The sequence below is a fragment of the Pleurodeles waltl genome, chromosome 10, assembly GCF_031143425.1.
Source record: "Pleurodeles waltl isolate 20211129_DDA chromosome 10, aPleWal1.hap1.20221129, whole genome shotgun sequence".
Taxonomy (NCBI): Eukaryota; Metazoa; Chordata; class Amphibia; order Caudata; family Salamandridae; genus Pleurodeles; species Pleurodeles waltl.
This window is the reverse complement of record NC_090449.1, coordinates 1,083,770,809-1,084,258,395: the sequence shown is the minus strand read 5'-3', so window position 1 is coordinate 1,084,258,395 and position 487,587 is coordinate 1,083,770,809. Positions and strand designations below refer to the sequence as shown.

At 48.7% G+C, this 487,587-nt stretch overlaps 1 protein-coding gene across 1 annotated transcript; it reads left to right on the top strand.

Moving 5' to 3' along the window:
• Nucleotides 1-362: 362 nt before the first annotated feature.
• Nucleotides 363-303,422, top strand: LOC138262283 (cocaine esterase-like). Its single transcript, XM_069212178.1, has 13 exons — nucleotides 363-471; nucleotides 28,147-28,351; nucleotides 82,699-82,837; nucleotides 131,905-132,038; nucleotides 134,415-134,568; nucleotides 165,154-165,267; nucleotides 211,752-211,856; nucleotides 226,583-226,723; nucleotides 227,596-227,676; nucleotides 281,062-281,209; nucleotides 292,588-292,737; nucleotides 303,014-303,086; nucleotides 303,197-303,422. Exons 1-13 carry the CDS (start codon nucleotides 396-398, stop codon nucleotides 303,372-303,374), a joined length of 1,698 nt encoding a protein of 565 aa, XP_069068279.1. The 5' UTR covers nucleotides 363-395; the 3' UTR covers nucleotides 303,375-303,422.
• The last annotated feature ends 184,165 nt before the right edge of the window (nucleotides 303,423-487,587 follow it).

The window sequence follows — 487,587 nt, the reverse complement described above, 5'->3', positions numbered from 1 at the left end:
AAGCCAGGTCACTCCCCCCCCACATACAGTGCAGTCATCACCAGAGTGGGCTGTGCAGGGGGTGTCCTTACCCTGGCAGGGAGGTGAAGCCGGGTCACTCTCTACCTCCCCCCCCCCCACTCACACCCATTGCATCATCACCACAGGGAGCTGTGAGGGGGTGTCCTTACACTAGCAGGAGGGTGAAGCCGGGTCACCCTCCAGCGTGCATTCCCCTTTGCTACTGATTAATGGAGCAGCGATCTGTGCCAATGGTGCCAGCCAGTGCTTGAGCCCGCGTCTGACTGGATCTGTGCCCCATGGTGCCCAGAGCAGCCCAACCCCCTGCTGAAGTTTAAATAATTCTGGTGCCGGCCCTCAGCACTTCATCTCGTCACTGCACAGAGAGGAGAGACATGGCTTCCTGCAAGGAGACCCTCCTGCTTCTCACCCTCCTGGGGACCCTTTGTCTGGTGACCTCTGACCCCCAAGGTGAGACCCTGCCAGACCCTATGTGACAGCAGGTGAGTGGAGACGTGCCGCAGAGGCAGGACGGTATTCTGTTCCTAGAAGAGAATACAGGCTCCAGGGCCATAAAGGGGCATTACTACAGCTCACAGCTGCCCCAGGGCCGGCCTCGTAGCGCTACAGACGAATAATGGCTTAATTGGAGGTACCTCTTTTGAACAGCGTATGATGATCGGCTGAGCACCTCACACACTCGCAGCTGGATGTGCATAAGAGATGCCAGCAGCCAGGGCTTGGCCCGATGAGCTATCCCTCCCATAGGCAGGATGCTCTCTCTGTGTGTCCCTCTAGCCCCACAGCCGGAGCCTGAACCCGACAGACTACCGCTCGGCTCTCCTGGCACCGGCGGGGAGACAGCTGCTGTGCCCCCCCCACGCTCTTCTGCACCCCCAGCCTCGGGGTTCCTGTAAGAATAAATATACAGTATCAGAATCCGAATAATAAAACATGGCAGGGATCACTCACATCACGGTTAGAACTGACTTCCACCTGAGTTTACAAATAATCAGAGGCACTGGATTTATGCGGCATGCGAGCACCAAAGTATGTGGTTAAAAGGCTGATTATGTGGCATGAACGCAGCGCCTTGTTTGATGGCGTTACTTCATTATTTGTAATGTGTACACATAGCAATACTGTCTGGGCAGAGATGACGTCTCATTAGTAGCAGTTTAACAACCACGTACAAGAATAACCAACTGGAAGACGAGTGAACCCTGGTGAAGGGTCGTCCCTGTGCGTGAACAGATGTTGCTGCGTTTTTAGTAGCTTTTGATCGGTTTAAGATAGAAACCTGTTTTTTGTTACAATCTGCAGATTATGCAAGAGATAATGGATTATGTGGCAAATGCGGCAAACCCTTAAAAAGGCAAAAAGGTTGCAGCTGCAGAATCATCTGATTCCATGGGCCCTGCAAGTAATAAACCGAGCGCCGCCGAGCCACAGAGCACCGGGGCCGCCGCGGATACTCACCATGCTCAGAAACTTAACTTCAGCAGCTCAAGGTGGCTGAGCCCTTCAGACAAAATGCAACTCCGAGTTAAACAGTCCTCGTTGCCAGAAAGCGCATTTTGTCATGTATGGCAATACAGAGGCTCAAACTGTCAGTAAACCATTCTTGCTTCTAGGAGCTGTGTGGTTGGGAAAAATGTTGCAACCTGTCCCGACCCGGCCAAAGGGACAGACCAGCCTTGAAGCAGCCTGACAGTGCCTGGAGGGCTGGACTGACAGATCCCTCTATGGGCTCTTTTTTGGCTGCTTTGGGGCCAGTTGGATGGTCTCCTGCGCCAGCTTTTACTGTTGGTTTCTCTGATATTGCCACAAGCATCCTGCAGGACACAGAACTTGTAAAACCCCTGCACAGCTGCCTTTGCAAGTTTGAAACTGCCCTGATTTGCAAATGTGGCCACTTTGGTCGCTTATCTGATTCGCTGATGAGGAGCACATTTAATATGGTGACCATTTGGCATGAAGGCAAATCTGGACAGGACTGTATACAATTCAGGCCGAAGGGCCAAAATTCAGGACAAACATTCAAGAACAAACGTCAGTTTTACAGACACATCCAAGAGAGGCCGTACTCACTAGCTATCAGGGCATTTGTTTACTATTTTCTTCATAGCGCTATTTATTCACCGTGGTCTTTTTTGATTGCCTCCAGGTCTGCTACATTCAGGAGTCACATTACCTCCTTGTTCAGTAGTAAATTAATGCCCTTCAGCACCGTGTCAATGCCATCACCCTTACCCAAGCCTACCCAATCCCTCTGAGAGAAACCAACCGCAACATACTGATTATGTTTCTGAACATTTTAAAACCCCTGCCAAACAGTTTGGGAAACATTGAGTAATTAACCATATGCTCGTTTAAACAAATTGAAGAAAAACATTTGGCTCACCCCAACCGTCCATGGATTTTCAACCTAAACAAAATGTAATGAGGCAGGGCAGATAGTGTGGGCAACAGTCTCACACCTAATGTCAGGATGTGAGGTACCCACAACTTGTCTGTAGCTTCACGGCACTAGAGTGTGCGTCCAGGACAATACATTTATCTCAGAACTGGGAGCCCGATCGAGATCAGATGGGAGGTCCACGGCAACCGAGTCAAAGACTTGTTACTAAGAACTGGATCAATAAGGAGAGAAGAACATGGCGGACAATTCTTAAAATCAGAGAAGACGGGTCCACCAAGACTATCGGAAGGTATTGGGTACCTGGGGAGTTGTCTCTGCAGACAGGAGCGAAACAGAAGAGGCACTGTCAAGTGGTTGAACAAGCAGCACCCAGCTGCCTTGGCAAACTCTTCTGGTGCAATGGTCCGCTGTCAGTGCCTGTGAAGGTTGAGCAAGAGCCGGACCCCGTGCAAGGTTGTGCAAGGCCATTGTCCGCTTTGTCCAGGTCTTAAAATGGTTCTGCAGTCAAGCTAAGGTTGAACCACTGATCTAGTTTGTCCCTAAGTGTCACAGTACATGTAGAATCTTCAAAATATTTGGGATGTATATTGCACAAACATAATGTAAGAACATGAGAAACATTTAAAAATGTAATTAATTTTTCCTTAACATATGCCACTGTTTTCACCTTTATATACAATCGGACCTCAGATTGAAACGGGAATCAGTTACCTTTTGCTACCTAGTGATTTATATTTACCATTACCACACTGATCTGCACAATGGAAATCCAGACAGAGTGACACGGTCCCTCCGAGCCCAGTTTGCTTTTTGGTCTTCTCTTCTACTTTCTGTAGTGGGCTACGTGGCACTAGTGAAGATGGTGGGCTACCCTAATAACTGCATCATTTTGCAAATCTTCCCCTGCTCAGCCCTATAGGAAAGTATCATCTTTTTGCTACAGTTACCCCCATTTTCTGCCTGATGTCAGTATGCTTGACTGTATTCACTGGGATCCTGCTAACCAGGACCCAGTGATTATACTCTCTCTCCGCTAAAGTTTGTTGTTGCATACTGGTAACCCAGTGTTTCACCCACAATTGGCATACTGGTGCCCCTTTATAGGTCCCTAGTATATGGTACTGAGGTACCCAGGGCATTGGGGTTCCAGGGGATCCCTATGGGTTGCAGCATTATTTTTGCCACCCATAGGGAGCCCATGCTAATTTTTCTACATGCCTGCCACCGCAGCAAGTGTGAAAGGTTCATGCACCGTTTCACAGCCATTTACACTGCACCAGGTCACTCTTATGTCACCCATATATCAGGCCTTCCAACCCTGAATGCTGGGTGCAGAGTACCTGTGTGTGAGGGCACTGCTGCACTAGCAGAGGTGCCCCCATGACCTCCAGGACCATTTTCCCAGACTTCGTGTGTGCAGGGATGCCATTTTACGTGTGTGCCGGACATAGGTCACTACCTATGGCCAGCTACATAATGGTAAGTCGGAACATAGGTATGTTTGGTATCAAACATGTAGGAATCATACCGCCATGCTTTTGCAAGCATTGGTTGTATGATTCCATGCACTCTGGGGGTTCTTTAGAGGAGCCCCTGAACTGCCATTACAGCCTTTTGAGGTTTTCCAGGCAGCCTCAGCTGCTGTCACCTCACAGACAGGTTTCTGCCCTCCTGTTGCTTGAGCAGCTCGAGCACAAGAAGGCAGAAAAAAGGATTTAGTTTGGGAGAGGGTTGTTACACCCTCTCCCTTTGGAAATAGGTGTTACAGGCTTGGGGGGGGGGTAGCCTCCACAAGCCACTGGAATTGCTTTGAAGGGCACAGACGGTGCCTATTAGACTTTTCATCCTTGGCGTTGTCTCCCTTAACCTTTTGCCTCTGTTTCCCAGGTTGTTGATGTGTGCTGGACTCTGATTTTGCTGTTTTTGTTACTCTGGGCACTTTACCACTGCGGACCAGTGCTAAAGTGCAAGTGCTCCTTTACAAAATGTGTATGTAATTGGCTTATCCATGATTGGCACATTTGATTTACTAGTACGTCCCTAGTAAAGTGCACTAGAGGTGCCAGGGCCTATAAATCAAATGCTACTAGTGGGCCTGCAGCACTGGCTGTGCCACCCACATAAGTAGCTCTGTAATCATGCCTCAGACCTGCCACTGCAGTGTCTGTGTGTGCAGATTTAACTGTAATTCGACTTGGCAAGTGTACCCACTTGCCAGGCCCAACCTTCCCTTTTCTTACATGTCTGACACCCCTATGGTAGACCCTATGTAGCCCCAAGGGCAGGGGGCAGTGTATAGTTAAGGTAGGACATATAGGCCCTCATTCCAACCCTGGCGGTCGGTGTTAAAGCAGCGGTAATACCGCCAACAGGCCGGCGCCAAAAAAATGGAATCACGACCATGGCAGAAACCGCCAACATAGACAGCCACTTTAACACTCCGACCGCCACGATAGTAGAAACAAACACCGCGGCGGTAACCGCCAACAGACAGGCGGAACACAATGTTCCACCCACTGTATTACAACACGCCTATCCGCCACCTTTTCCGGGGCGGTACCAACCCTATTAAAAGCACGGCGGAAAAAGGACTTGGAACAGAAACCACTCAACTCTCGACACCCAACGAGGAACCAGGATGCCATGGAGCTCGAACTACAGGTCCTGCCGATGCTGGTCTTCCCCCTCTTGGATCAGGAGCAGGAAAGACGCCAGCAACGACCACGGTGAGTACTGCACCTACAACACAGGGGAGGGAAAAGAGAGTAATACACACATGCAACACCCCTACCCCCACCCTCATCCACAACACCATACACACAAATACATGCAGCAACATTACATATACATCCCTTCACCCCCTGGAAGAACGCAAGGACAAAAGGAAATGATTGTAACAAGTGTAATCAATAAAAATCAGATAGGGCAAATTCAAAAATTAGTATATACAAATGTGTACACCGACTGCAAAAATCTGGATGTAAATTAAATCATTGTCCATGGATCAGTGTCCCAAAATGCATGGGCACAGCCCACATAAGATACCTGACTCAAAATGGAGAGAACACTGCAGGGGCATCAGATGGAAAATAAACAGGCACCTCAGGGGGAGATTGGGGATCACCTCAGCCGGATGAATGGACGACGCCACTGCTCCATGAGGGGGCTCCATGCCCACTGCTGTATCCTGGGGAGTGCAAAGCCACAGTCTCTCAAATCTTTCCAGTGGGTGGTTTGCACACTGCTGTATCCTGGGGAGTGCAAAGCCACAATCTCTGAAGTGGATAACAGTGTCCACTGGTTGTGGAGGGGGCTTTGTGCCCAAAGTGCTCCATCCTGCCAAGGACTGAGGTAGTGGATGTGATTCTCCACTGGTCTAGAGAGGGCTTGGTGCCCAGAGTGCTTCAGATGCAGTGTGGCAGTTCCCATTCCCTCACCTGGGTGTGTGCCACGAGAACAGGTAGCATGAAACGCCATGGAGGCAGAGACACACTCCACCCTGCTGCGACTTCGCCTGCCACCTGCAGGTACAAACAGTGCTGGGAGTCATGCCTCATGTACGCTGGGCAGGGTCCAGGACGTCTCCTGCAGCCTCGGACGGCTGCCCACTGGGGATGATTGCCATGTCAGCTGTGGTGGTAGTGTCTGAGCACATCAAGGGGCTGGTGGCAGTGGTTGCGGCGGAGTCTGTGGCGGAGGTGCTGGCGGTGGTGTAAGTGTCTGCACCTGTTGAGGGACACAGAAGGACGTCTCCTGCAGCCTCGGATGGCTGCCCACTGGGGATGATGCTGGGGAATGTTGCTGAGGTAGCAGAAGTGCAGGTGGCGGTGCTGGTGACGGTGCAGGTTGCGGTGCAGGTAGCGGTGTCCACCGCCGTACAGGTTGATGTTGTGGTTGACAGAAGGGGTGACTCTGGTCCCTCATCCAGAGCCACTGTGCCCTGTCCTGACCTGCTCTTCGGCTTGTGTCCCTTCCCCACCTTTGATGTTGCTGCTGGTGCCTTGCCACTGTCCCTTTTGGCTTGGAGGAGCCCTTGCTTGCTGGTAGGTGTGGCTTCTCCCTCCGGCATGTGGGCACCTTCTTCACCTTGGCAGGTGGCGGAATGGCCTGCTCCTTGGCCTCGTTAGGTGGCACACTGGCAGCCCTGATGGGTGGTGCCCGCGATGAGACACAGGTTGCTGGTACCACTGTGCTTGAGGATTTGGTGGCTGAGGTGCTGGGCTGGGACCTGGACAGCCTGGTGGGAGGTGTAGAGAAGAGGTCAAAGTTTGGGAGGAAGAGTTTCTTAGACACACTGGGATGGGAAGATGGAGGGGGTTTGGCAGTGGAAGAAGAGGTAGTGGTTGCAGGAGGTGTACATTTGCTGGATTTGAGTGAAGAAGCATGGGCCGGAGGCTGTTGTGGGGTGGACACCGTGGACGACCTTGCTGCTCAAAATCCAGTAGTCTCATTAGAATAATGAGAGCCTACGCGACAATACCTAAGTATTGTATGACCCTCTGCTCACTGTTCTCCTCCATAGGGCACGTCCGCTGGGGCAGGTGATCAGATGGCGGCATCCTCCTGTGTACAGACTCCTGGTGGACCTGTTGACCATGGAAGAGAGACACATCATGGTCACATACAGACTTGATCATGCAATATTCTAGGAACTGTGTGCCCAGTTAGAGCCTGACCTGATGTAAGCTATCCACCATCCCACAGGAATACCCCCTCTAGTGCAGGTCCTGTCTGTACTCCATTTCCTAACAAGTGGGTCATTTCAAACAACAGTAGCCATGGCATCAGGGATGTCCCAGCCAATTATCTCTAACGTGTTGTCCAGAGTGTTGTCTGCTCTGCTGAAACACATGCGCAGCTACATCGTTTTCCCTCAGGTGGAGGATTTGCCTACAGTGAAGGGAGACTTCTATGCCTTGGGACATATCCCCATCATCATTGGTGCCATTGATGGTACACATGTGGCCTTGGTCCCCCCGCAGGAATGAACAGGTGTACAGAAACCGGAAGAGCTACCATTCTATGAATTTGCAGATGGTGTGTTTGGAAGACCAGTACATCTCCCACGTGAATGCCAAGTATCCATGCTCTGTGCATGACGCTTACATTTTGAAGAATAGCAGCATCCCTTATGTGATGGGGAAACTCTTGAGGCACCGTGTGTGGCTAATAGGTGAGCCTAAAGTCCCCACACAGTTTCATTTGCTGTCTGGGTATGGGAGATTCCCTAATGTTTGGAGTATGTCTAACAGTTGTCCCTCGATATTTGCAGGTGACTCTGGTTACCCCAACCTGTCATGGCTACTGACCCCACTGAGGAATCTCAGGACAAGGGCAGAGGAATGCTACAATGAGGCACATGGGCGAACTAAGAGGGTGATCGAACACACCTTTGGCCTCATGATGCAATACTTCCAGTGAGGCAGAGGTAAGAAGATGGAACTTCTTCCCACATCCCATACTATTGTTGGACCTAGCATAAGTCTGCCTTTTTACCTCTGTGTATGGACCCTGACTTGCCACTTTGGCTTTCCATTTCACAGATCTGGGTCCCAATTTGTGCCCTCTGCTATGTTTACTCCTGGCCTACAGCTGTGTAACATTGATATGTGAACAAGTACATTGGCATTGCTATACTCCAAAGATTTAGCAATTACACATTTGTGAAAGCACAGACTGACTCCAGATTTTTTGGTTATTCAAGGGTGTTTATTTCTGTGCAGATAAGTGGAGGGATGTGTGAAATGGGCTGGGGTGATGGTGGAGGAATGTCCATGGCAGAGTCCAGTCTCTTGGTCTCACAGGTGCATTGTCCAATGGGGCATAGGAAGTGGAGCTATGGCAGCTTAAGGTGGACAGGGTGACAAAGTGGGACCGAATGGTAACGTTCAGGAGGGTCTTATTTCCTGGCGGGGGTCTTGGCAATGTTCTCTGTCTTGTTCCTGGATCTCAGGGACCGTTTGCGGGGTGGTTCTCCTTCTGCAGGGAGTGGGGTGCTGGTGGTTGTTGGTCCTGTCCACTAGGGCCGGCGGAGGCGGAGGGCTGTTCATCATCCAGGCTAGTGTCAGGGGCCCGTTGGTGTGCCACTGTGTCCCTCGTGGTGTTGACAAGGTCTGCCAGAACCCCTGCAATGGTGACCAGGGTGGTGTTAATGGACTTCAAGTCCTCCCTGATCCCCAGGTAGTGTTCCTCCTGCAGCCGCTGGGTCTCCTGAACTTGGCCAGTACCATGCCCATGGTCTCCTGGGAATGGTGGTTAGCTCCCATGATGGAGAGTGCCTCGTGGAGTGTCGGTTCCCTGGGCCTGTCCTCCCCCTGTCTCACAGCAGTCCTCCCAGCTCCCCTGTTATCCTGTGCCTCTGTCCCCTGAACCGTGTGCCCACTGCCACTGACCCCAGGTCCCTGATTTTCTTGGGTTTGTGGGTTTGGCTAGGTTCCCTATAGTGGTGGACACACTGCTGATTGACGTGTCCTGGGGACAGAGAGATGGGCCCGCTGGGTGGGTGCTGTGGCTGTGTTTCCTGAGGGGGGAGGTTCAGTGGTGGTTTGGGACTGTGTCAGGGGAACCGACTGTCCCGAGGTCCCTGATGGGCCGGGCTAGTCACCACTGTGGGCCTCTTCTGAGGGGGTACTGGATATGTCTGGCACCTCCTGTTCGGTGACGTTGGGTATGGGTCCTGTTGGGATGTAAATGCATAGTTTTAGTATCTGTGTGTGCCATCTTGTGCATTGGGTGAGGTACCCTCTATTCCTGTGCTTGCATCATTGTGTTTGCCCTTTTCTGATAGTTGGTTTGGGGTCTGTGTGGGTATCTGTACTGGACATGCTTTGGTGACGGTGGTCCATGCATAGGTGTTGCATGCAGGACCTTGGTATTGAGATGTGTGGGTTGTGATAGTGGGACATATGTGAGATGATGGGAGTGATGGGAGTGAGGGTAAGGGTGGGGGTATGTGATGGCATGCAGGTGGGGTGGGGATATGGTGATAAAGATATGACTTACCAGAGTCCAGTCCTGCTGCTCCTGCGAGGCCCTCAGGATGCAGTATTGCCAAGACTTGCTCCTCCCATGTTGTTAGTCGTGGGGGAGGACGTGGGGGTCCACCGCCAGTCCTCTGTACAGCAATCTGGTGTCTTAAAACCACGGAACGCACCTTCCCCCGTATTTCGTTCCACCTCTTCCTGATGCCATCCTATGTTCTTGGGTGCTGTCCCACTGTGTTGACCCTGTCCACTATTCTTCGCCATAGCTCCATCTTCCTAGCTATGGTAGTGTGCTGCACCTGTGATCCGAATAGCTGTGGCTCTACCTGAACGATTTCCTCCACCATGACCCTGAGCTCCTCCTCTGAAAACCTGGGGTGTCTTTGAGGTGCCATGATGTGGTGTGGGTGATGTGTGAGGTGCTGTCTGTTGTGATGTGTGGGCGATGTTTGAGCACAGCGGTGTGTACCGCCAATGGATTACCGCAGTTGAAAGACTGCTGCGTTGATTCGTGGGTTGTGACAGTGTGGGCGTATTCTTGTTGGCGTGACGGTGTAGGTTTTGGTATCCCCAATTTATCACTGACCTTTGGTGTGGCGGACTTGTGTGGGTGTCTGTATTGTGGCGGATTCCGAGATGTGGGTCGTAATACCTGTAGCGGAATTCCGTCGCCCAACAGTATGTTGGCTGTCTTCAGCACGGTGGAAAGCGGGATTTACCGCCAAGGTTGTAATGAGGGCCATAGTAATCTGTTTTATATGTCCTGACAGTGAAATATTGCTAAATTAGTTTTTGACTGTTGCAAGGCCTGTCCCTCTCATAGGTTAACATGGGGGCTACCTTTAAATCTGATTAAAGTGTAGATTCCCTTTGGGAGCGGATGGACATGTGGAGTTTGGGGTCTCTGAGCTCACAATTTAGAAATACATCTTTTAGTAAAGTTGATTTTAAGATTGTGTGTTTGAAAATGCCACTTTTAGAAAGTGCCCATTTTCTTGCTTATACCATTTCTGTGACTCTGCCTGTTTTTGGATTCCCTGTCTGGGTCAGTTTGACAGGTGGGCTGGTTGCATCTCACACTAGGCAGTAACACAAAAGGAGCTGGGGGTAGCCTGCATATCCTGATGAGCCATCTGTGCGAGGAGGGAGGGGAGGAGTGGTCACTAACACCTGAAAGGTCTGTGCCTGCCCTCACACAATGCAGTCTTCAACCCCGTGATGAGTGTCTGGGGCCTGGCCTGGGCAAGGCAGGATTTCACATTCAAAAGAGACTTTACTTTGAAGTAGGCCTTCTTCAAAGGAGAAATTGGGTATAAGAAGGGCACCCCAAACCACAGACTTTGGAACACTTCTGGAAACCAAGAGGAACCTCTGCCTGGAGAAGAGCTGAAGAGCTGAAGAGCTGAGCAAGAAAAGCTGCCCTGCCTGTTACTGTGCTTTGTGGAGCTATCCTGCAGTTGCTGCTTCTGCCAGAGTAAGAGGGCAAAGACTGGACTGTGTGTGCCTTCAATCTAGTGAAGATCTCCAAGGGTTTGATTTAGAGCTTGCCTCCTGTTGTTTGAAGTCTCAGGGACAGCAAAGACTTCTCTCTGCCAGCACCTGGAGTCTCTGGAGAGACTCCTACCCTGCCCTGAGGTGCCCATCCAGTTCTTGGGGCCCTGAAAGGAGAAGCTGGCAGCCTAAGAGGAGGAAATCCACGCACAGAGCGCCGTGTGGGGAAAAGATCGACGCGACTCCGATCTGCGGCTGAAGAAACGACGCGCTGCCGGCTCCGCGGCTGAAAATCGACACTCACCAGAAACGCGACTGAAGAATCGACACACAGAGCTGGAGAAACGATGCGCAGCATCGCTGATGGAGGCTGGGAGATCGCAACCCGCCCTGGGTGGTTTTCGGATCATCGTGCGGCTGGATTTCCCACGCAAGTACCGCTGGGCGTGTAAAAACAACGCAAGGCCTGCCCAGACCCGAGAGTGCTGACCGGATCGGTGCATCGCTCTCGCAGGGAGAGAAGGAACGACGCGCCCCGCCCTGACGAAAAGAGGAATGACGCAAGGTCCCGCTCGTGAGTGGAATCAATGCATCACAAGCTCTTTTTGACACCCGTACGGGGTTATTTTTGATGCACCCAAGGTACATTTTCACGCTAACAGTGTTGGTGTGCGTTTAAAACTACTTAAAGACTATTTTTGATTTTTAATTGATGATTTGTGTATTGTGGATTTTTGTTGTTTTGGTCTTGTTTTGTTTAGATAAATATTTCCTATTTTTCTAAACCTGTGTTGTGTCATTTTGCAGTGTTTTCATTAAGGCACTGTGTGTGTTGGTACCAATACTTTACACATAGCACTCTGAAGTTAAGCCTACTGTTCTGCCAAGCTGCCAAGGGGGTAAGCAGGGGTTAGCTGAGGGTGATTCTCTTTTACCCTGACTAGATTGAGGGTCCTTGTTTGAACAGGGGGTAACCTGACTGTCAACCAAAGACCCCCATTTCTAACAGTGCACTCCTTGCATAAACCAGTCTACACCGGTTCAGGGACCCGCAGTCCCTGCTCTGGTACAAAACTGGACAAAGGAAAGTGGAGTGATCACTCCCCTGTCCGTCACCACCCGAGGGGTGGGTCTCAGAGCTCCTTCAGAGGGTCCCTGGGTTTTGCCTTCTTGGATTTAAGGTTGGCATGGAACTCTGGGAGCATCTGCGTGGCCAGTGCCAGCAGGTGACATCAGAGCCCTCCCCTGATAGGTGCTTACCTGGTTAGTTGAACCATCCCCCTTTCAGGGCTATTTAGGGTCTCTCCTTTGGGTGGTTCTTCATATTCGGATTGAAAGACTCCTGCAGGAATCCTCTGCATTCTCCACTTCAACTTCTCACCGAATAAACTGCATCTGAACCTGCCAGGAACTCTACAAACTGCAACAAAGAAGCAAGACGCCTTCTGCAACATTGTATCTTCAGCTCCTGCCAGCAACTGCAACTGTTTCTTGGCCGAGCATCCTCAGAGGACAGCCTGTCTTCAGCCTGCACCAGAAGAGTTAAGGAACCTCCCTTGGGGTTAAGGAGTCACTCACCTGCTTCTGCAGGCACCTACTGCAACAATGATAGGCTACATGGATCAACTCTCCTGCTGAGCTGCGTGGATCTTGCATCACCGGTGGTGGACTGAAATGGTCCCAATGAGACTGATGTCCTACTGTCAACTTTGGTGGAGGTAAGAGCTTGCCTTCTCATGCAAGACAGTACCCCCATGCATTGCATGTTTTGCAGTTGCCAAGGCTTGTTGGCATCCTTCCACGAAGTTCTTTGTGCACTGTGCAGCTCTGGCCCCCAGCACTTCTTCCTGTGATGCACATCTTCCTGAGTGGTTCTTCGGCAGCATGGGAGCCTTTGTCGTAGTTGTGCATGGGCCGCCTTTTGCACCTCTTTGACCCAATGCTCTAGGACTGCTGTGTGCGCTGTCTGGTCTTCTGTGGGCTCTCTGAGTTGTTGAGAACCCCCTCTGAGTCCTTTTCTTTTTTGTTTCTGTGTGTGTTCTTGGAAAGTTACTGTGTATTCCTCCTGTTTTCCTGGGCTCTGGGGTGGGTTCGAGTACTTACCTTTGGGGTTTTCTAGTACTCCCAGAGCCCCTCTACACACTACACTTGCCTAGGTGGGAAACCAACATTCTCATTCCACTTTCTTAGTGTATGGTTTGTGTTCCCCCAGACCCATTTCTAACTATTGTGATTTTCACTAATTGCACTGTTTTCTAACTGTTTTTACACCTGTTTTTGCATACTAGTGTACATAATTTGTGTAGTACTTACCTTATAAAGGAGTATAGTTTCTGTGGTATTTTTGGCATTTGTGTCACCAAAATAAAGTCCCTTTATTTTTGTAACACTGAGGCCCTCATTACAACCCTGGCGGTCAGTGGACAAATGGCGGTAACACCACCAACAGGCTGGCAGAAAAAAAAATGGCATTACAAGCATGGCAGTGACCGCCATGCTAAACCACCACTTCTCCACTCTGACCGCCAGGGTGGTAACGACCGCTGGGCTGGAGACTTCGGTTTCCAGACCAGCGCCTGTCACTACACCACCGGCGGTATCACGACCACGCATACCGCCACGGATTTCGTGGGGTTCTGTACCGCCACAAAATCAATGGCGGTAGGCACTATCAGTGCCAGAGAATTCCTTCCCTGGCACTGAGAGGCTCTCCCCCACCCCCGAGTCCTCTCCCCACACCCCGACCCACCTGCCACGCCCCAAAGGTGGCAGGACCCCCCTCCCCACCCCCACAACATCGACACACCCCCCCCTACATGCATACATACACTACAACTACACAGACCCGCACACATACAAACAGACATTCCAACAGACACACACACAGACATACACACACACATACTCACAGACATACACGCACACATACTCGCAGACATACATGCACACATACTCACAGACATACAGACAGACACACACATTTACAAAACATACAACACACCCCCGCATGCATACACGCACTCACACACCCCCTCTACACAGTCACACGCACACACCCCATGCACGCACACCCCTAACGGACGATCACCTTACCTGGTCCGGTGATCCTCCGGGAGGGAACGGGATCCATGGGGGCTGCTCCGCCGCCAGCTCCCCATTGGAGGACGTGATTCGGTGGGCGGTGTTCTGATGACATGGCGGTGGAGGTGGAGTAGCCTCTACTTCCCCGCATACCATCAGTATGGCTGCTGGCGGCTCTCCGTCCGAAAAGGGATGGAGGGCTGCCAGCAGTCATAATACGCTGTGCGGAAAACCTTCTGCACTGGCGGTCTTCAGCATGGCGGTACCTCGGCGGTCTTGCAAAAAGACCGCTGAGGTTAAAATGAGGGCCTGAGTGTTTTTTTTCATGTGTGTGAGTACTGTGTGACTACCTTGGTATTGCATGAGCTTTGCATATCTCCTAGATGAGCCTTGGCTGTTCATCCACAGCTACCTCTAGAGAGCCTGGCTTCTAGACACTGCCTACACTACACTAATAAGGAATATCTGGACCTAGTATAAGATGTAAGTACCATAGATACCCACTAGAAGCCAGGCTAGCCACCTACAATCCCTCGTTCCTTCTTCGGACACGTCCCACATCTGTGTTGGAAAATGGGGCACCGTCGATCAGCTCTTTCCACTCTAAAGCTACCAGTGACTGCAGGTGGATTGCATGAGAAGGCAAGCTATTATCTAGCTGCACAGCTCCAAAGGGCGGCTTGCTAGCTGTCGAGCCACCTCCTGCATGAGATGCAGTTTATTCGTAAAGACTTTAAGGAGGGCTTACTGCACTGCTCATTGTTTCCTACTGACCATCCTATGGATCACCATCCGGGGTATCCTGCACAGATTTCTCTTGCCATGCTGGAACCTGTAAGCTCACCAACAAGAAGAAACCCTACTTTCCTGCACTACCTTTGCTAGGCCTTCCCACTCACACAGGACAGCTGTATGCTGCAGGGGTCTTACAAATGTGGGATTTGTTTGTGAATGGCGAGCTACTGAATTTCCAACCCCCTGTGGTAGACTAAAACGTTCCCCTCGGTCATCTCCTTCCTTACAAACATCTTAAACAACCACTAAATGCCCTATTTCATATCCGCCACCTACCACAAACCCCACCTGAGGTGTCCCAGAATCTCTACACTATGAGGCAGGGGTCTTCAAACTTGGGATGGGGGTCCTCCGGGGGCCTCAAGTGATCCCGGGGGGGGGGGCACCAAGCTCTGGTCAAAACAGTCATTACAAAGATAACAGTGTTTTGTTTTAAGCAAAAACATGTTATTGCATTTTTAAAAAGGTAACAGTACTTAACTGTGATGTTTAAATACATCTAGACATATTTAAACATTGCCATCTTTATAAAATAATTGTGAAAAAAATCTGAAGGGGGGCCCAATGATTTTTATTTTTCAACTGGAGGGGCGCAGCATTAAAAAGTTTGGAGACCACTGGTATAAGGGCTGGTAGCAAACTGATAATATGGGTGTACTGACCTTTCCTGCAACATGGAAACCACTCTAGGGCTCCTCTCTGTACTACTTGGGAGACTGACATGGCCAAACCTCTGCAAGAAACGGACAGGGCTACAGCACTGGACTATCCCCACAAAGTACCCCTCAGCTGCTACTTTAAATACATTCATGGGGCTTCCTGGGATTGCACTCCGCCCATTGCTTACCATTGGCTTTGTGGCTCGTGAGTCACATTTCCTTGTTTTAGATTTGCTAGATTTATTTGTTTCATGCTGTCCACCAGCACTTCGTCTCTACCCTTGGCAAGACCTTATTTACAGTACGCTTCTGAGTGCTCCCTTTCTGTAAATAGGCCTGCAAATATTGTTCTTATCTCGTCACATTTGCTGTGCATTCAAAGTACAAGGTCAGACATCAGGCTCTGTCTTCGGTGGGAGCTTGGTGTTTACTTTTTTTTCTTTTACTTCAAAGTGAGAGGATTTATGTGAAAATATTTCTGGATAGTGGGGGTAGGAAAGAGATTTTTTTCTATCACATGACAACATTTAAATGAATGTGCAAGTATTTCGGAACATATCAGAATTAAGAACAAAAATGAAGCACATTTTTGTTAATTCAGAACTCTGTTGGAAACACACACTAGGTGATGCAATTTCCACACATCATCGTCTCTGCACTGCATAGTTTTATTAGTAAAACTGTATGTCTGTGCAAAAAATGGACATTTCAATCAATAATGTGTCATCTGTAATGGCAGTGTGCTACCACAGCATGCATACTCCATTCTACACCATTCCACTCTACTCTCCACCTTACCCCTCCACAGCACTGCACTCTATTCTGCACCACTCCACTTTACACCACTCCATGCCACTGCACTCTTTGCCACTGCACTCCACTCGACTCTGAACGACTCCACTCTACGCCACTGCACTCTGTGCCACTGCACTCCAATCCACTCTGAATGATTCCACTCTACACCACTGCACTCTATGCCAGTACTCTCTATAGCAATGTACTTTACTCTGTAACACTCAACTATGCCCCTGCACTGTATGCTAATCCACTGTACATCACTGTAATCTGCTCTGTACCACTGCACTCTATTCCACTGCACTCTACACCACTTTACTCTATTCCATTACACTGAATGTCACTCTACGCAACTGCACTCTACCCTGCACCACTCTACTCAACGCCACTTCACTCTACTCTGAAACAATCTACTCTACATCAGCTCACTCTATGCCACTGCACTCTATGCCAATCTACTCCACCCTGCCTCAACCAACTCTGTGCCCTTGCACTCTAAACCACTGCACTCTATGCCAATGCACTCTACACAACAGCACTGTATGCCAGAGCACTCTTCTCTGCACCACTGCATTCTGTGCCACTGTTCTCTATGCCGCTGTACTACACTCTGCACCACTGCACTCCATGAAACTCTACTCTAGTCTACTCTACTCTACTCTGCAACACTGCACTTCCTGCCACTGAATTGTACACTATTCTACCCTGTAGTGCTGCATTCTACGCCACTGCACTCTATACCACTTTACTCTGCATCTGTCCACTGTATGCCACTGCACTCTACAGCACTCTACTCTACTCTGCACAGCACCACTCTATGCTGTTCTACTCTGCACCACTCTACACCACTGCACTCTATACCACTCGACTCTACTCTGCACTCGACACCACTGCACTCTTCACCATTCTACTCTCCACCACGGCACCCTATGCCACTCTACTCTGCACCATTCAACTCTGCACCACAGCACTATACTATGCACCACTCTAATCTATGCCTCTGCATTCTACAACACTGCATTGTACGCAGCTGAATTCTATGCCGCAGCACTCAATGTAACTGCACTCTACACCACTATATTCTGCAACACTCTATGCCAATGCACTGTACAGCAGTCAACTCAACTCTATGCCACTCCAGTGCGTGCCACTCTACACAACTCCACACTATGCCAGTCCTAAACACAACACTCTCTGTCACTCCACAAAACTCTACTTCACTCTTTGCCATTCCATTCGTACCAGTCTCTTCGCCATTCCATTTGTACCAGTCTCCTCTATGCCACTAACTTTTAGCCATGCTGAACAGCAGCCACGCTTGTGCACAACATGGCTAAAACACATTGGCAAAGCCAAGAGCTCTTGCATAGATAAGACAAATTGACTTTGCCAATATTTGTTGTGGAGATGTTGGATGCAGGCGAGTTCCAGTGCTGGATTCGTCCTGCTAACCAGGATCCCAATGCTCATAGTTTGTGGCCTAATGTGTGTGGTGTCAGTAGTGCTTAACTGTGTCACTGAGGCTCTGCTAACCAGAACCTCAGGGCTTATGCTCTGTCTGCTTTTAAATTTGTCACTAAAGGTTAGTGACTTAATTTACCAATTTCAATTGGCACACTGGACCCCCCTTATAAGTCCCTAGTATATGGTACCTAGGTACCCAGGGCATTGGGGTTCCAGCAGATCCTTATGGGCAGCAGCATTTCTATTGCCACCCATAAGGAGCTCAGACAAACCTTTTTCAGGACTGCCACTGCAGCCTGAGTGAAATAGTGCACACACTATTTCACAGCCATTTTCACTGCACTTAAGTAACTTATAAGTCACGTATAAGTCTAACCTTGATTTACTGAAGGCTGGGTGCAAAGTTACTAAGTGTGAGGACACCCTTGCACTAGCAAAGGTGCCCCCAAGCTGTCCAGTGCCAAATCCCAGGACTTTGTGAGTGGCGAGATACCATTACACGCATGCACTACATATAGGTCAATACCTATATGTAGCTTCACAATGCTCCTCCGAATGTGGCCATGTGAGGTGTCTAAGATCATGGAATTGTCCCCCCCTTTTAAATTTGGTATTGGTGGACCAGTCCCATGCATCCTTGGGGCTCCACCATGGACCTCCAGTACTACCAAACCAGCTCTCTGAGGCTTGCACTGCAGCTACAGCGGCAGCCACCTCACAGACAGGGTTCTGCCCTCCTGGTGTCTGAGCAGCTCAGTCCCAAAAAGGCAGAGCAATGCATTTCCTTTGGGAGGAGGGTGTTACACTCTCTCCCTTTGGAAATAGGTGTTACAGGCTCTGGAAATGCTTTGAAGGGCACAGATGGTGCCCTCCTTGCATAAACCAGTCTACACCGGTTCAGGGACCCCAGTCCCTGCTCTGGCACAAAACTGGACAAAGGAGAGAGGAGTGACCACTCCCCTGTCCATCACCACCCCTGGGGTGGTGCCCAGAGCTCCTCAAGTGTGTCCCGAACTTCAGCCATCTTGTTTTCCAAGGTGTGGGGACACTCTGGAGCCCTCTGAGTGGCCAGTGCCAGCAGGTGACATCAGAGACCCCTCCTGATAGGTGCATACCTGGGTAGTTAGCCGATCCCCTTCTCAGGGCTATTTAGGGTCTCTCCCATAGGTTCCTTTGCAGATTCAGCTTGCAAGACTCCTCCAGGAATCCTCTGCATCCTTTGCTTCAGCTTCTGACCATCGAATCAACCGCAGACTGCTCCAGGAACCGCTGTAACTGCAATAAAGTATCCAGGACGACTCATGTTACCTGCCACTTCAGCTCCAGCCAGCATTTGCAACAGTTTCCACAGTGTGCATGCTCTGAGGACTCCCTGTCTTCACCCTGCACCAGAAGAACCAAAGGAATCTCCAATGGAGTGACGGAGTCACTTCCCTGCTCCAGCAGGCACCTTCCAAGACGATGACCGGGTCTCTGGGACTCCTCTCTTGATGGTGAGCGTGATCCCTGGAACACAGGTGGTGGATTAGCATGACCCAAACTGTCCTAAGATCCAGCTGTCCAAGTTTGGTGGAAGTAAGAGCTTGCCTTCCCGGTTTGCGACAGTACACCTGTGCACCGCATCATCTCCAGCTCCTTGGGCTTCTGTGCACTTCTTCCAAGAATCCTTTGTACACAGTGTAGCCCAGGTCAACAGCACTCCATCTTGCGACGCACAACTCATGGAGTTGTTCTCCGGCAGTGTGGGACCTTCATTTGTTGTGCTGCACCAACCACAATTTGCACTTTCTTTGTCCCCGTGTCCTGGGACTCCCGTGGGAGTTGCCTGCTCATACTTTCTCCACTGTTGGGAGCCCCCTCTGCCTCCTCAGTCCGAGTTGAGGCCCCAGGTCCCTCCTGGTCCAGGCAGAGTCATTTTGAAGCAAACTGCCACTTTGCTTGAACCAAGGCTTGTTGGATGAATCCAGTGATGCAAACAGCCTGCATCCAACATCTCGACGTGGGACACCTCCTGCACCATGCAGGAACCCACAGCCGTCTTCTTTAGTGCTCTTCTGCAGACTTCTTCTAACAAGAATCCTCTTTTGCACTATCTTCTAGGTTGGCAGGGGCTCCTATCCTTCCTGGAATCTTCTGCGACTTTTGGACTTGATCACCTCTCTTCAAAGGTCTTCAGGTCCAGGAATCCACGATTTGTTGCTTGCAGTCTTGCTTGGTTCCTGCAATAACTCTTATCATGACTTATAGTGTGTCCTGAGGAATCTTGCAGTACTTTACTCCTACTTTCCTGGGCTCTGGGGTGGGTTATTTTACTTACTTTTGGTGTTCTCCTACACTCCCAGCACCCCTCTACACACTACACTTGCCTACGGGGGAATTCATGATTCACATTCCACTTAGTACATGGCTTGTGTTGCCCCTAGGCCTATTGCATTCTATTGTATTTTCTACTGTTTGCACTATTCTATGAATATTTACTTACCTGATTGTGGTCTCTAGTGTATATATTGTGTATAGTACTTACCTCCAGAAGGAGTATTGCCTCTAAGATATTTTTGGCCTTATGTCACTAAAATAAAGCACCTTTGTTTTTGGTAACACTGAGTATTGTCTTTTATTGTGTATAAGTACTGTATTACTATAGTGGTATTTCAGGAGCTGTGCATGTCTCCTCATTCAACCTAAGCTGCTCTGCTACAGCTACCTCTGGACAGCCTAAGCTGCTAGAGCACTGCCTACATTTCACTAATACGGGATAGCTGGACCTGGTAAAAGGTGTAAGTACCTTTGGTACCCGCTACAAGCCAGGCCAGCCTCCTACACAAGTCAGACACACAGTTATTCAAAATGAGATTGTATAAGCCCTCATAATCAGACACTTTGCTGCCATGTAACCAACCTTCTAAAGCCTTAACAGAACAGTCCACAAAGTAAACCCAATCCTGTGAGGACTCTTTTCTGGTTTCTCTGAACTTAATCCTGTATTCTTCAGAGGTTAATCCATATACATCCAAGAGTGCAGTTTTACGAATACTATAGTTGTCGGAGTCTTCTTCTCTGACATTGATAAGTCTATCCTGCCCCTTGTCAGAAAAGGACAACCACATAATAGACGCCCATTGCCTTTGAGGGTCCCTCTGAACTTTGCAGGCCCTCTCAAGTGCAGCAAACCCCTTGTAGATGTCACCCCCCATCTTGCATTGGGGAACAATGTTATGCAGGTTTCTAGAATCTATATTATCCTCCCATACCCCATAACCCCTGAAACTGCTGCTGCTGTCCCCCACGAGGTACTAACCCCAACCCCTGCCTTTCCCTTTCCACAACCAAGGCCTCTCTATCTAGGGCTAGCTGTTGCTGCTGCAGCCTCAGCTGGGTCTCCTCCAGTCCTAGTTTCCTGGGCTCCCTCTCTATGGAGTCACCTGGAGTTGAACCATGGGATCCCTCAGACACTGAGGTGATATGGGAATAGGCAAAGGTAGACCTTTGTCTAACTTTTGTGACCCTAGTGGCTTGACCTATGGGTGTGAAGGAAGCCCTACCTGAGTGACTACCGCTCCCACTGCCAGCTACACTACTGGGTCTGCTAGGTCTAAGGTCTTTGGAAGAGCCTTCCCCTGAACCTGCACGGTATTTTTCTGACTCTAAGGGGTCAGAATCTCCCTCTAAACCCTCCTGGCAGTAGGCAGCTGGCCTGGCTTATAGTGGGTACCTTGTGGTACTTACACCTTGTACCAGGTCCAGTTATCCCTTAATAGTAGATTAGTAGTGTTCTAGCAGCTTAGGCTGATAGAGGTAGGTATAGCAGAGCAGTTTAGGCTGAATTAGGAGACATGCAAAGCTCATACTATACCACTTATATCATATAGCACTATATCATAAGAAACGCAATACTCAGAGTTACTAAAAATAAAGGTACTTTATTTTAGTGACAACATGCCAAAAGTATCTAAGCGGATATACTCCCTTAGGAGGTAAGTAACATACACAAAATATACACACAAACCAAAATCAGGTAAGTAAACAGTTAGAAAAGTAGTGCAAACACTGTAGGACAAAATAGAATGCAATAGGAGACAATAGGCCTAGGGGCAACACAAACCATATACTCCAAAAGTGGAATGCAAACCACAAATGGACCCCAGGCCTAGTGTAATGTGTAGAGAGTCTCTGGGAGTGTAAGGAAACACTAAGGGTGTCCAAGATACCCCACCCCAAGACCCTGAAAAGTAGGAGTGAAGTTCTCCACTCAGTGGCCCAGGCCCTCGTCAGCAGCAGACTTGACTACGGCAACGCACTCTACACAGGCATCCCAACCAAAGACATCAAACGACTCCAACGTATCCAAAATGCCTCCGCCCGACTGATCCTCAACATACCCCGCCGAAGTCACATCTCCCCTCACCTAAAGGAACTCCACTGGCTCCCGGTAGACAAGAGGATCACCTTTAAACTCCTGACCCACGCTCACAAGGCACTTCACAACACCGGACCCTCCTACCTCAACACCAGACTTCTACACTCCAACACGTCAACTCCGATCCGCCAACCTCGCCCTCGCGATCGTACCCCGAATCCAGCGCAAGACATCCGGCGGCAGATCCTTCTCCTTCCTCGCCGCCAAGACCTGGAACTCTCTCCCCACATCTCTTCGCCAGACCCAGGACCTCCTCGCATTCAGAAGGCTTCTCAAGACCTGGCTCTTCGACCACTAAATCAGCAGCGCTCACCCCCCCCCCCCCCCCTCAGCGCCTCGAAACCCTGACGGGTACATAGCGCGCTTTATAAATACTATGATTGATTGATTGATTGACCCTACTACCCCAGAAAGACAGTAAATTTGAATTAGGGGATTCTGCAAAGGCAACAACTGACTGCAAAGCACTGAAGACGGATTCCTGGACCTGAGGACCTGTAAGGGAAGGGGACCAAGTCCAAGAGTCACGCAAGTGTTCAGGGGGGCAGGAGCCCACTAAACCCTGGATGAAGGTGCAAAATGGCTGCCTCCGGGTGGAAGAGGCTGAAGATTTTGCAACAACAGAAGGTGCCAGGAACTTCTCCTTTGGTCAGAAGATGTCCCACAGCGTGCTGGAGGATGCAGAGCTGTTTCCACACAGAAAGACTGCAAACCAGCCTTGCTAGCTGCAAGAGTCACAGTTGAAGATAATGGGTGCTGCCAGGGCCCAGGAAGGACCAGGAGGTCGACCATTGAAGGAGGAGACAGGGGGCACTCAGCAACAGAGAGAGCCCACGCAGAAGCAGGCAGCAACCGCAGAAGTACTTGAACAGGCATTCAAGAAATCTGAGCACGGCGGTCATCTCAACACAACAAAAGAGGGTCCCACGAAGTCGGTGGTCAACTCAGTGAGTTAAGCAATGCAGGACGGAGTGCTGGGGACCTGGGCTGTGCTGTGCATGAAAGAATCCTTGCAAAAGTGCACAGAAGCCCTAGCAGCTGCAGATCATGCAGTACACAGGATTACTGTCTGGCGTGGGAAGGCAAGGACTTACCTCCATCAAATGTGGACAGAAGGACCACTGGATTGTTGGGGTCACTTGGATCGAGCTCCTGTGTTCCAGGGACTACGGCCGTCAAGATTAGAGGGGACCCAGAGGACCAGTGATGCAGAAGTTTGGTGCCTGAGGCAGCAGGGGGAAGATTCCGTAGACCCACTGGAGATTTCTTCTTGGCTTCCAGTACAGGGTGAAGGCACCTCAGAGCATGCACCACCAGGAAATAGTTGAGAAAGCCGGCAGGATTAGGCGCTACAATGTTGCTGGTAGTCTTCTTGCTACTTTGTTGCGGTTTTGCAGGCGTCCTGGAGCAGTCAGCGGTCGATCCTTGGCAGATGTCGAAGAGAGAAATGCAGCAGAACTCTGGTGAGATCTTGCATTCGTTATCTGAAGAGGAACCCCCAGGAGAGACCCTAAATAGCCCTCAGAGGAGGATTGGTTACCTAACCAGGTAAGAGCCTATCAGGAGGGGTCTCTGACGTCACCTGCTGGCACTGCCACTCAGAGGTCTCCATTGTACCCTCACACATCTGCATTCAAGGTGGCAGAGGTCTGGGACACACTGGAGGAGCTCTGGGCACCACCCCTGGGGTGGTGATGGACAGGGGAGTGGTCACTCCCTTTTCCTTTGTCCAGTTTCGTGCCAGAGCAGGGGCTGGGGGATCCCTGAACCGGTGTAGACTGTCTCATGCAAGGAGTGCACCATCTGTGCCCTTCAAAGCATTTCCAGAGGCTGGGGGAGGCTATTCCTCCCCAGCCCTTAACACCTATTTCCAAAGGGAGAGGGTGTAACACCCTCTCTCAGAGGAAATCCTTCCCAGACCCCAGGAGGGCAGAAACCTGTCTGAGGGTTGGCAGCAGCGGTAGCTGCCGAGAAACCCCCAGAGAGCTAATTTGGCCGTACCTGGGGTCCATGCTGGAGCCCCGGGGATGCATGGGATTGGCACCCCAATACCATATTTGGCTTTGGGGGGTCAATTCCACGATCTTAGACATGTTACCTGGCCATGTTGGGAGTTACCATTGTGAAGCTACTTATAGGTATTGACCTATATGTAGTTCACACGTGTAATGGTGTCCCAGCACTCACAAAGTCTGGGGAAATTGCCCTGAACAATGTGGGGGCACCTTGGCTAGTGCCAGGGTGCCCTCATACTTAGTAACTTTGCACCTATCCTTCACTAAGTGAGGGTTAGACATATAGGTGACTTATAAGTTACTTAAGTTTAGTGTAAAATGGCTGTGAAATAACGTGGACGTTATTTCACGCAGGCTGCAGTGGCAGTCCTGTGTAAGGATTGTCTGAGCTCCCTATGGGTGGCAAAAGAAATGCTGCAGCCCATAGGGATCTCCTGGAACCCCAATACCCTGGGTACCTAGGTATCATATACTCGGGAAAAATACTTTGTAGGTTATACTCCCTTAGGAGGTAAGTAAATAACACAATATACACACTAGTAACCAGAAACAGGTAAGTTCACAGTAGGAAAACAGTGCAAATAGTGCGAAACACAATAGGTTGCTATATTCTAAAATAGTGGAATGCGAAAGTCGGTTTCCCACCTAGGCAAGTGTAGTGTATAGAGGGGCAGTTGGAGTGTAAGAAAACATTAAAGGTAAGTAATGTACCCCACCCCAGAGCCCAGGAAAGCAGGAGTAAAACACAGCAAGTTTTCTAAAGCACACTAGAAGCCTTGATAGAAGATAATGCAAGAACCAGAAGAGACTGCAAGACACCAACAATGGATTCCTGGACCTGAAGACCTGTGGAAGAAGGGGACGAAGTCCAAAAAGCGCTGAAGAGTCCAGGGAGAACAGGAGCCCCTACTAACCCGGATGAAGGTGCAAAACTGAAACCACTGATGAGAAGACAAAGTCAGTATTGCACCCAAGAAGATATATGCAGGTTCCTGGTTGGTGCAGAAGATGTCCCATGCTGGATGGATGAATGCAGTCTGGTTTGCGTCCCTGGATTCCGCCAAAAAACGCCTTGGCACTCGCAAAGCTCGCGGATAGCGGAAAATGGCGCTTCCCGGGACCAGGAGGGACCTGGTGGCCTCTACCCAGGAAGAAGAGACAGAGGGGGCTTCCAGCAACTCAGAGAGCCCTCAGAAGATGAGGCAGTGAGCACAGGAGTCCCACAGCATGCGGACAAAGGAGGTGCAAAAGGAGGTCCATGCAGCACAACACAAAGGATTCCCAAGCCGCCGGAGAACAACTCAGGAAGCTGTGTATCGCAGGATGGAGTTCTGGGGGCCTAAGCTGTGCTGTGCACAAAGAACTTTTGGGAAGTCACACACAAGCCTTGGCAACTGCTAGTCATGCACTGCACAGGGGTACTGTCTTGCGTGGGGAGGCAAGCCCTCACCTCCACCAAAGTTGGACAGCCGGACGTTGGGACTGCCGTAGTCACTTTAGTCTGCCACCCATGTCCTGGATCCACACCTGTCATCTGAAGCGGGGGTCAAAGCCACTGGTCGTCGCTGCGGAGAGGTGACTCCTTTGGTTCTTCTGGTACAGGCTGAAGACAGGCAGTCCTCCAGGGATGCACAATGGGAAACTGTTGTAGTTGCTGGCAGGATCTGAAGATACAATGTTGGAGAAGTCGTCTTTGCTTCTTTTTTCTGGTTATGTCGTGTTCTTGGAGGAGTCAGTGGTTGATCTATCGGTAGAAGATGAAGTGGACGATGCAGAGGATTCCTGACTGAGTCTTCCAATCCGAATCTGACAATGGGGAGGCAAGCTCTTACCTCCACCAAAGTTGGACAGTAGGACGTCATGACCATCAGGACCACTTCAGTCCACCACTTAGAATGCTGGATCCACGCAACTCATCAGGAGAGGGGACCCACGCAGCAGGTCGTCGATGCAGAGAGGTGCCTGCTAAAGCAGGGGAGTGACTCCTTCACTCCAAGGGAGATTCCTTCGCTCTTCTGGTGCAGGCTGAAGACAGGCTGTCATCTGAGGATGCACGACTGGGAAACAGCTGCAGTTGCTGGCAAGAGTTTAAGATACAATGTTGCAGAAGTCATCTTTGCTTCTTTGTTACAGTTTTTAGAGTTCCTGGAGGGTCCAGATGAAGTTTCATTGATGAGAAGGTGAAGTAAAGGATGCAAAGGATTCCTTCTGGAGTCTTGCAATCCGAATCTGAAGAACCACCCAAGAGAGAGACCCTAAATAGTCCTGAGAGGGGGATTGGTCACCTATCCAGGTAAACACATATCAGGAGGGGTCTCTGACATCACCTGCTGGCACTGGCCACTCAAATGATCCCAGAATGCCCTGCCAACTTGGAATCCAAGTTGGCAAAACCCAGGGACACTCTGGAGGAGTTCTGGGCACCACCCCTCGGTGGTGATGGACATGGGAGTGGTCACTCCCCTTACCTTTGTCCAGTTCCATGCTAGAGTAAGGACTGGGGGTCTCTAAACCAGTGTAGACTGGATTATGCAAGGAGGGCACCATCTGTGCCCTTCAAAGCACTTCCAGAGGCTCTGGGAGGCTATCCATCCCATGCCTGTACACCAATTTCCAAAGGGAGAGGGTGTTGCAAGCCTCTCCTACAGTAAATGCATTGTTCTGCCTTCCTGGGATTGAGCTGCTCAAGCCCTAGGAGGCAAGAAGCCTGTCTGTGAAGTGGCAGCAGCTGAGGCTGCAGTGGAAACCTCAGATAGCCGGTTTGTCAATACCGGGGGTCCATGGTGGAGCCTCCAGGGTACATGGAATTGGCCCCCCAATACTAGAATCAGTATGGGGGTACAATTTCCAGTTTCTAGACACCTCACATGGCTATATTCGGGGTTACTATTGTGAAGTTACATATATGTATTGACCTAAAGGTAGCGCACACTTATAATGGCATCCCCGCACTCACGAAGTCTGGGAAAATGGGCCTGGACAACGTGGGGGCACCTCTGCTAGTGCAGGGATACCCTCATACATAGGTACTATGCACCTATCCTTCAGGGTCTGAAGGTTAGATATATAGGTGACTTATAAGTGGCCTGGTGCAGAGAAAATGGCTGTGAAATAGTGCTTACACTATTTCACGCAGGCTGCAATGGCAGTCCGGAAGAAGTGTTTGTATGAGCTCCTTATGGGTGGCAAAAGATAATGCTTCAGCCCATAAGGATCTCCTGGAACCCAAAGGCCCTGGGTACCTAGGTACCATATACTAGGGACTTATAAGGGGGGGGTCCAGTGTGCCAATTTGGAGTGGAATACTGGGTTACCAGTATGTAAGTTCAAATTTGGAATCAGAGAGAGCATAAGCACTGGAGCTCTGGTTAGCAGGACTCCAGTGACACTGTCAAGCATGCTGACAAAACAGTAAAACATACTGACGTGTAGGCCACAAACTATGAGCACTGGGGTCCTGACTAGCAGGATCCCAGTGACATACTAAAAACACACTGACAAACAGGCCATAAATGGGGGTAACCATGCTAGAAAGAGGCTACTTTCTCACAAACAGGTAAACAGGTGTACCTAAACATAAGTCTTAAATAGGTCTGAGGTACTATGACTGATGGCCTAGTGTCCACCAGGCCAGCAGTCTAAAGTTTCTGCTGTCGAAAAACATGGTGCTTCCAATGACTCTAAGTACAGCGACCGGACTGCAAGGTTAGAGGATAGGTGATACAGGGCATTTTTGAAGGGGTACCCTGTCTGCTAAACTCTAAATATGCCCTAAGCAGCTGTAGAGAAGGCAATCAGGGCAAGACCGGCCTCCCATTGAATAAAATCCATATTTCACGGAGAGTATGATACACCTTTGAATTAGAGCTCATTATTCATAGCTATGACTTCATCCCTGTGAATTTTGGGTTTAAAACAACTACTTTTGCCACATTAAAAGTTGCCAAATATATAATACATGTAACTTTTTTCACAAAGAGCAGGCACTGACTGGACCTGTTTCTTGGTGTCCACCCTCCCATAGGAAGCCCTACTACCAATCCAAGGGTGCAAAGTAAGCATGGCTGGCTGGAAGGGCTGCAGTTGAACGTGAAGGGAACAGACAGAACCGTCAACGCTTTTCTGGGAGTTCCATTCGCAAAACCGCCTGTGGGATCGAGACGCTTTGCTCGACCGGAAGCGCCTGAGCCATGGAACGATGTAAGGAATGCGACATCCAACCCAAAAATGTAAGAGCTCTCTGTTTTCCAGGGTCTGCACCTCAAACACAAGCAGTGACATCCAACCTAACAATGTAAGGGTTCTCTCTTCTCTGGGGTCTGCCCTTCAAACACTATCTGTGACATCCAACCCACCACTGTAAGAGCTCTCTCTTCTCTGTGGTCTGCACCTCAAACACAATCAGTGACATCCAAGCCGCCAATGTAAGGGCCCCCTCGTCTCTGGGGTCTGCACCTCAAACACAATCAGTGACATTCAACCCACCAATGTAAGGGTTCTCTCTTCTCTGGGGTCTGCACCTCAAGCACAATCAGTTACATTCAACCCACTAATGTAAGGGTTCTCTCTTCTGTGGGGTCTGCATCTCAAACACAAACAGTGACACCCAAGCCACCAATGTAAGGGCGTTCTCTTCTCTGGGGTCTGCACCTCAAAAACAAACAGTAACAGCCAAGCCCCCAATATAAGAGGTCTCTCCTCTCTGGGGTTTGCACCTCAAACAGAAACAATCAGTAACATCCAAGCCACCAATGTAAGAGCTCTCCCTTCTCTGGGGTCTGCTCCTCAAACACTATCTGTGACATACAAGCCGCCAATGTAAGGGCTCTTTCTTCTCTGAGGTCTGCTCCTCAAACAAAAACAGTAACATCCAAGCCCCCAATGTATGAACATTCTCTTCTCTGTGATCTGCACCTCAAACACTGTCGTTGACATTCAAGCCCCCAATGTAAGAGCCCTCTATTCTCTGGGGTTTACACCTCAAACACAAACAAGCAGTGAAATCCAACCCACCACTGTAAAAGCTCCCTCTTCTCTGGGATTTGCTCTTCAAACACAAACAGTGCCATTCACGTCACCAATGTAAGGGTTCTCTCTTATCTGGGGTCTGCAGCTCAAACACAAACAGTGATTTCCAAGCCACCAGTATAAGAGCTCTCTCTTCTCTGGGGCCTGCTCCTCAAACATAAGCAGGGACATCCAACCCACCAATGTCAGAGCTCTCTCTTCTCTGGGGTCTTCACCTTAAACACAATCAGTGACATCCAAGCCCCCAATTTAAGAGTTCACTCTTCTCTAGGGCCTGCATCTGAACCTCAAACAATCAGTGACATGGCACCAGCACAGCACGTTGTTACATATGAGTCTTCATAACACATGTTGTAATCTTCTGCGTAAATGTACATGTTTACTTTACCTTTGATGTAAGTTGCAGTGGGAGTCCTTTCTGCAGCTGGGTTGTACGACTCTTGACTGTTAGGCCTCTTGCCTTGCCCTGCAGGACACAGAGCTTGTGAGGGATACTCACTGAGTTCGAGACCGGGTTCTGCCCCTTGCCCTGCAGCCATCTTCAAAGCTGCCCTCCTTGTTGTGGGGTGAGGACTGGGGAACCAACTGACTCTATCGGTGGTGTTTTCAGGCTTCTTAGAAAGCTATATTCAGATGAGCTCTTGACCCAGTGTTAATTCTCCTTCCCATCCTGGAAAATAATTTAATTCAGCTTCTTATAGCAACAAGTCTACAACCATTTCTAGAGTGGTGCACAAAATGATGGGTGTATGTTCTAAGAAGTGATATGGCAAACCAGGACTTGCTCCTCCAACCATCACCTTTTGTAGAAGAGTTTCTCCTGGCCTGCATAGTTATGAGCTGGCATACAGTTACTCTTGCTAGGGGTCAATTGGTGGATTTGTAGCTGGTGTAAATGCAGCCATGTTAGGGCCTGATTACAGATAGTGGTGAAGGGGATTACTCTGTCACAAACGGATATCCCGTCTGCCATATTACGATTCCATTATACCCCATGGGGATTGTAATACAGTAGACTGGATCGGTGTCACGTTTGTGATGGAGGATTCCATCCTCCAAGATGGTAATCAGGCCCTCAGACTTTTGTGGATACCGATGAGTGTAAATCAGGGGTCTCCCACTCTTTCTATAATAAGAGCTGCTTAATTTCAGTTAAAATGTTCCTGAGCTACTAATACTACTAATATTAATTAATATTATAATAGTGCCCCAAGTAGGCAAGATTGCATTAGTGGCCACCCTTTGCAAGATTACCAGCAATGAGCACCTTGCTGCATCTGGCAGGGTTACCTGCAGTAATGCAAAAAAGATTGTATCAACATGGTATACATCTACAGGGTTAATTTACAGCTGCAATTCTCCTGGCACCAAGGTAATAACATTAGTAATGAGTTTCCCCAACCCTGCATGATTTAGCACCCAAATATCAGCTTTTAATATATTTTGGAAATTGAGCCATTTTTTTCAAACTTCAGCTTGTGAGTTTTAAAAATATTGACATTTTTGCCTTGAATACACATTTTGTAGTTTTTGTATACATATATTAATTCAGCCAGGCAGAAAGTTGGGCTGCACACAGGAGATCTACACACAGGTAGCTCGAGAGATACCAGTAGTTCATGAGATACTCGTTGGAGAAGCGTGGTGTAGAAAAAGATGACTGGCCATATGACTGCACATTGGTGCTGGCTTTTCCCAATGCTGAAACGTTCTCTCTGTGAAATGATGTGATGCTTAGATCTGAAGATATCAGGTGATATTCCAAGAGTAGCCAACTGGTGCATCTTTCCTGATGTATCCTCAGCGTTGGACTAGGTTCTTCTCCCTTGCTTCCAATGACGTCTTCTACGCCCTCCAAGCTGTAAGGCGATGCCGCTGCTCTTGAAGCTGCAACAGGGGCTGTCAGTCCTGAGATCTCCTCAAGTCCTAGTTGAATCATGGAGGTGGTGATCCATGATTGCTTGCAAGAAGAAGGGAAGCTTGCTTAGACAGGATGCACTGACTTCCCTAGATTGCACCATTCTGTTCCACATCCCAAAGACCTGCTGGTGCTCTAGGTGACTAGGGATGGGTGGCTGAGGTTTACTGAGCTGAGTATCTCTCGCTAGGGAAAAAGAAAGTGGGCTGCGTTTTTGTGGTTGGACACAATGTCTGAGGTCCATGTCAAAGAAAACAATTACTATTATGCTACCTTTTGTAGAGAAACTGGTGTTTCAAGATTTCAGGAGTGAGAACACAGCAACCATCAATGGCATGGGATGTGGATCCAGTGGGTGCTTTATGGGCTACAAAGTTGAGCTGAAGTTAAATTATAGTGTTGGCTGAGAAGGGTTCATCTCAGCCGAGATACTTGAAACAAAAACAAATGCACACACACATTCACAGACAAAACACACATATAAAAATACAATAGAGAGAAACATGTGCACTCGCACATATACACACCCACACACACCATACAAGCACACACACACACACAGACCAAACACACACACATACAATAGAGAGAAATGCATGCACTCAGACACTCACACATACACAGACCAAACACACACACACACACACATAAATACAATAGAGAGAAATGCATGCATTTGCACACACCCACAGACACACCATAAAAACACACACATGTACACACACATACACAGACCAAACACACACACACAATAGCGAAATGCATGCACTCAGCCACACACACACACACAATAGAGAGAAACACGTGCACTCGCACATATACACACCAACACACAGCATAAAAGCACACAGACCAAACACACACACATACATTAGAGAGAAATGCATGCACTCAGACACACACAAATACACAGACCAAACACACTTAAATACAATAGAGAGAAATGCATGCATTCGCACACACCCACAGACACACCATACAAACACACACACGCACATACACATACACAGACCAAACACACACACACAATAGCGAAATGCATACACTCAGCCACACACACACACAATAGAGAGAAACACATGCACTCGCACATATACACACCCACACACAGCATACAAGCACACACACACACACAGACCAAACACACACATACATTAGAGAGAAATGCATGCACTCAGACACGCACCCACATATACACAGACCAAACACACACACACATATAAATACAATAGAGAGAAATGCATGCACTCACACACAACCATAGACACACCATACAAACACACACTCGCACACACACACACACATACACACAATAGAGAGAAATGCATGCACTCAGCCACACACACATACACAGACCAAACACACACACACACATAAATACAATAGAGAGAAATGCATGCATTCGCACACACCCAGAGACACACCATACAAACACACACACGCACATACACAGACCAAACAACACACACAATAGCGAAATGCATGCACTCAGTCACACACACACACAATAAACATGTGCACTCACACATATACACACACACCATACAAGCACATACACAAACACACAAACACACACACAGACCAAACACACACACATACAATAGAGAGAAATGCATGCACTCACACACAATAGAGAGACACACGTGCACTCACACATATACACACCCACACACACAGCATACAGGCACACACACACATACACAGGCACAGACCAAACAGACACACACACACACATAAATACAATAGAGAGAAGCGCATTCACTCAGACACACATATTGCCTAGGGCAGTGAGGTTGTAACTATCAGTGTTTGGGCAGTAGATGAGATTGTTAGAGAGTTCTCTGCATAAAGCGAGCCCATGAATGACATTCACTGAGGGATGAGCAGCCTGTGGAGTGATTGTAATGCTGTGAAGATGTGGCCGCACAATTGAAAATTCAGGTCATCCTGAGTTGTTTTCTGAACCCGGTGGGGTTGTATGAGAAAGACTGATATCCTCAGGTAGGGCCAGGAGTCATTGTGGGGGAGAGTACAATGGCTTTCGCTGGTTCCAGACAGTGTGAGAAAAATTAACTTTAGGAATCTGAATGTCTCCTATTTATATTTCATAAAAAGTTCATTACAAAACAAAACTTCAGTTCACCAAAGATCTCATTTTAAAAACATTTTTTCATGCTAGTAGTTAGAATAGCTTTTCACAATATTCTAAACTATGCTTACATTGTAATCCATCTGCTTGTAGATGTGTTCAAATAAATGTGCCAATCAGGTGTAGGCCAGTTTCCCATATTTTAAGGAGAGAACACAAGCACTTTGGTACTTTAGGACTGGTCAGAAGTGGTAAAGTGCCCAGAGTCCCAAAGCAACAAAATCAAGTTCAGCAAACCAGGGAAATGAAGACATAGAGCCTGAGGGAGACCCACCAGGAATGTCAGGCCTAACACTACATGTGGCTCTGATGGAGCGATCAAGTTGCAAGACATTGGTTGGCTGATGATGAAATAAAAGCGTTTGGATTGAACTTTGGATACTGGGTCCTTGGATTATTGTTTGGAAGGTGATGGTGACATTATCCACACCTTGGCAAACTGGTATTACCTTGGGGCAGGAAGGTGAGAGCCCAACAGAGAGGTCCTTGTGAGGTTAGCACACAGGGGGTGTTCAGATGTCTTATCTCTTGGTTGTCCTGGCTCTCTGCTGCATGTGAGGAGGATGTCAGAGCTGCCAGCACTGGTGAGGTGACTGCCACAGCTCCAGGCTGCTAGAGGGTAGAGGGGGAAGGACATCAGTGATGACTGGAAACCAGAGTCCACTGCTGAACATAGGTGAGCAGGAGTACAGAGCACTTGTGACTCACTCCAGAATGGATGAGTCGGTCCAGTTAAAGGCAGTTTGTGTACATTCATGAGAGAGCTGCAGAAGGGCTACGATTATGTAGTGTGTGACGGCTCCAGGAAGATAATGGTGTCTTGTCCCTTTTTATCTGCTTGACCTTTGAGGTCACCACAGGAGAGACAACAATCCAGGTCATGCCATCAGATTCACTGAAGCATCCCCATGATATTGATGCCGAATCCTGGTTTCCCTTGATCTAAGACACTTTGAGATCCTTGGTAAACATTTGAAGCAGATGGGGCATTGAGGAACGCTCCGTCCAGCAGATGGTGCATTGAGGAACGCTCCGTCCAGCACCACGGCAGTTCTTCTGCACTGCATTTCCTGAAGCAGATGATGCATTGAGGAACGCTCCGTCCAGCAGATGGTGCATTGAGGAACCCTCCGTCCAGTGCCACAGCAGTTCTTCTGCACTGCATTTCCTGAAGCAGATGGTGCATTGAGGAACCCTCCATCCAGCGCCACAGCAGTTCTTCTGCACTGCATTTCCTGAAGCAGATGGTGCATTGAGGAACGCTCCGTCCAGCGCCACGGCAGTTCTTCTGCACTGCATTTCCTGAAGCAGATGGTGCATTGAGAAACCCTCCGTCCAGCGCCACAGCAGTTCTTCTGCACTGCATTTCTTGAAGCAGATGGTGCATTGAGGAACCCTCCGTCCAGCGCCACGGCGGTTCTTCTGCACTGCATTTCCTGAAGCAGATGCTGCATTGAGGAACCCTCCGTCCAGCGCCACGACAGTTCTTCTGCACTGCATTTCCTGAAGCAGATGGTGCATTGAGGAACGCTCCGTCCAGCGCCACGGCAGTTCTTCTGCACTGCATTTCCTGAAGCAGATGGTGCATTGAGAAACCCTCCGTCCAGCGCCACAGCAGTTATTCTGCACTGCATTTCTTGAAGCAGATGGTGCATTGAGGAGCCCTCCGTCCAGCGCCACGGCGGTTCTTCTGCACTGCATTTCCTGAAGCAGATGGTGCATTGAGGAACCCTCCGTCCAGCGCCACGGCAGTTCTTCTGCACTGCATTTCCTGAAGCAGATGGTGCATTGAGGAACGCTCCGTCCAGCGCCACAGCAGTTCTTCTGCACTGCATTTCCTGAAGCAGATGGTGCATTGAGGAACCCTCCGTCCAGCGCCACAGCAGTTCTTCTGCACTTCATTTCCTGAAGCAGATGGTGCATTGAGGAACGCTCCGTCCAGCGCCACAGCAGTTCTTCCGCACTGCATTTCCTGAAGCAGATGGTGCATTGAGGAACGCTCCGTCCAGCGCCACAGCAGTTCTTCCGCACTGCATTTCCTGAAGCAGATGGTGCATTGAGAAACCCTCCGTCCAGCGCCACGGCAGTTCTTCTGCACTGCATTTCCTGAAGCAGATGGTGCATTGAGGAACGCTCCGTCCAGCGCCGCGGCAGTTCCTCTGCACTGCATTTCCTGAAGCAGATGGTGCAGAAGCTTTGTACTCTCACAAAAGAGTGCTTGCTTTCCACACTGCTCAGGTCATTTTGTTTGTTTATCCAGCTACCTGAGCTTGTACATTCAGGGGCACACACGTGACATTGTAATGCTATTAAAGAGTCTTAGATAATTTATGTTATTCCGGTAGCACACAGATGGGAGGAGAGCAGTCATTAACCTACCTGGACGTTTAGGTCTGGCTTCAAAGTGCAACTCTCACCAGACCTTTTAACCTACACCAGTGATTTTCTGCAGTTACTTGCTTCCACAGAAATACCTGTCTATGTCAATGCAATATACATGTAATGGTTCACATTATAATACCACATCCCTTTAACACAAGCACATTTGGCATTGTCAATGCTTGTTGTAACAGAGGTAGAGGATAAGATACTATCATTTTATCTTGAACTAATTCGCCAAGAAGGCACAGGGCTGATGAGAGAGCATCTTTTAATCAATCTGGCTGATGTGTCTCAGAAGTCTGAAATGAGCCTTTAAAAAGTGTCTGTTTCTGTAGTGTTGCCAGGCAGGGTCAAGGTGGCATTGGTAGTGTTCTCTGCTAATGGAGTCTGCTCTGTTTGGTAATTTGGCTGCCAGATCTTTATTTGTCTGAGGAGTATTGAATGTATTGAAGGCTTTAGAGAGCCATTGGTCCAGACGCCCACCAGCTTTTCTAGTTCTGACTACCAGGCTGGAGGGTCCCAGTCACAGAAGGATTAGATCTCTGAAAGACATGAAATTCCTTGTGTGGCTGGGAAAGGTGTGTGACCTGGCCTCAGTCAACTACTTCTAGCGGGCCTCTCGTTCCACCAGTAGCCACAAACCCTCAGAGTACAAAGGGACACAAACTCCACAGCAGAAGCAGTTTTTTAGCAAAACAAAGTCAATCAATAAAGGGAGCTATTTAGTCTCTACCTGGACAATGGGATTCTCCTGCAGTGAACAGTCAGCATTAACAAATGAAACAGGCAAAAATCCCATAAGTGCGAGTAGTTGGTGGGGACAAGCTGAGTTACTGTAGGAAAGTACCATCTTGCCTGGCATGTTACCCCCATATTTCACTGTATATATGTTGTTTTAGTCTATGTGTCACTGGGACCCTGCTAGCCAGGGCCCCAGTGCTCATAAGTATGTGCCCTGTATGTGTTCCCTGTGTGATGCCTAACTGTCTCACTGAGGCTCTGCTAACCAGAACCTCAGTGGTTATGCTCTCTCTGCTTTTCAAATTTGTCACTAACATGCTAATGAGTACATTTACCAATTCACATTGGCATACTGGTACACCCATAAAATTCCCTAGTATATTGTACTTAGGTACCCAGGGTATTGGGGTTCCAGGAGATCCCTATGGGCTGCAGCATTTCTTTTGCCACCCATAGGGAGCTCTGACAATTCTTACACAGGCCTGCCACTGCAGCCTGAGTGAAATAACGTCCACGTTATTTCACAGACATTTACCACTGCACTTAAGTAACGTATAAGTCACCTATCTGTCTAACCTTCACCGGTGAAGGTTGGGTGCAAAGTTACTTAGTGTGTGGGCACCCTGGCACTAGCCAAGGTGCCCCCATATCGTTCAGGGCAAATTCCCCAGACTTTGTGAGTGCAGGGACACCATTACACATGTGTACTGTACATAGGTCACTACCTATGTACAGTGTCACAAAGGTAACTCCGAACATGGCCATGTAACATGTCTAAGATCATGGAATTGTCACCCCAATGCCCCATTGGGGGGACAATTCCATGATCCCCCCAGTCTCTAGCATAGTACCCGGGTACTGCCATTCCGGGGTCTCCACTGCAGCTGCTGCTGCTGCCAACCCCTCAGACAGGTTTCTGCCCTCCTGGGGTCCAGGCAGCCCTGGCCCAGGAAGGCAGAACAGAGGTCTTCCTCTGAGAGAGGGTGTAACACCCTCACCCTTTGGAAATAGGTGTGAGGGCTGGAGAGGAGTAGCCTCCCCCAGCCTCTGGAAATGCTTTGATGGGCACAGATGGTGCCCATCTCTGCATAAGCCAGTCTACACCTGGTCAGGGATCCCCCAGCCCTGCTCTGGCGTGAAACTGGACAAAAGAAAGGGGAGTGACCACTCCCCTGACCTGCACCTCCCAGGGGAGATGCCCAGAGCTCCTCCAGTGTGTCCCAGACCTCTGCCATCTTGAAAACAGAGGTGTTTGTGGCACACTGGACTGCTCTGAGTGGCCAGTGCCAGCAGGTGACATCAGAGGCTCCTTCTGATAGGCTCTTACCTCTCTTGGTAGACAATCCTCCTTCCTTGGTAGCCAAACCTCCTTTTCTGGCTATTTAGGGTCTCTGCTTTGGGGAATTCTTCAGATAACGAATGCAAGAGCTCATCAGAGTTCCTCTGCATCTCTCTCTTCACCTTCTACAAAAGGATCGTCCGCTGACAGCTCAGGACGCCTGCAAAACCGCAACAAAGTAGCAAGACGACTATTTGCAACCTTGTATCACCTCATCCTGCTGGCTTTCTCGACTGTTTCCAGGTGGTGCATGCTCTGGGGGTAGCCTGCCTTCACCCTGCACCAGAAGCCCTGAAGAAATCTCCAGTGGGTCAACGGAATCTTCCCCCTACTAACGCAGGCACCAAAAGACTGCATCACTGGTCCTCTGGGTCCCCTCTCATCCTGACGAGCGTGGTCCCTGGAACTCAGCAACTCTGTCCAAGTGACTCCCACAGTCCAGTGACTCTTCAGTCCAAGTTTGGTGGAGGTAAGTCCTTGCCTTCCCACGCTAGACTGCATTGCTAGGTACTGCGTGATTTGCACTCTTCCAGGATTTCCTTCATGCACAGCCAAGCCTGTGTCCCCGACACTCCTTCCTGCAGTGCACAACCTTCTGAGTTGTCCTTCAGCGTTGTGGGACTCCCTTTTGTGACTTTGCATGGACTCCAGTTCACTCTTCTTCCAAGTGCCTGTTCAGGTACTTCTGCGGGTGCTGCCTGCTTCTGGGAGGGCTCCCTGAGTTGCTGGGCGCCCCCTCTGTCTCCTCCTACAAGTGGCTCCATCCTGGTCCCTCCCGGCCCACAGCAGCACCCAAAAACCTCTACCATGACCCTTGCAGCTAGCACGGCTTGTTTGTGGTCTTTCGGCGTGGGAACACCTCTGCAAGCTTTATCGCAATGTGGACATCTATCTTCCAAAGGAGAAGTCCCTAGCTCTCTTCTTTCTTGCAGAACTCCAAGCTTCTTCCACCTAGTGGCAGCTTCCGTGCACCCTCAGCTGGCATTTCCTGGGCTCCTGCCCACTCTCAACACTGTCGAGACTATTGGACTTGGTCCCCTTGTCTTACAGGTACTCAGGTCCGGAAATCCACTGTTGTTGCATTGCTGGTGATGGTTCGTCCTGCAGAATCCCCCTTTCACGACTTCTGTGCTCTCTGGGGGAAGTAGGTGCACTTTACACCTACTTTTCAGGGTCTTGGGATGGGCTATTTTTCTAACCCTCACTGTTTTCTTACAGTCCCAGCGACCCTCTACAAGCTCACATAGGTTTGGGGTCCATTCGTGGTTCGCATTTCACTTTTGGAGTATATGGTTTGTGTTGCCCCTATACCTATTTGCTCCTATTGCAATCTACTGTAATTCTACACTGTTTGCATTACTTTTCTTGCTATTACTTACCTAATTTTGGTTTGTATACATATATCTTGTGTATATAACTTATCCTCATACTGAGGGTACTCACTGAGATACTTTTGGCATATTGTCATAAAAATAAAGTACCTTTATTTTTAGTACTTCTGTGTATTGTGTTTCCTTATGATATTGTGCATATGACACCAGTGGTATAGTAGGAGCTTTACATGTCTCCTAGTTCAGCCTAAGCTGCTTTGCCATAGCTACCTCCTATCAGCCTAAGCTGCTAGAAACACCTCTTCTACACTAATAAGAGATAACTGGACCTGGCACAAGGTGTAAGTACCTCTGGTACCCACTACAAGCCAGGTCAGCCTCCTACAGTTACCAACCGCTGGTTGCCTAAGAGCTGACTATGGTTCTTCAGTAAAGCAAGCGCTATCATCCCCAGTCATAGCGCAAGAGACCAACTATTGTTAGAGTGATGGGGCCACTTCATGCTAGGACAGGCTTGCACCTGAGCGCTGATCACCCAGACCATCCTTGCTAGCTCTGGTGCATCTGGTCTCTGTTTCCCTGCACGACCGATGAATAAGGGGCCTGAATCTCTGGGGTCATGGATCGGAAGGGCCTGGCATTCATCTACAGGGTCCAGTGCCTGAGGAGAGAAGCTGCGGAAGGGGTTTGAGGCAGCAGAAGCTTGCGAGTACTTTGGGGATCTCAATAGTGGCCCAGAAGGGCTGTATACTTGCAGGTGGATCCCACATGTGGTCACTTCTTGCCCAATTACAACCTGCCTTCTTCTACTGTTTAGCCCGTTGTTTTGCCAGACTTTGTACCAACTCAAGTGGTAATCTTATATTGTTCAGAATTACCGCCAGCATGGACGAGGATAAACAAAAGAGCAGGAATCTAACATTTGAGAACAGGAAGAGCTCAGCGACTCGTGAAGACATAGCATCAATAAATGATGAGGGGCAACACTCAATATATTGTCTGTACAGAGACGATGGAGGTGATGATGTAAAAATAATCCAGATAGAAACAAAAAACAATTTCGTGGCCACAGACAGAAAGACTAAAACCCTCAGGCTTCTACTTGGCCAAAAAAGGCAGACTGTAACAAAATTCTTGCATAGATTTGCCAGTGTCAGCTGACAGTGGATCTAAGGAGAGGCCTCTTCTTGGCATGGTTAGCCCCCACTTTTGCCTGATGTTGGATGTAGCCTAAAATTTTTTGCGCCCAGCACCCCTGCTAACCACGTTCCCTGAGCCAGAGCTCATTCCTTAAAACTGTTAGGATGCCTTGGCACAATTGGATACACCTTTAGTGACCACTATTAGTCCCAAGTAAATGGTACATAGGTACCCAGGACATGGGGTAGGCTCCTGAGCACAACAGCACTGACTGTGTGACCCTCTAGGGCCCTGCACCCAGCACTGGCATTGCAGGCTGAGTGCCCTGATGCAAACCTAAAAAGTAAACTCTCCCTACACTGCATGCACTATAGGTGAGTCACACATCTGGCAGGCCTTTCAGCCCTAAGGCAGGGTGCACTATATTGTATGTGAGGGCACAGCTGCATGAGCAATATGCCCCCACTGTGTCCTTGGCAAACCTGGGACATACTAAGTGAACAGAGCAGCCATTTTAAAATGCATGTGCTGCACACTGGTCAGTACGGGTTTTGCAGCAACATGATGGCCACGCTGAACCCTGGATTGTTCGGTATCGAATAACTCAGAATAATAAATCCCCACTGGTGCAAATGGTGGATTTATTATAAAAGGTACCCAGGGGTCATCTTAGAGGAGCCCACTGCAAAAGCTAACTACCCTGGTTGCTGATTGGCTCTATCCAGCCTTCCACCACCAGACAACCAATCTACAACCTTGGGGGAGAGATCTGTGTATCTGGATTATACAGCAATGCCCTTCCTGGATTGTAGAACACCCCTCCCCCTTTAAGAATGTGCACTGCCCTGGCGTTGAGCTTCAAAGGGCTGACCACCTTTGAAACTCAACCCCAGGCTGCTAGCAGCACATGGTCGCCCCCATTGTAAACCACCACCTTTGGCAGGAGCAACGGCGGGAATCTACACAAAGGATAGGGGGAGTGGTCCACACTTGGCATGCACCACCCCTAAGGTGTTGCCTGAGAGGTGGACACTCCATTTCACTTTCGTCCATCTTGAATGGGGGAATAGTAGCCAACTAGGTATAGGGAAGAGACCCCTCCCCACAGTAAGTGGTCACTTAGTGGGTGGAACCACCCTACTGTAGATGGCCCATTGGTCACTGCCAGGTTCTGCCTAAAACACCCACTAAATACAGTATTTAGTGATCATCCCTAGACCAAGGAATCAGATTTGACAGAGAAAAGAAGACCAACACAAAGAAGATCCGAAGCCTGAGAACTGTGGACCTGCTGCACCAAAGAAAAGGCCCCAAACCCTGCCTACTGCACCCAGGACCCGACAATCACCACTGAGGAGCTGCTGGACAACTGAACAACTCTACAAAAACCCCAGATGGCCTCCAGTCTTTGCAAATCACCAGAGAACTCCCTCCAGAGTGGAAGTACCACTCTACAAACACAAGAAACCAGCAAGACAGTAAGGGTCACTTAACTGACCAGTCCCTAACTCCTGAACCAGACACCACAACTGGACTAAACTGCAACCCGACAACTGCAAGGACAGACCCTGCCAGTGTACCAGGTTTGGTGACAGTGCAACCCCCAGCGGCCAAACCATGCTAATATCAATGGTATTGATCAGCCCATGTCGGACATCAAGAAAAACAGGCCTCCTGAGGCTGAAAAAGGACCAGGCGGAAGCCCAAGTCGAGGGACTCCAGAAGCAACCTGCACCTCCTGCCAGAGAGCCCCCGTTGTCCTGTGAATGACCCTGGAACCAACTTGCCTCTAGCTCCTGAGGGTATCCTTGCCTTCACTCACAAGTACTTTGCACCCAGCCTTCAGGGCTGGAAAGCCTGTCATATAGGTGGCTTATAAGTGACATGGTGCAGTGAAAATGGCTGTGAAAGGGTGAATGCACTGTAGGAAAGTAGCCTCTTTTTAGCATGGTTACCCTCAATTTTGGCCTGTTTGTGAGTGTGTGTCAGTGTGTTTTGTCTGTCTCACTGGGATCCTGCTAGCCAGGACCCCAGTGCTCATAGTTTGGGGCCTAATGTGTATGCCTGTGTAGTGCCTAACTGTGTCACTGAGGCTCTGCTAATCAGAACCTCAGTGTGTATGCTCTCTCTGCTTTTAAATTTGTCACTTTCGGCCAGTGACTACAATTACCAATTTCAATTGGCACACTGGACCCCCCCTTATAAGTCCCTAGTATATGGTACCTAGGTACCGAGGGCATTGGGGTTCCAGGAGATCCATATGGGCTGCAGCATTTCTATTGCCACCCATAGGGAGCTCAGACAAACCCTTATACAGAACTGCCATTACAGCCTGCGTGAAATAGTGCACACACTATTTCACAGCCATTTTCACTGCACTTAAGTAACTTATAAGTCACCTATATGTCTAACCTTCACTTGCTGAAGGTTAGGTGCAAAGTTACTAAGTGTGAGGGCACCCTGGCACTAGCCAAGGTGCCCCCACATAGTTCAGTGCCATTTCCCCGGACTTTGTGAGTGCGGGGACACCTTTACACGTGTGCACTACATGTAGGTCAAGACCTATATGTAGCTTCACAATGGTAACTCCGAATATGGCCATGTAACATGTCTAAGATCATGGAATTGTTCCTCCATTCCAAATTTGGTATAGGGAGACAATTCCATGCATCCTGGAGGCTCCACTATGGACCCCCTGTACTGCCAAACCAGCTCTCTGAGGCTTGCACTGCAGCTACAGCCGCAGCCACCTCACAGACAGGTTTCTGCCCTCCTGGGGTCTGAGCAGCCCAGTCCCAGGAAGGCAGAACAAAGCATTTTCTCTGAGAGAGGGTGTTACACCCTCTCCCTTTGGAAATAGGTGTTACAGGCTGGGGAGCGGTAGCCTCCCTCAGCCTCTGGAAATGCTTTGAAGGGCACAGATGGTGGCCTCCTTGCATAAACCAGTCTACACTGGTTCAGGGACCCCTTCTCCCCTGCTCTGGTGGGAAACTGGACAACGGAAAGGGGAATGACCACTCCCCTGTCCATCCCAAACGCCAAAGGTGGTGCCCAGAGCTCCTCCAGTGTGTCCCAAACTTCAGCCATCTTGCTTTGCAAGGTGTGGGGCCACTCTGGAGGGCCATGAGTAGCCAGTGCCAGCAGGTGATGTCAGAGACCCCTCCTGATAGGTCCATACCAGATAAGGTAGCCTATCCCCTTCTCAGGGCTATTTATGGTCTCTCCTTTGGGTTTTCTTCAGATTCTGCTTGCAAGTTTCCTTCAGGAATCCTCTGCACCAACTTTAGCATCCGCTAACCTCGGATCAACCGCAGTCTTCTCCAAGAAATGCTGTAACTACAACAAAGTGTCTACAAGAGACACTTTTCTTCAGCAACCTCAGCTCCAAGTCAGCAACTGCAACAGTTTCCATGATGTGCATGCCCTGGGGACTCCCTGTCTTCATCCTGCACCAGAAGGACTGAAGGAATCTCCTGTGGAGTGACTGCTCCAAGCAGGCACCTTCCAAGACGACGACCAGTACCCTGGGACTCCTCTCACCATAGCAAGCATGCTCCGAAGGACACAGAGGGTGGACATCATCGACAAAGACTGCCCTGAGGTCCTGCTGATGCAATTTGGAGAACGTAAGACCTTGCCTTCTCTGAGAACGACGATACCCCTGTTTACTGTGTCTTCTTCACCTCCTGAGGCCTCCTTGCACTCTTTGAAAAATTCCTTTGTGCTCAGCCTGGCGCAGGTCCCCAGCACTCCACCCTGCGATGCTCAACTCGCTGAGTTGTTCTCCAGCGGCGTGGGTCCTTCTTTTGTTGTGCTGCATCAACTGCATTTTGCACTTCCTTTGAACCAAGATCTTGTGGCTTCTGCAGTGCTGGCTGACATCCTGAGGGCTCTCTAAAGTTCTGAGACCCCCCTCGTCCTCCTCACACAGAGTTGAGTCCCCCAGGCCCCTCTTGGGTCCATCCAGCGTCATTTTGACAAAAAATGCACATTTGTTGTAGCCAAGGCTTGTTGGTGCCTTCCAACACGAAATCTCAACTGCAACGATCTTCACGACGTGGGACATCTTTTGCATCATGCAGGAACCTGCTAGCATCTTCCCAGGGTGCATTTCTGCATTCTTTGACTAACCAGGAACTCTTCTTTTGCACCCTCTTCTGGGTTGGCAGGGGCTCCTGTCCTTCCTGGAACTTCTTTCGACTTCTGGACTTGGTCCTCTTTCTTTGCAGGTCTTCAGGTCCAATAATCCAGCAGTTGTTCTTTGCAGACTTGGTTGGCTGCTGCAAAATCCTCAAAACGAGGTATAGTGTGTCCTAAGGAAACTTGCAGTAGTTTACTCCTGCTTTTCTGGGCTCTGGGGTGGGGTAATTTACTTACCTTTACTGTATTCTTACTCTCCCAGCGATTCTGCACACACTACACTTGTCTAGGGGGGAATTCGTGATTCACATTCCACTTTTTTAGTATATGATTTTTGTTGCCCCTAGACCAATTTTCACCCTTTGCTTTCTATAGGATTTACTACTGTTTGCATTGTTCTATGACTATTTACTTGTCTAATGTTGGTGTCTAGTGTATATATTGTGTATAATACTTACCTTCAGAAGGAGTATTGTCTTTAAGATATTTTTGGCACTGTGTCACCCAAATAAATACCTTTATTTTTGGTAACAGTGAGTATTATCTTTACTTGTGTATAAGTACTGTGTAGCTATAGGTGGTATTGCATGAGCTTTGCATGTCTCCTAGTTCAGCCTAAGCTGCTCTGCTATAGCTACCTCTATCAGCCTAAGCTGCTAGAACACTACTGCATTTCACTAATAAGGGATAGCTGGACCTGGTATAAGGTGTGAGTACCCAAGGTACCCACTACAAACCAGGCCAGCCTCCTACATTGGTGGAGCAGCGGTGGGATAAGTACTTGCAATTGCTTTACCACTTTGTTACCTGTGCTTTTCACAAGAAAAGCTTGCTCCAATACTTGGAACATATATCATATATACTTAGAAACAATTTCCTAACTTTCTTAAAAGTTCTTTAAACTTTGCAAAACTTTTTACAAAGTTCTGAAAAGTTTTCTTCTTTTCTCTAAAAAGTTAGCTATGTTATTCTACTCACTTTTTACTCACTTTCCTAAACTTTTTTCTTTCAATATGTCTTCTGTAGAAGCCACCCATAGTGCTGTCAAGGCTACCTATTACAATTTAAACTATAAAAGCTTGAAGGGGCTCCGCATTGAAAGAAATGTAGGGATTGGGAAGAACCCCAATAAGGAGTACCTCTTAAATCTCCTCCCCCAGGACGACCAGGGACTCAGCACTGAGGAAGAGGTAGAGGATAACTCCAACCAGGAAAGTTCAGAGGAACAAGATGACAATCCTGGGGAGGGTCCTTCCACAGACCTATCTGTCAACAAGCCCCCTAGTATAACTGGTAGTGGGAAGGGTTCATACACAAGTAGGGCTCCCTTCACCCCTAAAGGCCGCCCGGTCACTAGAGTGGCCCCTGTTGGAGATACGTCTGCCTCTGCACACTCTCATCTTACCTCTGTTTCAGAGGCTTCACATAATTCTAACACTGAGGACCAGTCCCTAGATAGGGAACTCAGAAGGCTGAGGTTAGAGGAGGCCAGACTGAAGCTAATGCAGCAGCAGTTGGCCTTAGACAGGGAATCCCTGGCTGTGGAGAAAGAGAGGCAGGGCTTGGGGTTAGTTCCCCATGGTGGCAGCAGCAGTTTTAGCAATACAAATTTTAGGGAACCTTTATTTGATTCTAGAAATCTGCACAAAGTTGTCCCTCCTTACAAGGATGGTAATGACATCAACAAGTGGTTTGCTGCACTTGAGAGGGCCTGTAAAGTTCAGAGGGTCCCTTATGTACAGTGGGCTGCTATCCTTTAGTTATCCTTCTCTGGCAAGGGGAGAGACAGACTTCTTATTCTCAGAGAGGATGATGCAGATAATTACTGTGAGAAAGTAGCCTCTTTCTAGCCTTGTTACCCTCACTTTTGGCCTGTTTGTGAGTGTATGTCAGAGTGTTTTCACTGTCTCACTGGGATCCTGCTAGCCAGGGCCCAGTGCTCATAGTGAAAACCCTATGTTGTCAGTATGTTTGTTATGTGTCACTGGGACCCTGCTAGTCAGGGCCCCAGTGCTCATAAGTTTGGGGCCTATATGTATGTGTTCCCTGTGTGGTGCCTAACTGTCTCACTGAGGCTCTGCTAACCAGAACCTCAGTGGTTATGCTCTCTCTTTACTTCCAAATTTGTCACTAACAGGCTAGTGACTAAATGTACCAATTCACATTGGCATACTGGTACACCCTTATAATTCCCTAGTATATGGTACTGAGGTACCCAGGGTATTGGGGTTCCAGGAGATCCCTATTGGCTGCAGCATTTCTTTTGCCACCCATAGGGAGCTCTGACAATTCTTACACAGGCCTGCCACTTCAGACTGCGTGAAATAACATCAACATTATTTCACAGCCATTTTTCACTGCACATAAATAACTTATAAGTCACCTATATGTCTAACCTTCACTTAGTGAAGGTTGGGTGCCAAGTTACTTAGTGTGTGGGCACCCTGGCACTAGCCAAGGTGCCCCCACATTGTTCAGGGCAAATTCCCCGGACTTTGTGAGTGCGAGGACACCATTACACGCGTGCACTATACATAGGTCACTACCTATGTATAGCTTCACAATGGTAACTCGGAACATGGCCATGTAACATGTCTAATATCATGGAATTGTCACCCCAATACCATTCTGGTATTGGGGGGAAATTCCATGATCCCCCAGGGCTCCAGCACAGAATCTGGGTACTACCAAATTGCCTTTTCAGGGCCTGCATTGCAGCTGCTGCTGCTGCCAACCCCTCAGACAGGTTTCTGCCCCCCTAGGGTCCAGGCAGCCCTGGCCCAGGAAGGCAGAACAAAGGATTTCCTCTGAGAGAGGGTGTTACACCCTCTCCCTTTGGAAATAGGCGTGATGGGCTGGGGAGGAGTAGCCTCCCCCAGCCTCTGGAAATGCTTTGATGGGAACTGATGCTGCCCATCTCTGCAGAAGCCAGTCTACACCAGTTCAGGGATCCCCCAGCCCTTCTCTTCGCGGTTCGGCCGCGGTCAGAAGCGGAAAACCGTCGGTCTCCCACCGGTTTTCCGCTGCCCCATTGAATCCGCCATGGTGGCGCAGCTCGCTGCGCCGCCATGGGGATTCTAACACCCCATACCGCCATCCTGTTCCTGGCGGGTCTCCCGCCAGGAACAGGATGGCGGTATGGGGTGTCTTGGGGCCCCTGGGGGCCCCTGCAGTGCCCATGCCAATGGCATGGGCACTGCAGGGGCCCCTGTAAGAGGGCCCCAAAAAGAATTTCAGTGTCTGCATTGCAGACACTGAAATTCGCGACGGGTGCAACTGCACCCGTCGCACCATCCCACTCCGCCGGCTCAATTCTGAGCCAGCCTCCTCGTGGGAAGGCTGTTTTACACTGGGCTGGCGGGCGGCCTTTTGGCGGTCGCCCGCCAGCCCAGTGTAAAACCCAGAATAACCGCAGCGGTCTTCCGACCGCGGTGCGGTATTCCGACCGCGGTGCGGTATTCTGGAGGGGGGAAGTCTGGCGGGCGGCCTCCGCCGCCCGCCAGACTTAGAATCACCCCCTAAGTAACTTAGCACCCAACCTTCACCAGGTGAAGGCTAGACATATAGGTGACTTATAAGTTACTTAAGTGCAGTGGTAAATGGCTGTGAAATAACGTCGCACCTTCCCACTCCGCCGGCTCAATTCTGAGCCAGCCTCCTCGTGGGAAGGCTGTTTTACACTGGGCTGGCGGGCGGCCTTTTGGCGGTCGCCCGCCAGCCCAGTGTAAAACCCAGAATAACCGCAGCGGTCTTCCGACCGCGGTGCGGTATTCCGACCGCGGTGCGGTATTCTGGAGGGGGGAAGTCTGGCGGGCGGCCTCCGCCGCCCGCCAGACTTAGAATCACCCCCTAAGTAACTTAGCACCCAACCTTCACCAGGTGAAGGCTAGACATATAGGTGACTTATAAGTTACTTAAGTGCAGTGGTAAATGGCTGTGAAATAACGTGGACGTTATTTCACTCAGGCTGCAGTGGCAGGCCTGTGTAAGAATTGTCAGAGCTCCCTATGGGTGGCAAAAAAAATGCTGCAGCCCATGGGGATCTCCTGGAACCCCAATACCCTGGGTACCTTAGTACCATATACTAGGGAATTATAAGGGTGTTCCAGTATACCAATGTGAATTGGTGAAATTGGTCACTAGCCTGTTAGTGACAATTTAAAAGCAGAGAGAGCATAACCACTGAGGTTCTGGTTAGCAGAGCCTCAGTGAGACAGTTAGTCATCACACAGGGAACACATACAGGGCACACTTATGAGCACTGAGGCCCTGGCTGGCAGGGTCCCAGTGACACATACACTAAAACAAATATACAGTAAAATATGGGGGTAACATGCCAGGCAAGATGGTACTTTCCTACAATATGGCTGTAAGAGAGAACAGGGATGCTGTTTCTCTTGAGTTGGATCAGGGCAGGGATGCTGTCCTATGAGCTCCACACTAGGGCAGGGATGCTGTCCTAAGTGTTGTGAGGCAGTGCAGGGTTTCTGCACTAAATGTTCTCTGGGAGGGTTGGAGGGATGCTCCATGTTAACTAAAATGGTGCTCTTTTTCTCACCAAAAGTAGTTATCCCACAGAGAGGTACTTCTACCTCAGGGAGTACAGGTGTGTTAGCTGTTGATTCCCTTGGCACAGGTGCCACCCCAGGAGAGGTTTCTCCTACCACAGAAATGGTATCCTGAATGGCAGGGTGGTTAGGGGATACTGTGATACCCTTTTTACCTGTTGTAAGAGAGGGATCCTGAGATTTCAGGCCTTTTTCTCTCCTTTGCTTTTTCATTTCAGCTGAAATGAGAGGAAGCAATTCCTCAGGGATACCCAGCATGGCTGCATAGGTATTAAACTCTACCTCAGCCCAACCTGAGGCCTTTAGCTCATTACCTAAGAAACAGTCTACAGGTAAGCTAGGTGATACTACCACCTGCTGAGGGCCAGTAACTCCACCCCAACTAAGCTGAACTATAGCTAAGGGAAGAAACTTAATGGAGTTATGGACATCAATAATCTTATACTGTTGTCCAATGATGTGTTGTTCAGGATGCACTAGGTTTTCAGTCACCAAAGGGATACTGGCACCTGTGTCCCTGTAGGCCTGGGCCTCAACACCATTTATTGAAACTGTCTGCCTGTACTTATCCATTGTAAGGGGACAAGCAGCCAGTGTGGCAAGGCCAATGCCACTAGGTGTGACAGAAACTGTCTTGGGACTGACTATCCCAGTTTCTATGATGGACCCATAAGTGAACCCAACTACACCTTTAACTTGACTGTTGCCAGCAGTCCCACCACTAGTACCACTACTGCTAGGGGCACTAGAGCTTGATGTATTAGTGGTGGTAGGCTCAGGGGGTTTACCTGGACAGGACTTATCCCCTGGCCTATGGCCTTTAATTTTTCACACAAAGCACCAAGGCTTTTTAATGTGTGTGGGTTGTGAAGAAGAGGAAGAATTTGATTTATCCCCACCCCCTGAAGAGTGTTTAGGATTTGAAGAAGGATCTTTGGTTTTACCCTTATCCCCATGCTTATCCTGAGATTGCTCACCATCTTTCTTCTTGCCATCCTTGTCACCCCCTGTATGAACTTTTCTGTTCACTCTTGTTCTGACCCATTTGTCTGTCTTCTTTCCCAATTCTTGGGGAGAGGTCAGATCTGAGTCTACCAAGTACTGGTGCAACAAGTCAGACACACAGTTATTCATAATATGCTCTCTCAGAATAAGATTATACAGGCTTTCATAGTCAGATACCTTACTGCCATATAACCACCCTTCCAAGGCCTTCACTGAACAGTCTACAAAGTCTGTCCAGTCTTGTGAGGACTCTTTTCTGGTGTCTCTGAACTTAATCCTGTATTGTTCAGTGGTTAAGACAAATCCATCCAAGAGTGCATCCTTCAATACTGTGTAAATGTTAGCTTCACTTTCTCTAACAGCAAGGATCATATCCCTACCCTTTCCATTGAAAGATAGCCACAAAATAGCAGCCCACTGCCTTTGAGGGACCCCCTGTACCATACAGGCCCTCTCAAGTGCAGCAAACCACTTGTTGATGTCATCCCTCTCCTTTTAAGGGGGGGCTATCTTGTGCAGATTCCTGGAATCATGCTCTCTAACAGGATTACTATCAGGAATACTGCTGCTGCCACCATGGGGTCCTAACCCCAACCTCTGTATTTCCTTCTCAATGTCTAGGGATTCCCTATCTAAGGCCAGCTGTTGCTGTTTAATCTTCAGTCTGGTCTCTTCAACCCTCAACCTTTTGAGTTCCCTTTCTAACAAGTTATACTCAGGGTGGGTGGGTTGGGAATACTTTGACACAGAAGACAAATTGGAAACAACAGAGGGGGATCTGTCCCTAACTTACTGGACCCTAGCACCTTGGCCTCTAGGAATAAAGACTTCCCTACTGTGATGGGAACCTCCATTACTACCAACATTACTGGGTGTCCTGCTAGGGGGCAGATCCTGTTCAGAACCCTCCCCACCTCCCTCAAGGAGATCCCCTGAGTCAGAATGGGAGCCTTCTGTTAACCTCTCATTTGATGCGCCTGCTTGGGACTCATCATTTACAATAAGCATGTTAAACAGAAACTCTTTTGTAGGGTTCTTTCCTATCACTAAACCTCTATCTAAGCAGAGACTCCTTAGGCTCTTGTAATTCAAATTGTCATAAGTAGCATTGACAGTTTTAAAAGTACAGTCAACCACAGACATGATAGCAAAAGGTTTAGAAATGCTGAGAAGGAAGAAAAAGTTTTCAGAACTTTTTAAAGAACAGAGAAAAAACCTTTTTCTAACTTTTAGAAAACTTTTAGAAGTTTTAGGAAACTTTTGAGAACTTTGTAAAAAGTTTTAGAGGAGAAAAGCAAAACTTTTTGGTTAAGTGTACATACACTGAACTGTTTTGTATATTATTCTCTTATGAAAAGTACACAATGACAAAGTGTTAAGTAGCTACAAATACTTATCCCACCGCTGCACAACCAGTGTAGAAGGCTGGCCTGGCTTGTAGTGGGTACCAAGGGGTACTTACACTCTGTAACAGGTCCAGTTATCCCTTATTAGTGTACAAGAGGTGTTTCTAGCAGCTTAGGCTGATAGAAGGTAGCTATAGCAGAGCAGCTTAGGCTGAACTAGGAGACATGCAAAGCTCCTCCTATACCACTGGTGTCATACGCACAATATCATAAGAAAACACAATACACAGATAAACTAAAATAAAGGTACTTTATTTTTATGACAATATGCCAAAAGTATCTCAGTGAGTACCCTCAGTATGAGGATAAGATATATACACAAGATATATGTACACAAAACAAAAAATTAGGTAAGTAATAGCAAGAAAAGTAATGCAAACAGAGTAGAATTCCAATAGGTTGCAATAGGAGCACATAGGTATAGGGGCAACACAAACCATATACTCCAAAAGTGGAATGCGAACCACGAATGGACCCCAAACCTATGTGAGCTTGTAGAGGGTCGCTGGGACTGTAAGAAAACAGTGAGGGTTAGAAAAATAGCCCACCCCAAGACCCTGAAAAGTAGGAGTAAAGTACACCTACTACCCCCAGAGAGCACAGAAGTCGTGATAGGGGGATTCTGCAGGAAGAACAAACACCAGCAATGCAACAACAGTGGATTTCCGGACCTGAGTACCTGTAAGACAAGGGGACCAAGTCCAATAGTTGCGACAGTGTAGCGAGTAGGCAGGAGCCCAGGAGATGCCAGCTCAGGGTGCAAGGAAGCTGCCACCGGTTGGAAGAAGCTTGGAGTTCTGCAAGAAAGAAGAGGACTAGGAACTTCCCCTTTGGCGGATGGATGTACCACGTCGCGATGAAGCTTGCAGATGTGTTCCTACGCAGAAAGACCGCAAACAAGCCTTGCTAGCTGCAAGGGTCGCGGTAGAGGTTTTTGGGTGCTGCTGTGGGCCAGGAGGGACCAGGATGTCGCCACTTGGAGGAGGAGACAGAGGGGGTGCCCAGCAACTCAGGGAGCCCTCACAGAAGCAGGCAGCACCCACAAAAGTACCTGAACAGGCACTTGGAAGAAGAGTGAACTGGAGTCCACGCGAAGTTACAAAAGGGAGTCCCATGACGCCGGAGGACAACTCAGAAGGTTGTGCAATGCAGGAGGGAGTCCCGGGGACCCAGGCTTGGCTGTGCACGAAGGAAATATACTAAAATAGTGGAATGAGAATTTCGGTTTAGCACCTAGGCAAGTGTAGTGTATAGAGGAGTGCTGGGAGTGTAAGAAAACACCAAATGTAAGTAAACTACCCCTTCTTGGAGCCCTGGAAAGCAGGAGTAAATTACAGCAAGTTTCCACAGAACGCACTACAACTTGTGATAAAGGATTATGCAAAAATCAAGCAAGACTGCAAAAAAACAGCTATGGATTCCTGGACCTGAAGACCTGTGGATAGAGGAGACAAGTCCAGAAGTCGATGAAGATTCCAGGAAGAACAGGAGCCCCTGCCAACATGGATGAAGGTGCAAAAGTGGATTCTCCGGTTGGAAGAAAAAGTCAGAGATGCTCCAAAGAAGACAGCTGCTGGTTCCTGCTTGGTGCAAGAGATGTCCTATGTCGAGTAGAAGAATGCAGGCTGGTTTTTGTCATTAGATTCCACCAACAAGCATTGGCTCACTGAAAAGATACATTTAGCAGGAAGAGGTGCTATCTCAGCACTTTAGAGAGCCCTCAGAAGACCAGGCAGCCCCCACAGGAGTCCCAGAATCTGTGGATAAAGGAGTTGCAAATGGCCGTCGTTGCAGCACTACACAAAGGAGTCCCATGCCGCCAGAGATTGACTCAGGGAGCTGAGCGTCACAGGACCTGGGCTACGCTATGCACAAAAGATTCTTGGAAGAAATGCACAGAAGCCCAAGGAGCTGCAGAAGGCAAGGTGCACAGGGGTACTGTCTGGCAAGGGGAGGCAAGCTCTTACCTCCACCGAATTTGGACAGCTTGACCTTTGGACAGTCTGGATCACTTCTATCCACCACCCGTGTCCCAGGGAAGGGAAGTGACTCCGTCACTCCACAGGAGATTTCTTTGATTCTTCTGGTGCAGGATGAAGTCAGGGAACATTCTGAAGCTGCACAACCTGGAAACTGTTGCAATTGCTGGCGGGAGATGAAGTTACAGTGTCACAGTAGCCTCCTGGGATACTTTGTTGCAGTTACAGCGGTCCTGGAGCAGTCTGCGGCCGATACGTTGGTCAGAAGCTGAAGCAGAGGATGCAGAGGAGTCCTTGTGGAGTCTTGCAAACCAAATCTGTGGAAACACCCACAAGAGAGACCCTAAATAGCCCTCAGAGGGGGATTGGTCACTGTAGGAGGCTGGACTGACTTGTAGTGAGTACCAAGGGGTACTTGCACCTTGCACCAGGCCCAGTTATCCCTTATTAGTGTATAGGGTGTCTAGCAGCTTAGGCTGATAGATAATGGTAGCTTAGCAGAGCAGCTTAGGCTGAACTAGGAGACGTGTGAAGCTACTACAGTACCACTTAGTGTCATATGCCCAATATCATAAGAAAACACAATACACAGTTATACTAAAAATAAAGGTACTTTATTTTTATGACAATATGCCAAAGTATCTTAGAGTGTACCCTCAGTGAGAGGATAGGAAATATACACAAGATATATATACACAATAGCAAAAATATGCAGTATAGTCTTAGAAAACAGTGCAAACAATGTATAGTTACAATAGGATGCAATGGGGAAACATAGGGATAGGGGCAACACAAACCATATACTCCAAAAGTGGAATGTGAACCACGAATGGACCCCAAACCTATGTGACCTTGTAGAGGGTCGCTGGGACTATCAGAAAATAGTGAGAGTTAGAAAAATAACCCTCCCCAAGACCCTGAAAAGTGAGTGCAAAGTGCACCAAAGTTCCCCTAAGGACAAAATAGTCGTGTTAGAGGGAGAATGCAAGGAAAACACAAATCAGCAATGCAACAACGATGGATTCCTGTCTGAAGGTACCTGTGGAACAAGGGGACCAAGTCCAAAAGTCACAAGCAGCTCGGAGATGGGCAGATGCCCAAGAAATGCCAGCGGTTGGTGCAAAGAAGCTCTTACTAGGCTGAAGAACTGTGAATACTGCAGGAACGACAAGGGCTAGAGACTTCCCCTTTGGAGGATGGATCCCCCACGCCTTGGAGAGTCGTGCAGAAGTGTTTTCCCGCCGGATGGACGCCAACAAGCCTTGCTACACGCAAATCGTGCGTTTGGCGTTTTTGGACGCTGCTGGGGCCCAGGAGGGACCAGGAGGTCGCAAATTGGACCTGCAGAGAGAGGGGACGTCGAGCAAGACAAAGAGCCCTCACTGAAGCAGGTAGCACCCGGAGAAGTGCCAGAAACAGGCACTACGAGGATGCGTGAAACGGTGCTCGCCGAAGTTGCACAAAGGAGTCCCACGTCGCCGGAGACCAACTTAGAAAGTCGTGCAATGCAGGTTAGAGTGCCGTGGACCCAGGCTTGGCTGTGCACACAGGATTTCCGCCGGAAGTGCACAGGGGCCGGAGAAGCTTGCAAAGTCGCAGTTCCCAGCAATGCAGCCCAGCGAGGTGAGGCAAGGACTTACCTCCACCAAACTTGGGCTGAAGAGTCACTGGACTGTGGGGGTCACTTGGACGGTGTCGCTGGATTCGAGGGACCTTGCTCGTCGTGCTGAGAGGAGACCCAAGGGACCGGAGATGCAGCTTTTTGGTGCCTGCGGTTGCAGGGGGAAGATTCCGTCGACCCACGGGAGATTTCTTCGGAGCTTCTGGTGCAGAGAGGAGGCAGACTACCCCCACAGCATGCACAAGCAGGAAAACAGTCGAGAAGGCGGCAGGATCAGCGTTACAGAGTTGCAGTAGTCGTCTTTGCTACTATGTTGCAGGTTTGCAGGCTTCCAGCGCGGTCAGCGGTCGATTCCTTATCAGAAGGTGAAGAGGGAGATGCAGAGGAACTCGGCTGAGCTCATGCATTCGTTATCTAAAGTTTCCCCAGAGACAGAGACCCTAAATAGCCAGAAAAGAGGGTTTGGCTACCTAGGAGAGAGGAAAGGCTACTAACACCTGAAGGAGCCTATCACAAGGAGTCTCTGACGTCACCTGGTGGCACTGGCCACTCAGAGCAGTCCAGTGTGCCAGCAGCACCTCTGTTTCCAAGATGGCAGAGGTCTGGAGCACACTGGAGGAGCTCTGGACACCTCCCAGGGGAGGTGCAGGTCAGGGGAGTGGTCACTCCCCTTTCCTTTGTCCAGTTTCGCGCCAGAGCAGGGGCTAAGGGGTCCCTGAACCGGTGTAGACTGGCTTATGCAGAATTGGGCACATCTGTGCCCAACAAAGCATTTCCAGAGGCTGGGGGAGGCTACTCCTCCCCTGCCTTCACACCATTTTCCAAAGGGAGAGGGTGTCACACCCTCTCTCAGAGGAAGTTCTTTGTTCTGCCATCCTGGGCCAGGCCTGGCTGGACCCCAGGAGGGCAGCTGCCTGTCTGAGGGGTTGGCAGCAGCAGCAGCTGCAGAGAAACCCCAGGAAGGGCAGTCTGGCAGTACCAGGGTCTGTGCTACAGACCACTGGGATCATGGAATTGTACCAACAATGCCAGGATGGCATAGAGGGGGCAATTCCATGATCATAGACATGTTACATGGCCATATTCGGAGTTACCATGGTGAAGCTACATATAGGTAGTGACCTATATGTAGTGCACGCGTGTAATGGTGTCCCCGCACTCACAAAGTTCAGTGAATTGGCTCTGAACAATGTGGGGGCACCTTGGCTAGTGCCAGGGTGCCCTCACACTAAGTAACTTTGCACCTAACCTTTACCAGGTAAAGGTTAGACATATAGGTGACTTATAAGTTACTTAAGTGCAGTGTAAAATGGCTGGGAAATAACGTGGACGTTATTTCACTCAGGCTGCAGTGGCAGGCCTGTGTAAGAATTGTCAGAGCTCCCTATGGGTGGCAAAAGAAATGCTGCAGCCCATAGGGATCTCCTGGAACCCCAATACCCTGGGTACCTCAGTACCATATACTAGGGGATTATAAGGGTGTTCCAGTAAGCCAATGTAAATTGGTAAAAATGGTCACTAGCCTGTTAGTGACAATTTGGAAAGAAATGAGAGAGCATAACCACTGAGGTTCTGATTAGCAGAGCCTCAGTGAGACAGTTAGTCACTACACAGGTAACACATACAGGCACACTTATGAGCACTGGGGCCCTGGGTTACCAGGGTCCCAGTGACACATACAACTAAAACAACATATATACAGTGAAAAATGGGGGTAACATGCCAGGCAAGATGGTACTTTCCTTCACAACCCCCCCCCAAACGAAGGACAATAAGACTAGCCATTACCTGATGAGTCTTCATTGTCTAAGTGGAAATATCTGGAGAGTCCATCTGCATTGGAGTGGCTACTCCCAGGTCTATGTTCCACTGTATAGTCCATTCCCTGTAGGGATATGGACCACCTCAACAATTTAGGATTTTCACCTTTCATTTGTTTTAGCCAAAGTAGAGGTTTGTGGTCTGTCTGAACAATGAAGTGAGTGCCAAACAGGTATGGCCTCAACTTCTTCAGAGCCCAGACCACAGCAAAGGCCTCCCTCTCAATGGCAGACCAACGCTTTTCTCTAGGGGTCAACCTTCTACTAATAAAAGCAACAGGTTGATCCTGGCCCTCAGAATTAAGTTGTGATAGGACTGCCCCTACTCCTAATTCAGATGCATCAGTCTGGACATAGAATTTTTTAGAGTAACAAGGGCTTTTCAGGACAGGTGCAGAGCACATGGCCTGCTTCAGCTCCTCAAAAGCTTTCTGACAGTTTGCTGTCCATAATACCTTTTTAGGCATTTTCTTGGATGTGAGGTCATTAAGAGGGGCTGCAATGGAGCCATAGTTCTTAATGAACCTCCTGTAATACCCAGTGAGGCCTAGGAAGGCTCTCACCTGAGTCTGAGTGGTAGGGGGAATCCAATCAATAATAGTTTGGATTTTCCCCTGAAGTGGTGCAATCTGTTCCCCACCAACAAGGTGTCCCAGATAAACCACCTTACCCTGCCCTATCTGGCACTTTGAAGCCTTGATAGTGAGGCCTGCCTTTTGCAGGGCCTCCAAAACTTTCCAAAGGTGGACCAGGTGATCATCCCAGCTGGAGCTAAAGACAGCTATATCATCCAAATATGCTGCACTGAAAGCTTCCAGCCCTTGCAGGACTGTGTTCACCAACCTCTGAAAAGTGGCAGGTGCATTTTTCAAACCAAAAGGCATTACAGTAAACTGGTAATGTCCTCCAATGGTAGAAAATGCAGTCTTAGGTTTAGCATCTTCTGACATTTTGATCTGCCAATACCCTGCAGTCAAATCAAAAGTGCTTAGATACTTGGCAGATGCCAGTGTATCTATTAGCTCATCTGCCCTGGGTATAGGGTGAGCATCTGTTTTGGTTACCAAGTTGAGACCTCTATAGTCTACACAAAACCTCATTTCCTTCTTTCCATCTTTAGAATTGGGTTTTGGTACCAGTACCACAGGAGAAGCCCATGGACTGTCAGAGTGCTCAACCACTCCTAGTTCCAACATCTTCTGAACTTCTTGCTTTATGCAGTCCCTGACATGGTCAGGCTGCCTATAGATCTTACTTTTGACAGGTAAACTGTCTCCAGTATCTATAGTGTGCTCACACCAAGAAGTGGTGCCTGGCACAATGGAGAATAGTTCTGAAAATTGTCCTAGGAGATTTATGCAATTATCTTTCTGCTCAGCAGTAAGACAATCAGCCAAAACTACCCCTTCCACAAGAGCATCTTGTTCTGTGGAAGAGAAGAGATCAGGTAGAGGATCACTGTCTTCTTCCTGTCCCTCATCTGTTGCCATGAGCAGGGTGAGATCAGCCCTGTCATAGTAGGGTTTCAGGCGGTTGACATGGAGCACCCTAAGGGGACTCCTGGCAGTGCCTAAGTCAACCAAGTAGGTGACTTCACCCTTCTTTTCAACAATTGTGTGTGGACCACTCCATTTATCTTGGAGTGCTCTTGGGGCCACAGGCTCCAAGACCCACACTTTCTGCCCTGGTTGGTACTGAACCAAAACAGCCTTCTGATCATGCCATTGCTTCTGGAGCTCTTGGCTGGCCTGAAGGTTTTTACTGGCCTTTTTCATGTACTCAGCCATCCTTGATCTGAGGCCAAGTACATAATCCACAATATCCTGCTTAGGAGCTTTTAAAGGTTGTTCCCAACCCTCCTTTACAAGTGTGAGTGGACCCCTAACAGGGTGTCCAAAAAGAAGTTCAAAGGGGCTGAAGCCCACTCCTTTCTGGGGTACCTCCCTGTAGGCAAAAAGGAGGCATGGTAGAAGGATATCCCATCTCCTGCGGAGTTTTTCAGGGAGTCCCATAATCATGCCTTTGAGAGTTTTATTAAATCTCTCCACCAGTCCATTTGTTTGTGGATGATAGGGTGTTGTGAACTTGTAAGTTACACCACACTCCTTCCACATGGCCTTTAAGTATGCAGACATGAAATTGCTTCCTCTGTCTGATACTACTTCCTTTGGGAAGCCCACCCTGGAAAATATTCCCAGGAGGGCCTTTGCCACTGCAGGAGCTGTAGTGGTCCTTAAAGGAATAGCTTCAGGATATCTTGTGGCATGGTCCACTACCACCAAGATAAACCTATTGCCTGAAGCAGTAGGAGGGTCAAGGGGGCCAACTATGTCAACCCCTACCCTTTCAAAGGGAACCCCAACCACAGGCAGTGGGATAAGGGGTGCCTTTGGAGTGCCACCTGTCTTGCCACTGGCTTGACAGGTTTCACAGGACTTACAAAATTCTTTTGTGTCCTCAGACATCCTAGGCCAATGAAACAGTGGTACCAATCTGTCCCAAGTTTTCATTTGACCCAGGTGCCCAGCTAAGGGAATGTCATGTGCCAGTGTTAGGAGGAACTTTCTGTACTCCTGAGGAATCACTAATCTCCTGGCAGCTCCAGGTTTAGGATCCCTTTGCTCAGTGTACAAGAGGTTGTCCTCCCAGTAAACTCTGTGTGAGTCACTGACATCCCCATTAGCCTGTTTGACAGCTTGCTGTCTGAGACCCTCTAATGTGGGACAGGTTTGCTGTGCCACACTCAGCTCCTCTCTGGCAGGCCCCCCTTCACCCAAAAGCTCAGCAGTGTCTGCTTCCAGCTCCTCTGGTGTAGGTTCTGCACAGGGAGGGAATTCTTCTTCCTCAGAAGTAGAATCCACTGTAGAGGGAGGGATAGTAGGAAGTGGTTTGCTTCTACTAGCCCTAGCTTTAGGGAGCACTTGGTCCATTGTTCCAGGATCCAAGCTTCCCTGTCCTTTTTGCTTTTTGGCCTGAGCCCTTGTCAAAGCAAAAATATGCCCTGGGATGCCCAGCATTGCTGCATGGGCCTCCAACTCCACATCTGACCAAGCTGATGTCTCCAAATCGTTCCCTAATAGACAGTCTACAGGTAAATCTGAAGCTACCACAACTTTCTTTGGACCAGATACCCCCCCCCCAGTTGAGATTTACAACAGCCATGGGGTGGCTTTGTGTTATGTTGTGAGCATCGGTTACTTGGTACTGGTGTCCAAGTATGTGTTGTTCAGGGTGCACCAGTTTCTCAATCACCATTGTGACACTGGCACCTGTGTCCCTGTAGGCCTGGACCTCAACACCATTTATTAGGGTTAGTTGCTTGTACTTCTCCAAGTTATGGGGGCAAGCAGCCAAAGTGGCTAAGTCAATAGCCCCTTCAGAGACTAACGTAGCCTCTGTGGTCTCCCTAATTAGACCAACCCCAACTAAATTACCAAAAGTGAGCCCAGCTACTCCCTTGGATTGGCTATTAGTAGGTTTGCTCCCACCACCACTGCTATTAGTAGGGACACTAGGTGTAGCAGTAGGGGTTGTAGTGGTAGGAGCTGTGGTGCCTTTCTTTGGACAACTGGGATCTGTTGTCCAATGGCCTTTTATCTTACATAAATAGCACCATGGTTTCTTTTCCTTGTTCTGATTAAAGGAGGATTTGGGCCCACCACCCCCACCAGAGTGTTTTTGTGGGCCTGATGAAGACTCATTTTTAGATTTGTCCCCACCCTTGTCAGAAGACTTACCATCCTTCTTTTTGTTGCCATCTTTGTCACCCCCTGTATGAACTTTTCTGTTCACTCTTGTTCTGACCCATTTGTCTGCCTTCTTTCCCAATTCTTGGGGAGAGGTCAGATCAGAGTCCACCAAGTACTGGTGCAACAAATCAGACACACAATTATTAAGAATATGCTCTCTCAGGATTAAGTTATACAGGCTGTCATAATCAGTAACTTTACTGCCGTGTAACCACCCCTCCAAGGCCTTCACTGCCTGGTCAATGAAATCAACCCAGTCTTGTGAAGACTCCTTTTTGGTATCTCTGAACTTGATCCTATACTGTTCAGTGGTTAAGCCATAACCATCCAGGAGTGCATTCTTAAGAACTTGGAAATTGTTAGCATCATTTTCTTTTACAGTAAGGAGCCTATCCCTACCTTTTCCAGTAAATGATAGCCATAGGATAGCAGCCCACTGCTTTTGAGGGACATCCTGTACAGCACAGGCCCTCTCAAGTGCAGCAAACCACTTGTTAATGTCATCCCCCTCCTTGTAAGGGGGAACTATCTTATGCAGATTCCTGGAATCATGCTCTTTTGCAGGATGACTATGGGGAATACTGCTGCTGCCACCATGGGTATCTAAACCCATTTTCTGTCTTTCCCTCTCTATTTCTAAAGACTGTCTATCCAAATCCAGCTGTTGCTTCTTGAGCTTCAGTCTGGTTTGCTCCACTCTCAATCTATTGAGCTCCCTTTCCAACAATCTGTCATCAGGGTGGGTGGGAGGGACATTTCTAGATACAGAGGTATGATGGGAATGAACAGAAGGAGACCTGTCCCTTACAGAGGGCACCCTAACAGCTTGGCTACCAGTATAATGTGAGAGCACATCATCAGTATGATGTGATTCAACCTCTGTACCAACTATGCTAGACTGTCTAGTAATGGGCAGGCTGAGAAGTTTCTTTCCTGAACCTTTTCCTGGGGGAGTCCCTGGATCAGATTGAGAACCATTAGCTACTTTTTCTACAGATTGGGCACTTATGGCCTTATCCTGTACTCTAAGCATATTAATTAACAGTTCTAAGGAAGGATTCTTCCCTACACTCAAACCTCTCTCTATGCAGAGACTCCTTGCTCCTTTCCAGCTAAGGTGATCATATGCAAGTTTGGACAGTTCAACTTTTTGGCCTGTGCCAGACATTTTTAGAGAGAGTTAAAGTGATAGACAAAGAGAAAAAAAGTTTTCAGAACTTTTTGGAAAGACAGAAAAAAAACTTTTTAAACTTTTAAGAACTTTTTGAAAGTTTAGAAGTACTTTTCAGCACTTAGAAAAGAGTGAAAAGAGGAAATGCAAAACTTTTTGGCTATGTGTATATACACTGACCTTGTTTTGTATATTTTTCTCTTATGAAAAGTACAATGACAAGAGTGGTAAGTAGTCTCAAGCACTTATCCCACCACTGCACAACCAATGTAGGAGGCTGGACTGGCTTGTAGTGAGTACCAAGGGGTACTTGCACCTTGCACCAGGCCCAGTTATCCCTTATTAGTGTATAGGGTGTCTAGCAGCTTAGGCTGATAGATAATGGTAGCTTAGCAGAGCAGCTTAGGCTGAACTAGGAGACGTGTGAAGCTACTACAGTACCACTTAGTGTCATATGCCCAATATCATAAGAAAACACAATACACAGTTATACTAAAAATAAAGGTACTTTATTTTTATGACAATATGCCAAAGTATCTTAGAGTGTACCCTCAGTGAGAGGATAGGAAATATACACAAGATATATATACACAATAGCAAAAATATGCAGTATAGTCTTAGAAAACAGTGCAAACAATGTATAGTTACAATAGGATGCAATGGGGAAACATAGGGATAGGGGCAACACAAACCATATACTCCAAAAGTGGAATGTGAACCACGAATGGACCCCAAACCTATGTGACCTTGTAGAGGGTCGCTGGGACTATCAGAAAATAGTGAGAGTTAGAAAAATAACCCTCCCCAAGACCCTGAAAAGTGAGTGCAAAGTGCACCAAAGTTCCCCTAAGGACAAAATAGTCGTGTTAGAGGGAGAATGCAAGGAAAACACAAATCAGCAATGCAACAACGATGGATTCCTGTCTGAAGGTACCTGTGGAACAAGGGGACCAAGTCCAAAAGTCACAAGCAGCTCGGAGATGGGCAGATGCCCAAGAAATGCCAGCGGTTGGTGCAAAGATGCTCTTACTAGGCTGAAGAACTGTGAATACTGCAGGAACGACAAGGGCTAGAGACTTCCCCTTTGGAGGATGGATCCCCCACGCCTTGGAGAGTCGTGCAGAAGTGTTTTCCCGCCGGATGGACGCCAACAAGCCTTGCTACACGCAAATCGTGCGTTTGGCGTTTTTGGACGCTGCTGGGGCCCAGGAGGGACCAGGAGGTCGCAAATTGGACCTGCAGAGAGAGGAGACGTCGAGCAAGACAAAGAGCCCTCACTGAAGCAGGTAGCACCCAGAGAAGTGCCAGAAACAGGCACTACGAGGATGCGTGAAACGGTGCTCGCCGAAGTTGCACAAAGGAGTCCCACGTCGCCGGAGACCAACTTAGAAAGTCGTGCAATGCAGGTTAGAGTGCCGTGGACCCAGGCTTGGCTGTGCACACAGGATTTCCGCCGGAAGTGCACAGGGGCCGGAGAAGCTTGCAAAGTCGCGGTTCCCAGCAATGCAGCCCAGCGAGGTGAGGCAAGGACTTACCTCCACCAAACTTGGGCTGAAGAGTCACTGGACTGTGGGGGTCACTTGGACGGTGTCGCTGGATTCGAGGGACCTCGCTCGTCGTGCTGAGAGGAGACCCAAGGGACCGGAGATGCAGCTTTTTGGTGCCTGCGGTTGCAGGGGGAAGATTCCGTCGACCCACGGGAGATTTCTTCGGAGCTTCTGGTGCAGAGAGGAGGCAGACTACCCCCACAGCATGCACAAGCAGGAAAACAGTCGAGAAGGCGGCAGGATCAGCGTTACAGAGTTGCAGTAGTCGTCTTTGCTACTATGTTGCAGGTTTGCAGGCTTCCAGCGCGGTCAGCGGTCGATTCCTTATCAGAAGGTGAAGAGGGAGATGCAGAGGAACTCGGCTGAGCTCATGCATTCGTTATCTAAAGTTTCCCCAGAGACAGAGACCCTAAATAGCCAGAAAAGAGGGTTTGGCTACCTAGGAGAGAGGAAAGGCTACTAACACCTGAAGGAGCCTATCACAAGGAGTCTCTGACGTCACCTGGTGGCACTGGCCACTCAGAGGAGTCCAGTGTGCCAGCAGCACCTCTGTTTCCAAGATGGCAGAGGTCTGGAGCACACTGGAGGTGCTCTGGACACCTCCCAGGGGAGGTGCAGGTCAGGGGAGTGGTCACTCCCCTTTCCTTTGTCCAGTTTCGCGCCAGAGCAGGGGCTAAGGGGTCCCTGAACCGGTGTAGACTGGCTTATGCAGAATTGGGCACATCTGTGCCCAACAAAGCATTTCCAGAGGCTGGGGGAGGCTACTCCTCCCCTGCCTTCACACCATTTTCCAAAGGGAGAGGGTGTCACACCCTCTCTCAGAGGAAGTTCTTTGTTCTGCCATCCTGGGCCAGGCCTGGCTGGACCCCAGGAGGGCAGCTGCCTGTCTGAGGGGTTGGCAGCAGCAGCAGCTGCAGAGAAACCCCAGGAAGGGCAGTCTGGCAGTACCAGGGTCTGTGCTACAGACCACTGGGATCATGGAATTGTACCAACAATGCCAGGATGGCATAGAGGGGGCAATTCCATGATCATAGACATGTTACATGGCCATATTCGGAGTTACCATGGTGAAGCTACATATAGGTAGTGACCTATATGTAGTGCACGCGTGTAATGGTGTCCCCGCACTCACAAAGTTCAGTGAATTGGCTCTGAACAATGTGGGGGCACCTTGGCTAGTGCCAGGGTGCCCTCACACTAAGTAACTTTGCACCTAACCTTTACCAGGTAAAGGTTAGACATATAGGTGACTTATAAGTTACTTAAGTGCAGTGTAAAATGGCTGTGAAATAACGTGGACGTTATTTCACTCAGGCTGCAGTGGCAGGCCTGTGTAAGAATTGTCAGAGCTCCCTATGGGTGGCAAAAGAAATGCTGCAGCCCATAGGGATCTCCTGGAACCCCAATACCCTGGGTACCTCAGTACCATATACTAGGGGATTATAAGGGTGTTCCAGTAAGCCAATGTAAATTGGTAAAAATGGTCACTAGCTTGTTAGTGACAATTTGGAAAGAAATGAGAGAGCATAACCACTGAGGTTCTGATTAGCAGAGCCTCAGTGAGACAGTTAGTCACTACACAGGTAACACATACAGGCACACTTATGAGCACTGGGGCCCTGGGTTACCAGGGTCCCAGTGACACATACAACTAAAACAACATATATACAGTGAAAAATGGGGGTAACATGCCAGGCAAGAATGTACTTTCCTACAGTCACCTAACCAGGTATGGATCTATGAGGGGAGGGGTCTGACGTCTTCTGCTGGCACTGGCCACTCAGATGCTCCCAGAGTGCCCCACCACCTTGGAATCCAAGATGGCAAAACCCAGTGACACTTTGGAGGTGCTCTGGGCACAACCCCTGGGGTGGTGATGGACAGGGGAGTAGTCACTCCCCTGTCCTTTGTCCAGTGTTGCGCCAGAGAAGGGGCTGGGGGTCCCTGAACCTGTGTAGACTGGATTATGCAAGGAGGGCACTATTTGTGCCCTTCAAAGCAATTCCAGAGGCTCTGGGAGGAAACCCCTCCCATGCCTGTAACACCTATTTCCAAAGGGAGAGGGTGTAACACCCCTGTTCCAAAGTAAATGCATTGTTCTGCCTTCCTGGTCTCGACCTGCTTGTGCAACAGGAGGGCAGAAACCTGTCTGTGAGGTGGCAGCCGCTGGGCCTGCCTGGAAAACCTCAGAAGGGAGTTATGGCAGTACTTGTGGTCCTCTGTGGAACCCCCCAGAGTGCATGGAATTCTAAAACCAATACTAGACTCAGTATTGGGGTACAATTCCCAGGTGTTAGACACCTTACATGGCCATATTCGGAGTTACCATTGTGAAGCTGGACATAGGTATTGACCTATGTCCAGGGAATACGTAAAATGGCGTCCTGCACTCACAATGTCAGGGAAAATGGTCCTGGACGATGTGAGGACAGAAGGAAGTGGTCACTTAGTGGGTGTAGTCACCTTATGGTAGATGACCCATTAGTCACTACTAGGTACCCCTAAAACTCCCACTAAAACCAATATTTAGTGAGCATCCCCAGACCAAGAAATCTGATTATAAAGACAAAAGAAGACCAGCAACAAAGAAGACCCAAGGCTAGAGAACTGAAGTCCTGCTGCACCAAGAAAAGGTGCAAAACCCTGCCTACTGCACCCAGGACTCAACAATCGCTGCTGATAGGTTCCATGGACATGGACAGACTCTACAAACGCCCAGAGGACCTCGACTCTTTACAAATCGCTGACGATCTCTCCAGAGTGAATGCATTCCTCCACACCATCAATGAACCAAAGACTTCACTGACCGGCTGCTGACCAAGGAACCGGACACTGCAGCCAGACCACTCATTGCCGGTTGGACCATGAGGATAAACCTTGCCAGTGTGCCAAATTTGCCGGCACTGCATTCTCCAGTGGCCAGACCATGCAACAGTCCTAGGTACTGGAACCTAAGATCACAGAAGGACAGCCTATTCCGAACTGAAAAAGGACCAGGAGGAATCACCAGTCAAGGGACTTCAGGAACCACCTGGACCTCCAACCAGAGTCTCCTTGCTGACCTGCAAGCGAACCTCCAAGGTACCTACCTCCTGCTTCCAAGGTTACCTTTGCACACAGCTCCTGGCTCACTGATTCACTCTGCACCTGGCTGCCCTGTGCCCTACACTGAACATCCAGCTGTGCCCTAATGGTCCCCCACCCCTGGCAACCTCGACACCCCAAAGGGACCCACACTGCTTACCTTTAGGTCTGCCTGTGCATGCTTTTCCAAGTGGTTTCCCGCCGTAGCCTGGCATCAGCTCCATCAACTTTCTGTAGCTGCTCCTGTCTGAATTGGGAGTCATCCAAACTTCTCCAGCTGGTCCAGGGTACCCATCAACAACCTCTACATACCTGCAACAGGAGACATTGGTAAACGCATTGCCTGATTTACTGTGAATTTTCAAAGTATTTCTCCATTGATTTCTGTGGTACATAATTACGCACAAAAAGACTGACTTTATAAAAACCTCAAAAATTCATAACTTGAAAAGTACTTACCTGATTTGGGTGATCTTGGTCTTAAAATGTATATACAAATTTGAAGTATTTTTGTAAATTGGTATTGAGTTATTCCTTTGAGTGTGTGTCTTGATTTATTGACACTGTGTGTACAACAAATGCTTTGCACTTCTCCAAGATTAGCCAAACTGCTCAACCAAGCTACCATAAAAAATTAGAGCATTAGGTGGTCTAGCTTGTACCTCTGTAAACCAACGTGTGGTTGCCCAGACCCCCTGCACAGTGTGCCTAGTTTTGCGTACTACATAGAGGGTCAGCCCACTACAGTTTCCTCCTGTGCCTTCTCCAAAAGCTGCTGTGCCATCTATTTGACTCGTTTTTCTTTGTGCTCTTGTGTGTGTCTCCTTACCTTGTGCTCTATTGCTTCTTGTCCAGCTCTGCAACACCTCTTTTCCCTCTGTTACATTTTGTTACATTCTTGTGCCATCTCTTTGTGCCTTTTGACTTGTCTTATTACTGTTGTCCTGGTTCCTTTTTGCCATCTTTGTCCAGGTTTTGTGCCATCTCCTTGTGACTTCTTTCTTCTTTGTGCTCTTCCCACACTCCAGGTAAGCCGTGCCTACCATTCCGTTCTACTCCCCTTCCCTGAACCTGATTAATAGCAGCCTCAGAGTGGACATGCACGGTGGGTGTCGCTGACAGCATGCCAAAAGCAAGCTCATCTGTGCCTGGCTACACCCAACGCCGCAAACACTGGCAAACTGCACCCAACAGTATTTAGTAGCATTCTTCCGGTCTCTCAACCCTAAAAGCCAATCTCCATGCTGCTTCCATGCCACACTACCTAGAAGGAGAATTCTCTTGTAGTCAGTGCTGCTTCGCGTGCAGTAGCTCACCCACCACACTAGCGCCGCCGAACTGCTTTCAGCTTTCAACCAGCACATCGCACTCCTGCAAGCAAACATGCACCCCAAGACACAGTATCTTGCATGGTCCTCAACACCTGCTTGCTCAGGAAGCACACCATGGAAATCTGGGATCTACTCCACAATGACACCCTGGACAGCCCCTCTCTCACAGAAATGTGCCAGACATCCATGTCAAGACCTGGCATCACCATGTCCATACCAATAGGTTACAACATTGCAGACCAAGACCATCAACAAAACCCCAGAGGAGGAATCACAATTATTTTCAAGAAGACCATCAACCGGCACCACAGCTACAGAGAACCTTGCTCCATTCATGGGGTACCAGTATCTTAAAATCCAAATCTCGGCTAACTTCATTCTCAATTGAACCCTGACCTACTGACCATCGGACAATGAGCAAATTTCACCAGCAGCAATACAGATTTGATGGCCTCTTACCACTGACTCACAGGCCTACTCACTCCTAGAGTTTCCACCTTGATGGTCAAGCCAAGGCCAACTCAGCCTGCTTCTTGAAAGCCCAGTAAACCTCAGACTAGTACAATACGTTGCACAACCCACACACTCCACTAGGCACAGTCTCAACCCTGTCTTTGCCTTTTTTAATGGCATAAAGGTTAACACAGCTCCGCCTCTTACCTGGACTAACCATGCCATCATCAATTTCCAGATCAACATCCCTGCCACAAAAAATACAACTGCAACAAATCTGGCCAGTTACAGTTGCAGCTGGAACAGCATCACAGAAGATGACTGGTCCCATATCCTAGAACTGGCCCAACTCCACCAGCAACCTAACCAATGACATCATCCATTTGACAAATGAATCACAGACTTCCTGGCCCCCCGCAAACAAAACCACCAGAAGAAAATCTAGAAGCAGGCCAACTGATTTACTGACGAACTCTGATCACCAAGAGATTCTGCAAACTACCCAAACAGAAATGGAGAACCAGTCAGAAAGAAACTGACAAGGCTGCCTTCCAAACAGCCCAAAGATGTTATCACCAACAAATTAGAGAAACCAAGAACAAGGCCCTAGCGGAGCTCAACGAACGTAGCTTCAACAGCAGCAAACGATCTTGGCTATCATCAAGGACTTCACAGTAGTAACATCCACCACCAACAGCATCACATCCTCCTAAGGTCTAAGTGACAACTTATCAAAGTACTTCAGTAACAAAATCAAAACTATCGACAACAATTTTGACCCTCAGCTGAACCTCAGCAACCTCATCTCCAGCCTATCCACAGAAGCTCCAGAAATGTCTACCTGGAAACAACAACCACAAAGAAAAAGCCAACATCATGAGAACCACCCACCACAGGACCCAATGGACCCTTGCCCATATCAAATCTAGAAATTGGACGCTGCCCCGATCAGCCAAGCACTCACCTACATCCTGAACACCTCCATCACCACGGCTATTTTCCTGAAAGTTTGGAAACAAGCAGTGGTCAACTCACAACTAACAAAATGCTTGGCAGACTCTACTCAGCTAGGAAACTACTGCTCAGTCTCCCTGCTACTGTATCCAGACAAGGTCTTGGAAAAAGCATTCATCAAGCGACTGAACAATCGACTTGATGCAACTTGGTAGATATTTCTGAGGGTTAAAGCAGGTGATGTGCCTTGGTAGATGTTTCTGAGGGTTCAGGTGGGTGATGCACCGTGGTAGATATTTCTGAGGGTTCAGACAGGTGAGAAGCCTTGGTGGATATCTCTGAGGGTTCTGGCAGGTGTTAGACCTGGATCCTTAGGATGGTCTTCCCCCAAACATTTTACTTTCACCTCCTCTTTTTGCTGTATTTCTTTGTTGGCCTTAGGACTTCAACTTGCCATTTAAAACCATTTGCCAAGCCTCAAACTCCCCTTTCCTACATATAAGTCACCCAAAGGTGTGCCCTAGGTAGTCCATAGGGCAGGGTGCTGTGTGAGTAATAGATAGGACATGTACTTTTAAGTTTTGAATGTCCTGGCAGTGAAAAACATGTAAATTCATTTTTCTCTACTGTGAGGCCTACTCCTCTCATATTTTGATTCTGGGAGTTCCTTCAATAAAAGTTTAAGCTGCAATTCCTGATTAGAAAGGACGAGCTGTGTGTCACGTTTTATATCTTTGGAATCGTAATGATAAATCCTCCATACTGGTGAAGTTGGATTTAGTATTACTATTTTAGAAACTACACTTTTAGAAAGGTGGACCTATCTCTAATCTTTCAAGTACTTGTGTGCCTGCAGCCTATCTCCAGTACACGTTTGGGTTGGGTGACAGCTATACTTTGTGCATTCACTCTAGACAGTAACAAACTCAGGATACACAGCTGCATCTGCGTTTATCTGCATATTGATGGGTCTTCCTGGGCAGAAGGGAAGGTAGGCGCTGACACCTACACTTCAATAGGTAGTGTCCTGTCCTCACACAACCACTGATATACCCCCCACAGAAAGGCTGGCAGAGAGGTCTGGGCTGAAAGGGGACCTGTGCACTTCAAAGACTTTGATTTGAAATCACCCCCAATTCAATGGCACATTCGTGTATTAGTTCTGGGTCTCTGACCCCATCAAATCAGATACTTTTTGGACCTAGAACCAGACACTCCTGCAACTACAACTGCATTTTGTCAGACGGACTGCTGTGTTGCTTAAAGGACTCATCTTTTACTGCTGCCCAGGAAGGCCTGCTTTTCACTTTGATTGCCCTGCTGACTGCTGCTCTCTGAGTTTGCTGAAGGAGAGCTGAAGGAGTGCTGGACTCAGGGATATGAAAGCTTCTACCCTTGCTCCTGTGCTTGGGTCATGGGAAGTGGTCCAGATACTTGCAACATGGATTTCAATGCATCTCCTGTCTACGTGTAGCAGAGCCGGCGGATCGATGCTGATGCGGGAGTAGAATCGGCACATTGCATCATCACCAGTGCTTTGCCTTCCAAGATCAACATATAGTACAGAGTATTGCCACTGCTGCCGCTTGGTGAGATCGGTGCATCCCCTCAACTATGTAAAGAAACCCAGTGTATTGCTTGACAGCTCTCAATTCTGGCACCTGTCTACACAACCGGCACATCACTATCACAGTGTGTGGCCATCATTCTGTGTCGTTCTGCGTGGGCTCTGTGATTGGTGCAGAGCGTGTGGCCATCATCCTGTGTCGTTCTGTGTGGGCTCTGTGATTGGTGCAGAGCGTGTGGCCATCATCCTGTGTCGTTCTGCGTGGGCTCTGTGATTGGTGCAGAGCGTGTGGCCATCATCCTCTGTCGTTCTGCGTGAGCTCTGTGATTGGTGCAGAGCGTGTGGCCATCATCCTGTGTTGATCTGTGTGGGCTCTGTGATTGGATGCAGAGCGTGTGGCCATCATCCTGTGTCGTTCTGCGTGGGCTCTGTGATTGGTGCAGAGCGTGTGGCCATCATCCTGTGACGTTCTGTGTGGGCTCTGTGATTGGTGCAGAGCGTGTGGCCATCATCCTATGTCGTTCTGTGTGGGCTCTGTGATTGGTGCAGAGCGTGTGGCCATCATCCTGTGTTGATCTGCGTGGGCTCTGTGATTGGATGCAGAGCGTGTGGCCATCATCCTGTGTCGTTCTGCGTGGGCTCTGTGATTGGATGCAGAGCGTGTGGCCATCATCCTGTGTCGTTCTGCGTGGGCTCTGTGATTGGTGCAGAGCGTGTGGCCATCATCCTGTGTCGATCTGCGTGGGCTCTGTGATTGGATGCAGAGCGTGTGGCCATCATCCTGTGTCGTTCTGCGTGGGCTCTGTGATTGGTGCAGAGCGTGTGGCCATCATCCTGTGTCGTTCTGCGTGGGCTCTGTGATTGGTGCAGAGCGTGTGGCCATCATCCTGTGTCGTTCTGCGTGGGCTCTGTGATTGGTGCAGAGCGTGTGGCCATCATCCTGTGTTGATCTGTGTGGGCTCTGTGATTGGATGCAGAGCGTGTGGCCATCATCCCGTGTCGTTCTGCGTGGGCTCTGTGATTGGTGCAGAGCGTGTGGCCATCATTCTGTGTCGTTCTGCGTGGGCTCTGTGATTGGTGCAGAGCGTGTGGCCATCATCCTGTGTCGTTCTGCGTGGGCTCTGTGATTGGTGCAGAGCGTGTGGCCATCATCCTGTGTTGATCTGTGAGGACTCTGTGATTGGATGCGGAGCGTGTGGCCATCATCCTGTGTCGTTCTGTGTGGGCTCTGTGATTGGTGCAGAGCGTGTGGCCATCATCCTGTGTTGATCTGTGAGGACTCTGTGATTGGTGCAGAGCGTGTGGCCATCATCCTGTGTCGTTCTGTGTGGGCTCTGTGATTGGTGCAGAGCGTGTGGCCATCATCCTGTGTTGATCTGTGAGGACTCTGTGATTGGATGCGGAGCGTGTGGCCATCATCCTGTGTCGTTCTGCGTGGGCTCTGTGCTGCATTACTCTGCATGCCCTCCATGCCTCCAGGCTGGCTTTTGGGCTTGCTGCAAAGAAGGTGTACTATGCAAATCACAATACTGGATTTGACATGGATAGCTCAGTGGGTTACTGCTTTTGTCACAGACATCCTGTCGCTGCTGGCAGTTCATTAGTTACAATCCTAATATAACACAGTGAGCTACGAACTGTCATTAAAGAGTTGCATGTAAACTGCAAGCTATAGGTTAGAATATTTTGGGCCAGATGTATAATAGGAATTGTGATTTCCAAATTGCAATTTTTACCGAACCAGAAGTAATACATTGCAATTCCTTATGACTAAAAACTTATTTTTAACAAAGAGATTTATAGTAGGGTCGCAAATCGACCTACCTCATGAATATTAATGAGGTAGGTTGCAATTTGTGAGCTGTTACGCATCACAGCAATCACTGTGACGGTGATCTACTTAGGTCAGCAGAATACCATGCCTGTGATTGCTTTTTAATACAGCAACAATTAAAGAAAAACTGGATAGGCCCGGTTCACGAAGGTAACATTAGACCAAACGTGCAAACTTACACCAAAAGTCTAACTTTACTATGATTAAAGTTAGACTTTTGGTGTAAATTTAGACTTTTGCTGTAAATTTGGACTAAAAGTCTAAACTTAGACCAAAAGTCTAACTTTACCATGAGTAAAGTTAGACTTTAGGTCTATGTTTAGACTTCTGGTCCAAACTTACAGCAAAAGTCTAAATTTACACCAAAAGTCTAACTTTTGGTAAATCAGGTGCGATGTGTTTAAAGAAACAAAAAAGTAAACTTTTAAGCTTCATTTTTTAAGAGTAGGCTAATTTTTTTAAAATATTCTCAAAGGGTCATGGATCCCTTGGGAACCCTTTCCCTTTTGCGAAATGGTTGCCACCTCCTTCGAGGTGTTGATAAAATATTAATGTTCATCGCAAAATATTAACACGTACCACAGTGAATCAGCATCTGGGGTCTGTTTCACAAAAGGTACACTTAGACCAAAAGTCAAAGTTTAGGCAGGGTGATACTCCTCGCAGCAGGGGAGTCTGCAGCCTGGAGCGCCCACAACTGGGCACAAAGAGGTGCGACCTTTCCACACCTTGATATCCACAGTCACACAGACAGGGACCAGGAAAATAAAGGACTGGTCTCCCTAAAAGGACTCTTCTTCCTGTGAATGATAGAGGATGGACTCCCACCCTTCATCCCAACTGGGTTGCAGCTAGACTTGTCAACAGCACCTCCCAGTGAAAGACCTATTTTAATGTGTAAATGAGCTGTGTCTCCTCTGTCCCCACTTCAGGGTCTGATTCACTCCCCTCCTGCCTCAGGCTTTCAGCGATACACGCCCACTGCCTGGGAGAACCACCTCACCCCTACCTTGTGCACGTGGACAGGCCGGGCGCCTAAAACAGAGCCCACAGGCTTCCATAACTCCTCCTAGTTTATGTATATACAATGTATGTATGATACTGGCCAGACACAAACATGCACAACATACACTTGAGATGTTAGCCCGAGGTCCCTCTCGTATCTCTGGATGCTTTGCCTTGCTGTGCAATGAACTAGAAATGGGATTAGGTAACAAAGCAAGGCATACATCTGATTGCACTGGTGAGATGCTCCCAGCCGCCAGCGCCACACAACCGTGCTGAGGGAGCACTATGTATGATGTTTGTTTCTACAGCTTACTTCCCCGGATTGCTTGGAACCTCAGAAAACCTTCTCTCTCTGTACTCCTAAAACCCTGCATGAAGGATTACTTCCGAAAAAATGATCTCCTCTTTCATTGCTTTGACCCTCTCCTTTCAACGTCCACATGCCTTTTATTTCTGAGTAAGAGAACCTGTAGCGAGCTTGAGGAGGTGCTCGTGCTCGCTATTCATATCATGTTGCATTTAGCTCTATTTCATGGTGCACAAATATCCTCTCGCCTTCAAAATGGACTTGAGGGGGCATTTGTGTGCTAAGAATTAACACTAGAATTACACTTCTTGCATAATTCTGTGTGTTAGAAATGGAGTCTTTGGTTGGCAGTCAGTCTGCACTCTGTCCCAGCAGGGACCCTCACTCTAGTCAGGGCAAGATAGATACTCACTTAAGATAACCCCTGCTCACCCCCTTGGAAGCAGCCAGGCTTATCTCAAACGCAATGTATAAAGTATTTCTACCAACAGACGCAGTCATACAGTGAAAACACTACAAAATGGACACCACACCAGTTTAGAAAAATAGCCAATACTTATCTAAATCAAACAAGACCACAACGACAAAAACCCAGCATACACAAGTAACGCTATGAATTTTAAAGATAATAGAATCTTACTCCATAGAAAACAATGGAAACGTTGTTGTTACACAAAGCATCTGGTTTGTGCCAAAAATAAAGCCGCACAGGCCAGCGCCCGTCAAAAAAGTCAGCGATGCATCAATTCCTTACTCGCTGTGGGGGGCTGGCCTGGTGTGTAGTATGGTATTTACACCTTGTACCAGGTCCAATCATCCCTTACTAGTGTAATGTGGGAAGTGTCTAGAAGGAAGGCTCCCTAGAGGTAGCTGTGGATAAGCAGCCAAGGTGTATCTAGGAGACATGCAAAGCTCATGCAGTACCACTGTAGTCGCACAGTACTCACACACATGAAAGACAATTCTCAGTGTTACAAAAATAAAGGTACTTTATTTTGGTGATGCAATTACCATAAATACCTTAAAGACCCTACTCCTACAGGAGTTAAGTAATACACAAATTATATGCACTAGTATGCAGGAATAGGTATAAAAGCAGTTAGAAAACAGTGCAATTAGTGAAAATCACAATAGTTACAAATGGGCCTGGGGAACACAAACCATATACTAAGAAAGTGGAATGGGAAAGTCGGTCTCCCACCTAGGCAAGTGTAGTGAGTAGGGGGGAGCTGGGAGTACTAGAAAAGCCCAAAGGTAAGTACCACAACCCACCACAGCGACCAGGAAAACAGGAGTAAATCAAAGTAAGTTTCCCAGATCACACACAGAAACAAGAAGAAGAAATATGCAAAACCCAGAAGAGACTACAAGACACTAACAGTGCATTCCTGAGCAAGAGGACCTGTGGAAGAAGGGGACCAAGTCCAAGAACCACAGGAGCCCCTGCTAACCCAGATGAAGGTGCAAAAGGAGAACACCCGGTGGAGAAGAAAAGTCAGTATTGCACCCAAGAAGACGAAGTTGGGTTCCTGGAGGGTGCAAGTGATGTCCTGGGCAGTATGGAGGATTGCAGTCAGATTTTCATCGTCGGAGTTTGCCAACAAGCATTGGCACATGCAAAGCTCACAGTTAACAGAAAATGCCGCTGCCGGGGACCAGGAAGGACCAGGTGGACGCTACCCATGAGGGTGAGTCAGAGTGGGCCCTCAGTGACACAGAGAGCCCACAGAACACCAGGCAGCGCACACAGGAGTCCCACCTGACAGGGACAAGAAAGATGCAGAAGAGGGCCATGCAGCACTATGACAAAGGCTCCCACGCCACTGGACAACCACTCAGGAAGCTGTGCATCATAGGATAGAGTGCTGGGGGCTGGAGCTTCAAGACGCATGAAGATCTTGGAAGAAGGATGCCAACAAGCCTTGGCAGCTACAAAAGACACAGTGCATGGGGGTATTGTCCTGCATGGGGAGGCAAGGTCTTACCTCCACTAATGTTGCACAGTTGGAAGAGAGGACTGTCAGGACCACTTCAGTCCACCACCTGTGATGCAGATCCTCGCAGCTCAGGAGGAGAGGGGAGCCACGCAGCCGGTCATCATTGCAGTTGGTGCCTGCAGAAGCAGGGGCATGACTCTTTCACCCCAAGGGAGATTCCTTCTTCTTTCTGATGCAGGGTGAAGACGGGCTTTCTTCAGAAGATGCAGGACCGGGGAAATGTTGCAGTTGCTGGAAGGAGTCAGAGGTACAATGTTGCAGGAGGCATCTTGCTTCTTTGTTTCAGCTTGTAGGTTCCTGAAGAGTTCAGATACAGTTTCTTCGGTCAGAAGTCGAGGTGGAGGATGCAGAGGATTCCTGCTGGAGTCTTGCAATACAAATCTGAGGAACCACCCAAAGGAAAGACCTTAAATAGCCCTGAAAGGGAGATTGGTCACCTAACCGGGTAAGCACCCATCAGGGAAGGGCTCTGACATCACCTGCTGGCACTGGCCACGCAGATGCTCCCAAAGTTCCCTGCCAACTTTGAATCCAAGATGGCAACACCAAGGGAACCTCTGGAGGAGCTCTGAGCACCACCCCTGGGGTGGTGATGGACAGGGGAGTGGTCACTCCCCTTTCCTTTGTCCAGTTTTGCACCAGAGGAGGGACTGGGGGTCCCTGAACTGATGTAGAGTGGTTAATGCAAGGAGGACACCCTTCAAAGCATTTCCAGTGGCTTGAGGAGGCTACCCCTCCCAAGCCTGTAACACCTATTTCCAAAGAGAGTGAGTGTAACACCCCTCTCCCAAACTAAATCCTTTGTTCTGCCTTCCTGGGCTTGAACATTTCAAGCAAAGGGAGGGCAGAAACCCATCTGGGAGGTGGCCGCAGCTGGGGATGCCTGGAAACCTTCAGAGGGCTGAAATGGCAATACTTGGGGTCCTTTAAGGAGCCCCCAGAGTGCATGGAATCATACAACCAATGCTTGCAAAAGCCTTGGGGTATGATTCCAACATGTTTGATACCAAACATGCCTATTTTCAGAGTTACCATTATGTAGCTGGACATAGGTAGTGACCTATGTCCAGTACATACGTAAAATGGCATCCCCGCACTCACGAAGTCTGGTAAAATGGGCCTGGAGTTTGTGGGGGCACCTCTGCTAGTGCAGGGGTGTCCTCACACACAGGTACTTTCACCCTTCCCTCTGGGCTGGAAGGCCTGCCATAGAGGTGACTTATAAGTGACCTGGTGCAGTGAAAATGGCAGTGAAAAGGTGTTGGCACCTTTTCACGCCGGCTGCAATGGCAGTCTTGCGAAGCCTTTGCATTGGCTCCCTATGGGTGGCAAAATATACGCTGCAGCCCATAGGGATCCCCTGGAACCCCAATGCCCTGGGTACCTAGGTATCATATTCTAGGAACTTATAAGGGAGCACCAGTATGCCAATTGTGGGTGAAATACAGACTTTTGGGAAAGAGAGAGAGCATAATCACTGGGGTCCTGGTTAGCAGGATCCCAGTGAACACAGTCAAACACAATGACATCAGGCAGAAAATGGGGGTAACCATGCCAAGAAAGAGGGTACTTTCCTACACTCGCAGGAAAGGTAAGCGATGTGCTGTTTTTCTCTCCCGCAAGACAGCGATATGTCAATTTCTGGACGGGCACCTCTGGTCCGGGCAGGTTCATGTTGATTTTGGCACCCAGTGATGTTGCGTGTGAAATCCGGCCGCACGAGAACAAGAATCCGTGCTGCATGGGGTTTACGTCAATTTAAGCAGCCGCATTCAGGTGTTGCGTCATTTATCCAGCCACGATACAGGCAATGCATCGATTTGCCAGGCGCGAAGCAGGTGCTGCATCGATTTTAGACGCAATACAGGTTGCGCGTCTTTTTTACAGTCACGTTGCAGGTGGTGCGTCAAAATTTGCCCTCACAGCTCCTGTGTGTGGATTTCTGTCTTGATTCCACCAGCTTCACCTTTCAGGGGCCCAGGGACTGTATAACGCACCAGGTGGCAGGGTAGGAATCTCAGTAGAGAGTCCAGGTGCCAGCAGAGGAAGTCTTTGATGGCCCTGAGACTTCAAAATAGGAGGCAAACTCAGTTCAAGTCCTTGGAGACACTTCACAAGCAGAAATATACCACAAAGTCCAGTCTTTGTCCTCTTTCAGGCAGAAGCAGCAACTGCAGGCCAACCCAGCAAAGCACACGGGGCACTTCTCCTCCAGCTCTTCAGCTCTTCTCCTTGACAGAGGTTCCTCTTGGTTCCAGACGTAATCTAAAAATATGGGGTTTTTGGTCCACTACTTATACCCCTTGCTGCTTTTGAAGTAGGCAAACTTCAAAGAAAAGTCTGTGTTGTTCACAAGATCCTGCCTTGCACCTGCCTGGCCCCAGACATCCACCACGGGGTCAGAGACTGCATTGTGTGAGTGCAGACCAAACCCTTTCAGGTGTAAGTAACCACTCCTCCCTCTACTCTAGCCCAGATGACCCTGCAGGATATGAAGACCACACCCCAGCTCCCTTTGTGTCTCTGTGTAGTGGACATTCAAACACAGCTCAACACTCAGTCTGACCCAGACAGGGAACACACAAGCAGGCAGAATCACAGAATGGTTTGAGCAAGAAAATGCCCATTTTCTTAAAGCAGTATTTTCAAATTGGCAATGTAAAAAATAACTTTACCAAAAGTTGTATGTTTAATTTGTGAGTTCAAAGACACCAAACTCTAAATTTCCATCTGCTCCCAAAGGGAAACTGCACTTAAAAGTTACTTAAAGGCAGCCCCATGTTAACCTATGAGAGAGACAGGCCTTGCAACAGTGAAAACCGAATTTAGCAGTATTTCACTGTTAGGACATGCAAAACACATCAGTACATTACCCATCCTTAACATACACTGCACCCTGCCCATAGGGCTACCTAGGGCCTACCTTAGGGGTGCCTTATATGTATAAAAAGGGAAGGTTTGGGCCTAGCAAGTGAGTACTCTTGCCTGGTCGAGGTGGCAGTTTACAACTGCAGACACTGCTGTGGCAGGTCTGAGGCACGTTTACATTGCTGCTCAAGTGGGTGGCACAATCAGTGCTGCAGGCCCACTAGCACCATTTGATTTACAGGCCCTGACACCTCTAGTGCACTTTACTAGGGACGTACTAGTGAATGAAATATGCCAATCATGGATAAACCAATCACCAGTACAATTTAGACAGAGAGCATATGCACTTTAGCAGTGGTTAGCAGTGGTAAAGTGCCCAGAGTCCCAAAGCCAACAAAAACTGGCCAGAAAGAAATAGGAGGAAGGAGGCTATATGTTTGGGGATGACCCTGCAAAAAGGTCCAGGTCAAACACTGTGTAACCTTCCTAAATTCTTAGATCATTCTGTGTGATTATGCTACATGGAACTACACGAGTTACACCCACCCCTGTTTTATGCCTGTCTGCCCCAGTCTCTTATTGTAATTCTGGAAATGTTTGACACCTCATTCCATAGATCACAACTTCTCCTTTTTTAAAACCTATCCCTGCAAATTACATCTACCTACTTATCTCAACAACCATTTGCCTGAAACCACGTAGGTCCCAATAATGGTCAAACTCAACTGATACTAACTTCAATCTACCACAGAGAAGCTCTAGGAAATGCATGCATGTTGCGTTCTATGAGGACACCTGACTTCTTCCAATAACAATCAATACCACTGGATTAACAAATTAACCTTGGGTTTCCGAGTAACGTGCTACTCACCATAAAGCACTTCAATGCCTCGTCAGGGTAGTGAGCGCTATAGAAATACAATTACAAGTGTACAAATGGTCCACTGTGTTGATGGGCTTGGCAGAGGTGAGCAGAGAGGCCAGGCGTAGCATGCTTCCCTCTCCTGCACTTGTAGCCCCTCGTTGCCCGGCAGGGGAGGCGGGTGCTGTGGATGTGTTGAGAGGCAGGAACACAGCCGAACAGCGCCACCTAGCTAAGGAGGGCATATTTCTGAGGCTCCATCTTTCTTCACCATTGGAGATGGTTATCCATTTCAGGATGAGACCAGCAGTGTGGAATACAGATCCTCCCTTCTCTGCTGAGCACTGGAGTTCTCGCTGCTGGTACATTTACTTCTTGAGTAGAGTGTACTGCTCACTACCGCGGTGAGTTAGCATCTGGTGGATTTAATCCTAGAAGCAGATTTTATGCATTTTTTGTGGAAGTGCCCAGGAGTCTCAGACTGTTGGGTGATGATATAAAATTCTATCTACATCCAGCGTTACAAAGGGAACTCTTGCTCGTTCTCGATCCCTTCAGTGCTGGGTCATGTCGGGGATCTCACAACAGCCAGGCTTCTCTTGGAAGCTCGCAGTGATCTTGTGTTAAAGGGACCCAGCCCACAGGATTGGCTGAGTGTGATTCTACGTGGTGAACTCTTTGTGTGCAGTCCATCCTTGCTTGGTGGATCCAGTGGTCGCTGACCTGGATCTCTGTGTGTGATCCCATTGAGTGAACTCTTTGTGTGCAGTCCATCCTTGCTTGGTGGATCCAGTGGTCGCTGTCCTGGATCTCTGTGTGTGATCCCATTGAGTGAACTCTTTGTGTGCAGTCCATCCTTGATTGGTGGATCCAGTGGTCGCTGTCCTGGATCTCTGTGTATGATCCCAATGAGTGAACTCTTTGTGTGCAGTCCATCCTTGCTTGGGGGATCCAGTGGTCGCTGTCCTGGATCTCCGTGTGTGATTCCATTGAGTGAACTCTTTGCACTCAGTCCATCCTTGTTTGAGGATTCAGTGGTCGCAGTGCTGGATCCTAGGGTGTGATCCCGTTCTTGCTTGGGGATCCCATGGTTGCTGTCTTGGATCCCTGGGTGTGACCCCATTTTTACTTAGGGATCCATTGGTCGCTGTCCTGGATCCCTGGGTGTGAGTCCATCTGGTGAAATCTTTGCGTGCAGTCCATCCTTGCTTGGGGGAACCCAGTGGTCACTGTCCTGGGTCCCGGGGTGTGATCCCATTCTTACTTGGAGATACAGTGGTAGCTTTCTTGGATCCCTGGGTGTGATCTCATTCTTACTTGGGGGATCCAGTGGTTGCTGTCCTGGATCCCTGGGTGTGATCCCATCGAGTGAATACTTTGGGTACAGTCCATCATTTCTTGGGGATCCAGTGGTCACTTCCTGGATCCCTGGGTGTGATCCCATTCAAATCAAATCAAATCATAAACATTTATAAAGCGCGCTACTCACCCGTGCTGGTCTCAAGGCACTAGGGGGAAGGGGTTACTGCTGCTCGAAAAGCCAGGTCTTGAGTAGTCTTCGGAATGCGGAGTGGTCCTGGGTGGTCCTGAGGATGGTGGGGAGGGAGTTCCAAGTCTTGGCCACCAGGTAGGAGAAGGACCTCCCACCTGCTGTGGAGCGGTGGATGCGAGGGACGGTGGCGAGAGCGAGGCTGGTGGAGCAAAGAAGATGGGTGGGAGTGTAGAAGCTGAGGCGGTGGTTGAGGTATTCGGGTCCCTTGTTGTGGAGGGCTTTGTGTGCGTGGGTGAGGAGTAGGAAGGTGATCCTTTTGCTGACGGGAAGCCAGTGCAGGTGTCTCAAGTGGGCGGAGATGTGGCTGTTGCGGGGTATGTTGAGGATGAGGCGGGCGGAGGCGTTTTGAATTCGTTGCAGACGCTTCTGGAGTTTAGCTGTGGTTCCGGCGTATAGGGTGTTGCCGTAGTCCAGGCGGCTCGTGACGAGGGCGTGGGTCACGGTCTTTCTGGTGTCGGCGGGGATCCAACGGAAGATCTTTCGGAGCATGCAGAGGGTGAGGAAGCAGGAGGATGATACAGCGTTGACTTGTTTGGTCATGGTGAGAAGTGGGTCCAGGATGAAACCGAGGTTGCGTGCGTGGTCTGAGGGGGTCGGTGCGGTGCCAAGGGCCGTGGGCCACCAGGAGTCGTCCCAGGAGGTCGGGGTGTTTCCGAGGATGAGGACTTCTGTTTTGTCTGAGTTCAGTTTCAGACGGCTGAGTTTCATCCAGTGTGCGACGTCTTTCATTCCATCTTGCAGGTTGGTCTTGGCGCTGGTGGGGTCCTTGGTGAGGGAAAGTATCAGCTGAGTGTCGTCGGCGTAGGAGGAGATGATGATGCTGTGTTTGCGTACGATGTCGGCGAAGGGGCTCATGTAGACATTGAAGAGAGTCGGGCTGAGCGAGGAGCCTTGTGGGATGCCGCAGATGATTTCAGTGGGGTCTGAGCGGAAAGGTGGGAGGTAGACTCTTTGGGAGCGGTTGGAGAGGAAGGAGGTGATCCAGTCTAGGGCCTGTCCTTGGATCCCGGTGGAGCGGATGCAGGTTATTAGGGTGCGGTGACAGACGGTGTCGAAGGCAGCTGAGAGGTCAAGGAGGATGAGGGCGACTGTTTCTCCGTTGTCCATCAGGGTTCTGATGTCGTCTGTGACTGAGATGAGGGCGGTTTCTGTGCTGTGGTTAGCTCGGAATCCGGACTGAGAGGGGTCGAGAAGGTTGTTGTCTTCAAGGAAGTTGGTAAGCTGCTTGTTGACGGTCTTCTCTATGACTTTGGCAGGGAAGGGGAGGAGCGAGATGGGGCGGAAGTTCTTCAGGTCTTTTGGGTCCGCCGTACTAAGGGATCCAGTGGTTGCTTCCTGGATCCCTGGGTGGGATCCCATCGAGTGAACACTTTCTCTACAGTCCATCATTTCGTGGGGATCCAGTGGTCGCTTCCTGGATCCCTGAATGTAATGTTTTCAGGATTACCTCCAGTACGCAATCCACCGCCGAGCCTAGGTGTGGGCCTCGGTGTCTGGAGAGGTTTGTAATAGGACTTTTCTACATACAATGCGCCACAATGCCCTGAGATGTTCCTATATAGACCGAACCTGTGTTTACACGGAAAAAATACTTTTAAATGACAAAAAGTGCACATAATTCATACAGTTTCCCGTACAGAGAGAACCCACCTATCACAGTGCAGGGCTGCAGTTCAAAGGTCGCCCTCCTGCCTGGATGACGCGTGCCCCTCTGTCTTTCCCTAGGTGCCTACAAACCATGGATGCCTTTAAGATCTTAGAAACAATCTTTGAAGTCGAGATTCCAACTATGCCTGCTTCTGAAGACTGCCTGTACCTCAATGTCTACTCTCCCTCTGAGGCCACCAGGGACTCCAAGCTGCCGGTAAGGATCCAGCGCCTAGATACCTCCATGAGTGATGGGAAGCGCTCTACTAACATACTGCTTGATTGAATGTAAGTGAGCCTGGAGTAAACGTCCTCAGCCTTACCACTGCCCACTGGGTGGAGCCTGCTGGTGAGTGAGGGGTGGAGTAAAATCCCCTGGGTGGAGGCTGCTGGTAAATGAGTGCTGGAGTAAATCCCCTGGGTGGAGGCTGCTGGTAAGTGAGTGCTGGAGTAAAGCGCCTGGGTGGAGGCTGCTGGTAAGTGAGTGCTGGAGTAAATCCCCTGGGTGGAGGCTGCTGGTAAGTGAGTGCTGGAGTAAAGCGCCTGGGTGGAGGCTGCTGGTAAGTGAGCCTGACGTAAAACCTTTACCACTGCCCCTGGGTGGAGGCTGCTGATAAGTGAGTGCTGGAGTAAAGCCCCTAGGTGGAGACTGCTGGTAAGTAAGTGCTGGAGTAAATCCCCTGGGTGGAGGCTGCTGGTAAGTGAGTGCTGGAGTAAAGCGCCTGGGTGAGCCTGCTGGTAAGTGAGCCTGACGTAAAGCCTTTACCACTGCCCCTGGGTGGAGGCTGCTGGTAAGTGAGTGCTGGAGTAAATCCCCTGGGTGGAGGCTGCCGGTAAGTAAGTGTTGGAGTAAAGCCCCCTGGTTGGAGGGTGCAGTGAGTGCTGGAGTAAATCCCCTGGGTGGAGGCTGCTGGTAAGTGAGCCTGACGTAAAGCCTTTACCACTGCCCCTGGGGGGAGGCTGCTGGTAAGTGAGTGTTGGAGTAAAGCACCTGGGTGGAGACTGCTGTTAAGTGAATGCTGGAGTAAATCCCCTGGGTGGAGGCTGCTGGTAAGTGAGTGCTGGAGTAAAGCGCCTGGGTGGAGCCTGCTGGTAAGTGAGCCTGACGTAAAGCCTTTACCACTGCCCCTGGGTGGAGGCTGCAGGTAAGTGAGAGTTGGAGTAAAGCCCCTGGGTGGAGGCTGCCGGTAAGTGTTGGAGTGAAGTCCCCTGGGTGGAGGGTGCCAGGGGCTCCAGGGGGTGGACCCTCAGAGGCTTGTCTCATTCATGGCGAGTTACTGCTCACAGTGTGCAGTGAAATGGGCAGGGACCCCCAAGACTTCCTAGGACCCCCATTCAGACCAAGACCAATGAATACCTGTGAGATATGGGAGACTCAGGGGCCCTCCTCACATTCTACCGGGGCTTCATTTTGTGTTACTCTCCTGGGTTACACCCTCCTGTGGTAGGGAGTGTCCTCTCTCACATGACATTTCATCATGGCCTGCCCTCCCTGGTGCACTGACCCTGGCGGACACACCCTGTGTTTGTACAGCGAGGACTTTGAGGCTCATGTCCTGTGATAGGCACGTGGCCCGCTTAAACCCAGCAGTGCTTAGTTTGTGAACAAATAAGGGTCTCTTTTCTGATGTCCTAGTGGCACACTGAACCACTGGAGGGTCATTGTTTCACGCTCCGGTGGCGCTGTGTGCCGGCCCATAGTTACGAGGCCACGCAAACCCACCTTGCGTGGTTTTTTGTGGTCTTGTAAATATGGACCCCTTTCGCGCACAACACGGCGTAAAAGGGGCGCTCCATGGGTGTTTTTTGGGGTGTTCCCATGCATCACCTGTTGAAACTGGAAGAATCTGAGGCTGAGAATGCGTCAGATTCATACGCTACCTCAGGGGTGGTGCAACGGGTAGAAATAACCTTTTTACTCAAGTTTTTCCTGTTTCTACGTGTGCTTCATTCCGCAGCAACTATAGAAAGATGAAAACGCCTCTCATTATTGTCTTTGTGCAGGAAGGTGTCCCTTCCTGCACATAAACAATCATTCCTACACTGGTGGCACCCTTGCACCATGGCGCAAGCGTGCCTGCGTTGGCGCTAGACAGCAGTTTGTGCGCCGGAGCTGAGGAGAGTACAGGGATGTGTAGTATTTCTGTAAATACAACGCATTTCTGCACTTTCAAAATGACGCAGCGTGGAGCAGCAAGCTGGTTCACAGAGCCCTGCTGTGTCATTTCCTCCACCGCACTCTCACAAGTGTGACAACTATTCCAGGCCTCTAAAGGAGCAAGAATGGCTTGGGTGGCGGGCATTAGAAATTGTTAATACATATTGAATTAATAAACAACTGTTGTGCTCATCTCTAAATACGACCAACAGCGCCACTATGTGGAAGACTGTCATAAACGCCGTCCCGCACCCGAAACCACCAGCCATAACTCTGATTTGTAAAGAGAAACTTGATTTGACAAGGTGGGCTGGTCTGATAAACCCATGTCTCCCAGAAAGTGGGTATTAAAGAACTGAAGTGACTGGGCACCAGTACTACAATAGGTCTCACCTATGCAAGAAATATTGACTCTGTTGTTGTTTTAAATTTTGTGGTATAGTGTGGTAAGGGTTGTCATTATATGGGCTGGCATGGTGTGGTATAGAACGCTCTGGCATTGCATAGCATGCTATGGTAAGTGCTGTCATTGTATGCTATGGTATGGTTTGTGCTGTCATGTAGTAAACTATGGGTTGTCATATGGAATGGTATGTCTGGTCCGGTGTGGTATGATATGGTCTGTTACGGTGTGGTATGGTATGGTGTGGCCTGTTGTGAGGTATGGTATGATCTGTTATTAGACAGTAGGGTATCCTATGATCGATCATTGTATGGTATGGGCTGTTATTGTATGGTATGGTATGGTGTGGTCTGCTGTGTTGTATGATATGGTATGGCCTGCTGTGTGGTATGGTCTGTTATTCTAAAGCATGGTAATCTATGATCTATCATTGTATGGTATGGGCTGTTATTGTATGGTATGGTATGGTGTGGCCTGTTGTGTGGTATGGTATGGTATGGTCTGCTGTGTGGTATGGTATGGTCTGTTACTGTACTGTATGGTATCATATGATCTACCATTGTAAGGTATGGGCTGTTATTCTATGGTATGGTATGGTGTGGCCTGTTGTGTTGTGTGGTATGGTATGGTAATGTATGGCCTGCTGTGTGGTATGGTATGGTCTGTTATTGTACAGTATGGTATCCTATAGTCTATCACAGTATGGTATGGGCTGTTATTGTATGTTATGGTATGGTGTGGTGTGTCATGGTATGGTCTGTTATTGTATGATATTATATGGTATGGTATGGTCTGTTATTGTGTGATATTATATGGTATGGTCTGTTGTATAGTATGGTATGGTATGGTCTGCTATTGTATGGTATGTTATTGTACAGTATGGTATGGCCTGTTACTGTATTGTATGTATAGTATAGTAAAGTATGGTATGGGATGGTATGGTATGATATGGTATGTTATTGTATGGAATGCCATTGTATGGTCTGTTATTGTATGTTATGGAATGGTATAGTATGGTATGTTATTGCTCAGTATGGTATGGTCTGTTACTGTATGGTACGGATAGTATAGTAAAGTATGGTATGGGATGGTATGGTATGATATGGTCTGTTATTGTACAGTATGGTGTGGTCTGTTATTGTATGGTATGGCATTGTATGGTCTGTTATTGTATGTATAGTATTCTATGGTATGATATGGTATGGTATGGCATTGCATGTCATTGTATATTATCTCATGGTATGGTATGGCATGGTATGGTATGGTATGTCATTATATATTATGGTATGTTATGGTATGGCCTGTTGTATGGTATGGTATGTTCTGTTGTTGTACAGTATGGTATGGTATGGCATTGTATGGTCTATTGTAGGAGGCTGGCCTGGTTTGTAGTGAGTACCAAGGGGTACTTACACTCTGCACCAGGTCCAGGTATCCCTTATTAGTGTAGAAGAGGTGTTCTAGCAGCTTGGGCTGATAGAAAAGGGTAGCTTAGCAGAGCAGCTTAGGCTGAACTAGGAGACATGCAAAGCTCCTACTATACCACTGGTGTCATATGCACAATATCATAAGAAAACACAATACACAGCTATACTAAAAACAAAGGTACTTTATTTTTATGACAATATGCCAAAAGTATCTCAGTGAGTACCCTCAGTATGAGGATAGCAAATATACACAAGATATATGTACACAATCCCAAAAATATGCAGTAATAGCAATAGAAAGCAATGCAAGCAATGTACAGTCACAATAGATTGCAATGAGAGCACATAGGTATAGGGGCAACACAAACCATATACTCCAAAAGTGGAATGCGAACCACGAATGGACCCCAAACCTATGTGAGCTTGTACAGGGTCGCTTGGACTGTAAGAAAACTGTGAGGGTTAGAAAAATAGCCCACCCCAAGACCCTGAAAAGTAGGTGTAAAGTGCACCTAAGTTCCCCAGAGAGCACAGAAGTCGTGATGGGGGAATTCTGCAAGGAAGACCAACACCAGCAATGCAACAACGATGGATTTCCAGACGAGAGTACCTGTGGAACAAGGGGACTAAGTCCAAGAGTCGCGACAAAGTCGAGATTGGGCAGATGCCCAGGAAATGCCAGCTGAGGGTGCAAAGAAGCTGCCACCAGATGGTAGAAGCTGTGGATTCTGCAAGAACGAAGAGGACTAGGAACTTCCCCTTTGGAGGATGGATGTCCCACGCCGTGAAGAAGCTTGCAGAGGTGTTCCCACGCAGAAAGACCGCAAACAAGCCTTGCTAGCTGCAAGGGTTTTTGGATGCTGCTGTGGCCCAGGAGGGACCAGGATGTCATCAATTGCGTGAGGAGACAGAGGGGGCACCCAGCAAGACAAGGAGCCCTCACAGAAGCAGGCAGCATCTGCAGAAGTGCCGGAACAGGCACTACGAAGAGGAGTGAACCAGCACTCACCCGAAGTCACAAAAGAAGATCCCACGACGCCGAAGGACAACTCAGGAGGTTGTGCACTGCAGGTTAGAGTGTCGGGACCCAGGCTTGGCTGTGCACAAAGGAAATCCTGGAAGAGTGCACAGGAGCCAGAGCAGCTGCAAATCACGTGGTACCTGTCTAGCGTGGTGAGGCAAGGACTTACCTCCACCAAACTTGGACTGAAGAGTCACTGGACTGTGGGAGTCACTTGGACAGAGTTGCTGAGTTCCAGGGACCAAGCTCGTTGTGCTGAGAGGGGACACAGAGGACCGGTGATGCAGTCTTTTGTTGCCTATGGTTGCAGGGGGTAGATTCCGTCGACCCACGGGAGATTTCTTTGGAGCTTCTAGTGCAGAGAGGAGGCAGACTACCCCCACAGCATGGACCACCAGGAAAACAGTCGAGAAGGCGGCCGGATCAGCGATACAAGGTTGCAGTGGTCGTCTTTGCTACTTTGCTGCAGTTTTGCAGGTAGTCCAGAGCAGTCAGCGTTCGATTCCTTGGCAGAAGGTGAAGAGAGAGATGCAGAAGAACTCTGATGAGCTCTTGCATTCGTTATCTAAAGAATTCCCCAAAGCAGAGATCCTAAATAGCCAGAAAAGGAGGTTTGACTACTTAGGAAGGAGGATAGGCTAGCAACACAGATAAGAGCCTATCAGAAGGGGTCTCTGACGTCACCTGCTGGCACTTGCCACTCAGAGCAGTCCAGTGTGCCAGCAGCACCTCTGTTTCCAAGATGGCAGAGGTCTGGAGCACACTGGAGGAGCTCTGGGCACCTCCCCTGGGAGGTGCAGGTCAGGGGAGTGGTCACTCCCCTTTCCTTTGTCCAGTTTCGCGCCAGAGCAGGGCTGGGGGATCCCTGAACCGGTGTAAACTGGCTTATGCAGAGATGGGCACCATCTGTGCCCATCAAAGCATTTCCAGAGGCTGGGGGAGGCTACTCCTCCCCAACCCTGACACCTTTTTTCAAAGGGAGAGGGTGTAACACCCTCTCTCTGAGGAAGTCTTTTGTTCTGCCCTCCTGGGACAAGCCTGGCTGGACCCCAGGAGGGCAGAAACCTGTCTGAGGGGTTGGCAGCAGCCGCAGCTGCAGTGAAACCCCGGGAAAGGTAGTTTGGCAGTACCCGGGTCTGGGCTAGAGACTCGGGGGATCATGGAATTATCTCCCAAATGCCAGAATGGCATTGGGGTGACAATTCCATGATCTTAGACATGTTACATGGCCATGTTCGGAGTTACCATTGTGACGCTATACATAGGTAGTGACCTATGTATAGTGCACACGTGAAATGGTGTCCCGCACGCACAAAGTCCGGGGAATTTGCCCTGAACTATGTGGGGGCACCTTGGCTAGTGCCAGGGTGCCCACACACTAAGTAACTTAGCACCCAACCTTTACCAGGTAAAGGTTAGACATATAGGTGACTTATAAGTTACTTAAGTGCAGTGGTAAATGGCTGTGAAATAATGTGGACATTATTTCACTCAGGCTGCAATGGCAGGCCTGTGTAAGAATTGTCAGAGCTCCCTATGGGTGGCAAAAGAAATGCTGCAGCCCATAGGGATCTCCTGGAACCCCAATACTCTGGGTACCTTAGTACCATATACTAGGGAATTATAAGGGTGTTCCAGTATGCCAATATGAATTGGTGAAATTGGTCACTAGCCTGTTAGTTACAATTTGTACAGAGAGAGCATAACCACTGAGGTTCTGGTTAGCAGAGCCTCAGTGAGACAGTTAGGCATCACACAGGGAACACATACATATAGGCCACAAACTTATGAGCACTGGGGCCCTGGCTAGCAGGGTCCCAGTGACACGTAACAAACATACTGAAAGCATAGGGTTTTCACTATGAGCACTGGGTCCTGGCTAGCAGGATCCCAGTGAAACAGTGAAAACACCCTGACATACACTCACAAACAGGCCAAAATGGGGGTTACAAGGCTAGAAAGAGGCTACTTTCTCACACAACCCCCCCCCCCAACGAAGGACAATAAGGCTAACCTTGGCCAGTTGAGACTTTATTGTCTAAGTGGTGATAAGTAGAGAGTAGCTCTGCAATAGACTGGTTACTCCCTTTATCATTCACTATATGGTTACCTCCCTGTGGGGATGTAAACCACCCTGTTTGAAGTTTTTTAGCTAAGCAACAATGTGAAGGTATATTTTCAGAGTTTCTATCAGTAAGTTTTAGTTTAGAGCAGTGGGAATTGTCCACTGAGCCTATTTGTAGTGATGAGAATGCCAGACAGGTATGCTGTCTCAGTAAAGCCATAGCTGGGCAAACACTTTGTCCATATGGCTGGAAGAGAGAACAGGGATGCTGTTTCTCTTGAGTTGGAGCAGGGCAGGGATGTTGTCCTATGAGCTCCACACTAGGGCAGGGATGCTGTCCTAAGTGTTGTGAGGCATTGCAGGGTTTCTGCACTAAAGTTTCTCTGGGAGGGTTGGAGGGATTCTCCATGTTAACTAAAATGGTGCTCTTTTTCTCACCAATATGAGTTATCCCACAGAGAGGTACTTCCACCTCAGGGAGTACAGCTATGCCAGCTGATGATTCCCTTGGAACAGGTGCCACCCCAGGAGAGGTTTCTCCCACCACAGGAATGGTATCCTGAATGGCAGGGTGGTTAGGGGATACTGTGATACCCTTTTTACCTGTTGTTGGAGAGGGATCCTGAGTTTTCAGGCCTTCTCTCCTTTGCTTTTTCATTTCAGTAGAAATGAGAGGGAACAAATCCTCTGGGATGCCCAGCATGGATGCATGGGTATAAACCTCTACATCAGCCCAACCTGAGGCCTCTAGGTCATTACCTAAGAGACAGTCTACAGTTAAGCTAGGTGACACTACCACCTGCTTAGGGCCAGTAACTCCACCCCAACTAAGCTGAACTATAGCTAAGGGAAGAAACTTAGTGGAGTTATGGACATCAATAATCTTATACTGTTGTCCAATGATGTGTTGTTCAGGAGCCACCAGGTTTTCAGTCACCAAAGTGATACTGGCACCTGTGTCCCTGTAGGCCTGGGCCTCATCACCATTTATTGAAACTGTCTGCCTGTACTTATCCATTGTAAGGGGACAAGCAGCCAGTGTGGCAAGGCCAATGCCACTAGGTGTGACAGAAACTGTCTTGGGACTGTCTACCCCAGTTTCTATGATGGACCCATAAGTGAACCCAACTACACCTTTAACTTGACTGTTGCCAGCAGTCCCACCACTAGTACCACTACTGCTAGGGGCACTAGAGCTTGATGTATTAGTGGTGGTAGGCTCAGGGGGTTTACCTGGACAGGACTTATCCCCTGGCCTATGGCCTCTGTTTTTACACACAAAGCACCAAGGCTTTTTAATGTGTGTAGGTTGTGAAGAAGAAGATGAAGAATTTGTTTTATCCCCACCATCTGATGAGTGTTTAGGATTTGAAGAAGGATCTTTGGTTTTACCCTTATCCCCATGCTTATCCTGAGATTTCTCCTCGTTCTTTCTTCTTGCCATCCTTGTCACCACCTGTATGAACATTTCTGCTCACTCTTGTTCTGACCCATTTGTCTGCCTTCTTTCCCAATTCTTGGGGAGAGGTCAGATCTGAGTCCACTAGATATTGATGTAACAAGTCAGACACACAGTTATTCAGAATATGCTCTCTCAGTATCAGATTATACAGGCTTTCATAGTCAGAAACTTTACTGCCATGTAACCACCCCTCCAAGGCCTTCACTGAATGGTCAACAAAGTCTACCCAGTCTTGTGAAGACTCTTTTTTGGTTTCTCTGAACTTAATCCTGTATTGTTCAGTGGTTAAGCCAAATCCATCCAAGAGTGCATTCTTTAAAACTGTAAAATTATTGGCATTACTTTCCTTCACAGTAAGGAGCCTATCCCTACCCTTTCCACTGAAAGATAGCCATAGGATAGCAGCCCACTGCCTTTGAGGGACCCCCTGTACAACACAGGCCCTCTCAAGTGCAGCAAACCACTTGTTAATGTCATCCCCCTCCTTATAAGGGGGAACTATCTTATGCAGATTCCTAGAATCATGCTCTTTCACAGGATTACTATCTGTAATACTGCTGCTGCCACCATGGGGTCCAAACCCCAACCTCTGCCTTTCTTTTCTAAGTCTAAAGTTTCCCTGGCTAGAGCCAGCTGTTGCTGTTTAAGCTTCAGCCTGGTCTCTTCCACTCTCAATCTATTGAGCTCCCTTTCTAACATTCAATCACCAGGGTGGGTGGGTTGGGCATGCTTAGACACAGAAGAATGGTGTGAATGGACAGAAGGAGAAATGTCCCTAACAGTTGGCACTCTAACAACTTGACCTGCAGGAAGGACATTCCTACTGTGATGAGAACTCACATTAGTACCAGTTATGCTAGGTGGTCTGCTAAGGGGCAAGTTGGCAAGAATACCATCTAACACTCTTGGTGGGGCTACCCCAGAATCAGAGTGTGAACCATCTGCTAACTTCTCAACTGATGTGCCAGCTAAGGCCTTATCATTTTCAATGAGCATGTTAATCAACAATTCTCTAGAGGGATTCTTCCCTACCCCTAAACCTCTATCAATGCAGAGACCCCTTACACCTTTCCAGCTAAGGTGGTCATAAGCAGAGCTGACCAGATCAAGAGTAGGACCTGTGCCAGACATGATAGAAAAAGGTTTAAGGGACAGAAAAAGAAAGAAAAAGTTTCAGAACTTTTTAAGGAAACAGAAAAAAAACTTTTTCAACTTTTAAGAAACTTTTTGAAAGTTTAGAGGTACTTTTCAGCACTTAGCAATTGAGTAAGAGAAGAAAAGCTAAACTTTTTGGTTAGGTGTACATACACTGAACTTGTTTTGTATATTTTTCTCTTATGAAAAGTACAAAATGACAAAGTGGTAAGTAGTTGCAAGTACTTATCCCACCGCTGCATAACCAATGTAGGAGGCTGGACTGGTTTGTAGTGAGTACCAAGGGGTACTTATACTCTGCACCAGGTCCAGGTATCCCTTATTAGTGTAGAAGAGGTGTTCTAGCAGCTTAGGCTGATAGAAAAGGGTAGCTTAGCAGAGCAGCTTAGGCTGAACTAGGAGACATGCAAAGCTCCGACTATACCACTGGTGTCATATGCACAATATCATAAGAAAACAAAATGCACAGATATACTAAAAATAAAGGTACTTTATGTTTATGACAATATGCCAAAAGTATCTCAGTGAGTACCCTCAGTATGAGGATAGCAAATATACACAAGATATATGTACACAATCCCAAAAATATGCAGTAATAGCAATAGAAAGCAATGCAAGCAATGTACAGTCACAATAGATTGCAATGAGAGCACATAGGTATAGGGGCAACACAAACCATATACTCCAAAAGTGGAATGCGAACCACGAATGGACCCCAAACCTATGTGAGCTTGTAGAGGGTCGCTTGGACTGTAAGAAAACAGTGAGGGTTAGAAAAATAGCCCACCCCAAGACCCTGTAAGGTAGGTGTAAATTGCACCTACAACCCCCAGAGAGCACAGAAGTTGTGATAGGGGGATTCTGCAAGGAAGACCAACACCAGCAATGCAACAACAGTGGATTTTCAGACCTGAGTACCTGTAAGATAAGGGGACCAAGTCCAAGAGTCGCGACAGTGTCGAGAGTGGGCAGATGCCCAGGAAATGCCAGCTGAGGGTGCAAGGAAGCTGCCACCTGTTGGAAGAAGCTTGCTGTTCTGCAAGAACGAAGAGGACTAGGAACTTCCCCTTTGGAGGATGGATGTCCCACGTCGTGAAGAAGCTTGCAGAGGTGTTCCCACGCAGAAAGACCGCAAACAAGCCTTGCTAGCTGCAAGGGTCGCAGTTAGGGTTTTTGGATGCTGCTGTGGCCCAGGAGGGACCAGGATGTCGCCAATTGCGTGAGGAGACAGAGGAGGCGCCCAGCAAGACAAGGAGCCCTCACAGAAGCAGGCAGCACCCGCAGAAGTGCCAGAACAGGCACTACAAAGAGGAGTGAACCGGAGCTCACCTGAAGTCACAAAAGAAGATCCCACGACGCCGGAGGACAACTCAGGAGGTTGTGCCCCCAGGTTAGAGTGTCGGGGACCCAGGCTTGGCTGTGCACAAAGGAAATCCTGGAAGAGTGCACAGGAGCCGGAGCAGCTGCAAATCACGTGGTACCCAGCAATGCAGTCTAGCGTGATGAGGCAAGGACTTACCTCCACCAAACTTGGACTGAAGAGTCACTGGACTGTGGGAGTCACTTGGACAGAGTTGCTGAGTTCCAGGGACCATGCTCGTTGTGCTGAGAGGGGACCCAGAGGACCGGTGATGCAGTCTTTTGTTGCCTGCGTGTGCAGGGGGAAGATTGCGTCGACCCACTGGAGATTTCTTCGGAGCTTCTAGTGCAGAGAGGAGGCAGACTACCCCCACAGCATGCACTACCAGGAAAGCAGTCGAGAAGGCGGCCGGATCAGCAATACAAGGTTGCAGTAGTCGTCTTTGCTACTTTGTTGCGGTTTTGCAGGCGTCCAGAGCAGTCAACGGTCGATTCCTTGGCAGAAGGTGAAGAGGGAGATGCAGAGGAACTCTGATGAGCTCTTGCATTCGTTATCTAAAGAATTCCCCAAAGCAGAGACCCTAAAAAGCCAGAAAAGGAGGTTTGGCTACTTAGGAAGGAGGATAGGTTAGCAACACAGGTAAGAGCCTATCAGAAGGGGTCTCTGACATCACCTGCTGGCACTGGCCACTCAGAGCAGTCCAGTGTGCCAGCAGCACCTCTGTTTCCAAGATGGCAGAGGTCTGGAGCACACTGGAGGAGCTCTGGGCACCTCCCACCGCGCCAGAGCAGGGCTGGGGGATCCCTGAACTGGTGTAGACTGGCTTATGCAGAGATGGGCACCATCTGTGCCCATCAAAGCATTTCCAGAGGCTGGGGGAGGCTACTCCTCCCCAGCCCTGACACCTTTTTTCAAAGGGAGAGGGTGTAACACCCTCTCTCTGAGGAAGTCCTTTGTTCTGCCCTCCTGGGCCAAGCCTGGCTGGACCCCAGGAGGGCAGAAACCTGTCTGAGGGGTTGGCAGCAGCCGCAACTGCAGTGAAACCCCGGGAAAGGTATTTTGGCAGTACCCGGGTCTGGGCTAGATACTCGGGGGATCGTGGAATTGTCACCCCAATGCCAGAATGGCATTGGGGTGACAATTCCATGATCTTAGACATGTTACATGGCCATGTTCGGAGTTACCATTGTGACGCTATACATAGGTAGTGACCTATATGTAGTGCACGCGTGTAATGGTGTCCCCGCACTCACAAAGTCCGGGGAATTTGCCCTGAACGATGTGGGGGCACCTTGGCTAGTGCCAGGGTGCCCACACACTAAGTAACGTAGCACCCAACCTTTACCAGGTAAAGGTTAGACATATAGGTGACTTATAAATTACTTAAGTGCAGTGGGAAATGGCTGTGAAATAACGTGGACGTTATTTCACTCAGGCTGCAGTGGCAGGCCTGTGTAAGAATTGTCAGAGCTCCCTATGGGTGGCAAAAGAAATGCTGCAGCCCATAGAGATCTCCTGGAACCCCAATACCCTGGGTACCTCAGTACCATATACTAGGGAATTATAAGGGTGTTCCAGTATGCCAATATGAATTGGTGAAATTGGTCACTAGCCTGTTAGTGACAATTTGTACAGAGAGAGCATAACCACTGAGGTTCTGGTTAGCAGAGCCTCAGTGAGACAGTTAGGCATCACACAGGGAACACATATAGGCCACAAACATATGAGAACTGGGGTCCTGGCTAGCAGGGTCCCAGTGACACATAACAAACATACTGAAACCATAGTGTTTTCACTATGAGCACTGGGCCCTGGCTAGCAGGATCCCAGTGAGACAGTGAAAACACCCTGACATACACTCACAAACAGACCAAAAGTGGGGGTAACAAGGCTAGAAAGAGGCTACTTTCTCACATCTATTATTATATGGTATGGTCTGTCATTGTATGGTATGTTATGGTAAGGTCTGTTATTATACAGCATGGTTTGGCACAGTCTGTTACTGTATGGTATGGTATGGTATGATATGGTAAGGCATGGTATGGCATGGTATGATATGTTCTGTTATGATATGGTATGGTAAGGTCTGTTATTGTACAGTATGGTTGAGTATGGTCTGTTACTGTATGGTATGTTATGGTATGGTGTGGTGTGGTATTTTATGGTGTGGTATGGTAAGGTCTGTCATTGTATGGTATGGTATGGTAAGGTCTGTCATTGCATAGTATGGTATGGTATGGTATTTTATGGTATGGTATGGTATGGTATGGTGTTTATGGTATGGTATGGAATGGCATGGTATGGTGATGTCTGTCATTGTATGGTATGGTATGGTATTTTATGGTATGGTATGGTATGGTATGGTATGGCACGGTATGGTCTGTGATGGTATGGTACGGTAAGGTCTGTTATTGTACAGTATGGTCTGTTACTGTATGGTATGGTATGGTATGGTATAGTATGGTATGGTATTTTATGGTATGGTCTGTTATGGTATGGTATGGTCTGTAATTGTAAGGTATGTTATGGTATGGTCTGTCATTGTATGGTATAGTAAGATGTGTTATTGTACAGTATGGTATGGTATGGCCTGTCATTGTATAGTATGGCATGGTAAGGTATGGTATGGTCTGTCATTGTATGGTATGATATGGTATGGTATTGGCTGTCATTGTATGGTATGGTATGGTCTGTCATTTTATAGTATGGTATGATATGATATGGTATGGCCTGTCAATGTATGGTATGGTATGGCCTTTCATTGTATGGTATGGTATGATATGGTATAGTATGGCTTGTCATTGTATGGTATGGTATGGTATGGCCTTTCATTGTATGGTATGGTATGATATGGTATAGTATGGCTTGTCATTGTATGGTATGGTATGGTATGGCCTGCCATTGTATGGTACGGTATGATATGGTATGGTATGGCCTGTCATTGTATGGTATGGTATGGTATGGTATGGTCTGTCATTGTATGATATGATATGGAATGGTATGGCCTGTCATTCTATGGCATGGTATGGTATGATGTGGTATGGTATAGTATAGTACGGGCAGTAACTTTATAGTATTTTATGGTATCGTATAGTATAGCATGGTATGGTATGGCTTGTTATTGTATGGTATGGTATGGTATGGTATGGTATGGTATGATATGGTATGGTATGGCCTTTCATTGTATGGTATGATATGGTATGACCTGTCATTGTATGGTATGGTATGATATGGTATGGTATGGATTGTTATTGTATGGTATGGTATGGTATGGTATGGTATGATATGTTATGGTATGGCCTGTCATTGTATGGTACGTATGGCCTGTCATAGTATGGTATGGTATGGTACGGTATGGTATGGTATGGCCTGTCATTGTATGGTACGGTATGGTGCGGGATGGTACGGTATGGCCTGTAATTGTATGGTACGGTATGGTATGATATGGTATGGTATCGTATAGTATGGGCAGTCATTTTATAGTATATCATGATACGGCATAGCATGGCATGGCATGGGCTGTCATTGTATGGTATGGTATGACATGGTATGGTATGGCTTGTTATTGTATTGTATGGTATGGTATGGTATGGTATGGTATGGTATGATATGTTATGGTATGGTCTGTGATTGTATGGTATGGTATGGTATGGTACGGTATGGCCTGTAATTGTATGGTACGGTTTGGTATGATATGGTATGGTATGGCCTGTCATTGTATGGTACGGTATGATGCGGTATGTTACGGTATGGCCTGTAATTGTATGGTACGGTATGGCCTGTAATTGTATGGTATGATATGGTCTGTCATTGTATGGTATGGTATGATATGATATGGCATGGCCTGTCATTGTATGGTATGGTATGGCCTTTCATTGTATGGTATGGTATGATATGGTAAAGTATGACTTGTGTTTGTATGGTATGGTATGGTATGGTATGGCCTGTCATTGTATGGTATGGTATGGCCTGCCATTGTATGGTATGGTATGGTATGGTATGATATGGTATGGTATGGCCTGTCATTGTATGGTATGGTATGGTATGGTCTGTCATTGTATGGTATGATATGGAATGGTATGGCCTGTCATTCTATGGCATGGTATGGTATGATATGGTATGGTATAGTATAGTACGGGCAGTAACTTTATAGTATTTTATGGTATCGTATAGTATAGCATGGCATGGTATGGGTTGTCATTGTATGGTATGGCATGGCCTTTCATTGTATGGTATGGTTTGATATGGTATGGTATGGCCTATTATTGTATGGTATGATATGGTATGACTTGTCATTGTATGGTATGGTATGATATGGTATGGTATGGCTTGTTATTGTATGGTATGGTACGGTATGGTATGGTATAGCCTGTCATTGTATGGTACGATATGGTGCAGTATGGTACGGTATGGCCTGTAATTGTATGGTACGGTATGGTATGATATGGTATGGTATCGTATAGTATGGGCAGTCATTTTATAGTATATCATAATACGGCAAAGCATGGTATGGTATGGTATGGGCTTTCATTGTGTGGTATGGTATGGTACGGTATGGCTTGTTATTGTATTGTATGGTATGGTATGGTATGGTATGGTATGGTATGATATGTTATGGTATGGTCTGTGATTGTATGGTATGGTATGGTATGGTACGGTATGGCCTGTAATTGTATGGTACGGTTTGGTATGATATGGTATGGTATGGCCTGTCATTGTATGGTACGTTATGGTGCGGTATGTTACGGTATGGCCTGTAATTGTATGGTACGGTATGGCCTGTAATTGCATGGTATGGTATGATATGGTCTGTCATTGTATGGTATGGTATGATATGATATGGCATGGCCTGTCATTGTATGGTATGGTATGGCCTTTCATTGTATGGTATGGTATGATATGGTAAAGTATGGCTTGTGTTTGTATGGTATGGTATGGTATGGTATGGCCTGTCATTGTATGGTATGGTATGGCCTGCCATTGTATGGTATGGTATGATATGGTATGGTATGGCCTGTCATTGTATGGTATGGTATGGTATGGTCTGTCATTGTATGGTATGATATGGAATGGTATGGCCTGTCATTCTATGGCATGGTATGGTATGATATGGTATGGTATAGTATAGTACAGGCAGTAACTTTATAGTATTTTATGGTATCGTATAGTATAGCATGGCATGGTATGGGTTGTCATTGTATGGTATGGCATGGCCTTTCATTGTATGGTATGGTTTGATATGGTATGGTATGGCTTGTTATTGTATGGTATGGTATGGTATGGCCTATCATTGTAAGGTATGATATGGTATGACTTGTCATTGTATGGTATGGTATGATATGGTATGGTATGGCTTGTTATTGTATGGTATGGTACGGTATGGTATGGTATAGCCTGTCATTGTATGGTACGATCTGGTGTGGTATGGTACGGTATGGCCTGTCATTGTATGGTACGGTATGGTACGGTATGGCCTGTCATTGTATGGTACGGTATGGTATGATATGGTATGGTATCGTATAGTATGGGCAGTCATTTTATAGTATATCATGATACGGCATAGCATGGCATGGTATGGTATGGGCTGTCATTGTATGGTGTTTTATTGCATGGCCGGTCATTGTATGGTACGGTATGGTATGATATGGCATGGTATCGTATAGTATGGGCAGTCATTTTATAGTATATCATGATACGGCATAGCATGGTATGGGCTGTCATTGTATAGTATTTTATTGCATGGCCGGTCATTGTACAGTATGGTCAGTGTATGGTATGGTGTGGCACACACAGCTTTCTGTGGCTACGGTGTTAGTGCGTAGGCGAGCCAAGGCAGAGAAAAACATGGAGTTGCGCAACCTGCTTTATTTAAAAGGTCCATTTTAGATTGAAATGAATACGACTGATTTCAAGAATCGGCTACGTCCGGGGCTACAATGTACCCTGGATAAAATAAATACAACACTGTAGTAAAGATTGTATTTGGAAAACAAGCACAGGTTAATTCAACATTAAATAATCCATCACTGCAGGGTCACCCTAGAGCTTTCAAACATTAAGGGGCAGATTTAAGAGCCCCTGGCACCTCCTTGCGCCACACTAGCGTAATTTTTTACGCTAATGTGGCCCAACGAGACCAAAATCCCCACGCCAAATTTACAAAGTGGCGCAATGCATGCATTGCGCCACTTTGTAACCCTGTGTGCGACATTATGCCTGTGCCAGGTGTGATGTATGCAAAGGGGGCGTTCCCCTTTTAGGAGGGCCAAAAATATGATGCAAAGAGACTTCTTTGCATCATTTGTTTGGGCACTTTTAACGCCTGCACAGAGCAGGCATTAAAAAGAGACACACCATTGTTTACAATGGGCCTCAATGCGTCTTGCAGGATTAGCAACAACATTTTTTACACTAATCCTGCAAAGTTCGGAACTAGCATCAAAAATGTTGACGCTAGCGCATAAATGCCCCTAAATAAGTCCACAGCATAAACTGCTTGAATAAAAAGGTAAAATTGTACATTTAAAAGAAAGAAGATTCTCTAAACATTAAATAAGTCAGTGACCACCCTGTCGGCCTGGATATAGAAGCACCTCTGTAGTAACGATTGCATTTGGAAAAGTACAAAGTGCTTTTAACCATGAAATAAGTCTGTCGCTGCAGCATCGCCCTGGAGCTTTTAAACACTACGGGGCATATTTATAAGAAAGGCCTGCATCAGTCCCAATGCGCCACTTCTGTTGCGTCGTCCCTGCCCCGCCTAACGACACCATGGGTGCGCCGTATTCACAATACCGCGCACCATGGCACTCGTTACCACAAAGCATCAGAATTGCTTACTCTGTGGTTCTTTGCTCATTAGCTTCAACAATGTTGACGCTAGTCAGCAAAGCACAGGGAGGCCATTGATTTTAATGGGAGCGTCATTTTAATGTCGGAAAAAATGGCGCAGTGAAATCTAGTAAACATATGAGAACCTCCTGTGGATCACTCGAAAACATTTAAGTGTTAAATATTTCAATATAATGGACTCATATACAGTTCTTAATTAATTTAAACCAACATAAAATTGAAAAGAATATGTTCAATGAGTTAAATGTGGCAAAGACATGTATCAAGTGTTTAATCATAAGTGAATATATAAATCATTCAAAGGAAAAAAGACAACAAAACAAAGAAAACCAATTGTTCAAAAATGTAGACTGATACAATATACATTTAAACACCTTGCTTAACACATATAGTGGGTCATTACAACCCTGGCGGACGGTGTTAAAGGTGCGGTAATACCGCAAACAGGCCGGCGGACAAAAAAAGGGAATTATGACCGTGGTGGAAACCGCCAACAAACACAGCCACTTTGACACTCCGACCGCCACGGCGGTACAAACAAACAGCGCGGCGGTCACCGCCAACAGACAGGCGGAAGACAATGTACCGCCCACAGTATCACAACCTGCCAATCTGCCACCTTTTCCGGGGCGGATTCACCGTGGATAAAAACACGGCGGAAACAGCTTGTGCAATGGGAAAACGCTCACCTCTACACATCCCACGAGGAAGGAGGACACCATGGAGCCGGAAGTACAGATCCTCCCTGCCCTTGTCTTCCTACTCATCTACGAACACCAGCACCGACGGCGGCGAAGACAACGGTGAGTACTGCACCTACGACATAGGGGAGGGGGGAGGGAAAAGTCAGGGACACACACGCAACACCCCCACCCCCACCCTTGCACATTACAACACACACACCAATGCATTTCCAAACATCATAGTAACAACCCACAACCCCCCCGGAAGAATGCAAAGACAAAAGGAAATCAGTTCAAACATTGTAATGTATCAAAATACATGTACCAAATATATACATATATATATATATATACACATTAAAAAGTATATACATTACGAGAAGTAGTGCAGATATGCACATATCAATGTCCGTGAACCCCAGGGCCAAAAATGCATGGGCGAGGCCCACACAAGATACCTGTCCACAAACAGAGAGAACACTGCAGGGGCATCAGATAGAAATACAACAGGCACCTCAGGAGGAAGGGAAGGGGGGGCACCTCAGCCGGATTACGGCACCACGCCACATCCACGACGGGGCTCCATGCCCATTGATGTATCATGGGGAGTGCAAAGCCACAGTCTCTCAAGTCTCACAAGTGGTTGGTTTGTCCACTGCATTATCCTGGGGAGTGCAAAGCCACAGTCTTTCATGTCTCTACAGTGGGTGGTTTGCCCACTGTTCAATCCTGGGGAGTGCAAAGCCACAGTCTCTCAAGTGGATAACAGTCTCCACTGGTTCTGGAGGGGGACTGGTGCCCAGAGTGCTTCATCCTGTTAAGGACAGACAGAGTGGATGTTGTTCTCCACTGGTTCTGGAGGGGGAATGGTGCCTAGACTGGATTAGGCTCCCCGTGACAGTTCCTGTCCCGTCACTGTCCCAGCTGTACATGGGATAACGATGCTTGATGTGGCAGCGTTTTCCTTCTGCAGCGGTGCTCTGCCCTGTTCAGCAGTGCTTTGCCATGGCGGTATCTGGCCTGTTCAGCGGTGCTTTGCCATGGCGGTATCTGCCCTGTTCAGCGGTGCTTGCCCTGTTCAGCGGTGCTTTGTCATGGTGGTGATTTCCTTGTTCAGCGGTGCTTTGCCATGGCGGTCTCTGGCCTGTTCAGCGGTGCTTGCCCTGTTCAGCGGTCTTCACCATGGCGCTGATTTCCTTGTTCAGCGGTGCTTTGCCATGGCGGTCTCTGGCCTGTTCAGCGGTGCTTGCCCTGTTCAGCGGTCTTCACCATGGCGCTGATTTCCTTGTTCAGCAGTGCTTTGCCATGGCGGTCTCTGACCTGTGCATTGGTGTGTGGCATGAAGGTCCCTCATTGCCCAGCGTGGCTGTGGCTGCTGGGGCCCACCTGGCCACTGACTCCGGCAGTGGTCCCCTGACCAGTGACGATACTCCTGCCCTCCTGGGCACTGACTCTGGCGGTGGTCTCCTGACCAGTGATGATACTCCTGCCCTCCTGGGCACTGACTCCGGCGGTGGTCTCCTGACCAGTGACGATACTGCTGCCCTCCTGGGCACTGACTCCGGCGGTGGTCTCCTGACCAGTGACGACGGTGCTGGCGGTGGCGTCCCGGCCGTCGGGGAGGATGCCGCCCTTCTCCGCTGTGCTGCTCTTACCAGGCTGTGCAGACTTCTTCTGGCACTTCACCACCTTTGGAGGAGTCACAGCTGACTCTGCAATCCCCCTGGGAGCCTTGTGAGTAGTTTTGCCTCCAGGAGTCTTCACCCTCTCCCGTCGGCCACTTTCGAACTTGAGATGCTTTACAGGGGGTGGACTGGCAGTGCCTTGGCTCCGTGTCACACTGCCTGCCCTGGTGGCTGGTGCACTCCACACATCTGTAACACGCACCACTGGTACTGGAGTCTTTTTGGCTGAGGCGCTACTAGGGGACTGATGAATTGGAGGGGTGGGGGTGGGGGCAAAGAGTTCCACATTGCAGAGGGACAGTTTCTATGGGTAGCTGGAGGGAGTCTGGGAGTGGAGGGAGAGGATGTGGTTGTAGGAGGTGTCACTTTAGGTGTTTTGGGTGCAGGTACTGGAGGCTGTTGTGAGGTGGATGGATGTTGGGTGTGTGGGTGCCCGTGTTTGTGTACTTTGGGAGGGGGCGTCACAGACACACTGGGAGAGGACACAGGGGACGTGTAAATGGGAGTGGGGGTGGTGAGTGCAGGTGAGCGGGGTGTGGTGCTGGGTGTTCTGGTGCGAGTCCTAGTGGCTGTAGATGTAGTGTATGCAGGTGAGAGTGTAGACGATACTGGGAGGGAGGAGGGAGACGACGAGGAGGGGGCACTGTGGAGGCAGTGGATGTTGCTGTGTCTGCATGTGTGTGATGCTTCTGTGAGTGCCTGTGGGTTGTGTGGTGCCTATGTTTGCCTGAGCTACTTTTGTGTGTTGAGGTGTATGCATGCATGTCTGATGGTGTGCTTGGGACAGGCTGGGGTACAGGGGATTGGGTCTGGGTGGAGGAAGTTGGAAGGGGGAGGCTAGAGACAGGGACAATGGCTGCCATCAGTGCTGAGGCCAGAGATTGCAGGGTTCGATGATGGGCAGCCTGACCAGAATAACTGCCCTCCAGAAATGCATTAGTGTGTTGCAACTCCCTTTCTACACCCCGGATGGCATTCACAATGGTAGACTGCCCAACAGTAAGTGACCTGAGGAGGTCAATGGCCTCCTCACTGAGGGCAGCAGGGGTGACTGGGGCAGGGGCTGAGGTGCCTGGGGCGAAGGTGATGCGCACCCTCCTGGGTGAGCGGGCACGGGGCGAACGCTGAGGGGCTGCTGGGAGGGCGGTGCTGGTAGGGGAGGTGGCGGCTGTACCTGTAGAAGTGGGGGGCACAGATGGTGCCGCCACCACAAGGGAGCTCCCATCGGCGGACGAGTCCGTGTCGCTGTTTGGTGATCCGGTGACCGACGTGTAGCTCCCCTCGCCCTCCGTCCCGCTGGTGCATTCTGAGTCCGTGGTGTGGCCCTCCATGGCCATGTGGGATGCAGCTCCCTCGTGCTCCGGTGCCACTGTAACTCCGCCTGATGATGCTGATGCACAAAAGAACAGAGAGAGCACAAAAAGGGGGAGGGGACGACAGAAGAAAGACAGGTTGAGTGCATGGCTTACAGCTACCGTTGGCGGACAATACAGACACAGCAGCCCCCTGCACTACGCCGTGCTCTTGGCCTCTACAGATGGAATTCCTGGGATATGGCCTACATAGCTATGGTGGACATCTGCACACATGGATGCCACAGGGGCATCTATACCTGTACTTGGCCCAATACTGAGGTGGGGTGGAGTGCCACATGCCCTGCATTACGGAGGGGCCTAGCCTACGAAAATCTGCCTGGCCTAGCGACTCCCACAGCCCTCCTCCCACACCCAGACCCCTCAACTGCGCGCCAAGTCCCCGGAATGAGAGTGCACTCACCCCCTTGTGTCTGCTGTGATGCCCTCAAGCGCCCATCCAACTCTGGGTAGGCCACCGCCAGGATCCGGAACATCAGGGGGGTCATGGTGCGACGGGCACCCCTCCCACGTTGGGAGGCCATCCCCAGCTGAGCCTCCCCCGTCTTCTTGCTCCAGCGGCGAATGTCCTCCCATCTTTTCCGGCAGTGGGTGCCCCGTCTCTGGTGGACCCCCAGGGTCCGGACTTCCTTGGCGATGGCACGCCAAATGTCCTTCTTCTGGTGGGCGCTGACCTACATGACATGCACAGGGGAAGAAGAGAAGTCATTACCAACTGCACCGTCGATGTGAGTGGCCCCCATCCCTACCCTTGCCATGTGGCACATGCATTCACAGTCCTTCATGTTCCTTGCACTCTGCCCCCTTCCCTCTTACAACCAGCCCTCTCCACCCAGGCATAGCCCACACAACGTGCTCCCTGTGTACTTACCTGTTGGTCTGGAGGACCGTAGAGTAGCGTGTACTGGGGGAGGACCCCGTCTACTAGCTTCTCCAACTCCTGAGCAGTGAAGGCAGGGTCCCTTTCCCCAGACACAGCAGCCATTGTCTCTTCCAGACTGAGGTCACAGCAGCATTTGCAGTGTAGGTCCTCTCCTGTCGAAGATCAGGTATCGAGTGATTGAACAGATAGAAAATGGCAGTCACGTCCGCGGTGGTGACGTCCGCGGCGGTGCGTATCATCACCGCCGGCGCACTTCGTCATTGGCTCCTGGGACCCATAGGGTCCAATGTTAACCAATGCAGCATTGCGCCGCGGTGTACGACCGCGTACCACGACGGTGTATAACGCCAGCGCAGATACCTCACATTCCCATTGTCCCAGTTTAGAGGTCAGGCAGCCGCCATTTCAGGGGCCCACATGGCTTCATTTACTACTGCGTCACACATAGCTAGGCCTACACTCAACACACATACAGGGACAGTTTTGTGTTTGGTGTTGTGTTCTGTGTATCTGTGGGTACATACCTGGGAATTTGTTGACTCTGTGGTCGCTGTTGTCCTTCCTAGGCACCGTGAGCTGGGACAATTGAGAAGATGGTGGAACCCTCCGGTGTACCGACCGCTGGTGGACCTGTTGACAATGGAGGAGCGACATTTAATCGTCACCTACAGGTTTGATCATGCCACTATCCAGTAACTATGTACCCAGTTGGAGCAAGACCTGATGTCACCAATCCACCATCCCACTGGAGTCCCACCTGACGTGCAGGTGCTGTCAGTGCTCCATTTCCTTGCTAGTGGGTCTTTTCAGACAACAGTGGCCATGGCATCAGGGATGTCCCAGCCTATGTTTTCCAACGTGTTGTCCAGAGTGTTGGCTGCCCTGCTGAAACACTTAAGGAGATACATCGTTTTCCCTGAGGTGGAGGATTTGCCCACAGTGAAAGGTGACTTCTATGCCCTTGGACATATCCCCAACATCATAGGTGCTATTGATGGGACCCATGTAGCTCTGGTCCCCCCCCCCACAGGAGTGAACAGGTGTACAGGAACCGGAAGAGTTATCATTCGATGAATGTACAGATGGTATGTTTGGCAGACCAGTACATCTCCCAGGTAAATGCTATGTTCCCTGGCTCAGTGCATGACGCCTACATCCTGCGGAATAGCAGCATCCCTTATATGATGGGTCAACTCCAGAGGCACCGTGTGTGGCTATTAGGGGACTCTGGTAACCCAACCTTTCCTGGCTATTGACCCCAGTGAGGAATCCCAGGACCAGGGCAGAAGAACTCTATAATGAGGCCCATGGGCGGACTAGGAGGGTGATCGAACGCACCTTCGGGCTCCTGAAGGCCAGGTTCAGGTGCCTCCATATGACAGGTGGTTCCCTATTCTACTCACCGAAGAAGGTGTGCCACATCATCATCGCCTGCTCGATGCTTCACAATCTTGCTTTGCAACGCCAGGTGCCTTTTCTGCAGGAGGATGGTCCAGATTACGGTGTTGTGGCAGCTGTGGAGCCTGTGGACAGTGATGAGGAGGAAGCTGAGGAAGAAGACATCGACAACAGGGAGTCAGTCATGCAGCAATATTTCCAGTGACACACAGGTGAGAACATTTTCTTTTTTCACATTACATTAACTTTAACACGTCTACCTCTATCCTGTCTGTCATTTCATACCAATATTTGGTCACTGAGTTGTACCTTTCCATTATGGTTTCACAGGTGTGGTTACCAACGTGTGTCATCTGCTTGCATCCTTCAAGGACTTGTGATGTGTGACATAGGTATGTTGGCTTTACAATTGGAAACGCATTATGACACTGTCATTGATAATACTTATTTACAAAATCACAGACTGACTCCAGATTGTTTTGTGGTTCAAGGGTGTTTATTGAAGTGCTAAAAAATGAAGTGGGGTTGTAAAATGGTGATGGGGGACGGTGGAGGAATGTCCATGGCAGAGTCCAGTCCATTGGTCACACAGGAGCACTGCCCATATGGGCATAGGAAGTGGAGCTGGGGCAGTTTAAGTATGGACAGGGTAACAAAGTGGGAAAGTGGGAGGACAATCAGGGTGGTCTCATTTCCTGGCGGGGTCTTGCCATCTTGCTCTGTCCTGTTCCTGGATCTCAGGGACCGCTTGAGTGGTGGTTGTCCGTCTGCAGGGGATGGGGTGCTGGTGTGGTGGTCCTGTGGCGGGGCGTTCTGTCCACTAGCGCCGGCGGAGGTGGTGGGCAGTTCATCGTCCAGGCTAGTGTCAGGGGCACCTTGGAGTGCCAACGGTGACCCTCATGGTCTGCTGTATGTCCTTCAGCACCCCTACGATGGTGCCCAGGGCGGAGCTGATGGTCCTGAGCTCCTCCCTGAACCCCAAATACTGCTCCTCCTGCAGGCGCTGGGTCTCCTGAAACTTGTCCAGGACCGTCGAGATCGTCTCCTGAGAGTGGTGGTAGGCTCCCATGATGGAGGAGAGGGCCTCGTGGAGAGTGGGTTCCCTTAGCCTGTCCGCCCCCTGTCGCACAGCAGCCCTCCCAGTTCCCCTGTGTTCCTGGGCCTCCGTCCCCTGGACCGTGTGCCCACTACCACTGCCCCCAGGTCCCTGATTTTCTTGGGGTGGTGGGTTATCCTGGGGTCCCTGTAGTGGTGGACACACCGCTGATTGACGTGTCCTGGGTACGGAGGTATGGGCCCGCTGGGTGGGTGCTGTGCTGGTGTTACCAGAGGGCGGAAGGTCGGTGTTGGGCTGTGCCTGTGCAAGGGGAACCGACTGTCCCAAGGCCCACGATGGTCCGGGCTGGTCACCAGGATACAGTAGGGCAGAGCTGCTATCGTCACTGTGGGCCTCTTCTGTGGGTGGAGTGGAGTTGTCTGGACCCTCCGGTGTGGTGACGTTCCTTCGTGGTCCTGCAGGGACATAAGAGCATGATTATTGCATCTGTGCGTGTAATGGTGTGCAATTGGTGGGTGTGCGTGTACCCCAGTGCAAGCATTCCTGTGTGTGGGTTGGATGGTTGATGGTGGTTAGGGGGGTGTTCTGGGTATGTGCAGTGAGCATGCTTTGGTGAGGGGTGACCATGCTTAGTTGTGTCATGCAGGGCTTGGTGTTGGGATGTGTGGTTTGTGTTATTAGTACATATGTGAGGAGTTTGAGTGATACGGGAGGGGGTGAGGGTGGGGGTGTGTGATAGCATGCAGGTAGGGTGGGGGATATGATAGTTAAGATTTGACTTACCAGTGTCCATTCCTCCACCAACTCCTCTGAGGCCCTCAGGATGCATGATGGTCAAGACTTGCTCCTCCCATGTTGTTAGTTGTGGGGGAGGAGGTGGGGGTCTGCCGCCAGTCCGCTGAACCGCAATGTTGTGCCTGGAGACCACTGAACGCACCTTCCCCCGTAGGTCATTCCACCTCTTTCTGATGTCCTCCCGATTTCTTGGATGCTGTCCCACTGCGTTGACCCTGTCCACTATTCTGCGCCATAGCTCCATCTTCCTGGCTATGGATGTGTGCTGCACCTGTGAGCCAAATAGCTGTGGCTCTACCCGTACGATTTCCTCCACCATGACCATGAGCTCTTCCTCCGAAAATCTGGGGTGTCTTTGGCATGCCATGGGGTGGTGTAGGTGATGTGTGGGGTGGTGTATGTGGTGATGAGTGTGGTGATGTGTAGTGGTGTGGGGTGTTTTGTGCGTGGATGTTGTGTGGGTGATGGTGTTGTGTGCCTCTGTGTGGTGGGGTTGTCTATTGCTGTGCTCTCTCTCTGTCGCCTTCGTCTCTAATTTTTGATCATAGGGGTTTGTGGGTGATGTGGGTGTGTGTTTTATATTGAATTGGGTGTGTGGGAGTGGTGTTTGTATGTGTATCAGGTGTGTGTATTTCGAATTGTCCAATGTGGAGGTGTTTTGGGGATGTGTGTGTATTTTGAACGTGGCGGTGTGTACCGCCAATGGAAAACCGCGGTTGAAAGACCGCCGCGTGGATTCGTGTGTCGTGATAGCATGGGCGTGTTTCTGTTAGCGTGACGGTGGAGGATTTGTTTTCGCCAGTTTTACACTGACCTTTGGTGTGGCGGACTTGTTTGGGTGTCTGAGTTTCGGTGGATTCTGAGATGTGTGTCATAATAGCTGTGGCGGAATTCCGCTGCCGCGGCGGTGTGTTGGCGGTCTTCTGCACGGCGGTAAGCGGCTTTTGCCGCCAATGTTGTAATGACCCCCACAGTGTGAAATTCACCATACATTTATATGACCCCTGAAGTGTAAAACTGCAAGTCCAAACAAAAAGTTAACAAAAAACAGGATCAGTCCATCCAATGCGTGTCACATTCCTGCTTGTAGATCAGAAATTCCATCTCCTAATATAGTCCATTCAGAGAAGATGCTGTTTGCCATCATAAGAATCAACCTAGTTGAAATCTCCAGACAAGCCGACACGCGTTTCGTCCAAATGCGGACTTTATCAAGGCTTTTATATATAGGCTCTATCCCAATATGCTCCTGATACTGCCCTGTATATACAAATCAATAACAATGAAAATTTGTCTCGATAAGGATATTGGTACACAAAGACCATGCACAGAGCCCGTCATCTCCAAGGGATTCTCATGGGCCCCATGTCAATTCATTCATGAAATGTCCGTTATTGTATCAGTCTACATTTTTTAACAATTGGTTTTCTTTGTTTTGTTGTCATTTTTCCTTTGAATGATTTATATATTCACTTATGATTAAACACTTGATACATGTCTTTGCCACATTTATTTAACTCATTGAATATATTCTTTTCAACTTTATGATGGTTTAAATTAAAAGGCGTCAAAGGGACGTAATAACTCTATATGAATCCAGTATATCGAATTATTTAACACTTACATTTTTTCGAGTGATCCACAGGAGGTCTCCATATGTGTACATTTACTGATGTAAGTTGATTCTTATTTCAGTATACACATTAGGCAACAAATGTTTTCCTGTGTATGAGCACCATCTAATATAATTTGTATTTACAGGGGAGTGTGCAGCCCTAGTTAGGTTTTGTGTTGCCATATATATAGTGTATAAATCTAGTAAATTTCACGGCACCATTTTTTGTGCCTCCCTGCGTGGGAATGCCCCCTTAGATACATTATGTCTGGCGCAGGCACAATGTGGTGCAAGGGCTTGCAAAGTTGTGCAATGCACGCTGGCAACAGTTTGTAAATATGGCGCGGGGAATGGCCACCTTAACCCTGTCTTACTGTCAGAAAAATGGCAATAAGGCAGCATTAGGGCAGCGCAAGGGGCTTGTGAACATCCCCTCAGTACACCCTGCAGTGACAGCGATGATGTACTCAGTACTGTGCCATACGCTCGCCTCGGAACGGTTTCCTGGGACATGTCTTCAGGTTCAGATGCTCCCAGTGCCTGTTGTACGTGTTCCACTGATTTCCCGTCTCCGACAGCCCTGCTGAAGGTGTGGGAGGATCGCTGCCTCCACTCTCCCCGACTGAGCGCCAAGGGCCAGTTCTGTCATTCTGCGGGCAGGATGGTCACCTCCACCTCTCCAGTCCTCAAGCACTGCAGCTGCATGCGTGGAGATTGGGTGGGACCAGCTACAGTCCTTCTGCCTCCCTGACGAAGCTGCCATCCTGGCCAACAGGAAACCCATCATGAAGTTCATGTCCTCAGGTCGTTGTAACGAATGTGTGATGGTGCGGGTGAGAAGACTTGGATTCTGTGACATGATGCCTCGCTGATGTTCTGCATCTTGCACCGTCTCCTGCTCGGCAGAGGCTGGCAGGCATTACATTCAAGCAGCACTTCCATGTCCTTTTGGCTTTGGTGAGTCTCCTGATCACTTTGTCCACTTTCACACCTTTTTACCTGTGTACCTGCCCAGCCTTCTTGCCCAAGATGGTTTTGGCCTTTTATAAGCCCAGCCTGCACTTTTCTACCTTCTGTTTCCAAGCTGGTTCAGCCACTGAGGAGGGAGACTGCCTCAGGGGTGACCGTACTCCACAGGCCCAGTGGATGACCAGCTCTTCCTGTGCTCTGCTGGAGTCGGGAAAGGTAAGGCAGTGACCAAACACATCATTTGGGAGCACTGGGTCATGTGTTGAAACCTACTATGCCCTGGCCAAGAGAGACCCTACTGTAGGCATTTGTGCCCACTCTACTAGGGAAGGTCACGCCGCATCTCTTACCAGTAGACATGCCAGTAGTTGATATCGTATGGGCAGCCACATGGCCATCCTTGCATACATTCGCTATACATTACTGCTTCACCGCCTACGTATGCGGTGACTGTTACTTTGCCAGGTCTGCCTTGCATGATTCCCTGGGGGTATTGTAAAATAGGAATTGGTGGTCGCATGGAAACACCCTTCCACAACCCATGGGGTGCACAGTAGCACATAGCAGCATAGAGGTCATCCTGCGGCTTTGTGGTACTTTTAGACCACATTCCGGCGCAAACCAGCTTTGCTTTGGAAAGTGAATCCCAAATAAACACTTTCTGCCAGATGTATGATTTCTGGTAACTTTGCAAGATAAATCTGGCCTATACTTTCTGATGCAAAGACCCGTATATGAACATTTGTAGACAGAGGGCTTTGTGTCAATAAAATATGTCTCTTTGTGGGAAATGCAAAGTAGGAGAAAAGTTGTATTTTCATTGCATGCTTTTCAATTTGCAGGTGTACTGCACTATGCAACACACATACAAAGTGGGAAAAGTTTTAAAAGTTAGCCGAAGCATAGTATTTAGTAATATAAGGTTATTCTTTCAGTGCAAAACCTGTGCTTGACATCACGCACACACCTTTGGGAAGAGAGCAACAGCTCCATGTCTCAGAAGCTATCTGCTGTGTGCCCTTTCCCTTTCATCCAATGCAGCTCAGAAACTTTGGTTAAGGCACTGCGTTGCATGGAATATTAGTAACATGCTCCATAGAATTCCCGTCTGCATAGATCTAACACTGGTTACACTCCCCTCTGTCATGTACCTGAGAGGACGCCTCCCGTGGAAGACACTTGTAAGATCTAATTCTATTCTACAGGGGAAAAGTAAACCTTATTTTTTTACGTGGCTTTCACCCACACTAATGTGTAACTTCCTTCATCATTGAGTCCTCACCGGGTACATCTAACATTACCTGTAGGAAGCTGGCCTGGTGTGTGACGGGTACCTAAGGTACTTACACCTTATACAGTTACAGGTATTCCCTCTTAGTTAAGTGTAGTCAGTGTCTAGAAGCCAGGCTCTCTAGAGGTAGCTGTGGATGAGCGGCCAAGGTGTATCTAGGAGACATGCAAAGCTCTTGCAATACCACTGTAGTCACACAATACTTACACACATGAAAGAAAACACTCAGTTGTACAAAAATAAAGGTACTTTATTTTTGGAACAAATCACCACAAAATACTAGAAAAGGTGACTTACCCTTAGAATGTTAGTAATACACTAAATATGTACACTAGCAATCAGAAATAGGCATAGGAAAGGTGAGAAGACAGCACAAATAGCAATAACCAACAGTGACCCTAGGGGGAGCACAAATCATATACTACAAAAATTAAATGCGAACACAGGACCCCCACCTAGGTAGGTGGAATGTGTAGAGGGGAGCTGTGAGTACTAGAAAACCCACAGAAGTAAGTAACACAGTACCCCTCCCCCCCAGGAATGCAGGAGTAAAACACTGGATTTTCCCCAAACCATCCAAAAGGAGGAAAGGAAGAAAAAGACACGCAGAGAAGACTGCAAAAAAACCAGCGGTGGATTCCTGAAGAAAGAAGTCCTGTGGAGAGAGGAGACAAGTCCAAGAGTCTCAGTGGAGTCCAGGAGGAGTAGAAACTACTACCCACCCAGCTGTGGATGCAGGAGTTGGTCGCAGTGATGAAGAGCAGGTCAGTACTGCAGCCCTGAAACCGGAGAAGAGTTCCTGACAGATGCAGATGATGTCCCACACTGGAGTGAATATTGCAGACAGGTGTCAGTGCAGGAATTCCACCAACAAGCCTTGGCAAAGGCAAACTTGCGGTTACTGGAAAAGCGGTGCTGCCGGGGACCAGCAAGGCCCAGGAGGACTCAGCCCAAGAGGAGGAGTCACAGGGGACCGTTAGCATTGCAGGGAGTCCACAGGAGAAGAGGCAGCACCTGCAGGAGTCCCACAGGAGGGGGACACAGGAGTCGCAGAAGAGGCCCACGCAGCACTACAAAAGAGGATCCCACGCCGCAGGAGAACCACACAGGAGGCTGGGATTTGCAGGAAGGAGGGCTGGAGCTGCATGTCGTCTGAAGATCCCTTGGAAGAGATGCAAGAAACCCCTTGGCAGCTGCAAGAGACGCAGTGCACAGGGGTACTGACCTGCGTGGGAAGGCAATGGCTTACCTCCACCAAAGTTGGACAGCTGGCAGAGAGGGCCAAGAGCACTACTCCGGACCCCCACCCGTGATGAAGGATCCACGCAGTTCAAGATGAGAGGAGATCCACGCAGCTGGTCGTCGCTTACTGTAGGTGACTGCGGTTCCAGGGGAGTGACTCCTTCACTCCAAGGGAGATTCCTTCTTCTCCTTGTGCAGGTTCAAGAGTTGCTGTCTTCTGAGGATGCATGGCCGGGGAAATGTTGCAAAGCTGGCAGGAGCCATGGAAACAAAGTTGCAGAGGAGTCTTCTTTGTTGTTTGCAGCATTGTCTGTTCTTGGCGGTCCAGTCACAGTTCCAGTGGCTAGAAGTCGAAGTGGAGGTTACATAGGAATCCTGCTGGAGTCTTGCAAGCCGAATCTGAGGACCCACCAAGAGAGAGACCCTGAATAGCCCTGAATGGGGGATTGGCCATCTAGCCAGGTAAGCACCTATCAGGGGAGGGCTCTGACGTCACCTGCCTGGCCTGGCCACTGAGATGCTCCCAGAGTTCCCTGCCAACCTTGGAAACAAGATGGTAGAACCCAGGGACCCTCTGGAGGAGCTCTGGGCACCACCCCTAGGGTGGTGATGGGCAGGGGAGTGTCACTCCCCTTTCCATTGTCCAGTTTCGCACCAGAGCAGGGACTGGGGGTCCCTGAACTGGTGTGTACTGGATTATGCAAGGAGGGTACCACATGTGCCCTTCAGAGCAAACCAGTGGCTTGGGGAGGCTACACCTCCCAAGCCAGTCACACGTATGTCCAAAGAGAGCGGGTGTTACCTCCCTCTCCCAAAGGAAATCCTTTGTTCGGCCTTCCCGGGCTTCATCAAATCAAGGAGCAGGAGGGCAGAAACCTGTCTGAGGGGTGGCACAGCTAGGCTGCCCAGAAAATCCTGTAAGACTGGTGGTAGAAATGCTGGGGGTCCTCTAAGGAGCCCCCAGAGTGCATGGAATCATACTTCCAATGCTTGCAAGGGTATTGTTGGATGATTCTGACATGTTTGATACCAAACCAGTCCAGGAAAAAGGATCTGGAGTTTGTGGGGGCACCTATGCTAGTGCAGGGTTACCCTCACACACAGGTACTTGAACCCTGCCCTCTGGGCTAGGAGGGCCTGCCATGGGGTGGCTTACAGTGACCTGGTGCAGTGACCTGATAGTGAAAGGGTGTATGCACCTTTTCATGCAGGTTGCATTGGCAGGCCTGCAGAACACTTTGCATGGGCTCCCTATGGGTGACATGGGTGGCATAACACATGCTGCAGCCCATAGGGATCCCCTGCTATCCCAATACCCTAGATACCTATGAACCATATACTAGGGACTTACAAGGGGGTACTTGTATACCAAATTTGAAGTGAAAAAGGTACAAGCAACCAAGTTTAAAAGAGACAGCATACTCACTGGGGTCCTGGTTAGCAGGATCCCAGTGGACACAGTCAAACACACTGATAAACAGGCAAAAAGTGGGGGTTACCACACTAGAAAGAGACTACTTTCCTACTTTACCGGGTGGGCTTAACCTCACTTTTAGAGGGAGCTCTTTGGTGTGGATGCTATGGGTTCTTGTGGGATCCGGAAAGAGTTTAAAATTACCTTCAAGTTTATCCCCCATGAACTTTACCTTTGGATACCTTTGTCGATTTAAAACAGAGCGGGATGCAGGTGGAGTAATTATCACCTCCCACATCCAGTAGTCAGCCTGTTTCAGCTTGTTAAACTCAGCCCTTCTGGTCATCCAGCGTTCATCAGGATGATACCAAACCCTGGGGTGCTGATATTATGAATCTTATCTTACTGGAATGTGAATTTCGTGCTGATCATTTGTGATAATTGTGCACACACTTTATGCAACTAATCACACTACATCCCCAGTAGGTTCCGGTGTGTCGTGTAACAGGAACCCTGCGTGCTTCCAAGTGTCAGATTCTTTGGAAATATGTCCATAATTCGTTTACATTCTTCATAAAGAACATAATTTTTCTTTGTTGGTATTGCTTGTATATGCACGTGAGACACTGCATACTCTATAGATTCAGTGCAACTCTGAGGGTCATATTTACTTAAATGGTGGTGCAGGGCAAGCGACCTTGCTGTGCTGCCCTTGTTTTGTGACCGCATTCCCAGTCGTAAAACAATCATGCAGTGCCTTGCGAGTCGCTATTAAGAAAGGACGCCCTTGGCACGCCCCTTCGTAATAGCGAGTCACAGTCCCTATACTGTGAGTCGGTAACAGGTTACCGACTCGCAGTACAGGGATGGTACATGGCCAGAAGCCTTTTACTGGTGGCAAACAACCAAATGAGCCATTTGTGGCTGGTAAAGCAGCTTCATACATCTGGCCCTTAGTGCACAGCAGCACAGTGACTTGCTGGGCTGCACCACGTGACTGATAAATAGGCCCCTTAGTCTGCACTTTCTCCAGGCATCTCTGGATCCAAGGGGTATAATGGGTCCTGTGGTACGCGTAAATACTCTTAGGGCCATATTTATGACCCAGGTTGTATCAACACAAACCTTAAGTCAGATTTTTGAAGCCAATCAAAGCCACTTTGCGTGGCTGAGAGACTATAAAAATCTGTAGTAATGCAACACAAATCACTGTGTTATGTTACTCTGCCCTGTGAAGGCATTCCATGGGGGTTGGGTTCCCACACAACTCCTATGGTTTTTGATGCACTCTCAGATTTACTGGAAGTGTTCAACCTGGAAATAAGCCAAAATGTTACTCCTTTCCAGCAGTGGTGTAACAAAGGCCCCACAGCCCCTGCGGTGCTAGGGGGGGGCGCTGAGTGCCAAGAGGGCCTTTCAGCACAGTACACTGGCCTGAGCCCTCCTGAGTGAGCCCAGAGAGAGGACCGCTCCATGTACTCTGGAGGGGGCCCTCTCAATTTTTGTTAAGCCGCTGCTTCCCAGGGAAGGTGTCTCTATTTCTCCTTCTTGTTCCTTGTGTGGTACAGAATGGACCGCACAAAGAAAGAGGAAAATGCCTCAAGGGATTGTTTTTGTGCAGGAAGGTGTCCCTTAGGATGGAAAGGTGCCTGTGTTGGTGCTAGGCAGACAAAAGGGTGGCAGCCTGTGGCGGCTCCTCCGGTTTGGCAGAGGAGTGTCACCCTCCGCCCCCTGGCAAGAGGCAGCTGCAAAACCTTTAAAAGAAAACGATAATAAACTATGTCTATTATTGTTTTCTTTAAAAGGGGCGGGCTACGGGTGACGTGCACTGAGGGGGAGTGCTCAGCACATGTATGTCTGGCCGGCCGTCTCGGGCCGACCAAGCACACATTCGCTATAGGCTCTCTCCAGCCCGGCAACTGTGTTGCGAGAGCGCCCGCACAGGCTCCCAGTCTGCCTGGGAGCGCCCCGGCTGTGCGCTCCCAGCCAATCCTGACGCTGCTCTGAGCAGGCTGGGAGCCTGTGCCTGCAGAGGAGCACCAACGGACAGAGGAGCGGTAGAGGAGGTGAGTGTTTAATGTTTATTCCCCCCGCACCTCCCCACCCCGCCCCTTCCGCGGCCCTCGAGCCGCTACTGGCGGCAGCGCAGGATATAAAACAGCAATGGAACATCCTGCCTTAAAGACAGAACATTCCTGCCCTTTCCGTGCCACGCAGGCGCCGCAGCGAGGTGCCTGCTGGGCTGCACTGCGGGACTTCCTCAAAGATCGGCCCCGTAGTCTGCACTTCCTCCAGGAGTGTCTGGAGACCGGCAGTGAGGTGGGTTCTGGCGCACCTGTACATACAGTTGGGGACATCTTTATGGGGATTGTCATGCAGTGCAGCGACACAAGCCTCTGCGCTGCACTGCACTGTGTGACAGGGAAAGCACAGCAATGCGCCATATTAAAGATACAGGGCCTTATCACGACACTGACGGAGGGGTTTCCTCCATCACAAATGTGACGGATATCCCTTCGCCCTATTAGATATCCGTTGAATATAATGGGATCATAATAGGGCGGACGGGATACCCGCCACATTTGTGATGGAGGAAACCGTGATAAGGCCGCAGTGTGCTCCTACGCCCTGCGCTGGTGCCCTTGTACCACGCTGCAAGGCTGCCTCTCCTGCTTGCAGGATTATTTCTATGCAGGAAGGAGCATTTTCGTGTACAAAAACAAAAACAATCCCCTGAGGCTTTTTCAGGCCCCTGCAGCACATAGAGGAAAAAACAAGGAGATAAAAACATGTTTCTCCTCATTACGCCTCTCCTGGCGACATGTATCTTTTTGGCACATTCCCAGGTTTACTATTTATGGTAAATCTAGGAAGGCATCAAAAATCATGGGAGTTTTGTGGGAACACTCACACAGTGCCCACGGAATCCTCCCTAGCGCAGAAAAGGCAATGTAGTGATTTGCGCTGTGTTACCTTACTCCAGATTTATGGAGCCACTCAGGGCCACAGAAAGTGGCCTTGTGTGGGTTCATAAATCTCACATAAGGTTTGCACTGTGTATGTACTATGTTGTGTGGTGCAAATGTGGCACAAACCGAGCCATAAATACTATCCTCAGTCTCTACTTTTGTCCTGGTCTGTGGAGGCAAGGGCTGAAGTGGGTCCTGGCGTGCCTGTAAATACTCTCAGTCTGTGCTCCAGGTGTGTCTCAGCTAGGGGCGACGTGGGTTCTGGTGCACCTGTAATAACTCTTATGGGAATATTTACAAGCCCAGTGGTGCAGGGCAGTGCAGCAAATCACCGTGCCTGGCTGACCTGTGCCACAGGGAAAGGGCAGAAATGTACCGTGTTTACAAGATAGGGTGCATTTCTTCCTTTGCCCCTGCGCTGGTGCACAAATTGCTGCCTAGCGTCAATGCAGGCATCCTCACACCATGGTCCAAGGGTGTCTGCATCACAAGCAGGATTGTTTCTGTGCAGGAAGGGACACCTTCCTGCACAAAAACAACTCATGGAGGCTTTTTCCTCTTTCTGTGTATGCTGCAGAATGCAGCACACCTATAAGAGGAAACATCGAGGAGAAATAAAGATATTTCTCCTCTCGCCTGGACAGCTGTAAATACTCTCTCTGTACCTTCTCACCATGTCTCTAGATCCAAGGGGTGATGTGGGTCGTGGAACCCCTGTAAATACTCTACGTCTGTACTTTCCCCACGTGTGTTTGGATCCACCAGGGGATTGGGCTCCCGGGCACCTGTAAATACTTTAAGTCTGTACTTTCTCTACGTGTGTTTGGAGCCACGGGGTGATGTGGGTCCCGGACACCTGTAAATACTTTCAGTCTGTACTTTCTCCAGGTGTGTTTGGAGCCATGGGGTGATGTGGGTCCCTGGCACCTGTAAATACTTCAAGTCTGTACTTTCTCCAGGTGTGTTTGGAGCCACTGGGTGATGTGGGTCCCTGGCACTTGTAAATACTATAAGTCTGTACTTTCTCAAGGTGTGTTTGGAGCCACGGGTGATGTGGGACTTGGGCACCTGTAAATACTTTAAGTCTGCACTTTTTCCAGGTGTGTTTGGAGCCACAGGGTGATGTGGGTCCCGGGCACCTGTAAATGCTTTCAGTCTGTACTTTCTCCAGGTTTGTTTGGAGCCACAGGGTGATGTGGGTCTTGGACACCTGTAAATACTTTAAGTCTGTACTTTGTCCAGGTGTGTTTGGAGCCACGGATGATGTGGGTCCCGGGCACCTGTAAATACTTTAAGTTTGTACTTTCTCTAAGTATGTTTGGAGCCATGGGGTGATGTGGGTCCCGGGCACCGGTATATATTCTCAGTCTGTACTCCAGGTGTGTCTGGAGCCAGGGGGTAAAGTGGGTCCTGGGCACTTGCAAATACTCTCAGTCTGTACTCTAGGTGTGCCTGGAGCCAGGGGCGGTAATGTGGGTTCCGGGCACATATAAATACTGTCAGTCTGTACTCCAGGTGTGTATGGAGCCGGGGGGGGTGATGTGAGTTCCGGGCACCTGTAAATACTCAGTCTGTACTTCAGATGTGTCTAGAGCCAAGGTGGGTGATCTGGGTTCGGGACTTCTGTAAATACTCTCAGTCTGTACTCCAGGTGTGTCTGGAGCCAGGGGTGATGTGGGTTCCGGGCAAGTGTAAATACTCTCGGTCTGTACTCCAGGTGTGTCTGGAGCCAGGGGGGATGATGTGGTTTCCGGGCACCTGTAAATACTCTCAGTCTGTACTCCAGGTGTGTGTGGAGCCGGTGGGGGTGATGTGGGTTCCGGGCACCTGGAAATGCTCTCAGTCTGTACTTCAGGTGTGTCTGGAGCCAGGGGGGGGTGATGTGGGTTCTGGGCACCTGTCAATACTCTTGGTCTGTACTCGAGGTGTGTCTGGAGCCCGGGGGGGGTGATGTGGGTTCTGGACACCTGTAAATACTCTCAGTCTGTACTCCATGTGTATATGGAGCCGGGATTGATGGGGGCCCTGGACACCTGTAAATACTCTCAGTCTGTACTCCAGGTGTGTCTGGAGCCAGGGGGGTGATGTGGGTTCTGGGCACCTGTAAATACTCTCAGTCTGTACTTCAGGTGTGGCTGAAGTCAAGGTGGGTGATGTGGGTTCAGGACACCTGTACATACTCTTGGTCTGTACTCCAGGTGTGTCTGGAGCCGCTGGGGGGGGTGAAGTGGGTCCTGGACACCTGTAAATGCTCTCGGTCTGTACTTTAGGTGTGTCTGGAGCCGGGGCAGGGGGGGGCGGGATGAAGTGGGTCATGGACACCTGTAAATACTCTCAGTCTGTACTCCAGGTGTGTCTGGAGCCAGGGGAGGTGATGTGAGTACCTGACACCTGTAAATACTCTCGGTCTGTACTCCATGTGTATATGGAGCCACGGTTGATGTGGGTCCTGGACACCTGTAAATACTCTCAGTCTGTACTCAGGTGTGTCTGGAGCCAGAGGGGAAGTGGGTCCCAGACACCGGTAAATACTCTCGGTCTGTACTCCAGGTGTGTCTGGATCCAGGGGTGATGTGGGTCCCGGACACCTGTAAATACTCTCAGTCGGTACTCCAGGTGTGTCTGGAGCCGGGGGAGTGATGTGGTTTCCGGGCACCTGTAAATACTCTCAATCTGTACTTCAGGTGTGTCTGGACCCAAGGTGGGTGATGTGGGTCCAGGACACCTGTAAATACTCTCAGTCTGTACTCCATGTGTATATGGAGCCAGGGTTGAGGTGGGCCCTGGACACCTGTAAATACTCTCAGTCTGTACTCCAGGTGTGTCTGGAGCCAGAGGGGGTGATGTGGTTTTTGGGCTCCTGTAAATACTCTCAGTCTGTACTTCAGGTGTGTCTGGAGTCAAGGTGGGTGATGTGGGTCCGGGACACCTGTAAATACTCTCAGTCTGTACTCCAGGTGTGTCTGGAGCCAGGGTTGATGTGGGTCTAGGACACCTGTAAATACTCTTGGTCTGTACTCCAGGTGTGTCTGGAGCCAGAGGGGGTGATGTGGGTCCCGGACACCTGTAAATACTCTCAGTCTGTACTCCAGGTGTGTCTGGAGCCAGGGGAGGTGATGTGAGTACCTGACACCTGTAAATACTCTCGGTCTGTACTCCATGTGTATATGGAGCCAGGTTTGAAGTGGGACCTGGACACCTGTAAATACTCTCAGTCTGTACTCAGGTGTGTCTGGATCCAGGGGTGATATGGGTCCCGGACACCGGTAAATACTCTCGGTCTGCACTCCAGGTGTGTCTGGAGCTAGTGGGGGTGAAGTGGGTCCTGGACACCTGTAAATACTCTCAGTCTGTACTTCAGGTGTTTCTTGAGCCAGGGTGGGTAATGTGGGTCCCGGACACCTGTAAATACTCTCAGTCTGTACTCCAGGTGTGTCTGGAGCTAGGGGGTGAAGTGGGTCCTGGACACATGTAAATACTCTCAGTCTGTACTCCAGGTGTGTCTGGAGCCGGGGAGTATTGTGGGTTCCAGGCACATGTAAACACTCTCAGTCTGTACTCCAGGTGTATCTGGAGCCAGGGGGGGTGATGTGGGTTCGGGGCACCTGTAAATACTCTCAGTCTGTACTTCAGGTGTGTCTGGAGCCAAGGTGGGTGATGTGGGTCCGGGACACCTGTAAATACTCTCAGTCTGTACTCCAGGTGTGTCTGGAGCCAGGGTTGATGTGGGTCTAGGACACCTGTAAATACTCTTGGTCTGTACTCCAGGTGTGTCTGAAGCCAGAGGGGGTGATGTGGGTAACGGACACCTGTAAATACTCTCAGTCTGTACTCCAGGTGTGTCTGGAGCCAGGGGAGGTGATGTGAGTACCTGACACCTGTAAATACTCTCGGTCTGTACTCCATGTGTATATGGAGCCAGGTTTGAAGTGGGCCCTGGACACCTGTAAATATTCTCAGTCTGTACTCAGGTGTGTCTGGAGCCAGGGGTGAAGTGGGTCCCAGATACCTGTAAATACTCTCTGTCTGTACTCCAGGTGTGTCTGGATCCAGGGGTGATGTGGGTCCCGGACACCGGTAAATACTCTCGGTCTGCACTCCAGGTGTGTCTGGAGCTAGTGGGGGTGAAGTGGGTCCTGGACACCTGTAAATACTCTCAGTCTGTACTTCAGGTGTGTCTTGAGCCAGGGTGGGTGATGTGGGTCCCGGACACCTGTAAATACTCTCAGTCTGTACTCCAGGTGTGTCTGGAGCTAGGGGGGTGAAGTGGGTCCTGGACACCTGTAAATACTCACAGTCTGTACTCCAGGTGTGTCTGGAGCCGGGGAGTATTGTGGGTTCCAGGCACATGTAAACACTCTCAGTCTGTACTCCAGGTGTATCTGGAGCCAGGGGGGGTGATGTGGGTTCCGGGCACCTGTAAATACTCTCAGTCTGTACTTCAGGTGTGTCTGGAGCCAAGGTGGGTGATGTGGGTCCGGGACACCTGTAAATACTCTCAGTCTGTACTCCAGGTGTGTCTGGAGTCAGGGAGGGTGATGTGGGTCCCCAACACCTGTAAATACTCTCGGTCTGTACTCCAGGTGTGTCTGGAGCCGGGCGGGTGATGTGTGCTCCAGGCACCTGTAAATACTCTCAGTCTGTACTCCAGGTGTGTTGTTGGAGCCAGGGGGGTGATGTGGGTTCCGTGCACCTGTGAATACTCTCAGTCTGTACTCTACGTGTGTATGGAGCCAGGTGGGTGATGTGGGTTCGGGGCTCCTGTAAATACTCTCGGTCTGTACTCAAGGTGTGTCTGGAGCCAGAGGGGGTGATGTGGGTTCCGGGCACCTGTAAATATTCTCGGTCTGTACTCCAGGTGTGTCTGGAGCCAGTGGGGATGATGTGGGTTCCGGGTACCTGTAAATACTTTCGGTCTGTACTCCAGGTGTGTATGGAGCAGGGGGGGGGGGAAGTGGGTCCTGGATACCTTTAAATACTCTAAGTCTGTGCTTCAGGTGTGCCTGGAGCCAGGGGTGATGTAGGTCACAAACACCTTTAAATTCTCTCCATCTGTATTCCACGTGTGTATGGAGCTAGGGGGGGATGTGGGTTCCAGGTTCCTGTAAATACTCTCAGTCTGTACTCAGGTGTGTCTGGAGCCAGGGGTGAAGTGGGTCCCAGACGCCTGTAAATACTCTCTGTCTGTACTCCAGGTGTGTCTGGATCCAGGGGTGATGTGGGTCCCGGACACCGGTAAATACTCTCGGTCTGCACTCCAGGTGTGTCTGGAGCTAGTGGGGGTGAAGTGGGTCCTGGACACCTGTAAATACTCTCAGTCTGTACTTCAGGTGTGTCTTGAGCCAGGGTGGGTGATGTGGGTCCCGGACACCTGTAAATACTCTCAGTCTGTACTCCAGGTGTGTCTGGAGCTAGGGGGGTGAAGTGGGTCCTGGACACCTGTAAATACTCTCAGTCTGTACTCCAGGTGTTTCTGGAGCCGGGGAGTATTGTGGGTTCCAGGCACATGTAAACACTCTCAGTCTGTACTCCAGGTATATCTGGAGCCAGGGGGGGTGATGTGGGTTCCGGGCACCTGTAAATACTCTCAGTCTGTACTTCAGGTGTCTCTGGAGCCAAGGTGGGTGATGTGGGTCCGGGACACCTGTAAATACTCTCAGTCTGTACTCCAGGTGTGTCTGGAGCCAGGGTTGATGTGGGTCTAGGACACCTGTAAATACTCTCAGTCTGTACTCCAGGTGTGTCTGGAGCCAGGGGAGGTGATGTGAGTACCTGACACCTGTAAATACTCTCGGTCTGTACTCCATGTGTATATGGAGCCAGGTTTGAAGTGGGCCCTGGACACCTGTAAATATTCTCAGTGTGTACTCAGGTGTGTCTGGAGCCAGGGGTGAAGTGGGTCCCAGATACCTGTAAATACTCTCTGTCTGTACTCCAGGTGTGTCTGGATCCAGGGGTGATGTGGGTCCCGGACACCGGTAAATACTCTCGGTCTGCACTCCAGGTGTGTCTGGAGCTAGTGGGGGTGAAGTGGGTCCTGGACACCTGTAAATACTCTCAGTCTGTACTTCAGGTGTGTCTTGAGCCAGGGTGGGTGATGTGGGTCCCGGACACTTGTAAATACTCTCAGTCTGTACTGAGGTGTGTCTGGAGCTAGGGGGGTGAAGTGGGCCCTGGACACCTGTAAATACTCTCAGTCTGTACTCCAGGTGTGTCTGGAGCCGGGGAGTATTGTGGGTTCCAGGCACATGTAAACACTCTCAGTCTGTACTCCAGGTGTATCTGGAGCCAGGGGGGGTGATGTGGGTTCCGGGCACCTGTAAATACTCTCAGTCTGTACATCAGGTGTGTCTGGAGCCAAGGTGGGTGATGTGGGTCCGGGACACCTGTAAATACTCTCAGTCTGTACTCCAGGTGTGTCTGGAGTCAGGGGGGGTGATGTGGGTCCCCAACACCTGTAAATACTCTCGGTCTGTACTCCAGGTGTGTCTGGAGCCGGGCGGGTGATGTGTGCTCCAGGCACCTGTAAATACTCTCGGTCTGTACTCCAGGTGTGTATGGAGCCGGGGGGTGGGTGAAGTGGGTCCTGGACACCTGTAAATACTCTCAGTCTGTACTCCATGTGTGTCTGGAGCCAGGGGTGATGTGGGTTCAGGGCACCTGTAAATACTCTCAGTCTGTACTCTACGTGTGTATGGAGCCAGGTGGGTGATGTGGGTTCGGGGCTCCTGTAAATACTCTCCGTCTGTACTCAAGGTGTGTCTGGAGCCAGAGGGGGTGATGTGGGTTCCGGGCACCTGTAAATATTCTCTGTCTGTACTCCAGGTGTGTCTGGAGCCAGTGGGGATGATGTGGGTTCCGGATACCTGTAAATACTTTTGGTCTGTACTCCAGGTGTGTATGGAGCGGGGGGGGGGGGAGTGGGTCCTGGATACCTTTAAACACTCTCAGTCTGTACTCCAGGTGTGTCTGGAGTCAGGGGGGGTGATGTGGGTCCCCAACACCTGTAAATACTCTCGGTCTGTACTCCAGGTGTGTCTGGAGCCGGGCGGGTGATGTGTGCTCCAGTCACCTGTAAATACTCTCAGTCTGTACTCCAGGTGTGTATGGAGCCGGGGGGTGGGTGAAGTGGGTCCTGGACACCTTTAAATACTCTCAGTCTGTACTCCATGTGTGTCTGGAGCCAGGGGTGATGTGGGTTCAGGGCACCAGTAAATACTCTCTGTCTGTACTCCAGGTGTGTCTGGAGCCAGGGGAGTGATGTGGGTTCCGGGCACCTGTAAATACTCTCAGTCTGTACTCCACGTGTGTATGGAGCCAGGGGGATGATGTGGGTTCCGGGCACCTGTAAATACTCTCGGTCTGTTCTCCAGGTTTGTCTGGAGCCAGGGGAGTGATGTGGGTTCCGGGCACCTGTAAATACTCTCAGTCTGTACTCCAGGTGTTTATGGAGCTGGGGGGGGGGGAGGTTAAGTGGGTCCTGGAAACCTGTAAATACTCTCAGTCTGAACTCCAGGTGTGTCTGGAGCCAGGGGTGATGTAGGTCCCGGACACCTTTAAATACTCTCCGTCTGTATTCCACGTGTGTATGGAACCAGGGGGTTGATGTGGGTTCCGGACACCTGCGAATACTCTCAGTCTGTACTCCAGGTGTGTCTGGAGTCAGGGGGGTGATGTGGGTCCCCAACACCTGTAAATACTCTCGGTCTGTACTCCAGGTGTGTCTGTAGCCGGGCAGGTGATGTGCGCTCCAGGCATCTGTAAATACTCTTGTTCTGTACTCCAGGTGTGTATGGAGCCAGGGGGTGGGTGAAGTGGGTCCTGGACACCTGTAAATACTCTCAGTCTGTACTTCACGTGTGTCTTGAGCCAGGGGTGATGTGGGTTCCGGGCACCTGTAAATACTCTCAGTCTGTACTCCAGGTGTGTCTGGAGCCAGGGGGGTGATGTGGGTTCCGGGCACCTGTAAATACTCTCAGTCTGTACTCCACGTGGGTATGGAGCCAGGGGGGTAATGTGGGTTCCGGGCACCTGTAAATACTCTCGGTCTTTACTCCAGGTTTGTCTGGAGCCAGGAGGAGTGATGTGGGTTCCGGGCACCTGTAAATACTCTCAGTCTGTACTCCAGGTGTGTCTGCAGTCGGGGGTGAAGTGGGTCCTGGACACCTGTAAATACTCTCAGACTGTACTCCATGTGTGTCTGGAGCCAGGGGTGATGTGGGTTCAGGGCACCTGTAAATACTCTCAGTCTGTACTCCAGGTGTGTCTGGAGCCAGGGGGGTGATGTGGGTTCCGGGAACCTGTGAATACTCTCAGTCTGTACTCTACGTGTGTATGGAGCCATGGGGGTGGTGTGGGTTCGGGGCACCTGTAAATACTCTCGGTCTGTACTTAAGGTGTGTCTGGAGCCAGGGAGGGTGATGTGGGTTCCGGGAACCTGTAAATATTCTCTGTCTGTACTCCAGGTGTGTCTGGAGCCAGTGGGGATGATGTGGGTTCCAGGCACCTGTAAATACTTTCGGTCTGTACTCCAGGTGTGTATGGAGCTGGGATGGGGGGGTGAAGTGGGTCCTGGATACCTTTAAATACTCTCAGTCTGTACTTCAGGTGTGTCTTGAGCCAGGGTGGGTGATGTGGGTCCCGGACACTTGTAAATACTCTCAGTCTGTACTGAGGTGTGTCTGGAGCTAGGGGGGTGAAGTGGGCCCTGGACACCTGTAAATACTCTCAGTCTGTACTCCAGGTGTGTCTGGAGCCGGGGAGTATTGTGGGTTCCAGGCACATGTAAACACTCTCAGTCTGTACTCCAGGTGTATCTGGAGCCAGGGGGGGTGATGTGGGTTCCGGGCACCTGTAAATACTCTCAGTCTGTACTTCAGGTGTGTCTGGAGCCAAGGTGGGTGATGTGGGTCCGGGACACCTGTAAATACTCTCAGTCTGTACTCCAGGTGTGTCTGGAGTCAGGGGGGGTGATGTGGGTCCCCAACACCTGTAAATACTCTCGGTCTGTACTCCAGGTGTGTCTGGAGCCGGGCGGGTGATGTGTGCTCCAGGCACCTGTAAATACTCTCGGTCTGTACTCCAGGTGTGTATGGAGCCGGGGGGTGGGTGAAGTGGGTCCTGGACACCTGTAAATACTCTCAGTCTGTACTCCATGTGTGTCTGGAGCCAGGGGTGATGTGGGTTCAGGGCACCTGTAAATACTCTCAGTCTGTACTCTACGTGTGTATGGAGCCAGGTGGGTGATGTGGGTTCGGGGCTCCTGTAAATACTCTCCGTCTGTACTCAAGGTGTGTCTGGAGCCAGAGGGGGTGATGTGGGTTCCGGGCACCTGTAAATATTCTCTGTCTGTACTCCAGGTGTGTCTGGAGCCAGTGGGGATGATGTGGGTTCCGGATACCTGTAAATACTTTTGGTCTGTACTCCAGGTGTGTATGGAGCGGGGGGGGGGGAGTGGGTCCTGGATACCTTTAAACACTCTCAGTCTGTACTCCAGGTGTGTCTGGAGTCAGGGGGGGTGATGTGGGTCCCCAACACCTGTAAATACTCTCGGTCTGTACTCCAGGTGTGTCTGGAGCCGGGCGGGTGATGTGTGCTCCAGTCACCTGTAAATACTCTCAGTCTGTACTCCAGGTGTGTATGGAGCCGGGGGGTGGGTGAAGTGGGTCCTGGACACCTTTAAATACTCTCAGTCTGTACTCCATGTGTGTCTGGAGCCAGGGGTGATGTGGGTTCAGGGCACCAGTAAATACTCTCTGTCTGTACTCCAGGTGTGTCTGGAGCCAGGGGAGTGATGTGGGTTCCGGGCACCTGTAAATACTCTCAGTCTGTACTCCACGTGTGTATGGAGCCAGGGGGATGATGTGGGTTCCGGGCACCTGTAAATACTCTCGGTCTGTTCTCCAGGTTTGTCTGGAGCCAGGGGGAGTGATGTGGGTTCCAGGCACCTGTAAATACTCTCAGTCTGTACTCCAGGTGTTTATGGAGCTGGGGGGGGGGGAGGTTAAGTGGGTCCTGGAAACCTGTAAATACTCTCAGTCTGAACTCCAGGTGTGTCTGGAGCCAGGGGTGATGTAGGTCCCGGACACCTTTAAATACTCTCCGTCTGTATTCCACGTGTGTATGGAACCAGGGGGTTGATGTGGGTTCCGGACACCTGCGAATACTCTCAGTCTGTACTCCAGGTGTGTCTGGAGTCAGGGGGGGTGATGTGGGTCCCCAACACCTGTAAATACTCTCGGTCTGTACTCCAGGTGTGTCTGTAGCCGGGCAGGTGATGTGCGCTCCAGGCATCTGTAAATACTCTCGTTCTGTACTCCAGGTGTGTATGGAGCCAGGGGGTGGGTGAAGTGGGTCCTGGACACCTGTAAATACTCTCAGTCTGTACTTCACGTGTGTCTTGAGCCAGGGGTGATGTGGGTTCCGGGCACCTGTAAATACTCTCAGTCTGTACTCCAAGTGTGTCTGGAGCCAGGGGGGTGATGTGGGTTCCGGGCACCTGTAAATACTCTCAGTCTGTACTCCACGTGGGTATGGAGCCAGGGGGGTAATGTGGGTTCCAGCACCTGTAAATACTCTCAGTCTTTACTCCAGGTTTGTCTGGAGCCAGGAGGAGTGATGTGGGTTCCGGGCACCTGTAAATACTCTCAGTCTGTACTCCAGGTGTGTCTGCAGTCGGGGGTGAAGTGGGTCCTGGACACCTGTAAATACTCTCAGACTGAACTCCATGTGTGTCTGGAGCCAGGGGTGATGTGGGTTCAGGGCACCTGTAAATACTCTCAGTCTGTACTCCAGGTGTGTCTGGAGCCAGGGGGGTGATGTGGGTTCCGGGAACCTGTGAATACTCTCAGTCTGTACTCTACGTGTGTATGGAGCCATGGGGGTGGTGTGGGTTCGGGGCACCTGTAAATACTCTCGGTCTGTACTTAAGGTGTGTCTGGAGCCAGGGAGGGTGATGTGGGTTCCGGGAACCTGTAAATATTCTCTGTCTGTACTCCAGGTGTGTCTGGAGCCAGTGGGGATGATGTGGGTTCCAGGCACCTGTAAATACTTTCGGTCTGTACTCCAGGTGTGTATGGAGCTGGGATGGGGGGGTGAAGTGGGTCCTGGATACCTTTAAATACTCTCAGTCTGTGCTTCAGGTGTGCCTGGAGCCAGGGGTGATGTAGGTCACAAACACCTTTAAATTCTCTCCGTCTGTATTCCACGTCCCATGTGGGTTCCGGGCTCCTGTAAATACTCTCGGTCTGTACTCCAGGTGTATCTAGAGCCAGGGGGGATGATGTGGGTTTGGGGCACCTGTAAATACTCTTGGTCTGAACTCCAGGTGTGTCTGGAGCCGGGGGGAGGTTGATTTGGGTTCCGGGCACCTGTAAGTATTCTCAGTCTGTACTCCAGGTGTGTCTGGAGCCAGGGGGGTGATGTGGGTTCCGGGCACCTGTAAATACTCTTAGTCTGTACTCCACGTGTGTATGGAGTCAGGGGGGTCATGTGGGTTCCGGGCACCTGTAAATACTCTTGGTCTGTTCTCCAGGTTTGTCTGGAGCCAGGGGGAGTGATGTGGGTTCCGGGCACCTGTAAATACTCTCAGTCTGTACTCCAGGTGTTTATGGAGCCGGCGGGCGTGGGTTAAGAGGGTCCTGGACACCTGTAAATACTCAGTCTGAACTCCAGGTGTGTCTGGAGCCAGGGGTGATGTAGGTCACGGACACCTTTAAATACTCTCCGTCTGTATTCCACATGTGTATGGAGCCAGGGGGGTGATGTGGGTAAGTACTCTCAGTCTGTACTCCAGGTGTGTCAGGGGGGGTGATGTGGGTCCCCAACACCTGTAAATACTCTCGGTCTGTACTCCAGGTGTGTCTGGAGCCGGGCGGGTGATGTGCGCTCCAGGCATCTGTAAATACTCTCGGTCTGTACTCCAGGTGTGTATGGAGCCGAGGGGGGGGTGGTTGAAGTGGGTCCTGGACACCTGTAAATACTCTCAGTCTGTACTTCATGTATGTCTGGAGCCAGAGGTGATGTGGGTTCCGGGCACCTGTAAATACTCTCAGTCTGTACTCCAGGTGTGTATGGAGCCAGGGGGGTGATGTGGGTTCCGGGCACCTGTAAATACTCTCAGTCTGTACTCCACATCTATATGGAGCCAGGGGGTGATGTGGGTTCCGGGCACCTGTAAATACTCTCGGTCTGTACTCCAGGTTTGTCTGGAGCCAGGGGGAGTGATGTGGGTTCCGGGCACCTGTAAATACTCTCAGTCTGTACTCTAGGTGTGTATGGAGCCAGCGGGGGGTTAAGTGGGTCCTGGACACCTGTAAATACTCTCAGTCTGTACTGCAGGTGTGTCTGGAGCCAGGGGTGATGTAGGTCACAGACACCTTTAAATACTCTCCATCTGTATTCCACGTGTGTATGGAGCCAGGGGGGTGATGTGGGTTCTGGGCACCTGTAAATACTCTCAGTCTGCACTCCAGGTGTATCTGGAGCCAGGGGGGATGATGTGGGTTCTGGGCACCTGTAAATACTCTCGGTCTGTGCTCCAGGTGTGTATGGAGCCGGGGGGGGGGGGTGAAGTGGGTCCTGGACACCTGTAAATACTTTCAGTCTGTACTCCAGGTGTGTCTGGAGCTAGGGGGTGATGTAGGTCACGAAAACCTTTAAATACTCTCCGTCTGTACTCCACGTGAGTATGGAGCCAGGGGGGTGATGCGGGTTCCGGGCACTGTAAATACTCTCGGTCTGTACTCCAGGTGTGTATGGAGCTGGGGGGGGGGGGGGTGAACTGGGTCCTGGATACCTGTAAATACTCTCAGTCTGTACTCCAGGTGTGTTTGGAGCCAGGGGTGATTTAGGTCACGGACACCTTTAAATACTCTCCGTCTGTATTCCACATGTGTATGGAGCCAGGGGGGTGATGTGGGTTCCGGGCACCTGTAAATACTCTCAGTCTGTACTCCAGGTGTATCTGGAGCCAGGGGGGATGATGTGGGTTCCGGGCACCTGTAAATACTCTCGGTCTGTACTCCAGGTGTGTATGGAGCTGGGTGGGGGGGGTGAAGTGGGTCCTGGCCACCTGTAAATACTTTCATTCTGTAATCCAGGTGTGTGTGGAGCCAGGGGGGTGATGTAGGTCACGGACACCTTTAAATACTCTCTGTCTGTACTCCACGTGTGTATGGAGCCAGGGGGGTGATGTGGGTTCCGGGCACCTGTAAATACTCTCGGTCTGTACTCCAGGTGTATCTGGAGCTGGGCGGGTGATGTGGGTTCCAGGAACCTGTAAATACTCTCGGTCTGTACTCTAGGTGTGCATGGAGCCAGGGGGGTGATGTGGGTTTTGAGCACCTGTAAATACTCTCGTTCTGTACTTCAGGTGTGTCTAGAGCCAGGGGGGTGATGTGGGTTCTGGGCACCTGTAAATACTCTCAGTCTGTACTCCAGGTGTATCTGGAGCCAGGGGGGATGATGTGGGTTCCGGGCACCTGTAAATACTCTCGGTCTGTACTCCAGGTGTGTATGGTGCCGGGTGGGGGGGGGTGAAGTGGGTCTTGATCACTTGTAAATACTTTCATTCTGTACTCCAGGTGTGTGTGGAGCCAGGGGGGTGATGTAGGTCACGGACACCTTTAAATACTCTCCGTCTGTACTCCACATGTGTATGGAGCCAGGGGGGTGATGTGGGTTCCGGGCACCTGTAAATACTCTCGGTCTGTACTCCAGGTGTACCTGGAGCTGGGCGGGTGAGGTGGGTTGCGGGAACCTGTAAATACTCTCGGTCTGTACTCCAGGTGTGCATGGAGCCAGGGGGGTGATCTGGGTTTTGAGCACCTGTAAATACTCTTGTTCTGTACTTCAGGTGTGTCTAGAGCCGGGGGGGGGGGGGGTGATGTGGGTTCCGGGCACCTGTAAATACTCTGTCTGTACTCCAGGTGTGTCTGGAGCCAGGGGTGATGTGGGTCGAGCAGCATTTGTAAATCTCTCTTCTTCCTTCCTCCGTCTTCCATGCAGGTGATGGTCTGGATACATGGCGGAGGCTTTACAATGGGATCAGCGTCTATGCTTGATGGGTCACCATTAGCAGCCCTTGAGGATGTGGTTGTGGTTAGCATCCAGTACCGGCTGGGAGTGCTGGGCTTCTTGAGGTGAGCTGCCATTTCTCTGTTTCCAGAAGATATTAAGAAAGGTAACTTCTTCAGAAGTGAGTCTATTCAGCATTGTATCGAGCTGTGTGCTGTATGTTCATACTCTAATAGTAAATACCTCAGCATTGAATGCGCTGAGGGTAGACACCATGGGCCAGATGTATCACACATTTTTGCAATCTAAAAAATTTATTTTGGTACGTAACAAGCCCAATTTGCGACTGGTAACCTGTTACCGAATCGCAAATTGGATTTGCGACTACATACCGATTCGGTATTAGGAAGGGGCGTGTCAAGGGCGTCCCTTCCTAATACCGAGCTGCAGAGGTATGTATGATTGTTTTGTGACAGTGAATGCGGTCGCAAAACAACCGCAGTTACCACCAATTTCAAATTGGTGCTAAGCCATACGCAAAGAGGATTGTGAATGCATGTGAAAAAGTTTGTTAAGAGCAGGCAGTGGTCGCACGAACCTCTGCCTGCTCTTAAAAAATGAAAAGAAAACTTTTCATTATTATTTGTAAACACATCCCATTTTCCTTTAAGATAAATGGGCTGCATTAAAAAAAAATTGCTTTATTGAAAAGCAGTCACAGACACGGTGGTCTACTGAGCCCAGCAGGCCATTATCCCTGTGATTGTAGCCATTCGCAATGGCTCGCAAATTGTGATCTCCCTCATGAATATTAATGAGGTATTTCCAGTAGCGAGACCCTGCAAATCGCAGTATGAAACTCCTGGAGTTTCATACATACCAATAGCAATTACTTAATTGCGATTCGCAAAAAATCGCAATTAGGTAATCGCTCTTGAATATAATGATACATCTGGCCCCTAATATTCCTACACTCTCAATGTTGATGAAATGATCCAAATGTACGAGCTGTCGGAAGAAAAGTGAAGCTGCTTCTGGTAGAGTGTAATGAATCTTGAGTAGGCCTGGGCAGAATTTCAATTACGCCAGAGAGATTTTGATAATTCTGCGTTACTCTGAGATGTTAAATCACTGATAATTATGCAGTTGTATTTCTTGAGGGAAACTTCTACAGGGAGAGCACATTTAGCGATCGCGAGCAGACGCTCACTACTCGTGCTCTGCTGCATCTACACTATTTCTTGGCTTAAAAATGCATCCTTTCATCCATCGTGGGCGCAATGGTGCACAGTGCGCTATGAAACTAGCACTGTGGGCCCGATGTACGATGCCATTTTGTGACCAGATAATGGCCTTTTCTAATCGAGTATCCCGTTTTTCTGAGGCGGCATGCAAATTCCGACTCGCAAAATAGGAATTGTGACTCTCAGTTAGGAAGGGGCGCTCCAAGGGTGTCCCCTCCTAATAGCGAGCTGCAGGGCCGTGTAAGATTGTTTTGCAACCATGAATGTTGTCACAAAATAATCGCAGTTACCAGCAACTTCAAGTGGGTGGTAACCCATTCGCAAACGGGAAAGGCTTCCCATGGGACCCCCTCCCCTTTGTGAATGCAAGCAAAACTATGTTTTTTAGAGCAGGAATTGGTCTCATGGACCACTGCCTGCTCCAAAAAAAATAAAAAGTCGCAATTGGAGACTCGCAAAATGAAACGCTCCTACATCTGGCCCAAAGAGCGTTATACCTGAACAGACCTTTATTCATAGAGAGGAGGCGAAACCACCAGGAAACAAAACCCAGATCTGAAAGCAAGAAGTGAACACAGAGAAAGGAGGGTTAAAGCCAGAGGAAGCAGAAAGATTGCCTCAGTTCTTGCCCCAGTGATAGGGTGTGCATGGATGGCCTGTTGCTGCCCGCACGGGAGCTCTGGGACATGCAGTTTGCCTAATGGTGTTTTGTTGTCGAGTTTGATGGGCTTTTGAGCCAATAAATGAGGGCGCTGCATGCGTCTTTCTCCCAAGACCGCAGAGCAGTATTCACGGAATCTCAGTCATTAGTCACTGGAAAGCGCACAGTATGTGGGAGGGTTTCCCAAACACCCGCAGACAAGGAGGTGCCCGCCAGGACGGACGGAAGGCGGGTGCTCGCCCCACAGCTGTGTATTGTAGGTCATGGGAGAGAACATCAGAGAGGGCTTGATGTTCGAGCTCCACCAGCCAGCGCCGAGATACTCCTTAGGAGTGAGCTAAGCGCTATACCAGCAGACTCGAATACATACATACATAATACTTACATGCATACACACAAATATACACACATAGATACATACATACATACATACATACACACAAACATACATACACACACACATACATACACACAAACATACATACATAGATACACACATACATACACACATACATACATACTTACATACATATTTGCATAAACAATGTCATTTCCTCTCAACATTGCTGAGCGCTCACTCTCTCTCCCACCTCTAGCTCTGCGGACGAGCATGCGCCTGGAAACTGGGGCTTCTTGGATCAAGTCAGAGCCCTGGAGTGGGTGAAGGAGAGCATCCAGGACTTTGGGGGAGACCCCAACTCTGTCACCATCTTTGGAGAATCAGCTGGGGGAGTGAGCACCTCCGCACACGTGAGTACATGTCAAGGGAGGGGTGGGGGGAGAGAGTGCTGCTTACCAAAGGCACCTGCAGGTGTAGGTTGGGCTGGGGTGGCAGAGCTCGCGAGCATTCAAGTATCATTCAGCACATGTGATGCCATCGCATGAAGTGACCTCACTCAGCCTGAGATCAGGGACGGCATGGGAACTCACATTGAGGTAACCTCAGAATGAATGAAATATAAAAAATAGGACCTTCTCATGAAAATTGCACTGAATGTTTATCATGGCCAGATGGATAAACAGACTAGCCCAAATCTGTCCAGAGCAGCTCATCTCATTAACTGAATGGCCCCGATACTGACTGCCTACTGATTTCTGCAACTGCGCTTAGAGTCAGGTTCTAACCCTTCTTACGAATGAGGTATCCAGCTGCTGGGAGTGAGAGCCCAATTCAGCATCTAAATTTGTGTAGCTCACTCCTAATGAGTGCCACTTCAGTCCTCGGCTGTAGGCAGGGGTGCACGAGACCGCTGATGGCTGTATCCTCGCCAGGACATATTGTCAGTCCCCTCTATCACACCTCTTTGCTTCTGATATCCACATTTAAGCAAAGTGTAACCCATCTCAGTGTGGCTTTAAGTTTCATACTATTTGGTATTTTATGGCTACTGAACAATGGATGTGTACTGCTGAAGCAGAGTTTAGCTACTGAACAATGGATATGTACTGCTGAGGTGAGGTATACCTACTGAACAATGGATGTGCACTGCTGAGGTGGGGTGTACCTACTGAACAATGGATGTGTACTGCTGAGGTGGGGTATACCTACTGAACAATGGATGTGTACTGCTGAGGTGGGGTATACCTACTGAACAGTGGATGTGTACAGCTGAGGTGGGGTACAGCTACTGAACAATGGATGTGCACTGCTGAGGTGGGGTATACCTACTGAACAATGGATGCATACTGCTGAGGTGGGGTATCCCTACTGAACAATGGATGTGCACTGCTGAGGTGGGGTGTACCTACTGAACAATGGATGTGTACTGCTGAGGTGGGGTGTACCTACTGAACAATGGATGTGCACTGCTGAGGTGGGGTATACCTACTGAACAGTGGATGTGTACTGCTGAGGTGGGGTATACCTACTGAACAATCGATGTGTACTGCTGAGATGGGGTATACCTATGGAACAATGGATGTGTACTGCTGAGGTGGGGTACAGCTACTGAACAATGGATGTGTACTGCTGAGATGGGATATACCTATGGAACAATGGATGTGCACTGCTGAGGTGGGGTATACCTACTGAACAATGGATGTGCACTGCTGAGGTGGGGTATACCTACTGAACAATGGATGTATATTGCTGAGGTGGGGTGTACCTACTGAGCAATGGATGTGTACTGCTGAGGTGGGGTACAGCTACTGAACAATGGATGTATATTGCTGAAGTGGGGTGTACCTACTGAACAATGGATGTGCACTGCTGAGGTGGGGTATACCTACTGAACAATGGATGTGCACTGCTGAGGTGGGGTGTACCTAATGAACAATGGATGTGCACTGCTGAGGTGGGGTGTACCTACTGAACAATGGATGTGTACTGCTGAGGTGGGGTATACCTACTGAACAATGGATGTGCACTGCTGAGGTGGGGTGTACCTACTGAACAATGGATGTGCACTGCTGAGGTGGGGTACAGCTACTGAGCAATGGGTGTGCACTGCTGAGGTGGGGTACAGCTACTGAGCAATGGATGTGCACTGCTGAGGTGGGGTGTACCTACTGAACAATGGATGTGCACTGCTGAGGTGGGGTGTACCTACTGAACAATGGATGTGCACTGCTGAGGTGGGGTGTACCTAATAAACAATGGATGTGCACTGCTGAGGTGGGGTACAGCTACTGAGCAATGGATGTGCACTGCTGAGGTGGAGTATCCCTACTGAGCAATGGATGTGCACTGCTGAGGTGGGGTATACCTACTGAACAATGGATGTGTACTGCTGAGGTGGGGTATACTTACTGAACAATGGATGTGCACTGCTGAGGTGGGGTATACCTACAGAACAATGGATGTGTACTGCTGAGGTGGGGTATACCTACTGAACAATGGATGTGTACTGCTGAGGTGGGGTACAGCTACTGAACAATGGATGTGCACTGCTGAGGTGGGGTGTACCTACTGAACAATGGATGTGCACTGCTGAGGTGGGGTACAGCTACTGAGCAATGGATGTGCACAGCTGAGGTGGGGTACAGCTACTGAGCAATGGATGTGTACTGCTGAGGTGGGGTATACTTACTGAACAATGGATGTGCACTGCTGAGGTGGGGTATACCTACTGAACAATGGATGTGTACTGCTGAGGTGGGGTATACCTACTGAACAATGGATGTGTACTGCTGAGGTGGGGTATACCTACTGAACAATGGATGTGCACTGCTGAGGTGGGGTACAGCTACTGAACAATGGATGTGCACTGCTGAGGTGGGGTGTACCTACTGAACAATGGATGTGCACTGCTGAGGTGGGGTACAGCTACTGAGCAATGGATGTGCACAGCTGAGGTGGGGTACAGCTACTGAGCAATGGATGTGCACTGCTGAGGTGGGGTGTACCTACTGAACAATGGATGTGCACTGCTGAGGTGGGGTATACCTACGGAACAATGGATGTGCACTGCTGAGGTGGGGTATACCTACGGAACAATGGATGTGCACTGCTGAGGTGGGGTGTACCTACTGAACAATGGATGTGTACCGTTGAAGCAGGGTATAGCTTCTCAACAATAGAGGTGTGCTGCTTAGGTGACGTATCGCTAATGAATAATTAATGTGTACTGCTGAGGCGCGGTATAGACACTGAGCAGTGCAGGTGTACCGTTCAAGCAGGGTATAGCTAATCAGCAATGCATGTGTACCACTGAAGTAGGGTATAGCTACTGAAAAATTGATGTTTACTGCTGAGGCGTAGTATAGCTACTGAACAATTGATGTGTACTACTTAGGCGTAGTATAGCTACTGAGCAATGGATGCGTACCTCTGAGGTGAGGTATCGCTATTGAACAACAAATGTGCACTGCTGAGGCAGGGTATAGCTAATGAACAATGCATGTGTATCGTTGAGGCGGGGTATAGCTACTGTACAATGGATGCATACTGCTGGGGCGTGGTGTAGCTACTGAGTAATGCATGTGTACCGCTGAAGAGGGGTATATATACTGAACAATAGATTTGTATTGCTCAGGTGCGTAAAGCTACTGAACAATGCATGTGCACCATTGAGGTGGGGTATAGCTACTGAGCAATGGATGTGTACTGCTGAGGTGACCGCTCTATTGAACAACAAATGTGCACTGCTGAGGCATGGTATAGCTAATGAAGAATACATGTGTATCGTTGAGGCGGGGTATAGCTAATGAACAATGCATGTGTATCGTTGAGGCGGGATATCGCTAATGAACAATGCATGTGTATCGTTGATGCGGGGTATAGCTACTGTACAATGAATGCATACTGCTGAGGCGTGGTGTAGCTACTGAGTAATGCATGTGTACCTCTGAGGTGACCGCTCTATTGAACAACAAATGTGCACTGCTGAGGCGTGGTATGGCTAATGAACAATGAATGTGTGTTTCTGAGCTGACACATCGCTACTGAACAATAGATGTGTACCGCTTAGGCGTAGTATAGCTACTGAGCAATGGATGTGTACCTCTGAGGTGAAACCTCTCTATTGAAAAACAAATGTTTACTGCTGAGTGTAGGAGGCTGGCCTGGCTTGTAGTGGGTACCAGAGGTACTTACCCCTGTGCCAGGTCCAGTTATCCCTTATCAGTGTAGAAGGGGTGTTTCTAGCAGCTTAGGCTGATAGAAGGTAGCTACAGCAGAGCAGCTTAGGCTGAACTAGGAGACGTGTAAAGCTCCTATAATACCACTGGTGTCATCTGCACAATATAATAAGAAAACACAATACACAAAATTACTAAAAATAAAGGTTCTTTATTTTTATGACAATATGCCAAAAGTATCTCAGTGAGTACCCTCAGTATGAGGATAGCAAATATACACAAGATATATGTACACAAACCAAAATTAGGTAAGTAATAGCAAGAAAAGTAATGCAAGCAGTGTAGAGTTACAATAGATTGCAATAGGAGTACATAGGTATAGGGGCAACACAAACCATATTCTCCAAAAGTGGAATGCGAACCACGAATGGACCACAAACCTATGTGAGCTTGTAGAGGGCCGCTGGGACTGTAAGAAAACAGTGAGGGTTAGAAATATAGCCCACCCCAAGACCCTGAAAGGTAGGTGTAAAGTGCACCTACTACCCCCAGAGAGCACAGAAGTTGTGATAGGGGTATTCTGCAGGAAGAACAAACACCAGCAATGCAACAACAGTGGATTTCCGGACCTGAGTACCTGTAAGACAAGGGGACCAAGTCCAAGAGTCGCGACAGTGTCGAGAGTGGGCAGATGCCCAGGAAATGCCAGCTGAGGGTGCAAGGAAGCTGCCACTGGATGGAAGAAGCTTGGAGTTCTGCAAGAAAGAAGAGAGCTAGGGACTTCTCCTTTGAAAGACGGATGTCCCACGTCGCAATGAAGCTTGCAGAGGTGTTCCCACGCAGAAAGACTGCAAACAAGCCTTGCTAGCTGCAAAGGTTGCGGTAGAGGATTTTGGGTGCTGATGTGGCCCAGGAGGGACCAGGATATTGCACTTGGAGGAGGAGACAGAGGGGTTGCCCAGCAACTCAGCGAGCCCTCACAGAAGCAGGCAGCACATGCAAAAGTACCTGAACAGGCACTTGGAAAGAAAGTGAACCGGAGTCCATGCAAAGTCACAAAAGGGAGTCCCACGACGCCGGAGGACAACTCAGAAGGTTGTGCACTGCAAGAAGGAGTGTCAGGACCCAGGCTTGGCTGTGCACAAAGGAAATCCTGGAAGAGTGCACAGGAGACGGAGCAGCTGCAAATCACGATGTACCCAGCAATGCAGTCTAGCGTGGGGAGGCAAGGACTTACCTCCACCAAACTTGGACTGAAGAGTCACTGGACTGTGGGAGCCACTTGGACAGTGTTGCTGAGTTCCAGGGACCACTCTCGTCAGGATGAGAGGGGACCCAGAGGACCAGTGTTGCAGTCTATTGGTGCCTGCGTTAGCAGGGGGAAGATTCCGTCGACCCACAGGAGATTTCTTCAGAGCTCCTGGTGCAGGGTGAAGACAGGCTACCCCCAGAGCATGCACCACCTGGAAGCAGTCGAGAAATCCGGCAGGATGAGGCACTACAATGTTGCTGGTAGTCGTGTGGCTACTTTGCTGCGGTTTTGCAGGCATCCTGAGCAGTCAGCAGTCGATCCTTTGGCAGAAGGTGAAGAGGGAGATGCAGGGGAACTCTGGTGAGCTCTTGCATTCGTTATCTAAAGAATTCCCCAAAGCAGAGACCCTAAATAGCCAGAAAAGGAAGTTTGGCTACCAAGGAAGGAGGATTGGCTACCAAGAGAGGTAAGAGCCTATCAGAAGGAGCCTCTGAGGTCACCTGCTGGCACTGGCCACTCAGAGCAGTCCAGTGTGCCCCCAACACCTCTGTTTCCAAGATGGCAGAGGTCTGGGACACACTGGGGGAGCTCTGGACACCTCCCTTGGGAGGTGCAGGTCAGGGGAGTGGTCACTCTCCTTTCCTTTGTCCAGTTTCACACCAGAGCAGGGCTGGGGGATCCCTGAACCAGTGTAGACTGGCTTATGCAGAGAGGGGCACCATCTGTGTCCATCAAAGCATTTCCAGATGCTGGGGGAGGCTACTCCTCCCCAACCTTCACACCTATTTCCAAAGGGAGAGGGTGTAACACTCTCTCTCAGAGGATGTCCTTTGTTCTGCCTTCCTGGGCCAGGGCAGCCTGGACCCCAGGAGGGCAGAAACCTGTCTGAGGGGTTGGCAGCAGCAGCAGCTGCAGTGGAGACCCCGGAAAGGTAGTTTGGCAGTACCCAGGTACTGTGCTAGAGACCCGGGGGATCATGGAATTGATCTTATACATGTTACATGTCCACGTTCGGAGTTACCATTGTGACGCTATACATAGGTAGTGACCTATGTATAATGCACACATGTAATGGTGTCCCCGCACTCACAAAGGCAGGGGAATTTGCCCTGAACGATGTGGGGGCACCTTGGCTAGTGCCAGGGTGCCCACACACTAAGTAACTTTGCACCCAACCTTCACAAGGTGAAGGTTTGACCTATAGGTGACTTATAAGTTACTTAAGTGCAGTGGTAAATGGCTGTGAAATAACGTGGACGTTATTTCACTCAGGCTGCAGTGGCAGGCCTGTGTAAGAATTGTCAGAGCTCCCTATGGGAGGCAAAAGTAATGCTGCAGCCCATAGGGATCTCCTGGAACCCCAATACCCTGGGTACCTCAGTACCGTATACTAGGGAATTATATGGGTGTACCAGTATGCCAATGTGAATTGGTAAATTTAGTCACTAGCTTGTTAGTGACAAATTTGGAAAGCAGAGAGAGCATAACCACTGAGGTTCTGGTTAGCAGAGCCTCAGTGAGACAGTTAGGCCTCACATAGGGGACACATACAGGGCACATACTTATGAGCACTGGGGTCCTGCCTGGCAGGGTCCCAGTGACACATAGACTAGAACAACATATATACAGTGAAATATGGGGGTAACATGCCAGGCAAGATGGTGCTTTCCTACACTAAGGTGTGATATAGCTACTGAGCAATGGATGTGTCCCTTGAGGTTAGGTATCACTATTGAACAACAAATGTGTACCCTTGAGGTGGGGTATAGCTACTGAGCAATGCATGTGTACCATTGAGGCAGGGGATAGCTTCTGAAAAATGGATGCGAACAGCTGAGGCGCAGTATAGCCACTGAGCAATGGATGTGTACCTCTGAGGTGAGAACTCTCTATTAAACAGCAAATGTGTACTCCTGATGCGTGGTATACCTTCTGAACAATGAATGTGTGCTGCTGAGGTGATGTATTGCTAATGAACAATGGATGTTTACTGCTGAGGGGGGTATAGCTACTGAAAAATAGATTTGTACTGCTGAGGCGGGCTATAGCTACTAAGTAATGCATGTGCACCATTGAGGCGAGGTATAGCTACTGACCAATGGATGTGTACCGTTGAGGCAGGGTACAGCTACTGAAAAATGGATGTGTACTGCTGAGGTACCTCCGAGGTGAGGTATAGCTATTGAACAACAAATATGCACTGCTGAGGCTTGGTATAGCTAATGAGCAATGCCTGTTACTGCTGAAGCAGGGTATAGTTACTGAACAATGGATGCTTATTGCTGAGGTGTGGTATAGCTACTGAAAAATGGATGTGTACCTCTGAGGTGAGGTATCACTATTAAACAACAAATGTGTGCTGCTGAGGTGTGGTACAGCTAATGAGCAATGCATGTGTACTGCTGAAGCAGGGTATAGCTACTGAACAATGGATGTGTACTGCTGAGGCATGGTATAGCTACTGAGCACTGGATGTGTACTGCTGAGGTGGGGTATAGCTACTGAACAATGGATGTGTACCTCTGAGGTGAGGTATCACTATTGAACAACAAATGTGTACTGCTGAGGTGTGGTATAGCTAATGAGCAATGCATGTGTACTGCTGAAGCAGGGTATAGCTACTGAACAATGGATTTGTACTGCTGAGGCATGGTATAGCTACTGGGCATTGAATGTGTACCTCTGAGGGGAGGTATCACTATTGAACAACAAATGTGTACTGCTGAGGCATGGTATAGCTAATGAGCAATGCATGTGTACTGCTGAAGTGAGGTATAGCTACTAAACAATAGATGTGCACTGCTGAGGCGTGGTATAGCTACTGAGCAATTGATGTGTACCGTTGAGGCAGGGTATAGCTACTGAATAATGCACGTGCACCATTGAGGTGGGGTATAGCTACTGAACAATGGGTGTGTACTGCTGAGGCGTGATACAGCTACTGAGCAACGGATGTGTACCTCTGAGGGGAGTTAACACTATTGAACAAGTGTGTACTGCTGAGCCGTGATATAGGTAATGAGCAATGCATGTGTACCACTGAAGTGGGGTATAGCTACTGAACAATGGATGTGTGCTGCTGAGGTGAGGTATCACTATTGAACAATGGATTCGTACTGCTGAGTCGGGGTTTAGCTACTGAGCAATGCATGTGCACCATTGAGGCGTGGTATAGCTACTCAACAATGGATGTGCACTGCTGAGACGTAGTATAGCTACTGAGCTTTGGATGTGTACCTCTGAGGTGAGGTATCGTTATTAAACAACAAATGTGTAATGCTGAGATGTGGTGTAGCTACTGAGCAATGCATGTGTATCACTGAAGTGGGGTATAGCTACTGAACAATGGATGTGTACTGCTGAGGCGTAGTATAGCTACTGAGCAATAGATGTGCATCCCTGAGGTGAGGTATCACTAGTGAACAACAAATGTGCACTGCTGAGGCGTGGTATAGCTACTGAGCAATTGATGTGTACCGTTGAGGCAGGGTATAGCTACTGAATAATGCACGTGCACCATTGAGGTGGGGTATAGCTACTGAACAATGGATGTGTACTGCTGAGGCGTGATACAGCTACTGAGCAACGGATGTGTACCTCTGAGGTGAGGTAACACTATTGAACAAGTGTGTACTGCTGAGCCGTGATATAGGTAATGAGCAATGCATGTGTACCACTGAAGTGGGGTATAGCTACTGAACAATGGATGTGTGCTGCTGAGGTGAGGTATCACTATTGAACAATGGATTCGTACTGCTGAGTCGGGGTGTAGCTACTGAGCAATGCATGTGCACCATTGAGGCGTGGTATAGCTACTCAACAATGGATGTGCACTGCTGAGACGTAGTATAGCTACTGAGCTTTGGATGTGTACCTCTGAGGTGAGGTATCGTTATTAAACAACAAATGTGTAATGCTGAGATGTGGTGTAGCTACTGAGCAATGCATGTGTATCACTGAAGTGGGGTATAGCTACTGAACAATGGATGTGTACTGCTGAGGCGTAGTATAGCTACTGAGCAATAGATGTGCATCCCTGAGGTGAGGTATCACTAGTGAACAACAAATGTGTCCTGCTGAGGCGTGGTATAGTTAATGAGCAATGCATGTGTACTGGTGAAGCCGGGTATAGCTACTGAAGAATGGATGAGTACTGCTGAGGTGTGGTATTGCTACTGAGCAATGCATGTGTACCACTGAAGTGGGGTATAACTACTGAACAATGGATGCATACTGCTGAGGCGTGGTGTAGCTACTGGGCAATGCACGTGTACCTCTGACGTAGGGCATAGCTACTGTACAATGGATTTGTATTGCTGAGGCGGGGTGTAGCTACAAAGCAATGCATTTGCACCATTGAGGTGGTATATAGCTACTGAACAATGGATGTGTACTGATGAGGCGTGGTGTAGCTACTGAGCAATGGATGTGTACTGCTTAGGTGTAGTATAGCTACAGAGAAATAGATGTGTACCTCTGAGGTGAGGTATCGCTTTTAAACAACAAATGCGCTCTGCAGAGGCTTGCTATAGCTACTGAACAATGGATGTGTACTGCTGAGGTGTAGTATAGCTACTGAGCAATGCACGTGTGTACTGCTGAAGCATAGTATAGCTGCTGAGCAATGCATGTGTACTGCTGAGGTGGGGTATAGCTACCTAGCAATCGATCTGTACTGCTGAGGTGAGGTATCACTATCAACCAACAAATGTGTACTGCCAAGGATTGGTATAGCTACTGAGCAATGCATCTGCACCACTGAGGCGGGGTATAGCTACTCAACAATGGATGTGCACTGCTGAGGCGTAGTATAGCTATTAAGCTTTGGATGTGTACCTCTGAGGTGAGGTATCGCTATTGAACAACAAATGTGCACTGCTGAGGTGTGGTATAGCTACTGAGCAATGGATACGTACTGCTGAGGCGTGGTGTAGCTACTGGGCAATGCATGTGTACAGCTGAAGTAGGGTGTAGCTACTGAACAATGGATGCGTACTGCTGAGGCGAGGTGTAGCTACTGGGCAATGCATGTGTACAGCTGAAGTAGGGTGTAGCTCCTGAACAATGGATTCGTACGGCTTAGGCGGGGTATAGTTATTGAGCAATGGATGTGTAATGTGAGGTGTAGTATAGCTACTGAGCAATGCATGTGTACTGCTGAAGCGGGGCATAGCTACTGAACAATGGATGTGTACTGCTGAGGCATAGTATGGCTGCTGAGCAATCGATGTGTACTGCTGAGGTGGGGTATAGCTACTGAGCAATAGATCTGTACTGGTGAGGTATCACTATCAAACAACAAATGTGTACTGCTAAGGATTGGTATAGCTACTGAGCAATGCATGTGTACTGCTGAAGCAGTGTATTTGCTACTGAACAATGGATGTGTACTGCTGAGGCATGGTATAGCTACTGAGCATTGGATGTGTACCTCTGAGGGGAGGTATCACTATTGAACAACAAATGTGCACTGCTGAGGCAGGGTATAGCTAATGAACAATGCATGTGTACTGCTGAAGTGGGGTATTGCTACTAAACAATGGATGCATACTGCTGAGGCGTGGTATAGCTACTGAGCAATAGATGTGTATCCCTGAGGTGAGGTATCACTATTGAACAACAAATGTGTACTGCTGAGGCGTGGTATAGTTAATGAGCAATGCATGTGTGCTGGTGAAGCCGGGTATAGCTACTGAAGAATGGATGCGTACTCCTGAGGCGTGGTATAGCTACTGAGCAATGCATGTGTTCCACTGAAGTGGGGTATAGCTTCTGAACAATGGATGCATACTGCTGAGGCGTGCTGTAGCAACTGTGCAATGCATGTGTACCATTGACGTAGGGTATAGCTACTGAACAATGGATTCTTACTGCTGAGCTACAGCTGAGCTTGTGTAGCTACAGAGCAATGCATGTGCACCTTTGAGGTGGGGAATAGGTACTGAACAAAGGGGGTGTACTGCTTAGGTGTAGTATAGCTACTGAGAAATTGATGTGTACCTCTGAGGTGAAGTATCGCTATTGAATAACAAATGTGCACTGCTGAGGCTTGCTATAGCTACTGAACAATGGATGTGTACTGCTGAGGTGTAGCATAGCTACTGAGCAATGCATGTGTACTGCTGAAGCGGGGTGTAGCTACTGAACAATGGATGTTTACTGCTAAAGCATAGCATAGCTGCTGAGCAATGGATGTGTACTGCTAAGGTGGGGTATAGCTACTGAGCAATGGATCTGTACTGCTGAGGTGAGGTATCACCATCGAACAGCAAATGTGTACTGCTAAGGATTGGTATAGCTACTGACCTATGGATGTGTGCTGCTGATGTGTGATATGGCTTTTGAACAATGGATGCATACTGCTGAGACAGGGCAGCTACTGAACATTGGATGCGTACTGCTGAGGCGGGGTATAGCGACTGAGCCATGCATGTGCACCGTTGAGGTGGGGTATAGCTACTTAAAAATTGATGTGTGCTGCTCGGGTGTAGCATAGCCACTGAGCAATAGATGTGTATCTCTGAACTGAGGCATAGTTATTGAACAACAAATGTGTACTGCTGAGGCTACGTAAAGCTACTGAACAATAGATTCGTACTGCTGAGGCAGGATATAGCTACTGAGCAATGCATGTGCACCACTGAGGCGGGGTATAGCTACTCAACAATGGATGTGCACTGCTGAGGCCTAGTATAGCTACTGAGCTTTGGATGTGTACCTCTGAGGTGAGGTATCGCTATTGAACAACAAATGTGTACTGCTAAGATGTGGTATAGCTACTGAGCAATGCATGTGTACAACTGAAGTGGGGTATAGCTACTGAACAATGGAGGCGTACTGCTGAGGCGTGGTGTAGCTACTGGACAATGCATGTGTACCGCTGAAATAGGGTATAGCTACTGAACAATGGATTTGTACGGCTTAGGCGGGGTATAGCTATTGAGCAATGCATGCGCACCGTTGAGGTGGGGTATAGCTAATGATCAATGGATGTGTACTGCTGAGATGTAGTATAGCTACTGAGAAATGCATGTGTACTGCTGAAGCGGGGCATAGCTTCTGAACAATGGATGTGGACTGCTGAGGCGTGGTATAGCTGCTGAGCAATGGATGTGTACTGCTGAGGTGGGGATATAGCTACTGAGCAATGGATATGTACTGCTGAGGTGAGGTATCACTATCAAACAACAAATGTGTACTGCTAAGGATTGGTATAGCTACTGACCAATGGATGTGTGCTGCTGATGCGTGATATGGCTATTGAACAATGGATGCGTACTGCTGAGACATGGCAGAGCTACTGAACAGTGGATGCGTACTGCTGAGGTGTAGTATAGCTACTGAGCAATGCATGTGTACTGCTGAAGCAGGGTATAGCTACTGAACAATGGATGTGTATTGTCGAGGCATAGTATAGCTGCTGAACAATAGATGTTTACTGCTGAGGTGGGGTATCACTATCGAACAACAAATGTGTACTGCTAAGGATTGGTATAGCTACTAACTAATGGATGCGTGCTGCTGATCCGTGATATGGCTATTGAACAATGGATGCATACTGCTGAGACAGGGCAGAGCTATTCAACATTGAATGAATACTGCTGAGGCGGGGTATAGCTGCTGAGCAATACATGTGCACCGTTGAGGTGTGTGAGAAAGTAGCCTCTTTCTAGCCTTGTTACCCCCACTTTTGGTCTGTTTGTGAGTGTATGTCAGGGTGTTTTCACTGTCTCACTGGGATCCTGCTAGCCAGGGCCCAGTGCTCATAGTGAAAACCCTATGTTTTCAGTATGTTTGTTATGTGTCACTGGGGCCCTGCTAGTCAGGACCCCAGTGCTCATAGGTTTGTGGCCTATATGTATGTGTTCCCTGTGTGGTGCCTAACTGTCTCACTGAGGCTCTGCTAACCAGAACCTCAGTGGTTATGCTCTCTCTGTACAAATTGTCACTAACAGGCTAGTGACCAATTTTACCAATTTACATTGGCTTACTGGAACACCCTTATAATTCCTTAGTATATGGTACTGAGGTACCCAGGGTATTGGGGTTCCAGGAGATCCCTATGGGCTGCAGCATTTCTTTTGCCACCCATAGGGAGCTCTGACAATTCTTACACAGGCCTGCCACTGCAGACTGAGTGAAATAACGTCCACGTTATTTCACAGCCATTTTACACTGCACTTAAGTAACTTATAAGTCACCTATATGTCTAACCATTACCTGGGAAAGGTTAGGTGCAAAGTTACTTAGTGTGAGAGCACCCTGGCACTAGCTAAGGTGCCCCCACATTGTTCAGGGCCAATTCCCTGAACTTTGTGAGTGCGGGGACACCATTACACGCGTGCACTACATATTGGTCACTACCTATATGTAGCTTCACAATGGTAACTCCGAATATGGCCATGTAACATGTCTAAGATCATGGAATTGCCCCCTCTATGCCATCCTGGCATTATTGGGACAATTCCATGATCCCAGTGGTCTGTAGCACAGACCCTGGTACTGCCAAACTGCCTTTTATGGGGTTTCACTGCAGCTGCTGCTGCTGCCAACCCCTCAGACAGGTTTCTGCCCCCCTGAGGTCAAGCCAGGCTTGTCCCAGGATGGCAGAACAAAGGACTTCCTCTGAGAGAGGGTGTTACACCCTCTCCCTTTGGAAAATGGTGTGAAGGCAGGGGAGGAGTAGCCTCCCCCAGCCTCTGGAAATGCTTTCTTGGGCACAGATGTGCCCAATTCTGCATAAGCCAGTCTACACCGGTTCAGGGACCCCTTAGCCCCTGCTCTGGCGTGAAACTGGACAAAGGAAAGGGGAGTGACCACTCCCCTGACCTGCACCTCCCCTGGGAGGTGTCCAGAGCTCCTCCAGTGTGCTCCAGACCTCTGCCATCTTGGAAACAGAGGTGCTGCTGGCACACTGGACTGCTCTGAGTGGCCAGTGCCACCAGGTGACGTCAGAGACTTCTTCTGATAGGCTCCTTCAGGTGTTAGTAGCCTATCCTCTCTCCTAGGTAGCCAAACCCTCTTTTCTGGCTATTTAGGGTCTCTGTCTCTGGGGAAACTTTAGATAACGAATGCAAGAGCTCATCAGAGTTCCTCTGCATCTCTCTCTTCACCTTCTGCCAAGGAATCGACTGCTGACCGCGCTGGAAGCCTGCAAAACTGCAACATAGTAGCAAAGACGACTACTGCAACTCTGTAACGCTGATCCTGCCGCCTTCTCGACTGTTTTCCTGGTGGTGCATGCTGTGGGGGTAGTCTGCCTCCTCTCTGCACTAGAAGCTGCGAAGAAATCTCCCGTGGGTCGACGGAATCTTCCCCCTGCAGCCGCAGGCACCAAAAAGCTGCATTACCGGTCCCTTGGGTCTCCTCTCAGCACAACTAGCGAGGTCCCTTGAATCCAGCAACTCTGTCCAAGTGACTCCCACAGTCCAGTGACTCTTCAGTCCAAGTTTGGTGGAGGTAAGTCCTTGCCTCCCCACGCCAGACTGCATTGTTGGTAACCGTGACTTTTGCAACTTCTCCGGCCCCTGTGCACTTCCGGCGGAAATCCTTTGTGCACAGCCAAGCCTGGGTCCACGGCACTCTAACCTGCATTGCACGACTTTCTAAGTTGGTCTCTGGCGACGTGGGACTCCTTTGTGTAACTTTGGGTGAGCACCATTTCACGCATCCTCGTAGTGCCTGTTTCTGGCACTTCTCTGGGTGCTACCTGCTGCTGAGAGGGCTCCTTGTCTTGCTCGACGTCCCCTCTTCCTCCTGGTCCAATTTGCGACCTCCTGGTCCCTACTGGGCCGCAGCAGCGTCCAAAAATGCTAACCGCACGATTTGCAGCTAGCAAGGCTTGTTGGCGTTCTTTCGGTGGGAAAACACTTCTGCACGACTGTCCACGGCGAGAAGGATCCGTCCACTGAAGGGGAAGTCTCTAGCCCTTTTCGTTCCTGCAGAAACCTCTGCTTCTTCTGTCCAGTAGAAGCTTCTTTGCACCCACAGCTGGCATTTCCTGGGCATTTGCCCATCTCCGACTTGCTTGTGACTTTTGGACTTGGTCCCCTTGTTCCACAGGTACCCTAGATTGGAAATCCATCATTGTTGCATTGTTGGTTTGTGTCTTTCCTGCATTATTCCTCTATCACGACTTCTTTGTCTTCTGGGGAACTTTAGTGCACTTTGCACTCACTTTTCAGGGTCTTGGTGAGGGCTAATTTTCTAACTCTCACTATTTTCTAATAGTCCCAGCGACCCTCTACAAGGTCACATAGGTTTGGGGTCCATTCGTGGTTCGCATTCCACTTTTGGAGTATATGGTTTGTGTTGCCCCTATCCCTATGTGTCCCCATTGCATCCTATTGTAACTATACATTGTTTGCACTGTTTTCTAAGACTATACTGCATATTTTTAGTACTGTGTACATATAACTTGTGTATATTTGCTATCCTCACTCTGAGGGTACACTCTGAGATACTTTGGCATATTGTCATAAAAATAAAGTACCTTTATTTTTAGTATAACTGTGTATTGTGTTTTCTTATGATATTGTGCAAGTGACACTTGTGGTACTGTAGTAGCTTCACACGTCTCCTAGTTCAGCCTAAGCTGCTCTGCTAAGCTACCATTATCTATCAGCCTAAGCTGCTAGACACCCTATACACTAATAGGGGATACCTGGGCCTGGTGCAAGGTGTAAGTACCCCTTGGTACTCACTACAAGCCAGTCCAGCCTCCTACAAGGTGGGTTCTAGCTACTGAACAATGGATTCGTACTTCTGAGGTGGGTATTGCTACTGAGCAATGCATGTGCACAATTGAGGTGAGGTATAGCTACTGAGCAATGGATGTGTACCTCTGAGGTATCGATATTGAACAACAAATGTGCACTGCTGAGGCATGGTATAGCTATTGAGCAATGCATGTGCACCGTTGAGGTGGGGTATAGCTAATGATCAATGGATGTGTACTGCTGAGGTGTAGTATAGCTACTGAGCAATGCATGTGTACTGCTGAAGCGGGGCATAGCTGCTGAACAATGGATGTGTACTGCTGAGGTGGGGTATCACTATCGAACAACAATTGTGTACTGCCAAGGATTGGTATAGCTACTAACTAACGGATGCGTGCTGCTGATGCGTGATATGGCTATTGAACAATGGATGCATACTGCTGAGACAGGGCAGAGCTATTGAACATTGGATGAATACTGCTGAGGCGGGGTATAGCTACTGAGCAATGCATGTGCACCGTTGAGGTGGGGTATAGCTACTGAACAATGGATTCGTACTTCTGAGAGGGGTATTGCTACTGAGCAATACATGTGCACCATTGAGGTGAGGTATCGCTATTGAACAACAAATGTGCACTGCTGAGGCATGGAACAGCTAGTGAGCAATGCATGTGTACTGCTGAAGTGGGGTATAGCTACTGAACAATGGATGCGTACTGCCTAGGCGTAGTACAGCTACTGAGCAATGGATGTAAAGCATTAAGGCAGGGTATAGCTACTGAAAAATGGATACGTACTGCTGAGGCGGGTTATAGCCACTGAGCAATGCATGTGTACCGTTCAGGCAGTGTATATCTAATGAGCAATGCATGTGTACCACTGAAGTGGAGTATAGCTACAGAACAATGGATGTGAATTGCTGAGGTGTGGTATAGCTACTGAACAATGGATGTGTACCGGTGAGGCAGGGTATAGCTACTGAAAAATGGATGCGTACTGCTGAGGCGTAGTATAGCTACTGAGCAATGGATGTGTACCTCTGAGGTGAGGTATCGCTATTGAACAACAAATGTGCACTGCTGAGGCTTGGTATAGCTAGTGAGCAATGCATGTGTATTGTTGAAGCAGGGTATTGCTACGTAACAATGGATGTGTACTGCTAAGGTGAGGTATCACTATTGAGCAATGGATTCGTACTGCTGAGGCGGGGTGTGGCTACTGAGCAATGCATGTGCACCATTGATGCAGGGTATAGTTACTGAACAATGGGTGTGTACTGCTGATGCGTAGTATAGCTACTGAGCTTTGGATGTGTACCTCTCAGGTGAGGTATTGCTACTGAACAACAATTGTGTACTGCTAAGATGTGGTATAGCTACTGAGCAATGAATGTGTACAACCGAAGTGGGATATAGCTACTGAACAGTGATGCGTACTACTGAGGCGTGGTGTAGCTACTGAGCAATGCATGTGTACCGCTGAAGTAAGGTATAGCTGAACAATGGATTCGTACTGTTGAGGCAGGGTACAGCTACTGAGCAATGCATGTGTACCACGAAAGTGGGGTGTAGATACTGAGCAATGGATGTGTACCTCTGAGGTGCGGTATCAGAATTGAACAATAAATGTGTACTGCTGAGGCGTGATACAGCTAATGAGCAATGCATGTGTACCACTGAAGCATGGTATAGCTACTGAACAATGGATGCGTACCTCTGAGGTGAGGTATCACTATTGAACAACAAATGTGTACTGTTGAGGTGTGGTATAGCTAATGAGCAATGCATGTGAACTGCTGAAGCAGGGTATAGCTACTGAACAATGGATGTGTGCTGCTGAGGTGAGGTATCTCTATTGAACAATGGATTCATACTGCTGAGATGCGGTACAGCTACTGAGCACTGCATGTACACCATTGAAGTGGGGAATAGTAACTGAACAATGGATGTGTACTGCTGAGGAGTAGCAAAGCTACTGAGCTTTGGATGTGTACCTCTGAGGTGAGGTATCGCTATTGAACAACAAATGTGTACTGCTGAGGCGTAGTATAGCTACTGAGCAATGCATGTGTACCACTGAAGTGGGGTGTAGCTATTGAACAATGGATGTGTACTGATGAGGCATAGTATAGCTAATGAACAATGGATGTGTACCTCTGAGGTGAGACCTCTCTATTGAACAACAAATGTTTACTGCTGAGGCGTGGTATAGCTAATGAACAATGCATGTGTACTGCTGAAGTGGGGTATTGCTATTGAACAATGGATGCATACTGCTAAGGCGTGGTATAGCTACTGAGTAATAGATGTGTATCCCTGAGGTGAGGTGTACAACACTAAAATGTGTACTGCTGAGGCGTGGCATAGCTAATGAGCAATGCATGTGTACTGCTGAAGCTGGGTACAGCTACTGAATAATGGTTGTGTACTACTGAGGCATAGTATAGCTGCTGAGCAATGGATGTGTACTGCTGAGGCATAGCATAGCTTCTGAACAATGGATGTGTACTGCTGAGGTGTGGTATAGCTACTGAAGAATGAATGTGTACTGCTGAGGCGTGATACAGCTACTGAGCAATGGATGTGTACTGCTGAGGCATAGTATAGCTGCTGAGCAATGGATGTGTACTGCTAAGGCGTAGTATAGCTACTGAGCAATAGATGTGTATCCCTAAGGTGAGGTATCACTAGTGAACAAGAAATGTGTACTGCTGAGGTGTGGTATAGCTAATGAGCAATGCATGTATACTGCTGAAGCCGGGTATAGCTACTTAGGAATGGATATGTACTGCTGAGTCTTGGTAGAGCTACTGAGCAATGCATGTGTACCACTTAAGTGGGGTATAGCTTCTGAACAATGGATGTGTACTGCTGAGGCATGGTGTAGCTACTGGGCAATGCATGTGTACTGTTGAAGTAGGGTATAGCAACTGAACAATGGATTTGTACTGCTGAGGCGGGGTATAGCTACTGAGCAATGCATGTGTACCACTGAAGTAGGGTGTAGCTACTGAATAATAGACGTGTATTGTTGTGGCGTAGTATAGCTACTGAGCAATGGATGTGTACCTCTGAGGTGAGACCTCTATATTCAAAAACAAATCTTTACTGCTGAGACGTGGGATAGCTACTGAGCAATGGATGCATACTGCTGAGGCGTGGTACAGCTACTGAGCAATGGATGTGTCCCTTGAGGTTGAACTATTGAACAACAAATGTGTACCATTGAGGCAGGGTATAGCTACTGAAAAATGGACGCCTTGTATAGCTACTGAGCAATGGATGTGTACCTCTGAGGTGAGACCTCTTTATTGACCAACAATTGTGTACTGCTGAGGCGTGGTATACCTACTGAACAATGGATGTGTACTGCTGAGGCGGGGTATAGCTAATGAGCACTGCATGTGTACCGCTGAAATGGGGTAAAGCTACTGAACAGTAGATTTGTACCGCTGAGGCAGGGTATAGTGTAGGAGGCTGGCCTGGCTTGTAGTGGGTACCAAGGGGTATTTACACCCTGTACCAGGTCCAGTTATCCCTTATTAGTGTAGAAGAGGCGTTTCTAGCAGCTTAGGCTAATAGAAAAGGGTAGCTTAGCAGAGCAGCTTAGGCTGAACTAGGAGACATGCAAAGCTCCTACTATACCACTGGTGTCATATGCACAATATCATAAGAAAAAACAATACAGAGATATACTAAAAATAAAGATACTTTATTTTTATGACATTATTCCAAAAGTATCTCAGTGAGTACCCTCAGTATGAGGATGCCAAATATACACAAGATATATGTACACAATACCAAAAATATGCAGTAATAGCAAAAGGAAGTAATGCAAGCAATGTAAAGTTACAGTAGATTGCAATAGGAGCACATAGGTATAGGGGCAACACAAACCATATACTCCAAAAGTGGAATGCGAACCACGAATGGACCCCAAACCTATGTGAGCTTGTAGAGGGTCGCTGGGGCTGTAAGAAAACAGTGAGGGTTAGAAAAATAGCCCACCCCAAGACCCTGAAAAGTAGGTGTAAAGTGCACCTGTAACCCCCAGAGAGCACAGAAGTCGTGATAGGGGGTTTCTGCAAGGAAGACCAACACCAGCAAAGCAACAACCGTGGATTTCCGGACCTGAGTACCTGTGAAACAAGGGGACCAAGTCCAAGAGTCGCGACACTGTCGAGAGTGGGCAGATGCACAGGAAATGCCAGCTGAGGGTGCAAAGAAGCTGCCACCGGATGGAAGAAGCTTTGGTTTCTGCAAGAACGAAGAGGACTAGGAACTTCCCCTTTGGAGGATGGATGTCCCATGTCGTGAAGAAGCTTGCAGAGGTGTTCCCACGCAGAAAGACCGCTAACAAGCCTTGCTAGCTGCAAGGATCACGGTTACGGTTTTTGGATGCTGCTGTGGCCCAGGAGGGACCAGGATGTTGCCACTTGGATGAGGAGACAGAGGGGGTGCCCAGCAAGTCAGGGAGCCTTCACAGAAGCAGGCAGCACCCGCAGAAGTACCGGAACAGGCACTTGGAAGATGAGTGAACCGGAGACCACCCGAAGACACAAAAGGGAATCCCACGACGTCGGAGGACAACTCAGAAGGTTGTGCACTGCAGGTTAGAGTGTCTGGACCCAGGCTTGGCTGTGCACAAAGGAAATCCTGGAAGAGTGCACAGGAGTTGGAGCAGCTGCAAATCACGCGGTACCCAGCAATGCAGTAAGGTACCACTATTGAACAACAAATGTGTACTCTTGAGGTGTGGTATAGCTAATAAGCAATGCATGTGAACTGCTAAAGCAGGTTATAGCTACTGAACAATGGATGTGTGCTGCTGAGCTGAGGTATCACTATTGAACAATGGATTCGTACTGCTGAGGTGGGGTACAGCTACTGAGCAAGGAAGTGCACCATTGAAGCGGGGTATAGCGACTGAACAATGGATGTGTACTGCTGAGGCGTAGTTTGGCTACTGAGCTTTAGATGTGTACCTCTGAGGTGAGGTATCGCTATTGAACAACAAATGTGAACTGCTGAGATGTTCTATAGCTACTGGGCAAAGCATGTGTACCTCTGAAGTACGGCATAGCTACTGAACAATGGATTTGTACTGTTGAGGCGGGCTGTAGCTACTGAGTAATGCATGTGTACCACGGAAGTGGGGTGTAGTTACTGAACAAAAGATCCCTACTGCTGAGGCGGGATAGAGCTACTGAGCAATGCATGTGCACCGTTGAGGTGGGGTATAGCTACTGTACAATGGATGTGTACTGATGAGGTGTAGTGCAGCTACTGAGCAATGCATGTGTTCCACTGAAGTGGGGAGAAGCTACTGAACAATGGATGTGTACTGCTGAGGCATACGATAGCTACTGAGCAATGGATGTGTACCTCTGAGGTGAGACCTCTCTATTGAACAACAAATGTTTACTGCTGAGGTGTGGTATAGCTAATGAACAATGCATGTGTACTACTGAAGCGGGGTATTGCTACTGAACAATGGATGTGCATCCCTTAGGTGAGGTATCACTAGTGAACAACAAACGTGTACTGCTGAGTGTAGGAGGCTGGACTGGCTTGTAGTGAGTACCAAGGGGTACTTACACCTTGCACCAGGCCCAGGTATCCCTTATTAGTGTATAGGGTGTCTAGCAGCTTAGGCTGATAGATAATGGTAGCTTAGCAGAGCAGCTTAGGCTCAACTAGGAGACGTGTGAAGCTACTACAGTACCACAAATGTCACTTGCACAATATCATAAGAAAACACAATACACAGTTATACTAAAAATAAAGGTACTTTATTTTTATGACAATATGCCAAAGTATCTCAGAGTGTACCCTCAGAGTGAGGATAGCAAATATACACAAGTTATATGTACACAGTACTAAAAATATGCAGTATAGTCTTAGAAAACAGTGCAAACAATGTATAGTTACAATAGGATGCAATGGAGACACATAGGGATAGGGGCAACACAAACCATATACTCCAAAAGTGGAATGCGAACCACGAATGGACCCCAAACCTATGTGACCTTGTAGAGGGTCGCTGGGACTATTAGAAAATAGTGAGAGTTAGAAAATTAGCCCTCCCCAAGACCCTGAAAAGTGAGTGCAAAGTGCACTAAAGTTCCCCAGAAGACAAAGAAGTCGTGATAGAGGAATAATGCAGGAAAGACACAAACCAACAATGCAACAACGATGGATTTCCAATCTAGGGTACATGTGGAACAAGGGGACCAAGTCCAAAAGTCACAAGCAAGTCGGAGATGGGCAAATGCCCAGGAAATGCCAGCTGTGGGTGCAAAGTAGCTTCTACTGGACAGAAGAAGCAGAGGTTTCTGCAGGAACGAAAAGGGCTAGAGACTTCCCCTTTGGTGGACGAATTCCACTTGCCGTGGAGAGTCGTGCAGAAGTGTTTTCCCTCCGAAAGAACGCCAACAAGACTTGCTAGCTGCAAATTGTGCGGTTAGCGTTTTTGGATGCTGCTGTAGCCCAGGAGGGACCAGGAGGTCGCAAATTATACCAGGAGGTAGAGGGGACATCGAGCAAGACAAGAAGCCCTCTCAGCAGCAGGTAGCACCCAGAGAAGTGCCAGAAACAGGCACTACAAGGATGCATGAAATGGTGCTCACCCGAAGTTACACAAAGGAGTCCCACGTCGCCGGAGACCAACTTAGAAAGTCGTGCAATGCAGATTAGAGTGCCGTGGACTCAGGCTTGGCTGTGCACAAAGGAATTCCACCGGAAGTGCACAGGGGCCGGAGAAGTTGCAAAAGTCGCGGTTACCAACAATGCAGTCTGGCGTGGGGAGGCAAGGACTTACCTCCACCAAACTTGGACTGAAGAGTCACTGCACTGTGGGAGTCACTTGGACAGAGTTGCTGGATTCAAGGGACCTCGCTCGTCTTGCTGAGAGGAGACCCAAGGGACAGGTAATGCAGCTTTTTGGTGCCTGCGGTTGCAGGGGGAAGATTCCGTCGACCCACGGGAGATTTCTTCGCAGCTTCTAGTGCAGAGAGGAGGCAGACTACCCCCACAGCATGCACCACCAGGAAAACAGTCGAGAAGGCGGCAGGATCAGCGTTACAGAGTTGCAGTAGTCGTCTTTGCTACTATATTGCAGTTTTGCAGGCTTCCAGCGCGGTCAGCAGTCGATTCCTTGGCAGAAGGTGAAGAGAGAGATGCAGAGGAACTCTGATGAGCTCTTGCATTCGTTATCTAAAGTTTCCCCAGAGACAAAGACCCTAAATAGCCAGAAAAGAGGGTTTGGCTACCTAGGAGAGAGGATAGGCTACTAACACCTGAAGGAGCCTATCAGAAGGAGTCTCTGACGTCACCTGGTGGCACTGGCCACTCAGAGCAGTCCAGTGTGCCAGCAGCACCTCTGTTTCCAAGATGGAAGAGGTGTGGAGCACACTGGAGGAGCTCTGGACACCTCCCAGGGGAGGTGCAGGTCAGGGGAGTGGTCACTCCCCTTTCCTTTGTCCAGTTTCGCGCCAGAGCAGGGGCTAAGGGGTCCCTGAACCGGTGTAGACTGGCTTATGCAGAATTGGGCACATCTGTGCCCAAGAAAGCATTTCCAGAGGCTGGGGGAGGCTACTCCTCCCCTGCCTTCACACCATTTTCCAAAGGGAGAGGGTGTAACACCCTCTCTCAGAGGAAGTCCTTTGTTCTGCCATCCTGGGACAAGCCTGGCTTGACCCCAGGGGGGCAGAAACCTGTCTGAGGGGTTGGCAGCAGCAGCAGCTGCAGTGAAACCCTAGAAAAGGCAGTTTGGCAGTACCAGGGTCTGCGCTACAGACCACTGGGATCATGGAATTGTCCCAATAATGCCAGGATGGCATAGAAGGGGCAATTCCATGATCTTAGACATGTTACATGGCCATATTCGGAGTTACCATTGTGAAGCTACATATAGGTAGTGACCTATATGTAGTGCACGCGTGTAATGGTGTCCCCGCACTCACAAAGTTCAGGGAATTGGCCCTCAACAATGTGGGGGCACCTTGGCTAGTGCCAGGGTGCCCTTACACTAAGTAACTTTGCACTTAACCTTTACCAGGTAAAGGTTAGACATATAGGTGACTTATAAGTTACTTAAGTGCAGTGTAAAATGGCTGTGAAATAACGTGGACGTTATTTCACTCAGGCTGCAGTGGCAGGCCTGTGTAAGAATTGTCAGAGCTCCCTATGGGTGGCAAAAGAAATGCTGCAGCCCCTAGGGATCTCCTGGAACCCCAGTACCCTGGGTACCTCAGTACCATATACTAGGGAATTATAAGGGGGTTCCAGTAGCCAATGTAAATTGGTCAAATTGGTCACTAGCCTGTCAGTGACAATTTGAAAGAAATGAGAGAGCATAACCACTGAGGTTCTGATTAGCAGAGCCTCAGTGAGACAGTTAGTCACTACACAGGTAACACATTCAGGCACACTTATGAGCACTGGGGCCCTGGAGAACAGGGTCCCAGTGACACATACAACTAAAACAACATATATACAGTGAAAAATGGGGGTAACATGCCAGGCAAGATGGTACTTTCCTACACTGAGGCGTCGTGTAGCTAATGAGCAATGCATGTGTACTGCTGAAGCCGGGTATTGCTACTGAAGAATGGATGCGTGCTGCTGAGGCGTGGTATAGCTACTGAGCAATGGATGTGTACTGCTGAGGCGTAGTATAGCTACTGAGCAGTAGATGTGTATCCCTGAGATGAGGTATCACTAGTGAACAACAAATGTGTTCTGCTGAGGCGTGGTATAGCTAATGAGCAATGCATGTGTACTGCTGAAGTGGGGTATTGCTACTGAACAATGGATGCATACTGCTGAGGCGTGGTATAGCTACTGAGCAATAGATGTGTATCCCTGAGGTGAGGTATCACTAGTGAACAACAAATGTGTACTGCTGAGGCGTGGTATAGCTAATGAGCAATGCATGTGTACTGCTGAAGTGGGGTATTGCTACTAAACAATGGATGCATACTGCTGAGGCGTGGTATAGCTACTGAGCAATAGATGTGTATCCCTGAGGTGAGGTATCACTAGTGAACAACAAATGTGTACTGCTGAGGCGTGGTATAGCTAATGAGCAATGCATGTGTACTGCAGAAGCTGGGTATAGCTACTGACGAATGGATGTATGCTGCCGAGGCGTGGTATAGCTACTGAGCAATGCATGTGTACCTCTGAAGTGGGGTGTAGCTTCTGAACAATGGATGTGTACTGCTGAGGCATGGTGTGGCTACTGGGCAAAGCATGTGTACCGCTGAAGTAGGGTATAGCTACTGAATAATGGATTTGTACTGTTGAGGCGGGGTATAGCTACTGAGCAATGCATGTGTACCACTGAAGTGGGGTTTAGCTACTGAAAAATAGATGCGTATTGCTTAGGCGTTGTATAGCTACTGAGCAATGGATGTGTACCTCTGAGGTGAGACCTCTCTATTGAAAAACAAATGTTTACTGCTGAGGTGTGGTATAGCTACTGAGCAATGGATGCGTACTGCTGAGGCGTGGTATAGCTACTGAGAAATGGATGTGTCCCTTGAGGTTAGGTATCACTATTGAACAACAACTGTGTACCGTTGAGGTGGGGTATAGCTACTGAGCAATGCATGTGTACCATTGAGGCAGGGTATAGCTACTGAAAAATGGATGCATCCAGCTGAGGCGTAGTATAGCTACTGAGCAATGGATGTGTACCTCTGAGGTGAGACCTCTCTATTAAACAACAAATGTGTACTGCTGAGGCGTGGTATACCTACTGAACAATGAATGTGCGCTGCTGAGGTGACACATCGCTAATGAACAATGGATGTGTACTGCTGAGGTGGGGTATAGCTAATTAGCAATGCATGTGTACCGCTAAAATGGGGTATAGCTACTGAACAATAGATTTGTACTGCTGAGGTGGGGTATAGCTACTGAGCAATGTTTGTGGACTATTGAGGCGAGGTATAGCTACTGAGCAATAGATGTGTACCTCTGAGATGAGGTATCGCTATTGAACAACAAATGTGCACTGCTGAGGCGTGGTATAGCTAATGAGCAATGAATGTGAACCCCTGAAGTGGGGTATAGCTACTGAACAATGGATGTGTAGTGCTGAGCCTGGAATAGCTACCGGCAATGGATGTGTACCATTGAGGCAGGGTATAGCTACTGAAAAATGGATGCGCACTGCTGAGGTGTAGAATAGCTACTGAGCAATGGATATATACTCTGAGGTGAGGTATCGCTATTGAAAAACAAATGTGAACTACTGAGGCTTTGTATAGCTAATGAGCAATGCATGTGTACTGCTGAAGCAGGGTATAGCTACTGAACAATGGATGCATACTGCTGAGGCGTGGTATAGCTACTGAGCAATGGATGTGTACCTCTGATGTGAGGTACCACTATTGAACAACAAATGTGTACTGCTGAGGTGTGGTATAGCTAATCAGCAATGCATGTATACTGCTGAAGCAGGGTATAGCTACTGAACAATGGATGTGTGCTGCTGAGGTGAGGTATCACTATTGAACAATGGATTTGTACTGCTGAGGCGGGGTACAGATACTGAGCAATGCATGTGCACTATTGAAGAGGGTTATAGCTACTGAACAATTGATGTGTACTGCTCAGGCGTAGTATAGCTACTGAGCTTTGGATGTGTACCTCTGAGGTGAGGTATCACTATTAAACAACAAATGTGTACTGCTGAGATGTGGTATAGCTACTGAGCAATGCATGTGTACCACTGAAGTGGGGTATAGCTACTGAACAATGGATGCATACTGCTGAGGCGTTGTGTAGCAACTGGGCAATGCATGTGTACAGCTGAAGTAGGGTGTAGCTACTGAACAATGGATGCATACTGCTGAGGCGTTGTGTAGCAACTGGGCAATGCATGTGTACAGCTGAAGTAGGGTGTAGCTACTGAACAATGGATTCGTACTGCTGAGGCAGGGTATAGCTACTGAGTAATGCATGTGTACCGCTGAAGTGGGGTATAGCTACTGAATAATAGATTTTTACTGCTGAGGCGGGGTATAGGTACTGAGCAATGCATGTGCACCTTTGAGGTGGGGTATAGCTATTGAACAATGGATGTGTACTGCTGAGGTGTAGTATAGCTACTGAGCTTTGGATGTGTACCTCTGAGGTGAGGTATCGCTATTGAACAACAAATGTGTACTTCTGAGATGTTGTATAGCTACTGAGCAATACATGTGTACCACTGAAGTGGGGTATAGCTACTGAACAATGAATGCGTACTGCTGAGGTGTGGTGTAGCTACTGGGCAATGCATGTGTACCACTGAAGTAGGGTATAGCTACTGAACAATGGATTTGTACTGCTGAGGCAGGGTATAGCTACTGGGCAATGCATGTGTACCACTGAAGTAGGGTATAGCTACTGAACAATGGATTTGTACTGCTGAGGCAGGGTATAGCTACTGAGCAATGCATGTGTAACACTAAAGTGGGGTCTAACTACTGAACAATAGATTTGTACTGCTGAGGCGGGGTATAGCTACTGAACAATGCATGTGCACCATTGAGGCGAGGTATAGCTACTGAGCAATGGATGTGTACCTCTGAGGTGAGGTATCACTATTGAACAACAAATGTGCACTGCTGAGGCTTGGTATAGCTAATGAGCAATGCATGTGTACTGCTGAGTCATAGTATAGCTACTGAGCAATGGATGTGTGCCTCTGAGGCGTGGTGTAGCTACTGGGCAATGTATGTGTACCGCTGAAGTAGGGTATTGCTACTGAACAATGGATTCATACTGCTGAGGCAAGGTATAGCTACTGAGAAATGCATGTGTATCACTGAAGTGGAATATAGCTACTGAACAATAGATTTGTACTGCTGAGGCGGGTTATAGCTACTAAGCAATGCATGTGCACCATTGAGGTGGGGTATAGCTACTGAACAATGGATGTGTACTGCTGAGGTGTAGTGTGGCTACTGAGCAATGGATGTGTACCTCTGAGGTGAGGTATCATTATTGAACAACAAATGTGTACTGCTGAGGCGTGGTATAGCTACTGAGCAATGCATGTGTTCCACTGAAGTGGGGTGTAGCTACTGAACAATGGATGTGTACTGCTGAGGCATAGTATAGCTGCTGAGCAATGGATGTGTACCTCTGCAGTGAGATCTCTCTATTGAACAACAAATGTTTACTGCTGAGGCGTGGTATAGCTAATGAACAATGCATGTGTAGTGCTGAAGTGGGGTATTGCTACTGAACAATGGATGCATACTGCTGAGGCATGGTATAGCTACTGAGCTACAGATGTGTACCCCTGAGGTGAGGTATCACTAGTGATCAACAAATGTGTACTGCTGAGGCGTGGTATAGCTAATGAGCAATGCCTGTGTACTTCTGAAGCAGGGGATAGCTACTGAAGAATGGATGTGTTCTGCTGAGGCGTGGTGTAGCTACTGGGCAATGCATGTGTACTGCTGAGATGGGCTATAGCTACAGAGCAATGGATCTGTACTGCTGAGGTGAGGTATCACTATCGAACAACAAATGTGTACTGCTAGGGATTGGTACAGCTACTGTCCAATGGATGTGTGCTGCTGATGCGTAATATAGCTATTGAACAATGGATGCATACTGCTGAAACAGGGCAGAGCTACTGAACATCGGATGGGTACTGCTGAGGTGGGGTATAGCTACTGAACAATGGATGTATACTGCTGAGGCTCAGTATAGCTACTGAGCAATGGATGCGTACTGCTGAGACGGGGTATAACTACTGAGAATAAGAATAATACTACTGCCACTACAGCTTGTACTGCTACTACTACTAATAGTAATATCTAGAATCACAATATTACTACTGCCATTACAGCTTGTATTGCTATTGCTACTACTGCTACTAATAGTAATACCAAGACTAACAATAATACTACTCTTCCTACAGCTTGTACGCTACAACTACTAGTAATAACAATAATACCACTGCCACTACGACTTGTACAGTTACTGCTACCACTACTACTACTAATAGTAATATCAAGAATAACAATAATACTACTACCACTACGGCTTGTACTGCTACTGCTACTACCTCTACTAACAGTAAGATCAAGAATAACAAAAACACTACTGCCACTACAACTTGTACTGCTGCTCCTACTACAAATAGTAATATCAAGAATAACAATAATACTACTACTGCTTCAGCTTGTACTGCATCTGCTATTGAATAGTAATATCAAGAATAACAATAATATTATCGCCACTACAGATTGTACTGCTATTGCTACTACTAATAATAATAGCAATACCAAGACTAACAATACTATTGCCTTTACAACTTGTTCTGCTACTGATACAAATAATAGTAATATAGAGAATATCAATAATACTACTGCCACTACAACTTGAACTGCTACTATAGTCTACTAATAGTATAATCAAGAAAAACAATAATACTACTTCAACTACAACTTGTACTCCTACTACTATTACTAGTAATATCAAGAATAACAATATTACTGCCACTACAACTTGCATTGCTACTACTACAACTGTTATTAATATTAAAAATATTAATAATACTACTGCCACTACAACTTGTACTGTTACTACTACAACTGTTAGTCATATCAAGAATAACAATAATACTATTGCAACCACAACTTGTACTGCTGCTGCTACTAATACTACAACTAATAGTAATATCAAGAATAACAATAATTATACTGCCACTACAGCTTATATGGCTACTACTACTAGTAGTAATATAAAGAATAACAAGAATACTCCTGCCACTACAACTTGTACTGTTACTACTACAACTGTTAGTAATATCAAGAATAACAATAATACTATTGCAACTACAACTTGTACTGCCGCTGCTACTAATACTACAACTAATAGTAATATCAAGAATAACAATAATTCTACTGCCACTACAGCTTATATGGCTGCTACTACTAGTAGTAATATAAAGAATAACAAGAATACTCCTGCCACTACAACTTGTACTGCTACTACTACAACTGTTAGTAATGTCAAGAATAACAATAATACTACTGCCACTAGAACTTGTAGTGCTACTACTACTACTACTGCTAGTAGTAATATCGAGAATAATAATAATACTACTGCCACTGCAACTTGTACTACTACTAATCCTACAACTAATAGTAATATCAAGAATAACAATGCTTCTGCCGCTACAACGTGAACTGCTACTGCTACTACTACTGCTAATAGTAATATCAAGAATAACAATAATACTACTGCCACTACAACTTGTGCAGCTGCTACTACTACAACTCTTAGTAATATTACAAATAAACAATAATACTACTGCCACATACTACTGCCACTACAATTGGTACTGCTACTGCTACTACTAATACAACTAATAGTAATACCAAGAATAACAATAATACTAATGCTGCTACAAGTTGTACTGCTACTTCAACTACTACTGCTAATAGTAATATCAAGAATAACAATAATACTACTGTGACTACAACTTGTACTGCTATTACTAGTACAACTGATAGTAATATCAAGAATAACAATAATACTATTGACACTACGACTTGTACTGCTACTGCTACTACTACTACTAATAGTAAGAGCAAGAATAACAATAATACTACTGCTGCTACAACGTGTACCGTTACTGCTATTGCTACTACTACTAATAATGTAATATCAAGAATAATACTACTGTCACTAGAACTTGTACTGTTATTAATAGTAATATCAAGAATAACAATAATAATACTGCCACATCTACTACAACTACTACTACTGCTGCTACTGCTATTAGTAGTAATAATAATACTATTAGTATTAAAGGTTTCATGTTGTTCTTCAGCTCCTGTCTCCGCTGTCCAAGGGCTTGTTCCACAAGGCCATCTCCGAGAGTGGCGTCCTGGTGTACCCGGGTATGGTTACTGACAACATGAACATTATTCGTAACATCGCCCATGTAAGTACTTCCTGTTCAGACGTAGGGGAACAGAAAGGGAGAGCTGGTATAGAGATAACGGAAAGTGCAGGAAAAGTGGGACGGGGAATGTGTGGGATCAGAGCCGGGTGTGGAAGGATAGGAAACAGTTACCACTGATATCTCATGTGGGTGAGGGTGTTCCTGGTGCTTGGGGTTGTCACCTGTGGGCCTATTCCATGGTGTTTAGCCATGGAAATGGGCCCACAGGTACCTTAACTCCTAGTCAGACCCAGGCGGTAAATAATGATTTTACGCAAGCTTAGCGTCATTATTTGGGTCTGCCTCCACCTGTTCATCATTTTTGCATGGGGGATAAATACAACACTAATGGCTTAGCATCTCGTTGATGCAAGGTGGGTTCACGCATCCAAAAAATTACGATAACTCCAATATTTTGATGTTAGACAGGTCTAGCGTCAAATTATGAAAATGGAGTTAAGTTTGCAATGTTTTAGCGTAAAAAAATATGACACTAAAACGGCGCAAACAAAGTATAAATATGCCCCATAGTAACTTAAATTGTACTCTGCAACCTGCAAGTAGCCAATGAAGGGTTTTCAGTGCTGCCTGGGCTGATTTCATTCTAGGAATATCTAATAGCTCCACGAGAGCCATTTCAGCGTTTTTCTTAGGACTCTTGAGAGGCCAAAGCAACTTCCGACTGCCATTTTGGGTCAAGCGCAAGTGCTGTTGTAAAGTATTGTGGACTTTTAACCACGCCCACTGCTTGCCCATCAGTTTCACTCGTTCATGGGCTTGCCTTTCAAAAATCTTTTGTTATCATTGGTAAATGCTTTATGTTTGTCCCTCCTTGGGACGGTTTTGTTACCACCTTGGACACCAACCCTGTTACATGGATAATTGCAAGTTTTCCGATACGTTTGACTACGAGCGAACTTCTTTTTCCTTTTGTGTCTCTCCTTCACACTCATGCTTATGGTGGCCATGGCACTTTGAATCGGCTTGCTTATGTCAACTAATGTTTTACTTTTCATTTTCAATTTATATGGAATAAAACGTCCAGTTAGGAATTTACAACGCCAATAGCTTTAACTCGAGCAAACGTGAGACCCACTGAATTGCAAATGCTTGTTTAATTAGAAGCCATGGAGAGATCATTATCAAGATGTTCTCTAGGCTCTTGACCTGCAGCTTGGAAATTGGGCTAGAGGGATGGGTTATTACCTCAAACCATAAACTCTGTTTTCACCCTATTTAATTTTAGACACCTGACTGCCATCCATTTAGACACCTTCTCTAAGCAACTATTGAGAATCGTGGAGGTGGTGCCAATATCGGGAGACAATTAACTGTATATTATCGCCGTACAACACCAATGTGAAGCCAAAAGATATCAGATAGCAGACGTACAGATATATTGAAAAATGTGGGGCTCAACGGTGAGCCCAGTGGGACCCCACATTTCAACTGATGACTAGTTGTATAAAATGGTCCCTCCCTAACTATAAGGCCCCATTTCAAGGCATTCTCTGTAATGGCTGCTTCTTCCAGTCGATGCAATAGGATGGAGTAGGAGACCATATCAAAAGCAGCATCTAGGTTGAGTAGAATCATTACCACTGAACTGCCCTGGTCAAGGACCATCTTAAAATCTTCTGTGGCCCTTAGAAGTGCTGTTTCATAATTATCTGCTCCCTGCTGGTTCCTCCTCTTGTCTCTCTCCAGACCCTCAGCAGCCTTCTATGTGGTGGTCATGGGATGGAGGAAGGACAATGGGTGGGAACATTTTCTTCCCTTTGGATGTCGCAAGGAAGTTGCACAGCCATTTCAGTGAGAAAGAAGTCTTGCTATGATGGCATCCTGTTCCCTGGACCACTAATGCCTTACCATACCTGTTAGACCTGACAGCCTTAGGGTGGTCACTGTAGGAAAGTACCATCTTGCCTGGCATGTTACCCCCATTTTTACATGCATGTCAGTTTGTTTCCACCTGTCTCACTGGGACCCAGCTAGTCAGGACCCTAGTGCTCATAGTTTGTGGCCTGAATGTGTATACCTGTGTAGTGACTAACTGTGTCACTGAGGCTCTGCTAATCAGAATCTCAGTGCTCATGCTCTCTCTGCCTTTAAATTTGTCACTATAGGCCAGTGACCATTTTTACCAATTCTAATTGGCATACTGGAACACCCTTATAATTCCTTAGTATATGGTACCTATGTACCCAGGGTATTGGGGTTCCAGTAGATCCCTATGGGCTGCAGCATTTCTTTTGCCACCCACAGGGAGCTCAGATAAACCTTTACACAGGACTGCCATTGCAGCCTGAGTGAAATAAAGCACGTTATTTCACATCCATTTTCACTGCACTTAAGTAACTTATAAGTCACCTATATGTCTAACCTTCACTTGCTGAAGGTTAGGTGCGAAGTTACTAAGTGTGAGGGCACCCTTGCACTAGCAAAGCTGCCCCCACATAGTTCAGGGCAATTTCCCCGGAATTTGTGAGTGCGGGGACACCATTACACGCGTGCACTACATTTGGGTCAATACCTATATGTAGCTCCACAATGGTAACTCCAAACATGGCCATGTAACATGTCTAAGATCATGGAATTGTCCCCCCATGCCAAATCTGGTATTGGGGAGCCAATTCCATGCATCCCCAGGGCTCCACTATGGACCCCGGGTACTGCCAAATCAGCTCTCTGGGTATTTCTCTGCAGCTACCGCTGCTGCCACCCCACATACAAGGTTCTGCACTCCTGGGGTCTGGGCAGCCCAGTCCCAGGAAGGCAGAACAAAGGACTTCCTCTGAGAGAGGGTGTTACACCCTCTCCCTTTGGAAATAGGTGTTAAAGGCTGGGGAAGGGTAGCCTCTCCCAGCCTCTGGAAATGCTTTGAAGGGCACAGATGGTGCCCTCCTTGCATAAGCCAGTCTACACCGGTTTAGAGAAACCCCAGTCCCTGCTCTGGCGTGAATCTGGACACTCCCCTGTCCATCACCACCCCAGGGGTGGTGCCCAGAGCTCCTCCAGTGTGTCCCAGACCTCTGCCATCTTGGATACAGAGGTATGAGGGCACAATGGACAGCTCTGAGTGGCCAGTGCCAGCAGGGGACGTCAGAGACCCCTCCTGATAGGTGCTTACCTGACTGGGTGGCCAATCCTCCTCTGAGGGCTATTTAGGATCTCTCCAGTGGGCATTTCCTCAGAAAACGACTTGCAAGAATTCACCAGAGTTCCTCTGCACCTCTCTCTTCGACTTCTGCCAAGGATCAACCGCTGACTGCTTCAGGACGCCTACAAAACTGCAACAAAGTAGCAAGAAGACTACCAGCGACATTATAGCGCCTAATCGTGCCAGCTTTCTCGACTGTTTCCTGGTGGTGCATGCATTGGGTGCTGCCTGCCTTCACCCTGCACTGGAAGCCACGAAGAAATCTCCAGTGGGTCGACGGAATCTTCCTCCTGCTTCAGCAGGCACCAAACTTCAGCTTCACCGGTACTCTGGGTCCCCTCTCATCCTGACTAGTGTGGCCCCTGGAACACAGGTGGTGGACAAGTGACACAGGCTGCCCAGTGGTCCAACTGTCCAAATTTGGAGGAGGTAAGTCCTTGCCTCCCCTCCTCAGACAGTAATCCTGTGCACCACGTGTTCTGCAACTACAAGGGCTTCTGTGCACATTTCCAAGAAATTGTGCATCCACAGCAGAGCCTAGGTCCCCAGCACTCTGTCCTGCGATCCTCAGCTCCCTGAGTTGATCTCCGGTGTCGTGGGACCTCCTTTTGCAGTGTTGAGATGACCGCCGTGTTCAGACTTCTTGAACCCGGGTTCAAGGACTTCTGCGGGTGCTTCCTGCTTATGTGTGGGCTCTCTACGTTGCTGAGGGCCCCCTCTGTCTCCTCTTCCAAGTGGCGACATCCTGCTCCTCCTTGGGCCCAGGCAGCACCCTTTTTCTCCAACTGTGACCCTTGCAGCTAGCAAGGATTGTTTGCGGTATTTTGCCAAGGAAACAGCTCTGCAACCTCCAGCACTCTGTGAGACATCTTCTGCACAAAGGAGAAGTCCCTACCAATCTTCAGCTTCTTCCATCCAAAGGCAGTCATTTTGGACCTTCATCAGGGATTTAGTGGGCTCCTGCCCCCCCTGGACACTTTAGAGACTCTTGGACTTGGTCTCCTTCCTTTTCAAGTCTTCAGGTCCAGGAATCGGTCTTCAGTGCTTTGCAGTCTGTTGTGGTCCTTGCAAAATCCTTTATCACGACTTTAGTGTGTTTCTGGGGAAATAGTAGTACTTTACTCCTACTTTCCAGGGTCCTGGGGTGGAGTATCTTTTACACACTTTATGTTTTCTTACACTCCCAGCGACCCTCTACACACTACACTAGCCTAAGGGTCCATTTGTGGTTCGTATTCCACTTTCTTAGTATATTGTTTATGTAGCCCCTAGGCCTATTGCATCCTATTGTATTCTACAGTGTTTGCACTAATTTCTGACTGTTTTACTTATCTGATTTGGTTTGTGTGTATATTTTGTGTATTGTACTTGCCTCCTAAGGGAGTATATCCTCTGAGATATTTTTGGCACATTGTCACTAAAATAAAGTACCTTTATTTTTTAGTAACTATGAGTATTGTCTTTCTTATTATATAGTACCTATATGTTATAAGTGGTATTTCATGAGCTTTGCATGTCTCCTAGTTCAGCCTAAGCTGCTCTGCTATAGCTACCTCTATCAGCCTAAGCTGCTAGAACACTACTAATCTACTAATAAGGGATAACTGAACCTGGCACAAGGTGTAAGCACCCTTGGTACCCACTATAAGACAGGCCAGCCTCCTACAGTCACCCCTAACTTTTTGCCTGCCTCCCTCCACTTTTTGGACACTGTTTTTGCTAGTTTTTAGAATCTGCACACTTTACCACTGCTAACCAGTGCTAAAGTGCATATGCTCTCTCCCTTTAAACATGGTAACATTGGTTCATACCCAACTGGACTATTTAATTTACTTATAAGTCCCTAGTAGTGTGCACTATATGTTCCCAGAGCCTGTAGATTAAATGCTACTAGTGCAGCACTGTTGTGCCACCCACTTAAGTAGCCACTTAACCTTGTCTCAGGCTTGCCATTGCAAGGCCTGTGTGTGTAGTTTCACTGCCAAATCGACTTGGCATTTAAAAGTACTCGCCAAGCCTAAAACTCTGCTTTTTCTACATAAAAGACACCCCTGAAGGATGCCTTAGGTGACCCACAAGGGCAGGGTGTTGTGTAGGCAAAAGGCAGGACATGTACCTATGTAGTTTACATGTCCTGGTAGTGTAAAACTCCCAAATTAGTTTTTACACTGCTGTGAGGCCTGCTCCCTTCATAGGCTAACATTGGGGCTGCCCTTATACATTGCTTGAGTGGTAGCTGCTGATCTGAAAGAAGTAGGAAGGTCATATTTAGTATGGCCAGAATGATGATATAAAATCCTGCTGACTGGTGAAGTTGGATTTAATATTACAATTTTAGAAATGACACTTTTAGAAAGTGAGCATTTCTCTGCACTTAAATCTTTCTGTGCCTTCCAATCCACGTCTTGCTGGCTTTAGTTGACAGCTTCTTGTGCATGCACTCAGACACACCCCAAACACAGGATATTCAGCCTCACCTGCATACATCTGCATTTTGAATGGGTCTTCCTGGGCTGGGATGGTGGAGGGCGTGCTCTCACACAAAGGACTGCCACACCCCCTACTGGGACCCTGGCAGACAGTATTGAACTGAAAGGAGACCTGGTGCACTTCTTTGAAGTCTCCCCCACTTCAAAGGAACATTTGGATATATAAACAGGGCCTCTGCCCCTTCCAACTCAGACACTTCCTGGAGAAGAAACTTGTAACCAGAACCTGCATTCTGCCAAGAAGAACTGCCTGGCGCCCAAAGGACTCACCTAACTGCTTTCTGTGAAGGACTGCTACCTTGCTGTTGCCCTGCTGCCTTGCTGCTCTCTGGCTGTGGTGAAGAAGTGCTCTCCAAGGGCTTGGCTAGAGCTTGCCTCCTGTTCCCTGAAGTCTCAGGACCAAAAAGACTTCTCTCTTGCAACTGGACTCCTTGTGCGGTGAAAAGTCGATGCACAGCCTGCCCCATGGTGAGAAATTCACTGCACGCCAAACCAGAACGACGCAACGAAACTTCACAAGGAGGAGGTCGACGCGGCGCCTACGTTGCGACCGGAACTTCAACACACGGCCCACCGGACTGACGCACAGCCGACCTGGGACGACGCAGCCCGACTTCCAGAGGGGAAATCAATGCAGCACCTGCCATGCGGAAGAAACTTCTACGCAACGCCCACCGGAACGAGCCGCGCTTGTGACTTCGCTCCACAAGCCCAGGATTTCACGCACAGACCCCGGAGCATCTGAAAACCCCGCAACCCGAAGAGGATCCACAACCAAGCGTCAAAAATCGACAGACACAGCCGTCCCTGCGAGGAAACTAAATGACGCATCGCCGTGTGCGGCCCGAGAAATCGCCGCACACCCCTTTGTTTCCACGCCTCTCCTCCTCTGCGGCTCTTTGAGGAGATTTTTCACGCAAACCTAGTACTTTGTGCTTGAAAGAGACTTTGTTTGCTTTAAAAAGACTTAAAATACTTTATATCACTTGTCAGTGATATCTCTACATTTACTTATTGCATCTTTGAGCGTTTTTGACCTGCAAATATCCATATAAATATTATATATTTTTTCTAAACACTGTGTGGTTTGTTTTTGTGATGCTATATGGTGTTATTGTATGATTTATTGCACGAGTACTTTACATATTGCCTTCTAAGTTAAGCCTGACTGCTCAGTGCCAAGCTACCAGAGGGTGGGCACAGGATAATTTGGATTGGGTGTGACTTACCTTGACTAGAGTGGAGGCCCTTGCTTGGATAGGGGGTAACCTGACTGTCAACCAAAGACCCCATTTCTAGCATTGGTGATCAGCGGTGAGGATAGGACTTGTATTTGTGCAGTGACATACAGTAGCTAAGTATTTCACTACCTACCCACAGTTGGAGGTCAACTTGATTTTTATCTCTTTTCTGCAATTTCGTTTTTCCTGTCAATTTTTGACTAAAATCCTCAAATCAACATGTCTCTATCTGGGTCTCAAGCAGGAGATGAAGATTGTTATATGGCTACGCTGGAGACTTACACTGTTAAACAGCTGAAGGCATTTTGCAGGGATATGGGTGTACCTACGCAGAGATCCTCCAGGAAGGAGGAATTCCAAATGGTGCTGAGGGCCTGGGCAGAAGCCCCTGCTGAGGAGGATGTTGTGGAGGAGGGTCCGGAAGATGGCCCCTCAGAGGATTTTTTGCCCTCAGATGAGATTAGTGCTGCAGTTGTTCCCCCTACAAAACCAGGGAGCAGTGTCTCTGATCAAGGCCAGACCTCAGAGGAAAGGAGAGAGGAGAGAGAGTTTCAGTTGCAGATGGCAAAGTTAAAAATTGAGGCTCAACAGGAGGAAAGGAGAGCAGAGAGAGAAGGCAAGCAAGCTGAGGCTGAAAGAGCAGCCAAACAGGTTGAAGCTGAGAGAGCCTTTGCTGAGAAGAAACTTTTGTTGGATCATGAACTGAGTCTCAAGGAGCATGAGATCAAGGCGAGACAGTCTGAGTCCAGCAGTGATGGTGCCAACATACATGCAGGACGGGTTGGGGACAAACAGATTCGCATACCCAAGAATGTGACGCCAAGTTTTGTGGTGGGGATAACATTGATAAGTGGCTGGCTGCCTATGAAGTTGCACTAAGGGCCCATGGGACACCTGAGGAGCACTGGGGGCGGCCATGTGGTTTTATGTACCATCCTTAGGGAGGCACACATTTCTCACACTTGCTCCACAGAATAGAAATGACTACTCACACATGAAAGCCACTTTACTGACCAAGTTTGGGCTGACCCCTGAGAGATACCGTCAGAGGTTCAGGGACAGCACCAAACTTTCAACACAAACTTGGGTGTATTGTTATGATTTCTCCAACAGGCACTAGATGGATGGGTGCGGGGCAGCAAAGTAGATGATTATAAAGGGTTGTATGACTTGATTCTGAGAGAGCATATGCTCAATATTTCTTTTACAGAGTTGCGCCAGCACTTGGTAGATAGTAAGCTGACTGACCCCAGGAAGCTTGCTGAGGAGGCGGACCTCTGGGTTAGCACCTGAGTGTCCAAGAAGGCATCTGAGGGGGACTCCCACAAAGGTGGTCAGGGTTCCCAACAGAAGAAAGAGGGGGGAGAAAAACTTAAAGATAAGGAGTTCTCAAAAGGCCCCCAAAAGAATTCCCAAAGGGGGGTGGATATCATTTCTCTTCTAGATTTGGGAAGAAGCCAGGGTAGTTTGATAAAACATTAAGGAAATTCATCGCTGTAGGAGGCTGGACTGGCTTGTAGTGAGTACCAAGGGGTACTTGCATCTTGCACCAGGCCCAGTTATCCCTTATTAGTGTATAGGGTGTCTAGCAGCATAGGCTGATAGATAATGGTAGCTTAGCAGAGCAGCTTAAGCTGAACTAGGAGACGAGTGAAGCTCCTACAGTACCACAAGTGTCACTTGCACAATATCATAAGAAAACACAATACACAGTTATACTAAAAATAAAGGTACTTTATTTTTATGACAATATGCCAAAGTATCTCAGAGTGTACCCTCAGAGTGAGGATAGCAAATATACACAAGTTATATGTACACAGTACCAAAAATATGCAGTATAGTCTTAGAAAACAGTGCAAACAATGTATAGTTACAATAGGATGCAATGGGAACACATAGGGATAGGGGCAACACAAACCATATACTCCAAAAGTGGAATGCGAACCACGAATGGACCCCAAACCTATGTGACCTTGTAGAGGGTTGCTGGGACTATTAGAAAATAGTGAGGGTTAGAAAAATAGCCCACCCCAAGACCCTGAAAAGTGAGTGCAAAGTGCACTAAAGTTCCCCAAAGGACAAAGAAGTCGTGATAGGGGAATAATGCAGGAAAGACACAAATCAGCAATGCAACAACGATGGATTTCCAGTCGAGGGTACCTGTGGAACAAGTGGACCAAGTCCAAAAGTCACAAGCAAGTCGGAGTTGGGCAAATGCCCAGGAAATGCCAGCTGTGGGTGCAAAGAAGCTTCTACTGGACAGAAGAAGCTTAGGTTTCTGCAAGAACGACAAGGGCTAGAGACTTCTTCTTTGGAGGAAGGATTCCACATGCCGTGGAGAGTCATGCAGAAGTGTTTTCCCGCCGAAAGAATGCCAACAAGCCTTGCTAGCTGCAAATCGTGCGGTTAGAGTTTTTGGATGCTGCTGTGGCCCAGGAGGGACCAGGATGTCGCAAATTGCGCCAGGAGACAGAAGGGATGTCAAGCAAGACAAAGAGCCCTCTCAGCAGCAGGTAGCACCCGGAGAAGTGCCATAAACAGGCACTACAAGGATGCGTGAAAAGGTGCTCACCCGAAGTTACACAAAGGAGTCCCACGTCGCCGGAGACCAACTTAGAAAGTCGTGCAATGCAGGTTAGAGTGCCGTGGACCCAGGCTTGGCTGTGCACAAAGGATTTCTGCCGGAAGTGCACAGGGGCCGGAGTAGCTGCAAAAGTCGCGGTTACCAGAAATGCAGTCTGGCGTGGGGAGGCAAGGACTTACCTCCACCAAACTTGGACTGAAGAGTCACTGGACTGTGGGAGTCACTTGGACAGAGTTGCTGGATTCAAGGGACCTCGCTCGTCATGCTGAGAGGAGACCAAAGGGACCGGTAATGCAGTTCTTTGGTGCCTGCGGTTGCAGGGGGAAGATTCCGACGACCCACGGGAGATTTCTTCGGAGCTTCTAGTGCAGAGAGGAGGCAGACTACCCCCACAGCATGCACCACCAGGAAAACAGTCGAGAAGGCGGCAGGATCAGCGTTACAGAGTTGCAGTAGTCGGCTTTGCTACTATGTTGCAGTTTTGCAGGCTTCCAGCGCGGTCAGCAGTCGATTCCTTGGCAGAAGGTGAAGAGAGAGATGCAGAGGAACTCTGATGAGCTCTTGCATTCGTTATCTAAAGTTTCCCCAGAGACAGAGACCCTAAATAGCCAGAAAAGAGGGTTTGGCTACCTAGGAGAGAGGATAGGCTAGCAACACCTGAAGGAGCCTATCAGAAGGAGTCTCTGACGTAACCTGGTGGCATTGGCCCCTCAGAGCAGTCCAGTGTGCCAGCAGCACCTCTGTTTCCAAGATGGCAGAGGTCTGGAGCACACTGGAGGAGCTCTGGACACCTCCCAGGGGAGGTGCAGGTCAGGGGAGTGGTCACTCCCCTTTCCTTTGTCCAGTTTCGCGCCAGAGCAGGGCTAAGGGGTCCCTGAACCGGTGTAGACTGGCTTATGCAGAAATGGGCACCAAATGTGCCCATGAAAGCATTTCCAGAGGCTGGGGGAGGCTACTCCTCCCCTGCCTTCACACCATTTTCCAAAGAGAGAAGGTGTAACACCCTCTCTCAGAGGAAGTCCTTTGTTCTGCCATCCTGGGACAAGCCTGGCTTGACCCCAGGAGGGCAGAAACCTGTCTGAGGGGTTGGCAGCAGCAGCAGCAGCAGCTGCAGTGAAACCCCAGGAAAGGCAGTTTGGCAGTACCAGGGTCTGTGCTACAGACCACTGGGATCATGGGATTGTGCCAACTATGCCAGGATGGCATAGAGGGGGCAATTCCATGATCATAGACATGTTACATGGCCATATTCGGAGTTACCATTGTGAAGCTACATATAGGTAGTGACCTATATGTAGTGCACGCGTGTAATGGTGTCCCCGCCCTCACAAAGTCCCGGGAATTGGCCCTGAACAATGTGGGGGCACCTTGGCTAGTGCCAGGGTGCCCTCACACTAAGTAACTTTGCACCTAACCTTTACCAGGTAAAGGTTAGACATATAGGTGACTTATAAGTTACTTAAGTGCAGTGTAAAATGGCTGTGAAATAACGTGGACGTTATTTCACTCAGGCTGCAGTGGCAGGCCTGTGTAAGAATTGTCAGAGCTCCCTATGGGTGGCAAAAGAAATGCTGCAGCCCATAGGGATCTCCTGGAACCCCAATACCCTGGGTACCTCAGTACCATATACTAGGGAATTATAAGGGTGTTTCAGTAAGCCAATGTAAATTGGTAAAATTGGTCACTAGCCTGTTAGTGACAATTTGAAAGAAATGAGAGAGCATAACCACTGAGGTTCTGATTAGCAGAGCCTCAGTGAGACAGTTAGTCACTACACAGGTAACACATTCAGGCATACTTATGAGCACTGGGGCCCTGGATACCAGGGTCCCAGTGACACATACAACTAAAACAACATATATACAGTGAAAAATGGGGGTAACATGCCAGGCAAGATGGTACTTTCCTACACAACCCCCCCCCCCTAACGAAGGACAATAAGACTAGCCATGACCTGATGAGTCTTCATTGTCTAAGTGGAAATATCTGGAGAGTCCATCTTTATTGGAGTGGCTACTCCCAGGTCTATGTTCCACTGTATAGTCCATTCCCTGTAGGGATATGGACCACCTCAACAATTTAGGATTTTCACCTTTCATTTGTTTTAGCCAAAGTAGAGGTTTGTGGTCTGTCTGAACAATGAAGTGAGTGCCAAACAGGTATGGCCTCAACTTCTTCAGTGCCCAGACCACAGCAAAGGCCTCCCTCTCTATGGCAAACCAACGCTTTTCTCTAGGGGTCAACCTCCTACTAATAAAAGCAACAGGTTGATCCTGGCCCTCAGAATTAAGTTGTGATAGGACTACCCCTACTCCTAATTCAGATGCATCAGTTTGGACATAGAATTTTTTAGAGTAACAAGGGCTTTTCAGGACAGGTGCAGAGCACATGGCCTGCTTCAGCTCCTCAAAAGCTTTCTGACAGTTTGCTGTCCATAATACCTTTTTAGGCATTTTCTTTGAAGTGAGGTCATTAAGAGGGGCTGCAATGGAGCCATAGTTCTTAATGAACCTCCTGTAATACCCAGTGAGGCCTAGGAAGGCTCTCACCTGAGTCTGAGTAGTAGGGGGAACCCAATCAACAATTGTTTGGATTTTCCCCTGTAGTGGTGCAATCTGTTCCCCACCAACAAGGTGTCTCAGATAAACCACCTTACCCTGCCCTATCTGGCACTTTGAAGCCTTGATAGTGAGGTCTGCCTTTTGCAGGGCCTCCAAAACGTTCCATAGGTGGACCAGGTGATCATCCCAGCTGGAGCTAAAGACAGCTATATCGTCCAAATATGCTGCACTGAAAGCTTCCAGCCCTTGCAGGACTGTGTTCACCAACCTCTGAAAAGTGGCAGGTGCATTTTTCAATCCAAAAGGCATTACTGTGAACTGGTAATGGCCTCCAATGGTTGAAAATGCTGTTTTAGGTTTAGCATCTTCTGATAATTTGATCTGCCAATACCCTGCAGTCAAATCAAAAGTGCTTAGATACTTGGCAGATGCCAGTGTATCTATGAGCTCATCTGCCCTGGGTATAGGGTGAGCATCAGTTTTGGTTACCTGGTTGAGACCTCTGTAGTCTACACAAAACCGCATTTCCTTCTTTCCATCTTTGGAATGGGGTTTTGGTACAAGTACCACAGGAGAAGCCCATGGACTTTCAGAGTGCTCAACCACTCCCAGTTCTAACATTTTCTGCACCTCTTGCTTTATGTAGTCTCTGACATGGTCAGGCTGCCTATAGATCTTACTTTTGACAGGCAAGCTGTCTCCAGTATCTATAGTGTGCTCACACCAAGAAGTGGTACCTGGCACAGTAGAGAAGAGTTCAGAAAACTGACCCAGGAGATTTATGCAATGGTCTTTCTGCTCAGCAGTAAGACAATCAGCCAAAACTACACCTTCCACTAGAGCATGTTGTTCTGTGGAAGAGAAGAGATCAGGTAGAGGATCACTGTCTTCTTCCTGTCCCTCATCAGTTGCCATGAGTAGGGTGAGATCAGCCCTGTCATAGTAGGGTTTCAGGCGATTGACATGGACCACCCTAAGGGGACTCCTGGCAGTGCCTATGTCAACTAAATAAGTGACTTCACCCTTTTTCTCAACAATTGTGTGGGGTCCACTCCATTTATCTTGGAGTGCTCTTGGGGCCACAGGCTCCAAGACCCACACTTTCTGCCCTGGTTGGTACTGAACCAAAACAGCCTTCTGATCATGCCATTGCTTCTGGAGCTCTTGGCTGGCCTGAAGGTTCTTACTGGCCTTTTTCATATACTCAGCCATCCTTGATCTGAGGCCAAGTACATAATCCACAATATCTTGCTTAGGAGCTTTTAAAGGTTGTTCCCAACCCTCCTTTACAAGTGTTAGTGGACCCCTAACAGGGTGTCCAAAAAGAAGTTCAAAGGGGCTAAAGCCCACTCCTTTCTGGGGTACCTCCCTGTAGGCAAAAAGGAGGCATGGTAACAGGATATCCCATCTCCTGCGGAGTTTTTTAGGGAGACCCATAATCATGCCTTTGATAGTTTTATTAAATCTCTCCACCAGTCCATTTGTTTGTGGATGATAGGGTGTGGTGAACTTGTAAGTCACTCCACACTCCTTCCACATGGCCTTTAAGTATACAGACATGAAATTGCTTCCTCTGTCTGATACTACTTCCTTTGGGAAGCCCACCCTGGAAAATATTCCCAGGAGGGCCTTTGTCACTGCAGGAGCTGTAGTGGTCCTTAAAGGAATTGCCTCAGGGTATCTTGTGGCATGGTCCACTACCACCAAGATAAACCTATTGCCTGAAGCACTAGGAGGGTCAAGGGGGCCAACTATATCAACCCCTACCCTTTCAAAGGGAACCCCAACCACAGGCAGTGGAATAAGGGGTGCCTTTGGTGTGCCACCTGTCTTGCCACTGGCTTGACAGGTTTCACAGGACTTACAAAACTCTTTTGTGTCCTCAGACATCCTAGGCCAATGAAACAAGGGAACAAGCCTGTCCCAAGTTTTCATTTGTCCCAGATGTCCTGCTAGGGGAATGTCGTGAGCAAGAGTTAGGAGGAACTTTCTGTACTCCTGAGGGATCACTAATCTCCTGGCAGCTCCAGGTTTAGGATCCCTTGCCTCAGTATACAAGAGATTGTCCTCCCAGTAAACTCTGTGAGAGTCACTGACATCCCCATTAGCCTGTTTGACAGCTTGCTGTCTCAGACCCTCTAATGTGGGACAGGTTTGCTGTGCCACACTCATCTCCTCCCTGGCAGGCCCCCCTTCACCCAAAAGCTCAGCAGTGTCTGCTTCAAGCTCCTCTGGTGTAGGTTCTGCACAGGGAGGGAATTCTTCTTCCTCAGAAGTAGAATCCACTGTAGAGGGAGGGATAGTAGGAAGTGGTTTACTTCTACTAGCCCTAGTTTTAGGGAGCACTTGGTCCATTGTTCCAGGATCCAAGTTTCCCTGTCCTTTTTGCTTTTTGGCCTGAGCCCTGGTTAAAGCAAAAATATGCCCTGGGATGCCCAGCATTGCTGCATGGGCCTCCAACTCCACATCTGACCAAGCTGATGTCTCCAAATCATTTCCTAGTAGACAGTCTACAGGTAAATCTGTGGCTACCACAACTTTCTTTGGACCAGTAACCCCCCCCCCCCAGTTGAGATTTACAACAGCCATGGGGTGGCTAAGTGTGTTGTTGTGAGCATCGGTTACTTGGTACTGGTGACCAAGTAGGTGTAGTTCAGGGTGGACCAGTTTCTCTATGACCATAGTCACACTGGCACCAGTGTCCCTGTAGGCCTGAACCTCAACACCATTTATTAGGGGTAGCTGCTTGTACTTATCTATATTAAGGGGACAAGCAACTAAGGTGGCTAAATCAATAGCCCCCTCAGAGACTAACACAGCCTCTGTGGTCTCCCTAACAAGACCAACCCCAACTAAGTTACCAATAGTGAGCCCAGCTACTCCCTTGGATTGGCTATTAGTAGGTTTGCTCCCACCACCACTGCTATTACTAGGGGCACTAGGTGTAGCAGCAGGGGTTGTAGTGGTAGGAGGCTTGGTGCTTTTCTTTGGACAACTGGGATCTGTTGTCCAATGGCCTTTTACTTTACATAAATAGCACCATGGTTTCTTTTCTTTGTTTTGATTAAAAGAGGATTTGGGCCCACCACCCCCACCAGAGTGTTTTTGTGGGCCTGATGAAGACTCATTTTTAGATTTGTCCCCACCCTTGTCAGAAGACTTACCATCCTTCTTTTTGTTGCCATCTTTGTCACCCCCTGTATGAACTTTTCTGTTCACCCTTGTTCTGACCCATTTGCCTGCCTTCTTTCCCAATTCTTGGGGAGAGGTCAGATCAGAGTCCACCAAGTACTGGTGCAACAAATCAGACACACAATTATTAAGAATATGCTCTCTCAAGATCAAGTTATACAGGCTTTCAAAATCAGTAACTTTACTGCCTTGTAACCACCCCTCCAAGGCCTTCACTGAATGGTCAATGAAATCAACCCAGTCTTGTGAAGACTCCTTTTTGGTCTCTCTGAACTTTATCCTGTATTGTTCAGTGGTTAAGCCATAACCATCCAGGAGTGCATTCTTAAGAACTGTAAAATTATTGGCGTCACTTTCTTTCACAGTAAGGAGCCTATCCCTACCTTTTCCACTAAATGATAGCCATAGGATAGCAGCCCACTGCCTTTGAGGGACATCCTGTACAACACAGGCCCTCTCAAGTGCAGCAAACCACTTGTTAATGTCATCCCCCTCCTTATAAGGGGGAACTATCTTATGCAGATTCCTGGAATCATGCTCTTTTACAGGATGACTATGGGGAATACTGCTGCTGCCACCATGGGTATCTAAACCCAACTTCTGTCTTTCCTTCTCTAGTTCAAAAGACTGTCTATCCAAATCCAGCTGTTGCTTTTTAAGCTTCAGTCTGGTTTGTTCCACCCTCAACTTATTGAGTTCCCTTTCTAACATTCTGTCATCAGGGTTGGTGGGAGGGACATTCCTAGATACAGAGGTATGATGGGAAAGAACAGAAGGAGACCTGTCCCTTACAGAAGCCACCCTAACAGCTTGGCTAACAGAAACATCACTTCCACTGTGGTGAGAATGAATGCTCTTGCTATGATGTGAGACAACACTATTTGTATGGTGTGGCTCTTCATCATTACCAACTATGCTAGACTGTCTAGTAATGGGCAGGCTAGGAATTTTCTTTCCTGAATCTTTTCCTGGGGGAGTCCCTGGATCAGATTGGGAACCATTTGCTACTTTTTCAACAGATGTGGCCCCTTTGGCCTTATCTTGTTCTCTAAGCATATTAAGCAATAATTCCAAGAAAGGATTCTTCCCTACACTCAAACCTCTCTCTATGCAGACTCCTTGCTCCTTTCCAGCTAAGGTGATCATATGCAATTGTGGACAGATCAACATTTTGGCCTGTGCCAGACATTTTTAGAGAGAGTTAAAGTGATAGAAAAAGAGAAAAAAGTTTTCAGAACTTTTTAGAAAGACAGAAAAAAAAACTTTTTAAACTTTTAAGAACTTTTTGAAAGTTTAGAAGTACTTTTCAGCACTTTAGAAAACAGTGAAAAGAGGAAATGCAAAACTTTTTAGCTATGTGTACACACACTGAACTTGTTTTGTATATTTTTCTCTTATGAAAAGTACAATGACAAGAGTGGTAAGTAGTCTCAAATCACTTATCCCACCGCTGCACAACCAATGTAGGAGGCTGGACTGGCTTGTAGTGAGTACCAAGGGGTACTTACACCTTGCACCAGGCCCAGGTAACCCTTATTAGTGTATAGGGTGTCTAGCAGCTTAGGCTGATAGATAATGGTAGCTTAGCAGAGCAGCTTAGGCTGAACTAGGAGACGTGTGAAGCTACTACAGTACCACAAGTGTCACTTGCACAATATCATAAGAAAACACAATACACAGTTATACTAAAAATAAAGGTACTTTATTTTTATGACAATATGCCAAAGTATCTCAGAGTGCACCCTCAGAGAGAGGATAGCAAATATACACAAGTTATATGTACACAGTACTAAAAATATGCAGTATAGTCTTAGAAAACAGTGCAAACAATGTATAGTTACAATAGGATGCAATGGAGACACATAGGGATAGGGGCAACACAAACCATATACTCCAAAAGTGGAATGCGAACCACGAATGGACCCCAAACCTATGTGACCTTGTAGAGGGTCGCTGGGACTATTAGAAAATAGTGAGGGTTAGAAAAATAGCCCACCCCAAGACCCTGAAAAGTGAGTGCAAAGTGCACTAAAGTTCCCCCAAGGACAAAGAAGTCGTGATAGAGGAATAATGCAGGAAAGACACAAACCAACAATGCAATAATAATGGATTTCCAGTCGAGGGTACCTGTGAAACAAGGGGACCAAGTTCAAAAGTCACAGGCAAGTCGGAGATGGGCAGATGCCCAGGAAATGCCAGCTGTGGGTGCAAAGAAGCTTCTACTGGACAGAAGAAGCTGAGGATTCTGCAAGAACCAAAAGGGCTAGAGACTTCCCCTTTGGTGGACGGATTCCACTCGCCGTGTAGAGTTGTGCAAAACTGTTTTCCCGCCGAAAGAACGCCAACAAGCCTTGCTAGCTGCAAATCGTGCGGTTAGCGTTTGTGGATGCTGCTGTGGCCCAGGAGGGACCAGGAGGTCGCAAATTGGACCAGGAGGTAGAGGGGACGTCGAGCAAGAGAAGGAGCCCTCTTAGCAGCAGGTAGCACCCGGAGAAGTGCCAGAAACAGGCCCTAAAAGGATGCATGAAACGGTGCTCACCCGAAGTTACACAAAGGGGTCCCACGTCGCCGGAGACCAACTTAGAAAGTCGTGCAATGCAGGTTAGAGTGCCGTGGACCCAGGCTTGGCTGTGCACAAAGGATTTCCACCGGAAGTGCACAGGGGCCCGGAGTAGTTGCAAAAGTCGCGGTTACCAACAATGCAGTCTGGCGTGGGGAGGCAAGGACTTACCTCCACCAAACTTGGACTGAAGAGTCACTGGACTTTGGGAGTCACTTGGACAGAGTTGCTGGAAAACAGTCGAGAAGATTGCAGGATCAGCGTTACAGAGTTGCAGTAGTCGTCTTTGCTACTATGTTGCAGTTTTGCAGGCTTCCAGCGCGGTCAACAGTCGATTCCTTGGCAGAAGGTGAAGAGAGAGATGCAGAGGAACTCTGATGAGCTCTTGCATTCGTTATCTAAAGTTTCCCCAGAGACAGAGACCCTAAATAGACAGAAAAGAGGGTTTGGCTACCTAGGAGAGAGGATAGGCTAGCAACACCTGAAGGAGCCTATCAGAAGGAGTCTCTGACGTCACCTGGTGGCACTGGCCACTCAGAGCAGTCCAGTGTGCCAGCAGCACCTCTGTTTCCAAGATGGAGCACACTGGAGGAGCTCTGGACACCTCCCAGGGGAGGTGCAGGTCAGGGGAGTGGTCACTCCCCTTTCCTTTGTCCAGTTTCGCGCCAGAGCAGGGCTAAGGGGTCCCTGAACCGGTGTAGACTGGCTTATGCAGAATTGGGCACATCTGTGCCCAAGAAAGCTTTTCCAGAGGCTGGGGGAGGCTACTCCTCCAAGTGTGCCCTGTATGTCTTACCTGTGTTATGACTAACTGTCTCACTGAGGCTCTGCTATCCAGAACCTCAGTGGTTATGCTCTCTCATTTCTTTCCAAATTGTCACTATCAGGCTAGTGACCAATTTCACCAATTTACATTGGCACACTGGAACACCCTAATAATTCCCTAGCATATGGTACTGAGGTACCCAGGGTATTGGGGTTCCAGGAGATCCCTATGGGCTGCAGCATTTCTTATGCCACCCATAGGGAGCTCTGACAATTCTTACACAGGCCTGCCACTGCAGCCTGAGTGAAATAATGCACACATTATTTCACAGCCATTTTTCAGTGCACTTAAGTAACTTATAAGTCACCTACATGTCTAACCTTTACATAGTAAAGGTTGGGTGCTAAGTTACTTAGTGTGTGGGCACCCTGGCACTAGCCAAGGTGCTCCCACATTGTTCAGGGCAAATTCCCCGGACTTTGTGAGTGCAGGGACACCATTACACGCGTGCACTATACAGAGGTCACTACCTATGTATACCTTCACAATGGTAACTCCGAATATGGCCATGTAACATGTCTAAAATCATGGAATTGCCCCCTCTATGCCATCCTGGCATTGTTGGCACAATCCAATGATCCCACGGGTCTCTAGCACAGACCCGGGTACTGCCAAACTGCCTTTTCAGGGGTTTCACTGCAGCTGCTGCTGCTGCCAACCCCTCAAACAGGTTTCTGCCCTCCTGGGGTCCAGCCAGGCTTGGCCCAGGAAGGCAGAACAAAGGACTTCCTCAGAGAGAGGGTGTTACGGTGTTAAGGCAGAGGAGGAGTAGCCTCCCTCAGCCTCTGGAAATGCTTTCATGGGCACAGATGGTGCCCATTTCTGCATAAGCCAGTCTACACCGGTTCAGGGACCCCTCAGCCCTGCTCTGGCGCGAAACTGGACAAAGGAAAGGGGAGTGTGCTCCAGACCTCTGCCATCTTGGAAACAGAGGTGCTGCTGGCACACTGGACTGCTCTGAGTGGCCAGGGCCAGCAGGTGACGTCAGAGACTCCTTCTGATAGGCTCCTTCAGGTGTTGCTAGCCTATCCTCTCTCCTAGGTAGCCAAACCCTCTTTTCTGGCTATTTAGGGTCTCTGCTTTGGGGAATTCCTTAGATAACGAATGCAAGAGCTCATCAGAGTTCCTCTGCATCTCTCTCTTCACCTTCTGCCAAGGAATCGACTGCTGACCGCGCTGGAAGCCTGCAAAACTGCAACAAAGTAGCAAAGATGACTACTGCGACCTTGTAACGCTGATCCTGCTGCCTTCTCGACTGTTGTCCTGGTGGTGCATGCTGTGGGGGTAGTCTGCCTCCTCTCTGCACTAGAAGCTCCGAAGAAATCTCCCGTGGGTCGACGGAATCGTCCCCCTGCAACCGCAGGCACCAAAGAACTGCATCACCGGTCCTCTGGGTCTCCTCTCAGCACGACGAGCGAGGTCCCTTGAACTCAGCAACTGTGTCCAAGTGACTCCCACAGTCCAGTGACTCTTCAGTCCAAGTTTGGTGGAGGTAAGTCCTTGCCTCCCCACGCCAGACTGCATTGCTGGGAACCGCGTGTTTTGCAGCTACTCCGGCTCCTGTGCACTTTTCAAGGATTTCCTTTGTGCACAGCCAAGCCTGGGTCCACGGCACTCAAACCTGCATTGCACGACCTCCTGAGTTGTCCTCCGGCGGCGTGGGACTCTCTTGTGCAACTTCCGGTAAGCACCGTTTCACTCCACTTCGTAGTTCCTGTTCCAGCACTTCTCCGGGTGCTGCTTGCTTCTGAGAGGGCTCCTTGTCTTGCTGGATGCCCCCTCTGTCGCCTCACGCAATTGGTGACATCCTGGTCCCTCCTGGGCCACAGCAGCATCCAAAAACCCTAACAGCAAGCTTTGCAGCTAGCAAGGCTTGTTTGTGGTCTTTCTTCAGGAAAACACTTCTGCACGACTCTTCACGACGTGTGACATCCATCCTCCAAAGGGGAAGTTTCTAGCCCCTGTCGTTCTTGCAGAATCCTCAGCTTCTACTGTCCAGTAGCAGCTTCTTTGCACCCACAGCTGGCATTTCCTGGGCATCTGCCCACTCTCGACTTGATCGTGACTTTTGGACTTGGTCCCCTTGTTCCACAGGCACTCTCATCTGGAAATCCATCGTTGTTGCATTGCTGGTGTTGGTCTTTCCTGCAGAATTCCTCTATCACGACTTCTGTGCTCTTTGGGGAACTTTAGTGCACTTTGCACTCACTTTTCAGGGGCTTGGGGTGGGCTATTTTTCTAACCCTCACTGTTTTCTTACAGTCCCAGCGACCCTCTACAAGGTCACATAGGTTTGGGGTCCATTCGTGGTTCGCATTCCACTTTTGGAGTATATGGTTTGTGTTGCCCCTATCCCTATGTGCCCCCATTGCATCCTATTGTAACTATACATTGTTTGCACTGTTTTCTATTGCTATACTGCATATTTTTGGTATTGTGTACATATATCTTGTGTATATTTGCTATCCTCATACTGAGGGTACTCACTGAGATACTTTGGCATATTGTCATAAAAATAAAGTACCTTTATTTTTAGTATATCTGTGTATTGTGTTTTCTTATGATATTGTGCAAGTGACACTAGTGGTACTGTAGGAGCTTCACTTGTCTCCTAGTTCAGCCTAAGCTGCTCTGCTAAGCTACCTTTTCTATCAGCCTAAGCTGCTAGACACCCCCCTACACTAATAAGGGATACTTGGGCCTGGTGCAAGGTGTAAGTACCCCTTGGTACTCACTACAAGCCAGTCCAGCCTCCTACATTGGTTATGCAGCGGTGGGATAAGTACTTTGCAACTACTTACCACTTTTATCATTGTACTTTTCATAAGAGAAAAATATACAAAGAAAGTTCAGTGTATGTACACCTAACCAAAAAGTTTTGCTTTTCTTATCTCACTTCTTTGCTAAGTGCTGAAAAGTACCTCTAAACTTTCTAAGAAGTTCTTAAAAAGTTTTAAAAGTTTTTTTCTGTCTTTTAAAAAGTTCTGAAATTTTTTTCTCACTTTATCTATCCCTTAAACACTTTCTAAAAATGTCTGGTACAGGCCAAACTGTTGATCTGTCCAAACTTGCTTATGATCACCTTAGCTGGAAAGGAGCAAGGAGTCTCTGCATTGAAAGAGGTTTAGGGGTAGGGAAGAATCCCTCTAGAGAACTGTTGGTTAATATGCTCATTGAACAAGATAAGACCAGAGTTGGCACTTCTGTTGAGAAATTAGCTGATGGTTCCCAATCTGACCCTGGGGCACCCGTAGCAAAGGATTTAGAAGGGAAACTTCCCAGCCTGCCCATTAGCAGACCACCTAGCATAGCTGGTACTGATGTAGAGTCACATCATAGTAATAGTTTTGCCTCACTTCACAGTAAGAGTATTCCTTCTCATCATAGTAGAAGTGCTATTTCTGTTAGCCAGGTTGTTAGAGTGCCATCTGTTAGGGCCAGGTCTCCTTTTGTTCATTCTCACCATACTTCTGTTTCAAGGCATGTCCCACCCACCCACCCTGATGACAGAGTGTTAGAAAGGGAGCTCAATAGATTGAGAGTGAAAGAATCCAGGCTGAAGCTCAAGAAGCAACAGCTGGATTTAGATAGGCAGTCCTTAGAGATAGAAAGAGAAAGACAGAAAATTGGGTTAGAAACCCATGGTGGCAGCAGCAGTATTCCCCATAGTCATCCTGCAAAAGAGCATGATTCCAGGAATCTGCATAAGATAGTTCCCCCTTACAAGGAGGGGGATGAGATTAACAAGTGGTTTGCTGCACTTGAGAGGGCCTGTGTTGTACAGGATTTCCCTCAAAGGCAGTGGGCTGCTATCCTATGGCTATCATTTAGCGGAAAGGGTAGGGATAGGCTCCTTACTGTAAAAGAAAGTGATGCCAATAATTTTGCAGTTCTTAAGAATGCACTCCTGGATGGTTATGGCTTAACCACTGAACAGTACAGGATGAAGTTCAGAGAAACCAAAAAGGAGTCTTCACAAGACTGGGTAGACTTTGTTGACCATTCAGTAAAGGCCTTGGAGGGGTGGATATAGGCAGTAAAGTTACTGATTATGAAAGCCTGTATAACTTAATCCTGAGAGAGCATATTCTTAATCATTGTGTGTCTGATTTGTTGCACCAGTACCTGGTGGACTCTGATCTGACCTCTCCCCAAGAATTGGGAAAGAAGGCAGACAAATGGGTCAGAACAAGGGTGAACAGAAAAGTTCATACAGGGGGTGAAAAAGATGGCAAGAAAAAGGATGGTAAGTCTTCTGACAAGGGTGGGGACAAATCTAAAAATGAGTCTTCATCAGGCCCACAAAAACACTCTGGTGGGGGTGGTGGGCCCAAATCCTCTTCAAATCAAAACAAAGAAAATAAACCATGGTGCTATTTATGTAAAATAAAAGGCCATTGGACAACAGATCCCAGTTGTCCAAAGAAAAGCACCAAGCCTCCTACCACTACAACCCCTGCTGCTACACCTAGTGCCCCTAGTAATAGCAGTGGTTGTGGGACCAAACCTACTAATAGCCAATCCAAGGGAGTAGCTGGGCTCACTTTTGGTAATTTAGTTGGGGTCGATCTTGTTAGGGAGACCACAGAGGCTGTGTTAGTCTCTGAGGGGGCTATTGACTTAGCCACCTTGGTTGCTTGTCCCCTTAACATGGATAAGTACAAGCAACTACCCCTAATAAATGGTGTTGAGGTTCAGGCCTACAGGGACACAGGTGCCAGTGTTACAATGGTAATAGAGAAGCTGGTCCACCCTGAACAACACCCACTTGGTCACCAGTACCAAGTAACCGATGCCCATAACAACACCCTTAGCCACCCCATGGTTGTTGTGAATCTCAACTGGGGGAGGGGTTACTGGCCCAAAGAAAGTTGTGGTTGCCTCAGATTTACCTGTAGACTGTCTATTGGGGAATGATTTAGAGACATCAGCTTGGGCAGAAGTGGAGTTGGAGGCTCATGCAGTAATGCTGGGCATTCCAGGGCATATTTCTGCTTTGACCAGGGCTCAGGCCAAAAAGCAAAAAGGACAGGGTGACTTGGATCCTGGAAGAATGGACCAAGTGCTCCCTAAAGCTAGGGTTAGTAAAGGTAAATCACTACCTACTATCCCTCCCTCTACAGTGGATTCTAATTCTGAGGAAGAAGAATTTCCACCCTGTGCAGAACCTACACCAGAGGAGCTGGAAGCAGACACTGCTGAGCATTTGGGTGAAGGGGGGCCTGCCAGGGAGGAGCTGAGTGTGGCACAGCAGACCTGTCCCACACTAGAGGGTCTAAGGCAGCAAGCTGTCAAACAAGCAAATGGGGATGTCAGTGACTCTCACAGAGTTTACTGGGAGGACAACCTCTTGTACACTGAAGCAAGGGATCCAAAACCTGGAGCTGCCAGGAGATTGGTGATTCCTCAGGAGTACAGAAAGTTCCTCCTAACTCTAGCCCACGACAGTCCCTTAGCTGGACATTTGGGGCAAATGAAAACTTGGGACAGGCTTGTTCCCTTGTTTCATTGGCCTAGAATGTCAGAGGACACAAAGGAATTTTGTAAGTCCTGTGAAACCTGTCAAGCCAGTGGCAAGACAGGTGGCACCCCAAAGGCACCCCTTATTCCACTGCCTGTGGTTGGGGTTCCTTTTGAAAGGGTAGGGGTTGACATAGTTGGCCCCCTTGACCCTCCTACTGCTTCAGGCAATAGGTTTATCTTGGTGGTAGTGGACCATGCCACCAGATATCCTGAAGCAATTCCTCTAAGGACCACTACAGCTCCTGCAGTGGCAAAGGCCCTCCTGGGAATCTTTTCCAGGGTGGGCTTCCCAAAAGAGGTGGTATCAGACAGGGGAAGCAATTTCATGTCTGCTTACTTAAAGGCCATGTGGAAGGAGTGTGGTGTGACATACAAGTTCACTACACCCTATCATCCACAAACAAATGGACTGGTGGAGAGATTTAACAAAACTCTCAAAGGAATGATTATGGGACTCCCTGAAAAACTCAGCAGGAGATGGGATATCCTATTACCTTGCCTCCTTTTTGCTTACAGGGAGGTACCCCAAAAAGGAGTGGGCTTCAGCCCCTTTGAACTCCTATTTGGGCACCCTGTGAGAGGTCCTCTAACACTTGTTAAGGAGGGTTGGGAACAACCTTTAAAAGCTCCAAAGCAAGACATAGTGGACTATGTACTTGGCCTCAGATCTAGGATGGCTGAGTACATGAAAAAGGCCAGTAAAAACCTTCAGGCCAGCCAAGAGCTACAAAAGCAATGGTATGACCAGAAGGCTGTTTTGGTTCAGTACCAACCAGGGCAGAAAGTGTGGGTCTTGGAGCCTGTGGCCCCAAGAGCACTCCAAGACAAATGGAGTGGACCCTACACAATTGTTGAAAAGAAGGGTGAAGTCACCTACTTAGTTGACTTAGGCACTGCCAGGAGTCCCCTTAGGGTGCTCCATGTCAATCGCCTGAAACCCTACTATGACAGGGCTGATCTCACCCTGCTCATGGCAACTGATGAGGGACAGGAAGAAGAGAGTGACCCTCTCCCTGATCTCTTCTCTTCCACAGAACAAGATGCTCTAGTGGAAGGTGTAGTACTAACAGATTGTCTTACTGCTGAGCAGAAGACCACTGCATAAATCTCCTGGGACAGTTTTCTGAACTCTTCTCTACTGTGCCAGGCACCACTTCTTGGTGTGAGCACACTATAGATACTGGAGACAGCTTGCCTGTCAAAAGTAAGATCTATAGGCAGCCTGACCATGTCAGAGACTGCATAAAGCAAGAGGTACAGAAAATGCTTGAACTGGGAGTGGTTGAGCACTCTGAAAGTCCATGGGCCTCTCCTGTGGTACTTGTACCAAAACCTCATTCCAAGGATGGAAAGAAGGAAATGCGGTTTTGTGTTGACTACAGAGGTCTCAACCAGGTAACCAAAACTGATGCTCACCCTATACCCAGGGCAGATGAGCTAATAGATACACTGGCATCTGCCAAGTATCTAAGCACTTTTGACTTGACTGCAGGGTATTGCCAGATCAAATTATCAGAAGATGCAAAAGCAAAAACTGCATTTTCAACCATTGGAGGCCATTACCAATTCACAGTAATGCCTTTTGGATTGAAAAATGCAACTGCCAATTTTCAAAGGTTGGTGAATACAGTCCTGCAAGGGCTGGAAGCTTTTAGTGCAGCATATCTAGATGATATAGCTGTCTTTAGCTCCAGCTGGGATGATCACCTGGTCCACCTATGGAAAGTTTTGGAGGGCCTGCAAAAGGCAGGCCTCACTATCAAGGCTTCAAAATGCCAGATAGGGCAGGGGAAGGTGGTTTATCTGGGACACCTGGTAGGTGGAGAACATATTGCACCACTTCAGGGGAAAATCCAAACTATTATAGATTGGGTTCCCCCTACAACGCAGACTCAGGTGAGAGCCTTTTTAGGCCTCACTGGGTGCTATAGGAGGTTCATAAAGAACTATGGCTCCATTGCAGCCCCTCTTAATGACCTCACATCTAAGAAAATGCCTAAGAAGGTATTATGGACAGCAAACTGTCAGAAAGCTTTTGAGGAGCTGAAGCAGGCCATGTGCTCTGCACCTGTCCTGAAAAGCCCCTGTTACTCCAAAAAATTCATTGTCCAAACTGATGCATCTGAATTAGGGGTAGGGGCAGTCTTATCACAACTTAATTCTGAGGGCCAGAATCAACCTGTTGCTTTTATTAGCAGGAGGTTGACCCCTAGAGAAAAGCGTTGGTCTGCCATAGAGAGGGAGGCCTTTGCTGTGGTCTGGGCACTGAAGAAGTTGAGGCCATACCTGTTTGGCACTCACTTCATTGTTCAGACAGACCAAAAACCTCTACTTTGGCTAAAACAAATGAAAGGTGAAAATCCTAAATTGTTGAGGTGGTCCATATCCCTACAGGGGATGGACTATACAGTGGAACATAGACCTGGGAGTACCCACTCCAATGCAGATGGACTCTCCAGATATTTCCACTTAGACAATGAAGACTCATCAGGTCATGGCTAGTCTTATTGTCCTTCGTTTGGGGAGTAGGGGGGTGTGTAGGAAAGTACCATCTTGCCTGGCATGTTACCCCCATTTTTCACTGTATATATGTTGTTTTAGTTGTATGTGTCACTGGGACCCTGTCAGCAAGGGCCCCAGTGCTCATAAGTGTGCCCTGTATGTGTTACCTGTGTTATGACTAACTGTCTCACTGAGGCTCTGCTATCCAGAACCTCAGTGGTTATGCTCTCTCATTTCTTTCCAAATTGTCACTATCAGGCTAGTGACCAATTTCACCAATTTACATTGGCACACTGGAACACCCTTATAATTCCCTAGTATATGGTACTGAGGTACCCAGGGTATTGGGGTTCCAGGAGATCCCTATGGGCTGCAGCATTTCTTATGCCACCCATAGGGAGCTCTGACAATTCTTACACAGGCCTGCCACTGCAGCCTGAGTGAAATAATGCACACATTATTTCACAGCCATTTTTCACTGCACTTAAGTAACTTATAAGTCACCTATATGTCTAACCTTTACCTAGTAAAGGTTGGGTGCTAAGTTACTTAGTGTGTGGGCACCCTGGCACTAGCCAAGGTGCTCCCACATTGTTCAGGGCAAATTCCCCGGACTTTGTGAGTGCGGGGACACCATTACACGCATGCACTATACATAGGTCACTACCTATGTATAGCTTCACAATGGTAACTCTGAATATGGCCAAGTAATATGTCTAAGATCATGGAATTGCCCCCTCTATGCCATCCTGGCATTGTTGGCACAATCCCATGATCCCACAGGTCTCTAGCACAGACCCGGGTACTGCCAAACTGCCTTTTCAGGGGTTTCACTGCAGCTGCTGCTTCTGCCAACCCCTTAGACAGGTTTCTGCCCTCCTGGGGTCCAGCCAGGTTTGGCTCAGGAAGGCAGAACAAAGGACTTCCTCAGAGAGAGGGTGTTACACCCTCTCCCTTTGGAAAAAGGTGTTAAGGCAGGGGAGGAGTAGCCTCCCCCAGCCTCTGGAAATGCTTTCATGGGCACAGATGGTGCCCATTTCTGCATAAGCCAGTCTACACCGGTTCAGGGACCCCTCAGCCCTGCTCTGGCGCGAAACTGGACAAAGGAAAGGGGAGTGACCACTCACCTGACCTGCACCTCCCCTGGGAGGTGCCCAGAGCTCCTCCAGTGTGCTACAGACCTCTGCCATCTTGAAAACAGAGGTGCTGCTGGCACACTGGACTGCTCTGAGTGGCCAGGGCCAGCAGGTGACGTCAGAGACTCCTTCTGATAGGCTCATTCAGGTGTTGCTAGCCTATCCTCTCTCCTAGGTAGCCAAACCCTCTTTTCTGGCTATTTAGGGTCTCTGCTTTGGGGAATTCCTTAGATAACAAATGCAAGAGCTCATCAGAGTTCCTCTGCATCTCTCTCTTCACCTTCTGCCAAGGAATTGACTGCTGACCGCGCTGGAAGCCTGCAAAACTGCAACAAAGTAGCAAAGACGACTACTGCGACACTGTAACGCTGATCCTGCCGCCTTCTCGACTGTTTTCCTGGTGGTGCATGCTGTGGGGGTAGTCTGCCTCCTCTCTGGACTAGAAGCTCCGAAGAAATCTCCCATGGGTCGACGGAATCGTCCCCCTGCAACCGCAGGCACCAAAGAACTGCATCACCGGTCCTCTGGGTCTCCTCTCAGCACAACGAGCAAGGTCCCTTGAACTCAGCAACTCTGTCCAAGTGACTCCCGCAGTCCAGTGACTCTTCAGTCCAAGTTTGGTGGAGATAAGTCCTTGCCTCCCCACGCCAGACTGCATTGTTGGGAACCGCGTGTTTTGCAGCTACTCCGGCTCCTGTGCACTTTTCCAGGATTTCCTTTGTGCACTGCCAAGCCTGGGTCCACGGCACTCTAACCTGCATTGCACGACCTCCTGAGTTGTCCACCGGCGGCGTGGGACTCTCTTGTGCAACTTCGGGTGAGCACTATTTCACTCCACTTTGTAGTGCCTGTTCCGGCACTTCTCCGGGTGCTGCTTGCTTCTGAGAGGGCTCCTTGTCTTGCTGGATGCCCCCTCTGTCCCCTCACACAATTGGTGACATCCTGGTCCCTCCTGGGCCACAGCAGCATCCAAAAACCTTAACCGCAAGCTTTGCAGCTAGCAAGGCTTGTTTGTGGTATTTCTTCAGGAAAATACTTCTGCACGACTCTTCGTGATGTGGGACATCCATCTTCCAAAGGGGAGATTTCTACCCCTTGTCGTTCTTGCAGAATCCTCAGCTTCTACTGTCCAGTAGCAGCTTCTTTGCACCCACAGCTGGCATTTCCTGGGCATCTGCCCACTCTCGACTTGATTGTGACTTTTGGACTTGGTCCCCTTGTTCCACAGGTACTCTTGTCTGGAAATCCATTGTTATTGCATTGCTGGTGTTGGTCTTTCTTGCAGAATTCCCCTATCATGACTTCTGTGCTCTTTGGGGAACTTTAGTGCACTTTGCACTCACTTTTCAGGGTCTTGGGGTGGGCTATTTTTCTAACCCTCACTGTTTTCTTACAGTCCCAGCGACCCTCTACAAGGACACATAGGTTTGGGGTCCATTCGTGGTTCGCATTCCACTTTTGGAGTATATGGTTTGTGTTGCCCCTATCCCTATGTGCCCCCATTGCATCCTATTGTAACTATACATTGTTTGCACTGTTTTCTATTGCTATACTGCATATTTTTGGTATTGTGTACATATATCTTGTGTATATTTGCTACCCTCATACTGAGGGTACTCACTGAGATACTTTGGCATATTGTCATAAAAATAAAGTACCTTTATTTTTAGTATATCTGTGTATTGTGTTTTCTTATGATATTGTGCAAGTGACACTAGTAGTACTGTAGGAGCTTCACTCGTCTCCTAGTTCAGCCTAAGCTGCTCTGCTAAGCTACCTTTTCTATCAGCCTAAGCTGCTAGACACCCCTCTACACTAATAAGGGATACCTGGGCCTGGTGCAAGGTGTAAGTACCCCTTGCTACTCACTACAAGCCAGTCCAGCCTCCTACAACTTCCAGAATGGAAATCGACGCAGCGCCTGCCGCGCGAAAGAAACTTCCACACAATGCCCACCGGAATGATGCAGCGCTTGTGACTTCGCTCTGCAAGCCCAGGATTCCACGCACATACCCCGGGGTTTTCAGACTGAAAACCCTGCAACCCGAAGAGGATCCACGACCGAGCGCTGGAAATCGACGCACTGCCATCTCTGTGAGGAAACTAAATGACACATTACTGTGTGCGGCCCGAGAAACCAACGCACACCCCTTTGTTTCCATACCACTCCTCCTCTGTTACTCTTTGCGGAGTTTTTCACGCAAACCAGGTACTTTATGCTTGAAAGAGACTTTGTTTGCTTTGAAAAGACTTAAGACACTTTGGCCCTCATTATGAACACGGCGGTTGAAACCGCTGTGTTCATGCTGGCGGTCAAACTACTGACCGCCAGCATCCCCGGATTCCCGCCGGCTTTATAAAGAACATTCCTGTGGGCCGGCGGGCGGAAACATTATTTCTGCCTGCCGGCCCACAGGAATGCCTGGCCGGGACATTGATGGCGGCTCCACATGGAGCAGCCGCCAATGTCTCTGTGCCGCTGGTGCAGCTGCAACCGTCATGCAGATCACTACTTGAAAATCGGGCAGTGACCTGCGCGATGGGGCACTGCACAGTGGCCCCTGCACTGCCCATGCTAAGTGCATGGGCAGTGCAGGGGCCCCCAAGGGTGCCCTGGTGCACCCCTTACATCAGCCATTTCCGGAAGGCTGGAGGTTTAGGGATCATTATACGAGGGGCAGCACCGCTGGCCGATCGGATAATGATTCCGACCGCTGCCAGGCTGCCTGACGGAGGGAGCCTGGCGGTGAGTGAGGGCCGCTTATGGCAGCCCTCATGATGTTCATTATGTGGCGGTGTGGCCCGCCATGCCGGCTGGCGGGTTTTCCCACCACCGCCGGCATGGCGGGCCACACCGCCATGATCATAATGACCACCTTTATATCACTTTTCAGTGATACCTCTACATTTACTTATTGCATCTTTGATCATTTTTGACCTGCAAATATCCAGATAAATATTATATATTTTTCTAAACACTGTGTGGTGTATTTTTGTGGTGCTATATGGTGTTATTGTATGATTTATTGCACAAATACTTTGCACATTGCCTTCTACGTTAAACCTGACTGCTCAGTGCCAAGCTACCAGAGGGTGGGCACAGGATAATTTGGATTGTGTGTGACTTACCCTGACTAGAGTGAGGGTCCTTGCTTGGACAGGGGGTAACCTGACTGCCAACCAAAGACCCCATTTCTAACAATCCCTCTGTCCATGACTTGGAAGGTGCATCTGAGAAGTGTTATACGATGGCATTCTCTGACCTGGAACAGTGAGCCTTACCCTCAAGTCATCAGAGGTGGCACCAGAGAAGTCTTGTTATGATGGTATCCTCTGCCTGTGACACTCATGCCTCACCCTCCCACTGTCCACTCCCTGGAGGCGGTGCCAGAGATCCTCACCCTCCCACTGTCCACCCTGAGGAGGTGGCCCTAGAGAGCCTCACCCTTCCACTGTCCACTCCTTGGAGGCAGCACCAGAAAGCCTCAGACTCCCACTGTCCACTCCCTAGAGGTGGCACAAGAGAGCCTCAGCCTCTCACTGTCCCTTCCCTGGAGGCAGCACCATGGACCTTCAGCCTCTATAGTGGCGGCTGCTCGATCACTGGAGGAAGGAAAGGTGGGGCAGCACCCTGGGGGGAGCTAGCAGACCTTGCCTGGTTACTTGAGAATGTAGTTAGGCATCATGGTTTGTACCTGGGCACTTGCTAAGCCAGAGCATGTGACTAGACCTTGGTTTAGAATGGCAGCACATTGAGTTTAGCATTTCTGCATTCTGGCCATGAAACCACTCTAGTTAATATTTGAATGGGAACTTAAACACATTGAACTGTTTTAGAATATGTTTCTTATTTGATGGATTCATTTTCAGTTTTTTTCAGTTAAGGTTTGTTATTTCCTATCACATCAGCCTTCAGGGCCTATGTTCATGTGACAATAATTACTGTGAGTAATTGGGGTGAAAGGACATGTGATTTCCCTTGCTGTGATGTCCACTGCTAGTGATGTCTCTTCTTTACTCCCAGCATTTTAGTGAATGGAGGTTATTGCACGTCACGTCTGTATCTTGGTGCGGCTCCTGGTCCTCGGTATGTGGCGGGTGTCACTCCTCCTGTGCCAGGGAAGAAATAATACCTGGGAACAATCTTTTGTCACAGTCACCTAGACCAGTGGTTCCCAACCTGTGGTCCGGGGACCCCTGGGGGTCCACGAAGCCTTCTCAGGGGGTCCGCGAGAGCCTAGAATATTAAAAAATATTAACAAATATTGACAAATTAGGTCCCCAGCTTCCAGTAATGAATCAGGCACTGGTCCCCAAATTCCCATGATGATTCAGTGGGGGTCCCTGGGTTCCATTAATGTTAAAGTGGGGGTCCACAGAAATCAAAAGGTTGGGAACCACTGATCTAGACCATGCTCACCACATGAAGAAAGGGGGTTCTTTGAGAATCATGTGGCTGCCTTACAACCAGTGAATCCTGAGCTTAGAGAAGAGTCTCCTTATGCCTTGCGATCCCCCCGTGGAGAGACTACATCTGCCAGGTGACCATGGATCAGAACCGCCTGGAAAGCACATGAGGAGGCAATCTCTGAAGGAACTTGTGTATTAAATTTTGTCTCAGGGGTGTGCCCCCCACAAACTCGGATCACTGGCTCATTTGGTTCTTTTCCAAGGAGGAACTTATACACCTCCACTTTGGAGGGGCACAAGCTACTTTGGATTCAGAAAGGTATAAATGTCAGCATCTAACCACACAAACAACCCAGAGAAATGAATGAAACTGAACATGTGGACTATAAATGCAGGAGCATTGGTGGGACATTAACCGTCTTGGCCACTTTACTGTGAATTATGCAATGGTTAACTCAAGTTCAGAAGAATTCCCAGGCCACAGATCTCTGCAATCAGTTATAATTCAAGATGATCTGCTAGGGGTTTCCATCTTTGGAGCTCTCTCCTCCCCTCCACAGAGCCCCCCATGGACTGCAAACTGGAAACAAGGACCTTCAATCCCAGGGCCACTTCTATTGAGATGCTGAACGCACCCAGTCTTGGAATGATGGTTGACCCATGAAAGGCAGGCATTACTTGCGATGAGGAGAAACACATCCTGACTTCCTAAGATGTTGAAATCTTGGAATTTCAACCCTTCATTAGCGCATTTCTTATTGGGTAATTCATTGGGGGTCACCACAGAATTGTGACTAACAGCTACTTGAGTTCACAAAAGCTAACTAAACTAAATACACTTAAATGTAAAAACAAATGCTAAGCAGTAACACAAATCCAGAGTTTTTATTATCTTCCTAAGAGATACCTGTGAGCACATCTTAGAAATGATGCACTGAAGCATAAGCATAATTCAATTCAAATCATATCAAACAAACAACAAGTCCTCACACCTCAGGGTACTTTGCAGCTCCCATCAGGACAGTTCAGTAACTATCATTCACCTGGAGGCCCAACAATGTCCACATTAATCCTCCATAGATAATCACCCTCTCATTTTCCATTAGGTGAAGGAAAGGCATCTGTGGCACTTCCGATGGGTATAATACTGGCGGACCTCACATCACCCATTCAACAGGCAACCCAAGTCCACCTGTCACAACCTCCAAACCCAATCTTGAGTTAAAAGCATCACATCTGTCCTGTCGCTCCAGTACCGAAGAGGCAAAGAAAGACATAAAGAAGAAATATGGTGAAAGTGATCCTGTATTGTAACCACCACCACAAACACGAAGAAAAAAATGGCTTTCAGCTTCCCGTTCAGCACTCGTAAACCCACACTCTGCTGATACGGGGCTACTTTTGCAAAGAAATTCCTCAAATCCAAATGTCACCACATAAGCATCAAGGAACAAGCCCCTCTTCATCCCTCACCAGGCTTACCAATGTTTCCAGCCACGCTTCAACCCATGACAACGTGGAGCCACTTAAAGCTCACTACCCACAAAAAAACCCAAAACTATCTCTGGCAACCTCTGACAGAGTTCTGCTTACCCAGCATGCACCAGGCTGTCATTACAAGCAGCCTCCATAACCAGAAACACTCTTAAGAACAGCAGCACTGGGCAGCACAGGCTCCCTAGTATCCTGTCCATAGCTCTGTAACCAATTGCCCTGACAAACCACCACCCACCGGTATCCATCACTATGGCAGAAGAGACCTGCAGAATTTTCCATTATAACGCACATCGCTTCTCATACATTGCCTCCTTGTCATCTTTACAACCAATGAATATAATACATAGCATACAAAGGGCCACATTTAGAGCTCACTGGAGCAGATGCCCCATCCATGTCCTGGCCACGTCATTTAGAGATGGCTGAAGCACCACGGTTTCTGTGGCAGAAATTCAGCTGGCTCTACCATTGGAAATCCTTGAATGGTGATGCAGCCCCCTCAGAGCCAGGAGTCAACGTACATGGGAAGGCCTGTCCTGTTCATGAATTTGTTCCAATGCACATGCTTTTGTGTTCAGGGCAGCCAAGAAAAGGCTGGTAGTCCCAAACAAGAAATAATGCATATGACCCCTGTAGGAGAGTGCCCCTTTTGGCATGGTTACCCCCCCTCCACTTTTTGCCTGATATTGGTGCTGGGATCCTGCTAACCAGGCCCCAGCATCAGTGTCCTTTCCCAAAATTTACCATTGTTTCCACAATTGCCACACCCCTGGCACACAACTAAGGCGGTCATTACAACCCTGGCGGTCGGTGTTAAAGTGGCGCAAAAACCGCCAACAGGCCGGCGGTAAAAAAAATTGAATTACGACTGTGGCGGAAACCGCCAACATAGACAGCCACTTTAACACTCCGACCGCCAGGGCGGAACAAACAAACACTGCGGCGGTAACCGCCCACAGACAGGCAGAGGACAATGTACCGCCCACACTATTACAACCCACCAATCCGCCACCTTTTTTGGGGCGGATTCACCGCGACCAAAAACACGGCGGAAACAGGAATTTTTCAAGGGAATACGCTCACCTCTACACAACTCATGAGGAATCAGGACACCATGGAACCCGAGCTCCAGATTCTGACAGCCATTATCTTCCTGCTCCTCTACCAGGAGCACGAACACCTGCGGCGAAGACAACTGTGAGTACTGCACCTACGACACAGGGGAGGGGTGAGAGAAAAGAGAGTGACACACACACGCAACACCCCTACCCCCACCCCACCCACTACAACACACACGCTAATACACATTGATACATAACAGTTACACCCTCCAACCCCCCTGGAAGAATGCAAGGACAAAAGGAAATGAGTCGAATAATTGTGATATATTCAATTACATACATCAAAAATATTTACAAATACATACAATTATACTATATACAATTATATACACCAAGAACACAAGTCCAAGGGATCCCACCATAATAGTATGTGGGTCACTGGGCCCAAAAGGCATGGGCGAGGCCCACACTCAATACCCGATCAAAACGAAGAGAACACTGCAGTGGCATCAGATAGAAATAAAACAGGCACCTCAGGGGGAAGGAAAGGGGGGGCACCTCAGCCGGTTGAGTGCACAACGCCAGATCCGCAAGGGGGCTCCATGCCCACTGGTCAATCCTGGGGAGTGCAAAGCCACAGTCTCTCAAGTGGATAACAGTCACCACTGGTTTCTGGAGGGGGGCTTGCGCCCAGAGTGCTTCATCCTGCCAAGGCCTGGGGTAGTGGATGCCTTTCTCCACTGGTTCTGGAGGGGACCTTGTGCCCAGAGTGCTTCATCCTGCCAAAGACAGAGGTAGTGGATGTATCTCTCCACTGGTTCTGGAGGAGGGCCTTGTGCCCAGAGTGCTTCATCCTGCCCGTGGCGGACTCAGTAGCGTCGGAATCATTTGCGCTGACTGGCCTGCGGGGCTGCTGGCGGCGGTGTCCTGGGCAGCGGTTCAGCTGGTGGCGCTCTTGTCCTGGCCTGCGGGGCTGCTGGCGGCAGTGTCCTGGGCAGCGGTTCAGCTGCTGCCGGTCTTGTCCTGGCCTGCGGGGCTGCTGGCGGCGGTGTCCTGGGCAGCGGTTCAGCTGCTGGCAGTCCTGTCCGTGGCAGCGGGGCTGCTGGCGGTCGCTTCCTGGGCAGCGGGTCTGCTGCTGGTGGTCCTGTCTGTGGCAGCGGGGCTGCTGGCGGTCGCTTCCTGGGCAGTGTGGCTGCTGGCGGTCGCTTCCTGGGCAGTGTGGCTGCTGGCGGTCGCCTCCTGTGCAGTGTGGCGGTCTTGTCCACCGTGCTGATCTTCCCAGACTTGCTGGTTTTACTGTGCCCCTTTCCCACCTTGAATGGTGTCACAGCTGTCTCCACACTCCCAACTGTACCCCTGGGAGCGGCTTTGGTGGCTGGTTTCTTTCCGCTCTCCCGCCGGGCACTGGCCAACTTTTTATGCTTGACAAGTGGGGGACTGTCTGTACTGTGGCTCCTTGCCACACTGCCTGCCCTGCTGCCTAGTGCACTCCATAATCCGGTAACTACTGGCACCACTGGTCCCGCCAATGTTGTGGCTGAGGTGCTAGGTTGGGACCTGGAGAGTCGGGCCCTAGGAGACTGACGGGGTGGGGGAGGCTGTCGTGAGGTGGATGGCTGTTGGGTGGGTGTGTGGCTGCGTTTGTGTACCTTGGGAGGTGGCCTCACAGACACACTGGGAGAGGACACAGGAGATGTGTGAATGGTAGTGGGGGTGGTGACTGCACGTGAGCGGGGTGTGGTGGTGGGTGTGCTGGTGATGGACGTAGTGGCTGAGGATGTAGTGCATGCAGGTGTGAGTGGAGACGAGACAGGGAGGGAGGAGGGAGACGAGGGGGAGGGGGACACAGTGGAGGCAGTGGATGTTGGTGTGTCTGCATGTGTGTGATGCTTGCGTGAGTGCCTGTGGGATGTGTGGTGCTTATGTTTGCCAGAGCTTCCCTTGTGTGTTGAGGTGTATGCATGCTGGTCTGATGGTGTGCTTGGGATAGGCTGAGGTACAGGTGTGTGGGTCTGGGTGGAGGAAGTTGGAGGGGGGAGGCTAGAGACAGGGACAATGGCTGCCATCAGTGCTGAGGCCAGAGTCTGAAAAGCTCGCTGAAGGGCTGCCTGACCAAAGTGAATGCCCTCCAGGAATGCATTGGTTTGTTCCAACTGCCTCTCTACACCCTGGATGGCATTCAAAATGGTAGACTGCCCAACAGTGAGGGGCCTGAGGAGGTCAATGGCCTCCTCACTGAGGGCAGCAGGGGTGACAGGGGCAAGGGCTGAGGTGCCTGGGGCAAAGGTAATGCCCACCCTCCTGGGTGAGCGGGTACGGGGCAAAGGCTGAGGGGCTGCTGGGAGGGCGGTGCTTGTAGGGGGGGTGGTGGCTGTACCTGTAGATGCGGGGGGCACAGATGGGGCCACCACCACAAGGGAGCTCCCATCAGAGGAGGAGTCCATCTCGCTGGTGTCAGCTCCTGTCCCCGCCTTGGAGCTCCCCTCGCCCTCCGTCCCACTGGTGAATTCGGAGTCCGTAGTTTCGCCCTCCAGGGCCATGTAGGATGCAGCTCCCTCCTGCTCCGGTGCCACTGATCCTCCGCGTGATGATGCTAATGCACACAAGAAAGACATGTTCACTGCATGCAATACCGCTACCGTTGGCGGACATGACAGACACAGAAGCCCCCTGCACTACGCCACGCACTTGGGGTCCACTATTCAATCCCTGGGACATGGCTTACAAGGCTATGGCCGATGTCTGCACACATGGAAGTCACAGGAGCCTGATTAGGTGTAGTTGGCACTGTACACAGGTGGGGTGGGGTGCCACAGGGCCTGCCTGAAGAAGGGAACTTAACTAGCAAACTCGCCCTGGCCTAGGGGAACCCACAGCCCACCTCCCCCACCCAGACACCTAAAATGTGCGCTGAATCAGCAGAATGAGAGTGTACTCACCCCCTTGTGGCTGCTGTGATGCCCTCAAGCGCCCATCCAAGTCCGGATACGCCACCGCCAGAATCCTGAACATCATGGGGGTCATGGTGCGACGGGCACCCCTCCCACGTTGGGAGGCCATCCCCAGCTTGGCCTCCGCCGTCTTCTTGCTCCAGCGGTGAAAGTCCTCCCATCTTTTCCAGCAGTGGGTGCTCCATCTAAGGTAGACACCCAGGGTCCGGACTTCCTTGGCGATGGCACGCCAGATGTCCTTCTTCTGGTGGGCGTAGACTTACAGGAATTGTACAGGGGAAAAGAGAAGTAATTACCAACTGCACCTTCACAGTCATTGGCCTGCATCCCTACCCTTGCCATGACGCACATGCACTCACCATCGTTTCATGCACGCCTCATTCTCACCCCCCCATCTTTCATCCACCCCACTCCACACAGGCATTGCCCATACAGCATGCTCACAGTGTACTTACCTGTTTGTCTGGAGGACCGTAGAGTAGTGTGTACTGGGGAAGGACCCCATCCATGAGTTTCTCCAACTCCTCCAGTTTCTCCAACTCCTCCGTGCCGAAGGCAGGGGCCCTTTCCCCAGACACACGAGCCATTGTCTCTTCCAGACTGAGGTCACAGCAGCACTTGCAGTGTACGTCCTCTCCTGTCGAAGATCAGGTATCGAGTGATTGAACAGATAGAAAATGACGGTCACGTCCGCGGCGGTGCATACCGTCACCACCGGTGTACATCGTCATTGGCTGCTGGGACCCATAGGGTCCAATGTTAACCAATGCAGAATCGCGCCGCGGTCTTCGACCGCCTACCGCGACGGTGTACAACACCAGCGCAGTTACCTCATATCCCCTTGTCCCACAATACAGGTTAGGCAGCCGCCATTTCAGGGGCCCACATGGCTTTATTTTTGACTGCGTCACACATACCTAGGCCTTGCCTAACCACTCATACAGGCAAATTTCGATTTATGAATATTTTCAGAGTAAGCTGTGTTTATGTACCTCAGAGTTGGTTGACTCTGTGCTCGCTGTTCTCCTCCATAGACACCGTCCGCTGGGGCATGTGAGGAGATGGCGGCACCCTCCGGTGTACAGACCGCTGGTGGACCTATCGACAATGGAGGAAAGACATGTGATCATCACCTGCAGGTTTGATCGTGCCACAATCCATGAACTGTGTGCCCAGTTGGAGCCAGACCTGATGTCAGCTATCCGCCATCCCACAGGAATCCCCCCTCAAGTGCAGGTGCTGTCAGAACTCCATTTCCTAACAAGTGGGTCATTTCAAACAACAGTGGCAATAGCATCAGGGATGTCCAAGCCTGTGTTTTTCAACGTGTTGTCCAGAGTGTTTTCTGCCCTGCTGAAACACATGCAGAGCTACATCGTTTTCTCTCAGGTGAAGGATTTGCCTACAGTGAAAGGTGACTTCTATGCCCTGGGACATATCCCCAACATCATAGGTGCCATTGATGGGACACATGTGGCCTTGGTCCCCCCACTCAGGAGTGAACAGGTGTACAGAAACCGGAAGAGTTACCATTCGATGAATGTGCAGATGGTGTGTTTGGCAGACCAGTACATCTCCCATGTTAATGCAAAATTCCCTGGCGCAGTGCATGACGCTTACATCCTGCGGAATAGCAGCATCCCTTATGTGATGGGGCAACTCCAGAGGCACCGGGTGTGGCTATTAGGTGAGCACCTTGACCCAAATCAGTGGGAATAGTTGTCTGGGTCTGTGGATGTCCCTATGAGTCAGTGTGTGTCTAACAGTTGTCCCTCACCATTTGCAGATGACTCTGGTTACCCCAACCTGTCATGGCTACTGACCCCAGTGAGGAATCCCAGGACAAGGGCAGAGGAACGCTACAATGAGGCCCATGGGCGAACTAGGAGGATTATAGAGTGGACCTTCGGCCTCCTGAAGGCCAGGTTCTGGTGCCTCCATATGACAGGTGGTTCCCTATTCTACTCACCAAAGAAGGTGTGCCAGATCAACGTGGCCTGCTGTATGCTTCACAACTTGGCTTTGCGACAACAGGTGCCTTTTCTGCAGGAGGATGGTCCAGATGGAGGTGTTGTGACAGCTGTGGAGCCTGTGGACAGTGAAGATGAGGAAACAGGAGAAGAGGACATCGCAGCAGGAACACGGTTATCCTGCAATACTTCCAGTGAGACACAGGTAAGAAGACAACACTGCCTGCTACATCTGATTTTAATCTACAACCTCTCTACTGTCTGTCATTTTCACCCAGTGTATGGTCACTGAGTTGTCACTTTCCCTTACGATTTCACAGATGTGGGTCCAACTGCGTGACATCTGCTTTGTTTCCTCATGGACTAGAGCTGTGTGACATAGGTATGTTGACATTACTTTTGAAAGAGCATTGTAATTGCTAATACACTATTTCGAAATCACAGACAGACTCCTGATTGTTTTGTGCTTTAAGGGTGTTTATTTAAGTGCTCAATATTGGAGGGGGTTGTAAAATGGTGAGGGGTGATGGTGGAGGAATGTCCATGGCAGAGTCCAGTCTATTAGTCTCACAGGTGCATTGTCCAAAGGGGCATAGGAAGTGGAGCTGAGGTAGTTTAAGGATGGACAGGGTGACAAGGTGGGACAAAAGGATGACAATCAGGTTGGTCTCATTTCTTGGCGGGGGTCTTGGCATAGTTCTCCTGGATCTCAGGGACCGTTTGCGTGGTGGTTCTCCCTCTGCAGGGGGTGGGGTGCTGGTGTGGTGGTCCTGTGGCGGGGCCTCCTGTCCACTAGCGCCGGCGGAGGTGGTGGTCAGTTCATTGTCCAGGCTAGTGTTAGGGGCCCCTTGTTGTGCCACAGTGTCCCTCCTGGTGTTGACGAGTTCCTTCAGCACCCCTGCAATGGTGCCCAGGGTGGAATTGATGGATTTGAGTTCCTCCCTGAAGCCCAGATGCTGTTCCTCCTGCAGCCGCTGGGTCTCCTGAAACTTGGCCAGTACAGTTGCCATCGTCTCCTGGGAATGGTGGTAGGCTCCCATGATGTTGGAGAGGGCCTCGTGGAGAGTGGGTTCCCTGGGCCTGTCCTCCTCCTGTCGCACAGCAGCCCATGATGGATTCACTGAAGGCTGGAAAGTGTGGTATCAAACTCAGCAGCAAAATAAACCCATAAACTGATGCCAGTGTTGGATTTATTGTACAATGCACCCAGAGGGCATCTTAGAGATGCCCCCTGTATTTTAAACAACCCTTTAGTGTAAGGCTGACCAGTCTGCGCATACCTGCCACTAAAAGACAGGTTTCTGGCCTCATGTGGTGAGAGCCTTTGTGCTCTCTGAGGTCAGAAACAAAGCCTTCTCTGAATGGAGGTCCCCCCTGCAGGAACTGTAACACTTGGTGGTAAGCCTCAAAGGCTCAGGCCTCCAGTTTCAGTATCCCAGGGCACTCCAGGTATTGGAGATGTATGCCTCCCGGACAAAGCCCCACTTTTGGCAGCAAGTCCGGTGGGAAAATTAGGTAAGACAGGGAGGGATAACCACTCCAGCTAGGACCACATCTAAGGTGTCCAGAGCTGAAGTGACCCCCACCCTGCAGAATCCTCCATCTTGGTTTGTGTAGGAGGCTGGCCCTCTATGTAGTGTGCACAGCTAGGCACACTGTGCAGGGTGTCCAGGCATCCACACGTTGGTTTACAGGGATAAAACTAGATCATCTAATTCTCTAATTTTTGGAGGTAGCTTGATCAGGCAGTTAGGCCAATCTTGGAGAAGTGCAATGCCTTTGTTGTACTCACAGTATCAATCTTGCAACTCACACACCAATTTATAAAAGCACTTCAGATTTGTATATACATTTTAAGACCAAGATCATTAGAATTGGTTAAGTACTTTTTGAGATATGACTTTTTGAAATTTAATAAAAATTGTCTTTCATGTGTAATTACGCACCATAGGAGTCAATGGAGGGTCCTCTTTAAAAATATATCTAAAATCATACAGTTGGTTTACCAAGTTCTTCTTTTGCACATTGGTCGAGGTCATCGGTGGGCACACTGTGCCAGCTGGGTTTCGGGCAGCTCTCTATTTTGGCGTGAGCAGCGGGAGAAGATCTCTGGAGCTGGGGCCACTGCGAGGGACCACTTGGAAAAGCACTGCACAGGTAAGTTTAAAGTTGAATCTCTGGGGTCCTCTTGGAGTGTTGCAGTCGCAAGGGGTGGGGACCCTTAGGGCACAGCAGGTTCTTTGGTGGAGGGCACAGAGTGGCCGGGTGCAGAGTGAATCGGTGAGCCAGCAGCTGTTTCCAAAGATGCCCCTGGAAGCTAGAGGTAGGTCAGTTCAAGGGTCACTTACAGGACAATGGGGGAACCCTTGCTCGAGGTCCAGGTTGTTTCTGAAGTCCCCTGACTGGGGCTTCCACCTGATCCTTTAGCAGCCCCGGGCGGACTGTTTTTCTTGGTGTCAGACGTTAGCTGACCAATACACAGGGTATTGGCACGGTTTGACTACTGGAGGGTGCAGTACCATCACTGCTAGCACACTGGTGGGGTTTGTCCTCGTGGTTGTCAGGATGAAGTTTGGTCCAGCCACAGCATCTGGTTCAGGAGTTGGCAGCTGGTCAGTGAAGTGACCCTCACTGGTTTGCTGGTTCTTTTTTGGTTCTGGAGTGGTAACTGCACTCTGGAGGTTGTTCTCTGGTGATTGGCAAAGCCTGGAGGTCCTCTGGGGTTTTTGTAGAGTTGTCTGGTCGTCCAGCTGCTCCTCAGTGCAATTGTCGGGCCCTGGGTGCAGCAGGCAGGGTTTGGTGCCATTTCTTTGATGCAGCAGGTCCACAGTTCTCATATGTCGGTTCTGGAAAACCACAGGCTGGGCAAGGAGGAGGGCCTCCCAGCGCCCCTGTGCCACTGAGAGTGTGTGTTTGGTGCTGAACTGTGCCCCCCCGGTGCTCACCTAAACCCCCCAGGTCTGCCCTCTGAAGTCACGGGTATTTACCTGCTGACAGATCTATTTCCAAGTGGCCCCAGTCGCCATAGGATCCCATTCTAAATCCGACACAAAATTTCACCTCTGAACCTGGCCAGCCCTGTGTTGCTGGTCATGTATGTTTGGGGTCAACTTGAACCTTGACCCATGGACATCCTAAACCCTGTAAGTTGAGTACTTGCCGCAAAACTGCACTAACACTTTTCTCCCCCAGGACTGTATTGAAAATTGCAGTGTCAACTTTTTAAAGTGAAAAGTGTTACTTGCCTGTAAACCATTTCCTTTGCCAAATGTAAACAAGGTGTCTTCGATACATACACTTGATACTTACTTGCAACTGTACTTACCTGCAATAAGATGCTTTTGGTTCTGGAAATAAAGTAACAAAATATATTTTTGAGATATAAAAATATTGGTCTGGAGTTAGTCATTGAGTTAGTCATTGAGTGTGTGCCTCATTTATTGTCTGTGTGTGTTTACAACAAATGCTTTGCACTACCCTCTGATAAGCCTAAATACTCAACCACACTACCACAGAAGAGAGCATTAGTATTATCTATTATTGCCTCTGTCAGGCCTCTGGAGAACCCCTGGACTCTGTGCACACTATACCTCACTTTGATATAGTATATGCAGAGCCAGCTTCTCACTACCCTCATGTCCTGAGAGAACCCTCTAGGGCATAGGGATCATTAATTTTTTTTGTATTCCAGAAATAATTATCATGGCAGTAGTTTGGCTAAAATCCCATGGCACCAGTTTGACTAACGTTGCTGCTTTCAGAGCAACCACCACACTGGTGTGGATCTCACAATATGGGGGTAGTTCTCCCTCAAAGAATGACTTCCACAATCCTCACAATTACTGTGCCTCAATAAAAGATATTTTTCTGCTGCCCACCTTAAGCCAAGATGAGCTTTCAAATCTGCCACCAACATACATGATTTAATCACACCGCCTAGCTCGTACTGAGACTTGGGTCGCCAAAATCATACTGGAAGTCATACATCATGAGGCAAGTAGCTATCAGTGACCTTTGCCATCCCACATAACTCTTGTCTCCATATACCTTTGGCGTTTGCTAACAGCCCTCACCATGCACTTGGCAGCATTAGAGTAACGGTGACTGCTGACTTCAAGGGGGTGGATTGTGGGCAAGCTAGTTTTGTTCTGAGTCTGTGGTGGACAAAGACTACTGGTTTGTACATTGTGCCCTCTCTCCAGGGTACAACATTGATCCCAGGCCCTCAAACCTGGAATCTAATTGTGGTTAGTAGGGGTGACAAAGGTCAGCAAAGGCCGGTTCAGGTTGGCACTGCCAAAGCTTATTCATTGTCATTAATCCACCTGGGTCTCAATGGTTCGCAAACCTTTTGCCAGGTATTTTTTAGGTCTGTTTTAGTGCTTTTTCTTGGTTAAGCCCTGCTCAATTGTTAGTAAGATCATGGCTTAGTAAAAGCCGGTTAAGAAGTGAAGGTAACGGTTGGTGGACCACAGTAAGCCTTGTTGCTGGTTTGTGTTGCATCAACACTGGACTCAAGAATCTGCATTCCCTGGTTCTATTTCTCTCAGTCACCCCCAGACAGTGTGACCAGCTCGCTGGACATCAGCAGGGCAGAACTCACATCTGTCAAGGGCACCATGAAGACCCGGCTCTCAGATCTGTTGCTAGTCTTCCTCCAGTGTCTTTCTGAAGTATACAATAATCTCACTGAGGGGAACTAAGACTTCATGTAGGTGCATGTCTGGTACTGATTTCTCCAGGAGCCTCTGATGTGTTGCATGCCTGCGGGACCACCAGGGTCCTTGGGACCTTAAAGTAGCCCTGTTGCCTTCTTAATGCTGTATTATCTTGGCCTTCTTTCCTTCATGTGAATCTGATCATTTTCACACTTCTTGATCCATGACTGAAAAGTAGCTGCTTCCAGGCCTGCTTGTTTTAATTTCCAACTTCCGTGTGATCAGTCGCTCTCTAAGAATGAGAGGGTGGTACGTTCCCCTGGCCCCCTATCTTTGAATGAGGGGGACTTTATGTTCACCCTGGACCAGCATTGAGTGCCCACGCTCTTTGAATGAGAGGGCGCGGCTTGTGTTGACATCGGAGCTGCACATGAGTGTTTGCTCTTTCACAAAAAGATGAGGATTGTGTCCATCTTGGACCGGGTTTCAGAGCCCGCTCTTTTAGAATGAGATGAAGCCTATGTTCACCTCTTACTAATTGCCACTGCCTGCTTTCTTAGAAGAAGAGCATAGGGTATGTTCACCTTGACCCTGCATGCATGGGTCTGCTCTAGAGTGGATTTGGGGCATGTTCACCTCACATCTTAATGTGGCCACTTTGGGCCTCATTTACAAGCCCCTTGCACCGCTGATGGTAATTTTTTGGTTGACGCAGCGGCAGTGCTAACAGCGCAGTACACCGCTCCACATCTATAAACGGACACATCTGGCCCATTGCATCCGTTTGTAACGCGCTCATTCACATTATACCTGCGCCAAGTATAATGTATGCAGGACAGGTGTTCCCACAGAAAAAGCTGCTCAGAAGTGATGCAGTGAAATGTACAAGTTTTCACTACATCACTCTACAACTTCACTGCGTCAAAAGCTGCTCAGACCAGGCATAAAAATGACGCAGGGCTTTTTCCAGTGGTACTCACCTGGCATTGCTGGAGTTGCATTAGTTTAATGACGCAACTCCAGCAATGTGTCACTTTAGCTCCAACAGATGCTTCGGAATTTCTGTGAAAACATGCGCCATGGAGATCTGTAGTGTAAATACAGCGCATCCATGGCGTTGTTAGAGGATGTGCGTAGGCGCAAGAAATCTGATGATTGATGACGATATGTCAGTTTCTTGTAAATGAGGCCCTTTGAGTTTTAGACTGAGAGCACGATGTCCTCTTCTCGGACCTGTGAATGTGCACCTTGTGCCTGTGTTAGTTCTCTTAGCTTAAGAGGTGGGCTTCTTTGCTTGTCGGACCAGCATGAGCGTATCTTGTGCCTATGCCAGTTCTTCGAGTGTGAGGTGTTGTGTTATGTTATGCACATTTGTAGAACGCACTATCACCAGGGGCAGTATCCAAGTGCTGAGCAGGTGTGAGTCTAGCCAAACCTACAGCCCAGTAGGGTTACTCAATAGCCAGGTATTCAGCTTCTTGCAGAGTTCAGGATGAGAGGAGAAGGCTCTTATGTTAAGTGGCAGGTTGTTCAACTCTTTAGGAGCAATGTAGAAGGCTTGACCGCTCAACCAGACCTGCCTATGCGCACCTAGTGCGCGGGTCAGCTCCCTTGGAATGAGAGGTGGGCTTCTTCTCTTGCCAGACCAGCGTGTGCCTATGTCAGCTCTTCCAGTGAGAGTAGGGCTTGCTCTCTTGTTTCAGGACCTACAAGTGAGCGGCTGCTCCACCAAGCTGAGCAAGTCTTGGGCATGCATGAACATTCTTGAGTTCTCAGTATTTGGGGAAAGCCAAGGCTGCTTGGGGAGAGTGGATTTCACGAGTGGCAGTAACCACAACTCTGGGGCAAGAATGGTTGGTAAGAATGGGATATAGGCCTAGGGCTGCATCAGAGTATGCTGTTTTTGGGAATAGTCTAGGGGTCCTGGACAGCACAGTGTGGAAGGACAAGGTTGCCTTGCAAGGATGTGAGTTAGCCATACAGTGAGGGGCTGGCTGTGCATTTGTGAGTAGGGCAGATGCTCTACAACGTCACATGCAGCCCTAGAAAGTGGTGTTAATGTAAATTGTGAACATAGTCAACCGTCTGTCAAGGGTAGGTGTTTAGGTAGGCAAAACATCCTCAGAATTTACATTTGTTCTTATTTTCTTCACATGTCAACAGAATATTGCAAATAAATCGGGCTGTGAGAGCACGGACTCGGCCTCCATTGTGGCGTGTCTCAGGAAGAAACCTGAGGAACATTTTCTGGACCTTCAGACAAGAGAGGTATGTGTTGTGTTGTTTTTGCTGGATGAGAGATCCTGATGCACAACAGCTGTGAGCGATGGCTCAGCTTGGGCAAGCATTTGAAGAGCTGGTTAGCAGTATTCACAAACCTCTGAGGAAGATTTGGGGTGATTTGCTTTGCAGTGGGAACCTTTGTTGCTGCTTGACTCTGTCAGAACCTCTTCCCAAATTTCAAATTTCAGTGGAGGGTTCAGAAACCTACTGAAGCCCTGGGAGTTGTGGATGTGTGCCTAAGACAGAACCCTACTCAGGTTAATGCCCCACAGAGAGGGATGCTGCAGAAAGGTGTGAGAAGTATCGGTGGAAAAGGAGTCTGGGATAGGTCTGTTTCCTAAGCATATGTTGGTTGTGTGACATATTGAATATGTCTCCTTTAACATGTTTTGTTGATGACTAAAGGCAGCTAGTTGGAGATTGTTGCTTGGCACAGTATTACCTATGTCCTCCTCAGGTCTAAAGGTCACTCCTGTGAGTGTTACTATGCATGTGATTTAATGACAGGTCCACACTGTAGGTCTGTGCCCACATGATAACATGCCAGGCACATATGAGGCAATGATTCACCCTTATTACCTTTAGTAAAGTGAGCACCACTGAGGTGAGCCACATTACACCGCAGACGGGTATGAGCACCAGGCCTGTCCCTTTGAAGGGCATCAGTGGCAGGTCCAGCTAGTTTGTCTTCATCAGCTAAGAGAACTATTTATGCCAGGACTGATATCCCGTACTTCAGTTGGTGAAGTCAAAGCTTCTAGATCCCTGGAACAAAGAGCTACTGGTTAAGACATCAGGTGGCACTTGGCTACTTGGCAGCTCTGAAAAGGCCAGTGAGCACAGATCCCTGCAGTGAGGGCTTGAAGGGTATATCTATTCGCTAAAACTGAAAACAAATGGCCTATTTTGCTTCCTTGAAAGACAAACTGAAGCTACTGCTGGAAGCGAGTGGCAGCAGGAAGAGGAGTAACCATGCACCACAGTTCTCAGACACTTTCACCAACCTTCAAGACCTCTACACCTGGGGCCCAGAAGGTTCCGTAAACTCATACACTATCGGGTGCTTTGGATTTGCACTGATTCCGTTTGCGGAGTGTCCCAGTGGCAGCCGTTGTGAGGCGGAAGCCTTGTATCCTACAACCTAAGGTTATAACAACGAAACATGTGCAACCAATGGCTGAGGTCCTAACAGTGAATGTGTAACCAATGGCTGAGGTCCTAACAGTGAATGTGTAACCAATGGCTGAGGTCCTAACAGTGAATGTGTAACCAATGGCTGAGGTCTTAACAGTGAATGTGTAACCAATGGCTGAGGTCCTAACAGTGAATGTGTAACCAATGGCTGAGGTCCTAACAGTGAATGTGTAACCAATGGATGAGATCCTAACAGTGAATATGTGTAGGAAAGTACCATCTTGCCTGGCATGTTACCCCCATTTTTCACTGTATATATGTTGTTTTAGTTGATTGTGTCACTGGGACCCTGGTAACCCAGGGCCCCAGTGCTCATAAGTGTGCCTGAATGTGTTACCTGTGTAGTGACTAACTGTCTCACTGAGGCTCTGCTAATCAGAACCTCAGTGGTTATGCTCTCTCATTTCTTTCTAAATTGTCACTAACAGGCTAGTGACCAATTTTACCAATTTACATTGGCTTACTGGAACACCCTTATAATTCCCTAGTATATGGTACTAAGGTACCCAGGGTATTGGGGTTCCAGGAGATCCCTATGGGCTGCAGCATTTCTTTTGCCACCCATAGGGAGCTCTGACAATTCTTACACAGGCCTGCCACTGCAGCCTGAGTGAAATAACGTCCACGTTATTTCACAGCCATTTTTCACTGCACTTAAGTAACTTATAAGTCACCTATATGTCTAACCTTTACCTGGTAAAGGTTAGGTGCAAAGTTACTTAGTGTGAGGGCACCCTGGCACTAGCCAAGGTGCCCCCACATTGTTCAGAGCCAATTCACTGAACTTTGTGAGTGCGGGGACACCATTACACGCGTGCACTACATATAGGTCACTACCTATATGTAGCTTCACCATGTTAACTCCGAATATGGCCATGTAACATGTCTATGATCATGGAATTGCCCCCTCTATGCCATCCTGGCATTGTTGGTACAATTCCATGATCCCAGTGGTCTGTAGCACAGACCCTGGTACTGCCAGACTGCCCTTCCTGGGGTTTCACTGCAGCTGCTGCTGCTGCCAACCCCTCAGACAGGCAGCTGCCCTCCTGGGGTCCAGCCAGGCCTGGCCCAGGATGGCAGAACAAAGAACTTCCTCTGAGAGAGGGTGTGACACCCTCTCCCTTTGGAAAATGGTGTGAAGGCAGGGGAGGAGTAGCCTCCCCCAGCCTCTGGAAATGCTTTGTTGGGCACAGATGTGCCCAATTCTGCATAAGCCAGTCTACACCGGTTCAGGGACCCCTTAGCCCCTGCTCTGGCGCGAAACTGGACAAAGGAAAGGGGAGTGACCACTCCCCTGACCTGCACCTCCCCTGGGAGGTGTCCAGAGCTCCTCCAGTGTGCTCCAGACCTCTGCCATCTTGGAAACAGAGGTGCTGCTGGCACACTGGACTGCTCTGAGTGGCCAGTGCCACCAGGTGACGTCAGAGACTCCTTCTGATAGGCTCCTTCAGGTGTTAGTAGCCTTTCCTCTCTCCTAGGTAGCCAAACCCTCTTTTCTGGCTATTTAGGGTCTCTGTCTCTGGGGAAACTTTAGATAACGAATGCATGAGCTCAGCCGAGTTCCTCTGCATCTCCCTCTTCACCTTCTGATAAGGAATCGACCGCTGACCGCGCTGGAAGCCTGCAAACCTGCAACATAGTAGCAAAGACGACTACTGCAACTCTGTAACGCTGATCCTGCTGCCTTCTCGACTGTTTTCCTGCTTGTGCATGCTGTGGGGGTAGTCTGCCTCCTCTCTGCACCAGAAGCTCCGAAGAAATCTCCCGTGGGTCGACGGAATCTTCCCCCTGCAACCGCAGGCACCAAAAAGCTGCATTACCGGTCCCTTGGGTCTCCTCTCAGCACGACGAGCGAGGTCCCTCGAATCCAGCAACACCGTCCAAGTGACCCCCACAGTCCAGTGACTCTTCAGCCCAAGTTTGGTGGAGGTAAGTCCTTGCCTCACCTCGCTGGGCTGCATTGCTGGGAACCGCGACTTTGCAAGCTACTCCGGCCCCTGTGCACTTCCGGCGGAAATCCTTCGTGCACAGCCAAGCCTGGGTCCACGGCACTCTAACCTGCATTGCACGACTTTCTAAGTTGGTCTCCGGCGACGTGGGACTCCTTTGTGCAACTTCGGCGAGCACCGTTTCACGCATCCTCGTAGTGCCTGTTTCTGGCACTTCTCTGGGAGCTACCTGCTTCAGTGAGGGCTCTTTGTCTTGCTCGACGTCCCCTCTCTCTGCAGGTCCAATTTGCGACCTCCTGGTCCCTCCTGGGCCCCAGCAGCGTCCAAAAACGCCAAACGCACGATTTGCGTGTAGCAAGGCTTGTTGGCGTCCATCCGGCGGGAAAACCCTTCTGCACGACTCTCCAAGGCGTGGGGGATCCATCCTCCAAAGGGGAAGTCTCTAGCCCTTGTCGTTCCTGCAGTATTCACAGTTCTTCAGCCTAGTAAGAGCTTCTTTGCACCAACCGCTGGCATTTCTTGGGCATCTGCCCATCTCCGAGCTGCTTGTGACTTTTGGACTTGGTCCCCTTGTTCCACAGGTACCCTCAGTCAGGAATCCATCGTTGTTGCATTGCTGATTTGTGTTTTCCTTGCATTTTCCCTCTAACACGACTATTTTGTCCTTAGGGGAACTTTAGTGCACTTTGCACTCACTTTTCAGGGTCTTGGGGAGGGTTATTTTTCTAACTCTCACTATTTTCTAATAGTCCCAGCGACCCTCTACAAGGTCACATAGGTTTGGGGTCCATTCGTGGTTCGCATTCCACTTTTGGAGTATATGGTTTGTGTTGCCCCTATCCCTATGTTTCCCCATTGCATCCTATTGTAACTATACATTGTTTGCACTGTTTTCTAAGACTATACTGCATATTTTTGCTATTGTGTATATATATCTTGTGTATATTTCCTATCCTCTCACTGAGGGTACACTCTAAGATACTTTGGCATATTGTCATAAAAATAAAGTACCTTTATTTTTAGTATAACTGTGTATTGTGTTTTCTTATGATATTGTGCATATGACACTAAGTGGTACTGTAGTAGCTTCACACGTCTCCTAGTTCAGCCTAAGCTGCTCTGCTAAGCTACCATTATCTATCAGCCTAAGCTGCTAGACACCCTATACACTAATAAGGGATAACTGGGCCTGGTGCAAGGTGCAAGTACCCCTTGGTACTCACTACAAGCCAGTCCAGCCTCCTACATTGGTTGTGCAGTGGTGGGATAAGTGCTTTGAGACTACTTACCACTCTTGTCATTGTACTTTTCATAAGAGAAAAATATACAAAACAAGGTCAGTGTATATACACATAGCCAAAAAGTTTTGCATTTCCTCTTTTCACTCTTTTCTAGGTGCTGAAAAGTACTTCTAAACTTTCAAAAAGTTCTTAAAAGTTTAAAAAGTTTTTTTCTGTCTTTCCAAAAAGTTCTGAAAACTTTTTTCTCTTTTGCTATCACTTTAACTCTCTCTAAAAAATGTCTGGCACAGGAAAAAAAGTTGAACTGTCCAAACTTGCATATGATCACCTTAGCTGGAAAGGAGCAAGGAGTCTCTGCATAGAGAGAGGTTTGAGTGTAGGGAAGAATCCTTCCTTAGAACTGTTAATTAATATGCTTAGAGTACAGGATAAGGCCATAAGTGCCCAATCTGTAGAAAAAGTAGCTAATGGTTCTCAATCTGATCCAGGGACTCCCCCAGGAAAAGGTTCAGGAAAGAAACTTCTCAGCCTGCCCATTACTAGACAGTCTAGCATAGTTGGTACAGAGGTTGAATCACATCATACTGATGATGTGCTCTCACATTATGCTGGTAGCCAAGCTGTTAGGGTGCCCTTTGTAAGGGACAGGTCTCCTTCTGTTCATTCCCATCATACCTCTGTATCTAGAAATGTCCCTCCCACCCACCCTGATGACAGATTGTTAGAAAGGGAGCTCAATAGATTGAGAGTGGAGCAAACCAGACTGAAGCTCAAGAAGCAACAGCTGGATTTGGATAGACAGTCTTTAGAAATAGAGAGGGAAAGACAGAAGATGGGTTTAGATACCCATGGTGGCAGCAGCAGTATTCCCCATAGTCATCCTGCAAAAGAGCATGATTCCAGGAATCTGCACAAGATAGTTCCCCCTTATAAGGAGGGGGATGACATTAACAAGTGGTTTGCTGCACTTGAGAGGGCCTGTGCTGTACAGGATGTCCCTCAAAAGCAGTGGGCTGCAATCCTATGGCTATCATTTACTGGAAAAGGTAGGGATAGGCTCCTTACTGTAAAAGAAAATGATGCTAACAATTTCCAAGTTCTTAAGAATGCACTCCTGGATGGTTATGGCTTAACCACTGAACAGTAGAGGATAAAGTTCAGAGATACCAAAAAGGAGTCTTCACAAGACTGGGTTGATTTCATTGACCAGGCAGTGAAGGCCTTGGAGGGGTGGTTACATGGCAGTAAAGTTACTGATTATGACAGCCTGTATAACTTGATCCTGAGAGAGCATATTCTTAATAATTGTGTGTCTGATTTGTTGCACCAGTACTTGGTGGACTCTGATCTGACCTCTCCCCAAGAATTGGGAAAGAAGGCAGACAAATGGGTCAGAACAAGAGTGAACAGAAAAGTTCATACAGGGGGTGACAAAGATGGCAACAAAAAGAAGGATGGTAAGTCTTCTGACAAGGGTGGGGACAAATCTAAAAATGAGTCTTCATCAGGCCCACAAAAACACTCTGGTGAGGGTGGTGGGTCCAAATCCTCCTTTAATCAGAACAAGGAAAAGAAACCATGGTGCTATTTATGTAAAATAAAAGGCCATTGGACAACAGATCCCAGTTGTCCAAAGAAAGGCACCACAGCTCCTACCACTACAACCCCTACTGCTACACCTAGTGTCCCTACTAATAGCAGTAGTGGTGGGAGCAAACCTACTAATAGCCAATCCAAGGGAGTAGCTGGGCTCACTTTTGGTAATTTAGTTGGGGTTGGTCTGATTAGGGAGACCACAGAGGCTACTTTAGTCTCTGAAGGGGCTATTGATTTAGCCACTTTGGTTGCTTGCCCCCATAACTTGGAGAAGTACAAGCAACTAACCCTAATAAATGGTGTTGAGGTCCAGGCCTACAGGGACACAGGTGCCAGTGTCACAATGGTGATTGAGAAACTGGTGCACCCTGAACAAAACATACTTGGACACCAGTACCAAGTAACCGATGCTCACAACATAACACAAAGCCACCCCATGGCTGTTGTAAATCTCAACTGGGGGGGGGTATCTGGTCCAAAGAAAGTTGTGGTAGCTTCATATTTACCTGTAGACTGTCTATTAGGGAATGATTTGGAGACATCAGCTTGGTCAGATGTGGAGTTGGAAGCCCATGCAGCAATGCTGGGCATCCCAGGGCATATTTTTGCTTTGACAAGGGCTCAGGCCAAAAAGCAAAAAGGACAGGGAAGCTTGGATCCTGGAACAATGGACCAAGTGCTCCCTAAAGCTAGGGCTAGTAGAAGCAAACCACTTCCTACTATCCCTCCCTCTACAGTGGATTCTACTTCTGAGGAAGAAGAATTCCCTCCCTGTGCAGAACCTACACCAGAGGAGCTGGAAGCAGACACTGCTGAGCTTTTGGGTGAAGGGGGCCTGCCAGAGAGGAGCTGAGTGTGGCACAGCAAACCTGTCCCACATTAGAGGGTCTCAGACAGCAAGCTGTCAAACAGGCTAATGGGGATGTCAGTGACTCTCACAGAGTTTACTGGGAGGACAACCTCTTGTACACTGAGCATAGGGATCCTAAACCTGGAGCTGCCAGGAGATTAGTGATTCCTCAGGAGTACAGAAAGTTCCTCCTAACACTGGCACATGACATTCCCTTAGCTGGGCACCTGGGTCAAATGAAAACTTGGGACAGATTGGTACCATTGTTTCATTGGCCTAGGATGTCTGAGGACACAAAAGAATTTTGCAAGTCCTGTGAAACCTTGCAAGCCAGTGGCAAGACAGGTGGCACCCCAAAGGCACCCCTTATCCCACTGCCTGTGGTTGGGGTTCCCTTTGAAAGGGTAGGGGTTGACATAGTTGGCCCCCTTGACCCTCCTACTGCTTCAGGCAATAGGTTTATCTTGGTGGTAGTGGACCATGCCACAAGATATCCTGAAGCAATTCCTTTAAGGACCACTACAGCTCCTGCAGTGGCAAAGGCCCTCCTGGGAATATTTTCCAGGGTGGGCTTCCCAAAGGAAGTAGTATCAGACAGAGGAAGCAATTTCATGTCTGCATACTTAAAGGCCATGTGGAAGGAGTGTGGTGTAACTTACAAGTTCACAACACCCTATCATCCACAAACAAATGGACTGGTGGAGAGATTTAATAAAACTCTCAAAGGCATGATTATGGGACTCCCTGAAAAACTCCGCAGGAGATGGGATATCCTTCTACCATGCCTCCTTTTTGCCTACAGGGAGGTACCCCAGAAAGGAGTGGGCTTCAGCCCCTTTGAACTTCTTTTTGGACACCCTGTTAGGGGTCCACTCACACTTGTAAAGGAGGGTTGGGAACAACCTTTAAAAGCTCCTAAGCAGGATATTGTGGATTATGTACTTGGCCTCAGATCAAGGATGGCTGAGTACATGAAAAAGGCCAGTAAAAACCTTCAGGCCAGCCAAGAGCTCCAGAAGCAATGGCATGATAAGAAGGCTGTTTTGGTTCAGTACCAACCAGGGCAGAAAGTGTGGGTCTTGGAGCCTGTGGCCCCAAGAGCACTCCAAGATAAATGGAGTGGACCACACACAATTGTTGAAAAGAAGGGTGAAGTCACCTACTTGGTTGACTTAGGCACTGCCAGGAGTCCCCTTAGGGTGCTCCATGTCAACCGCCTGAAACCCTACTATGACAGGGCTGATCTCACCCTGCTCATGGCAACAGATGAGGGACAGGAAGAAGACAGTGATCCTCTACCTGATCTCTTCTCTTCCACAGAACAAGATGCTCTTGTGGAAGGTGTAGTTTTGGCTGATTGTCTTACTGCTGAGCAGAAAGATAATTGCATAAATCTCCTAGGACAATTTTCAGAACTCTTCTCCATTGTGCCAGGCACCACTTCTTGGTGTGAGCACACTATAGATACTGGAGACAGTTTACCTGTCAAAAGTAAGATCTATAGGCAGCCTGACCATGTCAGGGACTGCATAAAGCAAGAAGTTCAGAAAATGTTGGAACTAGGAGTGGTTGAACACTCTGACAGTCCATGGGCTTCTCCTGTGGTACTGGTACCAAAACCCAATTCTAAAGATGGAAAGAAAGAAATGCGGTTTTGTGTAGACTATAGAGGTCTCAACTTGGTAACCAAAACTGATGCTCACCCTATACCCAGGGCAGATGAGCTCATAGATACACTGGCATCTGCCAAGTATCTAAGCACTTTTGATTTGACTGCAGGGTATTGGCAGATCAAATTGTCAGAAGAGGCTAAACCTAAGACTGCATTTTCTACCATTGGAGGACATTACCAGTTTACTGTAATGCCTTTTGGTTTGAAAAATGCACCTGCCACTTTTCAGAGGTTGGTGAACACAGTCCTGCAAGGGCTGGAAGCTTTCAGTACAGCATATTTGGACGATATAGCTGTCTTTAGCTCCAGCTGGGATGATCACCTGGTCCACCTATGGAAAGTTTTGGAGGCCCTGCAAAAGGCAGGCCTCACTATCAAGGATTCAAAGTGCCAGATAGGGCAGGGTAAGGTGGTTTATCTGGGACACCTTGTTGGTGGGGAACAGATTGCACCACTTCAGGGGAAAATCCAAACTATTATTGATTGGGTTCCCCCTACCACACAGACTCAGGTGAGAGCCTTCCTAGGCCTCACTGGGTATTACAGGAGGTTCATTAAGAACTATGGCTCCATTGCAGCCCCTCTTAATGACCTCACTTCCAAGAAAATGCCTAAAAAGGTATTGTGGACAGCAAGCTGTCAGAAAGCTTTTGAGGAGCTGAAGCAGGCCATGTGCTCTGCACCTGTCCTGAAAAGCCCTTGTTACTCTAAAAAATTCTATGTCCAAACTGATGCATCTGAATTAGGAGTAGGGGCAGTCCTATCACAACTTAATTCTGAGGGCCAGGATCAACCTGTTGCTTTTATTAGTAGGAGGTTGACCCCTAGAGAAAAGCGTTGGTCTGCCATTGAGAGGGAGGCCTTTGCTGTGGTCTGGGCTCTGAAGAAGTTGAGGCCATACCTGTTTGGCACTCACTTCATTGTTCAGACAGACCACAAACCTCTACTTTGGCTAAAACAAATGAAAGGTGAAAATCCTAAATTGTTGAGGTGGTCCATATCCCTACAGGGAATGGACTATACAGTGGAACATAGACCTGGGAGTAGCCACTCCAATGCAGATGGACTCTCCAGATATTTCCACTTAGACAATGAAGACTCATCAGGTAATGGCTAGTCTTATTGTCCTTCGTTTGGGGGGGGGTTGTGTAGGAAAGTACCATCTTGCCTGGCATGTTACCCCCATTTTTCACTGTATATATGTTGTTTTAGTTGTATGTGTCACTGGGACCCTGGTAACCCAGGGCCCCAGTGCTCATAAGTGTGCCTGAATGTGTTACCTGTGTAGTGACTAACTGTCTCACTGAGGCTCTGCTAATCAGAACCTCAGTGGTTATGCTCTCTCATTTCTTTCTAAATTGTCACTAACAGGCTAGTGACCAATTTTACCAATTTACATTGGCTTACTGGAACACCCTTATAATTCCCTAGTATATGGTACTAAGGTACCCAGGGTATTGGGGTTCCAGGAGATCCCTATGGGCTGCAGCATTTCTTTTGCCACCCATAGGGAGCTCTGACAATTCTTACACAGGCCTGCCACTGCAGCCTGAGTGAAATAACGTCCACGTTATTTCACAGCCATTTTTCACTGCACTTAAGTAACTTATAAGTCACCTATATGTCTAACCTTTACCTGGTAAAGGTTAGGTGCAAAGTTACTTAGTGTGAGGGCACCCTGGCACTAGCCAAGGTGCCCCCACATTGTTCAGAGCCAATTCACTGAACTTTGTGAGTGCGGGGACACCATTACACGCGTGCACTACATATAGGTCACTACCTATATGTAGCTTCACCATGGTAACTCCGAATATGGCCATGTAACATGTCTATGATCATGGAATTGCCCCCTCTATGCCATCCTGGCATTGTTGGTACAATTCCATGATCCCAGTGGTCTGTAGCACAGACCCTGGTACTGCCAGACTGCCCTTCCTGGGGTTTCACTGCAGCTGCTGCTGCTGCCAACCCCTCAGACAGGCAGCTGCCCTCCTGGGGTCCAGCCAGGCCTGGCCCAGGATGGCAGAACAAAGAACTTCCTCTGAGAGAGGGTGTGACACCCTCTCCCTTTGGAAAATGGTGTGAAGGCAGGGGAGGAGTAGCCTCCCCCAGCCTCTGGAAATGCTTTGTTGGGCACAGATGTGCCCAATTCTGCATAAGCCAGTCTTCACCGGTTCAGGGACCCCTTAGCCCCTGCTCTGGCGCGAAACTGGACAAAGGAAAGGGGAGTGACCACTCCACTGACCTGCACCTCCCCTGGGAGGTGTCCAGAGCTCCTCCAGTGTGCTCCAGACCTCTGCCATCTTGGAAACAGAGGTGCTGCTGGCACACTGGACTGCTCTGAGTGGCCAGTGCCACCAGGTGACGTCAGAGACTCCTTGTGATAGGCTCCTTCAGGTGTTAGTAGCCTTTCCTCTCTCCTAGGTAGCCAAACCCTCTTTTCTGGCTATTTAGGGTCTCTGTCTCTGGGGAAACTTTAGATAACGAATGCATGAGCTCAGCCGAGTTCCTCTGCATCTCCCTCTTCACCTTCTGATAAGGAATCGACCGCTGACCGCGCTGGAAGCCTGCAAACCTGCAACATAGTAGCAAAGACGACTACTGCAACTCTGTAACGCTGATCCTGCCGCCTTCTCGACTGTTTTCCTGCTTGTGCATGCTGTGGGGGTAGTCTGCCTCCTCTCTGCACCAGAAGCTCCGAAGAAATCTCCCGTGGGTCGACGGAATCTTCCCCCTGCAACCGCAGGCACCAAAAAGCTGCATTACCGGTCCCTTGGGTCTCCTCTCAGCACGACGAGCGAGGTCCCTCGAATCCAGCAACACCGTCCAAGTGACCCCCACAGTCCAGTGACTCTTCAGCCCAAGTTTGGTGGAGGTAAGTCCTTGCCTCACCTCGCTGGGCTGCATTGCTGGGAACCGTGACTTTGCAAGCTACTCCGGCCCCTGTGCACTTCCGGCGGAAATCCTTCGTGCACAGCCAAGCCTGGGTCCACGGCACTCTAACCTGCATTGCACGACTTTCTAAGTTGGTCTCCGGCGACGTGGGACTCCTTTGTGCAACTTCAGCGAGCACCGTTTCACGCATCCTCGTAGTGCCTGTTTCTGGCACTTCTCCGGGTGCTATCTGCTTCAGTGAGGGCTCTTTGTCTTGCTCGACGTCCCCTCTCTCTGCAGGTCCAATTTGCGACCTCCTGGTCCCTCCTGGGCCCCAGCAGCGTCCAAAAACGCCAAACGCACGATTTGCGTGTAGCAAGGCTTGTTGGCGTCCATCCGGCGGGAAAACACTTCTGCACGACTCTGCAAGGCGTGGGGGATCCATCCTCCAAAGGGGAAGTCTCTAGCCCTTGTCGTTCCTGCAGTATTCACAGTTCTTCAGCCTAGTAAGAGCTTCTTTGCACCAACCGCTGGCATTTCTTGGGCATCTGCCCATCTCCGAGCTGCTTGTGACTTTTGGACTTGGTCCCCTTGTTCCACAGGTACCCTCAGTCAGGAATCCATCGTTGTTGCATTGCTGATTTGTGTTTTCCTTGCATTTTCCCTCTAACACAACTATTTTGTCCTTAGGGGAACTTTAGTGCACTTTGCACTCACTTTTCAGGGTCTTGGGGAGGGTTATTTTTCTAACTCTCACTATTTTCTAATAGTCCCAGCGACCCTCTACAAGGTCACATAGGTTTGGGGTCCATTCGTGGTTCGCATTCCACTTTTGGAGTATATGGTTTGTGTTGCCCCTATCCCTATGTTTCCCCATTGCATCCTATTGTAACTATACATTGTTTGCACTGTTTTCTAAGACTATACTGCATATTTTTGCTATTGTGTATATATATCTTGTGTATATTTCCTATCCTCTCACTGAGGGTACACTCTAAGATACTTTGGCATATTGTCATAAAAATAAAGTACCTTTATTTTTAGTATAACTGTGTATTGTGTTTTCTTATGATATTGTGCATATGACACTAAGTGGTACTGTAGTAGCTTCACACGTCTCCTAGTTCAGCCTAAGCTGCTCTGCTAAGCTACCATTATCTATCAGCCTAAGCTGCTAGACACCCTATACACTAATAAGGGATAACTGGGCCTGGTGCAAGGTGCAAGTACCCCTTGGTACTCACTACAAGCCAGTCCAGCCTCCTACAATATGTAACCAATGTACTGGGTCTTAACAATGAAACCAGTGTAACCAATGGCTGAGATCCTAACAGTGAATATGTAACCAATGTTCTGGGTCTTAACAACGAAAAATGTGTAACCAATGGCTGAGATCCTAACAGTGAATATGTAACCAATGTACTGGGTCTTAACAATAAAACCAGTGTAACCAAAGGCAGAGGGTCTGACAGTGAAAACAATATAAATACAGATGAACATTCTGATAGTGAACTGTGTAGCCAATGGCTGAGGCCACTTGAGGCCCTGACAATGGAACATTTTCTCCAATGACTGATAAACATGTAATCATTGATTGAGGTCTTGACACTGAGATATATAACCAGTGACTACAACCCTGATGATGTATCTATGGAACCAGTTACGGAGGATCTGAATCAGCAGTCGAACTGCATTAAAAAAAGTATAAGAACTGTCCTGCTGCTTGCAGAGGGGGCGGGGGGTCAGTGAATGTGGAGGTGAGGTCAAAGGTGTGGGTAAAAAACCTTATATTCTGTAAGTTTGTTTGGTCCTTCACCTTCAGGTACCAACATTTCAAATAACTTACAGCATAAATGAAAAATAAATTTAAAAAAGTTGAGTAAATCGGTGGTGAGTGTACTATTGTGTATTCTGAAACGTCTATTAGTTAATGCACTGCAGAGGTCTGTGTGTAACCAGAAAGCCACAGAATAAAGTATTGGTTGGTGTGCTGGACAATAGTGGCTTGTGTATTGTTAGTGGTACGAGGGCCCAGCCTGACACAGGAAGCACTGACGACATCGATGTCATTCTGTTAAACTTCTATTACACACAGTATCAGATAGACTGCTACCAAACGTGGAATAAGGTTTTAGATAAAATGGTGCCTCCAAATGTAGATTTCAGTAATACCCAGACTGGATGTAATGATTTATTGTTTATATAACTGCCCTGAAAAGCACACCTTTCATAGCTCAGCTGGTAACTCCCTTGCACTACCACTGGAAAAGAATAAATGTTTGTCATCACAAAGCTTCTTGTGATTTCATCAATTAAACCACCACCGGCCCCCAAGCCCCTTTGCATTTGCAGATTAACCAGGTGTGTGCATTTGAATTTCTTTCAGGCAAGTAGGCACCCTGCCAAGAAGGCCTGTTTATTGTAAAGCTGCCTGCCCCTCCCTCGGTTTCACAGCACACAAGAGCCCCTGAATTAAACTTCAAGTGAAGCATTTGCACTATTGAAATGTACCATTCCAGGAAGGTTATCTTTGAACAAAAAGTAGGGAAACTGTTTTCATGAATTAAAAAGTAGGCCACGTAATACCCCTCCGATCCCCCCTCTTTGACCACTGGTCTGAAGATGAAACAGTTGTGACCCGTTACAGGTGTATTTCAAGTGAACCATCTATATCCAATGGAAGAGGTCCTAACAAGACAACATTATAGCAAACACTGCTAAGATACTGTGCAGAATAATTTATACACTTTTGAATTAAAGCCTTGATAGATCATTGTGACCTTTAATTATCTCTCAACTTGCTTTGCAATAAATATTTTTAAACCCTTGGGTCATCGTTTGTCTCAACCGCTGGATGTTTCCCCTCACCTGTATCCCCTCTACCCACCAGGTCACTGCTGTTCAAGCTCTCAAAGCTCTTCTTGCCACTCAGTGGATTTCTGATCCTAGGGTCTTCCCCCTCCAGCCCACAGTGCTGATCCCCTCTCCACAGAGCACTCTAGGAGTCTTGGGTTGGTGAACAGCTTTCGCGTGCCAATGCACAGATGCGTGACTTGCTTAGTGTGTTCCACGTGACTGCATCCCAACACCTGCAGCAACTTCATGTCCTCAGGTCATGGCCTCAGTCCCAGACTGTAACTACATTAGAGCAGTCAGTGACCAGGGACTTACCATGTGCCTGCCTTTGACTGTGACTTGGCCTCAGACCCAGAACTGACCCTGAGCTCCCTCATAAGAAACACCTTGTTTGGTTCTTCGATGACTCAAGGAGATAATGAGTAGTGTTGGGTAAAATGTTCAGAATAATGACACCTGATCATCTCTCCCCACAGAGAACAATGTTTCTTCCTGGATTTGTAGATGGCTACTTCTTCTTAAATAGTCCTGAAAAGCTCCTGAAAGCGAAACAGATTAATCAGCTCCCACATCTTCTGGGATGTAACGACGATGAGTTTGGGTGGATTCTGCCAAATGTAAGACCTGGTGCCTTCTCTGCAATAAGTGATAGAATCTCTGATTATACTGTCCTAGCTCTGCTTAATTCTCCAGGGGCTGCTGCATAACTTTCTTTCCTTCTCCACATAGTATACATTGCATGTTACATTTCCTGACCTCCAATCCTGCACCCGGTATGCATTCCATGCTTCATCTCATGAGATCCAACCCTCCACATGGTATGCATTGCATGCTTCATCTCATGAGATCCAACCCTCCACATGGTATGCATTGCATGTTTCTGTTCATGAGATCCAACCCTCCACACGGTGTGCATTGCATGCTTCAACTCATGAGATCCAACCCTCACATGGTATGCATTGCATGTTTCTGTTCATGAGATCCAACCCTCCACATGGTATGCATTGCATGTTTCTGTTCATGAGATCCAACCCTCCACACGGTATGCATTGCATGCTTCATCTCATGAGATCCAACTCTCCACCTGGTATGCATTGCATGTTTCTGTTCATGAGATCCAACCGTCCACACGGTATGCATTGAATGCTTCATCTCATGAGATCCAACCCTCCGCATGGCATGAATTGCATGCTTCATCTCATGAGATCCACCCCTCCACATGGTATGCATTGCATGTTTCTGTTCATGAGATCCAACCCTCCACAAAGTATGCATTACACGTTTCATCTCATGACATGCAAGCCTCTACAATGTAAGCATTGCATGTTTCATCTCATGAGATCAATCCGCCACACGGTGTACATTGCACGTTTCATCTCATGAGATCCAATAAATTAACCAAACAGAAGTTTCATAAACAAGGAAAGCTGAGCTCACTTTGCTCTGTACCAAGACTAGATCTCATTGTGTGCACCTTGTTACCTTGCAGTTAATGAATCTGACAGATCTACGGAACGGGTTGGATAAGGAAAATGTAGACACCGCAATGGGGGCAGTCCGTGGATTGCTGGTAAGTGCTCCCATCCTTTGGAAATCAATCTCCCTGCAATGATCTATGGATTTTATGTTCTCAAAGTTTGTGTACCTAATTAGTTTTATAAACCAGTTACTCTATTAAGACATTGCGCAGACGTTTCTTAGTGAGTTGATTTGCTGTTTTTGTAAAGTAATAGGTGTACACCAAGGGTCGTAGCGGTCTCTTGAAGAAACATCAACCCTGCCTCCCAGCCCAACTTCATCAGGGAAATGAAGAGATGCCTTTTAACAAGAGAAAAATAAATAAAATAATCAATGTCCAGTTCGTAGCTTGGGGTCTAGCAATTCATTAAACCAAGTGCAGGTCAGCCAGTGTTTCCAGCAGGAAGCCTGTAGGTCTCTTTCCCACCACCACACGTTTCAGGAGACTTCTAGTTCAATGTAGCTGCAGGGCCTACAGTTGTGTCAAATAGGCCTGAGGGAGTCCCCTTCCAGGAGATGGATCCTCAAGGTTCCTAGAGAGCTGTGAAGCCTCTGGTGGTTTTTCCATCACCAGGATCTGCCGTAGGCGGGAATGCCATTTAAAATCTGGGGCGTCTGTCTTCTTCAAGGATGCTTGCTGTAGCAGTTTACGCAGCTCCCGAGCAGCTACTGAGCAGCTCCTGGCTATTAATTTGTCAGCCCTTGATTGATAGTCAAATTAGCATTGGTAGGAGTCCTCAAATAATATACATTGGGGTGAGTCTCCCCCTCTTGGGCTTATATATCGTGGCCCATGCTACTGGTCCTATCGATATGGACCCCGGCTGCCTCTGACTCCGGTGTACTCCAGTCTGCTAGGATGCGGAGCTATGAACCCGCACAGTAGGTGTAGATGTCTGGTCCTCCCTTCTCTCTAGGATTGCATAGGACTCTGTAGGCCACTCCTGGCTTTCTCCAGATGTATTTCAACACCTTTCAGGTGGCCAAATAGGAATGTTGGTGCATTAACGGGCAGGGCCTGGAACATCTACAGAAGTTGTGGTAAAATATTAATTTGCAGCTCACTGATCCTCCCTATCCAGGATACCAGTAGGTTACCCCACTTTTGTAGGTCTCACTTAACACCTGCTAAAAAGGGATAGGACATTAAGGGGCATATTTATCAAAAGTGGCACTGCACCTAGTGCATCACCACTTTTCTTGCGCCCCTTAGCGCCCCCCTGAAGCCACCATGGTAGCTCAGTATTTATAATACGGCGCGCTATGGTGGTAGTTAGGGTGACTAGCGTCATAATTTGTAACGCTAGACTGGCGCTTTGCAGGATTAGCGTTACAAATTATGATGCTAATCCTGCAAAGCACCCAGAGGCCCATTGAAATCAATTGGAGCCTCTTTTTAACGCCAGCCCTTAGCAGGTGTTTGGATTCTGTGCAATTTTGAGCGAGCAAGGGGCCCACATCTGGTCGTACCCTTAGCCACTGAGAGGACCTTACCTCAGTCACACACAAGGTGATGGGAGGGTTGCTTGCAGAGAGTCTACAACACTGGCAGTCACTCTTGGAAGGGTTCCAGTCCACTGTTTTCCACCCACTAATTCCTCTCTTTTTGTGTGAAACACACTGCCCCTTCCTTCCTTGAAGGGAAATGTACTGAAAAGGTTTGTGGTTAATAACCATCCTATTGAATGTATGATGGAACAACGAATGCTGGAACCGCACATGCCTGAATAACGCGGTCAGAACAACAACCGTGTTGTTATCACGCATGCCTTTACCACGCATGCCTTTACAACAGTTTTATGTTGTAAAAGCATGCCTAGTAAAGTCATGTGTGGGAACGGTATGCTTGTTTCTAGCATGCGACCCCCACCTGTCCTAAGGCCCAGAAGTACCCCACCCCTAATACTAAAACTACCCCGGATACCTCCCACCCACCCTGAGCCCTAAACCCTTCCCTGATCTCACCCGCCCGCCCTAAAAACTACCAACCCCTCACCCTGTCCCCGCCACCCCACCCCCAAAAACCAAACTACTCCGATCCCCCACCCCCAAAAACACTAACAACCCCGATTCCCCCACCGCCAAAAACACTAACTACCCTGTGTAGGAGGCTGGCCTGGCTCATAGTGGGTACCTGACGGTACTTACACTTTGAGCCAGGTTCAGTTATCCCTTATTAGTAGATTAGTAGTGTTCTAGCAGTTTAGGCTGATAGAGGTAGCTATAGCAGAGCAGTTTAGGCTGAACTAGGAGACATGCAAAGCTCCTACTATACCACTTATATCATATAGCACTATATCATATGAAACACAATGCTCAGAGTTACTAAAAATAAAGGTACTTTATTTTAGTGACAATATGCCCAAAATATCTCAGAGGATATACTGCCTTAAATACAAAAAATATGCACAAACACCAAAATCAGGTAAGTAAACAGTTAGAAAACTAGTGCAAACACTGTAGAATACAATAGGATGCAATAGGCCTAGGGGCAACACAAACCATATATTGCAAAAGTGGAATGCGAACAACGAATGGACCCCAGGCCTAGTGTAGTTTGTAGAGGGTTGCTGGGAGTGTAATAAAAGACTAAGGGTGTCCAAGATGCCCCACCCCAAGACCCTGAAAAGTACGAATAAAGTTACCCTACTACCCCAGAAACACAGTAAAGTCGTGATAGGGGATTCTGCAAGGACAACAACTGACTGCAAAGCACTGAAGAGGGATTCCTGGACCTGAGGACCTGCAAAGAGTCACGCAAGTGTCCGGGGGGGGGCAGGAGCCCACTAAAGCCCGGATGGAGGTGCAAAAGGGCTGCCTCCGGGTGAAAGAAGCTGAAGATTCTGCAACAATGGAAGATGCCAGGAACGTCTCCTTTGCACAGAAGATTTCCCACGGCGTGCTGGAGGATACAGAGTTGTTTCCATGCAGAAAGGCCGCAAACAAGCCTTGCTAGCTGCAAGATTCGCGGTTGAGGAAAATGGGTGCTGGCCAGGCCAAGGAAGGACCAGGAGGTTGCCCCTTGGAGGATGAGATAGAGGGGGCGCTCAACAGCACAGTGAGCCCACGCAGAAGCAGGCAGCACCCACAGAAGCACTTGAGCAGACGTTCAAGAAATCTGAGCACGGTGGTTGTCTCAACACTACAAAAGAGGGTCCCACAAAGCCAGTGGTCAACTCAGCGAGTTGAGCAATGCAGGACGGAGTGCTGGGGACCTGGGCTATGCTGGGCAAGAAGGATTTCATGCACAAGTGCACAGAAGCCCAAGCAGCTGCAGTTCACATAATACACAGGAATACTGTCTGGTGTGGGGAGGCAAGGACTTACCTCCACCAAATTTCGACAGAAGGACCTCTGGACTGTCGGGGTCACTTAGATCCAGCTCCTGTGTTCCAGGGACCACACTCGTCAAGATGAGAGGGGACCCAGAGGACCGGTGATTGTAGGAGGGTGGCCTGGCTTGTAGTGGGTACCAGAGGTACTTACACCTTGTGCCAGGTCCAGTTATCCCTTATTAGTGTAGAAGAGGTGTTTCTAGCAGCTTAGGCTGATAGAAGGTAGCTATGGCAAAGTAGCTTAGGCTGAACTAGGAGACATGCAAAGCTCCTACTATACCACTTATATCATATGCACAATATCATAAGAAAACACAATACACAGAGTTACTAAAAATAAGGTTACTTTATTTTAATGACAATATGCCACAAGTATCTCAGTGAGTATCCTCAGTAAGAAAATAAGTAATATACACAAGTTATATGTACACAAACCCAAAATAGGTAAGTAAGAGCAAGAAAAGTAATGCAAACAGTGTAGAATTACAATAGGTTGCAATAGGAGCACATAGGTATAGGGGCAACACAAACCATATACTCCAAAAGTGGAATGCGAACCACAAATGGACCCCAAACCTATGTGAGCTTGTAGAGGGTCACTGGGACTGTAAGAAAACAGTGAGCGTTAGAAAAATAGCCCACCCCAAGACCCTGAAAAGTAGGTGTAAAGTGCACCTACAACCCCCAGAGAGCACGGAAGTGGTGATAGGGGGATTCTGCAGGAAGAACAAACACCGGCAATGCAACAACAGTGGATTTCTGGACCTGAGTACCTGTAAGACAAGGGGACCAAGTCCAAGAGTCGCAACAGTGTCGAGAGTGGGCAGGAGCTCAGGAAATGCCAGCTGAGGGTGCGAGGAAGCTGCCAATGGATGGAAGAAGCTTGGTGTTTTGCAAGAACGAAGAGGACTAGGAACTTCCCCTTTGGTGGATGGATGTCGCACGTCGCGAAGAAGCTTGCAGAGGTGTTCCCACGCAGAAAGACTGCAAACAAGCCTTGCTAGCTGCATGGGTCGCGGTTAGGGTTTTTGGATGCTGCTGTGGCCCAGGAGGGACCAGGATGTCACCACTTGGATGAGGAGACAGAGGGGTCACCCAGCACAAAAGGGAGTCCCATGACACCGGAGGACAACTCAGAAGGTTGTGCACTGCAGGTTAGAGTGTCGGGGACCCAGGCTTGGCTGTGCATGAAGGAAATCCTGGAAGAGTGCACAGGATCCGGAGCAGCTGCAAATCACGCAGTACCCAGCAATGTAGTCTAGCGTGGGGAGGCAAGGACTTACCTTCACCAAACTTGGACTGAAGAGTCACTGGACTGTGGGAGTCACTTGGACAGAGTTGCTGAGTTCAAGGGACCAAGCTCGTCGTGCTGAGAGGGGACCCAGAGGACCGGTGATGCAGTCTTTTGTTGCCTGCGGTTGCAGGGGCAAGATTCAGTTGACCCACAGGAGATTTCTTCAGAGCTCCTGGTGCAGAAAGGAGGCAGGCTACCCCCAGAGCATGCACCACCTGGAAACAGTCGAGAAAGCCGGCAGGATGAAGCGATACAAGGTTGCTAGTACTCATCTGGATCCTTTGTTGTGGTTTTGCAGGTGTCCTGAGCAGTCAGTGGTTGATCCTTTGGCAGAAGGTGAAGAGGGAGATGCAGAGGAACTCTGGTGAGCTCTTGCATTCGTTATCTGAAGAATTCCCCAAAGCAGAGACCCTAAATAGACAGAAAAAGAAGGTTTGGCTACCTAGGAAGGAGGATTGGCTACTAAGAGAGGTAACAGCCTATCAGAAGGAGTCTCTGACGTCACCTGCTGGCACTGGCCACTCAGAGCAGTCCAGTGTGCAAGCTACACCTCTGAATCCAAGATGGCAGAGGTCTGGGGCACACTGGAGGAGCTCTGGGCACCTCCCCTGGGAGGTGCAGGTCAGGGGAGTGGTCACTCCCCTTTCCTGTGTCCTGTTTTGCGCCAGAGCAGGGCTGGGGGATCCCTGGACCAGTGTAGACTGGCTTATGCAGAGATGGGCAGCATCTGTGCCCATCAAAGCATTTCCAGAGGCTGGGGGAGGCTACTCCTCCCAGCCATTACACCTATTTCCAAAGGGAGAGGGTGTTACACCCTCTCTCAGAAGAAATCCTTTGTTCTGCCTTCTTGGGCCAGGGCTCCCTGGACCCCAGGAGGGCAGAAACCTGTCTGAGGGGTTGGCAGCAGCAGCAGCTGCAGTGGAGACCCCGGAAAGGCAGTTTGGCAGGACCCGGGTTCTGTGCTAGAGACCCGGGGGATCATGGAATTGTCTCCCCAATGCCAGAATGGCATTGGGGTGACAATTCCATGATCTTAGACATGTTACATGGCCATGTTCGGAGTTACCATTGTGACGCTATACATAGGTAGTGACCTATGTATAGTGCACGCGTGTAATGGTGTCCCCGCACTCACAAAGTCCGGGGAATTTGCCATGAACAATGTGGGGGCACCTTGGCTAGTGCCAGGGTGCCCACACACTAAGTAACTTTGCACCCAACCTTCACCAGGTGAAGGTTAGACATATAGGTGACTTATAAGTTACTTAAGTGCAGTGGTAAATGGCTGTGAAATAACGTGGATGTTATTTCACTCAGGCTGCACTGGCAGGCCTGTGTAAGAATTGTCAGATCTCCCTATGGGTGGCAAAAGAAATGCTGCAGCCCATAGGGATCTCCTGGAACCCCAATACCCAGGGTACTTCAGTACCATATACTAGGGAATTATATGGGTGTACCAGTATGCCAATGTGAATTGGTGAAATTGGTCACTAGCCTGTTAGTGACAATTTGGAAAGCAGAGAGAGCATAACCATTGAGATTCTGGTTAGCAGAGCCTCAGTGAGACAGTAGGGCATCACACAGGGAACACATACATATAGGCCACAAACTTATGAGCACTGGGGTCCTGGCTTGCAGGGTCCCAGTGACACATAACAAACATACTGACAACATAGGGTTTTCACTATGAGCACTGGGTCCTGGCTAGCAGGATCCCAGTGAGACAGTGCAAACACCCTGACATATACTGACAAACAGGCCAAAAGTGGGGGTAACAAGGCTAGAAAGAGGCTACTTTCTCCCAGTGATGCAGAGATTTGGAGCCTGCGTTAGCAGGGGGAAGATTCCGGCGACCCACAGGAGATTTCTTCTTGGCTTCCAGTGCAGGGTGAAGGCAGACAGCCCTCAGAGCATGCACCACCAGGAAACAGTCAAGAAAACCGGCAGGATGAGGCGCTACAATGTTGCCAGTAGTCGTCTTGCTAGTTTGTTGCGGTTTTGCAGGTGTCCTGGAGCAGTCAGCGGTCCATCCTTGGCAGAAGTTGAAGAGAGAGATGCAGAGGAACTCTGGTGAGCTCTTCCATTCGTTATCTGAAGAGAAACCCACAGGAGAGACCCTAAACAGCCCTCAGAGGAGGATTGGCCACCTAACCAGGTAAGCACCTATCAGGAGGGGTCTCTGACATCACCTGCTGGCACTGGCCACTCAGAGGCCTCCATTGTGCCCTCACACCTCTGCATTCAAATGGCAGGGGTCTGGGACACACTGGAGGAGCTCTGGGCACCACCCCTGGGGTTGTGATGGACAGGGGAGTGGTCACTCCCCTTTCCTTTGTCCAGTTTCGCGCCAGAGCAGGGGCTAGGGGATCCCTGAACCGGTGTATACTGGTTTATATAAGAAGGGCACCATCTGTGCCCTTCAAAGCATTTCCAGAGGCTGGGGGAGGCTACTCCTCTCAGGCCCTTAACACCTATTTCCAAAGGGAGAGGGTGTAACACCCTCTCTCAGAGGAAATCCTTTGTTCTGCCTTCCTGGGACTGGGCTGACCAGACCCCAGGAGGGCAGACGCCTGTCTGAGGGTTGGCAGCAGCGGTAGCTGCAGTGAAAACCCTAGAGAGCTAGTTTGGCAGTACCCGGGGTCCATGCTGGAGCCCCAGGGATGCATGGATTTGGCACCGCAGTACCACATTTGTCATGGGGGGCAATTCCATGATCTTAGACATGTTACATGGCCATGTTCAGAGTTACCATTGTGAAGCTACATGTAGGTATTGACCTATATGTAGTGCACACGTGTAATGGTGTCCCCGCACTCACAAAGTCCGGGGAAATTGCCCTGAACAATGTGAGGGTACCTTGGCTAGTGCCAGGGTGCCCTCACACTTAGTAACTTTGCACCCAACCTTCACTCAGTGAGGATTAGACATATAGGTGACTTATACGTTACTTAAGTGCAGTGTAAAATGGCTTTGAAATAATGTGGATGTTATTTCACTCAGGCTGCATTGGCACTCCTGTGTAAAAATTGTTTGAGCTCCCTATGGGTGGCAAAAGAAATGCTGCAGCCCATGAGGATCTCCTGGAACACCAATACCCTGGGTACCTGGGTACCATATACTAGGGAATTATAAGGGTGTTGTGCTATGCATGGACATATATGTATTTACTTATGAAGTGAGGTACAAGATCCAGGATGTTGAGGGTGGAGTCGTGGAGGGGGGTCCGAGGGATGTCCGCATAGTTGTCCTTGACAGTTTGGAGCTCATGGGGACGGGTCTGATAATTCTGCACTGGTCTGACTAATGTAACTTAGATAGAGAGAGGAGGGTTGGAGGGGAGAGGGGGAGGGCATTGCAACCTAGGGGAGGGAGATGGGAAAAACGGGGTTGTTGATTACAATTTTAAACATTATGGGGTTGAGGGGTTCCGTCCGGGGTGGGTGATCCAGGGATCGGGGAGGGAAGAAAAAGGGGTTGACATGAGGAGTAGAAATAGAAATGGGGATACGTAAAGGCGAGGTATACGATATAAGATATCAGAAGAAGGGGGAGGAGGAAGAAAGGAGGAGAAGGGGGAAAAACCTAGTCAGCATCTGTCGACTGTCCACCAGCTGATATGAGGCGGGGGTGGTGTGAGTGAGAAAGGTGCTGAGTGTAGGGGGGAGGGTCTTGTCAATTATGGTCCTGTCAGGAAGGGACTCCAGACTTCTGTAAACAGGGCCGCCAGATCTTGTAGGTTGTAAATTACCTGTTCATAAGTGGCGGTTTGTATCATGGCAGTCATCCATTCTGTCGGTGTAGGGGCGGCGCTGGATCTCCAGTGCCGGAGTATGCAGATTTTGGGTGTGGCAATTGCTGTGTGCAGTAATCTCTGCTGTGATTGTGGCAAGGGGGGGCACGGCCGCATATCATGGAGAAGGATAAGTGACAGCAGTATTGGGTGTGGTATCTGAAGGGAGTCCGCCAGGGTGTGGCACACAGCGTCCCATAAGGGTTTTATCGATGGGCAGCGGCACAGGATGTGTAGTAGGTCACAGTGAGGGTCTGCGCATCGCCAGCAATTTGCATGTGGTATCAGACCTGCTCTGAAGAGCCTCATGGGGGCCCAGAACCAGTCCTCGAGGACTTTGAATAGACAAAACTTCAGTCGGGCCTCGCAGGTGCCTCTATCGAGTGCTTCCAGGATGTCCGACCAGTCCTCCTCGGTATATGTAGTCCCAAGCCGGTCTTGCCACTTGAGGCGTAAACTTTCAAGGAGGGGTTGTGAGTAAAGGTGATTGACTAGCACTCCGTATAAGTCTGCCATCACAACTTTGTGGCGACCCCATGTCTGTAGATAGGCGATAATTGGTGAGGCCTTGACCTCCCACGAAAGGGTTCCCAGTACTTTATGTAGACAATGTTGGAGCTGTAGGTATCTCCATTCTTGACTGTTATGTATATTGAACTCTTCCCTTAAGTTGGCGAAGGGCCGGAGCCGATAGCCATCTATGATTTGGGCTATGCAGCTGATGCTGGCATTACTCCATTTGGGCCATTTTAGGGTACTTCCCCCTATTTTAATGCTTTTGTTTCCCTCTACAGGAGCTTAGGTGTATAAAAAGGGGTGTACTCCTAGGAGACGATGAGCCCTAGGCCACGCCGCATTTGTTGCCGTAAGGGCAGGATTAGGCAGTTGGGGGCGGTCTGTGTACATCCCTCCTAGTCCTTCGCGCTGGTCCCGTAGGAATTTCTCTGTGGCTACCCACTGTGGGGGATCCGGAGTTCCGGGAAGTAAATATGCCAGTTGCGATAGCTGTATGGCTAGTGAGTATTGTTCCACTGAGGGGAGACCTAGACCTCCACAGGATCGCCGTGCCAGTATCTTTGCTGGTGTCAGCCTTGGGCGTGTAGAGCCCCAAACAAAAGCTCTTATTAAGGCATCAATCCTCCGGAGCAAGGTAAGGGGTACATGCAGAGGAAGCATGCACAGTATGTACGTGAAGTCCGGGAGGGTGACCATCCTGACTGTCTGCGTCCTGCCCAACATAGAAAGTCCCAATAACGACCATTTAGCAAAGTCCCGTGCCATCCGGGATACAAGAGGGTCTAGGTTATCCCTAACCATGTGCTCCAGGCCCCGGTTGACAAGTGTTCCCAGATATTTGAGGCGTGTCGGAGTCCATTTGAATGGGAGACCGTGGATTGCGGCTCTCCTCGTTATTCGTGAGAGGGGTAATGATTCACTCTTGTCCCAGTTTACCCGGTATCCAGATAGGGACGCAAATTCCTCTATGATTGAGAGCAACAATGGCAGGGACCTTTCTAGATCAGACAGGGTGAGCAAGATATCATCAGCGTAGGGATAGATTTTGGAGGTGCCGTCTAGTAGAAGGATACCTCGTATCTGCTGGGAGTTTCGTATGGTGGCTGCTAGGGGGTTCCATTGCTAGCAGGAACAGGAGCGGTGATAAGGGGCAACCCTGTCTCGTGCCTCTTCCAATGGGGAATGTATCCAATAGGAAACCCCCACAGTTAACTTGCGCCGTAGGGTGGTCATACAGTAAGCGAACTTTGGAGATAAATTGTTCTCCGAGACCGAAGTGTTTCTTAGTAGCGAACAGGTAGGGCCATTCGATGCAGTCGAACGCCTTCTCCGCATCGAGGGACAGAGCCAAGGCTTCCTCCAACATGTTTAGTGATTCATATAGGGTGTGACAGAGAGTGCGCATATGGTTTCTGGATGTGCGGCCGGGTACGAACAGCACCTGGATGTTATGGATCAGGGAAGGTATCACTTTGCGCAAGCGAGCCGCCAAGACACTGGCCAAAAGTTTGACGTCTCCGTTCAGGAGGGAGATGGGGCGATAGCAGCTGCAGAGTAGGGGGTCTCTACTCGGTTTGGGTAGGACAACAATTGTGGCTTTATTGGACAGTGCACCTAAGGAGCCCTCTTGACATGCCTCTACGAGTGCCTCATGTACAGCAGTGACTGCCTCTTCCCCTGCCAATCTGTGGAATTCAGTAGGGAAGCCATCCTCACCCGGAGATTTGTGGTAGGGGAAATTTTCAATAGCTTGCGCTATTTCTTCCCTACTTATGTCGCCCTCTAGGAGAGCCTGGCCCGCCTCTGAGAGGCGGGATAGTTTAGCCGTGGTGAGAAAGGTCTCAGTTTGCGCATTGTTGGTCGTTCTTTCAGGGCTGTAGAGATGGTGGTAAAAGGCTGCAAATTCATTTTCGTTGTGTGCCATTCTCGTCATAATGCGTAGGACGGCTGGGCGGTGTATTGCCTGGTGAGACTCTGGATGTCGTCTTCTAGGGTTAGTTGGCGTGTTATCCTTTCCTTATTAGCCAGTGCTGCGTTGCGCATCATATTACCTCTCAGAGTTGCCTTCGCCGCCACCCAGAGAACTCTCTTGGAGGCCACAGTGCCAGCGTTGTCGGCCATGTATGTGAATACATGGGTCTTCAGTTGTTCTTTCCCTTGGGAGGAACGGTATCAATGCACCGCGAAGCGCCATGGTTTGCGACCAGGGGAGGCAAGGCCCGTTTAGGGGAGTGGTCTGAAAGTCCGCTTTCAAGTATACCAGTATCTTGGAGTTGGGGAACTACGGTGTGCAACACTAAGAAATAGTCCAGGCGAGATTGGGTGCCGTGGACAGGCGACAAGAATGTATATTCCTTGTCCTTTGGGTGTATCAGTCTACAGTAGTCAACCAAGCCTGCATCAGTAGTTAAGTCCGTCAGCAGTGCCCTGCCGTGGTTGTTGCCCCTATCGATAGGGCCCGTCTTGTCTAATATGGCATCCCGGGCGAGGTTCCAGTCTCCCCCTATGATGTAGCGGGTGGTCCCTATTTCAGTCAGGAGGCGGTTTAATTGTAGGAAGAAAGATTGCTTAGTGCCGGTCGGTGCATAGACTGAGCCCACACATAGAAAGGTGTCTCCTATTTTCAGTTTTGCAAATACGTATCTCCCCTCCGGGTCGTTCCATGTTTTGATGATTATAACCGGGAGGGATTTACGTAGCAGTATCGCTACCCTGCATTTGCGGGGGGTACCTCCTCCGGGCCTCTGGGTTACAAGGCAGCAACTAAACGAAACCCTTCCTACCCAGTCTTGACGGAGCTTGCTAGTCTCCGCACTGTCCAGGTGGGTCTCCTGAATCAGAGCTATATCCGCTCTTTTAGATTGGAGATAGGAGAGCACCTTTTTTAGTTTGATGAAATTCTTCAAGCCATGCACATTCCAGGAGATGATTCGTAGTGGGTGTGTCGCGCAAAGGACCGCTCTCGGCATGCTGAAAATCAGGGTAGGGTCTCAGCAATTCGGAGGATAGTGTAGAGGGCTACCTCCATCGTTGGGGCAGGGGTTGTGTCTTTGGTAGCGGAGCGGTTGGGGGGGGGTAGCTGGTGGACGTCAAATAGTCCTTCAGGAGGGAGGGAAAAAGAGGATAGATAAAATTGAGAGAGGAAGGGGGAATCGGAGAGAAGGTGAGGAAAGGAAGGAGGAGGTGATTTGCAAAGAGATGTGTAGAGTAGAAGGCAAGGGGGCATATGCAGTCAGAAAAAGAGAGGGAGAAGGGGGAGGAAGGAAGGAGGGGCGGAGAAGGGTAACGATAGAGGAGCTATGCTGGGAAAGCTCGGTGAACAATATCCCCTGGGGGGTAGATCTGTAGACTGTGGGTCCTTTTCCTATAGGAGCTCTCAGCACCGTCGATCAGGTCCCGGTCGTGGGGGTGGGGAGGAGAAAGGAACGGCCACCGTCGCCATTCGTTAAGGGTCTTTCTGTCTCCAGAGGGAGGAGGAGTGTCATAGGTATGTCGTGTAGGGGCTTAAGGGGAAGTGGCATTGGAGAGGTAATTATCCTCTATGGGGGGAAAAGGGGGTCAGATATAAGTATGGATATAAGTATGAAGGGGAGGCCATTCTGTTAACAAATGAAAACTGATATTGTTTGTATAGTTTGTATACCCCTAGCAATGGGGTAGAGAACCGCTGTGTCTGGTTATTACTGCCATGTAGGATCCTATATTATAGGAACGGTTGGAAGGGAGGGGGTAGGGGTGGAAGGGGAGGGGAGGGGGGAGCGGAGCGAGGAGAGTAGATCAGCAGTAGTAGGCTGGGGAAAGGCTTTAAAATATACAGACACGTATGTGCAAACATCTTACCCTCCATAGATAGCATCTCTGTGACTTAGTATCGTAATATTGCATGCAGGACAATGAATTATAGGGCATATCCGTGGCCTATGTGTAAACAGTGGGGGTAAACAAATTCCTAACCTAAATATAGGCAATATAAACTTGACAATGGGTTAGAGATAACTTCTATTGCAATATTGCGTCTTACTACTTTGTATTAAAGGGGTAGGAACACATTAACTACACGTTTGCAACATCAGCATGGGGCATAAACCTACCCTATGAGTAAACAATGGGTATCAACAAAGGTCTGACCTATATGCAGGTGATGTGTGCACGGGATTGATCTAGAGAAAACCTGCATTGCATCATTACATTGTGTGATCTTGCATTGTGGGGATTGAAACATGTTAACTATTTAGTGGTGACATTATCAGCAACAGTAAAGAAAATAGAAATGCAAAGTCCGGGCAAATACTCATCCGTCCGTCGGGTTAACGACAATCGTGCTCCGAGGCTCTCGCCGTTGTTTCATATAGTCCCATATAGTCCCTGTGTTAGATCATTATCTCAGGGGGGTATAGAAGCCGGTTTTAGGGGTGAGCGGGATTTGTCTCTTTCCGAGAGCTGAGTGTGGAGTGCCACGGCGTGTAGGACCGGGCCCCTGTCGTCATGTGCCCTGGTTAGTCTCTCCAGATCCCTGCCTCTGGGCAGTTGTCAGGGTCTTGCCGTTCTGTGCCTCCCCTTTCTGGTCCTAAGGGTGGAATGTAGCTGCCGTCTCCTGCAGTGTCTTGTGGCCGGGTCGGAGTGGTGGAGTCCATGGGTTGATGCTGGAAGGAGTCCAAAAAGAGTCTCAGGTCCTCGGGATTGTAGAAGTCTTTAGATACCCCATTTTTGGTGACCCACATTCTCGCTGGGTCGAAGAGTCTATATTTCATCTCCAGCTGACGGAGTTGGGGTCTTAGAGCCAAAAAGGCTTTTCTGTGTTAGTTGGTGTCTTTGGAATAGTCGGCTGTTATGCTGATTTCATATTTGTCTATCCGGAAGGGTCAGTGGTTTCGTGCTACTTGGAGGAGTTGGTGGGTCTGGGTATGGCGTAGCAGGCATGCAATGATTGGACGAGGTCTTGAGGCCCCATCAGGACGTTTCGGGCCCACTCTGTGTGCTCACTGGAATTCCAGTGGCGGGTCAAAGGTCAGCGAGGTCAGCTTGGGGAGAACAGAGCTAAGGAAGGCCTATACATCTGGTCCCCCTTCATTTTCCGGGATTCCGAAAAGGCGAATATTATCTCTTCGGCTTCTATCTTCCAGGTCCATTATTATGCTCCGGAGATAGAGAAGATCCTGATCTCTGTCCTGGATTGTGGTTACATGGGTTTCTAGGTTCCCCATGCGATGTTCCAATCCTGTCACCCGGGATTGAAAGCTTGCAATGTCTGATCGCATAGATTTAGTCTCCAGAGTCAGAGAGGATATAGAAGCCTCCATCCCCTCTATCCAGCGGCTGACGGCGGTGATCACCTGTAGTATCCGTTCCATGGTTGTAGGTTGTTCCTTGTCAGCCATCGTGGAAGACTGGGTTGGGGTTAAGGCTCTGTGATGTATCACTATTGGGGAAATAGGACACTTATGTTGGAGCGCCTCTAAAAATAGCAGTTGGTGTGCCGTTTTGCCTGTGGATTTATGTCCTGATTTGCCTCCGGGCATCTCAGTGCTAGACTGTGGGAGAGGCCCTATTGGGTCCGAAGCCCTCTTAACCTCCCTTCTTCCTTTTTTTTGGGGGACTGGTGAGGGTGGTAATGCGCAGGTCACTCAGTACTTGGCCCCCTAGAGAAGGCGACACGAGCGTAGATCCGGCAGGGTTATGTGGGCCGGGTAATGAGGTACTATTATTATTGCCGGGCAATTATGATGTTCCTTTGCAGACCATGAGGTGATATTGAAGTGGGGCCCGCTCGTTAGTGTTGAGTGACTCTGGTGGGGAAGCCCAGGGGTGGATATCTTGAAAAATTAAAAGGTGGGAAATCAGCGGTCTCTTCTTACTTGTATCGTTGAACTGGGCTCATCGCCGTGGAGCTGCTCGCCTTCTGGGGCATAAGAGGTTGTTAGGAAGAGGACGGGAGATCGCGTCCCAGTGTTGCCCTCCTCTGTGTTACAACTGGGGTCGCTGGGTCCAGAGGTATGTTTTCCTGGGGGTCCCCTTCCTGTATCTGATCGGAGGGGCTGCTTAAGATCTGTCCTGATAGTGCTAGCGTTCGACTGCAGGTTTTTTTTTCCAGAAAGGACAGTGTGCCTGACCAACAGAGTATTTTTCCTATCCAACGGATTGGGGTAGGATCATTACCTCCTGTTTCAGAGTGCCTTGTCTTTGCTGAACCGTGGCTGCAGTACTGCCTCTGATCGGTCCTACAGAGCTGCAAGCAGAGAAGGTTGAGGGCTGGTCGATGTTCTACCATTCCCAGTGCTGCAGGGGGCCGACCTACAGGCGCTTCACCCTGATCACAGGGAGCTGCGAAGAAGACGACTTGTCCACTTTGTGGCGGCAATGGGCCCTACCGGTGTAAGGGCCCTTGCGGTTGCTCTGAGGCGTAAGTAACCGGGAGGGGTAGGCGATGCTGGCCTATGCCAGTGCCTCGTTGTCCCGTTTTCCCCTGGGAGGTCGGACACCTTCCCCTCTCCGAACGCCGGTGTCTATTCCCTGGAGATGGGGAGGGGGTTAAGAGGGAGGGTACGCCATCCTAATGAGTAGCTCAGCGCTACTAGCCAAAGGCGATGGGGGGCGCAAGTCGTTGTCTCTGTTCCTGACAGGCTTTACCTGCCGAGGTATGTGGCAGTCTGCACAGCTCTTTTCTCTCCATCAGGGCTCCATATGTTTGTAGAGCCTCCGGAGGTGTTGTGATCCCGTTCGCGGCTGCTGCGGGGCCCCCGTTGTCCCCCGAATTCCGTGCCGGTTTCTGTTCTTTGGGGATGGGGGGGTCAAGAGGGTGGGCAAGACGTCCTGGGGAGTAGCGCAGCGTTACTATCCAGAGGCAAGCAGTGGTACGCGCAAATTGTTGTCTTCGTCCCTGATGGACCGATCCGCTTCGGCCTCAAGAGACACAACGCCACACCCGGATGAGGCCTTTTCAGTCGCGGTGCGCGGTGGTCTTCCCTGCTGTTTTTTCTGGGTCTCCTCCACAGGGATCAGGACTCCATATGTTTAGAAAGCCTCCGGAGGTGTTTTGATCCTGTTTACGGCGGCCGCAGGGCCCCCGACGCGGCACAGAGCTCTCAGGTTAGGTGGCCATCTTCCTTCGTGGCTCGACCACGCCCCCAGAACCATAATTCTTAATCAACCTCCTATAGTACCATTTGAGGCCTAAAAAGACTCTCACCTGGGTTTGAGTTGTACGGCGAGCAAATTCCATAATAGTCTTGATCTTCCCCTGCAGTGGTGCAATCTGTTCCCCACCTACCAGGTGGCCCAGATATACCACTTTCCCCTGCCCTATCTGGCACTTTGAGGCCTTGATAGTGAGGCCTGCCTTTTGCAGGGCCTCCAAAACTTTCCAAAGGAGGTCCAGGTGCTCATCCCAGGTGGTGCTAAAGACAACTATATCATCTAGATATGCTGCACTAAAAGCTTCCAACCCTTTCAGGACTGTATTCTCCAGCCTTTGAAAAGTGGCAGGTGCATTCTTTCGACCAAAGGGTATCACAGTGAACTGATAGTGCCCTCCAATGGTTGAGAATGCAGTTTTAGGTTTTGCATCTTCTGATAATTTAATCTGCCAATACACTTGTAGGAAAGTACCATCTTGCCTGGCATGTTACCCCCATATTTCACTGTATGTATGTTGTTTTAGTCCTTGTGTCACTGGGACCCTGCCAGGCAGGGCCCTAGTGCTCATAGTAGGTGCCCTGTATGTGTTCCCTGTGTGGTGCCTAACTGTCTCACTGAGGCTCTGATAACCAGAACCTCAGTGGTTATGCTCTCTCTGCTTTCCAAATTTCTCACTAAAAGGCTAGTGACTAAATTTACCAATTCACATTGGCACACTGGTACACCCATATAATTCCCTTGTATATGGTACTTAGGTACCCAGGGTATTGGGGTTCCAGGAGATACCTATGGGCTGCAGCATTTCTTTTGCCACCCATAGGGAGCTCTGACAATTCTTACACAGGCCTGACACTGCAGCCTGAGTGAAATAACGTCCACGTTGTTTCACAGCCATTTCCACTGCACATAAGTAACTTATAAGTCACCTATATGTCTAACCCTCACTTGGTGAAGGTTGGGTGCCTAGTTACTTAGTGTCTGGGCACCCTGGCACTAGCCAAGGTGCCCCCACATCGTTCAGGGCAAATTCCCCGGACTTTGTGAGTGCGGGGACACCATTACACGCGTGCACTATACATAGGTCACTACCTATGTATAGCGTCACAATGGTAACTCCGAACATGGGCATGTAACATGTCTAAGATCATGGAATTGTCACCCCAAAACCATTCTGGCATTGGGGGGACAATTCCATGATCCCCCGGGGTTTCACTGCAGCTGCTGCTGCTGCCAACCACTCAGACAGGTTTCTGTCCTCCTGGGGTCCAGCCAGGCTTGGCCCAGGAAGACAGAACAAAGGATTTCCTCTGAGAGAGGGTGTTAAACCCTCTCCCTTTGGAAATAGGTGTGAAGAGCTGGGGAGGAGTAGCCTCCCCCAGCCTCTGGAAATGCTTTGATGGGCACAGATGGTGCCCATTTCTGCATAAGTCAGTCTACACCGGTTCAGGGATTCCCCCAGCCCTGCTCTGGCACGAAACTGGACAAAGGAAAGGGGAGTGACCACTCCCCTGACCTGCACCTCCCCTGGGAGGTGCCCAGAGCTCCTCCAGTGTGCTCCAGACCTCTGCCATCTTGGAAACAGAGGTGCTGCTGGCACACTGGACTGCTCTGAGTGGCCAGGGCCAGCAGGTGACGTCAGAGACTCCTTCTGATAGACTCTTCCAGGTGTTGCTAGCCTAGCCTCTCTCCTAGGTAGCCAAACCTCCTTTTCTGGCTATTTAGGGTCTCTGCTTTGGGGAATTCTTTAGATAACGAATGCAAGAGCTCATCAGAGTTCCTCTGCATCTCTCTCTTCACCTTCTGCCAAGGAATCGACTGCTGACCGCGCTGGAAGCCTGCAAAACTGCAATAAAGTAGCAAAGACGACTACTGCGACATTGTAACGCTGATCCTGCCGCCTTCTCGACTGTTTTCCTGGTGGTGCATGCTGTGGGGGTAGTCTGCCTCCTCGCTGCACTAGAAGCGCCGAAGAAATCTCCCGTGGGTCGACAGAATCTTCCCCCTGCAACCGCAGACACCAAAGAACTGCATCACCGGTCCTCTGGGTCTCCTCTCAGCATGACGAGCGAGGTCCCTTGAACTCAGCAACTCTGTCCAAGTGACTCCCACAGTCCAGTGACTCTTCAGTCCAAGTTTGGTGGAGGTAAGTCCTTGCCTCCCCACGCTAGACTGCATTGCTGGGAACCGCATGTTTTGCAGCTACTCCGGCTCCTGTACACTCTTCGAGGATTTCCTTTGTGCAGAGCCAAGCCTGGGCCCCCGGCACTCTAACCTGCATTGCACAACCTCCTGAGTTGTCCTCCGGCGTCGTGGGACTCTCTTGTGCAACTTCGGGTGAGCACCAACTCACTCCACTTCGTAGTGCCTGTTCCGGCACTTCTGCAGGTGCTGCTTGCTTCTGAGTGGGCTCTTTGTCTTGCTGGACGCCCCCTCTGTCTCTTCACACAATTGGCGACATCCTGGTCCTTCCTGGGCCGCAGCAGCATCCAAAAACCCTAACCGCGAGCTTTGCAGCTAGCAAGGCTTGTTTGCGGTCTTTCTGCGGGAAAACACTTCTGCACGACTCTTCACGACGTGGGACATCCATCCTCCAAAAGGGAAGTTTCTAGCCCTTGTCGTTCTTGCAGAATCCATAGCTTCTACCATCTGGTGGCAGCTTCTTTGCACCCACAGATGGCATTTCCTGGGCATCTGCCCACTCCCGACTTGATCGTGACTTTTGGACTTGGTCCCCTTGTTCCACAGGTACTCTCGTCTGGAAATCCATCGTTGTTGCATTGCTGGTGTTGGTCTTTCCTGCAGAATTCCCCTATCACAACTTTCATGTACTCGACCATTCTGGATTTTAGGCCAAGCATATAGTCCACTATATCCTGTTTGGGAGCTTTTAAAGGTTGTTCCCAACCCTACTTCACAAGTGTTAGTGGACCTCTTACTGGGTGCCCAAATAGGAGTTCAAGAAGCCCACTCCTTTCTGGGGTAGCTCCCTGTAAGCAAAAAGGAGGCAAGGTAACAGGACATCCCATCTCCTCCTGAGTTTTTCAGGGAGTCCCATTATCATTCCTTTGAGAGTTGTATTAAACCTCTCTACCAGTCCATTAGTCCGTAGATGATAAGGTGTGGTGAATTTGTATGTTACACCACATTCCTTCCACATCGTCTTCAAGTATGCAGACATAAAGTTGCTCCCCCTGTCTGATACAACCTCTTTTGGAAAACCCACCCTGGAAAAGATTCCCAGGAGGGCTTTTGCCACTGCAGGTGCTGTAGTGGTCCTTAGAGGAATTGCTTCAGGATATCTTGTGACATGGTCCACTACCACCAAGATAAACCTATTGCCTGAAGCACTAGGATGGGTCAAGGGGGCCAACTATGTCAACCCCTGCCCTTTCAAAGGGGACCCCAACCACAGGTAGTGGAATAAGGGGAGCCTTTGGTGTGCCACCAGTCTTGCCACTGGCTTCGCAGGTCACGCAAGACATACAAAAATCTTTTGTGTCCTCTGACATCCTAGGCCAGTGAAACAGGGGGACAAGCCTTTCCCATGTTTTAATCTGGCCCAAATGCCCAGCCAAAGGAATGTCATGTGCCAGAGTTAGGAGGAACTCTCTGTACTGCAGGGGAATGACCAATCTCCTGGCTGCTCCAGGTTTTGGGTCCCTTGCCTCTGTGTACAAGAGGTTGTCCACCCAGTAAACTCTATGTGAGTAACTGACATCCCCATTTTGCTGCTTGACAGCTTGCTGTCTGAGACCCTCTAATGTGGGACAGGTTTGCTGTGCCACACTCAGCTCTTCCCTGGCAGGCCCCCCTCCACCCAAAAGCTCAGCAGTGTCTGCTGCCAGCTCATCTGGTGAAGGTTCTGCACAGGGAGGAAATTCTTCTTCCTCAGAAGGAGAATCATCTGTAGAGGGAGGGATACTGGGTAGGGATTTACCCTTGCTACACCTAGCTTTAGGGAGCACTTGGTCCATTGTTACAGGATCCAAGTCACCCTGTCCTTTTTGCTTTTTGGCCTGAGCCCTTGTCAAACCAAAAATTTGCCCAGGAATGCCCAGCTTTGCTGCATGAGCCTCGAACTCCACTTCTGCCCAGCTGATATCTCTAAATAATTTCCTAGTAGACAGTCTACAGGTAAATCTGAAGCAACCACAACTTTCTTTGGACCAGTAACCCCCCCCCAGTTGAGATTCACAACAGCCATGGGGTGGCTAAGAGTGTTGTTATGAGCGTCTGTCACTTGGTACTGGTGACCAAGTAGGTGTCGTTCAGAGTGTACCAGTTTCTCGATCTCCATGGTAACACTGGCACCTGTGTCTCTGTAGGCCTGAACCTCAACACCATTGATTAGGGGAAGTTGCTTGTACTTATCCATATTAAGGGGACAAGCAACCAAGGTGGCCAAATCAATGGCACCTTCAGAGACTAACACAGCCTCGGTGGCCTCCCTAACAAGACCAACCCCAACTAAATTACCAAAAGTGAGCCCAGCTACTCCCTTGGATTGGCTATTAGTAGGTTTGCTCCCACCACCACTGCTGTTACTAGGGGCACTAGAGTTTGCAGCAGGGGTTGTGGTAGTTGGAGGTTTGGTGTTTTTCTTTGGACAACTGGCATCAGTTGTCCAATGGCCTTTTACTTTACATAAATAACACCAAGGCTTTTTTTACTTGATTTGAAGAAGATTTGGACCCACCACCCCCACCAGAGGATTTTTGTGGGCCTGATGAAGACTCATTTTTAGATTTGTCCCCACCCTTGTCAGAAGAATTACCATCCTTCTTCTTGCCATACTTGTCACCCCCGTATGAACTTTTCTGTTCACTCTTGTTCTGACCCATATGTCTTCCTTCTTTCCCAATTCTTGGGGTGAGGTCAGATCTGAGTCCACTAGATATTGGTGTAACAAATCAGACACACAGTTATTCAGAATATGCCCTCTCAGAATAAGATTATACAGGCTTTCATAGTCAGAAACTGTACTGCCATGTAACCACCCCTCCAAGGCCTTCACTGAACAGTCAACAAAGTCTATCCAGTCTTGTGAGGACTCTTTTCTGGTGTCTCTGAACTTAATCCTGTATTGTTCAGTGGTTAAGCCAAATCCATCCAAGAGTGCATCCTTCAAAACTGCAAAATTGTTAGCATCACTTTCTCTAACAGTAAGGAGCCTATCCCTACCCTTTCCATTGAAAGATAGCCACAATCTAGCAGCCCACTGCCTTTGAGGGACCCTCTGTACCATACAGGCCCTCTCAAGTGCAGCAAACCACTTGTTAATGTCATCCCCCTCCTTGTAAGGGGGAACTATCTTATGCAGATTCCTGGAATCATGCTCTCCCACAGGATTACTATCAGGAATACTGCTGCTGCCACCATGGGGTCCAAACCCCAATCTCTGTCTCTCCTTCTCCAGGTCTAGGGATTCCCTGTCTGGAGCCAGCTGTTGTTGTTTAAGCTTCAGCCTGGTCTCTTCCACTCTCACTGTTTTGAGTTCCCTTTCTAACATGATGTCTTCAGGGTGGGTGGGTTGGGAATGCTTGGACACTGAGGATAAATTGGAACCAACAGAGGGAGATCTGTCCCTAACAGCTTGGACTCTAACAACCTGGCTTCCAGGAATAAAAACATCCCTACTATGATGGGAGCTCTTATTACAACCAGCATTGCTCTGAGGTCTGCCGAGAGGCAGATTTGGAATAGAACCCTCCACACCTCCCTCAAGGGGTTCCCCGGAGTCAGAATGTGAGCTATCTACTAACTTCTCAGTTGAAAAGCCTGTTAGAAACTTATCATTCTCAATGAGCATGTTAAATAGAAATTCTCTTGAAGGGTTCTTTCCTATCACTAAACCTCTATCAATGCAGAGACTCCTTAGGCTCTTGAAGTTTAAATTGTCATAAGTTGTATTGACCATTTTAAGAGCAGTTCCTACATCAGACATGGTAGAAGAAGGGTTAGAGACAGTGAGAAGAGAGACAAAGTTTCAGGACTTTTTAAAGAGCAGAAAAAAAACTTTTTCAAACTTTTTGGAAACTTTTAGAAGTTTATGAGTACTTTTCAGCACTTAGCAGAAAGTGTGAGAGAAGAAAAGCAAAACTTTTTGGTTAGGTGTACATACACTGAACTTGTTTTGTATATTATTCTCTTATGAAAAGTACAAAATGACAAAGTGGTATGTAGTTACAAGTACTTATCCCACCGCTGCACAACCAATGTAAGAGGCTGGCCTGGCTTGTAGTGGGTACCAGAGGTACGTACACCTTGTGCCAGGTCCAGTTATCCCTTATTAGTGTAGAAGAGGTGTTTCTAGCAGCTAAGGCTGACAGAAGGTAGCTATGGCAAAGCAGCTTAGGCTGAACTAGGAGACATGTAAAGCTCCTACTATACCACTGGTGTCATATGCACAATATCATAATGTTAGACTTTTCATCCTTGGCATGGTCTCCCTTAACTTTTTGCCTCTGTTCCCCAGGTTGTTGATGGGTGCTGGACTCTGATTTTATTGTTTTTGTTACTCTGGGCACTTTACTACTGCTAACCAGTGCTAAAGTGCAAGTGCTCCTGTTTAAAATGTGTACGTAATTGATTCTCCATGATTGGCATATTTGTTTTACTGTTAAGTCCCTAGTAAAGTGCACTAGAGGTGCCCAGGGCCTGTAAATCAAATGTTACTAGTGGGACTGCAGCACTGGTTGTGCCACCCACACAAGTAACCCTGTAATCATGTCTCACACCTGCCACTGCAGTGTCTGTGTGTGTATTTGTACTCTGTAAATTCGACTTGGCAAGTGTACCCACTTGCCAGGCCTAAACCTTCCCTTTTCTTACATGTAAGGCACACCTAAGGTAGGCCCTAGGTAGCCCCAAGGGCAGGGTGCAGTGTATGGATAAGGTAGGACATATAGTAATGTGGTTTATATGTCCTGACAGTGAAATACTGTCAACTTCGTTTTTCACTGTTGCAAGGCCTGTCTCTCTCATAGGATAACATGGGGGCTACCTTTAAATTTGATTAAAGTGTAGATTCCCCTAGAGAGTAGATGGACATGTGGAGTTTTGGGTCCCTGAACTCACAATTTAAAAATACATCTTTTTGTAAAGTTGATTTTAAGATTGTGCGTTTGAAAATGCCACTTTTAGAAAGTGAGCATTTTCTTGCTTAAACCATTCTGTGACTCTGCTGTGTTTGTGGATTCCATGTCTGGGTCAGTTTGACAGTTGGGTTGTTTTTCACCTCACACCAGACAGTGACACAAAGGGGGCTGGGGTGTAACCTGCATTTCCTGATTAGCCATCTCTGCTAGGAGGGAGGGGTGGAGTGGTCACTCTCATCTGAAAGGACTGTGCCTGCCTCTGACAATGCCGGCTCCAACCCCCTGCTGTGTGTCTGATGACTTGCCTGGGCAAGGCAGGATTTCACAAGTAGGTGTGAGTCCCCTTTGAAGAAAGGTGCCTTCAAAGACTAAAATGGGTATAAGAAGGGCGCCCAAATCTACAGACTTGAGAAACACTTCTGGAACCAAGAGGAACCTCTGCCTGGAGAAGAGCTGATAGCTGAGGAAGAAGTGCTGCCCTGCCTGTGACTGTGCTTTGTGGAGCTTTCCTGCAGTGCTGCTTCTGCCAGAGTAAGAGGGCAAAGACTGGACTTTGTGTGCCTTCCATCTTGTGAAGAAATATCCAAGGGCTTGAGTTAGAGCTTGCCTCCTGTTGTTTGAAGTCTCAGGGAAAGCAAAGACTTCTCTCTGCCAGCACCTGGAGTCTCTGGAGAGACTCCTGCTCTGACAAGTGGTGCCCTATCCAGTCCCTGGGCCCTTGAAAGGAAAGCTGGTGGAAATCCAAGGAAATCGACTTCGGACGACTTCGGACCGACGCCGCTGCTGAATCCGGTAATGCCGCCTGCACCTGACGCCGTGACCTTCGCTGGAAAGCGACACTCTTCGCAGGCCCGTCGCTGCAGCAGCCCCGCTGAAGTCCGCGACTCCATGGAAGTCGCCGCACCACGTCGTGACTGATGCCGCTTGAAGTGCACGGATTCCACGTTTTGCACAGACGCCGCGATTCCTGACTTCGCGCCTCGGCTTGTTTTCACTCTTCACCAAAGGTACTGTACTTGGGGATCTACACGACTCCGTGTCCGGCGCCGCTGGTGTCGGCTTGTTGGGAACGACTCCGTCACGACGCCGTGTTAACATCTCATTGAAGCATTTTTGTTTCTAAGCGCTATTTTTGAGTTTAATCTTTAAAAATTCATAACTTGACTTGTGTATGTCGGATTTTTGTAGTTTTGGTCTTGTTTTGTTTAGATAAATATTTCCTATTTTTCTAAACCGGTGTTGTGTCATTTTGTAGTGTTTTCATTAAGTTACTGTGTGTGTTGGTACAAATACTTTACACCTAGCACTCTGAAGTTAAGCCTACTGCTCTGCCAAGCTACCAAGGGGGTAAGCAGGGGTTAGCTGAGGGTGATGCTCTTTTACCCTGACTAGAGTGAGGGTCCTTGCTTGAACAGGGGGTAACCTGACTGTCAACCAAAGACCCCATTTCTAACCTTGGTGATCAGCGGTTGGGATTTGGACTTGTATTTGTGCTTGACATACAGTAATTAAGTGTACACTACTGTTTGAGTTCAGACCACTACGTGACCACATACTACTAGTCTTGTGATTTTTGTTTTTTTCTATTTGGACTGTTTTTGCTCTGCATTCAGTTTCTTTTTTCGCTGATCCGGTGATTGACTTTTCTGGAACTTCATTTGAGAACTTGCTTTTCTGCATTTGGAACTTTGCACTCTTTTAACCTTTTATCATGTCTCTATTGGAGATGCATCAGTTGAAGCTGTTTTTGACCTGAAGCAATTGGATAGTTATAACAAGGCTCAGCTAAAGCAGTTTTGTAAACATTTTGGTTGTCCCATTAAGAGCTCTTCCAAGAAGGATGAGCTGAAAAAGGCGCTGAGGGCCTGGGTGACAACCAGAAGCACTGGAGGGCACACTGAGGATGAGGAGGAGGATGAGGATGAGGAGGGAGAGCAATCAGTACATAATGGTATAGTGGGGGGACCTGTTATTCCCAGGGAAATAGTCTCTAGGGCAAGTAGCAGTGTATCCGCCAAGGGTCTGACACCTGGAGAGTTACAGGACAGACAGGCAGAGAGGGAGTACCAATTGGAGCTGAAAAAGCTCAGTCTAGAGATGGAACAGAGAAGGCTGGCCATTGAGGAAAGGAAGTTAGCAATGTCTCATGAGCTCAGTTTAAAAGAGATAGATCAGAGGAGTCAGCCCAGTAGGGATGGTGGCAGCAATCCTACAGTGCAGCCTGAGAGAAGGGTACACATCCCAAAAGACCTTGTGAGGGATTATAAGAGGGAGGATGATATCTACTTGTGGTTCAAGGGTTATGAGTCAGCTCTCCACATGAACCTGGTCCCTGAAGCTCATTGGGGGGCAGCCCTGTGGAAGCATTTTGAGGCAGAGGGGAGGGACACACTGACAGCCTTAGGGGATGCTCAGGATCTCACCTACCCTGTCATGAAGGAGGCCTTACTCACCAGGTATGGTCTCACCCCTGAGCAGTACAAGGAGAAGTTTAGATCCTACAAGAGAAAGGAATCCCAAACATGGTTGGAATGTGTTGATTCTTTTTGCAGGTCACTGGATGGTTGGGTGAAGGACAGTAAGGTAAACACGTATGAGGGGCTTTACAATTTAATTGCTTGGGAGCACTTGTACAGTTTATGTTTTCCAGAGCTGCGCCAGCACCTCATTGACAGCAAGCTGACTGACCCCAGGAAGCTTGCACAGGAAGCGGACCGCTGGGAGAGCACCAGGGTCCAAAAGAGGTATGGGGGAGACCACGCCAAGGGTGGGCAGGGTCCCTCTCAGAAGAAAGGGGGGGGTAAGGGCAAACAGGGGGAGTTCTCTAAAGGGCCCCAAACTGATTCCCAGGGTAAGGATTCCCAACCCCCCAGTGAAAAGAAGCCATGGTTGTCCAAAGGGAAGCCAGTGGCAGGTGGTACCCCACGTAAGTGCTATGCATGTGACCAGGTGGGTCATGTGAGGGGGGACCCCAAATGCCCCAAAAGTACACCGGCACCCACTGGTGCACCGTCCCAGGGTTTGGCCAGTGTAGCGCTTGGGGAGGAGTTGGTTTCAGGTGGGTGGGAACCAGCAGAAATGACCCTTGTCTCACTAGGGGACAGTGAGATGGTCCAGAGAAACCTAGTGCCTGATAACACTAAGAAGTACAGGCAATGGGTGACCATCAATGGACAGAGGTTGGAGGCTCTGAGAGACACAGGAGCCAGTGTGACTACAGTGAGGAGTCACCTGGTGTCTGAAGAGCAGATTGATCCCCGGGTACTTCACCAAGTAGTTGCGGTAGACAACTCTGAGCGCCTCTGCAGAGTGGCGCAGGTTCCCTTTGAATGGGGGGGGGGGGTCTCAGGTTCCTGGAAAGTAGCTGTGAGTCCAACCATGCCTGTTGATTGTTTGCTAGGTAACGACCTGGAGGATTCTCCTTGGAAGGAGGTGGAACACAGGTCTCACTTGGAGATGTTGGGTCTGCCTGGGTGGGTATGCGTATCCACCCGGTCTACGGCAGCCAATCAGGGTAGTCAAGAGCCCCTGAAGCCTGAAACAGTGGCCCAGGGGACCGCCAAGAAGAGGAAGGGCAGGGGGCACGGGAAACCAGCCCCAGAAGTTCCCACGGTCCGGGAGGAGGCAGAGCCTGAGGGTGATGCCCCAGAGCCTACAGCGGAACAGGTGGCTGAACTGGGGGAGATCCCTGAGCTGTCGCAGTGGCAGCAGGAAGGGGGACCCACCAGGGAAGCATTCTGCACAGCGCAGAAGAAGTGTCCTACTCTTGAGGGGCTGCGGCAGCAGGCTGCAGCCCAGGCGGCTGGCGAGGCGCCAGGTACTCACCTGATTTATTGTGAGGATGGCCTCCTGTACAGTGAGCCTAAGGTTCCTGAGCCTGGGTCAGCTCGTATGCTGGTGGTACCCCAGTGCTTCAGGGCCTTCCTACTGGGTTTGGCTCATGATGTGCCTTTGGCAGGACATCTAGGGCAGGACAAGACCTATAAGAGGCTTGTCTCCCACTTTTACTGGCCCTTGATGCACAAGCAGTCAGCTGCTTATTGTAGGTCTTCTCAGACTTGTCAGGCAAGTGGCAAGAGTGGGGGGAAATGCAAAGCTCCCCTCCAACCTTTACCTGTAGTCAGCACTCCCTTTGAAAGGGTAGGAATTGACATTGTGGGGCCTCTGGATCCCAAGACAGCCATGGGCAACAGGTTCATCCTGGTCTTGGTGGACCATGCCACACGGTACCCAGAAGCCATTCCTCTAAGGATGGTCACTGCCCCCGTGGTGGGACGTGCCTTGATGGGGGTTTTTACCCGCATGGGGTTCCCCAAGGAGGTGGTATCTGATAGAGGTACAAACTTCATATCCACTTATATGAAGTCTCTGTGGAAGGTGTGTGGGTTAACCTACAAGTTCACCACCCCTTACCACCCCCAAAGTAATGGTCTGGTTGAGAGATTCAACCGCACCTTGAAAGGCATGATTCAGGGCCTGTCAGAGCCCTTGAGGCGTAAGTGGGACGTTCTCTTGCCATGCCTTCTGTTCGCTTACAGGGAGGTGCCTCAAAAGGGACTTGGCTTTAGCCCCTTTGAGCTCATCTATGGCCACCCTGTGAGGGGACCGCTCAGTCTGGTGAAGGAGGCTTTGGAGAAAGCTCCTAGTAAACCACCCCAGGATGTATTTAGCTACATGCTGGCACTAAGAAACCAGACTGCCCGCTTCAGGAGTCTCGCTCAGGAGAACCTGGAAGCAAGCCAGGAGGATATGAAACGGTGGTACGACCAGAATGCCACTCTGGTTGAGTTTCAGCCTGGACAAAAAGTGTGGGTCATGGCACCAGTGGAGCCTAGGGCTCTCCAAGATAAGTGGACTGGGCCTTTTGAGGTGGTGGAAAGAAAGAGCGAGTTCACCTATCTGGTAGACTTGCAATCCCCCAGAAACCCTTTAAGGGTCCTACATGTCAACCGCCTCAAACCACACTTTGAGCGAACTGAGCTATCCATGCTCCTAGCAACAGATGACGGGGTGGAGGAAGAGAGTGAGCCTCTTCCTGACCTCCTGTCTGCAGGAGAGAAAGATGGGTCTGTGGAGGGAGTGATCCCCTCCCCCTCCCTGACTGAGGAACAGCAGAGGGACTGTCGCCACATGCTGGGACAGTTCGCCTCGCTGTTTTCCCTGATCCCAGGAGTCACACACCTGTGCACACATGATGTGGACACTGGGGACAGTACACCTGTTAAACATAAGGTTTACAGGGTGACTGACAGGGTCAGGGCTTGCATTAAGGAGGAAGTCTCCAAAATGTTAACCCTAGGGGTTATTGAGCACTCCAGCAGTCCTTGGGCCAGCCCAGTGGTCTTGGTCCCAAAGGCTGCTGCTCCGGGTGCCACTCCAGAACTTAGGTTTTGTGTGGACTACCGGGCTCTCAATGCGGTCAGCAAGACTGACGCACACCCCATCCCCCGAGCTGATGAGCTCATTGATCGGTTAGGAGCTGCCAAGTACCTCAGTACGTTTGATTTAACATCTGGTTACTGGCAGATTGCCTTAACTGAGGGGGCAAAGGAGAGGTCAGCATTCTCTACCCCAGATGGGCACTTCCACTTCAATGTGATGCCCTTTGGGATGAAGAATGCCCCTGCCACCTTTCAGAGGTTGGTCAACCAGGTGTTGGCAGGACTGGATGAGTTCAGTGCCGCCTACCTGGATGACATTGCTGTGTTTAGTTCCACATGGGAGGAACACCTGCAACACCTCTGGAGAGTGTTAGAGGCCCTGCAGAAGGCAGGCCTCACTATTAAGGCGAGCAAGTGCCAAATAGGGCAGGGTTCTGTGGTGTACTTAGGACACCAGGTGGGGAGTGGCCAGGTGGCACCCCTACAGCCTAAGATTGACACGATTCTGGCTTGGGAGCCTCCCAAGACCCAGACTGAAGTGAGAGCCTTTTTAGGTCTCACAGGATATTACAGGAGGTTTGTTAAGGGATATGGTACCATTGTTACCCCCTTAACGGAGTTGACTTCTAAGAAGCAACCCAAGAAAGTGATCTGGACAGAGGCTTGCCAGAACGCTTTTGATGCCCTGAAGGCTGCCATGTGCACAGCACCTGTGCTGCAGGCACCTGACTACTCTAAGGAGTTTGTTGTGCAAACAGACGCCTCAGAGCATGGTATTGGAGCAGTACTCTCACAGCTTAATGAAGAGGGCCTAGATCAACCCGTAGCCTTCATTAGCAGGAGGTTACTACCCAGGGAACGTAGGTGCAGTGCCATAGAACGCGAAGCGTTTGCTGTGGTCTGGGCACTGAAGAAGCTAAGACCCTACTTGTTTGGGGCTCACTTCCGAGTTCAGACCGACCACAGGCCCCTCAGATGGTTAATGCAGATGAGGGGTGAGAATCCAAAACTGTTTAGGTGGTCCATTTCCCTACAGGGGATGGACTTTACGGTGGAACATCGTCCTGGTACAGAGCATGCCAATGCTGATGGTCTGTCCAGGTTCTTCCGCCTTAGTGATGAGAACTCCCATGAGGTTGGGTAGTTGCTCCCCACTTTTAGCTGGGGGGGACACGTGTTAGACTTTTCATCCTTGGCGTGGTCTCCCTTAACTTTTTGCCTCTGTTCCCCAGGTTGTTGATGGGTGCTGGACTCTACTGCTAACCAGTGCTAAAGTGCAAGTGCTCCTGTTTAAAATGTGTACGTAATTGATTCTCCATGATTGGCATATTTGTTTTACTGTTAAGTCCCTAGTAAAGTGCACTAGAGGTGCCCAGGGCCTGTAAATCAAATGTTACTAGTGGTCCTGCAGCACTGGTTGTGCCACCCACACAAGTAACCCTGTAATCATGTCTCACACCTGCCACTGCAGTGTCTGTGTGTGTATTTTTACTCTGTAAATTCGACTTGGCAAGTGTACCCACTTGCCAGGCCTAAACCTTCCCTTTTCTTACATGTAAGGCACCCCTAAGGTAGGCCCTAGGTAGCCCCAAGGGCAGAGTGCAGTGTATGGATAAGGTAGGACATATAGGCCCTCATTCTGACCTTGGCGGGCGGCGGAGGCCGCCCGCCAAAGTCCCGCCGTCAGGTTACCGTTCCGCGGTCGAAAGACCGCGGCGGTAATTCTGACTTTCCCGCTGGGCTGGCGGGCGGTCTCGTTCAGACCGCCAGCCAGCCCAGCGGGAAAGAGGCTTCCACGATGAAGCCGGCTCGGAATCGAGCCGGCGGAGTGGAAGCTGTGCGACGGGTGCAGTTGCACCCGTCGCGTATTTCACTGTCTGCGCAGCAGACAGTGAAATACATGTAGGGGCCCTCTTACGGGGGCCCCTGCAATGCCCATGCCAGTGGCATGGGCACTGCAGGGGCCCCCAGGGGCCCCGCGACCCCCCCTACCGCCATCCGGATCTCGGCGGTCCGACCGCCGGGATCTGGATGGCGGTAGGGGGGGTCAGAATCCCCGCGGCGGTGCAGCAAGCTGCGCCGCCGCGGAGGATTCAATGGGGCCGCGGTACACTGGCGGGACCCCGCCAGTGGTGCCGGTCCGACCGCGGCTTTACCGCCGCGGTCGGAATCCCCATTGAAGCACCGCCGGCTTGTCGGCGGTGCTCCCGCGGTCCTCCGCCCTGGCGGTCAAAGACCGCCAGGGTCAGAATGAGGGCCATAGTAATGTGGTTTATATGTCCTGACAGTGAAATACTGCTAACTTCGTTTTTCACTGTTGCAAGGCCTGTCTCTCTCATAGGATAACATGGGGGCTACCTTTAAATATGATTAAAGTGTAGATTCCCCTAGAGAGTAGATGGACATGTGGAGTTTGGGGTCCCTGAACTCACAATTTAAAAATACATCTTTTAGTAAAGTTGATTTTAAGATTGTGCGTTTGAAAATGCCACTTTTAGAAAGTGAGCATTTTCTTGATTAAACCATTCTGTGACTCTGCCGTGTTTGTGGATTCCGTGTCTGGGTCAGTTTGACAGTTGGGTTGTTTTTCACCTCACACCAGACAGTGACACAAAGGGGGCTGGGGTGTAACCTGCATTTCCTGATTAGCGATCTCTGCTAGGAGGGAGGGGTGGAGTGGTCACTCTCATCTGAAAGGACTGTGCCTGCCTCTGACAATGCCGGCTCCAACCCCCTGCTGTGTGTCTGATGACTTGCCTGGGCAAGGCAGGATTTCACAAGTAGGTGTGAGTCCCCTTTGAAGAAAGGTGCCTTCAAAGACTAAAATGGGTATAAGAAGGGCACCCAAATCTACAGACTTGAGAAACACTTCTGGAACCAAGAGGAACCTCTTCCTGGAGAAGAGCTGATAGCTGAGGAAGAAGTGATGCCCTGCCTGTGACTGTGCTTTGTGGAGCTTTCCTGCAGTGCTGCTCCTGCCAGAGTAAGAGGGCAAAGACTGGACTTTGTGTGCCTTCCATCTTGTGAAGAAATCTCCAAGGGCTTGAGTTAGAGCTTGCCTCCTGTTGTTTGAAGTCTCAGGGACAGCAAAGACTTCTCTCTGCCAGCACCTGGAGTCTCTGGAGAGACTCCTGCTCTGACAAGTGGTGCCCTATCCAGTCCCTGGGCCCTTGAATGGAAAGCTGGTGGAAATCCAAGGAAATCGACTTCGGACGACTTCGGACCGACGCCGCTGCTGAATCCGGTAACGCCGCCTGCACCTGACGCCGTGACCTTCGCTGGAAAGCGACACTCTTCGCAGGCCCGTCACAGCAGCAGCCCGCTGAAGTCCGCGACTCCGTGGAAGTCGCCGCACCACGTCGTGACTGACGCCGCTTGAAGTGCACGGATTCAACGTTTTGCACAGACGCCGCGATTCCTGACTTCGCGCCTCGGCTTGTTTTCACTCTTCACCAAAGGTACTGTACTTGGGGGTCTACACGACTCCGTGTCCGGCGCCGCTGGTGTCGGCTTGTTGGGAACGACTCCGTCACGACGCCGTGTTAACATCTCATTGAAGCATTTTCGTTTCTAAGCGCTATTTTTGAGTTTAATCTTTAAAAATTCATAACTTGACTTGTGTATGTCGGATTTTTGTAGTTTTGGTCTTGTTTTGTTTAGATAAATATTTCCTATTTTTCTAAACCGGTGTTGTGTCATTTTGTAGTGTTTTCATTAAGTTACTGTGTGTGTTGGTACAAATACTTTACACCTAGCGCTCTGAAGTTAAGCCTACTGTTCTGCCAAGCTACCAAGGGGGTAAGCAGGGGTTAGCTGAGGGTGATTCTCTTTTACCCTGACTAGAGTGAGGGTCCTTGCTTGAACAGGGGGTAACCTGACTGTCAACCAAAGACCCCATTTCTAACACATAAGAAAACACAACACACAGATATAAATAAAAAAAGGTACTTTATTTTTATGACAATATGCCAAACGTATCTCAGTGAGTACCCTCAGTATGAGGATGAGAAATATACACAAGTTATATGTACACAAACCAAAATTATGCAAGTAATAGCAAAAGGAAGTAATGCAAGCAATGTAAAGTTACAGTAGATTGCAATAGGAGCACATAGGTATAGGGACAACACAAACTATATACTCCAAAAGTGGAATGCGAACCACAAATGGACCCCAAACCTATGTGAGCTTGTAGAGGGTCGCTGGAACTGTAAGAAAATAGTGAGGGTTAGAAAAATAGCCCACCCCCAGACCCTGTAAGGTAGGTGTAAAGTGCACCTACAACCCCCAGAGAGCACAGAAGTCGTGATAGGGGGATTCTGCAAGGAAAACCAAGACCAGCAATGCAACAACAGTGGATTTCCAGACCTGAGTACCTGTAAGACAAGGGGACCAAGTCCAAGAGTCGCAACAGTGTCAAGAGTGAGCAGGAGCCCAGGAATTGCCAGCTGAGGGTGCAAGGAAGCTGCCACCAGATGGAAGAAGCTTGTTTTTTTGCAGAAACGAAGAGGACTAGGAACTTCCCCTTTGGAGGATGGATGTCCCACTTCGTGAAGAAGCTTGCAGAGGTGTTCCCACGCAGAAAGACTGCAAACAAGCCTTGCTAGCTGCAAGGGTTGCAGTTAGGGTTTTTGGATGCTGCTGTGGCCCAGGAGGAACCAGGATGTCGCCACTTGGATGAGGAGACAGAGGGGGCACCCAGCAAGTCACGGAGCCCTCACAGAAGCAGGCAGCACCCACAGAAGTACCTGAACAGGCACTTGGAAGATGAGTGAACCAGAGTCCACGCAAAGTCACAAAAGGGAGTCCCACGACGCCGGAGGACAACTCAGAAGGTTGTGCACTGCAGGTTAGAGTGTCAGGGACCAAGGCTTGGCTGTGCATGAAGGAAATCCTGGAAGAGTGCACAAGAGCCGGAGCAGCTGCAAATCACTCGGTACCCAGCAATGCAGTCTAGCGTGGGGAGGCAATGACTTACCTCCACCAAACTTAGACTGAAGAGTCACTGGACTGTGGGAGTCACTTGTACAGAGTTGCTGAGTTCCAGGGACCATGCTCGTCGTGCTGAGAGGGGACCCAGAGGACCGGTGATGCAGTATTTTGTTGCCTGCGGTTGCAGGGGGAAGATTCCGTCGACCCACGCGAGATTTCTTCAGAGCTCCTGGTGCAAGAAGGAGGCAGGCTACCCCCAGAGCATGCACCACCTGGAAACAGTCGAGAAAGCCGGCAGGATGAAGCGATACAAGGTTGCTAGTAGTCGTCTGGCTACTTTGTTGCGGTTTTGCAGGCGTCCTGAGCAGTCAGCGGTTGATCCTTTGGCAGAAGGTGAAGAGGGAGATGCAGAGGAACTCTGGTGAGCTCTTGCATTCGGTATCTGAAGAATTCCCCAAAGCAGAGACCGTAAATAGCAAGAAAAGGAGGTTTGGCTATCTAGGAAGGAGGATTGGCTACTAAGAGAGGTAAGAGCCTATCAGAAGGAGTCTCTGATGTCACCTGCGGGCACTGGCCACTCAGAGCAGTCCAGTGTGCCAGCAACACTTCTGTTTCCAAGATGGCAGAGGTCTGAGGCACACTGCAGGAGCTCTGGGCACCTCCCCTGGGAGGTGCAGGTTAGGGTAGTGGTCACTCCCCTTTCCTTTGTCCAGTTTCACGCCAGAGCAGGGCTGGGGGATCCCTGAACCGGTGTAGACTGGCTTGTGCAGAGATGGGCAGCATCTGTGCCCATCAAATCATTTCCAGAGGCTGGGGGAGGCTACTCCTTCCCAGCCATCACTCCTATTTCCAAAGGGAGAGGGTGTTACACCGTCTCTCAGAGGAAATCCTTTGTTCTGCCTTCCTGGGCCAGGGTTGCCTGGACCCCAGGAGGGCAGAAACCTGTCTGAGGGGTTGGCAGCAGCTGCAGTGGAGACCCCGGAAAGGCAGTTTGGCAGTACCCGGGTTCTGTGCTAGAGACCCGGGGGATCATGGAATTGTCTCCCGAATGCCAGAATGGCGTGTAATGGTGTCCCCGCACTCACAAAGTCCGGGGAATTTGCCCTGAACGATGTGGGGGCACCTTGGCTAGTGCCAGGGTGCCCACACACTAAGTAACTTTGCACCCAAACTTCACCAGGTGAAGGTTAGACATATAGGTGACTTATAAGTTACTTAAGTGCAGTGGTAAATGGCTGTGAAATAACGTGGACGTTATTTCACTCAGGCTGCAGTGGAAGGCCTGTGGAAGAATAGTCAGATCTTCCTATGGGTGGCAAAAGAAATGCTGCAGCCCATAGGGAACTCCTGGAACCCCAATACCCTGGGTACCTCAGTACCATATACTAGGGAATTGTATGGGTGTTCCAGTATGCCAATGTGAATTGGTGAAATTGGTCACTAGCCTGTTAGTGACAATTTGGAAAGCAGAGAGAGCATAACCACTGAGGTTCCGGTTAGCAGAGCCTCAGTGAGACAGTTAGTCATCACAGAGGGAACACATACAGGGCACATACTTATGAGCACTGGGGCCCTGCCTGGCAGGGTCCCAGTGACACATAGACTAAAACAACATATATACAGTGAAATATGGGGGTAGCATGCCAGATGGTACTTTCCTACAGGGGGTGACAAGGATGGCAAGAAGAAGGATGGTAACTCTTCTGACAAAGGTGGGGACAAAGATAAAAAAACATTCTGAGTCTTCATCAGGCCCACAAAAATCCTCTGGGGGTGGTGGGTCCAAATCCTCTAACAATCAGAAAAAAGCCTTGGTGTTATTTATGTAAATAAAAAGGCCATTGGGCAAGTGAGAAAAACACCAAACCTCCCACCACCACAACCCCAACTGAAACCTCTAGTGCCCCTAGTAATAGGAGTTGTGGTGGGAAGTCTTCTACAAATAGCCAATCCAAGGGTGTAGCTGGGCTCACTATTGGCAGTTTAGTTGGGGTTGGTCTTGTTAGGGAGACCACAGAGGCTGTTTTAGTCTCTGATGGTGGCATTGACTCTTCCACCGTGGTTGCCTGTCCCCTTAATATGGGTAAGTACAAGCAACTACCCCTAATCAACGGTGTTGAGGTTGAGGCCTACAGGGACACAGGAGCCAGTGTAACTATGGTGAGAGAGAAACTGGTTCACCCTGATCAACACATACTTGGTCAGCAGTACCAAGTGACTAATGCTCATAACAACACTCTTAGCTACCCCATGGCTGTTGTGAATCTCAACTCGGGGGGTTACTGGTCGAAAGAAAATTGTGGTAGCCTCTGAATTACCTGTAGATTGCTTACGAGGCATAGATTTTGAAACATCAGCTTGGGCAGAAGTGGAGTTGGAGGCTCATGCAGCAATGCTGGGCATTCCTGGGCATATTTTCGCTTTGAAAAGGGCTCAGGCCAAAAAGCACAAAGGACAGGGAAACTTGGACCCTGGAACAATGGACCAAGTGCTCCCAAAAGCTAGGGGTAGAAAGGGTAAATCCTTGCCCACTATCCCTCCCTCTCCAGAAGATTCCTCTTTTGAGGAAGAGGAGTCCTCTCCCTGTGCAGAACCTACACCAGAGGAGCAAGCAGCAGACACTGCTGGGCTTTTGGGTGCAGGGGGGCCTGCTAGGGAAGAGCTGAGTGTGGCACAGCAGACCTGTCCCACACTAGAGAGTTTAAGACAGCAAGCTGTCAAGCAGCAGAATGGGGATGTCAGTGATAGCCATAAGGTGTATTGGGAAGACAACCTCTTGTACACTGAGTCAAGGGACCCTAAACCTGGAGCTGCCAGGAGATTGGTTATTCCCTTGCAGTACAGAGAGTTTCTTCTTACCTTGGCACTTGACATTCCTTTAGCTGGGCATTTGGGCCAGGCTAAAACTTGAGAGAGACTTGTCCCCCTGTTTCACTGGCCTCATATGCCAGAGGACACTGAAGAGTTTTGGCGCTCTTGTGTGACCTGCCAAGCCAGTGGCAAGACTGGTGGCACTCCAAAGCCCCCCTTAATTCCACTTCCAGTGGTTGGGGTGCCCTTTGAAAGGGTAGGGGTTGACATAGTTGGCCCCCTTGACCCTCCAACAGCTTCAGGCAATAGATTCATCCATGTGGTAGTGGACCATGCCACTAGGTACCCTGAAGCCATCCCCTTAAGGACCACTACAGCTTTTGCAGTGGCAAAGGCCCTCCTGGGAATCTTTTCCAGAGTTGGTTTCCCTAAGGAAGTGGTGTCAGACAGAGGTAGTAACTTCATGTCTGCATACCTTAAAGCAATGCGGAAGGAGTGTGGTGTAACTTATCATCCACAAACAAATGTTCTGCTTGAGAGGTTTAATAAAACTCTCAAAGGTATGATAATGGGACTCCCTGAAAAACTCAGAAGGAGATGGGATGTCCTGTTACCTTGCCTCCTTTTTGCTTACAGGGAGGTACCCCAAAAAGGAGTGGGCTTCAGCCCCTTTGAACTCCTCTTTGGGCACCCTGTAAGAGGTCCCCTTGCTCTTGTAAAGGGGGTTTGGGAACAACCTTTAAAAGCTCCTAAACAGGACATAGTGGACTATGTACTTGGCCTAAGATCCAGAATGGCTGAGTATATGAAAAAGGCCAGTAAAAACCTTCAGGCCAGCCAGGAGCTGCAAAAGCAATGGCATGACCAGAAGGCTGTCCTGACTCAGTACCACCCAGGACAAATGGAGTGGACCCCATCTAATTGTTGAAAAGATGGGTGAGGTTACCTATTTGGTAGACCTGGGCACTGCCAGGAGTCCCCTTAGTGTGATCCATGTCAACCGCCTGAAACCCTACTATGACAGGACTGATCTCACCCTGCTCATGGCAATTGATGAGGGACAGGAAGAAGAGAGTGACCCTCTCCCTGATCTCTTCTCCACCACTGAAGCTGATGGCTTAGTGGAGGGAGTGGTCTTAGCAGATTGTCTTACTGCTGAACAGAAAGACAACTGTGTTAATCTCTTAAGTCAGTTTTCTGAACACTTTTCACTGATACCAGGTACTACTACTTGGTGTGAACACACTATCAATACTGACAGTTTACCTTTCAAAAGTAAGGTATATAGGCAGCCTGACCATGTCAGGGACTGCATTAAACAAGAGGTGCAGAAAATGTTAGACTTAGGGGTGATTGAATCTTCTGAAAGCCCCTGGGCTAGCCCAGTTGTGCTTGTCCCAAAACCTCACACTAAAGATGGAAAAAGAGAGATGAGGTTTTGTGTTGATTATAGGGGGCTCAACCAAGTAACCAAGACAGATGCTCACCCTATACCCATGGCAGATGAGCTCAAAGATACACTGGATTCTGCCAAGTATCGAAGCACTTTTGATCTAATTGCAGGTTATTGGCAGGTTAGGTTATCAGGAGATGCTAAACCCAAACCATTGGAGGGCACTATCAATTCACAGTAATGCCCTTTGGTCTGAAAAATGTTCCTGCCACTTTTCAAAGGTTGGTGAACACAGTCCTGCAAGGGTTGGAAGCTTTTAGTGCAGCATATCTAGATGATATAGCTGTCTTTAGCTCAACCTGGGATGATCACCTGGTCCACCTATGGAAAGTTTTGGAGGCCCTGCCAAAGGCAGGCCTCACTATCAAGGCCTCAAAGTGCCAGATAGGGCAGGAGAAAGTGGTTTATCTGGGCCACCTGGTAGGTGGGGAACAGATTGCACCACTGGAGGGGAAGATCCAGACCATTATGGAATGGACTCCCCCTACAACTCAAACCCAGGTGAGAGCCTTTTTTAGGCATCACAGGGTACTATAGGAGAATTGATAAAGAATTATGGCTCCATAGCAGCCCCTCTTAATTATCTCACTAGCAAGAAAATGCCTAAGAAGGTATTATGGACAGCCAGCTGTCAGAAAGCTTTTGAGGAGCTCAAACAGGCCATGTGCTCTGCACCTGTCCTAAAAATCCCTTTTTACTCCAAGAAATTCATTGTTCAAACTGATACATCTGAATTAGGGGTAGGGGCTGTGCTATCACAACTGAATTCTGAGGGCCAGGATCAACCTGTTGCTTTTATCAGCAGAAGGTTGACCCCTAGAGAAAAGTGTTGGTCTGCCATAGAGAGGGAGGCCTTTGCTGTGGTCTGGGCACTCAAAAAGTTGAGACCATACCTGTTTGGTTCTCTTTTATTGTTCAGACAGACCACAAACCTCTCCTTTGGCTAAAACAAATGAAAGGTGAAAACCCTAAATTGTTGAGGTGGTCCATATCCCTACGGGGAATGGACTGTACAGTGGAACATAGGCCTGTGAGTACCCACTCCAATGCAGATGGACTCTCCAGATATTTCCATTTAGACAATGAAGATTCATCTGGGCAAGGTTAGCCTTGTTGTCCCTCGTTTGGTGGGGGCGTTGTGTAGGAAAATACCATCTTGCCTGGCATGTTACCCCCATTTTTACTGTATGTATGTTTGTTTTTGCCTATGTGTCACTAGGATCCTGCTAGTCAGGACCCCAGTGCTCATAATGTATGCCCTGCATGTGTTCCCTGTGTAGTGCCTAACTGTATCACCGAGGCTCTGCTAACCAGAACCTCAGTGGTTATGCTTTCTCTGCTTTTAAAATTGCCACTGCAGTCTAGTGACTAATTTTACCAATTCTCATTGGTACACTGGAACACCCTTACAATTCCCTTGTATATGGTACATAGGTACCCAGGGTATTGGGGTTCCAGGGGATCCCTATGGGTTGCAGCATTTCTTTTGCCACCCAGAGGGAGCTCAGACAATTCTTACACAGGACTGCCACTGCAGCCTGAGTGAAATAACGTCCACGTTAATTCATAGCCATTTTTCACTGCACATAAGTAACTTATAAGTCACCTATATGTCTAACCCTCATTTGTTGAAGGTTAGGTGCCATGTTACTTAGTGTGTGGGCACCCTGGCACTAGCCAAGGTGCCCCCACATTGTTCAGGGCAAATTCCCCAGACTTTGTGAGTGCGGGGACACCATTACATGCATGCACTACATATAGGTCAATACCTATATGTGGCGTCACCATGGTAACTCCGAACATGGCCATGTAACATGTCTAGGTCATGGAATTGTCACCCCAATACCATTGGTATTGGGGGACAAGTCCATGCATCCCCAGGTCTCTACTACAGAACTATGGTACTGCCAGACTTGCGTTCCGGGGTCTCCACTGAAGCTACTGCTGCTGCCAACCCCTCAGACCGGTTTCTGCCCCCCTGGGGCCTGGGCAGCCCGGTCCCAAGAAGACAGAACAAAGAATTTCCTGTTACACCCTCTCCCTTTGGAAATAGGTATGAAAGGCTGGGGGGGAGTAGCCTCCCCCAGCCTCTGGAAATGCTTTGATGGGCACAGATGGTGCCCTCTCTGCAAAAGCCAGTCTACACCGCTTCAGGGATCCCCCAGCCCAGCTCTGGCACGAAACTGGACAAAGGAAACAGGAGTGACCACTCCCCTCCCTGACCAGCACCTCCCACGGGAGGTACCCAGGCCTCCTCCAGTGTGTCCCAGACCTCTGCCATCTTGGATGCAGAGGTGTGAGAGCACAATGGACAGCTCTGAGTGGCCAGTGCCAGCAGGTGATGTTAGAGGCCCTCCTGATAGGTGCTTACCTTTCACTGTAGCCAATCCTCCTCTGTGGGCTATTTAGGGTCTCTCCTGTGGGTATCTCACCAGATAACAAATGCAAGAGCTCACCAGAGTTCCTCTGCACTTCCCTCTTAGACTTCTGCCAAGGATCGAACACTGACTGCTCCAGGACACCTGCAAAACCACAACAAAGTAGCAAGAAAACTACCAGCAACATTGTAGCGCCTCATCCTGCCGGCTTTCTCGACTGTTTCCTGGTGGTGTATGCTCTGAGGGCTGTCTGCCTTCACCCTGCACTGGAAGCCAAGAAGAAATCTCCCGTGGGTCAACGGAATCTTCCTCCTGCTAACGCAGGCACCAAACTTCTGCATCACCGGTCCTCTGGGTCCCCTCTCATGCTGACGAGCGTGGTCCCTAGAACACCGGAGCTGGGTCCAAGTGTCTCCCACAGTCCAGTGGCCCTTTTGTCCAAATTTGGTGGAGGTAAGTCCTTGCCTCCCCACGCCAGACAGTAATCCTGTGTACTGCGTGATCTTTTGTGCACAGCCCAGCCCAGGTCCCCAGTACTCCGTCCTGCATTGCCCAACTCGCTGAGTTAGACTCTTACATCGTGGGACCCTCCTTCGTGACTCTGAGTCGACCGCTGTCCTCAGATCTTCTAAGTGCTTGTTCCGGTACTTCTGCAGGTGCTGCCTGCTTCAGTGGGGGCTCTCTGAGTTGCTGAGTGCCCCCTCTGTCTCCTCCTCCAAAGGGCGACATCCTGGTCCTTCCTGGACCCCAGCAGCACCCAAAATCCTCAACTGCGACTCTTGCAGCTAGCAAGGCTTGTTTTCTGCCTTTCTGCGTGGAAACAACTCTGCACCCTCCAGCACGCCGTGCGACATCTTCTGACCAAAGGAGAGGTTCCTGGCACCTTCTGTTGTTGCAGAGTCTTCGGCTTCTTCCACCCGGAGGCAGCCCTTTTGCACCTTCATCCGGGGTTTAGTGGGCTCCTGCCCCCCGGACACTTGGGTGACTCTTGGACTTGGTCCCCTTCCTTTACAGGTCCTCAGGTCTAGGAATCCGTCTTCAGTGCTTTGCAGTCAGTTGTTGTCTTTGCAGAATCCCCTATCTCGACTTTACTGTCTTTCTGGGGTAGTATGGTAACTTTGCTCCTACTTTTCAGGGTCTTGAGGTGGGGTATCTTGGACACACTTAGTGTTTTCTGACACTCCCAGCGACCCTCTGTAGTACTAGAGATTTTCATTCTCAGGGTAATATAACAAAGAACTTGGCCAAAAAGCTTTATATGAAAAGACATCTTTATTAAACTCAAATGAGTGAGACTACGTCTCCCAGAAGCTGACCTATAGCAACTGAAAGAGGCAGTCTCCAGAAATGGTCTTAGCTCAGACCTTTTATATCATTTATTATGCCCTAGGCATGCAAGGGGGCTGTACCAGTCACATTCCTAAACAAATGAGAAAAGCTAGAGAGGCAACATGTGAGTAGCCTTTGGGGTTTTAACAGGATTACAGTTGACCATTTACATATTTCACTACAAACAAATAGCAGGTTTATGATGACAAGCCCATATTTCAGTTTGTCCAGCCCTCAATCAATTACCCGGCAAGGCTTAGTACTTTCATCAGATATCGACGGACCCCCAATATAAACGGGCACCTCCTCCTTGTAAAGCAAGTCATAAAGAAAGAAACAGGGACAGGTGTGTGTAAGATTAGGCATGGTTTGTGTGTGATGAAAGGTTTATGATGTGTTGTGCCTTGATACTAATCTCATTCGGCCACTGGGAAAGAAACTGGCCGAACAGGTTTGGCTTCAGGCAGTGGAGTCAGCTTGCCCAGGTCACGAAGAAGTCATAAGAAACTGTACGTGTCCTAAAGCATGAGCATGGCCTTAGTGCAGCCTATGTGGGGGCAACCACATAAATGGCTATCGTTCTAAAATGGGATCAATATGCAGTATCATATACAAGGTCATTCCATTGATGAAACGCGATAAAAACACTCGTACATATCGTATTTGCCATTTGCGGCTCTCTGATACTAAAATCGGCATGATAGGGCCATGCCTCCAGTGTGGTTCCGAAATTTAAAGTACCACAGACCATCCTTTTGCCCTTACATAGGCAACAACTATACTCATACTAATCTGAGTCCGGGTCTATATTCATAAGGCCATGGAGATGTTGCTGGAGCAAAATTCTAGTACTTGGTAACTCTCTCTGGACAGGTCTCCTTGAAAATGAAGTAGCACAAAAGGCCACATATGGCAGGACAAAATAAGGAATACCTCTATCTGCAGTAGGTGGCATAAGATCACACACCCAACAATTAGTGATGTTCACTACTAACTAGTGTTGATGCAGAAGCTGTACAAAAGAATTGCTTACGAATTCTGATCTTCTAACCTGCTCATGTTCAGGAAAAGGGTGAAAAGAGTGCAAAGAAACAATAGTAGGAAAAGACATAGGGCCTGATTCTAACTTTGGAGGACGGTGTTAAACCGTCCCAAAAGTGGCGGATATACCACCTACCGTATTACGAGTCCATTATATCCTATGGAACTCGTAATACGGTAGGTGGTATATCTGCCACTTTTGGGACGGTTTAACACCGTCCTCCAAAGTTAGAATCAGGCCCATAGGTTGGGAAGTGGGTGCAGAAGTCAATTGAGTAGAGAAAAACAATCCCACCCATAAATGACAACGTCATGTTTAAAAGACACTAGAAAACACGTTATTAAGAACATATAGACAACGGGAGAAAGTAGTGACCACTATTACAAATGAAATAATAATTTTTCACAACCCTAACCAAAAAGCAAATCCTAAAATTATCTAGCAACATTTTTAGGGCTCCTCTGCATTTCAGTAATTTTTGTATGTTCAGGTGGAACAGTGGTGACTCTCATCAATGCTCTAAGGTGAAAAGGGGGTACTCTTTCCACAGAAAATGGACTTTATTCTGCTTTTACTAAACAGAATAGTACTTTAAAACAATGCCAGCAAAACAATCAGTCTCCTAACACCTAGTCTATACAATCACACGGAAACCTCTTGTGAAACCAACTATGCCCAGAGTCCGTTCAAAAAGCCTCTCTGGCAGGCTTCTATTGTCCATCAAATTTTCTTTTGTTGTTTTCTTTCGCATGGGCCTCTCAATTCAGGCCTCTTCGTGAGAAAAGTACTGCTTATTTGGAGTGCCCTCCTGGCAAACACCCACAGTTCACTCGAAAGTCTCAATGTCTTAAAGCAATGCACCAGTGTCTCTCCTCTGTGGCAGACACTACAAACAATGTGCTCTTCATTGATCAAGGGCACAAATCATCTCGTGCAGACCCAAGCACCATTAATTGGGAAATAGCTCAAGCTCAGCAGCACTTTCAGACTCCAACACTCATTATTTAGTGTCAGAGGACGCTCAAGCTGCTCTTTCATGGGCACCACAATATAGTGCCTTTTTCCAAACTTGAAATCTCCGGTGCACTGCCCTTCTTCCGTTGGAGCAAAGAAAAGGGGTGTGTGGCCAAAACTCAGGCCAAGGGGCTCAAGGGATTGCACACTGTCAAAGGTTACCAGCACATGACAGGTAGAGAAATGAAACCTCAAAACAGCTCTGCCATCAACGACAGGAATGATTCTCTTTAGCTCTTTTACACTGAAACTTTGGTTTTGTGATGTCCAACGCCGTCTGATGGAGCAAGTACGATACCATGCGCTGGCGATCGCTGTCCAGCTTTGCTACTTTCTGGGTGCTGAGACTGTAGGGCCAAGACGTCCGTCTTTCATCTGTAGCTGTCACTGATGGGAATTAGGCTTAAATCAATGTCCTGCAGGTTATTATGACTTGATACCCGCAGAATCTAGTGACGTAGGAAATGTGCCACAGTTGTTAGTTTCCTTCAATTTAGTACAAAAACAGTTCATGGTTTTTAACAAGGGGACTGCAAGCAGGTGGTCTGCAATCTTCAAAGGAGTAGCCATACACCATGGGCATAAAATACAAAGACAAAGGCAGAAGGGCAAAACAGGGTCTCTAGCATCTTTAATTGGGTTCTCTCCATTATTCTCTGCCATCTATAGCTACATGAGAATTCTATCTGAATGGATTTCCTCACACAGTGGCATTGTCTAATGGGGTAAACACATATTTTCCTCAATGATTAAGTCTAGGTGTTCCTCCTTATCTTAGAACATCTCAATAGAGAAATCACATGATACCGATTATCAGGGACATGTAGAAACCTTCCTTTAAAAACTGTGCATTAGGTGCACTATGCAATACACAGGCTAACAGTCAAATGTGCAAACAAAAAGACAAGAACTAGAGGGTCCTGATATTTGCATGGTTAGGACACATCTGATCCCACCAAAAATTAAAGTAGCAGGAAAAGAAGGGAACCGAAAACCAAATTAAAATAGACATTGAAAATTCGTCATGTTCAAAAAGGTAAACATAAGATATCTCCTATTGAGATGAAAAACTTGTCTTACTATAATATTGAGTCAGTTAACCAGTCTATCGCTACCCTGACAGTCAGGCTGGAAAACATTGAAGCAGGCCTAAGGCAAATTCTTGAAAACCAGTCTGGTCATACCAAAGGGAATTATACATAACATGGGGGTCCCTGGTACATCACTGCAGTCTGGAAATGTGAACCTGAACAATACATCAATAATAATAAAAGGGCTGACTGGTGAAAGGAATTCGAAAAAAGAGAAATGGGACTAGGACATAGCTAAAATCTCAATAACTAAGCATGATGCGACATTGGTCAGGGGAAGTAACAAAAGAAAAAATCTATAGGAAGAACAAAAAAAAAAATGTGGGTGATAGTCAGGCATGTGACACAACACCGAGAGTACGGGTGATACACAAAGGCCAAAGTTCCACAAATTTTAACTCTACCGTTGGCGACTACACCATATACGGTACTCCTAGCTAATGTTTCAGTTCCTTCTTCAGGAAAAAATGAAAACCTGGTTTTCTTTTAAGGAACAAAAGCCATATGCTACTTAGGAAACAGAACATCATTAACTAATGTAATATAGAAATTAGGCCACCTTGAGTCACAGATCTATAATTTCATCCTTAGGTCCAATCAAGGCTACATAAATGTAGGGCTGCCTGTTCCTTTAAGGGAAGGGGCAGTAACCTGACTAACTGCAGGTGACACACTTTGATCCTGTATATCTCTTTTTATTTTCCTTCAATGCCATTATAGCCAAATAGACATGCACTGGTGAAGTGTTGTCTCTTATGTTCACAGCATGAAATATCATTATCTGTGGAATTTAGTAACCAGAACAAGTTCAACCAACTGTTGCGTAGCGATGGGCATCGTCATGACCATCCCCTCACAACACAGGGGAGCTTGTAATAGTATCAAAAGCAGCAACAAACATGCAAAAAAAAACAAATAAAAAATAATAAAAACGCACAAAACGTCAAGCCATCAGATATACTTGCTGTGTATCAAGCACAAAAAGCATAGACAAAACAATAGCATGTGTGAATAAGCGGTGACACACAACACCATGTCATGTACTTTATGCACTGTAAACCTGCAGCTCAAAACCCAATATTTGGGCCTGTTTAATTTGTCAGGTTTAAAATCCTTACCCTCCTTTTGACAGTAGATCACCAGGCAATGGAAATCTGCTGTCAAATATAACTTTACTGTTTCTCTTCTAACATACAGGACCAGCAAGAACAATTCATGATAGGACCAAATACACGAAAATAAATTTCCATTACTTAACTGTTACCCTCTTGTCAGTTACTTCACAACATCAAGCCACCTTAGTTTTACCTTTCTAAAAGTAAAAATTGTTACACTGACACTCCATATTAATTTGGCACCTACAATTTCCTCTGTGAAAAATAAGTCTTAATTGGCAAATCGTTCTCATTAAGGCATGTAGCCTTCAAAATTTTAGAAAAGGGCTGCCTTTTTTTTTTTCTGTCTAAGACTTAATGCAACACCTCGTTTTCTGTCAAATAAAAGCAGCTAGCAGGCATCATTTTATTTTTTTTAGAGCGGAGACACAAATGTATCAGTTCTGCAGAGCATTTAACATGATGTTGGGACTTTCGAAGAAACCCCTTTTTTTTATATTTTCCCTTTGTAATTAAGTTCTTTAATTTTATTGATGTTCTTCTGGAGAAACCAGAAATCCCACTTTTAGAGGCCCATAGGGTCATTCTGCATTTCACAGAGACAAGGCCCTAATTTAAAAGGTCACAAGTGTCAACATGACAGCTTCCTCCATTGTTTATGGGAAAACTAAAGATAGCATCTCAGCAGCGTGACTTGAGCCAACCTCTGTAGCTCTCCTAGCTTCTGCCACTCTGAATCTGTCAAAGACAGTAGGCCTTCCTATTTTCCTTCTAACCTGCAATAATTCACTCTATTTTTAAAAACAATTTTTCCTTTTTAGGCGCTAAAAAAATTATTTCTATTTCCAGATTATTAAACTACATTTACTGTGAATAATTCACAAACCTTAATAACACACATACCAGTTGTTAGAATAAATGCTTGTTGCAATCCCATGCAATGGTACATATTCCATCAACCTCGAATGAATGAACGTCTCAGTAGGCCCAGCTGAAGTTAGAACCTTCAACCTTGATATTAAAACAAGCCTTTGTACTGGCACATTGACTCATTGAATCATAAGAAGGCACAACCTGTAAATATATATCAAACCTAAATGTATGCATTTACTGAAGCCTGAGACACTTTAAAAAGTACTCTGAATGGAAGAAAATGCAGTTTAAACAGTGCTTTTGCCCAAAATCGACTTTGATATTTTAGGCATTAAAAAATCAATATCCTACAATTTTCTTGCATAATATGCATTACCAGAATGTCTATTACACAATCCATGAGTCAGCCATTAAAAATATTAACTTATACTTTATAGAAATGAGCTTGTTTGCTCCTGCGCCAAGGGAAAATTGCACACACAAATTTTTAGCGGTGCAACATAACTTAAATTAAATTGTAATGCTAGGAGGTCATAGTATAGGTATTAAGCTTTATAAATATTAAAAAACGATTTTGAAAGGCACTTATTTTTTAAATTTTTTTTTTCCATAATTAATCATTTTCTTTTAAAAAAAAACCATTATTCTTTTTTTTGTGATAATTCCACATATAAAAGCAAGCTGCATCCCTTGCCTATTATTTGGGATACATTAACTCACAAGCCTAAGCGCATAAGCCTAACTTGAAATGCGTCACATTTTTGCGCCACTTTCATTTAAAAGGAAGGTTATGCAACATTCCACCCGTGTTTAACTGGGAAAGTGCTGGCTGAATTGAACATTCCTATCGAATATACTGCAGCTGAAAAGTTTGCCTGTGAACATCTACTACAATGCATCTAAGAAAAATGCTGTAAATTTATTTAATTTTTTTACAAAAATAGATAATTTCGTTTTTTTTGGGGGGCCCTATTTATATCTATTGAATGTGTTTTCTAATTTATTAAGCATTTAACGGCAGTTTTGTATATGTGCACAATTGCTCATTCTATAAATTAAAGAGCAACATATAGCTATGTTAGCACATCACATGGTTCATTTCTGGATTTTTTCTAAGTTTCTACTTAATATTAATTAACCAACATTTTACTTAACAAACTGAAAACATCAAGAAGACCCACAAACACACATTGAGCTCATTTCAGATATAAACAGAAAACACTCAGGACACACAATACAGCGCGCTTTAGCCATTTTTCATAAATAGCGCCGTCGCAATTTACTTACAGAACCGTTTGCAGATCCTAGTTGTAAGTCATATTTACAAGAGAAAAGAAAACTTTTCTCAATAGTGTTCCAAAAAAAAACTGCAAAAACAGCCTCACAGACATTTATTTCTAAGAATAGCGGACCCATACTTTATTAAACGTGATGGGGCCCACGCCGTGTTTAAAATAGAACTCATAAGTTGGAGTTCCAATCGGAGGTATCAGACATGAATCCTCCAATCGGGAATCCCTGTTGCCACCAAAAACCAAACCAAGTACCAAATTTGCTACGATTAGGCATCTTCGCTCACTAACCGAGCTTCAAACTTCAAGGGGCTATCTCTATCGATACACTCGCAAATGTGCGAGACCCTCGGTTTTTGAAAATTGCAATCTTCAAATAAAACTAAGGACCAATACTAAGAACCAAGAACCAAAAACTAAGAACAAAAGGACCAAAGAACTAAGGACTGGGAGCGACCCACTTATACTTCAACTAAAGCAGATGGAAAAAAAAAAAGTCTCTTCATTACCTGCCTACACAAATTGCAATTCGCGTATACAAACCTATACAAACCTATCAAAGCTATACCAAACAAATAGTTGTCCAAATTCTAATTGCCAAGTTCTAAATGACCTAACAGTCTTTTTTTTTTCTTTTTTTTTTTACTTACACCAAAAAGATTCTCAGTCAGGGGTGACATCATGTGGAGGATCAAAATAAGGAAGATCAGAAATATACTGGGCTGCATAATCAAAGAATCTCCACAATCCCTGCGCACAGAGTACCTTCTTGGTAGAATCCTGTTCTGTCCTCCTCAGTAGATTTCAGTCTCCTGACAAGATCACTCCCACAGAAAGTCACTTCTCTGATGAGCCCCACGTTGGGCGCCATTTGTAGTACTAGAGATTTTCATTCTCAGGGTAATATAACAAAGAACTTGGCAAAGAAGCTGAAATATGAAAAGACATCTTTATTAAACTCAAATGAGTGAGACTACGTCTCCCAGAAGCTGACCTATAGCAACTGAAAGAGGCAGTCTCTCGAAATGGTCTTAGCTCAGACCTTTTATATCATTTATTATGCCCTAGGCATGCAAGGGGGCTGTACCAGTCACATTCCTAAACAAATGAGAAAAGCTAGAGAGGAAACATGTGAGTAGCCTTTGGGGTTTTAACAGGATTACAGTTGACCATTCACATATTTCACTACAAACAAATAGCAGGTTTATGATGACAAGCCCATATTTCAGTTTGTCCAGCCCTCAATCAATTACCCGGCAAGGCTTATTACTTTCATCAGATATCGACGGACCTCCAATATAAACGGGCACCTCCTCCTTGTAAAGCAAGTCATAAAGAAAGAAACAGGGACAGGTGTGTGTAAGATTAGGCATGGTTTGTGTGTGATGAAAGGTTTATGATGTGTTGTGCCTTGATACTAATCTCATTCGGCCACTGGGAAAGAAACTGGCCGAACAGGTTTGGCTTCAGGCAGTGGAGTCAGCTTGCCCAGGTCACGAAGAAGTCATAAGAAACTGTACGTGTCCTAAAGCATGAGCATGGCCTTAGTGCAGCCTATGTGAGGGCAACCACATAAATGGCTATCGTTCTAAAATGGGATCAATATGCAGTATCATATACAAGGTCATTCCATTGATGAAACGCAATAAAAACACTCGTACATATCGTATTTGCCATTTGCGGCTCTCTGATACTAAAATCGGCATGATAGGGCCATGCCTCACGTGGTTCCGAAATTTAAAGTACCACACCTCTACAACCTACACTAGGCCTGAAGTCCATTCGTGGTTCGCATTCCACTTTTGGAGTATATGGTTTGTGTTTCCCCTAGGCCTATTTCTACCTATTGCATCCTATTGTGATTCTACATTGTTTGCACTACTTTTCTAACTGCTACTTACCTGTTTTTGGTTTGTGTACATATAATTTGTGTATACTACTTACCTCCTAAGGGAGGGTATCCTCTGAGATACTTTTGGCATATTGTCACTAAAATAAAGTACCTTTATTTTTAATAACACTGAGTATCGTGTTTTCTTATGATATTGTGCTATATGATATAAGTGGTATAGTAGGAGCTTTGCATGTCTCCTAGTTCAGCCTAAGCTGCTCTGCTATAGCTACCTCTAACAGCCTAAGCTGCTAGAACACCTCTATTCTACTAATAAGGGATAACTGGACCTGGCACAAGGTGTAAGTACCACAAGGTACCCACTATAAGCCAGTCCAGCCTCCTACAATCACCTTTTACCTTTCCATGAAGAAACTAGTGAAAAAAGAGCACTTTTTAAAAAAGTTTCATGAAGATTAGTCAGACCAAAGTATGTTTAGCTTCACAATCCATAACTCACACATCAGGCACTGGGCTAATCCTGCAACACAGTCTTTTTTATTATCATTTTCATTTATTTCATTATTTGGGGTTCGGGGGTTGCAAGCCCTCAGGGAACCACAAAAAGTCTCCAAAAGCCCTTGTCACCTGGTGTGCGGCAGGGGTTCTGGCAACCTCATAACCTATCCGGGCGGCCACCACTCCTGAGTGCCAGCATCACCTGTAGTGGTCTCTTTGGGCACCGCGCCCACGCTAGGGAGTTATGGAATGGTTCCTCCTCTCCCTCAAGGGTCCTTTGTCCTGGACATGGTTACTAAGTTCTGCATCCCCCAAAAACATTCTCAGTTTTGGCAGTTAATCAGATGCTTAAGGTCTGAAATCCTGGCTTTGGGTTTGTGAACCAGAAGGCCAACTGTAAAAATCAGCTTTCATCTTATTTATTTTCTTAATTTGGATCCACAGCACAGCTGTGGACTATTGTCCAGATATCTACAGTTTACACCAAAGCAAGCAAAGGCACGTCCTGTGGTGAAGTTCTCCTTTTTGCCATGTTTGGTGTAATTCTGTGTAGCTGTCTTTCCTAAGATGAGAGGAAAGAAACCTATGGCAGTTAAAATGAGAAAGTCACTTTTTGGATCCTGGCCTTTCAGCTCTCTTGATGGACCTGTGTGAAACATGCATGCCAAACCCAAATCATGTGACTTTTTGTTTTAAAAAGTTGTGGGCAGATTTGTCGCCGGTGCTAGTCTTATTAAGGAAACAAAAACATATGTGTGTATAGCTATGTATATGTAAAAATTAAATGAAAAAAACAAAGGTTAAAGAGATGCTATCGTTAGGTGAAAATTACAAATTCAAAATGAACAATTAATATTGGGACCAGTGGCTAGGGGTATGCCTAGACTGCCCCTTATATTCTTTTTCAAAAAACATTTTCTTGTCAGGGGACCCAGTCTCCAAGTCCTGTACTGCACTGCGACATTTATTTTCCTGTTGGAGCCAGACAATCAGAGAGCTTACTCTGAAAAAGCCCTCTCAACCCCAATGGCCCAGATATCTATACATTTTTAACCTTCCTTAATTTCTCAAAATCTACTGAAGGGATTTACACCAAATTTTAAAAAACACTCTTTCTGTGAAGGTCTAGCTTTTTCTCAGATTTGGTCTGTTTCCTGTCAGCTATTTTGACTGTAGTGCTGTTCAAGTCCTTTTGGAAACTGCATGGGGAAACTGTGTTTCAGGCCACCCCTCCTTTACCTCGGCCCCCACTTGATGGACCACCCGAAACTTTCCAGAAAGGAGTCGAGGATGATGAACTTTTGTATGGAATATTTCATAAAGATGTGTCAAACATCACCAAAGGTATTACCAAAAAAGAAAAGAATTTCGAATGGTAACTAGATCCTCCTAACTATACCGTGGTGACCGCCACTGGATAGTATCTGCCCGCCACAAGGATACGCATAGCAGTGTTAAATGGCAAGAGAGGACATACAGACTGTCAGCTCAAGCTACATCATTTCCATACAACTCAAAGCTCGGAAGGTTGGCCACTGAATAACACTAGATGGATTACCTCGGCCTCATGCTGTAATCTGTCGTTTACTCTTCACCTATGATAGACCATGGATCACTGCGGTTTAGCCTCTAATATCAGATCAGGTTTAGCTGTCACACAGGCAGGAAGCAGGCCGGGCCTCTGACCTCAGGATAGGCCAATGCTGCAAGACATACTATGAAAACAGGGGCTTGAACAGGGGATGTAAAACTACCAGGAGCTACACAGGCAAGCCGAAGACCCAGCCTCAGGTCACCAGACACACAAAGACCTGAAGACTCACTGAGAAAACTGCTGGAGTGGTTCTAGTGTCCGTGCCCACATAATGTCAGCCGAATGGACCTCACCCTTACCCAAAACAAAGCTGGAAGCAAGCACTGGCATCGGGCAGTGCCACAAGCTTTTTTGCGGCACTGCCCTATACCAATTTGAAAGGGCAGGAATGCACCATGTTTACAAGATACAGTGCACTCCTGTCCTTTTAGCCAGCACCGGCCACAATGTGCAGCCTAGAACCAACGCAGGCGACCTTGCAGCATGGCACAAGGGTGCCTGCATTGTTGGCAGGATTGTGTTTGTCCAGGAAGGGACCTTCCTGCACAAAAACAACCAAGGGATGTTTTGTTTCTCTTTGTATGTGTACTGCTGGATGCAGTGCTCATAGAAAGAGGAAAAAAACTAGGAGAAATAAAGATATGTCTCCTTGTTACGCCCCCCTGGGAAGGCGCACAGTTTGATGCATTCCTATGTTTACAGATCCTTGTAAGTCTGGGAATGCGTGGAAACCCATGGGCGTTACATGGGAAAACCCACTGCAGCGCCCATAGAACGCCCCCTGATGCAGTGTAAGGCAACGCAGTGACTTGTGCTGTGTTTATATGTGTTACACCATATCTTCACGAAAAGTCGCGCACAGTGGCTTTGCTTGGCCATGTAGATATGAGTCTGCAGTCTGTGCCACTGAAGCATCATAAACAATGTACACCAGAGGCGCAAGGGGCTTGGTACGTGAGCCCCTTAGAGTCAAGTACTTCACTGTAAGAAAATGGGACAGCCTCTTGTGACGCTTCTTGTCATGGGTCTTTCCTTCTTGCCACCCATGGTTTCATCTGCTTCTTCCTGAGGGTGTCTTCTCCTGTTCCTTCCACATGTCTGAGAAGAGGGACTCATGATTATTTCCATACAAATTGGAGGTAATCCACGCTGGGTCACTAAGCGCAAGATCTGGGCTCTTACTGTATCTCCCACACCTGGGATCTGGGACTGAGCTGTGAGTCAGCAACTGAGAGTGATTCTGATCCCTGAGCTCCCCCACTCAAGCCCACCTGGGGTCAGCAGGGCTGCCGAATCCTGCAGGCGGTGGTGCAGTAAGTGTGCCAAGGACCAGACAGGTGACACACATGTAACATGGCAGTGAATGTGTGGGTTGCTAATATGGCGTTGAGTCTGTTCTCATTTGAACTTCTGTTATCCTTCGCTCCCAATGGCATCAATGAGCTCCTCTGACAACAGGGGGTACCAATCCTATCTGGAAAGTATGAGTGAGTTTTCCTGCAGGCCAGGGGATCCAGGATCCAGAGGTGGTGCCAAGAAGGAGGCCACCTGTCATAAAATTAGTGCAGTCTAATGTGGCTGAAGTTCCTTGATACACCCTTTGCTTCTTTCATCAGGGAACTGAACCCGAAGCATTTCACCTGCTCAAGAAAGAGTATCTGGATGATGCAAAGAACTCTTCCGAGCGTAGAGACAACTTCCTGCAGATGGTTGGGGATATCATGTTTGTGGTTCCTACTGTTGTAAGAGCAAGATACCACCGAGGTGAGTCTTGAGTGTTCTGAGTACCAGCAATGGTAGAACTGCCCTTCAAAATGTTCCATGAGCCACCACAAAGAACAAAGATGAGCTCTAAACTGTTGTGTGCACCAGGAGCTGAAAAGATGAGCTTTAAAGAGGTGTAAGCACCAGAGGCTGAAAAAGTGAGATACAAAGTACTGTATCCTCCGGGGACTGAAGAGGTGAGCTTAAATGTGTTTTGTACATGAGGGGCTGAAGAGGTGAACTTAATAGTATTGTATGCATGAGTGGCTGACCAAATGAGCTTCAAAGTGTTGTATGCTCCGGAGGCTGAAGACGTGCGCTTAAAAGTATTATATGCATAAGGAATTGAAGTGGTGTGCTTCAAGTGTTGTATGATCCAGGGGCTGAAGAGGTGCGCTTCAAGTGTTGTATGCTCCTGGGGCTGAAGCTGTGCGCTTCAAGTGTTTTATGCTCCAGGGGCTGAAGAGGTGCACTTCAGTTTGTTGTACACTCCCGTGGCTGAAGAGGTGCGCTTCAAGTGTTGAATGCTCCCGGGGTTGAAGAGGTGCGCTTCAAGTGTAGTATGCTCCCAGGGCTGAAGAGGTGCACTTCAAGTGTGGTGTGCTCCCACTGCTGAAGTGGTGCGCTTCAAATGTTGTATGCTCCTGGGGCTGAAGAGGTGCGCTTCAAATGTTCTATGCTCCCGGGGCTGAAGAGGTGCGCTTCAAGTGTTGTATGCTAACGGGGCTGAAGAGGTGCGCTTCAAATGTTCTATGCTCCCGGGGCTGAAGAGGTGCGCTTCAAATGTTCTATGCTCCCGGGGCTGAAGAGGTGCGCTTCAAGTGTTTTATGCTCCAGGGGCTGAAGAGGTGCACTTCAGTTTGTTGTACACTCCCGTGGCTGAAGAGGTGCGCTTCAAGTGTTGAATGCTCCCGGGGTTGAAGAGGTGCGCTTCAAGTGTTGAATGCTCCCGGGGTTGAAGAGGTGCGCTTCAAGTGTAGTATGCTCCCAGGGCTGAAGAGGTGCACTTCAAGTGTGGTATGCTCCCACTGCTGAAGAGGTGCGCTTCAAGTGTGGTATCCTCCCACTGCTGAAGAGGTGCACTTCAGTTTGTTGTACACTCCCGTGGCTGAAGAGGTGCGCTTCAAGTGTTGAATGCTCCCGGGGTTGAAGAGGTGCGCTTCAAGTGTAGTATGCTCCCAGGGCTGAAGAGGTGCACTTCAAGTGTGGTATGCTCCCACTGCTGAAGAGGTACGCTTCAAGTGTGGTATCCTCCCACTGCTGAAGAGGTGCACTTCAGTGTGTTGTACGCTCCCGGGGCTGAAGAGGTGCACTTCAAGTGTTGTATGCTGCCAGGGCTGAAGAGGTGCGCTTCAAGTGTTGTATGCTTGCGGGGCTGAAGAGGTGCGCTTCAAGTGTTGTATGCTTGCGGGGCTGAAGAGGTGCGCTTTGAGTGTTGTATGCTCCCAGGACTGAAGAGGTGCACTTCAGTGTGTTGTACGCTCCCGGGGCTGAAGAGGTGCGCTTCAAGTGTAGTATGCTGCTAGGGCTGAAGAGGTGTGCTGCAAGTGTTTTATGCTCCTGGGGCTGAAGTGGTGCGCTTCAAGTGTTGTATGAACCAGGGGCTGAAGAGGTGCACTTCAATGTGTTGTATGCTCCTGGGGCTGTAGAGGTGCGCTTTAAGTGTTATGTGAACCAGGGTCTGAAGAGGTACGCTTCAAGTGTTGAATGCTCCCGTGGCTGAAGATGTGCGCTTCAAGTGCTGTGTGCTCACGGGGCTGAAGAGGTGTGCTTCAAGCGTTGTATGCTCCTGGGGCTGTAGAGGTGCGTTTCAAGTGTTGTATGCTCCCAGGGCTGAAGAGGTGTGCTTCAAGTGATGTATGCTCCCAGGGCTGAAGAGGTGCAGTTCAGTGTGTTGTATGCTCCTGGGGCTCCAGAGGTGCGCTTTAAGTGTTGTATGAACCAGGGGCTGAAGAGGTGCACTTCAGTGTGTTGTACACTTTCGGGGCTGAAGAGGTGCGCTTCAAGTGTTGTATGCTTGCGGGACTGAAGAGGTGTGCTTCAAGTGTAATATGCTCCCAGGGCTGAAGAGGTGCAGTTCAGTGTGTTGTACGCTCCATGGGGCTGAAGAGGAGCGCTTCACGTGGTGTGTGCTACCAGGGCTGAAGTGGTGCGCTTCAAATGTTGTATGCTCCTGGGGCTGAAGAGGTGCGCTTCAAATGTTCTATGCTCCCGGGGCTGAAGAGGTGTGCTTCAAGTGTTGTATGCTAACGGGGCTGAAGAGGTGCGCTTCAAATGTTCTATGCTCCCGGGGCTGAAGAGGTGCGCTTCAAATGTTCTATGCTCCCGGGGCTGAAGAGGTGCGCTTCAAGTGTTTTATGCTCCAGGGGCTGAAGAGGTGCACTTCAGTTTGTTGTACACTCCCGTGGCTGAAGAGGTGCGCTTCAAGTGTTGAATGCTCCCGGGGTTGAAGAGGTGCGCTTCAAGTGTAGTATGCTCCCAGGGCTGAAGAGGTGCACTTCAAGTGTGGTATGCTCCCACTGCTGAAGAGGTGCGCTTCAAGTGTGGTATCCTCCCACTGCTGAAGAGGTGCACTTCAGTGTGTTGTACGCTCCCGGGGCTGAAGAGGTGCACTTCAAGTGTTGTATGCTGCCAGGGCTGAAGAGGTGCGCTTCAAGTGTTGTATGCTTGCGGGGCTGAAGAGGTGCGCTTCAAGTGTTGTATGCTCGCGGGGCTGAAGAGGTGCGCTTTGAGTGTTGTATGCTCCCAGGACTGAAGAGGTGCACTTCAGTGTGTTGTACGCTCCCGGGGCTGAAGAGGTGCGCTTCAAGTGTAGTATGCTGCTAGGGCTGAAGAGGTGTGCTGCAAGTGTTTTATGCTCCTGGGGCTGAAGTGGTGCGCTTCAAGTGTTGTATGAACCAGGGGCTGAAGAGGTGCACTTCAATGTGTTGTATGCTCCTGGGGCTGTAGAGGTGCGCTTTAAGTGTTATGTGAACCAGGGTCTGAAGAGGTACGCTTCAAGTGTTGAATGCTCCCGTGGCTGAAGATGTGCGCTTCAAGTGCTGTGTGCTCACAGGGCTGAAGAGGTGTGCTTCAAGCGTTGTATGCTCCTGGGGCTGTAGAGGTGCGTTTCAAGTGTTGTATGCTCCCAGGGCTGAAGAGGTGTGCTTCAAGTGATGTATGCTCCCAGGGCTGAAGAGGTGCAGTTCAGTGTGTTGTATGCTCCTGGGGCTCCAGAGGTGCGCTTTAAGTGTTGTATGAACCAGGGGCTGAAGAGGTGCACTTCAGTGTGTTGTACACTTTCGGGGCTGAAGAGGTGCGCTTCAAGTGTTGTATGCTTGCGGGACTGAAGAGGTGTGCTTCAAGTGTAATATGCTCCCAGGGCTGAAGAGGTGCAGTTCAGTGTGTTGTACGCTCCATGGGGCTGAAGAGGTGCGCTTCACGTGTTGTGTGCTACCAGGGCTGAAGTGGTGCGCTTCAAATGTTGTATGCTCCTGGGGCTGAAGAGGTGCGCTTCAAATGTTCTATGCTCCCGGGGCTGAAGAGGTGCGCTTCAAGTGTTGTATGCTAACGGGGCTGAAGAGGTGCGCTTCAAATGTTCTATGCTCCCGGGGCTGAAGAGGTGCGCTTCAAATGTTCTATGCTCCCGGGGCTGAAGAGGTGTGCTTCAAGTGTTGTGTGCTACCGGGGCTGAAGAGGTGCACTTCAAATGTTCTATGCTCCCGGGGCTGAAGAGGTGCGCTTCAAATGTTCTATGCTCCCGGGGCTGAAAAGGTGTGCTTCAAGTGTTGTGTGCTACCGGGGCTGAAGAGGTGCGATTCAAGTGTTGTATGCTCCTGGGGCTAAAGAGGTGCGCTTCAAGTGTTGTATGCTCACGGGGCTGAAGAGGTGCGATTCAAGTGTTGTGTGCTACCAGGGCCGAAGAGGTATGCTTCAAATGTTGTATGCTCCCGGGGCTGAAGAGGTGCGCTTCAAGTGCTGTATGCCCCTGAGGCTGAAGAGATGCACTTCAAGTGTTGTATGCTCCTGAGGCTGAAGCTGTGCGCTTCAAGTGTTGTATGCTAACGGGGCTGAAGAGGGGTGCTTCAAGAGTTGTATGCTCCCAGGGCTGAAGAGCTGAGATTCATTGTGTTCTTTGCACCAGAGCTGAAGAGATGAGCTTCAATGTGTTGTTTGCACCAGTGGCTGAAGAAGTGAGCTTCAAGGTGTTGTTTGCACCAGGGGCTGAAGAGGTGGCTCTTTAAGTGTTACAGGCTCCCGGAGCTGAAGAGGTGCACTTCAAGTGTTGTATGCTTGCGGGGCTGAAGAGGTGCGCTTTAAGTGTTATATGCTCCCAGGGCTGAAGAGGTGCACTTCAGTGTGTTCTACGCTCGCAGGGCTGAAGAGGTGCGCTTCAAGTGTTGTATGCTCCTGGGGCTGTAGAGGTGCGCTTCAAGTGTTGTATGCTCCTGGGGCTGTAGAGGTGCGCTTCAAGTGTTGTATGCTCCAGGGGCTGAAGAGGTGCGCTTCAAGTGATGAATGCTCCTGGGGCTGAAGAGGTGCGCTTCAAGTGATGTATGCTCCTGGGGCTGAAGAGGTGCAGTTCAGTGTGTTGTGTGCATGTATAAGCAACAACTGGGGCAACCCAGTGTTCCTAGAAACCTGGGTGTGTGTATACTAACATAAATAATGGTTCCTCAGTGTCAGCTAATAGCCTTTGCCCCTTAGGCAACTATTATGATGTGGTCTAGAGCGAAATCAGAGTTTATAAAGGGCCAGCTGTTTAATAGCTACCCATATCTTTAATGGGTATATACATTACTTGTACACAATGGTAGTATCTTACAAACAAGGGGCCTCATTTACAATGTTTTGGCGCAGGGCAGTTGCAGGAAAGTACCATCTTTCTTGGCATGTTACCCCCATTTTTACCTGTATGTCAGTATTTTTTTGCCCGTCTCACTGGGATCCTGCTGGTCCGGACCCCAGTGCTCACACTTTGTGGCCTACTGTGTGTGTTGACACTAGTGCTTAACTGTGTCACTGAGGCTCTGCTAACCAGTGTAGGAGGCTGGCCTGGCTTATAGTGGGTACCTTATGGTACTTACACCTTGTGCCAGGTCCAGTTATCCCTTATTAGTAGATTAGGAGTGTTCTAGCAGCTTAGGCTGATAGAGGTAGCTATAGCAGAGCAGCCTAGGCTGAACTAGGAGACATGCAAAGCTCTTAGTATACCACTTATATCACTTAGCACTACATCATAAGAAAACAATACTCAGAGTAACTAAACATAAAGGTTTTTTAGTGACAATATGCCAAAAGTATCTCAGAGGATATACTCCCTTAGGAGGTAAGTAATATACACAGAATATAGACACACAAACCAAATCAGGTAAGTAAACAGTTAGAAAATTAGCTCAAACACTGTAGAACACAATAGAATGCAATAGGGAGAAATAGGCCTAGGGTCAACACAAACCATATACTCCAAAAGTGTAATGCGAACCACGAATGGACCCCAGGCCTAGTGTAGTGTGTAGAGGGTTGCTGGGAGTGTAAGAAAACACTAAGGGTGTCCAAGATACCCCACCCCAAGACCCTGAAAAGTAGGAGTAAAGTTACCCTACTACACCAGATAGACAGTAAAGTCGAGATAGGGGATTATGCAAGGACAACAACTGACTGCAAAGCACTGAAGACGGATTCCTGGACCTGAGGACCTGAAAAAGAAGGAGACCAAGTCCTGGAGTCACGCAAGTGTCTAGTGGGGCACGAGCCCACTAAACCCCGGTTGAAGGTGCAAAAGGGCTGCCTCCGGGTGGAAGAAGCCAAAGATTCAGCAACAACGGAAGGTGCCAGGAACCTCTCCTTTGGTCAGAAGATGTTTCACAGCGTGCTGGAGGATGCAGAGTTGTTTCTATGCAGAAAGACCGTAAACAAGCCTTGATAGCTGCAAGAGTCGCAGTTGAGGGTTTTGGGTGCTGCCAGAACCCAGGAAGTACTAGGAGGTAACCCCTTGGAAGAGAAGACAGAGGGGGCGCTCAGCAACACGGAGAGCCCACGCAGAAGCAGGCAGCACCCGCAGAAGCACCTGAACAGGCACTCAGAAGATCTGAAGATGGCGGTCGACTCAGCACAACAAAAGAGAGTCCCACGAAGTCGAAGTCCAACTTAGCAAGTTGGGCAGTGCAGGACGGAGTGCTGGGGACCTGGGCTAAGCTGTGCACGAAGGAAGTCTTGAAAGAGTGCACAGAAGCCCTAGCAGCTGCACTTCATGCAGAACACAGGATTACTATCTGGCGTGGGTAGGAAAGGACTTATCTCCACCAAATTTGGACAGAAGGGCCACTGGACTGTCGAAGACACTTGGAACCAGCTTCTGTGTTCCAGGAACCACGCTCGTCAGGATGAGAGGGGACCCAGAGGACCGGTGATGCAGAAATTTGGTGCCTGCGTTGGCAGGGGAAGATTCCTTCGACCCACTGGAGATTTCTTCTTGGCTTACAGTGCAGGGTGAAGGCAGACAGCCCTCAGAGCATGCACCACCAGGAAACAGTTGAGAAAGCCGGCAGGATGAGGCGCTACAATGTTGCTGGTAGTCTTCTTGCTACTTTGTTGCAGTTTTGCAGGCGTCCTGGAGCAGTCAGCGGTCGATCCCTGGCAGGAGTCGAAGAGGGAAGTGCAGAGGAACTCTGGTGAGCTCTTGCATTCGTTATCTGGTGTGATACCCACAGGAGAGACCCTAACTAGCCCTCAGAGGAGGATTGGCTACAGAGAAAGGTAAGCACCTATCAGGGGGGTCTCTGACGTCACCTGCTGGTACAGGCCACTCAGAGCTCTCCATTGTGCCTTCACACCTCTGCATCCAAAATGGCAGAGGTCTGGGTCAGACTGGAGGAGCTCTGGGCACCTCCCCTGGGAGGTGCTGGTCAGGGGAGTAATCACCCCCCTTTCCTTTGTCCAGTTTCACGCCAGAGCAGGGCTGGGGGAATCCCTGAACCGGTGTAGACTGGCTTATTCAAGGAGGGCAGCATCTGTGCCCTTCAAAGCATTTTCAGAGGCCAGGAGAGGCTACTCCTCCCAGGCCCTTCACACCTATTTCCAAAGGGAAAGGGTGTAACACCCTCTCTCAGAGGAAATCCTTTGTTCTGCCTTCCTGGGGCTGGGCTGCCCAGGCCCTCCGGGGGGCAGAAACCTGTCTGAGGGTTGGCAGCAGCGGTAGCTGCAGAGAAAACCCCGGGAATGTTAGTTTTGGCAGTACCCGGGCTCTGTGCTGGAGCCCCGGGGATGCATGGAATCGTCCCCCAATATGGTATTGGGGTGACAATTCCATGATCCTAGACATGTTACATGGCCATTGTAGGAAAGTACCATTTTGCCTGGCATGTTACCCCCATATTTCACTGTATATATGTTGTTTTAGTCTATGTGTCACTGGGACCCTGCCAGGCAGGGCCCCAGTGCTCATAAGTATGTGCCCTGTATGTGTTCCCTGTGTGATGCCTAACTGTCTCACTGAGGCTCTGCTAACCAGAACCTCAGTGGTTATGCTCTCTCTGCTTTCCAAATTTGTCACTAACAGGCTAGTGACCAAAATTTACCAATTCACATTGGCATACTGGTACACCCATATAATTCCCTAGTATGTGGCACTGGGGTACCCAGGATATTGGGGTTCCAGGAGAGCCCTATGGGCTGAGGAATTTCTTTTGCCACCCATAGGGAGCTCTGACAATTCTTACACAGGCCTGCCATTGCAGCCTGCGTGAAATAACGTCCACGTTACTTCACAGCCATTTACCAGTGCACTTAAGTAACTTATAAGTCACCTACATGTATAACCTTCACCTGGAGATGGTTGGGTGCAAAGTTACTTAGGGCCGTATTTATACTCTGATTGCGCCGAATTTGCGTCGTTTTTTTCGACGCAAATTCGACGCTAAACTAACGCCAACTAACGCCATATTTATACTATGGCGTTAGACGCTTCGGGCGCCAAAGTGCCCGGAGTGGGCGTCATTTTTTAGCCTGAACCCCTTCCTTGCGTTAATGATATGCAAGGGAGGCGTTCCCGTCTTAAAAAATGACTCCCAGGCCTTTACGTGGTATTTATACTCCCGGGCAAAAATGACGCCCGGGAGTGGGCGTGGCCAAAAACGGCGCTTTTGCGCCGCTTTTTAACGCCTGGGTCAGGCATGGCGTTAAGGGACAAGTGGGCTCAAAATGAGCCCAGAGTGCCCTCCCCTGCCCCCAGGGACCCCCCCTGCCACCCTTGCCCACCCCAGGAGGACACCCAAGGACGGAGGGACCCATCCCATGAACATTAAGATAAGTCCAGGTAAGTTTTTTTTTTTTTTTTTTTTTTGTGGCATAGGGGGGCCTGATTTGTGCCCCCCTACATGCCACTATGCCCAATGACCATGCCCAGGGGACAGAAGTCCCCTGGGCATGGCCATTGGGCAAGGGGGCATGACTCCTATCTTTACAATGATAGGAGTCATGTTGATGGGGGATGGGCGTCGAAAAAAAATGGCGCAAGTCGGGTTACGACGATTTTTTCGACGTAACCTGACTTGCCCCATTTTAAGACGCCCATACGCCATTTTCCCCCTACGCCGGCGCTGTCTGGTGTACGTGTTTTTTTTCCACGCACATCAGGCAGCGCCGGTCTGATTGCGCCGTCTAACGCCATTCCATAAATACGGCGCCCGCATGGCGCTTCAGAATGGCGTTAGACGGCGCAAAATTTTTTGACGCTAAACTGCGTTAGCGCAGTTTAGCGTCAAAAAGTATAAATATGGGCCTTAGTGTGTGGGCACCCTGGCACTAGCCAAGGTGCCCCCACATCGTTCAGGGCAAATTCCCAGGACTTTGTGAGTGCGGGGACACCATTACAAGCGTGCACTGTACATAGGTCACTGTAGGAATGTACCATCTTGCCTGGCATGTTACCCCCATATTTCACTGTATATATGTTGTTTTAGTCTATGTGTCACTGGGACCCTGACAGGCAGGGCCCCAGAGCTCATAAGTATGTGCCCTGTATGTGTTCCCTCTGTGATGCCTAACTGTCTCACTGAGGCTCTGCTAACCAGAACCTCAGTGGTTATGCTCTCTCTGCTTCCAAAATTTGTCACTAACAGGCTAGTGACTAAATTTACCAATTCACATTGGCATACTGGTACACCCATATAATTCCCTAGTATATGGTACTAAGGTACCCAGGGTATTGGGGTTCCAGGAGATCCCTATGGGCTGCAGCATTTATTTTGCCACCCATAGGGACCTCACACAAACCTTTACACAGGACTTCCATTGCAGCCTGAGTGAAATAAGGCACACGCCATTTCACAGTCATTTTCACTGCACTTAAGTAACTTATAAGACACCTATATGTCTAACCTTCACTTGCTGAAGGTTAGGTGCAAAGTTACTAAGTGTATGGGCACCCTTGCACCAGCAAAGGTGCCCCCACATAGTTCAGGGCCTTTTCCCCGGACTTTGTGAATGTGGAGACACCATTACACGCGTGCCCTACATATAGGTCAATACTTATATGTAGCTTCACAATGGTAACTCCAAACATGGCCATGTAACATGTCCAAGATCATGGAATTGTCCCCCCAATTCAAATCTGGTACTGGGGAGCCAATTCTATGCATCGTGGGGGCTCCACTATGGACCCCCAGTACTTCCAAACCAACTCTCTGGGGTTTTCTCTGCAGCTACAGCTGCTGCCACCCCCGAGACAGGGTTCTGCCCTCCTGGCGTCTGGGGAGCCCAGTCCCAGGAAGGCAAAAAAAAGGATTTCCCCTGAGAGAGGGTGTTACACCCTCTCCCTTTGGAAATAGGTGTTAAAGGCTGGGGAGGGGTAGCCTCTCTTAGCCTCTGGAAATGCTTTAAAGGGCACAGATGGTGCCCTCCTTGCGTAAACCCATCTACACCGGTTCAGGGACCCTTTCTCCCCTGCTCTGGGGGGAAACTGGACAAAGGATAGGGTAGTGACCACTCCCCTGTCCATCACCACTCCAGGGGTGGTGCCCAGAGCCCCTCCATTGTGTCTCAGACCTCTGCCATCTTGTTTCCAGAGGTGTGGGGGCACTCTGGAGGCCTCTGAGTGGCCAGTGCCAGCAGGTGACGTCAGAGGCCCCTCCTGATAGGTGCATACCTGACTAGGTGGCCAATCCTCCTCTGTGGGCTATTTAGGGTCTTTCTTCTGGGCTATTCCTCAGATACCGAATGCAAGAGCTCACCAGAGTTCCTCTGCACTTCCCTCTTCGACTTCTGCCAAGGACGACCGCTGACTGCTCCAGGACACCTGCAAAACCGCAACAAAGTAGCCAGAAGCCTAAGGTGCTCTGCTAGAGCTACCTCTATCAGCCTAAGCTGCTAGAACACTACTACATTTCACTAAGGGATAACTGGAGCTGGTACAAGGTGTAAGTACCTAGGGTACTCACTACAAACCAGGCCAGCTTCTCACAGTGAGGAAACGCAAACTTGTGCTGCATTGCCTCAGTCCATATATACAAGGCCATGAAAAGCCACACAGGGTGGTTTTATGTGGCCCTGTAAATATGGACCTGCATGAGCAGATGTGTAACGGAGAGCTGTGGTTCCAACAGATTTACTTACCTGACACAATTACACACTGCACTGTAACATGATTCATCAGAGCACGGCGTGAGTCAACAGATTTACTTACCTGACACAATTACACGATGCACTGTCAGACGATACATCAGAGCACAGCGTGAGTCAACAGATTTACTGTCACAGCACAGCCTGAGACATCACACCATAACATAAGCACAGCATGACACAACATACCATAAACCATACAGTATTACGGCTTAACACAGTATGACACAACATAACGCCCTCGCTTGACACAGCATAGCATGCTCACACCATTACACACCATAAAATGACGCAGCATAGCACACCATATGGGTACAGTAGTATGTATACTATACAGGCATCTCTGCCCTCACTGAGGAGTCTCCTTATCATAAACTATTGGGAAAATGTAAGAAGCTTAACTAATATGTTTCTGTGTTAATGTAAGTTAATTTTATATTTTTATTTTAATTGTAGAACAAAAGAAAAAATGTAAACATACTATTAACTTAATTTTGAATTAAATCTTCAATTGTTTTAGGTTTAGTAAATTAAAATTGTTTCTCTGAATCTTGAATGAAAAAATACATTCCCCCTAACGTAACCTGTGTATTCTGCATTTACAATTGTTAGAAGTAATGTACAGAATTAATGAAATGTCATTTAATTATATTTAATAAAATAATGGTACATTAATATTTTTTAATTTAAAAAGTCATTGAAGTATTTCACAATTGAATACCAATAGTGTGTTGTTTGTTGAAAGAGGTGTTTGTTGTTGACTGACCTCCTCCCCACAGATGCGGGTCTCCCCACCTACCTGTACGAGTTCCGGCACGCACCCAGTATTTTCCGGCGCCTCAGGCCGTCCTACGTGACCGCTGATCACGCGGATGAAGTTTACTTTCTCGCCGGCTCTGCCTTCCTGGACGGTCCTCCTGCCACACAGAGTAAGGATGCTAAGTGCCCATCACAGAGTGTCTGACCCGAGGGCTTGTTAATCTTTCATGTGGGCTACTGAGGTCCTGGGTAATTTCACCGACATCTTGGGTGTAGGAGAACTGGCACTGCATTCTCTTTGTAGACATAATAACTTTACAGGACTGGCAACACAATCGACCTTAATAACTCACAGATTCTTGGGCTCACTGAGAAGAAAGTCCCAGGACAGACAGAAATGGGGCCGGTTTATCTGGAAGCAAGTGCTGCAAAATTCACCATTTGGCTAATTTTTTTCCACACTTCATCTCCCCACAGAAGGACCTCTGCTTGCTCGCATGTTGAGCAAGCTTTGGCAAAGCCAAGAGATCTCAGCTGTAACCTGTTGAGCTACTAGCTTTGCCTATGCTTGTTTGCAAGTAATGCCAAAATATCCGCCACTGCGCCTCAATGTCCCTGCATGTATCATGGTGCGTGTGCACAAATGCAGGGCCATGGGTGGCCATCTTGTAATGAGATTTCTCTTGAAGTTTTCTTTTAAAGATGGCTGCAGGTACATGTGCGTGCGTCGTGACACATTAGTGAACATGTGTTGTGATTCGTGCACATGTATGAAGCTAGTCTAAGATAACTGCCAGCATGTACCAATGTGTGCTCATGGACAAAAAAAAATTTGAGCTATTGCGTCAAGAATTTTCAGTTCTATTAAGGACACGTAGGCGAGGATTATGCTTTCTCTTTCTTTACTAAGAAAATACAGCAGCCAATCAACACAAGTAACACAAAAAACGACATATCCCAGCAACCCTGGTAGTCCACGTTATCCAATCCCTGACCTGTACACCATATAAATGTCTCTGGTCCAATAGTCCTTCCTTTTTCTTTGCAAATAAACAAAACAAAACAACCTGATCTCCAAGTGGATTCTCCAAAGTTCCAACAACAAGAACAGATGAAGAATGAGTCCAACTGGCGCGAGCCTCCAGTCCCCTAGGAAAGCTCTAAAGTCAAATGCCTTAATCTCTGATCCTTCTGGTTACGAAAACATCAGATCCTTATGATCCATGTTATCAGCTCATTATAGAGAGAAAAAACATGTTGGTAATATCCCATAGAACATGTTGAAAAAAGGGGGGGAATTTAGATTGAATGCCAAAATTTAAATATGCATCATCAGTATTAATACCTTCAACATTAAACAATATCAGAACCTTTTGTAACTACAAACAGAACCAGGGTGGGATAATCCTCGTCTCCGTGTCCTTAATAGAATTGAAAATTCTTGATGCGATAGCTAGAATTTTTTTAATTCTTTTCAGGACCGGAGGCTTCGGATTATGCTAGTTCAAAGCCGATCTACCAGCACTGAAGCTACAGCTACAATAGGCTTATGATAAAACACCTTAAATGTATTATCAGAAGCCCAATCTGCAGCATTCAGAATGTCCTCTAAACGAGATCCAGCTCTAAAATATTTAGAAGCCATAGCCCCTCTCAAAGAATGCGCTCCAAATGAGGAGACATCAATACCTGCTTCCGCCATCAACCATTTAACCCATCTAGCCAACGGGGCTGAAGAGACATGAGAAAAAGGTTTCTGTAATGGAATGGGTAATTGTCCTCTGATATCTTTACAAAATTCACGAGTACAATCTTCATATGCTTTTATGCATTTAACCACACACAGTTTAGGATGATGCGGAAAAGCTGGATGAGATACACATCTAGAAACAGTCTTAGTACGTCTTGAAATGAAAAAGGAAGAGGGAGTAAATAATCTACCTGCAACATCCAGGGCTCTCACATCTGAAACCATTCTGCATGAAATGAGACATAATAAAACCGTGAGTTTGGCTGACAACTGTTTGCGTGATAAATCCTCAGTACATGGCCAATTTTGTAGAAAACGAAGCACAATATCAACATCCCATGAAACTGTATATTTAGGCAGAGGGGGTTTTACCATCCTGATGCCCCTTAAAAGCTTACAAACCAAAAGGTGTTCCCCCACCGGTTTACTTCAATATGAGGATGTCCAGCCGACAAAGCCGACCTAAAATTGTTGCTAGTCCTATAAGCCAACCCTTGGGTTGCCAATTCCGATATGAAATTAATGAGCATGCTAATGTGGGCCACCAAGGCTTCCAGGAAGCCTCATATCTTTTGTGGGTGGAAGGCGCCCAGGACTGGGATAAAACAAAGATAGCTTCTCTCGAAACATTTGGCATTTGCCAGCGTCCCCTGAAATTCTCCACGCCATGATGGACAATAAGCCCTGCATTATCAAAGGATGAGGGAGGAGACCCGGATCAAGGAGTAAGGGGAATGATGGCAGAAGAATTGGAAGGGCACAGGATAGTGCCATCGCCACTGGGAACCACACCTGAGCTTTCCACAGAGGAGTTATTAAAATGATCTCCGCCCCTGTCTCCGTACCTGAGAGAGTACTCTCTGAATCATGGAAAATCGGGGAAAGGCGTATGACAGAGATGTCGTCCAGACCTGAAGAAAAGCATCCGTCACTAGGGCCGACAGGTCCGGTCTCCAACTGTAGAAGAGAGGGAGTTGAGAATTGAGGCGAGACGCGAAGAGGTCTATTGCACACTTGCCCCAATGTCTCATAAGAGTCAAGAATACAGACCGGTGAAGCTTCCAGTAGCTGCCATCCCTCAAATATCAAGAGTTCCAATCCGCTAACACACTGGAACACCCCGGAATGCATTCTGCCATCACGAAATCTGATGTTGAAGGCAAAACTGCCAGAACTCCTTGTCAATCTCTGCCAGAACTCGCGACCTGGTTCTGCCCAATCGATTGATATACCGCACTTCCAAGATGTTGTCCATCTGTAACAGTATGCAACAACTGGCTTTGTGGGAAGAAAGAGAGCGATTCGCGAAAGCTCCCGCTATTAGCATTAAGCAATTGATGTGAAGGGAGAGTTCCTCTGGGGACCACCTGACCCCCGTCCCTACCGTCCCGCATAATGCTCCCCACGCCCACTGACTGGCATCCGATTCTATGACTATTTCCGGAACAGAGGCAAAAATGGCTTTGCCATTCCATGCATCCATGTGTTCCAACCACCAGAATGTTTCTGCCCGGGCTTCGTCTGTCAGAGAAATCTGCTCCACATGGGTCAGACCCCTGCAAAGATGCAATATCTTTAGGCGTTGAAGGGCCCTGTAGTGCAAGGGACCAGGAAATATTGCTTGGATAGATGAGGCTAGAAGCCCTACTAATCTTGCTAAAGTCCTCAATTAAATACTCGGATAGGCAATGGCTCTCCGTAACTCTTTCTTGATCATAGATCGTTTCATGAGAGGAAGTTTTAACTGTGCTTTGACCGAATCAACTTGAAAGCCTAAGAATTCTATGTCCTGAGACGGGACAGTGATAGATTTGTCCGAACTTATCAGAAATCCCACATTCTACAAAATTTGAATGGTCCAATCTAGATGAACGAGAACTAATTCTTGGGATTGATCCATAATGAGAATGTGGTCTAGATAAATAATTAGACGAATGCCTCTTTCTCAAAGAAATTGCACGACAGGCCGCAGCAATTTGGTGAAACACCAAGGAGCCGAGGACAGACCAAAGCGGAGAACCGTGAACTCGAACCACTTGTTTTGCCAACAAAACTGCAGGAATCTGCGATGTGAAGCGAAAACCGGTACAGTCAAATAAGCATCCATGAGGTCTAGCAGTACGAGCCAATCCCTTTCTTGCAAAAGATCTCTTAGAAGGTGAATACCTTCCATCTTGAAATGCCGATAGATTATTAAAGAGTTGAACTCTCTGAGATTGAGAACCAATCGATAACCTCCTCCTTTCTTTTGCACAAGAAAAATTGTACTCACAAATCCTGCTGGGTGCAAATCTGTAGGAACTATTGCTTGCTTCTGAAGCAACGAAGCAATCTCGACATCTATGAAATTGTTCTCTGCTTCAGAAAAAGGAAGAGGAGAAGGAATGAATGTCCGCCTGGGAGGAGATAAAACTCCAGCTGGTAACCCTGAACAGTCTGAAGAACCCAGGGATCCTGAGATATTTGGCTCCAGGCCTGAAGATGTTCTTTTAATCTGCCCCCCAAAATCACTTTGGAAAAAGGAATGATTCTGACCTGTTGTTGCCAAGTTGGCGTTGTTGAAATTGCCCCTATTTTTGCCTCAATAGGAACGACCTCTGCCTCGCCTGAGGGAGGGGTAGAATCCAGGAGAGGATTGATAAGAGCCACGACCTCTTTGTAAGTATTTGTAGAAAGCCTGTTTGCATCCACAGCCAGGTGCTCGGCCTCTATAGTGTCCGGCTCTGAGACAAAGGTCGCTATTAAACATCTTTTTCATGGAGAGCCGAGCTTTCGCAAGGACGGAGAATGTGGAGAAATATTTACTCGGATCCTTCATGAATTTCTCACCAAAAAAAAGGCCATTGTCCATCGTACAAGGCGCAGAAGAGACCAAGTCAACTAACTTAGAGACAATTCTCATCAAAAACGACTTACGCCGCTCCGTAGACATGGCGCAGTTGCAATTTCCATGGAGGTAAATGGCTCTTTCCGCCCATTCCAAAACTGCCTCCAGGTACAAGGGAGAATTACCTTCCTTGGCCTGCACCGCAAACTCAAGGATTTTTGTAATTGGACCGGAAATATCCAAAAGTTTATCCTGGAAGTCTCTCCAGGCTCAGTCCAGTCCTTTTTTAGGGTCCTTTGAGAATTTTTTTAGAAAAGTGGCCATACTAGGATCTAACTCCAGGGTATCTGTCACCTTGCCAATTAGGGAAGGACGAGGGCACTCTGACAGCAAAGTGTTGCGCACGTCTTTATCAAAGCTCTTGGGCAACCAGTCCTGAACATAGTGCGCAACCTCAACTGAGGGGACCCATTTGGTGGATCTCGGGTGGACAATACTCTCTGGATCAAAGAGAAGGTTTCTCTGAACCACTGAGTCTTCTGTCGAATGATGGGCTTTGCGTTTCCGTTTACCCGAACATTTGGGTTCATCACGCGTTTTCACTGAGTCAGAAGACTGAGAAGCGGAAGATTGAGAATCCTCTGGCCGCAATAGTCCCTGTGAAGACAACCCTTTAGAGGTTTCAGTGATACCTTTCTCATATTTGCGGTCTCTAAGGACCGATGAGGCCATCTGGGACAAAATTTCCGTAGTGGATCTTGCTCTTCTAGGAAACCTTTGGGTTCCATCCACAATAGGATTGTCAGTTATCCTATTATCATATGTTCCACCCATCAGTTCCCTTTGTCCAAAGCGCATTAAGGGCTGAGTAAAGGGTTTTAAAGCCTTTATAAGTGCCTGATTCACACTATCTTGCACATGATGATCTAGAGCCAACACCACTCTTTCCTCCATCTGATTCTCATAGGGCTCCTTGGCCTCATCTTGATAATATTCATCCTCTTCTGCGTAGTAAGCCATCTCAGTAGAGATGAAGAGGTAAGAAGGAGTTCAATGGTGGGGAATCACCCCTGCAGGTATCAAAAAGGAGAAACTCTAATTGAATGAGAGAGCAAAACCCTCAAAAAACGGGCCCAAATAGATGTGGAGGAAGCACCTGCCAAATTCCCTTGGGCAAAGCCCTAAATCCGTTTTCATCGCGTTGTCAGGCGTTCTCAGGGGAAAACTGTCATATAATCTCACACGAGTATGCCGGCGAGATCGGAAATCAGAAATCCCGGATCTAAGCGCGTGCATGCGCGTAGTGAGGAAATCGAGAGAGGACTAACCTCTCTATTCCAGCGCTCATACGGCTTTAATAAGCCGTAAATCGCCCACCCGAACAACAGAGAAGTCCCTCAGGATGTCCCCAATGCTCGAAGGAGCATTCAGCACCTCCGCGCTCGCAGCCCGGACCCGTTACCAAGTGAACCAACCAAGCGGCGAGTGAGCACGGAGCACCGTATTTCAAAGTCTGGGAAGCACCAGTCACGAGCGTCGTTCAGCCCCTGCCATAAACAGTTACATAAACTATAACAATATAATTAATATCACACAAATGTTACAGGTACTTAGCTCATGGCTGCAAGCAGCAAAGAAATTGGAAGAACTATTGGACCAGAGACATTTCTATGATGTACAGGTCTGGCATTGGATAATGTGGACTACCAGGGTTGCTGGGATATGTCGTTTTTTGTGTCACTTGTGTTGATTGGCTGCTGTATTTTCTCAGTAAAGAAAGAGAAAGCATAATCCAAAGCCTCCGGTCCTGACATAGAATTATGGCGCACAAGTCACTGTTTTGGTTTTTTTAATTTATCATTCCAGCATAGCCGACAGCCAATTTGGCGCCATAAATTAAAAGAAAGTGCACAGCACTGCAGAAAAAAGGAAGTGAGTGTCCAAGTAGTATTTTGCAGTTACCTGCCCCTGGAAAACACAGAAAACATTAATAATTGAAAACGGGGGAGCAAAAAACTAAAAATCAATAAAAATTGAAAACAGGGATCAGGACGGAGAACAACAGATGAGGATAGTAACGAGAGAGTGCGTTCGACGGCAGAGGCACAGGTAGATGTTCTGAAAGTAAAAGAGTCCTGAAAACAGCAGCGGAAGGATACAGTTCAGCCAATCACTACACTGTGAGACCCAAATGCTCCTGGGTGACACAAAGAAAAGGACGTCGGACGTCAAAGAAAGTCTTTTTATCAAGATCAATCTGAGCAGAGTCCTGAAACCTTGACCCAGACCCCAATCTATGTAGATTGTACTTACTTGGAACAATTGCAGCTAAATCTGACTGCAGCCAAGACCTAGACATGGGGCTGGTGTTAGGCTTAGCTTCTCACATCTGCCTCAGAGTTCACAACTGATGGGAACCTTATAAGGGGCCGTTGGCTGCCCAAGGGCCCTGTCCCATCGATGACCAGTTAGTGATTGGGGTGTCTCGGCCACTCGGCGGAGGCACAACAGAAGATTTACTGTAAGTGTGAAGTTTTATCTTCCAAACTCCCATATTTTTCCGAGTTGCTCCCAATGCAAGAACCTGTAGACTGCAGCTTCCGTTTATGGACTGCTTATGCGTGTCTCCTGAGTGTTGGACTGTGCTAAACGCTCACTGTCACTGAACGAGGGTACGGAGTCCCTTCCTCCCCTGCCCACCTAGACAGCAGGTGGATCCCTGGATCCCTGATCTGAATCCAGTCTGAGCTTCTGTGAGTCATCAGGATCTCCACCTCAGCGCTGGTGACTGACACTTTAACCCCACCTTCCACCACCTTCCACCACATTACTCAGAGATCACTGCCTGAGTACTTGTGGGATCTGAGGTGGCCATGGTTATTTAATCCCCCATCCTCCAGATGTAAACTAAAATGATGATCACCCTCACAACAACCTTAAGCCTCTAATGGCTAAAAACATCACTTCCCTTCAACTCCTTTAAGGCAAAAGCTACCACCTTTTCCTGCCCCCTCTCTTCCCATGAGGCCTGGGATCGGTGACCGCACTGTGTGGGTTGTTGATTTCAAGTTCCTTCAGTGTTGCTGCACTTACAATAATCGCTTTGACTTGTTGGATTCCTTGGGCACAGTTATTCTCACCCAAACACATTTTTCACTTTTTCTCTTCATTAATCGTAAGAGATGTATCTACTCTGCGCTCCCATAGGTGCACTTGAGGCAAAAAGCTCTGCCATGCGTGGTGCTGGGCTCTCATTCTAGGTAGACATCTGGAAGTGTACCATGGCTCAGGGTGCGAAACATGCAGTAGGGGTGAAGGTACTGCCTGGCCTGCTCCTCCCTCGCTGAACCACATCAACAAGCAAGGGAAGGAGGTGAAATGGTGAGCTCCACACAACGAGACAAGTCCTGGTGTGCTTACACTCATGGTTGAATCAGTGAACTCTCCACTCATAACCACAGCAGGAATGCCAGTGGTTCCCAGAGTGGCTGCTGCCAGTGCTGAGACACCTGAAGAGGATGGAGGTTCTACCAATGCCAGCAGCCAGCCCCTCATTTATGCACACTCCTCACTGGCCCCATCTAAGGAATACGCAGGTGATCCCGTAATGTTTTCAACTACGCTTTCTATCACATCCCTCACAGTTTATGAAAGATGCCACTAAGATGGCCTTCGGCTTGTTCACTGAGCCATGGTCATTGTGGGTGTAGAAGCTGCATCTTTAGAGCGATAATCACTATGGATATCGAGACTCCATATTCAGAGCCATGGTACTGTGGGTGAGAAGGCTGCATCTTTAGAGCCATGACTACTGTGGGTTTGGAGGTTGCATATTCAGAGCTATGATCACCGTGAGTATGGAGGCTGCACCTTAAGAACCACAGTCACTGTGGGTGTGGAGGCTCCATCTTCAGAGCCACGATCACTGTGGATGTTGAGGTTACATCTTCAGACCCATGCTCACCATGGGTACTGAGCCTGCATCTTTAGAGCCATGACTACCGTGGGTATGGAGTTTGCATATTCAGAGCTATGATCACCGTGAGTATGGAGGCAGCACCTTGAGAACCACAGTCACTGTGGGTGTGGAGGCTGCATCTTCAAAGCCACAGTCACTGTGGATGCTGCATCCGCAGAGGCATGGTCACTGTGGATGTTGAGGCTGCATCTTCAGAGCCACGGTCACTGTGGATGTGGAGGCTGCATCTTCAGAACCATGGTCACTGCAGATGTAGAGGCTGCATCTTCAAAGCCATGGTCACCATGGGTAGAGAGGCTGTATCTTCAGAGCCACGGTCACTGTGGAGGCTGCATCTTCAGAGCCATGGTCACCCTGGGTACGGAGGCTGCATCTTTAGAGCCATGACTAACGTGGGTATGGAAGTTGCATATTCGGAGCTATGATCACCGTGAGTATGGAGGCTGCACCTTGAGAACCTAAGTCACTGTGGGTATGGAAGCTGCATCTTCAGAGCCATGGTCACTGTGGATGTGGAGGCTGCATCTTCAGAGCCATGGTCACTGTGGATGTAGAGGCTACATCTTCAGAACCATGGTCACCATGGGTACGGAGGCAGCATCTTCAGAGGTATAGTTACTGTGGTTACAGAATCTGCATCGTTAGAGGCATGGTCACCGAGGGTGTGAGGGCTGCATCCCTGCATGGGGGCCTAATGGGGTGCACCGGACATGAAGGGTCAGTCTCCCCATTGTGTTTTTGAGCCGTGAATTTTCGATACTGACAGTGTAGCCCACACTTGGGAGTACACTTCCAGTCTATACAATAGATGGTAACAACTTGGTAGCAACTCTACCATTTGCTGTGGACATCATGGGCCTACCTCATGGCTTTTTCCACTGAGGAGACTTCTCAAATAGCAGAAAGTAAAGTACCACAGAGACTGCAGATTTCTTTTTAACAAAAGATGGTGCATCTGCCACACTGGCATAAATGATGTCCACAGGTGGTCAAATTCATGACTGTGCTGTTAATTTTACTGTGTGCTACATACCACAGAGGTGCACTCCACCTAGGTGGATTGGACTGTAGATGCTAGGAGGTAAAGATATCGCAGTTTATTATGGATGAACAATTGTATCTGAGGCAGCTTTCTTACAAACGTGGTGCATACCCGAGTGATCCCATGTGTCCTCTGAGCATCTGACTGTCCTCTGGGTTTCTGGCATCAGCCAAAGAATGCATGAAGCACACAGCATACAGCAGCTGCACCTTGTACTCTCAGGTCTCCGATTCAATGGGAGGAGATCAAAGTATGCAGAGAATTGAGTAAGGTGGGCTTCCTGGTGTGCTTCAAAATCAGAGTGCACCCCAGACTCTGGGATAAAGTGATGAGACTCAGGAGGTGAGAGGGGAAATGAATTGGCATAAACCTAGGTTTCTCTTGATGTGCTGAGTTTCAATCAGAGCTCATATAATTCCGTCCTAGGGTGCCCTATAACTCACTCCCCTGGACTAGACGGCTCTGCTTGGATTCCTTAAGTGATGTATTGTCCCACCTCTTATTCTTATGCTATTTCCATGCATGTCTGTTGTGTTTAGCGTTGGTGTTACAATGTTAATGGGTCCTAATGGGACGAGGAGACATCTTTGGACTGAAGAGACCCTGATCATGAGGCAGATGTTATCATCCAAGCATGACCTCTCCTTCCTGCTCTGACTCAGATACACTCAGGGGAACTGAGGGCAGGTCTGAGTCCTTTGAAAACAGGGGTCCACTCATGTTGTCCTCCTCCCCATCTCTGCCATAAAACTAGGAATTGACAGAAAGTTTGATAGTCGTTCTAATAAAAAGAAAAATACACCTGAAATGTGTGACAATTACATTTTCATTATTGTGTTTTCTCTTAGTTAGTTTGACAGAAGTGGAGAAAGCTCTTAGCAAGACCATGATGAAGCAGTGGGCAAACTTCGCCCGCAGCGGGTAAGGTTTAAACACAACACACTGAGGACCAGCATCGAATCAATTGTATCTATGGTCACTTTGAGTATCATTGCACCTCAGTGACTCCAGGTACCTCTGCTTCCTTCCAGGAACCCCAATGGTGCTGGTCTGCCTGTGTGGCCGCTCTATGATGCTGATGAGAAATACCTGGTGATAGACCTGGAACCCAAGGTGGAGCAGAAGCTGAAGGACAGCAGGGTGACCTTCTGGACCCAGACCCTGCCTCAAAAGTTACAAGAAGCTCAGAAACAGCGCAAAGTCGTTTAATGCTAAGATGTGAGAAAATGATGTCTGAATCTAAAATTAAAATGAAATTAAGCATATTTTCTGAGTTGTTATTGAGTTTCTATAATTGCAAGATGCACTTGCTCAATGTGGGACAACCTCATGACAGCACAATTGAGACTAAAAGATCACGTAGATTACATGAGAACAATACACAAAAGCCCAGAAATCCGCAATCATGAAATATTTTGTTTAATTCACAAACAAATATATTAAAAAATCTAAATGTTTAAGTTATTAGAAAGATTGGTGCACTTGCCCTGCTCCCACCAATCTTAGGATACTAACTTAGAGACATATTTATGGGAGGCTTGTGCCACTGCTGTGTGACTTCTAGTGGCATAACAGCAGCGCAAACCTTTCAACCATATCCACATTGTGTGGCTCTGAATGGCCTCATAGAGAAGGAGTAAGGCAAGGCAGCTCAAACCGCTGCATTGCATTATTCTGTGTTAGGGGGTGTTCCATGGGCGATGCGTGTTCCCAGGCACCACCCTTGGATTTTGATGCATCCCCAGAGTTCCAAGGCCACGTAGACCTGTGGATGCGTCATAGCCTTCTGGGAGGCGCAACAAGGAGAAATATCTTTATTTCTCTTTTTGTTTCCTCTTTCTATGTCTGCTTCCTTCTGCAGCAGACATAGAAAGAAGAAAATGCCTCCATGGATTGTTTTTGTACAGGAAGGTGTCCTCTCCTGCACAAAAACAATCCTACATGCAACACAGGCACGCCTGCACCATGGTGCAAGGGTGCCTATGATGGCGCTAGGCAGCTAAAAAGGCACCAGTGCAGGGAGAAAGAGCAGGAATGCACCGTATTGCATAAATACAGTGCATTGCTGCTCTTTCCCTTTGATGCAGGGCAGCTCAGCAAGGTGATCAAACCAAGAAATCCATCAATATATGGACGGCCCTGAGCTCTGAAACTGATCAGAGTGTGAATAACTAGGGACGTGGCTTTGGGCGGCTGTTTGGGGTGTTCAACCCCCTAATAAATATATTATTTAGTAATTAGTTGAGTTCAGGAGCTTTCCGCCGGTATGGTTATCCACCTGGGATTCCTCAAATACTCACTCATACAAACACACACACACACTTTCTCTCGTCTCTGTTTTGAAGGGCTCAAAACATGTTTTTTGTACAAAATATTGCGCCATATTTACAAGAAAGTGGTGCATCAGCTCTGAAATGCCACTTTTCTTGTGTCGTCCTGCACATCTTGTAAATTTACTGTGCCATTTTTTGTGGCCCTCCCTGCGTGGGAATGTCCCCCTTGCATACCTTGTATCTCGTGCAGGTATGATGTGGTGCAAGAGGTTACAAACCTATGCAATGCATGCATTGCGCCACTTTGTAAATATGGCATGCGGTGGGGGCCTGGCAGACGCCTCCTTAGCATTTAAAAAAATGACGCTAGGGCGGTGCGAGGAGGTTCAAAGGGCCTGTAAATGTATACATCTTTGTAATTCCAGTACCCTCCCAATTCACACTCCTTTCTCTTTCTACTGGCCCTTAAGACCACCTCATGCACTGTTTCTCGCATGATGGGGCCAGCTTTAGGGCTGGCGAGTGGTGCCGCAGCCCCAGGCGTTGACTTCGGGTGGGGGCGCGTGTGTACAAGTGTATTATGGTTTTACAAGCACCTGCTGCTGCTGTTCCTTGCTTCTAGTAACTTTCAAGCAACAAATAAATGTCAAGATAACTCTGCTGATTAATGTCCTTCCTGGAGAGAGATGGAGTTTTGTCTAGTTGAAGTCTTGACTCATCGTAAGGTAGCGCAGAGGGTTAATATGCCTGCAGCAAAGAACACAAAGTGCATACAATGTAAATAGGTCAGTGTAGGAGGCTGGCCTGGCTTATAGTGGGTACCTTGTGGTACTTCCACCCTGTGCCAGGTCCAGTTATCCCTTATTAGTAGAATAGAGGTGTTTCTAGCAGCTTAGGCTGATAGAAGGGAGCTATGGCAAAGCAACTTAGGCAGAACTAGGAGACATGCAAAGCTCCTACTATACCACTTATATCATATAGCACAATATCATAAGAAAACAATACACAGAGTTACTAAAAATAAAGATACTTTATTTTAGTGACAATATGCCAAAAGTACCTCAGAGGATACCCTCACTTAGGACGTAAGTAATATACACAAATTATATCTACACAAACTCAAAACAGGTAAGTAACAGTAAGAAAAGTAGTGCAAACAATGTAGAATCACAATAGGATGCAATAGGTAGACATAGGTCTAGGGGCAACACAAACCATATACTCCAAAAGTGGAATGCGAATCACGAATGGACCCCGACCTATGGGAGATTGTAGAGGGTCGCTGGGACTGTAAGAAAACAGTAAGGGTGTCCAAAATACCCCACCCCAAGACCCTGAAAAGTAGGAGTAAAGTTACCCTACCACCCCAGAGAGACACAATAGTCGAGATAGGGGATTCTGCAGCAACCACAAGCACCAGCAAAACACTGAAGACGGATTCCTGGTCCTGAGGACCTGTAAAGGAAGGGGACCAAGTCCAAGAGTCCCGAAAGTGTCCAGGGGGGGCAGGAGCCCAGAAACCCCCGGATGAAGGTGCAAGAGGGCTGCCTCAGGATGGAAGAAGCCATTGATTCTGCAACAACAAAAAGGGCTAGGAACTTCTCCTTTGGACGGAAGATGTCCCACAGCGTGCAGGGGGTTGCAGAAGTGTTTCCAGGCAGAAATACCACAAACAAGCCTTGCTAGCTGCAAGAGCCACGGTTGATGTTTTTGGGTGCTGCTGGGGCCAAGGAAGGACCAGGATGTCGCCCCTTGGAGGAGGAGACAGAGGGTGCGCTCAGCAACTCAGAGAGCCCCCGCCAAAGCAGGCAACACCCTCAGAAGTACCAGAGCAGGCACTTGGAAGATCTGAGGACAACGGTTGACTCAGAGTCACAAAGGAGTTTCCCACGACGTCGGAGTCCAACTCAGTGAGTTGGGCACTGCAGGACGGAGTGCTGGGGACCCAGGCTAGGCTGCGCACAAAGGAATCCTTGGAAAAGTGCACAGAAGCCAGAGCAGCTGCAAAACACGCAGCACATAGGTTTGCTGTCTGGCGTGGGGAGGCAAGGACTTACCTCCACCAACTTTGGACAGATGGGCCACTGGACAGTGGGAGACACTTGGACCCAGCTCCTGTGTTCCAGGGACCACGCTCGTCAGGATGAGAGGGGACCCAGAGAACCGGTGATGCAGACGTTTGGTGCCTGCATTGGCAGGGGGAAGATTCTGCCGACCCACAGGAGATTTCTTCTTGGCTTCCAGTGCACGGTGAAGGCAGAAAGCCCTCAGAGCATGCACCACCAGGAAGCAGTTGAGAAAGCTGGCAGGATTAGGCACTTCAATGTTGCTGGTAGTCGTCTTGCTACTTTGTTGCGGTTTTGCAGGCGTCCTGGAACAGTCAGCGGTCGATCCTTGGCAGAAGTCAAAGAGGAAAGTGCAGAGGAACTCTGCTGAGCTCTTGCATTCGTTATCTGAGGAATAGCCCAGAGGAGAGACCCTAAATAGCTAGAAAAGGAGGTTTGGCTACTAAGAAAGGAGGATTGGCTACTGAAAAAGGTAAGCACCTATCAGGAGGGGTCTCTGACGTCACCTGCTGGTACTGGCTACTCAGAGCAGTCTATTGTGCCCCCAACACCTATGAATCCAAGATGGCAGATGTCTGGGACACACTGGAGGAGCTCTGGGCACCTCCCCTGGGAGGTACTGGTCAGGGGAGTGGTCACTCCCCTTTCCTTTGTCCAGTTTTGCGCCAGAGCAGGGCTGGGGGATCCCTGAACCGGTGTAGACTGGCTTATGCAGAGATGGGTACCGTCTGTGCCCATTAAAGCATTTCCAGAGGCTGGGGGAGGCTACTCCTCCCCAGCCTTTCACACCTATTTCCAAATTGAGAGGGTGTAACACCCTCTCTCAGAGGAGATCCTTTGTTCTGCCTTCCTGGGCCTGGGCTGCCCAGACCCCAGGGGGGGAGAAACCTGTCTGAGGGGTTGGCAGCAGCAGCAGCTGCAGTGGAAACCCCAGAAAGGCAGTTTGGCAGTACCCGGGTTCTGTGCTAGAGACCCAGGGGATCATGGAATTGTCCCTCCAATACCAGAATGGTATTGGGGTGACAATTCCATGATCTTAGACATGTTACACGGCCATGTTCGGAGTTACCATTGTGATGCTACACATAGGTAGTGACCTATATGTATTGCACGCGTGTAAAGGTGTTCCCGCACTCACAAAGTTCGGGGAATTTGCCCTGAACAATGTGGGGGTACCTTGGCTAGTGCCAGGGTGCCCTCACACTAAGTAACTTGGCACCTAACCTTCACCAAGTGAGGGCTAGACATATAGGTGACTTATAAGTTACTTATGTGCAGTGAAAAATGGCTGTGAAATAACGTGGACGTTATTTCACTCAGGCTGCAGTGAGCTCCCTATGGGTGGCAAAAGAAATGCTGCAGCCCATAGGGAATCTCCTGGAACTCCAATACCCTGCGTGCCTAGGTACCATATACAAGGGAATTATAAGGGTGTTCCAGTGTGCCAATAAGAATTGGTAAAATTAGTCACTAGCCTGCAGTGACAATTTTAAAGCAAAGAGAGAGACTAAACACTGAGGTTCTGGGTAGCAGAGCCTCAGTGATACAGTTAGGCACCACACCGGGAACACATATAGGCCACAAACTTATGAGTACTGGGGTCCTGGCTAGCCAGGTCCCAGTGACACATATCAAACACACTGACAACATAGGATTTTCACTATGAGCACTGGACCTGGCTAGCAGGATCCCAGTGAGACAGTAAAAACACCCTGAAATATACTCACAAACAGGCCAAAAGTGGGGGTAGCAAGGCTAGAAAGAGGCTACCTTCCTACATCACCTGCACAACAGCTCCTTGGACAGAAGTACCAAGTTACTGATGTCAATAACTCCACTCAGCCTCTCCCCTTAGCTGTAGTTCAACACAGTTGGGGTGGAGTTACTGGCCCTAAGCAGGTGGTAGTATCTCCTAGCTTACCTGTAGATTGTCTCTTGGGGAATGACCTAGAAGGTCATTGACTGAAAGCTGAGGTAGAGTTTAGGACCCACGCATCCATGCTGGCTATCCCTGAGGAATAGTGAAAAAGCAAAGGAGAGAAAAGGCAGGAAATCTCAGGATCCCTCTCCACCAACAGGTAAAAAGTGTATCATAGTATCCCTTCCCCACCCTCCCACTAAGGATACCATTCCTGTGGTGGGAGAAACCTCTCCTGGGGTGCAACCTGTACCAGAGGAGCCATCACCTACCACAGCTGGACTCCCAGAGGTAAAAGTACCTCTCTCTGGAATTACTAATCCAGATGTGCAAAATTGCACCATTTTAGTAAATTTGGAGCATCCCTCCTGCCCTCCCAGAGAAACTTTAGTGCAGCAACCCTGCACTGCCTCTATACACTTAGGACAGCAGCCCTGTTCTTGTGTGGAGCTTATAGGACAGCATCCCTGCCCTGTCCAACTCAAGAGAAACAGCAACCCTGTTCTCTCTTACAGCCATATGGACAACGTTTTTGCCCAGCTATGGCTTTATTGAGACAGCATCCCTGTCTAGCATTTCCTGCATTTGACATAGGCCCAGTGGACCACTGCCCAACTTTAAAACATACTCGTAGGAACTCTGAGAATTTACACTCACACTGTTGATTAGTTAAAAGTCTCCAAACAGGGTGGTTTACATCTCCACAGGGAAGTAACCATATCGTGGATGACAAAGGGAGTAACCACTCTATTGCAGATCTACTCTCCACTTATCACCACTTAGACAATAAAGTCTCAACTGGCCAAGATTAGCCTTACTGTCCTTCGTTTGCGGGGAGTTGTGTAGGAAAGTAGCCTCTTTCTAGCATGGTCACCCCCACTTTTGGCCTGTTTGTGACTGTGTCAGTGTGTTTTTACTGTGTCACTGGGATCCTGCTAGCCAGGATCCCAGTGCTCATAGATAAAAACCTATATGTCAGTGTGTTTTGCCTGTCTCACAGGATCCTAATAGCCAGGACCACAGTGCTCATAGTTTGTGGCCTAATATGTATGCCTGTGTAGTGCGTAACTGTGTCACGGAGGCTCTGCTAATCTGAACCTCAGTGCTTATGCTCTCTGTACTTTTAAGTTTGTCACTGTAGGCCAGTGACTTCATTTACCAATTTCAATTGGCACACTGGACCCCCTTATAAGTCCCTAGTATATGGTACCTAGGTACCCAGGGCATTGGGGTTCCAGGAGATCCATATGGGCTGAAGCATTTCTTTTTCCACCCATAGGGAGCTAGGATGAACCCTTACACAGGACTGCCACTGCAGCCTGCGTGAAATAGTGCACACACTATTTCACAGCCATTTTCACTGCACTCAAGGAACTTATAAGTCACCTATATGTCTAACCTTCACTTGCTGAAGGTTAGGTGCAAAGTTACTAAATGTGAGGGCACCCTTGCACTAGCAAAGGAGTCCCCACATAGTTCAGGGCCATTTCCCCAGAATTTGTGAGTGCGGGACGCCATTACACATGTGCACTACATATAGGTCAATACCTATATGTAGCTTCACAATGGTAACTCCGAATATGGCCATGTAACATGTCTAAGATCATGGAATTGTTCCCCTATTCCACATCTGGTGTTAGGGAGCCAATTCCATGCATCCTGAGGGCTCCACCATGGACCCCCGGTGCTGCCAAACCAGCTCTCTGAGGCTTGCACTGCAGCTACAGCTGCTGCCACCTCACAGAGAGGGTTCTACCCTCCTTGGGTCTGGGCAGCCCAGTCCCAGGAAGGCAGAACAAAGCATTTCCTCTGAGAGCAGAGTGTTACAACCTCTCCCTTTGAAAATAGGTGTTACAGGCTGGGGGGTAGCCTCCCCAAGCCTCTGGAAATGCTTTAAAGGGCACAGATGGTGCCCTCCTTGCATAGACCTGTCTACACCGGTTCAGGGACACTTTCTCCCCTGCTCTGGGGGGAAACTGGACAAATGATAGGGGAGTGACCACTCCCCTGTCCATCACCACCCTAGGGGTGGTGCCCAGAGCTCCTCCAGTGTGTCCCAGACTTCAGCCATCTTGCTTTGCAAGGTGTGGGGGCACTCTGGTGACGTCAGAGACCCCTTCTGATAGGTCCTTACCTGGTAAGGTAGCCAATCCCCCTCTCAGGGCTATTTAGGGTCTCTCCTGTGGGTTCTCTTCAGATTCTGCTTGCAAGTTTCCTTCACAAATCCTCTGCAACAACTTCAGCATCCTCTGACCTTGGATCAACCGCAGCCTGCTCCAAGAAACGCTGTAACTGCAACAAAGTGTCTACAAGAGACACTTTTCTTCAGAAATCTCAGCTCCAAGTTAGCAACTGCAACAGTTTCCATGGTGTGCACGCTCTGGGGACTCCCTGTCTTCACCCTGCACCAGAAGGAATGAAGAAATCTCCCGTGGAGTGACGGAATCACTCCCCTGCTTCAAGCAGGCACCTTCCAAGGTGACGACCAGTACCCTGGGACTCCTCTCACAGCAACGAGTGTGCTCCTAAGGACACAGAGGGTGGACATCATCAACGTAGATTCTATGTCAGGACCGGAGGCTCCGATTATGCTTTCTCTTTCTTTTTACTGTTCCAACAGCAGGCAATAAAATAACAGTAAACAAAAAGCTTCAATACCCATGAAGTATAGTAACAGTATACAAGTAGTAAGCAGAGCAGAAAAGAAAGAGGAAGCGACTGTCGAAGTCATGCCTTTTATGGGGATAGGTCCTGTGATATGATTGGACCATGTGACTGTTACTATACTTCATGGGTATTGAAGTTTTTTGTTTACTGTTATTTTATTGGCTGCTGTTGGAACAGTAAAAAGAAAGAGAAAGCATAATCCTCGCCTCTGTGTCCTTAATAGAATTGGAAATTCTTGACGTGTAAGGTAGAAGATTTTTTACTGTCCTGAGGTCCTGTTGACACAATCTGGAGGAGGTAAGACCTTGCCTTCCAAGAGAATGACAATACCCCTGTGTTTTGTGTCTTCATCGCCTCCTGAGGCCTCTGTGCACTCCTTGCAAAATTCCTTTGTGCACATCCTGGACCAGGTCCCCAGCACTCCACCCTGCGATGCTCAACTCACTGAGTTGTTCTCCGGCGGCGTGGGACCTTCTTTTGTTGTGCTGCATCAACTGCATTTTGCACCTCCTGTGAACCTGGAGTTGAGGCCCCCAGGTTCCTCCTGGGTCCATCCAGCGCCATTTTGATGAAAAATTCACTTTTGCCGTAGCCAAGGCTTGTTGGCGCCTTTCAACACAAAATTTCATCTGCAACGATCTTCACGCCGTCAGACATCTTTTGCATTATGCAGGAACCCGCTGGCATCTTCCTAGGGTGCATTTCTGCAGTCTTCATTTAACCATGGACTCTTCTTTTGCACCCTCTTCTGGGTTTGCAGGGGCTCCTGTCCTTCCTGGAACTTCTTTTGACTTCTGAACTTGGTCCCTTTCCTTTGCAGATCTTCAGGTCCCATAATCCAGCAGTTGTTCTTTGCAGGCTTGGTTGGCTGCTGCAAAATCCCCAAAACGAGGTGTAGTGTGTCCTAAGGAAACTTGAAGTAATTTACTCCTGCTTTTCAAGGCTCTGGGGTGGGGTAATTTATTTACCTTTACTGTATTCTTACTCTGCCACCTATTCTGCACACACTACACTTGTCTAGGGGGGAATTTGTGATTCACATTCCACTTTTTTAGTATATGGTTTGTGTTGCCCCTAGACCTATTTTCTCCCATTGCATTCTATAGGATTTCCTACTGTTTGCATTTTTCTATGACTATTTACTTGTCTAATTTTGGTGTCTATTGTATATATTGTGTATAATACTTACCTCCAGAAGGACTATTGTCTCTAAGATATTTCTGGTACTGTGCCACCCAAATAAATACTTTTATTTTTGGTAACACTGAGTATTGTCTTTACTTGTGTATAAGTATTGTGTAACTGTAGGAAAGTACCATCTTGCCTGGCATGTTACCCCCATTTTTCACTGTATATATGTTGTTTTAGTTATATGTGTCACTGGGACCCAGCCAACCAGGGCCCCAGTGCTCATAAGTGTGCCTGAAAGTGTTACCTGTGTTATGACTAACTGTCTCACTGAGGCTCTGCTATCCAGAACCTCAGTGGTTATCCTCTCTCATTTCTTTCCAATTTGTCACTAACAGGCTAGTGACCAATTTCACCAATTCACATTGGCATACTGGAACACCCTTATAATTCCCTAGTATATGGTACTGAGGTACCCAGGGTATTGGGGTTCCAGGAGATCCCTATGGGCTGCAGCATTTCTTTTGCCACCCATAGGGAGCTCTGACAATTCTTACACAGGCCTGCCACTGCAGCCTGAGTGAAATAACGTCCACGTTATTTCACAGCCATTTACCACTGCACTTAAGTAACTTATAAGTCACCCATATGTCTAACCTTTACCTGGTAAAGGTTAGGTGCAAAGTTACTTAGTGTGAGGGCACCCTGGCACTAGCCAAGGTGCCCCCACATTGTTCAGGGCAAATTCCCCGGACTTTGTGAGTGCGGGGACACCATTACACGCGTGCACTACACATAGGTCACTACCTATGTGTAGCTTCACAATGGTAACTCCGAATATGGCCATGTAACATGTCTATGATCATGGAATTGCCCCCTCTATCCCATCCTGGCATAGTTGGCACAATCCCATGATCCCACGGGTCTGTAGCACAGACCCTGGTACTGCCAAACTGCCTTTTCAGTGGTTTCACTGCAGCTGCTGCTGCTGCTGCTGCCAACCCCTCAGACAGGTTTCTGCCCTCCTGGGGTCCAGCCAGGCCTGGCCCAGGATGGCAGAACAAAGGACTTCCTCAGAGAGAGGGTGTTACACCCTCTCCCTTTGGAAAAAGGTGTTAAGGCAGGGGAGGAGTAGCCTCCCCCAGCCTCTGGAAATGCTTTCATGGGCACAGATGGTGCCCATTTCTGCATAACCCAGTCTACACCGGTTCAGGGACCCCTCAGCCCTGCTCTGGCGCGAAACTGGACAAAGGAAAGGGGAGTGACCACTCCCCTGACCTGCACCTCCCCTGGGAGGTGCCCAGAGCTCCTCCAGTGTGCTCCAGACCTCTGCCATCTTGGAAACAGAGGTGCTGCTGGCACACTGGACTGCTCTGAGTGGCCAGGGCCAGCAGGTGACGTCAGAGACTCCTTCTGATAGGCTCCTTCAGGTGTTGCTAGCCTATCCTCTCTCCTAAGTAGCCAAACCCTCTTTTCTGGCTATTTAGGGTCTCTACTTTGGGGAATTCCTTAGATAACGAATGCAAGAGCTCATCAGAGTTCCTCTGCATCTCTCTCTTCACCTTCTGCCAAGGAATCGACTGCTGACCGCGCTGCAAGCCTGCAAAACTGCAACAAAGTAGCGAAGACGACTACTGCAACTCTGTAATGCTGATCCTGCTGCCTTCTCGACTGTTTTCCTGGTGGTGCATGCTGTGGGGGTAGTCTGCCTCCTCTCTGCACTAGAAGCTCTGAAGAAATCTCCTGTGGGCCGACAGAATCGTCCCCCTGCAACCGCAGGCACCAAAGAACTGCATTACCGGTACCCTGGGTCTCCTCTCAGCACGACGAGCAAGGTCCCTTGAATCCAGCAACTCTGTCCAAGTGACTTCCACAGTCCAGTGACTCTTCAGTCCAAGTTTGGTGGAGGTAAGTCCTTGCCTCTCCACGCCAGACTGCATTGCTGGGAACCGCGACTTTTGCAGCTACTCCGGCCTCTGTGCACTTCCGGCGGAAATCCTTTCTTCACAGCCAAGCCTGGGTCCACGGCACTCTAACCTGCATTGCACGACTTTCTAAGTTGTCCTCCGGCGACGTGGGACTCCTTTGTGCAACTTCGGGTGAGCACCGTTTCACTCTTCTTTGTAGTGCCTTTTCTGGCACTTCTGCGGGTGCTGCCTGCTTCTGAGAGGGCTCCTTGTCTTGCACAATGCCCCCTCTGTCCCCAGACGCAATTTGCGACATCCTGGTCCCTCCTGGGCCACAGCAGCACCCAAAAACCCTAACCGCACGATTTGCAGCTAGCAAGGCTTGTTGGTGGTCTTTTGGCGGGAAAACACTTCTGCACAACTCTCTACGGCGTGTGGGATCCATCCTCCAAAGGGAAAGTCTCTAGCCCTTGTCGTTCTTGCAGAATCCTCAGCTTCTACTGTCCAGTAGCAGCTTCTTTGCACCCACATCTGGCATTTCCTGGGCATCTGCCCATCTCCGACTTGCTTGTCACTTTTGGACTTGGTCCCCTTGTTCCACAGGTACCGTTGACTGGAAATCCATCGTTGTTGCATTGCTGGTTTGTGTCTTTCCTGCAGAATTCCCATATCACGACTTCTTTGTCCTTTGGGGAACTTTAGTGCACTTTGCACTCACTTTTCTGGGTCTTGGGGTGGGCTATTTTTCTAACCCTTACTATTTTCTAATAGTCCCAGCGACCCTCTACAAGGTCACATAGGTTTGGGGTCCATTCGTGGTTCTCATTCCACTTTTAGAGTATATGGTTTGTGTTGCCCCTACCCCTATGTGTCCCCATTGCATCCTATTGTAACTATACATTGTTTGCACTGTTTTCTAAGACTATACTGCATATTTTTGGTATTGTGTACATATATCTTGTGTATATTTACTATCCTCATACTGAGGGTACACTCTGAGATACTTTGGCATATTGTCATAAAAATAAAGTACCTTTATTTTTAGTATATCTGTGTATTGTGTTTTCTTATGATATTGTGCAAGTGATACTAGTGGTACTGTAGGAGCTTCACTCGTCTCCTAGTTCAGCCTAAGCTGCTCTGCTAAGCTACCATTATCTATCAGCCTAAGCTGCTAGACACCCTATACACTAATAAGGGATACCTGGGCCTGGTGCAAGGTGTAAGTACCCCTTGGTACTCACTACAAGCCAGTCCAGCCTCCTACAGTAACTATAAGTGATATTGCATGAGCTTTGCAAATCTTCTAGTTCAGCCTAAGCTCCTCTGCTATAGCTACCTCTATCAGCCTAAGCTGCCAGTACACTACTACATTCACTAACAAGGGATAACTGGACCTGGTGTAAGGTGTAACTACCCAAGGTAACCACTACAAACCAGTCCAGCCTCCTACACACCGGTACTCTGGGTCCCCTCTCATCTTGACGAGCGTGGCCCCTGCAACACAGGTGGTGGACTCAAGTGACCCAGACTGTCCAGTGGTTCAACTGTCCGAATTTGGAGGAGGTAAGTCCTTGCCTCCCCTCCCCAGACAGTAATCCTGTGCACAGTGTGTTCTGCAGCTACAAGGGCTTCTGTGCACATTTCCAAGAAATTCTGCATGCACTGCCGAACCTAGGTCCCCAGCACTCCGTCCTGTGATGCTCAGCTCCCTGAGATGATCTCCGGTGTCGTGGGACCTCCTTTTGCAGTGTTGAGACGACTGCCATGTTCAGTCTTCTTGAACCCGTGTTAGAGGACTTCTGCGAGCGCTTCATGTCTGTGTGTGTGCTCTCTCTGTTGCTGCCCCCCCCCTCTGTCTCCTCTCCCAAGTGCGACATCCTGGTCCTTCCGGGGCCCGGACAGCACCCTTTTTCTCCAACTGTGACTGTTGCAGCTAGCAAGGCTTGTTTACGGTATTTTGACAAGGAAACAACTCTGCATCCTCCAGCACGCAGTGGGACATCTTCTGCACAAAGAAGAACTTCCTACCTCCTTTTGTTGTTGCAGAATCTTCAGGTTCTTCCAACCGGAGGCAGCCATTCTGCACCTTTATCTGGGGTTTAGTGGGCTCCTGCCACCCTGGACACTTTAGAGACTCTTGGACTTGGTCCCCTTCTTCCGCAGGTCTTCAGGTCCAGGAATCCATTGTTGGTGTCTTGCAGTCTCTTCTGGTTTTTGCAAAATCTTCCATCACTGGTTCTTGTGTGTTCTAGGAAAGTTACTGTGATTTACTCCTGCTTTCCTGGGCTCTGGGGTCGGTTCTATTACTTACCTTTGGTGTTTTCCAACATTCACAGCAATCCTCTACACACTACACTTGCCCAGGTGGGAAACCAACTTTCACATTCCAATATTTTAGTACATGGTTTGTATTCCTCCTGGGCCCATTTCTAACTATTGTGATTTTCACTATTTGCACTGTTTTCTAACTGATTTTACAGCTAATTCTGCATTCTAGTGTATATACTGTGTATATTACTTACCTCATGAGGGAGTAAAGTCTCTAAGGTATTTTTGGCATTTGTGTCACCAAAATAAAGTGCCTTTATTTTTTGAACACTGAGAATTTTCTTTCATGTGTGTGAGTGCTGTGTGACTACAGTGGTATTGCCTGAGCTTTGCACGTCTTCTAGTTGGCTGCTCATCCACACTACCCCTAGTGAGCCTGGCTTCTAGACACTATCTACATTTCACTAATAGGCGATAACTAGACCTGGTATAAGGTGTAAGTACCTTAGGTACCCACTACAAAACTGGCCAGCCTCCTACATTGGAGGTGCAGCGGTGGGATAAGTATTGCAATTGCCTTATCACCCTGTCAACGGTGCTTTCCACAGGAAAGAGTACTCTGTACCTAGAGCTATACATAAATATACCTAGTTACAGGATCTAGTCTCTTACCTTCCTTTCTAAGAGACTAGGAGTTACGTAGAGTAGGTTTTCTTTCACATACACTACACTAACACTCACTACATCAAGTCTATTGTTGTACCTAGCTCTGAGGTCATGGGTACTCGCAATGAAGGCATGACCTTCAAAGAACATAATTGGCTTTGCTCAGAAAAGAGCCTTGATATAGGGAAGAACCCCAATAAAAATGTTCTGTTAAGTCTTGTCCAGGATGATCAGGAGTAAGCTGATAACCAGGAGGGGGGAGGGGGGGTTTGACCCCCCTACAGTCACAGAATCATCCTGAAGATTCAGGGGAGGGCTGTTCCAAAGATCTTTCCCCTAGCAAACCATCTAGTGTAGCTGGCAGTGGGAGGGGCAGTCACTCTGGGAGGGCTCCCTTCACACCTAGTGGTCAGGTTACCAGGGTTAGTGAAGTTAGGGAAAGATCTGCCTCTGCCCATTCTCATATCACCTCACTTTCTGAGAGATCCCATCAATCCCATCAACTCCAGATGATTGTAGGAGGCTGGCCTGGCTTATAGTGGGTACCTGATGGTACTTACACTCTGTACCAGGTCCAGTTATCCCTTATTAGTGTAGAAGAGGGGTGTCTAGCAGCTTAGGCTGATAGAGGTAGCTATAGCAGAGCAGCTTAGGCTGAACTAGGAGACATGTAAAGCTCCTCCTATACCTATTATATCATATAGTTACTATATGACAAGAAAACAATACTCAGAGTTACTAAAAATAAAGATACTGGATTTTAGTGACAATGTGGCAAAAATCTCTCAGAGGATATACTCCCTTAGGAGGTAAGTAAAATACACAAAATATACACACAAACCAAAATCAGGTAAGTAAACAGTTAGAAAAGTAGTGCAAACTGTAGAATACATGAGGATGCAATAGGCCTAGGGGCAACACAAACCATATACTAAGAAAGTGGAACGCGAACCACTTAGGGGCCCCAGGCCTAGTGTAGTGTGTAGAGGGTCGCTGGGAGTGTAGGAAAACACTAAGGATGTCCAAGATACCCCACCCCAAGACTCTGGAAACTAGGAGTTAAATTACCCTACTACCCCAGAAACACACTAAAGTTGTGAAAGGAGATTCTGCAAGGACAACAACTGACTGCAAAGCACTGAAGACGGATTCCTGGACCAAGGAAGGGGACCAAGTCCAAAAGTCAAGAAAGTTTCCAGGGCAAGCAGGAGCCCACTAAACCCCAGATGAAGGTGCAGAATGGCTGCCTCCGGGTGGAAGAAGCTGAAGATTCTGCAACAACGGAAGATGCCAGGAACTTCTCCTTTGCACAGAAGATGTCCCACAGTGTGCTGGAGGATGCAGATTTGTTTCCACACAGAAAGACCACAAACAAGCCTTGCTAGCAAAGGTTGTGTTTGAAGAAAATGGGTGCTGCCCAGGCCCAGGGAGGACCAGGAGGTCGCCCTTTGGAGGAGGAGACAGAGGGGGCGCTCAGCAGCAAACGCAGAAGCAGGCAGCACCTGAAGAAGCTCTTGAACAAGGGTTCAAGAGAACTGAGCACGGCGGTCAGCTCAACATTACAAAGGAGGGTCCCACAAAGCCGGTGGTCAACTCAGCGAGTTGGGCAATGCAGGACGGAGTGCTGGGGACCTGGGCTGTGCTGTGCATGAAGGATTCCTTGCAAAAGTGCACAGAAGCCGTAGCAGCTGCAGATCACGCAGTACACAGGATTACTGTATGGCGTGGGGAGGCAAGGACTTACCTCCACCAGATTTTGACAGATGGGCCACTGGACTGTCGGGGTCACTTGGATCCAGCTACTGTGTTCCAGGGACCACGCTCGTCAACATGAGAGGGGAACCAGAGGACCAGTGAAGCAGATGTTTGGTGCCTGCGGTAGCAGGGAGAAGATTTCATCGACCCACAGGAGATTTCTTCTTGGCTTCCAGTGCAGGGTGAGGGCAGACAGCCCTCAGAGCATGCACCACCAGGAAACAGTCGAGAAAGTCGGGAGGATTAGGCGCTACAATGTTGCTGGTAGTCTTCTTGCTACTTTGTTGCGGTTTTGCATGCGTTCTGGAGCAGTCAGCGGTCGATCCTTGGCAGAAGTCGAAGAGGGAGATGCAGAGGAACTCTGGTGAGCTCTTGCATTCATTATCTGAAGAGAAGCCCAAAGGAGAGACCCTCAATAGCCCTCAGAGGAGGATTGCCCACCTAGTCAGGTAATCACCTATCAGGAGGGTCTCTGACGTCACCTGCTGGCATTGGTCACTCAGAGGCCTCCATTGTGCCCTACCACCTCTGCATGGCAGAGGTCTGGGATACACTGGAGAAGCTCTGGGCACCACCCCGGGGGTGGTGATGGCCCAGGAGTGGTCACTCCCCTTTTCCTTTGTCCAGTTTCACACCAGAACAGGGAATGGGGGATCCCTGAACTGATGTAGACTGGCTTATGCAAGGAGGGCACTGTGAGAAGGTAGCCTCTTTCTAGCCTTGTTACCCCCACTTTTGGCCTGTTTGTGAGTGTATGTCAGGGTGTTTGTCACTGTTTTCACTGTCTCACTGGGATCCTGATAGCCAGGCCTCAGTGCTCATAGTGAAAACACTATGTTTTCAGTATGGTTGTTATGTGTCACTGGGATCCTGCTGGTCAGGACCCCAGTGCTCATAGGTTTGTGGCCTATATGTATGTGTCACTGGGACCCTGTCACACAGGGCCCCAGTGCTCATAGGTGTGCATATATATGTTCCCTGTGTGGTGCCTAACTGTCTCACTGAGGCTCTGCTAACCAGAACCTCAGTGGTTATGCTCTCTCATTACTTTCAAATTGTCACTGACAGGCTAGTGACCATTTTTACCAATTTACATTGGCTTACTGGAACACCCTTATAATTCCCTAGTATATGGTACTGAGGTACCCAGGGTATTGGGGTTCCAGGAGATCCCTATGTGCTGCAGCATTTCTTTTGCCACCCATAGGGAGCTCTGACAATTCTTACACAGGCCTGCCACTGCAGCCTGAGTGAAATAACGTCCACGTTATTTCACAGCCATTTTACACTGCACTTAAGTAACTTATAAGTCACCTATATGTCTAACCTTTACCTGGTAAAGGTTAGGTGCAAAGTTACTTAGTGTGAGGGCACCCTGGCACTAGCCAAGGTGCCCCCACATTGTTCAGAGCCAATTCACTGAACTTTGTGAGTGCGGGGACACCATTACACGCGTGCACTACATATAGGTCACTACCTATATGTAGCTTCACCATGGTAACTCCGAATATGGCCATGTAACATGTCTATGATCATGGAATTGCCCCCTCTATGCCATCCTGGCATTGTTGGTACAATTCCATGATCCCAGTGGTCTGTAGCACAGACCCTGGTACTGCCAGACTGCCCTTCCTGGGGTTTCACTGCAGCTGCTGCTGCTGCCAACCCCTCAGACAGGCAGCTGCCCTCCTGGGGTCCAGCCAGGCCTGGCCCAGGATGGCAGAACAAAGAACTTCCTCTGAGAGAGGGTGTGACACCCTCTCCCTTTGGAAAATGGTGTGAAGGCAGGGGAGGAGTAGCCTCCCCCAGCCTCTGGAAATGCTTTGTTGGGCACAGATGTGCCCAATTCTGCATAAGCCAGTCTACACCGGTTCAGGGACCCCTTAGCCCCTGCTCTGGCGCGAAACTGGACAAAGGAAAGGGGAGTGACCACTCCCCTGACCTGCACCTCCCCTGGGAGGTGTCCAGAGCTCCTCCAGTGTGCTCCAGACCTCTGCCATCTTGGAAACAGAGGTGCTGCTGGCACACTGGACTGCTCTGAGTGGCCAGTGCCACCAGGTGACGTCAGAGACTCCTGCTGATAGGCTCCTTCAGGTGTTAGTAGCCTATCCTCTCTCCTAGGTAGCCAAACCCTCTTTTCTGGCTATTTAGGGTCTCTGTCTCTGGGGAAACTTTAGATAACGAATGCAAGAGCTCATCCGAGTTCCTCTGCATCTCTCTCTTCACCTTCTGATAAGGAAACGACCGCTGACCGCGCTGGAAGCCTGCAAACCTGCAACATAGTAGCAAAGACGACTACTGCAACTCTGTAACGCTGATCCTGCCGCCTTCTCGACTGTTTTCCTGCTTGTGCATGCTGTGGGGGTAGCCTGCCTCCTCTCTGCACCAGAAGCTCCGAAGAAATCTCCCGTGGGTCGACGGAATCTTCCCCCTGCAACTGCAGGCACCAAAAAGCTGCATTACTGGTCCCTTGGGTCTCCTCTCAGCACGACGAGCGAGGTCCCTCGAATCCAGCGACGCTGTCCAAGTGACCCCCACAGTCCAGTGACTCTTCAGCCCAAGTTTGGTGGAGGTAAGTCCTTGCCTCACCTCGCTGGGCTGCATTGCTGGGAACCGCGACTTTGCAGCTACTCCGGCCCCTGTGCACTTCCGGCGGAAATCCTTCGTGCACAGCCAAGCCTGGGTCCACGGCACTCTAACCTGCATTGCACGACTTTCTAAGTTGGTCTCCGGCGACGTGGGACTCCTTTGTGCAACTTCGGCGAGCACCGTTTCACGCATCCTTGTAGTGCCTGTTTCTGGCCCTTCTCCGGGTGCTACCTGCTTCAATGAGAGCTCTTTGTCTTGCTCGACGTCCCCTCTCTCTGCAGGTCCAATTTGCGACCTCCTGGTCCCTCCTGGGCCCCAGCAGCGTCCAAAAACGCCAAACGCACGATTTGCGTGTAGCAAGGCTTGTTGGCGTCCTTCCAGCGGGAAACACTTCTGCACGACTCTCCAGGGCAAGAGGGATCCGTCCACCAAAGGGGAAGTCTCTAGCCCTTTTCGTTCCTGCAGAAACCTCAGCTTCTTCTGTCCAGTCGAAGCTTCTTTGCACCCGCAGCTGGCATTTCCTGGGCATCTGCCCATCTCCGACTTGCTTGTGACTTTTGGACTTGGTCCCCTTATCCACAGGTACCCTAGATTGGAAATCCACAGTTGTTGCATTGCTGGTTTGTGTCTTTCCTGCATTATTCCTCTAACACAACTCTTTTGTCCTTAGGGGAACTTTAGTGCACTTTGCACTCACTTTTCAGGGTCTTGGGGAGGGTTATTTTTCTAACTCTCACTATTTTCTAATAGTCCCAGCGACCCTCTACAAGGTCACATAGGTTTGGGGTCCATTCGTGGTTCGCATTCCACTTTTGGAGTATATGGTTTGTGTTGCCCCTATCCCTATGTTTCCCCATTGCATCCTATTGTAACTATACATTGTTTGCACTGTTTTCTAAGACTATACTGCATATATTTGCTATTGTGTATATATATCTTGTGTATATTTCCTATCCTCTCACTGAGGGTACACTCTAAGATACTTTGGCATATTGTCATAAAAATAAAGTACCTTTATTTTTAGTATAACTGTGTATTGTGTTTTCTTATGATATTGTGCATATGACACTAAGTGGTACTGTAATAGCTTCACACGTCTCCTAGTTCAGCCTAAGCTGCTCTGCTAAGCTACCATTATCTATCAGCCTAAGCTGCTAGACACCCTATACACTAATAAGGGATAACTGGGCCTGGTGCAAGGTGCAAGTACCCCTTGGTACTCACTACAAGCCAGTCCAGCCTCCTACATTGGTTGTGCAGTGGTGGGATAAGTGCTTGAGACTACTTACCACTCTTGTCATTGTACTTTTCATAAGAGAAAAATATACAAAACAAGGTCAGTGTATATACACATAGCCAAAAAGTTTTGCATTTCCTCTTTTCACTCTTTTCTAAGTGCTGAAAAGTACTTCTAAACTTTCAAAAAGTTCTTAAAAGTTTAAAAAGTTTTTTCTGTCTTTCCAAAAAGTTCTGAAAACTTTTGTCTCTTTTTCTATCACTTTAACTCTCTCTAAAAAATGTCTGGCACAGGCAAAAATGTTGAACTGTCCAAACTTGCATATGATCACCTTAGCTGGAAAGGAGCAAGGAGTCTCTGCATAGAGAGAGGTTTGAGTGTAGGGAAGAATCCTTCCTTAGAACTGTTAATTAATATGCTTAGAGTACAGGATAAGGCCATAAGTGCCCAATCTGTAGAAAAAGTAGCTAATGGTTCTCAATCTGATCCAGGGACTCCCCCAGGAAAAGGTTCAGGAAAGAAACTTCTCAGCCTGCCCATTACTAGACAGTCTAGCATAGTTGGTACAGAGGTTGAATCACACCATACTGATGGTGTGCTCTCACATTATGCTGGTAGCCAAGCTGTTAGGGTGCCCTCTGTAAGGGACAGGTCTCCTTCTGTTCATTCCCATCATACCTCTGTATCTAGAAATGTCCCTCCCACCCACCCTGATGACAGATTGTTAGAAAGGGAGCTCAATAGATTGAGACTGGAACAAACCAGACTGAAGCTCAAGAAGCAACAGCTGGATTTGGATAGACAGTCTTTAGAATTAGAGAAGGAAAGACAGAAGTTGGGTTTAGATACCCATGGTGGCAGCAGCAGTATTCCCCATAGTCATCCTGCAAAAGAGCATGATTCCAGGAATCTGCACAAGATAGTTCCCCCTTATAAGGAGGGGGATGACATTAACAAGTGGTTTGCTGCACTTGAGAGGGCCTGTGCTGTACAGGATGTCCCTCAAAGGCAGTGGGCTGCTATCCTATGGCTATCATTTAGTGGAAAGGGTAGGGATAGACTCCTTACTGTGAAAGAAAGTGATGCCAATAATTTTACAGTTCTTAAGAATGCACTCCTGGATGGTTATGGCTTAACCACTGAACAGTACAGGATAAAGTTCAGAGAGACCAAAAAGGAGTCTTCACAAGACTGGGTTGATTTCATTGACCATTCAGTGAAGGCCTTGGAGGGGTGGTTACATGGCAGTAAAGTTACTGATTATGAAAGCCTGTATAACACAATCCTGAGAGAGCATATACTTAATAATTGTGTGTCTGATTTGTTGCACCAGTACCTGGTAGACTCTGATCTGACCTCTCCCCAAGAATTGGGAAAGAAGGCAGACAAATGGGTCAGAACAAGGGTGAACAGAAAAGTTCATACAGGGGGTGACAAAGATGGCAATAAGAAGAAAGATGGTGAAAAATCTCAAGATAAGCATGGGGATAAGGGTAAAACCAAAGATCCCACTTCAAATCTTAAACACTCTTCAGAGGGTGGGGATAAAACAAATTCTTCCTCTTCTTCCCAACCTGCACACATTAAAAAGCCTTGGTGCTTTGTGTGTAAAAATAGAGGCCATAGGCCAGGGGATAAGTCCTGTCCAGGTAAACCCCCTGAGCCTACCACCACTAATACATCAAGCTCTAGTGCCCCTAGCAGTAGTGGTACTAGTGGTGGGACTGCTGGCAACAGTCAAGCAAAGGGTGTAGTTGGGTTCACTTATGGGTCCATAGTGGAAACTGATGTAATCAGTCCCAAGACAGTTTCTGTCACACCTAGTAGCACTGGCCTTGCCACACTGGCTGCTTGTCCCCTTACAATGGATAAGTACAGGCAGACAGTTTCAATAAATGGTGTTGAGGCCTTGGCCTACAGGGACACAGGGGCCAGTTTCACTTTGGTGACTGAAAACCTAGTGCCTCCTGAACAACACATCATTGGACAACAGTATAAGATTATTGATGTCCATAACTCCACTAAGTTTCTTCCCTTAGCTATAATTCAGTTTAGTTGGGGTGGAGTTACTGGCCCTAAGCAGGTGGTGGTATCACCTAGCTTACCTGTAGACTGTCTCTTAGGTAATGACCTAGAGGCCTCAGGTTGGGCTGATGTAGAGTTTTATGCCCATGCAGCCATGCTGGGCATCCCTGAGGAATTGTTCCCTCTCATTTCAAGTGAAATGAAAAAGCAAAGGAGAGAAGGCCTGAAAACTCAGGATCCCTCTCCATCAACAGGTAAAAAGGGTATCACAGTATCCCCTAACCACCCTACCATTCAGGATACTATTCCTGTGGTGGGAGAAACCTCTCCTGGGGTGGCACCTGTTCCAAGGGAATCATCAGCTGGAAAAGCTGGACTCCCTGAGGTGGAAGTACCTCTCTGTGGGATAACTAACATTGGTGAGAAAAACAGCACCATTTTAGTTAACATGGAGCATCCCTCCAACCCTCCCAGAGAAACTTTAGTGCAGAAACCCTGCACTACCTCACAACACTTAGGACAGCATCCCTGCCCTAGTGTGGAGCTCATAGGACAGCATCCCTGCCCTGCTCCAACTCAAGAGAAACAGCATCCCTGTTCTCTCTTCCAGCCAGATGGACAAAGTTTTTGCCCAGCTATGGCTTTTCTGAGACAGCATCCCTGTCTGGCATTTCCATCACTACAAATAGGTTCAGTGGACAATTCCCACTGCTCTAAACTAAAACTTACTGATAGAAACTCTGAAAATACATCTTCACATTGTTGCTTAGCTAAAAAACTTCAAACAGGGTGGTTTACCTCCCCACAGGGAAGTAACCATATAGTGGATGATAAAGGGAGTAACCAGTCTATTGCAGAGCTACTCTCTACTTATCACCACTTAGACAATAAAGTCTCAACTGGCCAAGGTTAGCCTTATTGTCCTTCGTTTGGGGGGGGGTTGTGTGAGAAGGTAGCCTCTTTCTAGCCTTGTTACCCCCACTTTTGGCCTGTTTGTGAGTGTATGTCAGGGTGTTTGTCACTGTTTTCACTGTCTCACTGGGATCCTGATAGCCAGGCCTCAGTGCTCATAGTGAAAACACTATGTTTTCAGTATGGTTGTTATGTGTCACTGGGATCCTGCTGGTCAGGACCCCAGTGCTCATAGGTTTGTGGCCTATATGTATGTGTCACTGGGACCCTGTCACACAGGGCCCCAGTGCTCATAGGTGTGCATGTATATGTTCCCTGTGTGGTGCCTATCTGTCTCACTGAGGCTCTGCTAACCAGAACCTCAGTGGTTATGCTCTCTCATTACTTTCAAATTGTCACTGACAGGCTAGTGACCATTTTTACCAATTTACATTGGCTTACTGGAACACCCTTATAATTCCCTAGTATATGGTACTGAGGTACCCAGGGTATTGGGGTTCCAGGAGATCCCTATGGGCTGCAGCATTTCTTTTGCCACCCATAGGGAGCTCTGACAATTCTTACACAGGCCTGCCACTGCAGCCTGAGTGAAATAACGTCCACGTTATTTCACAGCCATTTTACACTGCACTTAAGTAACTTATAAGTCACCTATATGTCTAACCTTTACCTGGTAAAGGTTAGGTGCAAAGTTACTTAGTGTGAGGGCACCCTGGCACTAGCCAAGGTGCCCCCACATTGTTCAGAGCCAATTCACTGAACTTTGTGAGTGCGGGGACACCATTACACGCGTGCACTACATATAGGTCACTACCTATATGTAGCTTCACCATGGTAACTCCGAATATGGCCATGTAACATGTCTATGATCATGGAATTGCCCCCTCTATGCCATCCTGGCATTGTTGGTACAATTCCATGATCCCAGTGGTCTGTAGCACAGACCCTGGTACTGCCAGACTGCCCTTCCTGGGGTTTCACTGCAGCTGCTGCTGCTGCCAACCCCTCAGACAGGCAGCTGCCCTCCTGGGGTCCAGCCAGGCCTGGCCCAGGATGGCAGAACAAAGAACTTCCTCTGAGAGAGGGTGTGACACCCTCTCCCTTTGGAAAATGGTGTGAAGGCAGGGGAGGAGTAGCCTCCCCCAGCCTCTGGAAATGCTTTGTTGGGCACAGATGTGCCCAATTCTGCATAAGCCAGTCTACACCGGTTCAGGGACCCCTTAGCCCCTGCTCTGGCGCGAAACTGGACAAAGGAAAGGGGAGTGACCACTCCCCTGACCTGCACCTCCCCTGGGAGGTGTCCAGAGCTCCTCCAGTGTGCTCCAGACCTCTGCCATCTTGGAAACAGAGGTGCTGCTGGCACACTGGACTGCTCTGAGTGGCCAGTGCCACCAGGTGACGTCAGAGACTCCTGCTGATAGGCTCCTTCAGGTGTTAGTAGCCTATCCTCTCTCCTAGGTAGCCAAACCCTCTTTTCTGGCTATTTAGGGTCTCTGTCTCTGGGGAAACTTTAGATAACGAATGCAAGAGCTCATCCGAGTTCCTCTGCATCTCTCTCTTCACCTTCTGATAAGGAAACGACCGCTGACCGCGCTGGAAGCCTGCAAACCTGCAACATAGTAGCAAAGACGACTACTGCAACTCTGTAACGCTGATCCTGCCGCCTTCTCGACTGTTTTCCTGCTTGTGCATGCTGTGGGGGTAGCCTGCCTCCTCTCTGCACCAGAAGCTCCAAAGAAATCTCCCGTGGGTCGACGGAATCTTCCCCCTGCAACCGCAGGCACCAAAAAGCTGCATTACCGGTCCCTTGGGTCTCCTCTCAGCACGACGAGCGAGGTCCCTCGAATCCAGCGACGCTGTCCAAGTGACCCCCACAGTCCAGTGACTCTTCAGCCCAAGTTTGGTGGAGGTAAGTCCTTGCCTCACCTCGCTGGGCTGCATTGCTGGGAACCGCGACTTTGCAGCTACTCCGGTCCCTGTGCACTTCCGGCGGAAATCCTTCGTGCACAGCCAAGCCTGGGTCCACGGCACTCTAACCTGCATTGCACGACTTTCTAAGTTGGTCTCCGGCGACGTGGGACTCCTTTGTGCAACTTCGGCGAGCACTGTTTCACGCATCCTCGTAGTGCCTGTTTCTGGCACTTCTCCGGGTGCTACCTGCTTTAGTGAGGGCTCTTTGTCTTGCTCGACGTCCCCTCTCTCTGCAGGTCCAATTTGCGACCTCCTGGTCCCTCCTGGGCCCCAGCAGCGTCCAAAAACGCCAAACACACGATTTGCGTGTAGCAAGGCTTGTTGGCGTCCTTCCGGCGGGAAAACACTTCTGCACAACTCTCCAGGGCGAGAGGGATCTGTCCACCAAAGGGGAAGTCTCTAGTCCTTTTCGTTCCTGCAGAAACCTCAGCTTCTTCTGTCCAGTCGAAGCTTCTTTGCACCCGCAGCTGGCATTTCCTGGGCATCTGCCCATCTCCGACTTGCTTGTGACTTTTGGACTTGGTCCCCTTATCCACAGGTACCTTAGATTGGAAATCCACAGTTGTTGCATTGCTGGTTTGTGTCTTTCCTGCATTATTCCTCTAACACAACTCTTTTGTCCTTAGGGGAACTTTAGTGCACTTTGCACTCACTTTTCAGGGTCTTGGGGAGGGTTATTTTTCTAACTCTCACTATTTTCTAATAGTCCCAGCGACCCTCTACAAGGTCACATAGGTTTGGGGTCCATTCGTGGTTCGCATTCCACTTTTGGAGTATATGGTTTGGGTTGCCCCTATCCCTATGTTTCCCCATTGCATCCTATTGTAACTATACATTGTTTGCACTGTTTTCTAAGACTATACTGCATATTTTTGCTATTGTGTATATATATCTTGTGTATATTTCCTATCCTCTCACTGAGGGTACACTCTAAGATACTTTGGCATATTGTCATAAAAATAAAGTACCTTTATTTTTAGTATAACTGTGTATTGTGTTTTCTTATGATATTGTGCATATGACACTAAGTGGTACTGTAGTAGCTTCACACGTCTCCTAGTTCAGCCTAAGCTGCTCTGCTAAGCTACCATTATCTATCAGCCTAAGCTGCTAGACACCCTATACACTAATAAGGGATAACTGGGCCTGGTGCAAGGTGCAAGTACCCCTTGGTACTCACTACAAGCCAGTCCAGCCTCCTACAGGCACCATCTGTGCCCTACAAAGCATTTCCAGAGGCTAGGGGAGGCTACTCCTCCCCAGCCCTTAACACCTCTTTCCAAAGTGAGAGGGTGTAACACCCTCTCTCAGAGGAAATCCTTTGTTCTGCCTTCCTGGGACTGGGCTGCCCAGACCCCAGGGGAGCAGAAGCCTGTCTGTGGGTTGGCAGCAGCGGTAGCTGCAGTGAAAACCCCAGAGAGCTAGTTTGGCAGTACCCGGGGTCCATGCTGGAGCCCCGGGGATGCATGGGATTGGCACCCCAATACCAGATTTGGCATGGGGGGACAATTCCATGATCTTAGACATGTTACATCTCCATGTTAGGAGTTACCATTGTGAAGCTACATATAGGTATTGACCTATATATATATATATATATATATATATATATATATATATATATATGTATAGTGCACACATTTAATGGTGTCCCCGCACTCACAAAGTCCGGGAAAATTGCCCTGAACTATGTGGGGGCACCTTGGCTGGTGCCAGGGTGCCCACACACTAAGTAATTTAGCACCTAACCTGCACCAAGTGAGGGTTAGACTTATAGGTGACTTATAAGTTACTTAAGTGCAGTGTAAAATGGCTGTGAAATAACATGGATGTTATTTCACTCAGGCTGTGTAAGAATGTTCTGAGCTCCCTATGGGTGGCAAAAGAAATGCTGCAGCCCATAGGGATCTCTTGGAACCCCAATGCCCTGGGTACTTAGGTACCATATACTAGGGAATTATAAGGGTGTTCCAGTGTGCCAATGAGAATTGGTAAATTTAGTCACTAGCCTGCAGTGACAAATTTAGAAAGCAGATAGAGCATAAACCCTGAGGTTCTGGTTAGCAGAGCCTCAGTGATACAGTTAGCCACACAGGGAACACATGTAGGCCACAAACTTATGAGCACTGGGGTCCTGGCTAGCAGGATCCCAGTGACACATATCAAACACACTGACAACATATGGTTTTCACTATGAGCCCTGTGCCCTGGCTAGCAGGATCCCAGTGAGACAGTAAAAACACCCTGACATATACTCACAAACAGGCCAAACGTGTGGGTAACAAGGCTAGAAAGAGGCTACCTTCCCACAGTAACCAACCCTCCAAGGCCTTCACTGAACAGTCTACAACGTCTGTCCAGTCTTGAGAGGACTCTTTTCTGGTGTTTCTGAACTTAATCCTGTATTGTTTAGTGGTTAAGCAAAATCCATCCAAGAGTGCATTCTTCAAAACTTTGTAGTTATTAGCATCACTTTCTCTGACAGTAAGGAGCCTATCCCTACCCTTACCAGTGAAAGATAGCCACAAGATAGCAGCCCACTGCCTTTGAGGGACCAACTGAATCATACGGGCCCTCTCAAGTGCAACAAACCACTTGTTAATGTCACCCCCCACCTGTAAGGGGGGACTATCTTATGCAGGTTTCTGGAATCTTGCTTTCTAACAGGATTGCTATCAAAAACACTGCTGCTGCCACAATGGGGAACTAACCCCAACCTCTGCCTTTCCCTTTCCACATCCAGAGATTCCCTGTCTAAGGCCAGCTGCTGCTGTTTAAGCTTCAGCCTGGCCTCTTCCATCCTCAGCTTTCTGAGTTCCCTTTCCATTAAGTTATCCTCAGGGTGGGAGGATTGGGAATTGTGAGACACAGAAGAAATGTGGGAATTGGCAGAGTGTGACCAGTCTCTAACTGGCTGGACTCTAGTAACCTGGCCTTTAGGAGTGAAAGGTGCCCTACTAGTGTGTGACCCCCTCACACTACCACAGGAGATTTATTTTTGGCTTCCAGTGCAGGGTGAAGGCAGACAGCCCTCAGAGCATGCACCACCAAGAAACAGTCGATAAAGCAGGCAGGATGAGGTGCTACAGTGTTGGTGGTAGACTTCTTGCTACTTTGTTGCGGTTTTGCAGGCGTCCTGGAGCAGTCAGCGGTCGATCCTTGGCAGAAGTCGAAGAGGGAAGTGCAGAGGAACTCTGGTGAGCTCTTGCATTCATTATCTGAAGAGAATCCCACATGAGAGACCCTAAATACCCCTCATTCTACAGTGTTTGCACTACTTTTCTAAGTGTTTACTTACCTGATTTTGGTTTGTGTGTATATTTTGTGTATTTTACTTACCTCCTAAGGGAGAATATCCTCTGAAATACTTTTGGCATATTGCCACTAAAATAAAGTACCTTTATTTTTAGTAACTCTGAAAATTGTGTTTCTTATGGTATAGTGCTATATGACATCAGTGGTATAGTAGGAGCTTTGCATGTCTCCTAGTTCAGCCTAAACTACTCTGCTATAGCTACCTCTATCAGCCTAAGCTGCTAGAACACCTCTAATCTACTAATAAGAGATAACTGGACATGGCACTAGGTTTAAGTACCACAAGGTACCCACTATAAGCCAGTCCAGCCTCCTACATTGGTGGTGCAGCGGTGGGATAAGTACTTGTGACTGCTTTACCACTTTGTCATTGGTGCTTTTCATAAGAAAAACGTATACCAAATACTTCAAGATATACACATTGAACTAAACAGTTTAACTTTCCTTCTCTGAAACTTTCTAGAAACGTTTCTGAAACGTTTCTGAAAACTTTTTAAAGTTTTCAAAAGTTTGAAAAGGTTATTTTTCTGTTCTCTCAAAAGTTCGAAAACCTTTTTCTCTCTCTGTCCTAAACCTTTTCTATCATGTCTGCAGTAGAGCTTACTCCAACAGTTGTTCAGGCAACATATGAGAGTTTAAACTTTAAAGGTTTGAGGGGTCTCTGCATTGAAAGAGGTTTAGCAAATGGTAAGAATCCTACAAAAGATCTTCTCTTTAGCCTTCTCCTAGAAAATGACCAGAACCAGTCTGGCCCATCCCAGGAACAGGAGGTAGAAGAGGGGGTACCCAGCCAGACTCAGAGGAATCCCCTGAGGATGCTGGGGAGGGTTCTTCCAAGGACCTACCAGCTAGCAGGCCATCTAGTGACACTGGTAGTGGGAGGGGGCCACACAGTAGTAGGGCACCTTTCACTCCTAAGGGCCAGGTTACTAGCGTCCAGCCAGTTAGAGACAGGTCTCTCTCTGCCAATTCCAATATTTCCTCTGTGTCTCACAATTCCCAAGCCTCTCACCCTGAGGATAGCTTAATGGAAAGGGAACTCGGAAAGCTGAGGTTGGAAGAGGCCAGGCTGAAGCTTAAACAGCAGCAGCTGGCCTTAGACGGGGAATCTCTGGATGTGGAAAGGGAAAGGCAGAGGTTGGGGTTAGTTCCCCATGGTGGCAGCAGCTGTGTTTTTGATAGTAATCCTGTTAGAGAGAAAGATTCCAGAAACCTGCATAAGATAGTCTCCCCTTACAAGGCGGGGGTGACATTAACAAGTGGTTTTCTGCACTTGAGAGAGTCTGTATGGTACAGTTGGTCCCTCAAAGGCAGTGGGCTGCTATTTTGTGGCTATCTTTCACTGGTAAGGGTAGGAATAGGCTCCTTACTGTCAGAGAAAGTGATGCTAATAACTACAAAGTTTTGAAAGATGCACTCTGGGATGGATTTGTCTTAACCACTGAACAATACAGGATTACGTTCAGAGACACCAGAAAAGAGTCCTCTCAAGACTGGACAGACTTTGTAGACTGTTCAGTGAAGGCCTTGGAGGGTTGGTTAAATGGCAGTAAGGTTACTGACTATGAAAGCCTGTATAATCTAATCCTGAGAGAGCATATTTTGAACAATTGTGTGTTGGATTTGTTGCACCATTACTTGGTAGACTCAGATCTGACCTCTCCCCAAGAATTGGGAAAGAAGGCAGACAAATAGGTCAGAACAAGAGTGAACAGAAAAGTTCATAAAGGGGGTGACAAGGGTGGCAAGAAGAAGGATGGTAAGTCTTCTGACAAGGGTGGGGACAAAAAAAAACATTCTGAGTCTTCATCAGACCCACAAACATCCTCTGGGGGGTGGTGGGTCCAAATCCTCTTCTAACAATCAGAACAAGTCTTGGTGTTATTTATGTAAAGTAAAAGGCCATTGGGCAAGTGATCCCACTTGTCCAAAGAAAAACACAAAACCTCCAACCTCCAAGCAACTACCCCTAATTAATGGTGTTGAGGTTCAGGCCTACAGGCACACAGGAGCCAGTGTAACTATGGTTATAGAGAAACTGGTTCACCATGATCAACACCTACTTAGTCAGCAGTACCAAGTGACTGATGCTCACAATAACACACTTAGCCACCCCATGGCTGTTGTGAATCTCAACTGGGGGTGGGGGGTTTCTGGTCCAGAGAAAGTTGTGGTAGCCACTGAATTAGCTGTAGGTTGCTTATTAGGCAATGATTTGGAGACATCGGCTTGGGCTGAAGTGGAGTTGGAGACTCGTGCAGCAATGCTGGCCATTCCTGGGCATATTTTTGCTTTGACAAGGGCTCAGACCAAAAAAACAAAAAGGACAGGGAAATTTGGATCCTGGAACAATGGACCAAGTGCTCCCAAAAGCTAGGGGTAGGAAAGGTAAATCCTTGCCCACTATACCTCCCTCACCAGAAGATTCCCATTTTGAGGAAGATGAATCCTCTCCCTGTGCAGAACCTGCACCAGATGAGCTGGCAGCAGACACGGCAGAGCTTTTGGATGCCGGTGGGTCTGCTAGTTAAGAGCTCAGTGTGGCACAGCAAACCTGTCCCACACTAGAGGGTTTGAGACAGCAAGCTGTCAAACAGCAGAATGGGGATGTCAGTGACAGCTATAAGGTGTATTGGTAAGACAACTTCCTGTATACTGAGTCAAGGGACCCTAAACCTGGAGCTGCCAGGATATTGGTCATTCCTTTGCAATACAGAGAGTTTCTTCTTACCTTGGCACATTACATTTCTTTGGCTGGGCATTTGGGCCAAAGTAAAACTTGGGACAGACTTGTTCCCCTGTTTCACTGGCCTCATATGTCACAGGACACCAAAGAGTTTTGTCGCTCTTGTGTGACCTGCCAAGCCAGTGGCAAGACTGGTGGCACTCCAAAGGCCTCCTTAATTCCAGTTCCTGTGGTTTGGGTGCCCTTTGAAAGGGTAGGGGTTGACATAGTTGGCCCACTTGACCCTCCAACAGCTTCAGGCAATAGGTTTATCCTTGTGGTAGTGGACCATGCCACTAGGTATCCTGAAGCTATCCCCTTAAGGACCACTACACCTCCTGCAGTGGCAAAGGACCTCCTGGGAATCTTTTCCAGGGTGGGCCTCCCTAAGAAGTGGTGTCAGACAGAGGTAGTAACTTCATGTCTGCATACTTCAAAGCAATGTAGGAGTGTGGTGTAACACACAAGTTCACTACTCCTTATCATCCACAAACAAATGGTCTGGTTGAGAGGTTTAATAAAACTCTCAAAGGTATGATAATGGGACTCCGTGAAAAACTCAGAAGGAGATGGGATGTCCTGTTACCTTGCCTCCTTTTTGCTTACAGGGGGGTACCCCCAAAAGGAGTGTGCTTTAGCCCCTTTGAACTCCTTTTTGGGCACCCTGTGAGAGGTCCCCTTGCACTTGTTACGGAGGGTTGGGAACAACCTTTAAAAGCTCCTAAACAGGACATTGTGGATTATCTGCTTTGCCTAAGATCAAGAATGGCTGAGTACATGAAAAAGGCAAGTAAAAACCTCCAGGCCACCCAGGAGCTGCTAAAGCAATGGCATGACCAGTAGGCTGTCCTGACTCAGTACCACCCAGGACAGAAGGTATGGGTATTGGAGCCTGTGGCCCCAAGAGCACTCCAAGACAAATGGAGTGGACCCCATCTAATTGTTGAGAAAAGGGTGAGGTTACCTGCTTGGTAGACCTAGGAACTGCCAGGAGTCCCCTTAGGGTGCTCCATGTCAACCGCCTATAACCCTACTATGACAGGGCTGATCTCACCCTGCTCATGGCAACTGATGAGGGACAGGAGGAAGAGAGTGACCCTCTCCCTGATCTCTTCTCCACCACTGAAGCTGATGGCTTATTGGAGGGAGTAGCACTTGCAGAATGTCTTACTGCTGAACAAAAAGACAACTGTGTAAATCTTTTAACTCAGTTTTCTAAACTCTTCCCAATGATACCAAGGGCCGTATTTATACTCCATTTGCGCCGAATTTGCGTCGTTTTTTTAGACGCAAATTCGACGCTAAACTAACGCCAACTAACGCCATATTTATACTATGGCGTTAGAGGCGAATAGCGCCAAAGTTCCCGGAATGTGCGTCATTTTTTAGCGTGAACCCCTTCCTTGCGTTAATGATATGCAAGGGAGGCGTTCCCGTCTAAAAAATGACTCCCAGGCCTTTACGTGGTATTTATACTCCCGGGCAAAAGTGACGCCCGGGAGTGGGCGTGGCTAAAAACGGCGCATTTGCGCCGCTTTTTAACGCCAGGGTCAGGCATGGCGTTAAGGGACAAGTGGGCTCAAAATGAGCCCAGAGTGCCCTCCCCTGCCCCCAGGGACCCCCCCTGCCACCCTTGCCCACCCCAGGAGGACACCCAAGGCTGGAGGGACCCACCCCAGGGACATTCAGGTAAGTTCAGGTAAGTTTTTTTTTTTTTTTTTTTAATAATATTTTGTGGCATAGGGGGGCCTGATTTGTGCCCCCCTACATGCCACTATGCCCAATGACCATGCCCAGGGGACAGAAGTCCCCTGGGCATGGCCATTGGGCAAGGGGGCATGACTCCTATCTTTACAATGATAGGAGTCATGTTGATGGGGGATGGGCGTCGTTAAAAAATGGCGCAAGTCGGGTTAAGACGATTTTTTCGACGTAACCTGACTTGCCCCATTTTAAGACGCCCATGCGCCATTTTCCCCCTACGCCGGCGCTGTCTGGTCTACGTGGTTTTTTCCCACGCAAACCAGGCAGCGCCGGTCTGATTGCGCCGTCTAACGCCATTCCATAAATACGGCGCCCGCATGGCGCTTCAGAATGGCGTTAGACGGCGCAAAACTTTTTGACGCTAAACTGCGTTAGCGCAGTTTAGCGTCAAAAAGTATAAATATGGGCCCAGGTACCACTACTTGGTGTGAGCACACAGTCAATACTGGAGACAGTTTACCTGTCAAAAGTAAGATTTATAGGCAGCCGACCAAAATGTTAGACTTAGGAGTCTTGAGCCTTCAGAAAGCCCATGGGCTAGCCCAGTAGTGCTTGTTCCAAAACCTCACAGTAAGGATGGTAAAAGAGACATGAGGTTTTGTGTTGACTATAGAGGGCTCAACCAAGTAACCAAGACAGATGCTCACCCTATATACAGGGCAGATAAGATGATAGATACACTGGCTTCTGCCAAGTACCTAAGCACTTTTGATTTAACTGCAGGGTATTGGCAGATTAAATTATCAGAAGACGCTAAACCCAAAACTGCATTTTCAACCATTGGAGGGCACTATCAATTCACTGTGATGGCCTTTGGTTTGAAGAATGCACCTGCCACTTTTCAAAGGTTGGTGAACACAGTCCTGCAAGGGTTGGAAGCTTTTAGTGCAGCATATCTGGATGATATTGCTGTCTTTAGCTCCACCTGGGATGATCACCTGGTCCACCTGTGGAAAGTTTTGGTGGCCCTGCAAAAGGCAGGCCTCACTATCAAGGCCTCAAAGTGCCAGATGGGGCAGGGGAAAGCTGTTTATCTGGGCCACCTGGTAGCTGGGAAACAGATTGCGCCACTGCGTGGGAAGATCCAGACCATTATGGAATGGGCTCCCCCCACAACTCAAACCCAGGAGAGACCCTTTCTAGGCCTCACAGGGTACTATAGGAGGTTTATTAAGAATTATGGCTCCATTGCAGCACCTCTTAATGACCTCACTAGTAAAAAGATGCCTAAAAGGGTACAGTGAACAGCTAGCTGTCAAAAAGCTTTAGATGAGCTGAAACAGGCCATGTGCTCTGCACCTGTCCTAAAAAGCCCTTGCTACTCCAAAAGGTTCATAGTCCAGACTGATGCTTCTGAATTCGGGGTTGGGGCAGTGCTATCACAGCTTAATACTGAGGGCCAGGATCAACCTGCTGCTTTTATCAGCAGAAGGTTGAGCCCTAGAGAAAAGCGTTGGTCTGCCATAGAGAGGGAGGCCTTTGGTGTGGTCTGGGATCTGAAAATGTTGAGACCATACATGTTTGGTACTCACTTTATTGTTCAGACAGACCACAAACCTCTACTTTGGCTAAAACAAATGAAAGGTGAAACCCTAAATTGTTGAGGTGGTCCATCTCCCTACAGGGAATGGACTATACAGTGGAACATAGATCTGGGAGTACCCACTCCAATGCAGATGGACTCTCCAGATATTTCCACTTAGACGACAAAGACTCATCTGGGCAACTTTAGGCTTATTGTCCCTCTTTTGGGGAGGGGGGTTGTGTAGGAAAGTACCATCTTGCCTGGCATGTTACCCCCATTTTTACTTATATGTAGGTTTGTTTTTGCCTGTGTCACTGGGATCCTGCTAACCAGGACCCCAGTGCTCATAAAGTGTGCCCTGTATGTGTTCCCTGTGTGGTGCCTAACTGTATCACTGAGGCTCTGGTAACCAGAACCTCAGTGTTTATGCTCTCTCTGCTTTCTAAATTTGTCAGTGCAGGCTAGTGACTAAATTTACCAATTCTCATTGGCACACTGGTACACCCATATAATTCCCTTGTATATGGTACTTAGGAACCCAGGGTATTGGGGTTCCAGTAGATCCCTATGGGCTGCAGCATTTCTTTTGCCACCCATAGGGAGCTCTGACAATTCTTACACAGGACTGCCACTGCAGCCTGAGTGAAATAACATCCATGTTATTTCAGAGCCATTTTACACTACACTTAAGTAACTTATAAGTCACCTATGTGTCTAACCCTCACTTACTGAAGCTTAGGTGCAAAGTTACTAAGTGTGAAGGCACCCTGGCACTAGGCAAGGTGCCCCCACATTGTTCAGGGCAATCCCCCCGGACTTTGTGAATGCAGGGATTCCATTACACGTGTGAACTACATATAGGTCAATACCTATGTGTAGCTTCACAATGGTAACTCCAAACATGGTCATGTAACATGTCTAGGATCATGGAATTGTCACCCCAGTACCATTCCGGTATTGGGGGGACAATTCCATGCATCCCCGGGGCTACCGCTGCTGCCAACCCTCAGACAGGTTTCTGCCCCATGGGGCCTGGGCAGCCCAGTCCCAGGAAGGCAGAACAAAGGATTTCCTCTGAGAGAGGGTGTTACACCCTCTCCTTTTGGAAATAGGTGTGATGGGCCTGGGCGGGGTAGCCTCCCCCAGCCTCTGGAAATGCTTTGATGGGCACAGATGGTGCCCATCTCTACATCAGCCAGTCTACACCGGTTCAGGGATTCCCGAGACTCTGCTCTGCCGCAAAACTGGGCAAAGGAAAGGGGAGTGACCACTCCCCTGACCAGTACCTCCCAGGGATGTTGCCCAGAGCTCCTCCAGTGTGTCCCAGACTGCTGCCATCTTGAATGCAGAGGTGTGAGGGCACAATGGAGACCTCTGAGTGGCCAGTGCCGGCAGGTGAAATCAGAGACCCCACCTGATAGGCTCTTACCTGGTTAGGTAGCCAATCCTCCTCTGAGGGCTATTTGAGGTCTCTCCTGTGGGTTTCTCGTCAGATAACGAATGCAAGAGCTCACCAGAATTCCTCTGCACTTCCCTCTTTGACTTCTGCCACCGATCGTCCGCTGACTGCTCCAGGACGCCTGTAAAACCGCAACAAAGTAACAAGAAGACTACCAGCAACATTGTAGCGCCTTATCCTGCTGGCTTTCTCTGTTGTTTCCTGGTGGTGCATGCTTTGAGGGCTGTCTGCCTTCACCCTGCACTGATAGCCAAGAAGAAATCTCCTGTGGGTTGACGGAATCTTCCCCCTGCTACCGCAGGCACCAAACTTCTGCATCACTGGTCCTCTGGATCCCCTCTGATCTTGACAAGTCTGGTCCCTGGAACACAGGAGCCTGATCCAAGTGTCCCCGACAGTCCAGTGGCCCTGCTGTCCAAATTTGGTGGAGGTAAGTCCTTGCCTCCCCACGCCAGACAGTAATCCTGTGTACTGTGTGATCTGCAGCTGCTAGGGCTTCTGTGCACTTTTGCAAGACTTCCTTCAAACATAGCACAGCCCAGGTTCCCAGCACTCTGTCCTGCATTGCCCAACTCGCTGAGTTGGCCTCCGACTTCGTGGGTCCCTCTTTTGTTGTGCTGAGGTGACCGCTGTGCTCAGATCTTCTGAACGCCTTTTCAGGTGCTTCTGCGGGTGCTGCCTGCTTCTGCGTGGGCTCTGTGTTGCTGAGCGCCCCCTCTGTCTCCTCCTCCAAGGAGCGACCTCCTGGTCCTTCCTGGGCCCTGACAGCACCTAAAACCTTTAACCACGACTCTTGCAGCTAGCAAGGCTTGTTTGCAGTCTTTCTGTGTGGAGAGAACTCTGCATCCTCCAGCACGCCATGGGACATCTTCTAACCAAAGGAGAAGTTCCTGGCACCTTCTGTTGTTGCAGAATCTTCGGCTTCTTCCACCCGGAGGCAACCCTTTTGCACCTTCATCCGGGGTTTAGTGGGCTCCTGCCCCCCCCGGACACTTGTGTGACTCTTGGATTTGGACCCCTTCCTTTGTAGGTCCTCAGGTCCAGGAATCGGTCTTCAGCACTTTGCAGTCCGCTGTTGCCTTTGCAGAATCCCCTATCTCGACTTTACTGTCTTTCTGGGGTAGTAGGGCAACTTTACTCATATTTTTCAGGGTCTTGGGGTGGGGTATCTTGGACACCCTTAGTGTTTTCTAACAGTCCCAGCGACCCTCTATACACTACACTAGGCCTGGGGTCCATTTGTGGTTCACATTATTTTTTCGGAGTATATGGTTTGTGTTGCCCCCGGGCCTATTGTCTCCTATTGCATTCTATTGTGTTCTACAGTGTTTGCACTAATTTTCTAACTGTTTACTTACCTGATTACGGTTTGCGTGTATATTTTGTGTATTTTACTTACCTCCTCAGTGAGGGTATCCTCTGAGATACTTTTGGCATATTGTCACTAAAATAAAGTACCTTCATTGTTAGTAACTCTGTGTATTGTGTTTTCTTGTGATATAGTGCTATATGATCTAAGTGCTATAGTAGGAGCTTTGCATGTCTCCTAGTTCAGCCTAAGCTGCTCTGCTATAGCTACCTCTAACAGCCTAAGCTGCTAGGAACACCTCTATTCTACTAATAAGGGATAACTGGACCCGGCACAAGGTGTAAGTGCCATCAGGTACCCACTTTAAGCCAGGCCAGCCTCCTACACCTCAGTGAGGGTGCAGGGGGACATCTCTGGGGGGGAGAGCTGTTCACCCCCTGGACCCCCTGTCCCCTGCACTCTCAGTGAGGGTGCGGGGGGGCATCTCTGGGGGGACAGCTGGTCACAGCTGGATCCTTTGGCCCCATTGGTCCGTTCCCTCTCGGTGACATTGATTTTTGGTCACTGATTATCTCAGTGAGTTCAGGGCCTCCCACTGGTGTCAGCAATCACTGGAGCGGAGCCAGATGCGCGGGTGGGGGCAAGGCCAGGGCTGACCCCTGTCCTTACCCTCCCCCCAGTATTTAATCGCCCTCTGGTCTGCCCCCACCCTCACCCCCTCATTCTGCTGAGAGGACAGACATGGCTTCCTGCAGGGAGACCCTCCTGCTCCTCATCCTCCTGGAGACGCTCTGTATTGTGACCTCTGCCCCCCAAGGTGAGACCCAGGGCCCCGCACTGCTCTTTGGGGGTCACAGGCTGTCGGAGGCGCGCCTGACTCATAGATAAGGTGGGGTGCGGAGTGTGGGGGGTGTAGAGTCTTCACACATTACATGTCGGGGCAGACAAAACATGATACTTAAATCCACTTCTTGTGATCTGCGTATAGCGCTATGAAGCCATCAGTCCTGCCTCGGGGCGCTCAGCTATGTACCCATTAGGCAGCAGATTTCCCTCCTTTGCAGTGTTCAGCAGCAGAGGGACGGGGTGCACAGACACAGGGCTTCAGCCCCCCCCAGTACGCACTTCCCTGCCCCCTTAGCACCCCCGGCCCACAGGAGAACAGGGGCCACAGGTGTTTGTGCCTCACAACCTTCCCCGCTAGAGTTCGACTGGTGAAATCTGGGGGCGTTTACATCCGTGGGTATGTCCCTGCATCCTGCCATCTCCGTACCCTGCTTCCTTAGAGGTCCCTGCATCCTGCCATCTCCGTACCTTGCTTCCTTGGAGGTCCCTGCATCCTGCCAACTCTGTACCCTGCTTCCTTAGAGGTCCCTGCATCCTGCCATCTCCGTACCCTGCTTCCTTAGAGGTCCCTGCATACTGCCATCTCCGTACCCTGCTTCCTTATGGCTCCCTGCATCCTGCCATCTCTGTATCCTGCTTCATTAGAGGTCCCTGCATCCTCCCATCTCCGTACCCTGCTTCCTTAGGGGTCCCTGCATCCTGCCATCTCTGTACCCTGCTTCCTTAGAGGTCCCTGCATCCTGCCATCGCCCTACCCTGCTTCCTTAGGGATCCCTGCATCCTCCCATCTCCGTACCCTGCTTCCTCAGAGGTCCCTGCATCCTGCCATCTCCGTACCCTGCTTCCTTAGATGTCACAGCCCCCTCTCCCTTCTCTCTGCCCTGCTTCCTTAGATGTCACTGCCCCCTCTCCCTTCTCCGTACCCTGCTTCCTTAGATGTCACTGCCCCCTTTCCCTTCTCCGTACCCTGCTTCCTTAGATGTCACTGCCCCTCTCCCTCCTCTCTGCCCTGCTTCCGTAGATATCACTGCCTCCTCTCCCTTCTCTCTGCCCTGCTTCTTTAGATGTCACTGCCCCCTCTCTCTACTATCTGCCCTGCTTCCTTAGATGTCACTGCCCCCTCTCTCTTCTCTATGCCCTGCTTCCTTAGAGGTCACTGCCAATCTCCCTTCTCTCTGCCCTGCTTCCTTAGAGGTCACGGCCCCTCTCTCCCTACCCTGCTTCTTTAGGTGTCACTGCCCCCTTCCTTCTCCCTACCCTGCTTCTTTAGATGTCACTGCCCCCTCCCTTCTCTCTGCCCTGCTTCCTTAGATATCACTGTCCCTCTCCCTTCTCTCTGCCCTGTTTCATTAGAGGTCACTGCCCCCCTCTCCCTTCTCTCTGCCCTGCTTCCTTAGAGGTCCCTGCATCGTCCCATCTCCGTACCATGCTCCCTTAGAGGTCCCTGCATCCTCCCATCTCCGTACCCTGCTCCCTTAGGAGTCCCTGCATCCTGCCATCTCCGTACCCTGCTTCCTTAGAGGTTCCTGCATCCTGCCATCTCTGTACCCTAATTCCTTAGATGTCACTGCCCCCTCTCCCTTCTCTCTGCCCTGCTTCCTTAGATGTCACTGCCCCCTCTCCCTTCTCCATACCCTGCTTCCTTAGATGTCACTGCCCCCTTTCCCTCTCTCTGCCCTGCTCCCTTAGATGTCACTGCCCCCCTCTCCCTTCTCCGTACCCTGCTCCCTTAGATGGCACTGCCCCTCTCCCTTCTCTCTGCCCTGCTTCCGTAGATATCACTGCCTCCTCTCCCTTCTCTCTGCCCTGCTTCCTTAGATGTCACTGCCCCCTCTCCCTTCTCTATGCCCTGCTCCCTTAAATGTCACTGCCTCCTCTCCCTTCTCTCTGCCCTGCTTCCTTAGATGTCACTGCCCCCTCTCCCTTCTCTCTGCCCTGCTTCCTTAGATGCCACTGCCCCCTCTCCTTTTTCTCTGCCCTGCTTCCTTAGATGTCACTGCCCCCTCTCCCTTCTCTATGCCCTGCTCTCTTAAATGTCACTGCCTCCTCTCCCTTCTCTCTGCTCCCTTAGATGTCACTGCCTCCTCTCCCTTCTCCGTACCCTGCTTCCTTAGAGGTCACTGCCCCCTCCCTTCTCTCTGCCCTGCTTCCGTAGATATCACTGCCTCCTCTCCCTTCTCACTGCCCTGCTACCTTAGATGTCACTGCCCCCTCCCTTGTCCCTACCCTGCTCCGTTAGATGTCACTGTCCCTCTCCCTTCTCTCTGCCCTGCTTCCTTAGATGTCACTGTGAGAAAGTAGCCTCTTTCTAGCCTTGTTACCCCCACTTTTGGCCTGTTTGTGAGAGTATGTCAGGGTGTTTTCACTGTCTCACTGGGATCCTACCAGCCAGGGCCCAGTGTTCATTGTGAAAACCCTATGTTTTCATTATGTTTGTTATGTGTCACTGGGACCCTGCTAGCCAGGACCCCAGTGCTCATAAGTTTGTGGCCTATATGTATGTGTTTCCTGTGTGATGCCTAACTGTCTCACTGAGGCTCTGCTAACCAGAACCTCAGTGGTTATGCTCTCTCATCTCTTTCCAAATTGTCACTAACAGGCTAGTGACCAATTTCACCAATTCACATTGGCATACTGGAACACCCTTATAATTCCCTAGTATATGGTACTGAGGTACCCAGGGTATTGGGGTTCCAGGAGATCCCTATGGGCTGCAGCATTTCTTTTGCCACCCATAGGGAGCTCTGACAATTCTTACACAGGCCTGCCACTGCAGCCTGAGTGAAATAACGTCCACGTTATTTCACAGCCATTTACCACTGCACTTAAGTAACTTATAAGTCACCTATATGTCTAACCTTTACCTGGTAAAGGTTAGGTGCAAAGTTACTTAGTGTGTGGGCACCCTGGCCCTAGCCAAGGTGCCCCCACATAGTTCAGGGCAAATTCCCCGGACTTTGTGAGTGCGGGGACACCATTACACACGTGCACTACACATAGGTCACTACCTATGTGTAGCTTCACAATGGTAACTCCGAATATGGCCATGTAACATGTCTATGATCATGGAATTGCCCCCTCTATGCCATCCTGGCATAGTTGGCACAATCCCATGATCCCACGAGTCTCTAGCACAGACCCGGGTACTATCAAACTGCCTTTTCAGGGGTTTCACTGCAGCTGCTGCTGCTGCCAACCCCACAGACAGGTTTCTGCCCTCCTGGGGTCCAGCCAGGCTTGGCCCAGGAAGGCAAAACAAAGGACTTCCTCAGAGAGAGAGTGCTACACCCTCTCCCTTTGGAAAAAGGTGTTAAGGCAGGGGAGGAGTAGCCTCCCCCAGCCTCTGGAAATGCTTTCATGGGCACAGATGGTGCCCATTTCTGCATAAGCCAGTCTACACCGGTTCAGGGACCCCTCAGCCCTGCTCTGGCGTGAAACTGGACAAAGGAAAGGGGAGTGACCACTCCCCTGACCTGCACCTCCCCTGGGAGGTGCCCAGAGCTCCTCCAGTGTGCTCAAGACCTCTGCCATCTTGGAAACAGAGGTGCTACTGGCACACTGGACTGCTCTGAGTGGCCAGGGCCAGCAGGTGACGTCAGAGACTCCTTCTGATAGGCTCCTTCAGGTGTTGCTAGCCTATCCTCTCTCCTAAGTAGCCAAACCCTCTTTTCTGGCTATTTAGGGCCATATTTATACTTTTCGATGCACAACTGCGCCAACGCAGTTGTGCGTCAAAAAATGTAACGCCGGCTAACGCCATTCTGAAGCACCATGCGGGCGCCGTATTTATTCAATGACGTTAGCCGGCGTTAGCCAGCGGAGCTGCCTGGTGTGCGTAAAAAAAAATGACTTACACCAGGCAGCGCCGGCGTAGGGGAATATGGAGCTTGGGCGTCAAAAAATGGGGCAAGTCAGGCTGAGGCAAAATTTTCGCCTCAACCCGATTTGCACCGTTTTTTTTTACTCCCAACCCCCATTGAAATGACTCTTGTCTTAGCAAAGACAGGAGTCATGCCCCCTTGCCCAATGGCCATGCCCAGGGGACTTATGTCCCCTGGGCATAGTCATTGGGCATAGTGGCATGTAGGGGGGCACAAATCAGGCCCCCCTATGCCACAAAAAAAAAAAAAAAAACTTACCTGAACTTACCTTAAGTTCCCTGGGATGGGTCCCCCCATCCTTGGGCGTCCTCCTGGGGTGGGCAAGGGTGGCAGGGGGTGTCCCTGGGGGCATGGGAGGGCACCTCTGGGCTCCTTCCGAGCCCACAGGTCCCTTAACGCCTGCCCTGACCAGGCGTTAAAAAATGACGCTAAAGCGGCTGGACGTCATTTTTTTTGACCCGCCCACTCCCGGGCGTCATTTTCGCCTGGGAGTGTAAATACGGCGCACATGCCTTGAAGTCATTTTTTAGAAGGGAACGCCTACCTTGCATATCATTAACGCAAAGTAGGTGTCCACGCTAAAAATGACGCAAACGCCATGAACTTTGGCGCTAGACACGTCTAACGCCAGAGTATAAATATGGAGTTCGTTTTGCGTCGAAATTGCGTAAAAAAAAAGACGCAAATCCGGCGCAAACAGAGTATAAATATGGCCCTTAGGGTCTCTGCTTTGGGGAATTCCTTAGATAACGAATGCAAGAGCTCATCAGAGTTCCTCTGCATCTCTCTCTTCACCTTCTGTCAAGGAATCGACTGCTGACCGCGCTGGAAGCCTGCAAAACTGCAACAAAGTAGCAAAGACGTCTACTGCAACTCTGTAACGCTGATCCTGCCGCCTTCTCGACTGTTTTCCTGGTGGTGCATGCTATGGGGGTAGTCTGTCTCCTCTCTGCACTAGAAGCTCCGAAGAAATCTCCCGTGGGTCGACGGAATCTTCCCCCTGCTACCGCAGGCACCAAAGAACTGCATCACCGGTCCCCTGGGTCTCCTCTCAGCACGACGAGCGAGGTCTCTTGAATCCAGCAACTCTGTCCAAGTGACTCCCACAGTACAGTGGCTCTTCAGTCCAAGTTTGGTGGAGGTAAGTCCTTGCCTCCCCACGCCAGACTGCATTGCTGGGAACTGCGTCTTTTGCAGCTACTCCGGCCTCTGTGCATTTCCGGTGGAAATCCTTTGTGCACTGCCGAGCCTGGGTCCACGGCACTCTAACCTGCATTGCACAACTTTCTAAGTTGTCCTCCGGCGGCGTGGGACTCCTTTGTGTAACTTCGGGTGAGCACCGTTTCACTCCTCTTCATAGTGCCTGTTCTGGCACTTCTGTGGGTGCTGCCTGCTTCTGAGAGGGCTCCTTGTCTTGCTCGGTGCCCCCTCTGTCCCTAGACGCAATTGGCGACATCCTGGTTCCTCCTGAGCCACAGCAGCATCCAAAAACACTAACCGCACGATTTGCAGCTAGCAAGGCTTGTTGGCGGTCTTTCGGCAGGAAAACACATCTGCACGACTCTCCATGGCGTGCAGAATCCATCCTCCAAAGGGGAAGTCTCTAGCCCTTGTCATTCCTGCAGAATCCTCAGCTTCTACTGTCCAGTAGCAGCTTCTTTGCACCCACAGCTGGCATTTCCTGGGCATCTGCCCATCTCCGACTTGCTTGTGACTTTTGGACTTGGTCCCCTTGTTCCACAGGTACCCTCGACTGGAAATCCATTGTTGTTGCATTGCTGGTTTGTGTCTTTCCTGCAGAATTCCCCTATCACAACTTCTATGTCCTTTGGGGAACTTTAGTGCACTTTGCACTCACTTTTCAGGGTCTTGGGGTGGGCTATTTTTCTAACCCTCACTATTTTCTAATAGTCCCAGCAACCCTCTACAAGGTCACATAGGTTTGGGGTCCATTCGTGGTTCGCATTCCACTTTTGGAGTATATGGTTTGTGTTTCCCATATCCCTATGTGTCCCCATTGCATCCTATTGTAACTATACATTGTTTGCACTGTTTTCTAAGACTATACTGCATATTTTTGGTATTGTGTACATATCTCTTGTGTATATTTGCTATCCTCATACTGACGGTACTCACTGAGATACTTTGGCATATTGTCATAAAAATAAAGTACCTTTATTTTTAGTATATCTGTGTATTGTGTTTTCTTATGATATTGTGCAAGTGACACTAGTGGTACTGTAGGAGCTTCACTCGTCTCCTAGTTCAGCCTAAGCTGCTCTGCTAAGCTACCATTATCTATCAGCCTAAGCTGCTAGACACCCTATACACTAATAAGGGATACCTGGGCCTGGTGCAAGGTGTAAGTACCCCTTGGTACTCACTACAAGCCAGTCCAGCCTCCTACATTGGTTGTGCAGCGGTGGGATAAGTGCTTTGTAACTACTTACCACTTTTGTCATTGTACTTTTCATAAGAGAAAAATATACAAAACAAGTTCAGTGTATGTACACCTAACCAAAAAGTTTTGCATTTCCTCTTTTCACTTCTTTTCTAAAGTGCTGAAAAGTACCTCTAAACTTTCTAAAAGTTTCTAAAAAGTTTAAAAAGTTTTTTTCTGTCTTTCCAAAAGTTCTGAAAAACTTTTTCTTCACTTTTTCTATCACTTAAACACTGTCTAAAATGTCTGGCACAGGCCAAACTGTTGATCTGACCAAACTTGCTTATGATAACCTTAGCTGGAAGGAAGCAAGGAGTCTCTGCATAAATAGAGGTTTAAGTGTAAGGAATAATCCCTCTAGAGAACTGTTAGTGAATATGCTTGTTGAACAGGATAAGGCCCAAGCTGGCACTCCTGTTGAAAAGTTAGCTGATGGTTCCCAATCTGACCCTGGGGCACCCCTAGCTAAAGAGTTAGCGAGGAAACTTCCTAGCCTGTCCCTTAGCAGACAACCTAGCATAGCTGGTACTGAGGTTGAGTCACATCATACTGATAGTGTGGTCTCACATCACAGTAAGAGTATTCACTCTCACCATAGTAGAAATGCTGTTTCTATTAGCCAGGCTGTTAGGGTGCCATCTGTTACGGCCAGGTCTCCTTCTGTTCAATCTCAGCATACTTCTGTTTCTAGACATGCCTCTCCCACCCACCCTGATGACAGAATGTTAGAAAGGGAGCTCAATAGATTGAGAGTGGAACAATCCAGACTGAAGCTCAAGCAGCAACAGCTGGATTTAGATAGGCAGTCATTAGAAGTAGAGAAAGAAAGACAGAAATTGGGTTTAGAAACCCATGGTGGCAGCAGCAGTATTCCCCATAGTCATCCTGCAAGAGAGCATGATTCAAGGAATCTGCACAAGATAGTTCCCCCTTATAAGGAGGGGGATGACATTAACAAGTGGTTTGCTGCACTTGAGAGGGCCTGTGTTGTACAGGATGTCCCTCAAAGGCAGTGGGCTGCTATCCTATGGCTATCATTTAGTGGTAAGGGTAGAGACAGACTCCTTACTGTGAATGAAAGTGATGCCAATAATTTCACTATTCTTAAGAATGCACTCCTGGATGGTTATGGCTTAACCACTGAACAGTACAGGATGAAGTTCAGAGAGACCAAAAAGGAGTCTTCACAAGACTGGGTTGATTTTGTTGACCATTCAGTGAAGGCCTTGGAGGGGTGGTTACATGGCAGTAAAGTTACTGATTATGAAAGCCTGTATAACTTGATCCTGAGAAAGCATATTCTTAATAATTGCGTGTCTGATTTGTTGCACCAGTACTTGGTGGACTCTGATCTGACCTCTCCCCAAGAATTGAGAAAGAAGGCAGACAAATGGGTCAGAACAAGGGTGAACAGAAAAGTTCATACAGGGGGTGACAAAGATGGCAATAAGAAGAAGGATGGTAAGTCTTCTGACAAGGGTGGGGACAAATCTAAAAATGAGTCTTCATCAGGCCCACAAAAACACTCTGGTGGGGGTGGTGGGCCCAAATCCTCTTCCAATCAAAACAAAGAAAATAAACCATGGTGCTATTTATGTAAAATAAATGGCCATTGGACAACAGATCCCAGTTGTCCAAAGAAAAGCACCAAGCCTCCTACCACTACAACCCCTACTGCTACACCTAGTGTCCCTACTAATAGCAGTGGTGGTGGGAGCAAACCTACTAATAGCCAATCCAAGGGAGTAGCTGGGCTCACTATTGGTAACTTAGTTAGGGTTGGTCTGATTAGGGAGACCACAGAGGCTGTGTTAGTCTCTGAGGGGGCTATTGATTTAGCCACCTTGGTTGCTTGTCCCCTTAACATGGATAAGTACAAGCAACTACCCCTAATAAATGGTGTTGAGGTTCAGGCCTACAGGGACACTGGTGCCAGTGTCACAATGGTGATAGAGAAACTGGTCCACCCTGAACAACACCTACTTGGTCACCAGTACCAAGTAACCGATGCTCACAACAACACCCTTAGCCACCCCATGGCTGTTGTGAATCTCAACTGGTGGGGGGGGGGGTTACTGGCCCAAAGAAAGTTGTGGTTGCCTCAGATTTACCTGTAGACTGTCTATTAGGGAATGATTTAGAGACATCAGCTTGGGCAGAAGTGGAGTTGGAGGCTCATGCAGCAATGCTTGGCATTCCAGGGCATATTTTTGCTTTGACCAGGGCTCAGGCCAAAAAGCAAAAAGTACAGGGTGACTTGGATCCTGGAAGAATGGACCAAGTGTTCCCTAAAGCTAGGGGTAGCAAAGGTAAATCAGTACCTACTATCCCTCCCTCTACAGTGGATTCTACTTCTGAGGAAGAAGAATTCCCACCCTGTGCAGAACCTACACCAGAGGAGCTGGAAGCAGACACTGCTGAGCTTTTGGGTGAAGGGGGGCCTGCCAGGGAGGAGCTGAGTGTGGCACAGCAGACCTGTCCCACACTAGAGGGTCTAAGACAGCAAGCTGTCAAACAAGATAATGGGGATGTCAGTGACTCTCACAGAGTTTACTGGGAGGACAACCTCTTGTACACTGAGGCAAGGGATCCTAAACCTGGAGCTGCCAGGAGATTAGTGATTCCTCAGGAGTACAGGAAGTTTCTCCTAACTCTTGCTCACGACATTCCCCTAGCTGGACATTTGGGGCAAATGAAAACTTGGGACAGGCTTGTTCCCTTGTTTCATTGGCCTAGAATGTCTGAGGACACAAAAGAGTTTTGTAAGTCCTGTGAAACCTGTCAAGCCAGTGGCAAGACAGGTGGCACTCCAAAGGCACCCCTTATTCCACTGCCTGTGGTTGGGGTTCCATTTGAAAGGGTAGGGGTTGACATAGTTGGCCCCCTTGACCCTCCTACTGCTTCAGGCAATAGGTTTATCTTGGTGGTAGTGGACCATGCCACCAGATATCCTGAAGCAATTCCTCTTAGGACCACTACAGCTCCTGCAGTGGCAAAGGCCCTCCTGGGAATCTTTTCCAGGGTGGCTTCCCAAAAGAGGTGGTATCAGACAGGGGAAGCAATTTCATGTCTGCTTACTTGAAGGCCATGTGGACGGAGTGTGGTGTGACTTACAAGTTCACTACACCCTATCATCCACAAACAAATGGACTGGTGGAGAGATTTAACAAAACTCTCAAAGGCATGATTATGGTACTCCCTGAAAAACTCAGCAGGAGATGGGATATCCTTTTACCATGCCTCCTTTTTGCCTACAGGGAGGTACCCCAGAAAGGAGTGGGCTTCAGCCCCTTTGAACTCCTCTTTGGACACCCTGTAAGGGGTCCACTAACACTTGTCAAGGAGGGTTGGGAACAACCATTAAAAGCTCCAAAGCAAGATATAGTGGATTATGTACTTGGCCTCAGATCAAGGATGGCTGAGTACATGAAAAAGGCCAGTAAAAACCTTCAGGCCAGCCAAGAGCTCCAGAAGCAATGGCATGATCAGAAGGCTGTTTTGGTTCAGTACCAACCAGGGCAGAAAGTGTGGGTCTTGGAGCCTGTGGCCCCAAGAGCACTCCAAGATAAATGGAGTGGACCCCACACAATTGTTGAGAAAAAGGGTGAAGTCACCTACTTTGTTGACTTAGGCACTGCCAGGAGTCCCCTTAGGGTACTCCATGTCAATCGCCTGAAACCCTACTATTACAGGGCTGATCTCACCCTGCTCATGGCAACTGATGAGGGACAGGAAGAGGACAGTGATCCTCTCCCTGATCTCCTCTCTTCCACAGAACAAGATGCTCTGGTGGAAGGTGTTGTACTAGCAGATTGTCTTACTGCTGAGCAGAAAGACCACTGCATAAATCTCCTGGGTCAGTTTTCTGAACTCTTCTCTACTGTGCCAGGTACCACTTCTTGGTGTGAGCACACTATAGATACTGGAGACAGCTTGCCTGTCAAAAGTAAGATCTATAGGCAGCCTGACCATGTCAGAGACTGCATAAAGCAAGAGGTGCAGAAAATGTTAGAACTGGGAGTGGTTGAGCACTCTGAAAGTACATGGGCTTCTCCTGTGGTACTTGTACCAAAACCTCATTCCAAAGATGGAAAGAAGGAAATGCGGTTTTGTGTAGACTACAGAGGTCTCAACCAGGTAACCAAAACTGATGCTCACCCTATACCCAGGGCAGATGAGTTCATAGATACACTGGCATCTGCCAAGTATCTAAGCACTTTTGACTTGACTGCAGGGTATTGGCAGATCAAATTGTCAGAAGATGCTAAAGCAAAAACTGCATTTTCAACCATTGGAGGCCATTACCAATTCACAGTAATGCCTTTTGGATTGAAAAATGCACCTGCCACTTTTCAAAGGTTGGTGAACACAGTCCTGCAAGGGCTGGAAGCTTTCAGTGCAGCATATCTGGACGATATAGCTGTCTTTAGCTCCAGCTGGGATGATCACCTGGTCCACCTATGGAAAGTTTTGGAGGCCCTGCAAAAGGCAGGCCTCACTATCAAGGCTTCAAAGTGCCAGATAGGGCAGGGGAAGGTGGTTTATCTGGGACACCTGGTTGGTGGAGAACAGATTGCACCACTACAGGGGAAGATCCAAACAATTATTGGTTGGGTTCCCCCTACTACTCAGACTCAGGTGAGAGCCTTTTTAGGCCTCACTGGGTACTATAGGAGGTTCATAAAGAACTATGGCCCCATTGCAGCCCCTCTTAATGACCTCACTTCAAAGAAAATGCCTAAGAAGGTATTATGGACAGCAAACTGTCAGAAAGCTTTTGAGGAGCTGAAGCAGGCCATGTGCTCTGCACCTGTCCTGAAAAGCCCTTGTTACTTCAAAAAATTCTATGTCCAAACTGATGCATCTGAATTAGGAGTAGGGGCAGTCCTGTCACAACTTAATTCTGAGGGCCAGGATCAACCTGTTGCTTTTATTAGTAGGAGGTTGACCCCTAGAGAAAAGCGTTGGTCTGCCATTGAGAGGGAGGCCTTTGCTGTGGTCTGGGCACTGAAGAAGTTGAGGCCATACCTGTTTGGCACTCACTTCATTGTTCAGACAGACCACAAACCTCTACTTTGGCTAAAACAAATGAAAGGTGAAAATCCAAAATTGTTGAGGTGGTCCATATCCCTACAGGGAATGGACTATACAGTGGAACATAGACCTGGGAGTACCCACTCCAATGCAGATGGACTCTCCAGATATTTCCACTTAGACAATGAAGACCCATCAGGTAATGACTAGTCTTATTGTCCTTCGTTTGGGGGGGGGAGTAGGAAAGTACCATCTTGCCTGGCATGTTACCCCCATTTTTCACTGTATATATGTTGTTTTAGTTTTATGTGTCACTGGGACCCTGCCAGCCAGGGCCCCAGTGCTCATAAGTGTGCCTGAATGTGTTACCTATGTTATGACTAACTGTCTCACCGAGGCTCTGCTATCCAGAACCTCAGTGGTTATGCTCTCTCATTTCTTTCCAAATTGTCACTAACAGTCTAGTGACCAATTTCACCAATTCACATTGGCATACTGGAACACCCTTATAATTCCCTAATATATGATACTGAGGTACCCAGGGTATTGGGGTTCCAGGAGATCCCTATGGGCTGCAGCATTTCTTTTGCCACCCATAGGGAGCTCTGACAATTCTTACACAGGCCTGCCACTGCAGCCTGAGTGAAATAATGCACACATTATTTCACAGCCATTTTCACTGCACTTAAGTAACTTATAAGTCACCTATATGTCTAACCTTTACCTAGTAAAGGTTAGGTGCAAAGTTACTTAGTGTGTGGGCACCCTGGCACTAGCCAGAGAGCTCCCACATCGTTCAGGGCAAATTCCCCGGACTTTTTGAGTGCGGGGACACCATTACACGCGTGCACTACACATAGGTCAATACCTATGTGTAGCTTCACAATGGTAACTCCGAATATGGCCATGTAACATGTCTAAGATCATGGAATTGCCCCCTCTATGCCATCCTGGCATTGTTGGCACAATCCCATGATCCCACGGGTCTGTAGCTCAGACCCGGGTACTGCCAAACTGCCTTTTCAGGGGTTTCACTGCAGCTGCTGCTGCTGCCAACCCCTCAGACAGGTTTCTGCCCTCCTGGGGTCCAGCCAGGCTTGGCCCAGGAAGGCAGAACAAAGGACTTCCTCAGAGAGAGGGTGTTACACCCTCTCCCGTTGGAAAAAGATGTGAAGGCAGGGGAGGAGTAGCCTCCCCCAGCCTCTGGAAATGCTTTCATGGGCACAGATGGTGCCCATTTCTGCATAAGCCAGTCTACACCGGTTCAGGGACCCCTCAGCCCTTCTCTGGCGCGAAACTGGACAAAGGAAAGGGGAGTTACCACTCCCCTGACCTGCACCTCCCCTGGGAGGTGCCCAGAGCTCCTCCAGTGTGCTCCAGACCTCTGCCATCTTGGAAACAGAGGTGCTGCTGGCACACTGGACTGCTCTGAGTGGCCAGTGCCAGCAGGTGACGTCAGAGACTCCTTCTGATAGGCTCCTTCAGGTGTTGCTAGCCTATCCTCTCTCCTAAGTAGCCAAACCCTCTTTTCTGGCTATTTAGGGTCTCTGCTTTGGGGAATTCCTTAGATAACGAATGCAAGAGCTCATCAGAGTTCCTCTGCATCTCTCTCTTCACCTTCTGTCAAGGAATCGACTGCTGACCGCGCTGGAAGCCTGCAAAACTGCAACAAAGTAGCAAAGACGACTACTGCAACTCTGTAACGCTGATCCTGCCGCCTTCTCGACTGTTTTCCTGGTGGTGCATGCTGTGGGGGTAGTCTGCCTCCTCTCTGCACCAGAAGCTCCGAAGAAATCTCCTGTGGGTCGACGGAATCTTCCCCCTGCTACCGCAGGCACCAAAGAACTGCATCACCGGTCCCCTGGGTCTCCTCTCAGCACAACGAGCAAGGTCCCTTGAATCCAGCAACTCTGTCCAAGTGACTCCCACAGTCCAGTGACTCTTCAGTCCAAGTTTTGTGGAGGTAAGTCCTTGCCTCCCCACGCCAGACTGCATTGCTGGGAACCGCGTCTTTTGCAGCTACTCCGGCCTCTGTGCACTTCCGGCGGAAATCCTTTGTGCACAGCCGAGCCTGGGTCCACGGCACTCTAACCTGCATTGCACGACTTTCTAAGTTGTCCTCCGGCAGCGTGGGACTCCTTTGTGCAACTTCGGGTGAGCACTGTTTCACTCCTCTTCATAGTGCCTGTTCTGGCACTTCTGCGGGTTTTGCCTGCTTCTAAGAGGGCTCCTTATCTTGTTCCGCGCCCCCTCTGTCCCCAGACACAATTGGCGACATCCTGGTTCACAGCAGCATCCAAAAACACTAACCGCACGATTTGCAGCTAGCAAGGCTTGTTGGCAGTCTTTCGGCAGGAAAGCACTTCTGCACAACTCTCCATGGTGTGGGGGATCCATCCTCTAAAGGGGAAGTCTCTAGCCCTTGTCGTTCCTGCAGAATCCTCAGCTTCTACTGTCCAGTAGCAGCTTCTTTGCACCCACAGCTGGCATTTCCTGGGCATCTGCCCATCTCCGACTTGCTTGTGACTTTTGGACTTGGTTCCCTTGTTCCACAGGTACCCTCGACTGGAAATCCATCATTGTTGCATTGCTGGTTTGTGTCTTTCCTGCAGAATTCCCCTATCACGACTTCTATGTCCTTTGGGGAACTTTAGTGCACTTTGCACTCACTTTTCAGGGTCTTGGGGTGGGCTATTTTTCTAACCCTCACTATTTTCTAATAGTCCCAGCGACCCTCTACAAGGTCACATAGGTTTGGGGTCCATTCGTGCTTCGCATTCCACTTTTGGAGTATATGGTTTGTGTTGCCCCTATCCCTATGTGTCCCCATTGCATCCTATTGTAACTATACATTGTTTGCACTGTTTTCTAAGACTATACTGCATATTTTTGGTATTGTGTACATATATCTTGTGTATATTTGCTATCCTCATACTGAGGGTACTCACTGAGATACTTTGGCATATTGTCATAAAAATAAAGTACCTTTATTTTTAGTACATCTGTGTATTGTGTTTTCTTATGATATTGTGCAAGTGACACTAGTGGTACTGTAAGAGCTTCACTCGTCTCCTAGTTCAGCCTAAGCTGCTCTGCTAAGCTACCATTATCTATCAGCCTAAGCTGCTAGACACCCTATACACTAATAAGGGATACCTGGGCCTGGTGCAAGGTGTAAGTACCCCGTGGTACTCACTACAAGACAGTCCAGCCTCCTACAGCCCGTCCCTTAGAAGCTCCACCATTCCCCTGTCTCACTGGCCACATGTGGCTGCAGCCCTAAGCCCTCCCTTAGGACTTCAGACAATATCCATCTCACTTGTTGCTTGTTGTTACTATACTGACCCCTACCTTAGAATGAATGAACAATTGAAAAAGAACATTCATAAATGGCACACTCCACCTTGAAACCATCTTGGTACTGGTCATTGCAATGGTCTAGAATAGACAGGTTTAATGCACCTTTGTTGTGTATGATGTACCACCATGAGTGGCAAGGGAATGCCCAGATATGGGTCTCGTGCTCACTGTGTCACTGGACCAAGCTACTCCCAACTGATGAGCCCCAAACAGGGTGAAACCAGTCTTGATTTGCTTTTATCTTGATTCAGGAAGGACCCGGCTTGGCAGTTCAGGCTGAACTGTCCCATGACGAGCATGGACAAGACTGATTTACATATGTCTGGGTCCACACTGAGGTGGCGTGGTGGGCATAAGAACGATGGGTCGGGATGCTACACCATGGGAATGCCATTGGTGGGAAGTATTTGAAGCATTCCTCTCATCACCTTTGTGTGTTTTGGGTGTTAGAAGTGGCCATAAAGCAGGTAAAAGTTTGTCATTTCCTAATATGGTGAGATAGGGATTCTGCAATGTGGAGTCCTCAAAAAAGAAGGGTCGACTACCTGTGGAGTTACGTTGGTATCTGGAGACTGATAATATCAGTTGATGCTGGCACCTTTGCATCTGGACTGGGACATAAGGGATACATAGTTGCTAAGATCGTCGACCCCACTGGGGGTAACTTTTCTGAATTCAAGATTTACTTTCGAAGCGGATGTGGTCTTTGTCCGGGAGCCAGTCAAGCGCAGGCCTGCATGTGGTGACTGCATTGAGTCCTGCAGCCCTGACTGATGCACTGTGGTCACTCTGTAGCCTGGTGAGTGCAAGAGATGGGCCACTCAAATGATTCACCCTGGAGCAGAGTTTAGCGCCTATCACTGGAGAAACGTTGCCTATTTAATGACATATCCTGTTAAAAAAATGAAACATTTTTTACGAAGGATGCAGGGATGTGTGACTGACGCAATGATATTACGCATTCCATATTTATGGCTCTAAAGATGATACACCCGGGAACCTGCAGTAGGAGACAACAATATGCCAAGCTGCCTTCTGTGCAAGTGTGACCCAGAGAGATCTGTTTCCACCCACTTCACAACTTAAAGCGGCTCTTCCTGAGGACAAAGGGAAGAGTTTACATCATGCAGTAAGAGATTACAATGAACCCTCTGAGTCCATAATATAGTCACTAATATCTTCGTTTTGCAGGCACAAGGCACAGTGAGGCAGAAAGAGCTGAGCTCTGCTCTTCTGCTGGTGCGTATTTCACTCTCACCGCCGGGTGGCAGCATCGCACCAGCTATGCGGGTCTGGGACAGTGAGGCAGGAAGAGGTGAGTGAGTATTTCACTCTCGCCGCCGGGTGGCAGCATCGCACCAGCTATGCGGGTCTGGGACAGTGAGGCACGAAGAGGTGAGTGAGTATTTCACTCTCGCCGCCGGGTGGCAGCATCGCACCAGCTATGCGGGTCTGGGACAGTGAGGCAGAAAGAGGTGAGTGAGTATTTCACTCTCACCGCCGGGTGGCAGCATCGCACCAGCTATGCGGGTCTGGGACAGTGAGGCACGAAGAGGTGAGTGAGTATTTCACTCTCGCCGCCGGGTGGCAGCATCGCACCAGCTATGCGGGTCTGGGACAGTGAGGCAGAAAGAGGTGAGTGAGTATTTCACTCTCGCCGCCGGGTGGCAGCATCGCACCAGCTATGCGGGTCTGGCACAGTGAGGCAGAAAGAGGTGAGTGAGTATTTCACTCTCACCGCCGGGTGGCAGCATCGCACCAGCTATGCGGGTCTGGGACAGTGAGGCACGAAGAGGTGAGTGAGTATTTCACTCTCGCCGCCGGGTGGCAGCATCGCACCAGCTATGCGGGTCTGGCACAGTGAGGCAGAAAGAGGTGAGTGAGTATTTCACTCTCGCCGCCGGGTGGCAGCATCGCACCAGCTATGCGGGTCTGGCACAGTGAGGCACGAAGAGGTGAGTGAGTATTTCACTCTCACCGCCGGGTGGCAGCATCGCACCAGCTATGCGGGTCTGGGACAGTGAGGCACGAAGAGGTGAGTGAGTATTTCACTCTCGCCGCCGGGTGGCAGCATCGCACCAGCTATGCGGGTCTGGGACAGTGAGGCAGAAAGAGGTGAGTGTGTATTTCACTCTCACCGCCGGGTGGCAGCATCGCACCAGCTATGCGGGTCTGGGACAGTGAGGCAGAAAGAGGTGAGTGAGTATTTCACTCTCACCGCCGGGTGGCAGCATCGCACCAGCTATGCGGGTCTGGCACAGTGAGGCAGGAAGAAGTGAGTGTGTATTTCACTCTCACCGCCGGGTGGCAGCATCGCACCAGCTATGCGGGTCTGGGACAGTGAGGCACGAAGAGGTGAGTGAGTATTTCACTCTCGCCGCCGGGTGGCAGCATCGCACCAGCTATGCGGGTCTGGGACAGTGAGGCACGAAGAGGTGAGTGAGTATTTCACTCTCACCGCCGGGTGGCAGCATCGCACCAGCTATGCGGGTCTGGCACAGTGAGGCAGGAAGAAGTGAGTGTGTATTTCACTCTCGCCGCCGGGTGGCAGCATCGCACCAGCTATGCGGGTCTGGGACAGTGAGGCAGAAAGAGGTGAGTGAGTATTTCACTCTCACCGCCGGGTGGCAGCATCGCACCAGCTATGCGGGTCTGGGACAGTGAGGCACGAAGAGGTGAGTGAGTATTTCACTCTCGCCGCCGGGTGGCAGCATCGCACCAGCTATGCGGGTCTGGGACAGTGAGGCAGAAAGAGGTGAGTGAGTATTTCACTCTCACCGCCGGGTGGCAGCATCGCACCAGCTATGCGGGTCTGGGACAGTGAGGCACGAAGAGGTGAGTGAGTATTTCACTCTCGCCGCCGGGTGGCAGCATCGCACCAGCTATGCGGGTCTGGGACAGTGAGGCAGAAAGAGGTGAGTGAGTATTTCACTCTCGCCGCCGGGTGGCAGCATCGCACCAGCTATGCGGGTCTGGCACAGTGAGGCAGAAAGAGGTGAGTGAGTATTTCACTCTCACCGCCGGGTGGCAGCATCGCACCAGCTATGCGGGTCTGGGACAGTGAGGCACGAAGAGGTGAGTGAGTATTTCACTCTCGCCGCCGGGTGGCAGCATCGCACCAGCTATGCGGGTCTGGCACAGTGAGGCAGAAAGAGGTGAGTGAGTATTTCACTCTCGCCGCCGGGTGGCAGCATCGCACCAGCTATGCGGGTCTGGCACAGTGAGGCACGAAGAGGTGAGTGAGTATTTCACTCTCACCGCCGGGTGGCAGCATCGCACCAGCTATGCGGGTCTGGGACAGTGAGGCACGAAGAGGTGAGTGAGTATTTCACTCTCGCCGCCGGGTGGCAGCATCGCACCAGCTATGCGGGTCTGGGACAGTGAGGCAGAAAGAGGTGAGTGTGTATTTCACTCTCACCGCCGGGTGGCAGCATCGCACCAGCTATGCGGGTCTGGGACAGTGAGGCAGAAAGAGGTGAGTGAGTATTTCACTCTCACCGCCGGGTGGCAGCATCGCACCAGCTATGCGGGTCTGGCACAGTGAGGCAGGAAGAAGTGAGTGTGTATTTCACTCTCACCGCCGGGTGGCAGCATCGCACCAGCTATGCGGGTCTGGGACAGTGAGGCACGAAGAGGTGAGTGAGTATTTCACTCTCGCCGCCGGGTGGCAGCATCGCACCAGCTATGCGGGTCTGGGACAGTGAGGCAGAAAGAGGTGAGTGAGTATTTCACTCTCACCGCCGGGTGGCAGCATCGCACCAGCTATGCGGGTCTGGCACAGTGAGGCAGGAAGAAGTGAGTGTGTATTTCACTCTCACCGCCGGGTGGCAGCATCGCACCAGCTATGCGGGTCTGGCACTGGGAGCCACGAGGAGTTGTTCATTTCTTTCATCTTTTACAGAGCTGACAAAGATGTCGTATTCACTGACGTGATCCACCTTCAAACTTCACAACTAGAAGCCTAAACTAACACTTACCATTGTGTTTGAATCTTTGTATTGCGTTTTCAAGCAGAAAAAGGCGCAAGTTACACAAAGTAAATGTGTATAAGATGCAGCAGTGATCCTTGTGATCTTGGGGAATCAGCCCCCCTCCCTGAGCCGGGTATGTGTAGTGGAAGGCGTGGAAGGTATGTGCTAGTGACGTAGGCGATCCGTAGGAGGGAGTAAGTCGGGCCATAGAAGACTGCCAGGTGGGAGGGATGGGGAGTGAGGGATGTGACGTCACTGGGATCTTACTCGTGTTTGATGAATGTGAGACGTCGGTTCCTCATGAGGTCACCGGACATGGATGTGAAGTGGGGAGCCCCCAGTATCTGCAGCTAAGTGAGCAGGGTCTAACCATCCTCAGGTGTGGGGGGGTGGGAGGGAGCCTCCAGTATCAGTTAAGTGAGCAGTTTCAAAGCATGCTCAGGTGTGAGTGGGTGGGAGATGAGCCCCTACTATCTACAGTTATGTGAGCAGGGTCTAACCATCCTCAGGTGTGGGGAGGGCCCAATATCTACAGTTAGGTAAGGAAGGTCTAAGCATCCTCAGGTGTGAGGGGGTGGGGGAGTCCCCGGTATCTACAGTTAAGTGAGCGTAGGAAAGTACCATCTTGCCTGGCATGTTACCCCCATTTTTACTTGTGTCAGTTTGTTTTTGCTTGTCTCATTGGGATCCTGCTAGCCAGGACCCCAGTGCTCATAAGTTTGTGGCCTACATGTGTTCCCTGTGTGGTGCCTAACTGTGTCACTGAGGCTCTGCTAACCAGAACCTCAGTGCTTATGCTCTCTCTGCTTTCAAAATTGTCACTGCAGGCTAGTGACTATTTTCACCAATTTCGATTGGCACACTGGAATACCCTTATAATCCCCTAGTATGTGGTATCTAGGTACCCAGGGTATTGGAGTTCTAGGAGATCCCTATGGGTTGCAGTATTTCTTTTGCAACCCATAGGGAGCTCAGACAATTCTTACACAGGCCTGCCACTGCAGCCTGAGTGAAATAACGTCCACGTTATTTCACAGCCATTTACCACTGCACTTAAGTAACTTATGTCACCTATATGTCTAACCCTCACCTGGCGAAGGTTAGGTGGAATGTTACTAAGTTGGAAGGCACCCTGGCACTAGCCAAGGTGCCCCCACATTGGTCAGGGCAATTTCCCCGGATTTTGTGAGTGCGGGACACCATTACACGCTTGAACTACATATAGGTCAATACCTATATGTAGCTTCACAATGGTAACTCTTAACATGGCCATGTAACATGTCTAAGATCATGGAATTATCCCCCCAAGCCAAATCTTCAAACGGAGTGCCAATCCCATGCATCCCCGGGGCTCCAGCATGGACCCCGGGTACTGCCAAACTAGCTCTCTGGGGTTTTCTCTGCAGCTACCGCTGCTGCCAACCCTCAGACAGCTTTCTGCCCTCCTGGGGTCTGGGCAGCCCAGTCCCAGGAAGGCAGAACAAAGGATTTCCTCTGAGAGAGGGTGTTACACCCTCTCCCTTTGGGAATAGATGTTAATGGCTGGGGAGGAGTAGCCTCCCCCAGCCTCTGGAAATGCTTTCAAGGACACAGATTGTGCCCTCCTTGCATAAGCCAGTCTACACTGGTTCAGGGATCCCCCAGCCCCTGCTCTGGCACGAAACTGGACAAAGGAAAGGGGAGTGACCACTTCCCTGTCCATCACCACCCCAGGGGTGGTGCCCAGAGCTCCCCCAGTGTTTCCCAGACCTCTGCCATCTTGAATGCAGAAGTGTGAGGGTACAATGGAGACCTCTGAGTGGCCAGTGCCAGCAGGTGACGTCAGAGACCCGTCCTGATAGGCTCTTACCGGGTTAAGTAGCCAATCCTCCTCTGAGGGCTATTTAGGGTCTTTCCTGTGGGTTTCTCTTCAGGTAACGAATGCAAGAGCTCACCAGAGTTCCTCTGCATCTTTCTTCAACTTCTGCCAAGGATCGACCGCTGACTGCTCCAGGACGCCTGCAAAACCACAACAAAGTAGCAAGACGACTACCAGAAACATTGTAGCGCCTAATCCTGCCGGCTTTCTCGACTGTTTCCTGGTGGTGCATGCTCTGAGGGCTGTCTGTCTTCACCCTGCACTGGAAGCCAAGAAGAAATCTCCCGTGGGTCGACGGAATCTTCCCCCTGCCAACGCAGGCACCAAACCTCTGCATCACCAGTCCTCTGGGTCCCCTCTCATCTTGACGAACGTGGTCCCTGGAACACAGGAGCTGGATCCAAGTGACCCCGACAGTCCAATGGTCCTTCTGTCCAAATTTGGTGGAGGTAAGTCCGTGCCTCCCCACGCCAGACAGTAATCCTGTGTACTGCATGATCTGCAGCTGCTAGGGCTTCTGTGCACTTTTGCAAGGATTCCTTCGTGCACAGCACAGCCCAGGTCCCCAGCACTCCGTTCGACTTTGTGGGCCCCTCTTTTGTTGAGTTAAGATGATGCTCGGATTTCTTGAATGCCTGTTCAAGTGCTTCTGCGGGTGCTGCCTGCTTCTGCATGGGCTCTCTCTATTGCTGAGTGCCCCCTCTGTCTCCTCCTCCAAGGGGCGACCTCCTGGTCCTTCCTGGGCCCGGGCAGCACCCACTATGTTCAACTATGACTCTTGCAGCTAGCACGGCTTGGTTATGGTCTTTCTGCGTGGAAACAACTCTGCATCCTCCAGCATGCCCTGGGACATCTTTTGACCAAAGGAGAAGTTCCTGGCACCTTCCGTCGTTGCAGAATCTTTGGCTTCTCCCACCCGGAGGCGGCCCTTTTGCACCTTCATCAAGGGTTTAGTGGGCTCCTGCCCCCCCTGGACACTTGCGTGACTCTTGGACTTGGTCCCCTTCCTTTACAGGTCCTCAGGTCCAAGAATCTGTCTTCAGTGCTTTGCAGTCAGTTGTGGTCCTTGCAGAATCCCGTCTCGACTTTACTGTCTTTCTGGGGTAGTAGGGTAACTTTACTCCTACTTTTCAGGGTCTTGGGGTGGGGTATCTTGGACACCCTTAGTGTTTTCTTACACTCCCAGTGACCCTCTACACACTACACAAGGCCTGGGGTCCATTCGTGGTTCGCATTCCACTTTTGGGGTATATGGTTTGTGTTGCCCCTAGGCCAATTGTCTCCTATTGCATTCTATTCTGTTCTACAGTGTTTGCACTAATTTTCTAAGTGTTTTACTTACCTGAATTTGGTTTGTGTATATATTTTGTGTATTTTACTTACCTCCTAAGGGACTATATCCTCTGAGATACTTTTGGCATATTGTGACTGTAGGAGGCTGGACTGGCTTGTAGTGAGTACCAAGGGGTACTTGCACCTTGCACCAGGCCCAGTTATCCCTTATTAGTGTATAGGGTGTCTAGCAGCTTAGGCTGATAGATAATGGTAGCTTAGCAGAGCAGCTTAGGCTGAACTAGGAGACGTGTGAAGCTACTACAGTACCACTTAGTGTCATATGCACAATATCATAAGAAAACACAATACACAGTTATACTAAAAATAAAGGTACTTTATTTTTATGACAATATGCCAAAGTATCTTAGAGTGTACCCTCAGTGAGAGGATAGGAAATATACACAAGATATATATACACAATAGCAAAAATATGCAGTATAGTCTTAGAAAACAGTGCAAACAATGTATAGTTACAATAGGATGCAATGGGGAAACATAGGGATAGGGGCAACACAAACCATATACTCCAGAAGTGGAATGCGAACCACGAATGGACCCCAAACCTATGTGACCTTGTAGAGGGTCGCTGGGACTATTAAAAATAGTGAGAGTTAGAAAAATAACCCTCCCCAAGACCCTGAAAAGTGAGTGCAAAGTGCACTAAAGTTCCCCTAAGGACAAAATAGTCGTGTTAGAGGGAGAATGCAAGGAAAACACAAATCAGCAATGCAACAACGATGGATTCCTGTCTGAAGGTACCTGTGGAACAAGGGGACCAAGTCCAAAAGTCACAAGCAGCTCGGAGATGGGCAGATGCCCAAGAAATGCCAGCGGTTGGTGCAAAGAAGCTCTTACTAGGCTGAAGAACTGTGAATACTGCAGGAACGACATGGGCTAGAGACTTCCCCTTTGGAGGATGGATCCCCCACGCCTTGGAGAGTCGTGCAGAAGTGTTTTCCCGTCGGATGGACGCCAACAAGCCTTGCTACACGCAAATCGTGCGTTTGGCGTTTTTGGACGCTGCTGGGGCCCAGGAGGGACCAGAAGGTTGCAAATTGGACCTGCAGAGAGAGGGGACGTCGAGCAAGACAAAGAGCCCTCACTGAAGCAGGTAGCACCCGGAGAAGTGCCAGAAACAGGCACTACGGGGATGCGTGAAACGGTGCTCGCCGAAGTTGCACAAAGGAGTCCCACGTCGCCGGAGACCAACTTAGAAAGTCGTGCAATGCAGGTTAGAGTGCCGTGGACCCAGGCTTGGCTGTGCACGAAGGATTTCCGCCGGAAGTGCACAGGGGCCGGAGTAGTTTGCAAAGTCGCGGTTCCCAGCAATGCAGCCCAGCGAGGTGAGGCAAGGACTTACCTCCACCAAACTTGGGCTGAAGAGTCACTGGACTGTGGGGGTCACTTGGACGGTGTCGCTGGATTCGAGGGACCTCGCTCGTCGTGCTGAGAGGAGACCCAAGGGACCGGAGATGCAGCTTTTTGGTGCCTGCGGTTGCAGGGGGAAGATTCCGTCGACCCACGGGAGATTTCTTCGGAGCTTCTGGTGCAGAGAGGAGGCAGACCCCCACAGCATGCACAAGCAGGAAAACAGTCGAGAAGGCGGCAGGATCAGCGTTACAGAGTTACAGTAGTCGTCTTTGCTACTATGTTGCAGGTTTGCAGGCTTCCAGCGCGGTCAGCGGTCGATTCCTTATCAGAAGGTGAAGAAGGAGATGCAGAGGAACTCGGCTGAGCTCATGCATTCGTTATCTAAAGTTTCCCCAGAGACAGAGACCCTAAAAAGCCAGAAAAGAGGGTTTGGCTACCTAGGAGAGAGGAAAGGCTACTAACACCTGAAGGAGCCTATCAGCAGGAGTCTCTGACGTCACCTGGTGGCACTGGCCACTCAGAGCAGTCCAGTGTGCCAGCAGCACCTCTGTTTCCAAGATGGCAGAGGTCTGGAGCACACTGGAGGAGCTCTGGACACCTCCCAGGGGAGGTGCAGGTCAGGGGAGTGGTCACTCCCCTTTCCTTTGTCCAGTTTCGCGCCAGAGCAGGGGCTAAGGGGTCCCTGAACCGGTGTAGACTGGCTTATGCAGAATTGGGCACATCTGTGCCCAACAAAGCATTTCCAGAGGCTGGGGGAGGCTACTCCTCCCCTGCCTTCACACCATTTTCCAAAGGGAGAGGGTGTCACACCCTCTCTCAGAGGAAGTTCTTTGTTCTGCCATCCTGGGCCAGGCCTGGCTGGACCCCAGGAGGGCAGCTGCCTGTCTGAGGGGTTGGCAGCAGCAGCAGCTGCAGTGAAACCCCAGGAAGGGCAGTCTGGCAGTACCAGGGTCTGTGCTACAGACCACTGGGATCATGGAATTGTACCAACAATGCCAGGATGGCATAGAGGGGGCAATTCCATGATCATAGACATGTTACATGGCCATATTCGGAGTTACCATGGTGAAGCTACATATAGGTAGTGACCTATATGTAGTGCACGCGTGTAATGGTGTCCCCGCACTCACAAAGTTCAGTGAATTGGCTCTGAACAATGTGGGGGCACCTTGGCTAGTGCCAGGGTGCCCTCACACTAAGTAACTTTGCACCTAACCTTTACCAGGTAAAGGTTAGACATATAGGTGACTTATAAGTTACTTAAGTGCAGTGTAAAATGGCTGTGAAATAACGTGGACGTTATTTCACTCAGGCTGCAGTGGCAGGCCTGTGTAAGAATTGTCAGAGCTCCCTATGGGTGGCAAAAGAAATGCTGCAGCCCATAGGGATCTCCTGGAACCCCAATACCCTGGGTACCTCAGTACCATATACTAGGGGATTATAAGGGTGTTCCAGTAAGCCAATGTAAATTGGTAAAATTGCTCACTAGCCTGTTAGTGACAATTTGAAAGTAATGAGAGAGCATAACCACTGAGGTTCTGGTTAGCAGAGCCTCAGTGAGACAGTTAGGCACCACACAGGGAACATATACATGCACACCTATGAGCACTGGGGCCCTGTGTGACAGGGTCCCAGTGACACATACATATAGGCCACAAACCTATGAGCACTGGGGTCCTGACCAGCAGGATCCCAGTGACACATAACAAACATACTGAAACCATAGTGTTTTCACTATGAGCACTGAGGCCTGGCTATCAGGATCCCAGTGAGACAGTGAAAACAGTGACAAACACCCTGACATACACTCACAAACAGGCCAAAAGTGGGGGTAACAAGGCTAGAAAGAGGCTACCTTCTCACAGTGACTAAAATAAAGTACCTTTATTTTTAGTAACTCTGAGTATTGTGTTTCTTATGAGATAGTGCTAAGTGATATAAGTGGTATAGTAGGAGCTTTGCATGTCTCCTAGTTCAGCCTAAGCTGCTTTCCCATAGCTACCTCTATCCGCCTAAGCTGCTAGAACACTACTAATCTACTAATAAGGGATAACTGGACCTGGCACAAGGTGTAAGTACCATAAGGTACCCACTATAAGCCAGGCCAGCCTCCTACAGTGAGCATGGTCTAATCATCCTCAGATGTGGGGGACGGGTTTTAGAATGCCCCTGGTATCTACAGTTAAGTGAGCAGGGTCTAGCCATCAACAGGCGTGCGGGTGTGGGGGAGCCCCTGGTATCCACAGTTTAGTGAGCAGGGCCTAAGTATTCTCAGGTGTGAGGGGGTGGGGTGAACCCCCGTATCTACAGTTATGTGAGCAGGGTCTAACCATCCTCAGGTGTGGGAAGGGCCCAATATCTACAGTTAGGTAAGGAAGGTCTAAGCATCCTCAGGTGTGAGGGGATGGGGGAGTCCCCGGTATCTACAGTTCAGGGAGCAGGGTCTAAGCATCCTCAGGGGTGAGGAGGAGCCCCAGTATCTACATTATCTCACATGCAAAGCTCCTACTATACCACTTTTGTCATATAGCACAATATCTTATGAAAACACAATACTCAAAGTTACTAAAAATAAAGGTACTTTGGGGCATATTTATACTCTGTTTGCACTGAATTAGTGTAATTTTTTTTACTCTAATTCGGTGCAAAACTAACTCCATATATTTATACTTTGGTGCTCTACCCCTCTAGCACCAAATTTATGGAGTTAAAGTCATTTTTTGAAAGTGGAGACCTACTTTGCCTTAATGAGATGGGTAGGCGTTCCCGTGCAAAAAATGACTCCAAGATACCCCACCCCAAGACCCTGAAAAGTAGGAGTAAAGTACCCCTACTACCCCAATAGGACACAATAGTCGTGATAGGGGGATTCTTCAAGAATCACAAATACCAGCAAAGCCCTGAAGACGGATTCCTGGACCTGAGAACCTGCAAGGCAAGGGGACCAACTCCAAGAGTCGCGATAGTGTCCAGGGGGGGCAGGAGCCCAGGAAACCCCGGATGAAGGTGCAAGAAGGCTGCCTCTGGGTGGAAGAAGCTGAAGATTCCGCAACAACGAAAAGAGCTAGGAACTTATTCTTTGGAAGGAAGATGTCCCATGGCGTGCTGGATGTTGCTGAAGTGCTTGCATGCAGAAATACTGCAAACAAGCCTTGCTAGCTGCAAGGGTCGTGGTAGAGGTTTGTGAGTGCTGCTGGTGTCCAGGAAGGACCTGGATATCGGCCCTTGGAGTAGGAGACAGAGGGGGCGCTCAGCAACTCAGAGAGCCCCCACATAAGCAGGCAGCACCCACAGAAGTACCAGAGCAGGGACTTAGAAGATTTGTGAACCAGAGCTGGATCGGAGTCACAAAGGAGGGTCCCACAACGTCGGGGTCCAACTCAGCGGGCTGAGCACTGCAGGACGGAGTGCTGGGGACCCAGGCTAGGAAGTGCACAAAGGAATCCTTGGAGAAGTGCACAGAAGCCGGAGCAGCTGCAAATCAAACAGTACCCAGGTTTGCAGTCTAGCGTGAGGAGGCAAGGACTTACCTCCACCAAACTTGGACTGAAGGATCACTGGACTGTGTGAGTCACTTGGATAGAGATACTGTGTTCCAGGGACCTCACTCGTCAGGATGAGAGGGGACCCAGAGGACCGGTGATGCAGTCTTTTGGTGCCTGCGTTGGCAGGGGGAAGATTCTGTCGATCCACAGGAGATTTCTTCTTGGCTTCCAGTGCAGGGTGAAGGCAGATGACCCCCAGAGCATGCACCAACAGGAAACAGTCGAGAAAGCCAGCAGGATTAGGCGCTACAATGTTGCTGGTAGTCGTCTTGCTACTTTGTTGTGGTTTTGCAGGCGTCCTGGATCAGTCAGCGGTCGATCCTTGGCAGAAGTCAAAGAGGGAAGTGCAGAGGAACTCTGGTGAGCTCTTGCATTCGTTATCTCAATAATTCCCCAGAGGAGAGACCCTAAATAGCCAGAAAAGGAGGTTTGGCTACCAAGAAAGGAGGATTGGCTACTAAGAAAGGTAAGAGCCTATCAGAGGGGGTCTCTGACGTCACCTGCTGGCACTGGCCACTCAGAGAAGTCCAGTGTGCCCTCAACAGTGTTTCCAAGATGGCAGAGGTCTGGGACACACTGGAGGAGCTCTGGGCACCTCCCCTGGGAGGTACTGGTCAGGGGAGTGGCCACTCCCCTTTCCTTTGTCCACTTTCGCGCCAGAGCAGGGCTGGGGGATCCCTGAACCGGTGTAGATTGGCTTATGTAGAGATGGGCACCATGTGTGTGCATCAAAGCATTTCCAGAGGCTGGGGGAGGCTACTCCTCCCTAGCCCTTCACACCTATTTCCAAAGGGAGAGGGTGTAACGCCCTCTCAGAGGAAATCCTTTGTTTTGCCTTCCTCGCTGGGGCTGCCCAGACCCCAGGAGGGCATAATCCTGTCTGTGGGGTTGGCAGCAGCAGCAGCTGCAGTGGAAACCTCGGAAAGGCAGTTTGGCAGTACCCGGGTTCTGTGCTAGAGACCCGGGGGATCATGGAATTGTCCCCCCAATACCAGAATGGTATTGGGGTGACAATTCCATGATCTTAGACATGTTACATGGCCATGTTCGGAGTTACCATTGTGATACTACACATAGGTAGTGACTTATGTGTAGTGCACGCGTGTAGTGGTGTCCCCGTACTCACAAAGTCAGGGGAATTTGCCCTGAACGATGTGGGGGCACCTTGGCTAGTGCCAGGGTGCCCACACACTAAGTAACTTGACACCCAACCTTCATCCAGTGAAGGTTAGACATATAGGTGTCTTATAAGTTACTTATGTGCAGTGAAAAATGGCTGTGAAATAACGTGGACGTTATTTCACTCAGGCTGCAGTGGCAGGCCTGTGTAGAATTGTCTGAGCTCCCTATGGGTGGCAAAAGAAATGCTGCAGCCCATAGGGATCTCCTGGAACCCCAGTACCCTGGGTACCTAAGTACCATATTCAAGGGAATTATTTGGGTGTACAAGTGTGCCAATGAGAATTGGTAAATTTAGTCACTGGCCTGCAGTGACAAATTTAGAAAGCAGAGAGAGCATAAACACTGAGGTTCTGGTTAGCAGAGCCTCAGTGATACAGTTAGGCACACCAGGGAACACATACAGGGCACATACTATGAGCACTGGGGTGCTGCCTAGCAGGGTCCCAGTGACACAAGGGCTAAAACATACATACAGTGAAAATGGGGGTAACATGCCAGGCAAGATGGTACTTTCCTACACATTTCCACTTAGACAATGAAGACTCATCTGGACAAGGCTAGTCTTATTGTCCTTTGTTTACCCTCCCCAGATTTCTCAAGGAACTCTCCTGAGTCAGACTGGGAGCCTTCCCCATTTTCTAACCTCTCCTGAGATGGGCCAGACTGGTTCTGGTCACCTACAACGAGCATGTTAAAGAGAAACTCTTTTGTAGGATTCTTACCTATACTCAAACCTCTATCCAGGCAGAGACCCCTCAAACTTTTATAGTTCAAACTCTGATATGTTGCATTAACAGTTTTGAGAGTGGACTCTACAACAGACATGATAGTAAAGGTTTAAGTATAGTGAGAAAGAAATAGTTTAAGAACTTTAGAAAGCACAGAAAAAAAACCTTTTTCAAACTTTGGGAAAACTTTTAGAAGTTTTCAAAAACTTTTCAGAACTTTGTTAAAAGTTTTAGAATAGAAAAGTAAACGTTTTTGGTTAAGTGTACATATACTGAACTTTTGGTATATGATTCTCTTATGAAAAGTACCAAATGACAAAGTGGTAAAGCAGTTGCAAGTACTTATCCCACCGCTGCCACCAATGTAGGAGGCTGGCCTGGCTTATAGTGGGTATCTTGTGGTACTTACACCCTGTGCCAGGCCCAGTTATCCCCTATTAGTAGAATAGAGGTGTTTCTAGCAGCTTAGGATGATAGAAGATAGCTATGGCAAAGCTCAGGCTGAACTAGGAGACATGCAAAGCTCCTACTATACCACTGGTGTCATATGCACAATATCATAAGAAAACACAATACACAGATATACTAAAAATAAAGGTACTTTATTTTTATGACAAAATGCCAAAAGTATCTCAGTGAGTACCCTCAGTATGAGGGTGACAAATATACACACGATATATGTACACAATACCAAAAATATGCAGTAATAGCAAAAGGAAGTGATGCAAGCAGTGTAAAGTTACAGTAGATTGCAATAGGAGCACATAGGTATAGGGGCAACACAAACCATATACTCCAAAAGTGGAATGCGAACCACAAATGGACCCCAAACCTATGTGAGCTTGTAGAGGGTCGCTGGGACTGTAAGAAAACAGTGAGGGTTAGAAAAATAGCCCACCCCAAGACCCTGAAAAGTAGGTGTAAAGTGCCCCTATATTCCCCAGAGAGCACAGAAGTCGTGATAGGGGAATTCTGCAAGGAAGAACACTAGCAATGCAACCAAAGTGGATTTCCGGACAAGAGTACCTGTGGAACAAGGGGACCAAGTCCAAGAGTCACGACAAAATCGAGATTGGGCAGATGCCCAGGAAATGCCAGCTGAGGGTGCAAAGAAGCTGCCACTGGATGGTAGACGCTGTGGATTCTGCAAGAACGAAGAGGGCTAGAAACTTCACCTTTGGAGGATGGATGTCCGATGTCGTGTAGAAGCTTTCAGAGGTCTTCTTGCGCAGAAAGACCGCAAACAAGCCTTGCTATCTGCAAGGGTCGTGGTTAGGGTTTTTGGATGCTGCTGTGGCCCAGGAGGGACCAGGATGTCGCCACTTGGATGAGGACACAGAGGGGATGCCCAGCAAGTCATGGAGCCCTCACAGAAGCAGGGAGCACCCACAGAAGTGCCGGAACAGGCACTACAAAGAGGAGTGAACCAGAGCTCACCCGAAGACACAAAAGGGAGTCCCACGACACCGGAGGACAACTCAGGAGGTTGTGCACTGCAGGTTAGAGTGTCAGGGACCCAGGCTTGGGTGTGCACAAAGGAAATCCTAGAAGAGTGCACAGGAGCCGGAGCAGCTGCAAATCAAGCATTACCCAGCAACGCAGTCTAGCATGGGGAGGCAAGGACTTACCTCCACCAAACTTGAACTGAAGAGTCACTGGACTGTGGGAGTCACGTGGACAGAGTTGCTGAGTTCCAGGGACCACGTTCGTCGTGCTGAGAGGGGATCCAGAGGACCAGTGATGCAGTCTTTTGTTGCCTGCGGTTGCAGGGGGAAGATTCCGTCGACCCACGAGAGATTTCTTCAGAGCTCCTGGTGCAAGAAGGAGGCAGGCTACCCCCAGAGCATGCACCACCAGGAAAACAGTTGAGAAGGTGGCAGGATCAGCGATACAAGGTTGCAGTAGTCGTCTTTGCTACTTTGTTGCGCTTTTGCAGGCGTCCTGAGCAGTCAGCGGTCGATCCTTGGGCAGAAGGTGAAGAGAGAGATGCAAAGGAACTCTGATGAGCTCTTGCATTCGTTATCTAAAGAATTCCCCAAAGTAGAGACCCTAAAGAGCCAGAAAAGGAGGTTTGGCTACTTAGGAAGGAGGATAGGCTAGCAACACAGGTAAGAGCCTATCAGAAGGAGTCTCTGACGTCACCTGCTGGCACTGGCCACTCAGAGCAGTCCAGTGTGCCAGCAGCACCTCTGTTTCCAAGATGGCAGAGGTCTGGAGCACACTGGAGGAGCTCTGGGCACCTCCCCTGGGAGGTGCAGGTCAGGGGAGTGGTCACTCCCCTTTCCTTTGTCCAGTTTTGCACCAGAGCAGGGCTGGGGGATCCCTGAACTGGTGTAGACTGGCTTATGCAGAGATGGGCACCATCTGTGCCCATCAAAGCATTTCCAGAGGCTGGGGGAGGCTACTCCTCCCCATCCCTGACACCTTTTTCCAAAGGGAGAGGGTGTAACACCCTCTCTCTGAGGAAGTCCTTTGTTCTGCCTTCCTGGGCCAAGCCTGGCTGGACCCCAGGAGGGCAGAAACCTGTCTGAGGGGATGGCAGCAGCAGCTGCAGTGAAACCCCGGGAAAGGTAGTTTGGCAGTATCCGGGTCTGTGCTAGAGACTCGGGGGTTCATGGAATTGTCTCCCCAATGCCAGGATGGCATTGGGATGACAATTCCATGATCTTAGACATGTTACATGGCCATGTTTGGAGTTACCATTGTGACGCTGTACATAGGTAGTGAACTATGTGCAGTGCACGCGTGTAATGGTGTCCCCGCACTCACAAAGTCTGGGGAATTTGCCCTGAACGATGTGGGAGCACCTTGGCTAGTGCCAGGGTGCCCACACACTAAGTAACTTAGCACCCAACCTTCACCAGGTGAAGGTTAGACATATAGGTGACTTATAAGTTACTTAAGTGCAGTGGTAAATGGCGGTGAAATAACGTGGATGTTATTTTACTCAGGCTGCAGTGGCAGGCCTGTGTAAGAATTGTCAGAGCTCCCTATGGGTGGCATAAGCATTGCTGCAGCCCATAGGGATCTCCTGGAACCCCAATACCCTGGGTACCTCAGTACCATATACTAGGGAATTATAAGGGTGTTCCAGTATGCCAATGTGAATTGGTGAAATTGGTCACTAGCCTGTTAGTGACAATTTAGAAAGCAGAGAGAGCATAACCACTGAGGTTCTGATTAGCAGAGCCTCAGTGAGACAGTTAGTCATCACACAGGGAACACATACAGGGCACACTTATGAGCACTGGGGCCCTGGCTGGCAGGGTCCCAGTGACACATACACTAAAACAACATATATATAGTGAAATATGGGGGTAGCATGCCAGGCAAGATGGTACTTTCCTAAATACCCCACCCCCCCCCAAAATGAAGGACAATAAGACTAGCCATGACCTGATGAGTCTTCATTGTCTAAGTGGAAATATCTGGAGAGTCCATCTGCATTGGAGTGGGTACTCCCAGGTCTATGTTCCACTGTATAGTCCTTTCCCTGTAGAGATATGGACCACCTCAACAATTTAGAGTTTTCACCTTTCATTTGTTTTAGCCAAAGTAGAGGTTTGTGGTCTGTCTGAACAATGAAGTGAGTGCCAAACAGGTATGGCCTCAACTTCTTCAGTGCCCAGACCACAGCCAAGGCCTCCCTCTCTATGGCAGACCAACGCTTTTCTCTAGGGGTCAACCTCCTGCTGATAAAAGCAACAGGTTGATCCTGGCCCTCAGAATTGAGTTGTGATAAGACTGCCCGTAACCCTAATTCAGATGCATCAGTTTGAACAATGAATTTCTTGGAGTAACATGGGCTTTTTAGGACAGGTGCAGTGCACATGGCCTGTTTCAGCTCCTCAAAAGCTTTCCGACAGCTAGCTGTCCACAATACCTTTTTAGGCATTTTCTTTCAAGTGAGGTCATTAAGAGGGGCTGCAATGGAGCCATAGTTCTTGATGAACCTCCTGTAATACCCAGTGAGGCCTAAGAAGGCTCTCACCTGGGTCTGAGTTGTAGCGGGAACCCAATCTATGATAGTTTGGATTTTCCCCTGAAGTGGTGCAATCTGTTCTCCACCTACCAGGTGTCCCAGATAAACCACTTTCCCCTGCCCTATCTGGCACTTTGAATCCTTGATAGTGAGGCCTGCCTTTTGCAGGGCCTCCAAAACTTTCCACAGGTGGACCAGGTGATCATCCCAGGTGGAGCTGAAGACAGCTATATCATCTAGATATGCTGCACTGAAAGCTTCCAACCCTTGCAGGACTGTATTCACCAACCTCTGAAAAGTGGCAGGTGCATTTTTCAAACCAAAAGGCATTACTGTGAATTGGTAGTGCCCTCCAATAGTCGAAAATTCAGTTTTTGCTTTAGCATCCTCTGATAACTTGATCTGCCAATACCCTGCAGTCAAATCAAAGGTGCTTAGATACTTGGCAGATGCCAGTGTATCTATGAGCTCATCTGCCCTGGGTATAGGATGAGCATCAGTTTTAGTTACCTGGTTGAGACCTCTGTAATCTACACAAAACCTCATTTCTTTTTTCCCATCTTTTGAGTGAGGTTTTGGTACAAGCACCACAGGAGAGGCCCATGGGCTTTCAAAAGGTTCAACCACTCCCAGTTCAAGCATTTTCTGAACCTCCTGTTTTATGCAGTCCCTGACATGGTCAGGCTGCCTATAGATCTGACTTTTGACAGGCATGCTGTCTCCAGTATCTATAGTGTGCTCACACCAAGAAGTGGTACCTAGCACAGTAGAAAAGAGTTCAGAAAACTGACCAAGGAGATTTATGCAGTGGTCTTTCTGCTCAGCAGTAAGACAGTCTGCCAAAACTACACCTTCCACTAGAGCATCTTGTTCTGTGGAAGAGAAGAGATCAGGGAGAGGGTCACTCTTCTTCCTGTCCTTCATCAGTTGCCATGAGCAGCGTGAGATCACCCCTGTCATAGTAGGGTTTTAGGCGATTGACATGGAGCACCCTAAGGGGACTCCTGGCAGTGCCCAAGTCAACCAAGTAGGTGACTTCTCCCTTCTTCTCAACAATGATGTGGGGTCCACTCCATTTGTCCTGGAGTTCCCTTGGGGCCACAGGCTCCAAAACCCACACCTTCTGTCCTGGTTGGTACTGGATCAGAACAGCCTTCTGGTCATGCCATTGCTTTTGGAGCTCTTGGCTGGCCTGAAGGTTTTTACTGGCCTTTTTCATGTACTCAGCCATTCTGGATCTTAGGCCAAGTACATAGTCCACTATGTCTTGCTTAGGAGCTTTTAAAGGTTGTTACCAACCCTCATTTACAAGTGTTAGAGGACCTCTTACAGGGTGTCCAAATAGGAGTTAAAAGGGGCAGAAGACCACTCCTTTCTGGGGTACCTCCCTGTAAGCAAAAAGGAGGCAAGGTAACAGGACATCCCATCTCCTGAGTTTTTCAGGGAGTCCCATTATCATTCCTTTGAGAGTTTTATTAAACCTCTCTACCAGTCCATTTATTTGTGGATGATAAGGTGTGGTGAATTTGTATGTTACACCACATTCCTTCCACATGGCCTTCAAGTATGCAGACAAAGTTGCTACCCCTGTCTGATACCACCTCTTTTGGGAAATCCACCCTGGAAAAGATTCCCAGGAGGGCTTTTGCCACTGCAGAAGCTGTAGTGGTCCTTACAGTTATTGCTTCAGGATATCTTGTGGCATGGTCCACTACCACCAAGATAAACCTATTGCCTCAAGCAGTAGGAAGGTCAAGGGGGCCAACTATGTCAACCCCTACCCTTTCAAAGGGAACCCCAACCACAGGCAGTGGAATAAGGGGAGCCTTTGGTGTGCCACCAGTCTTGCTACTGGCTTGGCAGGTCACACAGGACTTACAAAAGTCTTTTGTGTCCTCTGACATTCTAGGCCAATGAAACAGGGGGACAAGCCTTTCCCATGTTTTAATTTGCCCTAAATGTCCAGCCAAGGAAATGTCGTGGGCTAGAGTTAGGAGGAACTCTCTGTATTGCAGGGGAATGACCAATCTCCTGGCTGCTCCAGGTTTTGGGTCCCTTGCCTCTGTATACAAGAGGTTGTCCTCCCAGTAAACTCTATGGGAGTCACTGACATCCCCATTTTGCTGTTTGACAGCTTGCTGTCTTAGACCCTCTAATGTGGGACAGGTTTGCTGTGCCACACTCAGCTCCTCCCTGGCAGGCCCCCACTCCACCCAAAAGCTCAGCAGTGTCTGCTTCCAGCTCCTCTGGTGAAGGTTCTGCACAGGGGGGAAATTCTTCTTCCTCAGAAGTTGAATCATCTGTAGAGGGAGGGATAGTCGGCAGGGATTTACCCTTACTAACCCTAGCTTTAGGGAGCACTTGGTCCATTGTTCCAGGATCCAAGTCACCCTGTCCTTTTTGCTTTTTGGCCTGAGCCCTGGTTAAAAGCAAAAATATGCCCAGGAATGCCCAGCATTGCTGCATGAGCCTCCAACTCCACTTCTGCCCAAGCTGATGTCTCTAAATCATTCCCTAGTAGACAGTCTACAGGTAAATCTGAGGCAGCCACAACTTTCTTTGGACCAGTAACGCCCAACCCCCCCCCCCCAGTTGAGATTCACAACAGCCATGAGGTGGCTAAGAGTGTTGTTATGAGCGTCTGTCAGTTGGTACTGGTGACCAAGTAGGTGTTGTTCAGGATGTACCAGTTTCTCTATTACCATGGTAACACTGGCACCTGAGTCCCTGTAGGCCTGAACCTCAACACCATTTATTAGAGGAAGTTGCATGTACTTATCCATATTAAGGGGACAAGCAACCAAGGTGGCCAAATCAATGGCACCTTCAGAGACTAGCACAGCCTCTGTGGTCTTCCTAACAAGACCAACCCCAACTAAATTACCAAAAGTGAGCCCAGCTACTCCCTTGGTTTGGCTATTAGTAGGTTTGCTCCCACCACCACTGCTATTACTAGGGGCACTAGGTGTAGCAGCAGGGGTTGTGGTAGTGGGATGCTTGGTGCTTTTCTTTGGACAACTGGCATTAGTTGTCCAATGGCCTTTTATTTTACATAAATAGCACCATGGTTTCTTTTCTTTGTTTTGATTGGAAGAGGATTTGGGCCCACCACCCCCACCAGAGTGTTTTTGTGGGCCTGATGAAGACTCATTTTTAAATTTGTCCACACCCTTGTCTGAAGACTTACCATCCTTCTTCTTGCCATCCTTGTCACCCCCTGTATGAACTTTTCTGTTCACTCATGTTCTGACCCATTTGTCTGCCTTCTTTCCCAATTCTTGGGGAGAGGTCAGATCTGAGTCCACTAGATATTGGTTTAACAAATCAGACACACAGTTATTAAGAATATGCTCTCTCAGGATTAAGTTATACAGGCTTTCATAGTCAGAAACTTTACTGCCATGTAACCACCCCTCCAAGGCCTTCACTGAATAGTCAACAAAGTCTACCCAGTCTTGTGAGGACTCTTTTCTGGTTTATCTGAACTTAATCCTGTATTGTTCTTTGGTTCAGCCAAATCCATCCAAGAGTGCATTCTTCAAAACGGTAAAATTATTGGCATCACTTTCCTTCACAGTAAGGAGCCTATCCCTACCCTTTCCACTGAAAGATAGCCATAGGATAGCAGCCCACTGCCTTTGAGGGACCCCCTGTACAACACAGGCTCTCTCAAGTGCAGCAAACCACTTGTTAATGTCATCCCCCTACTTGTAAGGGGGAGCTATCTTATGCATATTCCTAGAATCATGCTCTTTCACAGGATTACTATCTGGAATACTGTTGCTGCCACCATGGGGTTCTAACCCCAACCTCTGTCTTTCTTTTTCTAAGTCTAAAGATTCCCTGTCTAGAGCCAGCTGTTGCTGTTTAAGCTTCAGCCTGGACTCTTCCACTCTCAATCTATTGAGTTCCCTTTCTAACACTCTGTCATCAGGGTGGGTGGGTTGGACATGCTTTGACACAGAAGAATGATGTGAATGAACAGAGGGAGACCTGTCCCTAACAGTTGGCACCCTAACAACCTGGCCTGCAGGAATAACATCCCTACTGTGATGAGAGCTCACATTAGTACCAGTTATGCTAGGTGGTCTGCCAAGGGGCAGGTTGGGAAGGATACCATCTAACACTCTTACTAGGGGTGCCCCAGAGTCAGAGTGTGAACCATCTCCTAACTTCTCAATGGATGTGCCAGCTAAGTCCTTATCATTCTCAATAAGCATGGTAGATAACAATTCTCTAGAGGGATTCTTCCCCACCCCTAAACCTCTATCAATGCAGAGACTCCTCAAACCCTTCCAGTTAAGGTGGTCATAAACTGAGCTGACCAGATCAAGAGAAGGTCCTACATCAGACATGACAGAAAAAGGTTTAGGGACAGATAACAGAAAGAAAATGTTTCAGGACTTTTTAAGGAAACAGAAAAAAACTTTTTCAACTTTTTAGAAACTTTTTGAAAGTTTAAGAGTACTTTTCAGCGCTTAGCAGATAGTGTAAGAGAAGAAAAGCTAAACTTTTTGCTTAGGTGTACATACACTGAACTTGTTTTGTATATTATTCTCTTATGAAAAGTACACAATGACAAAGTGGTAAGTAGTTGCAAGTACTTATCCCACCGCTGCACAACCAATGTAGGAGGCTGGCCTGGCTTGTAGTGGATACCAAGGGGTACTTACACTCTGTACCAGGTCCAGTTATCCCTTATTAGTGTAGAAGAGGTGTTTCTAGCAGCTTAGGCTGATAGAAGGTAGCTATAGCAGAGCAGCTTAGGCTGAACTAGGAGACATGCAAAGCTCCTACTATACCACTGGTGTCATATGCACAATATCATAAGAAAACACAATACACAGATATACTAAAAATAAAGGTACTTTATTTTTATGACAGTATGCCAAAAGTATCTCAGTGAGTACCCTCAGTATGAGGATGACAAATATACACAAGATATATGTACACAATACCAAAAATATGCAGTAATAGCAAAAGGAAGCATGCAAGCAATGTAAAGTTACAGTAGATTGCAATAGTAGCACATAAGTATAGGGGCAACACAAACCATATACTCCAAAAGTGGAATGCGAACCACAAATGGACCCCAAACCTATGTGACCTTGTAGAGGGTCGCTGGGACTGTAAGAAAACAGTGAGGGTTAGAAAAATAGCCCACCCCAAGACCCTGAAAAGTAGGTGTAAAGTGCACCTATATTCCCCAGAGAGCACAGAAGTCGTGATAGGGGAATTCTGCAGGGAAGAACAACACCAGCAATGCAACCAAAGTGGATTTCCGGACGAGAGTACCTGTGGAACAAGGGGACCAAGTCCAAGAGTCGCGACAAAGTCGAGATTGGGCAGATGCCCAGGAAATGCCAGCTGAGGGTGCAAAGAAGCTGCCACTGGATGGTAGACGCTGTGGATTCTGCAAGAACAAAGAGGGCTAGAAACTTCCCCTTTGGAGGATGGATGTCCCACGTCGTGAAGAAGCTTGCAGAGGTTTTCTCACGCAGAAAGACCGCAAACAAGCCTTGCTAGCTGCAAGGGTCGCAGTTAGGGTTTTTGGATGCTGCTGTGGCCCAGGAGGGACCAGGATGTCGCCACTTGGGTGAGGAGACAGAGGGGGTGCCCAGCAAGTCAGGGAGCCCTCACAGAAGCAGGCAGCACCCGCAGAAGTTCCAGAACAGGCACTACAAAGAGGAGTGAACCGGAGCTCACCCGAAGACACAAAAGGGAGTTCCGCGATGCCGGAGGACAACTCAGGAGGCTGTGCACTGCAGGTTAGAGTGTCGGGGACCCAGGCTTGGCTGTGCACGAAGGAAATCCTGGAAAAGTGCACAGGAGCCGGAGCAGCTGCAAATCACGCGGTACCCAGCAAGCAGTCTAGCATGGGGAGGCAAGGACTTACCTCCAACAAACTTGAACTGAAGAGTCACTGGACTGTGGGAGTCACTTGGACAGAGTTGCTGAGTTCCAGGGACCACGCTCGTCGTGCTGAGAGGGGACCCAGAGGACCGGTGATGCAGCCTTTTGTTGCCTGTGGTTGCAGGGGGAAGATTCCGTCGACCCACTGGAGATTTCTTCAGAGCTCCTGGTGCAAGAAGGAGGCAGGCTACCCCCAGAGCATGCACCACCAGGAAAACAGTCGAGAAGGCGTCAGGCTCAGCAATACAAGGTTGCAGTAGTCGTCTTTGCTACTTTGTTGCGGTTTTGCAGGCGTCCTGAGCAGTCAGCGGTCGATCCTTGGGCAGAAGGTGAAGAGAGGTGCAGAGGAACTCTGATGAGCTCTTGCATTTGTTATCTAAAGAATTCCCCAAAGTAGAGACCCTAAATAGCCAGAAAAGGAGGTTTGGCTACCTAGGAAGAAGGATAGGCTAGCAACACAGGTAAGAGCCTATCAGAAGGAGTCTCTGAAGTCGCCTGCTGGCACTGGCCATTCAGAGCAGTCCAGTGTGCCAGCAGCACCTCTGTTTCCAAGATGGCAGAGGTCTGGAGCACACTGGAGGAGCTCTGGGCACCTCCCCTGGGAGGTGCAGGTCAGGGGAGTGGTCACTCCCCTTTCCTTTGTCCAGTTTTGTGCCAGAGCAGGGCTGGGGGATCCCTGAACCGGTGTAGACTGGCTTATGCAGAGATGGGCAGCATCTGTGCCCATCAAAGCATTTCCAGAGGCTGGGGGAGGCTACTCCTCCCCAGCCCTGACACCTTTTTCCAAAGGGAGAGGGTGTCACACCCTCTCTCAGAGGAAATCCTTTGTTCTGCCTTCCTGGGCCAAGCCCGGCCGGACCCCAGGAGGGCAGAAACCTGTCTGAGGGGTTGGCAGCAGCAGCAGCTGCAGTGAAACCCCGGGAAAGGTAGTTTGGCAGTACCCGGGTCTGTGCTAGAGACTCGGGGGATCATGGAATTGTCTCCCCAATGCCAGGATGGCATTGGGGTGACAATTCCATGATCTTAGACATGTTACATGGCCATGTTCGGAGTTACCATTGTGACGCTGTACATAGGTAGTGACCTATGTACAGTGCACGTGTGTAATGGTGTCCCCGCACTCACAAAGTTATCGGGGAATTTGCCCTGAACGATGTGGGGGCACTTTGGCTAGTGCCAGGGGGCCCACACACTAAGTAGCTTAGCACCCAACCTTCACCAGGTGAAGGTTAGACATACTGTATAGGTGACTTATAAGTTACTTAAGTGCAGTGGTAAATGGCTGTGAAATAAGGTGGACGTTATTTCACTCAGGCTGCAGTGGCAGGCCTGTGTAAGAATTGTCAGAGCTCCCTATGGGTGGAAAAAGAAATGCTGCAGCCCATAGGGATCTCCTGGAACCCCAATACCCTGGGTACCTCAGTATCATATACTAGGGAATTATAAGGGTGTTCCAGTATGCCAATGTGAATTGGTGAAATTGGTCACTAGCCTGTTAGTGACAATTTGGAAAGCAGAGAGAGCATAACCACTGAGGTTCTAGTTAGCAGAGTCTCAGTGAGACAGTTTTTCATCACACAGGGAACACATACAGGGCACTGGGGCCCTGCCTGGCAGGGTCCCAGTGACACATAGACTAAAACAACATATATACAGTGAAATATGGGGGTAAGATGCCAGGCAAGATGGTACTTTCCTACAGGCACCACACAGGGAACACATACAGGACACACACTATGAGCACTGGGGTCCTGGCTAGCAGGTCCCAGTGACACATAGGCTAAAACATACATACATACAGTGAAAATGGGGGTAACATGCCAGGCAAGATGGTGCTTTCCTACAATCATCATCATCACCAAAAGTACATGCACATAGAATGGAACATCTCCAAATGGCAAGTCATGGGTATCACCCAGATAAATGCTCACGTTAGGAAAACCTTTGTATATTGCCCTTGTCATACACATACCCTCCCACTCCATACTAGGTAGACCCTGGAAAAAATAAAAATACAAATATATATATGTATATACATAATATCTAGTGGCGGTTGGCACTAAGTAGTTATAGGTAGGATCACGTTTCTATAAAAAATGCGTTGTTTTACTTGCCTTTAGTTTTGGCACCGCTTGACAAATCATCACAAAACGTTCCAAAAACATTTGCCAGTTCTATCAGCTGCTTTCTGGAAAATTTCAGGGTGATGCATCGGGGGGTGGGGGGCGAGAAAAAAGGGGGTCCCACAACACGTTTTCCCTATTCATTTTTCCATAGGGATTTTGAACAGCGATAGCGCTAAAACTACTCAACGGAATTACCACAAATTTAGCATGAAGGTATGACCTGGTCCAAACAGAGTGCATTTTTTGTTTTGATGTAATTCCGTTCAGTAGTTTTTGAGAAATTAAGGGGAAAACAAATTTGTGTATCTAGGGACGTGAAGGACTCGCGACCCCTAACAATCTTGTGCTGAGATCTGATTGGCAGATGACACTTCAACAACAGAAGTCATTGAAGTGTTGTCAGCCATCTTGGTACTCGGCTGAAGCCGAGTCCCAAAAAAGATGTACACAAAAATAAAAGGGGTCAGGGTATGAACATCCTGGCTCCTTAGCTAGGATGATGGGCTAAAAAGCATTTATTTTTATTTTTTATGAGTCGACCCGTGGTGGATCCGCAAATCCACTTGTAAAAATTTTTAGAAAACGAAGCATGGTCTCCTGCGCTTTGTTAGTCTAATGCCCCTGGGTTGGCCAAGACCCAGGGGCTTTTTAAAAAAAAAATTATGCGGGGGGACATCATTCCATTAATGCAGGGAGGAGCCCTGTGACCTCCCCCCCACCACTGCCCGGGGACTACCCCCCAGGGCAAATGCTTTAAAAAATAAAGGGGATCCTTATGGTACCTCTGCGGCCCGAGGACCACTACCCCCCTGGGGTTAAGATCTGATTGGAGGGGGGCCGCGAGGATCCTCTGATGGCCCTGGGGACTACCCCCCCCCCCAGTACCAGCTCCTGCTAAGTCCCAGGGTGCCCACCTTTAAAACCTGCCCGCTGTCAAAATCCAAAGTTTCATCTCTGTCCCCTGCACGCCTGCAGAGGACAGACATGAAATGCTTCAGAAAGCATGTAGCTGCTGTCAAAGCAGCTCCATGCTTGCTGAAGCATTGGCACTGTGAGGGCTTCCCCTGCAGGACCAGGTAGCCCGTAAGGGCATTATTTTAGAAAAAAAAAAGTAGGGGCCGCAGGGGGAGCCCTTGAGTTCTCCCCACGCGTTCCCTATTTTTTTTTTATTTTTTTTTTAACTCAAAGCCCAGAGAGGGCTAAAACAAAAAATAAAAAAGGAAACCCTAATAGCTCAGTTTGAAGGTCGCAGCGGGTTCAAGTCCAGCAAAACTAATTTCCATTTTTTTTTATTAAAAAAAATTCCCTTCTTCAATATATTAAATAAATATATTTTTTTTTTCTAACAAAAATATCTCATTCTAAGTATATGAGATATTAAAGTGTAAAAAAAACTCTGTCTTTCCCTCTCACTTTCTTTGTCTCGTTCTGTCTCTTTCAATCAATTTCTCCCACTCACACACCCACTTAGACACGTACGCACCGACTCACAGACTGACTCAGAAACTCACTCACCCACTCACAGACCCTCATGCAGCCTCACAGACCCACTGAGACCCTCATACAGCCACTCACAGACCCACGCACAGACTGACGCTCCGACTTAAACACTGATGTACACACTCTCACACCCAGACAATCTGACAGCCACTCTCACCCACAGGTAACCCTTCCACACCTGTTCTCACACCCAGTGAAGCTTCGGCTAACTCCTGCTGCGCACGGCGAAAGGGCTGTGCACAGCGGGATTTGGGTGGTTGAGGAGTATTGGCCGTAGGTTCTGGGTGCAGGCCTGGTCTTGCGGGCAACCTCCCCTGCGCATGGGTGAATGATGTGCACCGTTGGGTGCTTAGGTCCTGTAGCCAACCACCACGGTGCACGGCCAAAGGCTGTGCGCTGCAGTGGTTGGATTAATGTATAGCAATTAAAATTACTACACATGAAAATAATAGAAATTCACTGATAAAAACTGTGGTTACAGGGACGGTATATTTACTCATACAAAACCTTAAAAATTCAGCAGTGATAGTACCTGGCACTCCTGCAATGCACTGCTTATGACCTCATATATTATATCACTCATTATATGGTCAGTGACATCACTGATGACATCTCATATCACATCTCATATGACACCATGACAAAATGGTGAGTACAACATGTTACATAAATCAGATCATCAAACAACGTGCAGAACCGAGGAGGGTAACAAGGCTGCAGTGCAACGCATCCTCCCCAGGGATTTTCAATAACCCCTTTTACAAGGCAATCACTGAGCGTCTGCGCGTCCTGTACCAGATAAGTGGCGTGAGCAGAACTCACCCCGTCACCATGGGAGCTCCTGCGCTCCTCTTACACTGAATGTGACGGTCTTCAGAGGGAAGCGTCCTCACTGGCTGGGGCTGTCCCCAGAAAGGGAATGATGGGGGAAGCGCTTCTTGGACTTCCCGGTGCAGGGATGGAAAGGGAGTCGCTGGCCATGAAGGCGCCGCGCAGCTGCTCTAGGAGAGGCGGCACCTGCCAGCTCTTTCTCATACAGAGGCACAAGAATGACCCACACAGCAGCCGCCCATGTTCACAAGCAGCGCAATGGGCTTCCCAGACCGCTGCTCTCTTCCTTTATCACAGCCCAGCCCAGGGGGCGCGTTCTGGCATCTCAGGCCTGGGTCGCAGCGGTGACCACAGCAGTAGGAAGTGTCCCTTGTGTCCCGGGGACACCAACGGGTGAGCGCCTTGCTCACACTCAATGAGAGACTGTTAGCCGATCCTCTCAAGGTTTCCTGCATCAACAGGGGGGGCTCACAGCCACAAGGACACAGGGCGCTTTCCTATGCCTGGGGCGGATGCACCAAAAACAGAATGAAGTGCTCTTCACGTGCTGTGGTAGAAGAATGGAACACTCTCCACGCTCCTGATCCGGGAGCACAGCGCTTCCCTCGTGCTGAAGTAATGAAGCACACAGCACACAGCACCCTTCCCTTGCTTCAGTCCAGAATACAGCGCTTTCCTCACACTTTAGGAATGTGAATGCAGGGTGAAAGGGGGCACATCATGCAGCCCCTGGAGACAGTTTGTAGGGGACACAGGGATGCAGGATCCAGCAACCAGGCCAGCACAAGGGGTCAGAGGAAGCAGTGGCAGTCCTTAGTGACCTAACAGGTCACTGGTCAGCACAACAGCAGAGCAGTCCCAAGACGTTTCATGGTGAGCCGTCCAGCAGCATCTTGTTGCAGCAACCAGTTGTAACAAGTTCCAAGAATGTCTGGCAAATGAGCCCTTTGTGCGAGGCCAGGGCTCAGCCTTTACAGATGCAAGTGTCCCCCGCATCCTCCTTCTCTCAGCCCAGGAAGACCATACAATATGTAGATGCACCTCTGTGACACCTCCACCCTCCCTGTGTACAGGCTGTCTGAGAAGTATGCACAAAGCCCCAACTGTCAGTCTGCGCAGATGTGGATTGGAGTCAAGCTGCAAGAACACCAGAGTCATAAGCACAGAGAAATGCTCACTTTCTAGAAGTGGCATTTCTGTAATAGTAGTAAAGAATGCACCTACACCAGTAAGCAGCATTTCTTATCACCATTACAACCATACCAAACATGCCTACGCTACCCCTCATAAATCAGACAATACCCCTTATGCATAAGGCAGGCATTTCCAATGCCATCCTAGGAGAAGGCAGCACTCACAGCAGTGAGGCACCAAGTTAGGCTGTTTGTCACTATCAGGACAGGCCATGCAGCCTGGCACATGTCCTTCCTTCTACATACAGGGCACCCTGCCCACAGGGCTAGCTAGGGTATACCTTAGGGGTGACTTACATGTAGTAAAAGTGGAGCTCTGGGCCTGGCAAGTAAATTTAGATGCCAGATCCCTGTGGCAGAAACTGCGCACGCAGGTCCTGCTCTATCAGGCCTGAGATAGGTTTGAGAGGCTACTTCAGTGGGTGGCGCAAGCAGCGCTGCAGGCCCACTAGTAGCATTTAATTTACAGGCCCTGGGCATAGAGATACCACTGTAGAAGGGACTTACAGGTAAATTAAGTATGCCAATCAGGTATAAGCCAATCATACCAAGTTTACAAGAGAGAGCACGTGCACTTTAGCACTGGTCAGCAGTGGTAAAGTGCTTAGAGTCCTAGAGCCAACAGCGAGAGGTCAGAAAAAATACGAGGAAGGAGGCAAAAAGTCTGGGGATGAACCCACAAAAAGGGCCAGGTCCAAAATCCCCCCATTCCCCCCCGCTCGTCAAACTTTTCGTACCAAATTAGCTCTTGTAATACTATCCCCCATCTGCTGATACCCTACACTGAAAAGTTTATACTCTGCCCACTTTTGCAGTTTTCCAATAGTTGTGAAATAAACAAGAAGCAGGAAAACTGGCAAGTCATGTATTAAAGAAAGCTACAAATAAACGTTTTCTTGTTGGAAGTTGAATAAATCTAGGCTGGCAGTGGGGGTATACTCCCTTGGACTGGCAGGTGACAGGAAACAGAACAGGGTCAGTTAACGCTGAGCACAAAATGCTGCTCGGCTGCCTTTATGCGTTTCTCTGAGGTATGTCATTTAAAAAATATTATGTGACAGGCAGCATTTTTTTCATATCATTCCTTCGGTGAGAGAACGTTAATTCAAATATAAACGCTATTATTTTGCGTTTTTTTCCTTAAATGAGACTCTTGGCCATTTTGCTTTGGGAAGTTCGGATCAGGAATCGTTCACCCTAAGGCAGGGCTGAAGGAACAACGACGGAGTGCAGCATTCTCTGCGCAGAAACTCGCGACTCGTGCAAATTACGTTTCTACAAAACTCTGCTACTGTTTTTGCAATAATTACCTGCTTTATTTATGCAAGTTGTTTTGTCAAAAATATTTATTTTATTTTTTTACACTGCTTATTTTCAACACTTTAGTATTATAATTCTTATTCTGCGTTGTAATGCAATTCGTAGTGAATGTATGCTTTTTGTGACATTTAATGGAGTGGCACTTTTAATTACTTGCAGCTACCCCGTATTGCATTTCAGAAAAAACCTGGCGTTATAAAAGCATTCTCGTTTCTGCGTTTCCGATGTACAAGCCTTCTCTGTAAAGGCTTTGGTTATTCCGCATCCTTCTTGTTCCGGCGTGTTCAGAAGCATCTGCGTGGCAGCCCCCTAACATCTCCACAGCACCCCCCCCCCCCCCCCCCACCTCCTGCGACACCCGTAGTCCCCAGGTGCACCTCAGTCCTCGTATCGCAGAAGGTCACTCCTACTTAACATGCAGCATCGATGGTGAGGTTTCTTCAGAAAATGGTGGCTAATTTCTGCAATGTTTGTCACTCGGGTAAATAGCGGAGCATCTTTGCTATTTGGGTGCCTCCCCCCCCCCCCTTGGCAAGTCGTACGTCATCTCTGCCGTTATGTCCACGGCCTGGAAAGTAGCACATTTTCTGTGCTGTGTGCACCGTTGTGGGGCAAGTAGTTCATGGCCCCAGCTGGCTAGTCAGTGGCTCGGAAAAGAGGGACTTTCCTTTGCTGTTTGCACACCGACCCGCTAAAATCCTTTGTTGTTTGCACACCGACCCGCTAACATCCTTTGCTGTTTGCACACCGACCCGCTAACATCCTTTGCTGTTTGCACACCGACCCGCTAACATCCTTTGCTGTTTGCACACCGACCCGCTAACATCCTTCGACCCGCTAACAGCCTTTGCTGTTTACACACCGACCCACTAACATCCTTTGCTGTTTGCACACCGACCCGCTAACATCCTTTGCTGTTTGCACACCGACCCGCTAACATCCTTTGCTGTTTACACACCGACCCACTAACATCCTTTGCTGTTTGCACACCGACCCGCTAACATCCTTTGCTGTTTACACACCGACCCGCTAACATCCTTTGCTGTTTGCACACCGACCCGCTAACATCCTTTGCTCTTTGCACACCGACCCGCTAAGATCCTTTGCTGTTTGCACACCGACCCGCTAACATCCTTTGCTGTTTACATACCGACCCGCTAACATCCTTTGCTGTTTACACACCGACCCGCTAACATCCTTTGCTGTTTACACACCGACCCGCTAACATCCTTCGACCCGCTAACAGCCTTTGCTGTTTACACACCGACCCGCTAACATCCTTTGCTGTTTGCACACCGACCCGCTAACATCCTTTGCTGTTTGCACACCGACCCGCTTACATCCTTTGCTGTTTGCACACCGACCCGCTAACATCCTTTGCTGTTTGCACTGCGGCCGGCCAAACAGTACCCGAGTCAGCCTCCGAACCCCTAACTTATAAATCACTCTTGGAATAAATGATTTCTTTTCTGTGGTGCTCGCTACCCCCGTTTCTTCATTTTCTAGGCGCTGTACACGATAGCTGGTGGGACTGAATTTGATGGAGGCAGAGGAGAGCTGGGTTGGGGGACCCCACCCGCGGACCTGCCCTGGACAGCTGGGTATAGGGCAGTGGAGCTGGAGGTCCCACACTTTTCGTTACATTTGGATCACAACAGGTCCCTGTCTGTTGCTCAGAGGCAGAGGTCGCCTGTCAGGCAACACCTTCTGGTAAACGCTGCTCATCCCCAGGGGGGCTCCTTGGTGCACCCAGCGGGTGTGGACACTGCACGCACCACAGCTCTGGAAACCTGCACGCACACTGACATGCTTTCTAAACATATCAGCGACGAGGGGTACAGTGCAGCGCACGTCTTTGTAATTCTGAAGTCTGACAGAAATAGAGATTTTAAAAGAACCAAGAGAAACCAAGCCCCTTAATCTGTCTGAGAAGCAATGATATATCTGCACAGAAATCTCATCTTCACTTCTTATCGTTTATGCAACGCATAGGTTTAGCATTAAAGCGGCCTCGGGGTTGCAAACACTCATGCATTCCATTGGAAAATGTGTGAGTGCGCCAGGGGAGGGCTCATGTGCTACACGTGTTGTGAGTGACATGTGTTGTGTGTGCGCCAGGGGCTGGCAGACCGGGCTCAGGGAGGACTCATGTGCTACAGGTGTAATGTGTGTGACATGTATTATGTGTGTGACACGTGTTATGTGTGTGCGCCAGGGGCTGGCAGGCCAGGCTCATGTGCTACACATGTTGTGTGTGACATGTGTTATGTGTGTGCGCCAGGGGCTGGCAGACCGGGCTCAGGGAGGGCTCATGTGCTACACGTGTTGTGAGTGACATGTGTTGTGTGTGCGCCAGGGGCTGGCAGACCGGGCTCAGGGAGGACTCATGTGCTACAGGTGTAATGTGTGTGACATGTATTATGTGTGTGACACGTGTTATGTGTGTGCGCCAGGGGCTGGCAGGCCAGGCTCATGTGCTACACATGTTGTGTGTGACATGTGTTATGTGTGTGCGCCAGGGGCTGGCAGACCGGGCTCAGGGAGGGCTCATGTGCTACACGTGTTGTGAGTGACATGTGTTGTGTGTGCGCCAGGGGCTGGCAGACCGGGCTCAGGGAGGACTCATGTGCTACAGGTGTAATGTGTGTGACATGTATTATGTGTGTGACACGTGTTATGTGTGTGCGCCAGGGGCTGGCAGGCCAGGCTCATGTGCTACACATGTTGTGTGTGACATGTGTTATGTGTGTGCGCCAGGGGCTGGCAGACCGGGCTCAGGGAGGACTCATGTGCTACACGTGTTGTGAGTGACATGTGTTGTGTGTGCGCCAGGGGCTGGCAGACCGGGCTCAGGGAGGACTCATGTGCTACAGGTGTTATGTGTGTGACATGTATTATGTGTGTGACACGTGTTATGTGTGTGCGCCAGGGGCTGGCAGACCGGGCTCAGGGAGGGCTCATGTCCTACACGTGTTATGTGAGTGATATGTGTGATGTGTGTGTGCCAGGGGCTGGCAGGCTGGGCTCAGTGAGGGCTCATGTGCTACACGTGTTATGTATGTGACATGTGTTATGTGTGTGCGCCAGGGACTGGCAGACCGGGCTCAGGGAGGGCTCATGTGCTACACATGTTGTGTGTGACACATGTTATGTGTATGCGCATGGGGTTGGCAGGCCAGGCTCAGGGAGGATTCATATGCTACACATGTTATGTGTGTGACACGTGTTATGTGTATGTGCCAGGGGCTGGCAGGCCGTGCTCAGGGAGGACTCATTGTAGGAAAGTACCATCTTGCCTGGCATGTTACCCCCATATTTCACTGTATATATGTTGTTTTAGTCTATGTGTCACTGGGACCCTGCTAGGCAGGGCCCCATTGCTCATAAGTATGTGCCCTGTATGTGTTCCCTGTGTGATGCCTAACTATCTCACTGAGGCTCTGCTAACCAGAACCTCAGAGGTTATGCTCTCTCTGCTTTCCAAATTTGTCACTAAAAGGCTAGTGACTAAATTTACCAATTCACATTAGCATACTGGTACACCCATATAATTCCCTAGTATATGGTACTGAGGTACCCAGGGTATTGGGGTTCCAGGAGATCCCTATGGGCTGTAGCATTTCTTTTGCCACCCATACGGAGCTCTGACAATTCTTACACAGGCCTGCCATTGCAGACTGCGTGAAATAACGTCCACGTTATTTCACAGCCATTTACCACTGCACTTAAGTAACTTATAAGTCACCTATATGTCTAACCTTCACCGGTGAAGGTTGGGTGCAAGGTTACTTAGTGTGTGGCACCCTGGCACTAGCCAAGGTGCCCCTACATCGTTCAGAGCAAATTCCCTGGACTTTGTGAGTGCGGGGACACCATTACACGAGTACACTATACATAGGTCACTACCTATGTACAGCGTCACAATGGTAACTCCGAACATAGCCATGTAACATGTCTAAGATCATGGAATTGTCACCCCAATGCCATTCTGGAACTGAGGGGACAATTCCATGATCCCCCGGGTCTCTAGCATAGTACCCGGGTACTGCCAAACTGCCTTTCCGGGGTCTCCACTGCAGCTGCTGCTGCTCCCAACCCCTCAGACAGGTTTCTGCCCTCCTGGGGTCCAGGCAGCCCTGGCCCAGGAAGGCAGAACAAAGGATTTCCTCTGAGAGAGGGTGTAACACCCTCTCCCTTTGGAAATAGGTGTCAAGGCTGGGGAGGAGTAGCCTCCCCCAGCCTCCGGAAACGATTTGAAGGGCACAGATGGTGCCCATCTCTGCATAAGCCAGTCTACACCGGTTCAGGGATCCCCCAGGACTGCTCTGGCGCAAAACTGGACAAAGGAAAGGGGAGTGATCACTCCCCTGACCTGCACCTTCCAGGGGAGGTGCCCAGAGCTCCTCCAGTGTGTCCCAGACCTCTGCCATCTTGGAAACAGAGGTGTTTGTGGCACACTGGACTTCTCTGAGTGGCCAGTGCCAGCAGGTGACGTCAGAGGCTCCTTCTGATAGGCTCTTACCTCTCTTGGTAGCCAAACCTCCTTTTCTGGCTATTTAGGGTCTCTGCTTTGGGGAATTCTTTAGATAACGAATGCAAGAGCTCACCAGAGCCTCTCCCTCTTCACCTTCTGCCAAAGGATCGACCGCTGACTGCTCAGGACACCTGCAAAACCGCAACAAAGTAGCAAGACGACTACTAGCAACCTTGTATCGCCTCTTCCTGCTGGCTTTCTAGACTGTTTCCAGGTGGTGCATGCTCGGGGGGTAGCCTGCCTCCTCCCTGCACCAGGAGCTCTGAACAAATCTCCCGTGGGTCGACGGAATCTTCCCCCTGCTAACGCAGGCACCAAAAGACTGCAACACTGGACCTCTGGGTCCCCTCTCATCCCAATGAGTGTGGTCCCTGGAACCCAGCAACTCTGTCCAAGTGACTCCCACAGTCCAGTGACTCTTCAGTCCAAGTTTGGTGGAGGTAAGTCCTTGCCTCCCCATGCTAGACTGCATTGCTGGATACCGAGTGATTTGCAGCTGCTCTGGCTCCTGTGCACTCTTCCAGGATTTCCTTCATGCACAGCCAAGCCTCGGTCCCCCACACTCCTTCCTGCAGTGCACAACCTTCTGAGTTCTACTCCAGGGTCGTGGGACTCCCTTTTGTGACTTCAGGTGGACTCCGGTTCACTTTCCTTCCAAGTGCCTGTTCAGGTACTTCTGCAGGTGCTGCCTGCTTCTGTGAGGGCTCCCTGAGTTGCTGGGTGCCCCCTCTGTCTCCTCCTCCAAGTGGAGACATCCTGGTCCCTCGTGGGCCACAGCAGCACCCAAAAACCTCTACCATGACCCTTGCAGCTAGCAAGGCTTGTTTGCAGTCTTTCTGCGTGGGAACACCTCTCCAAGCTTCAACACGACGTGGGACATCTGTCTTCCAAAGGAGAAGTCCCTAGCTCTCTACTTTCTTGCAGAACTCCAAGATTCTTCCAACAGGTGGCAGCTTCCTTGCACCCTCAGCTGGCATTTCCTGGGCCCCTGCCCACTCTCGACACTGTCGCGACTATTGGACTTGGTCCCCTTGTCTTACAGGTTCTCAGGTCCGGAAATCCACTGTTGTTGCATTGCTGGTGTTTGTTCTCCCTGCAGAATCCCTCTATCACGACTTCTGTGCTCTCTGGGGGTAGTAGGTGCACTTTACACCTCCCTTTCAGGGTCTTGGGGTGAGCTATTTTTGTAACCCTCACTGTTTTCTTACAATCCCAGTGACCCTCTACAACCTCACATAGGTTTGGGGGTCCATTCGTGGGTTGCATTCCACTTTTGAAGTATATGGTTTGTGTTGCCCCTATACCTATGTGCCCATATTGCAATCTATTGTAATTCTACACTGTTTGCATTACTTTTCTTGCTATTACTTAGCAAAGTTTGGTTTGTGTACATATATCTTGTGTATAGTACTTACCTTCTTACTGAGGATACTCACTGAGATACTTTTGGCATATTGTCATAAAAATAAAGTACCTTTATTTTTAGAACTTCTGTGTATTGTGCTTTCTTATGATATTGTGCATAGGACACCAGTGGTATAGTAGGAGCTTTACATGTCTCCTAGTTCAGCCTAAGCTGCTTCGCCATAGCTACCTTCTATCAGCCTAAGCTGCTAGAAACACCTTTTCTACACTAATAAGGGGTAACTGGACCTGGCAACAGGTGTAAGTACCTCTGGTACCCACTACAAGCCATGCCAGCCTCCTACATTGGTTGTGCAGCGGTGGGATAAGTACTTGTAACTACTTACCACTTTGTCATTGTGTACTTTTCATGATAGAATAATACACAAAACAGTTCAGTGTATGTACACCTAACCAAAAAGATTTGCTTTTCTCCTCATAAACATTTTACAAAGTGCTGAAAAGTATTCTAAAACTCCCAAACGTTTCCAAAAAGTTTGACAAACTTTTTTTCTCTGTTCTTTAAAAAGTTCTGAAACTTTTTATTCCTTCTCACTATTTCTAAACCTTTTATTATCATGTCTGAAGTAGAGTCAGCTCTTAAAATGGTCAATACATCTTATGACAATTTGAATTACAAGAGCCTAAGGAGTCTCTGCTTAGAGAGAGGTTTAGTGATAGGAAAGAACCCTACCAAAGAATGTCTATTCAACATGCTTATTGTGAATGATGAGTCCCAAGCAGGCACATCAAATGAGAGGTTAATAGAAGGTTCCCAATCTGACTCAGGGGATCTCCTTCAGGGAGGTAGGGAGGGTTCTGATCAGGATTTGCCCTCTAACAAGACACACAGTAATGTTGGTAGTGATGGAGGTTCCCATCACAGTAGGGAAGTCTTTATTCCTAGAGGCCAAGTTGCTAGGGTTCAGTCAGTTAGGGACAGATCCCCCTCTGTTGTTTCCAATTTATCTTCTGTGTCCAAGCATTCCCAACCCACCCACCCTGAAGACAACATGTTAGAAAGGGAAATGAAAAAGTTGAGGGTTGAAGAGACCAGACTGAAGCTTAAACAGCAACAGCTGGCCTTAGATAGGGAATCCCTAGACCTGGAGAAGGAGAGACAGAGATTGGGGTTTGGACCCCATGGTGGCAGCAGCAGTATTCCTGATAGTAATCCTGTTAGAGAGCATGATTCCAGGAATCTGCACAAGATAGTCCCCCCTTACAAGGAGGGGGGTGACATCAACAAGTGGTTTGCTGCACTTGAGAGGGCCTGTATGGTACAGGGGGTCCCTCAAAGGCAGTGGGCTGCTATATTGTGGCTATCTTTCACTGGAAAGGGTAGGGATAGGCTCCTTACTGTGAGAGAAAGTGATTCTAACAATTTTGCAGTTTTGAAGGATGCACTCTTGGATGGATTTGGCTTAAGCACTGAACAATACAGGATTAAGTTCAGAGACACCAGAAAAGAGTCCTCACAAGACTGGACAGACTTTGTTGACTGTTCAGTGAAGGCCTTGGAGGGGTGGTTACATGGCAGTAGAGTTTCTGACTATGAAAGCTTGTATAATCTTATTCTGAGAGAGCATATTCTGAATTACTGTGTGTCTGACTTGTTACACCAATATCTAGTGGACTCAGATCTGACCTCTCCCCAAGAATTGGGAAAGAAGGCAGACAAATGGGTCAGAACAAGAGTGAACAGAAAAGTTCATAGAGGTTGTGACAAGGATGGCAAGAAGAAGGATGGTAAGTCTTCTGACAAGGGTGGGGACCTCTTCCAATAATCAACCTAAAAAGCCTTGGTGTTATTTGTGTAAAGTCAAAGGCCATTGGACAACTGATGAAAACACAAAACCTCCCACTACCACAACCCCTACTGCAAGTTCTAGTTACCGTAGTAATAGCAGTGGTGGTGGGAGAAAACCTACTAATAGCTAATCCAAGGGAGTAGCTGGGCTCATTATTGGTAAGGGGTTGGTCTTGTTAGGGAGACCACAGAGGCTGTGTTAGTCTCTGAAGGTGCCATTGATTTGGCCACCTTGGTTGCTTGTCCCCTTAATATGGATAAGTACAAGCAACTTCCCCTAATCAATGGTGTTGAGGTTCAGGCCTCCAGGGACACAGGTGCCAGTGTTACCATGGTGATAGAGAAACTGGTGCACCCTGAACAACACCTACTTGGTCAGCAGTACCAAGTGACAGATGCTCATAACAACACTCTTAGCCACCCCAAGGCTGTTGTGAATCTCAACGCAGGGGGACTTACTGGTCCAAAGAAAGTTGTGGTTGCTTCAGATTTACCTGTAGACTGTCTACTAGGAAATTATTTAGAGACATCAGCTTGGGCAGAAGTGGAGTTGGAGGCTCATGCAGCAATGCTGGGCATTCCTGGACATATTTTTGCTTAGACAGGGGCTCAGGCCAAAAAGCAAAAAGGACAGGGTAACTTGGATCCTGGAACAATGGACCAAGTGCCCCATAAAGCTAGGGGTGGCAAGGGTAAATCCCTACCCACTATCCCTCCCTCTACAGATGATTCTCCTTCTAAGGAAGAAGAATTTCCTCCTTGTGCAGAACCTTCACCAGATGAGCTGGCAGCAGACACTGCTGAGCTTTTGGGTGGAGGGGGGCCTGCCAGGGAAGAGCTGAGTGTGGCACAGCAAACCTGTCCCACATTAGAGGGTCTCAGACAGCAAGCTGTCAAACAGCAAAATGGGGATGTCAGTGACTCACATAGAGTTTACTGGGAGGACAACCTCTTGTACACCGAGGCAAGGGACCCAAAACCTGGAGCAGCCAGGAGACTGGTCATTCCCCTGCAGTACAGAGAGTTCCTCCTAACTCTTGCACATGACATTCCTTTGGCTGGGCATTTGGGCCAGATCAAAACATGGGAAATGCTTGTCCCCCTGTTTCACTGGCCTAGGATGTCAGAGGACATAAACGATGTTTGCAAGTCTTGTGTGACCTGCCAAGCCAGTGGCAAGACTGGTGGCACACCAAAGGCTCCCCTTATTCCACTACCTGTGGTTGGGGTTCCCTTTGAAAGGGTAGGGGTTGACATAGTTGGCACCCTTGACCCTCCTACTGCTTCAGGCAATAGGTTTATCTTGGTGGTTGTGTAACATGCCACCAGATATCCTGACGCAATTCCTCTAAGGACTACTACAGCTCCTGCAGTGGCAAAGGCCCTCCTGGGAATCGTTTCCAAGGTGGGTTTTCCAAAAGAGGTTGTATCAGACAGGGGTATCAACTTTATGTCTGCATACTTGAAAGCAATGTTGAAGGAATGTGGTGTAACCTACAAATTCACCACTCCTTTTCATCCACAGACTAATGGACTGGTAGAGAGGTTTAATTAAACTCTCAAAGGTATGATAATGGGACTCCCTGCAGAACTCAGGAGATGGGATGTCCTGCTACCTTGCCTCCTTTTTCCTTACAGGGAGGTACCCCAGAAAGGAGTGGCCTTCAGCCCCTTTGAACTCCTCTTTGGGCATCCTGTAAGAGGTCCACTAACACTTGTGAAGGAGGGTTGGGAACAACCTTTAAAAGCTCCCAAACAGGACATAGTGGACTATGTACTTTGCCTAAGATCCAGAATGGCTGAGTGCATGAAAAAGGCCAGAAAAAACCTCCATGCCAGCCAGGAGCTGCAAAAGCAATGGCATGACCAGAAGGCTGTCCTGACCCAGTACCACCCAGGACAGAAGGTGTGGGTATTGGAGCCTGTGGCCCCAAGAGCACTCCAGGACAAATGGAGTGGACCCCATCTAATTGTTGAGAAAAAGGGTGAGGTTACCTATCTGGTAGACCTGGGCACTGCCAGGAGTCCCCTTAGGGTGATTCATGTCAACCGCCTAAAACCCTACTATGACAGGGCTGATCTCACCCAGCTCATGGCAACAGATGAGGGACAGGAAGAAGAGAGTGACCCTCTCCCTGATCTCTTTTACACCACTGAAAATGATGTTTTGGTGAAGGGAGTAGTTTTGGCAGATTGTCTGACTGCAGAACAGAAAGACAACTGCATAAATCTCCTTGGACAATTTTCTGAACTCTTTTAACTGTGCCAGGCACCACATCTTGGTGTGAACACGCAATTGATACTGGAGACAGTATGCCTGTCAAAAGTAAAATCTATAGGCAGCCTGACCATGTCAGGGACTGCATAAAACAAGAGGTTCAGAAAATGCTTGATCTAGGAGTGGTTGAACCTTCTGAAAGCCCATGGGCGAGTCCTGTGGTGTTTGTACCAAAGCCTCACTCAAAATATGGAAAAAGGGAGGTGAGGTTTAGTGTAGACTACAGAGGTCTCAATCAGGTAACACAAACTGATGCTCACGCTATACCCAGGGCAGATGAGCTCATTGATACACTGGCATCTGCCAAGTATCTAAGCACCTTTGATTTGACTGCAGGGTATTGGCAGATCAAATTGGCTGAGGATGCTAAACCTAAAACAGCATTTTCAACTATAGGAGGGCACTACCAATTTACAGTGATGCCCTTTGGTTTGAAAAATGAACCTGCCACTTTTCAGAGGTTGGTAAACACAGTCCTGCATGGGTTGGAGGCTTTTAGTGCAGCATATCTAGATGATATAGCTGTCTTTAGCTCCACTGGAATGAGCACCTGGTCCACCTTTGGAAAGATTTTGAGTCCCTGCAAAAGGCAGGCCTCACTATCAAGGCCTCAAAGTGCCAGATAGGGCAGGGAAAGGTGGTTTATCTGGGACACCTGGTAGGTGGAGAACAGATTGCACCACTTCAGGGGAACATCCAGACAATCATGGATTGGGTTTCCCCTACAACACAGACCCAGGTGAGAACCTTCTTAGGCCTCACTGGGTATTACAGGAGATTCATTAAAAACTATGGCTCCATAGCAGCCCCTCTTAATGATCTCACTAGTAAAAAGATGCCTAAAAAGGTATTGTGGACAGCTAGCTGTCAGAAAGCTTTTGAGGAGCTCAAACAGGCAATGTGTTCTGCACCTGTCCTAAAAAGCCCATGTTACTCCAAGAAATTCATTGTTCAAACTGATGCATCTGAATTAGGGGTAGGGGCAGTCTTATCACAACTGAATTCTGAGGGCCAGGGTCAACCAGTTGCTTTTATCAGCAGAAGGTTGACCCCTAGAGAAAAGTGTTGGGGTGCCATTGAGAGGGAGGCCTTTGCTGTGGTCTGGGCACTAAAAAAGTTGAGGCCATACCTGTTGGCACTCACTTTATTCTTCAGACAGACCACAAACCCCTACTTTGGCTAAAACAAATGAAAGGTGAAAATCCTCAATTGTTGAGGTGGTCCATATCTCTACAGGGAATGGACTATACAGTGGCACATAGACCTGGGTGTACCCACTCCAATGCAGATGGACTCTCCAGATATTTCCACTTAGACAATGAAGACTCATCAGGTCATGGCTAGTCTTATTGTCCTTCGTTTGGGGGGGGGTTGTGTAGGAAAGTACCATCTTGCCTGGCATGTTACCCCCATATATCACTGTATATATGTTGTTTTAGTCTATGTGTCACTGGGACCCTGCCAGGCAGGGCCCCAGTGCTCATAAGTATGTGCCCTGTATGTGTTCCCTGTGTGATGCCTCACTGTCTCACTGAGGCTCTGCTAACTAGAACCTCAGTGGTTACGCTCTCTCTGCTTTCCAACAGGCTAGTGACTAAATTCACCAATTCACATTGGCATACTGGTACACCCATATAATTCCCTTGTATATGGTACTGAGGTACCCACGGTATTGGGGTTCCAGGAGTTCCCTATGGGCTGCAGCATTTCTTTTGCCACCCATAGGGAGCTCTGACAATTCTTACACAGGCCTGCCATTGCAGCCTGAGTGAAATAACGTCCACGTTATTTCACAGCCATTTACCACTGCACTTAAGTAACTTATAAGTCACCTATTTGTCTAACCTTCACTTAGTGAAGGTTGGGTGCCAAGTTACTTATTGTGTGGGCACCCTGGCACTAGCCAAGGTGCCCCCACATCGTTCAGGGCATTTTCCCTGGACTTTGTGAGTGCGGGGACACCATTACACGCGTGCACTATACATAGGTCACTACCTATGTATAGCGTCACAATGGTAACTCCGAACTTGGCCATGTAACATGTCTAAGATCATAGAATTGCCACCCCAATACCATTCTGGTATTGGGGGGACAATTCGATGTCCCCCAGGTCTCTAGCACAGAACCCGGGTACTGCCAAACTACCTTTCCGGGGTTTCCACTGCAGCTGCTGCTGCTGCCAACCCCTCAGACAGGTTTCTGCCCTCCTGGGGTCCAGGCAGCCCTGGCTCAGGAAGGCAGAACAAAGGATTTCCTCTGAGAGAGGGTGTTACACCCTCTCCCTTTGGAAATAGGTGTGATGGTCTGGTGAGGAGTAGCCTCCCCCAGCCTCTGGAAATGCTTTGATGGGCACAGATGGTGCCCATCTCTGCATAAGCCAGTCTACACCAGTTCAGGGATCCCCAGCCCTGCTCTGGTGCGAAACTGGACAAAGGAAAGGGGAGGTGCCCAGAGCTCCTCCAGTGTGTCCCAGACCTCCGCCATCTTGGAAACAGAGGTGTTGGGGGCACACTGGACAGTTCTGAGTGGCCAGTGCCAGCAGGTGACGTCAGAGACTCCCTCTGATAGGCTCTTATCTTTCTTGGTAGCCAATCCTCCTTTCTTGGTAGCCAAACCTCCTTTTCTGGCTAATTAGGGTCTCTGCTTTGGGGAATTCTTCATATAACGAATGCAAGAGCTCACCAGAGTTCCTCTGCATCTCCCTCTTTGACTTCTACAAAGGATCTCCCGCTGACTGCTCCAGGACGCCTGCAAAACCGCAACAAAGTAGCAAGACGACTACCAGCAACATTGTAGTACCTCATCCTGCCGGCTTTCTCGACTGTTTCCAGGTGGTGCATGCTCTGGGGGTCGCCTGTCTTCACCCTGCACCAGAAGCCAAGACGAAATCTCCTGTGGGTCGACGGAATCTTCCCCCTGCTAACGCAGGCACCAAAAGACTGCATCACCAGTCCTCTGGGTCCCCTCTCATCCTGACGAGCATGGTCCCTGGAACACAGCAACTCTGTCCAAGTGACTCCAACAGTCCAGTGACTCTTCAGTCCAAGTTTGGTGGAGGTAAGTCCTTGCCTGCCCACGCTAGACTGCAAACCTGTGTACTGCTTGATTTGCAGCTGCTCCGGCTCCTGTGCACTCTTCCAGGATTTCCTTCGTGCACAGCCTACCCTGGGTCCCCAGCACTCTGTCCTGCAGTGCTCAACCCACTGAGTTGGCCTCCGACGTCGTGGGACCCTCCTTTGTGACTGAGTTGACCGCTGTCCTCAGATCTTCCAAGTGCCTGCTCCGGTACTTCTGCGGGTGCTGCCTGCTTTTGCGGGGGCTGTTGGAGGCTGGCCTGGCTTGTAGTGACCTGGCACTTACACAAGGTTTTCTTGAAGGACATGAAGCTGTACTTTTCCAGAAGTTATGTGTGTAGCCGTAGTAAACTCTTTCTCATGAGAACCGACTTGCTCAAGGAGACGTTCTTGCTGAATGCAACAGTGTAATTCGTAACAGGTGCAAGGTTACTAGAGTAGGAGAAAACAATGGAGACACTGACTCGAGCGCAAACTGTAACTTTTTCTACCTGACATTGCAACCGATGAAGACGTCAATAACATGGATCAATCCGCGACATGAGAACTGTGGTTTGTGGAAAATTCTGGCAAAATACATGAAGGATTATTGGACAGAGATAATGATGCACCAATTATTATCCAATAGGGAGTTATGGGCTAATTAGACAGTTTTGATTTAACGACGTGACCCAAGAAGAAACAAATTATTATTATTATCCTTCTTCACTCGCCTCACTCACTCACAGAGACTTTCCACTCTTTTGCTTTGTCCTGATACTCTAAACCATCCTCTACCCATTCTTTGCTTGATTCTAACTTCTCCTCCATATGAGGGAAGAGAGTTCATTCCATAGCTATGCCATATTGAGACTTTGCCTCGTCCTATCTCTGCTGATGGTGAAATGATTGATGTCCTAAGGACAAAGACTGACGCTGTTTGCTGATCTGTTGGATTGGTAAATATCTGACGCAAATTTGTAATTGTCTGTTTGCCTTTCTTTGAAGGTACCAACTGCTATTTTTGATAGAGGCCATAGTTTAGATGTTTTCTAAATTTGTGTTTCTAAAATGTTTTGCATGAAGCCCAACATGCTAATGCCAATTTGAGGTTAGTTAAGGCGTTCACAAATATCTTGTGCAAATTGACAAATGACTGAGTTCATGCTTTGTTGAATCATGTATTACTGAGACTTTGCTAAGTTGCTTCATATTAATGACGTATCTAAATACTGAATGAAAATTCTCTATGCTTTGATTAATTGGGTTCTAAATTGCTAATTAGAAGAGTTCTAAATGAGGTTTATTGCTAATGAGATTAACCGAGATCATATTAGATTGTAACCAATAGGGAAATAAATATCCTAACATTTAACTAGTTTGTTGTGGTTATTCGTGACTGAAAGGTCATGGTGTGTTCAACTATTGATTTTTATTAAATTTTATTGATTAGCTTATTGATCAGTTACTAAGAATATTGATTGGGTTATTGATCTATTGATTTGTGATGCCAAAAAGACATCTCTTACCGGGAAGTCCCCAAACGTGGTCCAAAGGTTCGTCGACCCAGCCGTGTATCCTTGTAAGTTTACTTATCAAGGCTCTGACGCGCTAACACCCCCTCTCTCCTCTCTCTGCCCTGCTCCCTTAGAGGTCACTGCCCCCTCTCCCTTCTTTCAGCCCTGCTCCCTTAGATATCACTGACCCTCTCCCTTCTCTGAGCCCTGCTTCCTTGGATCCCCCTGCAGTACATTCCTCAGTGAGTTAAACACCTCTTCTCTTTTCGTGTTATTAATTGAATATGTCCCTCTCTCCCTGCCCCTCTATAGGTAGCCCTGCACACAGCCCCAGGGTGCACAGCAGACATGGTTGGCTGGAAGGGATGCAACTGACTGTAAGGGGAACAGACCGGATGGTCAACGCGTACCTGGGGGTTCCCTTTGCCAAAGCGCCGGTAGGATTGAGGCGCTTTGCTCGACCGGAACCGGCTGAGGCATGGAGTGATGTGAGGACCGCGACGTCCTACCCACCACTGTAAGAGCTTTTCCTTTCTCTGGGCCTGTGTCTTAACCGCAGGACCCCCCCATGTCTGTGAAATGTGACCCCCTCACTTCAGAAGCCTTTCTGAGGAGTGCACCCCTCCATATGTTGTAACGTGTGCCACAACCACAATGAGTCACATGTAGAACCTAATGACGTGGGTACTCTGAGGGGCCACCACTGACACATGTTACATGGCTGTTAGATTTCCACCTCCAGGAGTTCAGTCAGTGCCCTCCCTCACTGGCCACATGTGGCTGCACTGACCCCTCCCTTAGGACCTCAGCTGATGCCCTCCCTCACTGGCCACGTCTGGCTTCAGCATTGACCCCTTCTTAGGACCTCAGTCAATGTGCTGCCCTCTTTTTTTTTTTAATTGTGGTACTTGTAGTCCTGCTTTATAATAGAAGAAACAAGACTACAAGTCCCAAAATTCAAAGAAAAAACATGGATTGGAGCAGCATATCATGCATGGACCTGGGAAACTTGGCAGAACTGATAATGGACACTATCTGGGGCTCCTTCCCCTCTGTCTGAACCCCACCCCTCAGCTGTTTCCTGTTTGATTGTCACTTCTGCACTAGCCCTATCACCTCACACGGTCTACATTACAGAGTGAGCATAGAGCAAGCTGAAAGCCCCCGGGCTCCAGACAGTGAAAATCCTTTAATTGTTCCACACGCTCCCTAGGGAAGCGACAGGAGCCACAGAAACCTTTTTTAGTGTTTTCACAGAGGGTCTTCAGAAACCTTTGTTAGTGATTTGGGAGAGGTGCTTCATAAGCCTTTGTTACTGTTTTGGGAGCGGGGCTTCAGAACCCTTTGTTAGTGTTTTGGGGGAGGGGCTTCAGAAGTCTTTGTTTGTTTTAGGAGAGGGGCTTCAGAACTTTGTTCGTGCTTTGGGTGTGGGTAGGAGTGGCTGATGAAGTTGTGCCCGGTACAAAGGCCCATGGCTCCCAATGGCCTCTCAGAGAAAGGCAGCCATGCCCCCTGTAGAAGCTCTGCCCCTCCATCTCTACAGTGGAGAGGGTCTACCTGCCCCCATCTTTGTACAGCTTTGTGACGTACAATATTTAGTTTTGTATTGTATATATTAATATAGATAAATAAGCAGTGCAGCAGAGCCCCCTCTCAGCTGCGGGTACCCCTTGTAGCTTCAGTGATGATAACAGTCTAGTGCACAGCTGTGGGGCGCCTGAGGTACTCACTAGGCACTAGGAAAGACTCCTATCTGGATCCCTCTGTCTCAGCTTCTTTCCTTTCTTTTGGGGACTTTCAGCAGCCCCGGCCCCTCCTTCTGGCTCATCTTTTCTTGCCAAGCTGGACGGTGGTACCTCTGTGGTGCACAAGGCAGCTTCCTGGCTTTGCCTTAGAACAGGTGACCTCCTCCACCAAGCTTGGCATCTCCTTTCTTCATAAAACCAGGTTTCTTCACTCGCACCATATCACCCACCTGAAACAGACCTGTCACCCTTTCTGTCATTGTATCTATCCTTTTGTTTTTATTTTGATTCTCAACAACTCTTTCAAGTATGGTTTTCTGATTTCAATATGAACTACTTTGTGCTGATGGAGCTAATCAACCAAGAAGGGTACGGTACTGAAGTTGTTGACCTTTTATTAATTTAAATGGAGTCACATAAATTACAGAATGAAGAGTAATGCAGTAAAACAGGAGATTGGACTTCACAGCTTCTTAAACATTTTAATTATTGTGCTTGGCCCATTTGATACAGTTTACCACCACCGTGTTATTTCTCTCTCCCATGCCATTGGTTTGAGGTTGACAGAGCCAACTCTTAAGATGCTTGACCCCTGATTCCTTCAAGAATTTCTCCATCTCAGCCTTCACCAATTGGACGCCATTGTCTGAGATAATATGTTATGGGAAACCTTCCTCGAGAATATGTCTCTCAAATATAATACAGCATTGGATGCTGTGGGAGTGGGACCATTCACTGTTGTAGTCTATCAGGACAAATGCATATTTTAAATGATAAGGTAAAAAACTAATGGTCCAACCATACCAACTCCTACTTTAGCCCACAGTCTGTTTGGGTACTAAAAGAGCTGCAACAATGGGAGTCACTACTTTAAAGCCTTTCTCAGCTTTACTGCACAGAACACATTCTTTCACTACTTCATCAATGTTTATCCATTGACGATCACCAATAATTTGCTTTGTCATTGTTGATCCTTAATATCCTTCATGGCTCATTTTCATCAGCTTCAGACGAATCGTCTCAGGAGGAACACACATGTCAGCCCTTACTACGTCTCCATCCTCTATGGATAGTTAATCTGAAACCTTGTAGTAGGGTTGAATTTCTGCACACACATGTCTCTCTTTAGGCCATCCATTTACAATATATTCTTGGACTTGCCTCATCACTGCATTCTCATCACATGCACTTTTCCACTCAGTTTCTGAACACACTTCATTTTCAGAAACATCCACTAAACCCACAAAGCAATTCTCATTGTCGTCTTCAGAGTCTGCTTCTTCTTGGCCACACACTGGTAGCCTGGATAATAAATCTGCAGCGACATTGTCTCTACCCGGTATGTGAGCAATGTCAAAATCATATTGTAATAATTTTGTAGCTAGACAAGCTATTCTCATTGTAGTATATTTGACTCTTTCACCACTAAGGATGTATAGCAATGTATTTTGGTCTGTTTGGGGTTCAAACTTTCTTTCCCAAACATAATATTTAAACTTTTCAATGACCCAGTAGCATGCTAATACTTCCTTCTCATAGAGAATAGTTTTGTTCAGGCTTGTGAAGTACCATAGACACATAGCTTATGGTGACAACCCACACTTAGTATTAAAACTGCACCAAGACCATACTTGCTGGCATCAACTGTAATGGTGTACAGAAAATCTGGATCCGAAGGATGCAATGCTCTCACATCCGTCATCTCTGTTTTTTCTATATCAAAAGTCTCTTGGCAGGTGTCATCCCACTCAAACGTTATATTTATTTTTAGCACATTAGTAAAACGTCTCATCTTAGATGCGTAACGAGGAATAAATCTTAAAAAGAATTCACATAGCCCAATAAAAGAGCATAGCTCACCTTTGTTCTTAGGTTTCGGGCAATCCACTACCACTTTAACCGGGCCAGGTCTTGTGAAAATACCTTCCCGAGAGATGCTGTGACCTAGAAACTCATTCTTTTTCCAAAATTTGCATTTCTCTTTCTTATCCATAGCACCTTTCTCTGAAAATATCTGGCAAACCTTTTGCAGTATTTTGTCATGATCTTCCAACCACTTGGCATGAATCAGGACACCATCCTGCAATACTACAACCCCCTTCATGTTTCCCAAAAAATGATGCATGGTACGCTGGAAAACAGAGGCAGCAGATGCCAGTCCAAAAGGCATACAACAAAACTGGTATGTGCCACAAGGTGAATTGAAGGCTGTGAAATGCCTGATAGATTCCTCCAATACCACCTGATGATATGTTAAAGCCAAATTGATTTTAGAAAACCACCCAGTCCCACCAGCTCACCTAGCAGGTCGTTGATTTTAGGCGATGGATGGGAATCTACCCATATTTCCTTGTTCAGATTCCTTAAGTCTACACAAACTTGTATACCCATTACGTTTTTTAGCCACCACCAAATTGGATAACCACAAACTAGATTCCTTGTCTAAATCATTCTTTAAATTGAAAGGTACTAACCTAATTTTGTGTTTGACCGCTATAGCAAAATGTTTCACCTTTATCCTATGTTTGAACCCAGTTATCTTACCCAGATTGGATAAAAAGACAGACGGTAACTCATGTGCAATAGAATCTGATAGTGCCAATAGAGTCCAATAGTTACAACCAAAACTTGTTCACTTGTGCCTGGTCTGAGCACCAATCCAAACAGCCCCTGGTGATATTATCCTAAAATATTTAGCCCCTTTTAAACCACATACACTTTTCCTTGTATTTTGCGATCTTTGAATTCCATAATATCCTCAATGACTCCTTGTAGCACAATCTTCCTCCCATCAAAGTACACTGGTGACCTATAAGGAAGAAATAACTGCCTGTCACCCCGCATACCGAGGAACAGTTTACAGACGATCATTGTAATTCTTGCACCTGAGTCAATTAACAGGTGTAAGCGTTTGTCACCAACAAGCATATTTATATAGGGATCTACACACTGAGCAGGGTCTCCAGTCACCACATTGTCTTCCGTAACAATCAGTATCATGTCCTGGAACTCTTTCATAAACTGATCTTCTTCTGCATGTAACTCTTCCTCTATTACACTGTTCACCATGGTATTACCCGTCATATTGCTCTGGCACACTTTGGCAAAGTGCTCTACTCTTAAAAATGTATTGCATGACAATTTTTACCAGACATCCTTTTCCCCCTCTAACATGTGGGCTATTTTCACACCTAAAACAGATGTTAGTGTGTTTAAAAAACCTTTTTCCCCTACTCTTCATCCTTTTTCTCATAGGTTGGTTACTATGCACTGCACTTACACTTTTTTTCACTACTGTTTTTGCATTCAGTTCTTTTAGATATCTGTGCTAATTTTACACTCTTGGCAACATTAATCACCTCGTCTAGTGAAGGATTACCAGTGGTAAGAAGTTTTTGCTGAATGTGTTCGTCAGGACAATTGCCTATGAACTGATCTCTAATCAGTGGTCCGTGAATTCTGAAACTGACACCTTGAGCATAGCTTCCTCAATATACTAATATATGGATCCATATTTTTGTATGTATTTTTTGTTCTTTTAAAAAAAATTATGTTGCAAATGGCAAACCCCTGTAGGAAGGTAGCGTCTTTCTAGCCTTGTTACCCCCACTTTTGGCCTGTTTGTGAGTATATGTAAGGGTGTTTTCACTGTATCACTGGGATCCTGCTAGCCAAGGCCCAGTACTCATAGTGAAAACCCTTTGTTGTCAGTGTGTTTGTTATATGTCACTGGGATCCTGCTAGCCAGGGCCCCAGTGCTCATAAATGTGCCCTGTATGTGTTCCCTGTGTGATGCCTAACTATCTCACTGAGGGTCTGCTAACCAGAACTTCAGTGTTTATGCTCTCGCTGCTTTCTAAATTTGTCACTGCAGGCTAGTGACTAAACTTACCAATTCTCATTGGCACACTGGTACACCCATATAATTCCCTTGTATATGGTACCTAGGTACCCAGGGTATTGGGGTTCAGGAGATCCCTATGGGCTGCAGCATTTCTTTTGCCACCCATAGGGAGCTCTGACAATTCTTCCACAGGCCTGCCACTGCAGCCTGCGTGAAATAACGTCCACGTTATTTAGCAGCCATTTACCACAGCACATAAGTAACTTATAAGTCACCTATATGTCTCACCTTCACCTGGTGAAGGTTGTGTGCCAAGTTACTTAGTGTGTGGGCACCCTGGCACTAGCCAAGGTGCCCCCACATTGTTCAGGGCAAATTCCCCTGCCTTTGTGAGTGCGGGGACACCATTACACGGGTGCACTACACATAGGTCACTACCTATGTATGGCGTCACAATGGTAACTCCAAACATGGCCATGTAACATGTTTAGGATCATGGAATTGTCACCCCAATACCATTCTGGTATTAGGGGGACAATTCCATGATCCCCCGGGTCTCTAGCACAGAACCCCAGTACTGCCAAACTGCCTTTCTGGGGTCTCCACTGCAGCTGCTGCTGCTGCCAACCCCTCAGACAGGTTTCTGCCCTCCTACGGTCCAGGCAGCCCTGGCCCAGGAAGGCAGAACAAAGGATTTCCTCTGAGAGAGGGTGTTACTGTGAGAAAGTAGCCTCTTTCTAGCCTTGTTACCCCCACTTGTGGCCTGTTTGTGAGTGTATGTCATGGTGTTTTCACTGTCTCACTGGGATCCTGCTAGCTAGGGCCCAGTGCTCATAGTGAAAACCCTATGTTTTCAGTATGTTCGTTATGTGTCACTGGGACCCTGCTAGTCAGGACCCCAGTGCTCATAAGTTTGTGGCCTATATGTATGTGTTCCCTGTGTAGTGCCTAACTGTCTCACTGAGGCTCTGCTAACCAGAACCTCAGTGGTTATGCTCTCTCATTTCTTACAAATTGTCACTAACAGGCTTGTGACCAATTTACATTGGCTTACTGGAACACCCTTATAATTCCCTAGTATATGGTACTGAGGTACCCAGGGTATTGGGGTTCCAGGAGATCCCTATGGGCTGCAGCATTTCTTTTGCCACCCATAGGGAGCTCTGACAATTCTTACACAGGCCTGCCACTGCAGCCTGAGTGAAATAACGTCCACATTATTTCACAGCCATTTTACACTGCACTTAAGTAACTTATAAGTCACCTATATGTCTAACCTTTACCTGGTAAAGGTTAGGTGCAAAGTTACTTAGTGTGAGGGCACCCTGGCACTAGCCAAGGTGCCCCCACATTGTTCAGGGCCAATTCCCCGGACTTTGTGAGTGTGGGGACACCATTACACGCGTGCACTACATATAGGTCACTACCTATATGTAGCTTCACAATGGTAACTCCGAATATGGCCATGTAACATGTCTATGATCATAGAATTGCCCCCTCTATGCCATCCTGGCATTGTTGGCACAATCCCATGATCCCAGTGGTCTGTAGCACAGACCCTGGTACTGCCAAACTGCCTTTCCTGGGGTTTCACTGCAGCTGCTGCAGCTGCCAACCCCTCAGACAGGTTTCTGCCCCCCTGGGGTCAAGCCAGGCTTCTCCCAAGATGGCAGAACAAAGGACTTCCTCTGAGTGAGGGTGTTACACCCTCTCCCTTTGGAAAATGGTGTGAAGGCAGGGGAGGAGTAGCCTCCCCCAGCCTCTGGAAATGCTTTCTTGGGCACAGATGTGCCCAATTCTGCATTAGCCAGTCTACACCGGTTCAGGGACCCCTTAGCCCTGCTCTGGCGCAAAACTGGACAAAGGAAAGGGGAGTGACCACTCCCCTGACCTGCACCTCCCCTGGGAGGTGTCCAGAGCTCCTCCAGTGTGCTCCAGACCTCTGCCATCTTGGAAACAGAGGTGCTGCTGGCACACTGGACTGCTCTGAGCGGCCAGTGCCACCAGGTGACGTCAGAGACTCCTTCTGATAGGCTCCTTCAGGTGTTAGTAGCCTATCCTCTCTCCTAGGTAGCCAAACCCTCTTTTCTGGCTATTTAGGGTCTCTGTCTCTGGGGAAACTTTAGATAACGAATGCAAGAGCTCATCAGAGTTCCTCTGCATCTCTCTCTTCACCTTCTGCCAAGGAATCGACTGCTGACCGCGCTGGAAGCCTGCAATACTGCAACATAGTAGCAAAGATGACTACTGCAACTCTGTAACGCTGATCCTGCCACCTTCTCGACTGTTTTCCTGGTGGTGCATGCTGTGGGGGTAGTCTGCCTCCTCTCTGCACTAGAAGCTGCGAAGAAATCTCCCGTGGGTCGACGGAATCTTCCCCCTGCAACCGCAGGCACCAAAAAGCTGCATTACCGGTCCCTTGGGTCTCCTCTCAGCACGACGAGCGAGGTCCCTTGAATCCAGCAACTCTGTCAAAGTGACTCCCACAGTCCAGTGACTCTTCAGTCCAAGTTTGGTGGAGGTAAGTCCTTGCATCCCCACGCCAGACTGCATTGTTGGTAACCGCGACTTTTGCAACTTCTCCGGCCCCGGTGCACTTCCGGCGGAAATCCTTTGTGCACAGCCAAGCCTGGGTCCACCGCACTCTAACCTGCATTGCACGACTTTCTAAGTTGGTCTCCGGTGACGTGGGACTCCTTTGTGTAACTTCGGGTGAGCACAGTTTCACGCATCCGTATAGTGCCTGTTTCTGGCACTTCTCCGGGTGCTACCTGCTGATAAGAGGGCTCCTTGTCTTGCTCGACGTCCCCTCTACCTCCTGGTCCAATTTGCGACCTCCTGGTCCCTCCTGGGCCACAGCAGCATCCAAAAATGCTAACCACACAATTTGCAGCTAGCAAGGCTTGTTGGCGTTCTTTCGGCGGGAAAGCACTTCTGCACGACTCTTCATGGCGAGAGGGATCCGTCCACCAAAGGGGAAGTCTCTAGCCCTTTTCGTTCCTGCAGAAACCTCAGCTTCTTCTGTCCAGTAGAAGCTTCTTTGCACCCACAGCTGGCATTTCCTGGGCAGCTGCCCATCTCCGACTTGCTTGTGACTTTTGGACTTGGTCCCCTTGTTCAACAGGTACCCTAGATTGGAAATCCATCGTTGTTGCATTGTTGGTTTGTGTCTTTCCTGCATTATTCCTCTATCACGACTTCTTTGTCCTTGGGGGAACTTTAGCGCACTTTGCACTCACTTTTCAGGGTCTTGGGGTGGGCTATTTTTCTAACCCTCACTATTTTCTAATAGTCCCAGCGACCCTCTACAAGGTCACATAGGTTTGGGGTCCATTCGTGGTTCGCATTCCACTTTTGGAGTATATGGTTTGTGTTGCCCCTATCCCTATGTGTCTCCATTGCATCCTATTGTAACTATACATTGTTTGCACTGTTTTCTAAGACTATACTGCATATTTTTAGTACTGTGTACATATAACTTGTGTATATTTGCTATCCTCACTCTGAGGGTACACTCTGAGATACTTTGGCATATTGTCATAAAAATAAAGTACCTTTATTTTTAGTATAACTGTGTATTGTGTTTTCTTATGATATTGTGCAAGTGACACTTGTGGTACTGTAGTAGCTTCACACGTCTCCTAGTTCAGCCTAAGCTGCTCTACTAAGCTACCATTATCTATCAGCCTAAGCTGCTAGACACCCTATACACTAATAAGGGATACCTGGGCCTGGTGCAAGGTGTAAGTACCCCTTGGTACTCACTACAAGCCAGTCCAGCCTCCTACATTGGTTGTGCAGTGGTGGGATAAGTGCTTTGAGACTACTTACCACTCTTGCCATTGTACTTTTCATAAGAGAAAAATATACAAAACAAGTTCAGTGTGTGTACACATAGCTAAAAAGTTTTGCATTTCCTCTTTTCACTCTTTTCTAAAGTGCTGAAAAGTACTTCTAAACTTTCAAAAAGTTCTTAAAAGTTTTAAAAGTTTTTTGTTCTGTCTTTCTAAAAAGTTCTGAATTTTTTTTTCTCTTTATCTATCACTTTAACTCTCTCTAAAAATGTCTGGCACAGGCCAAAATGTGGATCTGTCCAAACTTGCATATGACCACCTTAGCTGGAAAGGAGCAAGGAGTCTCTGTGTAGAGAGAGGTTTGAGTGTAGGGAAGAATCCTTCCTTGGAATTGTTGCTTAATATGCTTAGAGAACAAGATAAGGCCAAAGGGGCCACATCTGTTGAAAAAGTAGCAAATGGTTCCCAATCTGATCCAGGGACTCCCCCAGGAAAAGATTCAGGAAAGAAACTTCTTAGCCTGCCCATTACTAGACAGTCTAGCATAGTTGGTACTGAGGTGGAGTCACATCATACAGATGATGTGCTCTCACATTACACTGTCAGCCAAGCTGTTAGGGTGGCTTCTGTAAGGGACAGGTCTCCTTCTGTTCATTCCAATCATACCTCTGTGTCTAAGAATGTCCCTCCCACCAACCCTGATGACAGAATGTTAGAAAGGGAACTCAGCAAGTTGAGAGTGGAACAAACCAGACTGAAGCTTAAAAAGCAACAGCTGGATTTGGATAGACAGTCTTTTGAACTAGAGAAGGAAAGACAGAAATTGGGTTTTGAAACCCATGGTGGCAGCAGCAGTATTCCCCATAGTCATCCTGCAAAAGAGCATGATTCCAGGAATCTGCATAAGACAGTTCCCCCTTACAAGGAGGGGGATGACATTAACAAGTGGTTTGCTGCACTTGAGAGGGCCTGTGTTGTACAGGATGTCCCTCAAAGGCAGTGGGCTGCTATCCTATGGCTATCATTTATTGGAAAAGGTAGGGATAGGCTCCTTACTGTGAAAGAAAGTGATGCCAATAATTTTACAGTTCTTAAGAATGCACTCCTGGATGGTTATGGCTTAACCACTGAACAATACAGGATAAAGTTCAGAGAGACCAAAAAGGAGTCTTCACAAGACTGGGTTGATTTCATTGACCATTCAGTGAAGGCCTTGGAGGAGTGGTTACATGGCAGTACAGTTACTGATTATGACAGCCTGTATAACTTGATCCTGAGAGAGCATATTCTTAATAATTGTGTGTCTGATTTGTTGCACCAGTACTTGGTGGACTCTGATCTGACCTCTCCCCAAGAATTGGGAAAGAAGGCAGACAAATGGGTCAGAACAAGGGTGAACAGAAAAGTTCATACAGGAGGTGACAAAGAGAACAATAAGAAGAAAGATGGTGAAAAATCTCAAGATAAGCATGGGGACAAGGGTAAAACCAAAGATCCCACTTCAAATCTTAAACACTCTTCAGGGGGTGGGGATAAAACAAATTGTTCCTCTTCTTCTCAACCTACACAATTTAAAAAGCCTTGGTGCTTTGTGTGTAAAAATAGAGGCCATAGGCCAGGGGATAAGTCCTGTCCAGGTAAACCCCCTGAGCCTACCACCACTAATACATCAAGCTCTAGTGCCCCTAGCAGTAGTGGTACTAGTGGTGGGACTGCTGGCAACAGTCAAGTTAAGGGTGTAGTTGGGTTCACTTATGGGTCCATAGTAGAAACTGGGGTAGTCACTCCCAAGACAGTTTCTGTCACACCTAGTGGCATTGGCCTTGCCACACTGGCTGCTTGTCCCCTTACAATGGATAAGTACAGGCAGACAGTTTCAATAAATGGTGTTGAGGCCTTGGCCTACAGGGACACAGGTGCCAGTATCACTTTGGTGACTGAAAACCTAGTGCGCCCTGATCAACACATCATTGGACAACAGTATAAGGTTATTGATGTCCATAACTCCACTAAGTTTCTTCCCTTAGCTATAATTCAGTTTAGTTGGGGTGGAGTTACTGGCCCTAAGCAGGTGGTGGTATCACCTAGCTTACCTGTAGACTGTCTCTTAGGTAATGACCTAGAGGCCTCAGGTTGGGCTGATGTAGAGTTTTATGCCCATGCAGCCATGCTGGGCATCCCTGAGGAATTGTTCCCTCTCATTTCTACTGAAATGAAAAAGCAAAGGAGAGAAGGCCTGAAAACTCAGGATCCCTCTCCATCAACAGGTAAAAAGGGTATCACAGTATCCCCTAACCACCCTACCATTCAGGATACCATTCCTGTGGTGGGAGAAACCTCTCCTGGGGTGGCACCTGTTCCAAGGGAATCATCAGCTGGCAAAGCTGGACTCCCTGAGGTAGAAGTACCTCTCTGTGGGATACCTAACATTGGTGAGAGAAAGAGCACCATTTTAGTTAACATGGAGCATCCCTCCAACCCTCCCAGAGAAACTTTAGTGCAGAAACCCTGCACTGCCTCACAACACTTAGGACAGCATCCCTGCCCTAGTGTGGAGCTCATAGGACAGCATCCCTGCCCTGCTCCAACTCAACAGAAACAGCATCCCTGATCTCTCTTCCAGCCATATGGACAAAGTTTTTGCCCAGCTATGGCTTTTCTGAGACAGCATCCCTGTCTGGCATTTCCATCACTAGAAATAGGTTCAGTGGACAATTCCCACTGCTCTAAACTAAAACTTACTGATAGAAACTCTGAAAATACATCTTCACATTGTTGCTTAGCTAAAAAACTTCAAACAGGGTGGTTTACATCCCCACAGGGAAGTAACCATATAGTGGATGATAAAGGGAGTAACCAGTCTATTGCAGAGCTACTCTCTACTTATCACCACTTAGACAATAAAGTCTCAACTGGCCAAGGTTAGCCTTATTGTCCTTCGTTTGGGGGGGGGGTTGTGTGAGAAAGTAGCCTCTTTCTAGCCTTGTTACCCCCACTTTTGGCCTGTTTCTGAGTGCATGTCAGGGTGTTTTCACTGTCTCACTGGGATCCTGCTAGCCAGGGCCCAGTGCTCATAGTGAAAACCCTATGTTTTCAGTATGTTTGTTATGTGTCACTGGGACCCTGCTAGTCAGGGCCCCAGTGCTCATAAGTTTGTGGCATATATGTATGTGTTCCCTGTGTAGTGCCTAACTGTCTCACTGAGGCTCTGCTAACCAGAACCTCAGTGGTTATGCTCTCTCATTTCTTACAAATTGTCACTAACAGGCTTGTGACCAATTTTACCAATTTACATTGGCTTACTGGAACACCCTTATAATTCCCTAGTATATGGTACTGAGGTACCCAGGGTATTGGGGTTCCAGGAGATCCCTATGGGCTGCAGCATTTCTTTTGCCACCCATAGGGAGCTCTGACAATTCTTACACAGGCCTGCCACTGCAGCCTGAGTGAAATAACGTCCACGTTATTTCACAGCCATTTTACACTGCACTTAAGTAACTTATAAGTCACCTACATGTCTAACCTTTACCTGGTAAAGGTTAGGTGCAAAGTTACTTAGTGTGAGGGCACCCTGGCACTAGCCAAGGTGCCCCCACATTGTTCAGGGCCAATTCCCCGGACTTTGTGAGTGTGGGGACACCATTACACGCGTGCACTACATATAGGTCACTACCTATATGTAGCTTCACAATGGTAACTCCGAATATGGCCATGTAACATGTCTATGATCATGGAATTGCCCCCTCTATGCCATCCTGGCATTGTTGGCACAATCCCATGATCCCAGTGGTCTGTAGCACAGACCCTGGTACTGCCAAACTGCCTTTCCTGGGGTTTCACTGCAGCTGCTGCTGCTGCCAACCCCTCAGACAGGTTTCTGCCCCCCTGGGGTCAAGCCAGGCTTGTCCCAGGATGGCAGAACAAAGGACTTCCTCTGAGAGAGGGTGTTACACCCTCTCCCTTTGGAAAATGGTGTGAAGGCAGGGGAGGAGTAGCCTCCCCCAGCCTCTGGAAATGCTTTCTTGGGCACAAATGTGCCCAATTCTGCATAAGCCAGTCTACACCGGTTCAGGGACCCCTTAGCCCTGCTCTGGCGCGAAACTGGACAAAGGAAAGGGGAGTGACCACTCCCCTGACCTGCACCTCCCCTGGGAGGTGTCCAGAGCTCCTCCAGTGTGTCCCAGACCTCTGCCATCTTGGAAACAGAGGTGTTGGGGGCACAGTGGACTGCTCTGAGTGGCCAGTGCCAGCAGGTGACAGAAGAGGCTCCTTCTGATAGGCTCTTACCTCTCTTGATAGCCAATCCTCCTTCCTTGGTAGCCAAACCTCCTTTCTGGCTATTTAGGGTCTCTGCTTTAGGGCATTCTTCAGATAAAGAATGCAAGAGCTCACCAGAGTTCCTCTGCATCTCCCTCTTCACTTTCTACCAAAGGATCAACCGCTAACTGCTCCAGGACGCCTGCAAAACCGCAACAAAGTAGCAAGACGACTAACAGCAACATTGTAGCGCCTAATCCTGCCGGCTTTCTCGACTGTTTCCTGGTGGTGCATGCTCTGGGGGTAGCTTGCCTTCACGCTGCACCAGAAGCTCCAAAGAAATCTGCAGGAGGCTGGCCTGCCTTGTAGTGGGTACCAGAGGTACTTACACCTTGTGCCAGGTCCAGTTATCCCTTATTAGTGTAGAAGAGGTGTTTCTAGCAGCTTAGACTGATAGAAGGTACCTATGGCAAAGCAGCTTAGGCTGAACTAGGAGACATGCAAAGCTCCTACTATACCACTTATATCATATGCACAATATCATAGGAAAACACAATACACAAAGTTACTAAAAAATAAAGGTACTTTATTTTTATGACAATATGCCACAAGTATCTCAGTGAGTACCCTCAGTAAGAAGGTAAGTAATATACACAAGTTATATGTACACAAACCCAAATTAGGTAAGTAAGAGCAAGAAAAGTAATGCAAACAGTGTAGAATTACAATAGGTTGCAATAGGAGAACATAGGTATAGGGGGAACACAAACCATATACTCCAAAAGTGGAATGCGAACCACGAATGGACCCCAAACCTATTTAAGCTTGTAGAGGGTCGCTAGGACTGTAAAAAAACAGTGAGGGTTAGAAAAATACCCCACCCCAAGACCCTGAAAAGTAGGAGTAAAGTACAACTACTACCCCCAGAGAGCACAGAAGTCATGATAGGGGGATTCTGCAGGAAGAACAACCACCAGCAATGCAACAACAGTGGATTTCCAGACCTGAGTACCTTTAAGACAAGGGGACCAAGTCCAATAGTCGCGACAGTGTCGAGAGTGGGCAGCAGCCCAGGAAATGCCAGCTGAAGATGCAAGGAAGCTGCCACTGGTTGGAAGAAGCTTGGAGTTCAGCAAGAAAGAAGAGGACTAGGAACTTCTCCTTTGGAATACAGATGTCCCACGTTGCGTTGAAGCTTGCAGAGGTGTTCCCACACAGAAAGACCGCAAACAAGCCTTGCTAGCTGCAAGGGTTGCAGTAGAGGTTTTTGGGTGCTGCTGTGGCCAGGATGTCGCCACTTGGAGGAGGAGACAGAGGGGGTGCCCAGCAACTCAGGGAGCCCTCACAGAAGCAGGCAGTATCAACAGAAGTACCCAAACAGGCACTTAGAAGAAAAGTGAACCGGAGTCCAAGCGAAGTCTCAAAAGGGAGTCCCACAACGCCAGAGGACAACTCAGAAGGTTGTGCAATGCAGGACGGAGTGCTGGGGACCCAGGCTAGGCAGTGCACAAAGGAAGTCCTGGAAAAGTGCACAGGAGCCGAAGCAGCTGAAAATCATGCGGTACATAGGTTTGCTGTCTGGCGTGGGGAGGCAAGGATTTACCTCCACCAAATTTGGACAGAAGGGCCACTGAACTGTGGGAGACACTTGTACCCTTCTCCTGTGTTCCAGGGACCACGCTCGTCAGGATGAGAGGGGACCCAGAGGACCGCTGATGCAGACGTTTGGTGCCTGCGTTGGCAGGGGGAATATTCCGTTGACCCACTGGAGATTTCCTCTTGGCTTCCAGTGCAGGGTGACGGCAGACAGCCCTCAGAGCATGCACCACCAGGAAACAGTCGAGAAAGTCGGCAGGAGGAGGCGCTACAATGTTGCTGGTAGTCGTCTTGCCACTTTGTTGCGGTTTTGCAGGCGTCCTGGAGCAGTCAGCGGTCGATCCTTGGCAGAAGTCGAAGAGGGAAGTGCAGAGGAACTCTGGTGAGCTCTTGCATTCGTTATCTGAGGAATAGCCCAGAGGAGAGACCCTAAATAGCCAAGAAAGGAGGTTTGGGTACCAAGTTAGGAGGATTGGCTACCAAGAGAGGTAAGAGCCTATCAGGAGGGGTCTGACGTCAACTGCTGGCACTGGTCAGTCAGAGAGGTGTCCATTGTGCCCCAACACCTCTGAATCTAAGATGGCAGAGGTCTGGGACACAATGGAGGAGCTCTGGGTACCTCCCCTGGGAGGTACTGGTCAGGGGAGGGGTCACTCCCCTTTCCTTTGTCCAGTTCCGCGCCCGAGCAGGGCTGGGGGATCCCTGAACCGGTGTAGACTGGCTTATGCAGATATTGACACCATCTGTGCCCATCAAAGCATTTCCAGAGGCTGGGGGAGGCTACTCCTCCCCAGCCCTTCACACCTATTTCCAAAGGGAGAGGGTGTAACACCCTCTCTCAGAGGAAATCCTTTGTTCTGCCTTCCTGGGACTGGGCTGCCAAGGCCCCAGGGGGGCAGAAACCTGTCTGAGGGGTTAGCAGCAGCAGCAGCTGCAGTGGAGACCCCCGAAAGGCAGTTTGGCAGTACCCGGGTTCTGTGCTAGAGACCCGGGGATGCATGGAATTGTCCCCCAATACCAGAGTGGTTCCATGATCCTAGACATGTTACATGGCCATGTTCGGAGTTACCATTGTGACGCTACACATAGGTAGTGACCTATGTACAATGCACGCATGTAATGGTGTCCCCGGACTTTGTGAGCACTCACAAAGTCCGGGGAATTTGACCTGAACAATGTGGGGGCACCTTGGCTAGTGCCAGGGTGCCCACACACTAAGTAACTTGGCACCCAACCTTCACTAAGTGAAGGTTAGACATATAGGTGAGTTATAAGTTACTTATGTGTAGTGAAAAATGGCTGTGAAATAATGTGGGCGTTATTTCACTCAGGCTGCACTGGCAGGACTATATAAGAATTGTCAGAGGTCCCTATGGGTGGCAAAAGAAATGCTGCAGCCCATAGGGATCTCCTGGAACCCCAATACCCTGAGTACCTCAGTACAATATACTAGGGAATTATATGGGTGTACCAGTATGCCAATGTGAATTGGTAAATTTAGTCACTAGCCTGTTAGTGACAAATTTGGAAAGCAGAGAGAGCATAACCACTGAGGTTCTGGTTAGCAGAGTCTCAGTGAGACAGTTAGTCATCACACAGGGAACGCATACAGGGCACATACTTATGAGCACTGGGGCCCTGCCTGGCAGGGTCCCAGTGACACAGACTAAAACAACATATATACAGTGAGATATGGGGGTAACATGCCAGGCAAGATGGTACTTTCCTACACCACTGCATTCACTAGTCGAGCACTGTCAAATGCTGAAAAATGATACACCCAAATTGAGCGAGAAGCACTGGACGTTAAGTAGGGATGCACCTATTTTCATCTCTACCTCATAGGTAGGAGGTTCAAAGTAGTGACCAACCACAAGCCTTTGGTGAACCTGTTGCCCTTGCATGGAGAAGTGCAGCTGCAGCTGTACCAGTTCATTGTTGGCTATTGGCCAGGGGGAGAGAATCCAGCTGATTTTCTCCAGGCGCCTTTGCTGTCATGCCAGTGAAGCTGAACGCCAGACAAAAGCAACTGAACAGTATATACAACTGGTCTCCCATGCCATGTGCCCCTCAGCCCTCTCATTGGAGGAATTTGTCCAAGCATCGTCACGGGGCAGCTGCCAGAGAAGGACAATGGTGGCGATCCACCAAAATAAGTGGGTGACATTTCTGGCCAACTCCCATATGTTTGATCATACTGCCTACAACACCCTCTAGCAGCTGTGGTGAGTGCGTTCAGAATTCAGCGTGACCTACATCTACTTCATCCTCTGAGAAAGAAGGATTGAAGTACCCTGTAACATGCTGGAACTCATGGTGATGCTAGCCCACCATGGACACCTTGGCATGATGAAGACAAAAGCAAGATTACAGGAAAAGCTGTGGTTTCCAGGAATGGATACCAAAATAGAGGCACTGGTATCCCACTGATGACCCTCCTAGCTGAGCAATGAAGCTGAAAGGCCACCCCCATCATCACAAAATGCCCTAGTACAGCACCCTGGACTCTAGTCAGTATTGATGTCGGGTGCCTTCACGATGGCCATCTAGCCTTGGTGTTCATGGACAGTTATTTAAAGTTCCCAGTAGTCAAAGTGTTAAATGAAGAACTTTTGAACATGTTAAACAAAAGATGGAGAAAACACTGCCAGCCTTCAGCCTACCAAGGTCTGTGAGGTCTGACAACAGACCCCCTTTCCAAGGAAACAAATTCCAGCCTATCTGAAACGCCTGAACATAAAGCATTGGCACAGAACCGTTCAATGTTCTCAGCCAAATGGGGATGTAGAGAGGTTCATGTGCACCATGGTCAAAGTACTCATAATTAGCATAGACCAAAGAGATGAGTGCCAGTGGGCCCAGCTGAGCTTCCTGAGGGTGTGTCTCAACACGCCTCACTGTAACACGCAGTGCCCCCCACCTTCGCTAATGTTGGGGAGGAAGGTCAGAGATGTATTCCCAACAACAGTTAAGTTGAAAGAGACTAGTAGCAGAAGACATCCAACAGAGGAGGGCTCAAAATAATCATGAAGCAACAGTAGTTCCATGGGCCAATGACAATAGGTTCCACAGGACGACCAAGTATTCCTCAAAGACAGGTATCCCAGGTGAAAATACCAGAAACCCTTTTGAGAGGGGGATGTAGACCACAGGTAATTGCACAGTAATCAGGGACACAGTGCCTAGAGGAACAGAAGTTGTGACAAAGGACATCTCATGGTTCAGGAAAATACACCCAAGAATGACCTTTGAAAATAAAGAAGGAAATCACCTGAGCATCTGAGAGAGGAGTCTGAGGAGTGGGACACAGATGAGACCAGAAGACCCCCCCCCACCAGTAACATCCACCCGACATCAGGGATGACCCATCGACTGGCCACACTGGTCATGGGAATGAGCTAGAATCATGTGATCTGCCGTCAGGTTCTGTACGCGAAAGCTCTGGAAGGAACAGGCACGCTATCTCCTGCAACCTCATTCCTGCCCCAAGCCAAGGCCGAAAGGCTTTGTAAACTGTACTGCTGTCGCAGAGCGAGAACTGGTGAAGAGCATTGCACGAGAAGGCAAATAAGGTGGGTAGTAATGTAATCTTGTAGTCTTAAACTTTATTTGATGCTGCACACACCCTGAGGCCAGACTAGCATGAGACAAAAATAGACAGATGTCCTGCTGGTCACCTAGCTGAGTCTCTGTGTGTCGGTCTCTGAGCCATCTACACTGGGTCCTAACCTGATGACTGTGACCCACCCTGGTACACCACAAACCCTATGGCAGCCTGAGAACACTTTGAGGTGTTGGGGCATACATGAGCCAGAAGAGTGGTACATTTATAATACCCCGATAGTGGGCACTGAGCGGGTAAGCCAGAGATGCTGTAGAATACCTTTAGGTACCCTAAAGATGACCAAACTTTGAAACATAGCGATGGTCCGTAGAGTCTGGGAGAAGAAGATGATGAAGCTGGTCTTCGGAGTCTGACCACTCTCATGTAAGACCTTTCTATCTTTTCTCTCCAGGTCCAATCACTTTCACAGTTTATCACTCAGATCTCAGTGGGAGAGCTTGGGGGATTGGGAGGGAAAGAGCCACAGGACAATGTAGTTTTCTTAACAGGAATTTATGTCTTCGGGCACATGCTGAGTGCTACAGTCACCTTTAGGGAGCTAGTAATAGCAGTTTCCAGGCTACGGTACCTGTCACTGAATAAAAACACACGCATACACACACTCTCTCACTCATTCTCACCCACTCACACTCTTACCCACTCAAACTCTCCCTCTCACTCACTCACACTCACTCCCTCCCACCCACTCAGTCAGTCTCACACACCCACTCACACCCACTCAATCACACACTCACTCACTCCCTCCAACCCACCCACTCACTCCCACCCCCTCAATTACTCACTCCCTCCCTCCTACCCACTAACTCCCACCCACTCAATCACTCACCCCCACCCACCCACTCACCCCCACCCACTCAATCACTCATTCACTCCCACCCACCCACCCACTCCCACCCACACACTCACCCACCCACACACTCACGCTCACCCACACACTCACGCTCACCCACTCACACTCTCACAAGGATACACAGAACACTGCACATCATGTCATCCCTCAGTGTAGGAGGCTGGCCTGGCTTATAGTGAGTACCTTGTGGTACTTACGCCTTGTGCCAGGTCCAGTTATCCCTTATTAGTAGAATAGAGGTGTTTCCAGCAGCTTAGGCTGTTAGAGGTAGCTATGGCAAAGCAGCTTAGGCTGAACTAGGAGACATGCAAAGCTCCTACTATACCACTTATGTCATATAGCACAATATCACAAGAAAGCACAATACTCAGAGTTACTAAAAATAAAAGTACTTTATTTTAGTGACAATATGCCAAAAGTATCTCAGAGGATACCCTCACTTAGGAGGTAAGTAATATACACAAATTATATGTACACAAACCCAAAGCAGGTAAGTAACAGTAAGAAAAGTAGTGCAAACAATGTAGAATCACAATAGGATGCAATAGGTAGACATAGGCCTAGGGGCAACACAAACCCTATACTCCAAAAGTGGAATGCGAATCAAGAATGGACCCCAGGCCTATGGGAGATTGTAGAGGGTTGGTGGGACTGTGAGAAAACAGTAAGGGTGTCCAAAATACCCCACCCCAAGACCCTGAAAAGCAGGATTAAAGTTGCCCTACTACCCCAGAAAGACAGTATAGTCGTGATAGGGGATTCTGCAAGAACCACAACTGCTACCATAGCACTGAAGATGGATTCCTGGACCTGAGGCCCAAGTCCAAGAGTCACACAAGTGTCCAGGGGGGGCAAGAGCCCACTAAACCCCGGATGAAGGTGCAAAAGGGCTGCCTCTGGGTGGAAGAAGCCGAAGATTCTGCAACAACGGAAGGTGCCAGGAACTTCCCCTTTGGTGAGAAGATGTCCCACTGCATGCTGGAGGATACAGAAGTGTCTCCACGCAGAAATACCACAATTCAGCCTTGCTAGCTGCAAGTCGCGGTTGAGGATTTTGGGTGCTGCTGGGGACCAGGAAGGACCAGGATGTCACCCCTTCGAGGAGGAGACAGAGGGGGCACTCAGCAACTCAGAGAGCCCCCGCAAAAGCAGGCACCACGCACAGATGTACCGAAACAGGCACTTAAAAGATCTGAAGACAGCGGTTGACTCAGAGTCACAAAGAAGTGTCCCACGATGTCGGAGTCCAACTCAGCAAGCTGGGCAATGCAGGACGGAGTGCTGGGGACACAGGCTAGGCTGTGCACAAAGGAAGTCCTGGAAGAGTGCACAGAAGCCGGAGCAGTTGCAAATCACGCAGTACACAGGTTTGCTGTCTGGCGTGGGGAGGCAAGGACTTACCTCCACCAAATTTGGACAGAAGGGCCACTGGACTGTGGGAGACACTTGGACCCTGCTCCTGTGTTCCAGGGACCACCCTCGTCAGGATGAAAGGGGACCCAGAGGACCGCTGATGCAGAAGTTTGGTGCCTGCGTTGGCAGGGGGAAGATTCTGTCGACCCACTGGAGATTTCTTCTGGCTTCCAGTGCAGGGTGACAGCAGACAGCCCTCAGAGCATGCACCACCAGGAAACAGTCGAGAAAGTCGGCAGGATGAGGCGCTACAATGTTGCTGGTAGTCATCTTGCTACTTTGTTGCAGTTTTGCAGGCGTCCTGGAGCAGTCACATGTCGATCCTTGGCAGAAGTCGAAGAGGGAAGTGCAGAGGAACTCTGGTGAGCTCTTGCATTCGTTATCTGAGGAATAGCCCAGAGGAGAGACCCTAAGTAGCCAAGAAAGGAGGTTTGGCTACTGAGAAAGGAGGCTTGGCTACTGAAAGAGGTAAGCACCTATCAGGAGGGGTCTCTGACATCACCTGCTGGCACTGGCCAGTCAGAGCTGTCCATTGTGCCCCAACACCTCTGAATCCAAGATGGCAGAGGTCTGGGACACAATGGAGGAGCTCTGGGTACCTCCCCTGGGAGATACTGGTCAGGGGAGGGGTCACTCCCCTTTCCTTTGTCCAGTTCCGCGCCCGAGCAGGGCTGGGGGATCCCTGAACCGGTGTAGACTGGCTTATGCAGAGAGGGCACCATCTGCGCCCATCAAAGCATTTCCAGAGGCTGGGGGAGACTACTCCTCCCCAGCCCTTCACACCTATTTCCAAAGGGAGAGGGTGTAACACCCTCTCTCAGAGGAAATCCTTTGTTCTGCCTTCCTGGGACCAGGCTGCCCAGGCCCCAGGGGGGCGGAAACCTGTCTGACGGGTTGGCAGCAGCAGTAGCTGCAGTGGAGACCCCGGAAAGGCAGTTTGGCAGTACCTGGGTTCTGTGCTAGAGACCCGGGGATGCATGGAATTGTCCCCCCAATACCAGAATGGTATTGGGGTGACAATTCCATGATCCTAGACATGTTACCTGGCCATGTTCGGAGTTACCATTGTGAGGCTACATATAGGTAGTGACTTATATGTAATGCACGGGTGTAATGGTGTCCCCGCACTCACAACGTCTGGGGAATTTCCCCTGAACAATGTGGGGGCACCTTGGCTAGTGCCAGGGTGCCCACACACTAAGTAACTTGGCACCTAACCTTCACCAAGTGAGGGTTAGACATATAGGTGACTTATAAGTTACTTAAGTGCAGTGGTGAAATGGCTGTGAAATAAAATGGACGTTATTTCACTCAGGCTGCACTGGCAGGCCTGTGTAAGAATAGTCAGATCTCACTATGGGTGGCAAAAGAAATGCTGCAGCCCATAGGGATCTCCTGGAACCTCAATACCCTGGGTACCTAGGTACCATATACTAGGGAATTATAAGGGTGTTCCAGTGTGCCCATGAGAATTGGTAAAATTAGTCACTAGCCTGTTAGACAATTTAGAAAGCAGAGAGAGCATAACCTCTGAGGTTCTGGTTAGCAGAGCCTCAGTGAGACAGTTAGTCATCACACAGGGAACACATACAGGGCATACATTATGAGCACTGGGGTCCTGCCTGGCAGGATCCCAGTGACACATAGGCAAAAACAAACATACATACAGTGAAAATGGGGTAAGATGCCAGGCAAGATGGTACTTTCCTACAGGATGGGTGTTTTGCTTTCCTTCTCTTATCTTATGACCGAGCTTACAAAACTTCTCTGGAATGCCCTTCTTAGTTTAAAGAAGACATTTATTGTTCTTATTACTTCACCACGACGTTCCTGAAGGACGAGATTAGTAGGTTGGAAGCACCCGTTTAAAAGTAGTCGCAGCAATGAAAGCAAAATATATCAAAGTACTTCTCAGTTGCAATGTACGCAGCAAATACATGTGATTATATTATAGCATAACTTCAAAGCAAAGCATAAAAGTCAAAATTGCATCACCGTAGGGCCTATCACTGCTTGTCATCCTTCTCCTAGCCTCAAGTTGATGACTCCGGTTCAACTGCGAGAAAGAGACTTTCCACCCAAACGGGAGACAGGCAGCTGATGTCCGCTCCTGTCTGAAGTCCTGAAAGATCTCTGGCTCGCTGCTGCCCAGGGCCACCGTTACAAAAGCGTGCCCCTTCCTCTCAGACTTGGGAAATGAAAACAAGCCATTGGAAACTGGCCAGATCTCCTAGACCCCTCCTCTTCCCAAGGCTGAGCAGAAAGGAAAACACCAAATATACGCTCTCTTATCACGTTAGGGTTCGTGTGAATTCAATTAGAAAAACACAGCTTGGTCAATCATGTGGAAAAATACAGCTTGGAAAAACACAGCTCATCTGCAATGTCTCAACTGCAATGCCTAACTCCACGTTAAAGCCAATAGGCAGCTAACCTAAATACCAAATGTAATGTCTAATGCCATGTTAAAGCCAATGGGCAGCTAAACTGAATACAGAATGTAATGGCTAATGCCATGTTAAAGCCAATAGGCAGCTCACCTAAATACGAAATGTAATGTCTAATGCAACGTTAAAGCCAATAGGCAGCTAAACTGAATACAACATGTAATTTGCTACTGGTGAACATTGAGCAACTAATATGTGCAGTGGTGAAACACAAAGTCATTGGTCAAACACAATTAATAGCATAACAATGGGTCAACGAAAACAAACCAAGACTGCAACTCACAGAGTACAATAAATTACAAAATAAAACATGGAAATGTTACTCTGCCGACATGGATGGGGTGGCTCCTTTAGATCTCCTAAACTATTTTAACACACATAAATATTGACATCAGTATAAATTCAGTACTAAGGGAGATCCACTTACAACGTCTTCACAACATACATGACTTGCTGAGTAAATGAAAACGGAAAGAAAATTCACGCCCAAAATGTAAGCGTCATAGTGATTTTCAATAATAAACAAAAATGTGGTTGTTTTTTTTTCAAGAGAGTGCGGGTGACTCCAATTTGTCAAAGACTTGATATCTACTGTAGGAGGCTGGCCTGGCTTGTAGTGGGTACCAGAGGTACTTACACCTTGTGCCAGGTCCAGTTATCCTTTATTAGTGAAGAAGAGGTGTTTCTAGCAGCTTAGGCTGATAGAAGGTAGCTATGGCAAAGCAGCTTAGGCTGAACTAGGAGACATGTAAAGCTCCTACTATACCACTGGTGTCATATGCACAATATCATAAGAAAACACAATACACAGATATCCTAAAAATAAAGTTACTTTATTTTTATGACAATATGCCAAAAGTATCTCAGTGAGTACCCTCAGTATGAGGATGAGAAATATACACAAGATATATGTACACAAACCAAAATTATGCAGATAATAGCAAAAGGAAGTAATGCAAGCAATGTAAAGTTACAGTAGATTGCAATAGGAGCACATAGGTATAGGGGCAACACAAACCATATACTGCAAAAGTGGAATGCGAACCACGAATGGACCCCAAACCTATGTGAGCTTGTAGAGGGTCGCTGGGACTGTAAGAAAACAGTGAGGGTTAGAAAAATAGCCCACCCCAAGAACCTGAAAGGTAGGTGTAAAGTGCACCTACTACCCCCAGAGAGCACAGAAGTCGCGATAGGGGGATTCTGCAGGAAGAACCAACACCAGCAATGCAACAACAGTGGATTTCTGGACCTGAGTACCTGTAAGACAAGGGGACCAAGTCCAAGAGTCGCGACAGTGTTGAGAGTGGGCAGGAGTCCAAGAAATGCCAGCTGAGGGTGCAAGGAAGCTGCCACCTGTTGGAAGAAGCTTGGTGTTCTGCAAGAACGAAGAGGACTAGGAACTTCCCCTTTGGAGAATGGATGTCCCACGTCGTGAAGAAGCTTGCAGAGGTATTCCCACGCAGAAAGACCGCAAACAAGCCTTGCTAGCTTCAAGGGTCGTGGATAGGGTTTTTGGATGCTGCTGTGGCCCAGGAGGGACCAGGATGTTGCCACTTGGAGGAGGAGACAGAGGGTGCGCTCAGCAACGTAGTGAGCCCTCACAGAAGCAGGCAGCACCTACAGAAGTACCTGAACAGGCACTTAGAAGAAAAGTGAACCGGAGTCCACCCGAAGTCACAAAAGGGAGTCCCACGACGCCGGAGGACAACTCAGAAGGTTGTGCACTGCAGGTTACAGTGTTGGGGACCCAGGCTTGGCTGTGTATGAAGGAAATCCTGAAAGAGTGCACAGGACCCGGAGCAGCTTCAAATCACGCGGTACCCAGCAATGCAGTCTAGCGTGGGGAGGCAAGGACTTACCTCCACCAAACTTGGACTGAAGAGTCACTGGACTGTGGGAGTCACTTGGACAGAGTTACTGAGTTCCAGGGAGCACGCTCGTCGTGCTGAGAGGGGACCCAGAGGACTGGTGATGCAGTCTTTTGTTGCCTACGGTTGCAGGGGGAAGATTCCGTCAACCCACGTGATATTTCTTCAGAGATCCTGGTGCAGAGAGGAGGCAGGCTACCCCCAGAGCATGCACCACCTGGAAACAGTCGAGAAAGCCGGCAGGATGAAGCGATACAAGGTTGCTATTAGTCGTCTTGCTACTTTGTTGCGGTTTTGCAGGCGTCCTGAGCAGTCAGCAGTCAATCCTTTGGCAGAAGGTGAAGAGGGAGAGGCAGAGGAACTCTGGTGAGCTCTTGCATTCGTTATCTGGTGAGATCCCCAAAGCAGAGACCCTAAATAGCTAGAAAAGGAGGTTTGGCTACCTAGGAAGGAGGATTGGCTACCAAGAGGGGTAGGAGCCTATCAGAAGGAGCCTCTGACGTCACCTGCTGGCACTGGCCACTCAGAGCCATACAGTGTGCCACAAACACCTCTGTTTCCAAGATGGCAGAGGGACACACTGGAGGAGCTCTGGGCACCTCCCCTGGGAGGTGCAGGTCAGGGGATGGTCACTCCCCTTTCCTTTGTCCAGTTTCGCGCCAGAGCAGGGCTGGGGGATCCCTGAACCGGTGTAGACTGGCTTATGCAGAGATGGGCACTATCTGTGCCCATCAAAGCATTACCAGAGGCTGGGGGAGGCTACTCCTCCCCAGCCTTCACACCTATTTCCAAAGGGAGAGGGTGTTACACCCTCTCTCAGAGGAAATCCTTTGTTTTGCCGGCCTGGGCTGCCTGGACCCTAGGAGGGCAGAAACCTGTCTGAGGGGTTGGCAGCAGCAGAAGCTGCAGTGGAGACCCCGGAAAGGCAGTTTGGCAGTACCCGGGTTCTGTGCTAGAGACCCAGGGGATAATGGAATTGTCCCCCCAATGCCAGAATGGCATTGGGGTGACAATTCCATGATTTTAGACATGTTACATGGCCATGTTCGGAGTTACCATTGTGACGCTGTACATAGGTAGTGACCTATGTACAGTGCACGCGTGTAATGGTGTCCCCGCACTCACAAAGTCCGGGGAATTTGCCCTGAACGATGTGGGGGCACTTTGGCTAGTGCCAGGGTGCCCACACACTAAGTAACTTTGCACCCAACCTTCACCAGGTGAAGGTTAGACATATAGGTGACTTATAAGTTACTTAAGTGCAGTGGTAAATGGCTGTGAAATAACGTGGACGTTATTTCACTCAGGCTGCAATGGCAGGCCTGTGTAAGAATTGTCAGATCTCCCTATGGGTGGCAAAAGAAATGCTGCAGCCCATAGGGATCTTCTGGAACCCCAATACCCTGGGTACCTCAGTACCATATACTAGGGAATTATAAGGGTGTTCCAGTATGCCAATGTGAATTGGTAAATTTAGTCACTAGCCTGTTAGTGACAAATTTGGAAAGCAGAGAGAGCATAACCACTGAGGTTCTGATTAGCAGAGCCTCAGTGAGACAGTTAGTCACTACACAGGTAACACATTCAGGCACACTTATGAGCACTGGGGCCCTGGGTTACCAGGGTCCCAGTGACACATACAACTAAAACAACATATATACAGTGAAATATGGGGGTAACATGCCAGGCAAGATGGTACTTTCCTACATCTATGCATCTGGACGCGTAGATATCAAGATGTCAAGCCGTGACGAATTAAGAGTCAGTTTATTTTCTAGCACATGAAATTGATGTTCTACTACTTTTAAATGTGATTTTCCTATTGCAAATGCAGGACTGCAAGTACCAGTACTGAACAACAAGAAAAGAAAACAGAAAAACTCCTCCCGCACAGGGTAATGTGTAAGGCATGAAACAGCCAATCTTTACATCTGTCAGGCAGCCCTGGGATGCCCCATGTAACTTCTATAGTAATTCCTGTAAATTGGCCCGCAGCGCTGTGCTTACGAACTTAGCACATATAACAATGCTACAAGTGAAAATACAAGTCCCAGAATGCACTGTGCTGAAGGACAACTCGTCGTAACTGAGTCATGCATAACATGGGATCCATTGATAGCTAGGTTACAGCAGGAATAAAAGCAAATTGAGTTTTTACCTTTGCAAGTTGACTGCACAGTAGTCGGGGTAACAGTAGGACAGACTTGTAAACCGCCGGCCGCTCTCCCTCTTGTTGTCAGTCTTTGCCACGAGTGCTGGCTGCCTGTGCTCGTCTGGTTTACACTCGTATCCTAGTAGACCGAGTCACGGGGCCCTGGTGCCCACACACCATATGGACACACAGTGAAGACTACAATTCAACGAAGGGTAGTTTACTCGCAGGAGGAAAACTAGAAACATTTGTAGGTATTTGAAGAGTTGAATTTTCTGCGAGGAAAGCACTATTTCTTATATTAAAAGAACAATGCTAGCGTTGCTTTGCATTCCTTCTTTGGAGCTATCATTGCAGATGAAAACATAGGAATGCTGCCCTTCACGTCGTGTGCGCTACCTCTGTTTTCAGAAGAAAGTGCTCTTTCTGCTCAGGCGCTCAGAATGACCTAGATAGCACGCCAAGCCACATGCCACCTCCTAAATAAACAAAGCATGAAACAAGCATTTGGAATGCCATGCTCTTGTGTTTGCTGAGTTGGAGCTCAGAGTGCTGTAAATTACTGACTGGACTTTTCTTGCCACACAGACTGAAAACAACAAGAGGAATAGAGCAGGAGGGAGTGTTTATGCTCTTTCTGCTCTCCAAATTTGTCACTAACAGGCTAGTGACTAAATTTACCAATTCACATTGGCATACTGGTACACCCTTATAATTCCCTAGTATATGGTACTGAGGTACCCAGGGTATTGGGGTTCCAGGAGATCCCTATGGGCTGCAGCATTTCTTTTGCCACCCATAGGGTACTCTGACAATTCTTACACAGGCCTGCCACTGCAGCCTGCGTGAAATAACGTCCACGTTATTTCACAGCCATTTACCACTGCACATAAGTAACTTATAAGTCACCTACATGTCTAACCTTCACCTGGTGAAGGTTGGGTGCCAAGTTACTTAGTGTGTGGGCACCCTGGCACTAGCCAAGGTGCCCCCACATCGTTCAGGGCAAATTCCCCAGACTTTGTGAGTGTGGGGACACCATTACACAAGTGCACTATACATAGGTCACTACCTATGTATAGCGTCACAATGGTAACTCCGAACATGGCCACGTAACATTTCTAAGATCATAGAATTGTCACCCCAATACCATTTTGGCATTGGGGGGACAATTCCATGATCCCGCGGGTCTCTAGCACAGAACCCGGATGCTGCCAAACTGCCTTTTTGGGGTCTCCACTGCAGCTGCTGCTGCTGCCAACCCCTCAGACAGGTTTCTGCCCGCCTGGGGTCCAGGCAGCGCGGGCCCAGGAAGGACAACCATCCTGACGAGCGTGGTCCCTGGAACACAGCAACTCTGTCCAAGTGACTCTCACAGTCCAGAGACTCTTCAGTCTAAGTTTTGTGGAGGTAAGTCCTTGCCTCCCCATGCCAGACTGCAAAGCTGTGTACTGCGTGATTTGCAGCTGCTCCGGCTCCTGTGCACTCTTCCAGGATTTCCTTCGTGCACAGCCTAGCCTAACTTTGCGTGGACTCCGGTTCACTCTTCTTCCAAGTGCCTGTTGGGGTACTTCGGCGGGTGCTGCCTGCTTCTGTGAGGGCTCTCTGAGTTGCTGAGTGCCCCCTCTGTCTCCTCCCCCAAGTGGCGACATCCTGGTCCTTCATGGTCCTCAGCAGGATCCAAAAACCTCTACGGGGACCCTTACAGCGAGCAAGGCTTGTTCGTGGTCGTCCTGCGTGGGAATACCTCTGCAAGCTTCATTGCGACGTGGGACATCAGTCTTCCAAAGGAGAAGTCCCTAGTCTTCTTTCTTGCAGAACTCCAAGCTTCTTCCAACCGGTGGCAGCTTCCTTGCACCTTCATCGGGGGTTTCCTGGGCTCCTGCCCCCCCCCCCTGACACTGTTGTGACTATTGGACTCGGTCACCTTGTCTTACAAGTACTCAGGTCCGGAAATCCGTTGTCAGTGCACTTCTAGTGTTTGTTCTTCCTGCAGAATCCCCCTATCACGACTTCCGTGCTCTCTGGGGGTAGTAGGTGTACTTTACTCCTACTTTTCAGGGTCTTGGGGTGGGGTATTTTTCTAACCCTACCTGTTTTCTTACAGTCCCAGCAACCCTCTACAAGCTCACATAGGTCTGGGGTCCATTTGTGGTTCGCATTCCACTTTTGGAGTATATGGTTTGTGTTGCCCCTGTACCTATGTGTTCTTTTTGCAACCTATTGTAATTCTGCACTGTTTTCTTGCTCTTACTTACCTAATTTTGGTTTGTGTACATATAACTTGTGTATAGTACTTACCTTCTTACTGAGGGTACTCACTGAGATACTTTTGGCATATTGTCATATAAATAAAGTACCTTTATTTTTAGTAACTGTGTATTGTGTTTTCTTATGATATTGTGCATATGACACCAGTGGTATAGTAGGAGCTTTGCATGTCTCCAAGTTCAGCCTAAGCTGCTTTGCCATAGTTACCCTCTGTAGGAGGCTGGACTGGCTTGTAGTGAGTACCAAGGGGTACTTGCACCTTGCACCAGGCCCAGTTATCCCTTATTAGTGTATAGGGTGTCTAGCAGCTTAGGCTGATAGATAATGGTAGCTTAGCAGAGCAGCTTAGGCTGAACTAGGAGACGTGTGAAGCTACTACAGTACCACTTAGTGTCATATGCACAATATCATAAGAAAACACAATACACAGTTATACTAAAAATAAAGGTACTTTATTTTTATGACAATATGCCAAAGTATCTTAGAGTGTACCCTCAGTGAGAGGATAGGAAATATACACAAGATATATATACACAATAGCAAAAATATGCAGTATAGTCTTAGAAAACAGTGCAAACAATGTATAGTTACAATAGGATGCAATGGGGAAACATAGGGATAGGGGCAACACAAACCATATACTCCAAAAGTGGAATGCGAACCACGAATGGACCCCAAACCTATGTGACCTTGTAGAGGGTCGCTGGGACTATTAGAAAATAGTGAGAGTTAGAAAAATAACCCTCCCCAAGACCCTGAAAAGTGAGTGCAAAGTGCACTAAAGTTCCCCTAAGGACAAAGTAGTCGTGTTAGAGGAATAATGCAGGAAAGACACAAACCAGCAATGCAACAACTGTGGATTTCCAATCTAGGGTACCTGTGGAACAAGGGGACCAAGTCCAAAAGTCACAAGCAAGTCGGAGATGGGCAAATGCCCAGGAAATGCCAGCTGCGGGTGCAAAGAAGCTTCTACTGGACAGAAGAAGCTGAGGTTTCTGCAGGAACGAAAAGGGCTAGAGACTTCCCCTTTGGTGGACGGATCCCTCTTGCCGTGGAGAGTCGTGCAGAAGTGTTTTCCCGCCGAAAGAACGCAAACAAGCCTTGCTAGCTGCAAATTGTGCGGTTAGCGTTTTTGGACGCTGCTGGGGCCCAGAAGGGACCAGGAGGTCGCAAATTGGACCTGAAGAGAGAGGGGACGTCGAGCAAGACAAAGAGCCCTCACTGAAGCAGGTAGCACCCGGAGAAGTGCCAGAAACAGGCACTACGAGGATGCGTGAAACGGTGCTCGCCGAAGTTGCACAAAGGAGTCCCACGTCGCCGGAGACCAACTTAGAAAGTCGTGCAATGCAGGTTAGAGTGCCGTGGACCCAGGCTTGGCTGTGCACAAAGGATTTCCGCCGGAAGTGCACAGGGGCCGGAGTAGCTGCAAAGTCGCGGTTCCCAGCAATGCAGCCCAGCGAGGTGAGGCAAGGACTTACCTCCACCAAACTTGGGCTGAAGAGTCACTGGACTGTGGGGGTCACTTGGACAGAGTCGCTGGATTCGAGGGACCTCGCTCGTCGTGCTGAGAGGAGACCCAAGGGACCGGTAATGCAGCTTTTTGGTGCCTGCGGTTGCAGGGGGAAGATTCCGTCGACCCACGGGAGATTTCTTCGGAGCTTCTGGTGCAGAGAGGAGGCAGGCTACCCCCACAGCATGCACAAGCAGGAAAACAGTCGAGAAGGCGGCAGGATCAGCGTTACAGAGTTGCAGTAGTCGTCTTTGCTACTATGTTGCAGGTTTGCAGGCTTCCAGCGCGGTCAGCAGTCGATTCCTTATCAGAAGGTGAAGAGAGAGATGCAGAGGAACTCGGCTGAGCTCATGCATTCGTTATCTGAAGTTTCCCCAGAGACAGAGACCCTAAATAGCCAGAAAAGAGGGTTTGGCTACCTAGGAGAGAGGATAGGCTACTAACACCTGAAGGAGCCTATCAGCAGGAGTCTCTGACGTCACCTGGTGGCACTGGCCACTCAGAGCAGTCCAGTGTGCCAGCAGCACCTCTGTTTCCAAGATGGCAGAGGTCTGGAGCACACTGGAGGAGCTCAGGACACCTCGCAGGGGAGGTGCAGGTCAGGGGAGTGGTCACTCCCCTTTCCTTTGTCCAGTTTCGCGCCAGAGCAGGGGCTAAGGGGTCCCTGAACCGGTGTAGACTGGCTTATGCAGAATTGGGCACATCTGTGCCCAAGAAAGCATTTCCAGAGGGTGGGGAGGCTACTCCTCCCCTGCCTTCACACCATTTTCCAAAGGGAGAGGGTGTCACACCCTCTCTCAGAGGAAGTCCTTTGTTCTGCCATCCTGGGCCAGGCCTGGTTGGACCCCAGGAGGGCAGATGCCTGTCTGAGGGGTTGGCAGCAGCAGCAGCTGCAGTGAAACCCCAGGAAGGGCAGTTTGGCAGTACCAGGGTCTGTGCTACAGACCACTGGGATCATGGAATTGTACCAACAATGCCAGGATGGCATAGAGGGGGCAATTCCATGATCATAGACATGTTACATGGCCATATTCGGAGTTACCATTGTGAAGCTACATATAGGTATTGACCTATATGTAGTGCACGCGTGTAATGGTGTCCCCGCACTCACAAAGTTCAGGGAATTGGCTCTGAACAATGTGGGGGCACCTTGGCTAGTGCCAGGGTGCCCTCACACTAAGTAACTTTGCACCTAACCTTTACCAGGTAAAGGTTAGACATATAGGTGACTTATAAGTTACTTAAGTGCAGTGTAAAATGGCTGTGAAATAACGTGGACGTTATTTCACTCAGGCTGCAGTGGCAGGCCTGTGTAAGAATTGTCAGAGCTCCCTATGGGTGGCAAAAGAAATGCTGCAGCCCATAGGGATCTCCTGGAACCCCAATACCCTGGGTACCTCAGTACCATATACTAGGGAATTATAAGGGTGTTCCAGTAAGCCAATGTAAATTGGTAAAATTGGTCACTAGCCTGTTAGTGACAATTTAAAAGTAATGAGAGAGCATAATCACTGAGGTTCTGGTTAGCAGAGCCTCAGTGAGACAGTTAGGCACCACACAGGGAACATATACATGCACACCTATGAGCACTGGGGCCCTGTGTGACAGGGTCCCAGTGACACATACATATAGGCCACAAACCTATGAGCACTGGGGTCCTGACCAGCAGGATCCCAGTGACACATAACAAACATACTGAAAACATAGTGTTTTCACTATGAGCACTGAGGCCTGGCTATCAGGATCCCAGTGAGACAGTGAAAACAGTGACAAACACCCTGACATACACTCACAAACAGGCCAAAAGTGGGGGTAACAAGGCTAGAAAGAGGCTACCTTCTCACACAACCCCCCCCCAAACGAAGGACAATAAGGCTAACCTTGGATTCCCTTGGAACAGGTGCACCCCAGGAGAGCTTTCTCCCACCACAGGAATGGTATCCTGAATAGTAGGGTGGTTAGGGGATACTGTGATACCCTTTTTACCTGTTGATGGAGAGGGATCCTGAGTTTTCAGGCCTTCTCTCCTTTGCTTTTTCATTTCACTTGAAATGAGAGGGAACAATTCCTCAGGGATGCCCAGCATGGCTGCATGGGCATAAAACTCTACATCAGCCCAACCTGAGGCCTCTAGGTCATTACCTAAGAGACAGTCTACAGGTAAGCTAGGTGATACCACCACCTGCTTAGGGCCAGTAACTCCACCCCAACTAAACTGAATTATAGCTAAGGGAAGAAACTTAGTGGAGTTATGGACATCAATAATCTTATACTGTTGTCCAATGATGTGTTGTTCAGGAGGCACTAGGTTTTCAGTCACCAAAGTGAAACTGGCACCTGTGTCCCTGTAGGCCAAGGCCTCAACACCATTTATTGAAACTGTCTGCCTGTACTTATCCATTGTAAGGGGACAAGCAGCCAGTGTGGCAAGGCCAATGCCACTAGGTGTGACAGAAACTGTCTTGGGACTGATTACATCAGTTTCCACTATGGACCCATAAGTGAACCCAACTACACCCTTTGCTTGACTGTTGCCAGCAGTCCCACCACTAGTACCACTACTGCTAGGGGCACTAGAGCTTGATGTATTAGTGGTGGTAGGCTCAGGGGGTTTACCTGGACAGGACTTATCCCCTGGCCTATGGCCTCTGTTTTTACACACAAAGCACCAAGGCTTTTTAATGTGTGCAGGTTGGGAAGAAGAGGAAGAATTTGTTTTATCCCCACCCTCTGAAGAGTGTTTAAGATTTGAAGTGGGATCCTTGGTTTTACCACTATCCCCATGCTTATCTTGAGATTTTTCACCATCTTTCTTCTTATTGCCATCTTTGTCACCCCCTGTATGAACCTTTCTGTTCACCCTTGTTCTGACCCATTTGTCTGCCTTCTTTCCCAATTCTTGGGGAGAGGTCAGATCAGAGTCTACCAGGTACTGGTGCAGCAAATCAGACACACAATTATTAAGTATATGCTCTCTCAGGATTGTGTTATACAGGCTTTCATAATCAGTAACTTTACTGCCATGTAACCACCCCTCCAAGGCCTTCACTGAATGGTCAATGAAATCAACCCAGTCTTGTGAAGACTCCTTTTTGGTCTCTCTGAACTTTATCCTGTACTGTTCAGTGGTTAAGCCATAACCATCCAGGAGTGCATTTTTAAGAACTTGGAAATTATTAGCATCATTTTCTTTCACAGTAAGGAGCCTATCCCTACCTTTTCCACTAAATGATAGCCATAGGATAGCAGCCCACTGCCTTTGAGGGACATCCTGTACAACACAGGCCCTCTCAAGTGCAGCAAACCACTTGTTAATGTCATCCCCCTCCTTATAAGGGGGAACTATCTTGTGCAGATTCCTGGAATCATGCTCTTTTGCAGGATGACTATGGGGAATACTGCTGCTGCCACCATGGGTATCTAAACCCAACTTCTGTCTTTCCTTCTCTAATTCAAAAGACTGTCTATCCAAATCCAGCTGTTGCTTTTTAAGCTTCAGTCTGGTTTGTTCCACCCTCAACTTATTGAGTTCCCTCTCTAACATTCTGTCATCAGGGTTGGTGGGAGGGACATTTCTAGAAACAGAGCTATGATGGGAATGAACAGAAGGAGACCTGTCCCTTACAGAAGCCAACTTAACAGCTTGGTTTACAGAAACATTACTACCAGTATGGTGAGAATAAATGCTTTTGCTATGATGTGAGACAACACTATTTATTTGGTGTGGCTCATCATCATTACCATCTATGCTAGATTGTCTAGTAATGGGCAGGCTAGGAAGTTTCTTTCCTGAATCTTTTCCTGGGGGAGTCCCTGAATCAGATTGGGAACTATTAGGTACTTTTTCAACAGATGGGGCACCTATGGCCTTATCCTGTTCTCTAAGCATGTTAAGTAACAGTTCCAAGGAAGGATTCTTCCCTACACTCAAACCTCTCTCTATACAGAGACTCCTTGCTCTTTTCCAGCTAAGGTTGTCATATGCAAGTTTGGACAGATCAACACTTTGGCCTGTGCCAGACATTTTTTAGAGAGAGTTAAAGTGATAGAAAAAGAAAAAAAGTTTTCAGAACTTTTTGGAAAGACAGAAAAAACTTTTTAAACTTTTCAGAACTTTTTGAAAGTTTAGAAGTACTTTTCAGCACTTAGAAAAGAGTGAAAAGAGGAAATGCAAAACTTTTTGGCTATGTGTATATACACTGACCTTGTTTTGTATATTTTTCTCTTATGAAAAGTACAATGACAAGAGTGGTAAGTAGTCTCAAGCACTTATCCCACCACTGCACAACCAATGTAGGAGGCTGGACTGGCTTGTAGTGAGTACCAAGGGGTACTTGCACCTTGCACCAGGCCCAGTTATCCCTTATTAGTGTATAGGGTGTCTAGCAGCTTAGGCTGATAGATAATGGTAGCTTAGCAGAGCAGCTTAGGCTGAACTAGGAGACGTGTGAAGCTACTACAGTACCACTTAGTGTCATATGCACAATATCATAAGAAAACACAATACACAGTTATACTAAAAATAAAGGTACTTTATTTTTATGACAATATGCCAAAGTATCTTAGAGTGTACCCTCAGTGAGAGGATAGGAAATATACACAAGATATATATACACAATAGCAAAAATATGCAGTATAGTCTTAGAAAACAGTGCAAACAATGTATAGTTACAATAGGATGCAATGGGGAAACATAGGGATAGGGGCAACACAAACCATATACTCCAAAAGTGGAATGCGAACCACGAATGGACCCCAAACCTATGTGACCTTGTAGAGGGTCGCTGGGACTATTAGAAAATAGTGAGAGTTAGAAAAATAACCCTCCCCAAGACCCTGAAAAGTGAGTGCAAAGTGCACTAAAGTTCCCCTAAGGACAAAGTAGTCGTGTTAGAGGAATAATGCAGGAAAGACACAAACCAGCAATGCAACAACTGTGGATTTCCAATCTAGGGTACCTGTGGAACAAGGGGACCAAGTCCAAAAGTCACAAGCAAGTCGGAGATGGGCAAATGCCCAGGAAATGCCAGCTGCGGGTGCAAAGAAGCTTCTACTGGACAGAAGAAGCTGAGGTTTCTGCAGGAACGAAAAGGGCTAGAGACTTCCCCTTTGGTGGACAGATCCCTCTTGCCGTGAAGAGTCGTGCAGAAGTGTTTTCCCGCCGAAAGAACGCCAACAAGCCTTGCTAGCTACAAATCGTGCGGTTAGCGTTTTTGGACGCTGCTGGGGCCCAGGAGGGACCAGGAGGTCGCAAATTGGACCTGAAGAGAGAGGGGACATCGAGCAAGACAAAGAGCCCTCACTGAAGCAGGTAGCACCTGGAGAAGTGCCAGAAACAGGCACTACGAGGATGCGTGAAACGGTGCTCGCCGAAGTTGCACAAAGGAGTCCCACGTCGCCGGAGACCAACTTAGAAAGTCGTGCAATGCAGGTTAGAGTGCCGTGGACCCAGGCTTGGCTGTGCACAAAGGATTTCCGCCGGAAGTGCACAGGGGCCGGAGTAGCTGCAAAGTCGCGGTTCCCAGCAATGCAGCCCAGCGAGGTGAGGCAAGGACTTACCTCCACCAAACTTGGGCTGAAGAGTCACTGGACTGTGGTGGTCACTTGGACAGAGTCGCTGGATTCGAGGGACCTCGCTCGTCGTGCTGAGAGGAGACCCAAGGGACCAGTAATGCAGCTTTTTGGTGCCTGCGGTTGCAGGGGGAAGATTCCGTCGACCCACGGGAGATTTCTTCGGAGCTTCTGGTGCAGAGAGGAGGCAGACTACCCCCACAGCATGCACAAGCAGGAAAACAGTCGAGAAGGCGGCAGGATCAGCGTTACAGAGTTGCAGTAGTCGTCTTTGCTACTATGTTGCAGGTTAGCAGGCTTCCAGCGCGGTCAGCAGTCGATTCCTTATCAGAAGGTGAAGAGAGAGATGCAGAGGAACTCGGCTGAGCTCATGCAGTCGTTATCTGAAGTTTCCCCAGAGACAGAGACCCTAAATAGCCAGAAAAGAGGGTTTGGCTACCTAGGAGAGAGGATAGGCTACTAACACCTGAAGGAGCCTATCAGCAGGAGTCTCTGACGTCACCTGGTGGCACTGGCCACTCAGAGCAGTCCAGTGTGCCAGCAGCACCTCTGTTTCCAAGATGGCAGAGGTCTGGAGCACACTGGAGGAGCTCTGGACACCTCCCAGGGGAGGTGCAGGTCAGGGGAGTGGTCACTCCCCTTTCCTTTGTCCAGTTTCGCGCCAGAGCAGGGGCTAAGGGGTCCCTGAACCGGTGTAGACTGGCTTATGCAGAATTGGGCACATCTGTGCCCAAGAAAGCATTTCCAGAGGCTGGGGGAGGCTACTCCTCCCCTGCCTTCACACCATTTTCCAAAGGGAGAGGGTGTCACACCCTCTCTCAGAGGAAGTCCTTTGTTCTGCCATCCTGGGCCAGGCCTGGTTGGACCCCAGGAGGGCAGATGCCTGTCTGAGGGGTTGGCAGCAGCAGCAGCTGCAGTGAAACCCCAGGAAGGGCAGTTTGGCAGTACCAGGGTCTGTGCTACAGACCACTGGGATCATGGAATTGTACCAACAATGCCAGGATGGCATAGAGGGGGCAATTCCATGATCATAGACATGTTACATGGCCATATTCGGAGTTACCATTGTGAAGCTACATATAGGTAGTGACCCATATGTAGTGCACGCGTGTAATGGTGTCCCCGCACTCACAAAGTTCAGGGAATTGGCTCTGAACAATGTGGGGGCACCTTGGCTAGTGCCAGGGTGCCCTCACACTAAGTAACTTTGCACCTAACCTTTACCAGGTAAAGGTTAGACATATAGGTGACTTATAAGTTACTTAAGTGCAGTGTAAAATGGCTGTGAAATAACGTGGACGTTATTTCACTCAGGCTGCAGTGGCAGGCCTGTGTAAGAATTGTCAGAGCTCCCTATGGGTGGCAAAAGAAATGCTGCAGCCCATAGGGATGTCCTGGAACCCCAATACCCTGGGTACCTCAGTACCATATACTAGGGAATTATAAGGGTGTTCCAGTAAGCCAATGTAAATTGGTAAAATTGGTCACTAGCCTGTTAGTGACAATTTAAAAGTAATGAGAGAGCATAATCACTGAGGTTCTGGTTAGCAGAGCCTCAGTGAGACAGTTAGGCACCACACAGGGAACATATACATGCACACCTATGAGCACTGGGGCCCTGTGTGACAGGGTCCCAGTGACACATACATATAGGCCACAAACCTATGAGCACTGGGGTCCTGACCAGCAGGATCCCAGTAACACATAACAAACATACTGAAAACATAGTGTTTTCACTATGAGCACTGAGGCCTGGCTATCAGGATCCCAGTGAGACAGTGAAAACAGTGACAAACACCCTGACATACACTCACAAACAGGCCAAAAGTGGGGGTAACAAGGCTAGAAAGAGGCTACCTTCTCACACCCTCTATCAGTCTAAGCTGCTAGAAACACATCTTCTACACTAACAAGGGATAACTGGACCTGGCACAGAGTGTAAGTACCTCTGGTACCCACTACAAGCCAGGCCAGCCTCCTACAGTGTCCACATTGAGAGCATTTTACCATAAACTGATTATTGATATAGCCTCTGTTGTCGTGGGACAGTTCTGAGTAAGCATAATCGAAGCCTCCATCCTGACATAGACTGTAAAATCTTCTAGTTTACGTGACAAACGTTTTCAATTCTATTAAGGACACGGAGGTGAGGATTACCCCACCCAAAGGTGAATGTTGATGTTATGTAATCACATTACAATTATTTATTATATTGCATTTGTGTGTTATGGTTATTACCTGCCCAACTGATGTCATGTTTTATGTTCAAGGATTGGTATGCAGTTGTTACGGGGTTTCCCTGTCCTTTTACGATTTCAGGGGCTGAGGGTAGGCAAGGGTGAAGCCTCTTCTCATCTATTGCCGGCATGATGAAGGAGTGCGGAGGGCTTAGTTCACAAGTTCGAAATGGATGCAGAATATTCCCTCTGATTTTGTTATTTCTGGAACTGTAGCCAAGTTGTCTGTGTTTGTTTTGCACTTCAGTGGAGAATCAAGGACCTCCTGAGTTTTGTCTAGTGAAAAGTTCTTATGGTTATTGTAGTTTGGATTTGAGCAAAGAAAGAGGATGTGATATGGTGTCTCGGGCACATATGGGGTTAGGTCAATACAGATGTGGCATGTGGCCTATGATGAAAGGTGAAAAGCTTATGGGTAATGTCGTTTTTTTAATTCAATGTTTTTATTGCCTGCTGTGAATTTTGGCAGTAAAGACTGAGAAGCATAATCCTCACCTCCATGTCATTGATAACATTGAAAACTACTGTTGCTGAAGCTCGAAAAGTTTACATCCTCTGCGCACAGTATATGAATTTTTCTGATGTCCTTTCTTTTCTCTCATATCCAGAATGACTTGGATCCTTGCGGCACATCATATATATTCTTCTGTTGTCCTTTCTTTATCTCTGAAGTCCAGAGTGACTTGAATCCCTTGGGTACATTATGGGGGTCATTCCAACCCTGGCGGTCAGTGATAAAGCGGCAGCCAACCCGCCAATAGGCAGGCGGTCCAAAAAATGGAATTCTGACCCTGGCGGGAACCACCAACACAGCCCGCCACTTTAACACTCCGACCGCCATGGCGGGACAAACAAACAGCGCGGCGGTCACCGCCAACAGGCAGGCGGCAGACAATGTACCGCCCACCCTATCACAACTCACCAATCCGCCACCTTTTCCGGGGCGGGAGCCCCGCCGATAAAAACACGGCGGAAACAGACTACGAACGGGAAAACGCTCACCTCTATACACTCCACGAGGAATCTGGACAGCATGGAACCCGAATTAAACATCCTACCAGCTATTGTCTATCTGCTCTTCTACCAGGAACTCAAACGCCGGCGCAGACGACAACAGTGAGTACTGCACCTACGACACAGGGGAGGGGGGAGGAGAAAAGGTTACGGGCACACACATACGCAATACACCTTCCCCCCCCCCACCCCCTCCATCAAATCCCTACACACCAATACAGAGCAACAAGTCAGAGTGACACCCACCAAACCCCCCGGAATAATGCAAAGACAAAATAAAATGATCATTAAAATAGAAGTATATTATAGCTCAAATGAAGTAATGTGAAATATGAAATATGAAATATATATATCAAATAAAGAACATAATTAAAAATATATACATAGGCTATAAGTCCTGCACATTTTGGCAAAGTTCTATCGTTCGTGGGCCAATGTGCACAAACACATGGGCAAAGCCCACACACAAGACCAGATTCCATTGGAGAGAACACTGCTGGGGCATCAGATGATGAACCTACAGGCACCTCAGGGGGAAGGGAAGGGGGGGCACCTCAGCCGGATGAGTCCACGACGCCAGATCCACGAGTGGCCTCCATGCCCACTGTACCATCCTGGGGAGTGCAAAGCTACAGTCTCTCAAGTCTCTACAGTGGGTGGGTTGCCCACTGACATATCCTGGGGAGTGCAAAGCCACAGTCTCTCAAGTCTCTACAGTGGGTGGGTTGCCCACTGTGCCATCCTGGGAAGTGCAAAGCCACAGTCCATCAGGTGGATTACAGACTCCACTGGTCATGGAGGAGGCATGGTGGCCAGAGTGCTTCGTGAAGCCCTGCTCGACACAGAACTGGCCCTGCCAATGGGCCAGCGGTGCTTGACAGGAAGGGCCCAGCAGAGCAGTTCAGAGACGGCGGTGCCCAACGGAGCGGTGCTTGACAGGAAGGGCCCAGCAGAGCAGTTCAGAGACGGCGGTGCCCAGCGGAGCGGTGCTTGACAGGAAGGGCCCAGTGGAGCAGTTCAGAGACGGCGGTGCCCAGCGGAGCGGTGCTTGAGATGAAGGGCCCAGCGGAGCGGTGCTTGACAGGAAGGGCCCAGCGGAGCGGTGCTTGACAGGAAGGGCCCAGCAGAGCAGTTCAGAGACGGCGGTGCCCAGCGGAGCAGTGCTTGACAGGAAGGGCCCAGCAGAGCAGTTCAGAGACGTCGGTGCCCAGCGGAGCGGTGCTTGTTGGAAAGGGCCCAGTTCAGCGGTGCTTGTTTGAAAGGCCCCAGTTCAGCGGTGCTTGTTGGAAAGGGCCCAGTTCAGCGGTGCTTGTTTGGAAGGGCCCAGTTCAGTGGTGCTTGAGACGGCGGTGCCCTGTTCAGCGGTGCTTGAGACGGCGGTGCCTGTTTGAAAGGGCCCAGTTCAGCGGTGCTTGAGATGGCGGTGCCCTGTTCAGCGGTGCTTGAGACGGCGGTGCCTGTTTGAAAGGGCCCTGTTCAGCGGTGCTTGAGACGGCGGTGCCTGTTTGAAAGGGCCCTGTTCAGCGGTGCTTGAGACGGCGGTGCCTGTTTGAAAGGGCCCAGTTCAGCGGTGCTTGTTTGAAAGGGCCCAGTTCAGCGGTGCTTGAGACGGCGGTGCCCTGTTCAGCGGTGCTTGAGACGGTGGTGCCTGTTTGAAAGGGCCCAGTTCAGCGGTGCTTGAGACGGCGGTGCCTGTTTGAAAGGGCCCAGTTCAGCGGTGCTTGTTTGAAAGGGCCCAGTTCAGCGGTGCTTGAGACGGTGGTGCCCTGTTCAGCGGTGCTTGAGACGGCGGTGCCTGTTTGAAAGGGCCCAGTTCAGCGGTGCTTGAGACGGCGGTGCCTGTTTGAAAGGGCACAGTTCAGCGGTGCTTGAGACGGCGGTGCCTGTTTGAAAGGGCCCAGTTCAGCGGTGCTTGTTGGAAAGGGCCCAGTTCAGCGGTTCCGGCCCAGGCATGGGTGTCACTCGCCACCTGACATGTGGCTGGCGGGGCCTTCCTGCCCATCTGTCCGTTGGCTTGCTGGGCCCTCCTGGGCTGCCGTACCGGGCCTCTGGGTGTCCTCCTGCACACCTGGGAGGGGGCTGGTGGGGCACGCCTGGGCAGCTGGCCTGCTGCCTGACTTGTCGGGCGTGCTGCCCTTCCCACCCTTCCCTGGTTGTCTGTGGCCCTTTGACTCCTTTGGCGGTGTGCCAGGTGGCACCCCATTTCCAGACGGAGCCAGGGTAGGGATTTCGGTCCCTGCTGTCCGTGGCCTCTAGCGCCGGGCACTGCTAAGTTTTGGCTGCTTTTCCGGGGGTGGGCTGGCCGTGCCTTGGCTCCTAGCCGGAGTAGTTGCCCTTGAGGGTGGGGGACTCCAATGTCCTTGGACAACAGTCCTGATAGGTCCTGGTTTGGTGGTGGCTGAGGTACTAATTGCAGTCTTATGAGATGGACGGGGTGGGGGAGTTGTAGGAAAGAGGTCAAGTTTTGATAAGAAAAGCAATTTGGAAAGAGAGGGACGGGTAGGTGTAGTGGGTATGGGAGTGGAGGAAGAGGATGTGGTTGTAGGAGTGTGAAGTCTGGTGTCTTTGGGTGCAGGTGCTTGGGCTGGAGGCTGATGTGAGGTGGATGGCTGTTGGGTGGGTGGCTGCTTGCGTTTGTGTGGTTTGGAAGAGGGGGTGACAGACACACTCGGAGAGGACACAGGGGACGTGTAAATGGTAGTGGGGGTGGTGACTGCACGTGTGCGGAGTGTTCTGGTGGGTGTGCTGGTGATGTACGTAGTGGATGAGGATGTTGTGCATGCAAGTGTGAGTGGAGACGTCACAGGGAGGGAGGAGGGAGACGAGGAGGAGGGGGACACAGTGGAGGCAGTGGCTGTTGGCATGTCTGCATGTGGATGTTGCTTGGGTGAATGCTTGTGTGATCTGTGGTGCTTATGTCTGGATGAGCTGCCCTTGGGTGTTGAGGTGTGTGCAGGCTGGTCTGTAGGTGTGGCTGGGATAGGCAGAGGAACAGGGGAGTGGGACTGGGTTGAGGAAGTTGGAGGGGGGAGGCTAGACAAAGGGACAATTGCTGCCGTCAGTGCTGAGGCCAGAGCGTTGAACGATCGCTGATGGGCAGCCTGACCCGAATGAATGCCCTCCAGGTATGCATTGCTCTGATGCACCTCCCTCTCTACACCCTGGATGGCATTCAAAAGGGTAGACTGCCCAACAATGATGGTCCTCAGGAGGTCAATGACCTCCTCACTCAGAGCAGCAGGGGTGACAGGGGCAGGGCCTGAGGTGCCTGGGGCGAAGGAGATGGCCGGCTTCCTGGCCGAGCGGGCACGGGGCGAACGCTGAGGGGCTGCTGGGAGGGCGGGGCTGGTGCGCTGGGTGGCGGCTGTACCTGTTGTTGCGGTGGCCATGGATGTTGCCGCCACCACAAGGGAGCTCCCTTCCGAGGACGTGTCGGTGTCGCTGACGTCTCCACGGGTCCCCGTTGTGGAGCTCGCCTCACCCTTCGTCTCACTGGTGTACTCGGAGTCGGTGGTATGGCCCTCCGGGCCCATGTGAGATGCAGCTCCCTCGTGCGCCGATGCCACTTCTCCTCCGCCTGATGATGCTAATGCACACATGAACAGAAAAACCAACAAAAAGGGGGGGGAGAAGAAAGAAAGACATGTTGAGTGCATGCATTGGCGGCACCGTTGGCTGAGAGGACAGACACAGAAGCCCCCAGCACTACGCCGCGCACTCGGGGTATACTACTCAATTATTGTGACTTGGCCTACAGGTCTATGGACGACAAATGCACACATAGGTGAGGCCGGACCATGGATAGCTGTACATAGCACCCTACAGAGGTGGGGGCGGGGGCACAGGGCCATGCCTAACGGAGGGGCCTAGCCTACAGAAAGCGCCCTGGCCTAGAGATAGCCACAGCCCTCCTCCCCCACCCAGACACCTCCACTGTGCGCTAATATAGCAGAATGTGCTGATACTCACCCCCTTGTGTCTGCTGTGATGTCCTCATGCGCCCATCCAAATCGGGGTAGGCCACCGCTAGGATCCGGGACATCAGGGGGGTCAATTGCCGGCTGGCACCCCTCCTACGTTGGGAGGCCATCCCCAGCAGAGCCTCGGCGGTCTTTCTGCTCCCGCGGCGGATGTCCTCCCACCTCTTGCGGCAGTGGGTGCCCCGTCTGTTGTGGACCCCCAGGGCCCGGACGTCCTTGGCGATGGCACGCCAAATTTCGATCTTCTGATGGGCGCTGACCTATGTGACATGTACAGGGTGGGAAAAGAAATATCATCACTTTTCTGCATGGTCGATGTGAGTGGCCCCCCTCCCCAACCTTGCCATGTGGCACATGCTCTCATCTGTCGTGCATTGCACTCCTCATTCGCTCACCTCCCCACCATCTTACATCCACCCCACTCAACACAGGCATAGCCCATACTACGTGCTCCCTGTGTACTTACCTGTTGGTCTGGAGGACCGTAGAGTAGCGCATACTGGGGGAGGACCCCATCAACAAGTTTCTCCAATTCCTCAGATGTGAAGGCAGGGGCCCTTTCCCCAGTCGCAGCAGCCATTGTATCTCCCAGACCGAGGTCACAGCAGCACTTGCAGTATAGGTCCTCTCCTGTGGATGATCAGGTCTCGAGTGATTAAGCAGTTAGAAAATGGCGGTCAGGCCCGCGGCGGTGCGTACCGCGACCGCCGGCGCACATCGTCATTGGCTCCTGAAACCCATAGGGTTCAATGTTAACCAATGCGGCTTAGCACCGCGGTCTTCGACCGCCTACCGCCACGGTGTGCCACGCCAGCGCATTGAGCTCACATCCCATTGTCACACTTCACAGGTCAGGCAGCCGCCATTTCAAGGGCCCACATGGCCTAATTTCTACTGCGTCACACAGGCCTAGGCCTTGCATTGCCACTCATACAAGCCATTCAATGCATAGCGAATCGTGTACTGTGCAAGCTGTGTGAACGTACCTGTGGGTTGCTTGACTCTGTGCTCCATGTTGTCCTTCCTAGGCACCGTCCGCTGGGACTTGCAAGGAGAAGGAGGAATCCTACTGTGTACAGACCGCTGGTGGACCTGTCGACAATGGAAGAACGACATATCATACTGACATACAGGCTTGACAGAGCCACTATACATGCACAGTGTGCCCAGCTAGAGCCAGACCTGATGTCCCCCATCCGCCAACCCACAGGGATTCCCCCTCTGGTGCAGGTTCTGTCAGTACTCCATTTTTTGGCAAGTGGATCATTCCAAACAGTGGCCATATCATCAGGGATGTCTCAGCCTATGTTTTCTAAGGTTTTGTCCAGAGTGTTGTCTGCCCTGATGAAATACATGCGGAGCTACATTGTGTTCCCTGAGGTGGTCGATTTGCCTACAGTGAAGGGTGATTTCTATGTCCTTGGACATATCCCCAACGTCATTGGTGCCATTGATGGGACCCATGTGGCTTTGGTCCCCCCCAGTGGAAGTGAGCAGGTGTACAGGAACAGAAAAAGTTATCATTCGATGAGTGTCCAGGTGGTCTGTTTAGCAGACCAGTACATCTCCCATGTAAATGCAAAGTTCCCTGGGTCAGTGCATGACGCGTATATCATGCGAAATAGCAGCATCCCGTATGTGATGGAACAGCTACAGAGACACCGTGTGTGGCTATTGGGGGACTCTGGTTACCCCAACCTGTCCTGGCTACTGACCCCAGTAAGGAATCCCAGGACAAGGTGTAGGAGGCTGGACTGGCTTGTAGTGAGTACCAAGGGGTACTTGCACCTTGCACCAGGCCCAGTTATCCCTTATTAGTGTATAGGGTGACTAGCAGCTTAGGCTGATAGATAATGGTAGCTTAGCAGAGCAGCTTAGGCTGAACTAGGAGACGTGTGAAGCTACTACCGTACCACAAGTGTCACTTGCACAATATCATAAGAAAACACAATACACAGTTACACTAAAAATAAAGGTACTTTATTTTTATGACAATATGTCACAGTATCTCAGAGTGTACCCTCAGAGTGAGGATAGCAAATATACACAAGTTATATGTACACAGTACTAAAAATATGCAGTATAGTCTTAGAAAACAGTGCAAACAATGTATAGTTACAATAGGATGCAATGGAGACACATAGGGATAGGGGCAACACAAACCATATACTCCAAAAGTGGAATGCGAACCATGAATGGACCCCAAACCTATGTGACCTTGTAGAGGGTCGCTGGGACTATTAGAAAATAGTGAGAGTTAGAAAACTAGCCCTCCCCAAGACCCTGAAAAGTGAGTGCAAAGTGCACTGAAGTTCCCCAGAAGACAAAGAAGTCGTAATAGAGGAATAATGCAGGAAAGACACAAACCAACAATGCAACAACTGTGGATTTCCAATCTAGGGTACCTGTGGAACAAGGGGACCAAGTCCAAAAGTCACAAGCAAGTCGGAGATGGGCAAATGCCCAGGAAATGCCAGCTGCGGGTGCAAAGAAGCTTCGACTGGACAGAAGAAGCAAAGGTTTCTGCAGGAACGAAAAGGGCTAGAGACTTCCCCTTTGGTGGACGGATCTTTCTCGCCCTGGAGAGTTGTGCAGAAGTGTTTTCCCGCCGAAAGGACGCCAACAAGCCTTGCTAGCTGCAAATCGTGCAGTTGGCATTTTTGGACGCTGCTGAGGCCCAGGAGGGACCAGGAGGTCGCAAATTGGACCTGCAGAGAGAGGGGACGTCGAGCAAGACAAGGAGCCCTCACTGAGGCAGGTAGCACCCGGAAAAGTTCCAGAAACAGGCACTACGAGGATGCATGAAACAGTGCTCGCCGACGTTGCACAAAGGAGTCCCATGTCGCCGGAGACCAACTTAGAAAGTCGTGCAATGCAGGTTAGAGTGCCGTGGACCCAGGCTTGGCTGTGCACAAAGGATTTCTGCCGGAAGTGCACAGGGGCCGGAGAAGTTGCAAAAGTTGCGGTTACCAACAATGCAGTCTGGAGTGGGGAGGCAAGGACTTACCTCCACCAAACTCGGACTGAAGAGTCACTGGACTGTGGCAGTCTCTTGGACAGGGTTGCTGGATTCAAGGGACCTCGCTCGTCATGCTGAGAGGAGACCCAAGGGACCGGTAATGCAGCTTTTTGGTGCCTGCGGTTGCAGGGGGAAGATTCCGTCGACCCACGGGAGATTTCTTCGCAGCTTCTGGTGCAGAGAGGAGGCAGACTACCCCCACAGCATGCACAAGCAGGAAAACAGTCGAGAAGGCGGCAGGATCAGCGTTACGGAGTTGCAGTAGTCGTCTTTGCTACTATGTTGCAGGTTTGCAGGCTTCCAGCGCGGTCAGCAGTTGATTCCTTATCAGAAGGTGAAGAGAGAGATGCAGAGGAACCCGGATGAGCTCTTGCATTCGTTATCTAAAGTTTCCCCAGAGACAGAGACCCTAAATAGCCAGAAAAGAGGGTTTGGCTACCTAGGAGAGAGGAGAGGCTACTAACACCTGAAGGAGCCTATCACAAGGAGTCTCTGACGTCACCTGGTGGCACTGGCCACTCAGAGCAGTCCAGTGTGCCAGCAGCACCTCTGTTTCCAAGATGGCAGAGGTCTGGAGCACACTGGAGGAGCTCTGGACATCTCCCAGGGGAGGTGCAGGTCAGGGGAGTGGTCACTCCCCTTTCCTTTGTCCAGTTTCGCGCCAGAGCAGAGGCTAAGGGGTCCCTGAACCGGTGTAGACTGGCTTATGCAGAATTGGGCACATCTGTGCCCAAGAAAGCATTTCCAGAGGCTGGGGGAGGCTACTCCTCCCCTGCCTTCACACCATTTTCCAAAGGGAGAGGGTGTAACACCCTCTCTCAGAGGAAGTCCTTTGTTCTGCCATCCTGGGACAAGCCTGGCTTGACCCCAGGGGGGCAGAAACCTGTCTGAGGGGTTGGCAGCAGCACCAGCTGCAGTGAAACCCCAGGAAAGGCAGTTTGGCAGTACCAGGGTCTGTGCTACAGACCACTGGGATCATGGAATTGTCCCAATAATGCTAGGATGGCATAGAGGGGGCAATTCCATGATCTTAGACATGTTACATGGCCATATTCGGAGTTACCATTGTGAAGCTACATATAGGTAGTGACCTATATGTAGTGCACGCGTGTAATGGTGTCCCCGCACTCACAATGTTCAGGGAATTGGCCCTGAACAATGTGGGGGCACCTTGGCTAGTGCCAGGGTGCCCTCACACTAAGTAACTTTGCACCTAACCTTTACCAGGTAAAGGTTAGACATATAGGTGACTTATAAGTTACTTAAGTGCAGTGTAAAATGGCTGTGAAATAACGTGGACGTTATTTCACTCAGGCTGCAGTGGCAGGCCTGTGTAAGAATTGTCAGAGCTCCCTATGGGTGGCAAAAGAAATGCTGAAGCCCATAGGAATCTCCTGGAACCCCAATACCCTGGGTACCTCAGTACCATATACTAGGGAATTATAAGGGTGTTCCAGAAAGCCAATGTAAATTGGTAAAATTGGTCACTAGCCTGTTAGTGACAATTTGTACAGAGAGAGCATAACCACTGAGGTTCTGGTTAGCAGAGCCTCAGTGAGACAGTTAGGCACCACACAGGGAACACATACATATAGGCCACAACCTTATGAGCACTGGGGTCCTGACTAGCAGGGTCCCAGTGACACATAACAAACATACTGAAAACATAGGGTTTTCACTATGAGCACTGGGCCCTGGCTGGCAGGATCCCAGTGAGACAGTGAAAACACCCTGACATACACTCAAAAACAGGCCTAAAGTGGGTGTAACAAGGCTAGAAAGAGGCTACTTTCTCACACAAGGGCAGAGGAACGGTACAATGAAGCCCATGGGCGAACTAGGAGGATCATAGAAAGAACCTTCGGGCTCCTGAAGGCCAGGTTTAGGTGCCTGCATATGACAGGTGGATCCCTAATGTACTCACCAAAGAAGGTGTGCCATATCATCGTGGCCTGCTGTATGCTTCACAATCTGGCTTTGCGACGCCAGGTGCCTTTTCTGCAGGAGGATGGTCCAGATGGTGGTGTTGTAGCAGCTGTGGAGCCTGTGGAGAGTGAAGAGGAGGAAGACGACGGGGACGACACAGACAACAGGGACACAGTGATACAACAGTATTTTCAGTAGCACACAGGTAATAATCAACCACGCCATTTTACATTTACTTAAAGCCTCCTGCCTCTCTACTGTCGGTGTCTCCCCCCAGTTCCTGTTAACTGATTTGTGACTTTCCCTTCTCTTTTCAGAGCTGTAGGCCCCACTGCGTGACTTCTGCTTTGTTTGCCCATGGACTACAGCTGTTTGACAGTGGTATGTTGTCATCACAATGTAACTGAACATTTTTGCACCGTTATGTCTAATACATTTGTTAAGAATACAAGCAGACTCCAGATTTTCTGAGTGCAATAAGTGATTTAATTAAAGTGCTACATTTAGGTACATGATTGTAAAACGATGATGGGTGGGGGTGGAGTAATGTCCATGGCAGAGTCCAGTTCTCAGTCTCACAGGTGCATTGTCCATATGCCTGTGGAAGGATGGAGCAGGGGCAGTTTAAGGTTGGACAGGGTGACAATGTGGGACAGTGGGATGACATCAGGGGGTATCGTTTGCTGGCGGGGGTCTTGGCATCCTACTCTGTCTTCTTGTGAGATCTCAGGTTCCGCTTACGGGGTGGTTCTTCTTCTGCAGGAGGTGGGGTTCTGGTGGCCTGTCGTTGTGTGGGGGCCTCCTGTCCACTAGCGCCGGCGGAGGTGGTAGGCTGTTCCTGGTCTATTCTAGTGACAGGGGCCCTTTGGGGTGCCACATGGTCCCGCAATGTGGTGACTATCTGGTTAAGGGCCACGACGATGGTCCCCATTGCGGAACGAATGTTCCTCAGTTCCTCTCTGAACCCCATGTACTGTTCCTCCTGCAGTGCCTGGATCTCCTGGAACCTGGCCAGTACCGTCGCCATCGTCTCCTGGGAGTGGTGGTATGCTCCCATGATGGAGGAGAGGGCCTCTTGGAGAGTGGGTTCCCTGGGCCTGTCCCCCCCCTGTCGCACAGCAGCCCTCCCAGTTCCCCTGTGTTCCTGGGCCTCTGTCCCCTGGACGGTGTGCCCACTACCACTGCCCCCAGGTCCCTGTTGTTGTTGGGGTGGTGGGTCAACCTGGGTGCCCTGTAGTGGCGGACACACCGCTGCTTGACGTGTCCTGGAGACAGAGGCATGGGCCCGCTGGGTGGGAGCTGTGCTGGTGTTCCCAGAGGGGGTTAGGTCTGCTGTAGCCTGTGGCTGTCTGTGGGGAACCGACTGTCCCGAGGTCCCCGATGGGCCAGGCTGGTCATCTGGGTCCAGGGAGACAGAGCTGCTGTCATCACTGGGGGCCTCTTCTGGGGGTGGGATGGACATCTCTGGACCCTCCGTGGCGGTGTGGTGGCGTTCGGGTCCTGCAGGGGTATAAGGGTATGGTTATTGCTTCTGTGTGTGGCATTTCGTGTAATGGGTGGGTGGCCGTGTACCCAAGTGCAGGCATTCCCTTGTGGGGGCTTTTTTGAGGGTGGCTTGTGGGGGTGATGTGTGCGTGCATGCTTTGGTGATGGGTGTCCATGGTTTGTGGTCGCATGCAGGGCTTGGTGTTGGGATGGGTGGGTTGTGATGGTGAGCCATTTGCAAGGAGTTGGTGTGTTGGGGGTGGGGGTATGATTTGGCATGCAGGTGGGTTGGGGGGAATGAAGTAGTTAAGATTTGACTTACCAGAGTCCATTCCTCCAGATACTCCTGCGAGGCCGTCAGGATGCAGGATGTGCAAGACTTCCTCCTCCCATGCTGTAAATTCTGGGGGAGTAGGTGGGGGTCCGCCGCCAGTCTTCTGCACCGCAATGTTGTGCCTTGATACCATGGAACGCACCTTCCCCCGTAGGTCGTTCCAGCGCTTCCTTATGTCATCCCGATTGCGTGGATGCTGTCCCACAGCGTTGACCCTGTCGACTATCCTTTGCCATAGCTCCATCTTCCTAGCAATTGTGGTGTGCTGCACCTGTGCCCCGAAGAGCTGGGGCTCTACACAAACTATTTCCTCAACCATGACCCTGAGTTCTGCGTCAGAGAACCTGGGGTGTCTTTGAGGTGCCATGGGGTGGTGTGGATGAGGTGAGGGATGTTGTATGTGTTGTGGAGTGTGGTGTGTGTGGTGGTGTATGGTGTTTTGTGCGTGGTAATTGTGTGGGTGATGTTGTGATTTGCCTCTGTGTGATGGTCTACTCTAAGCAGTGCTGTCTCTCTCTGTCCTTCAGTCGCTATTGTGGTCGTAAGGGTTTGTGGGTGATGTGGGTGTGTGTTTTATATTGTATTGGATGTGTGGGAGTGTTGTTTGTATGTGTATCAGGTGTGTGTGTTTCAAATTGTCCAATGTGGTTGTGTTTTGTAAGGGTGTGTGTATTTTGACCGCGGCGGTGTGTACCGCCAATGGAATACCGCGGTTGAAAGACCGCCACGTGGATTCGTGGGTCGTGATGGCATGGGCGTATTTCTGTTGGCGTGACGGTGGAGGTTTGGTCATCGCCAGTTTTACGCTGACCTTTGGTGAGGCGGACTTTTGTGGATGTCGGGTTTTTGGCTGTTTGCCAGTTGCAGGTCAGAATGACCGTGGCGGTTTACCGTGGCCGCAGGGGTGTTATGGCGGTCTTCTGACCGGCGGTAAGCGCCTTTTACCGCCTAGGTCAGAATGACCCCCTATGTCTATTCTTCTGTTGTCTTTTTTTATTTCAGTCGTTCATGGTGGCTTGGAAACTTTATATGCATTTTTCTGTTGCTTTTGCCCTTTCCTGATTTCTGGTTTCTAGGTTGCCATGGATCTCAGGGGTACATTATACGTGCATCTCTCTGGCCCAATATTTGTATTCTTCTGTCTCAAAATATAAAAATTTTATTGTCCATTCTTTATTTCTTGTGTCCAGAATGATGTGGATCTCTAGGGCCCATTGTGTGCATTCTTCTGACCCATTATTTGTATTCTTGTCTTGCCTTTTCTTTATTTCTTGTGTCTAGGGTGCAAGGACCCCTGGGGCACATTATATGAATTTTGTGTTGTCCTTTCCATATATCCGGTGTCCAGAGTGGCATGGATCCCATGGTCACATATATGTATTCTTCTGGCTTATCACATGTGTTGCTCTGTTGGCCTTGTCCTTTCTTTATTTGAGGTATTGCATTCTTCTGGCTCCTTATACGTATTCTTCTGTCAGCCTTTATTTATTTGTGACGTCCAGAGGGATGTGGGTCGTTGGGGCACATTGTAGTCTTCTATTGTCTATTCTTCATGCCTTGGGTCATAGATCCCCGGGGCACATCATATCTATTCTTCTGTTGTTCTTTCTTTATCTCTGGAGCCCAGATGGTCTGGGTCCGGTGAACATTTATGTATTCTTCTGTTGTCCTTCCTTTATTTCTGGTGTCCAGAGGGACGTGGATTCTGTGTCCGGGCCAGAGGCTCAGATTCTATGTCAGGACTGAAGGCTCCTATTATGATTCTCTAGTTGTACTGCATATTGTTTACAGCAGCCAATTACAACCAAGAAACCTTAAAATACGTTTCCCATGAACAGCATAAACACATCACACATCACATGCTTCAAGCACCGTGAAGCTAGACCTTTAAGAGTTGTCAGCACTGTTTTGGATCCAATTTCTTTGCTAAGATAACGGAAAAACAACATCTCTGATTACTGAACCATAAGTCTTTGTAACTGAACCAAGTCCGAAAGCCCAGACCAGGGCCAACCATTCCCCAACATTGGTAATGCCAACTTCCATGTGGGCCGGGAAAAGACATCTCCTCTTGGGAGTGGAGTGCAACCAATCAGTTAGTACTGGATCTACACTTTAGTCTATCTTGGTTAGCTGGCAACAGTCTGGAGCCGCCCTGTTTCAGGTGTGCTTTTGATCATTTTCTGTGTAGATGAGGGGCAAGGCATAGACCTTGTCTCCCCCATGTTAATATACAAGTACAATCCCAATGTAGAGTGGGCAAACCAGGCAATGCAATGACATGATGCAAGCATGCACACTGTTCATGTGAAATCTAGTTTAACTTTTTCTTGGTTATAATTGGCTGCTGTAAAATATATACAGTTGGGGGGCGGAGCTATCTCGAGGGCTATCATCAGGCCGCTCCTTTTACCAAGGTCCTCAACTAGGTTTTTACGACAGACGACGTAGTGGATGGTACGATATATTACAGGGAACTACATCCTTTCCAACAAGGTTCAGAGGTGGCCAAGGTCGCTACACCAGTGGGGCAAATCTAGATATGTAGGTGCTAATATATATTTTTTCAAATATAATATTGAGGGGCAGAGATACTTGTTCCTACACAATTGGAAACTGGTGATAGACACTGTGCAATTGTTCAAACTAAAGTTCTAGCTACCCAAATACATCACACCCCCTTCTCACAAATCTGTCCTTTCCCCTCCTCGCGCAGAACTATTGGTTAATGATGTTCCATCTGCCATATCAGTAGGACATGTAAGTATTGGGCGTGAATCAATGGGTAAGCACCCATTAGTGTGTAAATAAAAGAGGGGGATTAGATTTTCGAATCTTCCGCAGCCCTGCTTCTCTGTGCTATGAGATGTGAATGTCATGTTGGATATCTAAAGATGGCCAAGTAATACAGACCTGACACACAAGTAATTGACTACCAAGCTGACTATTTTGTTATGTTTGATTTTGCTGTGGGTTCATTTTAGAGCTCCGTCTGGGCACACATATTTTAGCTTAGGCCTGTGCCCTTTCCCCTAGTTACATTCTCCATTTTCATTTATCCATTTTTAATTCATTTTAGCATGACTGGCTTTTAGCGGGCATATTTTTGATTTCTAATCAGCTACTATTCCATGTACGCGTTGCTTATTGTTTTCAGTGCACAACATCCCACAGCACACTTTTGCTCAAGGTTTCCAGTGCAGCAAATGATATTCCACCTAGATATTAGTGCCACAACAGTGTGTAGATAGCTTTGACATTTAGGCACATAATCACGTCAAGCCTCTTTCTACGTAGTCAACAAGTTTGTTATAAAGCAACACACTGGTCAGGAAAAGATTAGAGCCAAGATATCCAGCCAAGATATCCATCTACGCTGTATGCTGTTTTCATTTCTACCTTGTTGACCTCAACCCCGTCTCTACAAGCAGCCAATGAGACGGCGGTCCGACCCCTGTTTCAGGTAGTGGAGGTGGGTGCTCTTCCCATGGACTGAGTACAGGCAGATTTGGGCTATCACCATTATGTCTCATCTTCCTAATAATTGCAGCTCATATATTTTATCGTAGATTGCAGTCTTTTCAATATATGCATTGAAAACTATCCTGCATCTCTTCCTTCTGCCTATGTGTGTGTATAAAACCTTGCCAATGAGAAAGTAGTGAGCTTTGTCGACTAGGACTTCCTTGAGGAGTTACAGTGTCATGCATCAGGCTGCCAGAAATCACCTTTACTGTCTAGGTGTGGGGGAGGTGCTGCTAGGGTTAGGGTTAGGCCGACAGCTACCAGATGGTGTGGGGTGACTCAGGCACCAACAAGTGGTGGTGCTCCCACCCAAATCCAGGAGTCTCATTCCCATATCGAGAATCCTATGACATGGTGCCACCAACATTTATAAGGCACTAATAGGTCTCCTGAGTATCTCTGTTTCTCACACACCAAAGGAACGCTAAGTACCATTATACGGAGACATCTATTAGCTTTGGGAAAGTCCTCATCAGTTGAATAGGGAGCACCTATCTAGGTAGTAGGTTGTTCAAGCTTGAACCTTAGAAGGATTCCCCTGTTAGTGTTCCTAACTCCAATCCCTATCTTCCGATATGGCACAACAAGTAAATATTTGAGAAAACTGTAAACAACCAGTCACGCAGTTCCTTTTGACTAATGAACTAACAAATGAGGATGGGGAAGTTACATTTGTTGTTGAGGCCCATGACGCATACAGAACAGAAATATTCTACTCCAGGGTCACCTTTTCATGAAGCTAAGACAGATTCCTATACATTTCACATATACAGAATAGCGAATGTACCACAACAGTACAGAGCATATCAATACATAGAAATACCTTTAAATTATCAAGAACACCAAGATTCGTTCAATGACCCCCTCCCACATGTAATACAACCTGTTAGACTAGGTCCCTTAAGTAACGATGGACCTACCTGGCCAACATTGCCCACATATACACCACATCCCAATGTGCAAGCTATGCAAGTAGCTGAAGTGCGCACATTATACAATGAACTAGTAGCTATATATAGACGCTTAATACCATTTGTAATGTGTACCTTAAACACTGCCCCAGAAAGGGTTGTTCCAGCTATAAATCAACTGGCCGTAACAGGAATAAGTTCACAAACTGTCCTCCATTAATGGGAAAAGCACTCACTGAGTGGGAGTAGATTCAGTTCTGGGTTGTGCAAAAAAAACAAACCAGCTCGAAGCAGTGTTTCCCCATATGGGACCCCAAGATAAACATAGAACTCTCACAATGTGCTTGCATTTAGGAATGGTTCCCTCAATAGAAGATTGTACCACTTGGGGCACAGTCTTTGCTGCAATAACACTACACGTGGTACTCCGACACTTGCAAATTTACCAGAAGTGTTAAAACAAATTCAGAATAAACACAGAGCAGCCCCGGCCCAGGACTTGGGGGTGAAACTGATGCGCAATTTCAACAGTCTCCTTGATAATCGTAAGTAATAAATAAAGGGGAAGCCGCAGCACTGTCAATAGGCCAGCAGCTCTGTGAGATTCCTCAAATAGATAAGAAACATGAGCTGCCAAAGATTATTTCCAATATAGGCCAGGATAATCTGGGGGCTAAACCAGCTAAACCACAAATACAGAGTACTTCTGGGAAGTAAAGAAAAAAGAATCCAAAGAGGAGAATCTCTGCATGCAATCGGAGATGTCAGAGATATCAATATACTGACAGTCGCCCATCTCCTTCCTTCCAGGACACACCAGATAAGCAGAGTGAGAGAGGTAGGTCGTCAGAGCATCAAAGTGGTTATGTGAAGCAAAAAAAGGACTCACAACGTTCTAGAGATACATTTACGAAACAGAAGAAAAACTTCCACTTCCACAGCAAAAGACCCAATATAAAGAGAAAAAGGTTGCAGCACTTTCAAGGCTGCAGTACTTTCAGTGAAGAATGCCAAAAATATTGAGAACTCTACGGAAGAACAGGACGTGGGCAGTGACTCTGCTAGACAGTACACAGAGGTCACAATATGTCACCAGAGTCTTATAGATCTCCTGGATGTGACACCGACTAACAACTTTGTTGAAGTCAAAAATGTGGACAGGCGCGCCTTCCCACCCAACAGGGTTTACAAATTAAACATACAGATTGAGGGAGACATGGAGCACACTATTACCGCTACCTTCTTAAGAAGATTAACACTAAATTCTGACATTCTATTGGCAGAAAAGGATTGGCCACTGGAATTTGTCCGTGTGCTCCCACAATGGGAAGATTTCATTTTCTATTCTTTCTCATTTCTAGTTCCAGACATAGTGAAAGAAGATTACACTGCAGATTTGCAATGGTGCAAGCCACAGCACTATGCCACAACCATGCAGGGTGGGACAGAGAATCCCCCTACCACGTTATTCCCATAAGATCTACTCCACAGTTACATCCTTAATATCCAATTAAACATGAAGCTACAGCACCAGTGTAGGAGGCTGGACTGGCTTGTAGTGAGTACCAAGGGGTACTTGCACCTTGCACCAGGCCCAGTTATCCCTTATTAGTGTATAGGGTGTCTAGCAGCTTAGGCTGATAGATAATGGTAGCTTAGCAGAGCAGCTTAGGCTGAACTAGGATACGTGTGAAGCTACCACAGTACCACAAGTGTCACTTGCACAATACCATAAGAAAACACAATACACAGTTATACTAAAAATAAAGGTACTTTATTTTTATGACAATATGTCACAGTATCTCAGAGTGTACCCTCAGTGAGAGGATAGGAAATATACACAAGATATATGTACACAATACCAAAAATATGCAGTATAGTCTTAGAAAACAGTGCAAACAATGTATAGTTACAATAGGATGCAATGGAGACACATAGGGATAGGGGCAACACAAACCATATACTCCAAAAGTGGAATGCGAACCACGAATGGACCCCAAACCTATGTGACCTTGTAGAGGGTCGCTGGGACTATTAGAAAATAGTGAGAGTTAGAAAACTAGCCCTCCCCAAGACCCTGAAAAGTGAGTGCAAAGTGCACTGAAGTTCCCCAGGAGACAGAGAAGTCGTAATACAGGAATAATGCAGGAAAGACACAAACCAACAATGCAACAACTGTGGATTTCCAATCTAGGGTACCTGTGGAACAAGGGGACCAAGTCCAAAAGTCACAAGCAAGTCGGAGATGGGCAAATGCCCAGGAAAGGCCAGCTGCGGGTGCAAAGAAGCTTCGACTGGACAGAAGAAGCAAAGGTTTCTGCAGGAACAAAAAGGGTTAGAGACTTACCCTTTGGTGGACGGATCCCTCTTGCCTTGGAGAGTCGTGCAGAAGTGTTTTCCCGCCGAAAAGACGCCAACAAGCCTTGCTAGCTGCAAATCGTGCAGTTAGCGTTTTTGGACGCTGCTGAGGCCCAGGAGGGACCAGGAGGTCGCAAATTGGACCTGCAGAGAGAGGGGACGTCGAGCAAGACAAGGAGCCTCACTGAAGGAGGTAGCACCCGAAGAAGTGCCAGAAACAGGCACTACAAGGATGTGTGAAACGGTGCTCGCCGAAGTTGCACAAAGGAGTCCCACGTCGCCGGAGACCAACTTAGAAAGTCGTGCAATGCAGGTTAGAGTGTCGTGGACCCAGGCTTGGCTGTGCTCAAAGGATTTCCACCGGAAGTGCACAGGGGCCGGAGAAGTTGCAAAAGTCGTGGTTACCAACAATGCAGTCTGGAGTGGGGAGGCAAGGACTTACCTCCACCAAACTCGGACTGAAGAGCCACTGGACTGTGGCAGTCTCTTGGACAGAGTTGCTGGATTCAAGGGACCTCGCTCGTCGTGCTGAGAGGAGACCCAAGGGACCGGTAATGCAGCTTTTGGTGCCTGCGGTTGCAGGGGGAAGATTCCGTCGACCCACGGGAGATTTCTTCGGAGCTTCTGGTGCAGAGAGGAGGCAGACTACCCCCACAGCATGCACAAGCAGGAAAACAGTCGAGAAGGCGGCAGGATCAGCGTTACAGAGTTGCAGTAGTCGTCTTTGCTACTATGTTGCAGGTTTGCAGGCTTCCAGCGCGGTCAGCAGTCGATTCCTTATCAGAAGGTGAAGAGAGAGATGCAGAGGAACTCGGATGAGCTCTTGCATTCGTTATCTAAAGTTTCCCCAGAGACAGAGACCCTAAATAGCCAGAAAAGAGGGTTTGGCTACCTAGGAGAGAGGAGAGGCTACTAACACCTGAAGGAGCCTATCACAAGGAGTCTCTGACGTCACCTGGTGGCACTGGCCACTCAGAGCAGTCCAGTGTGCCAGCAGCACCTCTGTTTCCAAGATGGCAGCGGTCTGGAGCACACTGGAGGAGCTCTGGACACCTCCCAGGGGAGGTGCAGGTCAGGGGAGTGGTCACTCCCCTTTCCTTTGTCCAGTTTCGCGCCAGAGCAGGGGCTAAGGGGTCCCTGAACCGGTGTAGACTGGCTTATGCAGAATTGGGCACATCTGTGCCCAAGAAAGCATTTCCAGAGGCTGGGGAAGGCTACTCCTCCCCTGCCTTCACACCATTTTCCAAAGGGAGAGGGTGTAACACCCTTTCTCAGAGGAAGTCCTTGGTTCTGCCATCCTGGGACAAGCCTGGCTTGACCCCAGGGGGGCAGAAACCTGTCTGAGGGGTTGGCAGCAGCAGCAGCTGCAGTGAAACCCCAGGAAAGGCAGTTTGGCAGTACCAGGGTCTGTGCTACAGACCACTGGGATCATGGAATTGTCCCAATAATGCTAGGATGGCATAGAGGGGGCAATTCCATGATCTTAGACATGTTACATGGCCATATTCGGAGTTACCATTGTGAAGCTACATATAGGTAGTGACCTATATGTAGTGCACGCGTGTAATGGTGTCCCCGCACTCACAATGTTCAGGGAATTGGCCCTGAACAATGTGGGGGCACCTTGGCTAGTGCCAGGGTGCCCTCACACTAAGTAACTTTGCACCTAACCTTTACCAGGTAAAGGTTAGACATATAGGTGACTTATAAGTTACTTAAGTGCAGTGTAAAATGGCTGTGAAATAACGTGGACGTTATTTCACTCAGGCTGCAGTGGCAGGCCTGTGTAAGAATTGTCAGAGCTCCCTATGGGTGGCAAAAGAAATGCTGCAGCCCATAGGGATCTCCTGGAACCCCAATACCCTGGGTACCTCAGTACCATATACTAGGGAATTATAAGGGTGTTCCAGAAAGCCAATGTAAATTGGTAAAATTGGTCACTAGCCTGTTAGTGACAATTTGTACAGAGAGAGCATAACCACTGAGGTTCTGGTTAGCAGAGCCTCAGTGAGACAGTTAGGCACCACACAGGGAACACATACATATAGGCCACAACCTTATGAGCACTGGGGTCCTGACTAGCAGGGTCCCAGTGACACATAACAAACATACTGAAAACATAGGGTTTTCACTATGAGCACTGGGCCCTGGCTGGCAGGATCCCAGTGAGACAGTGAAAACACCCTGACCTACACTCACAAACAGGCCTAAAGTGGGGGTAACAAGGCTAGAAAGAGGCTACTTTCTCACACAACCCCCCCCCCCAAACGAAGGACAATAAGGCTAACCTTGGCCAGTTGAGACTTTATTGTCTAAGTGGTGATAAGTAGAGAGTAGCTCTGCAATAGACTGGTTACTCCCTTTATCATCCACTATATGGTTACTTCCCTGTGGGGATGTAAACCACCCTGTTTGAAGTTTTTTAGCTAACCAACAATGTGAAGATGTATTTTCAGAGTTTCTATCAGTAAGTTTTAGTTTAGAGCAGTGGGAATTATCCACTGAACCTATTTGTAATGATGGAAATGCCAGACAGGGATGCTGTCTCAGTAAAGCCATAGCTGGGCAAAAACTTTGTCCATTTGGCTGGAAGAGAGAACAGGGATGCTGTTTCTCTTGAGTTGGAGCAGGGCAGGGATGCTGTCCTATCAGCTCCACACTAGGGCAGGGATGCTGTCCTAAGTGTTGTGAGGCAGTGCAGGGTTTCTGCACTAAAGTTTCTCTGGGAGGGTTGGAGGGATGCTCCATGTGAACTAAAATGGTGCTCTTTTTGTCACCAATGTTAGTTATCCCACAGAGAAGTACTTCCACCTCAGGGAGTACAGCTATGCCAGCTGATGATTCCCTTGGAACAGGTGCCACCCCAAGAGAGGTTTCTCCCACCACAGGAATGCTATCCTGACTGGTTGGGTGGTTAGGGGATACTGTGATACCCTTTTTACCTGTTGATGGAGAGGGATCCTGAGTTTTCAGGCCTTCTCTCCTTTGCTTTTTCATTTCATTAGAAATGAGAGGGAACAATTCCTCAGGGATGCCCAGCATGGCTGCATGGGCATAAAACTCTACATCAGCCCAACCTGAGGCCTCTAGGTCATTACCTAAGAGACAGTCTACAGGTAAGCTAGGTGATACCACCACCTGCTTAGGGCCAGTAACTCCACCCCAACTAAACTGAATTATAGCTAAGGGAAGAAACTTAGTGGAGTTATGGACATCAATAATCTTATACTGTTGTCCAATGATGTGTTGATCAGGGTGCACTAGGTTTTCAGTCACCAAGGTGAAACTGGCACCTGTGTCCCTGTAGGCCAAGGCCTCAACACCATTTATTGAAACTGTCTGCCTGTACTTATCCATTGTAAGGGGACAAGCAGCCAGTGTGGCAAGGCCAATGCCACTAGGTGTGACAGAAACTGTCTTGGGACTGACTACCCCAGTTTCTACTATGGACCCATAAGTGAACCCAACTACACCCTTAACTTGACTGTTGCCAGCAGTCCCACCACTAGTACCACTACTGCTAGGGGCACTAGAGCTTGATGTATTAGTGGTGGTAGGCTCAGGGGGTTTACCTGGACAGGACTTATCCCCTGGCCTATGGCCTCTATTTTTACACACAAAGCGCCAAGGCTTTTTAAATTGTGTAGGTTGAGAAGAAGAGGAAGAATTTGTTTTATCCCCACCCTCTGAAGAGTGTTTAAGATTTGAAGTGGGATCTTTGGTTTTACCCTTATCCCCATGCTTATCTTGAGATTTTTCACCATCTTCTTAGTGTTCTCCTTGTCACCACCTGTATGAACTTTTCTGTTCACTCTTGTTCTGACCCATTTGTCTGCCTTCTTTCCCAATTCTTGGGGAGAGGTCAGATCAGAGTCCACCAAGTACTGGTGCAACAAATCAGACACACAATTATTAAGAATATGCTCTCTCAGGATCAAGTTATACAGGCTGTCATAATCAGTAACTTTACTGCCATGTAACCACCCCTCCAAGGCCTTCACCGAATGGTCAATGAAATCAACCCAGTCTTGTGAAGACTCCTTTTTGGTCTCTCTGAACTTTATCCTGTATTGTTCAGTGGTTAAGCCATAACCGTCCAGGAGTGCATTCTTAAGAACTTGGAAATTATTGGCATCACTTTCTTTCACAGTAAGGAGCCTATCCCTACCTTTTCCACTAAATGATAGCCATAGGATAGCAGCCCACTGCCTTTGAGGGACATCCTGTACAACACAGGCCCTCTCAAGTGCAGCAAACCACTTGTTAATGTCATCCCCCTCCTTATAAGGGGGAACTATCTTGTGCAGATTCCTGGAATCATGCTCTTTTATAGGATGACTATGGGGAATACTGCTGCTGCCACCATGGGTATCAAAACCCAACTTCTGTCTTTCCTTCTCTAATTCAAAAGACTGTCTATCCAAATCCAGCTGTTGTTTTTTAAGCTTCAGTCTGGTTTGTTCCACCCTCAACTTATTGAGTTCCCTCTCTAACATTCTGTCATCAGGGTTGGTGGGAGGGACATTCCTAGAAACAGAGGTATGATGGGAATGAACAGAAGGAGACCTGTCCCTTACAGAAGCCACCCTAACAGCTTGGCTGACAGTGTAATGTGAGAGCACATCATCTGGATGAAGTGACTCCACCTCTGGACCAACTATGCTAGACTGTCTAGTAAGGGGCAGGCTAGGAAGTTTCTTTCCTGAATCTTTTCCTGGGGGAGTCCCTGAATCAGATTGGGAACTATTAGGTACTTTTTCAACAGATGAGGCACCTATTGCCTTATCTTGTTCTTTAAGCATGTTAACTAACAATTCCAAGGAAGGATTCTTCCCTACACTCAAACCTCTCTCTACACAGAGACTCCTTGCTCTTTTCCAGCTAAGGTTGTCATATGCAAGTTTGGACAGATCAACATTTTGGCCTGTGCCAGACATTTTTAGAGAGAGTTAAAGTGATAGAAAAAGAGAAAAAAGTTTTCAGAACTTTTTGGAAAGACAGCAAAAAACTTTTTAAACTTTTAAGAACTTTTTGCAAGTTTAGAAGTACTTTTCAGCACTTAGAAAACAGTGAAAAGAGGAAATGCAAAACTTTTTAGCTATGTGTACACAAACTGAACTTGTTTTGTATATTTTTCTCTTATGAAAAGTACAATGACAAGAGTGGTAAGTAGTCTCAAGCACTTATCCCACCGCTGCACAACCAATGTAGGAGGCTGGACTGGCTTGTAGTGAGTACGAAGGGGTACTTGCACCTTGCACCAGGCCCAGTTATCCCTTATTAGTGTATAGGGTGTCTAGCAGCTTAGGCTGATAGATAATGGTAGCTTAGCAGAGCAGCTTAGGCTGAACTAGGAGACGTGTGAAGCTACCACAGTACCACAAGTGTCACTTGCACAATACCATAAGAAAACACAATACACAGTTATACTAAAAATAAAGGTACTTTATTTTTATGACAATATGTCACAGTATCTCAGAGTGTACCCTCAGAGTGAGGATAGCAAATATACACAAGTTATATGTACACAGTACTAAAAATATGCAGTATAGTCTTAGAAAACAGTGCAAACAATGTATAGTTACAATAGGATGCAATGGAGACACATAGGGATAGGGGCAACACAAACCATATACTCCAAAAGTGGAATGCGAACCACAAATGGACCCCAAACCTATGTGACCTTGTAGAGGGTCGCTGGGACTATTAGAAAATAGTGAGAGTTAGAAAACTAGCCCTCCCCAAGACCCTGAAAAGTGAGTGCAAAGTGCACTGAAGTTCCCCAGGAGACAGAGAAGTCGTAATAGAGGAATAATGCAGGAAAGACACAAACCAACAATGCAACAACTGTGGATTTCCAATCTAGGGTACCTGTGGAACAAGGGGACCAAGTCCAAAAGTCACAAGCAAGTCGGAGATGGGCAAATGCCCAGGAAATGCCAGCTGCGGGTGCAAAGAAGCTTCGACTGGACAGAAGAAGCAAAGGTTTCTGCAGGAACGAAAAGGGTTAGTGACTTCCCCTTTGGTGGACGGATCCCACTTGCCTTGGAGAGTCGTGCAGAAGTGTTTTCCCGCCGAAAGGACGCCAACAAGCCTTGCTAGCTGCAAATCGTGCGGTTAGCGTTTTTGGACGCTGCTGAGGCCCAGGAGGAACCAGGAGGTCGCAAATTGGACCTGCAGAGAGAGGGGACGTCGAGCAAGACAAGGAGCCCTCACTGAAGGAGGTAGCATCCGGAGAAGTGCCAGAAACAGGCACTACGAGGATGTGTGAAACGGTGCTCGCCGAAGTTGCACAAAGGAGTCCCACGTCGCCGGAGACCAACTTAGAAAGTCGTGCAATGCAGGTTAGAGTGCCGTGGACCCAGGCTTGGCTGTGCACAAAGGATTTCCGCCGGAAGTGCACAGGGGCCAGAGAAGTTGCAAAAGTCGCGGTTACCAACAATGCAGTCTGGAGTGGGGAGGCAAGGACTTACCTCCACCAAACTCGGACTGAAGAGCCACTGGACTGTGGCAGTCTCTTGGACAGAGTTGCTGGATTCAAGGGACCTCGCTCGTCGTGCTGAGAGGAGACCCAAGGGACCGGTAATGCAGCTTTTTGGTGCCTGCGGTTGCAGGGGGAAGATTCCGTCGACCCACGGGAGATTTCTTCGGAGCTTCTGGTGCAGAGAGGAGGCAGACTACCCCCACAGCATGCACAAGCAGGAAAACAGTCGAGAAGGCGGCAGGATCAGCGTTACAGAGTTGCAGTAGTCGTCTTTGCTACTATGTTGCAGGTTTGCAGGCTTCCAGCGCAGTCAGCAGTCGATTCCTTATCAGAAGGTGAAGAGAGAGATGCAGAGGAACTCGGATGAGCTCTTGCATTCGTTATCTAAAGTTTCCCCAGAGACAGAGACCCTAAATAGCCAGAAAAGAGGGTTTGGCTACCTAGGAGAGAGGAGAGGCTACTAACACCTGAAGGAGCCTATCACAAGGAGTCTCTGATGTCACCTGGTGGCACTGGCCACTCAGAGCAGTCCAGTGTGCCAGCAGCACCTCTGTTTCCAAGATGGCAGAGGTCTGGAGCACACTGGAGGAGCTCTGGACACCTCCCAGGGGAGGTGCAGGTCAGGGGAGTGGTCACTCCCCTTTCCTTTGTCCAGTTTCGCGCCAGAGCAGGGGCTAAGGGGTCCCTGAACCGGTGTAGACTGGCTTATGCAGAATTGGGCACATCTGTGCCCAAGAAAGCATTTCCAGAGGCTGGGGGAGGCTACTCCTCCCCTGCCTTCACACCATTTTCCAAAGGGAGAGGGTGTAACACCCTTTCTCAGAGGAAGTCCTTTGTTCTGCCATCCTGGGACAAGCCTGGCTTGACCCCAGGGGGGCAGAAACCTGTCTGAGGGGTTGGCAGCAGCAGCAGCTGCAGTGAAACCCCAGGAAAGGCAGTTTGGCAGTACCAGGGTCTGTGCTACAGACCACTGGGATCATGGAATTGTCCCAATAATGCTAGGATGGCATAGAGGGGGCAATTCCATGAGCTTAGACATGTTACATGGCCATATTCGGAGTTACCATTGTGAAGCTACATATAGGTAGTGACCTATATGTAGTGCACACGTTTAATGGTGTCCCCGCACTCACAATGTTCAGGGAATTGGCCCTGAACAATGTGGGGGCACCTTGGCTAGTGCCAGGGTGCCCTCACACTAAGTAACTTTGCACCTAACCTTTACCAGGTAAAGGTTAGACATATAGGTGACTTATAAGTTACTTAAGTGCAGTGTAAAATGGCTGTGAAATAACGTGGACGTTATTTCACTCAGGCTGCAGTGGCAGGCCTGTGTAAGAATTGTCAGAGCTCCCTATGGGTGGCAAAAGAAATGCTGCAGCCCATAGGGATCTCCTGGAACCCCAATACCCTGGGTACCTCAGTACCATATACTAGGGCAGTGGTTCCCAAAGTTTTTTGACCCGCGGCTCCCCTGACCTATTGGCCACTGGCCATGGCTCCCCATTATGTTACTTTCTTTTGGTGGGTGGGGGGATGTAAGCCCGGCCTCTGGAGTAGTTCTTTTTTTCACTCTAAAACTTAATTGGGATGGAGGCGATGAAGGTACCATATTCATAAATATAACAAAATTAAAATGTAACAATTGTTTAATTTAAAAAAACAAACTTTAATTTGTAAAGTCAGAAACAATACTCTTCAACACTTGGGTGTACATTTGGATTTTTTAAAAACAATAGACCCAAACTGGGCTAACATCACAGAGGAATTTTCTCAGTTGAGAAACGCAGATTGTTACCCAGGCGCAGGAATGTGTTTGCTCAATAAAAAACATAAAGGTGTTTACACAGAACCTGTGGGAAAATATATGTAAGCAGTTTCCACCTCAACCGGCAGGTTGCCCACATGCTGACCATTGGAATAACCAAGTTAATTAGGTAATAAATAACCATGCTATGTATATCATACAGAAATAAATGAAGTAGTTTAACATGAAATATTCAATCCCTCCAGTAGGTGGCGCCCGAGCCTGTGAAATGCTGTCTATGGAACTAGCATAGTCCTCGATGAAAATGCCAAATTAGGGCTTTGGTATCTGTTTGTATATTTGAATTATGTGACTTTTGTGCAATTTAACGAACTCCAGTAACAAAGGAATGAACAAAAACGATTCTTATATAAATTTACAGTTTTAAAATTTGATTTCCTATTAGGTCATAAGATTAATTGGCACCATCAGCACATAATTGTATCATAAAGTGCATCTTTTCACAGCGCCCCTGGCTGGCTTTAATGGCGCACCTGGAAGCCGCGGCGCACAGTTTGGGAACCTCTGTACTAGGGAATTATAAGGGTGTTCCAGAAAGCCAATGTAAATTGGTAAAATTGGTCACTAGCCTGTTAGTGACAATTTGTACAGAGAGAGCATAACCACTGAGGTTCTGGTTAGCAGAGCCTCAGTGAGACAGTTAGGCACCACACAGGGAACACATACATATAGGCCACAACCTTATGAGCACTGGGGTCCTGACTAGCAGGGTCCCAGTGACACATAACAAACATACTGAAAACATAGGGTTTTCACTATGAGCACTGGGCCCTGGCTGGCAGGATCCCAGTGAGACAGTGAAAACACCCTGACATACACTCACAAACAGGCCTAAAGTGGGGGTAACAAGGCTAGAAAGAGGCTACTTTCTCACAACCAGTGAGAGAAATTCTCTCACAATTTGAGTACCAGGGTGTAATTGAACCCTACGTATCACCAATGAATACACCTCTGTTCCCAGTAGCTAAACATGACCATTCAGATAGAATTGTGTTAGATTGCAGACACCTAAACAGTTACATATGCACATCTGGAATACAGAAACAGCATGGTCCCATTTTACGAAAAATGATGCACAACTGCGCTAGCACAGTTGTGCATCAAACATTTTAATGCAAGCTACCGTCATTCCCTAGCACCACCGTGCGCCATATTTAACAAATGATGCACTATGGCGCTAAGGAATGGTTAGTGTCATCGAAACTTATGCTAGCCAGTGATGGATGGCATTAGAAAATATGGCACTAGTGGGACAAAAATAACGCTAGAATGATTAGCTGCAAAATATCTGCCGCTAGTCAGCCTAGTGTCATTTTTCAGACTCACAAGCAGCCAAAAAATGATGCCTGTCTAAGAATAGACAGGAGACGGTACCACAACCACAATGTCCAACACAGGGGACCAGTGTCCCCAGGACAACCCCAACAGAACCAGTGCCAGCCAGTGGGCCCCATTTAAGAGGCCCCCAATGGCACACAATAGACAAGCATGTTTACTTACGGAGGATGGACTCCTCCACTTTTAGTGTCCCTGTGGTGTAGGTGGTGATGATGCTGGGGGTTGGACTGGGGCTCTATGGCCCTCATTCTGAACTTGGTGGCAATCACCACCGACCAACGTGCTGACGGTGAACAAAAGACCGCCAGTGGCCGTGTACAGCACACCGCCAAATAATGATGCCAAATACACAATCCTCCAAAAAAATCACAACCACCACTCACCGCCAGGCTCAACGACAGCGGAAATACAGGACACAGCATCCCACCATCCCTACACACACCGCACCCATCAAATAATGATGCACAAATCACAGTGGCGGTCAGTGAATGGAGAACAACCATTGGCGGTACCTACCGCCGCGCTCAGCAATGGGAACCGCCAACAACAAAGGCACATATTGGCCCATTTGAAAGGAAACACACCTGACACACATCCACGCCACTATAAGACACACACATACACACCCCACAATCCTCTGCAAAGCCAATAGCATGACACAGATTGACACGCCAGAACGCAGACACAGAACAAACCATCACACAAGTCACACACACACAATAGCACCACTCAAACACAAACAGTGCACACCCACCATCACAAACCACACTCACAACCACACAACAGCACCGTCACCAACTCACCTACAATACATCACCCACAACACACTCCATGGCACCCCCTAAGCACCCACGCTTCACCGACAGGGAGCTAAGTACCATGGTGGACGAGATACTCAGGGTTGAGCTACAACTTTTCGGGGCACTGGTGCAGCATTCACCCAGGGCAGCAAGATGGAGCTATGGCAGAGGATTGTCTACAAGATAAACGCAGTGGGAACCCATCCAAGCACAAGGGATGACATGAGGAAGAGATGGAACGACCTGCGAAGGAATGTGCGCTCCATGGCATCACAACACAAAGAAGACTGGCGGTGGTCCCCCACCTCCTCCCTCCGAATATACTGACTGGGAGGAGAAGGTCTTTGTTGTCCTGCACCCAGAGGGCCTCACTGGACTCCCTAGAGGACTGGACTCGGGTAAGTCACCACACCTGTAATGCATGTATTACCCCATTCCTCTCACTACCACCATGCCCCATCCCCTACCCAGCCCACAACACCCACACACCCTATCCATCCTTCCTGCATGCCCACAACCCCCCCTACAAATCAGCCCCCTGTGCACAGTCGCCAACCCGTACATCTCATGTCAGGAGCACTACAACATCTCAAATGCACCACCACCCCCTCACCAAATGCATCAAAAAAAAAAAACACCAAGGGACCCTGCATGCCATCACATGGCAAACCAACCACCAATGACTGCTGAGCAGTGCTGCAAGGGACAAGAAAGTGCAGGACACCTACATCTCCATCTTATTACAAACAGGTACCACCACCCATGCCACCCTGATGGAGACGTCAAGGAGTGCCAGTCCTCCACCTGAAGATGAAGGTCCCACTCAGGAGATTGCAGAGGGATGTCCTGGCACAGAGGAAATCCCTGGCCCATCCCACAATCCTGGACAGCCACCTTCCAGAAGCCCCACCCAGGACACCACTGACACCCCTACCACTCTGGCCCAACGCCCCCACACCAGTGTCACCCGGCCACAGACTGGCTGCCCACATGTACAGAGACCGAGTCTCCACAAACCAACAGGCAGGAAGATGAAGGGCCCAGTGCAAGTGAGACTTGCAGACCTGTGCAGGGGACACAGGCACTGGGGGCCAGGGCCAGTGGGAGAGGAGCAGTGGCCCAGGGGGGTGGCCCAAGAAGGGATGCTGCTGCCCAGCAGGTCATTGTTGAGGTCCTGGGAGCACACCACCATACCCAGGACAGGAAGGGCCATATCCTTGCCAAGTTGGAGGACAATCAGAGGCTGCAGGTAGCACACCACCAGGAGGCCATGGAGCAATGTAACCATGGCCTCCATTGCTCCACTGAAGCAACCTTGTTGACATGCCACTGCCATTTCACCATCTTCAAATGGCCCCATGGACTATGCCCCTGTGCTACCAACAGCTGTGGAAATGTGCCTGTGTTAATTGTCCACCATATGTCCACTCCCTTCCACTGTCCCATCACTCATGTATGTACAGTATATAAGCAAATAAATACACTTGTACACACAAAATATCTGTCCTAATTTACTATTAGCAAACAAATGTTAATGTGTATGTTTTAGCCAGTTACCATTGTCATGCCACTCACATTGCAGGAGGAGGTCTAACAGACTGTAGTGATTGAGTATATCACACTGTACATTCCATTGCTGTAACACACATCTGTTTCCACATCCACAACTCTGCTACATCACTGGTAAGGGACACTACAGTGCTTAGCACATCAGGCACCCTGAAGCAATGCAGGGAACCCATTTGCAGAATGGGAAATGTACCTCAGAGTCAATGGAAGTATAGCCTGATTAGCTGTGTCCTGGAGATTATATCTTCCCTCTCTTCTTCCTCATCAGTCACATCCATCCTCTGATGTGGCAGGGGTGGTTGGACAGCATCCTTCTCTTCCAGAAGAGGGATGGCTTTCCTCACAGCCACATTGTGTAGCATGCAGCAGGCCACCACTATCTGACACACCTTGTCAGGGCCATAGCACAGGGATCCTCCAGAGAGATGCAGGCAACTAAATCTTGCCTTCAGGAGTCCTATGGTCTGCTCTATCACCCTCCTAGTGCAAACATGTGCTTCATTATAATGGATTTTGCCATCAGTCATGGGATTTCTCACAGGTGTCAGGAGCCATTGCATGTTTGGGTAGCCAGAATCCCCTGGAAAAAAGGATGAAAGAGGGTTAATGCACGCACTTACTACTTGCATGCAGCCTGCTAGTCAGCCATGTCACTAGTACAGTGTCATGCACACTCACCAATGATCCAAGCTCTGTCCTCCTATAGTTGTCCCATCATGTGTGGCACACTGCTGTTTCTCAGGACAAAGGAATCATGGACTGATCCTGGGAACCTTGCATTGACATGAGAAATGTACTGATCAGCAGAACACACCAATTGGACATTCATGGAGTGAAAGTTCTTATGATTTCTGAACACCTGTTAATTTACTCTTGGGGGTATGAGGGCTATGTGGGTACCATCAATGGCACCTATCACATGGGGGAAATTTGCAAATGCATAGAATCCTGATTTGATGGTGGTGAGATCAGCCCTGTGGGGGAACTGGACATAAGTCTGCAGGTGTTGCACAAATGAGTTCAGGAATTTGGACAGGATGTGGCTGAACATTGGCTGAGATACACCGGCTGCCATGGCCACTGTAACTTTGAATGATCTTGTGGAAAGAAAATGTAGCACAGATAGTACCTGCACAGTTGTAGGGATGGCATAGGGAATCCTATTCGCTGGCATCAGAACAGGCTCCATTAGTGCACAGAGCTTCAGGATTGTGGCTCAATTCAGGCGGTAATTAATGATGATGTGACATTCCTCCATGGTGGCCAGATCAACCAGGGGTCTGTAAACAGATGGGGCCCTCCCTCGCCACATGGGTCTGTACCTATGGAGGAGGAAGAGAGACACAATGAGTTGGGAAATACACTTCCGTTCCAAGGTCACATTGATCATGTTGTACATGCCACAAAATTGTCCCTCACACAGACCCAAACACCGTGGCATTCCTGTCAGGGCAATATGTGGTGAGGTGGGTATGTAATGTTGCAGCACAGTGTAGGCACACATCCCACCATGATACTATGATGATGACCAGTGTACATAACAGTGCTTGACGAAGGGGAGCTGGAGTGGAGCCATGGACTGGGACCCCAGGCGGACTATGAAGGCGTGGTGGATGCAAAATGGCATAGTGTAATGTAGGAAGTGAATTCATTCCGCTGGCGTTAGTCGTCATAGCGGTAGCCGGTGTTCACCGCCGTGCACCTCTTCATTGGATATCATTGGCGTCTATGGGGAAGCAGGGCCCATCACAATCACCGCCGGCGGTCATGTTGCACACCACCGCGGCTAAATACAGCCATTTTGCTTTGCCCTTGCCACTTGACTCCTGTACCTCGAGAAGGACTGTACTCCACTGCGTGTGCTGGTGTGTTCTGGCTCTGGTCCTTAAGATGGCACGTGCTACAAGGGAACGGGCCCCAGCCTTCACCTCGGAGGAGTTGGACAAGCTGGTGGACGGGGTCCTACCCCTGTATGCTAAACTGTATGGGCGACCAGAGGCTCAGGTAAGTTGCTATTTGACATCCATGAATGTGTGTGAATGTGGCGGATGTCTGTAGGCGTTTCTGTGGCCTGTATGGATGCACAGCCGTAATGTGTCTGGCAGTTGTTGTCTTGGCTATTGTCTATGTGGCCATCTCAGGTCGAACTGTCATGGCATTAGTGAATGGCTCACCCACACGGACGTCTGTTTCTTTCCTTTGTGTGTCCCATGCAGGTCAGCATCCATCAGAAGACAGGATTGTGGCAAGCCAGTGCCAAGGAAGTGTGGACCCTGGGGGTCTACAACCGGCAGAGCACCCACTGCAGGAAGATGTGGGATGACCTGCGGCACTGGACCAGGAAGACTGGAGAGGCTCACCTGGGGATACCTCCCAACATGGGTGAGGTGCCCGTCGGACCCTGACCCCCTAATGGCCCGCATACTGTTGGTGGCCCAGCCCAAATTGGAAGGGCGCTTGAAGGCAGCATAGCAGCCACAAGGGATGAGTACCAACACTATTGTGATGCTACTATGCTGTTAGGTGCCAGGGGCTGCATGCAGTGTAGTGCCAGGATCTTAGGTAGGTGTGCCCCTGCAGTCCTGCCCCCCTCTACATCCGTGGAATGGCGTCCTTAGGTATATATGGCTGGGTATGTAGGCCTGTGAAGGGTCCCCTGTTTGGCCTATTGGTTCAGCTGTAGACTAATGGATTTGCAGATTTTCTGTCTTGCTATCGCCTTGCATTGTATCCCATTGCAAAGTGCATCAGGGTAGAGGGCTAACCAGAACCTCGTGTTGGCTGCTGTTGGACCTTTGAAAATCAGAATTTCAATGGACTTGAACTTTGACATTAAATCAGAATTTTTACCGATGTTGGATTGCTATCATTATTCACATCCCGGTCTAAAGTATAGATGATACTTATTAACTCTCATGACGTACGGTGGTTTGATTAATATTCATGAGTGCCCTGACGCTTATCAAAATTGACTTCTAGTTTCCAAGGAAACATTGAAGGAAAGAGGAGGATCCTTCCGCCAGGAGCACCTTGCTTTTGAAGAACTCATCAATGTTTACTGGATGACTAACTGTTTGAGCGCTGCTTCCTATACTTTCTTCCCCATTTCAAAGTGTGTTTAACTTATAAGTCACCTATATGTCTAACCTTCACCTGGTGAAGGTTGGGTGCAAAGTTACTTAGTGTGTGGGCACCCTGGCACTAGCCAAGGTGTCCCCACATCGTTCAGGGCAAATTCCCCGGACTTTGTGAGTGCGGGGACACCATTACGCGTGTGCACTATACATAGGTCACTACCTATGTACAGCGTCACAATGGTAACTCCAAACATGGCCATGTAACATGTCTAAGATCATGGAATTGTCACCCCAATGCCATTCTGGCATTGGGGAGACAATTCCATGATCCCCTGGGTCTCTAGCACAGAACCCGGGTACTGCCAATCTGCCTTTCCGGGGTCTCCACTGCAGCTGCTGCTGCTACCAACCCCTCAGACAGGTTTCTGCCCTCCTGGGGTCCAGGCAGCCCTGGCCCAGGAAGGCAGAACAAAGGATTTCCTCTGAGAGAGGATGTAACACCCTCTCCCTTTGGAAATAGGTGTGAAGGCTGGGAAGGATTAGCCTCCCCCAGCCTCAAGAAATGCTTTGATGGGCACAGATGCTGCCCATCTCTGCATAAGCCAGTCTACACCGGTTTAGGGATCCCCCAGCCCTGCTCTGGCGCAAAACTGGACAAAGGAAAGGGGCGTGACCACTCCCCTGACCTGCACCTCCCAGGGGAGGTGCCCAAAGCTCCTCCAGTGTGCCCCAGACCTCTGCCATCTTGGAAACAGAGGTGTTGCTGGCACACTGGACTGCTCTGAGTGGCCAGTGCCATCAGGTGACGTCAGAGACTCCTTCTGATAGGCTCTTACCTTTCTTACTAGACTATCCTCCTTCCTGGGTAGCCAAATCTCCTTTTCTGGCTATTTAGGGTCTCTGCTTTCGGGAATTCTTCAGATACCGAATGCAAGTGCTCACCAGAGTTCCTCTGCATCTCCCTCTTCACCTTCTGCCAAAGAATCGACCGCTGACTGCTCAGGACGCATGCAAAACCGCAACAAAGTAGCAAAGACGACTACTGCAACCATGTATCGCTTCATCCTGCCGGCTTTCTCGAATGTTTCCTGGTGGTGCATGCTCTGTGGGTAGCCAGCACCAGGAGCTCTGAAGAAATCTCCAGTGGGTCGACGGAATCTTCCCCCTGCAACCGTAGGCAACAAAAGACTGCATCACCGGCCCTCTGGGTCCCCTCTCAGCACAACAAGCGTGGTCCCTGGAACTCAGCAACTCTGTCCAAGTGACTCCCACAGTCCAGTGACTCTTCAGTCCAAGTTTGGTGGAGGTAAGTCCTTGCCTTCCCACGCTAGACTGCATTGCTGGGTACCACGTGATTTGCAGCTGCTCCGGCTCCTGTGTACTCTTCCAGGATTTCCTTCGTGCACAGCCAAGCCTGGGTCCCTGACACTCTAACCTGCAGTGCACAACCTTCTGAGTTGTCCTCCGGCATTGTGGGACTCCCTTTTTTGACTTCGGGTGGACTCCGGTTCACTCCTCTTCTAAGTGCCTGTTCCGGTACTTCTGCGGATGCTGCCTGCTTCTGTGAGGGCTCCCTGACTTGCTGGGTGACCCTCTGTCTCTTCATCCAAGTGGCGACATCCTGGTCCCTCCTGGGCCACAGCAGCATCCAAAAACCCTAACCGCGACCCTTGCAGCTAGCAAGGCTTGTTTGCAGTCTTTCTGCGTGGGAACACCTCTGCAAGCTTCTTCACGACGTGGGACATCCATCCTCTAAAGGGGAAGTTCCTAGTCCTCTTCGTTCTTGCAAAACTCCAAGCTTCTTCCATCCAGTGGCATCTTCCTTGCACCCTCAGCTGGCATTTCCTGGGCTCCTGCTCACTCGCGACACTGTCATGACTCTTGGACTTGGTCCCCTTGTCTTACAGGCAGTCAGGTCCGGAAATCCACTGTTGTTGCATTGCTGGTGTTCTTTTTCCTTGCAGAATCCCCCTATCACGACTTCTGTGCTCTCTGGGGGTTGTAGGTGCACTTGACACCTACCTTACAGGGTCTTGGGGTGGGCTATTTTTCTAACCCTCACTGTTTTCTTACAGTCCCAGCGACTCTCTACAAGCTCACATAGGTTTGGGGTCCATTCATGGTTCGCATTCCACTTTTGGAGTATATGGTTTGTGTTGCCCCTATACCTATGTGCTCCTATTGCAATCTATTGTAACTTTACACTGCTTGCATTACTTCCTTTTGCTATTACTGCATATTTTTGGTATTGTGTACATATATCTTGTGTATATTTGGCATCCTCATACTGAGGGTACTCACTGAGATACTTTTGGCATATTGTCATTGTAGGAGGCTGGACTGGCTTGTAGTGAGTACCAAGGGGTACTTGCACCTTGCACCAGGCCCAGTTATCCCTTATTAGTGTATAGGGTGTCTAGCAGCTTAGGCTGATAGATAATGGTAGCTTAGCAAAGCAGCTCAGGCTGAACTAGGAGACGTGTGAAGCTACTACAGTACCACTTAGTGTCATATGCACAATATCATAAGAAAACACAATACACAGTTATACTAAAAATAAAGGTACTTTATTTTTATGACAATATGCCAACGTATCTTAGAGTGTACCCTCAGTGAGAGGATAGGAAATATACACAAGATATATACACAATAGCAAAAATATGCAGTATAGTCTTAGAAAACAGTGCAAACAATGTATAGTTACAATAGGATGCAATGGGGAAACATAGGGATAGGGGCAACACAAACCATATACTCCAGAAGTGGAATGCAAACCACGAATGGACCCCAAACCTATGTGACCTTGTAGAGGGTCGCTGGGACTATTGGAAAATAGTGAGAGTTAGAAAAATAACCCTCCCCAAGACCCTGAAAAGTGAGTGCAAAGTGCACTAAAGTTCCCCTAAGGACAAAATAGTCGTGTTAGAGGAAAAATGCAAGGAAAACACAAATCAACAATGCAACAACGATGGATTCCTGACTGAGGGTACCTGTGGAACAAGGGGACCAAGTCCAAAAGTCACAAGCAACTCGGAGATGGGCAGATGCCCAAGAAATGCCAGCGGTTGGTGCAAAGAAGCTCTTACTAGGCTGAAGAACTGTGAATACTGCAGGAACGACAAGGGCTAGAGACTTCCCCTTTGGAGGATGGATCCCCCACGCCTTGGAGAGTCGTGCAGAAGTGTTTTCCTGCCTGATGGACGCCAACAAGCCTTGCTACACGCAAATCGTGCGTTTGGCGTTTTTGGACGCTGCTGGGGCCCAGGAGGGACCAGGAGGTCGCAAATTGGACCTGCAGAGAGAGGGGACGTCGAGCAAGACAAGGAGCCCTCACTGAAGCAGATAGCACCCGGAGAAGTGCCAGAAACAGGCACTACGAGGATGCGTGAAACGGTGCTCGCCGAAGTTGCACAAAGGAGTCCCACGTCGCCGGAGACCAACTTAGAAAGTCGTGCAATGCAGGTTAGAGTGCCGTGGACCCAGGCTTGGCTGTGCACGAAGGATTTCCGCCGGAAGTGCACAGGGGCCGGAGAAGCTTGCAAAGTCGCGGTTCCCAGCAATGCAGCCCAGCGAGGTGAGGCAAGGACTTACCTCCACCAAACTCGGGCTGAGGAGTCACTGGACTGTGGGGGTCACTTGGACGGTGTCGCTGGATTCGAGGGACCTCGCTCGTCGTGCTGAGAGGAGACCCAAGGGACCGGAGATGCAGCTTTTTGGTGCCTGCGGTTGCAGGGGGACGATTCCGTCGACCCACGGGAGATTTCTTCGGAGCTTCTGGTGCAGAGAGGAGGCAGGCTACCCCCACAGCATGCACAAGCAGGAAAACAGTCGAGAAGGCGGCAGGATCAGCGTTACAGAGTTGCAGTAGTCGTCTTTGCTACTATGTTGCAGGTTTGCAGGCTTCCAGCGCGGTCAGCGGTCGATTCCTTATCAGAAGGTGAAGAGGGAGATGCAGAGGAACTCGGCTGAGCTCATGCATTCGTTATCTAAAGTTTCCCCAGAGACAGAGACCCTAAATAGCCAGAAAAGAGGGTTTGGCTACCTAGGAGAGAGGAAAGGCTACTAACACCTGAAGGAGCCTATCAGCAGGAGTCTCTGACGTCACCTGGTGGCACTGGCCACTCAGAGCAGTCCAGTGTGCCAGCAGCACCTCTGTTTCCAAGATGGCAGAGGTCTGGAGCACACTGGAGGAGCTCTGGACACCTCCCAGGGGAGGTGCAGGTCAGGGGAGTGGTCACTCCCCTTTCCTTTGTCCAGTTTCGCGCCAGAGCAGGGGCTAAGGGGTCCCTGAACCGGTGTAGACTGGCTTATGCAGAATTGGGCACATTTGTGCCCAACAAAGCATTTCCAGAGGCTGGGGGAGGCTACTCCTCCCCTGCCTTCACACCATTTTCCAAAGGGAGAGGGTGTCACACCCTCTCTCAGAGGAAGTTCTTTGTTCTGCCATCCTGGGCCAGGCCTGGCTGGACCCCAGGAGGGCAGCTGCCTGTCTGAGGGGTTGGCAGCAGCAGCAGCTGCAGAGAAACCCCAGGAAGGGCAGTCTGGCAGTACCAGGGTCTGTGCTACAGACCACTGGGATCATGGAATTGTACCAACAATGCCAGGATGGCATAGAGGGGGCAATTCCATGATCATAGACATGTTACATGGCCATATTCGGAGTTACCATGGTGAAGCTACATATAGGTAGTGACCTATATGTAGTGCACGCGTGTAATGGTGTCCCCGCACTCACAAAGTTCAGTGATTTGGCTCTGAACAATGTGGGGGCACCTTGGCTAGTGCCAGGGTGCCCTCACACTAAGTAACTTTGCACCTAACCTTTACCAGGTAAAGGTTAGACATATAGGTGACTTATAAGTTACTTAAGTGCAGTGTAAAATGGCTGTGAAATAACGTGGACGTTATTTCACTCAGGCTGCAGTGGCAGGCCTGTGTAAGAATTGTCAGAGCTCCCTATGGGTGGCAAAAGAAATGCTGCAGCCCACAGGGATCTCCTGGAACCCCAATACCCTGGGTACCTCAGTACCATATACTAGGGAATTATAAGGGTGTTCCAGTAAGCCAATGTAAATTGGTAAAAATGGTCACTAGCCTGTCAGTGACAATTTGGAAAGAAATGAGAGAGCATAACCACTGAGGTTCTGGTTAGCAGAGCCTCAGTGAGACAGTTAGGCACCACACAGGGAACATATACATGCACACCTATGAGCACTGGGGCCCTGTGTGACAGGGTCCCCGTGACACATACATATAGGCCACAAACCTATGAGCACTGGGGTCCTGACCAGCAGGATCCCAGTGACACATAACAAACATACTGAAACCATAGTGTTTTCACTATGAGCACTGAGGCCTGGCTATCAGGATCCCAGTGAGACAGTGAAAACAGTGACAAACACCATGACATACACTCACAAACAGGCCAAAAGTGGGGGTAACAAGGCTAGAAAGAGGCTACCTTCTCACACAACCCCCCCCAAACGAAGGACAATAAGGCTAACCTTGGCCAGTTGAGACTTTATTGTCTAAGTGGTGATAAGTAGAGAGTAGCTCTGCAATAGACTGGTTACTCCCTTTATCATCCACTATATGGTTACTTCCCTGTGGGGATGTAAACCACCCTGTTTGAAGTTTTTTAGCTAAGCAACAATGTGAAGATGTATTTTCAGAGTTTCTATCAGTAAGTTTTAGTTTAGAGCAGTGGGAATTGTCCACTGAACCTATTTGTAGTGATGGAAATGCCAGACAGGGATGCTGTCTCAGAAAAGCCATAGCTGGGCAAAAACTTTGTCCATATGGCTGGAAGAGAGAACAGGGATGCTGTTTCTCTTGGGTTGGAGCAGGGCAGGGATGCTGTCCTATCAGCTCCACACTAGGGCAGGGATGCTGTCCTGAGTGTTGTGAGGCAGTGCAGAGTTTCTGCACTAAAGTTTCTCTGGGAGGGTTGGAGGGATGCTCCATGTTAACTAAAATGGTGCTCTTTTTCTCACCAATGTTAGTTATCCCATAGAGAGGTACTTCCACCTCAGGGAGTCCAGCTTTGCCAGCTGATGATTCCCTTGGAACAGGTGCCACCCCAGGAGAGGTTTCTCCCACCACAGGAATAGTATCCTGAATGGTAGGGTGGTTAGGGGATACTGTGATACCCTTTTTACCTGTTGATGGAGAGGGATCCTGAGTTTTCAGGCCTTCTCTCCTTTGCTTTTTCATTTCACTTGAAATGAGAGGGAACAATTCCTCAGGGATGCCCAGCATGGCTGCATGGGCATAAAACTCTACATCAGCCCAACCTGAGGCCTCTAGGTCATTACCTAAGAGACAGTCTACAGGTAAGCTAGGTGATACCACCACCTGCTTAGGGCCAGTAACTCCACCCCAACTAAACTGAATTATAGCTAAGGGAAGAAACTTAGTGGAGTTATGGACATCAATAATCTTATACTGTTGTCCAATGATGTGTTGTTCAGGAGGCACTAGGTTTTCAGTCACCAAAGTGAAACTGGCACCTGTGTCCCTGTAGGCCAAGGCCTCAACACCATTTATTGAAACTGTCTGCCTGTACTTATCCATTGTAAGGGGACAAGCAGCCAGTGTGGCAAGGCCAATGCCACTAGGTGTGACAGAAACTGTCTTGGGACTGATGACATCAGTTTTCACTATGGACCCATAAGTGAACCCAACTACACCCTTTGCTTGACTGTTGCCAGCAGTCCCACCACTAGTACCACTACTGCTAGGGGCACTAGAGCTTGATGTATTAGTGGTGGTAGGCTCAGGGGGTTTACCTGGACAGGACTTATCCCCTGGCCTATGGCCTCTGTTTTTACACACAAAGCACCAAGGCTTTTTAATGTGTGCAGGTTGGGAAGAAGAGGAAGAATTTGTTTTATCCCCACCCTCTGAAGAGTGTTTAAGATTTGAAGTGGGATCTTTGGTTTTACCCTTATCCCCATGCTCATCTTGAGATTTTTCACCATCTTTCTTCTTATTGCCATCTTTGTCACCCCCTGTATGAACTTTTCTGTTCACCCTTGTTCTGACCCATTTGTCTGCCTTCTTTCCCAATTCTTGGGGAGAGGTCAGATCAGAGTCTACCAGGTACTGGTGCAACAACTCAGACACACAATTATTAAGTATATGCTCTCTCAGGATTGTGTTATACAGGCTTTCATAATCAGTAACTTTACTGCCATGTAACCACCCCTCCAAGGCCTTCACTGAATGGTCAATGAAATCAACCCAGTCTTGTGAAGACTCCTTTTTGGTCTCTCTGAACTTTATCCTGTACTGTTCAGTGGTTAAGCCATAACCATCCAGGAGTGCATTCTTAAGAACTGTAAAATTATTGGCATCATTTTCTTTCACAGTAAGGAGCCTATCCCTACCTTTTCCACTAAATGATAGCCATAGGATAGCAGCCCACTGCCTTTGAGGGACATCCTGTACAGCACAGGCCCTCTCAAGTGCAGCAAACCACTTGTTAATGTCATCCCCCTCCTTATAAGGGGGAACTATCTTGTGCAGATTCCTGGAATCATGCTCTTTTGCAGGATGACTATGGGGAATACTGCTGCTGCCACCATGGGTATCTAAACCCAACTTCTGTCTTTCCCTCTCTATTTCTAAAGACTGTCTATCCAAATCCAGCTGTTGCTTCTTGAGCTTCAGTCTGGTTTGTTCCACTCTCAATCTATTGAGCTCCCTTTCTAACAATCTGTCATCAGGGTGGGTGGGAGGGACATTTCTAGATACAGAGGTATGATGGGAATGAACAGAAGGAGACCTGTCCCTTACCAAGGGCACCCTAACAGCTTGGCTACCAGCATAATGTGAGAGCACATCATCAGTATGATGTGATTCAACCTCTGTACCAACTATGCTAGACTGTCTAGTAATGGGCAGGCTGAGAAGTTTCTTTCCTGAACCTTTTCCTGGGGGAGTCCCTGGATCAGATTGAGAACCATTAGCTACTTTTTCTACAGATTGGGCACTTATGGCCTTATCCTGTACTCTAAGCATATTAATTAACAGTTCTAAGGAAGGATTCTTCCCTACACTCAAACCTCTCTCTATGCAGAGACTCCTTGCTCCTTTCCAGCTAAGGTGATCATATGCAAGTTTGGACAGTTCAACTTTTTGGCCTGTGCCAGACATTTTTTAGAGAGAGTTAAAGTGATAGCAAAAGAGAAAAACGTTTTCAGAACTTTTTGGAAAGACAGAAAAAAAACTTTTTAAACTTTTAAGAACTTTTTGAAAGTTTAGAAGTACTTTTCAGCACTTAGAAAAGAGTGAAAAGAGGAAATGCAAAACTTTTTGGCTATGTGTATATACACTGACCTTGTTTTGTATATTTTTCTCTTATGAAAAGTACAATGACAAGAGTGGTAAGTAGTCTCAAGCACTTATCCCACCACTGCACAACCAATGTAGGAGGCTGGACTGGCTTGTAGTGAGTACCAAGGGGTACTTGCACCTTGCACCAGGCCCAGTTATCCCTTATTAGTGTATAGGGTGTCTAGCAGCTTAGGCTGATAGATAATGGTAGCTTAGCAAAGCAGCTCAGGCTGAACTAGGAGACGTGTGAAGCTACTACAGTACCACTTAGTGTCATATGCACAATATCATAAGAAAACACAATACACAGTTATACTAAAAATAAAGGTACTTTATTTTTATGACAATATGCCAACGTATCTTAGAGTGTACCCTCAGTGAGAGGATAGGAAATATACACAAGATATATACACAATAGCAAAAATATGCAGTATAGTCTTAGAAAACAGTGCAAACAATGTATAGTTACAATAGGATGCAATGGGGAAACATAGGGATAGGGGCAACACAAACCATATACTCCAGAAGTGGAATGCGAACCACGAATGGACCCCAAACCTATGTGACCTTGTAGAGGGTCGCTGGGACTATTGGAAAATAGTGAGAGTTAGAAAAATAACCCTCCCCAAGACCCTGAAAAGTGAGTGCAAAGTGCACTAAAGTTCCCCTAAGGACAAAATAGTCGTGTTAGAGGAAAAATGCAAGGAAAACACAAATCAACAATGCAACAACGATGGATTCCTGACTGAGGGTACCTGTGGAACAAGGGGACCAAGTCCAAAAGTCACAAGCAACTCGGAGATGGGCAGATGCCCAAGAAATGCCAGCGGTTGGTGCAAAGAAGCTCTTACTAGGCTGAAGAACTGTGAATACTGCAGGAACGACAAGGGCTAGAGACTTCCCCTTTGGAGGATGGATCCCCCACGCCTTGGAGAGTCGTGCAGAAGTGTTTTCCCGCCTGATGGACGCCAACAAGCCTTGCTACACGCAAATCGTGCGTTTGGCGTTTTTGGACGCTGCTGGGGCCCAGGAGGGACCAGGAGGTCGCAAATTGGACCTGCAGAGAGAGGGGACGTCGAGCAAGACAAGGAGCCCTCACTGAAGCAGGTAGCACCCGGAGAAGTGCCAGAAACAGGCACTACGAGGATGCGTGAAACGGTGCTCGCCGAAGTTGCACAAAGGAGTCCCACGTCGCCGGAGACCAACTTAGAAAGTCGTGCAATGCAGGTTAGAGTGCCGTGGACCCAGGCTTGGCTGTGCACGAAGGATTTCCGCCGGAAGTGCACAGGGGCCGGAGAAGCTTGCAAAGTCGCGGTTCCCAGCAATGCAGCCCAGCGAGGTGAGGCAAGGACTTACCTCCACCAAACTCGGGCTGAGGAGTCACTGGACTGTGGGGGTCACTTGGACGGTGTCGCTGGATTCGAGGGACCTCGCTCGTCGTGCTGAGAGGAGACCCAAGGGACCGGAGATGCAGCTTTTTGGTGCCTGCGGTTGCAGGGGGACGATTCCGTCGACCCACGGGAGATTTCTTCGGAGCTTCTGGTGCAGAGAGGAGGCAGGCTACCCCCACAGCATGCACAAGCAGGAAAACAGTCGAGAAGGCGGCAGGATCAGCGTTACAGAGTTGCAGTAGTCGTCTTTGCTACTATGTTGCAGGTTTGCAGGCTTCCAGCGCGGTCAGCGGTCGATTCCTTATCAGAAGGTGAAGAGGGAGATGCAGAGGAACTCGGCTGAGCTCATGCATTCGTTATCTAAAGTTTCCCCAGAGACAGAGACCCTAAATAGCCAGAAAAGAGGGTTTGGCTACCTAGGAGAGAGGAAAGGCTACTAACACCTGAAGGAGCCTATCAGCAGGAGTCTCTGACGTCACCTGGTGGCACTGGCCACTCAGAGCAGTCCAGTGTGCCAGCAGCACCTCTGTTTCCAAGATGGCAGAGGTCTGGAGCACACTGGAGGAGCTCTGGACACCTCCCAGGGGAGGTGCAGGTCAGGGGAGTGGTCACTCCCCTTTCCTTTGTCCAGTTTCGCGCCAGAGCAGGGGCTAAGGGGTCCCTGAACCGGTGTAGACTGGCTTATGCAGAATTGGGCACATTTGTGCCCAACAAAGCATTTCCAGAGGCTGGGGGAGGCTACTCCTCCCCTGCCTTCACACCATTTTCCAAAGGGAGAGGGTGTCACACCCTCTCTCAGAGGAAGTTCTTTGTTCTGCCATCCTGGGCCAGGCCTGGCTGGACCCCAGGAGGGCAGCTGCCTGTCTGAGGGGTTGGCAGCAGCAGCAGCTGCAGAGAAACCCCAGGAAGGGCAGTCTGGCAGTACCAGGGTCTGTGCTACAGACCACTGGGATCATGGAATTGTACCAACAATGCCAGGATGGCATAGAGGGGGCAATTCCATGATCATAGACATGTTACATGGCCATATTCGGAGTTACCATGGTGAAGCTACATATAGGTAGTGACCTATATGTAGTGCACGCGTGTAATGGTGTCCCCGCACTCACAAAGTTCAGTGATTTGGCTCTGAACAATGTGGGGGCACCTTGGCTAGTGCCAGGGTGCCCTCACACTAAGTAACTTTGCACCTAACCTTTACCAGGTAAAGGTTAGACATATAGGTGACTTATAAGTTACTTAAGTGCAGTGTAAAATGGCTGTGAAATAACGTGGACGTTATTTCACTCAGGCTGCAGTGGCAGGCCTGTGTAAGAATTGTCAGAGCTCCCTATGGGTGGCAAAAGAAATGCTGCAGCCCATAGGGATCTCGTGGAACCCCAATACCCTGGGTACCTCAGTACCATATACTAGGGAATTATAAGGGTGTTCCAGTAAGCCAATGTAAATTGGTAAAAATGGTCACTAGCCTGTCAGTGACAATTTGGAAAGAAATGAGAGAGCATAACCACTGAGGTTCTGGTTAGCAGAGCCTCAGTGAGACAGTTAGGCACCACACAGGGAACATATACATGCACACCTATGAGCACTGGGGCCCTGTGTGACAGGGTCCCCGTGACACATACATATAGGCCACAAACCTATGAGCACTGGGGTCCTGACCAGCAGGATCCCAGTGACACATAACAAACATACTGAAACCATAGTGTTTTCACTATGAGCACTGAGGCCTGGCTATCAGGATCCCAGTGAGACAGTGAAAACAGTGACAAACACCATGACATACACTCACAAACAGGCCAAAAGTGGGGGTAACAAGGCTAGAAAGAGGCTACCTTCTCACAGTCATAAAAATGAAGTACCTTTATTTTTAGTATATCTGTGTATTGTGTTTTCTTATGATATTGTGCATGTGACACCAGTGGTATAGTAGGAGCTTTGCATGTCTCCTAGTCCAGCCTAAGCTGCTCTGCTATAGCTACCTTCTATCAGCCTAAGCTGCTGGAAACACCTCTTCTACACTAATAAGGGATAACTGGACCTGGCACAAGGTGTAAGTACCTCTGGTACCCACTACAAGCCAGGCCAGCCTCCTACAGATGGTTGGAGGTGTATGTGTGCAAACAGGTATGTTTCACCTTGGTCTGACATACTTCTTTCCTGTTTTGTCCCCCCCCACCCTTCTGTGCTCTTGTGTGCTTTAGCATCATCTGGCGAGGGAGCTGAGGCACCGGCGAGTGGGGATGCTGCAGCCTACGGTTCTGTCACAGTGTCCTTTCCTCGGGGTCTGCACGTTACTGAACAAAAGGCCCATCTCCCGGCGTCACCAACTCAGAAAGCTATTATAGCACAGAGTTATGATGAAGCCAGTCGGGGGAAGGGAATTAGGCTAGGAAACTGCAGGGAGAGAGATCTGAAAAGAAATGGTTAGAAAAAATATGCACTTACTTATTCATAGCAGTATAACTCATCAATAGACTCTTGACTAAAGGGGTCTCCGTGATATCAGATTGAGACCCCTTTTGAAGTGAGGGCAAAGCCCCTTCTTTGAATCATGGAACAAGAACAAACTACAACCTCAGAACCAAGAGATGGCAAGAGCTTTGGACTATGATCATACTCTGAACATCTGTGCATTCATAACATAAACCTTTGATCATGGCCTAGAAAATCTCAAAGAATTAAGTGTGCTTTTCACGTATCATGCTTTCCAAAAAACAATGAAAACTATAATTTGCTTATCTCCAAAAATGCTTTCACATTCACAGCTATAAAGCCGGAAAGTTTTACTCATTGAACTTGAAGTGCTTTGATCCTTATGTCAGATAGCGCTTTGATTTGTTTCATCTGAAGCGCTACGCTCGTTATGCCAAGGGGCGCCTTACTCATGTGGCCTGAATTACTTTGATTGTTGTGCCAAGGGTGTTTTCCTCATGTGGACTGAAGCACTTTGATTGTGGTGCCAAGGGCGCTTTACTCACGTGGACTGAAGCGCTTTGATTGTGGTGCCAAGGGCGCTTTACTCATGTGGACTGAAGCGCTTTAATTACTGTGCCAAGGGCGCTTTCCTCATGTGGACTGAAGGGCTTTGATTGCCGCGCCAAGGGTGCTTTACATGTGTGTCCTGAAGGGCTTTGCTCGTTGCACTAAGGGGCGCTCTACTTCTGTGCTCTGAAGCGCTTTAATCGTCGCACCAAGGCTGCTTTACTCTGAAAACTCTTTGCTTGTTGTGCTAAGGAGTACTTTACTTTTTGGAAGTAACAACTCCCTTCAAGATTTGGCTCATCAAGACCTTACCGCTACGAGTACGACCTACTCGTATCTGAATTCACCATGGAAACAAGGACACTCCGATTTGCCATCCATCTGCCATGCAGGAAATCTGCTCTTCTTCAGAGGAACCCCCACGAGGTCTGACTGCATCGAAGTCTTCAAAATAGTGAGCAACATGCTTGGGTGTGGCTGGGCTTTATAGGCCTGCCACACCCCAAGATGGCTGCTGCCTCTAAAAACATGGGAATTGTGGTCCCTTCATGGAATAGCACTGATAAGTGCATCTTGTCCACCAATGTCCTGAACCTGCAGCTTTATGAGCTTTGCCACAGGGCAGACGTCGCTGATGGCCACTTTTGGAACAAGAGGGGATGACAAGTGGTGTGCATAAAGCACCACAAAGCTGCGCAGTGGGGTTTAGGGCGGGACCTGGACCGTGCAAGGCTTTATTCCTGACATTACACCCCTCTGCCAAGCACGGTCCAGGGCCCGGTTTATCAGGATGGAGGAGGTGAAATCGTCGCACCAAACGTGGTGCATGGACATGTCTTGCAGGTTCCCAAGAGTCTAAAATAGATCGCACCTCATACTCCCAATGACCTTGGACTAATAGGGGAGCAGGTTGTGTGACGCTTGAGGGAGTAGCAGGTTTAAGAAGCGAAGTGTGAAACACCGGATGAATTTTCAAAGACGATGGTAATTTTTGTTTATATGTTACTGGGTTTACTTGTCGTAGTACTTCATAGGGCCCTATGAACTTTGGATAAAACATATTTTTATTTTTTAATACAAAGTTTTTCATGGATAACCAAACTCTATCTTTGTCTGTATACTGAGGACCAGGCTGGTGTTTTTTGTCATATTGCATTTTATATTTTTTCTTTGCTTGATTAAGATTTGTTTGCAATTGTGAATGTACTTTTTTCATGTGTGTTAGCATGCCCATGACTGCTGGAGTGGTTTGAGTAGAAGCAGGTAACATAACTGGCAAAATGTGCGGATGACACCCATATAAACCATAGAAAGGAGTTGAGTTTATTGAAGAGTGGTGAGAGTTATTATAAGCCAGTTCTGCAAGCCACAAAAGATCCAG

Coding starts and splice junctions, on each gene's coding strand:
- LOC138262283 (XM_069212178.1), top strand. CDS start 396: ATGGCTTCCTGCAAGGAGACCCTCCTGCTTCTCACCCTCCTGGGGACC. Junction 281,210..292,587: donor AAGAGCAAGATACCACCGAG/GTGAGTCTTGAG, acceptor TCCTCCCCACAG/ATGCGGGTCTCCCCACCTAC. Junction 303,087..303,196: donor GCAAACTTCGCCCGCAGCGG/GTAAGGTTTAAA, acceptor GCTTCCTTCCAG/GAACCCCAATGGTGCTGGTC.